Here is a 545,117-nt window from a genome sequence, read left to right as displayed (position 1 = left end):
AATCTTTTGGGCCTCTGTTTTCATTGCACAATCCACAACCAAACAAGTGCAAATACCATTGTAATTTTTTCTTTTTCTTTCTTTTCTTTTTTTTTTTTTTTTTTGAGACAGAGCCTCACTCTGTTGCCCAGGCTGGAGTGCAGTGGCCTGATCTCAGCTCACTGTAATATCCTGAATTCAAGAGATTCTTGTGGTTCAGCCTCCCGAGTATCTGGGATTACAGGCACGCGCCACCATGCCCGGCTAATTTTTGTATATTTTTTAGAGACAGGGTTTTGCTATACTGTCCAGGCTGGTCTCGAGCTCCTGAGCTCAAGGGATCCACCCGCTTGGCCTCCTAAAGTGCTTGGATTACAGGTGTAAGCTACCACACGCAGCCTGTAATTGTTTTTTCTTATGTCTCTTTTACACTAAGCTAATCCCCAAGAGGGAATATGTATTGTCCAACTTGCATGTCCAGCATTTAATGTAATTAGTGGTACAAGGAAGGCTTTCAGCCAAGGGGATCTAGGGAGTTTGGAGTCCATGAATCCTGCTTTTTCACTTGCCTGCTTTCTTGCTTGCTTGCTCGCTTACTTTGTTTTTTCTTAGAAATGGGGTCTCACTCTGTCTCCCAGGCTGGAGTGCAGTGCTGCAATCATAGCCCCCTGCAACCTCAAACTTCTGGGCTCAAGCAATCCTCTCACCTCAGCCTCCTAAGCAGCCGGGACTACAGGAGGGTGCCACTTCACCTGGCTCATTAAAAAAAATTTTTTTCTGTAGAGATTGGAGGTGTCTCACTATGTTGCCCAGGCTGATCTGGAATTCCTGGTCAAGCGATCCTCCTGCCCAGGCCTCCTAAAGTGCTGGGATTATAGGCCACCATGCCCAGCCAATCCTGCTTTCAATAAATTTTTTTTCCTGTTGTATTTTTATCATTTTAGTAAGAGAAAAAATTAAGGAAATCCTGTTGACTTACTCATGAGTTTAAAAACTATAACCTTTCGTGTTGTGCTCTCTGAGTATGGGGATGCCCAGTATCACACATCTGAGAGACTTCTGCTTTTGGGAAGATAATTTCTTTCAGGCCACATGCTGTAGGGGCACCTGACTTTTCTGGAGTTTGTAGAAATTTCAGATACCCCTGGGATCATTCTTTGACAACACAACCTCCACTAACAATTATTCTAGTGAAGCCAGCAGTTTTCAAACTCTGTGTCTGTATTTTTGTTTGTTTGTTTGTTTGAGACGGAGTCTGGCTCTCGCCCAGGCTGGAGTGCAGTGGCGTGATCTCGGCTCACTGCAAGCTCCGCCTCCCGGGTTCACGCCATTCTCCTGCCTTAGCTTCCCGAGTAGCTGGGACTATAGGCGCCCGCCATCATACCCGGCTAATTTTTTTGTATTTTTAGTAGAGACAAGGATTTCACCATGTTAGCCAGGATGGTCTCGATCTCCTGACCTCGTGATCCACCTGCCTCGGCCTCCCAAAGTGCTGGGATTACAGGCGTGAGCCACTGCGCCCAGCCCTGTGTGTCTGTATTTTGAAATAAAAACATTGCCTTGGCCAGGTATAGTGGCTCACACCTGTAATCTCAACACTTTGGGAGGCGGGAGGATCACTTGAACCCAGGAATTTGAGGCCAGCCTGGTCAACATGGCAAGACACTGTCTCTACAAAAAGTAAAAAAAAAAAATTAGCCAGGCATGGTGGTGCACGCCTCCAGCTACTTGGGAGACTGAGGTGGAAGAATTGTTTGACCCTAGGAGGTCAAGGCTGCAGTGAGCCGTGATCATGTCACTGCACTCCAGCCTGGGTGACAGAGGACAGAATGACACCCTGTCTCAAAAAAAAAAAAAAAAAAAAAGAAAAAGAAAAGAAAAGAAAGACAAACCAAAAGAGAAAACATTGCCTTATAAAACTATGATTCTCTATATCTCTCAAAATGCATTCAAGATGGGCATGGTGGCTCACAAGTGTAATCCTAGCACTTTGGGTGGCCGAGGTGGGAAGACTGTATGAGGCCAGTAATTCGAGAGCAGCCTGGGCAACATAGCAAGACCCCTATCTCTGTATTTTTTAAAATAAAAAATGTACACTGGGTGCAGTGGCTCACATCGGTAATCCCAGCACTTTGGGAGGCTGAGGTGGGCGGATCACCTGAGGTCGGGAGTTCAAGACCAGCCTGGCCAATATGGTGAAACCCTGTATCTACTAAAAATACAAAAAATTAGCTGGGTGTCATGGCATGCACCTGTAGTCCTAGCTACAAAAAAAAAAAAAAAAGGAAAAAAGGAAAAATTTTAAAAAACTGTTTCAAATAATATTTTCTTCCAACTAGAAACTTCCCTACAAAATCATAGACTTTGAATTAAGTTTATATACTTTTTTATATTCTTCAAGGGCACATTCCTTATAGTTAGTTTTACAAAAGCAAACACGATATTAGACATCTTTGTAGTTTCATGTAATTTTGAAATATATACATACATACATTTGAAATATATACATAATACTCCATGAGTTGCTATTTTAGTGTGACTAGGAGTGGCTGAAAAGAGCATTGTTGGACCACTATTCCTGTCTATACAACTCCCTGTCTGAACTTGGTTCCCCCACCCCAGTTACTCTGTTACCACCCTGTTTGTTGCACTCCTAGCCCTTATACCAAACTTTACTATCTGGCTTATATTTTTGTTTATTGTTGGTCTAGGCAGCCTCCCAGATGATGGGTTTTCATCTGTGTAGACTCTTGTAAGTGCTGATACTAATTTTAAAGACCATTCCATTTCCCACTAGGTCTTCAGATTCTAGGTCTGCAAAAAGCCATATGACAAGATAACCACTCCTCATGGTAGCTTTCTACAAGCTTATCACACCAGCTCCAGAGGACTAAGCTTACTGGGACCCCCAGCCCCCTCCTCCTCTCAGCTGCCAGTTTACCCCACCTCTTTCCTTTCTACTGCCCTTGAGCTAAGTCAGCCTAGTCATTCCTGAGTGCCTTCGTTCACTTCATTCGCTCTAGATTGCTTTCCCTCAAATCCCTGCCCAGGCTGGGAGTAATGGTTTAAATCATAACTCTGTATCTTGGCTACAACCTCTTAAAACCTCAATTTCTTTTTTTTTCAAACATCAATGTCTTCATCTGTAAAATGTAGATAATAAATAAAAGTACCACTCTAGTGAGCATCTCATAGTAGGTCTTCAGTAAATGGCAGTCATCATTGTTGGTTTTGTTATTATTTTCCTTCTTTCAGGCTTCACCTTTCTAGCTTATCTCCAGTAATTGTTTATAATTATTAATAATTTTTAAACGACCGTTCAAAATTATGTTGCATTTGTAAGTTTTGCTTCTTGAGCTAGGTTTAAGCTCTTTGAAGGCAAATGTTCTACTGTTGCTATTTACATACTCCACTAAATGTGCCTTGTGTCTAAAGCAGTGATTGTTAACAATACAATTAATCCATATCACTTGAAGTGGTTCCTTGAGGAAGAATAAAATATTTCTCTTGCCCTGCTTGTCTGTGGTTATTCTGCTTTTGCTGTCTGTATAATGAAATATAAAGTGCTTCATCTGGATTTGAGACCTTCTAGTTTTCCCCAGTAAATATAGGAAAGAGAGAAGACTTTTACATATCTGTTCTCTGTAAGACTTGTTTCCAATTTTTAATTATATAACTATTATTAACTTCAAATTGTGCTTAGAGTTTCAAGACGTTAATGACATGTTGCCACTAAGTATGCAGTCAACGCATGCAGATGACAGTGAGGTTACCCTGAGACTGGAAACAAGATGACTTTCAGACAACTAAACTAGGAACAGTGAATCTGTAGAGTGGATGATAGGATTAACCCACCCTACAAGATGACCTGTGAATATGAAGTTGAGGGGATTAGGGAATAGTCAGATTTCATTAAAGGGCAACTAAGGTGGAGTCTTGAAAGCTGTTATTTAATCTATTATATTTTACCCTAACAAAGAAAGAATTATGTTAACTAAGAACTGGCAGATGGCGAGTAATGGAATCTTAAAGAAAGAAAAAGCCAGTGAGTAAGATTTTGGGCCGAGTTAATCAAATATTATGTTGGGAAGAGATATCATGCATACTGAATTGGTCATACATGGGAACTATAGACACACTTTGAAGTTGGGTGTGAATAGCTCTGAAATTTACTTGTTCTGCCTGAGCTAACCAAGACCATCTCATCTCTCTTGGCTCTCTGAGCAACCCAAGCAACATGTTGAAGATTAATGCAACCTCCTAGCACTTCAATATCCACGGAGAACTACTCTCTAGAAAATTACCTCCTCCACTGGAAATCTGCACTTTTATTTAACCTTCAGTACTTTGCAGGGGCATATCCAGGGTCTTTGCAGCCTGAAATTTTTTTTACAATTAGGGAGGCTGTCTTTAAGGAAAGAACACAGGCTGGGGGCGGTGGCTCACGCCTGTAATCCTAGCACTTTGGAAGACCAAGGTGGGTGGATCGCTTGAGCCCCAGGAGTTCCAGACCAGCTTGGACAACATGGTGAGACCCCATCTCTACAAAAAAATTTAAGAAGTTAGCCGGGTGTGTTGGCACAGGCCTATAGTCCCAGCTACTGGGGAGGCTGAGATGGAAGAATTGCTTGAGTCCCAGGAGATCGAGGCTACAGTGAGCCATGATTGCACCACTGCACTCCAACCTGGATGACAGTGTGAGACCCTGTCTTAAAAAAGAAAAAGAAAAAGAAAAAGAAAAGAACACAAACTGGCAAATATGAAATTGCTCCCAGGGCATTGGAAAGGACCAGCGCAAGTGAATGGATTTGAAGCGTAAGCTTTGCTGGCATCATGGTGAAGGTTTTGAAGTTGGGGTGGTATCAGTTGCCTGTCAGCCCTAGGTGCCCCACCCTGCAGAGCTGAGGGCCACACCCAGGGAGACTTCAGCAGTGGCCTTGTCACACTTCCCCACAGCACTCGCATCTTCACAATACAACAAAAGAGTCAAATTCTAAACTGCTTCTTAAGATAGTTAACTTTTATGACCCTTTCTACCTATACTACCATCATCCTGTTAAAAAATACAGAAACTCTATCCCATTTGTTAGCACTTCGCAGATTCAGTCTAGCTTTCTGAATTCCAAATACATTGCACCATTAGTTAAAGCACAGAAAGAAAAAGCCGTAAAGTTATGGCTGTGCCCAAAACAAAATGTAAATGACTATGGGTCAGAAAGAGAAGAAAACTTAGAGCAGTGGACACAACGAAGATACAGCCTGACATGCTTTGGGTCTGGGAGAAGGCAGGCCGGGCCAGAGTGTGATTTTTGTGGGATAATGAGGAAGAAAGATGCCCCATCTGATACAGTGGAAGATCCACAGCTTAAAGCTAGAGCCTGGGATAGGGATCCACTGTTTCTGAGAGAAAGCTCCCAAAATCTGTAACCTGGGGCCATGGTTTATATTAAAATGTATTCCTAGAAAGAGCTCACACATAGCCCAGAGACTAGGAATTGAGCCACCCTCTGCCCTCGTCCAATGACAAGATCTAGAATATCCCTTCCTCCAGCCGCCCATAGAAGTTCTGGTTCTTGGTTAGGGAGCCCAGTCAGGCAATTACTAAAATACTACCTACACTGACCAGCACAGTAGCCACTAGCCTTATGTGGCTACATACATTCTAATTTACATTCATTAAAATTAAAATTTAAAATTCAGTTTCTCAGTCTCATTAGCTATCTTCCAGGTACTCTATAGCCACATGTGGCTAGTGCTACTGTACTGGATAGTGCAGATACAAAATACTTCCATCATTGCAGAAAGTTCTATTGGATAGAGCTGACCTAACGGAAAAAGCAGAGTATAGGGAGAGATAGAAGGAGGAAAGGAGAGAGACAAAGAAATGTCCCACTCTAGATTTGCCTGCAAATAAAAATTCTGAATATAAGCACTGTGCCTCTCACCTGTAATTGCAGCAACTCGGGAGGCTGAAAGGACAGGATTGCCTGAAGCCAGGAGTTTAAGACTAGTCTGGACAACATAGCGAGACCCTGCCTCTCAAAATTTCTTAAAATTAGGTGGACATGGTGGCTCACCCCTGTAGTCCCAGCTACTCATACGTGGGAGGCTGAGGCAGGAGGATGGCTTGAGCAAGGAATTGGAGGCTGCAGTGAGCTATGATCGCACCACTTTACTCCAAGCTGGGCAACAGAGAGGAGACCCTGTCTCTAAAAATAAAAAAGATTCTAAACACATAAAGAAAATACTGGCCAGACACGGTGGCTCACGCCTGTAATTCCAGCACTTTGGGAGGCCGAGGCGGGCAGATCATGAGGTCAGGAGATCGAGACCATCCTGGCTAACACAGTGAAACCCTGTCTCTACTAAAAATACAGAAAATTAGCCAGGCGTGGTGGCAGGCTCCTGTAGTCCCAGCTACTTGGGAGGCTGAGACAGGAGAATGGCGTGAACCTGGGATGAGGAGGTTGCAGTGAGCCGAGATCATGCCACTGCACTCCAGCCTGGGTGACAGAGCGAGACTCTGTCTCAAAAAAAATAAATAGAAAGAAAGAAAGAAAGAAAGAAAGAAAGAAAGAAAGAAAGAAAGAAAGAAAGAAAGAAAGAAAGAAAGAAAGAAAGAAAGAAAATACTGATATAGTAAGTGCTCAATAAATATTTTTTGGATAAATTAAATTGACAAAGCCAACTATATGAACAACCCAAATACACTTCTAATGAAATAAAAGTAATTAGAACAGTCTGAGAAATATTTCTAAATGTGAATGCTAAGAATTCTCAATGATAACATCCATAAAAAGAGCAAGAACTGAGAAAGCAAAACCAACTAGAATAGAAGCAAAACCTGTGGATCTGATAAAGACCCAAATAGAAAACCTAACAATGAAAAATAAAATCAACAGCTTACAAAACTCAACAGATGAGCTGTGGTGCTCAGACCCACTGTGGAGAGCATAACTGACAGGCCAGCCGCTGCCCCTCGAGATCCCAATTGTGTTCCTGTCACACATGGCACTAATACAGGCCAGTCCTGGAAGACTTGAGATGCCTTTAATGAAAGACTTTGGCTTGAGGATTCTCCAGCAGTCTGGCCAAAACTTTCTTGGAACTGAGCTGTGGTCAGAGACTTAGATCGTCATCTTGAGGCTGGGCACTAGCTAAAGAAGATTCTACAATATTTTATAGAAACAGGTATAGGAATGATGCTAAAATGATGAGTGAGACGAGTGTTGCCTTCTGGAACTTTGTCACAGGCCTTACAAATCATGTGACCAGAAGAGCTAATGATCATGATGACTTAATTTCACCCTACTGAGTAGTTTTTTTGTTTGGATTCTTTTTATTCAACATGTTTTCTTGAGCTAGGGCTATTGAGTAAGCTGTGTGACAGGCCCTGTACTAACCTTTGAAGTACAAAGATAAGAAGGCCCTCACGGTTCTCAGCTGGAACATGGAAGGGGTCACATGAAGAGCAAATCTCTTCTGTCTAATGGAGAAGTGGGGCAGAGAATATGACACAGACTGTCTCTTAGGAAGACTTCACAAAGAAAGGGTGTGTGCATTTGGAGTGAAATAAGGCTATTTAAGATTTTACCAAATGTTTAGAAAGATGTGATATTTACTGTCATCCCTTGGGATCCACAGAGGATTGGTACCAGGATCCCCTGCAGATTCCAAAATCCAAAGGTCATCAGGTGCCCTAATCAGCCTTATGGGATGTGAAAAGTCAGTCCTCCATATCTGCAGGTTTCATGTCCTACGAATACTGTATTTTCTTTTTTCTTTTTGTTTTCATTTTTGAGTCATAGTCTCACTCTCGCTGTCACCCAAGCTGGAGTGCAGTGGCACAATCTCGGCTCACTGCAACCTCCGCCTCCCAGGTTCAAGTGATTGTCCTGCCTCAGCCTCCTCAGTAGCTGGGACTACAGGCACGCGCCATCATGCCTGGCTAATTTTTGTATTTTTAGTAGAGACGGGATTTCACCATGTTGGCCAGGCTGGTCTCGAACTTCTGACCTTAGGTGATCCGCCTGCCTTGGCCTCCCAAAGTGCTGGGATTATAGGCATGTAATCCCAGCCACTGCACCCGGCCTTCTTTTTGTTGTTATTGTTGTTGTTTTTAAGATATGGGGTCTTACTGTGTTGCCACGCCCAGCCTTCTTTCTGTGTTTTTTTTTTTTTTTAAGAGATAGGGTCTCACGTGTTGCCCAGGCTGGTCTGAAACTCCTAGACTGAAGCAATCCTCCTGCCTCAGCCTCTCAAAGTGCTGAGTTTACAGAGGTGAGCCACCGCTCCTGGCCAAATACTGTATTTTCCCTCTGCGATTGGTGGAACCTGCGGATACGGAGGGCTAAATGATTTTGTTTTATGTGGACAAAAAGACCGAAGAAGAAGAGAAAAGCGAGGAGGAGGAGGCAGGGAGGGGAAGAGCAGGAGGAGGAGGCGGCAGCCCTCAGTAAGGTACCTAAACAGTGAAAAGATTTCATCCACATATATGCTACAAAGTGAATCTTTTTAAAAGTACATTTTCAAGAGATAGAGAAGCAGACAAAATGGTGAGTTATCATGAAACAAATAGATGGTCTCTTTTTTTTTTTTAGAGCTTTATCTTGCATTTTCAGGTGCCCAGTATGATTTTGTGTTTTATTTTTATTTTCATTTTTAGTTCTAGTCATTCTCCCCCAGGATTCTCATTCCTGGTAGTTCCATCACCTCCCACACCATCCCAAATGTGATATTCCATCCCACTCTGAATCTGGATACTTGACTCATTTCTGAACTTTCATTTTAGTTGCAAATCTCCTAAAACTATAAGTTAGCTGTCAGCTGTTTGAGGTTGATTTGGGGGCACCTGTGAAACTTGCCTCCTGATTTCATAAGGACTTGGTTATCTTGTAGCTGGTGTCTTCTGTGCCTGATCACTCAGGAATGCGGGAGAGGTAACTGGGAAAGGGCCACTTGGACCCTCCAGGAGTTGAACCATCCTTTGCATTTCACCAGGACACTTCTGGACCTCCTCATCTCCCTCCTCTGGCGTGGTATTGGAAAGCCACAATGTCAGTTACAAAGGGCCAGATGTCTAGTACTTCCCTGGAAATTCAAGTCACTGTGAATCGGTGACATGAAAACAGTCACAATCTATATCTTACAGCTACACAGCTTGGTTCTCTTCATTCTTAGCACCTTTTTTTTCTTTCTTTTTCTTTTTCTTTTTTGAGACAGGGTCTCACTCTGTTGTCCAGGCTGGAGGGCAGTGGTGTGGTTGTGGCTCACTGGAACCTCTTCCTCTGGGCTCAAGAGATCCTCCCACCTCAGCCTCCCAAGTAGCTGGGACCACAGGCACGTGCCACCACACCCAGCTAATTTTTGTATTTTTTTTGGTAGCGGTGAGGTTTCACCATGTTGCCCAGGCTGGTCTTGAACTCCTGGACTCAAGCAATCTGTCCACTTCAGCCTACCAAAATGCTGGGCTTACAGGCATGAGCCACCAAGCCTAGCCCATCCTTAGTGATTTTAATATAATAAATGTAAGTAGATGTTGTATCTTCTGTATGTTATCACTTATCTATTTTTCACATTTGTGTTAGAATTATTCTTTACTTTCTTTGAATTGTCTCCTATATTTTGGGCTAGGACTTTGTTTAGTTCTTAAATCATTGTTTGTGATTCTGAAGGCCTTTCTAGTGTAAGTCGTTTGATCTCACCCAGAGAAAAACACTGTCCCAATCACATGGAAACAACAGGCGAGAAGGCCCTTGATACTCAGAGATTTAACATCTCTACCAAGAGTGCCTCCAAGGTCTATACAGAAAGTGCATCATGCGGAAGGAATGAGATTTAATCTCAGGCATGGGTGGAAAGTAGACGCATAGATGTGAAGAGGGTGTGGCATGCATGCGATGGTGCATTTCCAGGGTTCCTGGGGAAGTGGGAAGCAAACCCGCCTAGCAGTCTTCCTTATCCCCCTTGTCATTCAAGGTAACAATGAAGGGCAAAGTCCAGGCCATTGCTTGGACCTGGAATGGAATCTGCCGCCAGATTCCATTTACAAGAAGTAGGAGGGGAGAAGGAGGGCAGTGAAGGTGAGACCCCACAAGACTCTCCAGAGCCCAGAATCCACTCGTACTTTGACTTTGTTCTTGTGTGTTTTTTTGTTGTTGTTGTTGTTGTTGTTGCTGTTGTTTTAAGACAGAGTCTCACTCTGTCACCCAGCTGGAGTGCAGTGGCGAGATCTCGGCTCACTGCAAGCTCTGCCTCCCGGGTTCACGCCATTCTCCTGCCTCAGCCTCCCGAGTAGCTGGGACTACAGGCGCCCGCCACCACGCCCGGCTAATTTTTTTTGTATTTTTAGTAGAGACGGGGTTTCACCGTGTTAGCCAGGATGGTCTCCATCTCCTGACCTCGTGATCTGCCCGCCTCGGCCTCCTAAAGTGCTGGGATTACAGGCGTGAGCCACGGCGCCCGGCTTGTTCTTGTTTTTTATCACTGTGACTAAAGGAAGAGGAATGTTGATGAATGTTTCATTGTATGTCATTGATACTGATATTTTTATTATATGTTATCATGATTCTTGCAAATTTGGGCCTTTGGGAAGCTCTCTGGGAAAATTATTTTCAAGTGTCGAAGGTCTAGACGCTAGAGCTCAAATCAACCCCAGTTCTCTCTTCCTCTCCATCGTGATTCTCCCCTCAGCCCCCGTGGTCTCAGTCATCATTTGGTATCTCCATAGCAGCCGCCTCTTCACTGGTATCCCGGCTTTCAGTCTAACTTCCCCCGCGCTCAACTCCCATTCTCTTCAGAGATTTTTTTCTTCTTTTTTCTTTTTATTCATTTTTCTTGTATTTCTTTTATATGTTTTTTGGCATACTTGTTAATATCATTTCCTCAAATCCCTTTTTACCAGTTTTTTAATTCAAAAATTGAAAATTTGAGATAATTATAGATTTACATGCAGTTGTAAGAAATAATAAAGAGCCTATTCACAATTTTACCTAGTTTCGCCCAATAATAACATCTTGTGAAATTGTGGTATGTCATCACAACCTGGATATCAACTTTGGGCTGGGTGCGGTGGTCAGCCCTATAATCCCATCACTTTGTGGGGCCAAGGAGGGAGGATCACTTGAGCCCAGGAGTTTGAGACCACCCTGGTCAAAATAGCAAGACCCTGTCTCTACAGATTTTTTTTTATATAATTATAAAAACAATATGGGTTGGGCACAGTGGCTCATGCCTGTAATTCCAACACTTTGGGAGGCCAAGGTGGGTGGATCACCAGAGGTCAGGAGTTCAAGACCAGCCTAGCCAACATGGTGAAATCCCATCTCTACTAAAAATACAAAAACTGGCCGGATGTGGGGGCTCACGCCTGTAATCCCAGCACTTTGGGAGGGTGAGACGGGAGGATTGCCTGAGCTCAGGAGTTTGCGACCAGCCTGGGCAACACAGTGAAACTCCATCTCTACTAAAATACAAAAAATTAGCCAGGCATTGCAGTGTGTGCCTGTAGTCCCAGCTACTCAGGAGGCTGAGGCAGGAGAATCACTTGAACCGGGGAGGCAGAGGTTGCAGTGAGCTGAGATCACACCACTGCATTCCAGCCTGGGTGACAGAGTGAGACTCCGTCTCCAAAAAAAAAAAAAAAAAAAAAAAAAAAAAAATATATATATATATATATATATGGACTGCTTCATGAATGTACATGTCATTCTTGCACAAGGGCCATATATCATTCCAATTTTAGTATATGTGCTGCCAAAGTGAGCACCAGTTTTTTTTTTAAGTAGCCCAGTTGGGTGACATGTGCCTGTGGTTGCAGCTACTCTGGAGGCTGAGGTGGGAGCGTCACTTGAGCCCAGGAGTTTGAGGCTGCAGTGAGCTGTGATTGCGCCACTGCACTCTAGCCTGCATGGCAGAGTGAAATCCGGTCTCTCTCTCTCTCTCTCTCTCTCTATATATATATATATATATGATCTCTACATTGATATACTCTACTGACCTTTTTCAAATTTCCCCAGTTTTACTTATATTTATTTGTGTGCATGTGTATTTATGCTATAAATTTTATGTGTGTTCACCACCACAGTCAAGGTGCAGAGAGTTCCATCACAAGGATTTCTTTTAATGCCCTTGTATAACCACACCCATCTCCCACCCTAATTATGGGTAACCACTAATCTGCTCTTTCCTTCGAAACTTTTTTTCATTTCAAGATTATATAGCTGGGTGTGGTGGCTCATGCCTATAATCCCAGCACTTTGGGAGGCTGAGGCAGGCGGATCGCCTGAGGTCAGGAGTTCAAGACCAACCTGCCCAACATGGCAAAACCCTGTCTCCACTAAAAATGTAAAAATCAGCCGGGCATGGTGGTGGGCTCCTCTAATCCCAGCTACTCAGGGGAATTCTGTGAGATCAGACCACATAAGCACAATTTTGCTGCCTGTACTTTTTTTCTACAGCACAATTTTATTGAAATCTCCTTTCTGAGGCAGGAGAATCACTTGAACCCAGGTGGTGGAGGTTGAAGTGAGCCAAGATCAAGCTACTGCACTCCAGCCTGGGTAAGACTCCTGTCTCAAAAAAAAAAAAATTATAAAAATGGAATCATACGGTATGTTACCTTTGGGGATTGGCTCTCCGCCCCCCAGATTCATTCAAGGTTTTGCATGAACTATCAATAGCTATTCCTTTCATGGTTGAGTAGTATTCCATGATATGTATATACCATGTTAAATACTCATCAGTGTATGAGTGATCCAGTTTCTCTGCATCCTTCTTGACAGCACTTGGTGTTGTCACTATTTTTTACTTTAAATATCCTAATAGATGTGTAGTGATATCTCACTCTGGTTTAATTTGCATTTACCTGATGGTTAATGATTTTGAACATCTTTTCATGTGTGTTTATTTGTCATCTGTATACCCTCTTCAGCACAATGTCTTTTCATGTCTTTTGTTCATTTTCTGTTTTTTTTTTTTTTTTTTTTTTTCCTGAGACGGAGTTTTGCTCTTGTTGCCCAGGCTGGAGTGCAATGGCGTGATCTCAGCTCACCAAAACCTCTGCCTCCTGGGTTCAAGCAATTCTCCTGCCTCGGCCTCCCCGGTGGCTGGGATTACAGGTGCCCGCCACCACGCCCAGCTAACTTTTTGTGTTTTTAGTAGAGACGGGGTTTCACCATGTTGGTAGGCTGGTCTTGAACTCCTGACTTCAGGTGATCCACCCACCTCAGCTTCCCAAAGTGCTGGGATTACAGGTGTTGAGCCACCGCGCCCGGCTTTTGTTCATTTTCTTTTCTTTTCTTTTCTTTTTTTTGAAATGGAGTTTTGCTCTTGTTGCCCAGGCTGGAGTGCACTGGTGCGATCTCAGCTCACTGCAACCTCTGCCTCCCGGGTTCAAGTGATTCTCCCACCTCAGCTTCCTGAGTAGCTGGGATTACAGTCATGTGCCACCACGCCTGGCTAATTTTGTATTTTTAGTAGAGACGGGGTTTCTCCATGTTGGTCAGGCTGGTCTTGAACTCCCTACCTCAGGTGATCCACCCACCTCGGCCTCCCAAAGTGCTAGGATTACAGGTGTGAGCCACCATGACCAGCCTCAGGTATGTATGTCTTTATAGCAATGTGAGAACAGACTAATACACCATCTCAGACCACCCCATCTACATAGGCTCTACTGTTATTTTCTACATCAGCACCCAGCCTTTATCAATTAACTGCTGATTCATATTCCAGCCTTTTTGTTTTTTACTGTTTGGTATTTAATTCCCCACCAGATTCTAAATTCTACAAGGACAAGGACTTGGCCTTATCCTTTCATGCCATCACCCAATGCTTATTTCAGGGCTTAGCAAACAGTATGCCCTCAGTAAATATTTGCTGAGAAAACTAACTAATGAGGACATTTTAAGAAAACTTTCTGCCTGCATACAGTATTTTCTGAGGAATTTCAAGAAGATGAAAGTTTTATTTGGGATCATCACTGCTTTGGACAAAATTCTTTTTAGATAAACTCTTCCCATCCAGACCATTTTTAGTTTATTTATTTTCTCTCCATAATTTAAACCAGAAAGGATATTTCAATAGAATTGTGCTATAGAAAAAAAGTACAGGCAGCAAAATTGTGCTTATGTAGTCTGCTCTCACGGAATTCCTCCTACTGCCCTGGCATCAAAGATACCATTCCTCTACTCGAGAACCTTACAGTCCAGTAAGGGGGCGTGTGGGCGAACAGGCACCTAAATCCGCCATGGTAAAACATCGTGGAAAGGACCCCTGATGTTTCCTTTCTTCAAGGGAGGCAATGCTTTGGCTAAGTCTCAAAGGATACAGTGAAGTCAGCCAGCAGAAACATGAAGGAATGGGACTGAAGCCCTGGGCATCCCGTGGAAGAAGAGCAGGACCTGTGGCTGCAGGGCAGTAGGCTCTGGATTCTGTGGGCCTTGAGTGTCATACCACAGAGAGAGCTCTAAAGGGTCAGGGAAGCCTCGTGACCAGATCGTATTCCGGAAATGATTGCACCAGCCTCGAGGTAGACCATGGACAGGAGGACTGAGAGAGAAAGCAGAGGCGGTTACAGAGAAAGGCCTGGATGCAGGCAGTATTGGGGAGGCAGAAAGAGGGAGCAGTTTCGTTTTTTTGTTTTTTGAGATGGAGTCTCACTCTGTCACCCAGGCTGGAGTGCAATGGCACGATCTCGGCTCACTGCAACCTCTGCCTCCCAGGTTCAAGTGATTCTCCTGCCTCAGCCTCCTGAATAGCTGGGATTACAGGTGCCCACCACCACGCCCAGCTAAGGAGAGGGCAGTTTTGACTGATACAAGGTAACTTGTATCAACAGCATTTGTTGACCAAATGGTCAGCAGGATGGACAACGGGGCTGGAGCCCAGGAGAAGAGAGGGAAGACATTTGATTTGGCTCTCTTGATTCTTGGGTGGTGCTGCCCACCTATAAAGAAAATTCAGGAAAAGGAGCCACTTTGTGTGAAAGATGTTTAATGTAAAGTACCAATGGGTCAGGAATTCCAATAAAAATATATCTACATCTGGAATTCAGATTGCATATCATTTTAGAAATCATTTTCCCACTGGCTGGGCACAGTGGCTCACACCTGTAATCCCAGCACTTTGGAAGCTGAGGCAGGTGGATCACAAGGTCAGGAGTTCAAGACCAGCCTGGACAAGATGGTGAAATCCCGTCTCTACTAAAAATACAAAAAAATTACCCGGGCGTGGTGATGGGCACCTGTAATCTCAGCTACTCAGGAGGCTGAGGCAGAGAATTGCTTGAACCCGGGAGGCAGAGGTTGCAGTGAGCTGAGATCTCACCACTGCACTCTAGCCTGGGTGACAGAGTGAGATTCCATCTCAAAAAAAATATTATTTTCCCTATGCAAATAACTTTTAGACGAGGTAATTTTACCCCCAGAAAATTGAAGACATTGAGATGCCCAAGATAATTTTCACTGCAGGCTCATGTTGGAAATCATGATCATCAGGAGACCCTTTGCATCCTTAATCCAGTGCTATGGACTGTGGGACATACCTAAACTATGAACTATGAGATTGTGACACAAGACTACTTTTCAGTGGAAACAGAGAACTGGAATAAACTACAGAATTCTGCTTCTTGGGCAACTGGAGGTGACCTCAGTGCAACTCCCTCATTTTACTCTTGCCGGAAAAGTTCATTCATTTGTCCAAGATAACACATTTATATATATATATATATATATATTTATTTATTTTTGAGGCAGAGTTTCACTCTTGTTGCCTGGGCTGGAGTGTAATGGTGTGATCTTGGCTCACTGCAACCTCTGCCTCCAGGGTTCAAGTGATTCTCCTGCTTAAGCCTCCTGAGTAGCTGGGATCTCAGGTACCTACCACCACGCCCAGGTAATTTTTATATTTTTAGTAGAAACAGTGTTTCACCATGTTGGCCAGGCTGGTCTTGAACTCCCGACCTCAGGTGATCCACTTGCCTCAGCCTCCCAAAGTGCTGGGATTACAGGTGTGAGCCACCTTGCCTGGCCTAGATAGAAATTTAAACCTCTAAGCATTTTTGTCTTTCAAACAAGGAGAAAGTGAGCATGTGTTTTGGAAGTCTGAGTGTAATGGAGTGTAATGGTGGGGTCTGGGTGGGGTGAGGGTAAATGTCCTATGTATCCTCTTGAGCAATTCCATCACCTTCTCCCATGAGCCTAATGCACAGAACCTGGTAGCCAGTATTGTAACCTGGAGCATGATAATTCACTGGCATTAACATAACTCACAGTTTTACTGGGCAAACTACGTGTGAAGAGTGCCCCACCACAGGATGCAGGTCAGCTGCTGTTTGACATTCACAAGGAAGAGGAATACCCGAGGATTCATTGAAGCCTGGAGTAGCATGGCAAGCCTACAGCTCACTAGGAAAGTGCAGCTGCTCCCAGGCCAGCCGCACATGGAACTGTGAGGAAGGAGGCTGTTCTTTTTGGCAAAGAATATGCTATGTCTTGCAAAGTCTAAGAGGCAGGGATGCAAACAGCAACTGGACTTTTCAATAGTTCCACGCAGCTGAGAAGGATAATGAACACATAGAATCCAAAATTATCTCTGTACGCTGCATTTAATATGTTAGAATAAAACAAGGATAATCCAGGCATGGTGGTGTGCACCTATAGTCCCAGCTACTCAGGAGACTGAGGCAGGAGGATCACTTGAGCCCAGGAGTTCAAGGATGTAGTGTGTTATGATTATGCCTGTGAATGGCCTCTGCACTACAGCCTGGGCAACCAAACAAGACCCCCATCTCAAAAAAAAAAATCAAATAAGGATAAATAATTAATAAAAACCCACCGCAGTTGTGCATGGTGGCTTATGCCTGTGATCCGAGCAATTTGGGAGGCTGAGGCAGGAGGATCACTTGAGCCCAGGAGTTCAAGACCAGTCTGGGCAATACATCAAGACCCTGTCTCCAAAAAAAAGAAAAAAAAACCCACCATAACAAGAACAACAGCAAAACAAACTTACAAACGAACTGTGCAAGTACAGGTGAGAATAGGTGGTAACTAGAAGCATATGTAAAACAGCCCTAGGAGTTCTGATTACCTCAGTATGAGTCAGCCATGTATGATGAGGGTGCTGAGAAAGCTAATAGGGATTTAAGCTTCATTGAAAATATTCTGCTGATCAGGATTAGGGAGGTGGCAGTTCCTTCTTGCCTTGTGTTGATAAAAGTGGGATTCTATGTTTCAATTACATACATGGCTAACATTTATTAAATGTTTAATATATGTCAGGTGATGGCCTAAACGCTTCACATGATCCCGCTTAATCCATACAACAAGCCTCGGGTCATGTCCTGTTAGTGCCTCACTTTTATACCCAAGGACATTGTCACTCAGTGGAGCAGTACATGCCAGTCCAGGGGCAGACTTGGGTCTGTCTGACCAAACTCTTAGCTGGGAATGGGATTCTCAAAAGATAACTATTGAAAAACTGGTGACCTGGCCAGGTGCTCTGGCTCACTCCTGTAATCCGATCACTTTGGGAGGCCGAGGCAGGAGGATCACCTGAGGTCGGGAGTTTGAGACCAGCCTGATCAACATGGAGAAACCCCGTCTCTACTAAAAATACAAAATTAGCCAGGTGTGGTGGCGGGCGCCTGTAATCCCAGCTACTCAGGAGGCTGAGGCAGGAGAATTGTTTGAACCTGGGAGGCAGAGGTTGTGGTGAGCAGAGATCATGCCATAGCACTCCAGCCTGGGCAACAAGAGCAAAACTCCATCTCAAAAAAAAAAAAAAAGAAAAACTGGTGACCTGAAGAATTCAGGGGGCTGGGTTGGGAGGATCTATAAAACCTAACATACAAGGAATACTGGATAAACAAAAACTGTTCAACAAGGAAAAGAGAAAAATACTTGAGTCCCCTGAAGTCGCAGAGAAAAGGAATGAGACTATGCAGCATGGCTGCAGAGGGTTGAATAGAACCAGCCGATTAAAGGAACAGGGAGGTAGAGATGAAAATACTTAAAGATGAATTTGCTGTATGAAACAATAATGGGAGGCCAGGTGCGATGGCTCATGCCTGTAATCCCAGCACTTTGGGAGGCCCAGGTGGGCAGATCACCTGAGGTCAGGAGCTAGAGACCAGCCTGGCCAGCATGGTGAAACCCTGTCTGTACTAAAAATAATAAAATAAAATAAAATAAATTATCCAGGCACGGTGGTGCATGCCTCTAATCCCAGCTACTTGGGAGGCTGAGGCAGGAAAATTGCTTGAACCTGGGAGGTGGAGGTTGCAGTGAGACGAGATCGCACCACTGCACTCCAGTCTGGGCGACAGAGTGAGACTCCATCTCAAAAAATATAATAAATAAATAAATAAATAAATAAATAAATAAATAAATAAAACAATAATGGGGCTAAGCTCAGTAGCTCATGCTTGTAACCCAAGCAATTTGGGAGGCTAAGGCAGGAGGACCACTTGAGCCCATGTGTTCAAGGCCAGCCTGGGCAACATGAAAAGACCCCATTTCTACAAAACAATTTCAAATTAGCTAGGATTGAAGTTGGACCAGTACATGCCAGTCCAGGGGCAGAACTTGGTGTGTTAGCCAGGCATGATGGTGCATGCCTTGGGAGGCTGAGGCAGGAAGATTGCTTGAGCCTAGGAGTTCAAGGCTGCAATGAGTTATGATTGCGTCACTGAACTCCGACCTGGATGACAGAGCGAGACTCTGTCTCTGAAACAAACAAACAAACAAACAAACAAACAAACAAACAATAATTGAAGCCCCAAAATGGAACTGACTGCCTTTGGAGGCACTGGCTTCCCACCTCAGCAAGGATTTCAGCCGGAAATAAATGAGGCCCATGGACCCTCAGTGCAGAAGCAGATGTGGATCTGGAATTATTCTTTTTTTCTGCCCTCACAGAGCATCATTTTTTAAACAACAAAAATATATATACAGGACAATATTCTGTAATTTGGCACTTTATGTAGTGAAGAGAAAAGCTCAGGTTGGGTCTTAAAAAGCTGGAAGTACTGAGAGTAGTTCTCTGCAGTGATGGCAGAGAAAATGTAGAGAAACAAAAACAGTAATTTCTTTTCTTTTTTTTTTCTTTTTTTTGAGATGGACTTTCACTCTTTTACCCAGGCTGGAGTGCAGTGGCGTGATCTCAGCTCACTGCAACCTCCGCCTTCCGTTTTCAAGCAATTCTCCTGCCTCAGCTGCCGAGTAGATAGGATTACAGGCACATGCCACCATGCCCAGCTAATTTTTGTATTTTTAGTAGAGACGCGAGGTTTCACCATGTTGGCCAGGCTGGCTACAAACTCCTAACCTCGTGATCCACCTGCCTTGGCCTCCCAAACTGCTGGGATTAGAGGTGTGAGCCACCATGCCCAGTCCGAGAAACAAAAACAGTAATTTCTTTTTTTTTTTTTTTGAGACAGAGTCTCACTCTGTCGCCCAGGCTGGAGTGCAGTGGTGCGATCGCGGCTCACTGCAAGCTCCGCTTCCTGGGTTCATGCCATTAATTTCTTTACAGAGGAAATCAGGACGTTCGCAGCATCTGAGATTTATAACATCTAAATTAAGATCTTGTACCTCTATTGTCGCCTTGATAAAAAATATAATAAATTGGCTGGGTGCAGATCACGAGATCAGGAGTTCGAGATCAGCCTGACCAACATGGTGAAACCTTCTCTCTACTAAAAATACAAAAATTAACCAGGCGTGGTGGCACTTGCCTGTAATCCCAGCTCCTTGGGAGGCTGAGGCAGGAGAATCGCTTGAATCCAGGAGACGGATTCAAAAAAAAAATATATATATATATATATATACACACACACACACACACATATATGCATATACATATATATAATCAATTTATTTATGACATTGTAAAATAGTGTTTAAAAGCAAAGTTAAACAAGAGACTTTGGCGTCTTTTAAAAAGATTTAGCAGAGCCTTCATCTAATGATATATTAGGATAATATATAATATTACACAGATTCTACAACCGGCCTTTGGTTCTCTTTACCTTACTAATCCCAGAGCAAACAAAAGCCTCATGGCTAACAGTAGTATTTCCACCTTTCAGGAAACCTTCCTGAAAGAACAGACATGATAAGAGTAGCAATTAACCATTTTACTGCCCATTATGTATTAACAAAAGTAAATTAGCAATTTTTTTTTTGAGATGGTGTTTCGCTCTTGTTGCCTAGGCTAGAGTGCAATGGCGCGATCTTGGCTCACCACAACCTCAGCATCCAGAGTTCAAGTGATTTTCCTGCCTCAGCCTTCCGAGTAGCTGGGATTACAGGCATGCGCCACCATGCCTGGCTAATTTTGTAATTTTAGTAGAGACGGGGTTTCTCCACGTTGGTCAGGCTGGTCTTGAACTCCCTACCTCAGGTGATCCGCCCACCTCGGCCTCCCATAAGTGTTGGGATTACAGGCGTGAGCCACCGCGCCCGGCCTACATTAGCAATTAAAACCCCAAATTATTCATGTTAGATTGGCAAGTATTCTGTTTTGGTAGTGTTTTTTTTCCCCCTCTCCTAGAAGTCTACAGGCAGAAAGATTGTGTGTTATGACTATTAGTTTAAACTGATAACTAAATTAAGCAATCATGAATGCTCTTTCATGTATGTTTATTTGGAAGTAAGAACAATTCTGTTTGTCATAAAGTTTTTGGTAATTCCAAGTTTGGTCTCAAAATAAAGATAACTCCGTAGTCAAATTTGAGAAGAGTATGAGTGTGGTTCATAACAAATCATATTAAAATTTTTCTAAGAACAGCTGGGTGCAGAGACCCACACCTGTAATCCCAGCACTCTGGGAGGCCAAGGCGGGTGGATTGCTTCAGTCCAGGAGTTTGAGACCAGCCTGAGTAACATAGCAAAACCCTATTTCTACTAAAAATACAAAAAATAGCTGGGCGTGGTGGTGTGTGCCTGTAATCCCAGCTACTCGGGAGGCTGAGCCTAGGAGGTCAAAGCTGCAATGAGCCATGACCATGCCATGGTTTTTTTTTGTTGTTGTTGTTGTTTTTAAATGGAGTCTTACCCTGTCACACAGGCTGGAGTGCAGTGGCATGATCTCGGCTCACTGCAACCTCCGCTTCCTGGGCTCAAGCAAGTCTCCTGTCTCAGCCTCCCAAGTAGCTGGGATTACAGGTGTGTGCCACCACACCCAGCTAATTTTTGTATTTTTAGTAGAGATAGGGTTTCACCATGTTGGCCAGGGTGGTCTCAAACTCCTGACCGCAAGTGATTCACCTGCCTCGGCCTCCCAAAGTGCTGGGATTACAGGATGAGCCACCATACCTGGCATTAAAAAAAAAAAAAAAAAAAAAAATTTCTAAGAGAATGAAATGTCAAATTTGACTTGATGAAGAGTTTGTTTTTATAAACTATACCCCTTCCCCATCTATTTAGTCAACTATGATGATTTTAAAGACAGATCCACAAATTCCTTGAAACTCCTCCCTTCAAAATGTGGAGCTAATTCCTCTCCCCTTGAGTGTGGGCTGGATTTAGGGAGTTTCTTGTAGATAATAGAATTTGACAGACGTGATGGATTGTCACTCCTGTGATCAGGTTTTTACAAGACTGTGGCATGCCTCATTGTTCTCTCTCTCTCTTTCTCTCTGGGAGAAACTGTGTCATTAGCAGCCCTATTGAGAGACCCACATGGTAAGAAGCTAAAGCCTCCTGCCAGCAGCCTGTGCTTAGAAGGGAAAGCTCCAGCCCCAGGCAAGTTTTCCCAATACTGTAGCTTCAGCCAATAACTTCACATGTCCTGAGCCAGAGAAAGCTAGTTAAGCTCCTCCAGGATTCTTCATTCTCAGAAACCATGTGAGATAATTCATATTTGTTGATTTTCATTTTATTTATTTATTTTTTAGGGACAGGGTCTTGCTCTGTCACCCAGGCTGGTCTTGAACTCCTAGCTTCAAGTGATCATCCTGCCTCAGCCTCCCGAAGTGTTGGGATTACAGGCAGGAGCCACTGGGCTAGGTCACCTTTATTATTTTAAACTGCTGAATTTTAATGTAATATGTCACGCAGCTATAGATTACCAATACACTATGTAAGAAAAACACTTTCTTCTAAAATGAAAAGAAAAGCATCCTATATGGCCAGGTGGGGAGAGTAGCATGGTAAAATTAAAACAAACAAACAGGCCGGGTGTGGTGGCTCACGCTTGTAATCCCAGCACTTTGGGAGGCCAAGGCGGGTGGATCACCTGAGGTCAGGAGTTCGAGACCAGCCTGGCCAAAATAGTGAAACCCCATCCCTACTAAAATACAAAAATTAGCCAGGCGTGGTGGTGGGCGCCTGTAATCCCAGTTACTCTGTCACCCAGGCTGCAGTGCAGAAGCTGAGGCAGGAGAATCGCTTGAGCCCGGGAGGCGGAGGTTGCAGTGAGCCAAGATCGCGCCATTGCACTCCAGCCTGGGCGAAAAGAGTGAGACTCCATCTCAAAAAACAAACAAACAAACAAACAAACAAACACAAAACTCTGCAAATATTGACTATGCTATACTGTGTGGTAACAACAAGAAGCCTTGTAATGAATCACTCACAGTCATCCCCCCTTATCTGAGGTATTGCTTTCAGCAATCAATTGCCGCCCAAAAATATTAAATGGAAAATCCCAGAAATGAGCAATTGGTAAGTTTTAAATTGCACACCATTGTGAGTACTGTGATAAGATCTCGTGCTGTCCTGCTTCATCCCACCCGGAACGTGAACCCTCTGCTTGTCTAGCGTATTCACGCTGTCTACACTCCCTGCCTGTGAGCCACTTAGTAGCCCCCCAGGTTATCAGATGGACCGTCACAGTATCACAGTGCTTGTGTTCAAGTAACCCTCATTTTATTTTATAATGGCCCCAATGTGCAAGAGTAGTGAGGCTTGCATATTGTTGTAATTGTTCTATTTTATGATTAGTTTTTGTTGTTAATTTCATACTGTGCTTAATTTATAAATTAAACTTTATCATAGGAATATAAATATAGGAAAAAACACAGTATATATAGGATTCATTTCTATTCACTGTCTCAGGCATCCACTGGGTGTCTCAGGACATATCCCCCATAGACAAGGGGGACTATTGTACTAGAATGACAGAATTTCGGAACTAGAAGAAACCTGAGTTCGTGCCTTTCATTTTACAGAAAGGGGAGCCCAGAGCTTGACCTGCCTAAGACCACACAGCTTGTTGACAGAGCCAACACTAGAATTTTACTTGCTGGATTCTCAGGCCACTACTTTTTAATAAAAATATCACAGAAAACCTGTCAGCCAAAGTAATCGAGAATGACAGCTGGGTAATAGCCTGACAGCTAAGGAATGTTCCAACTTAAAGCGAACTTGGCCACGCATCATGGCTCACACCTCTAATCCCAGCACTTTGGGAGGCTTAGGTGGGAGGATTGCTTGAGACCAGGGGTTCGAGACCAGCCTGGGCAACATAACAAGACCCTGTCTCTATTCAATATAAAAAATAGTTTTACTTTATTTTATTTTATTTTTGAGATAGCCTCACTCTGTCACCCAGGGTGGAGTGCAGTGGTGCGATCTCAGCTCACTGAAACCTTTGCTGCCCAGGTTCCAGCGATTCTCCTGCCTCAGCCTCCCTAGCAGCTGGGATTACAGGCACCTGCCACTGTGCCCGGCTAATTTTTTGTAGTTTTAGTAGAGACGGGGTTTCACCATATTGGTCAGGCTGGTCTTGAACTCCTGACCTCGTGATCCACCCGCCTCGGCCTCCCAAAGTGCTGGGCTTACAGGCATGAGCCACCATGCCCAGCCCAATGTAAAAAATACTTTTAAAAAAGAGAACTTGGGCCAGGCGCAGCGTGCGCCTGTGGCCCCAGATACTCAGGAGGCTGAAGTGGGAGCATCGCCTGAGCCTGCGAGGCAGAAGTTGCAGTGAGCTGAGATCTCACCACTAAACTCCAACCTGGGTGACAGAGTGAGACCCTATCTTAGAAAAAAAGGAAAATAAAAGAACTCAACTCTCTTCTCCAAAGATGGGTGACACCAGGAAAGTTTTGAGGCACAAAAGAGTTTCAGTTTCCAATTTCTCATTTTATAAAGTAGAATAAACTTTAATTTTCTTAAATATATGTTTGCCATTCCACCCCATGGGCTAACCTCCTTAGGAGTCAGGACACCTGCCTGTCCTTCCAGCATGAGTCCCTCACAGACTCCTACTCACGGGTGGCATGTGGCCTCGACACCACAGAGACAGCCTATAAAGGACCTACTCTGGGCACTTGCTGGAGAGTATCTAATCAGGGTACATCTTGGGCTTGTGCACCTCAAGACGAGTCCACAGAACACAATGCCGAATTGGGTGAAGTTTGTCTTTGGGTGCCCACTTTCTTTTTAGGTGGACGGCATTCACGGGGTCAGATTAAGCGTACAGTGGTGACTAGAGACCATCACTGGCCTCATGGAGCTAGTTCACCATTCCGTGGAGGACACAGGCTAGCTACGGGACAGTCTCGGCACAGCGATGGAGGAAGCGCAGGGTGCAGTGCTAAACACGGGGAATTCTAAACCAGACTGGAGTTAGGGGAAGCTTCCTGGAGGTGCTTACATGTACCATCCTTGTGTAGACAGATTCCCACTCTGAATGTCTTTTTTTTTTTTCTTTTGAGACAGGGTCTCACTCCTGTCGCCCAGTCTGGAGTGCTGTGGCGCATTCTTGGCTCACTGCAGCTGGACAGCCGGCTTCAAGTGATCCTCCCGTCTCAGGCTTCCAAGTAGCTGGGACTACAGGCATGCACCGCCATGCCCAGCTAATTTTTGTATTTTTTGTAGAGACAAGGTTTCGCTATGTTGCCCAGGCTGGTCTTGAACTCCTGGGCTCAAGCAATCCTCCCACCTCAGCCTCCCAAAGTGCTGGGATTATAGGGGTGAGCCATCGTGCCCAGCCCCTACTCTTAATTTCTGACCCAGACGTATCCTTTAATTCCAAACCCCAAACCAATTGCCTTCCTGGAGATTTCACTTGCATGCCTCACAAGCATTTCAATATTAACACGTCCAAAAAGGGTCTTTTGGTTTTAAGCCCACCCTTCTTCCAGGTTTTCCTTCTCAAGAAATAGCCTGTTTGGGATTTTTGGCCAGAAACTGAAAGTCAGCCTTTATTCCTCCCTTTCCGGAATACCCACACTCCAATCATCAGGGAGTCACACCAGTTCCACCCCTAAAATGCACCCAGATCATTTCAGCGTCACTCCCTTCACTGCCGCTACTCTTGTCTGTGCCGCCTCTTGTGGTTAGACCCCTGCAGTCTCCTAACTGGCTTCCTTGCTTTTGTTCTCAGTTCCCCCATTCCCCTCAACCCAGAGCAGCCAGGGATATCTGTTTAAATGACAGTGGAGTCCCATTTCTTTTAGGATAGAATCCAAATTCCATCCCAAGGGCTAGGGCTGCGAACCTCAGCTGGTGCCACTTTTCCTCTCTGTTCATCTCCCCCCAGCCACACAGACTTTTCTCAAGTTCTTGATTGTGCCCCACTTAGGGCCTTTAGAATGGTTTTTCACCCAGTTTCCCTTTACCTAAAGGAGCCCCAGTGGTCACAGCCTCCAACCACAGATTCTCTCTGTCTCAGTTCCCTGCTTATTTCCTTCAGACCATTTAGAGCAACTTGTAAACGACTGTATTTATTGACTTGTTTTTCCCTGTCTCCCCTACTAGAGAGGTAAGCAGGATGTGCAAAGGCCATCCATGTTGAACAGAAGGGGCTGGACCCCAAGAGAAATGCACAGCTAGTGAAATGTTTTAAGCAAAGGAAAAAAAGGGGAAGGAAATTATACATGCACTATCTCTGTGGCAAAACAGTTTCAAGTGCAAAGAATTTGAGGAGCTACAAGAGAGGAGACCCATCAGGAGGCTGTTGCAGTAGCATCAGCTGTGAATGGCGGTGGTGTGAAGGATGGTGGGGTGTTGGCAGGAGAGAGAGGTGGATGGATTTGAGAGTATTTAGGATGCTTCATCAGCATATTTTGTGATTTTATGTGAGGGGAGAGGAAAAAGGAGAAATCTAGATGATACCCAGGTTTCTGGTTTGGCCAACTGATTGGATGGATGATGTTGCATTTGCTACCCTAAGGACACAGGATGATGAGCACACTTGAGGGCAGGTGCAAAGTGTGCTTAGGATGTATTAAGTTTGCTGATTGTGAGTGGGAAGACAGCCATTTGAGAGTTGGAATCCTCCAAGATAGGTCCAGCCTGCAGATATAGATACTTTTTCTATACATATCTGAAAAATAATATAAACTAATAATATTTTTAAATTTATTTTATTTTATTTTTTGAGAGGGAGTTTCTCTCTTGTTGCCCAGGCTGGAGTGTAGTGGTACAATCTCGGCTCATTGCAACCTCCACCTCCCAGGTTCAAGAGATTCTCCTGTCTCAGCCTCCCAAGTAGTGGGGATTACAGGTGCACGCCACCATGCCCAGCTAACTTTTTGTATTTAGTAGAGACGGGGTTTCACCATGTTGGTCAGGCTGATCTCAAACTCCTGACCTCAGGTGATCTACCTGCCTCGGCCTCCCAAAGTGTTGAGATTACAGGCGTGAGCCACCACGCCTGGCCTAAAATTAATTTTAGTATCAACAAATACTTCACTTCTCTGGGTTAACTGGAGAAGCAGGAGGACATAGTGGTTAAGAGGTGTGCTCTGTTGTCTGAAAACATCAGTAAGAGTTCCAGCTCTACTCTCCTTAGTTGTGCTCCCTGCAACAAGTAACTCAGCCTTGTGGAATGTCAGTTTCTTTATCTCAAAAATGAGATAGTTCTACCTACTCACATGGTACACAGTAAATGCAATGACATGCAAAGTGCCCATGATGTTCACTGCCATCACTGTCACCATCACTGGTCACCTGTCACCTTTTATTTATTTTTTATTTATTTTTCATTTTTTAATACAGAGTCTTGCTCTTGTTGGCCAGCCTGGAGTGCGATGGCACGATTTCAGCTCACTGCAACCTCTGCCTCCTGGGTTCAGCGATTCTCCTGCCTCAGCCTCCCGAGTAGCTAGGATTACAGGTGTGTGCCACCACGCCCAGCTGATTTTTGTATTTTTAGTAGAGACGGGGTTTCGCCATGTCGGCCAGGCTGGTCTCGAACTCCTGACCTCAGGTGATCCACCCGCCTAGGCCTCCCAAAGTGCTGGGATTACAGGCGTGAGCCACTATTTATTTATTTATTTTTGAAACTTGAGTTTAATTGCCATGCGACATGGGAGGAGATGGAGTTATTACTCAAATCAATCTCCACCTTTCACCTTGTAAAACATCATCCTGTATTTTACAGGAAAAACTATAAGCCTACCTCATTATTTAATGATTATTAATTGCTTTTAAAGCTGATTCCAGCTCAGATATATAAAATTATGTCAGGTGAGGACTGATTTAATCCAATTATATTTTTCCGATAATTTTTAAAACTTAATCCCCAATGTGATAGTACTGATAAATTTTTTTTTAATAAAACTTTACTTGGGATTAGAACTATAAGCATTGTAACTACATTTACACAGGCTTCCACAAAAGGCTAAATCACCAAATCACCCCTAAGTAAAGGGATATTTGGATGAGCTGCTGTTGCTGCACATGCAAACTTCGTAACAGCTGAGAAACAATACAGGGCAAAAAATGTAGTATTAAAAAGATTAGACACCTGTTTAACTGTGAAGCGTTCAGCGGCTTCTTTCTAATGGGTTTGTGGTACTAAATGAATAGGGGAAGATGACATGCACTAGCAGTTCCTACAGTGTCCCCAAACAGAATATCCTGCACCAAAGCAAATAAACTGTGCAAACATTTGTGGAGGCAACAGATGCCATTTATTCTAAGGAAAGCTTCCCATTTTGAAGCTTTATGCTATTGAAACACTCTGTGAGTTACAATGAACTATGTAATGTTCTTCTTAGTCCCTTACTCACTCCTTATGATATTCTGCCCCTTATCCCCATTTTCCCAGAAATTCTGTTTTAGATGTTCTTGTTCTGGATATAGACTATCCTTTCCTTTTCCTGGGCATAAAATAAAAATAAAATAAATAGCAGGAGGGAGTTTATATTTTACTGAGAAAATGTAACAGATTCAGGAAGTAATTTTGATATTAACTTTGCCTCTAGTATTTTTCTGATATTGGTAAGAATTTGAAAGTTCATGTATATGACTGCCAGGAAGCAGTTAAATTCTTCTCCATTTGTTCAGGCAAGAAGAGTGGTTATCCAGTAAGTGGCAGCAAACAGCTTATAGATTCATCTTTTCTGATTTTCTAACTCTCAGATTCTTGTGAATGAAGCAGAATCATTGATTGAGCAACTGGAAATGAATGCAAAAGTAGAAGATGCACATTGTGAATCTCCTAAGAAGCAAATATGAATCCATTCCTTCCTCCTCTCCAAGAAATTTCTCAGGGCAACGGAGTCTACTGATGCATGAGCACTCAAAAGACACCATAAGGCGTTTGCTGCATGACTTAATTCTTTTTTGGACACAGAGCAGATTTTGATGACTTACTATGATCATTTTAAATTCAGAACACTGCATCGCCAGCATTTAGGAATTGCACTAAAGGAAAGTGAGAAGTGAAAAATGCGAAATGATTGTCATGGTCACCACACATCCAAGATTTTCTGCGACAGTCCCAATTTCAAAGATTTTACCTTGTTATTCCTTTAATTATACTCTTTCTTATTAGACCAACTAGTCAGGTTTGGAAAAACTGTTTTTAAAGGGCCACTGTTATTCTTAGGTATATGTTAATTAATATTTTACAAAACCAAAGAAAGTCTTTAGAATATTACGTGAATATTCTGTTCATTCTTTTCTTTTTTAGAGATGAGGTCTTGCTCTGTCACCCAGGCTGGAGTGCAGTGGTGCCATCATAGCTCACTATAGCCTCAAACTACTGGGCTCAAGCTACCCTCCGACCTTGGCCTCCCAAAGTGCTGGGATTATAGGAGTGAGACACCATGCCTGGCCCACATGAATGTTTTCTTAATTATCCTAGGAAAAGTAAATTCCTTTATTACAAATTATGGGAAAATACCTGAACAGTGTAGTTCTTGGAATGATATTGATGATTGCTTTAGTAATTTTCACATTATTGTAATGGTACTTGTTAGCTGGAATTTTGTAATTGTCAATTACATGATCACAACATGCAGACACACCAAAATATTTTTGTTTCTTCTCCTTCTTTTTTTTTTTTTTGAGACAGAGTCTAGCTCTTTTGGCTAGGCTGGAGTGCAGTGGTGTGATCTCGGCTCACTACAATCTCCACCTCCTGGGTTCAAGCAATTCTCCTGTCTCAGCCTCCTCTGCGCCTGGCCACCCTTAAACATTTTTGTGACAATTTTCATGTGTAATTCTTACATTGCTGAAAATTGATTTGGGTTAAAAGTGAACCTTCAGGCCCGGTGCGGTGGCTCACACCTGTAATTCCAACACTTTGGGAGGTCGAGGTGGGTGGATCACTTGAGGTCAGGAGTTTGAGACCAGCCTGGCCAACATGGGGAAACCCCATCTCTACTAAAAACACAAAAATTAGCCAGGCATGGTGGCTCACACCTGTAATCCCAGCTACTTGGGAGGCTGAGGCAGGAGAATCGCTTGAACCTGGGAGGTGACCGTTGCAGTGAGCCAAGATAGAGCCACTATCCTCCAGCCTGGGTGACAGAGTAGGACTTCATCTCAAAAAAACAAACAAACAAACAAACAAAAAAACCTTTAGATGGCCTCTCTAGAAGTGGAAGTCATGGAAAAATTTGAAAAATTTCATTAATTCCAAAATGCTTTTAAATTAATTTTGAAAAGCAGCAGTTTAACACATGGAAATGCTACTTCTTCCTGTATATTAAACTTGCTAAAGAATTTAGAGCTTGTTAGGCATATTCTGCATTGAGAAGCAATAGTTTATTATGTTTTGCCTGTCAATGCGAATGTTTTTGTTTATATCATTCTGAGGATCATTCGTTTTTCACTTACTGTTCAATACTAATTAATATTTATTTGTCATTAAGCACTTTACATCATCATTTGTCTAGTACTTGGCAATTTAACTCACTTTCCCATTTGTTCTGTGCAAAATGATTTGCACAAAACTTCTCAATTCCATTCTTCCTTTCCCTGCCCTAAGGGCTAAGGGCTTATTACTATGCAGTAAGTTGAAGAGGTCAACGGTGTCAGCCAATGGATTTCCCCCTACCAAAACCTTTCCTGCCCTTCCAAGGTAGGGGCGAGATTCAGACATTTGGGGTGGATTATCTGAAGTTTTGTCCTCATTTAGCTAGATCAAAATATGGTAGAAAGACCAGGGGCTTCATAATCACACAAACAAAGTTTTGAATTCTCATCCTGTTGTATATGGACCTTATTCCAAACCACTCTAAGACTTAGTTTCAACATCTTTAATAAGGGGACAATACTAACTAAGCTCATGCAATTTTTTGAAGATTAATATATCTAAAGCACCCAGATTTAGTACCTTACGCATATTAGGCTCTGAATAAAGTTAGCTAATTTGGGTGAATAATAAATAAGTGTAGGAAGAACAACACAAAAGAGAATTTAGAAGTAAATTAACAAGGCATCTTTTGTGTCTAGGTAGTATGGTACAGTGGAAAATGGATGAGGACCAATCTGCCTTCATCAGGCTTCCCAACCAACTGAACGTTCCCCTAATCTGTGAAAATGAGCATAATCACGCTACTTCATGGAGTGATCATGATATAGTTAGGCTCATCATATGAGATCTTACTTTCCCTTTTCTTGCTTCCCCTTTAATACTCTTTTAAAAACCAAAAAAGAGAATTTTAGACCAATATCCTTGATGAACATTGCTGCAAAAATCCTCAATAAAATACTGGCAAACTGAATCCAGCAGCACATCAAAAAGCTTATCCACCATGATCAAGTGGGCTTCATCCCTGGGATGCAAGGCTGGTTCAATAAACGCAAATCAATAAATGTAATCCAGCATATAAACAGAACCAAAGACAAAAAGCACATGATTATCTCAATAGATGCAGAAAAGGCCTTTGACAAAATTCAACAACACTTCATGCTAAAAACTCTCAATAAATTAGGTATTGATGGGACGTATCTCAAAATAATAAAAGCTATCTATGACAGACCCACAGCCAATATCATACTGAATGGGCAAAAACTGGAAGCATTCCCTTTGAAAACTGGCACAAGACAGGGATGCCCTCTCTCACCACTCCTATTCAACATAGTGTTGGAAGTTCTGGCCAGGGCAATTAGGCAGGAGAAGGAAATAAAGGGTATTCAGTTAGGAAAAGAGGAAGTCAAATTGTCCCTGTTTGTAGATGACATGATTGTATATCTAGAAAACCCCATTGTCTCAGCCCAAAATCTCCTTAAGCTGATAAGAAACTTCAGCAAAGTCTCAGGATACAAAATCAATGTACAAAAATCACAAGCATTCTTATACACCAATAACAGACAAACAGAGAGCCAAATCACGAGTGAACTCCTATTCACAATTGCTTCAAAGAGAATAAAATACCTAGGAATCCAACTTACAAGGGATGTGAAGGACCTCTTCAAGGAGAACTACAAACCACTGCTCAACGAAATAAAAGAGGATACAAAGAAACGGAAGAACATTCCATGCTCATGGGTAGGAAGAATCAATATCATGAAAATGGCCATACTGCCCAAGGTAATTTATAGATTCAATGCCATCCCCATCAAGCTACCAATGACTTTCTTCACAGAATTGGAAAAAACTAAAGTTCATATGGAACCAAAAAAGAGCCCACATCGCCAAGTCAATCCTAAGCCAAAAGAACAAAGCTGGAGGCAGCATGCTACCTGACTTCAAACTATACTACAAGGCTACAGTAACTAAAACAGCATGGTACTGGTACCAAAACAGAGATATAGACCAATGGAACAGAACAGAGCCCTCAGAAATAACGCCGCATATCTACAACTATCTGATCTTTGACAAACCTGAGAAAACAAGCAATGGGGAAAGGATTCCCTATTTAATAAATGGTGCTGGGAAAACTGGCTAGCCATATGTAGAAAGCTGAAACTGGATCCCTTCCTTACACCTTATACAAAAATCAATTCAAGATGGATTAAAGACTTCAATGTTAGACCTAAAACCATAAAAACCCTAGAAGAAAACCTAGGCATTACCATTCAGGACATAGGCATGGGCAAGGACTTCATGTCTAAAACACCAAAAGCAATGGCAACAAAAGCCAAAATTGACAAATGGGATCTAATTAAACTAAAGAGCTTCTGCACAGCAAAAGAAACTACCATCAGAGTGAACAGGCAACCTACAAAATGGGAGAAAATTTTCGCAACCTACTCATCTGACAAAGGGCTAGTATCCAGAATCTACAATGAACTCCAACAAATTTACAAGAAAACAAACAACCCCATCAAAAAGTGGGCAAAGGACGTGAACAGACACTTCTCAAAAGAAGACATTTATGCAGCCAAAAAACACATGAAAAAATGTTCACCATAACTGGCCATCAGAGAAATGCAAAATCACAATGAGATACCATCTCACACCAGTTAGAATGGCAATCATTAAAAAGTCAGGAAACAACAGGTGCTGGAGAGGATGTGGAGAAATAGGAACACTTTTATACTGTTGGTGGGACTGTAAACTAGTTCAACCATTGTGGAAGTCAGTGTGGCGATTCCTCAGGGATCTAGAACTAGAAATACCATTTGACCCAGCCATCCCATTACTGGGTATATACCCAAAGGATTATAAATCATGCTGCTATAAAGACACATGCACACGTATGTTTATTGCAGCTCTATTCACAATAGCAAAGACTTGGAACCAACCCAAATGTCCAACAATGATAGATTGGATTAAGAAACTGTGGCACATATACACCATGGAATACTATGCAGCCATAAAAAATGATGAGTTCATGTCCTTTGTAGGGACATGGATGAAATTGGAAATCATCATTCTCAGTAAACTATCACAAGAACAAAAAACCAAACACTGCATATTCTCACTCATAGGTGGGAATTGAACAATGAGAACACATGGACACAGGAAGGGGAACATCACACTCTGGGGACTGTTGTGGAGTGGTGGGGGGGGAGGGATAGAATTAGGAGATATACCTAATGCTAAATGACGAGTTAATGGGTGCAGCACACCAGCATGGCACATGTATACATATGTAACTGACCTGCACTTTGTGCACATGTACCCTAAAGCTTAAAGTATAATAATAATAAAATAAAAAAAAATACTCTTTTAAAGCACATTCTCTGCCCGCTCCTTTTTGGACAGAGACTGACTGATAATTTATTTTATTTATTTATTTATTTATTTATTTATTTTTGAGACAGAATCTCACACTGTCACCCTGGCTGGGGTGCAGTGGCACGACCTCGGCTCACTGCAAGCTCTGCCTCCCAGGTTCACACCATTCGCCTGCCTCAGCCTCCCGAGTAGCTGGGACTACAGGCACCCGCCACCATGCCTGGCTACTTTTTTGTATTTTTAGTAGAGATGGGGTTTCACCGTGTTAGCCAGGATGGTCTCGATCTCCTGACCTTGTGATCTGCCCGCCTCAGCCTCCCAAAGTGCTGGGATTACAAGCGTGAGCCACCGTGCCTGGCCAAAAATTTAATATCCACTCTCATAATGTTTGAAAAATAGGAGGGGAAACGTGAGGTGATTTAGGTTCTTGTTTGCATTTCTGATGGAAGATGGGTGAATCTCTTGATGATAACATGTCTCTATTATCTGTGGGTCTAAGTTCCTAGGCAGGTAAACTGAGGACTGCCCACACCAACTCAATACAAAAATCCAGCTGCTCTGATTTGCTGATTGCAGCTCATTCATTTCATTTACATTTATTAACTGCCTACTGGTACAGACATGCTAGTCATGCAACTGTGAATAGAACAGTCCTTGTTATAGAGAGTTATAGACAACAAATTATTACAGAGCTGTGGTAGGTAGGTAGTATAATCCATTTATTTATTTGAGAAATATTTGTTGAGTATTTATTGGGTGCCGGCACTGTGATAATGTGTTAGATACGGCAGGGAAAAAGAGCTAGTCTCCAACCACGAAGAGTTTATAGTCTCTTGGGAGAGACAGATAATTACCCAAGTAGTAACAATAATACAGGGTTGCAATAGAAGAAGTGTGGAGATCTATGAGTTTTTAAAGAAAGGGGACTTTAGCATATGATCAAGAACCTCTTGTAAAGGAAGTGATGTGTAAGCTGAGATCCGAAGGACAGGTAGCAGTTAACCAGTGAGAGAAAGAAGGATGGGGGAAGGAAAGTTTCAAGTAGAGGCAATAGTGTGTGGAGAGGCCCAGGAACAATGCAGAGTTTAGCACATCTGAGGAACTGACAAAATTCTGTTGTGGCTGCACAGAGAATGTGAAAAGGAGGTTGATATACAGGTACTAGGAGAGCACTAAGTCCACTAAGTCCACTAAGGTGGACTTAACTGTGCCCATGGATGTCAGGGAAGGATACCTAGAAGGGAAGAAATTAGAATTGAGGATAAGCATGAGTTCACCAGGTGAACAAAGGGAGGTGAAGACATTTCTGACAAAGGGAAGGAATGCATAACATCCTAGAGAGAGGATGAGACCGGCACATTCTGGAAATGAAGCTCACAGTTGTTTGAATGAAGGGATGAATAGTAGGACAGTGATGGGAAAAAACAGACAGGGTCAAATAATTAGGGACTTTGTTAGAATGAATTGCGACATTATGCTGTTAACTAGGATAGGGATCTAGAGGAGAATTTTAAGGAGAGAGACTCATGGGAAGTAACTGAGCATCTGAGTGTGTAATAAGGAGGAGAGATAGCAGGGTGGGCCCGACAGGATGCAAGAAGACACCCTGGGAGAACACTGCCCTCATCCAGGTAGAATATAATGATGGTGTGAGGAGATGGGGAAAGCATTCATGAATAGTGATGTAATTGACAGGTCTAGATCATTCAGTCCATGAAGAAGTGATGAGCAGGCAGGATCAGGGATGACTTTTCATTCTTTTGGCTTTGATTGTGACTCCACTAAAGAGATAATTATGGAAGAAAGAATAAATTTTGGAGAAAAGATAAAAGCTGCAATAAAGGAGATGGTGAATTGAGGTTATCTATGGGACATCCACATGGGGAAGTCTGCAGTCAGGGGGCTGTGTTGGTCTGGAACTCAGGAGAGCAGTCTAGGGTGAAGATGTGGATTTAAGAGGCAAGTGTACGGCTGGGCGCAGTGCCTCACATCTGTAATCCCAGCACTTTGGGAGGCCGAGGTGGGTGGATCACCTGAGGTCTGGAGTTCGAGACCAGTCTAACCAATATGGTGAAACCCGGTCTCTACCAAAAGTACCAAAATTAGCTGGTGGCGTGTGGCTGTAGTCACAGCTGCTCGGGAGGCTGAGACAGGAGAATTGCTTGAACCCGGGAGGCAGAGATTTTGGTGAGCCGAGACCATGCCACTGCACTCTGGCCTGTGTGACAAAGCGAGACTCTGTCTCAAAAAAAAAAAGAGGCAAGAGTAGTAAGTGATAATAAGTGAAAGGGTAAGATTGATTGGAGCCACGTAGAGTAAGAAAATTAAAGTCATTTCTTGGCCAGGCACAGTGGCTTACACCTATAATCCCAACAGTTTGGGAGGCTGAGGCAGGAGGATCACTTGAAGCCAGGAGTTTGAGACCAGCTTGACCAACATAGCAAGACCTCATTTTTATTTTTTTAAAGTCATTTCTCACTTGCCTATACTGTCTGAGTTTCTTCTTTTTCTACGGGTGTGTAATATTACTGTGTAAATATTTAAGGACATTATTTCCAAAGACTATACACAGTAGGAGGAATATCTGTTGATCTGACAACAAAGAAAAGGATAGTGGGGCTGTAGGTAAGTTTGTAAGCAAGAAGACGAAAAGTGAACAAAATGTTTTTCAAGTGTTCATATTTAATTAATGCTCTCAATGTCTTTTTTCAGCAAAATGAGGATAGCTGCTGATCCAAAGGGGGCAGGGATTGAAGAACATGGCAGAAATGTAGAATAGCTTATTCAAAGAGGCAACAGAGGGAGTTGTCTAAAGCTAAGTTTTAAAAGATTGAAACGAAGCTTATATTCCTTTTTGTAAAATGGTGCTATACGCAGGAGTGTTCCTAAGCAGTCAATGGAACAAACTGTTTGAAATCTGGGCTGTGTGTGACTTTTCTGGACAATATAATCATATTATGATGATAACATGTTTTTAATGCTCAGTATAATGTGTGTGCCTTTTTTTTTTTTTTTTTTTTTTTAATGAGACAGTCTTGCTGCTTAGCCCAGGCTGGTCTCCAACTCCTGGGCTCAGACGATCCTCCCACCTCTGTCTCCCAAGTAGCTGGCATTATAGGCATATGCATTTGGCATATGTGCCTTTCATTTATTTATTTATTTAGAGATGGAGTTTTGCTCTTGTTGCTCAGGCTGGAGTGCAATGGCGCGATCTCAGCTCACTGCAACCTCCGCCTCCCAGATGCAAGTGATTCTCCTGACTCACCCTCCCAAGTAGCTGGGATTGCAGGCATGCACCACGACACCCAGCTAATTTTGTATTTTTAGTAGAGACGGGGTTTCACTATGTTGGTCAGGCTGGTCTCAAACTCCTGACCTCAGGTGATCCACCCACCTTGGCCTCCCAAAGTACTGAGATTACAGGCATGAGCCACTGCGCCCAGCTTACATGTGCCTTTTAAATCTCAGGCACAGCATTTACAAAAGTACCATGCAACGGCCAGGCGCAGTGACTCACGCCTGTAATCCCAGCACTTTGAGAGGCCAAGGCGGGAGGATCATGAGATCAGGAGATCGAGACCATCCTGGCTAACGCGGTGAAACCCCTTCTCTACTAAAAATACAGAAAATTAGCTGGGCATGGTGGCAGGCGCCTGTAGTCCCAGCTACTCGGGAGGCTGAGGCAGGAGAATGGCATGAACCCGGGATGTGGAGGTTGCAGTGAGCCGAGATCGTGCCACTGCACTCCAGCCTGGGTGACAGAGCGAGACTCTGCCTCAAAAAAAAAAAAAAAAAAGTACCATGCAACACATCCTGCAAGTTAACATTTGTTGTATCACCAAAGAGGACACAGTGTTCACTTGTCTGTAACTAGACAATAATTACATGACCTCCAGTGTCAAGATGTGCTTAGAGCTCTAAGAGACCCACAAGTTTGCAAATTTAATAATGTTAGACTCCTCCAGAGGGCCATCACAAACTTGTAAGGGCACATGTATTTTCAAAATTAATTTTTAGGTCAGAGGGAGAGAAAATAGGCCTAAAGTGTTGACATGGCAAGAATTGACTGTATCTGTTTTGAGGGCATCATCTAACCCAGTTAGTGGCTCCTTTAATAATTAATTGTATTCCTGGGAGAATCTGAAAATCCCAATGAGTGTGTACGGCTGCTTCCAATCTAGAGAAGTTGGTTCGCTAGTGAGAGGATTTATTGGATTTAAAATGTTTTTTTTTCTGTGATTTTTCTGACCCAGAAATATGCTTTTTATTTCAGCAGCTCTCTTAAAAGAGCTGAATAAATGACCGTTCCCAATCACCATTAACTATAAATCAAAATGTTATGTTTCCTCAGTTATGCTATGATTCTTCAGTTTGTTTTCCTTCTATCACAAATGAAGTATAATCCATCACCAGAATGATGATTAAAGGCATTCTACCAAAAATATTTACTCCATTCTGCGGCAAACACTTGTCATCTCTAACTTAAGTTGAACAGCCCTTATTTAACTCAATGCTACTATGCCCTACATGAAATAGAGGCATCTGGAATTTATTCTCTTACTTTCTTTCTAATTATAGCTTAATTTATCAACCACACATTTTAAGATGGTTATTTCTGGTAGGTTGCTCTATTACAAAACATACTAGAGTTATTTATTTCAAAATAATGTTTTTATTCTTTTGAGGGGTGGATATCACAGTGGTCTGTGTTTTTTTCTGTGTGTATTCAGTTGAGTAACCTCAAACGTTCTCTGTCATCTAAAATCATCTCCCTATCCCCATCATCCATTGACCTCAATCAAAAACCTCATCTTCTCAGTGACACTCTCCCTTCTACATGACAGACCACTGGTCATGACCTTTGGAACTGGAAAGAACCTTGGAGATTGTCTAGTCATGGTTGTCAACTTTACAGCAACGTAAGACTCTCCTTGAGTGCCCGTTTTAAAAGCAGATTCAGTGACTTCAGCCTGAGAGATTCTGATTCAATAGTTCAGGAGTAGAGGCTAGATACATACATATTTTAAAAGCACCCACAAATAATTCTTAGCCGCCAGATCACACATGGGAAACCGCTGAATTACTCTAGAGTCTTCCTTCTATAGGTAAGGAGACAGAGGGTAGAAGGCGTTACTTGCTCATGGTCATTGGTGATCTAGTTAATGTAATTGTCATCAGCACATTTCCACAGCTGTTCTTGGCATCCCTCCACTTATATTCTAAAAGAAGAGGAGTCAGCACGTGGCTGCCTTCTTATGAAAAGCTGCTGCCCTTGCGCTAAGGGGTAGGAGTGGGGCTTGGAAATTTGTGAAACAATGCTTGTGAAAAAATGCACAAGCCAGTGGCCGGGTGCGGTGGCTCATGCCTGTAATCCCAGAACTTTGGGAGGCCAAGGCAGGTGGATCATGAGGTCAGGAGTTCAAGACCAGCCTGGCCAACATGGTGAAACCCTATCTCTACTAAAAATGAAAAAAAAAAAATTAGCTGGCACGGTGGTGCGCACCTGTAATTCCAGCTACTCGGGAGGCTGAAGTAGGAGAATTGCTTGAACCCAGGAGGCAGAGGTTGCAGTGAGCCAAGATCACGCCACTGCCCTCCAGCCTGGGCAATAGAGTGAGACTCCATCTCAAAAAAAAAAAAAAAAAAAAAAAAAAAAGGCTCTACAAGCCATTGCTCTACAAAGTTGAGTAATCAGGGGTTGGCATCATCAAAAGCAACAGCCTTAGAAGTATATATAATGTTTTCATATGGTCCTCTATCAATATTGGTGGACAGAGAGTAGACAATGAATGAATAAATGACTATATGGTGAATAAACGACTATATGGTAAATAAATGAATGAGTCAGTAAGTCCTGCCCAAATCAGAAGGGAAGAGGCCGAGACAGTGTGATGACTGTCTCAGGGCAGGCACCTGAGAAAGTCCCCATGTGGGTGGTCTGTAATAGCCAAGGCCTTCCTCAGGTAGCAGGAGGAGAAAGAATTCACCTTTAGAAGAGGAAAAACTTCCATGGTGAGTGAGAACAATTTTAGTGGTTTCTTCTCACACAATGTAATTAGGTGAAAAGTGCTTGCAGCTTTTAGTAGTTTAGGTTCAATATTGGGTTATAATTTGATTGTTCAGAAAAGAGTTTCTCTTCCTTTTCTTTGTCTTTTTTTTTTTTTTCTTACCCTCATTTGAATTTGAGAGGGTACCAGCGTGGGAGGTTTTCACTCTGCCTTTAACTACTTGATTTCTGCTGATGAAGAGGTTACTTCAGTTTGTTTGGCTTCTTGATCTATGATGTTATTCATCTGTAGTTTTGCTTCTAGTCAAAATGGAAAGCAACTGTAGCTTGTCATCCTTTAATGCCGGGAGCTGACAGGAAGCTGGGTTTTATTTGCTTTCCTCTTTGAAGTGATACAGCTGAGTGAGCAGATGTAAGAGTTTCATTTTAACCAGAAATTTTGCTTAACCTCCTAGAAACAGCTACCTCATTGAGGACCTGTGGCCCAGTGGACTTGTCCTCTGCAGAATTATCAAAGGAAAAGGTGGAACAGTAATGAGGGATTCCAGAAAATTTTGGAAGAAACACAACATACCTCCAGAAATTCAACTTGGTCCCATACATATAAAACACAACAGGCCTAACCAAAACATGCCCTGTGAGACATATGGGGCCTGTGGGCTCCCTCATATCTTTCATTCTAATTTAGATTCTCTACAACTATAAATGAAAGAGCCAACACTAGCAAAAATAAAGTACCTTCTCGGAGACTTTGTGAAGACTGTTGCAGGTGACATCATGTCCATCAAAGGCCAGAAACCCAACATTTATGACAACCACGTGGGAGACAGTGACCAAGCAGGATAGAGGGGGGTGCCACAAAATGAAAAAGGTAGGCCATAGCTTACCGCAATCTGTGTTTTTTATATAAAATCTTCATTTTTAATGCTGACTCAATTTTTTTCTAAGATTCCCGGATTATAACTGAAACTACATCTCTGAAGCCAAAGCCTTTTCATTCTGAAGCCTGGAGTCTAATCCATTCCATAAATAAATGAAATTCTGGGTCTCCTGGTTGATTTTCACATCCTACAGGATACATTTATGAAAACAGTTTTGATATAGGGATTCTAATCTTTTATTCAGATTTCTATAAAACAAGGTCATAAGAAATAAAAGAGATCTCTTGGGATAAAATGATGAGAGAGGAAAAGTGCAAGTTCTCATTTGTGTGCTATGCTAAGCTTAACAACAAAAGGACCGCAAAATTTCTATTGATGATGTTGACATAAAACAATGAATACTAGGAAAGGCAATTTCTTCCTTCATATTAAGCATCTCAGGAGCCTTTCTAAAATGCACACCTATAGCACCATCCCACTTCCTGCTCTTCAATAGCTCCCTAATGCTTTTAGAGCCAAGTTCAGCCTCTTTAGCACAGTGTACCAGGCCCTTTGTGTACTAGCACTGCTGTCCCTGCCCACCTTTCCAGCCTCACCTGTGGTACTCTTATTTATTTTCTCTTATCTAATTGAGTTAATACTCACATATAATAAAATGCACAAATCTTCAGTGTATAATTCAATGAGTTTTTAAATGTGTGACCAACCTTCCAGTGGAGATATAGAACCTCGCATCACCCACAGTTTCCCATGAGTCCCCTTCTAGTTGAGGCCCACTCCACAAACTCTAACTTCCATCTCCATAGATTAGTTTTGCCTGTTCTTGAACTTCATATAGATGAAATCATGCACTGTGCACCCCTTTGTACCTGGCTTTCATGTTATCCTGTGTATCAATAGTTCATTTTTTTAAATTGCTGAATAGTACCATGTCGTATATATGTCACCATTTGTTTAAATATTTAAGCTTGTTTTCATGTTTTGGCTATTACAAATAAAGCTGCTGCCTGCCGGGTGCGGTGGCTCACACCTGTAATCCCAGCACTTTGGGAGGCTGAGGTGGGTGGATCACCTGAAGTCGGGAGTTCAAGACCAGCCTGACCAACATGGAGAAACCCTGTCTCTACTAAAAAAAATACAAAATTAGCCGGGCTTGGTGACATATGCCTGTAATCCCAGCTACTCGGGAGGCTGAGCCAGGAAAATTGCTTGAACCCAGGAGGCAGAGGTTGCGGTGAACCGAGATCGTGCCATTGCACTCCAGCCTGGGCAACAAGAGCAAAACTCCATCTCAAAAAAAATAAAGCTGCTGCCAGTGACATTTCTTATACAAGTCTTTTAGTCCGTATTTGTTTCTATTTCCCTTGGGTAAATACCTAGGAGTTGAATTTCTAGTGTAAAAAATTTGCCAAATAGTTTACTTTGCCAAGTATTTGTACCGTTTTACACCCATGAGCAATGTCTAAGAGTTACAGTTATTCTACAACTTCGCCAGCATTTAGTGTTGTCAGTTTAGTTATTCTTTTTTTTTTTTTTTTTTTTTTTTGAGACAGAGTGTTGCTCTGTCACCCAGGCTGGAGTGCAATGGCACGATCTCGGCTCATTGTAACCTCCACCTCCTGGGATCAAGCGATTCTCCTGCCTCAGCCTCCCTATTAGCTGGGACTACAGGCATGCACCACCACACCTGGGTAGTTTTAGTATTTTTAGTAGAGACGGGGTTTCACCATGTTGACCAGGCTGGTCTCAAACTCCTGACCTCAGGTGATCCACCTGTCTCAGCCTCCCAAAGTGCTGGGATTATAGGCATGAGCCACCGTGCCCAGCTGTCAGCTTAGTTATTCTAATAGGTAAGAAATGAAATCTCCTTGTTTTTTCATTTTTCATCTCCCTGATGACTAATGATGTTGACCATGTTTTTATGTGCTTATTGACCATTTGTGTCTTCTTTTGTGAAGTTCTTATTCAAATCTTGCTCATTTATTTATTGGGTTGCTGATCTTTTTATTATCTGTAATTCTTTATTATGTTCTGGATACAAGAGTGGATAGTTTTTAGTCGGTTGCCTTTTCATTTACTTAATGGTTTATTCCAATAAGCAAGATTTAAAAATTTTAAATTTTGATAATGTTGGGAGGCCAAAGCAGGAGAATTGTTTGAGGCCAGGAGTTTGAGACCAGCATGGGCAACACAGTGAGACCCCCATCTCTACCAAAAAAGAAGTAAAAATACCTGTAATCCTAGCACTTTGGGATGCTCAGGTGGGTGGATTGCTTGAGCCCAGGAGTTTGAGACCAACCTGGGCAACATGGCGAAACCCCGTCTCTTCAGCAAACACAAAAATTAGCCAGTCATGGTGGTGCACACCTATGGTCCCAGCTACTCGGGAGACTGAGGTGGGAGGATCACCTGAACCTGGGGAGGTGGAGACTGCAGTGAGCTGTGATCACACCACTGCACTCCAGTCTGGGTGACAGTGAGACACTGTCCCAAAAAATAAATAAATAAAAATAAATTTTCATAATATTAATCAATTTTTCTTTGATGTTTAATACTTTTTTTGTACCTATCTAAGAAATCTGCCCACCCAAGTTTGTAAAAATATTCTCCTATATTTTCTTCTGGAAACTTTAAAATTTTAGCTTTTATATTTAGGTCTAGGATCCATCTTGAATTATTTTTAGTGCATGGTGTGACATAGGAACCAGGGCCCAATTTTTCCACACATATATTCAGTTACTCCAACACCATTTGTTGAAAAGATTTTTCTTTTCCCATTCAATAGCTTTGGCACATCTATAAAAATCAATTGACTATGTATGTTTGGGTCTATTTCTAGACTCCATTCTGTTCCATTGATCTGCATATCTATCCTTGCCTATGCCAATATCACACTGTCTTAACTACTGTAGCCCTGTATTAAATCTTGAAATACAATTGTGCAAGTCCTCTAACTTAGCATTTCATTTTCAAGATTGTTTTGGTCACTTTACTTCTTTTGCATTTCTACTTAAATTTTCGAGCAAATTTGTCAATTTCTACACTAAATCCTATTGGGATTATGATTGAGATTACGTAGATTCTGTGGATCAGTTTGGGGATAATTGACATTTTTAACCATATTGAGTCATTCAATTCAAAAACAAAGTTTATTTTTTCATTTTAACATCTCTCAGCAATGTTTTGTAGTTTTCAGTATACAGGTCTTGTCCATAGTTTGTTACATTTCTCTTTAAATATTTAATATACTTTAATACCATTTTATAATTTAATGCTTTTATACACTTGATGTTGTTATAAATTACATTAAAAAATTTTCAATTTCCAGTTGTCCAAACTAGTGTATAGAAACACAATTTATTTTTGCATATTGGCCTTATTTCCTGTAAATTCCCTAAAATTATTCCTTAGTTTGAATGGCTTTTGGTAAATTCCTTAGGATAATCTGTGTTTGTGATCATATTATCTATGAATAAAGAGAGTTTTATTTCTTTCTTCTCAATATGTATTTATTTCTTTTTCTTGTATTATTGCAGTTGCTAGGACATAATATTGAATAGAAGTGGTGAAACTGAACGCCCTTGTCTTATTCCTAATCTTAGGCGGAAATAATTCAGTTTTAAAAAATATTAAATATGATAGGAGTTAAGGATGTCCTTTATCAGATTAAGAAAATTCCCTTCTGTTCGTAGTTTGCTGAGAATTTTTACCTTGAATGGATGCTGAATTTTCTATCGTTTTGCTTTTTCCTTTTATTTTTTTTTTTTTCGTTGAGACAGAGTTGCCCAGTCTGGAGTACAGTCGCCCGATCTCTGCTCACTGCAACCTCCGCCTCCTGGGTTCGAGCTATTCTCCTGCCTCAGCCTCCAAAGTAGCTGGGATTACAGGTGCACACCACCATGCCTGGCTAATTTTTGTATTTTTAGTAGAGACGGAGTTTCACCATGTTGGCCAGGCTGGTCTGAAACTCCTGGCCTCAACTGAGCTGCCCACCTTGGCCTCCCAAAGTGCTGGGATTACAGGTGTGAGCCACCGCGCCTGGCCAGTTTTTCTTTCTTATTCTGTTAATATAGTAGACTATATTGACTTTCAAATGCAATTTTAATCTTAAATTTCTGTAGCAAGCCCTACTTGGTCATAATGTCTTATCTTTTTTTATATATTTCAAGATTAGATTTCCTACTATTTTGTTAAGAATTTTTACATCCAGGTTCACAGGGACTATAGGTTTGTCACTTTCTTTTCTTGTAAATTCCATGGCTTTGCAGAGTAATGTTGACCTCATAAATTGAGTTGGTAAATGATTCCTCAACCACTATTTTTCTGAGAGTTTGTGTGAACTGAGATAATTTTTCCCAAAATGATTGATAAAATTAACCAGAAGCCACTGGGGCCTTGAGTTTGTTTTGCTTCTTTAAATTTTTATTGCAATGAAATTCATGTGGGGAGGTTTTTAATAATAAATTACATTTCTTTGATAAATATATATATTTTTTATTTTATTATTATTATTTTTTTGAGATGGAGTCTTGCTCTGTTGCCCAGGCTGGAGTGCAGTGGCGCGATCTCGGCTCACTGCAGCTCCACCTCCTGGGTTCACGCCATCCTCCTGCCTCAGCATCCCGAGTAGCTGGGACTACAGCTGCCCGCCACCACGCCCGGCTAATTTTTTGTATTTTTAGTAGAGACAGGGTTTCACCGCATTAGCCAGGATGGTCTCCATCTCCTGACCTTGCGATCTGCCCGCCTTGGCCTCCCAAAGTGCTGGGATTACAGGCGTGAGCCACTGCACCCTTCCAAATATAGAGGTATTCTTATTTTTTTCATTTCTCCTGTGTCAGACTTCCTAAATTGTGTTTTTCAATGAATGTGTCCTTTCATCTAAACTGTTGATTTATTGGAACTGCAGTGATATTTCTTCGTGTATATCTGATATTGGCAATTTGTGTTTTCTCTTTTTTCTTGCTTGATCTTTCCAGGTATTTATGAATTTTATTAATTTTTTTCAGGGAACCAACTTTTGGGTTTTTTTAATTTTTAAAATTTTTGCTTACTATTTCTTTGGTTTCTGCTTTTGTATTATTTCCTTTTTTTCTACCTATCTTTCTTTTGTTTTCCTTGTTTCTTAAGGTGGAATCTTAGATCTATGATTTAAAGATTTTCTTCAAATATAAGCATTTCAAGCTACATTTTTTTTTTTTTAAGGCAGAGTCCTATTGTCGCCCAGGCCCGAGTGCAGTGGTGCAATCTTGGCTCAGTGCAACCTCTGCCTCCCAGGTTTGAGTGATTTTCCTGCCTCAGCTCCCGGAGTAGCTGGGATTACAGGCACTCACCACCATGCCTGGCTAATTTTTTTGTATTTTTAGTAGAGACAGGGTTTCACCATGTTGGCCAGGCTGTTCTCAAACTCCCGACCTCAAGCGATCCGCCTGCCTCAGCCTCCCAAAGTGCTGAGATTAAAAGCCTATGAGCCATCATGCCCGGCTCAAGCTACACATTTTGTTTTAAACACTACTTTAACTATATAACACCAACTTTGTTATCTTGTGTTTTTATTATCATTCCACTCAGAATAGTTTCTAATATTCTTTGTGAATTTTTTTTTTTTTTTTGGCCAAGCACTGTGACTCACGCCTGTAATCCCAGCACTTTGGGAGGCCAAGGTGGCAGATCATTAGAGATCAGGAGTTCAAGACCAGCCTGGCCAACATGGTGAAACCCTGTCTCTACTAAAAAATACAAAAATTATCTAGGTGTGTGATGGGTGCCTGTAATCCCAGCTACTTGGGAGGCTGAGGCAGGAGAATCACCTGAACCTGAGAGGCAGAAGTGGTAGTGAGCCAAGATCCACCATGGCACTCCAGCCTGCATGACAGAGTCAAAAAGGAAGTGTGTTAGTGACCGGGTGCAGTGGCTCATGCCTGTAATCCTAGCACTTCTGTACGCCATGGTAGGCAGATCACCTGAGGTCAGGAGTTCGAGACAAGCCTGGCCAACATGGGGAAACCCTGTCTCCACAAAAATATAAAAAGTAGGCGGGTGTGGTGGCACATGCCTGTAGTCCCAGCTACTTGGGAGGCTGAGGCAGGAGAATCACTTGAGCCCTGGAGGTGGAGGTTGCAGTGAGCCGAGATGACACCACCGCACTCCAGCCTGGGCAACAGAGCAAGACTCTGTCTCAAAAAAAAAAAAAAAAAAAAAAAGCATGCTGTTTAATTTCTGCATATGTGGAACTCTCCTGGATTTCTCATTGTTATTGATTTTTAATTAAACTTTTTTATTAGAAAACATATCATAATGTATTGTAATTTTTTTGAATTAATTAAGACTTTTCATGGCCCAGCACATGATCTATTTCGGTTCATTCTCTACCTACCTTTGGAGAAAAATGTATTCTATAGCTATTGTGTGTGCTGGCCTATTCTTGTCAATTTTGTTAAGAAGATTAATAGTATTGTTAAGATTTCCTATATCTTTACTAATTTTCCCCCAGCCAGTAGTGCAGTGGCACGATATCAGCTCACTGCAAACTTCACCTCCTGGATTCAAGCAATTCTCAAGTCTCAGCCTCCCAAGTAGCTAGGATTACAGGCGTAGGCCACCATGCCCAGCTAATTTTTGTATTTTTAGTAGAGACGGGGTTTCGCCATGTTGGCCAGGCTGGTCTTGAACTCCTGGCCGCAAGTGATCCTCCTGCCTCAGCCTCCCAAAGTGGTGGAATTACAGGCGTGAGCCACTGCACTTGGCCTCTTTACTAATATTTTTGTTTATTGTTCTATCAGTTATGAGAGGGTGGTGGTAAAATCTCCAACTATCACTGTTTAACTGTATCTTCCTTTATGTATACTAAAAGTATGTTATTAGGTGATACATAATTATTGTTGTTAAAATGTGTTATTAGGTGATACATTTTATTGTTATGTCTTTCTAATAAATTGACTTTTTTTCATTTTTAGATGACCTTTTTAATTTCTAGTGTTACTTTTTGTTTTTCAGTCTACTTACAGTTTGATGGAATACTTATTTTCATCCTTTTACTTTCAACTTATCTATATTTTTAAAGTGCATCTTTTATAAGCAGCATATGGTTGGGTCTTTGGTTTTTAATCCAGTCTACATATATCTTTCTGTTATTAGACTACTCCATCCATTTACAAAAACGTTATTGTTGATAAGGTTGAGTTTAGGTTTACAGTTTTGCCATTTAGTTTCTATTTATTCCATTTGATTTTGTTTCCCTGTTTCTCCTTTTCTGTCTTCTTGTGTGTTAATTGGTTAATTTTTAGTATTTCATTTCTCTATTGGCTTAATTATATCTGTTCATTTTTTAGTTGTTGGATTACAAGGTGCATCCTTACTTTATTAGAGTCTACGTTGAGTTAAAATTGTACCACTTCATGTAAAATATAAGTTCCTTGAAACAGTATAGTACCTTTCAAGCTCATCTTGCACTAATTTGCATCTCTATATGTTATTAATCTATATATGTTATGAACACAAAATAGCATTATAATTTTTGCTTTAAACAATCATGTCTTGAAGAAATTGAGAGAGAAAAAAATGACCTTGTTATTCACTCACATAATTACCATTTTTAGTGCTCTTAATTTCTTTCTGAGATCCAAATTTCCTTCTGATACCATTTTTCTCCAGCTTGAAGAGCTTCCTTAAGCATTCTTTCATAATATAAGTGTGAATTTGAGTGGTATTTATACATAGATTGGTGGGGCCTCCTTCCTCTGTGTCTCCCTCATTTCCGAGATAACATTGATAATTTCCAGCCACTCTAGCAGCTCTGAACCCTGTACTCTGACACCTCAAGCCAGTTAAGCTGACCTTTTGCTTGAATTGCTGTCATGCAGACTGGGAAGTGTCCTCAATGAAAAAGCCATATAAACATGAGTCTCACATAGCATGGTTCCGTCTTTCAGTGGTCTAACTCCTTTCAGTGTCTGCCCACTTTTAGTTGCTTTCCAGTGCCTTCAAATAGTTGGCTTTTATATTTTGTTGAGAGTTTATAAATGTTATTTGTGGTAGGGCTAGCTTAATGCAAGCTGCTCTGCCATTAGAGGAACCAGAATTTACCTTCCACTTCTTACTCTCATAAGGGTTGGCAAACTTTTCCTGTAAAGGACCAGATAGTAAATATTTTAGGCTTTGCAGGCCAAAAGGCAAAACTGAAAATATTGCGTGGATATTTATATAAGGAGAGAGAAAACACATTTTCACAAAATTTTTATTGATTGTTGGGTATTTGTCTTATTGATTTCTGACAAGATCTTTACGTATTATGGAGATTAGCTCTTTGTACGTGATACAAGCTGTGAATATTTTTTCCACCTTGTCATTTATCTTTTGACTTTGTGTATGTCTTTTTTTATGCCGTGCAGACTTTTAAAATTTTTGTTATGAAGTCAAATGATCTGTTTTTATTTTTCTCCTATGACTTGTAGAGATTGAGTTATATGTAGCAAAATGATAGGGATATTCTTAGGCATTTACATACACTATATACTATATTATTTGATGGTCTTATTTGTATAATTTCCGCTAGAAATAATTTAACAGGATAAAATTATTACCACACCATCAAGTGTTTTAAATGTATACAGTTAGCCTGAGTCAATCTACGGCTATCTAATAATAGAAATTTATCCATGTTTATTAGCTTTATGGGTTCCTAAAAAAAAAAAATTAAAATCTTTGCTTTTGTGTTTTCACAAACCCCGTGGATGATTCTTGCATACATCAAAATTTAAAAACCACTTATTGGCCGAACAAGGTGGCTCATGCCTGTAATCCCAGCACTTTGGGAGGCTGAAGCTTGCAGATCATTTGAGGGAGGGGTTCAAGACCGTCCTCGCCAACATGGTGAAACCCTATCTCTACTAAAAATACAAAAATTAACCAGCCGTGGTGGTCCATGGCTGTAATCCCAGCTACTCAGGAGGCTGAGGCAGAAGAATCACTTGAGCCCAGGAGGCAGAGGTTGCAGTGAGCAGAGATCATGCCACTGCACTCCGGCCTGGGCAACGGAGCAAGACTCTGTCTCAAAACAAAACATAACAAAACAAAACAAAACAAAGAAAAGAAAAGAAAAAAAGAAAACCACTTATTCACCAGATCATCTCTTATCTCTCTCCCCATCTCATGACAGAAAGTCCCACTAAGCCTCAAAGATCCACTATTAGCACCTCTGTGGTCTTTGTATTTTCCTGTAAGAAGACCTGGTGCAGCATTAGGAAAAGCCCCATTCTTTACGGTTTTTACTGGCAATGTCACTTAGACAAGGGATGTCATTTGTCTGGGGAACTGGATTGAGACAGTATAACTGGATATGTTTGAAACTCATCTTTATACTTATGATCTTGTGAGGTTATCTGACGACATACAAGAACTTTAGTTCCTCTTCTGTAAAATGATATTATGATACAAAGCGCATAGTAGAGTGCCTGACACACGTGAGCAGGCAATAAATGGCTGTTGGTGTGAGCAATGTGGGCCAGCAGTCCTGAAGCTGTCTTCCATCCCACACTGTAGCAGGAGAGGAGATAAACGCAGTTGGAAATAACAGGTGGCATCAGTGGAAAGGAAACAGGCTGGCCAATCCCTAGGGCTCAGAGAAGAAAGGAAAGAGGGCTTTTGGGAGCTGGCTGAAGCCCCGGAATGTCCTCCGGGTTTTGTACTGGCAAGAGGCCCAGGCCTCCCGCCGTTGCTCACCTACCAACTCCCCGGAATTTTAGAATTCAGGCACAAGATGATTTATATGGTTGCTTGAGAGAGGTGAATAATGAAGGGAGAAAGTGCCCATAAAAGGACCAATTTAGTACAACTTCTGGTTTTTCTTTCTTTGCTGGCAGGACTCTGCCAAGACCTCCATCCAAACTTGGCTGGCGGCTCCTCTGCACTGTGAACCAGAGCTGCCCGGCGGGCGAGGTCACAGCCGGTTATTATCCCCTCCCACACTGCTTATCAAGCTTGGCCCTTTTCTCCTCCAGTGTGAATGCTTGGGGCTCTTCGCTATGCAATGAAAATAAACAGCAATGTAAATGGTCTCCTGGCTACTTGATCCACACCAATACGGAAAACCTGCTTTACAAGCTTCCACTGAAACTTCTGGTAGAATAAGCAACTGATAATTCTACACCAAATGTCTGGCATTTAGCCAGAACCAACAACTGTTCCCTTTTTTGCAAGCCACATTCTGGTGACCATGGAGAGCCAAAATAGATATTTTGATTCTACAGCATTTTCTAAAGGAAGGTGAAATCACAGTGCCATTATGCAAACTAACCATAGGTTTAGGATAAGGGAAAAATTAGCTTAAAGACTTTATCTCGCTTCTAAAATCTCAAATTAAAATTTTTTTTAACTTGAAAGAAATTGGTCAACTGCCAATAAACTTTTTTTTTAAAAAAAGAGCTCACCAAATCATTACTGTTTTTTCAAATTGCTGGTACACATTGCTGTTTGATTAGGGTTGCCAGATTTAGCAACTAAAAATACAGGATAGTCAGTTAAATTTGAATTTCCAATAAACAGTGAATAAATTTTTAGTATAATTATGTCCCAAACCTTGCAGGTCCAAAATATTACATGGGGGCATACTTATAATAAAAAAAATCATTGTTTGTTGGAAATTCAAATTTAAGTAGGTGTTGTATATTTTATCTGGCTGCCTTAATTTAGTTGAATTTCACTATGATGCCAGGAAATATGAGAAGGGCAGAGTAACATTTTGACATTTTGATGAGATAGTTAAACCTCTTTACTGGGTCAAAAGAGAATCTACCCACCTTTTCTTTTTGCCATTTGCCCTTTAGTAAAATTAATTTTATATTTTCTACCCAGCTTCGGAGTTACAGTCTTCATTATTCTTCAAAAATATATGTGAGGGAAAGAATTAGTAAATACTACCTGTCAAGGATTTTTCCAGCCATTTTAAATTTAATTTTATTTTTTGAGGAGCAGTCTTGCTCTGTCACCCAGGCTGGAGTGCAGTGGCACGATCTCAGCTCATTGTAACCTCCACCTCCCGGTTCAAGCCATTCTCCTGCCTCAGCCTCCCGAGTAGCTGGGACTACAGGCGAGCACCACCAAGCCCAACTAATTTTTATAAAAGGCATTTTAGATATTATATTTCTTAATAATCATTTTCCTGTATAATTTTAGTTTGAAAGTGCTCAGATTATAAAATTATTATTATCTCAATGGATCTTGGAAATTTATAAAAAGTGGCTAAGTCAATTTATGTTAATAAAAAGTTACTGAACCCAAGATGAGTCAGGTACTGTATTAAACTACAGCTCTAAGGAAGGATAATATTTATTCATTTATTTTTAGGAAAAAATAATCTACATCTCAAGCAATAATGCCCTTATTAGCAGCAAAACATATTAATTAAAGCTTGAGAAGAAAAGAATAAATGGATATTAACAAATTTGCTAATTATTCTTTCTTGTGGATATAATTGTTTATTCAATAAATATTTTTAAATTATTTTTGTTGACAAAAATGTTTACATATTTATCATGTACACATGATGTTTTGAAATATGTATACATGGCAGAATGACTAAACCAAGCTAAATAACATATGCATAACCTCACACACTTATGTTTTCTGGTGAGAACACTAAAAGTCTACTCCCTTAGATTTTCACTCAACAAACATTCATTGAATGGATACAAGTACTAGGCAAAGAGGCTGAAGCTACAGTCCCTGAACTCATGTTTTTTTGTTTTTCTTTTGATTTTTTTTTGAGACAGAGTCTCACTCTGTTGCCCAGGCTGGAGTGCAGTGGCATGATCTAGGATCACTGCAACTTCTGCCTCCAGGTTTCAAGCAATTCTCCTGCCTCAGCCTCCCCAGTAGCTGGGATTACAGGCATGCACCACCATACCCAGCTAATTTTTGTATTTTAGTAGAGATGGGGTTTCACCATGTTGTCCAGGCTGGTCTCGAACTCCTGACCTCAAGTGATCTGCCTCCCTCAGCCTCCCGAAGTGCTGAGATTACAGGCGTAAGCCACCGTGCCCAGCCATGAACTCATGTTGAGTAGGGTCCAGTGGGAGAGACACTTGCTATCACAGAGGATGAGTATGACCTTGATTGCAAATGTTCTCCTAGGGCGCAAGCCCAATTATGCAGTCCAAAAAGAATCCCCATAGGCACTCAACAGCATGAGAATGCCTCAAAGTCTCTGTACACTCTGCACATGGATTCAGATGACTCTGCCTGGACAATCTGGAAATCCTAAAGGATTATAATGGGAAGCAAGTAAATGGAATTCTGTATGAGTTTGAGTAAACATAATTTAGAGGAATTGCCTCAGTGAGTGGTGCCAGACTGCGATGCAAGGCCATATTGTACCAATTGGCCTGACAATATCATTGTTAGTTGGTAGGTGAGGTCTACTTGAGTATAATTCCAATTCTATTTTCCAGATAGTCTATCATAGGCAGACAGGATACTCTATGGTGATAGGTATAATGTGATTGATTTTCTCCATGAATAAATTTTATGAGCATTCTTGTGAAAACTGCATTAGTTTGATATGGCATGCTTGACAACAAACCACATTTTCTAAAGATGCAAATCTCAAATGTTTATTTGTGGTGAATACACACACACACACACACACACACACACACCCTTGCAGATAACCACAAGTCTTTTCAAAGGTTCAGTGCAGCTGGGACTACCTCACACCTGCAATTGCTTAATAAGATGCAGTGGTGTCTTAAACTCAGCATTGACCTAATATCAGTGACTGGCATTCATCTTCTTAAGGTCAGCATTCTGTGGGTGCTGGAGATACTGAGTAAGACTGAAACCAGGCATGCAGCAGAAGAGAAATCATTGACACCATCCTCCATGTCATTTAAATTTTAAAAAATCTTTTAAACTTTAGATAATTGAGTTAAAGTGTTTGGAGGCAACATTTATTCAGATCCCACAATTACTTGAATTTTCCTCTTTTCACACTTTCTCTTTAAAGACAAAATCTAAGAGTATGAGAATTTTATTACAGAGGACATTTACATTTTAATCAGCCAGGGTGTCCATATGGTTAAACCTCCAATGAATTTACACATAATAATCAGTACCAATTCCCTCAGTTTTCTTCCATTTCAGTTGGAGAGAGGGACACCTGGAACAAATTCCATGGAGTATCTGGTTTGTCCTATGTCCACCCCCAATACATTTAGAAAGAGGAAGCATGGTTAAGTGAACAGTCTTGAAGACAAGAAGTCACCAAAGGCCAGCATGTAGAGCAGGCAATTCACAAGAGGGAAGAAGAATTTCTACTAGTTCTGCTTTGATGATCAAGGAGGGTGAGATGAATTATAAACTTGGGGGCCAGTCCTTTTTATCCACCGGGGGCCTTCTGTCTTTCTTAAACGTCTACAATGAATTCTACCCTAATTTGCTATACTTTTTTTTTCCTTTTTTTTTGTGAGAGGAGTTTCTCTCTTGTTGTCCAGCCTGGAGTGCAATGGCACAATCTTGGCTTACTGCAACCTCTGCCTCCAAGGTTCAAGTGATTCTCCTGCCTCAGCCTCCCAAGTAGCTGGGATTACAGTCATGCACCACCATGCCCGGCTAATTTTGTGTTTTTAGTAGAACACAATTAAAATTCTCTGTGTTGGTCAGGCTGGTCTCAAACTCCAGACCTCAGGTGATCTGCCTGCTTTGGCCTCCCAAAGTGCTGGGACTACAGGCATGAGCCACTGTGCCCAGCCTAATTTACTAAACTTTAACTCAGTTGTCCAGTTCACGTAGAATGAGCTCAAACTTTAATATTTATTTCATCAATCTGGTTTTATTATAATTGAAGCCAAATATAATATAATAGATTTTATTACCATTCAACATTTTCACAATCATCAACTTAAGGATAATTAGGAGCAAAATAATTACCAGACATCCTACCACAGAGGAATTTGCTCTTTTCAGTCATCTATACAGAGCTTCAATTTAATTTTTTACAAAGTAATTAATCTAGTTTGCAATTTTTTCTGTCCCTTTTTAATTTAACTCAACAAACATTTATGGAGAGCCTGCTTTGTGCTAGGCACTGTGTGGCAGCAGTGTTCAAATAGGTAAATTAGACTTAACACCCTGAGAATTCTGTAGCTTGCACCTGGCCCACGTTCCTCATCTTACAGATGATGAAAAGTCTTGATAAATTAGAAATTTCATACACAGAAAGGGAGTTATGATCAGGTTACCTATCCCAAATTATGACTTATCATTTACTCTCTTTCCTCTGTTTCAAAGTGCTGTGCATACTTATTTAATTATGTATTTATTAGAGTTGGTCTCACTGTATTGCCCAGGCTGGACTGCAGTGGTGCAATGTCAGCTCACTACAGCCTTAGCCTCTCCAGCTCAAACAGTCCTCCCACTTCAGCCTCTCTAGTAACTGAAACTACAGGTGTGCACCACCATGCCCAGGTAATTTTTTAATGATTTGTATGTTGTATTAATGGTTTTTTTATTTTTATTTTATTTTATTTATATTTTGTAGAGTTAGGGTTTCACCATGTTGCCCAGGCTGGTCTCAAACTCCTGGGCTCAAGCAATCCACCCATTTCAACCTCCTAAAGTGCTAGGATTACAGATGTGAGCTCTCACAGCTAACCTTATTTACTTTTTAATAATAAAGATGAGGTCTCACTATGTTGTCCAGGCTGGTTGCAAACTCCTGGCCTCCAACAATCCTTTTGCTTCAGCCTTGCAAAGTGCTGGGACTACAGGCATGAGCCACTGTGCTGGGGACCACTGTGTGGCCTTTGAATGGAAGTCTGACTTCATTCCAAAAGGAAGGGGAAAGGCTATCAAAGGGCTTTTCTTTAAAGGTATTTGCAGATGAGTTTCTCCTGCTGCTCAGTCATCTCTAGGTCAGTCATCTCTATGCTGCCTTATCCTGCTACCTCTTTTTTTTTTTTTTTGAGATAAGGTCACACTTTGTCATACAGGCCAGAGTGCAGTGGCGTGATCATGGTTCACTCCAGGCTTAACCTCCCAGGCTCAGGTGATCCTCCCACCTCAGCCTCCCATGTAGCTGGGAGCACAGGCATGTGCCACCACACCCAGCTAATTTTTGTATTTTTAGTAGAAATGGGATTTTGACATGTTACCCAGGCTGGTCTCAAACTCTTGGGCTCAAGAGACCCACCTACCTCAGCCTTCCAAAGTGCTGGGATTATAGGCATGAGCCACCATGTCCGCCACCCCCAACCTCCTTTTTACCAACCCCTTGTGGCTCAGCCTACAGGATTGCAGGTGTTTTTACTGTTGAAAAATAGTCAAACTCCAGTGGTTTTAAAGGGACAAGTAAAGCAACATTCACAATTGCTAAGACATTCAATTCTAGGTATATATTCCACAGCCAACTTTTTTTTCCCCCATGAGAGTTCATAATTGCATCATGGGATACAATGAGAGCCAGGGATTTTTTGTCCATTTGATCCTACGAGAAACAGGTGAATATACAGTTGTGATTTTAAATCATGTGGATAGAAGTTTGGAAGGATAGAGATCTTCACATTATAAGTGATTATCTGATTTTTGAGCTTATAGGCAATTTCAATTTTTTTCTTTGAGCTTTTGCTTATTTCTTTTCTCCTTCCTTCCTTTCTTTCTTCTTTCTTTCTTTTTTTTTTTTTTTTTGAGACAGAGTTTCACTCTTGTTGCCCAGGCTGGAGTGCAATGGCATGATCTTGACTCACTGCAACCTCCACCTCCCGAGTTCAAGCGATTCTCCTGCCTCAGCCTCCTGAGTAGCTGGGATTACAGACATGTGCCACCACACCCGGCTAATTTTTTGTAGTTTTAGTAGAAACGGGGTTTCACCATGTTGGCCAGGCTGGTCTCGAACTCCTGACCTCAGGTGATCCACCCACCTCAGCCTCCCAAAAGTGTTGGGATTACAGGTGTGAGCCACCATGCCTGGCCAAGCTTTTGCTTATTTCTATGATTATTTTCAATTGTTCAATGAATATATTAATCAGAAGAAAAATGTTTAGATCTTTTATTTTTTCACTCTGTTGCCCAGGTTGAAGTGCAGTGGCACAATCTCTTGGTTCACTGTAGCTCAAGTAATCCTCCCACATCAGCCTCCCAGGTTGCTGGGACTACAGGCCTGTGCCACCATGCCTGGCTAATTTTTGTATTATTTGTAGGGATGGGATTTCACCATGTTGCCCAGGCTGGTCTCGAGCTCCTGGGCTCAGCCATCCATCCATCTCAGGCTTCCAAAGTGCTGGGACTACAGGCATGAGCCACTGCACCCAGCCCTTAAATCATGTTTCTTAATCTCTTAACTGCACACAGATGTGGGTACAATAATAAATATGTTCTTTGTGCAGTGTTTAGCACAAAGACAAAAACAACCTAAATGGCTACCAAAAAAGTCAAAGACAGTGGAATACTGACTATGACTCAAACTTACGGCTATTGACAAGGATTGGTTCAATCCATTAGAAGACTATGAGCCCGTAACAAAAGATGTTGTGTATCTGCACATATTTCATGGGGAAATGTCCATGATAAGTGTTTACAAACTTGATGTTTACCATGAACCTATTTGTATTAGAAAGCAGTTAATGTATGTATGTATTAAGCTCTTAAAACAGTTTGGTTTTATCCTGAAGGTGGGATTATAAGGGCAATAGGCCAGGCACAGTGGCTCACACCTGTAATCCCAACACTTTGGGAGGCTGAGGTGGGCAGATCATGAGGTCAGGATTTTGAGACCAGCCTGACCAACATGGTGAAACCCCGTCTCTACTGAAAATACAAAAATTAGCCAGGCGTGGTGGCTGGCGCCTGTAGTCCCAGCTACTCAGGAGGCTGAGGCAGGAGAATCACTTGAACCCGGGAGGCAGATGTTGCAGTGAGCCAAGATCACGCCACTGCACTCCAGCCTAGGTGACAGAGCAAGACTCTGTCTCACACACACACACACACAAAACGTGCAATACAGCTTTCCTACTTATACACTCTATAGTTTGTTAGGGCTTCATTAGCAAAACACCACCGACTAGTTAGGTGGTTTAAACAACATACATTTATTTCTCACTATTCTGGAGGCTAGGAATCCAAGATTAAGACATCAGCAGATTTGGATTTTTCAAAGTCCTTTCTCCTTGGCTTGCCGATTCTCCCTCTGTGTTCTCACAAGGTCATCCCTCTTTCTGTGTGTTATCTGTGTCCTAATCCCCTCCTGTTGTAAGGACACCATTCAGATTGGATTAGGGTCCCCCCCATGTGACCTCATTTTAATTTAATCATCTCTTTGAAGACCTTATCTCCAAGACAGTCACATTCTGAGGTCCTGGGTTTAGGACTTCAACTAACTAACAAATTTGAAGGAGGACACAATTTCGCTCATGATGTGGAGCTTGGTATTTTCTTAATTTTTTCTGTGAACATTTATTAGTTTTATAACCAGCAAACAACAATACTTATTCAAGTGGAGAATCATTCTTCAAATAAGTAAATATTGTATGTCTGTCTTCCAGGAGGAAATGGTACCTAGATGATGGCTTTTTTTTTTTTTTTGAGACACAGTCTCACTCTATCACCCTGGCTGGAGTGCAATGGCACTATCTCGGCTCACTCCAACCTCTGCCTCCCAGGTTCAAGCAATTCTCCTGCCTTAGCCTCCCAAGTAGCTGGGATTACAGGCTCCTGCCACCACAACTGGCTAATTTTTTGTATTTTTAGTAGAGATGGGGTTCCGACATGTTGGCCAGGCTGGTCTCGAACTCCTGACCTCAGGTGATCCACCCGCCTCGGCCTCCCAAAGTGCTAACATTACAGGCGTGAGCCACCGGACGATGGCTCTTATCTGTGCTAGTATTTTCCTATGTTTCAGCTTATGATTTTATTTATTTAATTTTATAATTATTACTATTATACATGTTCTTTACAATTAGATTCTTTTTTTTTTTAACTTCTTAAATGCACAAATTTATTTTTTCTCAACAAACACACATCTTAATGCCTTTACAACTTTTATCTCCCCAAATATATCTTGCTTTTCTTTATACATGCTGTATACAGAGTTGTTTTCCTTATATTTAGTAGTTATTGCTTTTTTGTGCCCTTTTGGGTCCTGAATTTACACATCAGGCATAGATCTTGGGACAGGAAAGAGCTGTGAAGCAAATTCCTGGAAGATCAAACCCCTTCCAGCATGGCCAGGTAGCACAGCTGAGCCAGGGATGATGGGGCCATATTGGGTTTGGCTCTGCCTTGCAGCTGGCAGTCCAAACACTGAGGACATGCATATTTCTGCAGGCCTCACTATGGTCATCTGTCCAAACCCCAGAATCCAGAGACTCAAAACGAAATACAGTCATACAGTAAGATATGTGCAAGGTTTCAGGGAGCCCAGCAGCCAGACCTTACAGCTTTAGCTCAATTTAGACAAATCAAGCAAGTTTAAGAAATATTCCAGAAGTAGCAGTTTTATGACCTTAAAACATGTAATAGGCTGGGCACGGTGGCCCATGCCTGTAATCCCAGCACTTTGGGAGGCCAAGGTGGGCAGATCACTTGAGGTCAGGAGTTCGAGACCAGCCTGGCCAACATGGTGAAATCCTGTTTCTACTACAAATACAAAAATTAGCCATACAATTAGATTCTTAAAGATTCATTTTTCCTGAATATTACATTCCAACATGACTATTGAAAGTGAATACAGATGAAATGGCATTGGCTAAATGACCTTAGAAAAAGGGTATGACTTTCTTACCCTTGAGCTCATGACATTGTCATGAGGGTGATAAACTCATATCTATGATAAATTAAATTTGACTAAATCTGTTTTGTTTTGGTTTTGTTTTTGTTCTAGTAGAGACGGAGTTTTGCCATGTTGCCCAAGCTGGTCTGAAACACCTGAGGGCAAACTATCCTCCTGCCTTGGCTTTCCAAAGTGCTGGGATTACAGGACTCAGTCACCACACTTGGCCTGAATCTATTTTAAAGCCATTGATGAATATGAAAAAAATAGGTAAAATATTTAAGTTTGACTGTTAGACCTATAAACTGTAATCTTTCCTAAGTTTTATTATTGAGGCAACCTATATACATTGGATAAATAGGAAAACTATTTCAGTGAGCAGAGAAAGAAAAGCATAATTTCTTTTAAAATATTGGAAAAATCTACTGTAATAGATTTTGAATACTAAATTTTTCAGCATATAATCTCAATCTTTTATCCCATGAACTATTTATGGATGTATTTATACAAATTCAGCCCGATCTAGTGAATGAGAAAAGAACAAGCTACAGATTTCATTCTCAACAAGCTTGGAATCTAGTTGAGGAGGAATAGTTAACAAAAATAAAACTAACACAAGGCATAAAGAAATAATTGCAAATTGTGACTAGTGTAGTAGGTCTGAGGAAACATAAATCAATGTGGATTGAAATAATGTGGGTTCATATTGGGAAGGAGGTGTGACTACATCCAGGTCTTGGAGGAGGCAATAAACTGACAGAGGGACGAAGGTGGAACATCCCAGACAAGATGAGAACATGGGGACGAGGGAGGGACAAGGAAAATGTCATGATGCACTTTGAGAACGATTAGTGAATCCACCTGATGGGACTGAGAGCATCTGAGAGTAAAACGTGGAAAACAAAGCTGAAGAAATGGTTAGTGCTCCTAGATTATAGAGAATCATGACAGCCTGGGAGATAAGGTTGCAACTGATCCAATTGCAAGTGGTAAGTGGAGGTAATTGGAGCCATTTTTTATTTAGAAGTAGGGGAAAGATAATGCTACAGTTGGATGCCAGGCAGTGGTGCATGCCTGTAATCCCAGCACTTTGGGAGGCCAAGGCAGGTGGATCACTTCAGCTCAGGAGTTCGAGACCAACGTGGGCAACATGGTGGCCAGGCATCGTGGTGCTCGCCTATAATTCTAGCTACTCCAGAGGCTGAGGTGGAAGAATGGCTTGAGCTTGGGAAGTCGAGGCTGGAATGAGTCTTGATCATGCCACTGCACTCCAAGCCTGGGAGACAGAGTGAGGCCCTATCTCAAAAAACAAAACAAAACAAAAAACCAGCCAGGCAGGCACGGTGGCTCGGGCCTGTAATCCCAGCACTTTGGGAGGCTGAGGCAGATGGATCACCTGAGGTCAGGAGTTTGAGACCAGCCTGACCAACATGGTGAAACCTCATCTCTACTAAAAATACAAAAACTTAGCCGAGCATGGTGCTGGCGTCTGTAATTCCAGCTACTTGGGAGGCTGAGGCAGGAGAATTGCTCGAACCTGGGAGGTGGAGGTTGCAGTGACCTGAGATCGTGCCACTGCACTCCAGCCTGGGCAACAGAATGAAACTCTGTCTCAAAACAAAAAAACCAAAAAACCCAAAAACTTCACCTAAAAATAATTTCTTGCTCTGACTTCAGAGGATGTCCAGGTCCCTAACGGTAAGAGCTCTGATTACATAAGGAGTTCCGCTGTTGAACTCTAGCTACTCACTAAGGGAGTCAATTTCAGGAGAGGATATGGATACCATCTTAGTCTGTATCTCAAATGACTCTTCATCCTCCTAGAGAGCATGGCACCTCTGTCAGCACCATGGGTAGTGATGTGGGTAACTCCTAGTACAGGAAGACAATTCCTCATGCCTGAGAAGAGCTCCAGTCAGGGAGAGCTTCTCTTCATCTAAGTCGGCAATTCTCAACCCTAGCCACAACTTCGAATCACTTGAGGAACATGTAAAAACATACCACTGACTAGGCTCCACGCTATTTAACTCAAAGGATAAATGCTTGAGGGGATGGATACCCTATTCTCCAAGATGTGCTTATTTCACATTGCATGCCTGTATCAAAACATCTCATGTACCTCATGAATATATACCCTTACTATGTACCCACAAAAACCTTTTAAATTTTTAAAATAAAATAAATAAATAATATTTAAAAATCAGGATCTGTGGGAGTTTGGCCCAACAGTCTAAGCAATCAAGGTCTTTCATGCCTATATTTCTACCTGGGAAAAGAAAATAGAACCAATATAGTAACTCTGAGCTGATATGGAATCTAAAAGACCCCAGTGTTCAGGAGAACACTGGCATAGTAACTACTGCCTGGAAGCTTTCTTTGGTACCCCATCAGAGTTGCTTGTGCTGACACCATGACCTTTGTTGACTATTATATCCATGAGTGACACTAGCCTATGTGACCTTGAGTTCTACAACTGTAATTTATGCTAATTTGCTTGCTACTGCTAATGGCTAGACAACCACACATATGCACGCGCGCGCGCACACACACACACACACACACACACACAATTTTCTCTCTCTCTCTTTCTCTCTCTCTTTCAACTGAGTTTTAAAGGAAACTATTGAATTAAACACTATTGGGTTTGTTTTTCCCTAATATGAACTTTTCTTTTGTATCTTATGTGTTCTATGTATAATTATATTTTGTCATGTCTGTTTCAGCCCAGAATCATTGCTCCATGGAGACCATCATTCTATTCTACTGGCTCCAAAATGAGTTTAACCAATCTGGACACTTAGACGTTGTCATCACTTTCTCACCTTTAATATCATCAATATTAGTAACACTGTCATAGAATACTGGGAAAGTAGAAAATAAAACGTCCAGGCCCAGTGGCGCACACCTGTAATCCCAACAGTTTGGGGTGGATTGCTTGAGCCCAGGAGTTGAAGACCAGCCTGGGCAACATGGCAAAACCCTGTCTCTACAAAAAAATAAAAAATAAATAGCCTGGTGTAGTGGCACGTGCCTGTACTCTCAACTACTCAAGAGGCTGAGGTGGGAAGATCGCTTGAGCCCAGGAGAACAAGGCTGCAGTGAGCCATGTTCGCACCACTGCACCCCAGCCTGGGTGACACAATGAGACCCTGTCTCAAAAAAATAAATAAAATTAAATACATCTTTATAGAACTCATTTAAATTCTCAACCCTTTTAAAACAAGTTCTTAATTATTTTACCCATTGGAATCTTTTGCCTCATCTCTGCAAAATGTCAACTAATTCTCTTCATGAAATTCCAGACTGTAAATACAGGTTTTTCTACGCAAAAAAAAAAAAAGGCTGGGAGCAGTGGCTCATGCCTGTAATCCCAGCACTTTGGGAGGCCAAGGTGGGCGGATCATCTGAGGTCAGGAGTTTGAGACCAGCCTGGCCAACGTGGTGAAAACCCATCTCTACGAAAAATACAAAAATTAGCTGGGCATGGTGGCATGCACCTGTAATCCCAGCTATTAGTAGGTGCTGAGGCAGGAGACTCGCTTGAACCCTGGAGGCAGAGGTTGCAGTGAGCTGAGATCACACCACTACACTCCAGCCTGGGCAACAGAGTGAGACTCCCTTTCAAAAAAAAAAAAAGAGTCTCTTATTCTCTGTAGACCTCAATTTCCTCATCTTTGCAATGAAGGGGTTGGACAAGATAATCAAGCCCCTCTAGTTATTTTAGTTTTTTTGGCTCATTCTTTATTTCTTTATTTATTTATTTGAGACAGAGTTTCACTCTTGTTGCACAGGCTGGAGTGCAATGGCACGATCTTGGCTCACCACAACCTCTGCCTCCTGGGTTCAAGCAATTCTTCTGCCTCAGCCTCCCAAGTAGCTGGGATTACAGCCATGCGCCACCATGCCTGGCTAATTTTGTATTTTTAGTAGAGATGGGGTTTCTCCATGTTGGTCAGGCTGGTCTCGAACTCCTGACCTCAGGTGATCTGCCCGCCTCGGCCTCCCAAAGTGTTGGGATTACAGGCGTGAGCTACCTTGCCTGGCTGTTTTGTTTGTTTGTTTGTTTGTTTTTTGGAGACGGAGTCTTGCTCTGTTGCCCAGGATGGAGTGCAGTGGCACAACCTCAGCTCACTACCCGCCTCCTGGGTTCACGCCATTCTCCTGCCTCAGCCTCCCGAGTATCTGGGACTACAGGGGCCCGCCACCATGCCTGGCCAATTTTTTTTTTGTATTTTTAGTAGTGACGGAGTTTCACCGTGTTAGCCAGGATCCCTGTCCGTTTTTTGACTCATTCTTACAACTTATTTATTCCCTAATCCTAAAGAACCAACCCTAAATAATACATATTTGGTAATTTTTTTTAGCAAAACATTTACCCATGAGACATGATTTTTTTAAATGAACGTTAAAGAAGTGTTGCCTATTTCTAATAAAGTCTAAAAAGCTTGTTTCAAGTCCAAATTCATTTACGAAAAAGCTATGTAACCTTGTGCAGGGTGCCAAGGGGTCTCAGCCTCTATATTTGCTATTGTTGAAACTACTACCATTTATCTCAAAACATGTTTTAAAAGTGAATTACTTATGAATAAAATGATAAAATGTCTGGAATGTGTTCCAAAATAGCCTGGGGGTTAGAGAGGGTGAGAATAATTTGAATAGAAGAAACAAGACAGTCTATTGCTGAAAATTGCTGAAGTTGGGGTTCGATTATACTATTAAGTGGATATAAGGACAAAATAAGATGAAATGGGCCGGGTACGGTGGCTCACGCCTGTAACCTCAGAACTTTGGGAGGTTGCAGTGAGCCGAGATGGTGCCACTGTACTCCAGCATGGGCAACAAGAGCGAAACTTCATCTCAAAAAAAAAAAAAATGAAATGTCCAAAACCTTCAAAAAGTTTTAGTTTTTATTTTTAAATATATAAGTAAATATATAATATTAATAAATATATATATTAAAATACATATATATGTGTGAGACAGGGTCTCACTCTGTTGCCTAGGCTGGAATGCAGTGGTATGAACACAGCTCACTGCAGCTGCAACCTCCTGGGCTTAAGGAATTCTCCTATCTCAGCCTCCTGAGTAGCTGGGACCACAGGCAAACGCCACCACACCTGGATAATTTTTTAAATTTTTTGTAGAGAAGGGGTCTCCCTGTGTTGCCCAGGCTGGTCTCAAACTCATGGGTTCAAGCAATCGTCCCACCTCGGTCTCCCAAATTGCTGGGATTACAGGCATGAGCCACCATGCCTGGCCTGAAAAGCTTTCTTTAAAAAACTTAAAAATATCTAAGAAAGTAAGATCTTTTTAGCAAATCTTGATTGACATGTGGGTGAGCTAATATACACATTTTCATTTTCCATGACTTCCTGAAATTAAGAACTAGCTAAATAAAGTGATTTGTTTTCAATGCACATTCTAAATTGAACTACCATTTAACCCAGCAATCTCATCACTGGGTATATTCCCAAAGGAACATAAATCATTCTGCCAAAAAGATACTCGCATTCATATGCTCATTGCCATGCTATGCACAATAGCAAAAACATGGAATCAGTCCAGTTGCCCATTAATGGTAGAATGGATAAAGAAAATGTAGTACATATACCCTATGGAATACTACACAGCCATAAAAAAGGATGAAATCGTATCCTTTCCAGCAACATGGATGCAGTTGGAGGCCATAATCCAAGGCAAATTAATTCAGGAACAGAAAACCAAATATCACATGTTATCACTTATAAGTGGGAGCTAAACAGGCCGGGCATGGTGGCTCACGCCTGTAATCCCAGTACTTTGGGAGGCCAAGGCAGGTAGATCACCTGATGTCAGGAGTTTGAGACCAGCCTGACCAACATGGTGAAACCCCATCTCTACTAAAAATACAAAAATTGGCTGGGTGTGATGGCACATGTCTGTCAATTCCAGCTACTCAGGAGGCTGAGGCAGGAGAATTGCTGGAACCCGGGAGGTGGAGGTTGCAGTGAGCTGAGATCACGCCATTGCACTCCAGCCTGGGCAACAGAACAAAACTCCACCTCAAAATAAATAAAAAATAAATAAATGCACCTCCTATTAATTATATGAATATTGAAAACTAAATATTCTGATTCAAAAGTAGCTTCTATAAAATTTCAGAGTAGTAGACATTATTTGCTTTCCCAGATGTGTAAATAAGAAACCTTTCACAATTAAATGGAAATATCAGTATATCGGCCGGGCACGGTGGCTCACACTTGTAATCCCAGCACTCTGGGAGGCTGAGGCAGGTGGATCACAAGGCCAAGAGATCAAGACCATCCTGGCCAACATGGTGAAACCCTGTCTCTACTAGAAATACAAAAATTAGCTGGGTGTGGTAGCTGCCTGTGGCCCCAGCTACTCGGGAGGCTGAGGCAGGAGAATCGCTTGAACCCAGGAGACGGATGTTGCAGTGAACCGAGATCTCGCCACTGCACTCCAGCCTGGCAACAGAGAGAGACTCTGCCTCAAAAAAAAAAAAAAGAAAAGAAAAAAAGAAAAAGAAAGAAAGAAATATCAGTGTATCAGAGCAAAAAAAATGTAATACATACATGGAAAGGCAGGCATTGTTCTGGATTCAAGTTTTCAAGTTTGATTTCCATTACAATGTTTTCTACAACTTGTAAGAACTACACACAAAAGTAAAAAGATGAAGTAAGCCTCTTATACATTGAGGAAAGTGTTTAAAACTTAATACTCAGATACCCCCTTGCCTAGATTCTGTCTTAGAAGCTCTTCCATAATTATGATGAAGATGACATATATCTGAACCATATAATGAACAGCAGTTTTCTTGGTCTTCTGAGTAGGCAATGATGTTCTTTCTTGTTATTACAAAACAATCATGACTAAGTTTTGCCAACAATATTGCTCCATTGTGGGTTTACATGAGGCACCACACTACAGTAAGAGCAGCTATGATGCCATTAAAAATCGCCATGCTATAGCCCATATGGAAAGAGTGTCCAGTCAGTTTCTCGAACCTGGCAGGTGAACAAGGAGCAGGAGGACACATTCCTGGTTCAAAAGAATCGAAGTAAGTCACTGTCCAAGAAAAGCTGCCACAGGAGAATCCAGCGGTTAGGGATATTATAAGCAAAGTCTAGACCAGTCATAATAGCCCAGTGTCTGCATCATTTTCATTTTTCAAATTCTCAGCATGCAACTCTGTAAATACAAAGAGGGCCACAACTTCCCTCCACACCTCCTTCCCCTTAATTTACAATTTCTAACATGCACTCACCTGAATCATCTAACTCAATCTTCATAAACAAATCTTTAACAGAAAAGGCAGATATTTGCAGTCCTATTTTTCAGATGAGAAAACTGAAACTTATGTTTCACTATGCCAGAATAGTTTCTGAATTCCTCCATGTTCATCATGTTTACCAAGATCTTGAAAGAGATAAGAGTTGTTTTTTTTTTTTTGTTTGTTTGTTTGAGACAGAGTCTTGCTCTGTCGCCCAGGCTGGAGTGCAGTGGCGTGATCTCAGCTCACTGCAACCTCCATCTCCTGGGTTCAAGCGATTCTCCTGCCTCAGCCTCCCAAGTAGCTGGGATTACAGGCACATGCCACCGCGCCTGGCTAAGTTTTTGTATTTTTAGTAAAGACGGGGTTTCACCATGTTGGTCAGGCTGGTTTCGAACTTCTGACCTCGTGATCCGCCTGCCTCAGACTCCCAAAGTGCTGGGATTACGGGCATGAGCCACTGCGCCCGGCCTGAGATAAGAGGTTTTGTTTTGTTTTTTTTTTTTCCCCCAGTTTTAATCTAGAAGTTTAGGATCATTAATCTGGGCCAGGTGAGGTGGCTCACGCCTGTAATCCCAGCACTTTGGGAGGCCGAGGCAGGCGGATCACGAGGTCAGGAGATCAAGACCATCTTGGCTAACACGGTGAAACCCCATCTCTACTAAAAATACAAAAAATTAGCCGGGCACGGTGGCGGGTGCCTGTAGTCCCAGCTACTCAGGAGGCTGAGGCAGGAGAATGGCGTGAACCCGGGAGGCGGAGCTTGCAGTGAGCCGAGATAGCGCCACTGCAGTCCGGCCTGGGCAACAAAGCAAGACTCTGTCTCAAAAAAAAAAAAAAAAAAAAAAAGAATCATTAATCTGATTTTAAAGTAGATTATTACATATTTTGTCCACACCTATGGCAGTTGTAAATTGCATTATAATTATGTTTAAGAAATGTTCCATAAAACCCCATAGGCTTTCCTTGCTACTGGGGAAGTAGGTCTGAATCCAAGCCAAACTGGAAAATCATGTTACGACCATACCAACTTGTCTGAAATCTAATTTGAGAAACGGTTAATTGTAAATATCTCCAATGGAATTTTGTCCTGAAAAAAAGTGAAAGAATGGGCATAAACATCAGGCCGCACCTTTTTTAGGAAGGCATTCTGTAGCCAGTAAAGAGAGCAGGGAGAGTCCTGAGGGCCAGGGAGTTTCCAGGGTGATGACTGACCCACGTCCTCTTCCTCTTCCCATAAAATAAAAGTGGGGATTTCTTCCATTGCTGAACAGTCCTTAGGACTTCCCCAGGCTCCATAAGAGAAGATACCAAAGTGGGGATCCCCACTCTTGGGGACTCCTAAAGCTTCCTTTAAGCGGGGCTTCTCAACCCTGACTACCTTTGAGAAACAGTGGGAGATTTTACAAAAATACTGCTCCCTGGGCCCCACCCCAGATCAATTAAATCTGCCTGGCTAGAGATAAGAAGTGGGGCCTAGGCTTCAGTAGTTTGAGAACCTTCTGGGTGATGCTAATGTACTGTAGAAGCTGAGGACCACTGCTTTAGGCTGTCTGCGAGTAATCACAAAGTCCTCTGCATTCCACTTCCATGATCACAGAAAACCTGAGGAGGACCAGGTGCGGTGGCTTATGCCTGTAATCCCAACACTTTGCGAGGCCGAGATGGGCAGATCACTTGAGCTCAGGAGTTAGAGACCAGCCTGGCCAAAAAAAATCCCGTCTCTACAAAAAATACAAAAATTACCTGGGCGTGGTGGCACGTGCCTGTAGACCCAGCTACTCTACTCAGGAGGCTGAGGTGGGAGAATTGCTTGAGTCCGGGAGGCAGAGGTTGCAGTGAGCTAAGATTGCGCCACTGCACTCCAGCCTGGGTGACAGAACCAGACCGTGTCTAAAAAACAAACAAACAACTGGGAAGTGTGAAGATTTGCAATTTGGCACTCTTCCGCCTTTCTTGTCTTTCAGCATGGCCCTCCCCACTCCCTCCTTGCCCACCTCACATACTCAGCGCTCTTCTCTTCCATTTGGTTCTGCCTCCCTCCTGTATCTCCTCTCCTATAAATATCAGTACACAGGAAACAGGAACCTATTCACATTAAAGTGTATAAAACTCTCAGGGCACTGTGGCCTATGCCTGTAATCCTAGCACTTTGGGAGGCTGAGACAAGAGGATTGCTTGAGGCCAGGAGCAGCCTGGGCAACACAGCAAGACCCCACGGTTGCAAAAAATACAAAAATTAGCCAGGCATGGTGGCGCATACCTGCAATTCCAGCTATTCAGGAGCTGAGGTGAGATGATCACTTGAGCCCAGAGGTTGAGGCTACGGGGAGCCATGATTGCACCACTGCACTCCAGCCTGGGCAATAGAGTAAGACTATGTCTTAAAATATATGTGTAAACTGATAACCTAAAGCGACCACCCTCACAGGAGCACGCACTCATCTTTACTGTAGAATAAAACCATGCTTTAATTCATCAAGAGCAACAGGCTTCAGCAGAACCCCGTACCCACCACCAGCACCATGCCCATGCTTAGGAAATGTAGCACATGTTTGGGCCAGAAGAAGTTTCCTCTGCCCCACTGGTCGTAACTCTGAGAGCTTCACTAGACACACCTATGCCCCGGTCCAGTGTCCCCAGGAACAGCCTCTTGCAAATCCCAAAAGAAGCAGAGAAACAGAAGGAAGCATGCGTTGACACCAATAGACATTCTGTGCAATTGGAAGTGTGTTCAGAAAGCGGAATAGTTCTGTTATGTCAAGAACCAGCTTTCCTATCTCTGAAGAAGGAACAGTATGCCCCAAGGAAAGATGGAGCGAGCGTATATAATTCAGGGGTAAGGAAGCAAATAAACATTTGCTAAATTCTACTTAACTATATGACAAATCATCAAAACCAAGCTGTATATGTCTCATGTGGTTTGAATAGAAGCCAATAGATCAGTGAGAGTGCGAAGGGTGAGTCATTTCATGCTTTCAGGATGTTTCACTGGAGAATGAGCTCTGCTGCCCCAGCAGTGCAGGTTTCAAATCATACAAACAGCAGAAGCCCCTAAGTCACCACAACCTAGTTACATCTAACTCAGGTTATACTGTGTTTACTTCCTCCAGGAAAGTCACCACAGAATACATCATGAGACTTTTGTGCATACAGCTTAGCAATTATCGGAAGGAACCAAAAGCTGCCCTTTTTGAGTGGCTGGTTTAACATATGTATACTAAAAGCAACTGATGTTTGAGCTCAGATTGTTTATTACATATTTAGTCCAGCATTCTAAACATGACAAGTTAACTCAGTTATAAACCAACATACAAATAATGTGGGAGGAATAGTTATCCCATGAACTTGCCTGAAAGTTCTCTGAGCCAGAAATTACAAAATTTCTATTAATATAGATGTTACCAGGAGGGTGAGTGGAAAAGAAAGACGGCAGGTAAATCTCGATTCTGTCCTAAGACATAGCACATGACTGATAAGTGGCTATCATGGTCAAGGACGAGAAGAAAACAAACAAGCAATTGCTACAAATGCCTTAAACTTACAAAACCTCTTCCAGACCTGACTTTGTGAAACAGAAGTAGCATCAGCCAAGAAACATTTTTAGATGGTCCTTTTGTGGTCAAAATAATTTGAAGTTATTCTATTCTTAGACGTTTGGAAGAAATCTGTTGACATATGGCTATAACAAATTACAAACACCCCCAAATTTTTGTTAGGAAAACATACTGCCAACTGTGAAATGTGTGGCTCATTACTATTTGGGAGATGCTCCTGTAATAATTTAATAATAATCATAGCAATAGTTCTAACTTCTGACTATTTTATAAATGCTATTCACCATATCCAACTTGGCACTGGTAGCTTCGAATTTACAATAATAATAATAATAGCATCTAAAATTCATTAAACCCTATCCATTTGCTCAGGATTGGGACACAGGCTTTGTGTCATAAACTCATCATTGTTTCCATTTTGCTTAAGAAGAAAGAGGCTCAGAGAGGTTAAGGGACTTTCCCAATCAAGGGCGCTATGCATAGGCTGCAGATTTCAGCCCCACGTCTGTCTGTTTTGCATGTCTTTACTCTACCACTATGCTATATTGTCTCTCTATAGAAACACATCAGCAAATGAAGAAAATACAGATTATTTAAGCTATAAGTTGGAAAATGTGGACATAACTGGTTGGGTTCTATTCATTTCCTCTAGCATTTTGTTGCATTTTTCATTTTGTGGGATACAAAATAAAATAAGCAAAATATACGTTATGTTATGGGAGAAAATCTTCACAACTTTGAGGTAAGCAAAGATGTCTTAGGACACAGAAAGTTAAAGTTCAAATAATAAAAGAAAAAATTGATAATTTGGACTTCCTCAAAAATTTTTAAATGTATGTTCTTCAAAAGATGCCATTAAGCAAATGAAAAGCAATCTACATATAGGGGGAACATATATGTAATACAAATATCTGATGAAGGACTTGTGTCCAGAATATATAAAGAACTCTTACAACTCAACAGAAAAACAATAATGCAATTAAAGATTTGTGGAGAAAGTTAAACTGATATTTTATCAACAAAGATATATGGATGACTTGTAAGCACATGAAAAGACTGTTAATATCTTTCGTCATAGGAAAAGGCAAATTAAAACCACAATGAGATACCACTACACACCCACTAGAATAGCTAAAAACCCTAAAGACTCATCCAAAAGGCTCCTAGAACTGGTAAATGAATTCAGCAAACTTTTAGAATACAAAATTAATGTGAACAAATCAGTAGCCCTGCCACACACCAACAGCAATCAAGCTGAGAATCAAGTCAAGAATTCAACCCCTTTTACAATAGCTACAAAAAATTAGGAACATACTTAGCCAAGGAGGTGAAAGATCTCTGCAAGGAAAACTACAAAACACTGCTGAAAGAAATCATAGATGACCCAAACAAATGGAAACACATCCCATGCTCACGGATGGGTAGAATCAATATCGTGAAAATGACCATACTGCCAAAAGCGGTCTACAAATTCAATGCAATTCTCATCAAAATACTACCATCTTTCTTCACAGAACTAGAAAAAGCAATCCTAAAATTCATATGGAACCAAAAAAGAGCCTGCATAGCCAAAGCAAGACTAACCAGAAAGAACAAATCTGGAGGCATTACATTAACCAACTTCAAACTCTACTATAAGGCCACAGTCACCCGAAGAGTATGGTACTGGTATAAAAACAAGCATATAGACCAATGGACCAGAATAGAGAAGCCAGAAATAAAGCCAAATACTTACAGTCAAATGATTTTGTCCAAACAAACAAAAACATATAGTGGGGAAAGGATACCCTATTCAACAAATGGTGCTGGGATAAGTGGCAAGCCACATGTAGGAGAATGAAACTGGATCCTCATCTCTCACCTTATACAAAAATCAACTCAAGATGGATCAAAGACTTAAATCTAAGACCTGAAACCATACAAATTCTAGGAGTTAACACTGGAAAACCCCTTCTAGACATTGGCTTAGGCAAAGACTTCATGACCAAGAACCCAAAGCAAACACAACAAAAACAAAAATAAATAGATGGGACTTAATTAAACGAAAAAGCTTCTGCACAGCAAAAGAAATAATCAGCAGAGTAAACAGACAACCCACAGAGTGGGAGAAAATCTTCACAATCTGTACATCCGACAAAGGACTAATATCCAGAATCTACAAGGAACTCAAACAAATCAGCAAGAAAAAAAAAAAAAATCTCATCAAAAAGTGGGCTAAGGACATGAATAGAAAATTCTCAGAAGAAGATATGCAAAAGGCCAATAAAGATATGAAAAAATGCTCAACATCACTAATTATGAGGGAAATGCAAATCAAAACTACAATGTGATACCACCTAATTCCTGCAAATATGGCCATAATCAAAAAAATAAAAAATACATATGTTGGCATGGATGTGGTGAAAAGGGAGCACTTTTACACTGCTGGTAGGAATGTGAACTAGTACAGCCACTGTGGAAAACAGCATGGAGATTCCTTAAAGAACTAAAAGTAGAACTACCATTTGATCCAGCCATCCCATTTCTGGATGTCTACCCAGAAGAAACGAAGTCCTTATACAAAAAGATACTTGCACACACATGTTTATTGCAGCACAATTGACAATTGCAAAAAATATGAAGCCAGCACAAATGCTCATCAATCAACAAATGGATAAAGAAAATGTGGTAAATAAATACCACAGAATACTACTCAGCCATAAAAAGGAATGAAATAATGGCATTTGCAGCAATATAAATGGAATTGGAGACCATTATTCTAAGTGAAGTAACTCAGGAATGGAAAATCAAACATTGTATGTTCTCACTCATAAGTGGGAGTTAAGCTATGAGGACGCAAAGGCATAAGAATGATACAATGGGGCCGGGTGCGGTGGCTCACGCCTGTAATCCCAGCACTTTGGGAGGAGTAGGCGGGTGGATCACTTGAGGTCAGGAGTTCGAGACTAGCCTGGCCAACATGGTAAAACCCCATCTCTACTAAAAATATAAAAATTAGCCGTATATGTATAGGTATGGTGGCAGGTGCCTGTAATCCCAGCTACTCAGGAGGCTGAGGCAGGAGAATCACATGAACCAGGGAGACGGAGGTTGCAGTGGGCCAAGATCGTGCCACTGCACTCCAGCCTGGACCATAGCGTGAGACACGGTCTCAAAAAGAAAAAAAAAGAATGATACAATAGACATTGAGGACTCGGGGGAAATGGTGGGAGGGGGGTGAGGGATAAAAGACTACACACTGAGTACAGTGTACACTGCTTGGGTGATGGGTGCACCAAAGTCTCAGAAATCATCACTGAAGAACTTATCCATGTAACCAAACACCACCTGTTTCCCAAAACCCTATTGAAATTTAAAAAAATAATAATAAGCTAAAAATGGCAGTGATATGGAGGTTGCAGAGCAACTAGAAACTGCGTACATTGCTAGAGGGAATGTAAAATGGTACAACCACTGTGGAAAACAGTTGGCAGTCTCCTATGAAATTAAATGCTACCCTATGGCCCAGCAATTCTAGGTATTTACCCAAGACAAATGAAAACATATCCACGCAAAGATTTGTACATAAATGTTTTATTCATATTTATTTAGCTTTATTCATGAGTCCCAATGTGGAAACTACCCAAATGGCCATTGACTGGTGAATTAATAAACAAGTTGTATACATCCTTAAAATGGAATACTACTCAGAAAGTTAAAAGGAGTGAAATACCAGTACATGCAACATCATGGATGAATCTCACAAACATTATGCTGAATGAGACACCAGATGTAAAAGAGTACATATGTAATGATTCCATTTATATGAAATTCTAGAAAAGGAAAGTTCATTGTGATCTGCATCATCTATTTTTCTTTTCTGCTAGATCATTCCCATTAACGTAAAACATGTCCTTTCACTCCCACTCCCATTGTTAAAAATCACATCAGTTGTTACCTGGAGCCAGGGATGGGGAGATAATTTACTGCAAAGAAAGGGATAAGAGGAAACTTTTTGACAGAATGGGAAATGTTCTATGCTTTGATTGTGATAGCAGTTGCATGTGTATAAATTTGTCAAACTCATCAAAATGCACACTTAAAGTGGGTGTATTGAGTTATATATAAACTACACCTCAATAAAGGTGATAAAATGTATATTTTTGTGTCCGTATTAAGAGGTAGTAAATGGTTTAGAGAAAAGCAAAGCAAGGAAGAAGGATAGGGCGTGCGTGGGAATGAGGTGTTGGTGTCATTTTTAAACAGGTAGAAGCAAGGAGCCCAATTAAAAGGTTACTGCAATAACCCAGAAGAGAGATGATGATGAGTTAGACACACCATAATAACGGCAGTGGAAATAAGTGAACAGTGGTCAGACTGCAACATAGCAAGACCCTATCTCAAATTAAAAAAAAAAGAAAAAAAGTGGTAGCGTGGAGTAAAGCATGAGTCCAAGACTCATTAAGTAAGCCTGTGCCACTGGAAGGATAGCATTGAGATGGGGGGTAGACTTCAGGGAGAGGTTTAGGGAATAAAATCAGAAATTCGTTTGGGGACATGCTAAGTTTGAGATGTATGTTACACATCCAAGTAGAAATGTCATGCAGACAGAAATCTACATTTGAGGGAAGAGTCGTGGACTGAAAATTGAAGTTTGGAAGTCATTAGGATATAAATGATTTTTAAAGCCACAAGACTGGATGAATTCACCAAAAGAGTAGAGAGAGAAAAGAAAAGCATTCCAAATTCTGAACCCCTAGTATTCCAATGTCAAGAAGCCAGAGAGATGAAGAACCAGCACAGGGACTCAGAAAAAGGGACCAGTTAACTAGGAGGAAAGCCAGAGTGTGCATTTTCCTAGAAGCCATGTTGTGGAGGGCAGGTGGCAGGGGGAGCACTTTTAAGGATGGAGTGAAGAGCTGCACTAAATGCTGCTGATGGATCAAGCAAATTGAGGACTGAGGACTGACCCTTGGATTTGGCAACCTGATGGTCAATGGTAACCCTGACAGGAGCAGTTTTGACAACCAATGGGACAAAAGCCTGACTGGTTAAACTGAGAAAGTGGGGACAGTAATTGGAGATAGCAGTATAGAAAATGTTTAAAAGGAGTTCTGAAAGGAGAGGTGAAATGGTACGAGAGCCATAGGGAGAATGGGGAGATAGAGAAAGGATTTGGGAGTCACAGAAAAAATCAAAAGGGTTGATGCTGATGGCAATGATCCAGTGGTAGGGAAAAATGGACAATTCTGGGAGAGAGGGATGACTTCTGGAACAATGTTTTTGGCAATGCAAGAGAGGACAGGAGTGAGTAGCAGGTAGACCATACTATGAAAAACAAGACAGAAAAGGACCTTCAGGCTGGGCAAGGTGGCTCACGCCTGTAATCCCAACACTTTGGAAGGCTGAGGCAAGAGGATCACTTGAGGCCAGGAGTTCGAGACAAGCCCACCAGGTGACTAAGTGAAATCCTGTCTCTACAAAAAGTATTTTTTAAAAGTAGCCAGGCATGGTGGCACATGCCTGTAGTCCCAGCTAGTCAGGAGGCTGAGGTGGGAGGATTGCTTGAGCTAGGAGTTTGAGGCTGCAGTGAGCTGTGATTGCACCATTGCACTCCTGCCTGGGGCAACAAAGTGAGACCCTGTCTCTAAAACAAAGAGAGAAGGGACCTTTAATCAAACTTCCCAATGACACATATGTTGTGATTCTCTGAGTGCTCCCAATGCAGATCTGACTCAGTATCTTCCATATGTGAATCATTTGTAGATAAAGAAAAACCTTTCCTTGCACAGCTGAATGTGTGAGGACTGTTTGCTCTGACCTCTCACCTCATTGCGACCCCAGATCTTCATGCCACAAACCTTATTGCCAACATTCTTCTCCAATTTACGGGATGTAAATTTTCCTTACAAGTAGCAAATACATTTCTTTTTCTCCCAATTTTGACATTTTCACATTTGATGGATGCCGAATTATTCTCCCAGATAGTTTCTGGCAGGATGAAACCAAGTGAGCTTATTTTAGCTCCCTCTCTTGTTTTTCCTGTGGCATTTTCACTCAAGCCAACCCAGCTAAGGAATGAGGCATGGTGGTGAGTAGCTGCTGTGGAACCAGTAGCTGTGCTCCTAATCCAGGAGGAGGGTCAGGGAGCAGTCCTGTGGAGTCCACAAAAACCGCAAAGTTAAGAAAAATTGTAAACAAAGCCACCAAAAAAACAACAAGGGTTACATAAAGGGTTGCCAGCCAGTTAGATCATCTGAGTTGGACTAAAAAAATGTTTGAGCAAAAAAGCCCAAGGACTCATATTGCAGGATGAAGCCCCAAATCCTATGCCTTATCAGTTTAATCACTATAGTTATGACCTGACTGCTAGGAACATAAATATTTTGAAAGTCTTTGTCATTTTTATTATTTTAAGAATGTGTTTCTAGTTTCCAAGTGATAGAATTGAGTTTCATACTGCTATAATTACCTTCACATCTCTGGTTACTCTGCATGAAAAAAAATGGTTATGTGAAGTCATTCAAAAACCTTTGATAACAGAATGTGCTAGGCATTATGCTAGCTAGTGAGAGCTTTAAAATGATGAAGATGTGGTCTTTGCTTTTAAGGATCTCACTGTCGGGTTGGGGAGACAAATGAAAAGAGAATTGAGCCAGGCGCAGTGGTTCACGCCTGTAATCCCAGCACTTTAGGAGGCCAAGGTGGGTGGATCACCTGAGGTCAGGAGTTCGAGACCAGCCTGACCAACAGGTGAACCCCATCTCCACTGAAAATGCAAAAAATTAGCCGGGCGTGGTGGCGGGTGCCTGTAATCCCAGCTACTCAGGAGGCTGAGGCAGGAGAATCCCTTGAACCCAGGAGGTGGACATTGCGGTGAGCCAAGATTGCACCACTGCACTCCAGTCTGGGCAACAAGAGTGAAATTCCGCCTCAAAAAAAAAAAAAAAAATTGCAATGTAATGTGGTAAACGCAATGGAAGTGAGTGGATAGGTTATCAGAAGAGGACAAAAGAGGAACCTTGCCCCATCTGGGGAAGCTGTGGAGGCTGAGGGGCTACTAAAAATTTCGCAGATAATGGGAACACCAGAAACCAAGCAGATGACAAAGAGGTGAATGGGGAACCATAGCTGTTTGACGTTACTGCATCATAGAGTGGGAAACTGGGATTGGTGAGCCTTGAGACTGGAGAGATAGACACCACCAGTGAACACCAATGATGGGCAGCCTCAAATGCCTTAAGAAAGCAGCAAGTAGGTGATGGGCTTTGGCAGGGGAGTCAAATCTTTAGATTTATTTCTGGTGAAGGAACCTTAGGGGCATGTGTAAGTTAGCTCCTCTCAGAAGCAGACCCTGCACCAAGGATTTAAGTCAAAGTCATTTTTAAAGGAAATGATCCTAGAAGAAACTAGTAAGAAAGTGGGAGAAACAGACTAGGGAAAGGGGAAAGGGAAGAAGCCAAGCAAGGGAGCAGTTTCAAGAGAATTCCTAGACTCATTCTGATCCTGTGAGAAACTCTGGAGTGAAAATTACACCTCAAAGTTTGTCCACCTAAGTCAAGTAGCTGGGCTTTTGTATCTGCACACCAGTCAGTTGTCACCAACTGGCCATCCTGAAGTTGACTCTTGGCAGGTCTTTTTGTCCCGAGGGGCTAGGCAGTTCCATTGCAAAGGACAATCCTCTTTCAGTGACAGGTACCAGCAAAGATGCAAGAGCTGGGGGTGGACAGAGAGACAGCTGGTGACAGAGATGGAAAGAATTTGGGCAAGGTACCAACAGTATCCACAGGGAAGACTAAATTAGAGTAAAGTGGGACTTTTTAATACTATTTTAAAAATAAGGAATATGGCTGGGCGCAGTGGCTCACGCCTGTAATCCCAGCACTTTGGAAGACAAAGGTGGGTGGCATCACCTGAGGTCAGGAGTTCGAGACCAGCCTGGACAACATGATGAAACCCCGTCTCCACTAAAGATACAAAAATTAGCCAGGCGTGGTGGCAGGCACCTGTACTCCCAGCTACTTGGGAGGTTGAGGCAGGAGAATTGCTTGAACCTGGGAGGTGGAGGTTGCAGTGAGCTGACATTGCATCACTGCACTCCAGCCCGGGAGACAGAGGGAGACTCCATCTCAATCAATCAATCAATCAATAAAATAAGGAATATGTGCAACAGGTAGCTATAACCCCTACCCTACCCCCAGATCTTTTCCTTTCTCTGACTGCCATTTCCCTTCTGAGTGAGTAGTGACAGAGTTCCTATATTTGGGCTCACCTGAGAAATAAAGGGCAAGGTAGTAATCATGAAAAAGGTGAGGATAACTAGAATACACATTCTCTGGTCATGAAAAACAAAGATTCTTTTATGTTTCTTTAATAGAACCATAGCTTACAAAAAGATTCCTTTAAAACTGAGAAAAGTTTATTTCTACCACCAATATTTCCAAGTACAATAGTACATATAAAAATGTCACTTACGTGGATTGAGATGGAAAACCGGTTGGGAGGATATTGAGTATCCAGGTGAGGTAGGATGATGAACTGAACTAGGAAAGAGGTGGTAGAAATGAAGAGTGCAAAAGATTTAAGAAATATCTAGCATCTTGGCCAGGCACAGTGGCTCACACCTGTAATCCCAGCACTTTGGGAGGCTGAGGCGGGCAGATCACCTGAGGTCAGGAGTTCAAGATGAGCCTGGCCAACATGATGAAATCCTGTCTCTACTAAAAATACAAAAATTAGCTGGGTGTGGTGGCGGCTGTCTGTAATCCCAGCTACTTGGGAGGCTGAGGCCAGAGAATCACTTGAACCCAGGAGGCGGAAGTTGCGGTGAGCAGAGATCACGCCATTGCACTCCAGCCTGGGCAACAGAAGGAGACTCTGTCTGAAAAAAAAAAAAGAAAGAAGAAATATCTACCATCTTAAAGAGGCAGGATTGATTATTGATTAAATGTTAGTGGTGAGTCAAGGAAGATACTCTTGTTTCTAGCCTGGGTGTCAGGGTAGATGGAAATATTAAATGAGACAGAAAAATATAAGAAAAAGAATGAGTTTGGGGTGGGGAGATGATGATGATCTCATAGTATCTTATTCTTATACATTTTGGTATTTTCAGATTGAGACTCAAAACCATCTATATCCACACAATTGACTGTGTACCTTAATATGGCTTCACTCTTCAACTGCCTACATTAATATAATTTGGCTATTCCAAGAAAGTTACCCATGAAAATGTGGCAGATAGCTTTATTGTTATAAGAACTCTAAACTCTATCCAAACTACAGGCTACTCAACTAACCCTCAGTAAATATTCCCTTCTTGGGCAATAGATAGATATTTTATAAATGACAATTTACTCTTCAAGATTCACTTTGAAGCTCCTTCCTTGCTTTGTTCCCCAATCCTAAACTATTTTTTAAAATCCTAAACTATTACATCATAAGTTTTTGCCTAATCCCAATTAGACCTCCACATTGAACAACCCACCCATAACCAGTCCCCCAAAACGTCATAAATACGCTACCTTTGTCCTCTACCCTCTCAGACACTATTAAGACACTGTTAGGGTAATGGTCACTTTCACTGCAATAAGCAATAGAGTCATTCTGCTTTCATTAGAATAGTTTTAAATAAAATTCTGCTTTATCAACAGGCCATTTTTGTGGTATTCTGAGGGAGGAAGGATTTGACAGGATCCAAGATCATTTATGACTACTTTCTACTGAGCAGAAGTTTAAGCTGATTTTACTTTTTACGTATTTTCCCTTTTCTTTCCTTCCTTTTTTTCTTCTTTCTTTTACCAACTATTATTGATTTTTCCTAATTTTATTTATTTTTTAAATTGACAATAATTATACATATTTATGAGGTACATAGTGATGTTTTGATACATGTAATGTATAGTGGTCAGACCCAGTTTAAACTTTTTTTTTTTTTTTTTTTTTTGGACACAGAGTTTGTGGCTCTGTCGCCCAGGCTGGAGGGCAGTGGCATGATTTCAGCTCACTGTAACCTCCATCTCCTGGGCTCAAGCCATCCTCCCACCTCAGCCTTGCAAGTAGTTGGGACTACAGGCGTGTGCTACCAAATCTGTTTATTTATTGTATTTTTCGTAGAGATAGGGTTTTGCCATGTTGCCGAGGCTGGTCTCAAGCTTCTGAGCTCAAACAATCCACCCACTTCGACCTCCCAAAGTGCTGGGATTACAGGCGTGAGCCACCGCGCCCGGTCCACGTTTTCTATTAGTGAGTTTTCTTAGCTCTTCATGTACATGCAGCTGGAAGCAAATATTAATTTTCTGGGCCACTCTCCTTTCTCACACAAGTAGACTCTAAAAGGCTTCATTTTCAACTGTTTGACCTTTTAAAGATTTAGAAACATAATTGTAAAAGACTCGATAATATTCCAAAGGTTTCTCCCAGAAGATTAAACCTGGGTTGTTTTGGACATAGTGTGTACTATCATTTAAGTTTAAAGAAAAAAAAAAATTCTGTGAAAACTCTCGAAGTGTGGAGAGATATGTGTGAAGGTCCTGCTATCAACACAGGATCATCAGACATGCCTTTGGGAAGGACAGCTGGGAAAGCTCTGCCTTTGGGTGGAGTATAGAACCTTATGCCTTTTATTTTACAGATAATGTCCATATCTCCAGAATAAGGGTGTTCTGGACTGGCTGAGTTACCACAGATAATAATTATATATCTTCAGAGCTTCTGTCCCTTAAATCTTGGATGGTGTAGACAATAAAGAAACAAGACTCCTTCAGCAAGGATTTATAGCTCTGTCAATCCACAGCTATGCCTGATTTAGCTTTTAGCTTCATGTTGGTTTCAACTCATTATCTGAGACAAAAATTAAAATTGATTCTAGATCAATGGTTTTCAGTGGAGGCAGGCAATTTTGCCCTTTAAGGGGCATTTGGCAATACTTCCAGAACTTTGGGTTGTCACAACTGGGGGTTTGGAACACAGTGTGCTACTAGTACCTAGTGATAGAGATGTGAGATGCTGCTAAGCATTGGACAATGCACCTGAGTGTTAGCCTCAACAAACAATTATTGGTCCAAAATGTCAAATGTAACAAGGTTGTAAAACACTGATTTTGATAGTTTTGTTGCAGTTGGAAAATAGTGCAGGCATCTCAAAGTACTCAAGTGACATATATTTATTTTTATGTATTTTTAGTAGAGACAGGATTTCACCATGTTGGCCAGGCTGGTCTCGAACTCCTGACCTCAGATGATCAGCCTGCCTCGGCCTCCCAAAGTGCTGGGATTACAGGCATGAGCCACTGCGCTCGGCCCCGGTCTGCTATTTTCAATCTTCTTACTGGAGTGTTTCAGTGAACTCAGGGGAAATGGATGATCTCTGTCTATTTCCTGTTTTTCAACTGCCAGTACAAGGTGGCCCCCACTGTGGAATTCTTTGGAAAACAGGTCCAGAACTCTAGTGAGTAGGCAATCAGGATAAATACTGAAAAAGAGAATATGCCAAACTTTATAATATTTAGATGAGTAAGATGGCGTGGTGGGCAGAATAATAGGCTGACAGTAATGTCCACATTCTAATTCCTGGAACCTGCGAATATGTTACATTACATGGCAAAGGGGAATCAGGGTAACAGATGGAATTTAGGTTGCTAATTAGCTGATCTTGTGGTGGAGAGAGTAGCCTGGATTATCCAGGTGGGCCCAATGTAATCACAAGTGTGATTACACAGGTACTTAAATATGGAAGAGGGAGACAGAAGAATCAGTGAGTGATGGGGGGAAAGACTAGAGCATTCCTTGCTGACTTTCAAGATGGAGGAAGAGACTGTGAGTCAAGCAATGCCGGCCGTCTCTACAGGTTGGAAAATAAAATGGATACTCCCCTAGACGCTCCAGATGGAATGTAGCCCTGCCAAAATTCTTATCTTAGCTCAATGAGCCCCATTTTGGAGCTCTGACCTCCACAACTGTAAGAAAATAAATATATGTTGTTTTAAGCCACTAAGTTTGTGGTAATTTGTTACAGCAGCACTAAGAAATGAATAAAGATAGAGACTTCTCTGTTGCCTAGACAAATCAAGTGACACTTGTATGTAGCAACTTAGTAATATTGCTACTTGCTGTATAATTTTTTATAAAGTTCCTTCCTGATCAGAGTCTTCTCACAAGTAGTTCCTAGGACAAGGGGGAAGAAAATTGGAAACACTTTGAGACAACTAAAGATAGGCAGGGATCTCATCAAGCCTTTAATGACAGAAGAAAAATGGGGTTAAGATGGCCTTATTTGCCAGGTGTTGTTTCTTGAGATTCTCAAATACCTTACATTTGGAAAAGGAATGGGAATAAAAAATCATTTAAAATACCTGTGCTTCCCCAGCAGGCAAACTACTTTATTTCAACAAGGCCATAAGAACTAGGGAGAGGTGTATAAGGACAGGAATAAGATGAAGAGGTGGGGCCGAGTGTGGTGGCTCATACCTGTAATCTCAGTACTTTGGGAGACTGAGGCAGGAGACTTGCTTGAGTCTGGGAGTTCTAGACAAGCCTAGGCAATTTAGTAAGACTTTGTCTCTTAAAAAAAAAAGAAAACCTAAAAATTAGCCAAACATGGTGGTGCATGCCTGTAGTCTCAGCTATTCTGGAGGCTGAGGTGGGAGGATCCCAGGAGGTGGAGGTCGCAGTGAGCTGTGATCATGCCACTGTGCTCCAGCCTGGGCCACAGAGTCAGACCCTGTTTCAAAAAAAGAAAAAAATAATTAAAAGGTGGACCAGCTGGCAATTATTTAGGTGTAACAAAAATGTTACTGAGCATTAAAACATCACTGGAAGTGTGAAGAGAGAAAATTGTATTTACCAGACACGAGCCACTGTGTCCGGGTCACAGACTTCTCCCTCATAGAAGATATGGTTAGAGAACTATTCTGCTGAGCAACTTGAGGTAGGGACCCCCTGCCTTTTAAGGAAAATGGGTGTCACTGAATCCAGGCTAATGTTTTAATGGAAATGCAAGCTTGGGGCCATAGCCGGACTACCTAAAACAGTAAGGGTGAGACTCAGTATACCTTCTAGTGGTCCACCTTTCTACCATCTTCTTACTCTACATTTCTCCAAAGCAAATGGTAAGTAGATATTTGCAGAGTATGCCTTTGAAAGGGTTCTAACCTGTTATCCTATCTCAGCTTGGTCTTGGTGTTTGTGATGTATGTGTAACGAGATTAATCTGCAGCAGGGGTGTCCCATCTTTTGGCTTTCCTGGGCCACATTGGAAGAAGAAGAATTGTTTCGGGCCACACATAAAATACAATAACACTAACAATAGCTGATGAGCTTAAAAAATGCAAAAAAAAAAAATCTCCTACTGTTTTAAGAAAGTTTACAAATTTGTGTTGGGCTGCATTCAAAGCTGTCCTCGGCCACATGCGGCCCATGGGCTGTGGGTTGGACAAGGTGTGATCTACAGTGATGTCCAAGGTCATTTTTCTACACTATCCTGAGGTTTTGAAGTAATCTCTGACTTTTAGGAGCCTAAGGATATTATCTCCTTAGTTTTATTGTAACCAAGTTCTCAGAAGTGACAAGTTGGTTGACATGGCCAGAATAGAGATTTCTGGCACTTCAAATTGCCAGAAATCGTTCTGAATCTCTTATCACTCTAGTGTTTACATAGTATAGTAAAACAACTTATGGAAAATATAAAGAGTAGCTCAAAAAAACAAACAAAAAAACAAAATCTACACTAATTTTGGTGGGGCTTTTTATAATGTGTATATTTTATGAGTTTGGTGTAGAGACATTGAAATTAGAACATAGTATTTTAGATTTAAATATGGCACACACCTGTAGTTTTAGCTACTCAGGAGGCTAAGGTGGGAGAATTGCCTGAGCCCAAGAGTTTGAGTTTCCAATAAGCTGTGATCACCCACTGCACTCCAGCCTGGGTGACAGAGCAAGACTCTGTCTTTAAAAATAAAGGTATAGCTGGACGAGGTGGCTTATGCCTGTAATCCCAGCACTTTGGGAGGCCGAGCCAGGTGGATCACTTGAGGTCAGGAGTTCGAGACCAGCCTGGCCAAAATGATGAAATCCCATCTCTACTAAAAATACAAAAAATTAGCTGGGTGTGGTGGCACACACCTGTAATCCCAGCTACTCAGGAGGCTGAGACAGGAGAATCGCTTGAACCCAGGAGGCGGGGGTTGCAGTGAGCCAAGATCATGTCGCTGCACTCCAGCCTGGGCAACAAGAGAGAAGTGCCATCTCAATAAATAAATTAATTAATTAATTAACAAAAAAATTAAAAATAAGTAAAATGAGAAGACATTGAATTAGTAAAATGCATGCTGTTCAGTTTTTTTGGTGCTTGAATGGGATTGCAAAAGATAATATACATGAGATTACATCCCAAGGGACCATTTTAGCCCCTTTAAAAGACTGAAAATAATACAGAAACAAAGCTAAGCTTTAATTATTCAACAGAAAAGATAATGCTTTTCAGTTATATAACATAAATCAACAGTTTGAAATACAGATGTTTACATTTAGGTAACGCTAACTGGTATAAATTCAAATTCTCCTTCTGATTTCTCTAAGAAAAATGTATTATACAAGGTAGGTGAAGATCAACAAGGAGTAAAATTTTTCAAAGATTCAGTTTCCTTCCCACCAATGGCAGCTCCAGGGGGTTGTTTGGAGGGACTTTAGTTCCCTATAGTTGCCCCTTCCCAAAGCCATGTACCAAAATGAAACAAAACTGCAAGTCAAAACTGTGCTTGCTTGGCCAACGCAGCTACAAGACAAGCTCTCTAGTCCATTTAACTCCATTGCTGTCCCTAACCCCTAACTTTATAGAAATTCAGGAGTCTGCACTGCTTCTTCCTCAAGGACACAGTAAGGGGGGTTTCACAGGCAGGGCCTGTTCTTGCAACACCTCATTAACACCTTGTTATGAAGAATCATCTCTTTGACCTTGATATTTTTTTGAGAAAAGTAAATATTTATTTCCACCTATATTCACATATGCTGCCCAGAAGCCACCCATTTATCTGACATGTTTTATTAAGGATACCAGATGTTCCTGCATAAATTTTAGGTATCACACTTTCTGACAACAGTGTCTAGAGGAAAAACAGACCTTCAAGTAAATGTATACAGAGACTTTGTATGCCTCCCTGAATTAAATTTATTTTCAGAGATATTAGCATACAGAGGCTGACAATTGCCCAGATCTACCTCCTAAAATCTAATTACCATTAATGTATTGACATACCTTCCTTGCCACCTCCCCACCTCCCCAGTCCCCTCCTCCCCGCAAACCCAGGCATTACTGAAAGAAAAAACCTGGGGTTTTACTGTCTCTATATCTGTTAAGTCAGGCTTTTGGATAATAAGTTACTTTGGTTCCCGTATGTCTACACAGGCCAAGGTAATTAGTCATTAGCATTTATGTGCTGCTAATTACCACTAGTGAGAAGTGCCTGGGAAACGCCAACACAGAGTGTTACAGCAATTTGTTTTGTGGGCTGGAGAGGTGGTTTGATTCCATGTCCCATTATATCCTCAGTATATACTAGGCTAAGTGGCGTTGTAGATTTGAAGTGGCATTTAACTTTCAGCAGAGGATATCCTTCCTTTCACTTGGACATTTTCGTGCTAAAACAGCCCACTTGTCAAAACTCTTAGCTATTGTGGTGACAGATGTTACATGATACACAGCTAGGTAGAAAGCTGGCATCTGACAACTTTGAGCTGCACGGGCACACATGTCAATGTGCCGTGAAATGCAGACACTCCCCCTCACAATCTGGATAAACACTTCTTGCTGAGCCTTTACTGTATCAATTTGGAGCAGATGGGTTGCTGCTTTTCTGATGTATTATGACAAGCAGCAGCAACTACTAATCATAGCGCCAAGAACTGTTGGTGTCTAATGCTGTTCTTTTTCTATGTCACCCCTTAAGTCATTGTTCTGCGCCTCAACAGAGATTTAAAAAAAAAAGAAGAAGAAGAAAGATTAGTTGATCATCCTTAGGGATAGTAGAGAGTCTTTGGACCCAAGAGTTTTTCTCCTTTTCTTCTGGTTTGAGAGCTGGGTCTGCATCTTGCCATCTGTACTGAATTCTGGAAATTTTCCTAGGCCTCAAACTCTGAAACCAGGGATCTGGGCAGTGTTTTAAGGAGGCAGGCATGGGGAGAAGAGCTGGTTTAACCAGTGCCCAATAGGATATGAAGCCCCCATCAGTGCAATCAGCCTTATAATATCTTTCACTGTTACCACACGGAACTATGGTGGGTCTCCTCTCTCCCCATGCTGTCATCCCAAGGCTCTGCAGATCCATTTTAGCCTGATTTTATTTACACGAAAACTTCAGGGGGTAAACTGGGGAAGATCTCTCTTGTGAATTACCCGTTGCCCAACCCCGTGTGGCTGTCCTGGGTCATGCATGCCATGCAGACATCCCTGGCACCTCGAATCAAGCATATCAAATCGCTGGAGAGTTTCTTCATCTGATTGGGCAGCAGACGGTGGTTTCAGGAACCAGGGTGCCAGAAAAAGGGATCAAAGTGAGCTTAAAATGTCCCAGTGCACTTCCAAAAGAAATACTGCCTTTCCTTTTCACAAAGTCCACTTTCATAGCAAGGGGGCCTGCCTTCACCCCCAGGCTCACTGTGGCAGCTCATGGTGCTGTCCAGGTTTGTTTACTTTAGAAAGAGAGTGTAAAATTACTTCGTTCCTTTAGTGACAGTTATACTCCTTACAAGCTGGCTGATATATACTGAATTCACTGAGTGTGAAACGGGCCTCTGTGGGTCAATGGGGCAAAGGAAAACCACAGAGTGATTTATTGCCCTGAACGCTCTATTCACAGATAACAGAGAGGAGGGTGCTTGTTCCAGACCCAGGAGGGGTGGCCTTCTGTCTCACGACTAGGTAGTGCGAAACCAAGATGACTTAACCAGTCCTTCTATGACATTTATATTTCTTGTTTATACCTATGAAGCAAATTTCCATCTGGAACTTAAAAATTGTGTCCCGTCAAAAGATGCAAAATATGAGTGTAGTGGTCAGTGATGTGGAATTTGGAGTCAAACATTCATACCCTGGCCGACTCTGTCATTTGCTTGCTGTGTGACCTCGGGAAAATTACTTAGATGTGGCTTCCTCCTCTATAAAGTTAGGATAACAATAGTATCCATTTTGCAGGGTTATTGTGAGGATCAAATGAAATATTGCTTGCAGCCCATACACACAATCTTTCTGTAAGTTTGCTAGCTTGCTGGCCTCATTAACTTTACGGAGAAAAATAACATAAAACAAGAAGGGAAAACTACGAACAATAAGTCACATTTCTTGAGTTCTTACTCTGTCCAACACTTTACATTGTGCCATTTAATCTTCAGAAGAGCCCTGTGAAGTAGGATCGCTTACCACCCCATTTTGCAAAGGAAGTAACAGAAGATTTCGAGAGGTAAGAAGTAACTTACTCCTGTCACATAGTTACTGAGTGGCAGGTCAGTATTTTAAACCTAGTTTTGAACCCAGTGTTCTTCACCACTGTTTGTTGTACTGTCTGAAAACATAATATGGGGCCGGGTGCGGTGGCTCACTCCTGTAATCTCAGCACTTTGGGAGGCCGAGGCAGGTGGATCACCTGAGGTCAGCGTTCAAGACCAGCCTGCCCAACATGGTGAAACCCCGTCTCTACTAAAAACACAAAAATTAGACCGGGTGCGGTGGTTCATGCCTGTAATCCCAGCACTTTGGGAGGCCGAGGCAGGTGGATCACCTGAGGTCAGCAGTTCAAGACAAGCCTGACCACCATGGAGAAACCCTGTCTCTACTAAAAATACAAAATTAACCGGGCATGGTGGCACATGCCTGTAATCCCAGCTACTCGAGAGGCTGAGGCAGGAGAATCACTTGAACCCGGCAAGCGGAGGTTGCGGTGAGCCGAGATCATGCCTTTGCACTCCAGCCTGAGCAACAAGAGTGAAACTCTATCTCAAAAAAAAATACTAAAATTATTCGGCACCTGTAATCCCAGCTAAAAAAAAAAAAGAAAGAAAGAGAGAGAGAGAGAAAGAAAGAGAGAGAGAGAGAGACAGAAAGAAAGAAAGAAAGAAAGAAAGAAAGAAAGAAAGAAAGAAAGAAAGAAAGAAAGAAAGAAAAGAAAGGAAAGAAAGAAGGAAGGAAAGAAAGAAAACATAATATGGTTCAAAATTGGCCAGCATGACACTACGAAGGTCCCATCTCCAACTGCCGAAAGAAAACTAACAGTAGTGTGATGTGGAGTCCAAGCCCTACCGGTAGATGCTGCTTTTATTTATTTATTTTTAAGCTATCTCCCACAGGAAGGAAGGATAGATGCTTCTTAACACATGGGCCTGTTCTGTTGTGGGGCTCTTAATGAGCTAAGAAATGAAAAGGAGGAAAAGGAGAATTTCCTGAAATTACTTGGGAATTTCTACCTAAAGCATGGATGTGCCTCCAGCCATAAGGAAATCCAAATAAAGAAAATAATTTTATACCAAATGCTGAGAGCAGTGTCTAACATGGACTAAATGCTGCACAAATGACAAATATTGTTATGATTTATATGAATAGAGCACAGGGTATGGGAAGAGCCAGTGAAGGCAGAAAGGCATTATGCCCGTTTCCCTTTGAAGATTTCTCCCTAAAGTGAATATAGTATCTTGAGAATTCAGTAAATTCAACCTAACCCAAAAGGGGACTTAGAATTCCTTTGCATTTCTACCTATAGGGTGAAATCTGACATTTACTACCACTTTGTTAATTTCAGTTTGCAGGGACTTTTATCTGTGGATTTTACCTAGAAGCAGGCCACACTGTCCCCAGATAATGCCTTGGGGTGGCCTGCTGGAACAAAGAATTACATAGCAAGGATTATGCCAGAGAAATTAGTCTTTTTCCCTCACTCAGTTATCTTTTTTTCCTTCAATAAATGATGTAACTATTAATATTTAATTTAATTTTTTTTGAGACATGGTCTCTCTTTATCACACAGGTTAGAGGGCAGTGGCACCATCATGGCTCACTGCAACCTCAACCTGCCAGCCTCAAGCGACTCTCCCACCTCAGCCTCCCAAGTAGCTGGGACTACAGACACATGCCATCACGCCCAGCTAATTTTCTTGTATTTTTGTAGAGACAGGAAAATCAGAGCCATGTTGCCCAGGCTGGTCTCTAACTCCTGGGCTCAAGCCACCCACCCACCACAGCCTCCCAAAGTGTTAGGATTATAGGTGTGAGCCACCGTGCCTGGCCAGTGTAACTATCTAGTAAAGCAACCAGGTATAACTATTAAATAATATTAGTAAAGCTGTTGTTTAAATAAATATAGAACTCTATTCTCAATTTCTCATATAATAAGAATTCAGATTAATTTAAACTTGGTTTCTTCTCCAGGCTTAAATCAAACACTTCTTTTTGCTCACCATAAATTTTTGCTTTTTTTGTTTAAGTATAATCGCTAGTTCAGGACTATGTTGTTGGTTTTTTTCTTTTAGAGATGAGGTCTTGCTCTGTCCCTCAGGCTGGAGTGTAGTGGTATGGTCATAGCTCACTGTAGCCTCAACTCCTGGGCTCAAAAGATCCTCTCACCTTAGCCTCCCAAGTAGCTGGGACTAGGGGCACACATCACCATGACCAGCTAATTTTTACCTTTAAATATTAACAAGTCAGCAATTTTATTCTGATAAATAGCCAGTACGACTAAGTAGCTGAGAAAATAGTCCTACAACAGCTTCCTTAAAGGAGGAAAAGGAAATGTTTGATAGTCACATAATAATTTTTTTATGGTCAAAGATTTACGTTGTACTCTGAGTACAAACTTTTTCAATTTCACACATAAAAAGCCTTCCAAGAAAATACATAAACTTCAGAGGCAACATAGTTAAAAATCCTTGACTTTGCTTCCCCCGCTCCACCCCCACCAAGACAGAGTCTTGCTCTGTCGCCCAGGCTGGAGTGCAGTAGTGTGATCTCGGTTCACTGCAACCTCCACCTCCCAGGTTCAAGCAATTCTCCTGCCTCAGCCTCCCAAGTAGCTGGGATTACAGGAGTGTGCCACAACGCCTGGCTAATTTTTTTTTGTATTTTTAGTAGAGATGGTGTTTCACCATGTTGGCCTGGCTGGTCTCAAACTCCTGACCTCATGATCCACCCACCTTGGCCTCCCAAAGTGCTGGGATTATAGGTGTGAACCACTGCACCTGGCCTTACTATTCTTTTAAGACAGCCACCTGTTCACACTTAAGCAAAAGACACGAAGTAGGCTTGTTAAGCGCTCTCTGTTCTTAGAATACCTGAGAGCAGTTTTGTCTTTCCCAGGGTCACCTCTGGTCTTCTAGTTTTCCTGACTCCTCATTCTATTTAGAAAGAGGAGAAAGAGAAGGCAGTTTAAAAACAAAAAATAAAAATAAATACACAAGTAGCTTCTCTATGATGAAAGCAGGTCATATTTTTTCTTTCTTTTCTTTTCTTTTTTTTTTTGGAGCCAGGGTCTTGCTCTGTGGCCCAGGCTGGAGGGCAGTGGCACAATCACTGCTCATTGCAGCTTCAACCTCCTAGGCTCAAACGATCCTCCCACCTCAGCCTCCTGAGTAGCTGGAACTACAGGCAGGCACCACCACTGTTGGCTAATTTTTAAATGTTTTTGTACAGGCAGGGTCTTGCTATGTTTTCCATGCTGGTCTTGAATTCCTGGGCTCAAGCTATATACTCCCAAAGTGCTGGGATTACAGGTGTGAGCCACCATGCCATCTTTTTTTTAATTTTTATTTATTTATTTATTTGTTTGTTTGTTTATTTTTTCAAGACAGAGTTTCACTCTTGTTGCCCAGGCTGGAGTGCAATGGCGCGATCTTGGCTCACTGCAGTCTCCGCCTCCCGGGTTCAAGTGATACTCCTGCCTCAGCGCCCCGAGTAGCTGGGACTACAGGCATGTGCTACCACACCCAGCTAATTTTGTACTTTTAGTAGAGATGGGATTTCACCATGTTGGTCAGGCTGGTCTCAAACTCCTGACCTCAGATGATCCACCCACTTCAGCCTCCCAAACTGCTGAGAATATAGGCGTGAGCCACTGCGCCCGACCCCCATGTTTTATTTTCTGATGAAATGTCTTTCCACCTCACTGTAGATAGCCTTCTACTTTTATATACATCTATTTCTATAAATGTGTTTGAAGATCAAATGTGTGAAAATGGAAAATCGGATGAACATGTTATAGTAGGCTGAGTAATAAATTGTCCCCCAAAAAAGATGTCCACATCTTAATGCTCAGAATCTGCGAATATGTTATCTTAGACTGCCTAGGAAATTTTGCAGGTGTGATTCAATTAAGGCTCTGGAGGTTGGGAGATTTTTCTGTATTATCCACATGTGCCCAGTGTAATCACAAAGGTCCTTATAAGGAAAGAGGAGAGTCCCAGAGAAAATGCAACGACGGAAGCAGAGGTCAGAGAGGAGAAAATATGGTACACTGCTGACTTTGGAGATTGAGAAAGGGGCCATAAGGCAAGAAAAGTCGGTGGCCACTAGAAGCCAGAAAAGGCAAGGAAACAGATTCTTCCTTGAGCCTCCGGAAGGAACGCAGCCCAGCAGACCTATTTCAGACCTCTGATCTCCAGAGCTATAAGCTAATACATCTGTCATATTTTAGCCATTCAGTTCATGGTAAATTGTTATGGCAGCAATAGGAAACTGATACGCATGTTTATGGGGGCCTGGGATCCCAGAGGAATAGTATATATTATAACATTTCTTAATGAAAATTTTCTCTGTTGCTGCTCTTTTTGGGAGCTGAAATGTCCTGAACAGGTAAGAATCTTCACAGGTACCCAGATCCCAGGTAGCAAAGAGGCTGGGAGTGTGTCATGAAAGGGACCGAGTCAGCCTGCCTGCCTGTCACCCCAGGGCTTCAGGAAGTTAAGCTAGGTATTGCCAAACCCACCCCCAGTTCTGCTTCTCTCACGCCCACTGCCTTTCACCTACCCTGTTTAGACCACAGGCAATTCTGATCATCAACCTGCCTCGTGCGGGTACCCTGGGGTGTGGACATCAAAGGAATTTGTCTTTCTTGTCCCCACGCCAAGGGGTGCTCTGGCCTGAAATCCCCCATTGCACATAGCTGCCAGCAGAGCTACACCTGGTTAAGTGCCCAGCAAACTGCCTTTGCTCCGTGCCCATCTTTGAGGACTGTAAGGAGGGGAGAGAAGGGAAGGCAGGACTATGGGGTGATACCGGCCCTGCATGTGTTCCTTGTATGAGTCAGCAAGCTTGAGGGCCCCAGCACACCAGAGGCTTGGAGATGGGGGCAGCATGCAAAACGCTGATGGGCACAGGAGGCACAGGCAGGAACAGAGCACTGCCCTTCAAAGGTTTGTAAACAAAGGTACATACTTGTTTCCAGCCAGGTGCGGTGGCTCATGCCTGTAATCCCAGCACTTTGGGAGGCCAAGATGGGCGGATCACCTGAGGTCAGGAGTACGAGACCAGCCTGGCCAACATGGTGAAACCCCATCTCTACTAAAATACAAAAATTAGTCGGATGTGGTGGTGGGTGCCTGTTGTCCCAGCTACTCGGGAGGCTGAGGCAGGAGAATTGCTTGAGCTGAGGTCACTCCGCTGCACTGCAGCCTGGGTGATGGAGTGAGACTCTGTCTCAAAAACAAAACAAAACAAAACAAAACAAAAAACAGATACATACTTGTTTCCATGCTCACCCTGAATTTCTACTAAAGAGTAATAAAAAGTGATCTAAACAACCAGTTCAGAATGCCTAGGGAACAAAGGCATAATTCAGTTGATGTGGTTTGGAGTTGCCCCAGTCGGCTTCATAGCTAACCAACTTAATAAGTATGGCCTGAACACTTTAAATATAGAGATAAATTTGACAGCATTTTGTAAAGATGTGGTGTTAGGGCATAGGCTGAATGATCTCTACCATGAACTGGCTCAAACCAGAATCAAACTCTTTTTTCCCTAAATTTAGTAATCCAGAAAGTCAGTTTCCCAATTAAAGTCATACTCTATTGGCATAAAGTTTTCATTTGTTTTGTGGTGGCTGACACTGGCATTAAATAGTTAATCCCTTTGTACTGAGCAGAGTGCTTTTATTACATATTTTAGGCTTCTTATATTTTATTCTAAGAAACTCAGCTTTTTTTCCCAGTTGAGAAAAATGAGAATCTCAAATATTGAGGCAAAACCTGGTTTTATGAAAGGTAGAAGATAATAGGAAGAGCCCTGATTTTCTCATGAGAAGACCCCAGTTCTTCTCCCAGCTCTGCAACTTCTTACATAGACACTGCTCAAACCAGCTAACTTTTCTAAGATCCTGTTTCCCCATCCATAAACTGAAATAATCAGAGCCCTACCTCTTTCAGAATAAGTAAGGAGTGAATGAAATATTCCATATGACATGCTCAACATAATGCCTGCCACACAGAAGTATTCAATTAGTACTTAATTCTTGTTATATTTTTATCATTATTTGTATTTAACTATCTTGCTGAGTTGTTTGGAAGCCAAATGAGGTCATTGCCTCCAAACATTTATTAGAGATATTGCTATGTGCTAAGCATTACAATAGGTGCAGGAGAATACAAACGTGAATGCCTGCAAGGAACTTACACAGAAAGGCACTAATTTGATAAAAATACAACTCTATAGCTCTAAATACAGATATCAATGTAAAATACAATTCCATAGCTCTACAGCAATAAGGAACTAATATCAACCTACCATCAGTTCATCAAGCATAATTTGATTAACTACAGTAGGCATCTTCCTAGGCTGCCTCGTGGAGGAGATCTTATGAAAAATTGGAAGCCCATGCTAACATAGTTTATGTGAATATGGTCTTTAAGAGTTATTACGGCCAGGCTGGGCACTGTGGCTCACGCCTGTAATCCTAGCACTTTGGGTGGCCGAGGCAGGCAGATCACTTGAGGCCAGGAGTTTGAGACCAGCCTGGCCAACATGGCGAGACCCCCGTCTCTACTAAAAAATACAAAAATTAGCCCAGTGTGGTGGTGGGCACCTGTAGTCCCAGCTACTCGGAACTGTAGCTGTAGTCCCCACTACTCAGCTAAGGCAGGAGAATTGCTTGAACCTGGGAGGCAGAGGCTGCAGATCATGCCACTGTCCTCCAGCCTGGGCAACAGAGTGAGACCCTGTCTCAATAAATAAATAAATAAATAAATAAATAACCACATAGATTAGCTAATTATTAGGAGTCACAGGAAAAATCAACAGAAATATAAGCCATGACATGTTTATACATACATTTATAACCTAGTTAGCAAAATAATATTTCAGCACATGGGCAGTCCATGAGAAAATTTTTTTTAATATTTAAGCACATGAAACAACTAGACAACATTTCAAGAGAGTGTATAATTGGTGTGGTTTGTGTGTGGCGTCAGAAGAGGGAGGTATCAGTGGGAAGAGATCCACTGATCACCCTGGGTGCTTGGTTCTAAAATGACAGCAAAGCATATAAAGTGAGAATCATGATGCATAACTGACTGACGATGAGTCATTTACTGTGGCCCTCCTAGAAATCCCCAAGCGAGCAAACTTGAAAACCTTTATTTGACCCTGCCTTCCATTCAAGCATTCATCCTAGTTCTCTCCTTTTTAAAAAAAAATAATAATAATATTGGCCGGGCACAGTGGCTCACGCCTGTAATCCCAGCACTTTGGGAGGCCGAGGTCGGCAGATCACCTGAGGTCAGGAGTTCGAGACCAGCCTGGCCAACCTGGTGAAACTCCATCTTCACTAAAAATACAAAAATTAGCCAGGCATGGTGGTGGGCGCCTGTAATCCTAGCTACTCTGGAGGCTGAGGCAGGAGAATTGCTCGAACCCAGGAGGCAGAGGATGCAGTGAACTGAGACCTCGCCATTGCACTCCAGCCTGGGTGACAAGAACTCCACTTCAAATAATCATAATAACTATTTTTTACTATAGGCGAGCACCACTATGCCCAGCTTTATTTTCTTCTCTTTTTTTACTAACAGACTTTTCTTATAAAAGAATGCATGCCCATTATAGAAAATTCAGAAAACTCAGAAAAGTATAAAGAATAAAATCATTGATAATTTAATATTATAGACATATGTGCTACTAATATTTTGTCTTTTCTCTAGAGATTTCTAAAAAATTTACAACTTCCACATAGGTAACTGATATGCCAACTGAAATTTTACCCTGAACTTTAAGATTTAGAAAAGGTTGGCTTGAGGCCTTTCCCATATTTCACTGGGGTTGCAATTCATTCTCTAAGATTTCTTCAAATTCCCAAGGGTTTACAATCTCCTGGTCATTTCTGACCCCCGGTTCTGATTCCACTGAATTTAACTGTGTCTCATCTTTGCAAGTTGCTTTTTTCTCAACCAATCCAAAGGCCGGAGACCATCCTTTTTGTTTGATTTTCCTCCCCTGAAACTGCCACAGAAGACATTTCTGTATTTAGCAGATCTTACTGAATGTCTGGGAAAATGGAGGGGGTTTTTATACTGAATATATGAGACTTGAATATTAACATTCCTTTCCTAAAATCTTTTGATTACCTCACCAAAAAGAGTTTCTTACCACCGCTGTCTACAGGATCCAGCCTTCTAACCTTGCTGTTACTTAGAATTGGTCTGTCAAGTCACCACAAGAGTGAATTGCGATTTTGATTAGTTGTAGTAAACATTTAAATTAATTTGAGTCAATTTTTTTTGTTTTAATAGTTTTTTAAAAAACTTACATCTTTGGGGTAATTTGTCAGTAGAGGATAATATGATTTACAAAGAGTTAATGTTTTGCTCATTTGTTTTGTTTGTTTTCAATAATTATACCTCTTTCTCTTGTACTTATGCATTGAATTAGAAGTTTCAAATCAATGTAAAATAATAGCAGTGATAATGGGCATCTTTGTCTTACTTTCAAAATTTTTATATAACAGCCGCCTCCATGTCCTAATGCTACTTTTGGACTATCTTTAATTGGATGTCTTCCTCTGCCTTCCAACTAGAAATATATATCTTAAATTGCTATTGGATGCTATTTGACAGCTCTTCCTTTCTTTGAACTTTCTCCTCCCTGGGCTTCCATGATGCCACATGGCCACAATTTTATTCTTTTCTCTCTTCATTCACACATCCAACCGTTTTCTTTTCTTTTCTCTCTCTCCTCCTTTCCTTCTTTCTTCCTTCCATTTCTTCCTTCATTTATTCTGTTTATTGAACACATCTTCATTAAACATGTTTCCTCTTTTCTCTAAGCCTTTACATTAAGGTACAGCTCTTTCTCATGTCTACTGTGTATACCTTTCCAGCTCTTGCCTTCTTGCCTAAATTTAAATCTTGTCTGCAACTCTGACTACTCTCTGCTTGGACATTCCATAGGAAATGCTAATTCATGAGTCCAAAATTAAACTCTCCATTGTTCTGCAAGTTAGCTCATCTTCCAATTTCTCATTTCGTGACCCCCAAAAATATTGCATCTTAGAATCACTCTTGACTTATTTTATCTTCTTATATGCTCACTCCTAACTCTACGCCTTGGTGCATGCTGCTGTCCCCAGCCTAGAATATCTTTTTGCTCCCTTCTATTTGTCCAAATTTTACTCATCCTAAAAGGTAGGTTCAGGCTGGGCACAGTGGCTCACCCCTGTAATCCCAGCACTTTGGGAGGCTGAGGCAGGCGGATCACAAGGTCAGGAGTTTGAGACCAGCCTGACCAACATGGTGAAACACCGTCTCTACTAAATATACAAAAATTAGCCAGGCATGATAGTTCCTGCCTGTAATCCCAGCTACTCAGGAGGCTGAGGCAGGAAAATTGCTTGAACCCGGGAGGCCAAGGCTGCAGTGAGCTGAGATCGCACCACTGCACTCCAGCCTGGGTGACAGGGCGAGACTCCATCTCAAAAAAAAAAAAAAAAAAAAAATTGGTAGGTTCTTCCCTCTCCGTGTGGCTGTTCATGACCCCTCCAGCCTGCATGGTTCTCCTCCTTTCTGCATTACCCCAGCACTGGCCTGTGTCATTTGCCATGACCAGGGACACCCCTAGTAACAGATGAAGGCTGAATTTGAAGTCAAGTCTATTTGGCTCCAGAACCTGTGCCCTCAGCTTCAAGGCCTTGTCCAGCTCCCCTGACATATTCACTGCTTCCCATCCTTATGCCCCAAGAGGATTCGGGATAGGAGCCAAGTGCAGGTCCCCTGCAGTATTCTCCTTTCTGAACACCTTTAGAAGAACCACCATATTCAAAGAAATCACAGGGACTGGCTACTGTGACATCAAGGGCAATGCATGACCAGATAAATTCCTCTGGCAGTCACGAAATAAGATGGAGCCAAAGCCACCGGAGAAGAAGCTGTGATGCAAGAGACAGCACATGACGGGAAACAATCCTCTGGCAGTGAGGCCTGAGAGCTGTCTGCACGAGCCAGGAAAAAGTTCCTGTCATGGCAGAATCTAGTGTAACTAACTGTAAAATATGACCCAATGAAGAGGTATGTCAGCAACAGACAGAGGCCTCCTTCATGCTGCCCTTGGAGCAATGAACAAAGCGATAAAATTACACTCCAGTGCAAGGGTGAAAATAATAACTACTTCATAACCTTGTTTTATTTATTTATTTAGATGGAGTCTCGCTCTGTCGCCCAGGCTGGAGTGCAATGGCGCCATCTCAGCTCACTGCAACCTCCACCTCCTGGATTCAAGCGATTCTCCCGCCTCAGCCTCCCGAATAGCTGGGATTACAGGCACGTGCCACCACGCCTGGCTAATTTTTGTATTTTTAGTAGAGACGGGGTTTCACCATATTGGTCAGGCTGGTCTCGAACTCCTGACCTCAGGTGATCCACCCACCTTGGCCTCCCAAAGTGCTGAGATTACAGGCATGAGCCACTGCACCCAGCCCCATAAACTTGTTTTAAATTAACTAATACACACTGTGCACTGAGGACTATCCCTGGAAAATAGCAAGTATCTAATAAATGACAGCTATATTATTAATTAAATTATAGCGCCCAAAGTAGAAGGTTTTTCTTACCATCTCTATATAAAGACAGAAAGTCTAGGGGGAAAAATACAAAATTTTTAAACCTTCAAATAATTTATTTTATTGGTCAAAAGTTAAAAAAAAAATCAGGCGGGGTGCAGTGGCTCATACCTGTAATCCCAGCACTTTGAGAGGCTGAGGCAGGAGGACCACTTGAGGCTGGGAGTTCAAGACCAGCCCCGTCAACATAACAAAATCCCATCTCTAAAAAAAAAAAAAAAAAAAAAATTAATTTTGAAAATTAAAAAAAATCACACTTGCAATTAATGCAACCTAATTAATGAAAAGAGTTATTCAGATCTATTGTTGTAAGTAAATATTAAATATGTTAATAGCTGGAAGTAAAAGATTTCTGAAAATTTAACTATTGCTTCACCGATTATTTATTCTATGCCTATTGTGTGTCAGGCACAATAAGTTCATTGCCCCCATGGGGCATAGAGATTAGCAGCAGGAAAATTGAAGAGTTATACAAATATAACTTATAAAGCTGAGAAGGAGTACAAACTGTGGGTGAGAGTTCACAGAAGTTCTTTGACTAAGTGATATTTAAGATAAAACCTAAAGAATAATTTATCTGGCCAGGTACGGTGGCTCATGCCTATAATCTCAGCAATTTGGGAGGCTGAGGCAGGTGGATCACTTGAGGTCAGGAGTTTGAGACCACCCTGGCCACATGGTGAAACCCCATCCCTACTAAAAATACAAAAATTAGGCCAGGCACAGTGGTTCACACCTGTAATCCCAACACTTTGGGAGGCTGAGGCAGGTGGATCACCTGAGGCCAGGAGTTCAAGTCCAGCCTGGCCAACATAGTGAAACGCCGTCTCTACTAATAATACAAAAATTAACTTGGCATGGTGGCGCATGCTTGTAATCCCAGCTACTCGGGAGGCTGAGGCACGAGAATCGCTTGAACCCAGGAGGTGGAGGTTGCGGTGAGCCGAGATTGCACTCCAGCCTGGGCAACAAGAGCGAAACTCCGTCTCAAAAAAAAAAAATTAGCTGGGCATGGTAGTGTGTGCAGTAGTCCCAGCTACTTAGGCAGCTGAGGCAGAAGACTCGCTTGAACCTAGGAGGCAGAGGTTGCAATGAGTCACGATTGTACCACTGCACTCCAGCCTGAGTGACAGAATGAGACTCTGTCTCAAAAAAAAAAAAAAAGAATAACTTATCTATGTTCAAGTTGGTGAGGTTAAGCTAATATATTCCAGGCAAAATTCCAAGATGGAAGAAGAGTGGCTTCTTATGGAAAGAACTGAGAGGCCAGTTTCTGGAACAGAAAGAATGGGAGGTGGAATGAGATATGTTAAACCTCAACAACTAGGCAGAGGGATGATCACACAGAGTCTCATAGGTCTTAAGGATTTGGGTTTTTATCCTAAAGGCAACAAGAAACCTTTAAAGAGTGTAAGAAGAGGTCGGGGGTGGTGGCTCATGCCTGTAATCCCAGCACTTCTGGAGGCCGAGGCAAGTGGATCACCTGAGGTCAGGAGTTCTAGAACAGCCTGGCCAACTGGTGAAACCCCGTCTCTACCAAAAATACAAAAATTAGCTGGGTATGGTGGTGAGCACCTGTAATCCCAGCTACTTGGGAGGCTGAGGCATGAGAATCACTTGAACCCAGGAGGTGGAGGTTGCAGTGAGCCGAGATCACACCACTGCACTCCAGCCTGGGCCACAAGAGCAAAACTCTGTCTCAAAAAAAAAAAAAAAAAAAAAGAGTATAAGGAGAGAATCAACATAATCAAATGTGCTTTAATGGGAGGGTAAGAAGTTTTCACAGCAGTCTGCTTGAGAGATGATGGTTGTGGTGACGATGATACAGAGAGGCAAATGGGTTGAAGATGTATTTAGGAGATAGAATGGGAAAGACTTGGTGATTAATTAATGGGGAGGGGGCACAGTAAGGAATCGGAAGCCATCAAGTAGTCAAGGAAAAGTCAACAATGACTCCTAGATTTCTGGCTTGAGCAACTGAGGGGATGGTGGTGCCCTTTACTAAAATGGAGGACAGGCTGGAAGCAGTGGCTCACGCCTGTAATCACAGCACTTTGGAAGGCCAAGGCGGGCAGATCACATGAGGTCAGGAGTTTGAGGCCAACCTGGCCAACATGGTGAAACCCCGGCTCTACTAAAAATACAAAAATTAGCCTGGCGTGGTGGCGGGCACTTGTAATCCCAGCTACTCGGGAGACTGAGGCAGGAGAATCACTTGAGCCTGGGAGGCAGAGGTTGCAGTGAGCCGAGATTGCACCACTGCACTACAGCCTGGGCAACAGAGTAAGACTCCGTCTCAAAAAATAAATAAATAAAATAAAATAAAATGTAGGACACTGAAGAAAGTAAGAATTTCCATTTTAGAAAATATTGAGCTTCTTCCCATTTATTTGCTGCTATAGTCTCATAATGATACAAGCAGTTATATGCATGGGATAAAATAATATTGGGACATTGTAAATTGAAATGAAGTAACCATTTTCATCTTTTCTGCATGGACAAGACATTGTTTTTGGTTTAAAAAAAAAGAAGAAGAAAGAAAAAAAAGAAACAAAAAGAAAATCCTGAGCTTTGCATGTCTATTATGACACATGCTGTGAACATGTCCAGTTGACCACTGGATAGACAGTGATGAAGGTCTAAGAAAAGTCTTTGCTGGAGTAATCAATTTAAGAATCACCAGCATGAAGATGGTAATGGGAGTCTCAAGAGTAAATGGGATCACCTAAGAAGCATTTGCAGAGTGACAAGAACAGAGGAACTCAGGATGGAGCCCTTAGGAACCCCAGCATGTAATAAACAGTACAGGAGGAAGAACCATTGGAGGAGACTGAGGAGATAAACCACAGTAGACAGATCACCAGAAGGACACACCACAAAACCAGGGACAGAAGAGAGGTCATGAAGGGGTGATCGGCTGTGTCAAACATTACTAAGACATCGAGATTTAAATCCAGATTGAAGTGTACATTAGATTTAGTAGCATGGAAGTCTTTTTTAATCTTAGTATGAATAAAGTACCCAAATAACTAAGGCAAAGTTCTCTCAGGTAACCTCTTGATCCCAGTCCACTTGTTTTGGGAACCAGGCTATGCTTGTTTCCTAGAGTGGAATTAAAAGTCAGCATGGGTGGCACCTGGGGAGGCCGAGGTAGGCAGATCACCTAAGGGCGGGAGTTCAAGACCAGCCTGACCAACATAGAGAAACCCCGTCTCTACTAAAAATACAAATTGGGTGGGGGCGTGGTGGTGCAAGCCTGTAATCCCAGCTACTCGGGAGCCTGAGGCAGGAGAATTGCTTGAACCTGGGGGGCGGAGGTTGCGGTGAGCCAAGATCGTGCCATTGCACTCCAGCCTGGGCAACAAAAGCGAGCTCTGTCTAAAAAAAAAGTCAGTATGGGTGCTATGACTACAAGAAATCTACCCACATGAAAAAGGCATGTGAGGGGAAATGGAGCATGTGAACGATTTATACAGAGGTATTAACAGGAAGATTTTATATATTATTTTCTTTTATTATGCTTTTTTAAAATACTTTTTAAATTTTGAGGATTTGGAAACTCTTTTTTTCTTTTTTTTGAGATAGCATCTTGCACTGTTGCCCAGGCTGTAGTGCATTGGCACGATGACTGCTCACTGCAGCCTCAATCTTCCAGGCACAAGTGATCCTTCCACCATAGCCTCCCAAGTAGCTAAGACCACAGGCGTGCACCACCATGTCTGACTAATTTTTTGTGTGTGTGTAGAGACAACATCTCCCTATGTTGCCCAGGCTAGTCTCAAACTCCTGGGCTCAAGTGATCCTCCCATCTCAGCCTCCCAAAGTGCTGAGATTACAGACATGAACCACTGCACATAGCCAGAGTTTCTTTAAGAGTATGTAAAAATGTTTATGGATTATACTTTGGGTGGGGGAAGACAATATTCTCAGGAAACAGAAATATGGAGACTGAATTGGAAAGTAAAGGATGCAAAGGATGACAAAATAGGACATTAGGAATAGAGTTCTTTGGACAGGACACATTTGGCCACAAGGGATAGAAAGAGTCAAGGCTGTGCTAGACGGGAACCTGTGGCCAGGGGAAGTTGCGAAAGTGTTTAATGTTGATGCGAAAAGCTGACAGACAGGGCAAGACTGGAGTCACAGAGAGTGCAGAAGACACAGTGAGCACAAAGTTCAGAACCCAGAATGGAGACACACCCCCTCCATCGGTCCAGGGCAAAGGGAAGGCAGTTCAGGTGTGGTAATTTGGGGACAGGAAGTTGACAGTGGCTCAGTTGATCACTAGTTTATGAAGTTGAAGGTGAAATCCCTAGCAAGAATAAGAGGGCATAGCAGGTAGTCAAGGGAATAAAGATGGTGAAGAAGCGTTGGAATGTGTTTCTTTTTTTTTTTTTGGAGGCAGGGTCTCATTGTGTCACCCAGGCTGGAATGCAATGGCACAATCTCGACTCACTGCCAACTCTGCCTCCCAGGTTCAAGTCATCCTCCCACCTCAACCTCTTGAGTACCTGGGACTACAGGCACATGTCACCATGCCAGGCTAATTTTTGTATTTTTTGTAGGGAGAGGGTCTCGCTGTGTTACCCAGGCTGGTCTCGAACTCCTGGACTCAAGCTATCCACCCGACTCAGCCTCCCAAAGTGTTGGGATTACAGGCGTGAGCCACTGCACCCAGCCTGGAATATGTTTCAAAGAGCTTTCGTTAATAAACATGGTTTGATTCTGAGGAGCTGTAGTTTTTATTATTCATACACTTTGCAATTAAGTAACACATATTCAGGAGCCTTAACATGGTTTACATTAGACACCAGAGATCAATTAAGAAATTATATCAGTATTAGGAGAGAATTAATGATTGTAATGAAATATATAAAACATTAATTACTGTTAAGATAACTTTTGATTGATATATATAATTAAGTTTATAATACTTGAAATTATATTTTTTCAACTTCACATAAACTTGTCACAATTTTATGTTGGACCTATACTAAGAATGCTCTTTTTATCAAGAAAATTTAGGTGGATTTTGCTCCCTGTCTTTTTGCAGTATTTGATTAACTATTCTTCCATTTTCTGATCCACCTAATACAATAATACATTTTTGTATATCCATTCCTTAAAATATAGATATTTTCTACACCTTCTATCCTTCTGAATAAACTACTATTAAAACAATAGTACTTTCTCCTCCCAACACACTAATTTTCTCTTTGTTTAACAATAACAACTAATAATGTGCATTGTCCTAACTTTTTCAAAGTGCGTTCACATACGTGATCCTATTTATCACCATGACAACACTATAACTTATGTATTATGGTCATAATTTCAATGTAAAGAAACCAAGATTACTTCCTCAAAATCACCTGACTAGCAAAAAGCAAAGCTTGAAACCATAAAAAAGAACAAGATCATGTCCTTTGTAAGGAGATGGATGGAGCCAAAGGCCATTATCCTTAGCAAACTAACACAGGAACAGAAAACCAAATACTGTATGTTCTCACTTACAAATGGGAGCTAAATGATGAGAACACGTGGACACATAGAGGGGAACAACACACACCGGGACCATTTGGAGGATGAAGTGGGAGAGGAGGGAGAGGATCAGGAAAAATAACTAATGGGTACTAGGTTTAACACCTGGGTGATGAACTAATCTGTACAACAAACCCCCATGACACAAGTTTACTGATGCAACAAACCTGCACTTGTACCCCGACCTTAAAATAAAACTTAAAAAAAAAAGCAAAGCTATGATTTAAATCCAAGTCTTCTGATTCTTCAACTCAAATGCATTTATTTCCACTATACCAGTGTTTCCTAGGTGGCCTATGAAGAAATATATTTTATTTAAATTGTTACAGATTTTAGTGTAACTTTACATAAATTATTTAAATAAAATGGTGATCAGTTTAACTACAGTCATATATCCCTTAATTATGGGGATATGTTCTGAGAAATGTGCCTTTAGGCAATTTTGCCATTGTGTGAACATCATAGAATGTACTTACACAAACCTACATGGTATATAGGCTATTACACACCTAGGCTGTAAGGTATAGCCCAGGGGTCCCCAACCCCTGTATCGTGGACAGGTACTGGTCCATGGCCTGTTACAAACTGGGCCACATAGCAGGGAATGAGCAGCAGGTAAGCAAGCAAAGCTTCATCTGTATTTACAGCCTCTCCCCATTGCTTGCATTATCTCCTGAGCTCCATCTCCTGTCAGATCAGCAGCAGCATTGGATTCTCATAGGTGTGCAAACCCTCTTGTGAACTGTGCATGCGAGGGATCTAGGTTGTGCACTCCTTACAAGCATCTAATGCCTGATTATCTGAGGTGGAACAGTTTCATCCCAAAACCATCCCCTCACCCCACCCCATTTGTGGAAACATTGTCTCCCGTGAAACTGGTCCCTGGTGCCAAAAATGTTAGGGCTGCTGGTATAGCCTATAGCTTCTAAACTACTAACCTATACAGCATATTACTGTACTGACTGTAGGTGATTGTCACAAGATGGTAAGTACTTGTGTATCTAAACTTACCTAAACATGAAAAAGGTACAATAAAAATACAGTATGCTGGGCACAGTGGCTCACACCTGTAATCCCAGCACTTTGGGAAGCCGAGGCAGGTGGATCACCTGAGGTCAGGAGTTCAAGACTGAACTAGCCAATATGGTGAAACCCCATCTCTACTAAAAATACAAAAATCAGCAGGGCGTGGTGGTGCACACCTGTGACCCCAGCCACTCAGGAGGCTGAGGCAGAAGAATTGCTTGAACCCGGGAAGTGAAGGTTGCAGTGAGCCGAGATCAGGCCACAGCACTCCAACCTAGGTGACAGAGCAAGACTTCGTCTCAAAAAAAAAAAAAATAGTATAAAAGATAAAAAAATGGTAGACTTGTGAATGGAGCTTGAAGGACTTGAAGTTTCTCTGGGTGAGTCAGTGAGTGAATGGTGAGTGACTGTGAAGGCCTAGGACATCACTGTACACTCTTGTAGACTTTATAAACACTGTACATTTAGGCTACACTAAATTTATAAAAACATATTTTCTTTCTTCAATAAAAAGTTAACCTTAGCTTACTGAAACATTTTTACTTTATAAACTTTTTAATTTTTTAACTTTTGATTCTTTTATAATAACACTTAGCTTCAAACACATTGTACAGCTATACAAAAATATTTTCTTTATATTCTTATTCTATAAGCTTCTTTCTATTTTTAAAGTGTTTTACTTTGTAAACTTTTTTGTTAAAAATGAAGGCACAAACGCACCTATTGGCCTAGACCTACACAGGGTCAGGATCATCAATATCACTGTCTTCCACATCCACATCCTGTCCCACTGGAAAATTTTCAGGGGCAATAACATACATGGAGCTCTCATCTCCTAGGATAACAATGCCTTCTTCAGGAATACCTCTGAAGACCTGCCTGAGGCTCTTTTACAATTAACTTTCTAAAGATATATGTAGAAGGACTACTTCTAAAATAATGATTAAAAGTATAGGTCAGGCATGGTGGCTCACGACTGTAATCCCAGCACTTTAGGAGGCCGCGGTGGGATGACTGCTTGAGACCAGGACTTTGAGATCACCCTGGGCAACATAACAAGACCCCATCTCTACAAAAAAAAAATTTTTTTTAATTAGTTATAGTCCCAGCTGCTTGGGAGGCTGAGGTGGGAAGTTTGCTTGAAACTTTAAGCAGTGAGTTCAAGGTTGCAGTGAGCATCTTTGTGCCACTGCACTCCAGCCTGAGTGACAGGACAAGACCATGTCTCTTAAATATATATATATATATATATGTATGTATATAATTTAACACTGCAGCTAAAAAAAATAAAAAATAAATTTAAAGAAAATTTAGGCCAGGCGTGGTGGCTCATGCCTGTAATCCTAGCACTTTGGGAGGCCAAGGCAGGTAGATCTCCTGAGGTCAGAAGTTTGAGACCAGCCTGGCTAATGTGGCAAAACCCCGTCTCTACTAAAAATACAAAAATTAGCTGGGTATGGTGGTGTGCATCTGTAGTCCCAGCTACTCTAGAGGCTGAGGCAGGAGAATTGCTTGAACCCAGGAGGCAGAGGCTGCAGTGAGCCGAGATTGCGCCATTGCACTCCAGCCGGGGCAAAAAGAGCGAAACTCCATCTCAAAAAAACAAAAAAAGCTCTATTATAATCTTACGGTACCACCATCGTATATGTGATCCATCACTGATCAAAACATCATTATGTGTCATGTGGCTATAAAAGTAATAAGTAAATAATAATAGAGGTGATACATAGATTTGGCAAAATTCATGAATTTAGATATGTATGAATGAAATTTTCATACACTTCATAATCAAATCTTCATAATCACTGAGAGATGGGCAAAAACCAGGGGTAATTGTCCCATTTTAAGATAAAGAACAAGGCAATGAATGGCTGTGACATTAGCTAAGCTAAATCTTCCTTTAACAAAATTTGATATTTAAATCCAACTCCCTCCCTCCCTAAAAAAAAAAGGTTGGGAGGGAGGAATTATATTACTATACAAAATAAACTTTCAGTGGCTGGGCATGGTGGCTCACACCTGTAATCCCAGAACTTTGGGAGGCTGAGATGGGAGGATTGCTTGAGCCCAGAAGTTCAAGACCAGCCTGGGCAACATGGCAAAACCCACATCTCTACCAAAAATACAAAAATTAGCCAGTCTCATAACTCAGTCAATAAATTTAAAAATGACCCAAAAGGTCATTTCTTTAATTTCATTTTTAAATTTTTATCTATTTAAAATTTTATCAAATTTTAAATTTTATCTATTTTCTCTCAGACAAATCTTAAACTGTAGAACTTGATTTTCTAAATCTATAAAGTAAAGGCCAGGCGCAGTGGCTCACACCTGTAATCCAGCTACTTGGGAGGCAGAGGCACGAGAATCACTTGAACTCGGGAGGCTGCAGTGAGCCAAGATCGCGCTACTGCACTCCAGCCTGGGTGACACAGCAAGACCCTGTCTCAGAAAAAAAAAAAAAAAAAAAAAGGAAATCTATAAAATAAAAAGTTTGAACTTTGTCATCCCCAATGTCTTCATTTCTAAAAACAGATACTTTTATTCTTCAAGTTGCTAATAATATTTATATGTATGTCAGTGATATATAGATTGCATAAATTAGATCTATTAAGGACCTAATGCTAAGATCAAGAATTGTTTACAATTGTTCTTTTTTTTCTTTTGAGACAGAGTCTCATTCCATCACCCAGGCTAGAGTAGAGTGGCACGATCATAGCTCACTGCAACCTCAACTTCCCAGGTTTAGATGATCCTCCCAATTCAGCCTCCCGAGTAGCGGGACCACCGGTGTGCACCACCACGCACAGCTAATTTTTTTGCATTTTTTTGTAGACACGGGATATTGCCATGTTGCCCAGGCTGGTCTTGAACTCCTAGACTCAAGTAATCTGCCTGCCTCAGCCTCCCAAATGTTCCCAATTGTTCCAGTTCAGCACAAGCATTTCAATTTCTATTCCTTGTTCTAAAAGAAACTGGCTTAATCGACCTATTTCAAATAATAAGAATGGAGATATTATTAATGTATAGCATTTTAAGTGATAACCCAGAAAATCAACACACATTTCTGGAGCAACGATGCTAGCAGGATATTCTTGAGGGGGATACAAAGAGATAGACTTGTCTTTAATAAGCTCAAGGACAATTGAAGAAACAAGACAAAACCCATGAAAATGTAAATTGCTGATCAAAGTGTAGAGTTGGAAAGGAAGGCCCTTTGATCTCATCTAGTCACAGATTGACAGAATGTTAGATCCGAAAAGGACCTAGGGGAGGCGTCTACCCCCTCCCTTCCCAGTACCACTCCTAATTTGTGGGTGAGCAGACCAAGAGCCAGAAGGAAGACAGCATTTATCAGACAGTGAGTTAATGACAGAGCAGGGATTAGAACTCTGTTCAAGAGCCCCAGTAGGTCAGTTAATTGGAGTGGAGAATTCAGGTTAAAGAATAGTAGCAGATGTGGGCCATGGTTGTGGAGACCTTTCTGCATCATACCTGAACACTGAGAATCTACAGAAGGTCTTTATGGTACTGCAGGTACACAACTGATTAAGATTCAATGAGGCCGGGCGTGATGACTCATGCTCATGCCTGTAATCCCAGGACTTTGGGAGGCTGAGGTGGGCGGATCCCCTGAGGTCAGGAGTTTGAGACCAGCCTGACCAACATGGAGAAACCCCGTCTCTACTAAAAATACAAAAATTAGTCGGGCATGGCACGCTGCCTGTAGTTTCAGCTACTTGGGAGGCTGAGGCAGGAGAATCACTTGAACCCAGGAGGCGGAGGCTGCAGTGAACCGAGATCACACCACTGCACTCCAGCCTGGGCAACAAAGCAAAACTTTGCCTTAAAAAAAATAAAATAAATAAATAAAAATTAAATGATTTGTTTATAAGGTTTTATTAAAAATTGAGTTTATTAAAAATTGAGTTTAACATTAATATACACTAATACAAAGGAAAATTTTTTGTTTTCTATTTTGAACAAGACTTTTATGCAATATTGAGAGATAGTGAAAGATTTTTGTTTGCCTTTTGAATAAACGGCAAGAAAAAAGAAAAAAGCAGGGAGAAAGAAGAGACAGATTCAGCTGGCCTCATGTTGTCTTTCTTGGGTTTTGTTTGAAAAGCTGAGTCCCCTCTCTATCAGAGTAAAGGTTTTTCCCTTTTGAAATTTTTTGAGTTATCACTTTGGCTAAATGAATGACCTGTGATCCTATTTTGCAATATCAAGTGTGTGAAATCTTTGATATTTGACAAACTTTCCAAAAATCAAAATTTCAAGTTCTAAATTCAGCCCTATTGAACTCATTAAGCTTTTAGATACTAAGTCCCCTGAAGTCCAAGAGAGACATTTGGCTTATTTGATATGTTAAAATTATATAAGGGAAGGATCGAAGATGGCAGAGTGAGGCATGCCGCCGTAAACCAGCCTCTGGGCTGTAGGCAGGCCAGTCCCCCGGGAGGCCTCATGCATGTGTTGGACCATGCCCGGAGAAGAAAAAAAGAGATCGGCCAGGGGAAAGGAATTAAAGCAACATTCTTTCTCCCTCCCTTTCAGAGGGGAGTGGTCATCTACACTTATAAAGCAAAGGTCTTAAGTTCCTTATCATAGGAAGAACATTTTCTTTGACCTTTAGGTGCTTTTATATTCATCTCAAAAACAAAATTCTGATCTCAGGACTTGGCGAACCACTGCCAAGAAAGAAATTCTGATCTCAGGACTTGGCAAACCACTGCTGAAACTTCACTTCTACACAGACAGGCTTTCCTTCCCATAACTCCAGACCAGCTGAGCAATTATAAGGTGTTTGCAAAGAAGACAGCTCTATGGCAAAATGACGATGTTCATTCCCAGCACAAAGGAGAGTACAGGAATGCAGCAGGTGAGCAGCTTTCCCTTTCTTCCCAAACTACACCTTCCGGTATGGCTTCAGTATTTTGCTTTTTGTTACAAATTCAATAAGGAAGGTCAAACCAAGTGTAAAGGATTATTGAGCATCACACAAGTTCATCATCCCTAGTTCATTGGTACAAATTAACAAGAGTTGTCTATATTTAAAAAACCATACAACCATCAAAAAAATTATATAGGAAGCACTGTCAAGTAGGAAATGGTGTTTGGCTTTGTGTTTTTGTTTTTGTTTTTGTTTTGAGACCGAATCTCACTCTGTTGCCCAGGCAAGAGTGCAGAGGCGCGATCTCAGCTCACTGAAACCTCCACCTCCTGGGTTCAAGCACTTCTCCTGCCTCAGTCACCCAAGTAGCTGGGATGACAGGCATCCACCACCAAGCCCAGCTAATTTTTGTATTTTTAGTAGCGACAAGGTTTCACCTTGTTGACCACAGGCTGGTCTTGAACTCCTGAGCTCAGGTGATCCTCCCACCTTGGCCTCCCAAAGTGCTGAGATTACAAGCATGAGCCACTGCGTCCAGCCTGTTTGGCTTTCTTTAGGCTGTATTTGTATGAACGTGTTATTGGTGTGTGCTCCAGAATTGGGCAAAACTCCTGTAATTCCGATATGACTTAGTGTATGTTATCAGTAATAATTATAATTGTAATGGTAAATGTTGTATGTCACAAAATAAATCAAACTTCCTTGTCAATTGTGTTCTTAACCATGGCCATTCTGAGATTTACGTTATCACCAATTATTTTACTTTGATACAGTGAGCACGATTTTGGCTCACCGCAACCTCCACTTCCCAGGTTCGGTTGATTCTTGTGCCTCAGCCCCCCAAGTAGTTGGGATTACAGTTGTGTGCCACCATGTCCAGCAAATTTTTGTACTTTTAGTAGAGATGAGGTTTCACCATGTTGGCCAGGCTAGTCTCGAACTCCTGACCTCAGGTGATCCACCTGCCTTGGCCTCCCAAAGTGCTGGGATTACAGGAGTGAGCCCCCATGCCCATCCTGATCCTTTTTAAAAAGGTGGTTTTATAATCAACTATAGGACTTTGACAGGCGCTTTTGAATGCAGATTTTTGGCCTTGTTTTTGTTTGAGACAGGGTCTCATTCTGTCAGCCAGCATGGAGTGTAGTGGTGCGATCTTGGCTCACTGCAGCCTCAACCTCCCAGGCTCAAGCGATCCTCCCACCACAGCCTCCTGAGTAACTGGGACTACAGGCACATGCTACCATGACTGGCTAATCTTTTTTTTTTTTTTTTGGTAGAGACAGGATTTTTCCCTGCTGCCCAGGCTGGTCTTAAACTCCTGAGCTCAAGTAATCCTCCAGTCTCAGCCTCCCAAACTGCTGGGATTACAGGCACGTGCCATTGTGCCCAGATACAGGTTCTTGATAACTTTGGAAACTGTGCTATTGGAATAGAAAAACAAAAACAAAATTTCCAGGACTCTCATGGGAAGCTGATGTGTTCATGAATAGCAAGCAGAACAGAAGTTAATTGCATGGACTGAACTAATAGAAGACTGAAATAATCGATTTTTTTTTTTTTTGAGACAGATTCTAGCTCTGTCGCCCAGGCTGGAGTGTAGTGGTGCAATCTCAGCTCACTGAAACCTCCGTCTCCCAGGTTCAAGCAATTCTCCTACCTCAGCCTCCCAAGTAGCTGGGATTACAGGCACCTGCCATCACGCCCAGCTAATTTTTGTGTTTTTAGTAGAGACGGGGTTTCACTGTGTTGGACAAGCTGTTCTCAAACTCTTTACCTGCTGATCCACCTGCCTCACCCTCCCAAAGTGCTGGGATTACAAGCATGAGCCACCATGCCCAGCAATAATCTACTTTTATACCTGTTATTCGATACCCAGTTAGTTAATACCTGTTATTACATACCCAACCCACCGATTATTTTTGTTTCATTTTTCAAAGTCACAAAAACTTTTATTTTGAGCTAATATTTACAGCTTTTAACAATTTTTTTTTCTTTCACTTTGACGCCCAGGCTGGAGTGCAGTGGTGTGATCTCAGTTCACTGCAACCTCCGCCTCCCAGGTTCAAGTGGTTCCCTTGCCTCGGCCTCCCAAGTAGCTGGGACTACAGGTGCCCACCACCATACCAGCTAATTATTGTATTTTTAGTACAGACAGTGTTTCACCATGTTGGCCAGGCTGGTTTCAAACTCCTGACCTCAGGTGATCCACCCACCTCAGCCCCCCAAAGTGCTGGGATTACAGGCATGAGCCACCGTGCCTGGCTGGCTTTTAACTATTGAGTAAAATTTACTCCTGTGAGCAAAATTTAGAGTGTATTTCTCTCTACGGAATCTCTCCAGAATTTGGAAACTCTGAGTATTTTTAACTTATAGCAACAAAGTTATTTGCATAAGTTCAATAAGAATCAGTTTTCCTTATCAAGCAGAGTCCGATGGGGGGAAAAAAGAATCAGTTTTCTTTTGTAACAGGACACAATTGGAGACTATAGTTATTTCACCCAGGTTTTGACTAGAAAAACATGTTTTCAGACTGCTTTGAGGAACTGAAGTTGACCTATAGAGATGGTAAAAGCCTTTTGGGAAAACTGGCCTTGTACCATGTTTTGTACTGGATTTCTGACCTGATAAAAAATGTCACTTTCTGACAGGCCCAGGAAGCCCAAGCTCTTCTGAGACCTTGAGGAGAGGAATATACTCAATTCATACAGGTATCTGCAGGCACAAATAAATCCTTAGCTGGGCTCAAGAGGCTTTTAAAAGGTCTAATTTGAGATTTCTTATGAAAGAATTCCAGCAAAGCCAATTTTTAAAAAAAGTGCCTATATGGCAAATAATTATTCCTTTTGTACTTTATACAAATAATTAGGCCAAGTATAGTAAGACTGAAATTTATTTTGCAAATAAATTGGTCCTATTATGATTTGTCTTTAATTAAACATGGAGAACTAGAGAGGAAAAAAGTATGTTTTAGGAAAAACTGCAGTTTGTTATTAGATATCAGCCTTATTCACTGATTTTGAGTGTCTCCTGATGATTCCACATATAATTAGTTATCAGGGTCATTCACCTGGATCCCTTAAGACTTCAGGTCAAGCTGGGCACAGTCGCTCACTCCTGTAATCTCAGCACTTTGGGAAGCCGAGGCAGGAGGACTGCTTGAGCCTAGGAGTTCAAGACAAGCCTAGGCAACATAGTGAGACCCCCATCTCTACAAAAAAATTGAATATTTAGCTGGGCTTGGTGTGCGCCTGTAGTCCCAGCTATTCAGGAGGCTGAAGATCCCTTGAGCCCAGGAAGTCAAGGCTGCAGTGAGCCACGATTGCGCCAGGGCATTCCCACCTGAGCAACAGAGTGAGCCCTATCTCAAAAAAAAAAAAAAAAAAAAAAAGAAGAAGAAGAAGATTTCTAGCCAGTTCTACTGGGACTCCTGAAGCTAGGACTTTCACTCCTTATGTTAGGGTTATTATTCGTCTTATAGTCATAAAGCTGTGGGTAACAGCACTAATGTTTTTGTTATGTGTACCTTGGGATCCAAACCAGGTACCCGTGAATACATACAGACAACTGCAAGATGGTTTCACTCCTCCTACCCTGGGGCAACTCCTACCCCAACTAAACCCCCTGCCCACTGTCATGCAGGAAGAAGTTAGAGCAGTATCAGGCTTTTCCCATCTCTGCAGCTCATACCTCAGGACTGAGGTGTGCTGAAGCCCAATGGGTGATTTGAAATCGCCTTTGCAAAATTATGTCAGTAATGGAAATCTGCTATAGTTGCCTCCATCTTGCTTCTGACCTCCATGCTGTCTTTGGTCATTCCTGGGCATAGGCCAAGCTAATTTTGGGAGGAATTTTGTTTATAGTTTACTTGAAAGCAAGGATAATAATAGTCCCTCCCTAAAACTAACCAACTCTTTCTTTGCTCAGGGACTGAAGACAGCCTTTCTAAGACTAATGAAAGGTCACAAGGATAGGGTTATGGGAGGAGCCTGATCTCTGCTAAGATGTGGGCATAGTTTCTTTTTTTCTTCTTTTCTTCTTGTTTTTTTTTTAAATAAAGATGAGGTCTCACTATATTGCCCAGGCTGGTCTCAAACTCCTGGGCTCAAGCAATCCTCCTGCCTTGGCCTCCCAAAGTGCTGGGGGATTACAATTATGAGGCCCAAACCCAGACAAGTCATGATTTCTATAAATCCTTACTGCTCAGGGGTCATGTGGCCAGAGGTCACAAGATTTGTGACTTTCCCAATTGTTCCTATAGATAACATCACTATTGTAGAACCTAAGATTGGTTTTTTTTGAGATGTTTTTCAGAATGACCCCACCTGGACTCATGACTCATGGCTCAACTGGTCCTGTGGTCCCTCCCAAAGGCAGACTCAGTGCATGAGGATAGGTTTCCACACCCCTGTGATTTTATCCTCAACCAATCAGCAGCACCTATTCCTTAGCCCTCTACTTACCAAGTTGTCCATAAAAACCCTAACCTCTGAGCCTTCAGGGAGACTGATTTAAATGATCACTCCAATTCTCCCGCATGAGCTAGTCTCACATCGAGCTCTTTCTCTACAGCAAAAGAAAGAAATTATTTCATGAAACACAGCTATTAACAATTAAATTAGGCTCCTCTCTATGCACTAATGTGGAACAACAGCATATCTTATTTAAAATACACACACAAAAGCCAACATTATGTAAGATATGCTACCAGGTGGGTTTTGAAAAAGAATGTGTGTTTATATGCAAATGCATAGAATGTCTCTGGACAGATAAACACAAAATTGGTCACTGTGTTTGCCTCCAGGGAAGAGAATTGGATGGCTGAGGTCATGAGGGTAGGAGTTAGGCATATTTTTCATTATATATTTTCTTGAACATTTTATATTTGGGGACTTTCGCATATATTACTTATTAAAAAAATCTTTTTTTTTTTTTTTTTTTTTTTTTTTGGTAGAGACAGGTTTTCGATATGTTACCCAGGCTCGTCTTGAACTTCTGGGCTCAAGTGATCCTCTTGCCTCAGCCTCCCAAAGTGCTGAGATTACAGGTATGAGCCACCGTGCCCAGATGATAATCATTATTTTAAGATTTTTTCTACTCATATTTTTAAGATTTTTTCTAGTTTGGAAAGCTGTTTTTTAAAATAAACTTGTGTGTTATAGATAGAGCTTCTTGGTAAAGTAATCATCTGACTATAAAGTGATAAGTTCAAGGTTAATTATACAATTACTGCCTCATTCATGTCAAAAAAAAGTTAGAAAGGGTGTGATATCCTGACATTAAAAGTTGATTTATTTCCTCCTGTGCTTTGCTCTCCACGTAATGTTGGGAATTATGACTGCAGTTATTGAAAATATGCCAGATACTGTCACACACAACTCGGAGGGCATATAAACTAGCCATATCCTCCCACAGCTGGCTGAGGACTCAGCATTTGCTATAAGCAACAGTGACAAATAAAATCAATCCTTTTTTTGTTTTGTTTTTTGTTTTAGATGGAATCTCACTCTGTCGCCCAGGCTGGAGTACAGTGGCATGATCTTGGCTCACTACAACGTCCGCCTCCCGGGTTCAAGCAATTCTCTGCCTCAGCCTCCCGAGTAGCTGGAATTACAGGCACTGCCACCATGCCTGGCTAATTTTTTAATTGTTTTTAGTAGAGACGGGGTTTCACTATCTTGGCCAGGCTGGTCTTGAACTCCTGACTTCATGATCCGCCTGCCTTGGCCTCCCGAAGTGTTGGGATTACACGCGTGAGCCACCCTGCTGGCCAATCAATCCCATTTTAAAAATGCAATTCATGAGATATTTGCAGAAAAGGGAATTTAACAATATGTTGGAATCTTTCTATAATGGAATTGGAAGAGAAGAGCAATAAATACCATTTGATCAGGCTTAGCCTTTTCTAGTTGTTGACCAATAGCTCGATATGGGTCGAACAGGATTCGACCCATAGCTCATCTGAATCCGTTTAACAAGCTCTGTTACAACATGATTACACAGAATCTACAAACACGAACTTCTATTCCTCCAGAGAAAGACATTTTCGGCTGAGTTTTTGATTATGAGGGAACCATCTGCTTCATCTATAATATTCCAGAGCTTTTGTGAATGCATCCTCAGCCTCATGGTTGCTTCTTTTAGCTACGTTTACATTTTATAGAAAGTAACAAGATATTTACCCAGTGGTTTATCTGTAATTCACTCTTCAAGCCCTTTTGGGATAGCAGAAGGAACAGCAGTGACTGCTCTGCAAAGCCTGCCCCATGACTTGCCACTTTGAAATTTTTCCTGGCCTGCTTTTTAAACCTAAGTCAAACTCTGATGCTATCATAAGAGCCTGGGACGCAAGTTTCAACTTGGCTCCATCTTCAGTCTAGCTACTTCGTGTGTGTGTGTGTGTGTGTGTGTGTGTGTGTGTGTGTGTGTGTGTGTGGTGGTGGGGGGTGAGGGGGGGCGTCCCAAAAGGCAGAAGGCAGACAGGTTTATTGGGCAGCAACCGGGAAAATCAGCGGTTGGACTTGGCCACACACTCAAGCTCGTCCTTCTTCTTGCTAGCATAGGAGTTGGAGGAGCCCTTGACAGCACTGATGAGCTCATCTGCCAGGAACTCAGCAATGGTCTTGATGTTCCGGAAGGCAGCCTCAAGAGCTCCTGTGCACTGCGGCCAGATGGCCTGATTCACACGGCTTAATGGGGACACGGCCACAGCCTGTCGTCTCACGATCCTGGCTCGCCCAGTGAGTGTGGAGTCCTCCCGGGGACCACTGTTGATGATGGCGTTCACCAGGACCTGCAGAGGGTTGTCGCCTGTGAGCAGCTGGATGATCTCGAAGGCGTGCTTGACGATGCGCATGATCATGAGCTTCTTGCGGTTGTTGCGGCCGTGCGTCATCATGGAGTAAGTGAGGCACTCCACGATGGGGCACTGAGCTTTGCGGAAGCGTTTGGCGGCATACCGCTCTGCACTGTGAGGCAGGTACTTGGCATACTTCTCCTTCACTGCAGTGTAATCCTGCAAGCAAGTGCCAGATCTGCACATCATCGGAGCTCCACTTCCCAAAGAGCTTGATGCCAGGGTTCTCTGCCACCAGTGGTGCTGCTGTCTCCCACTAGGTCATCCTGAGGGCACAGCCTGAGCATCTCTGTGGCTTGGCATGCACCACATGCCGCCCTGGCACAGACAGGAAGAGCCAGTCTAGCTATTAAAACTTTCAACCATAGTAGTGGTTCAGAACCACCTAAGGAACTTTTGGGAAAATTCAGGTACGTGGGTCTTCCCCAAATTTCGTGAGATACGAGGAGCCATGAGCAGATTAATGTCGTGGAGAAAGTGGGAGAATAGTGATGTGAAGTACAGGATGAGACTGGCCAGTTGGAGAGAGGCCAGTTCATTCATGGCCCCTGGGCAGGTGCAGATATTGATCTTCCATCTGAGAGCAAGGGGAAGCCACCGGAGTCTGGGAGGGAGAGGAAAGACCACTCAGATCTATGCTTGCTTTTCAATCAACCTGGCCACTGTGTGGGGACTTGATTGGAGGGGGACAAAAGTGGATGGGGTAACCTAGTTGGAAAGATTTTGTAATAATCCAGGCAGTTTGGCCTAGGAAAGCGGTGGTAGAGTAAAAGAGGAGTGGACAGATTGGAGAGGCATTTAGGAAGTGAAACCAGTTGAGAGATGTTGGTAATTGATTGGATAAAGATGGGAGGGGAAAAGGAGGTATCAAAAATAATTCTTAGGATTCTGACAAAGGCAGGAATTTAAACATCTGACTAGCCCTTCTTGGGTGATTTCTGGCGCTGGCTGAACTTGCCCCGGGACTTGGATGACAGCCATTCCTGGCAGTGTGTCATGAATCAGTGGTTTACCAGCATGATGTGTCCCAAGGGGGTGGCTGCTCACATCACCACAGCCTGAATCCCCAAGAATAATACAGTCATGGAACACTTCATGCCTCTTATTAGTTAGCAAACACAGTTTACAATTTTTAGGAGGGCATCTTATTTAGAAGCTCAATTACCAAATGATATTTGGAGAAGTTTTATAGAAATAAAATTGACAAGGGCAGGTATTTATTTATAGAAATATTTTGCCAATGCTTAAAAAAATAAAAGCTACTGGCCGGGCGCAGGCTCATGCCTGTAATCCCAGCACTTTGGGAGGCCGAGGTGGGCGGATCACGAGGTCAGAAGATCGAGACCATCCCGGCTAACATGGTAAAACCTTGTCTCTACTAAAAATACAAAAAATTAGCCAGACGTGGTGGTGGGTGCCTGTAGTCCCAGCTACTCGGGAGGCTGAGGCAGGAGAATGGCATGAACCCGGGATGCGGAGCTTGCAGTGACCTGAGATCGTGCCACTGCACTCCAGCCTGGGCAACAGAGCGAAACTCCGTCTCAAAATAAATACATTAATAAATACTACTTAGAAGTGCATCCTGGCTGGGTGCAGTGGCTCACACCTGTAATCCCAGCACTTTGGGAGGCTGAGGCGGGTGGATCACGAGGTCAGGAGTTCAAGACCAGCCTGGCCAAGATGGTGAAACCCCGTCTCTACTAAAAAAATACAAAAGTTAGCCAGGCGTGGTGGTGGGCACCTGTAATCTCAACTACTTGGGAAGCTGAGGCAGAGAAATGCTTGAACCTGGAAGGCTGAGATTGCAAGACCCTATCTCAAAAAAAAAAAAAAAAAGTTTATCCTAATTCAGTTATTTTACCATATACAGTGTAAATACACATATACAGTGAGTGTAGGTTTATGTGCTAGGGTAAAGTGTGTGTGCATCACAGGCTTTTTTTTTTTTTTTAAATAGAGACAGGGTCTTGCTATGTTGCCCAGGCTGGTCTTGAACTCCTGGCCCCAAGCAATCCTCCCACCTCAGCCTCCCAAAGTGCTGAGATTGCAGGCATGAGCCATGGCACCCAGGCAGGTGCAGGCAATTTTGAGAATCTAATTGCTTTTTCCATGTTTTTCCTTCTTAATCCCTTAAAAGCAACATAACATCACTATGATGTATACAGTTAAGAAAATGGTTCTGGCCACATGCAGTGGCTCAGGCCTGTAATCCCAGCACTTTGGGAGGCTGAGGCAGGCGGATCATCTGAGGTCGGGAGTTTGAAACCAGCCTGACCAACATGGTGAAACCCCGCCTCTACTAAAAATACAAAAAATTAGCCGGGTGTGGTGGTACATGCCTATAATCCCAGCTACTTGGGAGGCTGAGGCAAGAGCATCACTTGAACCTGGGAGGTGGAGGTTGCAGTGAGCTGAGATTGCACCACTATACTCCAGCCTGGGCAACAAGAGTGAAACTCTGCCTCAAAAAAAAAAAAAAAAAAAGAAAAGAAAAGAAAAAAAAGAAAATGGTTCTATCTTTACAAAATAAGTAGTGCCATTTTTTTCTTTTTTTTTTGAAACTATGAATATAAGTGTGGCTTTTAATGTGTAAATCTACACTCAATGACCAGTTGATCCTACATAGACTGGTACAGGATCTTCACTCATTTACATGACTGATAAAAAAGTTCTGAGAAAAGTCAAGCAGTTCAGCTGGTGATCTCTCAGTAGCAATCAAGTGACAGGTCCAAATTCCAGAGGCTCTCCTCTGAATCACCACTTGGTCTCAGCAGGTGTTGGATAAATGTACATATGCCCTCTCTTCCAAGCCAACACTCCTGAAAAGAATGTTCCTTTTCAGAGGAGGACATTGGAAAGAACTTGACAAAGGATTTGAGTCTTCCATCTATCCTCCTCTTCTTGTTGAAATGGCCTTACCAGTACACTGCTGCTAATGAGGTGGTTTATCTGGTTTTATTGCCCTTAATTTTATTACCTGCCCAATATAATCTTGGCTGGAGCTCACCTGCTTAGAGGCATGGTAAAGCTTTATGTCTAGGAAAGCCCCACCCAAGGAGTGTTTTTGCTTTCTTGGGTGTAGGCTCTAGGCCAGGCCTGCAGGCTGAGGTGCTGGCCCTGCTTACAACCTAATTTAGAAGCTCTAAACCATTCTATAATATTTTCTGGCCCAGGTGGAGGTAGACACAACCCAAAGAACAAAGATTAAATGAATAACCAAAGGAAAGAGGCAAAGATTAAAGATCTGTTTCTCCATCTCCCAAGGTCATGAGAATCTCTACCCCAGGTTTTACTCGCCTTAGCGTCCAACCACTGAGAAGCCTGTGTGTGGGGAGAGACGTCAGTCATTTGGACCCTTAGCTGAGGGCTGAGCTCTAGCTAGAGCCCCTCACAAAAGTGAAGTCAAGCAGTCGGGCTGAGAGTGGTGAGGTGGGAGGAGAAACAAGCAGGTGGGAAATGGAGGAAGTGGGGTTTAGTTTTCAGTGAGGAAGGGCAGAGCGTTCCTTTGTCCTTCATCTGGCACTGGGCCCAATCTTGCTATTTCACTTCTCTGAGGAAATCTCTCTCTCTGCCCCTTGTCCCTCCCCTGCAACCCTAGATCACTGCATTTCTAGGGAGCAGGTTTGTCCCTTGCGACCCCAAGCACTTTCTCACTGCCCACATCCACCAATCATGATCTCAGATGCAGCTGTCACTACCAGTTCAAAAGCCTGATGTTCCCGCACCCACTGCCTTCTAGAACAGTCTTCCTGATACCTTCTGTGTAAATGCCTGTAATAAAACACTTTCGATGCTATGCCTTATGTGTCGGCTTGACTCGTGCAGCTCTTTCTCAACTACTCTTGGAAGATGTGCTTTCTCTTCCTTCTTTGCTCCCCCACCCTCACTTTCTGTTGCTGGTTTGACCACAGCTGGCTGCAGGCCAAGAAAATGTGGGTGGGCAGGTGCCAGGCCCTGGCTGCTGGAAGCCGCAGGAGGCCAGGGTGCGGAGTGCGGGGGCTGCAAGGGAAGGAGGGTGTATCCCATAAACTTTCTCCAAAAGTTTGAGAGTATTTTGGTGGTGGTGGTGGTGGTGTTTAATTGTGTGTTGAGAAAATGTAAAAATATTCATTCTGAGTAAGAGCAAGATATGTTCCTCTTGGACTGCTCTCCAATATACATTATTAAGTGAAAATGCTCTGTGATAATGATTGGCAATGTCTAAGTCTTTGTGCTGTTTGTTTTCTCTTTTCTTTTTTTTTTTTTTTTTAAGTTCAGGGATACATGTGCAGAACGTGCAAGTTTGTTACATAGGTATACATGTACCATGGTGGTTTGTTGCACCTATCAACTCGTCTTCCAGGTTTTAAGCCCCGCATGCATTAGGTATTTGTCCTAATGCTCTCCCTCCTCTTTCCCCCAACCCTGTGACAGGCCCTGGTATGTGATGTTCCCCTCTTTGTGTCCATGTGTTCTCTTTGTTAAGCTCCCACTTATGAGTGAGAACATGCGGTGTTTGGCTTTCTGTTCCTGTGTTAGTTTGCTGAGAATGATGGTTTCCAGCTTCATCCATGTCACTGCAAAGGACATGAAAGTGCTCTTTGTTTTCTAAGGATATGCATATATATATATATATATATATATATATATATATATATATATATATATATATGTATGTATATATATATGTATATGTACACTTTTATATGCATAAGACTTTTCTAGGAGGAGAAACAGAATTGTTTACAGTGATTGCCCCTGAAGAATGAGTTGGGTGTGTGCTGCGGGTGGGGGAATTTGTACTTTTTATTGTATATGCTTCCGCACTGTTTATTTTTTACTCTATCATATGTAGTGCCTTTATAATAAACAAGTCTAAAGATTTTAAAAACAAATATTAGTTTCCTGTCTTTCAGTGATTTACTCAGAATCATTAATAAGGTACTAAGTGGGAGGTGAGGCTGAATAATACAGTATAATTCCATCTTACCTGGTAGGTTAAACAACTTATAATAATACCATTCTGAATATTTATTATGCAAAATAGTAGTTGCCCTTGCTTTGTGTACTTTATTTACTACTTGTCAAAATCAAATAAGGTAGCTACTTTACAATCTTCATCTTACAAATCAGAAAACAAGCTTAGAGGAAGTCACATACCATTCACAAGGTCACACAACTAGTTAGTGAGAGGTTTGGGAACTGAGCACTTCACAGGGGCAGAGAACACATTTACCTCCTCTGCCACTTAATCTCCAAGTCTTAGCAAAACCTCTGATATATGGAAAGGGACACAAACATATTTGTTGAATAAATGAATAATAAGTATATTATTAAACGTATACATATGCCCCCAACTACTATATTAAATTCAAAAACTATACTTGGGCTGGTGCAGTGGCACATACCTGTAGTCCCTGCTACTCAGGAGGCTGAGGGAGGAGAATCACTTGAGTCCAGGAGATCAAGGCTGCAGTGAGTTATCATTGCATCAGTGCACTCCAGCCTGGGCGATGAATGATACCCCATCTCTAAAAAAAAAAAAAAATTAGGCCGGGCGCGGTGGCTCACACCTGTATTCCCAGCACTTTGGGAGGCCATGGCGGGTGGATCACCTGAGGTCAGGAGTTCGAGACAAGTCTCGCCAACATGGTAAAACCCTGTCTCTACCAAAAATACAGAAATTAGCCAGGTGTGGTGGCGGGCGCCTGTAATCCCAGCTACTTGGGGAGACGAGACAGGAGAATTGCTTGAACCCGGGAGGCGGAGGTTGCAGTGAGCCAAGATCGTGCCATCACACTCCAGCCTGGGGGACAAGAGTGAGACTTCGTCTCAAAAAAAAAAAAAAAAAGAAAAAAAATTAAAAGTTTAAAAAAATGAAAAAAGAAAAAGAAAATAATAAGCTATACTTAGGGCAGCCGAAAAGCACTTTGTCAGCAAGAGGTCCTGAATCACAGTGGCATGAAAAGAGACCCAAAACCCAAGGTAAGCCTCATCTATTGGTTTCTGCTCTAAAACCTCAGCTTCATACTCCCCACTCACCTACAGGAGTAATTTTGTTCTACCAACTGACTTACTGCCCTAGCATTTAATTTATTCATCAGATATACAGTGAGCATCTCCTAGGTACCTGGCATTGAGGGTACTGCAGTGGTAAATATAGAAAAGTTTACATTTTTTTACATTTTTCCTCTAGTTTTTGTCCAAATGGGAAAGACAATAAATACATAAATACATCAGAAAATTATCAGTTTGTATTAGTACTTTAAAAAAAACTATTTAGGCTGGGCATGGTGGCTCACGCCTGTAATCCCAGCACTTTGGGAGGCCAAGGTGGGCAGATCACCTGTGGTCAGGAGTTCAAGACCAGCCTAGCCAACATGGTGAAACCCCGTCTCTACTAAAAAAATACAAAAAAATTAGTTAGGCATGGTGGTGGGTCCCTGTAATCCCAGCTACTCAGGAGGCTGAGGCAGGAGAATCGCTTGAACCCGAGAGGCGGAGGTTGCAGTGAGCTGAGAATGCACCATTGCGCTACAGCCTGGGCAACAAGAGTGAAGCTCCATCTCAAAAAAAAAACTATTTAAAATAGATGTCTTGTAGGGCATTGGTAGGGGGTTGTAGCAAGCCCCAGATGCTGATGCTGGTATTAGTACTTTAAAACAAAACAAAAAAACAAACAAAAAAATGGTGCCACAAATACCAATTATTTTTATGAAAAAAAGTAATTTTTTTTGGAGGCAAAGTCTCACTCTCATTCCCAGGCTGGAGTGCAGTGGCACGATCTCAGCTTACTGCAACCTCCACCTCCCAGGTTCAAGTTATTCTCCTGTCTCAGCCTCCCAAGTAGCTGGGATTACAGGTGCCCACCACCACGCTTGGCCAATTTTTTGTATTTTTAGTAGAGATGGGGTTTCACCATGTTGGTCAGGCTGGTCTGGAACTCCTGACCTCAGGTGATCCACCAGCCTCGGCCTCCCAAAGTACTGGGATTACAGGCATGACCCACCACTTGAACCCGGGAGGCAGAGGTTGCAGTGAGCCAAGATCACACCATTGCACTCCAGCCTGGGCAACAAGAGTGAAACTCCATCTCAAAAAAAAAAATCCTTTTAAATAAGTTATTGAATGCAAAAAGATTGATTCAGACCCTTACCTCACACCATAACCAAAAAGTTAACTCAAAATGAATCAGACACCTAAATGTAAGAGCTAAAAGTATATCACTTTTAGAAGAAAATATAGGAGAAAAATCTTTGTGAACTTGTGTTGGGCAGAAATTTTTGAGATACAATACCAAAAGCATAACCCTTAAAGAAAAAAACTGATAAATTGGACTTCATCAAAATTTCAAACTTGTACTATAAAAGACATCATTAAGAAAGGGAAAAGAGGCCAAGTACAGTGGCTCACACCTATAATCCCAGCACGTTGGGAGGCTAAGGCAGAAGGATCAGTTGAGCTCAGGAGTTTGAAACCAGCCTGGACAACATAGTGAGACCCTGTCTCTACAAAAAAATTAAAAGAATAAAGATAAACTCTTTAAAAGGTAAAAAGACAAGCCATAGGCTGTGAGAAAATATTTTCAAATCATATATCTGATCAAGAACCTGTATCCATAGTATATATAGAACTCTTACAGTTCAATAAGACAAACATCAAATTAAAACCAGCAAAATCCTTCTCCTCTCCCACTGTTTCATTTGACTAGCCTAAAAAAACAGGCAAAAGATTTGAATATACATTTTGCTGAATTACATAAATGGCTAATAAGCCATTAAAAAGATGCTTAACATTATTAATCTTTAGGGAAATTCTCATTAAAACCATGTAAGATACTATTCACACCCACTAGAATGGCTATAATTTCAGTCATGCAGTAACATAAATTGACAAGAATATGGAGAAAGACACATACATTGTTGTGCTTTCATATATTATAAGTGGTAAGATAAAATGATGCAGCCACTTTGGAAAACATGGCAGTTTCTTAAAATGTTAAACATAAGTTTACTGTATTATCTAGCAATTCCATTCCCAGGTATCTAATGAAGGAAAGTGGAAACATATGATCACACAAAGACTTGAATGAACACCAATGTTCACAGCAGCATTATTCATAAGAACTGAAAAAGTGGGAACAATCCAACTGTCCATCAGCTGATAAATAAACAAAAAGCATATATCCACACACTGAAATACTGTTTCACAATAAAAGAATGAAATAGTGATATTTGCAACAATATGAATTAACCTCAAAACCATTTATAATTGAAAGAAGCCAGTCACAAAAGACCACATAATGATGTGGGTTCATTTATATGAAGTGCCCAGAATAGTCAAAATTATGGAGACAGAAAGGAAGTCAGTGGTCTCCTGGGGTTTGGAGTAGGAATGAGGATTAACTGCAAATGATTAAGAGAGATCTTCTTGGGGTGAAGGCAAAGTTCTAAAACTGGATTATGGACACAGAGGGAAGACCAGTGAAGACACAGGGAGAAGACAGCCAGCTACAAGCCAAGGAGAGAGGCCTTGAAAGAAACCAACCCTCCTGACACCTTGATCTCAGACTTTCTGGCCTCTAGAATGTGAAGAAATAAATTTCGGTTGTTTAAGCCAAAAATTTAAAATAAAATTTAAAACTGGATTACGGTGATGGTTGTACAACTGGGTAAATTATTGAATTGTGTATTTAAAACTGGTGAAAGTTACAGTATGTTACTGTACCTCATGAAAGTCATTAAGAAAAAAGGAGGCCAGGCACAATGGCTCATGCTTGTAATCCCAGCACTTTGGGAGGCTGAGGTGGGAGGATAGCTTGAGCCTAGGAGTTCAAAACCAGCCTGGGCAGCATGGTGAAACCCCGTTTCTACAAAAATTAGCCAGATGTGGTGGCTAGCACCAGTAGTCCCAGCTACTTGGGAGGCTGAGGAGGGAGGATCACTTGAGCCCAGGGAGTTGAGGCTGTAGTGAGCTGTGTTTGCACCACTGCACTCCAGCCTGGGTGACAGAGTGAGACCCTGTCTCAAAAAAAGGAAAGAAAAAAGAAAAAGAAAAGACGTTTGGGGGCTTTTGGCTGGATGTCTGATCTGCTTTTCTATTGTCCTCCCCAATGTATTCGGGTCAGCTTCCCCCCCGCCCCGTTTGAATTTCTCCATCCCTGCCTGCCTCATCCTTCCACACATAGACCAGCTCTCTCCCCATGATTTACTTTGTCCTTTGTTTTCCAGACCCACCACCTTTTCTAGTCTGCCTTCTGGACTCTTCATTTCTTCCTGGACCTCTTCCTAAGAGCAGAAATAGAGACAAAGATTCTCAGTTCCCTTTGGAGTCCTGTGTAGCTGCCCAGGCCAGTGGAAGGTGTCGGAATGTGACTTCAGCACATTCCAGTCAACCCAAACCCTGTTAGGGAAAAATGAGCCCTTGCTCAATTAGGGGGAGTGTTTTATGGCCTGTTATTGTTACTCTTACATTGTCAGACTTTTGGAGGAAACAGAGGATTAATTATTTACAAAGCTGTGATGAAACTTCCACTAAAATGCTTTCACACCTAGGGGGGAAAGACCTATATATAAGCAAAGTGTTTCAAGGAATTTTTAAAAAATCATCTTCTACTTTAATTGTCATTTCTCTCAAACATTCTAAAATGGGAGGGAAGAAAAGCTGTGTGAGAGGGAATTATTGGAACTTTTTAAAGAGTACTTAAATGGTACTTAATTATTTTTATCATTTTTTCTAGCTACAAATAGAAACATAAATGAAGAATACATTTATTTTAAAGTCTGATTTTTTTAACAACCTATGGAAGGACTTTCATGAACAATCACAAATTTCCTTCAGTTTCAGAGCCCCCGCGTGAAGAGAACATTCCAATAAGACAGATTATAAGTGTTGGTGGTAATTACTTGGAACCCTGAGTCATTAGGAGCTATTAATTGTCTGAAATATAACCAGAAGAAAAATAAACATCAGAGAGGAAATCTAGCATGACTATAATTAACTTCAATTACGATCCTTCTAATCTATAGGAAAATCTCAGTGTTTCAAAACTGATTTCATTAACTTTTAAGTAACTTTTTAGTAATCTTTTAAGTAACTTTTTAGTTTAACCAGCTAGCAATCTTTGTTCTTTATTTAACTGGATGTGAGTCCAAAACTCCTTTTACCGGTGTTTTCGGATACCCTTTTTTTTTTTTTTTAAGTCAATGGTGTTTATGCAGTTAACCTTTAATGGGAAGCCACTCACGCACAACACCTGCACAGGAGCCAGCGACTCCAACCATCACTCCCAGGCAGAGGGCTGTGAAATCAGAGCCCACCATCAGGACCTCGGGTCTCATCTCAAAAACTTCTGAGTTTTCATCTGCCTGATGAACCTCTTCATCTCCTCGGATCACCTTGAACTCCACACACCCACACCCCAGGTCCTCAGTTCTTCCTGCCCAAGGTGAACACACGCATCCCTTTGTTTTGGATTCTTTCCAAATTTGAGACAATGGTAGTGATCACATTCTTCCTCTCCTCCATGCCACCACCCCACATCAACTAGAGTTGTGTGGGTCCCAACTCTGACATATCTCTCATCCCTGCTCTTTATTTCTTCCTCTCTGCCACCGTCCTATTTTTGGCAGTTGCTTCTTAAGCAGTCATTTGGCTTCACTTCCATCCACTGGGCACGCCGTAAGATGGGGTCACTTTCACTGCACTGCTCAGACCATTTCACTCCTTGCCTTAACATCTTCATGGAAGTTCTTTTGCCACTTGGTAAACAGGGTAAACCCCTGACATCCAAGGTCTTCTTCAGAAGGGCTATGGACACAACCTGTTATGTTCTAGGGTTACCTTACATTAATCCACAGTATCTTTATAGTCCAATCAAGGTAGACCACATACCATTTCCCGAACAAGCCCCTGTGCATTTTTACATCCTGACTCTGCCTCTCCTACTCTGTCAACCACCTATATCTGCCAGCATTTACCTGCTTTCAATACCCTCCCCCAGGAAGCATTCCAGAGGAGTCTTTCTTGAGCAGGAAGTATATTCTAACCTCTCCTTTGTTCTTTTAGCAATGCGCAATGGGCTTAAAACTCCCTTAGGCAATAGCATAATTTTCTATCTTTAAAGTTGTACCTTTTTTCCCTACAGAGACTGAAACCTCAAGAAGGGCAGACAACATGTTTTCTTCCTCTTTTGACATAACAGGCAATAACATATCGTGAAATATGTGTTTTAGTGCCGGCAGGTTTGAATCCTCACTCTGCTACTTACTTGCTGAGTTACCTTAAGCAAACGGCTTAACCTCTCTGAGCCTGTTTTCTCATCTGTAAAATGGGAATACTATTAGCATTAGCCTTTAGAGGGAATTAAATTATTAAAGTTCCTTGAATAATATACATTAAAGATATGCTCTTCAAAAGGCACTTGTTGCCAAGAGCAATGGCTCACATCTATAATCCCAGCACCCTGGGCTCAAGCGAGGAGGAGGGCTCAAGAGACCCTCTCACTTCAGCCTCCCAGGTAGCTGAGACTACAGCTGCACACTACTATACCTGGTTAATTTTTTTTTTTTTTTTTTTTTTTTTTTTTGAGATGGGGTCTCACTCTGTCACCCAGGCTGGAGTGCAGTGGCGTGATCATGGCTCACTGCAACCTCTGCCTCCCAGGCTCAGGAGATTCTCCCACCTCAGTCTCCTGAGTAGCTGGGACCACAGGCATGTGCCACCATGCCTGGCTAATTTTTGTATTTTTAGTAGAGACAGGGTTTGCCATGTTGCTCAGGCTGGCCTCAAACTCCTGAGATCAAGTGATCCATCTGCCTCGGCATCCCAAAGTGTTAGGATTACAAGCGTGAGCCACCTCGCCTGGCCAAATTTTTTTTGTTTTGTTTTGTTTTGTTTTTTGTTTTGTAGAGATGGAGCCTCACGATGTAGCCCAGGCTCATCTTAAACTCCTATCCTCAAGCAGTCTTCCTGCCTCGGCTTCCCAAAGTGTTGGGATCACAAGTGTGAGCCAACAAAGCTGGCTTTGTTTCATATTTTTAACAAGTGGGCCTCATGGTCATTGACTTGCAGCCATTGAAGTAACACCTACCACAAAATTGACTGCAATAGGAGATATATAAAGATATATGTGTCCTTTTTCCTGTACTCACTCAGTTTTCCTTTTGAAGCAGTCAGGGTTTGACCGGAACAAAGGGGAGAAGTGAGACCAAAAAGGAAGTGTGGATTAAGCTGCTCTTCAACTTTACAACACAGAAGAATCACCTGCAACCCTTTTGACCATGCAAAAGACCCAGTGATGAGCATTGGAAATATTTGAGAAGTTCAGGGGTATGGACCTGAAAAAAAAAAAAAAACAGTTCAGTAGAATAGTGGGAATAATAGCCTATACATGATAGCTGAAATTATGGTACATCTCCAAAATGATTAAGGAAAAAGAAGCCCATAAACAATAGAGAATAGAAGGGATCCATCACCAAATTAGTAGAAGTAATAAAGAATTTCCAAGGCCGGGAAAAGTGGCTCATGCCTGTAATCCCAGCACTTTGGGAGGCCAAGGCGGGCGGATCATGAGGTCAGGAGTTCAAGACCAGCCTGACCAACATGGTGAAACCGTCTCTACTAAAGATACAAAAATTATGTGTACACGGGCATGGTAGCACACACCTGTAATCCCAGCTACTCAGGAGGCTGAGGCAGGAGAATCACTTGAGCCCGGGAGGCGGAGGTTGCAGCAAGCTGAGATCACACCGTTGCACTCCAGCCTGGGTGACAGGGTGAGACTCCATCACAAAAAAAAAAAAAAAAAAAAAAAGATTTTCCAGATAATAATGCTAAAAATGCAGATCCAGAAATTCAGATTCAGAAAATGTGACATGTAGCCCAGAAATCGACACTTTTCACAATGTGCCTGAATATGATGTAGATCCATTTTAAGAAATAATAGTACATCTTCATTTTTTTTTTTGTTTGTTTTGTTTTGTTTTGTTTTGTTTTGTTTTGTTTGAGATGGAGTCGGAGTCTCCCTCTGTCACCCAGGCTGGAGTGCAGTGGTGTGATCTTGGCTCACTGCAGCCTCCACCTCCCAGGTTCAAGCAATTCTCCTGCCTCAGCCTCCTGAGTAGCTGGGACAACAGGCATGCGCTGCCATGCTTGGCTAATTTTTGCATTTTTAGTAGAGACGGGGTTTCACCAGGAGTGTTGGCCAGGAGTGTCTTGACCTCTTGACCTCATGATCCGCCCGCCTCGGCCTCCCAAAGTGCTGGGATTACAGGCATGAGCCACCACGCCCAGCCCTGTATATCTTGTTTTATAAGCAAGCAAAACCCCAAAGAATGAAATGCTCAACTGAAGTTCTTTTGATATTCAGTTTCTCTTTTATATTTCTAATAATGACCTTATTACATGAGAGGAAAGAAATTATCTTCTATTCCCTATTGTCCAATGACAGAGCTAACGCTAGAAGAAAGTCATGTTAATTAAATTAAACATCAGGATAATTTTAACTTATCCTTCCCTCATCACATCTACACAATTCAAAACATGGCTCCAGGACAGGTGCGATGGCTCACGCCTGTAATCCCAGCACTTTGGGAGGCCAAGGTGGGTGGATCACTTGAGGTCAGGAGTTCAAGACCAGCCTGGCCAACATGGTGAAACCCTATCTCTACTAAAAATACAAAAATTAGCTGGGCGTGGTGGTATGCACCTATAATCCCAGCTACTCGGGAGGCTGAGGTGGGAGAATTGCTTGAACCCGGGAGGCTGAGGTTGCAGTGAGCCAAGATCATGCCATTGTAGTCCAGCCTGGCCAGCAGACCCAGACTCCATCTCAAAAAAAAAAGAAAAAACAAAGAAGTGCATACTAATTCAGTTATTTTACCATATACAGTGTAAATATACATATACAGTGAGTGTAGGTTTATGTGTTTGGGTAAAGTGTGTGTGCATCACAGACTTTTTTTTTTTTTAATAGAGACAGGGTCTTGCTATGTTGCCCAGGCTGGTCTTGAACTCCTGGCCCCAGGTAATCCTCCCGCCTCAGCCTCCCAAAGTGCTGAGATTACAGGCATGAGCCATGGCACCCAGGCAGGTGCAGGCAAGATCGTGCCACTGCAGTCCAGCATGGCCAGCAGAGCCAGACTACGTCTCAAAAAAAAAAAAAAAAAAAAAAAAAACCAAGGCCAGGCACGGTGGCTCATGCCTGTAATCCCAGCACTTTAGGAGGCAGAGGCAGTCAGATCACCTGAGGTCGGGAGTTCAAGACCAGCCTGACGAACATGGAGAAACCGTGTCTCTACTAAAAATACAAAAAAAAAAAAAAAAAAAAGTAGCCAGGCATGGTAGCACATGCCTGTAATCCCAGCTACGTGGGAGGCTGAGGCAGGAGAATCACTTGAACCTGGGAGGCAGAGGTTGTGGTGAGCTGAGATGGCACCATTGCACTCCAGCCTCGGCAACAAGAGTGAAACTCCTTCTCAAAACAAACAAAGAAACAAACAAAAAACATAGGTCTTTGAGTGAAAGAGTGACAGGACAAGGCTTGTGTTTTAGAAAATTACCCGCAGACAGATAAGTCAATTAAGAAGAAATTATAATAGTCCAAGCCATGGATAATGAAGGTCGGAGCTAGGATTGTGACACTGACAATGAAATAAGGGGTTAAATTCAAGACTTTCAGAGGGAGAGATTATAAGATATCTAAGAGAAAGGACGCAGGAGGAGAGGCAGAGGGAATGGAAATTTACAAGACTGAATTTGGGTGGTTGTGTATGTGGGGATCTTATTAACCATGCTAGCAAATAGGAGAGGAGAGCTCAGTTTGAGGTATGGGAATGAGGGTAGTAGAAATAATGACCTGTTCTACTTGGAGAACTGTGAAATATCCAGCTGGAGTGTTTGTGAGCAGTTGAGGATATAGGCCAGGAGGTCAGGAGCAAAGCTGAAGCTGCATGTGGAGATAACAGTCAATCAGAGTTGAAATTATTGGAGAAAAATGGATGTCTAAGGGGTGGCTAGGGTAAACGAAATCAGTGAAAGAGGTCAAAAAGGATCTATCACCAAAGAAGCAGAAGAGGTAGAAGAGGATGGTATACTTGGAACCATGGAGAATGCAGTCATCCCTTCATATCTGTGGCAATTGTTTCCAGGACCCCTGTAGATAGCAACATCCACAGAGGCTCAAATGGTATTAGGGACAGGCACAGTAGCTCACGCCTGTAATCCAGCACTTTGGGAGGCTGAGGCGGGAGTGTCACTTGAGCCCAGGAGTTGAGACCAGCTTGGGCAACATAGTGAGACCTTGGCTCTATTAAAAAGCAAAAAAATTAGCCAGGCATGGTGGTATATACCTGTAGTCCCATCTACTAGGGAGGCTGAGGTGAGAGGATAGCTTGAGTCCAGGTGGTTGAGGCTGCAGTGAGTTATGATGGCGCCACTGCATTCCAGCCCAGGCAACAGAGAAATACTCTGTCTCAAAAAAGAATAAAAAATAATAATTTGTTTAAATGATGTAGTATTTACATATAACCCACCCATAGCCTCTTGTATACTTTAAATCTTCTCTAGATTACTTATCATACCTAATGAAATGTAAATGCTATGCAAGTAGTTGCACTAGGTTGGTTTTTAAATTTGTATAATTTTTATTGTTGTACTGATTTTTTTTACTGTTTGTTCCTTAATACTTTTGTTCCAGGATTGGTTAAATTCCTGGATGCAGAATGCTCAGATAAGGAGAATCGACTGGGCTGCAGTTTGCAAAAAACTTAAGTGTCAAAAAGTGAAAGGGGTGGCTCCCCTCGGTGCCAGCCCTGCGAGCAGCCCCAGCCTTTGGTGATGGCCTCCTTCTGACATCTGCACAGACAGTGAGAAATAGAGCTGCAGGCTGAAGCTTCAAAGTAATGAAGAAGCCCTAAAATGAATTAAAGGTGTTAGCTGTGGGCTTTGAAAAAAATTATGTGAAAACCTGTCGTCTTAAGATAGGGGGTGTAAAGATCTTCATGATAAAATGTCTGTAAATGGTTATCTCCCAGTGATGCCAAATGGGACCAACACAGCCCTGCCTCTGCTGCTCACTGTTAAGGCCTATAAAATAATCTCGGCTGGGCGTGGTGGCTCATGCCTGTAATCCCAGCACTTTGGGAGGCCAAGGCGGGCAGATCACTTGAGGTCAGGAGTTTGAGACCAGCCTGGCCAACATGCCAAAACTCCATCTCTACCAAAAATACAAAAATTAGCCAGGCGTTGTGGTAGGCACCCATAATCCCAGCTACTCAGGAGGCTGAGGAAAGAGAATTGCTTGAACCTGGGAAGCAGAGGTTGCAGTGAGTGGAGATCACGCCACTGTACTCCAGCCTGGGTGACAGAGCGAGACTCTGTCAAAAAAAAAAATCTCCTCAAAAGAGGGGGGAAAAGATGAGAGGTCGTGTATGAAGCCTCCTTGATCTCATCTCTCTCCTGATTTAAACACCATCCAGATGTAGATGGCTCCCTAGTCTCTGTCTCTCATCCAGATCTCTCCTCCAAATTTAACTCATTCATTCATCAATCTAAACAGAATGTGTAGACAGCCCTTCTACGGTGCAGACACTGTGCTGAGAAGACAACGCTCCCCAAGATCAGCGGCCTGTCCTCCAGGAGCTCCAACACAGAGCTTTACAGACACATACCAGAAAGTTCTACACGATGTGATACACAGGAGGGGCTCCTCACCCACCCCCAGGCTTGGGGAGTTAAGGAAAGCTTCCTAGAGGAGTGACATCTTAGCTGAGACATGAAGGAGGAAGAAGGTTAAACAGAAAACAGGGGGAAGGTAGATGTTTTCAAGCCTGGAGGTGAGAGAAGGCCATGTGTTCAGTGAACTGAGGGTTTAGGGCAAGTGAGAGAAATGACGATGGGTGAGTCTGAGATGTGGGCAGAAGATAGATAATAGCAGGCTTTGAAAGTCATATTAAAAATAAAAACTGAAAAATGAAAAAAGAAAGGTATTATTTATACAATCATAAGTAAAATAGCAAACACACACATGGCGATTACTATGTTCACTTGGTGTGTTTTATGTTTTCAATCTGCATTAACTAACTGTTACAAGAATCCTATGAGGTAAGTACTATTAGAATCCCATTTATCTGATAGTTATAGAGATATATTGACAGGTTTTGAACTGGCAATTGGCCGCTACAACCTCCTCCTCTCTGGCTCCCGGCCTCCTCCAGGCTTGTTTCCTTCCTTTATTTTTTTATTTTTTTTGAGATGGAGTCTCACTCTGTCACCCAGGCTGGAGTGCTGTGGTGCGACCTCGGCTCACTGCAACCTCCGCCTCCCGGGTTCACGCCATTCTCCTGCCTCAGCCTCCCGAGTAGCTGGGACTACAGGCGCCCACCAGGACACCCGGCTAATTTTTTGCATTTTCAGTAGAGACGGGGTTTCACCGTGTTAGCCAGCATGGTCTCGATCTCCTGACCTCGTGATCTGCCCGCCTCGGCCTCCCAAAGTGCTGGGATTACAGGCGTGAGCCACCGCGCCCGGCCTCCCTCCTTTAAATCTACCTCTCTCCAAAATGCAAACACACAGCAGCTTATCTCAGTTGATTGTTCACAGAAAAAAAATAAAATAAAAAAATTTTAAAGTTAATAAAAAAGGAAAAAAATATGTAAAATAATAATAATAATAATAAAATGCAAAGACAACCACGTAAGTCCTCAACTTTAAACATGGCAAGGCCTCCTGTAGCTAGTGAGCATGTTTTGGGTCAAGTCACTCTCCTCATTACCCATGGCTCGCTTTCATGGCAAGGACACACGTCCAGGAGAGGGGTCTGCAGTGCCAAGTGTGGCCAGGCTCTGCCCTCAGCCCTTTCCATGAACTGTCTCAATTCCCGCAATAATCATACATTGCACAGTTTCGGAAACTGAGGAACAAGGACGTCAGGTAACCTATCAAAGGACACAAAATTGTGACCAGGATGGACACCCTGGCTCCAGATGTGCATCCCTACCCTGAGGAGGGCACAGAAAGGCATGTCCACTGAGGTTTGGGAGAAAATAAAATGAAACCAAACTTCACTGAAGCTTTGAGATGATTCTGCTGAGAATTACCACCACCTCCCCTCACACGGTGGGATCGTCACAAATGTGCAAATCTAGCTCCTCCACGTGGCTCTCGCCTGCCCCGCCAGGGCCGCTCCACACTCTCCCTGACACATGGTGGTGGTGGCCCCCGCAGTTTTGCTGCCCTATCTTCTGCTCTCAGCTTCTGCCTGCCTTTACCTGGTGATGTGGCCTTCCCTTTTTCAGTTTCTCCTCTAGGCTCCTGAGGGCAGGAGTCATGTTCCCTCTTCATCTGCCCACCGCCTAGCCCAGTATCTAGGTCAAGGTAGCAGCAGCGCCCCCAGTCTCACATAGATAATGCTGAATATAGGTCATCAGGTTGGGCCTACTCTTTCTAACTCACCTTGAATGTAGCCCCTTCTATTCAATTTTACAATGCCATATAATATTGTAACTCTGGTGTTTTGTTTTGATTTGGTTTGGTTTGGTTTTGAGATGGAGTCTCGCTGTGTTGCCTAGGCTGGAGTGCAGTGGCGCAATCTCAGCTCACTGCAACCTTCGCCTCCCGGGTTCAAATGATTCTCCTGCCTCAGCCTCCTGGGTAACTGGAATTACAGGCGTGTGCCACCATACCCAGCTAATTTTTTGTATTTTCAGTAGAGACAGGGTTTCACCATGTTGGCCAGGCTGGTCTCAAACTCCTGACCTCAAGTGATTTGCCAGCCTCGGCCTCCCAAAGTGCTGGAATTGCAGGCATGAGCCACCACGCCTGGCTTTGTTTTTTTCTTGAAACTGACAGAGAAAAGGTCTAAATTAGTTCCATTCACTCATTCAAAAAGTATTTATTCAACTCCTTCTATATAATAGGCATGATACTAGGTGCTGGAACAAATTTGTAGTATATCCCAGAAAAAGAGGCAGTGTAAATTTAAAAAATATATATGGGCTGGGCACGGTGGCTCACGTCTGTAACCTCAGCACTTTGGGAGGCCAAGGCAGGTGGATCGCTTGAGCCCAGGAGTTCGAGACCAGCCTGTCCAACATGGCGAAATCCTGTCTCTACTAAAAATACAAAAATTATCCAGGCATGATAGCATGTGCCTGTAGTTCCAGCTCACACCCAGGCTGAGGCATGAGAGTTGCTTGAACCCAGGAAGCAGAGATTGCAGTGAGTTGAGATAATGCCACTGTACTCCAGCCTGGGCAACAGAGCTAGACTTGGCCTCAAAAAATAAATAAATAGGCCGGGCACAGTGGCTCACGCCTGTAATCCCAGCACTTTGGGAGGCCGAGGCGGGCGGATCACGAGGTCAGGAGATCGAGACCATCCTGGCTAACACGGTGAAACCCCGTCTCTACTAAAATTGTATTTTTTGTATAAAATTAGCCGGGTGGAGTGGCGGGCGCCTGTAGTCCCAGCTACTCGGGAGGCTGAGGCAAGAGAATGGCGTGAACCCGGGAGGCGGAGCTTGCAGTGAGCCAAGATTGCGCCACTGCACTCCAGCCTGGGCAACAGAGCAAGACTCCATCTCAAAAATAAATAAATAAATATAAATTAATTAAATAAAATGAATAAAAATAAGCTTTAAAAAGATATATATCATACATAATATCATGTATTATACATATATGATATGTATCTTTATAAAACTTTTTATTTATTTTATAATATATATTATATATGTATATATGATATATATGTATATACGAGATATATGTATAATATATGTGTATATGATATACAGTATAATATACGTATATATGATATATATACCTATATATGTATATATCATATATATGTATAATATATATGATATATATATATAGCATAGACTACCTTAAAAGATGGTCCCTGGCCAGGCATGGTGGCTCACGCCTGTAATCCCAGCACTCTGGGAGGCTCAGGCGGGCAGATCACCTGAGGTCGGGAGTTTGAGACCAGCCTGACCAACATGGAGAAACCCTGTCTTCACTAAAAATACAAAATTAGCCAGGCGTGGTGACACATGCCTGTAATCCCAGCTACTCAGAAGGCTAAGGCAGGAGAAGCACTTGAACCTGGGAGGCGGAGGTTGCAATGAGCTGAGATCGCGCCATTGCACTCCAGCCTGGGCAACAAGAGTGAAACTCTGTCCCCCAAAAAAAAAAAAAAAAAAAAGATGGTCCCTTCCATTTGCTACATTAAGATTAGAACACAAAGAAACCCAGGTTGTGCTTCCCTGCCACTTCCCACAGCCCCTGGGGTGCCACACTTTGTTCACTGCATCACACTTCTCTGTCTATTGGTCTGTCTTCACCTCCAGACCAAGTTCCCAGAAGGCTCCTTATATCCTAAAGTCTAATGTGATATCTGCGGAGTGGAAATGAATTTGAGTGCTTTTCAATAATACATCTCTCATGATATCTAGCTTCTAATGTGCGTTAATAATGGGCCAGGCCGGGCACGGTGACTCATGCCTGTAATACCAGCAGGTTGGGAGGCCAAGGTGGGAGGAGCCCTTGAGTCTGGGAGTTTGAGACCAGCCCTGGCAACACAGACACCATCTCAATTAAAAAAAAAAAGGAAGAAAAGAAATTATGGGCCAAATATTCTCCCAAAGGCTTCCCACACACGATCTCAATCTTCACAAGCAAATGAGGCAGGTATTATTACATCACCACTTTTCAAATGAGGAAACTGAGGCTTAAAGAGATTGTAGCTTATTCTAAGACACTCCTCAATGTAGAACAGCATATTCTTTAGGTTCAGCCATTGGTCTTTTTTTAGTCTTAGTTTAGGTATAATGTAAAACTCCCTAATCCTATTAAACTACCCATATCTCTGTGTCTGTCTCTGGCATGTAGTGTGTGCTTGTTTGGAAAAAAGATTCCAGGCGCGTTTTCATTAGAATTGCTATTCCAGGAAACACACACACACACACACACACACACACACACACAAAGAATTGTTATTTCCAAGAGAAGTCAGGAATATAACAGCAGTTTTAAAAGGGAGGTGTGTGGGTACTATGATGGATGGGGCTGGGGAAAGAAGTGTTTTTCAAAGCAAAATCAAATTTCTCCCTTACTTTTGGAGGCAGATAAATTTTTGAAGAATTTAAATACCAGCAAGAAAGAAAGCTTTTGTTATGTGAGCAGTTTTGTTTGTCCTCTCCCTTTAAAGAAAGAAACCCCATTCCCTCCCACTCCCCAAGACTGGATTTAGATAAGCCTAGAGCCAAAACCACCCTGTGGATTGCAGAACAATTGGCCTTCAGGTGGGGCTTGATGAAAGGCTTTTGCACTCTCAGGGGTCACCTGAGTGCAGTTTTGCGGAGCCTCCCTCTGTTCTCCCTGGGGGGGTTTTTCTCCCCTCTCCCCACCCTCATTTATCTATGTAAAGGTCCTGCAAGAGTGTTTGCTGACTCCCCAGCCCTCCTTCAGTCCCCACCCCTCCTGACCTCACCCGTGGCACCCAGATGAGTCCCCGCTGGGCCTGTTACTGATACGCCGAGCACAAAGGCAGGGCGGGGTGGGGTGACGCTCCCAGCCCCTTCGGGGAAATCCCAGGTGTCCCTCACCACATACCTGCCTTTCTGGATCCCCTTCTCTAGAAATAAGGAAGCACAGCCTCAGCCGCCTCTGACTTTGTTCCCTGGTCTCCCCCTACCCCTGCCCGGCCCCAGTTTCTCCCTGTTCTCTGTGCCACCAATGACCAAAGTACGCCTGACACATTTCCATACCTGACTTTAGAGACACCCCAAATAAAGCTGAAGCAAACCTTAATTTACTAAAGGTCCAATATTTTCCAAAGACAAGCATCAGTTACTTTATTAGTATTAACTTGAAATATAATAGCATATATATATATTTGTTTGTTTATATTTGTTAATTCATCAAACTCTTTTATTGAGCATCTATTGTATGCCTGCCTGATTGGTGTTAGGCATTGATAAAAGTCAAGTAGGACCAGGCTTCTTTCTCAAGGAGCAGGAAGTCCCTTGGGGAAGACAGACAAGTGAAACATAGACATCTTCAGTGCAAAATTAGTGGCGCCATGGCTGCTTGGTGCAGGGGATGAAGGCATCCAGGGACGGGCTTCCAAGGTCCACTTGCCCAGGCTCTTGCATTTGTCCCTTGTCCCCTACCTAAGACAAATACAGCAAACACTGACTTTCCCTTCAGGCTTCCCTCTTCAAGTGTTTTTTCCTGGGACATTCCTTGTTCCACTCACTCACCCACACTTTCATTCGGCAAATGTTCTGTGAGCCCTGGCCCAGCATGTCAAGACCCTGTTGGAGGCAGTGGGGAAATAGTGGTAAACAAGATCCTGCCTTGCTGACATCCTCATGGAGGGGAGTCAGAGAGTAAATATGCACACAAGTAAACATAAAATAATTTCAGATCGTAGTAATAATAATATAGTGTTAATAATAGTGTTAATAATAATAAAAGAGCCATAGCTAGAGTGCCTGGAGGTCACAGTGGATACTTTCCTCAGAAAGCCTTGGAATGCCACCAAGGACTCCAATGCAAAGATCTAGTAAGAGGGCGTCAGGCTGAAAAACCAGGCTGAGGCAAGGCCTGAAGATGGAAATGAACTTGGATGCTTAAGGGACAGAGGAAGGCCAGTGAGCGAGGAGCATTAGTCTCGGGGGAGCAACCCTGCAGGGGACGAGGCGGCAGACAGGAGGGGCCGGTCCATGCTGATCCTTGTGGTGACAAGAGGCATGGAATTGTTTTATAAACAAATGAATGTACCAGGCCCTGGTTTAAGTACTTTGTATATGTTCAAGCATATGACCCTGAGCAACCCTGTGAGGCAGGCATTCTTTTTTTTTTGAGATGGAGTTTCACTCTTGTTGCCCAGGTGCAATCTCAGTTCACTTCAACCTTGAGGCAGGCATTCTTGTATATTTGCGGGAGGAGGAATCCAGGCCTATATTGATGGTGTAGCTTGTCCAAGGTGGTTTCGGGGATAGTGTCAGGATGTGAAATATGGCATCCTGTGTCAGAATATTCCAGGTCTACGGAGAAGGTCAAAGAACCAGATATTAAGTGCTGTGTTTAAATAGAAAAGAACAGCCTGGGCAAGATAAGGAGATCCCATCTCCTTCAAGAATTTTAAAAATTAGGCTTGATGCAGTGGCTCATGCCTGTAATCCCAGCCGAGGCGAGTGGATCACCAGTGGTCAGGAGTTCGAGACCAGCCTGGCCAATGTGGTGAAACCTGTCTCTACTGAACATACAAAAAATTAGCCGGACGTGGTGGTGGGCGCCTGTAATCCCAGCTCCTCAGTAAGGTGAGGCAGGAGAATCACTTGAACGCAGGAAGTGGAGGTTGCAGCGAGCCGAGATCACGCCATTGCACTCCATCCTGGGTGACAAGAGCGAAACTTTGTCTCAAATAAATAAATAAATAAAAATTAGCTGGGTGTGGTGGAGCCCGCTTGTATTTGGGAGCTACTCAGGAGGCTGAGGAGGGAGGATTGCTTGAGCCCAGGAGGTGGAAGCTGCAATGAGCCACAGTCATGCCACTGTACCCTGGCCTTGGTGACAGAGTGAGACCCCATCTCAAAATTTAAAAAAAAAAAAGAAAAACAACTAGTCTCCAACCCCCATCCCCTGCCCCCCACTTTTTTTTCATCAATGAGAGTTTTTCAACTCCTCAAAACGTGTATTGTCCAAAAGTCAAAGAAACCTTTAAACTCATTCACATAATCTTTCAACAGGTTTTTTGAGAGGCAAAGTTCTGAGGCGACTTGCCGGGAGCCCAGGGCACGTGCTCCATGAGCAGTGTTTTGTTTGGTTTTCAATACCCTCAATTAAATGCACATAAGACTATAAACCTTTCTTTGTCCTACTCTAGGCCTTTTAAAAAGGTAACTTCAGGGCCTGATATCTCCTTTGAAATCCTGAGGAACGCCATAGCAATTAATCAGTATTCATGGTTCTCCTGCAGAACCTAGGCTTTCTCTGAAAGAGGAGCAAATCCCCAATCCACGTGCTAGCCCAGTGCTTCTCAAACTTTAATATGCACAGGAATCACCTGGGGGTCTTGTTTAAAATGCACATCCTGCCCAGTTGTCTGCTCTTCTTTTTTTTTTTTTTTGGACAGGGTCTTGCTCTGTCACCCAGGCTCTAGTGCAGAGGCATGATCATGGTTCACTGCAGCCTCAACCTCCTGGGCTTAAGGGATTCTGCCACCTGTGCCTTGCAAGTAGCTGGGACTACAGGCACATGCCACCACACCCAGCTAGTGTGTGTGTGTGTGTGTGTGTGTGTATGTGAGATGGAGTTTCACTCTTGTCACCCAGGCTGCAGTGCAGTGGCACAATCTTGGCTCACTGCAACCTCCGCCTCCTGGGTTCAAGTATTTTTCCTGTCTCAGCCTCCTGAGTAGCTGGGGTTACAGAGGTGCGCCACCAGGCCCAGCTAATTTTTGTATTTTTAGTAGAAACAGGGTTTTGCCATGTCGGCCAGGCTGGTATCAAACTCCTGACCTCAGATGATCCGCCCACCTCAGCCTCCCAGAGTGCTGGGATTACAGGTGTGAGCCACCGTGCCTGGTCAGCGTGGGGTTTTTTTGTTTTTTTTTGGTTTTTTTTGCTTTTTTTGAGACACAGTCTCACTCTGTCGCCCAGGCTGGAGGGCAGTGGCGTGATCTCAGCTCAGTACAAGCTCTGCCTCCCAGGTTCACACCATCCTCCTGCCGCAGCCTCCCAAGTAGCTGGGACTACAGGCGTCTGCCACCACACCCGGCTACTTTTTTGTATTTTTAGTAGAGACGGGGTTTCACCATGTTAGCCAGAATGGTCTCGATCTCCTGACCTCGTGATCCACCCGCCTCAGCCTCCCAAAGTGCTGGGATTACAGGCGTGAGCCACCACTCCTGGCCTTGGTGTGTTTTTTTTAAATAGAGACGAGGTCTCACTGTGTTGCCCAGGCTGGTCTCAAACTTGGGATCAAGCAATCCTCCCACCTTGGCCTCTCAAAGTGCTGGAATTACAGCGTGAGCCACTTCGCCTGCCTGGCCTGCTTTCTAACTAGCTCTCAGGTGATGCCAAGGCTGCTGCTGGTGGTCTACACTAGTAACAGCAAAGTGCTAACCCTTTTACTTAGCAGCACAGTTTTTCTGGGCTAGGCAGAAAGGAGACCTAGCTCTTTCCCCCAGGAGTAGCAGCTGGCAGGCAAGACTACCATCCCATAATCTCTCAAAATCATCTTATGCAACAAGTGTATAAAAGACACAGCTGGCCAGGCACAGTGGCTCACGCCTGTAATCCCAGCACTTTGGGAGGCTGGGGCAGGAGGATCAGGAGGTCAGGAGTTCGAGACCAGCCTGACTAACATGGTGAAACCTCATCTCTACTAAAAACACAAAAGTTAGCCGGGCATGGTGAGTGCTACTGTAATCCCAGCTACTCAGGACGCTGAGGCAGGAGAAACGCTTGAACCCCGGAGGCAGAGTTGCAATGAGCCAAGATCGTGCCACTGCACTCTAGCCTGGGTGACAGAGCAAGACTCCATCTCAAAAAAAAAAAAAAAAGAAAGACACAGCTTTGGGGGTAGCCCCAAACGAAGTGGCCCAAAGTTGAATACACGAAAACAGAGACCGTCATTGATGAGACATAGAGATTAACCATAACTTAAATAATAAGTTAGATTAACTGTCTTATAGCATGTAAAAAAAGAAACAATGATTCCATGTCCTTTACTTTGTTTTCTTTTGTTTTGTTTTGTTTTTGAGACAGAGTCTCACTCTGTGGCCCAGGCTGGAGTGCAGTAGCACAATCTCAGCTCACTGCAACCTCTGCCTCCTGGGTTCAAGTGATTCTCCTGCCTCAGCCTCCCGAATAGCTAGGACCTCAGACGTGTGCCACCACATCCAGCTAATTTTTGTATTTTTAGTAGAGACAGGGTTTCACCATGTTGGCCAGGCTGGCCCCGAACTCCTGACCTCTGGTGATCCACCCGCCTTGGCCTCCCAAAGTACTGGGATTACAGGTGTGAGCCACCACACCTGGCTCAATGTTTGCTTTCATCTATATTTGGCTTGTGTCTTTGATACAGGAATATTAAGTATTTTGAATTTATAAGCTGCAAAGTTTCTCAGTATAAATCAAGCCTCAGAGTAGATACAAGTTCATTTGTTATTCTATGCACTCAGAATTTAAAAAAAATAAAAAAAATTGATAATATCCCCTCCCTACCTCCTCCTATGCCCAGTGAGTTGTTAACTGTGCATCGAGTTATCCTTCCCCATTCCCACAGCATCTGTGCTAATGAGTTATGCACAGTGTCATCACCTCTGCTGTACACTAATGCAATACCTTTCAAACTGATTTAACTGCATCCTTTCTTTGCCACCTCAGATAAAGCACAACTTTGGGTCAGGCACAGTCGCTCATGCCTGTAATCCCAGCACTTTGGGCTGAGGTGGGCAGATCACCTGAGGTCAGGAGTTCGAGACCAGCCTGGTCAACATGGTGAAACCCCATCTCCACTAAAAATACAAAAATTAGCTGGGCTTGGTGGCGCACACCTGTAGTCTCAGCTACTCAGGAGGCTGAGGCACGAGAATGGCTTGAACCCGAGAGGTGGAAGTTGCAGTGAGCTGAGACCATACTACTGCATTCCAGCCTGGGTGACAGAGACCCCGTCTCCAGAAGGAAAAAAAAAAAAAGCACCACTTTGATCACACTATGCCTGTGCTCAGACGGCTTTAGCAGCTCCTCCACTGTCCAAAGAAAACCCAGACTCTGATGTCGGGCACTGATGGTCTTTTTCCTGAGCCCTCCTAGCTTTCTAGGTTGGTGCAAATTACTTAACCTCTCTGAGCTTCAATTATTCATTTAAAAACTATAGATCATAGTACCAACCTCTCAGATGTGTTTTAAGGATTAGGCCAGGTGCAGTGGCTCACGTCTGTAATCTTTGCACTTTGTGGGGCCAAGGTGGGAGGATTGCTCGAGCCCAGAAGTTAGAGACCAGCTGGGACAGTGTGGCAAGACCCCGTCTCTACAAAAAATACAAAAAATTAGCCAAGCGTGGTGGCATGCACTTGTAGTCTCAGCTACTTGGGAGGCTGAGGCTGGAGGATTGCCTCGGTCCAGGAGGTTGAGGCTGCAGTAAGCTGTGATCATGCCTCTGCACTCTAGCCTGGGAGACAGTGAGACCCTGTCTCAAAAACAAACAACAAATAAATACATTTCAGTGAATACAAGCCCAGGTGACATATCAGCTTTTTCCTAATCTTTTCCATTTTTCCCAATCTACCTCCGCTGCTAGTCTTTTTTTTTTTTTTACACAACTCTTGTCTTATTTCGCAGTTATTTGTGAATAAATAATACCCTCTTAAAATGATATTGAGGCCAGGTGCAGTGGCTCACACCTGTAATCCCAGCACTTTGCGAGGCCAAGGGAGGCAGATCACTTAAGGTCAGCAGTTCGAGACCAGCCTGACCAACAAGGTAAAACCTCCTCTGTACTAAAAATATAAAAATTAGCTGGGCATTGTGGTGTGCGCCTGTAATCCCACCTACTGGGGAGGCTGAGGCAAGAGAACCACTTGAATCCAGAGGCGGAAGTTGCAGTGAGCTGAGATTGTGCCACTGCACTCCAGCCTGCACAACAGAGCGAGACTCCACCTCAAAAAATAGATGATATTACATATGTGCAGTGTGAACTTATGTGGATTATAAGGAATAAATAAAAAGAGGGAGAGAAAGAATGAAGGAAAAATTTTATTACTCATTACTCAAGGTAATGAATGACAATAATGCTCTCAAGTAATGAGGCAAACAAATCACTCCATGTGATGATCTGAATGACGATAAGTGAATTTAGAGATCATAGAGCCAGACAAGTGCATAGTATCTCCAAGGAATTAAAAAAATTGAGGACCCTAGAAAACCAATATAGACTTAGTAGCCTCTTCTTTGATCATAAATGCAATAATATGGTATGCCCACATATACTATATTTGGAGGTGATTTAAGTATTTTCAGGGATCATTGTGACTTGACACAATTTTTACCTTCAAAACTTAACCACTACCAACCTCATAAAACTAAACTCCACTAAACTATAAGCCCTTTGAGGAAAAATCTGGGTTTTATGCACCTTGGCATAGTCATGTCATAAAGATGGGGAATAACTTAGAAATCAGGGTATCTTCTGATGATAATCAGCCAAGTAATTTTTTTGGCTATATATAAAAACTGACTGAATTAACATATATTGTCAAAAATTCAGCCAGGTGCACTGGCTCTTGCCTGAAATCTTAACACTTTGGGAGGCTGAGGCGGGAAGATCACTTGAGCCCAGGAGTTTGATACCAACTTGTGCAACATGGCAAAAACCTGTCTCTACAGAAAATACAAAAATTAGCTGGGCATGATGGCACGAGCCTTGAGTTCCAGCTACTCAGGAGGCTGTGGTGGAAGGATCACCTGAGCCCTGGAGGTGGAGGCTGCAGTTAGCTGTGATTGTGCCACTGCAGTCCAGACTGGGTAACATACTGAGACCCCATCTCTAAATAAATAAATGAACTAAATTTTTTTTTTTTTTTTTGCGACGGAGTCTCGCTCTGTCGCCCAGGTTGGAGTGCAGTGGCGCGATCTCGGCTCACTGCAAGCTCCGCCTCCCAGGTTCACACCATTCTCCTGCCTCAGCCTCCGGAGTAGCTGGGACTACAGGTGCCCGCCACCACACCCGGCTAATTTTTTGTATTTTTAATAGAGACAGGGTTTCACCATGTTAGCCAGGATGGCCTCGATCTCCTGACCTCGTGATCCGCTCGTCTCGGCCTCCCAAAGTGCTGGGATTACAGGCGTGAGCCACCGCGCCCGGCCGAACTAAAAATTCTTTTAAAAAAAGAAGGAAAATATCTAGCTATAATTATGCTAGATTTTGCCAAGCACTGACATTTTTGACAGTTTCAGAACTAAATAGAACTATATATTTGTTACCTAAATTATGTAAGCTATCCATGCTGTTAAAGATGAGAGAGAAAAGAGAGGAAAAAAGAAAAGGTATATACTTAAGCAAAAAGAAGAAAAAAGATAAATATGACTCAATTACCCAAAGATACCAATTACTAACTTTTTTATTTATAATTGTTCATATATTTTTTTCAGTGTGTGTCTATCTGCTTAATGGACACTTTTAAATCACACTGATGGTTATAAAAATGAATCATAGAATGTTAACACTGAGTGATTGTAGCCCAAGCCCCTCATTTGACAGTTGCGGAATCTGCAAGACTCTTTCCTGAGGGCAGAACGCAGCTGGACTATAATTATAGCATCTTTGAAAATATGAGGCCTTTGGGTCACAGAAGTAACTTCATGTTCTTGCTTGTTCAAATCACAGTGGCACAGACTCCAGATACTTATTATGTTCCAGAACAAAAAAAATGGGCAACAAAGGGTTAAAAAATAAAAAAAAGGTGAAATTAGATTATTGAAGGTTAAAATCAGAATGTTCTTATAAGATTGATCATTAAGTCACTTAGTCATGCTAGAAAAGTGCTTTTGACTGAGTCAGAAAAACTATGCTGTAATTTGCAACCTGCTGTTTATAAGACGTGACTTTGGTCACTTCTCTGTGCCTATTTCCTCATTTATAACACGGGAATTATCATCTTTCATTTGTATTTTCATTAAATCAAATGAAACACAGACTGTGAAAGTACTGTTAACTGTAGGGTATTGTGTGAAGTGAGGTGTTGTTGAAAGCAAGAAAGAGGAATAATGAATGCATAGACTAACTTCTAACAAATCATGCATTTCCGTGATTCCCCTTAGGCTGCAATGCTCTTCCCTATCTTGGCGTCTCTTCCTATTTGATGTTTCGTGTGTGTTTGATGTTTCGTGTGTGTTTTCAGATCACTATGTGTCTATCTCCTTCATACAACTATCACACTTTTTTATTTTTTATTTTTTTGAGACGGAGTTTCGCTCTTGTTGCCCAGGCTAGAGTGCAATGGCGCGATCTCATCTCACTGCAACCTCTGCCTCCCAGGCTCAAGCGATTCTTCTGCCTCAGCCTCCCGAGTAGCTGGGATTACAGGCATGTGCCACCACTCCCAGCCAATTTTGTAATTTTAGTAGAGACAGGGTTTCTCCATGTTGGTCAGGCTGGTCTCGAATTCCCAACCTCAGGTGATCTGCCCGCCTCGGCCTCCCAAAGGGCTGGGATTACAGGCGTGAGCCACTGTGCCCGGCCACAACTATCACATTCTTACTGTCATTCTTGGTTTCTATTTCTGTCTCCCGCACTAGATAACACACTCTTAATGACGGAAATTGGGTCTTTTTTGAGGGATGCTTGAGGGCCTCCCCTTTCCTTGTTCCTGATCTCTATCAACCCTCCCCAAGACAAGATTCCTCCACCCCGTCAGCCAGGATTTGCCAACCATGTCCCTAACCTCAAGTCTCCTCCGCACAAGGAAACATTTTTAGAAGCACCATTAACCCTCTTGTTTTTATATCCCCAGCATTGGAAATAATGCCTAGCAGCTAACACTGCAGTCAGTGAAAGTTGGCTGCGGGATGAATGAATGAGACAATTGAATTATCATATCTGTCTTCAAGAATGCTCTCTTCCTGCCAATCAAGGCCTCCTCTGTGTAAATCTCTGAAATCTGACCGTTTGACAATTTTGGTTTGATTATTCAAGGAGGTCCATAACTTGTATTAACTTGTGATTTTGCTGAAGAAAGAATGTGAATGAACACAGGGCCAGGCCTGGGGTCAGGATCCGGGCCCTCTTAGCTGTGTTAGCCTCCCCAACCTCCAGCTCCTCCATGTGGCTTTGTCATCACTGACCCTTCGTCACATGCTCAGTGAAGCCAGGAATCCAGACCTTTTGACTCTGAAGTTCAAGTTCGTTTTTTCCCCCTCTCTTATTTAATTAATTTTTTTTTTTTTTTTTTTTTTTTGAGACAGAGTCTCGTTCTGTTGACCAGGCTGGAGTGCAGTGGTGTGATCTTGGCTCACCGCAACCTCTGCCTCCCAGGTTCAAGTGATTCTCCTGCCTCAGCCTCCCAAGTAGCTGGGATTATAGGCATGCGCCACCACACCAGGCTAATTTTGTATTTTTAGTAGAGACGGGGGGTTCTCCATGTTGGTCAGGCTGGTCTCGAAGTCCTGACCTCAGGTGATCCACCAGCCTTGGCCCCCCAAAGTGCTGAGATTATAGGTGTGAGCCACTGCGCCCAGCCAATTATTTTTTTTTTTTGAGACGGGGTCTCACTATGTCACCCAGGATGGTCTTGAACTCCTTCCTAGGCTCAAGCAATCCTCCTGGTTCAGCCTTCCAAAGTGTTGGGATTACAGGCATGAGCCAGTACGCCCGGCCCCTTTCTTACAGGGTCTCACTTTGTCGCCAGGCTAGAGTGCAGTAGTGTGATCTTGGCTCATGCAGCCTCAGCCTCCCAGGCTCAAGTGAGCCTCCTACCTCAGCCTCTTGAGTAGCTGGGACTACAGGTGAGTGCCACCACGCCTGGCTAATTTTTTTTTTTTTTTGAGATGGAGTCTTGTTCTGTCAGCCAGGCTGGAGTACAGTGGCGTGATTTCAGCTCACTGCAACCTCTGCCTCCCAGGTTCAAGCAATTCTCCTGCCTCACCCTCCCGAGTAGCTGGGACTACAGATGTGTGCCACCACGCCCGGCTAATTTTTGTATTTTTAGTAGAGACGGGGTTTCACCATATTGGCCAGGCTGGTCTTGAACTCCTGACCTCGTGATCCACCCACCTCAGCCTCCCAAAGTGCTGGGATTACAGGCGTGAGCCACCGCGCCTGGCCTGTTTTTGTATTTTTTGTAGAGACAGGGTTTTGCCATGTTGCCCAGGCTGGTCTCAAACTCCTGGGCTCAAGCAATTTGCCCACTTCGGCTTCTCAAAGTGCTGGGATTAAAGGTGTGAGCCACCATGCCCAGCCCCAAGTTCTTTCTTTTATAGCTCTCAAAAAGATTAGAATGTTCTCTCTTCTTTTTTAAGATGGAGTCTCACTATGTTGCCCAGGCTGGTCTTGAACTCCTGGGCTCAAGCGATCCTCTCATCTTGACCTTCAAATTGCTGGGATTACAGGTTTGAGCTGCTGTGCCTGGCCAAGGTTAGAATTTTCAAAGCATTTTGTTATCTCATTTGATTTCCACAACAACTCAATGTGGATACAATTATTATTTGTCCTTTACAGATTTGCAAAGAGGCTCAGAGAGTTTAACTCACTTGCTGAAGGTCACTTAGCTGATAAGCAACAAAGAGGACCCTAGAAGTCAAGATCCCTGAGTCTACATAAACGCTGTCTTCCTTCTTATCATAATACAATCATTTTGGACAAGAAACCACCCAATACATTTATTAAATATATAAAGGAAAATAAAAGATAGCATTCTTTTCAGAAAAGAAGACATTTAAAAAAAAAGAAGGCCGGATTCAGTAGCTCACACCTGTAATCCAAGCACTTTGGCAGGCTGAGGTGGGAGGATCACTTGAGCGCAGGAGTTCAAAGCCAGCCTGGGCAACATAGTGAGACCCTGTCTCTCCAGATAAATTAAAACAATAATAATACTAAAGAAAAAAAAGTTCCCAGAAGGAGGGGCAAAGGGGGCATTGGGGTCAATTATGTGTGTAAAATTTGGTCTACACTGAAACTTTTTAGAGATGTAGTAAATATTAGTTGATGATAGTACTTTTTGATGATAGCAGCTATTGTATATATATTGTGTATGTTCTTATGGAGTCTAACATACGGTTTCCACAGTAGGGTTCAGTAAATTTGGCTGTACCAGGAGGAGACCATTGGCTAAATTTATCAGATTATATTCCTGCCATGACAGGTAGTTGAGAATTGGGTGTATTAGTAAAGGCATGATGAGGGCTGGGCATGGTGGCACATGGCTGTAATCCCAGCCCTTTGGGAAACCAAGGCAGGAGGATCACTTGAGGCCAGGATTTTGAGACCAGTCAGAGCAACATAACGAGACCCTGTATCTACAAAAAAAAAAAAAAAAAAAGTTTTAATTAGCTGGGCATGGTGGTACACACCTGTAGTCCTAGCTATTCTGGAGGCTGAGGCTGGAGGATTGCTTGAGCAGAGGAGTTCAAGACTGCAGTGGGCTGTGATCACCCCTCTGCACTCCAGCCTGGACAACAGAGCTGGATCCTGTCTCTAAAAAGAAATTTTTAAAAAAATGTTAGGGATATGATTTGGTAAGTGATGCAGAGAGGCAAAAGAATGGGATGCAATTCCCTGGAAGCACAATTGCTACCTGTAGGAATCATCCTGGGGACTCCCCTAGCTGCAGATGCCAAAGGGTGGCAGTGTCCAAACTGAGGAAGTACCCAAGTGCAGGGAGGCAGCATGGGCGAATGGCAAACACTTGAGCCTCCAAGGCTAGGGCCCTGGCTCTGCTCCTGTGCTTTCTAAGATCTCTTACATAGCTGGGCATGGAGGCATGCCTATAATCCCAGCTACTCAGGAGGCTAAAGAAGGGGGTTCACTTGAGTCCAGGACTTCAAGACCAGCCTGAACAACATATGTATTATATACATATATATGTTGATTTTTGTAGAGACAGGGTCTCAACATATTGCCCAGGCTGTTCTCAAATTTCTGGCCTTCAGCAATCCTCCCACCTCAGCCTTCCAAAGTGTTGGGATTACAGGCATGAGCCACCACATCTGGCCTGAGCCACCAGGCCCAGCCTAATTTTTTCTTTAAATTTACTAAAAGAAAAACAAGATCCTTTACCACACCACTTAACAGAAAAATATTAACATAAAATAATACAGATAGTGTGCAAAAAAGTCACTTGCTGGGTTGATTTAGCATTTTGGTAAAGTATACAAGCTCTGGACACAGACTGAGTATGTATCTTAGCTCAGCTAGTTACTATGTGTATGATTTGGGGCAAATTACATACCTTCTCTGGAGCTCAGATTCCTCTTCTGTAAAATGAGGATAAGAATTCCTCCTTCATGAAATTGTTGGAACAATTAAATAACTTAATACTATATATATACATACATATATATATTTTTGAGACGGAGTTTCACTCTTGTTGCCCAGGCTGGAGTGCATTGGCACGATCTCGGCTCACCGCAACCTCTGCCTCCCGGATTCAAGCAATTCTCCTGCCTCAGCCTCCCAAGTACTTGGGATTACAGGCATGCGCCACCATGCCCGACTAATTTTTTTTTTTTTTTTTTTTGAGACGGAGTCTCACTCTGTTGCTCAGGCTGGAGTGCAGCGGTGCGATCTCGGCTCACTGCAACCTCTGCCTCCTGGGTTCAAGCGATTCTCCTGCCTTGGCCTCCCAAACAGGTGGGATTACAGGCGACTGCCACCATGCCTGGCTAGTTTTTGCATTTTTAGTAGAGATGGGGTTTCACCATGTTGGCCAGGCAGGTCTCAAACTCCTGACCTCAGGCGATCCGCCCGCCTCCTCTTCCGAAAGTGCTGGGATTACAGGCATGAGCCACCGCACCTGGCCTAATTTTGTATTTTTAGTAGAGACGGGATTTCACCATGTTGGCCAGACTGGTCTCGAAATCCTGACCTCAGGTGATCCACCTACCTCAGCCTCCCAAAGTGCTGGGATTACAGGCATGAGCCACAGGGCCCGGCCTTTAATACTACTATTTTTTTTTTTTTTTTTTTTTTTGAGACAGAGTCTTGCTTTGTCGCCCAGGCTGGAGTGCAGTGGCGCGATATAGGCTCACTGCAAGCTCCGCCTCGCCGATTCACGCCATTCTCCTGCCTCAGCCTCCTGAGTAGCTGGGACTACAGGCGCCCGCCACGACGCCCGGCTAATTTTTTGCCTTAATACTATTTTTAAGTGACAATACATGTCATAGAAATATTAGCTATTGTTACTAGTACCAGTGCCTGTGGCACTTTCCTTATCTGTTAACGATTAGAACAATAAAAAGATGTGCTTTCCCAGGCGGCTGCCGAAGATGGCGGAGGTGCAGGTCCCAGTCCTCCATGGTCGAGGCCATCTCCTGGGCCGCCTGGCGGCCATCGTGGCTAAGCAGGTAATGTTGGGCTGGAAGGTGGTGGTCGTACGCTGTGAGGGCATCAACATTTCTGGCAATTTCTACAGAAATAAGTTGAAGTACCTGGCTTTCCTCTGCAAGCAGATGAACACCAACCCTTCGCGAGGCTCCTAACACTTCCGGACCCCCAGCTGCAGCTTCCGGACCCCCAGCTGCATCTTCCGGTGGACCGTGCGAGGCATGCTGCCCCACAAGACCAAGCGGGGCCAGGCCGTCCTAGACCACCTCCAGGTGTTTGACGGCATCTCACCGCTCTACGACAAGAAAGCGGATGGTGGTTCCTGCTGCCCTCAAGGTCGTGCGTCTGAAGCCGACAAGAAAGTTTGCCTATCTGGGGCGCCTGGCGCACGAGGTTGGCTGGAAGTACCAGGCAGTGACAGCTACCCTGGAGAAGAGGAAGGAAAAGGCCTAGATCCACTACCGGAAGAAGAAACAGCTCATGAGGCTACGGAAACAGGCTGAGAAGAACGTGGAGAAGAAAACTGACAAATACACAGAGGTCCTCAAGACCCACAGACTCCTGGTCTGAGCCCAGTAAAGACTGTTAATTCCAAAAGAAAAGAAAAGAAAAAGATGTGGCTGGGCTCAAAGCCTCCAACCCCTGGGCTCAAGTGATCCACCCCAGCCTCTGAAAGTATTGGGATTACAGGTGTGAGTCACCATGCCCAGCCATTATAAAACTTTTAAACCTAGTTTTTAAAATGTTTTAATTTTTAAGTTTTTTTGAGACTAGGTTTAAGTTTTGTAAGTGGCATGATCACAGCTTACTGAAGCCTTGACCTCCTAGGCTCAAGAGATCCTCTAACTTCAGCCTCCTGAGTAGCTGGTACCACAGGCATGCACCACCACACACAGCTACTTTTTACATTTTTTTTGTAGAGATGGCTTTCACTAAGTCTCCAAGCTGGTCTCGAACTCATGGACTCAAGCAGTCCTCCTGTGTTGGCTCCCCAAAGTGTTGAGATTACAGGCATGAGACACCATGCCCAGCCTAAAATTCGTTTTAACTAATATAAAGTTTTTAGTGGGGAAAAATCAGTAATTTAGCTGAGCATGGTGGTGCGCATGCCTGTGGTCTCAGCTACTTGAAGGCTGAGGTGGACCAGGAGATCAAAGCTGCACCACTGTACTCCAGCCTGGGCAACAGAATAAGACTCCATCTCAAAAAAAAAAAAAAAAAAAAAAAGAAAGCGACATACCACTATATATGGACAAGAATGGATACAAATGAAAAAGACTGACAATACCAAGTGTTGACAAAGATGTGGAGCCACTAGAACTCTTATTCATTGCTAGTGGGAATGCAAAAGGGGACAGCCACTTGTACAACAGTTGGAGTACCTTATAGTTAAACATACATTTAGCATATGGCCCAGTAATCCTACTCCTAGGTAATTATGCCAGTGAAATGAAAATATATGTCCACATAAATATGTATATATGAATGTTCATACAGTAATATTCATAATAGTTAAAAACTAGAAACAATCCACGTGTTCAAGAGGAGGGTATAGAAACAAACTGTGCTCTATTTACAAAATAAAATATTACACAGCAATAAAAAGAAGTGAACTCTGACACATGCAACAACACAAAGGAATCTCAAAAACATCATGCTGAGTGAAAGAAGCATAACACCAAAAAGCACATGCCATGTGATTCTATTTTTGTGAAGTTCTAGAACTTGACAAACTTATGGTGGAAATATTTGAAATATATTTGTTTCTGCCGTGATGGGGAGGAGAAAAAACAAGTCCAGGAGATTGAGGTCAAAAATTCCATGAAGATAGTTGGACATGGTGGCGAGTACCTGTAATCCTAGCACTTTGAGAGGCTGAGGTGGATGGATCACTAGAGCCCAGGAGTTCCAGACCAGCCTGAGCAATATGGGCAGACCCTATCTCTATAACAATTAAAATAAAAAAATTTAGCCCTGTGTGGTGGAGCATGCCTGTAGTTCCAGGTATTCAGGAGGCTGAGGTGGGAGGATCCCTTGAGTCCAGGAGTTTGAGGCTACAGTGAGCCATATTGTGCCACTGCACTCCAGCCTGGGTGACAGAGCAAGACCCTGTCTCAAAAAACAAAGAACAAAAGAATAAAAATAAACAAAAAATTATACAGATATTTTATAGGTTTTTTTTAAGGGAAGAAGAAATTTTTTTCAAAAGAGAAAAAAATTCTATAAAGAAGTAAACTGTTCCCCACTTCTCTTACCTAGTTCTTAAATAGCTTTGTTTGTTATTCAGTTTCTTCAAGTAGCTCTTGTTCCCATCTCAGCAAATTTTACTTAATTTGCTGGCATTTTGATCTCAGAGAGTTGACAATTTGACAAATGAGCTGAAGAATCCATCAGAGAAACACAGTGTGGAATAATATATCTTGCTAGCCTTCCAAATGTGTCCCAGGGGTCAGAAATCCAACTGGTCACTTTTAGAGAAGAGTACTAATAAACTAGATTTATAACTAATAACACAGGACTGGGCGCGGTGGCTCACGCCTGTAATCCCAGCACTTTGGGATGCCGAGGCGGCAGGAAATCGAGACCATCCTGGCTAACACGGTGAAACCCCGTCTTTACTAAAAATACAAAAAATTAGCCGGGCATGGTGGCGGGCGCCTGTAGTGCCAGCCACTTGGGAGGCTGAGGCAGGAGAATGGCATGAACCCGGGAGGCGGAGCTTGCAGTGAGTCGAGATCAAGCCACTGCACTCCAGCCTGGGCGACAGAGTGAGACTCCGTCTCAAAAAAAAAAAAAAAATCACTAATAACACGGACAAATCTCAAGAAGATCTCAAAAGTTAAAATACAACACATAGGCCATGCGTGGTGGCTCAAGCCTGTAATCTCAGCACTTTGGGAGCAAGACTCTGTCTCAAAAAAAAAAAAAAGTCATGCTTCAAGACCAGCATCAGTTTCCAACCAAATCTACTACCAGGGTCAGCATTCATTGATACTATTTCAGATTAGATTAGGGTTCATAATGAAATATGTGACTTGGATAGTCCCCTAAACCTCTTTTTATTTTTTTTCCCCAGGACACATACCACATTTCAATACACCATGTAATTGACTTATTTAATGTGCCTATTGTCTGTCTCCCTGCTCCAGAATTCAGCCCCAGGAGAGCAGAAATCTGGGTCGCTCTATTCACTCATGTGCACTAAGGGCCCAAAAATGATGCCTGTTGACATAGATGGTGTTCAATAACTAGTTGTTGAATAAATCAATGAACTTCTGCCATCGAATAATTCCTATTTGCCAAATAACAATCCTATAAAATAAGAAAAGCCATCAGGGTTTACTACATGCCAGTCCCTGGGCTGAGCACTACATACATTATCTTATTTAAACTTGCAATTTGGGAGGCTGAGGTGGGTGGATTACTTGAGGTCAGGAGTTCGAGACCAGCCTGGTCAACATGGTGAAAACCTGTCTCTCCTAGGAAAAAAAAAAAAAAAATTAGCTAGGTGTGGTGGCAGGTGCCTGTAATCCCAGCTATTTGGGAGGCTGAGGCAGGAGAATTGCTTGAACCTGGAAGGTGGAGGTTGTAGTGAGCCAAGATTGCGCCACTGCACTCCAGCCTGGGCAACAAAGTGAGACTCAAACATTAAAAAATAAATAAATAAATAAATAAATAAAAAATAAACTTTCAACAGCCCCATAACCTAGCTATCAGACCCACTTTGCAAACAGGAGACTTAGAAAGGCTAAGCAAACTGTTTAAGATTACACAGCTGCTAGGAAGTAAAGCGGGAATTTGAATTTGGACTCTGCAAAACTCCTAAGCCTGCGCTTAAACACTGTCTCACGTGACCACTAGCTAGGAGGGCTACATGTACAACGTGGGAAAAGAAAAAGAACAGATTTCTCTGCACTTCAATTAGAACTGGTGGCTTCTCAGCATCCAGTAGCTTCATCAGTCCCTAAAGGTTTCTCTTGTTTGTTTGTTTGTTTTGAGATGTCTCACTCTGTCACCCAGGCTGGAGGGCAGTGGCATGATCACAGCTCACTGCAGCCTCAACATCAGAGCTCAGGTGATCCTCCCACCTCAGCCTCCTGAGTAGCTGGGACTAGCAAGTGCATGCCACCACACCCAGCTAATTTTTTATTTTTTGTAGAGACGAGGTCTCACTGTGTTGCTCAGGCTGGTCTTGAACTCCTGGACATAAGTGGTCCTCCCACCTTGGCCTCCCAAAATGCTGTGATTACAGGCGTGAGCCACTGCTCCAAGCCTCACACTTACTTCTGGAAGTTGAAGTGCAATCATGAGCTTAGATTTGTGGTTTAGGAGGAAAAGCTTGAGCTTTGAAATCTTACAGTTGTGGGTTCAAATGTTATTTCTCTGCTTGCTATTTGTGTGACCTTCAAAAGTTAATTAATCCTTCTGGGCTTAGATTTTTCACTAGTACAATGGAAATACTGATGCCTCCCTTGTGAAGGTTGAGAAGTTAAAGAAAATGTTTGCAATAAATATTAAGGCCCCTCCTCCTTCACATGGTCACATAAAAGAAAAACCAAGGTCAGGTGTGGTGGCTCATCCCTGTAATCCCAGCACTTTGGGAGGCTGAGGCAGGCAGATCACTTGAGGCCAGGAGTTTGAGACCAGCTTGGTCAACATAGTGAAACCCCATCTCTACTAAAAATACAAAAATTAGCTGAGGATGGTGGTGTGTGCCTGTAATCCCAGCTACTTGGAAGGCTGAGGCAGGAGGATCACTTGAACCCAGGAGGCGGAGGTTTCAGTGAGCTGAGATCATGCCACTGCACTCTAGCCTGGGCAACAGAGCGAGACTCTGTCCCCCCCCACAAAAAAAAAAGATAAACCGAGCATGTTTTTTCCTGTTAGAAAACAGATGGGAAAAGAGAAAAAAGGAGAGGTATTTAAGATCTCCAAGGTACCTTTTCTCACCTTGTTTGAGTTTTGTTAGAGGAGGATTGGGAGCAGGGCAAGGAGGAAAAAAAACCGGGGGAGGTTCTCTTCAAGACTCTTCTTCCCTGAGCGTGTCCCTCACATCTCCCTAACTGTGGATTTCTCTTGGGAGCAGCAGAGAGGGAGTGAGAGGAGAGGAGAGGGAAGCGGAAGGCTCAGAGAGTCCTCCAAATTTGTGGTTGCTACAAAGCAACCAGAATGGTTTTCCTCTTTCTTACTGATCTTTTTTTTTTTTTTTTTTTTTTTTTGAGACGGAGTCTCGCTCTGTCGCCCAGGCTGGAGTGCAGTGGCGGGATCTCGGCTCACTGCAAGCTCCGCCTCCCGGGTTCACGCCATTCTCCTGCCTCAGCCTCCCAAGTAGCTGGGACTACAGGCGCCCGCCACTACGCCCGGCTAATTTTTTGTATTTTTAGTAGAGACGGGGTTTCACCGTTTTAGCCGGGATGGTCTCGATCTCCTGACCTCGTGATCAGCCCGCCTCGGCCTCCCAAAGTGCTGGGATTACAGGCGTGAGCCACCGCGCCCGGCCTCTTACTGATCTTGATAGAGACAGGAGGCAGATAAATTCTAGGCAGCTTGGTCAACATGGTGAAACCCCATCTTTACTAAAAATACAAAAATTAGCTGAGTGTGGTGGTGTGTGCCTTTTCACACACCCCCTCTCCAGCTCCCCTCTCCACTGAAAATGTTGCATTTTCCAAAACTACCTACGACCCATCCCACCCCCCATCTTGTGCCTGTAAAGACCCCAGACTCAGTTGGTAGATGGGGAGAAGCGGTTTGACTGGAGAGAGGTGACTTGACTTCAGAGAGACAGCTTGACTTCAGGGAAGAGCTGGCTGGAGATGGCTGGACTTCAAGGAGGATTACCTGCCTGTCCCGCCCCCTCTCCAGCTCCCCTCTTCACTGAAAGCCATTTCCATCACTAAATAAAATTTTTCACCTCCACCATTCTTCAAGTGTCCATGCGACCCTATTCTTCCTGGATGCGGACAAGAGTTTGGGACCCACTGAGTGCGGGTACCAAAAAAAGGCTGTCATACCTGCCTTTTGCCCCCACTGGCAGAGGGCAGCCATCTCACGTGGACGTAGTGAGGCAAGGGGCTCATTGAGCTGATAACACACCACTGTCCACAGATGGTGAAGCTAAGAGAGCATTGTAACATGCCCTCTGGAGCTTTGGGGGTCACAGGCACCTCCTACTGGGCAACATCACAGGGCCTGCACAGAGCCTGCTCCTGCAGGTGCCCAAGGTGGCCATGCCCCTGTTGAAAGTCTGATGAAGGGGTCGAGAAAAATCCTGCATCAACTCAGAGTTATTTATATATTCTGGATGGGAATTATTTTATCTGTCATAAGCATGCAAATATCTCTCTATAGTTTGTAGCTTGTCTTCTAACATTTTTCTTGGTGTTATTTCTTGTTAAGTTGTATAATTATTTATTGCTTTAAAAGCTTTAAAAAGGCAAGTAAAGCACAACATTAGAATTAATTAATTCTTTCTTTCTTTCTTTCTTTTTCTTTTTGAGACAGAGTCTCACTCTGTCCCCCAGGCTGGAATGTAGTGGCGCGATCTCAGATCACTGCAACCTCCACCTCCCAGGTTCAAGCGATTCTCCTGCCTCAGCCTCCCAAGTAGTTGGGATTACAGCTGTGTGCCACCACATCCAGCTAATGCTTTTGTATTTTCAGTAGAGACAGGGTTTCACCATGTTGGCCAGGCTAGTCTTGAACTCCTGACCTCAAGTGATCTGTCTGCCTTGGCCTCCCAAAGTGCTGGGATTATTGGCGTAAGCCACTGTGCCCAGCCTCTTTTCTTTCTTTTCTTCTTCTTCTTTTTTTGTTTTTTCTTTGAGACAGGGTTTCTGTCTTGTCACCCAGGCTAGAGTGCAGTGGCATGACTTTGGCTCACTGCAACCTCTGTCTCTTGCCATAGCCTCCTGAGTAGCTGGGACTACTGGCATGCACCACTGCACCTAGCTAATTTTTGTATTTTTGTAGAGACGGGATTTCACTATGTTGCCCAGGCCAGTCTCGAACTCCTAAGCTCATGTGATCTGCTCATCTCAGCCTCCCAAAGTGTTGGAATTACAGGCGTGAGCTGCCACATCCAGTCAGCATTTGTTTTCAAAAACTAAAAATGGATATTTAACTGGCAAATGAGTTGTTATGTTGTTAATTATTCTTTAATGTATTTTGTGATATTTCATAAAACAAAAATAAAAAACACCAAAGAAAGGTTTGATCCTCTTTCCCCTTTTCTCAGGCCCCAGAGCACAGCTACCCACGAAAACCCCCTTCTCTTAAACCTTCTTTAGTGAAGGCTATTGAACACAGGAGAAGAAAGCTGCATCTAAAAATGACTTGGAATTCTGGGGACATTCTTGGCTGAGACACCCAATCACAGGAACAGCCCCAGGCCTGGTTGTGAAAGAGGCTACTTGTCTCTGGGCGCCTCCATTCCTGAACCCCTACCCTGTCCTTTCAACATCTTCTCCCCCAGGCACCTGGCAGTCTCCTGGGACTCCCAAAGTCACCTCCCCCAGCACCAGACACACAGGAAATCCACAAAGGGAAGAGACTTACTGGAAGTAGGCTCAACCCCATAAAGATTTACTTTTTTTTTTTTAAGGATTTACATTTTGCAAGTATTTAGGGAGTGGGCAAAGAAAGACTAAAGAAACAGCCAAAGCTCCTGCGGGAGGGGTCTTTCTAAATAAAGCCTTCACAGAATGGCCAGGGGACTCCTCAGGAGGTCCTAACACTTCAAGACCCCATCTTGTTCAACATCGGAGCCCCAGTGGCAAGCCATTGCTTGGTAGGCACCATATATGTGTTGAATGAATTAAATGACTTGTTTTGTTCTGTGCCAGGCAGTGTGTGAGTCATTGGGAATATGTCAGTAAAGAAAACAGACAAAAATTCCTGTCCTCTGGGAACTGTTTCTCATCTATGTATGGAGGTGGGGGAAGGAGGATGAGGGTGCTGAGGACTATCAACGAAATAAGTACATTTCTATTAAATTGATATTATACAGTAAGTACTTTGGGAAGAAAAGAAAGAAAGGAAGGAAGAAAGAGAGAGAGAGGAAGGAAGGAAGGCCGGCCAGAATTTGCAAGTGAAGGAGTGGAGGAGTGAGCTTTGAGGCTACATAGGGAACAGGGACAGCAAGGTGATGAATTCCCCTCACCCTTCAACATTTCTTGTCATTTCAAGACCAAATCTTTCAAGTTCTAAGAATACATTATGTGAAACCCTTCTCTACAAGAAGTACAAAAATTAGCTGGGCATGGTGGTGTGTGTCTGTAGTCCCAGTTACTCAGGAGGCTGAGGTGGGAGGATTACCTGAGCCCAGGGAGGTCAAGGCTGTGGTGAGCTATGATTGTGCCACTGTACTCCAGCCTGGGCAACAGAGTGAGACCCTGCCTCAAAAAAATAAAAAACATTATGCTGTTTCTCGCTTCAGTAGTTTGCATATACTGTTCCCTTTGCCTGATATTTACCTCCTGTCTTTTCCACCTGGCCAATTCCTATGTGTCCTTCAAGATCCATTTCAGATGCCACCCTCTCAGTGCCTGGAGGGAGAGGTAAATTGTTACTACCTTTGTACTCCCATAATACTTTGTTGACTTCTTACTAGAAGCTCTCAGTACCTCTCCTGAGTCACATGTGTTTGTAGAACTCTTACAACAAAGGTAAGCTATTACTATCATCACAGCTTTTAGACATATGAGAAAACAGGTTGTAACAAGTTAAGTAACTTGTCTCAGGTCATCGGCTGGATTTGGAAGGCTGGACTTTAAGGTCAACAACCCAGGCTCCAAAACAGAGCCCTTCCTATGATTCCAGGAGCCCCACCTGGCATTGGGTGAATTACATTTAAATTAGAATTTTCTGCTGCATTGTGATCAACTTGAGGACAGACACCATTTCTATTTAGTTGGGGGAGGGGTTGTCTGAGGAGTACTGGATAAATATTTGTTTAGTGAATAAAGGGATGAATTAGTCACCAACTGTTCAGGCATTCACGTGGAATTTATTTTTGAGCCTGAGCCTTCCTGTGCTCCCTAAATCTTGCCTCACAACTGACTACTTGCTACACCTGACCTCACCCGAACCAAATAATACTAGGAAAAGGGATGATTTTGGCATTTGGCTTCCTTCTTTCCACTTTGGGCACTCTTAACTAAACTGGTTTGCAGACTGCTGGGTGAGGGTGCAGCGTCAAGAGTGGAGTGACTTGGTGAAGGGGTGGTAGGGCCAGCAGCACCTGGGGCCAGAGGCCACTGCAGGGCAGAGCTGAGGGGCTTAGCCATTCTCTCCTCTGCCTCCTCAGTATCCCTGTGTTCCTCTCCCAAACAGTAGGCAAACCTCAGATGCCCGGTCTCCGAGCAGGGCAAAAAAAAGACTAGTTTCCCCAGTCTTTCTGAAAAGGTAGAGAGTATAGTTTTCTATTGGTCTCTAGGCTAATAAATGAGACACTGTATTCATCACTCAAGAACAGGAGAACTGGAAGAGAAGATGTTCTGAGGGTGACCAAGAATGAGGGAAGAGAAGGCCTTGAAGAAGGCAGCTTTCTTTTTTCTTTTCTTTTTTTTCTTTTTTTTTTTAGACAGAGTTTCACTCTCTTGCTCAGTCTGGAGTGCAGTGGCACAATCTCGGCCCAATGCAACCTCTACCTCCCAGGTTCAAGCGATTCTCCTGCCTCAGCCTCCCGAGTAGCTGGGATTACAGGCGTGCACTACCACGCCCGGCTAATTTTTTGTATTTTTAGTAGAGGTGGGGTTGCACCATGTCGGCCAGGCTGGACTCGAAATCCTGAACTAAAGTGATCCACCCGCCTCGGCGTCCGAAGATGTTGGGATTACAGGCATAAGCCACCACATCCAGCTGAAGAAGGCAGCTTTCTTAGGGATGACTTATTCCTGTGCCTCTTAGTGATGACTTATTCCTGTACCTCGCAGGCAGCCTGAAATACATGTTGAGTGAAACAGCTGGATCTTTGGGAGGGAAATCTTTGTTGGTTGGAGATAGGTGTTTTCCTTCTATATCAGGGTGAAGAAACATTTATGTTGCCTACTTTAGTTTCTTTTTTTCTTTTTTTTTTTTTGAGACGAAGTCTCACTCTGTCACCCAGGCTGGAGTGTAGTGGTGCAATCTCGGCTCACTGCAGCCTCTGCCTCCCAGGTTCAGGTGATTCTCCTGCCTCAGCCTCCCAGATAGCTGAGACTACAGGTGCGTGCCACCGCGCCCGGCTAATTTTTTGTATTTTTAGTAGAGACAGGGTTTCGCCGTGTTAGCTAGGATGGTCTCCATCTCCTGACCTCGTGATCCGCACACCTCGGCCTCCCAAAGTGCTGGGATTACAGGCATGAGCCACCGCGCCTGGTCCACCTACTTTAGTTTCTAAAGAGCTTTCCAGGCTGGGCGCAGTGGCTTACACCTGTAATCCCAGCATTTTGGGAGGCTGAGGCAGACGGATCACTTGAGGTCAAGAGTTTGAGACCAGCCTGGCCAACATGGTGAAACCCCATCTCTATTAAAAATGCAAAAATTAGCTGAGCATGGTGGCACACGCCTGTAGTCCCAGCTACCTGGGAGACTGAGGCAGGAAAATCACTTGAACCCAGGAGGCGGAGGTTGCAGTGAGCCAAGATCACGCCACTGCACTCCGTCCTGGGCACACATCAGCTTCCCAAAGTGCTGAGATTACAGGCGTGAGCCACCGCACCCAGCCTGGAAAGCTCTTTAGAAACTAAAGTAGGCAACATAGATGTTTCCTCACCCTGATATGGAAGAAAAACATCATCTCCACATTTTGAGACTCTGTCTCAAGAAAAGAGCTTTCCATATGCAGCATCTCAAGATTAAACTCAGGATTGCTAATTGTTACTGATCCACTTCTTTGATGGATTCATCCTACCATATTGAGAGTTCAGGATGTGCCAGGTACATGCAATGAGCCTCTTATGCCAAGAGGCTTTGGGCCCAAGTCTAGAAGGGGAGATACCACAGGTAAGTGTGGAAGCAGATATAGGAGCTATGACCACCGTCTGTCAGGAAATAGTGGGGGAAGTCTCCAAAGACAGATTCTATTTGAGCAAAGTCTTGGATATTTTAGTTGCTTTTTATGGGGGCAGTTGAGTGAGACAAGAATTGTAGCTCTATTTTAACTGAATTATCTTATTGTTCAAACATGAAAGCAATGCTGTATGTTTTAAAGGGAGGTAGAAGGACAGAGATAAAAGCCCTGAAGAATTCCATTTCCAAAGAGTCTCCTGGATAGATAAGATCTCAGCTTGGTGGAGAGGTGGGGAGAAGGGAGGGCACAGGACCCCACACCCCAGCCACTCTCTCCAGCCTAGAACACCCAAATCCCAAACTCTAATTACACCTTCACATCGAATTCTTCCTTGTCTTTTAAAAATGTAAAACACTGGCAGAAGTCATGCATCAGCCCCTTGCTGCCTCTCTGTAAAATGAAAGTGTCACACTACGTGTTCTCTCCAGAGTTGAATCCAGTGCTCTCATTTTACAACTCCCAGCCATATCAACCATTTTCATCTCAACGGTATGTTATCTTGAGAGTTGAGGGTTTGTGATCGGAGAATAGGGAATCAGGGTAGGGTGGGGATGAGTGTTGGGGAGGCTGAGAATGAGGGAACACTATGGGGTGGGGTGGGGTGGAGAAGGAAAAGCATCTGAAAGGGGAACTTCTCCCCCACCCTCATTCTTCTCCTCTATGGAGGACACTTCCTTTCCTCCTCTAGCGTCCAGTGTTTCTTCACTGGAGATGAGGATAAATCCCTGCACCACCAAGGTGTTAGTTTAATGCTTTGACCCCACTAGGAGTCACGGTCTTCATGCATGAAGCCCTCCACAGGGCCAGGCACTCTGCTACCAAATAAAATGCTTGGGGAGAGTTTGGAAGCAAATGACACCATAAAAGAATAAATAAGTAGAGTGAAGACAATTAACTTTTGTTTAGAGTCTCACAATTTACAAAGAGGTGAATTACTTCATTCCACGTTCAGCACAGCCATTTGAGTTGGGCAGTGTTATTCTCCACGCTTTATGGACGGGGAAAGCAAGGCCATGTAGTTAAAACACTTTCCCAAGATTACTTGCCTAGTGATTACTAGATATAAACAGCAGAACACAAATAGTAAGGAAGAAGAAAGGAGAGTGGAGAACCCACTCCTTTTGGGGCAGGCAGGTCTACGGAGTCAATGAACCCACTCATTCCAACCTGAAAAATGGGAAATACCACCCCAAGTGTAAGATACAATCGTGTGGTGTCTCCTGATCCACACCTTCCTTCCTCTAAAGATTTGAAAACTAAGTAAGGATAATATATTTTCTGACCAGAACCCCTGTTTTTCTGCTTAAAATCAACTCTGTAAGAACCAAACCTCTTTGGGGCTTTCAGCACTGGCAGTTTTTGCCAGTGCAGACAATAGCTACTTTAAAAAGCAGCTCCCCCTGCCCCTTGGAGGGAGGGTGGGGTGGCCAGTGACTCAGCAGACACCTAGGGGTGAGGAGAGCACCACAGTGTGGCCCGGGTGTTTGTCTGAGGTTCCAACCCGCTTCCACCCCTGGGGCCGTGCACCCTCAGGGCCCTTCAGCTGTGGCCTCAAGCCTTAGCTCCAAAGGGGCTTCCACCTAGACCCTGGGCTTGGACAGAAGCCTAACCGTAAAAATAGAACGCTTAAAAATAGAAAAACAAATATAAACACTACTGCCCACTGTGTCTCTGTGTTAAAAACATGAGCATGTTCCAAAGGGTCTCTATTAGAATTTCTTATTCAAAGAATTTTTGGTGTTAATATCCTCCCACCTATATGGAAGGTGAGTTCAAGGTGACTTCCCAGAGCCTAGCACAGTGCCTGCTGCTCAGCAGGTATTTACTGACGGACTGGCTCTCCCAACCCCAATTGCCCACAGCTAAGGCAAAAAAAAAAAAAAAAAAATAGGGGGAAATGAAGCAAGCCCACAACTCTGCTGGTGAGTGCTTCTCTGGTAGATGCAGGTGAGGGTCTCAGAGATTCTTCAAGGCTGCCACAGGACATCAGCTCTTCACTTGATGTTTAAGTGAAGCTTCCGGGGCCGAGAGTGAGTGAGCTGAGGAGTCTGAGCAGCTGGAGGGCAGGCTCCTGAGGGCAGTCACCACGTAGCCAACCCAACAATAGCCTGGCTTTGCCATTTCCCTACAGAAGGTCATTTAGCCTTCTTACACTCAGTTTCTTCATTTGTAAAATATGAGGCAAGATGCCCATCTCAATGGCCAGTTAAAGGCTTAGATCAGACAACATGTGTGGAGGTCTCTGGGGAACTGCAAGGAGAATATGACTGCATTCCCAGGACAGAGACTGGTCTTATTCATCATTGTCCGCCCAGAATATACAGAGGAACACAAGAAGCACTCAATAAATAAATTATTAAACGATGGTGAGGGATGATTAACAGATTCTGGGTGGGCCAAAGACTGGGAGAATATTTTAAGATAAATGGAGTAGACTAGGAGGGGGTGCTTCAGTGAACAGAAGGAGGGTGTTAGAAGTATCCCCAACAAACCTGGGGGCATCTTGGGAGTACTGAAGGCCAGAGAATATGGATCATCTGAGTGTCTTGAAGAGTCTTGTTAGCACTTGGAGCATCTTCAAGTACAGTTGCCTAGTGAAGAGGGGTTTCAGTGGAACTTCAGGGGAATGGGTCTAAGCTGGATAGATTACACAGAAAAAAAAAACCTAAGTTGAAGACATAAAAACATACACACAGGGCTGGGCATGGTGGCTCAAGCCTATAATTCCAGCACTTTGGGGGGCCAAGGTGGGAGGATCTCTTGAGCCCAGGAGTTCAAAACCAGCCTGGCAACACAGTGAGACCCCATCTCCACAAAAAAATTGAAAATTAACTGGGCATGGTGGTGTGCACTAGTAGTTCCAGCTGTTTGGGAGGCTGAGGTGGGAGGATCCCTTGAGCCCAGGAGTTTGAGGTTTCAGTGGGCAGTGATCATGTCACTGCACTCCAGCCTGGGTGACGTATCAAGACCCTGTCTCAAAGCAAAAACAAGACAGAAACACACACACACACACACACACACACGCACAAATACTGACATGTGACATTCCATACAGCACTCACTGTGAGCTGATGACCGTGTGGAACCTGAGAATGCTGTTTGTTCATAGACCTTATTGTGGCAGTGACTTTGGCCTGCCTTGTGGGGTACCAGGCCCAGCCCCTCTAATTGTGACCCTCAACCCAGGGCTTGAGAAGACCCTTCCTGAAAGGCCATCCAGTTCTCAGTTTAAGCCCAGGCTTCACCAGAACACAATCATAGGAGTAACCAAGCTTCATTCCGGAAGGCTCTTTCCTTCCCTGCACCTCCTCATTGGTGGAGCTGTCACTGATGAGACTGTGTGTGTGCCATTTCCAGAGGAGATGGGAATGAAGATAGATTGAAACTCACTCTCCTGAGGCCTCCAAGCTCTACTCAGACCCTCTGGGGGGGCTTTTTCCCTTTATTCCAGTCCAGGCAGTCATCTACTCAGGTGCAAATAATTATCTCTCTCTCGCTCTCGCTCTCTCTCTCTCAGTTAGCAAAATTTGAGCACACCTGGAACCTGATAGGAAGGGACCAGTAAAAAGGGAAATATGTTATTTATTTATTTATTTGTTTGTTTATTTATTTATTTATTTATTTTGAGACAGAGTCTCACTCTGTCTCCCAGGCCGGAGTGCAGTGGCGTGATCTCGGCTCACTGCAACCTCCACCTCCCGGGTTAAAGCCATTCTCCTGCCTCAGCCTCCCGAATGGCTGGGATCACAGACGCCTGCAATCACGCCCGGCTAATTTTTTGTATTTTTAGTAGAGACAGGGTTTCACCCTGTTGGCTAGGCTGGTCTCGAACTCCTGACCTCAGGTGATCCACCCACCTCAGCCTCCCCAAGTGCTGGGATTACAGGCATGAGTCACTGTGCCTGGCCAAAAGATGTTATTTGTAATTGCAATATTTCATCAAACCCAATGTTATCAGTTTTAAGATGAATAACTATTATGTGTATCACTGAGAGAGAAAAAATGTTGCCAAATTATGACATCCCATTCTGATTTCAGAGATGTTAAAATGGGGGAAAATATGCAATATATTTATGTCCAATATAAAAAATACTGCTATGTCCATTTGAAAAATTAAGCAAGTCATTATCAAAGTATTAGATAGCTAGTATTTAATAAATCCTAATTTAATATTACTGTATGTTATAAATAATAATTCATTTAATCCTTGAAACAATCTTATAAGTACTATTAGCTTTGTTTTATTATTTATTTATTTATTTCTGTAGAGTCAGCAATAAGCACTATTAATATTATCATTCCCTTTCCACAGATGAGGAATTGTGGCTCTGAGAGGTTAAGAAATTTGCCAAAGTCAATGAGTAGCAGATCCAAGCTTCAAACCTTGGTTCCCATTTCTAAGTCTACCCTTCCCCAAAACAAGTCTGTTCTTACCACTAAGAGAGGTATTGGAAGAAAAGAGAAATATTTGAGGTGATGGGTATCCCAATCACTCTAATCTGATCTTCACATATTATATACATGTGCATGTATACATTAAAATATCACACGTACCTCCAGAATATGTGTAACTATTATATCAGTAAACAGGCCAGGTGTGGTGGCTCACACCTGTAATCCCAGCACTTTGGGTGGTTGAGGTGGGCGGATCACAAGGTCAGGAGTTTGAGACCAGCCTGGCTAGCATGGTGAAACCCCATCTCTACTAAGAATACAAAAAATTAGCCAGGCATGGTGGCACACACCTGTAGTCCCAGCTACTCGGGAGGCTGAGGCAGGAGAATTGCTTGAACCTGGCAGGCTGAGGTTGCAGTGAGCTGAGATCACGCCAGTGCACTCCGGCCTAGGCGACAGAGCAAGATTCTGTCTTAAAAAAAAAGAAAAGAAAAAAGAAAACTAAATGACAAAAAGATATATGCTGGCCACAGTAAAAGTTTCACAAATAAATGAATAAGTGGATGAATGAAGGAAATCATCAAAATTGACTTCAAGCACAGAAATTTGAATGAATGTCTCCCTTCTGTTCCTCAGTCATCTTAGGAAAAGGGTCAACATGTCTTCTGTAAGTACAAGGTAATGGAACATTGGTCAAATTCTAAAAGAGGTAAGAAAATGAGAGTAGGGAGTGGGATCTGGTGTATGGGAGGGAAAGAAATGTTACAAAATAATCAGCATGACTATGTTGTAGCTGTTGCTCTGCTATTCACCTAACTATAGTCTAATGATTTATCAGGTATGACATCTGGGCTGTGAAGAATGACAGTGTTCTGGGAGAGACTGCCACCTATTGAATGACCATCACCACAACTGGAGAATTTTATCCAGGACATCCAGGATGACACAAGAGGGCAAAACAGCTTCAGAAATGGACCCACAATGAGAAAGCCAACTAACCAACAGGTGACCTTGAACCTAAAGCTGAATTCTTATCCAGGCCATGCAGATGATAATAGCTCAGAAAGCCTTCTTTGTAAGATGTTGAAGAATCTAGAAAAGGTCTTCCTGGCCTGAATAAAGAGGATGCTGTTGAATTCCATTGCCTGTGCCATGTTGCAGTCCAGGTCATTTCCATACTACACTGCTACAACCAATGCAGAGGTAAACCTAAACCTTTCAGAGGGGAAAAAACCAACAATCCCTGAGCCCCTGTTATGTGCTTTACAAATGCATTCACTTCACCTTTATTCATTCCATAAATATTTACTGAGCAGTTACAATATACAAGCACTGTCCCACTTAAAGGGGGAACAACACCGAACAAAGGCAGCAGTCCAGGTTCCCGCTGTCAAGGAGCTTACGTTGGGGAAGGAGGAGCAAGCGACAGAAAATAAACAGCACTTAGGTCATTTCAGACAGTAATAAATGCCATGAAAAAAATAAAACTGGACGCCGGGCACGATGACTCACGCCTGTAACCCTAGCACTTTGGGAGGCCAAGATGGGCGGATCATGAAGTCAGGAGTTCGAGACCAGCCTCTCCAACATGGTGAAACCCCATCTCTACTAAAAATCCAAAAATTAGCCAGGTGTGGTGGCACACACCTGTAATCCCAGCTACTCAGGAGGCTGACGCAGGAAACTTGCTTGAACCCGAGAGGTGGAGGTTGCAGTGAGCCGAGATGGTGCCACTGCACTCCAGCCTGGGCAACAGAGCAAGACTCTGTCTTAAAAAAAAAAAAGGGAAAAGAAAAAAAGAAAAAGAAAACTGGAAAATGGGATAAAAGTGGTCACATAATTTAAACCTATGAATGTTTTCAAGAGATAATATTATTATTCCTGGGCCAGGTGCAGTGGCTCATGCCTATAATCCCAGCACTTTGGGAGGCTAAGGTGGGTGGATCATTTGAGGTCAGGAGTTCGAGACCAGCCTGGTCATCATGGTGAAACCCCATCTCTACTGAAAAATCGAAAAATTAGCTGGGTGTGGTAATGCATGCCAGTGGTCCCAGCTACTTGGGAGGCTGAGGCAGAAGAATCACTTGAACCCAGGAAGTGGAGGTTGCTGTGAGCCAAGATCTTACCACTGCACTCTAGCCAGGGCAACAGAGTGAGACATCATCTCAAATAAATAAATAAATAAATAAATAATAAAATAAATGAAATAAAAATAAAAATATTATTATTCCCATTTTACAGGCTCTGAGAGGTATTTAGCCCAAAGTCAGTTGAAGTGAACTGTGCCCAAGTGAGTGAATAATCCAGATAGCAAGGATTTAATTATCTGCCTTTTGGAACTCAAAACCTGTCTCTCACCACCATATAAGGCTGCCCAGGAAGAGTAAGACGGATAATCATTGCAGGATGTCTTGGTTGGCATGCCATGTCAATGATCATCTCTATTTTGTTGTGAGATTATTTACAATACCCAAATGCCTCTAGCAGGGCATACTGACGAAAGGATACCTGTGTATGTATTTACATGGATTTGCAGAATCTGATGGTCCTTGATCTTTAAGAGTACCCTTAAGAGGGAAAAAACAAAGACCCTTCAGCTCCTGCCATGTGCAGGAGTATTTTTGGCAGTCTTCTACTGTTCTTACAAATTTAAGACATTTAAAAAATTATTTTGCTGGCCAAATCTCATCATGTTAGAGAATATGTGGACTTCCTTGTGCTTTCGCAGTAAACTGTCATTTCTACGGAGAAGGGAAGAGGAGCTCTGGAGAATCCTTCGTGCGTGGTTCCTGCCAAGTCATCTGCAGGATGGGGAATATTGGATTACCTCTATAGAGGAAGAGGCTACCCTTTGTGTTTGAGGTCGGGAGGATGTTGCCATCTCTGAATGGCTAAGGCAGTGTCTTCACGTTGTCAGAGCCCCTCAGACAGCCCTTGGACAGCCTGTTGCTTACTTACTCCCCTAGGAAGCCGGAAGGGACATGTGTTTCCTTACCTCCTACTGCTTTCCTCCTCCAGGGACAGGCACAGGTTCTTAGGCTGCTAGTGAGCAGAGCGGCTGGAACCACTTCAATTCCAATTAAGTCTTGAAAACTTTACAGTAGTTCCCAACTACCAAAGATGACTATGCATCCTACAATTGGGTTTAAATCAGAAAGGGATTGCTCAGTTTGACAAGCCCAGCTGCTAGCTGACTTAAAAAGCTGGCTCTTCTCAAGACTCAGAGTTAACAAGTAGGAAATACGTTGGTAACACACAGGCCTTGAGTGCATTGTTGCATTATGAACAGCAGAGCGACCGGTACAGACCCAGCCAATACCTCTGAATTCCCACCTCCCATTTGTTACTTCTGCTGTCTACGTTCCTTCCGAAAAGCAAGACACTCTTTAATATGCTTTTATTGAATTTGAAAATGGTGACAGGCATTTTGAAGAAATAACCTGTCAGAAAACATAAAATAACCAAAGCAGACTCTGAAGTGTTTTTTAAAAAGCATGACAGACTGATAATACCAACACCTTACTCTGTTAGCCTTCCCTGGATCATGCAGGGTTATGTTATCTGTTTGTGACATGCTGTTATCCTTGAGGAAACAGATCCATAAAATATTATAAGGCACAGCTGAGTTACAGCCTGACTAAACACGGGGCTCCCCGATAAGATCTTTCCTGTGCAAAGCTCAGTGGATTGTGCTTTTGCACAATTTCCCCTTCTCTGACCATATAAATCTTCAACCCCAGAACTGAATGTTCCCTCTTGTTTTTACATAACCTATCTAATTTCTCTATCACGGGGTTTTAGATATAGTAAGCAGTCTTGTAATGTCTATGCACACTTTTTTTTTTTTTTTTTTTTTAATGTGGATGCTCACTCTGTTGCCAAGGCTGGAGTGCAGTTGTGCGATCTCAGCTCACTGCAACCTCTGCCTCCCAGGTTCACTGCAGGCAGGATGAGGCACTGCAATCTCTTTGCCTCATCCTCCCAAGCAGCTGGGATTATAGGCATCTGCCACCACACCCTGCTAATTTTTGTATTTTTAGTAGAGACGGGTTGCACCATGTTGACCAGCCTGGTCTTGAACTCCTGATCTCAAGTGATCCACCTGCCTCAGCCTCCTAAAGTGCGAGGATTACAGGTGTGAGCCACCGAGCCCAGCCTGCACACTTTCTTATAAGTTTCTCCAACTGTCCTGAGACTCATAATGTTTCCAAATAACTATAGCCTTTCTTCCCCCTCATATTGTTAGCATTGTTCTCTTTCTTGAGATGGAGTGTTGTTCTGTCACCCAGGCTGGGAGTGCAGTGGTGCTGTCTAGGCTCACTGCAACCTCCGCCTCCTGGGTTCAAGTGATTCTCCTGCCTCAGCCTCCTGAGTAGCTGAGACTACAGGCGTGCACCACCACGCCTGGCTAATTTTTGTATTTTTAGTAGAGACAGGGTTTCACCATGTTAGCCAGGCTGGTCTCAAACTCCTGACTTCAGATGATCTGCCCGCCTCAGCCTCCCAAAGTGCTGGGATTACAGGTGTGAACCACCACACGAGCATTGTTCTTTAAAAGTGGATCTCTTGCCAACATGGTGAAACCCCATCTCTCCTAAAAATACAAAAATTAGCGGGGCGTGGTGGTGTGCACCTGTAGTCCCAGCTACTTGGGAGGCTGAGGCAGGAGAATCACTTGAACCCAGGCAGCAGAGGTTGCAATGAGCTGAGATCGTGCCACTGCACTCCAGCCTGGTGACAGAGCAAGACTCCATCTCAAAAAAAAAAAAAAAGTGGATCTCTTAGTAACTTGGCACCTGTTTATTTCAACAGTTTTTGTTTTGTTTTGTTTTTGAGACAGGGTCTCACTCTGTTGCCCAGGCTGGGGTGCAGTATCACAATCGGCTTGAGCCTTCCAGACTCAAGTGATCCTCCCACCTCAGCCTCTGGGGTAGCTGGGACCACAGGCACACACCACCATGCCGGTTAATTTTTGTATTTTTTGTAGAGAAGGGGTTTTTCCATGTTGCCCAGTCAGGTCTTGAACTCTTGGACTCAAGCAATCCGGCTGCCTTGGCCTCCCAAAGTGCTGGGATTACAGGTGTGAACCACCTCACCCTGCCCTTAACATTAATATATTGATTATGGCAGTGACGATAAGCTTTCCCTGAGACATTTCATTTATTCAGCCAGCATTTTGTGGAGAACTTTCTTCTTAGTGGCAGGCAGTACTAAGCCAGTAGTAGTTCAAACACGTGCGGTAAGTAGACCAGGTGAATAGCACTGGAGAAGGCACCATTTGAGGAAGGCCTTGGAGGCATGCCAGGTCTGGAGGAAGGCAAGCACTGTTTTGCATTTTAAGCAGAGGGAATCATTTGAGGAAGGTATTGGAGGCATGTCAATTTAGAAGAAATGCAAGCAGTGTAATTTGGTGTTGCAGGAGTGAAGGTACATTGGTGGAATGGTGGGAAGTGAGCTGGGAGACCTGGGACATAGTTCATCAATAGGACAGCAGAATGCCGCTGTGCCTTTTATTTTATCTATTTATTTTTGAGACAGGGTCTCGCTGTGTTGCCCAGGCTGGAGTGCAGTGGGGCAAACATGACTCACTGCAGCCTTGACCTCCCAGGCTCAAGTGATCCTCCCACCTCAGCCTCCGAAGTAGCTGGGACTAGAGGCACACACTACCAGGCTGGCTAATTTTTATTTTTTTTATTTTTACTTTTTTTTTTTTTTGAGGCAGGGTCTCCTCTGTCACCCAGGCTGGAGTTGCAGTGGTGCAATCTTGGCTCACTGCAGCCTCCACCTCCCAGGTTCAAGTGATTCTCCTGCCTCAGTCTCCCAAGTAGCTGGGACTACAGGTGCCTGCCACCATGCCCGGCTAATTTTTGTATTTTTTGGTAGAGGCAGGGTTTCACCATGTTGCGCAGGCTGGTCTCAAACTCCTGGCCTCAAGTCATCTGCTCGCCTCGCCCTCCCAAAGTGCTGGGATTACAGGCATGAGCCACTGCACCTGGCCAAATTTTTAAAATTTTTTGTAGAGACAGGGTGTCACCATGTTGCCCAGGCTGGTCTTAAACTCCTGTGCTCAAACAGTCCTCCCACCTTGGCCTTCCAAAGTGTTGGGATTACAGGTGTCAGCCACCAGACCCAAGCCCCTGTCCCTTTTATTCCTAATCAAAAGTTCTATTATGTTCCTCACTTACCCTGGAATTTTAGACCACACACATACACACCTTTTTACTTTGATTAAAAAATAATATGCCCTGTCATCAGTAGAAATGGGATTATGGCACATGGGAAGATTGATATTTATATCTGGTACCTTTTCTGCAGACTTCATATATTCATGTATTCATAAACTATGTATATCTTCATTTACACACTGTGGTTTACAAGATCCTTTTTAAAATCATCTTTCTGGGCAGGCGCGGTGGCTCACACCTGTAATCCCAGCACTTTGGGAGGCAGAGGCAGGCAGATCACCTGAGGTCAGGAGTTCGAGACCAGCCTGGCCAACATGGTGAACCCTTGTTTCTACTAAAAATACAAAAATTAGTGGGTGTGGTGGTGCACGCCTGTAATCACAGCTACTGGGGAGGCTGAGGCAGGAGAATCACTTGAACCCGGGAGGTGGAGCTTGTGGCAAGCCAAGATTGTGCCACTGCACTCCAGCCTTGGAGACAGTGAGACTCCATCTCAAAAAAAAAAAAAAAAAATCGTCTTTCCATCTTAAGTAGTAAAATATCTACAGCATAGGAATATGTATGTATATACCTGAGTTGATGCTTATATTCAGTATAAGCAGTTATATGGATTTGGGGAAATTCTGATAAATTTGAAAAATTAGACGTGCAATGAAATTGGCATTTAATTAGCTGTTAATTAGAGACACCAAAATATAATAGTTTGCAAAAATTGTTCCTTGTTCAAATTCCCAGTATGAAAAGCTAAGTTTATGTGCCAGCACCTTGCACAGCAGTGGTTTTTTAATAATTCTCCTCGAACTGATGCCCTTGGCTCTCCATCTGTCAATATATTACCATCTGAATTTCTTTTTTTTTTCTTGTCTTTTTTTTTTTTTTTTTTAAGACAGAGTCTCGCTCTACCGCCCAGGCTAGAGTGCAATGGCTAGATCTTGGTTCACTGCAACCTCCACCTCCTGGATTCAAGCGATTCTCCTGCCTCAGCCTCCCAAGTAGCTGGGATTACAGGCACGTGGCACCGTGCCCTGCTAATTTTTGTATTTTTTAGTAGAGACGGGGTTTCACCATGTTGGCCAGACTGGTCTCGAACTCCTGACCTTGTGATCTGCCTACTTCGGCTTCCCAAAGTGCTGGGATTACAGGTGTGAGCCACGGCGCCCAACCTACCATCTGAATTTCTATAGGGAAGGCATATTTTTAAAATCTTGTCTTTGCTCTTGCCTTTCACTGTGATTTTAAAACTGTATTTCTAATGAAGTGATGTTAATTTCAGCTCAGGCAAATAGTTGTCCCCAGCCTGTTAAAAATGGAAACACTTCTACTAGTTTCCTTCTTATCATAAATTATGAGGTGACACAGACAGGGGTGAAATCAGATCAGTGTGACCCAAGACAGCCAGGGAAAGAATCAAATCGTTTTTAAATGGAATAGAAAATAAGTTGGGAATCTTGATTTCAAGGCTGTAGGAGTAAGGAATGCAGCACAAAAATTCAATGAAAATAATTTAGATCATAAAGTTTTGGTTGGAAGTAGGCAGAAAACTAGATATAAATGAGTGATTCTTATAGGCATAGCTAAAGGTTATAATGTTTTATAGTACAGAAAAAAGGTAGCCAGGGAGCTAAAGGAGGATGCTTTCTATGCAGATTTGGAGAGAGAGCACATTACTTTATCATCAATCATAGTATCTCTGCCTCCTAATGACTAGTATTTTGGTGGAAATTCACAGGCAAGCAAAGCTGACAAAGAGTTTGGGATCCTGAATTATAAATAAAGATAGCAGGTGCCAAATCCAAATATGTATAGTGCCAGTACATGAAAAAAAAATCAAAATATAATTTGAAGAATTCCAAGTTCCAAAAGAAAGGGCTATATAATATATATGTATATTATATATATACACATATATATTTATATTTATTTTAGAGATGGGATCTTGCTATGTTGCCCAGGCTGACATTGAACTTCTGAATTCTAGGGATCCTCCTGCCTCAGCCTCCCAAGTAGCTGGGACTACAGTTACCTGCCACCATGCCTGTCCAGAAAGATATGTTTTCTAAGAAGAAAATAGAAAATTACAACAGGCACAGGAAAATAGAAAATGGAAAAAAATCTGTAACTGAAAAAGCAGAGAAATTTGGGGGGAAAGCTAATCATTAAAATAAAAAGAGTAATTTTTATATACACATATTCAAACTTAAAGAACGATTTTCAGGGCCCAGCTTGGTGGCTCACGCCTGTAATCCCAGCACTTTGGGAGGCCAAGGCGGGCAGATCACCTGAGGTCAGGAGTTCGAGACCAGCCTGGCCAACATGGCAAAATCACATCTCTACTAAAAATACAAAATTAGCTGGGTGCGGTGGCAGGCGCTTGTAATCCCAGCTACTCAGGAGGCGGAGGCAGGGGAATCGCTTGAGCCTGGGAGGCAGAGGTTGCAGTGAGCTGAGATCGCACCACTGCACTCCAGCCTGGGCAACTCTGTCTCAAGAAAAAAAAAAAGAATGATTTTCAGAAATCAAATCTAAGTCCTGTCAAGTGTTTTCAGGTTTGTTGGAAAGGATATACAGGTATAAGACAACCTTATTCACCAAGAATGGGTTACAGTCTCTGTTTTTCATTCTTTCCAGCCAAGTCCCTATGCCCACTACCCTCACAATAAGTGTGATCCTTGGAAGGGATCCTGCAATCTTGTGGACATTTATTTTTTGTTGTTGTTGTTGTTGTTTGTTTGTTTGTTTGTTTGTTTGTTTTGAGACAGAGTCTCGCTGTTGCCAAGGCTGGATAAAAGTGGTGAGATCTTGGTTCACTGCAACCTCTGCCTCCCAGGTTCAAGCGATTCTAATGCCTCAGCTGGGATTACAGGCATGTGCCACCACACCCAGCTAATTTTTGTATTTTTAGTAGAGGCGGGGCTTCACCATGTTGGCTAGGCTGGTCTCCAACTCCTGACCTCAAGTGATCTGCCCACTTCGGCCTCCCAAAGTGCTGGGATTACAGGCATGAGCCACTGTGCCTGGCCAAGATTTGTTGTTTAATGTTGACTTTTGGTCAGGCACAGTCGCTCATGTCTGTAATACCAGCACTTTGGGAAGGTGAGGTGGTAGGACTGCTTGAGGCAGAGAATTAGAGACCAGCCTGGGCAATATAGTGAGACTTCATCTCCACAAATATTTTTAAAAACTAGCTAGCCCTGGTGGTGCACACCTTTGGTCCCAGCTGCTCAGGAGGCTGTGATGGGAGGATCACTTGTGCCTGGGAGGTTGAGGCTGCAATGGGCCATGATCAGCCTGGGCAACAAAAGTGAGACCCTGTCTCAAAACAAACAAACAAACAAAAAGCAACTTGATTTTTAATGCCAGATTATTTCTTTTTCTCTCCAGTGTTCTGCTGTATTTCCTCCCTACCCTTGACTGAAGCTTCCCTTGAATCACAATATTCTTGTCATTGAGACTCTCTCTCAGCCTGCAGCCGTGGTAGAAGAAAAAAGGGAAGAGAACCCGAAGGCATTTGAGACATCTCCTTGTCGGTCTCTCCAACAACAGTGGCTAGAGACTCTCTGTATTCCCTGACTCTCAATCCTGAGCGGAGGACAGAGCCCAGAGCAGAGTCCTGGGAAGCACAGGGGCTGGCTGAAGGGAAAGGCGGACGCGCGGGGCCGCAGGGCGGCGCCTGGGAGCCAGGCAGCACCCTGGGCCGATGCGCGGAGTGCTGGAGGGCGGCGCTGCGGAGCACGCCTCTGTGGAAGGCACGCCTCTGTGGCTGGAACCAAAAGGGAGGTGGATGGCGTTCAACTTTGACAGAAGCCGAGGACTGCAAAGAGACGGCCTGGTAGAACCACAACCCTGATGCTGTCTCGACCTGGGCACAGTTAATAATCAGGGCAGGTTAATAGGTAGTCACCCGGACACTGATAGGTTTCCTGCCGAATGTTGAAAGACTGCGAAGAAGCCTCCCTGGGGACAGTGACCAAACTCTCCTTTGAAGGCAAATTTCCATTCTCTTGGGAAAACACAGCCTTGCAATCCAGGGACATTTTTGGAAGGCAGCTTGGTGATCTTTTGCTGTTACAGATTAGGTTTGCCCCCATGAGAGTATCACCCCCACCACCACATCTCAAAGCAGCTTATCAAAGAATTCCCTCCAATGCTTCCAGCTCTTTCTCTGAAAGCAGTTCTGGTAAACTCAGTTTTCATTTTCTCATTATGTTTGCAGTGCTATTTTAGTGTCCCACTCACTAACCGAGCTCTGACAAAGAGGAACGAGAAGGTGTGAACTCAGGGCTGCCTCCTAGGATGACTGGGACTGTGCGCCACACAGGACACGCGGCCCTGGTGGGCTCCCAGCCCCGCGGGCCCGCAGCTGCTCAGCAGCCTGTGCACCCCTGGGGCTGTGGGCACCTAAAGAAGAGAGCCTAGGCTCCAGATGGAAGCTTGCTGGTCAAAAAAGTCAAAAGTGGCCGGCGTGGTGGCTCATGCTGTAATCTCAGAACTTTGGGAGGCCGAGTTGGGCAGATAGCTTGAGGTCAGGAGACCAGCCTGGCCAACATGGCAAAACCCCGTCTCTACTAAAAATACAAAAATTAGCCAGGCGTGGTGGCGCTGCCTGTACTGTGGTCCCTGCTACTCAGGAGGCTGGGGCAGGAGAATTACTTGAACCCGGGAGGTCGAGGTTGCAGTGAGCCGAGATTGTGACATTGCACTCCAGCCTAGGCGACAGACTGAGGCTCTGTCTCAAAAAAAAAAAAAAAAAAAAGTGTGATGCTCTTTCCGGAGCTGGGATCACCTAAATTTGCAGATTAAAGATCTGAAAACTTGAAAATAGAAAATAGTGACCCATACTCTCTCATTTTCCTAAGACTTTCCGATCTCCAATGGAAGGCCGGAGAAAGGAGGGCTACAGAGGAGGAAAACCACTTCTTACCTGTGTGGGGTAAATGTGCCTTTCTGCTGCTCCTGAAAATAGGGTCAGGTGCTCACTGAAGTTTACTGCTGCATGTATAGGCAAATCCAGTTGCAGTTTTCTCAAACAATTCTTGTCTTGGGAATTGCTTCCTTGGGAGAAAACCCACTGGTGGATAGAAAATCAGAAGATTCAGGCTCGGGCTTCACTTTTGTCATTGGTTTTGATGTGGTCAAATCATTCTTTCTGGGTTTGTTTCCCTGTGCTTAAATACATCTGCTAACATTTTAAAAATAATTTACTATGTATCTGAAATAGTGCTGGGTAAGCCATTGCATGTATTATCACAATGCGACAATACATTAAAATAGGTAATATTCCCATTTTACAGAACGTCAATTAGAATTTGCCCAAGATCACACAGCAGATACTTTTAAATGTGCATAGTGTCCACTACAATATGCCACTGCCTCTTAACATGGGGCTAATAACATATAACTGGTTAGGTACAGGGCCACCTTAGACACTGCACAGTTCTGTGGCTTGGAGATGTGCAGTGTCAACTTGGTTAGTTGTACACAGGGCCTTGATTAGGTCCACCCACAGTGTCCTATACATATTTGTTATTACACTGATTATGTTATATTGTAATGTAATATTTTATATTTATATATATATGTTATCCACACATCCTGCTTCCTTTGCTTGGGGTATAAATGATGTCATTCCACATGGTGTCCCATCTTCCTTGATGGGCTTCTTCACCCTTGACAGAGGCCACTCCCCTGCTATGAACCTGAGTGCCAGGAATGCACATGTATATCCGAAGGGGTAGCCCCAGATACACTTACCTCACTTACAGAAGCCGGAACTGAGGCTGGAAGAGTCTACACTCCTCGTGCTGGATGCCTCCAGAGTCCCACAGCTGACACCATGGTTACTGAAACCAGAGCTCTGATGCGGCTACTGAAATCTGGCAAAATGGAATGATGCTCAGGCTAAGCCTCCTGCTCCACTGCAGCCACCACCACTCGTGCACCATAAAGCAACATTTCCTCGAGATGGGAGGGTGGGTTGCTACTTCCCTCAGTGTCTCACTCAGCTGTGTTAGCCAGGGATCCCAGTGTGGTGGCATTTCCAACGCAGCTGGGGGATGGGCAGGGGAGGGCACAAGTTCCATCAACTGCTGTGGATCCAGAACACCCATCCCTCTTCTAACTCCAAGCCCTGGGTGCAGAGGCCACACTGTACTAGTCTCATCTCCAACTTCTGCCAGGCTCATTTCCCCCATTCAATGAAGTGGAACACATTTAAAGTACAAAGGTGAGGGGTCGCTCTCTTGGTGCTATTCTTCCCCAGCTAAAATGTCTCCTTGTTGTTTTCACCTCCCCACTCCCCTGCACTGTGAGCTGGCTGAAGGCTCCTCTTCACATTGGTCATGGTTTTGCCACAATGCATGGCCCACAGAAAGCACTGGAACATTCACAAATGAACATCATTTCCCTTCTTGATTCTCTGTGTTTTATTTATTTATTTTGAGATGGAGTCTCACTCTGTCATCCAGGCTGGAGTGCAGTGGCACCATCTCAGCTCACTGCAGCCTCTGCCTCCTGTGTTCAGGCGATTCTCCTACCTCAGCCTCCTGAGAAGCTGGGATTACTGATGCCCGCCACCACGCCAGGATAATTTTTGTATTTTTAGTAGAGACAGGGTTTCACCATGTTGCCCAGGCTGGTCTCGAGCTCCTGACCTCAGGTAATCTGCCCGCCTCTGCCTCCCTAAGTGCTGGGATTACAGGCATGAGCCACCGCACCCAACTATTTATTTATTTATTTATTGAGACAGAGTCTGGCTCTGTTGCCCAGGCTGGAGTGCAGTGGCGCAGTTATGGCTCCCTGCAGCCTCGATCTTCTAGGCTCAAGTGATCCTCCTGCTACCTCAGTCTCCCAAGTAGCTAGGACTGTAGCCACATGCCACCACACCCAGCTAATTTTTAAATTTTTTGTAGAGACAGGGGCCTCACTTTATTATCCAGTCTGGTCTCAAACTCCTAGGCTCAAGTGATCACGCTGTCTTGGCTTCCCAAAATATTGTGATGTACAAGCATGAGCTACTGTGCCCAGCCTCTTTTTCTCTGTTTTCAAAAGTCCATAATTTCCTTCTTGATCTAACACCTTTTTGGCCGTGTTTCTAGAAAAGAGAAGCTGTTGATCACAGGTGCCATTAGGATTGGGGTGGCCAGCCTGTGGTTCCAGGTACCAGGATCGCAGGTGCATTCTGGGCAGATTTTGGAATCAGTAAGTAGGAAAACAAATTGCTAGGCTGGGCACCATGGCTCAAACCTGTAATCCCAGCACTTCAGGAGGCCAAGGCAGGCAGACTGCTTGAGCCCAGGAGTTTGGGACCAGCCTGGGCAACATGGTGAAACTCTGTCTCTCTTCTTCTTCCTCCCCCTACTCTCCCTCTTTTCCCTTTTCTCCCTCTTCCTCCTCCCTCTCACCCTCTCTCTCCTTCTCCTTCTGCTACTGCTGAGCATACAGACGGGCCTGTTAATTTGTACTCTGCCCCAGCCTTCTGTGGGTTAATATAGTCACCTTTACACCCTGGTTCAGTCCAGGATAGTTTCAATTTATGTTATTCTGTCAAGACGGTGTTTTGGTTTTGTTTAAAGGTTCTGAGAAAGCACGTAAATACCTAAGCACTGAAGAAATGGGTAATAGGTGAAAAGCAGATTGTATGGCAATGGGGTAGCATTGCACTAAGCACCTGTCTAGGCCAGCCCCCTTCCCTGATCCTTTTACCCAGGCTTTCTGAAGGTGCTATGGACACCCAGCTGGAGACACGATGTATGCTCAAAAGGAGCTGGTCTAGGCTCTGGCTGGGCAGGCCACAGTTATACCCTTGAAAGTTTAATAACTATGAGGCTATGTATTGTCACAGGTCAAAGATGTTGAGTCAATACTAAAAGACATGAGCATGAGCATGCAGAGAAAGAAACAACTCCTGTGGGCTGGAGGGGACAGAGAAGGCCTCTCCGGGACAGGGGACTTGATGAGGACTTGAAGGGATTTGAATAGTTGATGAGAGTTATGTGAGAGAAAGTGTAGGGATGAGAATCAACCAGTGAATAAATATTGACTGAGGGCTCATTTTGGGGAGGGTAACGCATTTCAGGGAGGGTACCCAGAATGTTCTGAAGACAGTGAGCTGACAGGTTGTTAGGTGTGGAGGGCTCATGGGAGAAATGGTTGGAAAGGTAGATTAAGGCCAGTTTGTGAGAGCCTTGAATGCCATGCAAAAATGTTTGGAAGTTATCCTGTGAACTAGAGATTTCCACAAGTTGGCCAGGCGCGGTGGCTCACGCCTGTAATACCCGCACTTTGGGAGGCCAAGGTGGGTGGATCACCTGAGGTCAGGAGCTCAAGACCAGCCTGGTCAACATGGTGAAACCCCATCTCTACTAAAAATACAAAAATTAACCGGGCGTGGTGGCGGGTTCCTGTAATTCCAGCTACTCAGGAGGCATGACAATTGCTTGAACCCGGGAGGCGGAGGTTGCAGTGAGCTAAGATAGCACCATTGAACTCCAGCCTGGGTGACAAGAGCAAAACTCTGTATCAAAAAAAAAAAAAAAAAAAAAAAAAAAGATTTCCACAAGTGTGCTGCCACTGGGATGTGCCCCAATAGGTTATCAGTGAGAGGTGGTAGTGAGATCAGGGAGGTGGGGGTGCCTGGCCATCGCAGGCCAGGGGCCTCTCCTCAGCAGGCCCCTTTGTTCATCCCAGTGTCCATAGAAATATGTTCATAGTCTATGTTTGCTTTGACTTGGAAACGTTGGCTATCACTGCTCTATAGACAATGACTTGCTGAAAATGTTTGTACACTTATGTGATATTTTGAGTTGCAATTTTAGTTTTCTTCCCAACAGGCTTATAAACTCCTCCAGGACAGGAGCTCTGTCTTACCTCTTCTGTTGTTGCCACTTTACTGTGTGGAGAGTCAATGCTCAAGAGGTATTTCTACTTGATTATTTAACTAATAGGATATTATGGCTTTGAAAAAACAAAACCTCACAAATCATATAATAGGGATGACTGGGCCAGGTGCTGTGGCTCACATCTGTAATCCCAGCACTTTGGGAGGCCAAGGCCAGCAGATCGCTTGAGCCCAGGAGTTCAAGACCAGCCTGGGCAACATAGAGAGACCTCGCCTCTATAAAAAATAGCCGAGTGTGGTGGCCTGCACCTGTAGTCCCAGCTACAGGACTGATGCAGAGGTGGGAGGATCGCTTGAGCCCAGGAGACGGAGGTTGCAGTGAGCCGAGATTACACCACTGCACTCCAGCCTGGGCAACAGAGTTAGACCCTGTCTCAAACAACAACAACAACAGTAACAACAACCACAACAAAAAACAAATAACAATTACTACTCTGCCTGCTTCTAGGAAAGCTTAGAAATAATAAAATTCCAAGTGAGAGTGACTCTACGTAGTGGGCTAGAAAAATATGCTTTGAAGGATTGTGTAACACTTATGCTGGTGGCCATGCTTAGAACTGTCAAGAAAAAAAGAGATCAGACCTGGGCTCTTGGTCCTGAAGAATCAAGGCTGAATCATTTGTTAAATACCTCTTCATCATAATCCTATTAAGACTGTATTTAGCAGTCATCAGGATAACGTAATTTTCTTCTCTGTTAATCTTTCGTTCTTTTTTTTTTTTTTTTTTTTTTTTGAGACAGAGTCTTGCTCTGTCACCCAGGCTGGAGCTCAGTGGCGCAATCTTGGCTCACTGCAACTTCCGCCTCCCAGGTTCAAGTGATTCTTGTGCCTCAGCCTCCCAAATAGCTGGGATTACAGGAGTGCACCACCACACATGGCTGATTTTTGTATTTTTAGTAGAGAGAGGGTTTTACCATGTTAGCCAGGCTGGTCTCAAACTCCTGACCTGAGGTGATCCACTTGCCTTGGCTTCCCAAAGTGCTGGGATTACAGGTGTAAGCCACTGCGCTGGGCCTGTTAATCTTTATTCTTAGTTGGGGGTGGGATACGAAGTTTTCTTACCATATGAACCAGTAATTCCATCCCTAGATATCTACTGAAGAGAAGTGAAAATGTAAGTCTACACAAAAACTTGCATATTAACACTTACAGCAGCATTACTTATAATAGCCAAAAAGTGGAAACAACCCAAATGTCCACCAACTGGCAAATGGGTAAGTAAAATATGGCATATTCATACAATGGAATATTATTCAGCAATGAAAAGGAATGAAATACTCATATATGCTACAACTTTGAATCATTGTTAGTGAAACAAGCCATTCACAAAAGGCCACATATTATATGACTCAATCTATACAAAATGTCTAGAATTGTCAAATTTATAAACACCAAGTAGATTAATGGTTGTTCAGGGATGGGCAATGGGTAGGAGAATGGAAAGTGGATACTAATCGGTACAAAATTTTTTTATTTTTTGAGACAGTCTCATTCTGTCACCCAGGCTGGACTACAGCGGTGCTGCCAGGGCTCACTGCAGCCTTGACCTCTTGGGTTCAAGTAATTCTGCCACCTCAGCTTCCCCAGTAGCTGGGACTACATGTGCACACCACCACACCCAGCTAATTCATTTTTCATTTTTTGCAGAAACAGGGTCTTACTATACTTTGTTGCCCAGGCTGGTCTCGAACTCCTGAGTTCAAGCAATCCTCCTGGGTCCGGAATTCGTGGGTTCTTGGTCTCACTGACTTCAAGAAAGAAGCCGCGGACCCTCGCACTGAGTGTTACAGCTTTTTTTTTTTTTTTTTTTTTTTTTTTGAGACGGAGTCTCGCTTTGTCGTCCAGGCTGGAGTGCAGTGGCGGGATCTCGGCTCACTGCAAGCTCCGCCTCCCGGGTTCACGCCATTCTCCTGCCTCAGCCTCCCAAGTAGCTGGGACTACAGGCGCCCGCCACTACGCCCGGCTAATTTTTTGTATTTTTAGTAGAGACGGGGTTTCACCGTTTTAGCCGGGATGGTCTCGATCTCCTGACCTCGTGATCCGCCCGCCTCGGCCTCCCAAAGTGCTGGGGTTACAGGCGTGAGCCACCGCGCCCGGCCGTGTTACAGCTCTTAAGGCGGTGCATCTGGAGTCTTTCCCTTCTGCTGTTCAGATGTGTTCGGAGTTTCTTCCTTCTGGTGGGTTCGTAGTCTCACTGGCTCAGGAGTGAAGCTGCAGACCTTTGTGGAGAGTGTTACAGCTCTTAAAGCAGCGTGTCTGGAGTTGTTCGTTCCTCCCGGTGGGCTCGTGGTCTCGCTGGGCTCAGGAGTGAAGCTGCAGATCTTCGCGGTGAGTGTTACATACAGCTCATAAAAGCAGTGTGGACCCAAAGACTGAGCAGCAGCAAGATTTATTGCAAAGAACAAAAGAACACAGCTTCCACAGCGTGGAAAGGGACCCGAGCGGGTTGCCACTGCTGGCTCGGGCAGCCTGCTTTTATTCTCTTATCTGGCCCCACCCGCATCCCACTGATTGGTAGAGCCAAGTGGTCTATTTTGACAGGGTGCTGATTGGTGCGTTTACAATCCCTGAGCTAGATATAACTGTTCTCCACGTCCCCATCAGATTAGTTAGATACAGAGTATCCACACAAAGGTTCTCCAAGGCCCCACCAGAGCAGCTAGATACACAGTGTCAATTGGTGCACTCACAAACCTTGAGCTAAACACAGGGTGCTGATTGGTGTGTTTACAAACCTTGGGCTAGATACAGAGTGCTGATTGGTGTATTTACAATCCCTGAGCTAGACATAAAGGTTCTCCAAGGCCCCACCAGAGCAGCTAGATACAGAGTGTCGATTGGTGCACTCACAAACCCTGAGCTAAACACAGGGTGCTGATTAGTGTGTTTACAATCCCTGAGCTAGACATAAAGGTTCTCCAAGGCCCCACCAGAGCAGCTAGATACACAGTGTTGATTGGTGCACTCACAAACCTTGAGCTAAACACAGGGTGCTGACTGGTGTGTTTACAATCCCTGAGCTAGACATAAAGGTTCTCCAAGGCCCCACCAGAGCAGCTAGATACAGAGTGTCGATTGGTGCACTCACAAACCCTGAGCTAGACACAGGGTGCTGATTGGTGTGTTTACAATCCCTGAGCTAGACATAAAGGTTCTCCAAGGCCCCACCAGAGCAGCTAGATACAGAGTGTCGATTGGTGCACTCACAAACCCTGAGCTAGACACAGGGTGCTGATTGGTGTGTTTACAATCCCTGAGCTAGATATAAACACTCTCCACGTCCCCACCAGATTCAGGAGCCCACCTGGCTTCACCTAGTGGATCCCGCACCGGGCCTGCAGGTGGAGCTGCCTGCCAGTCCCGCGCCATGCGCTCGCATTCCTCAGCCCTTGGGTGATCGATGGGACTGGGCGCCGTGGAGCAGGGGGCAGGCATTCGTCGGGGAGGCTCGGGCTGCACAGGAACCCACGGAGGCGGGGGAAGGCTCAGGCATGGCGGGCTGCGGTCCCGAGGCCTGCCCCGTGGGAAGGCAGCTAAGGCCCGGCGAGAAATCGAGCGCAGCGCCGGTGGGCTGGCACTGCTGGGGGACGCAGTACACCCTCCGCAGCCGCTGGCCCGGGTGCTAAGCCCCTCACTGCCCGGGGCCGGCAGAGCCGGCCGGCCGCTCCGAGCGCGGGGCCCGCCAAGCCCACGCCCACCCGGAACTCCAGCTGGCCCGCAAGCGCTGCTCGCAGCCCCGGTTCCTGCTCGCGCCTCTCCCTCCACACCTCCCTGCAAGCTGAGGGAGCCGGCTCTGGCCTTGGCCAGCCCAGAAAGGGGCTCCCACAGTGCAGCGGCGGGCCGAAGGGCTCCTCAAGTGCCGCCAAAGTGGGAACCCAGGCAGAGGAAGCGCCGAGAGCAAGAGAGGGCTCTGAGGACTGCCAGCACACTGTCACCTCTCACTCCCACTTCGGCCTCCCAAAGTGCTTGGATGACTGGCATGAGCCACTGTGCCCGGCTCAGAATTTCTTTTTGGGGTGATGAAAATGCTCAAAGTTAGATTACGGTGATGGTTGCGCGCCTCTGTGAATATACTCAAAAGCCTTGAAAACAAAAGTTGAGGTGCTACAAACTAAAGGATCTAATCGCAGTCACAGAACAGTTGCCCATGCTTAGTGGCAAGAGGCTGTATCCTGAGGACTTTTGTGTTTCCAGATTTCTCCAAAGGAGAATTACAGTTTGGCAGGTGGAATGAGGGTCAGGTAGAAAAGGCTGACGATGCAACTAACTTTAAGGAGGGGGAGGACAAAGGGTGAAGACCAGGTCAGTGTGGAGAAAGGGAGGTTGTAGGATGTTAGTGCTTCAGAGGAAAACAACAACGAGCTTTTCTCTCCTCTCTGGGGATCCTGGTCAGCTTCACATTGGTGGCCCAGAAATCAGTCTCAGCCCCTCCCAGTATGGACCGCTCCTTGACAGCCGCCCTCTCTCCTATAAAGGCAGATGCAAGCTACGTTTGTGTGGTAAGTGAACCCAGTTGTCTGAATTCTGATTTTGCAGCTTTATGAATTGGATTTAGTAGCACCGACTGGTTGCTGAACAGTAGAGGGCACTGTTAGCATGTAAAGTCTGGGTTGAGCCGCACAGGAAGAAGGAAGTAGTTGGGTTAGAGTCAGCCTTGCATGAGATTCTAGCAATTAGATTAGTGTAACATACTTTGGATTTTAGAACACAATTGCCACATTCTTGAAGTCGTAGTTTAGCATACATGCCACCACATTAAATAAAACCGAACTCCAGCAGCACTGTTCATTCCTACAGGGATGATTTATTCAGATAGTCTGGACATTCTTTGATCCAAGTATTAAATAAATGCCTGCAATGCACATGGTATTAGGTACTTTGATACGGCTTAAAACCATAAATTCAAGAATAGTGCTTCAAGCTGCTATTGAGAGCTTTTAAAAATGAAAACCTGTTATCCATATGCACATTCATACTTGAACTCAGAATGCAGTAGAATTCTATTCAAGGATACAGTATCGTCAGGAAACATCTGATAGAGAAGGAGAGAAACTTTTTGGCTTTTTAATCTGGTTTCCCTGCCAACTCAACTGTGTGAAAATATAACCATAGTTAAATTTATTCAGCGCACTCTGTGTGCCAGGCAGTGTTCTACGTGCCTTACAACCTTGACACAGAAGTGTGGTCTGTGGAGCAGTGGAGTCAGCAGCCCCAGGAGCTTGTTAGAAATGCAGATTCTTGGGGACATCCCAGAATCTGCATTTAAAAGAGATCTGTATACAAGTTAAAGTTTCAGAACCACTCCTCTCTCCTATGTATTATCTTATTTAATCCCCATAACAGAGGCACTATTATTATCTCAATTTTTAAGTGGGAAACTGAGGCAAAGAGAAGTTCAGTAACTTGCCCAGTACAAAGCTGGGAATCTTTACTCAGGCAAAATAGCTTCCATGCCCTGCTATTAGGTTGATGTAATTGCTTTTACTGCTTTTTTTTTTTTGACGGAGTTTCGCTTTTGTCGTCCAGGCTGGAGTGCAAATGGCGTGATCTTGGCTCACCACAACCTCCGCCTCCCAGGTTCAAGTGATTCTCCTGCCTCAGCCTCCTGAGTAGCTGGGATTACAGGCATGTGCCACCACGCCCGGCTAATTTCATATTTTTAGTAGAGATGGGATTTCTCCATGTTGTTCAGGCTGGTCTCAAACTCCCGACCTCAGGGGATCCGCCCGTCTCGGCCTCCCAAAGTGCTGAGATTACAGGCGTGAGCCACCGCACCCGGCCTAATGTCACTGCTTTTAAGGCAAAAACCGTAATCACTTTTGCACCAACCCAATATTATTCCTATCACTTCACTTCTTTTATTTTTATATATTTATTTATTTTTTGAGATGGAGTCTCGCTCTGTCGCCAGGCTGTAGTGCAGGGGTGAGATCTTGGCTCACAGCAACCTCTGCCTCCCGGGCTCAAGCTATTCTCCTGCCGCGGCCTCCTGAGTAGCTGGGACTACAGGCGCGTGCCACCTCACCCAGCTAATCTTTTTTGTGTGTTTTTATTAGAGATGGGGTTTCACTGTGTTAGCTAGGATGGTCTCGATCTCCTGACCTCGTGATCTGCCCGCTTTGGCCTCCCAAAGTGCTGGGATTACAGGCGTGAGCCACCGTGCCTGGCCCACCCCAGCTATTTTTAAAGATTTTGTAAGGACAGAGTCTCTCTATGTTGCCCAGCCTGGTCTGGAACTCCTGGCCTCAAGCAATCCTCCTGCCTTGGCCTCCCAAAGTGTTGGGATTACAGGTTTGGGCCACTGCAGCCAGCTCCCTGTTTGTATTTAAATACAGCTGAAATCCTTAAAGTGAAAGTACTGTTTATGGGTAAGTTATACAAAGCAAAATCTAAAAAAGCGTTCTCCAGAAAGAAGAACAACCATTGTGCCACTATCAGTTTGCCCCTGATTTCCCAGTGGGTCATAAAGAAGGTAGAAGGCACCAGCACTTGGTGTTTACTGCGGTTGTCAGGACAGATCCGGCAAGATGTGAAGAAGCTCTGGGACCCTGACATGGCCAAGGTCAACTTGCTTGGGAGAGAAGAAGGCATACTTTAGACTAGACCTACCATGATGCTTTAGGTGGTGCCAACAAAACTGGGATCATATAAGTGGATTGCAGCTCACTAAGTCTAAATATATTGAGGTTTTCCACTATCCAAGAAAAGAAATGACAACCGTGTCCTCCCCAACACAACACACACACATAAACACACACACACTTTATCCTCCTTCTACTTTTGCTCAGTTGCATTTTTTACCATCCAATATATATATTTATTTGGTTATTGTTTATTTTTTCCATGAGAATGTAAATTCCCATAAGGATGGGGATCTTTGTCGATTTTGCTCACTGTGCACCCCTCTCCACCCCCAGCTCTTAGAAAATTCCCTGGCACAATACAGATGTGCTATGATATTGCTGAATGAAAAAATGAATTGTTCTTACCTGACTGTAAACTTCTTAAGATGTTAGGCCATGTTTTACTCAATTTGATATCTCAAAAACTTAGCAGTGTGATTGAAAAAAACACCTTTTTTGTTATTGAAATGTAATTTTCTTATTCAGACCATACATATGAAAGTTTAAATTGTATATGTTGTTGCTGTCACTGATGTCTTCCTTCTGTTGTTCAGAAATGATCAGATCAAAAATTTGGACATTGTACCACAATTCATAAGAGAAACCCACTCTAGCTATAATAAAGGATAATTACATGTTATACATTTCATGTATAAAGCTTTAGAGAATTTCATACTTGGCTGGGAATTTTTATTTGATATATACAGATTGTCTTTTACTATTTTTAAAATTTTTTGTAGAGATAGGGTCTTTCCATGTTGCCCAGGCTAATCTTGAACTCCTGGGCTCAAGTGATCTGCCTGTCTCAGCCTCCCAAAGTGCTGGGATTATGGGCCTGCACCACCATGCCTGGCCATATACACATTTTAGTAGCTCATAAAGGTATCACTTTTTACTTAATGCTATTGAATTGCTTTTTTTTTTTTTTGAGACAGAGTCTTGCTCTGTCACCCAGGCTGCTGGAGCGCAGTGGCACGATCTCGGGTCACTGCAACCTCCGCCTCCTGGGTTCAAGCAATTCTCCTGTCTCAGCCTCCTGAGTAGCTGGGACTACAGGCGTGTACCACCATGCCCAGCTAATTTTTCTATTTGTAGTAGAGACGGGGTTTCACCATATTGGTCAGGCTGGTCTAAAACTCCTGATCTCAGGTGATCCACCAGCCTAGGCCTCCCAAAATGTTGGGATTACAGGCGTAAGCCACTGCACCTGGCCTTTGAGTTGCTTTAAGAAAGCTCTCTATAGGTCAGAATTGTAAAAGCTACTTTTTTTTTTTTTTTTCAGCCACGGAGTCTTGCTCTGTTGCCTGGGCTGGAGTGCAGTGGCATGATCTCGGCTCAGTGCAACCTCCACTTCCCGGGTTCAAGCGATTCTCCTGCCTCATCCTCCCAAGTAGCCGGGATTACAGGTACGCACCACCATGCCTGGCTAATTTTTGTATTCTTAGTAGAGACGGGGTTTTCCCATGTTGGCCAGGCTGGTCTCGAACTCCTGACCTCAAGTGATCCACCTGCCTCGGCCTCCCAAAATGCTGGGACTACTTTGGGAGGTGTGAGCCACCATGCCCAGTCAAAAGCTATCATTTGATGTAGCAGTTGCTAAGGTAGCCTTAATGACCAATTAAACATGTGAAATTATGGAACTCATCCATGTGTAAATTTTCAATCCAGTGGTTCAGAAACAGACATATCATTATCTTCATGTTTTAAAATGAAACTTAAATTTTAGTCACATGGAGGGGTCAAAGATGTCAAGTCCCATTTATTACTAGAATGTCTGTTTTCATTTGAGGTCTTGTTGAAAATACTCTTCTTTCGCCAGGGGTGGTGGGATTACACCTGTAATCCCAGCACTTTGGGAGGCCAAGGCGGGTGGATCACCTGAGGCCGGGAGTTCAAAACCAGCCTGACCAACATGGAGAAACCCCGTCTCTACTAAAAATACAAAACTAGCCGGGCGTGGTGGCACGTGCCTGTAATCCCAGCTACTCGGGAGGCTGAGGCAGGAGAATCACTTGAACCCAGGAGGCAGAGGTTGTGGTGAGCCAAGATTGTGCCATTGCACTCCAGTCTGGGCAACAAGAGCGAAACTCTGTCTCAAAAGAAAAGGAAAGAAAAGAAAATACTCTTCTTTCTACCTCCTAAGTTTCAAATCAATAAAGGAGAAGACATCAAAGCCTGTCAGACAGGGACAAATCATCCATCCTGTGATTTGCAAAACTGAATTGAAGATATTAGCTTGAATATTAGGCCATAATCTGGTCTACTCCAAGTCTAGATCATGGGATGATTTACGTAGGGGAGAATGTGCATACTCACTTACCCAGAATCACTCCTTCGAGTGCATTGATATGCTTTGAGCCTCCCATCATCTTCTGGGGAGAATCAAAGTGGAGAGAAAAAAAGGGGAATGCTCTATCCCAATTACTTTTTTTTTTTTTTGGTAGAGATGGGGTCTCACTATATTGCCCAGGCTGTTTGTTGTTGTTGTTGTTGTTGTTGTTGTTGTTGAGACAGAGTTTACTCTGTCATCCAGGCTGGAGTGCAGTGGCATAATCTTACTCACCACAACCTCTGCTTCCCAGGTTCAAGCAATTCTCCTACCTCAGCCTCCCAAGTAGCTGGGACTACAGGCCCCCGCCACCACACCTGGCTAAGTTTTGTATTTTTAGTAGAGACGGTTTCACCACATTGGCTAGGCTGGTCTCGAACTCCTGACCTCAAGTGATTCACTTGCCTCAGCCTCCCAAAGCGCTGGAATTACAGGCGTAAGCCACTGTGCCTGGCCTCAGGCTGGTTTTGAACTCCTGGCCTTAAGCAATCCTCCCAATTTGGCCTCCCAAAGTGCTGAGATTAGAGGTGTCAGCCACTGTGCCCAGCCCCGTTTACATTTCTAAAATAAAGGTATTAAAATTGAATATATGTTAATGTACCATATAAACAGAAAAATACACAAATCATAAATAAGTTTGATAAATTTTACAAAATAAGCATACCCACATAACCAGCACCCAGATTTAAAAAAGGAGAAGACAATATCTAATATCCCAGAAGTCCCACTGATGTCAATTAATTCACAAGCAATTTAATTGAATGCTAAAACAAAGTTCATTTTTATAAAGGAGTATAACAAAACCCAGCATATAACAATGCAAATTGAGAATATCTAGGAACCAATGAAACATTATTATTCATGGAAAGCAGAATATATAACACATAACCTGTAGATAAATCAATGGAAAGAGACCCAGAAATGGTAATTAAGATGGAATTACCTTTAAAACAGCTATTATTTACATGTTCAAGAACGTAAAGAAAAACGTTAACAAAATGATGACAGAAATTGAAGATATTTTAAAATAGAATTTGTAGACATGAAAATACACTATGTAATAGTAAAAATATACTGGATGAAATGAGTAGACACTGCAGAGAAAAAGAATTTTGCGTGAACTGAATGCATAACAACAGAAACCATCCAAAATGAAACATGGCAGCCAGGCGCAGTGGCTCACGCCTGTAATCTCAGCACTTTGGGAAGCCGAGGTGGTGGATCACTTGAGGCCAGGAGTTCAAGACCAGACTGGCCAACATGGTGAAACCCCATCTCTACTACAAATACAAAAATTAGCCAGGCGTGGTGATGGGCACCTGTAATCCTGGCTACTAAGGAAGGTGAGGCAGGAGAATCATTTGAACCCAGGAAGTGGAGGTTACAGTGAGCTGAGATTGCACCACTGCACTCCAGCCTGGGCGACAGAGCAAGACTCCTTCTCAAAAAAAGAAAAAAAAAGAAAGAAACATGGCAAAAAAAGAGACTGGAAAAAAAAAAAAACCCAAAAATCAAACTTATTTATTTGTTTATCAGGGATCTATGAGACAATATCAAACTGCCTAACATACATGGAGTTGGAGTTCCAGAAAAATAAGGAGAAAAGGGAAAAAACATTATTTGAAAAACAATTCCTGAAATTTCCTAAATTTAATGAAACCATAAACCAACAGATTAAAAAACCTCAAAAAACTCCAAGCAGAAGAAATATAAAGAAAATGGCACTGATGTGCATGTTCATCAGATTTCTGAAAACCAGTGATAAAGACAAAGTCCTAAAGCAACCAGAATTGAGGGAAGGGTGGAGCAAGATTATGTATGGAAGAACAAAGGTAAGAATGAATGACAGAAAACTTCTCCTTTTTTTTTTGACAGTCTTGCTCTGTCGCCCAGGCTGGAGTGCAGTGGTGCTATGTTGGCTCACTGCAACCCCTGTCTTCCGGGTTCAAGTGATTCTCCTGCCTCAGCCTTCTGAATAACTGGGATTACAGGCATGAGCCACCATGCCCAGCTAATTTTTGTATTTTTAGTAGAGATGGGGTTTCACTATGATAGCCAGGCTGGTCTTGAACTCTGACCTCAGGTGATCCACCACCTCGACCTCCCAAAGTGCTGGGATTACGGGCATGAGCCACCATGTCCAGCCCGACAGAAGACTTCTTGATGAAGCTGGAGCTGGGTTCAGTGGCTTACATCTGTAATCACAGCACTTTGGAAGCCAAGGCAGGAAGATCACTTGAGGCCAGCCTGGGCAACATAATGAGACCTCATCTCTTTAAAAAAAAAATGAAGGTGGGATAAAAATATTTTTAGATTCAAAATAATCTGATATACTTTATTGATATTAATATTAGACTAACTCTATAAAAAATGTTATAAAGAAGTTTTCAGGTGAAAAGGAAAATGATACCAAGGTGAAATGAGAATTGACACAAAGGAATAAAGTAAATATTGGAAAAAGAAAATATTTTGCTGAATATAAATTTTTTTCTCATTTTTAGTATTCTTTAAAAGATAATTTTAAAATATAAATTAGTGACAAGGTATTGTGAAGCTCATAAAGTGTGGAGAAATGAAATGTATAACAATCACGGTAAAAAATGATAGGAACAAGGACGTGGGAGGATACTCATGTACAATTCTTTTTTTGTTTGTTTTTTTTTTAAGTTGGAGTTTGACTGTGTTGCTCAGGCTGGAGTGCAATGGCATGATCTTGGCTCACTGCAACCTCCGCCTCCAGGGTTCAACGTATTCTCCTCCCTCAGCCTCCCAAGTAGCTGGGATTACAGGTGTGCACCACCATGCCTGGCTAATTTTTTTTTTTTTTTTTTGGATGGGGTTTTGCTCTTGTTGCCCAGGCTGAAGTGCAATGGCACAATCTTGGTTCAACGCAACCTCCGCCTCCTGGATTCAAGGGATTCTCCTGCCTCAGCCTCCTGAGTAGCTAGGATTACAGGCATGCACCACCACGCCCAGCTAATTTTGTATTTTTAGTAAAGATGCGGTTTATCCATGTTGGTCAGGCTGGTCTTGAACTCCTGACCTCAGGTGATTCACCCACCTTGGCCTCCCAAAGTGTTGGGATTACAGGTGTGAGCCACTGTAACTGGCCTAATTTTTTTATTTTTAGTGGAGATGGGGTTTCACCATGTTGGCCAGGCTGGTCTCAAACTCATGACCTCAGGTGATCTGCCCACCTGGGCCTCCTAAAGTGCTGGGATTACAGTCATGAGCCACTGCTCCTGGCATTACGATTCTTTTCTTTTCTTTTCTTTGAGGTGGAGTTTCACTCTTGTCGCCCAGGCTGGAGTGTAATGGCACAATCTCGGCTCACTGCAACCTCCACCTCCTGGGTTCAAGCGATTCTCCTGCCTCAGCCTCCCAAGTAGCTGGGATTACAGGCACCTGCCACCATGCCTGGCTAATTTTTTTGTTGTTGTCGTTTCCCCATATTGGCCAGGCTGGTCTCGAACTCCTGACCTCAGGTGATCCACCCGCCTTGGCCTCCCAAGGAGTTGGGATTACAGGCGTGAGCCACCGCACCCAGCCACAATTCTTATACTACAGGTGAAGTGGTGTAATATTATCTGAAGATAGACTGTTAACAAATTAATAGTGCATATTATAAACCTAGAGCAACTACTAAGAAGTAAAATTTAGAGATACAGCTAATGAGTCAATAGTACAAATAAGATGGAATTACAAAAATTTTCAGCTGGATGTGGTGGCTCACGCCTGTAATCCCAGCACTTTGGGAGGCTGAGGCAGGGAGATCACTTGAAGCCAGGAGTTCAAGACCAGCCTGGCCAACATGGCAAAACGCCATCTCTAGAAAAAACACAAAAAATTAACTGGGCATGGTGGTGCATGCCTGTAATCCCAGCTACTTAGAAGGCCAAGGCACAAGAATCGCTTGAACCTGAGAGGTGGAGGCTGCAGTGAACCGAGATCAGGCCACTGCACTCTAGCCAGGGTGGCAGAGTGAGACTCTGTCACAGAAAAAAAAAAAAAAATTTGTCTACCCAAAAGAAGTGACAAAAAAGGAATAGATAGAAAGAGTAGCTGGGTGCCATGGCTCACATCTATTATAATCCCAGCATTTTGGGAGGCTGAGGCGGGCAGATCACCTGAGCTCGGGAGTTTGAGACCAGCTTGGCCAACATGGTGAAACCCCATCTCTACTGAAAATACAAAAATTATCCAGGCATGGTGGTAGATGCCTGTAATCCCAGCTACTCTGGAGGCTGAGGCAGGAGAATCGCTTGAACCCGGGAGGCGGAGGTTGCTGTGAGTCGAGATCAGACCACTGAACTCCAGCCTGATGACACAGTGAGACTCCATCTCAAAAAAAAAAAAAAAAAAAAAAAAGAAGAAGACAAACAGTAAATGGTAGATTTAGGCCAGGTGCAGTGGCTCACACCTGTAATCCCAGCACTTTGGGAGACCGAGGCAGGCAGATCACCTGAGGTCGGGAGTTCGAGACCAGCCTGACCAACATGGAGAAATCCTGTCTCTACTAAAAAAATACAAAATTAGCCGGACATGGTGGCACATGCCTGCAATCCCAGCTGCATGGGAGCTGAGGGAGGAGAATCGCTTGAACCCGGGAGGTGGAGATTGTGGTGAGCCAAAATCGTGCCATTGCACTCCAGCCTGGGCAACGAGAGCAAAGCTCCATCTCAAAAAAAAAAAAAAAAAAATGGTATATTTAGCATGAACACTTTATAACTACATTAAATGTAATGTTCTAAAAACACAAACTAAAAGGGAGAAATTATATATTAATATATATTAAGCTAGCACTAACCAAAATAAATCTAGAAGTGGCTCTATTAATATTAGACAAAAGGAGCTTTATTTTAAAAAAAATTTTTTAAGAGAGAGGGTCTTACTTTGTCACCCAGGCTGGAGTGCAGTGGCATGAGCTCAGCTCACTGCAGCCTCGATCTGCTGGGCTCAAGTGATCCTCCCACCTCAGCCTCCTGAGTAGCTGGGACTACAGGCATGTACCACCATGCCCAGCTAATATTTTGTATTGTTTTGTAGAGATGGGGTTTTGTCATATTGTCCAGGCTGGTCTTGAACTCCTGAGCTCAAGCAATCTGTCCACGTTGGCCTCCCAAAGTGCTAGGATTACAGGCGTGAGTCACGGCACTAGTGGAAATAAGCTTTCTTTTTAAAAATTTTCTTAATTTTTTAAATCGCTAATTTATTTATTTATTCTTTGAGACAGAGTCTCGTTCTGTCACCCAGGCTGGAGTGCAGTGGTATGATTTCAGCTTACTACAACCCCCACCTCCAGGGTTCAAGTGATTCTTGTGCCTCAGCCACCTCAGCAGCTGGGATTACAGATGCATACCACCACGCCCAGCTAATTTTTGTATTTTCAGTAGAGACAGGGTTTCACCATGTTGGCCAGGCTGGTCTCAAACTCCTGACCTCAGGTGATCTGCCCACTGTGGCCTCCCAAAGTGCTAGGATTACAGGCGTGAGCCACCACGCCAGGCCTGAAATAAGCTTTCAAACAAGAAATATTACAGAAATAAAAGGAAGATTTCATAACGATAAAATTCAATTCCCCAAGAAGATTTTAAAATCTTAAATGTGTATGTACCCAATAACAAAACTTTGAAAAACATAGAGCAAAACTGTTAGAACTTAAAGGAGAAATAGAAAAAGCCACATTTAGAGTTAGAAATTTCAATACTCAATTTTCAGTAATCAATAGAAAGTGGGCCAGGAGTGGGGTCTCACGCTTGTAATCTCAGCACTATGTGAGGCTGAGGCAGGTGGATCGCTTGAGCCCAAGATTTTGAGACCAGCCTGGGCAACATGAAGAAACCTGTCTCTACTAAAAATACAAAAAAATTAGCCAGGCGTGGTGGTGCATGCCCATCGTCCCAGCTACCCAGGAGGCTGAGGTGGGAGGAATGCCTGAGCCTGGAAGGTTGAGGCTGCAGTGAGTCCTGATTGTGCCACTGCACTCCAGCTGGACAACAGAGTGGAATCGTGTCTCAAAAAAGAACGAAAACAGGCTGGGCGCGGTGGCTCACGCCTGTAATCCCAGCACTCTGGGAGGCCGAGGCGGGTAGATTATGAGGTCAGGAATTCGAGACAAGCCTGGCCAATATGGTGAAATCCCATCTCTACTAAAAATACAAAAATTAGCTGGGTGTGGCAGCGTGCGCCTGTAATCCCAGCTCCTCGGGAAGCTGAGGCAGGAGAATCGCTTGAACCCAGGAGGCGGAGGTTGCAGTGAGCCGAGATCGCGCCACCTGCACTCCAGCCTGGGCGACAAGAGTGAAACTCCATTAAAAAAAAAAAAGAACAAAAACAAAAATAAACAAACAAAAAAGAAAGTGGATGAAAAATCAGAAAGCATGTAGAAGACTTCGAAAACTCTGTCAAGGCTGGGCGCAGTGGCTCATGCCTGTAATCTCAGCACTTTGGGAGGCCGAGGCAGGTGGATCATGAGGTCAGGAGTTCGAGACCAGCCTGGCCAACATGGTGAAACCCCATCTCTACTAAAGATACAAAAAATTAGCCGGGCGTGGTGGTGCATGCCTGTAATCCCAGCTACTCAGGAGGCTGAGGCAGGAGAATCGCTTGAACCTGTGAGGTGGAGGTTGCAGTGAGCCAAGATCACTCCATTGCACTCCAGCTTGGGTGACAGGGTGAGACTCCTGTCAAAAACAAAGAAAGAAAGAAACAAAAACAAAACCTCTGTCAGTCACTCAGTTTGCATTTATAGAATTTTTCACCCAACAATAACATAATACATATTCTTTTCATGTATACATAAGATATTCACCAGGATAGAATATATTTTCAGCCATAAAACAAGTATCAATAAATTAAAAGAATTGAAATTATAGTATGATTTCAGATCAAAAGATAATTGTATTTAAAGAAACCAAAAAAATTATCCAGAAAACCCCCAAATACTTGGAAGTTAAGCAACACCTTTTTAAATATCCCAAAAAGAGGCCAGGCACGGTGGCTCACGCCTATAATCCCAGCACTTTGGGAGGCCGAGGTAGTTGGATCACTTGAAGTCAGGAGTTCAAGACCAGCCTGACCAATATGGTGAAACCCTGTCTCTACTAATACAAAAATTAGCCGGGTGTCATGGTGGGCACCTGTAATCCCAGCTGCTCAGGAGGCTGAGGCATGAGAATCACTTGAACCTAGGAGGTGGAGGTTGCAGTGAGCCCAGATTGCACCACTGCACTCCAGCCTGGGTGACAAAGCGAGACTCTGTCTCAAAAAAAAAAAAAAAAAAAGAAGAACCCAAGGAGAAATCATAAGGGAAATTGGAAAATATTTTAAGCTGAATGAAAATGAAAATACAACATATCAAAATTTGTGAGATAAAGCTAATGCAGTGATTAGAGGTAAATTTTTTTTTTTTTTTTTTTGAGACTGGAGTCTTGCTCTGTCACCCAGGCTGGAGTGCAGTGGCACAATCTGGGCTCACTGCAAGCTCCGCCTCCCGGGTTCACGCCATTCTCCTGCCTTAGCCTCCCGACTTGCTGGGACTACAGGCGCCCGCCATCATGCCCGGCTAATTTTTTATATTTTTAGTAGAGGCGGGGTTTCACCATGTTGGCCAGGATGGTCTCAATCTCCTGACCTCGTGATCCGCCCGCCTCGGCCTCCCAAAGTGCTGGGATTACAGGCGTGAGCCAACGTGCCCGGCCGTTAAATTATTACTTTCCTCCTCTACAGATTTTCCTGTTATGGACATTTCACGTAAATGAAATCATGTATGTGGTCTTTTGTGACTAGCCTCTCAGCATTCAGCAGAATGTTTTCAAGGCTCATTCATACTGTAGCATGTATAAGTGCTTCATTTCTTTTTATGGCTGCTACTGTTTGAATGTGTTCCCCAAAAAGCATGTTTTGGAAACTTAATCTCCAATACAACAGTGTGGGGAGGTGGGGCCTAATGGGAGGTGTTTGGGTCATGAGGGCTCCACCCTCATGAATTGATTAATGATAATTACAAAAGGGCTTATGCCTGCAAGTGCAGTCTCTTGCTCTCTCATGCTGTCTTGCCCTTCTGCCTTTTACCAGGGGATGACACAGCACAAAGGCCCTTGCCAGATGTGAGCCCCTTGATATTGGATTTCCCAGTCTTCAGAACTGTAAGAAATGAATTTATTTTCTTTGTAAATTACCGAATCTGTGGTATTCTGTTTAGCAACACAAAGCAAACTAAGACAATGTCCAAACAATATTCCATTGTATGAATATACACAAAGTTGTTTATCCATGTATTAGTTGATGAACAATTTGGGTTGTTTCCACCCTTTGGCTATTATGAATATTGCTGGTATAAATATTCATGTACAAGTTTTTGTGTGGACACATGTTTTCATTTCTCTAGGAGTGGAATTTCTGGATCATATGGTAACTCTATGTTAAAGTTTTATTTTATTTTATTTTATTTTATTTTATTTTATTTTATTTTATTTTATTTATTTATTTTGAGACTAAGTCTCCCTCTGTCGCCCAGGTTGGAGTGCAATGGCATGATCTGAGCTCACTGCAACCTCCGCCTCCCAAGTTCAAGCAATTCTCCTGCCTCAGCCTCCCAAGTAGCTGGGATTACAGGCATGTGCCACCATGTCTGTCTGATTTTTGTATTTTTAGTAGAGACAGGGTTTCACCATTTTGACCAGGCTGGTCTCGAACTCCTGACCTCAGTTGATCCGCCCACCTCAGCCTCCCAAAGTGCTGGGATTATAGGTGTGAGCTACTACGCCTGGCCTATGTTAAACTTTTTGAGGAACTATTAGATTATTTTCCAAAGTAGTGTCACCACTTAACATTCTCACCAGCAATATATGAGGGTTCTGATTCCTCCACATCCTCACCAACACTTGTTATTATTAATCTTTTTGATTATAGCCTTCCTGGTGTGTGTGTAATTATATTTCATTGTGGTTTTGATTTGTATTCCCTAATGTGTAATGACATTAAGCATCTTTTAATGTGTTTATTGGCCATTTTGATATCTTCTTTGGAAAAATGTCTATTAAGATCTTTTGCATTTGTAAATTATCCAACCCATTTGTAAACTGTGTTGTCTTTTTATTATTGCTATATGAATTTAAAAAAAAAAAGTTCTGCTGGGTGTGGTGGCTCACGCCTGTAATCCCAGAACTTTGGGAGACCTAGGTGGGAAGATCACTTGAAGTCAGGAGTTTGAGAACAGCCTGGCCAACATGGCGAAACCCTGTCTTTACTGAAAATACAAAAAATTAGCCGGGTGTGGTGGCACATGCCAGTAATCCTAGCTACTTGGGAGGCTGAGGCGTGAGAATCACATGAACCTTGGAGGCAGAGCTTGCAGTGAGTCGAGATCACACCACTGCACTCCAGCCTGGGTGACAGAGCAAGACTCTGTCTCAAAAAAAAAAAAAAAAAAAAAAAAGTGTTCTGCAAGTCCCTTATCAGATATATGATTTGCAAAAATATTCTCCCATTCTCTGAGTCTTCAGTTTCTTGATAGTGTTTTTTGAGAACAAAATATTTTCATTTTGATGAAGTCCTATTTATCTGTTTTTTTCTTTTGTTGCTTATGTTTTTGGTGTCATATCTGAGAAAATATTGCCAAATCCAAGGTCGTGAAGATTTAGCCATATGTTTTCTTGTAAGAGTTTTATAGTTTTAGTTTTTTTACTTTTTATTTTTATTTATTTTTTAAACTTTTATTTTAGGTTCGGGGATACATGTGAAGGTTTGTTACATAGGTGAATTCGTGTCATGGGGGTTTGTTGTACAGATTATTTCATCACCCAGGTATTAAGCCCAGGACCCAATGGTTATTTTTCTGCTCCTCTCCCTCCTCCCACCCTCCACCCTCAGGTAGACCCCAGTGTCTGTTGTTTCCTTCTTTGTGTTTATGAGTTCTCATCATTTAGCTCCCACTTATAAGTGAGAAGATGAGTTAATTGCTTTTTAGTACCTGTGTTAGTTTGCCAAGGATAATAGCCTCCAGCTCCATCCATGTTCTTGCAAAATACATGATCTCTTTCTTTTTATTTTTTTTCTTTTTCTTTTTGAGATGGAGTCTCGCTCTGTCGCCCAAGCTGGAGTGCAGCGGTGCGATCTTGGCTCACTGCAACCTCCACCTCCCCAGTTCAAGTGATTCTCCTGCCTCAGCCTCCCGAGTATCTGGAACTACAGGCATGTGCCACCACGCTTGGCTAATTTTTTTTTTTTTTTTTTTTTTTGAGATAGAGTCTCACTCTGTCACCCAGGCTGGAGTGCAGTGGTGTGATCTCGGCTCACTGCAACCTCTGCCTCCTGGGTTCAAGTGATTCTCCTGCCTCAGCCTCCTGAGTAGCTGGGACTACAGGCATGTGCCACCGCACCCAGCTAATTTTTTATTTTTAGTACAGACAGGGTTTCACCATGTTGGCCAGGCTGGTCTTGAACTCCTGATCTTGTGATCCGCCTGCCTCAGCCTCCCAAAGTGTTGGAATTACAGACGTGAGCCACTGCACCTGGCCAATTTTTATATTTTTAGTAGAGATAGGGTTTCACCATGTTGACCAGGCTGGTCTTGAACTCCTGACCTCAAGTGATCTGCCCACCTCGGCCTCCCAAAGTGCTGGGATTACAAGTGTGAGCCGCCACCCACCATGCCCGGCTGATCTCGTTCCTTCTTTTTTTTTTTTTTTTTTTGAGACGGAGTCTTGCTCTGTCGCCCAGGCTGGAGGGCAATGGCGTGATCTCGGCTCACTGCAACCTCGGCCTCCCAGGTTCAAGCCATTCTCCTGCCTCAGCCTCCCAGGTAAGTGGGACTATAGGCATGCGCCACCATGCCCAGCTAATTTTTTTTTTTTTTTTTTTGTATTTTTAGTAGATATGGGGCTTCACCATGCTGGCCAGGCTGATTTCGAACTCCTGACCTCAAGTGATCCACCCACCTCGGCCTCCCAAAGTGTTGGGAGTACAGGCGTAAGCCACCTCTCCCAGCCCATCTCGTTCTATTTTATGGCTGCATATTTTTTATTTTTTTTAATTTATTTATTTTTGAGACGGAATCTCACTCTGTTGCCCAGGCTGGAGTGCAGTGGTGCAATCTTGGCTCACTGCAAACTTCACCTCCCAGGTTCATGCCATTCTCCTGCCTCAGCCTCCAGAGTAGCTGGGACTACAGGTGCCCGCCACCACGCCTGGATAATTTTTTGTATTTTTAGTGGAGATGGGGTTTCACCGTGTTAGCCAGGATGGTCTCGATCTCCTGACCTCATGATCTGCATGCCTCGGCCTCCCAAAGTGCTGGGATTACAGGCGTGAGCCACTGTGCCCGGCTTATTTTTAAATTTTTTATTAGAGACAAGGTCTCGCTTTGTTGACCAGGCTGGTCTTGAACCCCTGGCCTCAAGAGATCCTCCTGCCTCAGTCTTCCAAAGTACTGGGAGTGATTACAGGTGTGAGCCACTGTGCCCAGCCAATTTTATTTTTTACATTTAGGTCTTTGATCCATTTTGAGTTAATTTTTATATATCATGTGACATAGGAGTACAACTTCACTCTTTTGCGTCTGGGTATCTAGTTGTTCCAATCCCATTTATTAAAAACAATATTCTTTCCCCATTGTATAGTCTTTGCACTGTTGTTAAAAAATCAGTTGAGCACAGAATCATGGGTTTATTTCCAGAGTGTCAACTGTATTCCATCGAACTATATCCAGCCGTAGGATAAATGCACCTGGTAGCAATAACAAGCATAACCTTCCAATGAGCCTTTATAGCAGATGCACCTGAATGTGTGTTCTGAGCTAGGGAATTCAGGAATAGCCAACCTGGAGATTTGTTCCTTGTCTGTGAGTAACATCTGCATCTCCAGCCAGTCTCATGGAACATGGGCCATACAGGGCTTGAGGCCCTGAGTTATGGGTTAAATGAATGTTGCCAAGTGGATTGTTAAGGGTAGGGTATTAAGTGCAAATGCTGTATAAATTACAAAGTACTTTTTGCAAGTGGTTGCGGTTTTCTTGCCCAGCCCACTGCCACTGGATTCTCTCCCCTGTATGTAATCCCCCTAATAAAACCCCATGTCTCATTTGCTGGCTCTGGGACTCTTTGGCCTTTTGAACCTGGTGCCTTCCCAACTGAGGTTAATAGGGGTTCACCACAATATCATCCATATGTCAGTACCACACTGTCTTGATTATTGTTGCTTTGTAGTAGGTTTTAAAATTGAAGTGTGGGCCTTCCAACTTGGTTCTTCTTTTTCAAGATTGTTTCATAATTTATTTTTAATTCAAAGCATTTTTTTTAACCTTCTCTATACCAGGAAATATGTGAAGGGAACAAGACAAGAATGGTCAGTCAGGAAGGAGATGCACTTAAAAAAATTAACAATGTGGTGGAGATTCTGATAGGGGAACTATCGATGTTTATAACAACATCACAAGGGGATTTAGCCAAGTCTGGGAATTGTAAAACTGTGACTGAAGAGACAAGACTGAGAGCTGCTGGGCGTAGTGGCTCACAAATGTAATCCCAACACTCGGGGAGGCTGAGGTGGGCAGATCACCTGAGGTCAAGAGTTTGAGACCAGCCTGGCCAACATGGCGAAACCCTGTCTTTACTAACAATACAAAAATTAGCCAGGCGTGGTGGCACCCGCCTGTAATCCCAGCTACTTGGGAGGCAGAGGCAGGAGAATCACTTGAATCCGGGAGGCAGAGGTTGCAGTGAGCTGAAATTTTGCCACTCCGTCTCAAAAAACAACAACAGCAACAACAACAACAACAAACACCGAGAGCTGGGAGAAGGAATAAGAGATAACCAAAAGAAGAGGTGAATATACCACACACCACATTCCAAGTAGGGGGAATAGCTTTCTTGAATCGTGGAGTTGAGGTATAGCTATAACAAGGGAGAACGGGGTTCAGAAAAGCTTTAGCAGAGAATGCAAGACGAGAGCGGTAAAAGTTCAGTCTGAAGAAGGAGAAGCAGAGACCTGCTTTTGTTTTGTTTTGTTTTGTTTTGTTTGAGACAAGAGTCTTGCTCTGTCACCCAGGCTAGAGTGCAGTGGGGCCATCTCAGCTGACTGCAACCTCGCCTCCCAGGGTCAAGTGATTCTCCTGCCTCAGCCTCCTGAGTAGCTGGGATTAGAGGTGCCCGCCACCATGCCTGGCTAATTTTTGTATTTTCAGTAGATATGGGGTTTCACCATGTTGGTCAGGCTGGTCTCGAACTCCTGACCTCATGATCCACCTGCCTCGGCCTCCCAAAGTGCTGGGATTACAGGCGTGATCCACCACGCCCAGCCAAGAGACCTGCTTTTTATTGCAAGGACGATGAAGGGTCATTTTCAACATTTAAAGAATGATGGGGGAACATAATCATTTTACATTTAGAAGGGTCGCTCTGGCTGTAGAGTGGAAAATGGCTAGAAATGCAGAATCCTGAAGGAAGGGACACAATTAGGGGTCTTTTGAAGGAAAAGATGATGCAAGTTGAACTGTGATAGTGGCAGGAGCATAGAGAGGAGTGGGAAGACTGTGAGACACTTCCTAGGAAGTGTTTACAGGACTTGATTATTCCCCAGAGGTGAGAGGTAAGAGAGAGAGGAATGGAAGCTGGCTCCTAATTTGTCATAATATGAAACTTTGAGCATGTTGTAGCTTTTGAATAATGTAAGCCCCAGATTAACAAAATTAAAAATGGGAAACTGGAGTCTTTTCTATTTTCCAAAAATCTCCCAGGAAACAAAATTATGCCTGTAACTTGTGTGGTCTTTAGCTATTGTGCATTTTTTTTTTTAAACCACTTTGAGTGATCCTTATAAATACACAAATGCCGGTGCAAACAGGGAACATGAAAACCAAGTGAGAGGTTGTGACTGCAGGCATTCCAAGGCAACCCAGATGGTGTTCCTGACAATAGAACAGTTTCTCTCCATCTACTGATGTCTCCCACCTAGACTAGGAGAGCTTTGCAAGCAGTCTTCCAACTTCCAGTCTTGTCTTTTCCAACTGTTCCCTCCATCACTGCAGTGCAACCACAATAGTTTTTCAAAAAGGCATATCTCAGACTGTCATCCCCTTTATATAAAACTTTCCAATGGCTTCCTATTGCCATCAGGACAACGTTCAGACACTCAACATCGTTGTTTCTGCATAATCTGGCGCCTGCCTGCCTGCCTGCTTGATCTCTTGCTACTCTCTACCTTACATGGTGCTCCAGCCACACTGAACTGTCCTCAGTTCCTCTAACAATCCGTGCTCGCTCTCTCACGTCTTGGTTCTCTTTTACTGCATCTTTCTTTGCCTACTATTATGCCTACTTGTGTTTCAGGTCCTGCCTTAGACATCACTTCCTCTGGAAAGCTTCCCTGACCTTTCAGATCTGCGTTAGCGACCTCCTTTTGTGTAACATCGTTGTATGCCTTGTGTCAATCAATTTGATGGGGTCCAGCTTTCTTTTGGTCTGGTTTGGTCTAGGGATAGATTTTAGACTTTCAGAAAAAGTGAATGGACTGTGTTTCTGTAACCGAGTATCCCCATTTTTCTACGAGATAATTTAATTATTTTATTATTTTCTCTCCTCTTCCTTTTCCCCCTGTTCCCTGTAACCTACGTAGCCCTTTAGAAATGCAAATATAACCTTTCCCCTCCCCTCACCAGACATTCCCTACAGGGCAAGTTCGTCTAACTGTGAGCTCTAAGAGGGGTCTCTCCTCGAGAGCTGACAATCAATTTGCAAAGTAAAGCATGCCCCCAGGGAACTCCCATCTCCAGGGGGTCACCTCGGAAGTCACACCCACTAGGAGGGGATGTGAAAAGCATGCCTACTTGGCCACTTTTACAACTCGCTTCTGCCAGGAAGGCGCCAACTCAACTGCCCGGTAGATAACTGCCTGGAAGCAGGGGCATCCCACCCTTGCTCATTTCCTCCCCTCCCTTATAAAAATGCCCGCTCTCTACTCTAAAGGTGAAGAGGCACATTTAAAGGCAGGACGTTTTGTGCCCCTTTCCCCAAGCTAGCTTGGGTATAAATTCACTTTTTTTGTAACAGACTTCACTCTTGTTAATTGAACTCTATATGCGGCAAGTAACTAACCTGCTTTTCAGTTACATGTTCTTCAAATAGCCCTGGAGGGATATGGATTCCCTTATGTGTTGGGTAATACAAAGCTGCTATATAGCAACTGGCCAGTATGTGCTCCACAGTGATTCTAGTTTGCCAAGAGATGATTAGTCTGAAGACAGAGTTATGTACTTTTGTGACGGCTAAGGAAATGAACAGGGAATCAGATCTTACCAGAAGGCTGACCCACGTCCACTGGAGAGAGGAATGGATGGCCAATCTCCAGAGCTCCCATATGAAGTTCTACTCCATATTTTTAGCCTGGGATTTTTTTTTTTTTCATAGCCTGTGACATAGAAGGCAACCTGGACAATTTTTTCTTCCTCCTCCTCCTCCTCCTCTTCTTCTTCTTTTTTTTTTTTTGAGACAGAGTCACACTCTGTTGCCCAGGCTGGAGTGCAGTGGCATGATCTCAACTCACCACAACCTCCACCTCCAGGGCTCAAGCGATTCTCGTGCCTCAGTCTCCTGAGTAGCTGGGATTACAGTGGGATTACAGCCACACACCACCACACAGGGCTTTTTTTTTTTTTTTTAAATAGAGATGGGGTTTCACCATGTTGGCCAGGCTGGTCTCGAAGTCCTGACCTCAAGTGATCCACCTGCCTCAGCCTGCCAGAGTGCTGGGATTATAGGTGTGAGCCACCACCCCTGGCCTAGCCCAGACAGTTTTTTTTTTTTTGAGACAGAGTTTCGCTCTTGTTGCCCAGGCTGGAGTGCAATGGCACGATCTTGGCTCACTGCAACCTCCATCTCCCAGGTTCAAGTGATTCTCCTGCCTCAGCCTCCTGAGTAGCTGGGATTACAGGCATGCGACACCACACCCAGCTAATTTTGTATTTTTAGTAGAGACAGGGTTTCTCCATGTTGGTCAGGCTGGTCTCGAACTCCCAACCTTAGGTGATCCACCCGCCTCAGCCTCCCAAAGTGTTGGGATTACAGGCGTGAGCCACTGTGCCTGACCTTTTTTTTTTTTTTAGGCAGAGTTTTGCTCTTGTCACTCAAGCTGTAGTGCAATGGTGCGATCTTGGCTCACTGCAACCTCCACCTCCCAGGTTCAAGCGATTCTCCTTACTCAGCCTCCCCAGTAGATGGGATTACAGGCGCCCGACACCATGCCCGGCTAATTTTTGTATTTTTAATAGAGACGGGGTTTCGTGTTCGCCAGGCTGCTCTCGAACTCCTGGCCTCAGGTGATCTGCCCACCTCGGCCTTCCAAAGTGCTGGGATAACAGGCATGAGCCACTGCTCCTGGCCCCTGGACAATTTTTAAAGCAGCTATATCGAAACTTCCTTGTCAACAACAGTTTTTAGTAAATCATTCATAAAATAACCCGCATCGAATAGCTCTACTTCCTGCCATTTTCTTTCAACACAAAATTTCTGCAAAATAAACTCCAAGGTAGATAAATGAGGAAGACTGTTAGGTAAAATCGTTATTTATTTATTTATGCCCTATTGATTTTTTTGTAGAGATGGGGTTTCGCCATATTGCCCAGGCTAATCTCAAACTCCTGGACTCAAGTGATCAGCCTGCCTCAGCCTCCTAAAGTGCTGGGATTACAGGCGTGATTCACTGCGCCTGGCCTTGAAATGGTTATTTATACACCAGTAAAAAGTCACCCAACTGCTTATCAAAAGCAATAAACATGGAGAAAATTGAAAGGAAGAACAATTGAGATCTAATGCTTCTTTCTGGTAATAATTACCCAGTGGGCCAGTTATCTCTCTGGGCCACTGCCATTTGGAGAAAGTATTTGTAATGAAAGAACACCTGCCCTTCTGATCGTTTTAGAATATAAGCATACATCACTCAGACTCGTATCAGCCAACACATAGCTGGTTTAAAAAATAAATGAGGAGAAAGGAAAGGAGGAAGAAAACACTTTCTTCTATAACTTGCTGGAAACCCTTAGGATCTCCTCAAAGAGTTCACCTCTTTGATCCCAAATCTCATAATAATAGTGCTGTTCAGATTCTGTACAAACCTCAAGGAATGGTGCTCCCACTTGAGCACATGCAGTGTAACCTAAACATATTCCCAAAAGCAAGGTCAAAAGCCCAGGCCAAGAAAATGCAAACCTCAAAAAATCCAATAAACTGTGTTATCCATGAGATAGCAAAGGGTATAACAATGCCTGTGATGGAAGAAACACATTTGAGAAAGTCCTGCTGCTTCCTTGCTTCCTTATAAACACACACACACACACATACACACACACACTCACTTTCTTTCTAAGGGGCAGTGTTTTGAAGACAAGTCTGGACTGGGCTGAGCAAAGAGCTGGAAAGTACAATAAGATCCTGGAGGAATAACTCACCAAAAGGATAGGACACAGGGCTGGTGGGCTGGCTTCTGAACTTCCACATAGAGGGGAAAACAGATTGTTGGTGCAGGGTCTTAGAGTGGGGCCTCTTGGAACAAATACAGTTGACTGGCAAGCTTGAGTGCAGGGAAAAGATTTTTCAAGTGCATCTGAAAGCCAGTTCGATGAGAATCTTTTTTTTTGTTTTTGAGACAGAGTTTCACTCTGTTGCCCAGGCTGGAGTGCAATGGTGCGATCTCGGTTCAGTGCAGCCTCTGCCTCCCAGGTTCCAGTGATTCTCCTGCCTCAGCCTCCCGAGTAGCTGGGATTACAGGCATGCGCCACCACACTCGGCTAATTTTTTTGTATGTTTAGTAGAGATGGGGTTTCATCATGTTGGCCAGGCTGGTCTCGAACTCCTGACTTCAAATCATCTACCCACCTCAGCCTCCTAAAGTGCTGGGATTACAGGTGTGAGCCAGCGTGCCTGGCCTTTCAATGAGGAGAATCTTTAACAGACTGTGACATGGAGAAGGACTACTGTGGCCTGCAGAGGAGTTGGCATAAATAGCATTAGCCACATTGACAGTAGGACAGGAGTATCAGCCACATGGCTTGAGTCTGCCTGGGTTTCAGCAGGCAGCTACACCAAGCCTCCTGCTTAAATATTAATAGCACCAACAATAGCACAGTGATTGCAGAGTCATGAGCTGCTGGGGCAGCTGTTGTGATACAGCCCTGTTCAGGGGTACTTACCTGAGTTCCAGCCGCACTGAGAAGACAAGCTACTTCCAGGACATTGTTGGGACATGTTAGAAGGACTTTACAGCATATTTCCATATGTATCAGGGAGAAACAATGTGCTGAAGGATGATTCTCAAAGGCGGAACTTCACAAACTTTTAAACATCTTGGCACATATTAAATAGCAAATTTAGATTCTGCTCATAGCCAGAGATAGCCATCTTGGGAGCTCAGGCTGGTCCCAGCTCCATTTGATTATCCGAGGGCTGAGGGATTCAATATTGAGATTAGGGCAACCCATTTGGGCACATCAGTTAGAAAGCTGTGCTTAATGAACCCAGTAAATTCTTTGTGGGGAGACAAATATAAAAAAAACAAGGACATTTTCAGCAAAGCATAGATTCTAAAACTTGTTTTAAAATTTTTTTTCGGAAACTCTACTTACCTTGGAGGTAATATTTTTTTTAAAAAAAGAGATGAGTAAAACATTTTTGCAGATCAGTCTTAGCCATGTCCCTATATCTCAAGAACTTTCCAGGGTGGAACCATGGCTAATGGTTAGAAAATGAGAGGGGGCCTCTCCTCCCAGAAACCTGCCCTTCTACACCATTCTCAATAGTTAGATGGAGAGTCTGTCAGATGGAAAGAACCACCCAGCATGAGAACAATGGGCCCATCAAATATCCTTTAAGGGATGACCTTCACTGCAGCCAGCTTCTTCCAGGCCTCCAAGGTAAGAAAAGAGAGCTGGAAGTACTAACATCTAAGAGAATCCGGTGATTCTGCAAGTCAAGGAGGAGAATCATTCACAAAAGGGGTAGAAATAACTGGTTTAGAAGTGGTGCCAAGAAGAACTTGGGTGCTTAACTTCTACTGCTCCCCCTCCTTTCAGAGCCTCTGAGAAGGTTCAACGCCACCTGCTTCCTGACCAGTGTCAAATCCGGGCCATTACAGTCCCTGAACAGACCCTCCTCCATGCTATCTCCACCCTCTGTCTTGTGGCCTGATATTGACATTTTTGCCTAAAATCCAACTGGAGTCCTTGGATTTTCTGAAAAGCAAAATTTTAATATAAATACTAGATAGTATAACATGTCAATAACCAATAGTTTTCAAGCAGATGAAGTATGCTGTCCTTACCATGGAACTTATGGTCCTGAAGAGGCTTCACATTTGAGTTGCAAAATCTTCTTGGAGGAAATTCTCCTGAAAGAGCCTTGTAACTGCTCTGGGACATCTGTTTTCACAGGAGGCCAAGGGAGCAGGTGCATGAGCAGCTGAGAGGCGATGTCTTGTTTATAATGTAAACCCTCCATGGTTCACACTCCTCCAGACCCAGATTCTGGCCGAATAGCATGAAGATGAGTCATCAAAGAGGGATAAAGGAAAAACAAAGGGGAAATGAAGCAATATAATGGAGCAAAAAGAAATAAAATCAACACAACCAAAAATATCTAAAATGGACCCATAGGAGCCTAAAAGGATAACAGATTAGGATGGCTAGAGTCAATATTTGCCAATTCAACTTTAAGAATTAAAAAATGAGATATGTTGGAAGGCAAGTTTCCCATGTCTAATAAAATTTAGAATACTCATACCTTTTGACCAAGAAATATACTTCTTAGAATTTATTAATATATACCCATGTAAGAGACACAGAGTATATTATTAATAAGATGAATGTATGGCCAGGCATGGTGGCTGAGGCAGGAGGATCACTTGAGTCCAGGAGTTTTGAGACCAGCTTAAGCAACATGACGAAACCCCCATCTCTACAAAAAAATACAGAGTTTTTTTATTTTTATTTTGTAGAGATGGAGGTCTTACTATGTTGCCCAGGCTGCTCTGGTTTAGAAGTGGTGCCAAGAAGAACCTAGGTGCAAAACTTCTACTGTTCCCCCTCCCTTCAGAGCCTCTGAGAAGGTTCAATGCCACCTGCTTCCTGACCAGTGTCAAATCTGGGCCATTACAGTCCCTGAGCAGTCCCAGGGACTGTTATGATATCCATTTAGTTTCCTTCAGTCAGGTTCTGTTTCTCAGACTTTCTTTGTTTCTTATTAACCTGTCATTTTTATGCCAGGCACGGTGGCTCATGCTTGTAATCCCAGCACTTTGGGAGGCCGAGGTGGACGTATCACCTGAGGTCATGAGTTGGAGAGCACCCTGGCCAACATGGTAAAACACCATCTCTACTAAAAATACGAAAATTAGCCAGGTATGGTGGTGCTACTTGGGAGGCTGAGGCAGGAGAATCGCTTGAACCAGGAGACGGAGGTTGCAGTAAGCTGAGATAGCGCCAATGCACTCTAGCCTGGGTGACAGAGCAAGACGCCGTCTCAAAAAAACAAAAAACAGAAACAAACAAAAAAAAACCTTGTCATTTTTAGAGTACAGGCTACTAACCATTTAATTATCCCCTGGTTTGGGTAAGTCTGATGTTTCTTCAGGATGTATGCTTTTTTATTGCAAGGAATACCATAGAAGTAATGATGTGGTTTTCTCATTACATTACATCGGAGGCACAGGACTTGTACTTCATTATTGATGATAACTTTTTTTTTTTTTTTGAGACAGGGTCTTACTCTGTTGCCCGGGCTGGAGTACAGTGGTACAATCATGTCTCACTGCAGCCTCAACCTCCCCAGGCTCAGGTGACCCTCCCATGTCAGCCTCCCAAGTAGCTGGGACTACAGGTGCACACCACCACACCTGGATAATTTTTGTATTTTTTGCAGGGATGAGGTTTCTCCATGTTGCCCAGACTGGCCTCAAACTCCTGGTCTCAAGCGATCTGCCTGTCTTGGCCTCCAAAAGTGCTAGGATTACAGGCATAAGCCTCCAAAAGTGCTAGGATTACAGGCATAAACCACCATGTCCAGCCCTGATGATAATATTTATCACTTGGTTAATGTGTTCACCAAGTTTCTTCACTATAAAATTAATTAATGATTACATTGTGTTCACTGATTAATAGTTAATTAGTACTTTGTAGTAATATGCCTTAATACTTTTACTATAAGGTAGAACATTCTCCCCATTTATTCATTCATTTTAAAATTTATATCACTATGTGTTCACATACATTTACTTTACTCTGAGGTTTAATCTGTAACACTTTTTTTTTTTTTTTTTGAGATGGTGTCTCGCACTGTTGCCCAGGCTGTAGTGCAATGGCACAATCTTGGCTCACTGCAACCTCCACCTCCTGGGTTCAAGCAATTCTCCTGCCTCAGCCTCCCAAGTAGCTGGGATTACAGGCACATGCCATCACCCCCAGCTAATTTTTTGTATTTTTAGTAGAGACGGGGTTTCACTATGTTGGCCAGGCTGGTCTCGAACTCCTGACCTTGTGATCCACCTGCCTCAGCCTCCCAAAGTGCTGGGATTACAGGCGGAAGCCACTGCACCCAGCCTCAATCTGTAACTATTACTACAAATAGTTAAATATTGTCCAAAATTGCCCCGGATTTGGCCAGTGGGAATTTCTTCAAACTGACTCCTATGTCCTTTTGACATGTACCCTTAAATCTTTTTGTTTTCCTTTTAGACACAGGGTCTTGCCATGTTGCCCAGGCTGGAATGCAGTGGTTATTCACAGATACCATCCCACTACTAATCAGCAAGGAAATTTTGATCTGGTCTATTTCTAGTCTGAGCCAGTTCACCCCTCCTTATGTAACCTGGTGGTCCTCTGCTCCAAGAGGTCACCATATTGATGTTAAACTTAGCACAGTCACCTGATTGGCATAGTGCACTACAACTCAGAACTCCTGGACTCAGTCATCCTCCTGCCTTAGTCTCCTGAGTAGTTGGAACCATGGGCACACACCACCATACCTGGCACCCTTCAGTCTTTGAGCTCTTCCTTACTTTCTGGCAAAACAAGATACGCCCAGGTCATCTTGTATTTTCCCTGTCACAGCCATAGAGAAAGCCATTTTTCCAAGGAGTACTGGTTCTTTTTATGTGACAATGGTATTTAGAAACCAAGATCTGGATGGTAGGTGTGTTCACTACTACCAGTGTGTCATTCCATCTAGGAACCTTTTAGGAGGAGCCTGAGTGACAATCGGTTTTACCGTTACATTTCTTCATTTTGCTCAGTGATACCTCCAAGATTGCTCTCTATGCCAAATAGCTTCTATTTGCCCCACCATATCCAGTTCCAGCCTTCTTTGTGTTGCTCTCTGCCCAGGAGCCTGAATGGTATGGACCATAATGATCATTGCCAAGTCCACTGTCATTCTGATTGGGTTCAGCCAGTGCAGAGCCTCAGTAAGAAAAAAAGAAGAAAGAGGAGACGAAAGTCGGGGTATTTATCACCTTGCCTCCTTCCCCACCAGGTGTCTTTGAATTGGCTGTGTCCCTCGACTGGAAGACCCCATTTTTCTCAGGAACTCTAACTCTACAATGTTCTCTTCTCCCTGTTCCTGGTAACTGCACCCCAAACCCTACTTCAGGTAGTAATCTCCATGATTCTCCTGAATTCAAACCTTTGTAAATAAACCCTCCTCAAATGATCTGAGTTAAAATGGCCATCTGTTTCTATTGGGATGCAGACACCCTCTGGGTAAAAATATGAATACTCCAAAGTTGCTTTCCCTGTTTCCCAAGATATGTGGTGGGCAATGATTCAAAAAAAACAAGGCTTCTTGTGAAGCTGCAACTCTGGTATGAAAGCCTTCCTTTTGCAGGGCAGGGGTTGGCTAACTTTTTCTGTAAGGTTGCCAGACAGTAAATGGTTTGGGCTTTGAGAGTTATATAGACTCTGTTGCAGCTTCTCTACTCTGCCATTGTAGTGCAAAAGCAATTACAGAAAACAGGTAAACAAATGTGCTTGCTCCTGACATACAAGGACCACTCCTAAGGTGTTCTAATTCAGTAAAATGTTTGTTGTAGGATTTTGTTAGAGATTGTTTATACAATCAAGGAGCACATTATTTGTAAGCTTCATTTTACAGTTTGGGAAGCTGAAAATTATTGAAGTCAATGGTTTGCCCTATGTCTTATAACTATGCAGTGGAAGTAGCAGTAATACTCGGATACCAAATTATTTGTTCCCATTACCATGAAGAATTTCTTTGAACAAGGTATTGTGAAGGTAATATTATTCTGGAGAACAGTTGATAGAATAGAGATTTTTGAGGCTAAGAGGGTCTAAGGGTTTGTTGGAAATCATACCATCTATTGGTAGGCTTAGTTCTAGACAGGATGTATCATTATATGGTTGTGTGTATTATAACAGTATGACCAGAGGAAAAAGTGAGACATTTTGATTGTCTCCCTAACTAGGTTCTTTGCTATCACAGAGCTACTGAATCAAATCATTCTGAAGGCTGCTCTACCTTTAAACTTTCCAGTTCTGTTATAATTAAATAGTTTGAGTTGGGCTTTCTGTCTTGCTACTGAAAGCATTCTAATGGACAGCCAGAGCTTCCTGCTGTTTATTGATCAAGAAGCCAAAAGAAAATATTTAGCAACCAGATGCTATTAAGTACATAATACCATAGATATATGCTTATTTTATCCTGATTTTTCTTTCTGAAATGCTATAAACTTTTCAGCTTAAAAGCTCACAGCAAAAGTGAAAGTGTTTGTTTTGCATATTCAGGAAAGCTCATTAAATATTTTTAATTACTCAGATATTATTTAACTTGTAATATACTTGAGTATATGTGTTGCATGAAAACTATTCATAACTTAGAGTGAAAGCAGGATATATAAAATTATGTTGAAATATCTTTAAATGAATTTTATAGTCTCCCATTAATTTGTCCATCTAGGCAGTCATGAACTATTTATTGAATGTCCACTAAGTGCAAGATAGAACCAGTGGAATTAGAGCAGGCAAAGCGTGCAATCCAAACACAGCAAGAAGCAGTGAAGCTCCAGTATGGTCATTTTATGACCATTTTATCACCTTCTTTTTAAAAAACTAGTATCTATTGGTGAAATGCTAACTTGTTATTTATAAAATGAATTTAGGAAGGGGATGATTGACAGTTGTCACAGCCTATTTTGTGCTGCTATAACAGGGTAATTTATAAAGAACAGTCATTTATTCTTACAGTGCTAGAGGCTGGAAAGTCCAAAATCAAGGCATTTGGTCTGGTGAGGGCCTTCTTGCTATATCCTCACACAGAAAGCAGAAAGGCAAGCTAGCGAAATGCTGCATGAAGCCTCTTTTTAAACGACCTTAAATCCATTAAAGATGGAGCAGCTCTTACGGCCTAATCACCTCTTAGAGGTCCCACTTCTTAATACTATCACATTGGCAACACCTAAATTTTGGAGGGCACCCATTCAAACCGTAGCAATGGTCCCCCTCCCCCTTCCCCTCCCCTCCACTTCTCCCCTCCCCTCCCCTCCCCTTTCCCTTCCCTTCCCTTCCCTGTTCTTTCTTTTTTTTCCTTTTTCTGTCCATACATGTTCTTCCACCACGTGGCTGCACTGGAGTCTCTGAGCCTACTGATGCTCAAAAGGCTGCCTGATTTAGGAATCATTCGTCAAACCATAGCAATGGCTTTTCATTTGTTTGCAAGCAAAGCAATGGCAATTCTTTTTTTTTTTTTTTTTTTTTTTTTTTTTGAGACGGAGTCTCGCTCTGCCGCCCAGGCTGGAGTGCAGTGGCGGGATCTCAGCTCACTCCAAGCTCCGCCTTCCGGGCTCACGCCATTCTCCTGGCTCAGCCACCCGAGTAGCTGGGACTACAGGAGCACGCTGCCACGCCCGACTAAGTTTTTTGTATTTTTAGTAAAGACAGGGTTTCACCGTGTTAGCCAGGATGGTCTCGATCTCCTGACCTCGCGATCCACCCGCCTCGGCCTCCCAAAGTGGTGGGATTACAGGCTTGAGCCACCGCGCCCGGCCGTAATGGCAATTCTACAGTGAAAATACTCTTGCAATTCCAATAGGAAAAAAGTGGAGGCGGGGGCGGGGAGGGTGGAAGTATTCCAAATGTTTTTAATGCTTTTCCTAGTCTGTTAAGTTTCTTTGTTTTGTTGGAATGCCTAAGTCAATGAATTCAGTATTGATTCATTTCAAAGGCTTGAAGGCTTGAAGCCTTGAGAGAATGAAAGGAAGGAAAGATTTTCCTCGACTGTAGTAAGCCTTGAGGCATAGAAACTGTAGTCATGAAAAGCACATCAGAGACATCTTTGTTCCTTGTTAAAACCTGTGGAAAATAACTCTATGGCTAGGGTTGAAAGGTATATTACTGATTAGTGAGAAGATTTATCATTTAAGCAGGATTTCTTAATCCCACCAAAGTAAACTAGACTATATCATGAGGATGCTGGAGCCCCACTGCTTCTTGCTGTGTTCAGTTTACACACTTTGCCTGCTCCAATTCCACTGGTTCTAGCTTGCACTTAGCGGACATTCAATCAACAGTTCATGACTGACTACCCAGACAAATTAATGGAAAATTGTATCATCATTTGAGGATCTTTTTAATTTAATTTTTACTCTAACACTTCCATCAGGCTTGTTAAGTATTTTAGTTCTGTTTTTTTTTTTTCAATTATAAAAATATAAGTGGTATAGTAAAAAGGCACGAGTTCAAAGAGTGTTTTGATGCAGGGTGTGGTGGCTCATGCCTGTAATCCCAGAACTTTGGGAGGCCAAGACAGAAGGATTGCTTAAGGCCAGGAGTTTGAAACCAGCCTAGATAACATAGCAAAACTCCTGCTCTATGAAAAATTTTTTAAAAAATTAGCTGGGCATGGTGGCATGCATCTGTAGTCCTAGCTACTCAGCAGGCTGAGGTGGGAGGATCCCTTGAGCCCAGGAGTTCTAGGTTATAGTGAGCTAGGATCGTCCCACAGCACTCCAGCTTAGGCAACAGAGCAAGACTTAAAAGAAAAAAAAGTGGCTGGGCGTGGTGGCTCACGCCTGTCATCCCAGCACTTTGAGAGGCTGAGGCCGGCGGATCACCAGGTCAAGAGATCCAGACCATCCTGGCCAACATGGTGAAATCCTGTCTCTACTAAAAATACAAAAATTAGCTGGGCATGGTGGCACGCACCTGTAGTGCCAGCTACTTGGGAGGCTGAGGCAGGAGAATCGCTTGAACCTGGGAGGCGGAGGTTGCTGTGAGCCGAGATTGCGCCACTGCAGTCTGCAGTCCGGCCTGGGCGACAGAGCGAGACTCCGTCTCAAAAAAAAAAAAAAAAAAAAAAAGAGAGAGTGTTTTGATACTGCTGTCATTTAACACTTTACTTAATATAATACATACCTCGCCAAAATAAAAGTTATGGCAGTAGCTGATAAAAATTGTAACATTTATTGAGTTCTTACTGTATGCCAGGCAACAAGCTGTATTCTTTGCTTGAAAATTTAAAATTCAAGCCTGGCCAACATGGTGAAACCCTGTCTCAGTTAAAAATACAAAAAAACTAGCCAGGTGTGGTGGCACATGCCTGTAATCCCAGCTACTTGGGAGGCTGAGGTGTGAGAATCGTTTGAACCCAGGAGGCGGAGGTTGCAGTGAACTAAGATCACACCACTGCACTCTAGCCTGGGCGACGGGGTGAGACTGCCTCAAAAAGAAAAGAAATTTTAAAATTCATACCTACAACAACTTTCTAAGTAGGTAGTATTATTTTCCTTGTTTTATAGACGACAAAACTATATAGGTTATATTGCCTGTGAAGCTATATAAAATATATTCATTTACATGGAAGGACATTAATAAGGAAAATAAAGACATTAGGACGAGCGTAGTGGCTCATGCCTGTAATCCTAGTACTTTTGGCAGCTGAAGCGAGAGGACTGCTTGAGCTCAGGAGTTCCAGACAAGCCTGGGCAACATGGCAAAACCCTGTCTCTACAAAATACAAAAATTAGCTGGGTGTGGTGGTGCATGCATGTAGTCCCAGCTACTCAGAAGGCTGAGGTAGGAGAATTGCTTGAGCTCAGAGGCGGAGGTTGCAGTTAGCCGGGATCATGCCACTGCACTTCAGCCTGGGCGACAGAGTGAGACCTGATTTAAAAAAAAAAAAAAAAAATGCCGGGCGCAGTGGCTCACGCCTGTAATCCCAGCACTTTGGGAGGCCGAGGTGGGTGGATCACGAGGTCAGGAGATCGAGACCATCCTGGCTAGCACGGTGAAACCCCTTCTCTACTAAAAATACAAAAAATTAGCCGGGAGCGGTGGCGGGCGCCTGTAGTCCCAGCTACTCGGGAGGCTGAGGCGGGAGAATGCCGTGAACCCGGGAGGCGGAGCTTGCAGTGAGCGGAGATCGCGCCACTGCACTCCAGCCTGGGTGACAGAGCGAGACTCCGTCTCAAAAAAAAAAAAAAAAAAAAAGTGTCACACTGAAGATTTTTCCTCTGTTATGGAGGAGGCAAATCCCCCGCACCCCACATCAGCTCTCAGTGGATTCCTCCTGAATGGCCAATGCATTGTTTAATCAGCTCAGTGGACTAGATCAATATTTAGATTTTAAAGCTCTCATTCCTGACCAAATGTCCACAAACAGAATAGCAAAAATATTTTATAAAGTTTCTCCTATATGATTTGTATTGATTAGCAAATTTCCATCACTTAATCATTTCTGACAGTAAAAGAAATCTTCAGGAAATGTCTAACAGACATTTTATTTTCAGCAGTGAAGCATGTAGGAAAAATAACATTTTGTTCATTACTCATCGTGTCGATGGTGCGTAAGAGAAGAGTGCTGCACAAACCAGTGTGGGCACTACGCAGTTGCTGGTACAGACACAAATAAAGATAAATCTTCTCAAAGGAAATTAAGTGAAGCCAGTGGGCCATTAGCTAATACTCTTGGAACACTTTATCCCAGTCATATAGAGAAAGGATTGAAAGATGGACATTTAAGATCTGGCAAGATACGCAAGGTAATCATCCAAAGTAAAGCTGTTTGTTACATCACTTCTCTATTTTTCTGTAGATTATATATTACATCTATTGAAATATATGAAGAGCTAAGCAAAAATTGTACCAGACATAAATTCCTTAATTGAATTATGAGTATAGAATTGAAGTGTGGGATGTATATAAACAGGAACATCATGTTGGAGTTAAAAGCAGGACATTAATTATTTTTCAAGCCATAAACATGAAGGAGCTCAAGAAGGAAAGCCACAGAGAGAGACTGAAGCTTCGAATCAACCAGATGAACAAATAATGGCCTCAGTATTTGAACTGCACAACAGATGGAGTACTTTCTCTTTTTTACACATGGCCTTCCCTGACTGCTTCCTTCTCTGAGATATGGTATTTTTCCAGGGCTGAATCTTCCTAACATGGCACTATCAGCAAAAACAGGGCAGCCCACTGACATTGACAGGGACCTGCAGGGTTTCTAAGGGCTTACTTTTTCTCCCTGACATAAGGTTCTGTTGTTTGTTGTTTCCCCGAGTGACATGGTGACATGTGCTTTTTTTTTTTTTTTTTTTTTTTTGAGTGGGAGTCTCGCTCTGTCACCCAGGCTGGAGTGTGTTGGCACAATCTCAGCTCACCGCAACCTCCACCTCCCAGGTTCAAGCGATTCTCCTGCCTCAACCTCCCAAGTAGCTGGGATTACAGGCGCCCATCACCACACCCGGCTAATTTTTGTATTTTTAGTAGAAACGGGATTTCCTCATGTTGGCCAGGCTGATCTCGACCTCCTGGCCTCAAGTGATCTACCCACCTCGGCCTCCCAAAGTGCTGAGATTACAGGTGTGAGCCACCATGCCCAGTGACACGTGATTTTAGAGTTCCAGGCCAAAGGGCATATTTTCATCCATGTCTGCATGTATTTCATCCACTTTCAACTGCAAGTGCGGTTTGAACTTTGTTCACATGTCCCTCTCTACTCCAGTGCTGGTGAAATGTTTTCACCAATTTCTAGTGAGAAAAATTAGAGGTATTTGCTTGAGCAGAGTTTGTCATTGTTTCTTACATTCCTGTAAGTGGGCTTAAACTCCACGCTTTAAATATTTAAAGCAAGAAATCAATCTCCATCAGTATTTTCACTGAAGTAATAATAATAAATAAGATATAGTAACCGAAGTAAGTTATTAACCCCTTGGCAAAAGACACATAAAACAGTTTCAAATTAATAAATGTGTTAACTGTCCTTCTCAGTTGGGGCAGCAGTCCCCTCTGGTCTTTATTCCAACACATGTAGTTTTGCATTTTCATACTGGTTTGTCTTAGAAATTCCCTCAGGGATAAAGAATTGGGTCTTTGTTTAATTATCTGTAACAGCTGGTGTAATGCCAAGTAGGTACTAAATTTGTCTTGAAGGTGATCAGTCTGAGAATAGGTAATAAGTATGGCTGCTGGAGCTTGAGACAATGTACAAAATAAATCTATGTCTGATGCACGTTTATCAAATGTGGTCACCACCATCAGTGTAATAACCATGCCCAAAACAAAACACATCTGTTCATGCAAATTGGCAGTGTGTGCTTCTGGGCCCAAGGCTCATGTAGTAAAGGATGGAGGCTGCCATCTGGGCTCAAGACCCAGAACTTAGGTTCTAATTTACAAAGCGTGCAACTTGAGTGTTCATGCACCATGTGCAAGCCTGAATTCCCTCATATGTTAAATAGGCACGTGTGCTAGGCAGAATGATGACCTGCACCCCCTTCCCAAAGCCATGGACATCTTTGGGAAGTGGAGGCAGGTCATCATTCTGTCTAGCACACGTGCCTATTTAACATACAGGATTCCCAAAGCCTGTACATATGTTACTTTGCATGGCAAGATATTTTGCAGTTTTAATTAAGGACTTTGCAGACATGATTAAGAATTAAGGATTTTAAGATGGGAGCTTATCCTGGATTATCTGAGAGGGTTTAGTGTAATCACAACGGTTCTTTTTTTTTTTTTTTTTTTTTTTTTGAGATGGAGTCTCGCTCTGTCACCCAGGCTGGAGTGCAGTGGTGCGATCTCGGCTCACTGCAACCTCCGCCTCTCGGGTTCACGCCATTCTCCTGCCTCAGCCTCCTGAGTAGCTGGGACTACAGGCCCCCACCACCACGCCCGGCTAATTTTTTGTATTTTTAGTAGAGACGGGGTTTCACCATGTTGGCCGGGATGGTCTCGATCTCCTGACCTCGTGATCCACCCGCCTTGGCCTCCCAAAGTGCTGGGATTACAGGCGTGAGCCACCGCGCCCGGCCACAGGTGTTCTTATAATACAGCAAACAGGGAGGCAGGAGACTGACAGGAAATGCAATGACGGAAGCTCAGGTCAGAGTGATGCAGGGCCCACAAGCCAAGGGAGGTGAGTATTCTCTAGAAGCTAGATCAGGCAAGGAAACAGTCTCTCCTACAGCCTCCAGGAAGGCCATGCCATACCCTGCAGATCCATTTTAGACTTCTGATCTCCAGACCTTCAACAGAATACATTTGCGGTGCTTTCAGTCACTAACTGTGTGGTGATTTGTTACAGCAGCAATGGGGAATGAATACAGGTCATTAATACTTCCTTGCAGGGTTATGTACAGATTAAATGAAAACAGCCATTTAAGACTTCCTACTGGGTTGGGCGTAGTGGCTCATGCTGTTATCCTAGCACTCTGGGAGGCCAAGGCGAGTGGATCACCTGAGGTCAGGAGTTCGAGACCAGCCTGGCAAACATGGTGAAACCCTGTCTCTACTAAAAATACAAAAAATAGCTGGGTGTGGTGGCACATGCCTGTAATCCTAGCAACTTGGGAGGCTGAGGCAGGAGAATCGCTTGAACCTGGGAGGTGGAGGTTGCAGTGAACTGAGATTGGGCCACTGTACCCCAGCCTGGATGACAGAGCAAGACTCTGTCTCAAAAAAAAAAAAAAAAAAAAAAAAAAGACTTCATACTGAGCTGGTGCGTGCCTGTAATCCCAGCTATTCAGCAGGCTGGGGCAGGAGGATTGCTTGAGCCCAGGTGTTCAAGACCACTGTTGGTAATATAGTCCCTGTCTCATGAAAAACAACAACAAAACAAAACACAGTGCCTAACACACAGAAAGTGTGGAATAAATGCCATTATCAGTTAATGAAGCTTTTGGCTCTAGTGACATAAAACATAACTGCAGATTTTCGGTCTCATCTCTAATTTATATGTTGTAGTCTCAAATAGCAGAAAAGCAACTGTTTCTCTTGACTGCTTTATGCTGAGCTGTGTCGAAAACAAAATGAGGGCAGGCGTGATGGCTCACGCCTGTAATCCCAGCTCTTTGGGAGGCCAAGGCAGGTGGATCACCTGAGGTCAGGAGTTTGAGACCAGCCTGGCCAACATGGTGAAACCCTATCTCTACTAAAAATACAAAAATTAGCCAGGAGTGGTGGTAGGAGCCTGTAATCCCAGTTACTCGGGAGGCTGAGACAGGACAGGAGAATCGTTTCAACCCAGGAGGCGGAGGTTGCAGTGAGCCGAGATTGCACCACTGCACTCCAGCCCCGGGCAACAAAGAGTGAAACTCCATCTCAAAAAAGAAAAAAAAATAAAAGAGGGACAGGGTTACATAAAACATCACCCATAACCCCACAGAGCTCTTCCAAAGCTCCACACAAAAATGTAAGGAAAAAAGGTAATGTATCTAAGAGCAGAGGGAGGACCTGGAATTCATTGAGCTACACACTTTACACAATGGAATGTCTGCAACAAGCCTATGAGGTAGGATTCCCTAAACTCAGAGAGCTTAAGTAACCTGCCCACCATCACACAGCTAATAAAATGTAAAGTCCACATTCAAATTCCTGTCTGCCTGAATTAAAAGCTCATGATTTTTCTGGAATTCCTTTAGACTTTATAATAGAAAATGAAGCATAACTTCTATCTTGAAACACCTGTTTCTTTTTTTTAAGACATATTAATATATCTTTAAAAAAATGTTTTTTACAGAGTCAGGGTCTTGCTCTGTTGCTCAGTCTGGAGTGTGGTGGCTTGATCGTAGCTCACTGCACCCTCAAACTCCTGGTCTCAAGCAACCTTCCCACCTCAGTCTCCCAAGCAGCTGGGGCCATGGGCCCATGCCACTGCACCAGCTAATTTTAAAAAAAAAAGTTATTTTCTTTGCAGAGACAGGGTCTCACTATGTTGCCCAGGCTGATCTCAAACTGCTGGGGCTCAAGCAATCCTCCTGCCTCAGCCTCCCAAAGCATTCTTAATGTCCCTTTACTATCATTTTGTGCAGAATCGTGTCCCAAGTTCATCACACAGTGCTATGGTGATTGATACGCTATTTGCAGGGCAAATAAGAGTAGTAGCGGTAGTAGTAATAATAATTCATTTCTTATTATAAAGCATTTTTACAGTTTTAAAATAATTTTTAAAACATATATCTTGATCTTTTCAGGAGTCTTATGACTCCTGACAGGCAAGTCTCACTATTGTTTACTGTTGATAAGAACTCTGAAGTTTGGCCCAGCACTGTGGCTCACGCCTATAATCCCAGCACTTTGGGAGGCTGAGATGGGAGGCTCACACAAACCCAGGAATTCGAGACCAGCCAGGACAACATGATGAGACCCCATCTCCTTAAAAAATAAAAAAATTAGCCAGCCATGGTGGCACGTACTCCTGGTCCCAGCTACTCAGGAGAATTAGGCGGTAGGATCACTTTTGAGCCCAGGAGGTCAAGACTGCTGTGAACCGTGTTCATGCCACTGCACTCTAATGTGGGTGACAGAGCAAAACCCTGTCTGAAGAAACAAACAAACAAACAAGCAAAAAAAAATCCTGAGGTTCACAGACTGCTTTGCCCAAGGCTCACATCCAAATGACATGCCAGAAACACATACTCTGCTTCAAAATTTTATACCACATCCATTACACTGGTCTTGGGGAGTGGTTACTCCTTATGGTATGGAAACTGATTTGCAAACTATTTCCAGCAGAGTGCCTCAGCTGTGGTCAGTTGGCAAGTATGCATTTAGGCAAACGAACCCACTTGCAGTGGGCTGAGCCCTGGAGTCAAAGCTGTATCTTCTTATGCTGAGAAGGCTTCTTCCCCAGAGGGAACTAGAGATTGCTTCCAAGGGGTTGAGAGTTAAGTTTTTCTGAAAGTCATTATGGGCTTGGTTTTGTTTTTCATTTTTTCCCATACCTCCCTCTTCACAGAAAAGTCATAGTGTTTTATAGCCTGCTTAAAACTCTGTGTTCTCTGTAATAGCTGTAAAGTCTTCACTTAATTATAGTAGGCTCTTCTATTATTTTTTAGTTGCAATGGTGTAAAAGAAAATAAGCCCTGTTTCCCTTTGAAGTTATTTTGTGCAAACATAGTAGTTTCTCTTCTCTCTCCAAGTTTGGTAGCTTGGATTCATTTGTTTCCAGGAATTTTTCTTTATACAATATAAATGTATGCCCACAGCCTTGAGCTAATTACACTGTAGCCAATTCCCTTCCTTTGTCATTATTTACCAGTCCCCTATCTTTTTTTCTAGAACATATATATAATTAGTTAAATAAGCACATTTAGTACTTTGCTTCTCATGTAAGTTCACGTTTTTCTAAGGTGTGGATAAATTGTTTAGAGAACTAATTTTGCGTTCACTTGTTTATGATTACAGGTGTTATTTTTGTGCCCCACCAATGCTTCTTGTATGTTTAAATCTTCGTTGTTGTCGTTGTTGTTGTTTTTAACTATTTGAAATTCACAACTCACTGAATTTTGTGTCTGGTTTTATTTTGAAAAAAAAGTCATATTTCCAATTTTTTCTTTCGCACCTATTTGTATGCTGAGCATTCATTAATGCAAACCATCTGATTTCTGAGCATTTTTATGGATAGAAATTTTGATTATATTGGTGATTTAAAATTGTAGAACCTGAAACAAATGATTTTTTTACTACACATACACACATTTTAGCTACTCAAAGTGATAATATACCATTAGTGAAGCGTGTTAAAAGTATGCTACTTACTTTATTCATTTCAGACCGAGTTTTTTTTCACATTTTACCATCTCTGAAATTGATATGTGTCTTAAAATCAATGTGGCAAGAACACATGATTTAATTAACTGCTTCTTCTTTCTTGGCAGTATGACCTAAAAGAATGCCAAATTTTCAATTTGGTAGCATCTCAGATTTGATTAGATACAATATGTACCAAGACTACTATTGTACATGTTTTACAAAGTCTCTCATTTAATCCTCTAAAAAATCCCATGTCATAGACACAATTATTCTTCACATTTCACAGAAGAAGAAAATAGATGATGGAAGTTGCTGCCATCATGTATCAGCTACACCATCCTCTTGTAGCATGTTGATGACTATTAGCTCTCATGGGGGTGGAGGAAGCCTTGATTTGTAGCATTTGTTAATTTCCATGGTGTAAATACTCTCACTGTGGCCAATCTCAAGATACCAAGATGAAGTCACTGAACATAGCATTGGAAAGATATGCATGCAGTTCACTGATGTTAAGCAGATGTGAGATGACTGCAGCATATCATATATGTTACGTGTTTTTTCTGGGTTATCTCTCACAAATCCTTGTCTTTAGTGCCACTCATATGCCAGAAATGGCAATATCCAACTTTCTATTGGTCACCTCCACTGGGATGCCCTACTTGTTCCTCCAATTCAATGGATAAATAGTACCTTTCTTACTACCGACATTCTGCCTAAGAATCATAATTGAATGCAGGAAAAGGAAATCTAGAATTGTAATAATATGATGCCTAAGAGCTGTGAAGGGTGTGAGATTTTATTCTACTTGCAAGCTAACAAATTAGACTGCCTATTTTACGGATATTGTCACAACATTCCAAAATCAAAGGACTTTATTACTCATAGAAAAAGCAGTAGCCCTAGTATTGACTTTTTTCAGTAGCCTGAATCTCAATTCCTACCAGGTGATGCAAAGAGGGCCTTCATGTAAGATGGTGGCATTACAGGAGAGGAAACCAGAGTTCAAGGCACCTGAATCTTTTTTTTTTTTAATTTTTGAAATGGGGTCTCGCTCTGTTGCCCATGCTGGAGTGCAGTGGTGCAATCATGGCTCACTGCAGCCTCCACCACCTGAACTCAAGTGATCTTCCCACCTCAGCCTCCTGAGTAGCTGGGATCACAGGTACACACCACTATGTCCAGCTCATTTTTAAATTATTTGTAGGGACGAGGTTTTGCTCTGTTGCCCAGACTGGTCTCAAACTTCTAGCCTCAAGTGATCCTCCTGCCTCGGCCTCCCAAAGTGCTCAGATTATAGGCAGTGCCACTGTACCTGGCCCTGGCTGAATTCGCGAATGAACCATTCTTTTTTTTTTTTTTTGAGACAGTCTTGCTCTGTCACCCAGGCTGGAGTGCAGTGGCACGATCTTGGCTCACTGCAACCTCTACCACCTGGACTCAAGTGATCTTCCCACCTCAGCCTCCTGAATAGCTGAGATTACAGGGCATGCACCACCATGCACGGCTAATTTTTGTATTTTTAGTACAGATGGAGTTTTGCCATGTTGGCCAGGCTGGTCTTGAACTCCTGGCCTCAAGCGATCTGCCTGCCTTGGCCTCCCAGAAGTGCTGGGATTACAGGCATGAGCCACCGTGCCCAGACTGAATAACCATTCTTGATTGAACTCTTTCCATTTGAGCAACTAAGCTCATTGGGCTCTTCTCACCTTGTTAGTCTCTGAGTTGATGTTGACCTGGGCACATATGACCCCAGGGTTACCTGAGCTATATCAAATTATACAAATGTTGATCAGAAACTCAGATGCTAAATCCTGGACAGAAAAAGCCAATTGAACTTATCCAGCAAGGTACTGAGGATTCTTCTTTCACAATAAACCGGAAGGTCAGAAAATAGCCCCAAAAGTTGGGTGAAGTCTCCTAATAGCCATACCTGAAATACTTCCCATAAGAATTGATTGGATGGCCTGGTGCAGTGGCTCACACCTGTAATCCCAGCACTTCGAGAGGGAGGCTGATGTAGGTGGATTGCTTGAGCCCAGGAGTTTGAGACCAGCCTGGGCAATATAGTGAGACCTCGTCACTACAAAAAATACAAAAATTAGTCAGGTATGGTGGTGCATGCCTGTAGTCCCAGCTACTCAGGAGGCTAAGGTTGAAGGTTTGCTTGAGCCCGGGAGGCAGAGGCTGAAGTGAGCCTAGATCATGCCTCTGCACTCCAGCCTGGGTCACAGAGGGAGACCTCATCTCCAAAAAAAAAAAATTAAAATAAAATAAAAATTAAAAAAACTAACTGGACCATAACTCAAACGTGGAGAATATGTGTATTTGGGATAATGTAAAAAATATTTTTCAATAACATTTGAGAGCTAAGGAATGTGCAAATGTAACCGTGGCATGAGCAATCTAGACATACCCTTGGGATTTTAACTCCATGGGAACCTTCAAAACCCATTGCTTACTGCAGCCTCATCCTTGACCTGGTCACAGAAGTTTATCGCACTTATTATAGGGCAATAGCTGTCACTGCAAAACTTGTCAATACTTCTCCTGAACTAGTTCTAGGCTCCCTATTTGACCTCATGTTTCCTCCTGCAATACAGACATTACTACTGACTGAGAACATACAGCAATTTCATCCAGACAATGAAGTGTTCTCACTAAAGAAATAAGTGTGTGAAATAATGCATATGTTAAATATCTTACATATACCAAAACTTCACGTTGTACATCATAAATATATTTAAGTTTTGCTTGTCAATTTAAAAATAATAATAATAAATAAAATAAAACTCAGCAGACAGCTTTCGCACTTGGTAGAGCTGGTCAATTAGGTACCAGAAGTACCTAATTGACCAACTAGGTTTGAGCATGCTTTGCAAACAAAAGATCTCGGATGGAATCCCCATCAAAAATGAAGAACAAATTAAGGAACTTTAGGTGCAGCCCTACTATGTGGAAAGGGAGCTACTATAAAGGTTGAGGCCCATGTAGAAAGAGAGACTTTGTAAGCTAAAGAAATGCTCCAGCAGCATTTCCTAATAAGAAGCCTTAATCAAGGTTATGATTCCAAGTAAACCCTCAAAAGATAAATCTCAAAGAGGCCATTACAAAATATCAATTTTTAGTTTCTTGTTTTAAAGAGGAAGAATAGAAAAAAATCTGGTTACACCCTTCACACACATAATCTCTAATCCTTCCAACCAGGCTGGTGGCCTCAGATGATTTCAAATGAACATTAGCTACATTTCTCCATGAAACTACTCCTTATGGTACAGAAAAATTGGTTACTATCTCAAATCAACATTGATGGGGAAAATTTTAAAAGATGGCTGAAGTTATTTGCAGGTCATGTGTCACCTGTCAACAACATAATTTTAGAAAAATTGTAAGGGTGGGGCATAGCCAGGAACCAAAGCTTCAAGGGCCCTTTGAGTGTCTTCCTGCATCTATTTCATTCTCTCCATGGAATTTGAATATATTTTAGGTATTTTGAATCTATTTTCAGGATGGGTTGAAGCATTTCTATTCTAAAGAGTTACAGCCCTTATTGTTGCTAAGGAAAATAAAAGCCCACTTGAGTTTAACCTGAGGTAAACCAAATTTTACATCAAGTGACTGAGAAATGCTTTACAGGAAGCATTGTATAAGAACCTCGTAAGGCATTACCTCTTACTCAAAAACTATACTCCTCCTACCACCCACAATCGTGTTCTCTTGTTCTGAGTTGAGCAATTGGGATTCCTGGTTTTGAAGCATTTTACAGGTAATGTTAATTGCTCTTGTTTTTGTCATAGTGGTCATCATGCTGATCTACTGTATTCTCGTCAGAGTCTTAAATGTATCCATTCGGTCATTTTCTTGCTGGACGATCACAATGATGATACAACAAGTCAAGATCTCTCAATTAGCTATGGAGACAACTGGACAATCTCCAAGAAGTAAAAACCTGGATTTCCAACATTTTGTGAGCTGGGGAACTTCTCAAAAGTGAGAGACCAAAATGGGACTGAGAGACTGAATATAGAAATAGATAGTGATCCGGCTGGGCACAGTGGCTCATGCCTGTAATCCCAACAGTTTGGGAGGCCAAGGTGGGTGCATCACTTAAGGCCAGGAGTTTGAGACCAGCCTGGCAACATGGTGAAACCCCGTCTCTACTACAAATATAAAAAATTAGCCAGGCATGGTGGAGCGTGTCTGTAATCCAGCTACTCAGGAGGCTGAGGCATGAGAATCACTTGAACCAGGGAGGTGGAGGTTGCAGTGAGCTAAGAATGCACCGCTGCACTCCAGGCTGGGCAACAGAGTGAGACTCTGTCTAAAAAATTAAAAAAAGAAATAGATAATGATTAGACATCTATGATGAAGAACTCTGGCCCACAACCTGTTCAGGAAGCCAAATCACAACCTCTGCAGCAATCAGCACAGAACTGTCAGGACTGGGTCAATGACTGCCAGCTTCTGTTTTTTTGTCCTCACTTCTAATTCACGACCAATCAGAGAAAGTCAAATAGACTGACCATATCACTCATGTGATTAAAACCCTTCACCTGTGACTACACATGACTTTCAAGGTTTAAATCATACTTCTTAGCACATCTTGTAAGTTTCTACTATATTCATCGGCATTTTTTTTTCTTTTTTTTTGAGACGGTCTTGCTCTGTTACTCAAGCTGGAGTTCAGTGGCACAATCACAGCTCACTACAGCCTCAACCTCCTGGGCTCAAGTGATCCTTCCACACCAGCCTCCCAAGTAGGGATCACAGGCACGTACCACCGCACTAATTTTTTAATTTTTTGTAGGGGTGGGGTCTCCCTATGTTTCCCGGGCTGGTCTCAAATTCCTGGGCTCAAGTGATCCTCCCACCTCAGTCTCCCAAACTGTTGGTATTACAGGTGTGAGCCACCATGCTCAGCCATCAGTAGTCTTTTGATTACAAGTGATAGACACTTAACTCAAGGTAGCTTAAGTAAAAAAGGGAATTACCGGTTCACGTAACTGGGAAGAACAGAAGTGAACTATCATTCAGGCATAAGTGGATCTAGATGAAGCTAATAGGATTTGGCCATGGTTCAAGGTGGGGAGAAGCAGCTAATGTGATCTTCTGGGTGAGACCCTTGGGCCAGTTCAATGTAGTGTTGTTATGGTTTCCACTGATGATGTATCATTGGGGTTGATGTTTCACATGGTTGTACTGAGAACGGTCATAAAGTTCAGAGGGTCTAAGGTTTAAATTTTACAGTTGCATGCTGGTTCAAGGGCAGGATTGATGTTTAGAGTCAACTGATATTTTCAGGTCTTAGGAAAGTTGTTAGGAAAGGTTGGGGAGTCTGGATGTGGGGGAAGCGGAGGGAGGAGTCTATGGAGGGGCAGAAGGAAAGAGATCAGAAGGATAAGGCAGAAGAGGGAGGGCTGGATGTAGGGAAGCAGCTGAGAACAAGCAGTGGGGAGGCATACTAGGGAAATGAGTCTAGATTGTTATTGCTTAAGTTTGTCAAATTCCTCATTAGCTTTGGCCATTTAGTTTTTCAGTGAACCAATTATTGAATCCAAATTTCATTCAGAGGCCTCCACATACCAATAAAAAATTACTGCCCATTGGACATGAGAAAGTTTATTTCTCTTCTTTTCTAAGGTTCCTCTCAAATGAACAATACTGCTGAAGTCAAATGTTTCCCCAGAGTGGCCATTGAAGGACCTTGGTGAAGTCATGCATTTAGAAAGAAGTCATAAGAATTAGGGTTATAATGAGAGTTCCAGTAAGAAGTTTTTCCTGGAAGAGGAGAAGACCTAGACTTACACAACCCCTGGAGAGGGGGCAACAATTACTTAAAAGTAATGGTTTTGCACTTTGTGTCTCAGGCCCCAACCTGACAGTGGGCCACCTCTGAATGCAGACCCCACAATCTGTGCCCCCTAGTATGCAGAAAAGCAGAGAGAAAAACAGCATTCTGTCTGGATCAAAGCCAAGCTCCTGGGAGAAAAAATCATGACAAAGACAGAAGTGACTTATTCAGTTTTATTGGTAATCCACAACAAAATTTGTCTGAATAGCTACCATTTTGGTGAGAACCACAAATGCCCCAGTCTGTGAGGATGATTAAAAAAAATTGGCTAATAGGACCTATGTCTGGGCTATACCTTTTGATTCTCCTTTTATGTCAAATAATCCTTTTAGACAGCATAATACAAATAGAAAGCACAAACAAGAGCAAAAAGGATGAAAATAAATGGAACTGATTGGGGGCCAGGTGCGGTGGCTCACGCCTGTAATCCCAGCACTTTGGGAGGCCGAGGCAGGTGGATCACGAAGTCAGGAGTTCAAGACCAGCCTGGCCAACATGGTGAAACCCCCGTCTCTACTAAAAATACAAAAATTAGCCAGTCATGGTGGTGCACGCCTGTAATCCCAGCAACTCAGGAGGCTGAGGCAGGAGAATCGCTTGAACACAGGAGGCGGAGATTGCAGTGAGCTGAGATCATGCCACTGCACTCCAGCCTGGGTGATAGAGCAAGACTCCATCTCGAAAAAAAAGAAAAAAAAAAAAAAAAAAAGAAATGGAACTGATTCCATGAAGGATGCCAAACAAATGGGGATGAGTAAATTACCTGGGTACCAAACAGAATAAATGGCCAAAGAACTCAATGTAAAAGAGCAGAATGTAAGCCTGGTGCTGATTTACCATGTCATCATGGACTCAGAGGCCACAAGCAGCAAGACACAAGGGGCCTTCCTGAAGCCACACCTGACTGAAGGCTGGCGTCTGCAGCAGCGGGAAGTGCAGCCTGTGTCTTGTGAACCTCCAGGAAAAATGTAGAAATAAACAAAGATGCCCAAATGAGAACAATCAGAGGCTGTTTATTCAGAGCCTGCTCTATCCAGGTTGTCAGCCACCATCATTTGTGTTTGGCAGAGACTCAAAGGCAGCCAGGAGAAGGGGAAGATTTATAATGAAAAAACAAAACAAAAAAACCACCAAAGGCTTCCAGTATGATTTGATTAGGGGTTCTTGGCATGAGGAAGCCGGGAGCAGGCCAATTAGCAGTGAGCATCTCCTATGATTAGTTTGAGGAGCATATTTGGCTTCCTCTGGTTGGTCCTGAGTTGGAAATAGGCAAAAAATAGGAAACCTGACAGTTATGGGCAAAGTCCTAACTATTCTGGGTTGATTGCTGCATAGGCTATGGTTTGGCTTTCTGATCTGGTTGACACAGGTTGTGGGACAGGGTTCTATGGTCATATACAGTCTGGCCATTGTCTGGAATTCCTGCTTCAGCCTCCCAAAATGCTGGAATTATAGGTGTAAGCCATCGCACCCAGCCACCAATGTCCATTTGTATATTCAGTTTCTTTTCCTTTTTCTTTTTTTGAGACAGAATCTTGCTCTGTCGCCCAGGCTAGAGTGCAGTGGTGCCATCTCAGCTCACTGCAACCTCTGCCTCCTGGGTTCAAGTGATTCTCCTGCCTCAGCCTCCCGAGTAGCTAGGATTACAGGCATCCACCACCATGCCCAGCTAATTTTTGTATTTTTAGTAGAGATGGGGTTTCACCGTGTTGGCCAGGCTAGTCTCGAACTCCTCACTTCAAGTGATCCACCCACCTCGGCCTCCCAAAGTGCTAGGATTACAGGCGTGAGCCACTGTGCACAGCCTCAGTTTCTTAATAGTAATCTGACGCCCCTTAAACTCCACTGGGCCAGGCGTTGTGGCTCATGCCTGTAATCCCAGCACTTTGGGAGGCTGAGGAGGGAGGTCAGGAGTTCAAGGCCTAGGTGACATAGCAGGGCCTTGTCTCTACAGAAAATTAAAAAATTAGCCAGATATGGTGGCACATGCCTGTAGTTCTAGCTACTTGGGAGGTGGAGGCAGGAGGATCACTCAAATCTGGGAGTTCAAGGCTACAGTGAGCTATGATCACGCCACTGCACTCCAGCCTGGGTGACAGAGTGGATCCCTCTCTCAAAATAAATAAATTAAATTAAAATTTAAAACCTCATTGTCTACACAGAAGTCCACTCCACCTACTGAGCAAATGTCCCTTCCCGGGCTGCCTGAAACATGGCCAAAGTCAGTTCAAAATAGTCTGGCTGTTTCCTATACCCCAAAGTCAGTTCAAAATAGTCTGGCTGTTTCCTATACCACAAAGTAATTTTGAGGATTCAACTTTGGTTGTCTCTTCATCAATAACCATAAGCCCTGGGCACTTACTGATCCTCTTTGGACTCAACTCCTATTCCAAGAAAATGGACATAACAATAAAGTTATTTCCTTGAAGGCAAAGGACCAAACCAGATGTTCACTTACAGAAGTTTCTAGCCCCAATTCACATGACTATTCCATAATTTTTTGATTCTAGGTCTGTCCTTTGGGATGGGACCAGGCTGCTGGGTTAAATAGGAAGTGTTCAGATGTGGTTGTTTCTTTCTCCTGACTTAAGCTGTGACAATGCATTAATTCACCCTCAGAGCCATTTTGTGGTGTAGTGAGAAGAGCTCTAAACTTGAAGGGAGATCTCTGGTGAGTTACAGTTCTGACATTTAAGAGGTATTTGATTTTCAGTAGGTTTCCTTATATTCTTTGTGTCGCAGTGTCCTCATTTGCAAGATGTCATTCTGTCGCCCCAAGGTTGTGAAGAGAGTCAGAATGTGAGCAGGTATCCTCACTTAGATCTTTGGCTTCATTAAAATTGCAATATTGAATATAATGAAGTGTGAATTGGAGAAAATAATTCAACTTTTTTCCAGTGCAGAATTCAAAACCTTAAAGAAAATGTAGAGAACCTGAGGAAATATTTTTCAGGCAGTTCATCCATAGGCCAGCAAGTGGGATTTCCTAAGTCCCCTGACTAATGGGGAGACCTCCGCTGGTTTATTGGTAGAGACTGGAGGGAGAGTATTTCTTTCCCATATCAGCAGAAGTAGCTCTCTGGTAGGTCATTTCACATCTGCATCTAGTCATTTACTTTATAAACCTCCTCCTTCTTTGGCGGTTTCCCTCGAGGGGAAGCAAGACAGAACATAATTGAGGGAGTCTCTTTAATGATGCATCATTTTTGTTTTAATGTTTTCATAAAGAAAAAGCACTTATACTATTGTGCATCTTGGGCTTTAGGAATAAGCCCATGAAAGGACTTCAGTATTTTTATTTTCCTTTTTTAGGGCTGGAGAAAAAGAGCTGGGCTTAAGCTACACCATGAGCAAAGCTTCCTTTGGAGCTACTTTGAAAAGACATTGGTGACAGTACCATAGTATATCATTACAGGGTCATTTGGAGTACATTTTTGGCTCTCTGAGGAGGCTCTGGGGTCAATGTCCTAACACGTGGGGACTGGAACCTTTTTCTCCTTATTGTTAAACTCCAATTTCACTGGAAGGTAGGTTTAGTCTTTAACTTCCTGGTTGACACTCCTTAGTTCTATTCTGATTCGTATGGATGATTTATGATACAGGTCGAAAAGCCCAGGAATGTTCTAGAATATATGATTGGCGAGGACCCTCACTGGTGCCATCCACATCTTCTCTTCAGGACTGGGAACGTTGGCAGCTGATGATCCTCTGGGAAGTTCCTTGGTGAGAACTGCCATCAATCTTGAAAAGCCACCTTGCCCAAGATCATTTCCTGAGGGCAGCCCACTTCCTAGGGTGGATCAGCATGGGGCTATAAAGGCAGGGCCATTTGCTTCAATTTGGGACAACTCTGAAGAGACACTGTGGCTCCAGAGCTTCTGGAGGAATGGGATGAGGCCTCTGTTGTGACTGCATCACACACAGTCCATTCTTCCTCCATTGAATCCTTCTGGCTTCTCTTCCCAACAGGTCGGATCCCAGGGTGCTCACCAATCCACCCCCGGCACTCAAATCTCCATCTCACAAGCTATGTGACAGGGACCCTGACTACAACAATGGACAAAACATTTTGGCCAGGCGTGGTGGCTCATGCCTGTAAACCTAGCACTTTGGGAGGCTGAGGCAGACAGATCACTTGAGGTGACTGCACTCCAGCCTGGCGTGATCTTTTTTTAAATTTTGACTCTATCTCAAAATTAAAAAAAATTTTTTTTTTGCCTGGGGGAACCATATTACTCTATCTTTCTCATGCCCCTACTGAGAATCAAACTGCCCCTCGTTTTTATTTTTATTTTAATTTTTTAAGACAAGGTCTCCATCTGTCACCCAGGCTGGAGTGCAGTGGTACAATCAGGGTTCACTGCAGCCTCAATCTCCTGGGCTCAAGTGATCCACCCTCCTCAGCCTCCCAAGCAGCTGGCATCACAGGTGTGCACCACTGTGCCTGGCCCAAACTTCTCTTAAATTCATTTTCCTTATGGAACAACAACAGCAACAACAACAACAAAAACTTTTGAGAGAAAGTTAGGAGTTACATCCCACCAAGAGAGCTGCCTTCAGAAAATATCAATTGTTAGGCAATTTCACAGTATTCAGTGTCTTCTTCAAACTTAAAAAAAATTATACAAATTATTTTTAAAATATAGAGATGGGGTCTATGTTACCCAGGCTGGTCACATCTTCTTTAAACTTGTTTGACATTTTTTCTGACCCTCTCAAACAGTTAACTGTTATTTATAATAATTAATTGGAAGCGAATAAAGGGCAAGTATTGGATAACTCTTTTTCGTTGTGTTTGTAACATATACACAAGATAAAATTTACCACTGTAATCATTTAAAGTGTATAGCCCAGTGGCATTCAGTACATTCACAGAACTCCAGAACTTTTTCATCATCCCAACTGAAACTCTGTACCTGTTTCTTTTCTTTCTTTCTTTTTTGTGTGTGTGTTTTTTTTTTTTTTTTTTTTTTTTTTTTTTTTTTTTTGAGACAGGTTCTTATACTCTGTTGCCCAGGCTGGAGTGCAGTGGGGCAATCATGGTTCACGGCAGCCTTGACCTCCCGGGGCTCAAGCAATCCTCTCGCCTCAACCCCACAAGTACCTGGGACTGCAGGCATGCGCCACCACACCCAACTACTTTTTGTATTTTTTGTAGACATAGGGTTTCACCATGTTGCCCAGATTGGTCTCGGACTCCTGGGTTCAAGCAATCTACTCGCCTCGGCCTCCCAAAGTGTTGGGATTATGGGCATGAGCCACCATGCTCAGCCCGTACCTATTAAACAATGTAGATTACTGTTAATATGATAAGCTCAGTGTTAAAAAAATATCAAGAACAAACTAAAGAGGATAATAAAAATAATCTGGGCCTATCATCAAGAAGTAACTATTATTAACATTTGTCAATGTCTTGCCAGATATCTTTCTGTGCATAAGATCGAATATGCAAATCTATTTTTTCCAAAAATGTGATCACAATCTGCTTTGCTTTCTCATCACGAAGAATGTTTTGTCCATCTTCCTACGCACCATAGATTTTCAGAGCTGAAAGGAAAATTGGAAATAGTGTCAGTAAGGGTCCTTATATTTCACTGGAAATGTGTGGGGCTTGAGAGCTCTCTTCAAAGAACAAACACAGAGATTTCATGGCTACTTCAAGGATTCAGGGAAATAGCAAATAACTTCTCCCTAAAAAAAAGTTTGTGCTACCTAGTATATTCATGCAACCTAATTTGTTTTTTTAGCTTATTGTCTCACTAATTTATCAGTCTTTTTATTTTTACTTTCCAGTTTTTAGTTTTTTATAGTTAAACATGTACATATTTTAAAGAGGCAAACAAGGATTTTTGCAAAAAAGCAAAAAACAAAACAGAAAAACCCAGCAGTCCACCCTCTTACCCTTTGCATTTTCCTCCTTGAAGGCAACCACTTTCAAATCAAAATCATTTAGGTTTTCTGTTTGTTTGTTTTTGAAAGAGTCTAGGCTCTGTCGCCCAGGCTGGAGTGCAGTGGCGCGATCTCGGCTCACTGCAACCTCTGCCTCCCTGGTTCAAGCCATTCTCCTGCCTCAGCCTCCAGAGTAGATGGGATTACAGGCTCCCACCACCACACCTGGCTAATTTTTGTATTTTTAATAGAGATTGGATTTCATTATGTTGTTCAGGCTGGTCTTGAATTCCTGACCTCAAGTGATCTGTCCTCCTTGGCCTCCCAAAGTGCTGGGATTACAGGCATGAGCCACCACACCTGGCCTAGTTTTTTTTTTTTTTTTTTTTAAATAACTTGCATATATTGATAATTCCAGTTTTCGGCATTATCCACCAGTTTTCCACTATGAATGATGAGGATTCATCCTTTCTATTCACCCCTCAGTATTACTCATTCCTAACTTTCTTACCTGCTCCCATTCTGTCTTTTCAATCTAAGAAGAAAATAAGGTAGAAATCACTTTTCTTCAGTAAATTAAGCCTAATCCTCCATTGTCTTCTAGTTTTGTTGTCCATGACTCCAAACCCATTGTTATTCCTTTTACTTTGAATGTGACCATTTTTTTTCCATCTCTAGAACTTGTGGGGTCTTTATCTCCAGTGTTCTGAACTTTATAAATTTGTGCCGTGTTCTCAGTGAGCCCTTTCAATCTGGAAATCCTTCAGTCTGGGGAAATTCCCTGAATTATTTCACTGATTCCTTCTTTTTTTCTGTTTCTTCCATGTCTTTCTCTTGGCCTCTTTTTTGGATGTTAGACCTCTGGGATCAGTCTTCTGATTTTCTTATATGTTCCCCTTTATTTTTCATACCTTTGTTTTTTGGTCTTCTCTCTAGAAAATTTACTTTATACTCCAAACCAACCATGGAGTGGCTTAAAGTAGCACAGAGGTATTAACTTATGGTTCTGAGGATCAGGAGTCTAACATGAGCCTCACAGGACTAATGTCAAGGTATCTAGGACTAACAAGGTATGTTCTTTCTAGAGGCTCTTGAGAAAAATTTGTTTCTTGCATATTCAGGTTGTTGCAATTCGGTGTCGCATGATTGTATGCTAAGGTCCTGTTTTCTTGATGGTGGTCAACTAAGGGCTCATTCAGCTTATAGAGGTCACCCGTACTCCTTGGCCCATGGTCCCCTTTTCTCCATCTTCAAAGCCAGCAAGAGTGGGTCAAGTCCTCTCATGCTTTCGAAACTCTCCTGCCTCTTTTTCTGTTGTGGCATCTCTCAGTCACAAGATTCTCAGCTCTTAAGAGCACATGTAGGTGGGGTGCAGGGGCACACACCTGTAATCCCAGCACTTTGGGAGGCCAAGGTGAGCAGATCACTTAAGCTCAGGAGTTTAAGATCAGTCTGGGCAACGTGACAAAACCCCGTCTCTACAAAAACATATGAAAATTAGCTGGGTGTGGTGGTGCTCATCTGTAGTCCCAGCTACCTGGGAGGCTGAGGTGGGAGGATTTTTTTGAATCCTGGAAGTCGAGGCTGCAGTTAGCCAAGATCATGCCACTACATTCCAGCCTTGGTGACAGAGTGGGACCCTGTCTCAAAAAACAAAAACAAAAGAGCACATGTTATTAGAGTGGGTCCATCTGATAATCCAGGATAATCTTCCTCTCTCAAGATCTCTAACCTTTATCAAGTCTGTAAAGTCCCTTTTTGCCAAAGGTTCTGGGATTAGGACACAGACATCCTTGGAGATCTTTATCCCAAATGATACCTACCACAGGAGTTTTAATGTCTGCTATAATATAATTTCTAACAACTGGTTTTTCTCTGAATGCTCCATTTTTTTATAGAGCAAACTATTTTTGTCTCATGTTTAGGATATTTTCACTTATCTCTCTGAATATAATAACAATAGCTTTAAAGATCTGTTTGTTTCCTTCTCCTTGTATAGTTTGTTTCCTGTAAGTTGCCTTTTTATGGTGTTTATTTTGGTCTTTATCTTCCATTAAGGGACTTGTATTAGTTGGGTCCCACGCTGCTAATAAAACCATACTGGAGAGTGGGTAATTTATAAAGAAAAGAGGTTTAATTGACACGCAGTTTCACATGGCTAGGGAGGCCTCACGATCATGGTGGAAGGCAAAAGAGGAGCAAAGTCATGTCTTGCATGGCAGCAGGCAAGAGAGAGAACATGTGCAGGGTAACTCCCATTTATAAAACCATCACATTTTGTGAGACTTATTCACTTCCACGAGAAAAATATGGGGAAAACTGCTCCCATGATTCAATTATCTCCACCTGGCTCCGCCTTTGACACATAGGGATTATTACAATTCAAGATGAGATTTGGGTGGGGTCAGAGTCAAACCATATCAGGGTTTTTCTCTGGATCATGGCTGCCTGCCCTGAGCATGAAGCAGCTGACTGGTCTCTTTAGGTACGTGGGCAAGATTTGTGACCATAGATTTGAGGGTAAGGTGATCTGGTTTATCCAATGTCAACATTTTTGGTTCTTTACTCTTAGGTTGGTTAAATTCCTGAGAGATGGATCTTTCAGTCTCCTGCTTTCACAGTATATGCCTGGCTGTTTGCATCCTGAGAACCAAGCAGAGCAAGGCTGGAGAAACAGCATTCATGATGTGAACTGCTAATGAATTTTTCTGCCTGTATTAGGAAATCCTCAGCCTCAAATGTACTTAGTCTTCTAGTAAAGAGATTGTCAAATTTCCTTCTCCAGAGAAGCCACTTTAGTATTCTTGCAGAATAGGGAAGGGGATGGGACCCAACTTCTTAAGTAAACTTTCAACCAATCCTCTTGTTTTGAGCCTCACTTTCTTTCTACATCCACAGATACCTGATGCCAAGTCCTGAGGTTTTTGGAAGTGCTGCAGTGGAAATTAGGTTCTTCTTGGCTTTCCCAGTTTAGCATTTGGCCTTCTCAGATTCACAAGATCAATTATCATTACGTAGACACTCACATTCTCTTTGTCCTTGTGAGTTTATCTCTTTACTGTAATTTTAGCAGCATAGAGAGGAAGTAAGAATGAATCTATGTTGAGAATTTACAAGAACCTCTTAATTTTTTACTTCAGAAGGGTGAGCTTTATGGTACATGAGTTATATCTCAATAAAAAACATTTTAAAAATAAATAAGGCTGGATGCTGTGGTTCATGGCTGTAGTCTCAGCTACTCAGTAGGCTGAAATGGGAGGACTGCATGAGCCCAGGAGGTTGGGGCTGCAGTGAGCTGCACATCAGTGCAGTGAGCTGCATTGATCCTGCCACTGTATTTCAGCCTGGGCAACAGCTGAGACCATGTCTCAATCAATCAATCAATAAAAATGTGTCTGATATGCCATCTTTATCCTAAAGTATGACTCCATAGTTTAGAGATGAGGACAGTGAACCAGAGAAGCTTAAGTGAGAGGCCTAAGATAGTGATGTTTTCTTTTCTTTCTTCTTCTTTTCTTTTCTTTTTTCTTTTCTTTTTTTTTTTTTTGAGGCAGAGTGTTGCTCTGTTGCCCACACTGAGTGCAGTGGTGCAATCTTGACTCACTGTAACTTCAACCTCTCGGGCTCAAGCAATTCTTCTGCCTCAGCCTCCTGAGTAGCTGGGACTACAGGCACATACCACCATGCTTGGCTAACTTTTGACTTTTTGGTAGAGACAAGGAGGTCTTACTAAGTTGCTCAGGCTGGTCTCAAACTCCTGGACTCAAGCAATCCTCCCACCTCAACCTTCCAAAGTGCTGGGATAACAGGTCTGAGCCACCACACTCAGATCCATAGTGATGTTTTTGTTTGTTTTTGTTTTTGAGACAGAGTCTCACTCCATCACCCAGGCTGGAGTGCAGTGGTGCCATTTCTGCTCACTGCAACCTCTGCCTCCCGAGTTCAAGCTGTTCTTGTGCCTCAGCCTCCCAAGTAGCTAGGATTACAGGCATGTGCCACCACCACTCCTGGCTAATTTTTGTATCTTAGTCGCCATGTTGGCCAGCCTAGTCTTGAACTCCTGACCCCCAATGATCCTCCCTCCTTGGCCTCCCAAAGTGCTGGCATTATAGATATGAGACACTGTGCCTGGCCAGATAGTTTAAAGTGATGGTTTAGATAAATCCACTCCAGAGTTTTCAGTTGTTTCTGGTCTTGCAGAGTTATATTTTGGTGACAGTGGCACAGAATTTGGCTCTTCATCAAAGACCCTGGGCACTTGCCATTCTGGCCTACACCATTTCTGCCAGAGGACCATTGGCATTCTGGAAAACTAGCTATCTTTGCAGGGGTGAAATGGTTTGTAAGACACTGAGTTGAACACCGTGTAAAAATTTAGAAATATTGTTAATCATTTAATTGTTAAATATACATATCTCTAATGCATTTTATACCCTGGAGTAATCTTAGAGAGAGATGAAAAGATTAGAACGGTGATGGTGGAGACTCCAGGAGAAAAGGGACAATGGCTCTCCCAGCACTCCCTTCCCTACCCAGTTCCCATATGTAATTTGATAAATACACAGAATCCAGAGTGGCTTAAAAACATACAAGAAAGATTAAGTGTCTATGGCTTTTCTTAATGTAGCCAAAATCAATAGTGTGAGATCGTTTCCTGTTAATGTTTAGGTATTTATGTGTCCAACCTCCATTAGTGTTAAGTACTCTTTCCTGCCAATACCTGTTTCTACACATTTTTAAAAGTTGTTTATTTCATATTCACAGTCAGTCTCTTACATGGATGGCTAAGAGAATACAATAAGATGGCTATTCAATTATCTTAAGCAAAAAAATGTTCATTACCTGACATTAAATCAATTTTTCTCCAAAACTTGTTCTTGATCTCTTGGGCCTCCTAACCTTCATCCCTTTGTTTACTACCATGATTCAAGCAGGAAGAGTCTATCTTTCTCCTGGATGATGATATAATTTTCAAAATTGTGGTATCATATGCCTTCATTTGTTTGAACAATCAGAGAGCCAGAACTACCCTTTGACATAGGTAGGGTAGTCAGATTTAGCAAATAGAAATATAAGACAACTTGCTAAGAATTTAAGATAAATAATAAATTTTAGTATAAGTATGTTGCAAATATTGTAGGGTATACTTTTTTGGGTTTTTTCTGAGATGAAGTCTTGCTCTGTCACTCAGGCTGGAGTACGGTGGTGCAATCTTGGCTCACTGCAACCTCCACCTCCCGAGTTCAAGTGATTCACCTGCCTCAGCCTCCTGAGGAGCTGGGATTATAAGCATGTGCCACCACACCCAACTAATTTTTTGTATTTTTAGTAGAGACAGGGGTTGATCACGCTGGCCAGGCTGGTCTCGAACTCCTGACCTCAAGTGATCCACCCACCTTGGCCTCCTAAAGTGCTGGGATTACAGGGGTGAGCCACCACTCCTGGCCAGGGATATACTTACACTAAAAAATTACTTGTCATTTATCTGAAATTCAAATTGAACTGGGTGTCCTTTTATCTTATCTGGCAGCAACCCTAGACCCAGGCTACCTGAAGCCCCTCCACTGGGCGCCCTGGGTCCCATAGAGACTTCCCACTTTTGTTCTCCTTGATGAGCAGTCCCTAGCATCAAATATCTACCCCCTCTTTATCAACGGTGCATCTGATACCTATAACTACAGAATCTCTTGCCTAAACTGGCCAACATCTGTTGTCAAGGCCTTCAGCTTTTCTCCCAGGACAGTCCTTTTGAGTGCAACCCTAGAATGGAGGTATGGCCAAGGCTCGGCTGATGGGAAAGGGTGGATAGAGATGGGATATGTCCTAAGGCATCCACGCACAAGGGAGTGGGCCAGCCTGGTGCAGGACAGAGTCAAAGTGAAAGGACAGAGCCAGAAGAGAAAGCCAGGGGCTCCATTTGTATCCTCGCCCCAGGCCCCACAAATATGAGGGGTAAGACTACAGAAAGCATCCCACTTGCCACACATTCTGTGTGATTTCTGCTGGCTATCGGTCAAGGAAGATACATACAACAAGGGCAGAGTATAGAGTTTTTCCACTTACATAAGTCGGTTTCTATCTATCCTTTTCAATACCTTCATTTGCTTCAATGCATTTGTTTCAGGGGAAGTTTACAATTTCTTGTAAAAATTTCACCAACAAATGAGTATTCTGAAAAAAGAAACTTAAAAAAAGAAACTTAAAAAAAATCCACGTTCCCATCAACAATAACACCACAAAGTAAATCTAGTGTTTCTTTCCTGTACTGAGCCTTTTAAATGTGGTTCAACTCAATGCACCCAGGTGCTCTGTTTAAGTGCTAGCCATTCTCCAGAGATTCCTCAGAGTGCTAAAACATAAGACCTGTTCATTTCAGAAGTAACACAGCATAAATTGTAAGCACAGATTCTGTCAGAAGAAAACAAATGAAGTAGTACGAAGACACAAGAGAAAAGCAGGCTTTTGTAGAAATACATGTAGTAGGAAGATGTAAGAGAAAAGCAGGCTTTTGTGGAAATATCATGTACTAGGATATTTATAGTATGAACAGTGCTCATTTAACCTCAAAGAGAAAATTAAGTTAATCTATCTCTAAGGCTCAGGATTGCATGTATCCACCTACGTGGGTGCATGCCAGAGTGCATTTTCTATATGGCGCATTCTATCAGTTGGGATTGCATTTGGCTCCATCTAACAGAAAGCCAACTACAGTGGCCTTACAAAGTCAGGCATTTATTTTTTTCCAGTAAGAAGCAGGTCTCTGATGCCATGGATTCTTGGGTTCTTTCTGCCGTCCTTGGCTTGTGAATTTCTTCCTCGTGTTTGCAAAATGGCTATTGCCCCTCTAAGCAGGAATGGGAAGGGTGAAGGGCCAAGTAATGCTGCCAAGTCTGTCTTCTTTTTAAATGCTTTCTTGGAGATTCCAATTAGTACAGTTTGCTCACATCTCATTGGACATTAATGAGAGAGACCCACCTCCAGCTGCAAGGCAGTTTGAAGTGCCCAGTGTTTCAGCTGGGCACATTGCCACTCCAAACAATATTTAGGTTATCTTAGGAAGGAAAACAGGAAGGCTGTTTATCAGGTAGGCTATTTGCCATCTCTGCTGCATGTGAACTACTCTATAAGCTCTTCAAAAGATAAGACTTTTTTTCCTTTCAGCATACATAACAAGTTCATCACTATATAGTAAGTTAAACAGATACAAACAATAAATATTTGTAACGGACACTCACGTTCAAGTGCTATTTATTTGTCCACAAATTAGTACATTGAGAGATTGTCTCTCCAGATGTTTATTTCTATACAATAGATCTCAGCATCAGCTAGTCAAAAATTCTTTACCACATACAGAATTTTCTGCTGATGCCAAAATTTACCTTTATGTTACATTAAAAATTTTTTAAAAAATATTGCACCTTTTTGGGCTCAAGCAATCCTCTTGCCTTAGCCTCCTGAGTAGCTGGGTTTACAGGCAAACACCACCATGCCTGGTTTAAAATTACAATATTTATTAATTGCATGGTAGAATTAAAGGATGCAGAGATGACCAAAATAATCTTTGCCCACCTGGAACTTTTTTTTTTTTTTTTGAGATGGAGTCTCACTCTGTTGCCCATGCTGGAGTGCAGTGGCGTGATCTCAGTTCACTGCAACCTCTGCCTCCCGGGTTCATGCCATTCTCCTGCCTCAGCCTGCCGAGTAGCTGGGACTACAGGCGCCCGCCACCACACCTGGCTAATTTTTGGTATTTTTAGTAGAGATGGGGTTTCACCGTGTTAGCCAGGATGGTCTCGATCTCCTGACCTCGTGATCCGCCCGCCTCGGCCTCCCAAAGTGCTGGGATTACAGGCGTGAGCCACCGCGCCCGACAATTTTTGTATTTTTAGTAGACACAAGGTTTCACCATGTTGGCCAGGCTGGTCTCAAACTCCTGACCTCAAGTGATCCACCCGCCTTGGCCTCCCGGAGTGCTGGGATTACAGGCGTGAGCCACCGTGCCAGGCCTGTTTTTTGATTTTTTTAATAGGCCATTTTAAGGACTTTACCACCTGGAGCTTGTAACCTAATAGGACTGTGAAACATACACTGGTAGCATCCTGGCACCAGTGCTGGGGTGAGTGCCACAGGAGAGGAGCCAAGTGCAGTCAGAGTAGAAGGACTCAAATAGAAGAGATCACATCTGGTTGAGTCAAACAGTAAACGTCCCCAGAAGACACTGGAAGATGCAGGCTGGAGAGAGCTACACTTTACATACAGCACGACAGTATAGAGATATTAATAGCATACAGTCACTTCAGGTAACTACAAGTAATTTTAAAACATCTGAATAAGTGCTTCTTTGTTGTCTGTGGAGTGCTACACAATGCTTCGGCCTAAACGTCAAGCAACACAGAAAAGAAGCCCCACTTCATTTGCAGCCTCAGATAGCTTACGAAATTGAGACACCACCTGAAGACCATGACCCATACAATCAAAGTGACTTCATGGAAGACGAGTAACTGCAAAACCCTGTGAAAACAGATTGTTAACGCTACTAATGAAAAGAACTGGATTGTTACGGGAACCTCAAACTGTCCTTTGATCAACGGACATGACGCCTCAACACGCATTTTCCAAAGATCTCTGCTGATAATTCTGACCTTCGGTTAATTTAATTAATTTCATTTGATTTAATTCATTTTAGTGTTGTCCTCAGTCCCGCACTCAAAACAGATTTTTATTATATGAAAATCTTCCTAGTCACCTAAAAAATCCGCATTCTATGGAAAAGACTATATAATTTTTCAAGAGATTCTTTGCAATTTTCACCTATGCTGGTTTATGACCTAGTTAGAGAAGACATCATAGGGCATTATTTAGGTAATAAAATACAGAGAGAAAAGAGCCACTGGCATTTCTAAATAACGTTCCTGTGTTTCCTACTGTAAGTATAGGAAAGTAGGTGTTCGCAGATGCAGAGAAAGGGCATCTCCAAGGCCTCGGAGGAAACTTTTGATTTTATAAATAACTTGATGGTGGAAGGCAAACGCCATCCCGGTTCCCAAGCAGGCTCCACGCAGCCTCCATGGCCGAGTCCATCTCCTCGCCGTCCTCTTCCCTCCTCCCGGCCGACTTCCAGCCGGTGCGGGAGTCGGGGTGCGCCCGGCCCTCCTAGCGCTGCGCCGCCCGCGCCGACGTGGCGGAGCGCACAGGTCGACCGGGTCAGGTGGTTGGGTGACGCCCCAGGAAAGCGCTCCAGGCCGAGGGCGGGCGGCGCCGCCGCGCCCGACGCCTCTGGGGGTGGGGACTTCGCGGGAGTCGCCGGCGGAGGCGAGGAGGAGCTCTGCGCGGCGCGGCGGGCGATCCGAGCCGGGACGGGCTGCAGGCGGGGGTGCTGCAGAGGACACGAGGCGGCGGGCTGGAGACATGGACCGCGGCGAGCAAGGTGAGGGCGCGGACCCAGCGGGCTTGGGCTCGGGCTTGGACTCGGGCTTGGACTCGGGCTTTGGCTCGGCGCGGGGCTGAGCGCGGCCCGGCGGCTCGAGCAGGTGCCGAGCCTCCTGGGCCGGCGCCGCAAGTTGCATCTCCCGGATCCGGATCTGGCATCCTGGGGCCCTGGAAGGAGCGGCTCTGGCGGGGGCAGATGGGACTGCATGTGTGAGTGTGAGTGTGCGTGTGTGGGGGAGAGGGAGAGAAGGTTCTGGGAGGTGGCGAAGGGGCTAGCGTCAGGGGCTGGCGGCCGTGATGCGCTTTGGGTGGAAAGCCGCGTGAAGGGAGCACGGCGCAGCCAGCTCCTGTAAGTGACTGGAACCAGGAACAGAGGACAGTGAGTCGCTCTCGTCCCTCCAGGTGGGAAACCCCTCTCTCCCTCATAAATTAAGACTTTCTGCCTTCTTCTAAGTTCAGGTGGTTAGGATTTTTGGTGGCGTATGACCCATGGGGGGTTTGGGAGGCAGATATTTATCATACTAGAAACCCCCAGATTGTGGAGTGGTGTCTGTGGGTTTGAGGGAAGAGAGCTTTTCGTAGGAAGGGTGAAATCCCACAACACAAAACCTTCAGTCTAATTTACCATAGCGTTGGGTGCACTTGCTTCTGAAAACAGCTCAAGTGAAATTACCCCCAAATAGAGCAATAGTAGGCCATGGTTTTCAGATTTAAATAGTTTCATCCTAGAGATCTCTGCTGATCATAAGCCTGTGACTGTACGCAGATGTGTGTGGCACGCTTTTAAAAAGATACATAAATGCTGAAAAAAGAAAACAAGGTAGGTAATCTTGGGAAGTGAGGATAGGAATCACTCCTGTTTTGAGCCCTGACACAAGTTTTCATGTATTGCTTATTTTCCTCCAGTATGTGCCGTCATGTGTGCATTTTTATGTAAATCAAACCATATTCCAAATATACTATCTTGTACTTTATTTTTTTCAGACTCTGGTGTTTTTTTTGTTTGTTTTTTTGAGTCTCCACCTGTAGCCCAGGCTGGAGTGCAGTGGCGGGATCTCAGCTCACTGCAACCTCTGCCTCCCTGGTTCAAGTGATTCTCCTGCCTCAGCCTCCCAAGTAGCTGGGATTACAGGTGTGCGCCACCACAGCCCGGCTAATTTTGTATTTTTAGTAGAGACAGAGGTTTCTCCATGTTGACCAGGCTGGTCTCCAAGTCCTGACCTCAGGTGATCCACCCGCCTCAGCCTCCCAAAGTGCTGGGATTACAGGTGTGAGCCACTGGGCCAGGCCTGTACTTTACTTTCATTTACTTGTAAGATAGACTCTTTGGAGTCTTTCAGCTCTTTCCTCGCTCCCCTTCAGATTAATTTCAGACTTAACACAAGTGCTTACAAACATTACATACAATATGCTTTATATGTGTTACCTATGTGTATATATATATTATACATTACCTGTATAACGTATATATACACATACATATTATTATCTAAATTTTAAGCTTCTTGAGGTTAGAAACATTTCATCTTTGGTTGTCCTGAGTGGGATAACATGATGACTTGTACATAGTAGACATGCAAATGTTTGAGTTAGAAAGCTTGTCACATGTCTTGTATATATTGTTAGCCGGCTTAGGGGCCACCATGTAAGTCAGCATTATGTCTGTCTGGCTTTCAATGGGGGCGACGCAGGACGGGGGAGACATGACGACAAACGTGCCCATGTGTATTTGTATACTAATCTGTTACACACTGTCGTTTGACATAATGATGTTTTTAGAATAACTATGTTTGGTACTTGTCAAAGTAAATTAAACGGCTGTGTTTTACTTACGTGAGTGGAGTAACTAGTTTTAGTAGTGTTTGTGTTCTAGCTTGGGTGGTAAGAATCAACAGTCATTGGTAGCACTGCAGTATTCCAACTTCTTGTGTAGTTTTTATAGGACTAGTTTAAGTGTCTAATTCTAAGACATATTTTTTTCAAATCTTTATCTTGTAAGATGAGTCTTTTCGTGTCTATAATTTTCCCATATGTTCTTTGGGTGAGGTGGAGGACTCTGCTCCGAATGAAAGAAGAGGCACTGCCTTGGGAGGGTCAGTTCATTTACTCCAAAGCTTTGCTGTGTTAGAACAACGTGGCCAAGGCTGGGTGCGGTGGCTCACACCTGTAATCCCAGCACTTTGGGAAGCTGAGGCAGGCAGATCACTTGAGGCCAGGAGTTTGACCCCTGTCCAACAAGGTGGAACCCTGTCTCTACTAAAAATACAAAAATTAGCTCGGCGCGGTGGCACCGGCCTGTAGTCCCAGCTATTCAGGAGGCTGAGGCAGGAGAATCACTAGAAACTGGGAGGCAGAGGTTGCAGTGAGCTTAGATCAAACCACTGCACTCCAGCCTGGGCGACAGAGCGAGACTCTATCTCAAAAAACAAACAAACACAAAACAAAACCACCTGGCCATTCCTTACTCTTGCTTCCACCTGCCTACCTGCCTTTTCATCTTTATGTTACCAGTGCACACAGTAGGTGCTTAGAAATATGTGTTGACTGCCTAAGATGAGTGAGGAAAGTGTCCAAGAGCAGGCCCCAGCCATAGTAACCTCTGTGTCCCTCCAAATCCATCTCTTGTTTCCCACTTTCTCCTGTTCTGTTTTCCCTGTCTATTCTCAAGAAGCAGAACTTAGCCAGAGAGTTGCTGATAAGGCAGTGCTGGGCTTGGAGGATAACTTTACATGGAAGATCTTAGAACTAGTAGAGTGGATGACTCAGTCTTAAGTGAATCTGGAGCAAGACTCCTGCCTTAAACTGGAAAAGGCACAACCTGGGATTTTAAACCTGGTGTTCACTAGCAAACTGTGTTGGCTGAAATAAGGTTTATCAAACTCTGTGATTGTCTCCTGAATTGTGATTTTGGCAACATACTTAAAACCAAAGCAGAAAATTTTAGGATTTGTTGAACTTTTAATAGTTTTTAATGTACATGGAGTTTTCTTATATTTGTCCCTTAAAAAATCCCTAATGAAACTCTAGTTGTAAAATTAAATGCCCTACCTCTTGTCTTACATGCATTTATCTATTGAAAATCCCTCTTCCAACCTTCTTATGTGAAGTTATCAAAAAATCTGTTCTTGCTACTGATTGTACTTAACAGAGCTGTAAATTTTTAAAATAAACACTGAGTTTTCCTTATGTTTTCAACCACGAGTATTCTAATGCTCTGTAGTATCAGGCCCAGATTCTGTTGTTTTTCTACTTTCTCTCATACCTAGGGCTTGAATACAATACTCTGCTTACAGTGAGAGTTCAGTGAACATCAAATGATTTAAAATACGTTAAATTGCATCATGCCTTTCAAGAGTTTCCAAGCATTAAGCTCAGCGCAGCACATTTACTGTGTGTGGTATTTCCTACTTTGATAGAGCAGTGTTGCTAACTAGAGCATACATTGTGTAGAAAACCCTCCTGACTACCTTTTATGGAGCTGAATAAATATGTATACTTGAGTGCTCTCATGTTAGTCATAACCTTTAGTTTAGCACTGTTATATAGAAGTGACAGTCACGTAGCCCACTACACATTATACTAGTTTGAATTTAAACAAAGCAAAACAACTTTATAATTTTAAGGGGAAGAGGAATGGTTCCTGAGGCCAAAAAACTAGAGAGGAAAGGCTTCAAAAAAAGAATAACACAATAATATGTCACTATCATTTTAACATTGTAATTGTGCCTTAGAAATAAATAACAGAAATGTGGGGTATCATTTATTTAAAAATAAAGCAAATGTAGAGAATAATGGATAATAATTTTGAGGGTCTACTCCCAAGTCTCTGGGTGTGACCCACCCCATCCAGGCTGTTAATTTATTTGGTCAACAGTTTCGTGATTTCCATATGGTGCTGATGTCTTTGTTAGCTCTTCTTCACTTCCTGCATTTATTTTTATGTGGCAGGCTGCCTAGTCCCTAGGGGAATAGCTGAGTGGTAGGAGGGGTTGTGATCTTTTAGCAAGATTTCAAAACAGAATAATGTATGCATGTAATAAAAACAAATACGCTCACTCACAGTGCAAAACCAAAAAGAACACCCAAATCCCTGGAACTTCTGTGCTACTAAGTCTTTTGTTGTAGGCTAAGATTATTTTCCTTTTGGGGTTAATTATTTCTGCCTTAATTATTGACTGTTGTGAAATCTCTCTTCTGAGACATTCCCAAATTTTATTTAAACTAGTGGGTACCAGCTGTACTGAAACCATAATTTTAGCCATGTATTTTTATTAGAAAAATGTTTCCAGGGGATTAAGGAATTTTAATATTTAGTGGAAGTTTTAAAAAAGAATGTAAAAATGCCTTTTGGAACCTAAGAATAGTTGTCTATTTTAGAAAAATCAGAAATATTGATGGAGAAAAAAGAAAATTACCCATAATCCTGTGCGAGAATGAGAAATCATAGTTAGCATATTAATTTATACCTGTTCATGTATCTATGCTTTAAACAAATCACAATTTTATTATTATTTTTTTTAACAGTGTCTCGCTCTGCCACCCAGGGTGGAGTGCAGTGGCGTGATCTCGGCTCACTGCAACCTCTGCCTCCTGGGTTCAAGCAATTCTCCTGTCTCAGCCTCCCAAGTAGCTGGGACTACAGGCGCATGCCACGACACCCAGCTAATTTTTTTGTATTTTTAGTAGAGATGGGGTTTCATCATGTTGGTCAGGCTGGTCTCGAACTCCTGACCTCAGGTGATCTGCCCTCATTGGCCTCCCAAAGTGCTGGGATTACAGGCGTGAGCCACTGTGCCCGGCCAACAAATCACAAAATTTCTTATTGAATATTGCATTTTATAACTTGCCCTTTTAAAAAAACCCTAAATGTATTTAAAAAATACACTTTAATGGCCGCATGTGGTGGCTCATGCCTGTAATCTCAGCACTTTGGGAGGCCAAGGCGGGCGGATCACCTGAGGTCGGGAGTTGGAGACCCGCCTGACCAACATGGAGAAACCCTGTCTCTACTAAAAATACAAAATTAGCCGGGTGTGGTGGCATATGCCTGTAATCCCAGCTACTAGGGAAGCTGAGGCGGGAGAATCGCTTCAACCTGGGAGGCGGAGGTTGCAGTGAGTCTCTCTCTCTTGCCCAGGCTGGAGTGCAATGGCACCAATTTGGCTCACTGCAACCTCCACCTCCTGGGTTCGAGTGATTCTCCTGCCTCAGCCTCTTGAGTAGCTGTGACTACAGGCGTGTGCCTCCACGCCATAATTTTTCTATTTTTGTAGAGATGGGTTTCATCATGTAGTCCAGGCTGGTCTCGAACTCCTGGCCTCAAGTGATCCTCCCGCCTCAGCCTCCCAAAGTGCTGAGATTACAGGTGTGAGCCACTGCGCCTGGCCTAGAGCAGCTCCATTTTTAATGGCCATTTGTATGTATTTATTTATAGATGTAACATTTTATATACTGTTATAGACAATATTTAACTTGTTCCCTGTTGATGAACATTTACATTTTGCCTTGTAGGGGAGGAAAAATTTCTCCCTACCCTTTTAGGGTTTCTGGCGAGGCCTAGGAATTAAACCAACATGAGATAGATTAACAGGAGAAAAGCATGCAAATTTTATTTAGTGCTTTTTATGTATTACATACCTTTTACCCTCACAAGAGGAATGAAGACTCAAGGAAGTGGCTTGGCCTGATCGATTATATACTAGGTCAAAAAAAGAGTGGCAGTTGTGGAAAAGTAACTAGGAAGGTAAGGTTTAGTTTAGCAAGGTTTCTTTATGCAGATTTCTTTGGGCTTGGACTTCCTGTGATAAGAATGTTTCTTTCTTCCTGGTAGAGGGAGGACATCTTTCATATGGGAGCTTCATCTTCTGCTTTCAGGAAAAAGAGAGGAGGTTTGGGTGCCCTTCTTAACACCTGCTGTTTTTCAAGTGCCTTTAGCCCAAAATAATCAGCATGCTAAAGTGGAATGTTTTGGGATGCTGTGTCCTGAACTCCTTCACCCTGATATTTTGCTGTTAAAACAAAGCTGCAGCAAATGTATGTGTATGCAAGTCATTCCATAAAAATGCCAGTGTGTCTGTAGGAAGAATTCTTAGAAGAATGTGGCTGTTCAATTTTGATAGTGCCAAATTCTGCTCCATAGAAGTGGTGCCAGTTATACTTCCACCAGCATGTGCGAGCGTTTGCTTTCCCTTGCCATGTGGCCAGGATGTTGCCACACTTTTCCATTGTTGCTTGTCTTATAGGGGAAAAATGGTTTCTCAGTATAAGTCTTACTATATATATTTAATATAAAGGTAGTTTACTTCTTTTGATATGTTTACAATCTACATGGCATTTTCTGTGAAATATCTGGCCATATCTTTTGCCAATTTTTCTATTGTATTTTATAGAATGTACCCCGTTTATGAGATGAGTTGTTAATTTTTTTTCTAGTTTGTCATACCTTTTTTGACTTTATAGTGATTTTTTTTAACCAAGAAGAAATACTAATAGCTCTTTTTTTTTTTTTTTTTTTTTTTTTTTTTGAGACATTGTCTCCCTCTGCCACCCAGGCTGGAGTGCTGGAGTGCTGGAGTGCAGTGGCATGATCTCTGCTCACTGCAACCTCTGCCTCCCAGGCTCGAGCAGTTCTTGTTCAGCCTCCCAAGTAGCTGGGATTACAGGTGCGTGCCAGCATGCCTGGCTAATTTTTTGTATTTTTTAGTAGAGATGGGGTTTTGCCATGTTGGCCAGGCTGGTCTCGAACTTGTGGCCTCAAGTGATCTGCCCACCTGGGCGTCCCAAGCTGCTGGGATTACAGGAGTGGGCCACCATACCCAGCCTAACTAATGGCTCTTTTCATTTATGGATTCTAGCTTTTGAATCATTTTTAGAAATGCCTCCCTCACTTTGAGTTTATGCTTTTATGGTTTTATTTTTTATGTTTAAATCTTTCCTCAATCTGGAGTTTGTTTTGATAATGAGATGTGAGGTATAAATCTTAACACCTCCACCTCCAATTGGCCACCCAACTGCCTAACACCATTCATTGACTAATGGCTTCTTCCTCTATTGATTTGAAATACCACTGTTGTCATGTACTAAATTCTTACATTCTTTTCTTTTCTCTTTATCTGTATGTTCATTGCCAGCAGCTAAACCTAGTTTAAGTTATTGTAGCTTCATAAAATGTAAAAATGTCTGGAAGGGCTAGTTTGCTCTGATTACTCTATTTTTTTTTCTGTCAGTTTTTTTCTAGGTATTCTTGCCAGACTATTTCCAAACGAACATTAGAATCAACTTATCTAGGTGAAAATTCAACAAAAATCATGCTGGCAGATCTTTTTCTCCTTCTCTCTCCTCCCCCCTTTCCCCTTTCTGTCTGTCTGTCTCTCTCTCTCTCTCTCTCTCTCTCTCTCTGTCTCTCTCTCACAGTTAGAATTTGGTCTGTTTCTTTATTCAATACCCCAATATATGTTCATTAGGGTTATACTGTATACACTACACATAACAGTTTTGTTTTTTGTTTTGGATATTATTTGATAATAAGAATTTTACCACATCATTAAAAAAAGTTTCCCCAAGCTATAATTTTTGATAATTGCACTCTTCCACTATTCAAATGTTTATTTAACTCTTTCTCTCCTGGAGTAGGTTTACATTCCATTTTAGCTATGATACTGCTTTAAGAGAAATTGTTTTAAGATAAATTTCCATAGACAGGTCAAAGGAGGTGAATATATGTAAGCTTTTCGATGCCTGTTACTGAATCTCATTCTGGAAAACATAACTGTCAATGCCCTCTTTTTCTCATGGTAAAAAAATACATAACAAAATTTACCATCTTAATCGTTTTTAAATGTACAGTACGATAGTGTTAACTGTATGTACCTTGTGCAACAGATCTCTGAAACTTTTTCATTTTTCAAAATGAAAACTCTGTACTCATTGAACAGCAGCTTCCCAACTTCCCCATTCCTCCATCCCCTACCCCTGGTAACAGTCATAGAAACCGTGATTTTATGAGTTTGACCACTTTAGATACCTCATATAGGTGGAATCATGCAGTATTTGTCTTCTTGTGATGCTTATTTTATTTAGCATGATATCGGGGCTCATGCGTGTGTAGCACATGACCCAATTTCCTTCTTAAGGCTGAATAATATTCCATTGTATGTATGTACTACATTTTCTTTATTATTTATCTATCAGTGGAAATTAAGGTTGCTTCCACATCTTGGCTGTTGTGAATAATGCTGTAATGAACATGAGTGTGCAAATATCTCTTTGAGAGCCTGTGTTCACTTCTTTTAGAAATATACTCAGAGATGGGATTGCTGGATCATATGATAATTCTGTTTTAATTTTTTCAGAACCTTCATACTGTTTTCCATAATAGCTTTACCAATTTACATTTGCACCAACAGTACACAAGGATTCCAGTTTCTCTCCATCTTTATCAACACTCGTTATTTCCCGTTTTTTTTGTTTGTTTGTTTGTTTTGTTTTGTTGTGTTTTGAGACACAGTCTCACTCTGTCACCCAGGCTGGAGTGCAGTGGCTCAATCATAGATTACCATAACCTTGAACTCCTGGGCTCAAGTGATCCTCCTGCCTCAGACTCCCAAGTGCTGGACTTACAGGTTGAGCCATTGTGCCAGGCTGTTTTGCCTGTTTTTGATCAGATTAGTTGTTGAGTTGTACGACTTTTTTATATATATGTTCTGGATATTAACCCTTTATTGGATGTTTGGTTTGCAAATATTTTTTCTTATTACGTAAATTGCCTTTTTATTGTCTTTTTTTTCTTTTCTCTTTTTAAGAGATTGAGTCTTTCTCTTTTGTCCAGACTAGAGTGCAGTGATGCAATTCTAGCTCATTGTAGCCTTGAACTCCTGGGCTCAAGGAGTCCTTCTGCCTCAGTCTCTCTAGTCATTTCCTTAAAAAAAAAATTACAGAGCTTATAGGCTTCAATTTGTCTGTTTCCTAGAGAGGTTATAGATGTTATTATCCATTTGTATTTCCCTCTAGAGATTGTTACTTATCTACTTTGGGATCTTAGTGTGTCTTGCCTTCTCATTGTTCTCTGTCACCTTCCCTCCTTGGCAAGTATTTACTTTTTCTATTTTGCTTATCATTTTGGTTATGTTGGATCTTTCAATGTTATTTTTATTAGCAAAATACAGTATTAGGAGCAAATATTTTCCAGGTGACATTTTGGGGGTAATTTGCATGGCTTTCTGTGGCTTTCAGTACTTCCTTCTTGGTGTCTTTTCTGTTTAGACACTTGTAATTGGTACTAAAAATAGTGATTTCAGACAGGCTATTAATTTACATGCCTTGGCTCATAATCATGGTGAGTGTGTTTTATGTTACAGCTATACAAATGTAAATGTCAGTTTTAAAAATTATTTAAGGCCAGGTGCGGTGGCTCACACTTGTAATCCCAGCACTTTGGGAGGCTGAAGTGGGCGGATCACTTGGGGTCAGGAGTTCGAGGCCAGCCTGGCCAACATAGCGAAACCCTGTCTCTACAAAAAATATAAAATTAGCCCGGCGTGGTGGTGCATGTCTGTAGTCCCAGCTACTCAGGAGGCTGAGGCAAGAGAATCGCTTGAACCCAGGAGGTGGAGGTTGCAGTGAGCCAAGATCATGCCTCTGCACTCCAGTCTGGGTGACAGAGCGAGACTCTGTCTCAGAAAAAAAAAAAAATATATATATATATATATATAAATGTGTTCTTGATAAAAGTTTTGGATTGGGAACTTATTAACAGGATGAAATTTCACCCATTGTATCCTTAGTTTATTTGGAGGCATTGTGGTGTGGAAAAGGAGCTTATGGTCCAATCAGGAGGGCTTAAGAAATAAAGATGATAGTTTATCCAACCCACTAGAATGTGTACTTGGCTAGAAATAGTGTCACTAGAATAGGAGACTGCCTTACATTTTATTCCCAGCTTGCAGTTCAAGTATGAATGTAGTAGGTACTCCATAAATATTTCTCATATTGCACATACATCAATCAAAAAGACTTCTAGCATTAATAGAGTCAGATGGATTTGGATAGAAAAGACTAAGAATTAAAGAAGGAACATGGTTTGGCAGGGAGATAGGAATATATGTTCTAAATATGCTTATAGTCTTACATATAATCACTGAAAATCTGTCTGTGAATATAAGTTAAATTGGTACTTTGCTCCTAAGGCAGGTATGTAAGAATGTGTGTGTATACATAGGTAGAAGAGACGGTGTTGGTTAAATTTTTATTCTTGAAAGGATATTGGATATAGTGCTCAATAAATACTTCATAAACACATTTTCAGTGCTGTTCTATTGAAGTTAGTTATTTACTTCTTTTTTTCTTTTTCTTTTTTTTGAGACAGAGTCTCGCTCTGTTGCCCAGGCTGGAGTGCAGTGGAGTGCAGTGATTGAGGCTCACTGCAACTTCTGCCTCCCAGGCTCAAGCAATTCTCGTGCCTCAGCCTCCCAAGTAGCTGGGACTACAGGCATGTGCCACCATGCCGGGCTATTTTTTTTTTTTTTTTTTTTTTTTGTATTTTTAGTAGAGATGGTGTTTTGCCTCGTTTCCCAGGCTGGTCTCGAACTCCTGAGCTCAGGCAATCCACCCTCCTTGGCCTCCCAAAGTGCTAGAATTACAGGCATGAGCCACCGCCCGTGTCCAGCCAGTTATTTACTTCTAATGCATTCTGAGCCTAGGAGACATGGATGGCCTTAGCACATGTTAGTAGTAGTTTTTAAAAAACACATTTCAGAAGGGCAAGCAGTATGTTGACAGTAGTGGAAAGTGCTTGCTACTAGTAAACCAGAACAAAAATTCTGTAAAGAGGGAAAAATGCAAACATTTTGCCTGCCTGAGACATTTGGCAAATGGATGATTAATCTTCCATTTCAGTATGGAAGTTGGAATATTCCATATGGAAGTTGGAATATTAAGTATGGAATATTATTTTATGAGAACCCAGAATGAGAATGATGACGATGATACCACATGGCCTTTGAGAACTCTTACTAATTTTCTACATATTATCTTGTTTCAGTCTTTCAGTGCTGCAGGAAGGTAGGACTGGTACATTTTCATTTTATATATGAGGAAACATAATCTGAATGATCACGACTTCCCCAGATGTACTCTGCTGGATGTGGAGAGCTCTACAAAAGCTTCGTTCCAAATCTGTTGTCTCTAAGAGAATAATCTGGAGTCCAAGAAAAATTTAAACTACTTTTTTTTTTTGAGATGGGGTCTTGCTCTGTCACCCAGGCTGGAGTGCAGTGGTGCAATCATGGCTCACTGCAGCCCTGACCTTATGGGCTCAAGCAATCTTCCTACCTAAGCCTCCTGAGTAGCTGGGGCCACAGGCGCACACCACCATGCCTGGCTAATTTTTTTATTGTTTGTAAAGGCAAGGTCTTACTATGTTGCCCAGACTGGTCTCGAACCCCTGGGCTCAAGTGATCCTCCTCCCTCGGCCTACCGAAGTGCTGGGATTACAGGTATGAGCCACTGCCTGGCCTAAACTACATTTTCTAATCAGTTTATAGGGCTAGGAACATCTCATACTTTTTAAAGAAATGTTTTCTTTCCAAATAATTGAAACAAAATTGGAATCGGAAGTAACAGAGCTTCAGCTTTGCATTACAATTAAGTTTTCCAGCTGGGGTTTTACTGGGTCATTTTTAGTAATACAACTACTGTGGTTACCAGCAACAACATTTATTGTTTTCTGTATGTCAGGTTCTGTCTAAATGCTTTTCATGTTTTATTTTTGAAAAATTTCAGAACATACCCTATGAGCAGATGCTAACAGTATCCCTACGTTACAAATGAAACAGGGCATGAAGGGACAGAGTAATAACTTTTTCAGGGGCACACAGCTTGGCGCAGACAGGTCTGGGATTTTGATCTGTGATGTCTGGCTAGAGAGTACGTGTCCTTACCCAGCCTATACCTATACTACATAAAAGTTGCAGACAATCTTCCTTTTCCTTGCAAAGGTGTTGTTCAAAAGCACAGTACAGCTGTGGTAGGAGCCATGGAAAGGAGCACCAAGCAGTGTATCTATACCAGAGTCTGGCCAGTGTGTCTGATCTTATGCATCAGAATTGATTGTAAATTAGTTCAGAATACTGAACCTGAAGTCATATCGAGGTTCAAAATTTGGCTTCATCATTTTCTGGTTGTGAGACATTGGATAAGTCACTAAACTTCTCTAAGGCTGATATCTCACATATGCATGAAAATTAGGTACAAATCTGTTACTAGTACTGGTGCTCAATAGATACTGATTTTTGAAACTGAATATTAGATACTTCTGTAAAATGCTAACTCAGTGGTTCCCAGTTTAAACGAAACATTTTATTTCTTTAGAGACAAGTGTGATATTGGACATAGTGCTCAATAAGTACTTCATAAACACATTTTCGATGCGGTTCTATTGAAGTTAGTTATTTACTTTTTTTTTTTTTTTTTTTTTTTTTTTTGAGACGGAGTCTCGCTCTGTCGCCCAGGCTGGAGTGCAGTGGCGGGATCTCGGCTCACTGCAAGCTCCGCCTCCCGGGTTCACGCCATTCTCCTGCCTCAGCCTCCCAAGTAGCTGGGACTACAGGCGCCCGCCACTACGCCCGGCTAATTTTTTGTATTTTTAGTAGAGACGGGGTTTCATCGTTTTAGCCGGGATGGTCTCGATCTCCTCCTGACCTCGTGATCAGCCCGCCTCGGCCTCCCAAAGTGCTGGGATTACAGGCGTGAGCCACCGCGCCCGGCCTACTTCTTTTTTTTTTTGAGACAGGGTTTCGCTCTGTTGCCCAGCCTGGAGTGCAGTGATGCGATCTAGGCTTTGAGCCTGCTCTCAGGCTCATAGGCCATTCTGAAGAAACAAACATACAAATAGGCTGCTGTAGTAGAGTAGATGTTGTGAAAAGTTTATAACCCTGGCTGAGGAGGAAGTGAGCAACGCTGGCTGGGGTCTTCAGAAAAGAATTCCCAAAGTAGGTGACCTTTGAACTTGGACTTGAAAGCTGCTATTGACTGAATGTTTGCATCTCCCTCACCCCCATTATCCACCACTCTGGCAGTGGTAGATAATGCTGAAAGATTTGGGTTCCATGGATGGGGGTGGGGGGTGGAGTTGAGGAGAATTGGGTTGGGGTTGAAGAGGAGTGGGGTGGGGAGGAGGAGAATGGGAGGGCTGGTACAATGGATTGCAGGCCTGTGGGAATGGGGGAATGGTAAAGGGAAGGCAACCGGAAAGGGAAACTGCTCTTTGGAGAAGTCATGGGTGTTTTAAAGGGAAATTTGGATTAAGTGATGGGAATTTGCTTGGCTATTCCCAAGCAAATATTCCCAAGCAAATAGACTATAGATATTAAATTTGAATGTCGTTTTTAGTTCCTCAGTAGAGAGGATGAGTAGTTTGGCATTTGTGTGTGTTTGTAAAATGAGAGCAGAAACTAGAGGCATGGGAGAATAACTGGATTTGCTATGCCTGTGGATGCCACTGGTTTTAGTTAAGATGCTTTTAATGCAAAATGTATTTTAATAGTGATATCGTAGAGTTTGACCTTCAAGAAGCTCAAGTCTGTAAGCAATAATTCACTTTAATGTGTAAGAGCCTTGCAGAGAATAAGAACATATTAAATATTTGCAGAATGAAAGTATTATACTTTCCCTGGGTGGTATGATAGCCAGAGAAGCAGTTTAGTCTAGAGGTGACATTTGGGTGAAATTGTAGTAATGCTGTGATTTTAGAATTTTAACCAGTGATTTCTAAGGGCCAACCTGAAGCTTGTTTTCATCGTGGAGTGCCTTGGCTATGGGACTGATTTGTGCAGCTTCTAGATTTGTTAACTATTCTCGCTCGGGTTTTTTTGAGAAATGATTTTCATTCCAGAACAGCAGTTCCTCGACCTGAGAGTCGGTCAGTGCTTTTCTTCAGGTCATTGTTGAGGGGGAAACCTATCGGCCAAGCCTGCCTCTCCTGGTGACTTTATAGTGCTGTGACTTTATAGTGACTTTACACTGCTGATTGTGTCAGGGATTCAATGAAAATCCTGACTGATGGTAAAGAGGGCATGGCAGATTTCTCTTGGTTTAGGAGTTTTATTTTTCCCAGCATTACCATCCTTTCCCAAACTTATTTCCTTTTTTTTTTTTAGCCTTCAAGAGGGGCCTCTGGTTCCAGGAGCCCTGTCTTCGCCTTGGTTGGGCTCTGTCTGGGGCTGTGGTCACTGCAGATGACATTCTCTTGACTGGATTATTAATTTCATGATGATGACTATAGATACTAAATTTGAAAAGTAGTGAAGTCTGATGAGGCAACCAGCTTTTCAAAGTGCATTTTGTGAATTCCCTCCAATCCAAAGTGGAGCGGGAACCTCAAATCACTGGTTAGACTTGGTATTATTAAATAATCAGCTCCATTTTGGCAAAGAGCAGTCTCCCTTTCTGGTTGCCTTCCCTTTACCATTCCCCCATTCCTGCAGGCCTGGAATCCATTGTACCAGCCCTCCCATTCTTCTCCACCCCACCCCACTCCTCTTCAACCCGACCCCAATTCTCTTCTACTCTACCCCAATCCACAGAGCCCAAATCTCTCAGCATTATCCACCACTGCTTCTTATCACCAAATCCAGTATCTACTCTTCCCTCTCAACCTACTTGGCATCCCCACAGCCTTGGAAAGTCCAGCACTGCATTTCTTAATTCGTACCTTCCTTTCCCCCTGAGATGTTCACATTCCATGCTCATTTCTCCTTGTTTCTCCTATTCTTTTTCCTGGGCCATCTAAACAGCTTAATAGCTTCAAATATCACACGTCCTCAGGTCTCCTAAACCTTGATATCCTGCCCAGCTCTTTCTCTTAGAAATCCATATGTCACTCCTGAATCTACCCACATCAACATCCCACAAAGACTTGGTGATGGTTTTAAAACATGTTCACACATTCGTTGATACTCCTCCCTCCAAAAGGTGTTCTGATTCCCCTCTCCTTGAATATGGGCTGGCCTTTGTGACACATTTCTAACTAATAGAATGAGACGGAAGTGACACCATGTGACTTCTAAGGCTAGGCCATAAAAAGCCACACAGCTTGTACCTGCCTCTCTTGGAACTGCTGCCTTGAGAACCCTGAGCGAACATGTAAGAAGCCTGGACACCCTGAGTCTGCATGCTGGAGGCCAGGCAGACAGAGACAGGTGCCAGGAAACCTCAGTTGCTAGGTCTTCCTGGTGTCAGTAGCCCCTCATGTGAGCGGGTGCACCTTCAGATGCCCCTAGCCTCAGTCTTCAAGTCCCCCCAACTGAGGCTGAGTGGAGCAGAGAATAGCTGTCCTGACCAAGCCATGCCCAAACTACAGTAGTGTGACCATAATAAATGCTGTTGTTTAAAACCACTAAGTTCTGGGGTGGCTTGTTATGCAGTATTGGATAACTGGAGCAGACCTTAAATATGATGTACCCCCCAAACAAATGCATCATCTCCATCCCTTCATCTGCTCTTCTTTCTATATTTTCTTTTCTTTTCTTTCTTTTTTTTTTTTTGAGATGAAGTTTTCCTCTTGTTGTCCAGGCTAGAGTGCAATGGCACAATCTTGGCTCACTGCAACCTCTGCCTCCCGGGTTCAAGCGATTCTCCTGCCTCAGCCTCTCGAGTCGCTGGGATTACAGGCACACGCCACCATGCCTGGCTAATTTTGTATTTTTAGTAGAGACAGAGTTTCTCCATGTTGGTCAGGCTGATCTTGAACTCCCGACCTCAAGTGATCTGCCCGCCTCGGCCTCTCAAAGTGCTGAGATTACAGGCGTGAGCCACCGCGCCTGGCCCTTTCCGTATTTTCTATCTCAGTAACTTCTCCATTCAATCTGAAAGATTTTCTCTACTTTTCCTTTTCCTCAGATGCCTCGAGTCCCCCTCCACTGCTCAACGTCTGACTATTCCAACCCTGAGCCTTGCAGAAATCCAGCACTCACACCCCATGACACCCCCTACCTGGTTTGAGGATTCATAAATGCCTTTTTGCCCTCTCATACCTCTGCATTGTTGCACTTGCTGAATCTTCTTCGTAAATTTCTTTCCTTGCTGTTCTCTTTATTCTCTCACCACCTCAAATCACTGGAATAGGGAGACCCAAGGAAAGGGAGAGAGATGGAGGAACGGCCAGTCAGTGGAGCAGTCAGAACACACACAACATTTATTGATTAAATTTGCTGTTTTATACAAGCATGGTTATGGTGCATGAAAGCAATTACAATAGTAACATCAGGCCTGGAGCAGTTGTTTATGCCTGTAATCCTAGCTACTTGGGAGGCTGAGGCAGGAGGATCGCTTGAGCCCTGGAAGCGGAGGTGTCAGTGAGCCAAGACTGTGCCACTGCACTCCAGCCTGGGTGACTGAGTGAAACCTTGTCTCAAAAAAAAAAAAAACAAAAAACCAAAAACACAAAAAGCCAACCAACCAACCAAACAAACAAAACAACCCCAAAAAACAATTATAATAGTAGCCTCAAAGGTCTCTCATCACAGATCATCATATACATAATTTATGTATGATTTATGTATTATATAACATTTTGTTCTGCAGGAATAATAGAAAAAAAACCCTGAAATGGATTTCCTACTTTGTTTATTTATTAGTTAATTTCATTGCTACTTCAAAGCTAATGTAGGTGTTTTGTGTGTGTGTGTGTGTGTGTGTGTGTGTGTGTGTGTGTGTGTGTGTATGTCATGATTCAAAGCATAGAAGAAACATTTTGAATTATTAATTGAGAATTTAAAAATCATACTTCATTAGTTTAGCTATTTGAGTTTCTCTGTATGAATTTTGGGCTGAGGAGAAACATAGAAGCCACAGCAGCTTTCCCTTTTCTTGATTCAAAGGTGTCATAATTTAAAAACTTTTTAGAAGATGAAGAGGACATTTGATTTTTTGTTATCACTTAAGGGGAGAGGGAAGTAAGCAGTGAGTCAATTGCAATTCAAATCCGGTGCCATCCCAGGACATAGACCTCTGTAGTATTGTCACGTCCACCTTGGGCTTTGCGCACATTGGCCACCAGGGAGGGTTCGACTCCAGAGAGCCTCACCTGTGTCTAGAGCTTGGGGAGGCTGCGGGCTGGGCCTGCCTCTTCCACAGGAGTCCTGGGAGCCCTCCTGATACTCCCCATGGGGGACAACAGGGCCCGTTGCTTCTCTGTCTCTCTTCCTTCTCCTGACCAAGTTGCCTGCCCATGCAGTCACCCTTTAGCTTTTGATGATAATATTATTTTTTAGAATTTTAAAGGTGTGTTCATTTTCCCACCAACACTCCTACTTCATAACCTTATTTTGTGCAGTGAACAAAAGAAGATGTGATTGTGTCCTTCACAGTGGGGCAGGTTCTGCTCATCCTTTTTGTAGAGGTTGGAAAAGGTGAGTGAAAGGGCGCATAGGGAGGGATGGGGATGGTTTGGGCCTTTCTGCTGTTGAAGAGTTTGAAATTCTTAGTTCTTTTCAACCAGTTCTATGTGGAAAGAAAGGTATTTTATTTGACAGTGATACTAACATTGAAGGAGTGTTTCCTAGGGCCTGGCTCCCGCCAAGCATCTATGGGCAGCAAATGCCCTGTTTGTCCCTCACATCAGCCCTGGGCAGATGTATTTTCCCTTTTCCTGTTTTACTGATGAGGGAGCTTAAAATTTAGGGAGATTAAGGACCTCCCCAAGATCATAGAGTTTATCACCAATATTTTACTGACTCTCCATAATATAGAGAGCTCTTATCTTAAATGAATTGGTTACAGATGTAAATTTGCCAAAATGGAGGTGATTTATTTAATAATACCAAGTCTCAAATGTTGGAGGTTTTAACTTTGAATTATTGACTTAACCTCTAGTAGAATGTTATGATGCCAGTGTAGCCAAAAAAGAAAAGAGAAAAAGTCTTGCTTTTGTTGATTTTAAAAGTGCCTGGGACCTAGGAGGGGAGAGGGCAATGATGAGATGTGGAAAGTGCTGGAAGGGAAGCATTCTGCTTACCCCTGTCCAGCCTTCTTGAGGGATCATTGCTCCCTTTGAGGAAATAGTTTTTCCTTCCAAGGCAATATACTCTGCTTATTCCAAGGGAAGCCAATGGACAGCTCACCGTGCGGGCCCCGTGTCTTGGAAGCACCTGTGGTGCCATTAACTTCCTTCAGTTCCTGGAGCATTGCAGTCAAAGCAGCTGTACTTAATGTAGTTCGTATTTTCCTGCACTTGAAGTAATTCTTTATCATTTTTTGCATAAGTTATACATAACCTTAGTGGAGAAACCTGTGAAAGCATAGAAGTAAGACATTTCTTTGTAATAAAATCCTAGTAACCTCAGCACTCTCCTCCCACATTTGTTAGTGCCTAAGAGTCTTCTTTTATTTAATATACATATAAATTCAGGGTCAAATATGCTATCAGAAACAATTCTAATGAAGGTAAAAACTAATTTTATTCACAAATGTTTTTGTGTACCCTCTCTTTCTCCCCTCCCCAGCACACACCCCGTCAAGTTGATATTCAGGTTCTTAATCACAAGCATTTACTTGCCACATAGGCTGTCTTTGGCAGGCCTATCAGTTTCCTCAATTCGAAGGAAACCTGAGATCTGCTTGTGCCTGGCATTTTTTTTTTTTTTTTTTGAGACGGAGTCTCACACTTTCGCCCAGGCTGGAGTGAAGTGGCGCAATCTCGGCTACTACAACATCTGCCCCCCAAGATTCAAGTGATTCTCTTGCCTCAGCCTCCCGAGTAGCTGGGATTATAGGCTTGCACCACCATGCCCTGCTAATTTTTGTATTTTTAGTAGAGATGGGGTTTCACCATGTTGACCCGGCTGGTCTCGGACTCCTGACCTCAGGTGATCTACCTGCCTTGGCCTCCCAAAGTGCTAGGATTACAGGCATGAGCCACCGCTCCCGGCTGCCTGACATCTTTCATGTGAGAGATCTTTGGAGCTAGATGCACCAGTTACTCTTTTGGATATTAAATGGTAGTGGGTGTTTTTTGTTGTTGGGAATGAGTGTTTAGGAGGAAGGGTGTTTTCATCACAGCATTTCACACCTCCTTTGGTGCTGCCATTCGAGTTTGCTTCTGCCCATGTGATTCTGTCAGGTACTATCAAGGGTTGGCCTGGCTTCTTCATCCTCCTGCTGAGGATATGGCTGGCCTCTCTCCCCGGTCAGCTCTCTACCTGTGGGTAGGAAAAGGTATTCAAGATTCACCTCCTGCTCCTGGGGTCGGGGGGGCATGAAAGGCAGGTCTGATCTTCTCCCTTTCTCGAGCTGTTACTGGCTATTTAGAAAAGTCTGTTCTGGAAGGTGCGTCTAAAGCCTGGGTGTTGCCTTTCTAGCGTTGCAGTATTCTATTTTTGAAGTGATAGAGAGGTGCAGGGCTCTTGTTTATATTGAAAGCTGCTTACCAGGAAGTACTTAGGTCTCTTCTGACAAAAATCAACATAAGCGCAATTAACATTGTCTTGCTTTTAACTTAATTTGCTTTCTAATTCATTTAGCAATGGATGTATTACTAAATGACCTTGTAATATATCTTACACCTGTCAAAAGACAAAATTACAACAAATTTAGTTATAGATCTAATTGGCATTTATTCATTATTTGGTAAGTGGGCAGCCTCCATTCTATAAAAGAGACTGAGCTTCCACTGGGCAATGTCAGAACAGTGCCTTTTATAAGGGAACAAAGAAACAGAACAATAGAAAAAAAAAGCTGATTGGTTAACAACAAGTTACTTCAGGTTACTTCTTTTAAAGGTTAAAGCAGAAGAGACTTTCTTATTATGCTGATTCTGGTAGTTTGGAATCTCCTGTTTCCAGAAAAAACTGATCTTTTTTTGGGGATCTACTGCTTCTTTAAAGTTTCAATATGATTATGTGGCAGTAAGCATGAGTGACTCACTTTGGTGTGGTCTGGCTTTTGGGTCCTAGTGCAGGAGCTTAGTCCAAAAACAGTGGCCTCCCATAATTTTTGTTTAATATACTTTAACAATCACTTCGGCTGTTTCTTCAAGTTTTAAGCCTATTCTTTTTAGAGGTAAAATATACTTTTGTTATTTCTCTTTCCCATTGTAATAGTCTGTTCTCACATTGCTAATAAAGACATGCCTGAGACAGGGTAATGTATAAAGGCAAGAGGTTTAATTGACTTACAACTTCACATGGCTGGGGAGGCCTCACAATCATGGCAGAAGGTGAATGAGGAGCTAAGTCATGTCTTACATGGTGACAGGCAAGAGAGAGCATATGCAGGAGAACTTCCCTTTATAAAACCATCAGATTTCATGAAACTTATTCACCATCACAAGAACAGCACGAGAAAGACCTGCCCCCGTGATTCAGTTACCTCCCACCAGGTCCCTCCCACGACACATGGGAATTATGGGAGCTACAATTCAAGATGAGATTTGGGTGGGGACACAGCCAAACCATACCTTTCTTCCCCTGGCACCTCCCAAATCTCATGTCCTCACATTGCAAAGCCAATAATGGCTTCCCAACAGTCCCCCAAAGTCTTAACTCATTTCATCATTAACTCAAAAGTCCACGGTCTAAAGTCTCATCTGAGACAAGGCAAGTCCTTTCCACCTATGAGCCTGTAAAATCAAAAGCAAGTTAGTTACTTCCTAGATACAATGAAGGTACAGGCATTGGGTAAATACAGCCATTCCAAATGGGAGAAATTGGCCAATATGGAGGGGCTACAGGCTCCATGCAAGTCCGAAATCCAGTGGGGCAGTCAGATCTTAAAGCTACAAAATGATCTCCATGTCTCACATCCAGGTCACGCTGATGCAAGAGGTGGGTTCCCATGGTCTTGGGCAGCTCCACCCCTGTGGCTTTGCAGGTACAGCTTCCCTCCCAGCTGCTTTCACGGGCTGGCGTTGAGTGTCTGTGGCTTTTCCAGGTACACAGTGCAAGCTATTGGTGGATCTGCCATTTTGGGATCTGGAGGATGATGGCCCTCTTCTCACAGCTCCACTAGGCAGTGTCCCAGTGGGGACTCTGGTAGGGGCTCCATACCCACATTTCGCTCCTGCACTGCCCTAGCAGAGGTTCTCCATGACAGCCCTGCCTCTGCAGCTAACTTCTGCCTGGACATCCAGGCGTTTCCACACATCCTCTGAAATCTAGGCGGAGGTTCCCAAATCACAATTCTTGACTTCTGCATACCCACAGGCTCAACACCAGGTGGAAGCTGCCAAGGCTTGGGGCTTGCACCCTCTGAAGCCACAGTTGGAGCTGTACCTTGGCCCCTTTTAGCCATGACTGGAGAAGCTGGGACACAGGACACCAAGTCCCTAGGCTGCACACAGCAGGAGGGCCCTGGACCTGGCCCAGGAAACCATTTCTCCCTCCTAGGCCTCCAGGCCTGTGATGGGAGGGGCTGCCTTGAAAGTCTCTTGACATTCCCAGGAGACATTTTCCCCATTGTCTTTATGTTTGTCTAACGTTTGTCTCCTCATTACTTATACAAATTTCTGCAGCTAGCTTGACTTTCTTCCTAGAAAATGGGTTTTTCTTTTCTACTGCAAATTTTCCAAACTTTTATACTCTGCTTCCTCTTGAGTGCTTTGCCACTTAGAAATTTCTTCTGCCAGATACCCCAAATCATCTCTCTCAAGTTCAAAGTTCTACCATTATCTCTAGGGCAAAAAGCCACCAGTCTGTTTGCTAAAGCACAGCAAGAGTCACCTTTGCTCCAGTTCCCAAGTTCCTCACCTCCATCTGAAACCACGTCAGCCTGGACTTTATTGTCCATATCACTATCAGCATTTAGATTAAAGGCATTCAACAAACTTTCCCACATTTTCCTGTCTTCTTCTGAGCCCTCCAAACTCTTCCAACCTCTGCCTGTTACCCAATTCCAAAGTTACTTCCACATTCTTGGGTATCTTTACAAGCAGCACCTCACTATACCAGTGCCAATTTATTAGTCTTTTCTCACACTGCTAATGAGGAGACATACTGGAAAGTGGGTAATTTATAAAAGAAAGAGGCTTAATTGACTCATAGTTCCACATGGCTGGGGAGGCCTCACAATCATGGTGGAAGGCGAATGAGAAGCAAAGTCATGTCTTACATGGCAACAGGCAAGGAGAGCGTGTGCAGGGGAACGGGCCTTTATAAAACCTTTATAAAACCATCAGATCTCATGAGACTTACTATCACAAGAACAGCATTGGAAAAATCCGCCCCCATGATTTAATTACCTCCCACTGGGTCCCTCCCACAACACACGGGAATTATGGGAGCTGCAATTCAAGATGAAATTCGGGTGGGGACACAGCCAAACTATATCACCTATGTAGTGGCAAATCTTTTTTTTTGTTTGGTTTTGTTTTAATAATTGGATATTTCTTTTATATGAGGCTGTAACAACACTTTTTGCTTCATCTTCTCTGTGTAAATAACTTAAGCTTTTTAATGGATACAGCTAAAAATTTGGCCTTGTTAAAGGAGGAAAAAAATAGGCTGAATAGTGGGAAGTGAGCAGAACTGTGTTTGCTTTTAGGTTAAAAAAAGAAATGATTTTTCTCTGTACAACAGAGAAACATGGCCCAGAAAGTGGAATGGCATACAGCTGTTTCTTTGTAGTTCTTCAGTCTTCAAGCATGGGCTTTTGCTTGTATCAAAATATAAGTGGGTTATGATGACCTCCTAGAATCCAAGAGAATAAAGCTTGAAATTGGAGTAACTGATGTTCCCCAAACCCCAGAGTGAGAATGTGCTTTTATTTAGCATTTTCTCTTCAGCAAAATCTGAAGAGTGCTTGTTACAGAGAGCAAAACTTTTACTTGATCTTTTGTCAGAAAGTTAAAGAATTAAAAAAAGGCTGTTTTAGATATTGGCTTTAAAACTGTTGTTTTATGTTGTTATGTCAAGGGTGATGCCACACACTGTTGACATCAAATCCACCAAAATCTCACTTAAAAACAATTTAGGGCCAGGTGTGGTGGCTCTTGCGTGTAATCCCAGCATTTTGGGAGGCTGAGGCAGGAGGATTGCTTGATCCCAGGAGTTTAAGACCAGCCTGGGCCACATAGGAAGATTCTCTCTGTACACACACACACACACACACACACACACTTAGCCAGGAATGGTGGTGCACTTGTAATCTCAGTTACTTGGGAGGCTGAGGCAGGAGGATCACTTGAGCCCGGGAGGTTGAAGCTTCAGTGAGCTGTGATTGTGCCACTGTTTTCCAGCCGGGGTGACAAAATGAGACCTTGTCTCAAAAAAAAAAAATTTAGAAGTGGAAAATTTGTAAGTTTTAATAAAATACCACTTACTTTTTAGCTCTGGTTTGGAACCTGACTTACAGCAATAGTAGGGAGATTAATAAGGTTACCTCTTAAGGCAGTCTCTCAAATGAAAATTGAGTATAGTTATCTTATTTTTAGATTTATAGATGTCTCTAAACCTTATTTTAAAGTGAGTTCCTGACTACTCTTGTGGCGTTTATTTTATCTTTACAAGCATTGGCAGTAATGGTTGATTTCACTTCTGATTATGAAGTTAGTAGGAAATAAAGTACAGGGGGTGTGGGGGGTGTGTGTGTGTGTGTGCGTGTGTGTGTGTATGTATGTGTGTGTGCACATTTTCCAGGCCCCACTGTCTTGAAGAGGCTTGATTAGGGATTAGAATGGTAGTGGCTAGAGGGCCTCACTAAGGTTTGTTCCATAGGTCTCAGAGCTCCCTTTTTTGTCGCCTTTGCCCTGCTGCCCTGCTCAACAACCCCTGCAAATGTAAGGATGATGGTGGGGGCTGGGAGCTGGGGTGGCCGCTGCCACATGTAGTGCTAAAGAATCAACAAAACAGGACAGCAAAAGACTATGCAAATAGTTTAGCTTTCTCAAACAAGGTCTTCATTGTTCATTCTTTTTCATCCTTTGGTAGCTAGCTGTCCTTCCTACTAGTGTTGACTGTTTGTCATGTACTCTCTCCACCGGAGTCACCAGTAAGACCAGCTGAACTCTGTTGAGAGTTTTGGAGTAAAATTCTGATTGGACGTGGTTTTTTGTGCTTTTTGTGATCGGCAGTGTTTCAGTAGCTCTTAGTTCCCGGAACCTCATTCTCCTATCCCGTCAGCGAGGTCTCCCTTATTTTTGCTGAGATGCATGGTTAACCATTTCCCCAGGCTCCTCCCTAGCACCTGCAGTATCTTAAAAATGGTACTTTTAACTTCCAGGAGCAATACATGAACACAAGAGTATAGATAAAGATAGGCAAGAGTGTAGATAAAGAGAGTTGTGCAGAGACTTCATCTGGTGCAAGTCTGGCCAACCTTTTCTTAGTGATTTTTATGCCTGCCCATGTAGGCCAGTGGTTCTCAAGCTTGTTAAAACAAGACCTCACACCCTCAGAGGGCTTGTTAAAACAGACTGCTGACCCCACCCACAGAGTTCTGGTTCAGTAGGTCTGCGGTGAGGCCTGAGAATTTGCATTTTTAGCAAGTTCACAGGTGATGCTGATACTGCTGGTTCAGGGACCACATTTGGGAATGCTATATAGCATGGGATTTTTTTGTGTGTGCCTTTTAGAAAATCAAATGCTGTCATGCTTGTGTTTCTGTATTTTTCATCAGCTCCATGTCATGGAGCACTTTCTGTGCTAGTACATATTGATCACTTCATTATTTTTAACTGCTACATAGTGTACCCACATATAAATGTGCCTTAATTCTATTAATGGATACTTGATTCTTTCCAGTATTTTTTGTTAACTATTATAAATAAATCCTGCATTGAACATCTTTGTTTATTCCTCCTTTATGCAGCTATGTTTGTCTAGGGTAATATGGAGAAGTGAAATTGATGAACATGTGCACTTTTTGTTCTATTTTTGTTTTAATAGATAATGGGACCATCACTCTATGATGCTCACCACATTAATGCCCGGCCTTAGGTAGTTTGTTTTATTCTCTGCCTAAGCTGAGGCTAACCTGGAGTTGCTAGGAAAATCATAAATGTGCTTACTAGACCCTTTATAAACTGAACCTGAAATGGGCTTTGGGCTGCTAGCCAGTTTTTCTAAGTCTTTTTGTAGACTAACTAAAAGCAGTGATAGTCAACTGTTTTTTTCCCCTACCAGCACACCTGGTAAATAAGAATTGCCCTTAGCAACAATGGCTCACTTAGGTGAACTTCCAGGGGCTATACATCCAAGTATATTTTTTTGCACGACTTCAGTGCTAGACTTTTCCAATCTGGATGTTCTTACCTCATGTTAGATTCCGTGTATGTATAGCCAAATACAGCATTCTTTGTCCCCTCTGCCTTCTAAACCAGTTTGTCCTGTTTCTGTTCTGCACAGTGATGTGTGTTAGGTGAGTTGGGCTGTAGGCAGGGCAAGTGGGTGTTACGTCCTAGCATTACCCTTTTTAATTTTTTGGAATTCATAAATTAAAATTGGGTGGGGGAGAGCTCACACTGAGTTGTCTACTCCTTGTTTTGCCAAGTTATTAAAATCAACTAACAAAAAGCCACCATGTTTTTATAGATATGAGATTTTTAACACTCCTCCTCCCCTTCCAAAAAATCAGGAAAAACATTATCTCAGAATAAAGGGCATTACTTTTAAATTTAGTTTCAGGAACACTGTGGGTTTTTTCCCTCCTCCTTTCATCTCGGACAAGTGAAAATGCTGCTATTGTCTAGAGTTGCCCTAGGTTGTAGAGAAACTGAGTCATTTCTTGAAGAAAAGATTTGATGTCTATATTACATATTCCTAATTAGTTCCCTATTAGTTTGTCATACTGCTGATGATGTTCCTGTCTAATAGTAACTTCTGGGGCATGAAGTGGGCCCGGAATGTGCAGTACTCCTGAAAGAAGAAAAATTCTTATGATTCCTACAGTCACCCATTCCCATTCCCGGAGCACCTGCTATGTGCCCAGCACTGAGCTGAGTCCTGGATACAGAGAAGTAGGGGAAGGTGTTCTTGCATTTCGGCTGCTCCTTCATAGTCTAGCTTCTTCAGTAGCACATAGGCAACTTTCCCGTGAAAATGTGTTCGACCTTTTGTGGTGCAACTGCCATGCCCGCTCAAAGATCACCTGCCATCAAAATCTTCACATAGATTCATCACTTCTGGCCACATGCTAGGATTAAACAAGATTACTGTTATATCTTTGAGCCTTGTGGGAGAATCTGCTTTTCACTTAGCTGTTCATGCAGGGCAGGGTGAAGCAAAGAAATCCTTTCTCTTGTAAGGAAACTTTGATATCTCTTACCTACTTCTGTGCTTCTGCTTTGGGATGTGAAAATACTCTACTAAGTGGCAACAAAATTTGCACCAGTTTTTAACACCAGTGCTTCCCAGATAAAGAGTGACCCTCCAGGAGTTCTTCAGCTGAGCCTGAGTTAGTTGCTCATTTTGAACCTCATGTGGTGTGTAGAAATGAATTAAAAAATAACCCACAGAGTAACTCATTATAATCTTAATCCTTTCCACACAACCAGGATATAAGGGCTTATTAGGCTTTGAATAGATACTATGCTTATTAGGTTTTTTTTTTTGGTTGTTATAACTTACTGGACAAGGTGCTACAGGGAATGAGATGACCTACAAATTTAGACAATCCTTGAGTTTGGTTAGAATGCACACCGAATACCATGTAAAAAATGCACACAAAAAGCCATGTCAAGGAGACAGTCCAACACCTGTCTGCCCCAAAGAACTGGTTGTGGTCTCCCTTTCTGGGTGTATTTCAGTGACTCTGATAGAAAAGGTGTTTTTGAAGGAGGGATGGGTGGCTGTGAGTTGTGTGTGCCTCCCATGAACTTCCCTGGGAAGACCACTATTCAGAAACCTAATAAATATTTAATGTAAGAGGAGGCACCTATCTGTTATCTTTCATAGCGCTGAAGGGCATGCTGCAGTTGCTATGGAGAGGCAGGTGCTGGCTCAGCTGTGTGACAAAGACAGGCCCTCAGGAACAGGAGCAGGAGCAAAAGGTCATTTAACCTCAGCTGGAAGTGCCTAGTTGGTTCTGATGAGTATTGATTAGTTTTTTTATGGGCTGTCCCATATTCTAATATATGTAACATTTTTAATTGTTCAGTGTTTTTTAAGGCACTGTTTTATTTTGTCAGAATTTGGCTTCTAATTGCAAAATCCTAGCCTTGTATGTTGGTAATATTAAGATGTAATTTATGTACTAATTGGAATATTGTGATATTCTTCATAGTAGGAAAAAGAACAAAATATTATGATATATGTAATATTACAAAATATTACACAAATTTTTCCTGACAGAGATTACTTTCATTTGAAGAAGGTGAAAGTTCTGGTTGATTCTGATTATACCTTCAACATTTTTAGAAGCTGATTACAGAATTTGTCATATAAAATTAAAATTTTTGTTGTATAAGAGGTATCCTTTGGGGAAAAAATTTAAATTTTAGAGTATTTTACATGGATTTCACCTTACAGATTCATCAACAAACAAACTAATGTGACTTTTATGATTGTTTAAAATGTTAATTTTTATGTTTCATGAACATTACAAGAACATAAATGGCATTTTTCTGTAAAGTGTTTTGCATATTTGTCTGCTTTGATGTTTAATATGGTGGAATGTACTAAAATCTTAATAAATGTTTAGCTTCCTGTTGCAATGGAACTATCAAATCATTAGTAAGTTTTTCATTGTTTCTACTTTCTTAGTTCCCTAAGTTAGGGTTATGTGATACTAAGTTCTAGAAATGATAATTTTTGATTGATCAGTTGGTCGCTTTTAAAATGATGGACATTTTGTTAAACTATGAAGCTTAAAAAAAGAGAGAAATGAATCCATGGCTCCTGCACGTAAGGAAGGTGTAGACAGGTGGTGGATGCTAGCATATGAGTTAGCTACAGTAAGCTATTAATATATAGGGTGGTGCTGTGTATAATTAGCTCACTGTGGGTGGCTTCCTGCCAAGTTTTAATGAGTTTTGGTCAAAGAGAAATGTATGTCCCAAAGGAGCCAAACTTTTAATTGGGGTTATACGTAAGTCTATCAGTGAAGTTGAGGGTTATGTTTTCAACCCTGGACCCTCATTCGGGATTTGTAGCAGTAAAGGCAAATAAAGATGACTTGACTTTGGGTCCTTATGTTAGGGTTTAGACCTTCTCATTCTGGATACAACTTCTCGAAGCCTGGCTCCAGAGAGGGGAAAAGAAGTGAGTGATTTGACAAGCATTGTTCTTGGTGGTATATACAAACTCCTAGATTGATCATATTTCATCTTTTCAGCAGTTGCCTTAATAATTTGTAGTAATTTTCAGATGGGAGATGTGAGAGTCCATGAAGTAGGTACTTTCCTCCTAGTTCATATGGTTCATAGTGGAGTCAAGATCCAGACCCCATCTATTTAATTCCCAAGTTCATGCTTTGTGACCATGGTCACCAGATACTTAAGACATGGCAGCTGATTTGGAGGGTGTTGCTCTGTTGATTGGTGAACTACCTACTTTTACCTCACTTCCCCTGAGTGTGTGCATCCTTACATGCACATGAGGAAATACATGAATGTGTGTGCGAGGTCCTAGCTCTTGCTGGATTCTGGGCACAACAGTCAGCAGTGTCGTCAAGTCAGAGTTTCTATAGATTATTCCTCCTTCCCTATTCTCTTTTAATGGGACTGTAAGGGAGAGTGTAGGGGTAAGGAAGGGAAGGTTGAGTTCTGCCCAGGACCAGTCTGATTGTGCTTTCTTTTTGTGACAGAGCCTCACTCCGTTGCCCAGGGTGGAGTACAGTGACATGATCTCCACTCACTTCAACCTCCACCTCCTGGGTTCAAGCAATTCTTGTGCCTCAGCCTCCTGAGTAGCTGGGACTACAGTTGTGCGGCACAACACCTGGCTCATTTTTGTACTTCAGGCTGGTCTCGAACTCTTGGCCTCCCAAAGTAATCCAAAGGGATTATAGGCATGAGCCACTGTACCCAGCCTGATTGTAATTTTTGTCTTCCCCTTTTTGCTGACCTGCTTTATTTTCCAGTTGTGGTCCTTGACTAGAGACAGCGTCTTCACAGTTAAGCCTTTATTACTGTGGACCAGCCCAACCTTAATTTAATGTCCAACAGGATCACTTCCCAGTTTTTCCTGTACACAGGTACGGGGTAGATGAGAATCTCTGATATGACTAGGCTAACTGCTCTCCATGAGAAGATACAGACCCGATTTGTGCCTTTGGGAGCTCATGGTTAGTATGGAATGCAGGCATATGAGCCTTAATTGCAACACATGACAGAATAACGTCACTGTTAGAGACTGACCCATGCCATTTAAGAGAAAGAAGTGATGCTGGTGAGTGAGATTCCAAAGCATTTTCATAAAAGACAAGCCACTTTCCTTGGATCTCAACTTTTCAGAATTTTGATAGACCTAGGGAAGAACATTCCAGATGAAGATGGTGTGGCTATTATCTTAGTATCTATTGCTACATATTATCCCAAAACTTAGCAGCTTAATAAAATATTTTTTTATTTTTATTTTTATTGTTTTTTTGAGCCAGAGTCTGGCTCTGTCGCCCAGGCTGGAGTGCAGTGGTGCGATCTCAGCTCACTGCAACCTCTGCCTCCTGGGTTCAAGTGATTCTCCTGCCTCAGCTTCCCAAGTAGCTGGGACAACAGGCCCGCACCACCATGCCCAGCTAATTTTTGTATTTTTAGTAGAGACGGGATTTCACCATGTTGGCCAGGATGGTCTCGATCTCCTGACCTTGTGTTCTGCCCACCTCAGCCTCCCAAAGTGCTGGCATTACAGGCGTGAGCCCCCGCGCCCAGCCACATTTATATCTCACAGTTTCTGCAGGTCAGAAATCTGGGGCTGGCCAAGAAAGTGGTTCTGGCTCTGGGTCTTCCATGAGGTCGCAGTAGAGTTGTTGGCTGGGGCATCAGTCATCTCAGGGCTGGAGGATCTGCTTCCAAGCTTACTTGGGTGGTCATTGACAGCAGGTGCCAGTTCCTCACCCCAGGGACCTCTCCATAAGGCTGTTCACAACGTGGCTTCCCTCAGAGCAAATGATGCAAGAGAAAGAGAACCCAAGAGCTGTATTATTCTGTTGGTCACACAGACCAACCCTGGTGCCACGTGGAAGGGGCCTACCCAGAGGTGTGAATGCCAGTGATATTGGGGGTCATAGAGATGACCCACTGGGTAATGAGTAAGGAAAGGTACAGGGCGTCTGTAGCTGGAATTTAGGGGATTAGGAGTGATGTCTGGGAGGTGAGGCTGATGTGTCGTGAGTTGCATGGAGTATGAATGTGATGTGGAATTAACCTTCAAACAGCTTAGTCTAGTAGTGGAGTTACATTTTGTATGTAACTGTGGAAAGTGACACATGCACAGAGCCACAGATGATCCACGTGTTGCTAACACTGGGTGGTGTGGTTCATCCATGCCTCATAATGTCATGATTGATACTCTTTCTACACACACACACACACACACACACACACACACACGAGTTGTATTGCCCCTGAAAATGCTCCTCTTGGTCTGTTCTTCCTGCCGGTATGACAGAACTTCCTGAGATTGTTGAGTTTAGGGTTAAATCAAATCTGAGGTGACCCACTCGTTAGTTTGGTAGTGTTTCCCCATCGTTTTCCTGTTGCTAAGTGGTGCAGGAGTAGAAGCTGGTGCAATAGTTTCCTAGAGTGCGGTGCAGCTAACCCTTTTACGTACATCATATTGTTTAGAATTTGTTACCACCTTCAACCAATTCATATAAAAATAGATTACATGTGGGAGTTGTATTTGTTTGTGTGTGGTGTGCATCCAAGTCAGTGTTAATTTTAAGTGAGTGTCCTGCACTCTGGGTGTTTTTCGTAGCTACAAGGAAGCCTTAACCGTTGTTACTTACAATGGATTACTTTTCAAAAGTTGTTTAATCTCTTTCAGGTCATTAATGGCTTGGAGACTAATAAGCAAAACCATTAAATACTACTTTATGTCTGAAAAAAGAGTTAATGTTCCTGGAAAAAGCGAGCTGTTTTCTTTAGTTAACAAGGTGGAGCTGGTGTTCCCAGTGGTTCCGGTTCTAATAAGACTTGATGAGTTGGAAATGATGTTATTCTGGAGACAACTGTGGAGTAATTAGAATTTTACCTCATTTTAATTAAAAGATTCTAACTCTAACCTACCTTCCCAGGCATTTGGGAAAGGCACAGGTAGGTCTCCTTGCCAGTGAGGCTCCACTACTCACTTGTGGGGTTGACATCAGGAGAACCCAGGACTTGGGCCTTAGTGAGGTCTCACGTTCTCACCACTAAACAAAGAGAAAGCATTTATGCAGGCATCGAACCAGCGTCTGTGTGTCACAGCTGGACTGGTGCTGAAAAAATCACCAGGGCCTTAGCATAAAACAAAGGCTGCTTTATTATGTTGAGAGCATAAATAGGCTTCTTTTCTTTTTTCAGTCAGATATGAAATTAGAGTTGCTTACTGCTAACATGGAGCCTGCTGGATTGAGCTGTTTTGCTCACTTCTGCCAGATAATCAGAAGAGCCGGGTGGGGTCCCCTAGCTGGGTGACTGGGAGTCAGGCATCCATCCCCCGAACATCAGGCTCCCCATTTGTAAATGTCTTGTATTCCTGTCAAGATGGTTAGGAGGATTGAAAAACGCCGTTGTATTTTATTTGATTTTGATAATACACTTAACATGAGATCTAACCTCTTAACAAATTTTTAAGTGTATAATGCAGTATTGTTAGCTATAGTGTTCAAGTGCATTGGGAGGCGCTATCCAAATGCAACCCCTTCCCCGCCCTCACCCCCACCCCCCGTTTATTGCTACTTGTTATTTTCATGGTTGTGCTGAATTTTTCCCCAAGGCAAATCTTTACCTCTGCCCTTGAAGTTGCATATGCCCCAGAGTGGGTAATTATTAACTGTATTAATCTGGACCATATACTGTACAGTCTTTGGATAACCTGGACAGTTTATAATTTTAAATGTTTTAAAAGTTTGCAAGTCTGAAACTCTGAAAAAATTTTTTTTTTCATAAAAATACTAGCCTAGGCTGCTGATGGATGTGGGTTTCTTTTTGGGGTATGAAAATTAGATTGCGGTGATGTTTGCATAACTCTGTGAATATACTAAAAACCAGTGAACCATACTCTTTATAAAAAAATAGTGGATTTTATAGTATGCGAATTATTTCTCAAGCTGCTATTAGAAACAAAACACTGTCCTAATTGTTACTGTAAAAATACCCTTATTTTCTCCCCTCCCTGCCAGTGTCTTAGGCAGAGCAGCCATTCAGTAAATACAGGTGGCTGAGTGTTGAATAATATAGTTGAAATAATCCAAGTGGCACAAATAGATGAGAGTGGAAGTGGGGGCTGCAGTGTCAGTTGTAGAAATCTCACGGGAGGCAGACTCATGGGGTGGCTGAGACGGTGGCTCCTTTGTCAGTGGAGGCACTGGAGGAAGAAGACCCCACTAGCAGGAGAGGCTCTGGGTCGGAGGGGCTGCCATGATCCTGGAAACAGGTCATCTGGTTGGCTCGTGTTTGAAAGTTGAGAATACTAATATTTTATGGTCCAAATTTTGGTTACCTTGGCCTTGTAAATCAGGAAGCCGTCTGATGACAGGATGAGCCTAAGGTGGGGAGGGGAGGATGCGGTGAGCCACAGGTTCTCAATGTTCAGAGAGCCAGTGTCCTTAAATAGCGAGGTGAAGAGCTCAATTAGGAACCAAAGCCAAAAATGAGCTGAGGCAAGATGGTAGAACCCAGGCCTGGATCTGAGCAGTTGTCAAAAGTCTGGTTACAACATTTGAGAGTGTGGTGTTCAGCTACCTTTTTGGATTCAGTTTTAGTTTTTTATTTGCATATTCTTTTTCTTTTTGATAAAGCTCTATGAGGACTATGTTTTCAACTCCCTAGATGCATATAGTCCTGTACTCAGATATAATGTATCTAATCTCTTCCCAGATTTATAATTGCAAACCATAAGCCACTTTGAGTTGTGTTCCAGCACCTGCCGAAGGAGACGACTAAATGATATGAACCCCATTTTCCTCCTAAGAGGGCATTCAAATTCTCTTCCTCTTGGATTTTATGAAATCAGATTTCAGTTGGAAGATTCTGTCACTTGGCCTCTTATTGTCAAACACAGGTACCTTTTAACGCAGACTTCTACTGAGAAATAATTAGAGACAGGGTCTCATGGTCAGGCGCGGTGGCTCATGCCTGTTATCTCAGCACTTTGGGAGGCTGAGGCGAGCGGATCACCTGAGGTCGGGAGTTCACCACCAGCCTGACCAACATGGAGAAACCCCATCTCTACAAAAAATACAAAATTAGCCGGGCGTGGTGGCGCATGTCTGTAATCCCAGCAACTTGGGAGGCTGAGGCAGGAGAATTGCTTGAACCTGGGAGGCGAGGTTGCAGTGAGCCAAGATCGTGCCATTGCACTCCAGCCTGGGCAACAAGAGTGAAACTCTGTCTCAAAAAAAAGAAAAAAAAAAGAAAAGAGACGGGGTCTCATTCTGTCGCTCAGGCTGGAGTGCAGTAGCACAATCATGACTCACTGCAGCATTGAACTCGTGGGCTCAAGTGATCCTCCCGCCTTGGCCTCCCAAAGTGCTGGAATTACAGGCCACCCTACCTTGCTGAAATATTTAAATTCTGAAGGACCAAACTATCCCCTTCTCAAAGAACAATATGAACTAGCACCGTTATAAACTTGGTACTGCTGTAAGAGTCCTACTCCTGAGGGCTTCCACCCATCTTATTTTCATACTTATGAAAAATAATACATGTTCAAAGCAAATGAATCCAAACAGTATGCAATTAAAACTCAAACTCTCTTAGCCTAGACCCATTTCTCCCAGAGCGGCTGTTATGATCAGCCTCTGGGTGTCCTTCCAGAAATGTCTAGGCAGGTAATGTATACAATCACTTTAAAAGTTCAAATGGGAACATGTCATACACATTATTCTGTACTTTGCTTGTTTTAACTGACACGTATCTTGGATATTAAAAAAAAAATCTAACATATAGTTTCCATTTTTTAAGAAAAAAGCTTTATTGATATATAATTTGCCATAAATAATCACCATATAGTTTACCTTAAAATTCACTTGTTTTAAATGTACAATTCAGTGATTTCTAGTAAACTTACAGAGTTGTGCAGTGATCACCACAATCTAATTTTAGAATATTTTCATCACCCTGTGTCTATTTACAGCCACTCCACATCCCGTGCCCGCAGGCAAACACTTATCTATTTAGTTTCTATAGATTGATTTTATTACTCTTTTTAATAGCAACCTGTGGTCCATTTTGGAAAAATACAAACATGTATTTAATTGTGCTTTATCCAAGCACATTTAGCTTTTGCTGATGTTTTATTTTGCTGCCTGCCTACTTTAAAAAAAATTGGAAAAGATTGAAATTTTGTCTTTGAGCCATACTTGTTAAGAGTGATAAGGGAGTTTTAGCTGAAGTTGTTTGTAGATTTTCCAGTCATTACCTGTGGAACTAGGAGAAGAATTTTGGGGCCTGGATAATTATTTATATTTGAATAGAAACTGCCTGAGGTTGTTCTTGATTAGATGAAAGCCCCAGCATTTATTGTGTATTTTATGGATGTGGGTGAAGTGGAACTAAGTATTTACACATGATTGGGGTGAAGGGGGATTTATTATTTCAGTTTTTTGCCTTTGTCTCTACCTAGGAGGATTTTAGGAGCTGTTGAGTGTTCAGAAGTATGTCTTCGGATATATTCTCCATACTGTTTCTTGGGACCTTTTACTGGGTTGTGGATTTTGACCAAGTGTTTTTTTAAGAAGAACAAAGTAGTAGAACAGTATGAGACCAAAATGTCCTTCATGTTCTAATGGTGAGCACTGTTTTCTTTTTTTTTTTTTTTTTTTTTTTTTTTTGAGACAGAGTCTCGCTCTGTCGCCCAGGCTGGAGTGCAGTGGCGTGATCTCAGCTCACTGCAAGCTCTGCTTCCCGGGTTCCTGCCATTCTCCTGCCTCAGCCTCCTGAGTAGCTGGGACTACAGGTGCCCACCACCACGCCCGGCTAATTTTTTGTATTTTTAGTAGAGATGGGGTTTCACCGTGTTAGCCAGGATGGTCTCGATTTCCTGACCTTATGATCCACCCGTCTCGGCTTCCCAAAGTGCTGGGATTACAGGCGTGAGCCACCGCGCCCGGCCATTGTTTTCTTAAATGTCAACTTTTGTTTAAATGTGTGTGTGAGTGTGCTTGTTTTTTTTTTAACCTCAAAGACTGAAATTTTTTTTTTTAATTAATTAATTTATTTTTTATTATACTTTAAGTTTTAGGGTACATGTGCACATTGTGCAGGTTAGTTACATATGTATACATGTGCCATGCTGGTGCGCTGCACCCACTAACTCGTCATCTAGCATTAGGTATATCTCCCAATGCTATCCCTCCCCCCTCCCCCCACCCCACAACAGTCCCCAGAGTGTGATATTCCCCTTCCTGTGTCCATGTGATCTCATTGTTCACTTCCCACCTATGAGTGAGAATATGCGGTGTTTGGTTTTTTGTTCTTGTGATAGTTTACTGAGAATGATGATTTCCAATTTCATCCATGTCCCTACAAAGGACATGAACTCATCATTTTTTATGGCTGCATAGTATTCCATGGTGTATATGTGCCACATTTTCTTAATCCAGTCTATCATTGTTGGACATTTGGGTTGGTTCCAAGTCTTTACTATTGTGAATAATGCCGCAATAAACATACGTGTGCATGTGTCTTTATAGCAGCATGATTTATAGTCCTTTGGGTATATACCCAGTAATGGGATGGCTGGGTCAAATGGTATTTCCAGTTCTAGATCCCTGAGGAATCGCCACACTGATTTCCACAATGGTTGAACTAGTTTACAGTGTGCTTGTTAAGTAGTAATTATCAGAAATGTTGGAAAACCAGTGCCTTAAGAGTAAGGGTATATTCAGGCTTCCTCTTTGTCAGAGCTCTAACTCTCCTGGGGGGCAGGTAGGCTGGGGCAGGTAGGGTGAGAAGACTCAGGTAGTTCACCGAGATAAAACTTTGTTGAGGTTGGCTGGGGAAGTGAGCCAGTTGTCTTGGGAAGTGGGAGGTGAAAATGAAACTCCCTGTGTGACCACTTTTCTCTATCAAAAATAATAAATTATTTCAAATGTTCTAAATAAGGAGGCTTTGGATAGATTTTAGTCAGCTTGTTAGCTATTCAATTCTGGCAACAACCGTGTGTACATCTAGACTAGGGAGACGTTTACAATTAAATTCACTGGGTCTTGTGGTTGGAAGTAACCTGAAGGGATATCTATGCAAGTTTCCATCCTGTGTGTGCATCCCTTCTGTAATACCTCTGCCTGGCAGTTCAGCATCTGCACTTGCGTACGTCTCCTGGAAGGGAATTCATGAACTCTCTTGGGATCCCAGTTCTTGTCAGCTTCTTCATGTTGAAACCCTCAGGCTTCATATATCTCAGGGTTTGGATTGGCATTAGTTATCTATCGCTGTGTAACAAATTACCTCATCATTAAGGGGCTTAAGGCAACAAATATTTATTATGTCAGGAACAAGTCAGGAGTCTTGGAGCAGCTCATCTGGATGGTGTGGCTCAGGGCCTCTCGTGAGACTGTGGTCAAGTTGACAGTTGGGGCTGTCGTCATTTGGAGGCTGAATGGACTAACGGATCCACTTTCAACACGGCTCCTGCACCTAGTTGCTGGCAGGAGGCCTCAGTTCCTACTGTGTGGACCTCCACTTGGAGCTGCCTGAGTGTCTTCATGACACACTCTCTCTCGGATCAGAAAGGAGACATTAGTAATGCCAAGGATACTCCTTTACTCCCTTCACAAGTGGGCACAGATATGGTCCTTTTTCCACCAGCTCTAGAAAGAAACATGCAGAGATGTTTGAAGGCAAGAAGACAGTGGCCTGCATGACTTGGAGCTTTTCTTAATTGTAAGTCAGAGATAATAATTAATGTCATGCCTAGTTCAGAGAATTATTGTGTGACTCAAATGAGATGATGAGCATTAAGACATTGGAAACTTTAGGTACTATATGAATGTTTTCTTATTGGGGCAAACCATTTTCCTCTTGTAAAGGTGAGCCCAGGGACATGTCTCTCCCCCATCTCTATACTATCAGTTCTGATCTTTGAATGATTGCAGTGCCCCTCATAGGGTTGGGTAAGGACCAAGGCAGAGAATATGTAGATAATGCAGCACAGTACCCGGCACATAGTAAGCATTCAGTTAACAGCTACAATTACTTAATGGTTTTGAAATAGATATGCCAGGCACTAAAGAAAATTAATTGATAAATGAAATAACTACTGCTCCTAAGCTGTGGCCGTGGATTAGAATCACCGTGTCTGCCATGTCACTGACTCTACAGAATACTGTATATGGAAAAATGGTTTTTATTATTTGTTATTTTCTATATTTGGATGACATTTCTGATCTGAATTTCAACCGTGACTTCTAGTCCTCTGTATCTTCTTCTTATTCTGACTTGCTACAATATAAACTTCATCCTTTAAAGAAAAAGTGACCCTGTTATTCTTCCTTGGGGTGTTTTGAATATCCTCCCCCTCCTTGCCCAGCTTCCCTCAAATGTGCCAACAATTTTTTTCTTTTCTTTTCTGTTTTTTTTTTTTTTTAGCATCAGCGGTACCATCAAGTTCCTGGACTCTTGAACTTGATGAAATCGAGATAGTTTCTGTAGGGCTCCATTTGGAATTGAGGAGCAGGTGTGGTCTAGACCTAAGGTCCAGTGGTGGGAGGAATGGAAAGAAGAAATGGAGCCAAAGGAAACTGAGGGAAGGATTCATGTTTCTCTGGCTCAGTGAGTGGGTGGGTCAAAGAAATAAAATGTTTGTAATTGGTTTTAAGCCTGGGCAACTGGAGAAAGTGGTGGTAGTGTTAATAAGAGACCAGGAGGAACACAAAGAGGAAAGAATATCTGGTTTTGGAGGGAAGAAGGAAAATTCAGTTTTGATTCTGAATTTGAGGGGGGTTGGCATCCACCAGACAGCTAAACATGGAATATGGCCCATGGGTGGTGGTAGCAGTCCTTGCTGCTATTCCTGGAACCTCTCAGAGGGTCAATCACAGGCTGTCACCGTTTGCCTAAGTGGTATCCTAAGAAAATGTCTGAAGTGGTCCAGGAAGAGGGGCCGATAATTATTGAGTAAAGGTAAAGGGAACACACATTATTAGACTGGTGCTTTTGAATGTCATATTTATTCTTAATAGCAACTATATGAGTTATATGTGCATACCTGGTTTTACAAATGCAGGAAAAAAGGACCGGAGTGACCAGGTAAGCTATCCAAGGTTATGCAGCTAAGAGGTGTTGGAGCCAGGATTTGAACTCTACACTCAGTTTTCATCAGTGAACAGATTTTCCTTTTACATCAGCATCAGAAGCATTATGGCTGGCTGAACTGATAGAGAACTAGCAAGTATGGACTCAAAAGTGGCATGGGGACCCCTTAGTAATTAATTACTGAGGGTAACTAAACTCCAGGTAACCTTTTGCCCCTTCCTTTCTTCCAGCCATTGGAAGAACGTCCTCATGTGGTACAGTGTCAGGCAGGAGACCCATGTTTCTTTCTCTGAATCAATAGTGGGTGGCACAGAACAACAAAAGGACGTCTGCTTTTAGATCCTGGGCTTCCAAATCTTCTGGCGCCATCAGCTCCCCTTCCCTCTTGGCACCTCTCCTGTCCTCACCCTGGTATGTTGTAAACCCAAGAAGTACTATTCTCTGGGTCCACCTGCCCATAGGATCCTGAATCTTCACACAAACAATAGTAGTCACAATTCTAACAACCAGTTCTGAAACATTTACTATATACTGAATGATTTGCAAACATAGAAAAGTTAATTTTCACGGCAACCGAATGAAATAGATTTTCGGCCTGGCATGGTGGCTCACACCTGTAATCCTAGCCCTTTGGAAGCCTGAGGTGGATGGATCACTTGAGTGCAAGAGTTTGAGACCAGCCTGGACAACATGGAAAAACCACGTCTCTACCAAAAAATTAAAAAAATTAGCTGGGACTACAGGTCCTGGTATATTGTAAACCCAAGAAGTGCTGTTCTCTGGGGCCACCAGCCTTTGTATTATGTTGGTGTGGAGGAGGGAGGATTGGTATACAGATAAATTTGCCCATAGGCTCCTAAATCCTCACACAAACAGTAGCAATCACAATTTTAACAACACAACTTTAACAGGTGCTACAGGTGCTACCTGTAGTCCCAGCTATTTGAGAAGCTGAGGTGGGAGGATTGCATGAGCCCAGGAGATTGAGACTGCAGTGAGCCAAGATCACACCACAGCACTCTATCCTAGGCGATAAGAGTGAGACCCTGTCTCCAAAAAAAAAAAAAGAAAGAAAGAAAAATAGATTTTTATTATCCTATTCTCATTGATGAGGAACTTCAGGTTCAGTGAGTTGAGATTTCACCATTTCATACATCTAATCAGTAGGAGAGTTGGGTTTGCATCCCTAGTTCTTCTGACTTGACAGCTGCGTTCTTAACTAGGATGCTGAATTGCGTCTTCATAGAAAATCTGTCTCCAAACCAAAACCTTTTCCACCCACATCTATTAATAGTTTTACGCTATTCAGTATAGATGGCTGCCACGTGGAGCACCTGTAAAGGGGTGTGTGGCTGTGAGCGGCCACTGAGTATCTTAAAGTGTGTGAGCTCATAGGTATTATTGTAGGGTATCTGGTCCTAAGGTATCTTGGAAGACTAAATGTGGCCAAATTTCAACAATGTTGGAATGGAATGAAGGGTAGAGGAAGTGAACTGTTAGTAGTGGCCCAGGACTCTTGCTACAAAAGCCACCAGGCATAACTGGTTCCACCTATAACTGGGAAATTCAGCTGGAGTCTTGCCAAGGAGTAGCTAGAGTGGAGGGATTGGAAGACATACTGATCTTTTGAAGATACCTGGATACAGTTGATACCAGATTAGCACTTAAAAGGGAGTCAATATTCCTCTGAGTACCAATTAATATTTGAGGGTATATAATATGCTAGGTGTTTTCCTTTGAAATATGTATACAGTGATTAATAAAGCAGATTTATTAGAATAATAGTTTATTAATTCCTAGTAGAAGTATAACAGGCAGATGGAATCGTTGGACTGACTGGTCAGTTTGTTTCCTTTCAAGTAGCTTAGCCATTCTGGATATTTCAAAGAGTTGTCTTTGCTGATTTTTTTCTCCTGATCTCAACACCAGCCTTTCTTCTTGGCTCTCCTCTCTATTCTGACCACACTGGCTCTTTAGGTCACCTTCCTCAGGACCAAAGCTTTAAATACCATTCAGTCACTGACTCCTGAAGCTAAACCTCTACCCCTCACCCCACCCACATTTTAACAATTTACGGAAGACACTGTGTGAAAAATTACCCTATGCACTTGAGAAAGGTCTGGGTAAATTACTTTCTTCCTAGATTGTTCTCTTTAAAAATTTGTTTTAAGCATTTGGGTTAAACAGTAATTTTGTTTGAATGGTGAAAATAGTTTAAATACGTTAAATGATTCCCCTTTTTGTTAACGGAGCCCTGAAATCAGGTATTTTATTTCCCAGCCTTTAGTTGATATTGTAGTGCATTGAAGACTCTTACTGAACAGAAAATGCCAGGATTTATATTCCTGGTGAGTTGGATTGAGGGAAGGTTGGTCACCAAACAGTCCAGCTGGTAGCTCTGCATCTTAATTTCTAAGTCATGCCGCAGAATGTTATTTTAAGCTATACACTTATGAAATATATTTTCTAGTATCTTGTTGTGATTTCTTGACTCTGTCTTGTCCATCTCAATTTAAGATCCAATTTAACTAAAAATTCCTGCTGTGGGCAAGAAGAGTGCTCTGGGTGGAGGGCACAGCATATGAAATGTCCTGAAGGTTAAGTAGCTCTTTGGAAAACTGCTCATCAACCAGATGGTTACCATGTAGAATATGATGGGACTGGTAGGAAGAAATCAGAGGGCTAAAAAATCTGCTACATTTAGGAGTAAACGTGGTCCTAAGAGCAATCGGTCCTTAAAACCACTGAAGGATTTTAAGCCGTGTAATGACATAATTTGGGTTTTGTCTGCAACCAGACATTGCAAAGTAAGTTAGAAGTTTTTAATGGTGGTTTCATCAAGCCTGAAATACTGACTTCTGTGATTTTGTCTGTGTCTGTTCCCTTTTTCATCCTTTCCACCCCATGTCTATTCCAAACTTGCAAAACTTTCCCTCCACCTCCTCTTCATCTCAGCAGATGCTCTTGTCTTCTCTCTCTGAGCAATCTGAGCCAATTCGGTGTGACCTCTTGGGCTTCTTGTCACTTTCCTTCTTCAGAATATAAAACTCGTGACCTGGCTGACCTCTTATCCAGGATGATCATTTAGAAACAAAGGAGAGTGGCCGGGAGCAACGGCTTACGCCTGTAATCCCAGCACTTTGGGAGGCCAAGGCCAGTGGATCATGAGGTCAAGAGATAGAGACCATCCTGGCCAACATGGTGAAACCCCGTCTCTACTAAAAATACAAAAATTAGCTGGGTGTGGTGGCGTGCGCCTGTAGTCCCAGCTACTCAGGAGGCTGAGGCAGGAGAATCGCTTGAACCTGGGAGGTGGAGGTTTCAGTGAGCTGAGATCGCGCCACTGCACTCCAGCCTGGGTGATGGAGACTCCGTCTCAAAAAAAAAAAAAAAAAAGAAATGAGAGTTAGGATTTGAGAGAAGTCGGGGGAGGATGCCACGGTTCTCCTTTCTAATTGCTAAAGTCAGTGAAATCAGCTAAACAAACTATGGAACATACATTGTGGTTCTCAGGGAAATATAAAACAACAACATGCAGGTAGAATACAAGAGCAAAGAAGAGTGATGAGCACTTAGCTATGGCTCAGCTGACAAATTCCAGTGCTGACGTTGCTATCCGGCCAGCATTCTACGTCCCGTGTAGAAGGATTTGTTGTTCGTGTCAATGTCTTAGCAGATTTGTAATGCTTGTATGGGAATTTTAAATGTAAATTTCATGAGCATACAACTTTTAATATAATCATGCTGTTAACTTAATATAAATTTTAATACAAATTGTATGCCTGTGTAAATATACTATTTTATAATTAAACATTTGTTCAATACTTTGTGACTGGTTGTGATTTTTAAAATAATAGCAATTATTTTTTAAAAATTTTAAAAAGAGTTTATGTTCTGAGGCAAGCAGATATGAATAGTGGGGAACAACCAATAATTTTTTCACTATTAATAAATTCATGTATATCTAATATATAGGAGATGAGAACTAGGAAGTATCAAGCTTGAATCTTGCTTATCCACCAAATTCTTGAAAATAAGTGAATGACTATGTCAATCAAAATTTATCTTCAAGTTAGAAGACATTCAAGCAAACTTCAAAGGCTTAATGTTTTTTAAAAATCTTGTAATTTATATTTTTGTAAATAGTTGAAATGTAACATTACAGAGAATGAAATCATTCTGGTACTAATCTAGCATTTCTTCCTGAAAAAAAAAACCCAGATGTAAAAATGATCAAGAGAAATTTAGAAAACATGAAACAAATGAAGAAGTGAATTCTTTAAAATTTACTGCAAATTTTGATGGAAATGGTAATACTGTCTGATACAGTATTACATCTTAATATCTAATATTACCAGTATTAGTATCTGTCTGATACTGTTTATTAATTTTTTTAATATTTAACATTTAAATTTATTTTATTTTATTTTATTTTATTTGAGACAGGGCCTTGCTCAGTTGCCCAGGCTGGAGTGTGGTGGCGTGATAATAGCTCACAGCAGCCCTGACCTCGTGGGCTCAAGCAGTCTTCCCACCTCAGCCTCCTGAGTAGCTGAGAAGTATGGGTGTGTACCACCATGCCCAGCATTTTTTTTTTTTTTTTTTGTAGAGACAGGGTCTCCTTGTGTTGCTCAGGCTAGGGGTCTTGAACTCCTGAGCTCAAGCAGTCTTTCCACCTCGGCCTCCTAAAGTGCTGGGATTATACGCATGAGCCACTGCTCCCGGCCAATGATAAATTATTATCTATTCACTCAAGATAGACAGAAAAATAGAATGTACTTGAAATTTTTAGTAAAATATCTTACTTATTAAAGAGTTTACCATTATGAGGTGATATGTTGTTTTCCTTCTATGAATAAAAGTAAAAATCAGAATAAAAATATACAAAAATAAATTTTAAAAATATACAAAATGAACAGATTTCAAGTGAGATAATAAAGGTTGAAATGGACATTATGAGATAATTGTTTCTTTTGTTTACTTAGTAATGTGATAAGACAGTCTATAGTACTGCGGACAGCTGGCAATTTAAGATAGCCTTTGACATTTTCAGCAGCTATCTAATTTTCATTAGCTGCTTGTTAGAAAATGTAAAAAAAAAAACAAAACAGAAATACAAACCAAAACCAAGCAGCACAGAAGAGTACAAAGTGAAAAACAAAACCATTGCTATCTACTTCCCTGATTTTTGAGTCCTATTTTTGAGAGAGAACCACTATAATGTTTTAGTATTTACCTTTATATTTTTTATTATGTATCTCTGTGTGTGTGTGTGTGTGTGTGTGTGTGTGTGTGTGTGTGTGTGTGTGTGTTTATTTAGAAATCACAAGTGGGACCTGTATTTGTCAGGTTCTAGATTATAGGATAATTCCTGTAAAAATCTCAAAGTTTCTGTTTCTTTGCATAATAAAATTTGAACACTTGCTGGTCTGATTTGCAGTGTCTTTATTTGGGTTTTTCTTCTTGGCAGTGCTCCATTAAATGGAAACTCAGGAACCCAGGATCTGTCCACATGGTGGCTTTACTCCCACCTGTTTGGATGTGAAAAACAGAATTCGAATTATAGAATTAGAGAAAAAGAACCAAGAGCTCTATAGCCAGGCTGCCATCTTTACCTTTTGAGTTTGTAAGTAATTAGATTTGTGAAGATATGAACATCCTGTCAATTTTTTGTCATTCTGTCAGTTTCACTCTATAGTTAACATTCATGCATTTATACAATGATTGTCAAATTATCAAAATATACATGAACGTGAACGAAGTGAAGTTATAATACACAGGAGGATGATAATCCATCAAAAATATTCAGGCCATCAGTTTGGATGAGAGAGCTGGAGAGTGTTGAAATGTTTCAAGTTGTATCAAAAGATTCTTTACATTTATAGTTAGCTGATGAGTCAATTGATTGTTTGACAGTGGTTTCTAAACCTGAATTTCTTTTGTACAAAATTTCTTTTAACATGGTATCTTTCTCTTCTTTTTTTTTTTTGAGACATCATCTTGCTCCATTGCCCAGGCTCTAGAATACAGTGGCATGATCTCAGCTCCCTGCAGCCTTGGCCTCCTGAGCTCAGGTGATCCTTCCACCTCAGCCTTCTGAGTAACTGGGACCACAGGTGTATGCCACCATGCCTGGCTGTTTAAAAAATTTTTTTGTAGAGACAGGGTTTCTCTATGTTGCTCAGGCTGGGCTCAAGCCACCCTCCCACCTCAACCTCCAAGTATTGGGTTAAAGGTATGAGCCATTGTGCCCTGCCTGATATGCTATTGTAAATGAAACTGTTGTAAATAATTTAAAATCAAAATTATAAACTTTTGGCTGGGCGTGGTGGCTCATGCTTGTAATCCCAGCACATAGGGAGGCTGAGGCGGGTGGATCACTTGATGTCAGGAGTTCAAGACCAGCCCGGTCAACGTGGTGAAACCCCATCTTTACCAAAAAATACAAAAATTGGCTAGGCATGGTGGCGTATGCTTGTAGTCTCAGCTACTTGGGAGCCTGACGTGGGAGAATTACTTGAACCCAGGAGGTGGAGGTTGCAGTGAGCCGAAATTGCACCACTGCCCTCCAGCCTGGGTAACAGAGTGAGACCCTGTCTCAAAAAAAAAAAAAAAAAAAATTATAAACTTTTATCTTCAAAAGCAAAAGCATTGTTTACTGTTTCAGTCAGAGAGAAATGATGCGTAATTAAAATCCATTTGGGATGAACAGAGAATGTTTGCAAAAAAAAAAAAAACCTCAATGAGTATTTCAAAATGAAAAGAAAAATAAAAAAGCAAAAATATTTTTCCCTGTGAAAGAAAAGAATAAAACCAGAATAAGTTATAGAATTTGAGATAATACATTTTCCCCCTTGCTTTCTCAAAATAGTATGTAATTCATAATCTTATGCTTGAATACAAATTTATGCTTAGTTTTTCAGAAATTAATTGGAGCAAAATCAAAATAAATGAAACAAAATATAGATATTAAATAAAGCAAAGATCAAATATGCAGGTGAATTTTACAGACTCCATAAATCTGAGTGTGGACATTTATACAGACTGCAGCTTATCTGTGATTGTGTCACCATATTAATGCTGGCTTCTTATTTCCCTGAGTGAACATACACCCCTTGCTGTGAGCATTCAGGACAGCCTGTTGAGAGTGCTCACGTCCTCCTCACATACTCACTTAGGCCGTGTGTGATGATTCTGGGGTGGGATTTCATAACAAAAGTGTTAGAGCCTACAGCTGTCAGTGGTTTTATGTACAACTTTGTTGCGTTACCTTAGAGACTGACAAGGTTTAATAGTTTATCTCTAGAAATTGTATTCTTAGGTAGCTGAATTGTCATATTTCCTATTTAAATTTTAATCACTTAGGAGTCTTTAGGACCTTAAAATTGGGTGTGATGTTGACACTATTGGGTTGACATAATGAATGTTAATGAATTATAAAAATACTGTATTTTATTGATTCTATAATCAAGACACATCCTGTAGTCAGTGGCATCTTAGGTTGAATGAACTGCAGTAGTCTCTCTTTTTTTTTTTAAATCAAAAGGCCAAATTAATTGTGAAAAATGTTAACTTAAAATTTCTCAGAACTTTTGGCTTCTTAATTGCCACTGGAAAAAGAAGTATCAGTATCATCGCCAGCTGTGCAAGGCTTGCATGTTTGTTTGTTTGTTTGTTTTTTAATGGGACAGTGTCTCTCTGTCACTCAGGCTGGAGTTCAGTGGCAGGATCGTAGCTCCCTGTAACCTCAAATGTGCCACCACACCTGGCTAACTTTAGTTTTTGTAGAGAGGGGGTCTCGTTATTAATATTTTGGTTAGGCTAGTCTCTCCAACTACTGGCCTTAAGCAGTCCTTCCACCTTGACCTCCCAAAGTGCTGGGATTATGGCGTGAGCCACTGTGCAGGGCTGAGGCTTGCATCTTCATATCTGTTGGACTCTGTAGTCCTTCATGCTCTTGCTCCTTGGCTCCCTCTTTCTTGAATCTCCACTCTTCCCATCTTGATAAACCATTACCTCTGAGTCTAGTGGTTTCTTAACTCACTTGTACATTAGAATCATCAGGGAAGCTTTAAAAAAAGAAACTGATGCTGACTGGGTGATAATGATGTATCAGTGTAGGTTTATCGATTGTAGCAAACATTATTGTGGCATGGGATGTCAATATGAGTAAGGGAGGTTGTGCATATATGGGGACAGGGGCTATATGGGAACTCTCTGTACTTTCTGCTCAATTTTGCTGAGAACCTAAAATACTCTAAAAAAGAAGGTGGTTTTTTTGTTTGTTTGTTTGTCTTAATGGTCAAATGGTCCTGGGATCAGAATACGTGCTAAGCATGGCAAAAAAGATGATCAACATCATTTAGATAGTGCTATTCTTAAAAAAAAATTCTTTCTCCCCTAGAGTGATGTTATTTTTATGCTAGTGAAATTCATATAAACATACAGCTAGCATATATCATCTAATTTAAGACACTATCAATTGTAAGCCACACTACTAAGATAGAAAATTGCTAATTAAACTATGCCATACTGTGTGTGTATGTGTATGTGTAAACGTACGTATACACACTACTGATGTCTAGGTCCAGACTAAGACCATTGCCTTTAGTCTATGAAACTTGCCAGGCTGGGCAGGGTGGCTCACATCTGTAATCCCAGCACTTTGGGAGGCCGAGGAGGGTGGACTGCTTGAGCCCAGGAGTTCGAGACTAGCTTGGGCAACATGGCAAAACCCCATCTCTAATCTCCACAAAAAATACAAATATTAGCCAGGCACGGTGGTATGCACTGGTAGTCTCAGCTATTTGGGAAGCTGAGGTAGGAGGATCACTTGAGCCCGGGAGGTCGAGATTGCAGTGAGCAAAGATTGTGCCAGTGCACTCTAGTCTGGATGACAGAGTGAGACCCTGTCTAAAAAAAAAAAACAAAAAGAGAGAGAGAGAAACATGCTGATAACCCCTTCTTTGGCTACAGGTCCCTCTCTAGTATTGCCTAACATGTTACCTCCCTTTTTCCTGCACAGTTCTCCAAAGAGGGATGTGTTCTCAGTCTTCACTTTCTTACCTTTTAGTCATGTTCAGCTCAGGTAATTAGGCTTTTCCTTTGTGAGTTTCCTGACATGCTGTCGCTGATAATCACCAGTAACCACCTGCTTGCCTTTCCTTCCTTACTAGACATTCTGTTGCACTGGACGCTGTTGTCCATTCCTTTTCTTGAAACTCTATTTCCAAATCTTTCCAGATGTTGAACTCTCCCAGTGTTTTTCATACCTCTTTGACCAGTACCAAGAATGTAGAACCAAGACTACATTCTTGGTCCATCCTTTATGACAGTTTCCCTGCCTCTCTGTGCCCTCCTTCAGAGAGCTTATACATTTTCAAGTTTTCAGCTACAATTCTGTGCTCATGATTTATAAGCCGTTTCTTTGGTTATTCCCGCCAGCATCAGAATCTTATTTCCAACTGCCCACGCAGCACATCTACTTGGCTATCCCATAAACTTGACCAAGATGGAATTATTAGTAGTATTTCTTTTCATAGAGATGAGGTCTTACTGTGTTGCCAGGCTTGTCTCCGACTCCTGGGCTCAAGCAATCCTTCTGCCTTGGCCTCCCAACTGTTGGGATTACAGGCACAAGCTGTTGTGCCCGGCTGGAATATATTTTTCTTTAAACCTACATTCTCTTTCTTGGTCGGAGGTACCATCGCCCACCTTGTCTTGAGAGTCATTTTTCCCTTTTTTTCAGCCTCTACATACACTCATTTAATAAGACCTACACATTTTATTTTGAATATTTCTCAGCATTTACATTCCCCTCTAAGCCACCAGCATCCTAGCTCAGGACCTCATCTTCACATAGATTCTGCAGAGCCCTCCTGCCTCTGCTTTTGGCCCTTTCAAATTGGTCCTCCACAGTCACCAGAGAGACTCATCTAAGATGCAGACCTGAACTGTCACCTCTCTACCTTATCACCAGCACTTACCTCCTTTCCTCCCACCCACTGTCCTTGTCTCAAGTCAGCTGGTGCCTTTCTGCTCAGAGGACCTCAGTAGTGCTCCTGAGCATGCTTGCAGTTCCGGCTTTCTTCCTACTCCATGCCCCACTGCTGACCTGCTTCTGCCACGGCATGCCCTTGCTGGCCTAGAGGCAGACGTCAGAATTCTCAGCCTAGCAGTGAAGGTTTCCCAAACTATTGTCTGTGGAATTGCCATGTCCTTGTTCATTACCATGCATTCAGCCTGAATCCTGCTTCTGACTGAACACCTTCTTCCCTCTGTGTACTCCAACTGTCACTGGATGGTGCCGTGCAGTTCCAGGCTCTTGGTGTCCTGAACAAAGAATTGGACGTGACACACACAAGTAGCAAAGCAAGCAGCAAAAGTTTATTAAGCACTGTATTACACTCTTGGAGAGAGGAGAGTGGACTGATCTCTGTGAAATGAGATCAGCATCAGTTTGATGTACTTTGGGTATTTGTATGTGTTTTTTTGTCTCTTCTCTTCCCAAGGCTGCCTAATCTTTAGCCAGACTCTGCCATTTAATTGATAGGTGGACTGCTTACTTTGGCCCTTATGTGCTTGTGTGTTGCCTCCATCCCATAATATACAGTCCATATGCATGAGCTTTAATGAGCTGATTATCATATGGGGTCATGTTAAGGATACTTTTTCTCTCTGATGCGCATGCCCATCTCTGAGGAGCCAGCTATGGGGTCTCTTTACTCACTTTTTAATCTTGTTTTTGTTTTGGCTGCTCAGCTTCTGTCTCTTGTTTCTTACTCAGCTACCCATTCACCTTGCTTCTGCTCTCTGCTTTTACTCATTCTGCCCTTTATCCAACTTCCAGTTCCCTCTGTTTTCCTGCATCACAGCTTGGTTTGTCTTACTTTCTGTTTTGTTTTGAGATGTGACGTGTCACCATAGAGAAAGCCCTTATGTAGTAAGACCTGATTCCTTGTTCTCTTGAGAGAACTTTTGTGAGATTTTAGCTAAATTAAATAATTTGATTTTACCTTTCTCATCTATAAAATGACAATAATGATAAAACATCATTGCACAGGAGTTTTTTTTTTTCTTTTGAAGGTGTAAGTAAGCAAAGCAAAGGGGAAGTAGAAAAAAATGTGAAGTAGAAATAATGATAAACATAATTTCTTTATTAATTACATAATTATAATTTTTGAAAAACCCTTTTACTGTGTCTTATTACTACTAGCTGTAGGAACTCAGCTGGAAATCAATGAAAAAACCTTGTAAATGAATAAAGAAAGGGATAAAGCCAGACTGGAGCCCTGGTTTATAAACCAGGCTACCTGTGGATGAAAGGAGATAAAAGAGGACCATCCGATGCAGGTTTTGCGTCGTGAAGGCCACTTGGTTAGGCCTGGGCTTGGATTGTTTTGGAATTAATTCCAGGCATTTGCACTAAGAATGTAATCACAGTAGGAACTCCCTGTAACAGATGTACAGAGTTTAGTGGGAGGTAATTATATTAGATTTTCCACGTGGCTCCTGAGGTTTCAGGGGATTAGTTTGGATGGTCTGTTTGGGCTTGACTACTTTTACACAATGTATTTGTTAGTTTGCTGTACGGTATTCATGGGGATTAATGGCTGCATTAAGTAAGAGTAACCCTAAAACTCTCTGAGAGCTCGTTATAAAAACATTCAGTGAAAATTCTGTCTCCATGGCCATAATCTTTTAATTGAATTGAATTATGTGGCCTCTTATCCTGCACGGAGAAGGGTCTTGTCACTTTCATGTTTACTGGGGGCTCCTGTCACATCTTGCCTTTGCTGGGGCTGTGAAAGGGCAGCAGTTTTGCTGTGTTCACCTTAAATAACCCTTAGTGTTAACATGATTATTTGTTCTTGGTGGAAAATGTTAGAGTGTTGACTTTTGACGTCTTGATAATGATCTTGGATATGTTCACAAATTTCTGTGGGTAGAAGAAGGGAAAACCAACATAAATAAGTTTGTATTTCAGGCTGATTTTTTCTTTTTCCTTTTTTTTTTTTTGAGACAGAGTCTCACTCTGTCGCCCAGGCTGGAGTGCACTGGCGTGATCTCAGCTCACTGCAACCTCTGCCTCCCTGGTTCAAGCTATCCTCCTGCCTCAGCCTCCCAAGCAGCTGGGACTACAGGCACATGCCACCATGCTCAGCTAATTTTTTGAAATTTTATTAGAGATGGGGGTTTCACCATCTTGGCCTGGCTGGTCTCGAACTCCTGGCCTCAGGTGATCTGCTCACTTCAGCCTCCCAAAGTGCTGGGATTACAGGCCTGAACCACCCCGTCCAGTCTGATTTTTTGTTTTAAATGACAAATGAATATTATCTCTATGTTATAAGACATAAGGCAACTGAAGAAAGCCTTCTTAGTGTGAAATATTTATCTTAGATATTTTTTAGCCAAAATGATTTTAGTAAACATTCTGTTTATATTGCTAACTGAAGAAGGTCAAATGACAATGTTGATAAAAGTGCAAGCCATTTCAAAGATTAAAGCAGCACTTCACTTCTATGCATATATTGTGTTTTAGTCCCATCGATAGCTTTTACAGGATCAACCTGTCATTCAATCCATCCATTCTTTTCTTTTTTTTTCTTTTCTTTTTTTTGAAACAGAGTCTTGCTCTGTCGCTCAGGCTGGAGTGCCGTGGCAGCTCACTGCAACCTCTGTCTCCTGGATTCAAGTGATTCTCGTGCCTCACCCTCCTGAGTAGCTGGGATTACAGACGTGAACCACCATGGCCAGCTAATTTTTGCAGTTTCAGTAGAGACAGGGTTTTGCCGTGTTGGCTAGGCTGGTCTGAACTCCTGACCTCAGGTGATCCACCTGCCTCGGCCTCCCACAGTGTTAGGATTACAGGCATGAGCCACCGCGTCCAGCCTATTATTTTTTTTTAGAAATATTCATTTAATTCCAATTTTGTTGTGCTTAGATACCATCTACTGAATCCTTATATATATACATGGTACAAGGTATGTAAACCTCTGTCTGTTATAAATATTTTCTCTCAGGCTGTCACTTGTCTTTTAACTTGTGCTATTCTATCATAACAGAGTTTTAATAGTATATAGTCAAATTTGTCAGTCTCTTAGTAACTTTTGAGTTTTTTATCCCAGAGAGATCCCATCAGTACCCAAATTATTAATGTCCTGTAGTTTTTCTAACATTTTAATTGTGTATATTTTCTAATGTTTTCTGCTATAGCTTTTTATTTCATCTGGAATTTCTGGCTTGAATTAGGGAAAGATTTATCTTTTCTCCACTCATATAAAATGTAAGTATTTTCATACATTAAATTCCTTTATATTTGTGGATCTATTTCTGGACTTGTTTCAAATGTTTTGTTTATTCTTATGCCAGTACTGTGTGGTTTTAAAGGCCATATATTCTTTTAATTTTAAAGAAGCTTATATTTTCTTTCACATGGTGTGAAACAAATTTTACATGAACAGCAAGGTATAAAGTAAAAAATTGAAATCCCTTTTTCTTGAACTCATTCACTATAGTTTCCCTTCCCAAAGTAAACTACTGTTAAATTTCTTGACTTTTTTTCCCCCAGAAAACTGTCCATGTACTAGCACATACACAAAGCCACGGGTAGAAGTTTACAATGGGATAGTATACACATTATTCTTTGCTTTGCTTTTTAAAAAAATAACATCTTTAAGATATAATTCTGATAACCATACAGCTCATTCAATCTATAATTCATTGGTTTTTAGTGTATCCAGATACTTGTACAACATTTACCACAATTTTAGAACATCAACCCAAAAGGATACTCCTTACCCATTAGCAGTCACTCCTCATTCCTCTCCCCACTTCCTTACTCCCAGCCCTAGGCAATTACTGATCTACTTTCTGTCTATAAATTTGCCTATTTTGGATATGTCATATAAATGGGTTTATACATATGTGGTCTTTTGTGTCTGGCTTCTTTCACGTCACATGATGTTTTCAGGGTTCATCCATGGAGTAGCATCTGTCATTACTTAATTTCCTTATTGCTGAATAATATTCCCTTGTATACATGTACCATATTTTATTTATTCAGTCATCAGTTGATGGACATTTGGGTTGTTTTTACTTTTTAACTACTTTGAATACTTGTGTATATTTGTGCATGTTTTTTTGTACAGACATATTGTTTTCATTTATCTTAGATATTTACCTAGGAGTGCAATTATGGGGTAATACAGTAATTTCTATATTTAACCTTTTGAGGAAATGCTAGACGGTTTTCTGAAGTGACTGTACTGTGTTACATACCTGTTAGGAGTGTATGAAGATTGTTGTTTCTCTGGATCGTCACCAACACTTATTATTGTCTTCTTGATTATAACCATTCTAGTGGGTGTGAAGCATGAGGTGGTTTTGATTTGCATCTCCCTGATGTCTAATGATGTTGGCCATCACTGTGTGTGCTAATTGACCATGTGTATGTCTTCTTTGGAGAAATGATTTATTCAGATTCTTTGCACACTTGAAAATTTGGTTGTCTTTTCATTATTGAATGGCAAGAGTTCTTTTTATTTTCTAGATACAATGCCATCATCAGATAGATGATTTTACAGTATTTCCTCACATTCTGTGGGTTGTCTTTTCACTTCGTTGACGGTGTGCTTGAAGCATAAAAGATTTTAATGTTGATGATGTCCAATTTATCTATCTTTTTTTGTGCTTTTGGTGTCCTGTCTAAGAAACCATTGCATGATCCAATGTAGAGTTATATCTGTGTTTTCCTCTAAGAGTTTTATAGTTTAAACCCTTACATTTAGGTCTTTGATTCTAAGTGTATGGTTTGAGGTAGGGGTCCAGTTTTATTCTTTTGCATGTGGCTATCCATTTTCCCCAGCACCATTTAATGAAAAGACTATTTTTCCATGTCAGACTGTCTTGGCACCTTGTCAGAAATCAATTAACCTTAACTGTGAATGTCTATTTCCGAACTCTGAATTCTATTCCATTGACCTATATGTCTATTCTTATATCTATAACACATTATCTTGATTACTGTAGTGTTGTAGTGAAGTTTGAAATTAGAAGGCTTGAGTCTGGGTTGGGTGCGGTGGCTCACACCTGTAATCCTGGCACTTTGGGAGGCTGAGGTGGGCGGATCACGAGGTCAGGAGATCGAGACCATCCTGGCTAACATGGTGAAACCCCATCTCTACTAAAAATACAAAAAATTAGCTAGGAGTGGTGGCACGCGCCTGTAGTCCCAGCTACTCGGGAGGCTGAGGCAGGAGAATCGCTTGAACCTGGGAGGTGGAGGTTGCAGTGAGCCAAGATTGCACCACTACACTCCAGCCTGGGCAATAGAGCAAGACTCTGTCTCAAAAAAAAAAAAAAAAGAAAGAAAAAAAAAGAAAGCATGAGTCCTCTAAGTTGTTCTCTCTTTCAAGATTGTTTTGGCTACTCTGGGTCCGTTGAATTTCTGTGAGAATTTTAGGATCAGCTTGTCAATTTTTGTCAAGAAGTCAGCTGGGATTTTGATAGGCATTACACTGAATCTGTAAATTGATTGAGAGGTATTGTCATCTCCACAATATTAAGTCTTCAGACCCATGAATATGGATGTCTTCCCATTTTTTTAGACTTGCCATTTATTTAAATGTATTTAATTTCTTTCAGCCATATTTTGTAGTTTTCAAAGTATAAATTCTCTTATTAAATGTATTCTTTTCAATGCTGTTGTAAATACAATTTTGTCTTAATTTCAATTTTAGGTTATTCATTGAAATTGTATAGATACGTGATAAGTTTTGTGAATTGATCTTATAAGCCTGCAAAGTTGCTGAACTCATTTATGAGTTCTAATAGTTTTTTAATGGATTCCTTATTATTCTATACATGAGATTATGTTACTGCAAATGGAAATTGTTTTACTTTTTCATTTCCAAAACGGATGCCTTTTAGTCCTTTTTCTTGCCTAAGTGTCCTGGCTAGAACCTCCAGTTCAATGTTAAATAGAAGTGATAAGAACAAATACCCTTTCTGTTCCTGGTCTTAGGGGAAAAACATTCGGTCTTTGTTAACTAAGATGTTAGCTGCGGTTTTCCATAGACACCCTTTATCAAACTGAGGAAGTTCCTTTACATTCCTAGTTTGTTGAGTGTTTTGATCATAAAGGGTGATGAATCTTGTCAAATGCTTTTTCTATGTCTCTTGCATCTATTTTGATGATCATATGTTTTAGTCCTTTATCTATTGATATGATTACATTGATTGATTTTTGGATGTTAAAACAAACTTACATTCCTGGGATAAATTCTACTTGCTCATACTAAATAAACTTTTTTTTTTTTTTTAACATTCCTAGATAATGGTTTGCTAGTATTATGCTGAGGACTTTCGTGTCTGTATTTATTAGAAATACTAGTCTGTCGTTTTCTTGTGATATCTTTGTCCGATTTTGGTAGCAGGGTAATACTGGCCTCATAGACTGAGCTGCATAGCATTTCCTCCTCTTCTATTTTATGCTGAAAGTATTTGTGAATAATTGGTATTCATTCTTCTTTAAATATTTGGTAGAATTCACCAGTGAAGCCATCTGGGAGTAGGCCTTTGCATGTGGGTGGTTTTTGAATATCTTTGCTTGTTAGAGGTCTTTTCAGATTTTCTGTTTATTCTTGAGTCAATTTCAGGATTTTGTGTCTTTCTAGGAATTTGTCATTTCATCTAAGCTAACCAATCTGTTGGCACACAGTTGGTCATAGTATTACTTTATAATCCTTTTTATTCTGTATGGTTGGCAATAATGATTGCTGTTTTAATTCAGGATTTTAGTTCTACCTTGCTTTTTAATGCTTTATATTTTAGAGATCTTTTTGTAAAAATTGAATTCATCTTTTAGTGACCACATAGTGTTCCATAACTAACCTATTTATGGTCATTAATGTTATGAATAATGCCACAGTTAATATCTTTTGATATATTGTAGGGTACTTTTGGTGATAGTGTGTTTCTGAGGGTAAATTCTTAGCAGTTGATTTGTTAGGTCAAAGGGATATAATGTTCAATATTAGTAGATATTGACAAATTATCCTTTATAGAGTTTGCACTATTTACATTTATTTTTCTATACTATGATATCCTTTACTTCTTTGTCTTTTATTGGGTTATTTATTTTAACAAGTTTTTGTTATATTAAGAAGAAATTAGCCTTTGTCATATGTCTTCCAAATATTTTTTCCTTGTTTATAGTTTCTTTTGACCTTGTTGAACATTTTTTGCCATACGGAAGTTTTAAAGTTTTGTGTGGTCAGATTTATCCTCCATTTCCGTTCTGGCTTCTGGACTGGTATCACTGCCATGTATCACACGGTATTACTGCCATATAAATAGGCTCTGTTAGGCTTCAAGAAACAAGTGATGGATTTTATTGAATTCATAGAGAATAAGAAAAGTAGGACTAGCCACACAGTTAAGTTTATGTTTTGGGGATACAGCAGTCTTCCAGGAGTTAGTCTGTAAGGTCTGCCCTCTGCAGGGAGCTTGATTGAAAATCTAGTAGTTGGCTGTTCAGAGATGACATTCCATTCCTCTCTTGCCTCCCTTCCTTCTCTCTAGGTGACATTCTACTGTTATGGTTCTGCTGCCTTTTCCGCCGCTTGTATGACTCTTGATCTTTCTTGTTTATTGAAGCCTTATAGCTTCTGCTCTCTTGCTCTGCTTTTCGTCATCTCTCTGTAGGTCATTGTGGCTTCTGTGCCCATTGGTAAGTACTGACTCTTGGTATCTCCATTTTAGACTCCTGTTCAGAGGAGAGATCAGATTGGTTTGTCAGGTCACTGTTTTTTATTCATTGTAGACCACTGTAGACGGGCGGAGACTTTCTGCCAAGCCTGTCTTCAGTCTGCAGATTGGCTGCTCTTTGCACTCTCCAGTCGGCCTGGGCTTCAAAAGTGGGCCTAAGTGGTTGAATGTAGGGCAGCCCTCTGTGTTTAAAAAAGTCAAAAAGCTTAAAAAGGTGCATGTGGCAGAAATTTTCAAAAAACAAAAGGAGCATTATAAGCAACAGGCCCCTTCCATTGTCTGACTTGTAAAATGTGCAACGCAATAGGCAGCTATTCTTTGTGTACAGATGTACCTCAAATCCCAGACCATCAGGGCCCTCAGTTAGCTAGCGTCAGTGGAGGGGTACGACTCAGACACAATTAACCACAACATATGGAAGCATGGAAGATGGCACTTGGCAGAAACTAAGCCTTAGGAGTGGAGCCTGTCACGCCACTGAATTCAGGGATGTGTTTGAAACAGACACCGTTTCAGAGACCTTGGAGAGTAGTTTCTCATTCACAATAGGCATCACGTTGATAGATAAAGATATTGTGGTATAGGCAAGGCAGCCAGAAAGGGCTACATCAACAGAGGCACAGGGGCAGGAAAGCAGGAAGTAAGGAAATGTCAACTCTTGGACTTCTGAGTCTGACTTAGGAAAAATTAAGGATGGAAAGGTCAGTTAGGGCCTAATTTTGGAGTGTCCAGATTCCCTGAGAGCGTGCTTGGATTTTATTTGATTAGTAGTGGGGAGCTATTGAAAGTTTTGAGCTGGACAATGACATTAATTAACTAATTAATGCAACAAATATTTATGTGTGTCAGGCACTGTTCTAGGCATTTTGGGGTATAACAATGAGCAAAATAAACCAGAAAAAAAATTCCTGCTTCTAAAACTTATGTTTTAGTTGAGGAGGCAGTCAATATTACTATGTGTAATAAGTATATCATATAGTATGCTAGGTAATATATTCTGTTGAAAAAATTTAAAAAGTAGGGTAGTGGGGAATGGGTGTATAGGTGGAGGTTTAGGGAGAAAGGCAGAGTTGTGATTTTATTTTATTTTTTGAGATGGAGTCTCACTCTGTCGCCCAGGCTGGAGTGCAGTGGCACGATCTTCACTCACTGCAGTCTCCACTTCCTGGGTTCAAGCAATTCCCCCACCTCAGCCTGCTGAGCAGCTACAGGTATATACTGCCACACCCAGCTAATTTTTGTATTTTTGGTAGAGACGGGGTTTTACCATGTTGGCCAGGCTGGTCTTGAACTCCTGGCCTCAAGTGATCTGCCTGCTTCAACTTCCCAAAGTGCTGGGATCACAGGTGTGAGCCACCATGCCCGGCCTGTGATTTTATATATGCCTCTTATTTTTACTTGACACATAATTGTATATATTTATTAGATACAGAATGATACTTTGATATCGGGATACAATGTGTAATGATCAAATCAGGGTAATTAGCATATTCTTCACCACAAACATTTATCATTTCTTTGTGTTGTGAACATTTAACATCCTCTCTTTTAGCCTTTTGAGGATATAGAATAAGTTATAGTTTCTACTCTCTACTTCCATGAGGCCACATTTTTTTTAGCTCCCACATATGAATGAGAGCAGGTGCTTTCTGTGTCTGACTTGTTTTGCTTATCATAATGTCCTCCAGGCTCATCCATATTGCTGTGAATGACAGGATTTCATTCTTTTTTATGGCAGCATAGTATTCCATTGTGTGTATATGCCACATTTTCTTCATCTCTTCATCTTTTGATGGATGTTTAGGTTTATTTCATATCTTAGTTATTGTGAATAGTGCTGCAGTAAACATGGGGATTCAGGTATCATTTTGAAATACTGATTTCCATTCCTTTGGATAAATAGTAGTAGGGTTGGTAGATCATATGGTCATTCTATTTTTAGTTTTTTGAGAATCCTCCACACTGTTTTCCATAGTTACTGTACTAATTTACAGTCTCACAAACAGTGTATATGAATTCCCTTTTCTCTGCATCATTGCCAGCACTTGTTTTTTTTTTTTTTCTTTTTGACAATAGCCATTCTAACTGGGGTGAGATGATATTTCATTTCATAGATGTGATTTTAAATAGGTGGTCAAGGTAGGGTTTAGTGAAAAGGTGCCAGAAGATAGAACCTGCTGCAGGTTGAGCATCCCTAATCTGAAAATTTGACATCTGAAATGCTCCAAAATTTAAAAGGTTTTGAGAGCTGACACCACAAATGGAGACTTCCACACCTGACCTTGTGACAGGTTGCCGTCAAAACTTGGTTTCATGCACAAAATTATTAAATATAGTGTATAAGTTTACCTTCAGGCTATATGTATAAGGTGTATATGAAATATAAATGAATTTTATGTTTAGACTTGGTTCCCATCCCCAATATATCTCATTAGGTATATGCAGATATTTCAAACCTGAAAAAATCGGAAATCTGAAATACTTCTGACCCTAAGCATTTCAGATAAGGGATATTCAACCTGTAGTTCATTAGGGAGAATATTATAGAAAGCCAGGTCGAATATTGTTGAATGGGTTGGGGGGTTGCTGATGAAGAGTCTGGAGGCAAGAAAACCACTGAAGATTTGTGTGAACTGATAAGTCGCTTCAGTGTTGGAAGTGAAATTTTTTTCCACTTGGTTTATATTTTTCTACCTTAGCAAAGAAGTCCAGCAGTTAACTAGCCCAATAAACTCTACATTGTTTTTTTAGACTTGCGAGATACGATTTCTAAACTATTGGTATTCTTTACTACCAAGAGTCTAGTGTTTCTTTATTTATGGACTACTCATACCAGAATCACTTGGGGGTACTAGTTAAACATAGAGATGCCTGGGACCTGCCCCAAATCTTGGAGGAAGAGCAAGATAGTGGCCAAGAACACAGGCTCAAGGTAATCAGTCTGGGTTCAAATCCTGGATCTGCCCTTACTTGACTGGGTGGTCTCGAGCAAGATACTTACTTACCTTTTCTGTGCCTCAGTTTCGCCATCTGTAAAATGGGAATAATGATAATATCTACTTCATAGAATTATTGTGAGGATTAAGTAGATTAATTTATGTGAAGTGCTAGAGCACTGCTTATCACCTGGTACACACTTAGTGTTAGCTACAATTGTTTGTATTCAATCATAATCTCTGAAGGTGAGGCAAGTAATCTTCAAATTCAACAGTCACCCTGGGTATTTTATTTGTCCTTGTGCTGTGGGAAAAACTGTTATTACTTCTGGAGCCATGGTGAATTCTGTGAGTGGTCCACACATCAGGTATGGTGACTTAGTTAGAATATGAGCCAATTAATGTTTTGATTTCACACATACAATGGTTTATTTAGCAACAAATGCCACTGTTTACTGTACATATTGCATGTTAAGCATATTCTGTTGCCATTCACAACAACCCTATGATGTAAGTAAATATCACTCAGATTTTACAGGTGAGAAAACTGAGGCTTACACTGATGAAAACTTTCCCTAAGTGACACAGCCTGTGAGCTGTGCAGTTGTCATTGATCCTTGGCTCTGCCTGACCCAAGAGTACTTGTTCCTTCTACATCTTCTAGTTATTCAACCTTTTTATCTTGCAAACATATATATTTTATAGTCAGATGCATTTGTACAAATTCTTTACAACTATTGGATAAAAACCTCACTGGGCATGATTTATTAATGGTAAGCTAGTTGCATCATTCTATATGATCAAGATCTTAAAAAATTTTGTCTTTGTAAGTGTAGAGATATAGGAAAAACCAAAGTTCTTTTCCCATTCTAACATAGTCACTCAGTACCACACAGAATGCTTCTGTTACCAGTACATGGGGGTTTTTCCCTACACACTAACCAAACAGTTCTGCAGCAGACATCAGCTCTGGTGTCTCCTCTAATTCAATTTAATTTTGACTCTATCTAGAGGTAGTGTCAGATCCCACTGCTTGAGAGCTCAGTCCCATAAGACTGTCCCCCACTTCAGATGCCAATCAAAGTCAGGGCCTCCAGAATATGGAATTTCTGACTGACCAGTGGTTAAAGAAAAACTTAAGCACTTTTAAACCATTTATTTTTATTTTTTATTTTTATTTTTAGAGACAGGCTCTTGCTCTGTAGCCCAGGCTGGAGTACAGTGATGATATCGTAGCTCACTGCAGCCTCGAACTTTTGAGCTCAAGTGATACTACCACCTCAGCCTCCCAAGTAGTTGAGGTTACATGTGCACATCACGATGCCCTGCTAATTTTTATGTTTTTATTTTTCTTAGAGACAAGGTCTCACTATGTTGCCCAGGCTAATCTTGAACTCCTGGCCTCAAGTGATCCTTCCACCTCACCCTCCCAAAGTGTTGGAATTACAGGCGTGAGTCCCCACACCCAGCCGAAACAGCTTGAGCATTCAGCAGTTGATGGATAGGGTAGCAGCAGACCACAAGGGAGTGTCACTCCTCCAGGAGGGGCAAGAGGGGAAGCTTTTATAAAGTATTTGCAGAAGCAAGACAAATAAACCAATTTTGATTGATTAGAGTGGAAAGTTCCTAGTTAGAGATTAGTTGGTAGTTTCTGATTGGTGCAGTTTCTGGTTTTAATTTACTGTTTACATTGGGCTTTGGTTTGTTCGATTAGGGATTTAAAGTGACAAGAGCTACCCTACCCTAGTCTAATGGACTCTCAATTGGAATGGTTTTTTTTAAGTTTCCTCCTTTTTTTTTTTCATTTATTTATTTATTTATTATTATTATACTTTAAGTTTTAGGGTACATGTGCACAATGTGCAGGTTAGTTACATATAAGTTTCCTCCTTTTGGTCAGCCTCTCATTTATAAACTTGGACGTAAGTGCCACTCTCTGTCACCATCATGGCTAGGTTGTCTTTGTCTTAGTGTGGAACTCATAAATCATGACAACAGGCTCAATGAAAAACAATTCCTTTTGTTGTCAATCTCATTTTTTTTCTAATCACAGTGAGACAATCTGGTATGCTGTTGATGTTTTTGAATATACATTTAAGACCCTTGAGAGAATATAGTGCACCAGGAAGATTATAATGATGACTACCAGGAGGATAATACTGAGAGACTTAGCTTCTTAGTTAAAGTCCCCACGAACCAAACTAACTAATATTTCTATGGAAGCAAAAGAAAAACAAAGCTTAATGATAAGAACAAATCATAAATTCGGTCTCTGAGTCCAGAGGGTGATTAGTCAGGAAGATTTCTAGATTTGAGCTCTAAGCATATTTTCCTGGTTTGCAGTTTGAATGCCCCTAGTTATGGCAGTGGGCATTTTGGTGAACTCCCTGAGTGGTCCACACATCAGGCATGAGGGTTGTCCTCTGAACTTGTATCAGGTATACATCTCCATCTTGCAGGGTTTCAGGAGCAGAGCAGTTCTTGTTCAGAGTGATTCCAAGTCAGAAAAGTGGGAGAAAATTGGATGGAGGAACCTAGAAGAACTGAGGATTCAGTGCAAACTACAGGTAGATAATAAAACTTGAAAACAGTTAATAGGGCTGCAGTCTAATAACAGGTGTACTATTGTTTCTTTCTGAAACATAATTTTCTCTCTGTAGTCATCCTTGTTTCTACCAAAGATAAATGGGCCAGGCGCGGTGGCTCACACCTGTCATCCCAGCACTTTGGGAGGCCAAGGCGGGTGGATCACCTGAGGTCAGGAGTTCGAGACCAGCCTGGCCAACATGGTGAAACCCTGTCTCTACTAAAAATACAAAAATTAGCCAGGCATGGTGGCAGGTGCCTGTAATCCCAGCTACTCAGGAGGTTGAGGCAGGAGAATCGCTTGAACCTGGGAGGCGGAGGTTGCAGTGAGCCGAGATTGCACCATTGCACTCCAGCTTGGGGGACAAGCTTGAGACTTCGTCTCCAAAAATAATAATAATAATCAGTGTAAGACTAATTTGATTGCATAATAAATTTTGTCTCATCAGACTTGGCCTGATTATGTAAGTGCAGTAAGAATAGTGATTGACCGCACAAGTTCTTTTTAAAGTTTGTTTTGCTGGAACCTTTGATAGGGAATCAGATTGAACTTTTAAAAAAACCTCTTAAATCTAGGAAGCCAAACCAAGGCAAATTTTAGACTTCACCTGCAGTACCTATATATTTGGGTGAATTCTTCTCTTCTCGTAAGGTCCCCCAAATATCTTGAGGTTCCTGGGTCTGCTGGGAACTGATAGCTTTTACTCACTCACTGTGAGACTGGGAACACTTTTAGCCAGGCATTCTATGCACACTGTCAAATATGACCCTTGGTAATATAACCAATGTTTCCAATTGTGTCTTGTTATAAAGAGAACAGATTCTTTTTGAACTTATGCAAATAGTTATATTGCCATAAAAAAAATCTTCACAAGTAGCTTTCCAAGTTCCCGAGGATCAGGTAGAGAGGAAAAGTAAATACTTCAATCTTTATTCACAAAAGTATACTTTTCCAAATTGCTGCAAGCAGTAGATAGCTTAAAAGGTAAAATGTTTCTTAAAACTTTAAAGAACCAGCAAAACTTCCACATATAAAGTCATAAAAACATTATTTTCATCAGTTATTCAGTCTTATGTAATTCTTGTTCTGCATGATCTCGGGATAGCAGTTTCACAAACTCACCAGTTTCTTTATTAGCGTTCTGAGAATTCTTACCCACTTTCATGGCATTATCTTAATTTAAAGTTATAAGAAACCTGTATATCCAGAGTACTTGTCAGAGTTCTTTCCGTGAATATCTTTGAAGAAGAAGCAATTTTGGACTATAGCTGATTGCAAATGCTTTTAGAGAAAAATCAAAACAATAACTGCCTATGGATGACAAGACTTAAGATGGCCATAGTTAAATTCTAATGAGGTTTCATTATAATAATGCAACTGACAAAAAAATCTGGTTATTTTCTGTGACATACAACATTTTAACATAATAATCAAGATTATGACTGTAGACATTTTATAAAACATAATTTCAAAAAGTTTTAAACTTTTATTCCATTTATATTTAAGTCACTCCTTCTTAAACAAATATACTTGAATTGCTCATGAAAAATGTCATGAGATATTGAACAGAGTTAGCCATTGAAAGAGTTCAGGAAATGCCACTCCAAAATTTACTGCTTTGGAATATTGATTGCTTTGAGCCGAAAGCATTTGAAAAATAACAAATGCAGGGAGGGGCTTTTTGGGACTCCTTTGTCTGCCTAAAGACAGGTCCTCCAAAGAAATTCAGCTATCATCCATGCCTTCTCCCACGCCATCATCTTAATGTTATTTAATTTTTCTTGACAAATCAGGCAGGTATCACAGTTTTTTACTTCCATGACTGACGTGCATCAAGATCAAGCAATTCATTTTTACTGCACATTTTCCTCTTAGGTTGGATTTATGGTTTTATGATCTTAAACATCTAGCAGAGCCAACACCAATCTGTCTAACCAGCAACCCAGGAAAAACTTGAGAATTCTGAGAAACTCCCATTTTATTTTACCGACAATTTAAAAACTAGCTTTATTTACCACAGACTTATGTAAATCATGTGAACTTATTAAAAAAAAAACACACATTTGGGTCAGTTTCTGCATTTCTGAGAGTTTTAGAAATAATTTACATGCATGCTCATTTATCCCCAAACCAATTTGAATAGATCTCCATTAAAGGATTTTATAAATTGGTTTAGTAATACCATCTGAAAATATCACATATGTGTGTGTATATATATAGACACACACACACACAAACATTCATACAAAGACAGACAGAAGGAGATAACGTCTGGTTTGAGTCACTTATTAAAAGTAGTCCAAAGGTCCTTCTTGGTTGTTGGTTGCTCCGCAGTTGCTATAATTACAAGGCCATTAATTTGGAAACCTTTTGTTTCTCATCTTGCTCTGAGGTCCTCAGCTAACTTACTTAACCCTGTAGCTTCCTTATCCTTTTCCTCTCTCTCTTTCTTGTTTGGTAATGTTGTGGGGAGACTCCATTTACAAAAAGGACAGCTAGGATTAGCTGAATTGATGTAATGCTTGGAATGCTGTAGGAAAAACAAAAGGTCCAAGTGGGCTTTGAAATTAGTAACAGATTCATTTTTCTTTTGTCTGCAGGTCTGGTTTAGTGCAGGTGGGAAACACTTTAGGAATGGCTTTCAAAAGCTTATTTATGGCCGGGCATGGTGGCTCACGCCTGTAATCCCAGCACTTTGGGAGGCTGAGGTGGGCGGATCACGAGGTCAGGAGATCTAGACAATTCTAGGTAACATGGTGAAACCCCGTATCTACTAAAAATACAAAAAATTAGCTGGGTGTGGTGGCAGGCGCCTGTAGTCCCAGCTACTCGGGAGGCTGAGGCAGGAGAATGGTGTGAACCCGGGAGGCAGATCTTGCAGTGAGCTGAGATCACGCCACTGCCCTCCAGCCTGGGCAACAGAGCGAAACTCCGTCTCAAAAAAAAAAAAGGTTATTTATGTTTTTTTGGGGTTTTTTTTTGCTTTTTGTGGTTTATATATGAACCAAATTGGGTCTCATGGCCACAGATATCATCTTCAGAGTGATACCCTTCTGCCTTTTGCGTCCATTTTGGCTTTCCTCATGTCCTATCCACATGAGTTTACTGGGTACAAAAAAAAAAAAATAGAACGAGTAAGACCTACTATTTGAGGCTGGACACAGTGGCTCATGTCTGTAATCCCAGCACTTTGGGAGGCCGAAGCGGGTGGGTCATGAGGTCAGGAGATCAAGACCATCCTGGCTAACACGGTGAAACCCCCTCTCTACTAAAACTACAAAAAATTAGCCGGGTGTGGTGGCGTGCACCTGTAGTCTCAGCTACTCTGGAGGCTGAGGCAGGAGAATGGCGTGAACCCGGGAGGCGGAGCCTGCAGTGAGCCAAGATCGCACCACTGCACTCCAGCCTGGTGACAGAGCAAGACTCTGTCTCAAAATAACAACAACAACCACAACAACAACAACAATAAACCTACTGTTTGATAGCACAACAGGGTGACTACAGTCAACGATAACTTAATTGTACATTTAAAAATAACTAAGAATATAATTGGATTGTCCTTTGTGTTATACAAAGGATAAATGCTTGAGGGGATGGACACCCCATTCTTCATGATGTGATTATTATGCATTGCATGCCTGTATCAAAACATCTCATGTACCCCATAAATATATATACCTACTTTGTACCCAAAAAAGCTAGAAAAATCTAAAAACCCACAAAAAAATAGGAAAAAAATCCATGTTTACCTAGGTTGCCAAGTTCAGAGCAAAACCCATTCATGAATAGGGCAGACAAAGCATTTTCTCTGCCAGACAGGGATACCTTTTATTATTGCTCTGAGATTAAGATTTTGATCAAGACATAAGGGTACATGGCGAAACCCCACCTCTACTAAAAATACAAAAGTTAGCTGGGCGTGGTGGTGAGCACCTATAATCCCAGCTACTTGGGAGGCTGAAGCTGGGGAATTGCTTAAATCCGGGAGGCAGAGGTTGCATTGAGCCAAGATTGCACCGCTGCACTCCAGCCTGGGTGACGGAGCCAGACTCCATCTCAAAAAAAAAAAAAAAAAAAAGCAGACCTGGGATGGGTGTAATCCTAGCATTTTGGGAGGTTGAGACGGGAGGATTGCTTAAGTCCAGAAGGTTTGTAGCAGGACGAGCCGCAGACAAAACCCCTCAGACACTGAGTTAAAGAAGGAAGGGCTTTATTCGGCTGAGAGCATCAGCAAGACTCATGGCTCAAAAACCGAGCTCCCCAAGTGAGCAATTCCTGTCCCTCTTAAGGGCTTACAACTCTAAGGGGGTCCACATGAGAGGGTCGTGATCGATTGAGCAAGCAGGGGGTACATGACTGGGGGCTGCATGTACCGGTAATTAGAAAGGAACAGAACAGAACAGGACAGGGATTTTCACAGTGCTTTTCCATACAATGTCTGTAATCTATAGATAACATAACCGATTAGGTCAGGGGTGGATCTTTAACTACCAGGCCCAGGGTGTGGTGCTGGGCTGTCTGCCTGTGGATTTCATTTCTGCCTTTTAGTTTTTACTTCTTTCTTTGGAGGCAGAAATTGGGCATAAGACAATATGAGGGGTGGTCTCTTCCCTTAGGTTGAGTCTACAGTGAGCTGTGTTCATGCCTCTGCACTCCAGTCTAGGTGACAGAGGGAGACCCTATCACAAAAAGAAATGAATTAAGTAAAAAATTTTCTTTTAAAAAATTTTTCTTATTTTTTATTTTTTTGAGACAGTATCTTACTCTGTTGCCCAGGCTGGAGTGCAGTGGCACATCTCAGCTCACTGCAGCCTCAGCCTCCCAGGTTCAAGTGATTCTCCTACCTCAGCCACCCAAGTAGCTGGGATTACAGGTGTGCGCCCTCATGTCTGGCTAATTTTTGTATTTTTAGTGGAGATGGGGTTTCGCCACGTTGCCCAGGCTGGTCTTGAGCTCCTGAGCTGAAGTGATATGCCTCCCTTGGCCTTCCAAAATGCTGGGATTACAGGTGTGAGTCAGCACGCCCAGCCTAAAAATGTTCTATTAAAAAGAAGCAGACCTGGTTAATCTGAGAACCTAACTATAAATACTCATTTAGTTCTTTTTCCTTCAGGGCATGCAGATAAACAAGCAAAAAAAAAAAAAATCAGCAGACTCAGAGTAGACGAGAGGTTAGAAACCTCTACATGCCAGTAAAAAATACTTCTCATTTCTGTTTTTTTTGTTGTTGTTTTTTTTTTTTTAAATAGAGATGGGGTCTTGCTCTGTTCCCCCGGCTGATCTCAAACTCCTCAGCCTCCCAGAGTGCTGAAATTACAGGTGTGAGCCACCGTGCTTGGCCCTTCCCACTTTCTGAGATGTTCAAGATCGTGTGTGTACGTGTGTATGTAGGTGAACAATTTTGTTTAGGTAAAAACTTCCACTTTGTAGCCACTAAAATTCTAAATTGCTTTTGGTAAGATTTGCCCATTCTTTTAGAAGAGCTTAGGTTCTGAGATGCTATTATGAGAAGCACTTGAGACTATAACATCCTTCTCCCCACACCCCCAAACTGGGAAGGAGCTGGGAGACCAAAGAATAACTTGGATAAATCTAGCTTGACGGCTAGATGAGCTTGTTAGGACTTAACTTCAGGACACTCCTGGATGGTGGCTGGACAGCTCTAGAGATCCACACCACCTCCCATTTCTAAGCTGCTTTTAAGTTAATTTTCTGGCCCTTTGTCAATTTTGTGTGGTTTTCCTTGATATGTCCCCAGCTATGCCCCAGGATGTTTAGGTTCTCAGGGACACGTGGTCCTTGGCTGGGCGCAGTGGCCTTGGTTCACTGCCTAGCTTTTGGGGTTCAAGCAATACACATACACTCTTAAGTAACCTGGTAGGGGACCAGTCACACTATAGATGGAGTCCCAGACTCTGGATTTAAATAAACTCATTATTTCCAGTCTTCGTGGAACCTTTCCTAGTGGAGGTCTTTTGCTTAACCCAGTTTGGTTTTTGTCTAACCTAGTTGGACACCTGAAGCCTCCCTGCAAAACCCAGTCTTGTTTCTGCTGTGACTTCCAAACCTAGTCTGGAGCAGAAATGTTAAAATGAACTTGGAGAACTTGACGCTAGTGTTAGAATGCACGTATCTAAGTCTACTTACTGGTGATGACCTCCAAATGTGCAGGGAGTAAGCACAAGGGGCTCTGTGGGGTAACTGTATCTGTTTGCTTGTTGCTCCCAGAGGTCATTATCATGTAGTGTCCATTGGATCCCACTTCTGATATCAGATCTGATAAAAGAAAATCTTAAGCACATTTACATTTTCAGCAGTTTAGTTGAGCATTCAGCAGTTTGTGAATGGGGTAGCATCAGACCACAAGGGGCTAGCACTCTGCCCACAGGGGCAAGAGGGGAAACTTTTATAAAGTATTTGCAGAAGCAACACAAATGAAACCAATTTTGATTGGTTAGAGTGGAAAGTTTCTAGTTAGAGGTTAGTTGGTGATTTCTGATTGGTGCAGTTTCTAGTTTCAGTTTACTGTTTACATTGGGCTTTGGTTTGTTCACACACGAATTTAAAGTGACAGAGCTAGTCAGTCAGACTCAATCAGAATTTTTTTTTAACATTGCCTGTAAATTGGGGTTTCCATGACTCACCTCCTTGGGTTTGATCAGTTTGCTGGAGAGTGGTTCACAGAACTCAGGGAAACACTTTTCTGATATTTACCCATTTATTAAAAAGGATATGCCAGAGGATAAATATGCACAGTTTGATGGAAGAGGTGCATAGGGCGAGGTGTGGGAGAAGGGGCATGGAGCTTCCATGTCTCCTTTGAGCATGCCGTTCTCCAGGAACGTCCATGGGTTCAGCCATCTGGAAGCTCCCAGAACTGTTTTGTTGTTGTTGTTGTTTGTTTGTGGAAACTTTATTACATAGGCATGGTTGATTAAATCATTGGCTGTTGGTTAATCGATTCAACTGTAAGCCCCTCTCCCCTCCCAACAAGTTGGGAGTGGGACTGAAATTTCCGGCCCTCTAATCACATGGTTGGTTCCCCTGGCCACCAGACCCCATCTTGAGGCTATCTAGGAACCCCCAGCTACTAATTATCTCATTAATACGCAAAGACACTCTGATCACTCTGGAGATTCCAAAGATTTTAGGAGCTCTATGTCAGGAAACGGGGACAGACCAAATATATATTTTGCAATATCACAACACGATGTTCTAAAAGGCCTTTTCTATTTGCGAGGTATTTTTCTGCTACCCTCTGTAGCCAGCCTCCAGCATGGTTTGTGATGATCTGGTCTTCACACTCGTGTAGTTGCCTCCCACATGTTACCAGGTTTAGTCTGTGTGACCAGTAGAATATAGCAGAAATGATATGTCACTTCTAAGATAAAGGACAGTGGCTTCCATCTAGGGGTCTCTTTCTCTGTCAACCACTTTCTCTGGAAAACCAGCTGACATGTAGTGATCAGGTCCATAAAGAGGTCAACATCGAGAGGAGAAAAAGGCTCCTCAGTAGCTACGTGAATGAGCTTGAAAGTGAGTGAGCTTGGAAGCAAGCCTTTGGAGATTACAACCCTGCCTGAGGGCTTGCCTGCAACCCCAGGGGAAATCCGGAGCCAGAACCACTCAGCTAAGCTGCTCCCTCATGCCTGACCTTCAGAATCTGTGAGATGGTAAATGTTCAATGTTTTAAGCTGCTGAGTTTTGGAGTAATTTGTTTTAGATAACTAGGACATGCTGCAATTCCTATTGTGAGTCGAGTTGTACTCCTTCATTCCCAATGCCCTGGAGCCCCTCAGTGTGTGCACACAGGCTTAGTTGCATGCACTCTCTTTCTCTGTCTGCCTTCCTCCTCTGTTTCTCTTTCTCTTTGCCTCTCTCTCACACACACAATTTCACTTGGCTGCTGACACGGTTTGGGTGTTTGTTCCCTCCAAATCTCATGTTGGAATGTGATACTCCCCGGTGTTGGAAGTGTGGCCTCATGGGAGGTGTTTGGGTCATGGGGGGGATCCTTCATGAATGACTTTGTGCCCTCCCCTTGGTAATGATCAAGTTCTCACCCGGTTGGTTCACACGAGAGCTGGCTGTTTCAAAGAACCTGGTCCCTCTCTTGTTCCTTCTCTCACCATGTGATGCGCCTGCCTTCCCTTCACCTTCCACTATGAGTGGAAGCTTCCTGCGACCCTCACAGAAGCAGATGCTGGTGCCATGCTTCTGTACAGCCTGCAGAACCATGAGCCAAATATAAACCTATTTTCTTTATAAATTACCCACTCTCAGTTATTGCTTTTTAATAATGCAAACAGATTAACACAGTTGCTTAATTCTTTTTTTTTTTTTTTTTTTTTTTTTTTTTGAGCTGGGAGTCTCACTCTGTCGCCCAGGCTGGATTGTAGTGTTGCCGTTTCAGCTCACTGCAACCTCCACCTCCCGGGTTCCAGTGATTCTCCTGCCTCAGCCTCCCGGGTAGCTGGGATTATAGGCATGTGCCACCACATCTGGCTAATTTTTGTATTTTTAGTAGAGACGGGGTTTCACCATGTTGGTCAGGCTGGTCTCGAACTCCTAACCTCAGGCGATCTGCCCGCCTCAGCCTCCCAAAGTGCTGGGATTACAGGCGTGAGCCACCGCGCCCGGCCTTAATTCTTTATTATGTTTATCTGTTATCTACATTATTTCTCTTCCCATACATCTTTTCTTCTCTTTTAAATATGTTGTTGTCTGGGTCCCTGCTGCTAATACGTTCAATAGTAAATATCTCACTGTAACACTTGGTATGGCAACACTCTGAGCTCAGGAATGATGTAACGGTTAAATGTATGTGTGGACTTGACTGTGCCATGGGGTGCCCAGACATTTGGTCAAATATTTTGGGTGTGTCTGAGGCTGTTTTTGGATGAAATCAACATTTGAATTGGTAGACTGAGTAAAGCAGATTGACTTCTCCGAATGTGGATGGGCCTCATCCTATCATTGAAGGCCTGATTGGAACAAAATGGCTGGGAAAGAGGGAACCTCTCTCTGACTGTCTTCCAGCTGGGACATTGGTCTTCTCCTGCCTTTGGACCCAGGCTTGAACTAGAATCTAATGCCACAGTTTCTTCTGGGTCTCCAGCTTACTAACTGCAGGTCTTGGGACCTCTTACTTAGCCTCCATAATTGTGAGATATGAGAACCCTGACTGTACAAATGACCTAATAAACTTTGGCTAGCTAGGTGACTGGAAAGAGCTGACTTAGTAAGTAATTTCTGAGATGCCACCTGCTGAAAAGTCCTTTATCCAGCAGCCAGTATGAACCTGGTTTCAGGTAGGGTTTTTCAGTGAGGCAGATTCTAGTTTCTGTTCCGAAAACAATTGGTTTTTAGAGAGAAATGCTGAAGGTGCTGTTGCCTTTTTGCTTCTCTTTGTCTGCTTGTTCATAAGCAGCAGAGTACAATCTGTAAAGGGGAGTATGAATAGTGTTTCTGTTTTTGTTTAAGAGTAAGAAATTGCCAGAGAAAATAATTAGGGCTTGGATCAGCTTATTTAAAGCAATCATCTTCACACTAAGATATTACTTTGGTTTATTTCAGAGCTTGTTTCTGTGTGTCACTTTGCCCCCTTCTGCAATTTGTGCCCTTTGATTTTCAGTTCTTAAAATTTGGAGGCGAGATTTCCCCAGAGGATTATCTTTCTAAATCAAATCCTCTTTATCAAGAATCTAAATTTAAAATTGCGTGTTTTGATAAACATGCAGGTTAAATGTTTAGAACACTACTTAGAGAAGATGCTGGGGCCCATGCCTGCCTTCTTAGAAATCCACAGAAAGGAACTAGGGCTGCCAGTATTTGTTGTATCATTGGGCCATAATAGGTTTGTCATCTTGATAGGCTGTTTTCACCAAATATTTGCCAAGAAAAGAGACTTTAAGAATTAAATGTAGGCCTTAAACTTGTTCTACTTCTGCATTCAATAGATATCTGTTTCTGTTTCATTTTAAAAAGATGTTAGACCAGCTGGGCGCGCTGGCTTACGCCTGTAATCCCAGCACTTTGGGAGGCTGAGGTGGGTGGATCACTTGAGGTCAGGTGTTCAAGACCAGCCTGGCCAACATGGTAAAACCCCGTCTCTACTAAAAATACAAAAATTAGCTGGGCGTGGTGTCACGCTCCTGTAGTCCCAGCTACTCAGGAGGCTGAGGCAGGAGAATCACTTGAACCTGGGAGGCGGAGGTTGCAGTGAGCCGAGATCACACCACTGCACTTCAGCCTGGGTGACAGAGCGAGACTTCATCTCAAAAAAAAAAAAAAAAAAAGATGTTAGACCACCATCCAGTTTTGTGAACCTCCCTCACCTGTGGTGGAAGGTTCTTTGCAGATGGTAATACCCTCCCATCATTTGCAGCATCTCTAGCTTGGCCAGATATTCAAAACATTGTGTTTTTTGTTTGTTTGTTTGTTTTTTCATAAATGCCAAGAATTTAGCTACAGTTGGTCAGGCGATTGTCTACTTTGCATTAATAATGGCATTTGATATTATAATAGGGCCGTTATTTCCTTTATTATGAGCTTAGCCTTTCCATTGGAACTGCTGGAATACCTTGGGAGATATTGTGGGTTTGATTCCAGACAGCCATAATTAAAGCAAATATAGCAATAAAGCGACTCACACACATTTTTTGGTTTCCCAGTGTATGTAAGAGTTATGTTTACACTATACTGTAGTCTTTTAAATGCACAATAGGCATTATGTCTAAAAAATTGTGTATATACCCTCGCCCCCAAAACAAAACAAAACAAAACAAAATTGTGCACTTACCTCAGTTTAAAAATACTTTATTGCCAAGAAATGCTAACGGTCAGTGAGTCTTCAGTGAGTCCTAATGTTTTTTGTTGCTGGAGGGTCTTGCCTCAATGAGAATGGCTGCTGACTGATCAGGGAGGTAGCTGCTGAAGGTTGAGCTGGCCGTGGCAATTGATGGGCTCTTCCTTTCACAAAAAAATTTCTCTGTAGCATACAATGCTGTTTGATAGCATTTTACCCACAGTAGAACTTCTTTCAAAACTGGAGTCAAAACTCTCAAACCCTGCTGCTGCTTTATCAACTAAGTTTATGTAATATTCTAAATTCTTTGTTGTTATTTCAACAGTGTTTACGGCATCTTCACCAGGAGTAGATTTCATCTTTGCTCATCTATAAGAAGCAACTCCTTATCCCTTCAAGTGTTATCATGAGATTGCAGCTATTCAATCACATATCCAGGCTCCACTTGTAATTCTGTAATAGTTCCCTTGCTATTTCTGCCACATCTGCAGTTATTTCCTCCACTGAAGTCTTAAGCCTCTCAGAGTAATCCATGAAGGCTGGAATCACCCTCTTCCAAACTCCTGTTATGCTATGTTTTAACCTCCTCCCATGAAACATGAACTTTCTTAATGGCATCTAGAATGGTGAATCCTTTCCAGAAGGTTTTTAATGTACTTTGCCCAGACCCACCCGAGCAATCTCTGGCAGATTGGCCACAGTAGCCTTACAAAATGGATTTCTTAAATAATAAGACTTGAAAATAGGAATTACTCATTGATCCATGGTATGCAGAATGTATGTTGTATTAGCAGGCATGAAAACAACATTCATCTCCTTGTACATCTCCATCGGAGCTCTTGATGACTAGGTGCATTGTAAATGAGCAGTAATATTTGGAAAAGAAATCTTTATCTGAGCAGTAGCTCTCAACAGTGGGCTGAAAATATTCAGTAAACCATATTATAAACAGATGGGCTGTCATCCAGGCGTTGTTATTCCATTTCTAGAGCACAGGCAGAGTAGATTTATTTAGCATCATTCTTAAGGGCTTTAGAACTTTTGAAATGATAATGAGCATTGGATTCAACTTAAGGTCACTGGCTACATTAGCTCCTAAGAAGAGAGTCAGCCTGTCCATTGAAGCATTGAAGCCAGGCATTGACTTCTCCTCTCTAACTTTGCAAGTTCTAGAGGGCATTTTCTTCCAATAAAAGGCTGTTTCATTTACATAGACAATCTGTTGTTTAGTGTAGCTACCGTTTTAGTTTGTTCTTGCATTGCTGTAAAGAGCTACCTGAGACTGGGTAATTTATAAAGAAAAGGTTTAATTGGCTCACAGTTTCACAGACCGTACAGGAAGTATGGCTGGGGAGGCCTCAGGAAACTTAGAATCATGGTGGAAGGCAAAGGGGAAGCAGGGACGTCTTAGATGGGTGGAACAGGAGGAAGAGAGCAAAGTGGGGAGGTGTTACACACTTTTAAACAATCAGATCTCTTGAGAACTCACTATTGTGAGAACAGCAAGGGAGAAATCTGCCCCTATGATCTAATCACCTCCCAGCAGGCCCCTCCTCCAACACTGGGGATTACAATTTGACATGAGATTTGGATGGGAACACAGATCTAAACCATATCAGCTACCTTCATAAATTATCTTAGCTAGATCTTTTGGATAGTTTGCTGCAGCTTCCCTATCAGCACTTGCTGCTTCACCTTATACATTTATGTTATGGAGATGGCTTCTTTCCTTAATCCTCATGAACCAACCTCTGCTAGCTTCAGACTTCTTCTGCAGCTTCCTCACCTTTCTTAGCCTTCATAGAATTGAAGAGAGGTAGGACCTTGCCCTGGATTAGGCTTTGGCTTGAGGGAGTGTTGAGCTGGTTTGAACTTCTATCCAGAGCATTCAAACTTTGTCCATATCAGCAATAAGGCTGTTTTTGCCCTCTTATCATTCATGTGTTCACTGGAGTAGCACTTGTAATTTCGAAGCTTCAAGAACTTTTTCTTTGCATTCAAAACCTGGCAGGTGCAGGCGGTCTGGTTTTTGGCCTACAGAGACTATTGACATGCCTTTCTCGCTAAGCTTAATCATTTCTAGCTTTTGATTTAAAGTGAAAGATGTGCTACTCTTCCTGTCATTTGAACACCTAGAGGCCATCGTAGGGACATTAATTGGCCTAATTTCCATATTGTTGTGTCTCATCAAATAGGGAGGCCTGAGGAGAGGGAGAGAGATGAGAGAATGGCCAGTTTGTGGAACAGTCAGAGCACAAACATTTATCGATTGAGTTTGCCATCCTGTATGGGTGTCGTTTGTGGCATCCCAAAACAATTACAATAGTAACATCAAAGGTCACTGATCACAGATGACCATAACAGATATAATAATAATGAAAAAGTTTGAAATAATGAGAGAATTAGCAAAATGTGATGCAGAGACACAAAGTGAGCATGTGCTGCTGGAATAATGGCACTAATAGATAGACTTTCTGGACACAGTGTTGCCATAAACCTTCAGTTTGTAAAAAACATACTGTGAAGTGCAATGAAGTGGAGTGCAGTAAAACAGGAGTATGCCTGTACATGTAAACATGCTTTCTTTGGTGCTACTTCAGATACTTAGGAAGCCTTGACCATAGTCCAAGCAGATGAGTTTTGGTGCTTGAGTATTTTACCCCAGGCAGACTAGGAGAAGTTTGTGTGTGTGTGTGTGTGTGTGTGTGTTTGTGTGTGTGTGTTTGATAGTCTTTATTTATTTTGAGACAAGTTCTTGCTCTTGTCACTCAGGCTGGAGTACATTGGCACAATCATGGCTCACTGCAGCCTTGACCACCTGGGCTTAAACAATCCTCCCACTTCAACCTCTTCAGCAGGTGGGACTGCAGGTGCACACCACCATGCCCAACTAATTTTTGTATTTTTCATAGAGACGGGTTTTTGTCATGTTACCCAGGCTGGCCTCAAATTCCTGAGCTCAAGCAATATGCCTGCTTTGGCCTCCCAAAGTGTTGGGCTTGGAGGCGTGAGCCACTGTGCCTGGCCGATAGTATGTATGTATGTATGTATGTAGAGATGGAGTCTCACTCTGTTGCCAGGCTGGAGTGCAGTGTCGCGATCTCAGCTCACTGAAACCTCCGCCTCCTGGGTTCAAGCGATTCTCCTGCCTCAGCCTCCTGAGTAGCTGGGACCACGGGCGCATGCCGCTACACTCAGCTAATTTTTGTATTTTTAGTGGAGACAGACGGAGTTTCACCATGTTGGCCAGGATGGTCTCGATCTTTTGACCTCATGATCCTCCCACCTTGGCCTCCCAAGTGCTTGGATTACAGGCATGAGCCACCGCACCCGGCCTAGTCTTTGTATTTTAGGGCAGTTTTGGGTTTACAGAAAATTGAACAAGTAGTGCAGAGTTCCTTCACGCCCCTAGTTTCCCTTATTATTAACACCTTAAATTCATATGGTACATTTGTTACATTTGGTTAATGCTGAGACATTATTATTAACTAAAGTCTGTAGTTTTTATTAGTGTTGTCCAGTTCAATGGATTTTGACAGATGCATAATATGTAGCCACCATTGCAGTATCATACAGAATACTTTCACTGCCCTAAAAATCACCAGCACCCCAACCTAGTCATTCCTGCTTGCCTCCCCCTCAGCCCTTGGTAACCATTGATCTTTTTACTGTCTCCATAATTTTGTCTTTTCCAGAATGTCACATAGTTGAGATCTTACAGTATTTTGGCTTTTCAGATTGGCTTTTGTCAATAATATGCATTTAAAGTTTCTTTGTGTTTTTTCACAGCTTGCTAGTTCATTTCTTTTTAGTGCTGAATAATATTCCACTGTCTGGATGTACCACAGTTTATTATCCATTCACCTACTGAATGACATCTTGGTGGTTTCTTGTTTTTGGTGATCATGAATAAAGCCACTATGACCATTCACTACAGGGTTTTGTGTGGTCATAAGTTTTCAGCTCATTTGGGTAAATACCTGGGAGTGCAATTGAAGGATCTGTGATATATTCTTGGTCCCAGCATCTCTCCTCCTGCTGACAATTACCCTCCTTATTGTGACAACCTAACCAGGCCTGCCTCTCCCAGGGCTTCCTCTTCTTCACTTAGAGCATTTTCTGAACAAGTCTGGACACAAAGGTCTTGCTTATATTTTCAGGAAAGAGTATTTAAAATACTTCTTAATCATGGTTCCAACTTATTTCAACTCTTATAATTAAGTGATCATTTTTTTTTTAAATTATGGTAGAATATGTGTATATAAGATATAATTTGTGATTTTAACCATTTTTAAGTATACAGTTCAGTTGTATTCATCATATTCACATCATTGTGTAACCATCACCACTATCTGTTTCCAAAACTCTTACCTGGGGATATGATCATTTTAAAAGAGGAATTTGAAGAAATACATCTGAAGCTATATTTGGCAATATGTTTCCATCAGTAACTCCCAAAATCTCAGTGGCTATTGGCAACAATCTTTATGTCTCCCTCATGTTATATATACATACATATATATATATATATATATATATATATATATATATATATATATATATATATATAAAATTTTCTTTTGTCTAGAACTTAGTCACATGGCCACATCTAACTGCAAAGGAGCCTGGGAGGTGTAGTCTAGCTACCTGCGTAAGAATAAGAACAAATTGGCTTGGCGATTTGTTAGCATTCCTGGCCATATTAAGTAAGATTATTAAATCATACACATTGTTAACTTGATCTTTCAGAGATGACATGACAGTAATTGTATGGTTTCATAGATCTGGCTGTGTTTCAGGAGAGCATTTTTCCATCCCATGCTCTCTTTCCATCTAAACGTTAATTATCTTATCCTTTTAACACTGAGAGAGCTTCCTGGAATAAATAAAATTATATGCCTATTTTGATAAATACCTGTTTGATAGCGATGTTTTATAAAACTCTGAGAAAAGTCAACAAGGAGCCTTCACAGTGATTAATACAGCAGTTATTATGGTCAGATGTTAAAAAAAATCTCATGTCTTCAGTCTTGTGCCAAAAGGCAAAGAAAGTTTTGAAGCTTTCCACACACTGATTTGGTTTCAAGATAATGGGCTACTATTGAGTTTACATGTAGCATTGGTCTTCTGCTATTGTCTTTATAAAGGAAAGTATGTGAAATTTGGAATTGGAAATGTCATTTCTTAACCAGAGTAGCAGGTTCAGATGGTGAAGCTATCACTTTTGGCACAGGACTCTTGTTTCTTAATAAAATTTAATGAAAAATTGACAAGATTTGTGCAGTGTATATTTTTTTTAATGGTTGACCCACTGAATGCATCTAATTAGCTTATTACAGTTTAAAAGCAAGTTTAACTGCCTAAATGTATGACTTGGTATTTTGATCTTGTTTGTTAGGTCTCAGCTTGCTGATGATAGAAGTTTGTGGTCCAATATTAATTTTAAATAAGTGCCTACTGTTCTCTAGAAACTCCCATTCCCTTAAGGAAAAGTGTTTCATATGAGCCTCTCATTGCCAGGAATAGCTGTGTAAGCATTGTGGAAGTTTTTTCCACATTAAAATGTAGTCCACCAGTTCATTTATTCCTTTTAGGGTTGTGACAGTCGCTTGTGTTTATGCACCCCTGTAGAGCTGTCTTTAAACTCATTCAGCAAATTGGAAACATTTAGCTTGGATGACACCTCTTTAATCTTCCAGTAATCTCACCATAGAGACCACTGTACTCTCAAATACATTGTTAATACTTTTAGTAAGAATGGCCTGCTTTCATTCTCTTATTACTGAGCCATTATTCTGGACTCTGTTTATTATTATTATTATTATTCCAGAGTCGAAATAATTATCCCGTTGAAAAGACCAAGCATGTGCACACCCTGTTGTGACACAGCCGGTTTTGTCCTATCTGAACTTGCCTGCTTTGTGAACTGTTAGGGTCTCAGAAAAACAAAAAACAAAATCTTTTATTTTTAACATTTAATTTTTTATAGTTTTTATATTTTTTAATTGAGACAAAATATATGTATATAATTTACCATCTGTACCATTTGAAATGTACACTTCCTTGGTAATAAATATATTCTTTATTCCCCCTTCCACCTTTATTCCATCCTTTATTCCTACCCCCACCCCTGCTCAACTCCTCCTCTTCCCAGCCTCTGGCAGTAATTTAAAGTGTGAGTGACAATCTCACCTCTTATAATTATGTGATCTTTTTTTTTTTTTAAATTGTGGTAGAATGTGTATAACACGGAATTTGTGATTTTACTCTCTCTTCACGAGATCTACAGTTTTTAGCTCCACTTGAGTGAGAACGTGTGACAGTTGTATTTCTGTTCCTAGCTTATTTCACTTAACATAATGACCTCTAGTTCCACCCATGTTGCTGCAAATGACAAGATTCATTTTTTTATGGCCAAGTAGTAATAAATTGTGTATATATACCACAATTTTCTTTATTCAACTATTAATGAATATAGGTTGATTCCATATCATTGCTATTGTGAATAGTGCTTCAATAAACGCGCACGTGCAAATATCCTTGACATCTGATTTCTTTACATTTGGGCAAATACCCAGTAGTAGGATTGCTGGATCTATTAATATGTTAATTCTGTTTTTAATTGTTTTGAGAAATCTCCATACTGTTTTTCACAGTGGCTGTGCTGGGAAGATGTGTCAGTGGGTGGGGGGAGGATAAAACGAGGTTAGTTAATGGTTACAAACATACCTTAGAAGGAATAAGTTCTAATGTTCGATAGCAGTGTAGGATGACCATAGTTAACAACAATGTATTGTAGATTTCAAAATAGCTAGAAAAGAGGACTTGGAATAATGCCAACACACAGAAATGACGAATACTCGAGGTGATAGATGCCCCAAACCCCTAATTTGATCATTACACAGTGTAAGCATGTGATAGAGTATCATATTTGTGCCCCCATATACATGTACACATATTTGTATCAATAAGAAATATATACAAAAAGCCAAACCTTTTTAGCTATAAAATCTGTCTCTTATGTTCAAATGTATATAGTTAGAAAGTGCTGGAGTCCTGTAACATCAGTATTCAGAGTTTACTCAAGCTTTCATCCTCAGGCAAACTTAGCAGCTGTTATCTAAAGCCAGACTTGCAGCATCAGAAATCACCTGGAGCTTGTCCAGAAAGCAAGAGTCTTGGGCTCCACCCCAGACTTTCTAACTCAGAATCTGTAGTTCCACAGGCTCCCCTGGTGGCTCTGGTATGTAATAAAGTTATTTGAGAAGCACTGGCTGGAGATCTTTTACCTGAGCCTGTAATCATGGAATCACCCATCAGTATGTGGAGTGACCATAACATTTCAACTCAAACTCTATTTCTAAAATGAAAAAATCTGTCTATTGTATCTAATTAAGTATATGACAAATATCAAGCTCTCTTTCCACTATTTTCTGGTGTTCTCATGATCTGACAATGACAGTGGCAGGACCATGTACTGAGATGACCGAAGTGAAAATAGTAATGCTCTTTTGTGTATTTTTTTTTTTTTTTTTTGAGATGGAGTCTCTGTCGCCCAGGCTGGAGCGCAGTGGCGCGATCTCGGCTCACTGCAAGCTCCGCCTCTTGGGTTCAGGCCATTCTCCTGCCTCAGCCTCCCAAGTAGCTGGGACTACAGGTGCCCGCCACCACGCCCAGCTAATTTTTTTGTAATTTTAGTAGAGACGGGGTTTCACCGTGTTAGCCAAGATGGTCTTGATCTCCTGACCTTGTGATGCCCGCCTCAGCCTCCCAAAGTGCTGGGATTACAGGTGTGAGCCACTGCGCCCAGCCTCTTTTGTGTATTTTAGAATCCAGTCTGTGACTCCTTGTGATAGAGAATTCAGGCATTCTTGAGACTTCTCAACAGATTCTGACTTTCCCAGGTACAGGCTTATCCAGACGACATGTTTGGAGATAGGTTGAGAGAGGGAATGACATCTTATGCTTATTATATGTCACTCTTGCTCTTCAGTATTTGAAGGAAACACTGTGTGAAGAACAAAAACCTTCTGTCCTGGCTGCTGACATTAACTCAATTTTAGTTATTTTGAGAGGGCAGAAGAATATTCTAAGTAGACTGTTAGGGGTTCCTAACAAGTGAGAATTTCTTTGCAAGTCAGTGGGCCAAATAAACGATTTCTTTAAAAATACAAATCCATTTTATCACTTAAGAGTATTTACATTTAGTTCCAAATAATTTGCATATGCCTGCTAGGTTATGCCTTTTTATTCTAGAGAAGAGGCTCCAAAGAGGATAGTTTTTTTTTTTTTCTTTCTTATAATACTGTGCTATAATAGTCTTTTTTCCCCCATTGGGATGGAAAATAAAGGAGAAAAGAAGTGGCATTCCCATAGGGAATATTTCCTAAGTTTCTAATGCAAAGTTTCTAATCTGAAAACTGCCACATATTTTTAAAAGAATGCCAACATGATTTAATCTAGTTTCATTCAGTTTAGGAACTGAAATGCCCCTGGGTGAGGGACAGCATCCCTGAACCTTCCTTGGCCCCTGGTCTGCCCCGCCCCTCCCCATCCCCACTGTGCTTCCTCTTCTGCATTGTCTTCTTTGCTCTTAAACACACACATTTGAAAACTTTATTTATTTGTTTTTTAAAGAGGTGGCACCATCGTAGCTCACTCTAGCCTTGAACTCCTGGGCTGAAGTGATCCCTTCTGACCCAGCCTCCTGAGTAACTGGAACTACAGGTGTGCACCACTGTGCCTGGCTAATTTTTATTTTTTATTTTTTTTGTAGAGCCAGGGCCTCGCTTTGTTGCCCATGCTGGCCTTGAACTCCAGGCCTCAAGCTATCCTCCTGCCTCAGCCTCCCAGAGTTCTGGGATTATAGGTGTGAACCACCATGCCTGGCCTAAAATACTTTTTAAAACTTCTTTTCATTCGCTTCTTCCCTTTCCTTTCCTCCACTGCCTACCACTTCTGCTTATCTGACATCTACCATCACTCTCACTAAAACTTCAGTGCGAGATCACCAGACCCCAAGTCCTGTGGCTTCTTCTTGCGTCTCTTTAGCATTTGATCTTATCCAGTTTCTCTCCTCCCTTGATTCCTGTGACATTGGTCACTCAAGGTTTTCTTCCAGATGTTTTGCTTCTTGAGAGCAATGGAATTGGAATCCTAAGTTTTACCACTTTCTAGCTCTGTGCCTAGGGCAAGACACTTAACTTTGATGTGTCTCAGTTTTGTTGTAAGATAAGGGTAGGGAAAAACTTACCCCATAAAATTGATGCAAGTGCATAGAAGAATGTCTGGCACATAGTAAGGGTTCCTTAAGGATAAGTCATAATTATTGTCATCATTAAAGGTCATTGCTTGCCCTTTTTAGGCTCTTTGGCCTGCATGCTGATTGTAGGTGTTCACTAATTTTTCCACTCCTTTTCATAGGGCCTCTCTTCTCTTCAAATTTTTTTTTGACGATCTCTGGGTTTCCCACATTTTATATCTTAGCCCCTAACTTTTTCCCTGAGGATAGAAGTTTAATTTCTAACCTCAGGCTGGCCATTTACTCCAGAAGTCTTGTGAGCTCTATTAACCAAATCTGCCAAAATGCAGCTCATTCTCTTATCACCTAAAGTCTCTTCTCTCTGTTCTTCAGTCCTGCCTCTCTTTTGCCACCATCTTCATTAATGCGGTCACTGTCCTTTACAACTCCTGCTGGGGTATCACACGTTGGCTTCTCATTGCCCGTCACCCAAGTCCTCCAGTTGATCTCCAGCATCTGTTGATTGTCTGTTCATGGTGTCATGCAGTGTGTCTTTGCTTTGCTGTTCCCGCTTCTGTTCCATGCAGGGCACATGCCTTTTGTATTAGTTGGTTTGGGCCGCAATAACAATACCATAGAATAGGTGGTTTGAACAATGGAAATTTATATTCTCACGATTCTGGAGGCTGAAAGTCCAAGATCAAGGTGCTGGTGGCAGGGTAGATAGGTTTCTGGCATGGGCTTGCTTCCTGGTTGACAGAGAGCTGCCAGGCGCAGTGGTTCACGCCTGTAATCCCAGCACTTTGGGAGGCCGAGGCGGGCGGATCACGAGGTCAGGAGATCGAGACCATCCTGGCTAATGCAGTGAAACCCCGTCTCTACTAAAAATACAAAAAATTAGCTATGTCCTCCCTGGCCTTTTTTCTGTGAAAAAGGCCTTTTGCGTGAGCATCCCTAGTGTCTCTTCTTACTAGGACAGCAGTCCTATTGGATTAGGGCCTCACCCTATGACCCTGTTTAATCTTAATTACCTCCTAAAGACCCCATCTCCAAATACAGCCATATTGGGAGTTAGGGCTTCAACACATGAAGCTGGGGAGACACAATTCAGTCCAGAACACCCTTGGCGCTGTTGCTGGGTAGCTGTCCTGACTTCCCTCTCCCCTCGGCAGTCCAGCTTCAGACAGGGGTGAGAATGATCTTTCTGACACGTGGCTTTGGCCTCCCATTCCTAATTACTCGACTTGGCTCCCCACGGCCTAGATGCAGTGAGAGGAAAATGACCACTGTAGGGTGGCTTCCTTCATTTCTCAGTTCCTTATGCTCACTCCTCTGGAAATTGGAGATAACATGACTAACCTCGTGTTATTGAGGGATTAAATAAATTCTAATGAAGAATTGTTGCTTTAATCTGACGAAAACCAAATTCCTACTCTCCAGCCTCCATTCGAGTTCTTCCATCACCTTGTTACTCCAAGTGTGATCCCATGTGGTTCCAGGGCCAGCAGCCTCCCATCACCAGGATGCAGACTCTGCATCACAGCAAGATCCCCAGGGCCATTAGATGTGAGGGACTGGCTTATCCTTACTGCCCGGCTCTAGGCTACAGCCACAGGATGGAGAGGACAGGGACTTGGAGGCACGTACCAGGCTTCAAACTGCGGCTCCTTTACTTGCTAGCTCTATGCCCAAAGACAGGTTTACAGGAACTGTCCTTGTCTTGTTTCCCCTCTGAAAAATAGGGAGAGGCAGAGGTTTACCTCACAGAGGTTTTGAGGATTAGCTGAGAAATTTTGTAAATAAGAGAGCATCTACCCTTGTGATTTTAAATTGAATTTCATACTTAAAATCAAGTACTTTTTATTTGGAGTCAAGGTTTGTTTATTGTGGCACAGTGTCGGGGAATGAAGAGGTGTGGGGTGTGGGGTGTTCATTAACCTCTCAGCCTCTCTGCCCTCTCACCCTGTGCAACAGGGTCCCCACTGGTCTCCCTCTGGGAAGATGTGACCAGCATGGGATATGATGGGGAGACTTCTTTTCTGTAGAAGGTAAACCAACTGCTGCTTCGGTGGAAGGTGGAGAGAGCCCTTCCAGCTCTCAGAAGGGGCCTGGAGCCGGTATGTGCCTGTGTGTCTGTGGCTGGAGCCCAGTCCCATTAGGCCCTGCCCCCGTGATTGCTGTGAGAGGTGGTTGCCACACACTTTCTCCACAGCGCCCTCAGGGCTGCTGAATCTAAGGCAGAGGAGTTCTTGTTTTTTGTTTGTTTGTTTTTTAGCCCTTTTCAAATTTACAGAAGGATTGCAAGAATAAGAATAGTGTAAATACCTGCTCCTGTGTTACTTTGCTGAAGATAATGGCTTCCAGCTCCATCCATGTCCCTGCAAAGGACATGCTCTTGTTCCTTTTTATGACTGCATAGTATTCCATGGTGTATATGTGCCAACAACACAGGTGTGGGGGAGGGAGAGCATAAGGAAGAATAGCTAATGAATGCTGGGCTTAAGACCTAGGTGATAGGTTGATTTGTGCAGCAAACCACTATGGCACACACTTACTTATGTTACAAGCCTGCACATCCTGCACATGTACCCTGGAACTTAAAAGTTGATGGGGGGAAAAAAAAAGGACACCTGCATTCTCTACTCAGGGTCACTGTTAACGTTTAGCCCCATCCGGTTGACCAGTCTCTCTGTGTGTGGATGTCTGTACACATGCATACTCTTATTTTCTGAGCAATTTGAGAGGAAGTTGCATATATCATGGCGTCTGCCCCTAAATACTTCAGTATATATTGCCATTGCCTAAGAAAGGCAATATTCTCACCACAGTTGTCAACGTCAGTAAATTTGATTTTTTTTTTTTTTTTTTTTTTTTTTTTTTTTGTTGAGACAGCGTCTCACTCTTGTTGCCCAGGCTGGGATGCAGTGGCACGATCTCAGCTCACTGCAATCTCCGCTTCCCGGGTTCAAGCAATTCTTGTGCCTCAGTCTTCTGAGTAACTGGGACTGCAGGCACGTGCCCCCCCAACCAGCTAATTTTTGTATTTTTAGTAGAGACGGGGATTCACCATATTGGCCAGGCTGGTCTCGAACTCTTGATGTCAGGTGATCTGCCTGCCTTGGTCTCCCAAAGTGCCAGGATTACAGGTGTGAGCCACCAAGCCCAGCCAGTAAATTTGAAATTGATACAAGACTTTTATCTAATCTGAGGTCATATTCCAGTTTTTTCAATGGACCTAGTAATGCCAGTCTCCTTTAATGTGGATTTTCACAGTCTTTGTCCTTTATGACATCGATGTTTTTGAAGAATGCAGCCCCTCCTCTTTTAAAAACTAGAACCTTCCGGTCAGGCTCGGTGGCTCACACCTGTAATCCCAGCACCTTGGGGGACCGAGGCGGGTGGATCACGAGGTCAGGAGATCGAGACCATCCTAGCCAATATGGTGAAACTCCGTCTCTACTAAAAATACAAAAATTAGCTGGGCGTGGTGGTGTGCGCTTGTAGTCCCAGCTACTCAGGAGACTGAGGTTAGGAGAATCACTTAAACCGGGGAGGCGGAGGTTGTGGTGAGTCAAGATCACGACACTGCACTCCAGCCTGGCAACAGAGTGAGAGTCCGTCTCAAAAAAAAAAAAAAAAAAACTAAAAAAAAAAAAAAGCAAAAAAACCCGAAGCAACAACAAAACCCCAACAAAAACTTGTTTTGGATTTGTCTGATGTTTCCTCATGATTCGATTCAGGTTCTGCATTCCAAGCCTGAACACTATGTAGGTATTCAGAGCGGTCCATCTGCCTCTCACTGGGGTATGGCCATCTCTATCCTTCAGTCAGGGTGGGGCTTTTCTCCATTATACTGTTACTACACTTGATCTCAGCCAAAAGGCCAAGAAGTGATCTCCACTCAATGTTTTTCCTTCTGGCAGCTAGTTAATCTGTGGAGAGGCACTTTAAACATCATTTAAATATCATCTTCTTCCTCAAAATTTCTCCCGAGCTTTAGCATCCAGCGATGATTTTTGTCTGAATCTTTACAAAGATGGTCAGGGTGGCATTCTTCTGTAGTTCTTCCTTCTCTCTATTTATTACTTTCTTGGACTCTTGGATTCCTGTTTTTTTCAGTGGTTTATAATCCCTGACTGTCCCTAATTTTTTTGGCGGCCTGATTGTCCCATATTGGCTAGTTGGAGCCCCTTCCAGCCAGCTGCTGTATCACCATGACACGTCTGCATTCCCCAAGTATCTGCGGCCTGCCTCTCCTGGTGGACAGCCACATTGTCTCCCTTTGACGTGCCCTCCAAGTAAATATTGTGTTTCATAGCTTTTAAATCAGACTGTCCTTTATATGTCTTTCAAGTTTGTGGAGAATTTACACTGACATATTTGAGTGATGAGTTAACAGGCAGACAGAAACTTAATTTTCTTTATAGTCATTTGTACCTACTACCATTTCCGTTTGCAATGACATGAGTCGTCTCCGGTTATTACCCTGCAGTACATACGCACTTTACTGGCTGCACCTAGTTGACTTCTGAACTGCCCTTGGGCTCCCTCTGCTGGCATAGTGGTGCGTGAGCACTTTTCTGGGGTCATGGAATGGATTTCTCTTTCTGCCCATTTTCTTTCTTTTGGTTTGTGGTTTTCTCTCTCATAAATTATTACACAAACATGGACCATACAATACAACCTTCTTTCAAACCTGATTTGTTTGCTAACTGTATCAGTACCTTTCCATATAAAATTCATAAATATTTTTATATAATTATGTCAGTGTTTCCATATTTTTCTATTACCTGAATGTTCTTTTTAGCATTTAAATAATCCATTTTTAGTAGGCATTTGTATTGCTTTTTTCCATTTCAGGTAGCATCTAAAGTGAATGTCCCTTGCATGTATACTATTCATATGTGACTTAATAAGTAGAGCTTGCTAAATGGGTAGGAACTTACAGGAAAAGGGGAAACTCTAGTTTGAGAAAATTGTCTGGGCTAAGTTTAGGATGTGTTCAACAAACAGGAAAGTCAAGTTTGGCTAAAGCATGGTTGAGTAATAGTGGGAAATATGGTCAGAAAGTAGGTATGTTAGGACTCTTTCTACTGAAATGATGAAATTCAACTCCAGCCACAAGTGGAGCAGAACAAAATTGTGTTTGTTTAATAACTGGGAAGCCCAGGGTAGCTGGAGGCAGGGGCTTAGATGCTGCTGCGCCATCCCTTACCTGTCTGTTTCTGTTTCTCCTTCTGTCCCTTCCCAGTCTCAGCACTGAGTCTCTTGCCCATTGGCCTGGTGAGGGAAGGAGCTGCCAGCCCCACCCAACAGCTCAGGTTACAGAGAGAGTCACTTTCTTCCATTACTCACAGAGTAAACATCAAGGAAGGCCACTGATTGATTGACAGTGTCTGGGTCAGATGTCTATCCTTAGGCCAGTCCCTGTGAACAAGGGGATGGGGTGTCTGCGTGGACCAGATCTGAAGCACAGGCCCATGCCTGGGGCCAGGGGGTGGGAACTATGGACCTCTCTCCCCACTGAGAACCCCAGGGAGCAGGTGAGGTGAAATTCCTCTAGGGGAAGAGGGGCAAAATTGACAAGATAGCAGATGTCTACCATACTGCTGTGGGGCCTGGTCCCTCCCAGAAGGAAAAACATAGTAACAATAGAGTGGGTCTCACCCTCCACCTGGGTCTCAAGTAGGGTGTGGATGAGGACAATGGAAATGAAGGAAAGGTTAGAAGGCCTGTGGTACCGGTTGGTAGATAGCTCTTCGTGCTTTCTCCATATGGAGTGAGAGTGCTTGGATGTGATTCCTTCAAAGTCAGGTCTAGGAGACTCAGGATGCCTAATCTAGAGGTAAGAACATTGTGAGGAAAGCCAGTGAATTCAGTCTTGTGCATGCTGACTTTGAAGTACTTTTGGAAGAGCCAAGTGGAATTATCCACAGGACAGGACCAAATCTTACCTGGTTCTTCCCCAGGCCGACTAGTCCACAACAGGAAATAAAAAGAGTTGCCCCGATACCAAGGTGTACTAGTCCATTCTCACACTGCTATGGGGAAATACCTGAGACTGGGTAATTTATAAAGGGAAAAGGTTTAATTGACTCACAGTTCTAGATGGCTGGGGAGGCTTCAGGAAACTTACAATCATGGCAGAAGGCACCACTTCACAGGGTGGCGGGAGAGAGAATGAGTGCCCAGCGAAGGGAGAAGCTCCTTATAAAACCATCTGTTCTCCTTATAAAGATCTCTTAATAAAACCGTCAGAGAACTATCTCATTCACTATCAGGAGAAGAGCATGGGGGAACCGCCCCCATGATTCAGTTTACTCCACCTGGTCCCGCCCTTGACATGTGGGTGTTATTACAATTTAAGGTGAGATTTGGGTGGGGACACAGAGCCAAACCATATCACAAGGCTTTCTCCTCCTTGCTGGGATTGTACCCATAGCCTCTTTCTGAGTCCTCTCTCTTTTAGCCTCTTTATGCCTGCAGTGCATCCTTATACCATTTCTAGAGTCATCTTTATAAAACTTATACTCTCCGTATGACTCATAAATCCTGTTTTTTTTTTTGCACAGTATATTAAGTATAAAATTTGTTAAAGTCTTTAATGGTCTGCCCCCAAGCTACATTTCCATTTTGTATGTCTTTCAGTTCCTTTCTACTTTGTATTTGGCTGTTGAGTTAACTGAATTTTTGCCATTCCATTAACCCATCCCATGCTTTTCCCACTTCTAGATTTCACTTTTCTTGTAGGCTAGAATGTCTTGACTGGGATCTGACTGGAGATAATGAGAACAAAAACTGGTTCAAAGAGCCAGGATGTTGCATAAAAGTCCTAAGATTGTATCTAAGCAGGTAAAATAAAAATTTTAGGCAATTACTTAAATTTGAAATGCTCACATTTATTAATAAGGCATGTAACATCTACATGAGCCATCATTTGCTTTTTTAATTCCACATTGATTAGGAGCCAAACCTTCAGGGCAGGTATCCGGTAGAGCGCCCTGGAGAGGCCCTGGATAGGCACAGGCGCCTGTCAGGGGGCTCTTCACATGCTGTGTGCTGCTGCTGGGAGAAGAGGGGGCCAGAGACTAGGGGGCTTCTAAGAAGAGGTGGCATTTCTGCCTCAGTGTTGAAGGATGAATAACTTTGACAGGCTGGAAAAAGGTGACATTTCAGGTAGAGCGTGTCACATGGATGTAAATACCAAAGGTCAAGGACATGGGCTTGAGAGATGGTGAGAAGGATGGAGGTGACTGTGGCTTGCATTCTATCCGTATCACTATTAATTACCTTCTAATGCCTTTGGCTCTAGGTGGTGGAACAAGTAAAGTAATGGACAAATACTTTTTCTACCAATATTTAGTGACCAAATGCAGAGTTATGGAGAGGGCCAGGGACCTCATGAACCATACTCTTTCTAGTCTAGGGACATAACTCCAATGCCTTTCCTGTCCCAGTAAGAGGCCATGGATTTCAAGAAGCCAGACAATCCATTCTTTCAGATAATGATAAAAAAGAAACCATTTATTTTATTTCTAAGTATAGAATGAAACATTTATAGTTGCCCAAATTTTGGTACCTTTTAGGAGAAAAATACAGATTTTTTTGTTGTTAAAAATAAACTTAAAAAAAAAAAAAAAAGACTTACCATAGTCCGGGCACGGTGGCTCACACCTGTAATCCGAGAACTTTGGGAGGCCGAGGCAGGCGGATCACCTGAGGTCAGGAGTTTGAGACCAGCCTGGCCAACATGGCGAAACCCCATCTCTACTAAAAATACAAAAATTAGCCGGGCATAGTGGGTGGTGGGTGCCTGTAATCCCAGCTACTTGGGAGGCTGAGGCAGGAGAATCACTTGAACCCAGAAGGTGGAGGTTGCAGTGAGCTGAGATTGTGCCATTGTACTCCAGCCTGGTCACAAGAGCGAAGCTCTGTATCGAAAACAAAACAAAAAAAGACCTACTGTAAATAGAGTACAACATGAGACTAACAAAAATAACAAATAAAATCATCCAGCATATATTCTGTATTTAAAAAAAAAAAATCACAAGATGAATACAGACCATCTTGGTGCATATGTATTTTATACACTAGACACATGCTGATGTTTTTAATGCTTAAAATATATTAGGTTTCATACTTGCTTCCAATCCAAGGAGAGTATATCTGAGCTCTTTTTTTTTAGATTTGAAAACCGCCTTTTAGATTAGATTAGAACACTGCCTTTTTTTTTGTTATGCAGTAACAGATCATTGCCCACCTGAAAGCGAGTCGCCTTTATTTTTACCTCCTTAGTAGAACCAGCAGGAGCTGCAATTGCTGTTGCTTGAGCCAAGGCCACAGTCAGCATAGAAAGGTTCTGCTAAGAGACTGTGTTAAAGGAAATAAATTTGGTGACTTAGTTTTGTTTTACAAGCTAGCTGTGGCCCAGTCCTTCTGCAGGGTGGGTACGCAGGTTTATTGCAGCTCTGCAGAGCCATGGCCTTAGACAAACAAAGAAGGTGTGGGAATACCCGGGAGCTTTCCATTCAAAGTAGATTCTTCTCCTTTGAGTGCATGTAACTGAAGCACCAGCTTTCTAAAAAAAAAAAAAAAAAAAAAAAGAGAGAGAAAAGAAAAGTCAGTCTGAAGTTTTTGTGACACTCAGCCAGACTCCACATTAGATAAAGTAATCATGGAAATACAGCTTTATTTTTATACCAAGTTGTGCTTAGAAAGCTGATTGCTAAACCAGGAAGCTTGGCTTTCAGAATTTTACTGTAATCCAGGGTGGAAAAAAAGTATCACTCAGATGGCATTTGTGGGAGATTACTGACTGGTAATCCCTCCTTGTCCTAGAAGATTAAGTCTGCCCTGGTGTAGTCATGGTCAGCTGATTTTTTTATTTATTTATTTTAAATAAATTGTAGTTTCTTGTTGTAAGTCAGCCAGTGTCTGATGTTTGCCTGAACTGTTTGTACCTCTGGGCCATATTGCAGAACCCTGCCCTTCTTTGTTGACTGAGGAAAGCTCGCTCCCTGCCCAGGTTTTTCATTGTTGATCGAAATTAACACCAGGTGGTGAATAGAGCCCCTCCTAAGGTTGCTCAGGATAAATCATTTATTAAATAGGTCTGCTTATCAGGAGGGGCGTGAAGGCTCCCAAAAGGAAATGCTGGCACCTGGGCCCAGAAGCCAGGGCCTCTAACTCCTGGGGTTGATTTCTTCAGTGAAGTTGCACCCTACAAAGGGAATATGGCCAAAGCGGCACTCAACTGAAGGCTGATATCAGGCGATTAGACAGCCATGCATTCTGCGTTTGTCTGGAATGGATTGTAGAGAGATGGACTTATATGAGGACTACCAGTCCCCGTTTGATTTTGATGCAGGAGTGAACAAAAGCTATCTCTACTTGTCTCCTAGTGGAAATTCATCTCCACCCGGATCACCTACTCTTCAGAAATTTGGTAACTACTAATTTTGTAAAGTTAAGTTTGCTTGGAATAAAACCTAGACATAACTTGGGGTTTGCCTGGCTTTAAAATTGTTAGTGTAAAGATGTACCAGGGTGGTGTTGGGTTGTAACTAGCTAATAAGCTATTCTAGATTCAAAGTACAGAGATAGATGGCTCATTAAATATTTAGAATATGTGTATACTTAGAAGTTAGATTTTAAAGTTAGTACTATTTATGCGATCACTAGACTTCTCCATTGATAGATATTCCAAGCTCACTTTGAGTTTGTTGAGCTGGTAAATAACAAAAAAGGAGGAATCTGAAGTCCTTGGTTTCTAGTTGCTTAGGTAATTTACGACAACTTTCCCGATTTTTCTCTTTAGTAAAATGATGGTTAAGCACTGACTCAGTTCAAGGTCTTGCTAATGACTGTCCTGGGTTTTGTTATGGAATATTGAGAGCAACTTACAGAAATTGCTAGGCAAGAGATTTTTTTTTTTTTAAAGAAAAACTAGAAATTGCTGTACCTTTAGAAGCAGTTATTCCTTCATACTTACCAGTATGAGATTGCTTTGAAGGCCAGGAGCACCATCAGGGAGGCCCTTCCTTTATTGGCACAAGGCAGCAGAAAGCCAGAAGCAGCTTAGCCATCCTCCCGGCTGGGTCCCTCATCTCATAGCCAATGCTGGGAACTGGTTAAATGACCTTCTCTGTAATTTGCCAAATAAGCAATCAGGTTTTTCCAGAAGTTAATTTTTTCCTTATTAATGAAGAACAGGTCACATTTTGTTCATTTTAAGCTGAAAAAATGGGTAACCTAGAAAAAAACATGGTAAAGGTGACAGCATGAAACTTAGTTTTAAGTATTTTAGGTTTGTGTATTTGCCGACAGTAGGGATGTGTGAAGCAGCATTCCTCTCTTGGTTGCACCTGGTAGCCATCTTTCCCCAAAAGTGGCTGGGATTTCCAGGAACAGGAAAATGTTGAATATAACAGAGAAGGGGTAGAGCTGGTCTGTAGAAGTTGGGGGCAGGAGGCAGCAGCTTGATGTCTGCTGGGGGATTCTGATTGCCAGGAAACTTTCTCCAGTGCTGACCTTGCCTTGCCCAAGTGGCCCCCCTCAGACCTCTGTAATAAAGGGGCCTGGGCTCCCCCTTTGCCCAGCCCCCTTCTAACTTATAAATTTTATGTATAATTTAATAGGGGCCACACAGAATGGGGAAGCTAGAGCTTGATAATGGACTGAAACTCAAGTGACTTGCGGGGGAGGGAGGGAACCTTTGAGAAGCTGGGGCTGTGGTTTTGTGACTTCAGGTGGACCTTGATCGGTGTGCAAGCATCCAGATTCCCAGGAAGATTGACACTGCTTGCTTCTTTTAGTTCCCTTCTACCCTTCTTGTCTCTTGGTTTCACCTCCTTTCATTTTCCAAGTTATGGTCATGGCTGCCTTGGGATGTTTTCTGTCAAAACCAGGGCAGTTGTAGGGTTGGGTGTACCTCTAGGCAGATTCTGAAAGATTATCTTCACAATTCCTGTTAGCTGTTCGAAGGAACCTGGGGTTGTGAGATTTAAAAAATTATTAAAAAGCAAATGAATAACAGTAATGAAAAACAAACTCATGTAGCTAGGTTTAGTAGTTTGCATTAATTGAAAGAAAAGAGGGTGAACAAGCATTAAAACAAGCAGAAACCACCCTCAGCAGTCATCTGTAAGAACACAGTGATTTTAAAATGGCCAAATAAAAGTGGGGGCCTGGAAGAGTGATTACTCATCTCTGTGCCCATGACCCCTCAGGGCATAAGAAGTCTGCACACCTGTCTGAACATCAAACATGGTTGGTCGATGGAATGAATAATGTGTCCTCCGTGTGTTTGCACTCTTTGTATTTCTACGTAGAAGCTTTTAGGACCAATACATTATGAATCCATTAAAAGTTCTTGTGGCTTTTGGCCACTATGTATTTTCTTAATCACCAGACAAGTAATACAGACAAGAAGGACTGATATAAAAAGGAATCCTACCCAGAGAGGTTGGGAATACTGATTTGAAAAGAGTGAAAAATATCTCTGATATTTATCCAAAATGCCATCATGGGGCAAACGGGAAAGTAATGAGATTTTATCTATGGGCAGGATGTTCCTAAGAAGTAATTAAAGCGAAGGTTAGGATGAGGACAGTGGCTGAAACAAAATGAAGCCTTTTATTAGGGAGTTTTAAACTCCTTTGACACAACCAACCCATATTCAGAAATGCCTTATACCTCCTTACCTGCAATCCTCACAAATATAAGAATCTATCAATAACTGAAGCAAAATTTTATGAACCAGAACTTCTCCTTACTATATGTGATGTACTCTGACATTTTATACTATTTGATGCCATTTCTTCTTTTAAAGTGCTCATCTGGTTCTGCTAACTGGATTTTACAACCCATAGTGTGAAAACACCAATTTATAATAGTTTCAGAATCTGGAACATAAGCTTTGTTTGTCTTTTTAGTTCACCTCTGTTTCCCCAAGCACCAAGAATAGTGCTTGACATTATATGGCTCAAAAACTTTGTGGAATGCATGAATGAATGAATGACACTGGTAAGGAGTCGTTCACACTCCAGTTCATTTTACGGATGTGAAGATTGAGGCTGAGAGACATATGTGATGTTCTCAACTCACAAAGTTTAGTTAGGCTAAGATAGGACTAGCACTCATCTCTTAATTCTTAAGCTAGTGGTTTGGTTTTTTGTTTTTTTTAGACCGCAACATCTCAGCCTCTCTGGTAATGGATATTATAGAACAGATTAACTATTCAAGGCTTAAGTTCTCCTTTGGTCAAGTGTTTTACCGTGGGAATAATTTGTTGATACTTTATACGCCACTTGGATCTCAACATTCTATTCCATCTTTGGGCTGAACATTATGAGGACCAGGGTCTCACAGCTGGGGTCTTTTGTTGCATTATCTCTTCCATTCTGTGAACACCCTTAAGGATAATATCCCAAATGTTATTTACATAGCACCTATCTTCCTCTTAAGAATTTTTTTTTTTTTTTTTTGAGACAGAGTCTTGCTCTGTCGCCCAGGCTGGAGTGCAGTGGTGCAACCTTGGCTCACTGCAACCTCTGCTTCCCGGGTTTAAGCGATTCTTCTGCCTCAGCCTCCCAAATACCTGGGACTATAGGTGCGCGTCACCACATCGTGCTAATTTTTGTATTTTTAGTAGAGACGGGGTTTCACCATATTGGCGAGGCTGGTCTTGAACTCCTGACCTCGTGATCCGCCTGCCTCGGCCTCCCAAAGTGCTGGGATTACAGGCGTGAGCCACTGGGCCGGGCCAGAATTTTCTTTTTTAAAAAAAACTTTTGGCTGGGCGCAGTGGATCATGCCTGTAATCCCAGCACTTTGGGAGTCTGAGGCGGGCAGATCACTTGAGCTCATGAGTTTGTGACCAGCCATCATGGTGAAACCCCATCTCTACCAAAAGTAAAAGAATTAATCGGGCATGGTGGCACACGTCTGTGGTCCCAGCTACTTGGGAGGCTGAGGTAGGAGGATTACTTGAGCCCAGGAGGGGATTGCAGTGAGCTGAGATCACACCACTGCACTCCAGCCTGGGTGACAGAATGAGACTCCATCTCAAAACAAACAAACAAAAAACCCTTTTATTTGAGGTTCAGGGGTGCATGTACAGGCTTCTTATATGGGTAAACATGTGTCATAGGGGTTTGATGTACAGATTCTTTCATCATCCAGATACTAAACCTGATACACAGTAGTGATTTTTTTTCCCTTTTTTTGCTCCTCTTCCTCCTCCCACCCTCCACCCTCTGGTAGGCCCCAGTGTCATTTGTTCCCCTCTTTGTGTCCATGTGTTCTCATCATTTTGCCCCCACTTATAAGTGACAAGGTGCCCTGTTTGGTTTTCTGTTCCTGTGTTAGTTTGCTAAGGATAATGGCCTCCAGCTCATCCATGTTCTTGCAAAGGATAGGATCTTGTTCTTTTTTATGGCTGCATAGTGTTCCATGGCATATATGTACCACATTTTCTTTATTCAGTCTATCATTGATGGGCATTTAGGTTGATTCCACCCTTTGCTATTGTGAATAGTGCTACAATGAACTTACGCATGCATGTGTCTTTGTGATAGAATGGTTTATATTCCTTTGGGTGTATACCCAGTAATGGGATTGCTGGGGAGAATTTTCTAATGTACAGGAAGATGCAGACTTGGCTTATGGCACCTTTGGTTATTTCTATTGACTTAAGGAATTATGAGCAATGGAAAAATCTGACATTTTAGTTTAACACGATCATATTTGATACTCTAGAAAGACTGAAAAATCAAACTGAAATTCCTTAGCTCATAGTTCTTTTCATTCTGTTTTACCCTTTTTGATTTTCACTCTGTGTCATTCTCACTTCTTTTTAGAGAAGTGGTTACCACTTCTTAAAAGTTTTTCATGATTGCATCAGTCTTAAATAGCAAACATGGCTGTGGTTTACAAAATAAAAACTGGAGTCAAATTGAAGAGATGTAGAATTTCCTTATTCCTAGAGAGGAAATTTAAGGATGGAAGAGACTTCCTCTCTGGGGATTCTGAGATTTCTGCATGGCTGACCTTTGTCACTCTTTTCTGGAATGTCCCAGTTACTAGTTTTATACTCAATTTTGGGGCAGGGGAGCAGAGCAGTGGGGAGAGGAGATGGCTCTGAAGTAATTGACTGAAGATTTTTTCTTTTAAAAAAAAATGAAAGAGATTTAAGGGTCCATTTAGAAATACCTGGAAGGACCAAGTAAAGCATTTGAAAATACTGTGTTTTACCTTGAGGATCGTTTCTTCTTTGTCCACTCTTTCTGTGAAGTGAAGCTTTGGGAGGTAACCTTCTGTCTTGGGTGGGGACATTGACCACTGTTCAGGGTCCTGCTTTCAGAGCTGAGTCCCAGGAGCACTTTGCACCCGATGTGGCTCCCAAGCGCTCCTTTCCCTTTTTGTCTTAGTGCAGCCCCTCCCCTCCTGCTCTGTTTCCTTTACTCTTTAATAACCCAGACATTGGCCAGGCGTGGTGGCTCACGCCTGTAATCCCAGCACTTTGGGAGGCCGAGGCAGGCGGATCATGAGGTCAGGAGATTGAGACCATCCTGGCCAACATGGTGAACCCTGTCTCTACTAAAATACGAAAAATTAGCCAGGTATGGTGGTGGGCGCCTGTAGTCCCAGCTACTCGGGAGGCTGAGGCAGGAGAATTGCTTGAACTTGGGAGGCAGAGATTGTAGTGAGCCAAGATCGCGCCACTGCACTCCAGCCTGGTGACAGACCAAGACTCCATCTCAAAAAATAAAAAAAAATAAAAAATAACCCAGACATTGTCCCCTTACGCTTGTGAGGAGCTTGGGTCTTCCCTTAAATGGAGTGGATCAAGTTTTCTCAGTTTTTTTCTTCCCTGCTACCTTGACTACAATTACCCAACTCGTTTTCCCCCTAAGGTTTTACTGTTCTTGCCATGGGCACACATGGGAAAATTCCAGCCTTAAGAATCTAAAGTTGTCACGGCCTGAGCTGCTGCATCCCTCTCTTCTGAAGGCACTCAGTGGCAGACAGCATCCTCTTAGATGCTCCCTCGCCTTAAGTCAGTGGTTCTCAACCACAGTTTTGCCCCACTGTGGGCATTTGACCATGTTTGTAGATACTCTTTTGGTTGTTACAACTGGGTGTGGGTGTGGGGCTGCTACTGACATCTGGTGAGTGGGCCTGAGATGCTACACAGGAAGATGCCCAGGGCAGTCCCTGCCACAGTCATCCACCGCATGACGCCCGTGGTGCCGTGCCTGAGAAGCGCTGCCTTAACTGGATGCTTAATCTTTTGGGTCTCCCGAAGACAACCATTGTGGTGTGGGGACTTGCAAATATTCCTCCCACTTCTGGGATTTTATTACATCCAGAAACAACAAGGCACAGAGAATGGGAGCCCCAGGCACAGACTTAACATGGGGAAAAAACATCCTGTGATCTTTCTGGATGTTACCACTAAAGATACTTTGAATTATATGTTTAAATCTCTTTTTATGCCTCTAGGTTTAAAAAGGGGGATGCATATTTCCTCTTGTTTGTGCTTAAATAAAACAGTCATAGATACTGAAGTTTCTTACCGCGACTCCGGTCTTAAAGTTATTGGTCCTGCTTTGAAGACTTGTGTAGGAAAGGCCTGTGCAGCTTTATTTTCCAGAGACGCTTCCAGGGCTCAAATATATGTTAACAGATTCTTTCTTGGGTAGGCAGTGTTAACATTCAGGCTAAATAGCAGATATCTTAGACTCCATTTTGGCATCTTTTTCCCTCCTAGTTGAATTTTTTTGGGGGCAGCTGACATATTCTTTCTGTGATATCATTTTTGTCCCACCTATGTAACCATGGTACTTTTGACTGCACACTGTTTTCCTGTAATATGAAGGTAGGTGACCTGCCCCCAAAAGTGACAATCTTTGGACAGATTATGTATGAGATGGAAGTCATATTTCTTTAGGAAAGTGACATTTCACATCTGCTTTAAATAGAAAAACCTTTCTAGGTAAAAACAGTGAAGTGAGAATGCAATATATAAAATAAAAAGCTCGAGATAAAAGGAGAGAGAATGAAGGGAGACTGGGTTCTTATCTTTCCTTCTAACTTGACTGTATAACTTCCTATAATCCATTTATCCACAGTGTTGACACGCATCTGCTGTGTGCCAGACACTGTGCATCAGAGATCCTGCTAAGGCTAAAGACACAGGATTGGAGCATGAAGGCCAAGTATTGCCCAGCTGCAGTCTGTATTCTATACAATAGACTGGACCGTAGGTTCTTATTCCCAGAGCCAAGAACTGTTTCTCAGCCAAGGTCACGGGGTCCAGGGGAGATCCCCCAAGAGTAGGAGACACTTTTGACTTATTTAAGCTAATGGGACCTGGAAATAGGGATGGGGTTTCAGGCAGAGAAAATAATATGTGCAAAGACACACGAAAAATAGTGTGTTTTAGAGATAGCAGAGATGGCTGTACAACATTGTGAATATAATTGATGTCACTGAATGACACACTTAGAAATGGTTAAAGATGATACATTTTTGTTGTATATTCTACCATAATAAAAAATTAAATGGGCCAAAAAGTATGGGAGGTACATTTAAACAAAAATTTTTTTTGAGTTAATACCTTTATTTCTTTCCTTCTTTCTTTCTGTATTTCTTTCTTTCTCGCTCTCGCTCTGTTGCCCAGGCTGGAGTGCAGTGGGTGATCTCGGCTCACTGCAGCCTCCACCTCCCAGGTTCAAGTGATTCTTGTGCCTCAGCCTCCCAAGTAGATGGGATTACAGGTGTGCGCCACCACACCTGGCCAATTTTTGTATTTTTTAGTAGAGTTGAGGTTTCACCAGGTTGGCCAGGCTGGTCTCGAATTCCTGGCTTCAAGTGATCCACCTGCCTCGGCCTCCCAAAGTGCAGGGATTACAGGCATGAGCCACCATGCCTGGCCAAGTTTATATATATATATATATGTGTGTGTGTGTGTATGTGTATATATATGTGTGTGTGTATATATGTATATATGTGTGTGTATATATATGTATATATGTGTGCGTATAGATGTATATATGTGTGTATATACACACATATCTATGTGTACATGTATATACACACATATCTGTGTACATGTATATACACGCATATCTATGTGTACATGTATATACACGCATATCTATGTGTACATGTATATACACGCATATCTATGTGTACATGTATATACACGCATATCTATGTGTACATGTATATACACGCATATCTATGTGTACATGTATATACACGCATATCTATGTGTACATGTATATACACGCATATCTATGTGTACATGTATATACACGCATATCTATGTGTACATGTATATACACGCATATCTATGTGTACATGTATATACACGCATATCTATGTGTACATGTATATACACACATACACACACACACACACACACACACACACACATATATGTTTTTTAGATGGAGTCTCTCTCTGTCGCCAGGCTGGAGTGTGGTGGCGCAATCTCAGCTCACTGCAACCTCTGCCTCCCGAGTTCAGGAGATTCTCCTGCCTCAGCCTCATGAGTAGTTGGGACTACAGGTGCACGCCACCACGCCCAGCTAATCTTTGTGTTTTTAGTTGAGACGGGTTTCACCATGTTGGCCAGGATGGTCTCGATCTCTTGACCTCTTGATCCGCCTGCCTGGGTCTCCCAAAGTGCTGGGATTACAGGCGTGAGCCACCGCGCCCGGCCTACATTTCTTAAAAAACAAAAAAAGCATGTGTTTCTGGAGGAACTGCAGGTTGGAGGGTATAGTGGGAGTGTTGTGCTGGTGAGGGCAGTAGCAGGAGATGGGGCAGGTGCTGGGGAGTGGGGCCAGATTGTCCAGAGTGAGGAGCTTTGCAAGAAGCTGGGAAGCCATCAAAGGACTTAAGGCACGGGAGTGGCGTCGTCAGATATGCACTCTAGAAAGCTCTTTGTTGGGGCAGGTTGAGGAATATTTGCAGATGTCAGAGACTGGCAAGGAGCTTAGGGGTAGGAATCTAAGCAACACATAGTGACAGCTCAAACTAGGCAGGAGGGCAGGATTGGAGGCAAGGAGTGAAGTGGATGTCCAGAGAGTGAGATGGAGCCATGACGTCTCAGAGAGGTAGGAAGAGAAAAACCAGGAGGGAGGAGAGGAATGGAGATTTCAGACTGAAGTGCAATGTCAGATGGCCTTGGCGTGGCTAGATGAGGGTAGTGACCCAGAATTGTCCTTAGTGGAAGGGAGGTGGAAGGGGCAGCCACAAGGTTGCAGGGGGTTGAAGAGTAGTGGGCAGTGAGGAAGTGAGACCTGAGAGCCAAGACTCAGGGAGGACGAAAGGAGAGAGAAGCAATTGCCAGGACAAGTTATAGGGCATGGAACCTGGGGGAAACAGCAAATCCTTGTGTGTACCCATTTTTTGCAGGTAAGGGGCTTGGGGCTCTTTGAAGATAAATGTGATTAAAGAAGATCAACCAACTAGTCAATGGCTGAATCAGTGTTTATGCCCCTTTCCATCGGAATTATTCTCCTGGGGCTGCGGTAGCCATTCTGGGTGGCTTATCACCCGGTTCTGGAGGTTAGAAATCTGAAATGAAGGCGTTGGCAGGGTCTTGCTCCCTGTGAAACGTGCAGGGCAATGAATCCTTGCTGCCTCCTCGCTTCTGGTGTTTGCTTGCAGACCTTGGTGTTCCTTGTTCTGTAGTGATGTCACCCCAATCTCTGCGTGTTCTCTGTGCTTTGCGCTCTGTATCTTCACATAATCTCTTCTCTGAGTCTCTGCGTTCAAATTTCCTTCTTATAAGGACATGAACCATTGGATTAGAGTTCACTAATCCAGTGTGACCTCATCTTAACTTGATTACATCTGCAGAAATCCTGTTTCCAAATAAAGACACATTCATTGTTGTCAGGGGTTAGGAAATTGAAGACATCTTTAAAGGCAGCAGAGTTCAACTCACAACACCATCTAATTTCAAAGCTCATCTTGTCTTTTCCTATTCTTGTAAAAATCTGTCCTCAGTTTTCTCATCTTTATATAATGAAGCATTTGACTTAAACCAGGGATCCCCAACGCCCAGGTGGTGGACTGGTACCCATCTGTGGCCTGTTAGGAACCAGTGAGTGGCAGGCGAGTGAGCATTACCGCCTGAGCTCTGCCTCCTGTCAGATCAGTGGTGGCATTAGATTCTCATAGGAGCATGAACCCTATTGTGAACCACACATGCGAGGGATCTAGGTTGCACATTGCTTATGAGAATCTAATGCCTGATGATCTGAGGTGGAACAGTTTCCTCTCAAAATCATCAACCCCCAACCGCCGTGGAAAAATTGTCTTCCATGAAACCAGTCCCTGGTGCAAAAAACACTGGGGACTGCTGACTTAAACGATTCAGAATTCTTTCAGATCTAAAATTGTATGACAATGGCCAAAAAGCTTTTAATCAATAATCTTAGAAAGTCTTGAAGCACTTGGTCATAATTGGAATAAAAGTCAAAGACGAAGAACTAGAGGGAAGATAACCATTTAAGTGGGTGCTCCAAAGGGGGGTTGGGGCTGCACCCAAGCAGAGAGAGGCGCTCCTCAAACTCTTATTTTTGGCTTAAGTGTAGGTTCTACATTTTTAGTAAAAACGCTTTTGCTGCTTTCCCCAGTTGAAATTTGTGAAAGTATGTGGCAAATGGGTGGTTATGCATGGGAAAGTAAAGAGAGAGCTACTTTAATTAAATCTTTAAAGAATAATTCAGTTCAGATGCAATATTAACATTGACTGTTCTAGGCACTGTGAGTTCTGAGATGGAGAGATAAAGTGACATCAGGACTTTATAGTCTAGAACTAGAGATGTGTTCAGGACTAAGCTCTTACCGGTTCTTGGCCACTCTGCTCTGCCTTTCCCTGCTCTGACCACACTCGCACACACACATTTCCACTTTGTCTTCCGCACATTATTCACAAGGACTCTGAAGTCTTGAAGTGTTGTATTTCATCAAATCCAAGACACCACAGATTGTAAGATGTTACTATTATTTTTTGTTTCATTAAGTATAAAATATGCTAATAGTTAAACTAAAAAAAAACCTGCTTTATCATAACTTAAGTTTTAAATCTTTTTTAAAAATTATTTTTAGTAGAGATGGGGTTTCACCACGTTGCCCAGGCTGGTCTTGAACTCCTGGCCTCAAGTGATCTGCCTGTCTCTGCCTCCCAAAGTGCTGGGATTACAGGTGTGTGTGAGCCACCATGCCCAGCCCCCTAAAAATTTTTATTAAAATTTTTGTTGTTGTTGTTTTGAGACAGGGTCTTGCTCTGTTGCCCAGGCTGGAGTGCAGTGGCACGATCACAGCTCATTCAGCTTCAACCTCCTAGGCCCAAGCGATCCTCCCGCCACAGCCTCCTGAGTAGCTGGGACTACAGGTGCAGGCCACTATACCCGGCTAATGGTTTTTGAGTTTTTGTAGAGACAGGATCTCACTTTGTTGCCTAGGCTGGTCTCGAACTCCTGGGCTCAAGTGATCCTCCCACCTTGGCCTCCCAAAGTGCTGGGATTACAGGTATGAACCACTGTGCCTGGCCAAAATTTTTACATTTATTGAAGTTCTTTTTTAGATTTATTCAGACGTTTACACTGATCATAACACTCCTGTGCATATTTTCTAAAATAAAAAAGAACATTTCCTAAAATGTCTTCACACCCATAATCTAACTTATTTGAATTGCTATTCAACTTGGAGTAATCTATGTCTATTCTATTGATTTATTTTCCTCACATAAAATGTCTGTGGTGCAGCCTTTCTTAAGAGACGTCTGTAACCGGACCTGGCATTTTCTAAGCCATTTTGCAAATTTTGAAGCATGTTTGCAGGTGATAACCATGTCACAATGACTGGCTGATTAATTGTACAGTGCATCTCAAAGATGTAAAATGTAAAAAGTATCTTCAGATTGATGGGATGTGTCTCTGCTTGTCTTCTCCATCCTTACCCCTGAGACACTAGAACTCTCAGCTGGGAATCAGCGAGATGCATTGCCCTGCCAGTGGACTCCAGACCCTTCCCAGGGGAGGCCACCCAATACCCAGCTTGCTGGAAGGACTTTTCCAAAGACAAGTCTAGACTTGTCACTCCCCCACCTAAAGCTCTTCAGGGATCCTATGGATGGAACTGAAGACAGGCTGACAATCTGTTTGCACAGCTAGATGAAGAGAACTAAGGCAATGGCTAAAATGTTAATAACCTGATGGAAGAAATTATCACTCATTTTCAGTCACTTGTGTTTGATAATGTTATCTGTGACTTTCAAACCAGGGATCCCCACAGGTTCCTAGACCCTCAGGAAAGTAAAACGTTTCTATGGAGAAAGACTAGGCCCTGTTTCCTTGTCCTGCCATGATCATTGATGTTTCTCTAAGATGTTCGTGATGGAGCTGAGTCGAGAGACAGAAAGACCCAAGTATTAATCCTGCCTCTGTAACTCTGGGCAAATTATATAGCCTTAGAGGACCGCAGTTTCCTGGTGGAAAAAAAATACTCCTCTCGGATGGTGGTTATGGGGTGTTTTTATTTTTATAAGATAACATGTAGACTTCCCCTCACAGTGGCTGGTGTAGTAGATGTCAGTAGATATTAATTGTATTTTCCCCACCATCTTTGTCTTTTAAAAACAGCTTTCCATCAGATTCTGAGAAAAAAAAAACAACATTAAAATTAATGAACAAATAAGTTTTGGATTATGGTTTTCAATAATCTATACTTTTAAATGTTCTTATTTTCCACCTTTCATGTTGTGAATGAGAAATTAATCTTTTCTCCCAAAAGCCAGACTCTATTTTCATATTAAATCCTATACCATTACTGAACATACAAGAAACAGGATCATATCTAGACGAATATATAAGGCAAAATTTGGATTCCCAGGTTTGGGGAAACTTTAGTTGGAATTAATGAAGACTGCTTTTGATCTAGTCTGCCAGATTCTTTCACTTTTTAGGGTCTTATTATTGCTTCTAGATACCTTTCAGGTCTGACCATCAGCCTCCTACTTTTGTCTTTGTTTTCAGATCAGTGATGTGAAGCATTTGTTTTTACATCAGACCGTCTAGGTTTAAAATCTGACCTCCACCAAAGATTTAGGTGTGTTAACCTGGGCAAGTTGCTTAATGTCTGTAAGCTTGAGGTTCCTGATCTGTAAGTGGTGACAGGGATCCCCACCTCACAGAAGTGTTGCACATAAGTATTTAAAACACTTAATTTGGACTTGTCTGTAAATGGAATGCACTCTGTCATGGTGGCTGTGGTTAATAATTTTCTCAAGGCATGACTGTGATGTTTTGCTGGTGATTTTGGTATCTACCATTCTGTTCTTCCTTGGTGTTCTTTAATTTCTAATTTTTTTTTCCAGACTGCACCTTTTAATTTTAATGATAATGATTTGCTGCCACCTACGGGCTAATGTGGAAAGAGCAGAACATGTCATTACCAACTTTCTTAGATGCTGAATATAAAATCTCAAGGTCATCCTGGCAGACTTGAAGCCAACTGGACAACCCGTCATCCTCTTTTCTGAGAGATTTATTTTCCTTGATAGCCTAGCCGCATACTTGAATAGAACCAGAATCCCCTTGGATTCTTTTTGGAATTGGGCAGTATACATAAAGCATTGTGTTAGCAGTCAGATACTGTATTTCTCCCCTTGTTTGAGTAGATTTGCAAAACAGTGTGTATCAAAAAAGCATGAAAGAGTCTTTGCTATTTAAGTAATGGTTTGGTACCTGAGTTTTGCTTGTTTTGTTTTGGAGATCTGTTGTAGTTGGAGAACCTGGGAGTTCTGTACAAAACATTAAAAATAAAATAACGTTTAACAGGTAGCTCTGTTATGGTTCTTACTGTGTTGCCTTATATGATTGTTACTTGAATGCTTGACTCTCAGTTTCAATCTCATACAACTTTCTTCACATAATCTGACATAGAGGGTAGATTTACAAGCACACACAGATGCTGGGAAATGGTTTCTGACAGTACATAGTACAGCACGTTGTTCACGGTGTGGTTTGGCAGGAGTTGGAGTAAGAGGTGCCAATGCCAGCTAGCAGGAGACGGGTCCAGTAAGGGCTACCTGCCAACCTCAGGGGTCACACTTTGCTTTGAAAACAGTAAGGAATCACCAAAGGATTTTAAGCTGAAGAGTGATACAGTCAGATTTCTATTATAGAAATATTATTTGGGCAGTCTGTTCACAAATATTTTAGAGGAAGACCTGCGGAAGCAATTATGCATTGAGCTTTTCTACTTGCTGATTGTACCTATTAAATATTTTATATTCAGTCAAGAGCTTAATCATATTTTTTGCCAGTCCGATTTGTGGTTTTTGAATTTTTTGTGTTACTTTTATGCCTTTAACAGTTCTGTGCTTTCCAGGTAGGCACTATTTTGGTGCTGCCATGCTGATGATTATTATTATAATTATTAACTGCTATTAATCAGTGAGTGTACAGTAGAGCCTGTACCAAGTGCCTTTGTAACTTGTACACCATGTACATAAGCATCATCTCATTGACTCATGTAATTCTCTAATGCTTGCTGCGACGCTGGCTGCTTGTTCCACAGTGTGGTTATTCTCCTTCCTTTTTCTTCTGTGTCTGCTCCCTGGCGCCTTGCATTGGGCAGGATGCCACATTGCTGCTGTGGCTGAACTGGCAGTTCTCAGAAATGGTCCTGGGGGGTAGCAGGGAACAACTGCAGTGGCTGTGATGCTCACTGGCAGGAAGAGCAGGCAGAGGAGTAAACCTTCCCCTGGTTTCTTTGCAAAAAAAAAAAAAAAAAAATCTGTTGCCAGAGGAGACTTTGTAATCCCAAATCTGTAAACTGAACTGAAGCCTAGGGTAAGGCAGCTGAGGCCAGGAAGGGGGTGACAAAAAGCTTAGTCGTCAAATAATATACAAATACAATATTTTTAAAAATTAATGTAAAAGAAAATCATGAATAAAATATCACAATTTTAAATAAAGATGAGATTACCAATAGTGCTGTTCATGCAGAGCCATTTTGGAGTTTGAGACAAAGTATCAGCAATACTGATCCTTCAATTTAAAATTTTGGCATTTTTGTTCATCATGGGTTCTTTGAATTTGATTTTTAAAAAATACTGCATTAAGATATTTATATTGAGTGTTTTAGTGGCCTCTTCAATTTTGCACCCAAGGTTGGGGTGCCTTTCTGGCCTCATCTTAGCCTGTGGGTGAGGGTTGGGCAGGAAAAGAGGGGAGATCTGAGGGGCAGCTGCCTCCTGGTCACTCTCCAGTTGTTCTTCCTGACAGGCTCCGTTCCAAGGGGAATGGGTGCGGTGTGGTTGGTCTTCAGTAGTGTAGAATGTCTCTGTGTGGCTGTTGGTCATGTCTCTGAACATATACCTTAGTATTCTTTTATAAGGGTATCTGGATGATATATATATATATAGATAGATAGATATAGATATATAGATATAGATATATATAGATAGATATAATCATCTATATCATCATATATATATATGATGGCTTGAAGCCAGGAGTTCAAGACCAGCTTGGGCAACATAGCGACACCCTGTCTCTACCTCCTAAAACAAACAAACAAACAACAAAAAAAGAACTTACAAGAAGATGTTTTCTGCCTCCACTAATGGAAAGAAACAGAATAAAATTTACTTAGGACATTTAGTTCATTCAGTGGTTACTCCTTTACTGAGTTTATGAAATGTTGGCTTTGATTACCACAGCAAGCTGAAGAGATATGCAAACTCCTGCCCTGGGTTACTGGGAAGGAGCTAAAATCTTTCATCTAATTTATACTGATTTACTTTTGCAGCAATTTAAAGTCTCAGCAAGATCTCATTTTGGGCCCTTCACTCTTCTGCCATAACTATATTGTGACTGAGACTATGAACAGAAGCTAAGAGAATGCTATATTTTCTAAATTCATATTTTGGCAGAGTCTACTTGGTAGTTTCCGGTGGTTAGCTCAGATTTTCTTTTGTCCTTTGCTGAGAAAGCCAGGTCATTTGAATATCCAGAGATGAGATGTGTGGATCTACTCTAATTGGCTTTATTCTGGCTAGGACAGTGGAGGAGCTTAAATAGGGATTTTACTTAGATTTTGCACTTTAAAAAATGGTTTAAATCCCCAACCAGGTCTGCTGAGAACAGACCCAGTCCCTGAGGAAGGAGAAGATGTTGCTGCCACGATCAGTGCCACAGAGACCCTCTCGGAAGAGGAGCAGGAAGAGCTAAGAAGAGAACTTGCAAAGGTAAAGAACCATTCCTTTTGCAACTTTATTTTTGCACTTAAAATGTACTGTCATTTGTGATTCTAAAGTACATGGTGATATGTTTATAGTTAGTTCCAGGGGAGAGAAAGCATATGTGTTTACTTCTCCAGCAGGTCTTGAGTAGGGGAGAGGAGATAGAAGAGGGTGACATCGGTTCGTTTTTATATGAGAAAAAAGTATATATGGGTAAAATAGATGTGAAAAGTAGAGTGTGAAGCAGGAAATGAATGAGAGGAGTAGTAGTGAATGTCTTCTAAGGGACTTCACTGACATCTGATACACTTGCTCTTCAGTGCATCAGTGACTTTGTTCTACCCTTGGCTGTGTTGCAGAGATGGCCACTTTCCAACTTCCTTCCGCCTTTCCTTCCTTCCAGCTCCCTCCTTCCCTCCCCTCCCTTCCCTTCCCTACCCTGCCTTCCCTCCCCTCTCTCCCTTCCTTCCTTCCCCTCTCTTTCTTCCTTCCCCTCCCTCCCTCCCCTCCTTCTTCCCCTTCTGGCTTCTCTTTTTTCTCTTTCCGCCCCCCCTCCCCCTCCCTCCCTCTGCCATTCCCCCCCATTCCTCCTCTCCTTTCCCTCCCTTCTTACTTTTTTCTTTCCTAACTTCTTCCATGAAATTCATTTAACATAAAAATTAACCATTTTATTATATTTTATTTTTCGAGATGGAGTCTCGCTCTGTTGCCCAGGCTGGAGTGCAGTGGCACAATCTTGGCTCATTGCAACCTCTGGCTCCTGGGTTCAAGTGATTCTCCTGCCTCAGCCTCCTGAGTAGCTGGGATTACAGGCGTCTGCCACTGTGCTCAGCTAATTTTTGTATTTTTAGTAGAGATGGATTTCGCCATGTTGGCCAGGCTGGTTTCGAACTCCTGACCTTAAGTGATCCACCTGCCTTGGTCTCCCAAAGTGCTGGGATTACAGGCAAAAAAATTAACGAGTATAATTCAGTAACATGTAACATTCACAGTGTTGTGCAGCTGCCACCCCTTTCAAGTTCCACACATTTTCTTCACCTCCAAAGAGATCCCTGTATTCATTAAGCATTCAATCCTGACTACTCCCCTCCTTCAGCCCCTGGCAATACCTAATTTGCTTTGTGACTCTATGGATTTAACTGTCTTCTGGTTATTTCATATAAATGGAATCATACAATATGTAACCTTATGTATTTGGGTTCTTTCCCTTCATGTTTTTGAGGTTGATTCATGGTGTAGCACATATCTGTGCTTCATTATGTTTAATGACTGAATAATATTCCATTACATGTATCTATTGTATTTTGTTTATCCATTTATCCATTCATAGACATTTGGGTGATTTTTCACCTTTTGACTATGGTGGGTAGTGAGTTAGGAACATTTTATGAACAAATACTTGCTTGAGTACCTAGTTTCAGTTCTTTTTCATATATGCCTAGATATGGAATTGCTTCATCATGTGGTAGTTCCATGTTTAATGTTTTAAAATTTTTTTAACTTTTTTTTTAAGATACAAGGTCTTGCTCTATTTTGTGGGTTGGTGATTGTGCAGTGGCATGATTATAGCTCACTATAATGTTGAACTCCTGGGCCAAGCAATCCTCCTGCCTCAGCCTCCTGAGTAGCTGGGACTCCAGGTACATGCCATTATGCCTGGCAAATTTTTTAATTTTTATTTTTCATAGAGATGAGATTTTGCTATGTTGCCCAAGCTGGTTTCAAACTCCTGGCCTCACGTGATCCTCCCACCTCAGCCTCCCAAAGTGCTGGGATTACAGATGTGAGCCACTGTTCCTGGCCCATGTTTCAAGTTTTTTTGGGAAGCACCAAACTGTTTTCACAGTATTAACACCATTTAATATTCCCATCAGCAATTTCCCCACATCCCTGGCAACATTTGTTATTTTCTGTGTTGTTGATTATAGTAGTCCTAGTGGGTGTGAAGTGATATCTCATTATGGTTTTGGTTTGTGCTTTTGGTGTGATATCTAAGAATCCATTTCTAAATCCTAGATGATAAAGATTTACCCCTATGTTTTTGTCTAAGACTTTTATAGTGTTGGCTCTTAAGATTTAAGCCCTTGATCCATTTTGAGTTAATTAGCGTATATGGTTTTGGTAGGGATCTAACTTCATTCTTTTGCATGTGGCTAGTTTTCCCCAGTGAATGCTCGTGGCATCCTTGTTAAAAAAGAAAAAAAATCAGTTAACCATAGATGTATAGGTTTATTTCTGGACTCTGGATTCAGATTCATTCATCTATATGTCTTTTCTTTTGACAGTATCACACTATTTTGATTACTATAGCTTTGTAGTAAGTTTGAAATCCAGAAATATGCGTTCTTTACCTTTTTCTTCTTTTTAAAAATTGTTATTCAAGGTTCCTTGCAATTCCATATGAATTTCAGAATCTGCTTTTCCACCCACACAAAAATGCTGTTGGCATTTTGATAGGGCTCGCGTTCAGTTTATAGATTGACTTGGTGAGTATTGCCATCTTAACAATATTAAGTCTTCCAGTCCATGAACATGAAATGTCTTTCCATTTATTTAGTTCTTATTTTACTTTAGCAATGTACAAAACATTTTTCTATGTACGAGTCTTATACTTCCTTAGTTATATTTATTCCTAAGTGTTTTATTCTTGTTGATGTGATTGTAAATGGATTTTTTTTAAATTTTCTTTTCAGGTGGTTTATTGCTATTATGTAGAAACATAACTGAATATTATATCTTGATCTTATATTTTGCAGCTTTGTTGAATTTATGAGCTCAAATATATTTAAAAAAATTTTTTTGAGACAGGTATTGCTCTGTCACCCATGCTAGAGTGCAGTGATGTGATCATGGCTCGGGGCAGCCTTGACCTCCCAGCTCAAGTGATCCTCCTGCCTCAGCCTCCTGAGTAGCTAGGACTACAGGCGCTTGCCACCATCTGCCTGGTTAATTTTTTTATTTTTCAGTAGAGGTGGGGTCTTGCTATGTTTCTGGACTCAAGTGATCCTCCTGCCAAGGCCTCTCAAAGTGCTGGGATTACAGGCATAAGCCACCACAACCACTCTTGAATAGATTTTTTTGTGGATTCTTTTTTTTTTGGGGGGGGCGGTGGGGGGGAAGGTATGGAGTTTCACTCTTGTTGCCCAGGCTGGAATGCAATGGCATGATCTTGGCTCACTGCAACCTCCACCTCCCAGGTTCAAGCGATTGTCCTGCCTCAGCCTCCCGAGTAGCTGGGATTACACGAATGTGCCACTACGCCCGGCTAATTTTGTATTTTTAGTAGAGATGGGGTTTCTCCATATTGGTCAGCTGGTTGTGAACTCCCAACCTCAGGTGTTCTGCCTGCCTCGGCCTCCCAAAGTGCTGGGATTACAGGCATGAGCCACCGCACCTGGCCTTTTTTGTGGATTCTTTAGGATTTTCTATATATGAAATCATGTCATCTGTGATTAAACATCGTTTTACTTTTCCTTTCCAATTTGAATGCCTTTAATTTATTTTTCTTGTCTAACTGCTTTGGCTAAACTCTTCAGTACAATATTGTGTAAAAATGGTAAAAATGGGTATCCCTGTCTTTTTTTCTGATCTTATGGGGAAAGCTTTCAGTCTTTAACCATAAGTATGATATTAGCTGTCATTTTTTTCACAAATGCACTTGCGTTGAGGAAGTTCTCTTTTATTCCTAGTTTTAGTGGGTTTTTTTTTTCATGAAAGAGTATTGGATTTTTATGAAATGCTTTTTTTTTCACCTATTGAAATGATTGTGTTTTTCCCCTTTACTATATTAATGTGGTATATAACACTGGTTGATTTTCATGTGTTGAATCATCCTTGCATTCCTAGGATATATTCCACTTGGTCATGTTTTATAATCCTTTTAATATGCTGCTGGATATTCATAGGAGATATGGGCTGCTGTTTTCTTGTGATATCATTCTCTGGCTTTGGTAAATAGGGTAATGCTGGCTTCTTAGATGAGTTGGAAAGTGTTCTACCATCTTCTGGTTTTTTAGAAGAGTTTGAAAAGGTTTGTCCATTCTTTAAATGTTTGGTAGAATTAACCATTGAAGCTATCTACTTTTACACTTTTCTTTGGGAGATTTTTGATACTTGTTCAATCTCTTTACTTGTTCAGATTTCTTCTATTTTGTTGGGTCAGTTTAGTCATTTGTATATTTCTATGCATTTGTCCATTTACTCTAGACTATCTAGTATGTTGGTGTACAATTGCTCATAATATTCTTTTATAATCCTTTCTGTTTCTATAAGGTTAGTTAATGTCCCCACTTTCATTTGATTTTAGTTATTTATGCCTTCTCTCTCTTTTTTTTTTTTCGGTCAGTCTAGCTATAGGTTTGTCAATTTCACTCATCTTTTTCTTTTCTTTTTTTTTTTTGAGATGGAGTCTTGCTCTGTCACCCAGGTGGCTGGAGTGCAGTGGCAGCAGTCTTGGCACACTGCAGCCTCTGCCTCCAGGGTTCAAGCAATTCTTGTACCTCAGCCTCCCTGGTAGCTGGGACTACAGGCGTGCACCACCACGCCTGACTAATTTTTGTATTTTTAGTAGAGACGAGGTTTCACCATGTTGGCCAGGCTGGTCTTGAACTTCTTTTTTTTTGTTTGTTTTGAGATGGAGCCTCACTCCGTTGCCCAGGCTGGAGTGCAATGGTGCGATCTCGTCTCACTGCAACCTCTGCCTCCCAGGTTCAAGCGATTCTCCTGCCTCAGCCTCCTGAATAGCTGGGATTACAGGCACGTGCCACCACTCCCAGCTAATTTTTGTATTTTTGGTAGAGACGGGGTTTCAGTGTGTTGGCATGACTGGTCTCCAACTCCTCACCTCAGGTGATCTGCCCGCCTTGGCCTCCCAAAGTGCTGGGATTACAGGCGTGAGCCACTGCGCCTGGCTGTCTTTTTCTTTTTTTTAACCCTTAATGCACTGTTGATCTTTTTAAAGAATGAATTATTGCTTTTATTCATTCTCTCTATTGTTTCCTCTTGTCCATTTTATCTTTACTCTAATATCTAATCTCTTCCTTATTCCCTTCCTTCTCTTAGCTTTGGGTGTAGTTTTCTATTTTTTAAATTTTTCTCTAATTCCTTAAGGTGTAGAGTTAGGTTATTGAGATTTTTTTTAATGTAGGCATTTATAACTATACATTTCTTACTGACAGTTCTTCAACTGCATCCCAAAAGTTTTAATACACTGTTTTTGTTTTCCTTCATTTCAAGGTGTTTTCTAATTTCCTTTGTGACTTCTTTTTTGGCCCATTGGTTGTTTAAAAGTGTGTGGTTTGATTATTACATAGTTGTGAATTTTCTGGTTTTCCTCTTGTTTTTGATTTCCAGTTTCATGGTGGTGGTTGGAAAAGGTGCTTTGTATGACTTTAAGTTTATTGAGACTTGTTTTGTTGCCTAACGTATACTCTGTCCTGGAGAATGTTTCATGTGCATTTGAGAACAGTGTATTTCTACTAATTTGGGGTGAGCTGTTCTGTACATATATGTGTTAGGTCCAGTTGATGTATGGTATTGTTCAAGTCGTCTCTATGATCTTCTGTCTGTTTGTACTACTCATTTTTTCGCCCAAAGTTTTATAAACAAGGTGGGGATAGAATGGGTAAGGCAGATGGGTGATAAACCATTTGTGTGGTTGTTTTTTTGTTTTGTTTTGTTTTTTGAGACAGAGTTTCACTCTGTTGTTGCCCAGGCTGGAGTGTGGTGGCATAATCTTGACTCACTGCAACCTCTGCCTCCCAGGTTCAAGCGATTCTCCTGCCTCAGCCTCCTGAGTAGCTGGGACTACAGGCGTGTGCCACCATGCCCAGCTAATTTCTGTATTTTTAGCAGAGATGGGGTTTTGTCATGTAGGCCAGGCTGGTCTTGAACTCCTGAACTCAGGTGATCCACCTGCCTTGGCCTCCCAAAGTCCTGGGATTACAGGCATGGGCCACCATGCCCAGCCATATATTTTTATATTTGTAGAGGGCATTAGAATACAGATAACCTTTTCCCACTTAACTGATTTTCAAAAACATTTTTATGCCAATATACTCTTGTGCAACCTCATTTTAAATTGCTGCGTAGTCCATTTTGAATTTCCGCAAGCTCATTTTTAATTTATATTATTTATAAACATTTGGATTGTTTCCATTTTTTGCTATTATGAATAATAGTTTGATGAAAATACCTTCATGTAAGTTTTTATGCACTTCTTTAATTAGCGCTTTAGGATAAAGTCCTGGAAGTAGCATTATGCCTGGGTCTAATGGTTTTTAAGAGTATATAGCAACATGGCCAAAATGCTATCCAGCATATTTCTTACAGTGTTTTGAAAGAGCATTTTTTTTCAAATCCTTGACAGTTCTCAGTATTGTTTTATTATCAACAAAATAAAAATAATAGTAATAGCACCTAATGTCTATAGACTACATGCTGTGTGGGAGGCGTTAAACTGAGCTCTTTACATGCATTATTTCATTAATTATTACAACAGTCTTACGGGGCAGGTGCTATTATGATTGATGGAAGAGGAAACATAGTCTTTATTTAACAAATGAAGTTACCAGCTATATGATTTGTAAATATTTTCTCCCATTCTGTGGATTTTCCTTTTCATTTTCTTTATAGTCCCTTTTAAAACATTTTTAAACTTAAATTTTTTATTTAAAAAATTTTAGATTCAGGGGGTACATGTGCGGGTTTGTTACATGGTAATGCCTCATGATGTTGAGGTTTGGGCTTCTAATGATCCTGTTGCCCAAGTAGTGAACATGGTTTTTCAGCTCTTTCCCCCAACTCTCCCTCTCCACTTCTGGAATCCCCAGTGTTTAGTGTTCCCATCTTTGTGTCTGTGTATACCCAATGTTTAGCTCCCACTTATAAGTCAGAACATGTGGTATTTGGTTTTCCATTTTTGTGTTAATTTGATTAGGAAGATGGCCTCCAGCTGTATCCATGTTGCAGCAAAGGACATGATTTTGTACTTTTTAGGGGCTGCATAGTATTCCATGATGTATATGTACCACATTGGACAGTGGGCACCGGGGTTGGTTTCATGTCTTTGCTATTGTGAATAGTGATGCAATAAACATATGAGTGCAGGTGTTTTTTTGGTAGAACAATTTCTATACCCAGTAATGGGATTGCTGCCATTGAATGGTAGCTCTGTATTAAGTTCTTTGAGAAGTATCCAAATTGTGTTCCACAGTGGCTGAACTTTAGGACTGTTATGAATAATGCCGCTGTAAGCAATTGTGTACAGCTTTTTGTATGGATGTGTGTTTTCTTTTTATTGTTGCTTGTTTGTTTTTTGAGAAGAGTCTTGCTCTGTTGCCCAGGCTGGAGTGTAGTAGCATGATCTCAGCTCACTGCAACCTCTGCCTCCTAGGTTGAAGTGATTCTCCTGCCTCAGCCTCCTGAGTAGCTGGGATTATAGGCACACCACCACCATGCCTGGCTAATTTTTGTGTTTTAGTAGTATGGGGTTTCACCATGTTAGCCAGGCTGGTCTCAAACCCCTGACCTCAAGTGATCTGTCCACCTTGGCCTCCCAAAGTGCTGGGATTACAGCCGTGAGCCATTGCACCCAGCCTGGATGTGTTTTCAATTCTCTTTGTTATATATACCTAGGAGTGGAGTTGCTGGGTCATATGGTAGCTCTATGTTTAACTTTTTGAGGAGCTGTCAAACTGCTTTGCTGCCCAACTTCATTTTACATTCTCACCAGCTGTGTCTGAGGGTTCCAATTTCTCCACATCCTTGCCAACACTTATTAATCTCTGTTTTTTTTAATTGTAACCATCCTAATGGGTATGAAGTGGTATCTCCTTGTGGTTTTGATTTGCATTTCTCAAATTACTAATGAATGGTGTTAAGCATCTTTTCATGTGCTTATTGGTCATTTGTATATCTTGGGAGAAATGTCTATTTAAGTCCTTTGCCCATTTTCTAATTGGATTGTCTTTTTATTGAGTTGTAAGTTTCTTTATATGTTCTAGATACTAGACTCTTATTAGGTATGTAATTTGCCAATATTTTCCCCATTCTGTTGGTTGTCTTTTACTTTCATGACAGTGTCGTTTGAAGCACAACCTGTAGGCATCCTCCCTTTCCCAACCTCTAACACCCACAATTTTACTCTCTACTTAGATGGGTTCAGAGTTTTTTCTTGGCGTCCACATGTGAGTAAGAACATGCAGTATTTATCTTTCTGTGCCTGATTTATTCTGCTTAACGTATTGTTCTCTAGGCTCATCCATGTTGCTGCAAATTACAGGATTTCATTCTTTTTTATGGCAGAATTGTATTCCATTGTGTATACCACATTTTCTTTATCCATTCACCTGTTGATGGACACTTGGGTATTGTAAATAGTGCTGCAATAAACGTGGGGGTGTAGGTACCCTTTGATACACTGATTTCCTTTCCTTTGGATAAGTAACCCAGTAGTGGGATTGCTGGATTATGTGGTATTTCTATTTTAAGTTTTTCTGAGAAACCTCCATACTGTTTTTCATAGTGGCTGTACTAATTTATATTCCCAGCAACAGTGTATAAGAGTTTCATCTTCTCTGGATCCTTGCCAGCATCTGTTATTTTTTGGTTTTTTGATAACAGGCATAATAACAGGTGTGAGGTGATACCTCATTTTGATTTTGATTTGCATTTCCCTGATGATTAGTGATGTTGAGCATTTTTAATATATTTGTTGGCCATTTATATGTCTCTTCTGAGAAATGTCTATTTAGATCCTTTGCCCACTTTTTAAATGGGATTGCTTGTTTGTTTTGTTGTTGAATTGAGTTCCTTGTATATTTTGGATATTAGTCCCTTGTCAGATGAATAGTTTGCAAATGTTCTCTCCCATTCTACAGGTTATCTCTTCACTCTGTTGATGATTTCCTTGAATTTAGTCCCATTTGTCTATTTTTGTTTTTGTTGCCTGTGTTTCTGAGGTCTTAGCCATAAAATCTTTGTCTAGACCAATGCCCTGAAGTGTTTCTCCTATGTTTTCTTCTAGTAGTTTTATGGTTTTGGGTCCTTAGTCCATTTTGAGTTGATCTTTGTATATAGTGATAGACACATCAGAGATTCTTAATCATGCTCTTTATGCTTTTAAAGTCACTCTGTTTTACATGTATATATTGAATTAAGGAATCGCAGCCATGATGTGCTGGGCTAGGTGTGTTAGCAGCACAAGCTAACCAACAAAGGTGGGGAATATACTGTGTTGTGCATTGTTCAGAAAGATTTAGAGTGGTTTGTCTTTGCAGCTTTCATTAGAGGAAGTGAGTACCTCAGAGAAGTGCTAAGGGGTGGGAAACTTACCATTTAAGTCTATTCTTAGAAGTGTCTGAAGCTTTGGAGCCTGAAGTAGAGACAGAGGAAGTGGGAAGCTTAAGAGAGTGTACATGAGAATTCAGCCAGTAAACTGAGACGTGCATTCAGAAAACCTAGATAGGAATTCTGGTTCCTACATTATTTGTTTGATGACTTTGGGCAAATCATTTAATTTACTTAATTTTGAACCTTATTCTTTCCTCTTTTTTTGTCCTTTTCTTCTCGTATTCCACTTCGTCAATGTACATCTTAAAATGTGACTTACAAAACTGGGTCCAGTACTTGTGACTCTGACAAGCACAGGGGATTATTTATTTGTTCTGAGGGACCTCTGTTCCAGTTAATCTTATCTGAGAGTGGTGTTGTAGGTTCTTTTTCTTCTTTTTTTTTTTTTCTTGGCAGCTGCATCACATTTGATTTATCCTTTTCTCCGTTGCACTAATTTTCTTTGTTTTGTGTTCTCTAAAGACTTAAACATCTGTGAAAACATTTGACTGAGCAATACTCTATGTTATTTTTAAAGGGCATGTTGTCTTTGAAATCATAGAAATACCGTGCAGGTTGGGGCTGAAAATATGGCTTTGCAACAAGCCAGGAGACGCATTTCTCTGAGGGTCTTGAATGTTAATGGATATACTTTAGGGACCTAGATTTTCAATTTCCTGGGACCTAAAGTCTCTTCCACATGGTGTCTATTTCTCTCTGAAATAGGCAGTCCACCCTTTTCCCTGTTTCTGAAATAGAGAGTCTACCATTTTCCCTGTTTTCCTGGATTAGCCTTTTGTTCTACTCTGTCCATTTTTTCCTTTTCTTCATAGCTTCTGCTTACAGTTTTAGATTCCTCAAGCATATTTAAGCTTTCCATACCTCTCATAATCTCACTGTAGCCTACCTATACCTCAAGGCTTCTTCAAGTTTTTTCAGCTTCTACTTGCAATGTCATCTCACTTCTCAAACTAGATTCCTGAGTGAGAGAGACGAATAGTTGAGCACCTCTTTTCACACTGGGCTCATCCACTGGCTCTTGATGGGTGGCTGTCCATGGGTCAGGGCCCACCTCTAACCACCTAGTCAAGTCTGGGCAGTCAGCATCAAGGGGTTCACATGAAACCCTTGAGAGCAGGGATCTCCTGAGGAGGCGGTTTGATTTATTATGGCCATGACTTTGCCAGACACAGGGACTGAGTATATGTATCCAGTATATATACTCATATCAAATATGCAAGGAGATTGGATTTGGGTTTGGCTTGGTTGTGTGTGTTTTGGTAGGGGATGGAGATTATTTTGATTTAGTATACAAATACAAGTTTTGTAGGCATTCAGATAGAAATGTCTAGGCTGGGAAGGCAGACCCACAGGTCGGGAGAGTGGATGTTAGAGTGCTTTATTAAGTATTATCTGTGTAGAAATTTGAGTCCTAAACCTACATGAGATAGCTGAGTAAGGAAGTATAGGGAGAGAGGAGAAGGCCAAAAACAGCTTAAGATGGGATTATAAAGAGCTCCCATGGAGGAGGAAAGAGAACTCTACAGGAGAGATCAGCAAGTAACCAGTTTACTCAACAACATTATACATTGTTTTTAGAGAGAAAGATAAATGATTCAAAAAAATGTTTAATGACTGGAATTTTGGATGTAGTTCTGTGGTAATAATCTTAACTTACTGAATGACTTTTGCTATATTCTTACCCCAAACCCCTTCCTCATAGGTAGAAGAAGAAATCCAGACTCTGTCTCAAGTGTTAGCAGCAAAAGAGAAGCATCTAGCAGAGATCAAGCGGAAACTTGGAATCAATTCTCTACAGGAACTAAAACAGAACATTGCCAAAGGGTGGCAAGACGTGACAGCAACATCTGCGTATGTTTCCTTGATCATACACTTTCCTTGGGAGTGTAAAGGACACTGTTGTGCCTTTTGTCTGGAGAGGGGAAGAAAAAGAGGATAAGGATGCTTCAGCAGCTTTTCTTTGGACGACACGGCACCCTTTTTTTCTGATTTTCAAGTGTGCCTGCCTTTTTTTGTAACTTCAATTTTTCCAGACCACTTATTCTAAGGAATAGAAAGAAAGCTAGCCAGTTGGAGAAATAAAATTCAAATCCCATAAGTGTTATGTATTGACTTGCCACAAATATGTACATTTTGTCCTTTAGTACTCAGAATAACCCAGTAAGAATGGGTGGCAAGATAACCCTGGATAAGGAAACAGGCTCAGACAAATTAAGTTTTCATGTCACAAACCTCTCAAAATGTGGAGTGGGAATTCAAACTCAGGTCTGGAGCCAGTCTTTATTATTATTATTAATGTATTTTTTTAACCTTGTTGTGTAGGTATCAAAAGATTCTCAGGTCGTAGTCTCAGATATATGCTCTTGGCAGAGGTCAATCCCTTAGGCTTTTTGTCTTTTTGACCACACATGCTATGATATAGCATTATCATAATGCAGTTTTGTTTCCCGGCACAAGGAGGAGCAAGCTTCTAGCAGCAGAAACCGAACTGCTCTGTCTTCTGTATTGAGAGCCATCTGCAGAGCTGGTGAGCACAGAAGTTGTTTTACAATTTAACTATCAGAAGTGAGGCCAACTGCATTTAACATGACAGTACTTGAGTCCCCAGTCTTTTGGTCCATTTTCTACCCATCTAAGTTGGCAGTGGGAAAACATACAGGAAACTATTTTTTCAACAGTATTACCATGAACCATGTTTTTTTATTGGTATTTGATCTTGACAGGGTAAGTAAAAATGCCTGAGCATTCTTTCCCATAATGTGGGAATTGTTTTGGTAGGTACGATATTATTTTGTTTTTTGTTGTTGTTGTTGTCATCATTTTTTTGTTTTTGCTTTTCTCTTCTCTAATCTCCAGGTAGCTGGGAAGGAGGTGGTAAATTATAGCTTTGCGTGATAGCAGATACCACACTAGAATAATTTTAAGCATTGCATATTTTACATACTTTGTTGAAAGTCCATCATGTCCGTATTTGGTAGCTCTCTAAAGACATGCAAAAATTTTTAGAAAGTATGCCCATAAAATGTATTTGGATAATAAAATACAAATGGGTCCTACTTACGCCAGCTACTAATTGCTTCTGGCCCTTTTTTAGGAAATCAAGTTGACAAAGGCATCTGAGGAATTTGATTTCATTTTTGTTTTGTTTGGATTATGTGAGAAAAGAACAATAGGTATGAGTTCTTTCAGGCCTTTGCTTATTTTCATCTTGGTTTGATGATTATTTTTAGCCCTTACCTTGACTTCTTTGGCCCTGCCTTTATAGGACTCTGTCTTTCTGGCTGGACTAGGGCACTGCAGAAGATTGTGCCTGAGCTTAGGGTTGAGCATACGAAGATGTGGTGATGCCGCTCTGCTGGTTATGAAGGATTTTAGAAGTTCTGAAAAATGTTTTCTCTTTTTGAGAGTTCTCCAGCAGGTGGTGACCACTGCACTTGAAACAATTGATATTAGAAAAGATGAGCTGACCCTTCTTTTGCTCTGTGTGTTTATAATTTAATATAGTTACAAGAAGACATCTGAAACCTTATCCCAGGCTGGACAGAAGGCCTCAGCTGCTTTTTCGTCTGTTGGCTCAGTCATCACCAAAAAGCTGGAAGATGTAAAGTATGTCCTCATTTTTCCTTGCTCATTAAGTAGCTGACGCAAATTAAAATGTTATTGTTGTTGCATCTGTTTCCTGACCTTGGCTCTAGTTGATGCTAGCTACTCCTGTTAGAGTGAGGGAGGGCACTCCTTCAAACCAGTACCTGGAAGGCTCATCTAAGGTCTTCTAGGCCTAGCATTCTAACATCAAATGATCATCTGATGATCATTTAAGGTTGTTGAAAAATTCTGGTTGTGAACTTCTTTGTCTTTTTAGTTCTTCATGATCATGCAGGGTAAGTATGTCTTTGGTTGCAAATTTGTGATTGTGGGCAGAGCCTGGTGTGTTACTAAGGATGACTACAGGAGCACTGAAGTGCACGCTTCGATTCAGATTTGGCTTCACGTTCTATATGTGACATTTTATATCATGGTGTGATTACAACATGCTCATTTGTGCACTGTTTTATTCTAACTGGTAAGCTGTAACTATGTTCATGCTTAGGCCAAAATCTTGATTTTGAGTTGTTGCTTTTTTTTTTTTTCATTTAGATTAGTCTGCAGAGTTTTCCTTGCCATTTTTATAAAACCACTTCACAGTGCTTTTGTGCCCCCCCTTCACTCATGTGGATTAGGATAGTGATGAAAATGACAAATGTGGTTTAAGTCAGCTGTGCTTCTGTTGGCATGCAAGATTTGTGTTTAAAAAAAAATGCTCAGATTGCATGGCTTCGTGTTTTGCATTTGTGGGGAAAGTGTATATCTTACAACCAGAATTTCTTGGTTGAATAGATTTGGTCAATTTATGTGTTATACTTTACACCAAAAGAACAAATTCCTCGCTCATTATATTTAGACTGTCATTGTCTAAGCATAATGTAATAAATATAGCTTTCTTGAACTCTTTTGACAATTATGTATGTATCTATTAGGTGTTCATTTTCTCTATGCTGACTGAATTGTGTAGCAGTTTAGAGCCCAGGGAAAACATTATATGTTTAAAACTTAGGTTATTTAATTGTTTTAGATTTATCAGAACTTCTTTCTTTTTTAATGCTTACTCTGGCTTCTTACAGATTGCAAGCCTTTTCACATTCCTTTAGGTAAGGAGAGTTTGAACCATCACTGCAGTCCAGCAGTTGTATAAGAAAAGTGTGCTGAGATTAGATTACCATGCTACGTTGGATGATCGTGTTTGTCCAGTACATAATTTTCTTGCGTTTAGAGTATCTTTTTCTCTAGTGCATTCCTAATTTCAAGGGAGGGTTTCTTGTATACCATGGGTAGTTGATAAATTAAAAGAAGTATTTGACACTGTGGTTCAAGGGATATGGAAATGATTTTGACATTTCTTTTTTACTTTTTTCTTTGGTAAAAAGAAGCAGCTTTACCATGGCATGCAAAATTCCTCCCTTTTAATGTCTGACTTTGTTTGTTTTGATGCTTTTGTTTCTTTGGTACTTTTGTAAGGATGTTGGAATTCTTCACCTGGGTTTCATTACACAATTGTAACAGACTGCATATGTACTGCCTCCTGATGTTAGTCTTCCATCTTCTATTGGTTACTCTACCTTTTTTTTTGTTGTTGTGGTAAAATATACATAAGGTAAAATCTGCCACTACTCTGCACTTTTTAATACTTGTTTTACTAGCTTATAGTTTTTATGATTTTATTCTTTCTTTACACTTGTTATATTCTTTATGTACACAAGGCAACTTCATGGTTTGAAAAAGGGAAAAGAATATTAAGCTAAAAAAAGCACATTAAAAAGATGTTAGCTCAAACCATGCCTTATAGAAAGAGACTTTGTGATGTTGAGGAAACCTTTCTCTTTCCCAGGCAGACTCTTTGATTATCTGATTAGTTGTTGGAGGAAACTAAGGTGGAGGAAAGTCTTTAGAGTATAAGCAGGAAGGATGATATAGTAGTCTTCATCTCTGTTCCTATGGATGCAGATTATTTTCTTAAGCAATCACTCATGGTAGTCTAGCTGCTTGCCTTTTTAAGTAAGCAAACAGGTACTTAAAGCTCCTATCTTGGTGACACTTACCCCTGGAAGTCAGAGTAAATTATAGGGATATATAAACTCTAAATGTTGAACTATTTAAAGCTAAAATTATGCTTAAAAAATCAAGTAACCAATGATAGGTGATTGTGTATCGTTGGCATTCAGTTAAAAAGTGCTATAAGTAACTGAATACAGAGCCAGTCACATCACCCATTCTGCTAACATTTAGAGTGTCTACTGTGGACAGGTTCCATGGGCATAACCATAAAGAACGCATGGCTTTTATTAGAATGAAGCTTAAAATCTTAGAGTGGAGTAGGGGAAGAGTGGGGACTTGGGATAAGTTAAGAATGGAAGAGCCTTATCAGTACTGGTTATAAAATGTTCGATGTGATGCAAACATCAGTGTAAGATATAAAAGTAAGGGCTATTGAGGATGATGTTTCTTCAGTACATATCACTAGACTTTTCTATACCTTTAAAGAATACCTTTCTATACCTTAAAGCCATACCTAGATATGGCTCAGTGTGTGCTGTCTTATTAATTCATCAGCAACAAATTATGTTTTGCAACTGTTTTCTAGCTCCTTTCACAGTCACTTTGTCCATTTTGTTTAAAAAATATAATTAAGATTATGCTGTACCATTTTCAGTCTTGTTTTTAATAAATATTAAGTTTTTATGAATATTTAATTGCCCATCAGTATGTAGGGGTTAAAGTAAGGTTTTTGATTAAAATTTGGAAATGAAAGAAATGAGATTATCTTTTGAAAGTTAAACTTTGTAATTCTTGCAAATCACAGGTTAGGTAAAGGCATTTAAAAAAATAATTTCAAGGCCAAGAAGTCCTGATTGTGTTCTGATTTAATGTGTTGACACATATAAAGAAAACCTACATCTTTTAGATTATGTGAGTCACAGAGGCAAATATTGGCCACGTTCCCTCAAGAACTACCCAAGGAAAGGGAGCTTAGGCTGTAGATTTGAGTGTTACAATTCCAGCAATAAGTCCTTTTCTCCCATGGAGGTGGATACAGTAGGCTCCTTTTGCTAAGTGCTATGAAGTAGGTGGTTAGTCCTTAATCCCACTCACTGTTTGTTCTAGGTCCATTTTACCTGGCAAACTTATGCCGGTGATTTTACTCCTTAATGTAATTATGGATATAGAAGGAGAAAATGCAGCAGTTTTGCCAACCTGAATGTGTTAGACTCAGCAACAGTTTTTATTTTACATAGTCAGTTGATAAATCAGCACTTGGGATTTAGATATTTGCCTTATGCCTTGATTGAGGGGAGGGAGATGTATAAGGAAATAGAGAAGAGAGAGAGAGAGCTGCTCTTGATGTCCTGAGAATGAGGTGTGGTGGTAGCAAGGCCAAGGAGGACGTGGTCATGAGTGCTGTCCTGGGAGGCCCTCTGGGGCAGCCTGCTTTTCCCTCAGGTGATATGCTTATATTTCCCCTCTGTTTGCATATGTTCTATGCCTATGTGAAAGTATTGACTCATGCCTTTAGCATTTTGAGGGAAACTTTAAAAGAACCTTCTCATTGCAGTCAGTGCCAGGGTTAAACATAAAATTTTAGTGTTATTAAAAGCATACTATAATATTCAGTAGACACATTTGTCTCATATTTTTGGTATATTTAAGAGGAAGTGCTAATTAATTTTGCCTTTATTTCCAAAGAAAATTTCTCCTTTTTAAATGTGTGTTTCTTCATGTGCCCCTGTAGATATTTATTTGGTTTGGGCTCATTAAAGTCCTGCTAGACAATTCCCTTTTGCTGAAAACTTCCACCACTTAATGGGAAAAGAAATGATCTCTTTCCTCGTGTCAGAAAAAGAATATCTTTTGATTAGAATTTGAAACACTTTAATGAACTTTTCTCTGTTTCATGCCCATATTCCCAATTTTAGTTATCAAAATTGTTTATTCATTTATTCATTCATTCTTTCACTCAAAAGTATTTATTGAGTGCTAACTATGTGCCAGGCATTGCTGTAGACTATAGGGGTGGAGCTAAAAACCAAAATAATGCTGAAATTTGAAAGCTTCAATGTGAAATTTGAAAGCTTCAACGTGATATGCTTATATTTCCCCTCCTGTTTGCATATTTTCTATGCATATGTGAAAGTATAATATACAGTAGATGCTAATTCATGTTTCAATTAAAGCATGTGTTATAATAATAATTAACATTTATAAGCCCAGCGAGACAATAGTACCTCAGAAGCAGATGCTATTGTTTTTGATATTACAGATGAGGAAACTGAGCCATAGAGAGATTAAGTGACTTCCCCAAGGTTGCACAGCAGGTATAAGTGGCTGATGGTCAGGACTGGAACCGAGCACACCTAGTCCTGGAGCCTGCACTGTCCTCCTGGGCCTCCCCAGAGCAGTGGTGGTTTAAGACAGTGCCCCTCTAGGCACTGTCCAGCACTTTGAACAATAGCTGCTGTGATCACCAACATCAAAAGATTGTGTGAGGGCAAAGTGGAATAATAGTACATCAATAGCTGTGAAAAGCATACGTGGTATATAGTAAGCAGTCCAACATGTTAGCCATTAACTTTCCCTTCTCCTCCTCCCGCTGCTGCTACTTCCTTCCTTATCCTCCCTCTACCCCCTCCTCTCTTATTATTATTGAGCATGAAAGCATCAGATAACTGTTAGAAACAAGGAATATTTTTTAAAAATCAATTCAGCTGTTTTAAAAAAATGACTTTTTCAAAGTAAGAGTAAATGCAGTGTGAGATTGAAAAGTACTTAGTGAGAATCAGATTATCCTGATTTTTTTTTTCAGTGTTTTGAGGAGCCCATGTTTGCATTCCTAGTTTGATTACAGATTAATGTATTTGGGGGTTACAAATAAGATGCAACATTTTTAACAAAATGTGCCTTATAGATGGTAACCGATTCTTACAACCTATCTATTAGAGATGATTCTGGTCCCGTAGCAACATGACTTTTTACTTTTGAAGGTTTCCATATTACATTTAAGCTTGAATGAAACTGAAAATGATGAGCAAGTTGAAGCTTTGTGTAACTTGCCATAGAGAAGCCAGAAATGAAAGAACAGCCACCCTATAGTTAGATTACAACTAGTTACCAACAAAATTGAATTTCATCTAACTATGGATTATGGGGAGGATCCAGCAACCAGATAGAATTGAAGCTGATGTGTGCTCCTTTTCTTCCTACTATAAAATAGCTACCATAAAAGCAGAGAGACCTTGACTTTGACTCTGTTAACTGATTTTATTCTGTTTAATGGGTATATTTATCTTCAAGTGTGATATAATGCATACAGAAAAGTGCTCAACACCAAATTCATTTCAGTGATTTTTTTCACAAAATAAACAGTCTAGTCACTTCCTTGCCTTTCCTTATATATTACCACTGAAACATATTTAGTAGGTACATGCTAGGTAAAGTGGTATAGAGCCCAACCGATCCACTGCTGGAGGAAGTGATATTGTACATGGGTTCTTAGGGACAGTGACTAGAATTAGCTGTGAAATTCTGAAATTTGCACTTACTTATCCACCTGTTTCCACATTTTGTTGATACTACCAAATTCAATGTGTGGGTCCCCGGGACAAGGAATTTATCACATATTTGGCCATTACCTTCTTTTTCAGCGATTTCTGCCAAAATGAATGTCCTAATGAAGAGTTTTGATTATTAGGAACAGAAAGCTATGTAACTTTTAGCTCACCTAAAAAGAAGAATGTGTTGCACAAATACAAAGTTTTTTTGTAATTCAAGGAGAGAAAAGAAAGCAAGGCCAGGCTCCACCCAAACCAGCTCCATCAACTGGGAAATTGAAGTAGCTTCTATTATTGAAACCAAGAAACCTATTCCTCTTCCATCCTGCTGGATTCCCTGCATGATCACCTCTCCTGACCTCATCTGCTCTACCTCTCTGTGTGCTTATATTCGATTCTTTCTTTGGGAACTGGTTTCCTCTGTGTTCTGTCAGCTTTCACCTGGTCCCACCAGATCCTCTTCAACATCTAAGTGTCCAGCAGCTTAGTGTCCTAATTACAATATGCTAGGATAAGAGTCTTAATTGTCTTCACTCCTTCATTTTTCATACATTCCAAACAATTTGTAGGCCACTGGGAGGTTAGCAGTGGTGGGTGGTGCTCCACTGATCCACCTATCATATCAGTTATGGTAGAAGGTGGTTTGTGGCAATGTGACTATTCCAGGCAGCTTCAGCAGAAGGGTCTGAGGAAGAACAGGTGATACTTAGAGTTCTGGTGTTGTAAATTTAGAGATTGGGACCAGCACACTTTGATAGATCCAAAGTAGGAAAAGAATTATCAAATTCCTCCCAGAATAGATTATTATACTCTTATACCCTAGGTATTGACCACCATTGTAGGATAGAGAGAATACTGAGTTACATGCATCTTTTCCTGTTATGTAAGACATCAAGTACAGAGGTGTTTAAATATTTCATTGATAATCCTGATTACACAGATTGCCAGCATATTTGACATATATCACAATCATTCTCCATGTTATCAGATATTAATGCAAAATTAGATTTGAGGACCTACATTGAAGACACGTTATCATTTGTACCAAATGAGTCTTTAAGAAAAGGAAATCATAAGCGCACAAAATATTTAAATATAACTGAGAATTAATACCTTGAACCTATACACTTTACCCAAAGGAAAGTTTATTTACCAAAGTCGTGCCAGTGGTCAAACTATTATAAGCATAGTAACAATATTAGCAGAATACAATCATTTTACGAGCCTAGGAATGAAGGCACTCTCATCTCATGAGGTGGTCTTTATGGGAGATGGCTAAGAGTAGGTAACCTTGAACCTGAGTGGTCAGTGAACTGCATTGTCCTTGAGTGGGCAGTTGCCTCCTTGTCTTACTAAGAGCCCTTCCCTGGCCTTGCTTGTGTGTGTATGTGTGTATGTGTGTGTGTGCATGCTTCATTTTTGAGGGGAGGCGATAAACACTGAATTAGACCCAAGTTCTATTCTTGATTCTGCTGTGACCTACGGTAACTCATTTAACACCTATATGCCTTACAGCTCCGGGTGAAAGCACTTTAGTTTTCAAAGTGCTGTAAAAATGCAAGGTGGTATTGTTAGCTCTAGTAACTCCTGGGAATTAATTGGCTCCTGAATAAAAGTAAATTATGTTGGAATAACTTTGATCCCCTCCACCTCAAAAAGTAGGTAATTCTTCATGGCGCCAAGAGAATAAAGCTCCTGGGGAGCTAAGTTTTGTCAGCTTTTAATAATGTTGAAGCACCACTATACTAACCTTATTTCTATCTCTTTTTAATGCTGCCTCTTAGTATACGTTCCATTCAGCATTCAATTAGCATGCCTGCTATGAGGTAAAGTATATTTTTATGAAATGTAGTTGGTCTTATGCTTTATTTTTCTTTATTTAGATGTTTAACTTGAACTGTTCTGAATTAGGGAACTAGAATTCCCCTTGAAACAAGCTGTGTGTTTAACACTCTATCAGTTTTCAGCTACACTTCCTCTGATGTTGGGATGGGTGCAAGAGATCCGTTAAATGTTTTGATTTTGTTTTTAAAAAAATTATTTCTATTTTATTTTGTAAAACCTTTGTTTCCTGTCTGAAATCTGTTCACAAAGTGAGCACTACTTGTTAACAAACCTTCTTTTGTCCCGCCACCTCTGTCTGCATTCGCTTTAGTTACATTCTCCTTTTCTTCATCCTTCCCATTTTCACTTCCCCCATCCCACTGTGACATTTGGAGCCAACTATGATTTAATTCTACTATCTGCTTTCATTAGCACTTGCAAGTGATATTACCTCACCTAACCTCTCTAGAGAGTTAGAGGATTTTTAACAATCTGTGCTTGGCTTAAACTTAAGTGTCCATCAAAATCACTTGGAGTGCTTGTGAAACCGCTGCTTGCTGGGCCCCACCTCTAGAGCCTCTGATCCTGTAGAGTTGGGGTGGGACCTGAAAATTGGCATTGCTTATGACTTCCTGATAGCTGCAGCAGCAGCTGGTCTGGGGCCCACACTTTGAGAGCTGTTGGCTTAACTGTTCTGCCATCACCACCGTGGGAAGGAAGAAACCCCTTTTCCTTTCTTTGCATTTTTCATCTTGGTAGTAGGAAGGATATTCAAGGTCAGTTGGATAGGATAACAGCATTGGAAACCCTGTTTCCAAAGCGCCTTTGTGAGAGACAAAGGCGCTATGATCCTCCTTAATTAATATGGATAGATGTGAATGTAACATGGATGAATGAATGTCCTGTGGGCTCAGCGTGCTCTCCTCATCCTTTGGGACAGAGTTGTGAAGTAGGCAAAGCCGTTTCTATGCTTCTCCCCCTTCTTTTTGGTCCCTGCTTTCCCAGTCTATTATGCTGCTCCCTGATATTGAACCTCATAAGCTTGTCCCACTTAGGTGATGTGTGTTCATGTAGAAATTCTGCCAGGGAAGATGTGAATCAAAATAGGGATTTTAGAGCGTAGTACCTTAACCAAAATTAAACTGATCTAATGGTGGCATTTTCTTGTACCATGACAAGTTGGTTGGGGAAGTGACAGAATTGCTATTTTACCCGGCTTCGTTACCTCTCCTTACACACGTACTTGACCATATCTATATTACTTATGTCTGAGACTGGCCCTGTTCATGGAATCAAATGCATACTCTTAAAATATTAGATCAGAAATTGAGAATCTTACATTATAAATACTTGTATGTACCTGCACATATATGGTACAGATTATATCTGTTCTTTTGCCGATTGAGAATAATGTTGAAGAGGAATCAATTATATTTTCAAACTAGTTGGATTTTTTTTCAGTATTTGTATTTACTATTTGTTTTTCTTTTCTCTCCATAGAAACTCCCCAACTTTTAAATCATTTGAAGAAAAGGTCGAAAACTTAAAGGCAAGTAGAGAGATGAACAGGGTCTTTTTGATACATTGCCTGGTGTCTTAATTAACTTTGCTGTGCGAAAATCATTGACATTAATATTTCTTTCTAAAAATATCTAAAGAATGTAAATAACTTTACTCCTTATGTTACTAGTGGACATTTAAGGTGTTATGTACTTAATATCTTTTTAGTGTATGCTGTAGTGTGGCAGCATGCCACATGCTGAAAGGAAATGTACAATTTACAAAGAAATGGCACTTTAGAAATTTGTGCTGCTTTTTGCTTTATTCATTTCAAGTACCTTTGTAGGTGGACAAAATTTAATATAACTTTCTTGTCAACAATTAACAAGAATATAGGAAGCACAAGAAAGAAAACAAAAAATTGGTCCTACCACTCAGACAGTGATAGATGTATGTGCTATTATGCTGTTACGCTTTAAAAAAGAAGTAGCCATACATCATAATCATTTTCCTGTATCAGTAAGTATTCTCTTTCAATATTATGTGCAATGGCTGCTTGTATATTACTTTTTTTTTTTTTGAGATGGAGTCTCACTCTGTTGCCCAGGCTGGAGTGCAGTGGCGTGATCTTGGCTCACTGCAACCTCCACTTCCTGGGTTCAAGCGATTCTCCTGCCTCAGCCTCCCGAGTAGCTGGGACTACAGGCGCGTGCCACCACACCCGGCTAATTTTTTGTATTTTTAGTAGAGATGGGGTTTCACTGTGTCAGCCAGAATGGTCTCCATCTCCTGACCTCGTGATCCGCCCGCCTCGGCCTCCCAAAGTGCTGGGATTACAGGTGTGAGCCACCATGCCTGGCCTGTATTACCTTATAATGGATATTATTTGTTCAGTCCTCAATTGTTGGACATTTTTTTTATTATAATGATGCCATGATGATCGTTTATGATTCACTGTTTTTATTTTTTGATTTCTTTGATTTTAGTGGAGGTGAACATTTCCCCATAATAATGAGCTTTATTGATTTGTAAATTATATTATCTTTGAGATTATATTCAAAGCTATAAAATCATCAACTCTTAGGATCACAGGCAACCTCAAAAGTTGTCTAGTTCCCATCTATTCCTCGACCCTCTCTACGGAGTTTGTATAAAACCCATATTTTCATTACTTCCTAACTCTGATAATTATAGGGGATATATTTTAAGGATTAAAACTAGTATCTTAAATGTTTTTATATCAGTCAGTTTAAAAACTAATATTCAGTTTAGTCTTTCAGAACTTTGAGTCACGAAATGCATCTTTAAAAGCAGGGTACATTTATTGAAATAAAACACTCTACAGTGATCTGGATCTTTTTTTAATTTATTTTTTTATTATACTTTTAAGTTCTGGGATACATGTGCAGAATGTGCAGGCTTGTTACATAGGTATACACGTGCCACGGTGGTTTACTGCACCCATCAACCTGTCATCTACATTAGGTATTTCTCCTAATGCTATCCCTCCCCTACCATCCCACCCCCTGACAGGCGCCTTGGTGTGTGATGTTTGGATCGTTTTTTTTCTTGAACATACAAACGTTAGTACATACCTTTTCTGTTTGTATGCAGACATATGAATGTTTTTTCAGAAGAGGAGTTACACTGTACACACACAGTCCTACAGCTTATTCATTCAGCCCTCACTAGCAGGGTGCTTTGTGAGCCATAAATGCAGGGACCTGTTCTTTTTGGTCACTGATACTTCTCAAAGGCTTAGAACAGTTCTTGGCACATTGCTCAATATGCATCTGATGAGTAACAATATATATAAGAGTCATTCTTCTATGTCATTTCAAGAGACCTGCTTTATTTTTCTTAGTGCCAAGTCATATATTTGAAAGCAAACTGTAGTTGCAGGAAGTCAAGGATTACTAAAATTCAGTTCTCAATATTGTTAGGACTGTTATAGCCTTTCCTTGAAATCTGCCCCAAGTGTTAATTTTTGAAATGGCAAATTGGAAAACCAGGAATCTTATGTGTTTTTGACATTGGACATGAGGAGAAACTTCCAGGTCATTCACTATATACTCTCCTGAATATATTTAGATTCTATAAATTGTAATGAAGTCTGCTTTAAAATATGACTAGGCACCATTCAGATTAAAAAGTGTAATTTAAAAACATACAATATGTTGGCTGGGCGCAGTGGCTTACACCTGTAATTCCAGCACTTTGTGAGGCCAAGGCAGGCAGATCACTTGAGTCCAGGAATTTGAGACCAGCCTGGGAAACATGGCAAAACCCTGTCTCTACCAAAAACGATAGAAAAATTAGCTGATGTGTTGGCATACACCTGTAGTCCCACCTACTCGGGAGGCTGAGGTAGGAAGATCGCTTGAGCCCGGGAGGCAGAGTGAGCAGCGATTATGCCACTGCACTCCAGCCTGGGTGACAGAGCCAGACCCTGTCTCAAAAAAAAAAAAAAAAAAAAAAAAAAAGGATAGCGTATTAAACAGATACCCCAAGTATCCTAAGGAAGCTGTAAAATTACATGCTGGGGATATAATTTTGTTAAATTACATTTATATTTAATTAAACATGAGGTCCATTTAGATTTTGGGTTGATTCATTCATCTGTGATTACTGAGCATTTGCCATGTGCCAGTCAATCAGTATTAGGCACCAGAGTTACCACAGTGAGCAAGAGAGACATGGACCCCTTCTGCAAGATGCCTAGACAATTAAATGGCCAATGAAACTAAAGTGAGGTAAGGGTTCTGATGTGAAAAGCTGAGGGTGTGATGAGGACAAGTGGCAGAAAGTTCACCTGGCTTGGTGGAAGGGAAGGTCAGAGAAGACCTCTTAGAGGACTCAGTAATGTCCATTGAGGATTTTAGGTTGAAGGGAATGTTTGAAGTTTGAGGGCCCTTTTGAGGACCACCAAGAACTTCACTGTGCTGTAGGATATTGAGCAGGAGGTGAAGCTAGAGAGATGTGTAGGCCACATTGCAGAGTTTGAACTTGGGGCAATGGGAAGCCATTGAAGGGTTTTAAACAACCCAAGTGGTGCATTCTTCTGTAAATGTTAGAGAGATCAGTGGCTGCCCTGCACATCAAAGGGGAGAACGATTGGAGACAGGCAGATTAGATGGAAGGACGGAGTTGTACTCCAAGCCAAAGATGATGGAGAGTGAATTAAGTTAGTGCAATGGGACCAAGTCTAGAGCTATTTAGAAGTGAGAAGTGACACGGAAAAAAAAAAAGATTGATTGGATGTAGAACAAGTTGGATAAGAATCCAGGACAACCCCAGGTGTCAGGCTGGGGCAGCTAGGTAGGTGCTATTGCCATATAAAGTGTTAAAAAAGAATAGAGAAGGGGCTAGTTGTCGGGGGAAGGAGTTCAGTTTTAGACATGTTGAACTGCAAGGAGATTTGATACTATAATTAAGGAATGTGTTTTAATAAATTTAATAAACAATGAACACACATTATTCGCATTTCCCAAACAATTTGGATGGTAGATCAAAAAGAATGAGAGTGAAAATAAGGGGTCTGTGACCACTCAATTAAGATTGAGCTAAGAGCAAGGTCAAGTTCAAACCCACTATAAGCTTCTTGCATCCATGGTCACTGACTGTTTTCTTACTGTTAGCTGTCCTGTTGGACAGTGTAACAGTGAGAGAGCATATACAGATTAGCATTGAAAAGGATAAAGTGACATGTGTAAGGGTTTTGAAAAAGTATTATACAAATGCAAGGCAGATATATTGAAATAAATGCTTATTGGCAAAATTTCAGGCCAGATAGGTTGGAGTAGTGCTTCACAAACTATAATGTGCACATGAACAACTCAGGGATTTTGTTCAAGTGTTGATTTCAATTCTGTAGCTGGAGTTGGGTGGGGTAGAAAGGATATCTGAGATCCTGCATTTCTAATAAGCTCCCAGGTAATGTTGAGTCTGTAGGTCCTTGAACCACACTTTAAGTATTAAAGGGTTAGAAAGCTTATACTGTAACTGAGAAAAAAACATATATTTCTTTCCCATGTTGTATTCAATATTTCTTGAATGAGTGTAGCTAAATGAGCAATTCGATGCAATACAAAATGTTATGCAAGTGTAGAGACAGACAGTTCACTAGGTACTTTAAAATAATAGACCTTACAAAGTTTTCTAGACAGACTTCCTGTGAAGAACAAGGAGCAGGGGGAAAGGGGAAGGGGTAGAATTTACCAATCTGAATATTTCAGCAAGGGAGAATGCATGAGTTTTACTATAAAACCACACTGAACATTGCAACAATACTAAATTCCATACATATATAATAATCACTGAGCTATAAGGTTGCTGATGTATTTGTTCTTGAAAGTGAATTAGAGTTACTTTATGCAGAATCAGCTAGTTTTATGTTTCATAATGTCTTTCCCTTTTTTGAACTTTTTTTTAAGTCTAAAGTAGGGGGAACCAAGCCTGCTGGTGGTGATTTTGGAGAAGTCTTGAATTCGGCTGCAAATGCTAGTGCCACCACCACGGAGCCTCTTCCAGAAAAGACACAGGAGAGCCTGTGAGATTCCTACCTTTGTTCTGCTACCCACTGCCAGATGCTGCAAGCGAGGTCCAAGCACATCTTGTCAACATGCATTGCCATGAATTTCTACCAGATGTGCTTTTATTTAGCTTTACATATTCCTTTGACCAAATAGTTTGTGGGTTAAACAAAATGAAAATATCTTCACCTCTATTCTTGGGAAACACCCTTTAGTGTACATTTATGTTCCTTTATTTAGGAAACACCATTATAAAAACACTTATAGTAAATGGGGACATTCACTATAATGATCTAAGAAGCTACAGATTGTCATAGTTGTTTTCCTGCTTTACAAAATTGCTCCAGATCTGGAATGCCAGTTTGACCTTTGTCTTCTATAATATTTCCTTTTTTTCCCCTCTTTGAATCTCTGTATATTTGATTCTTAACTAAAATTGTTCTCTTAAATATTCTGAATCCTGGTAATTAAAAGTTTGGGTGTATTTTCTTTACCTCCAAGGAAAGAACTACTAGCTACAAAAAATATTTTGGAATAAGCATTGTTTTGGTATAAGGTACATATTTTGGTTGAAGACACCAGACTGAAGTAAACAGCTGTGCATCCAATTTATTATAGTTTTGTAAGTAACAATATGTAATCAAACTTCTAGGTGACTTGAGAGTGGAACCTCCTATATCATTATTTAGCACCGTTTGTGACAGTAACCATTTCAGTGTATTGTTTATTATACCACTTATATCAACTTATTTTTCACCAGGTTAAAATTTTAATTTCTACAAAATAACATTCTGAATCAAGCACACTGTATGTTCAGTAGGTTGAACTATGAACACTGTCATCAATGTTCAGTTCAAAAGCCTGAAAGTTTAGATCTAGAAGCTGGTAAAAATGACAATATCAATCACATTAGGGGAACCATTGTTGTCTTCACTTAATCCATTTAGCACTATTTAAAATAAGCACACCAAGTTATATGACTAATATAACTTGAAAATTTTTTATACTGAGGGGTTGGTGATAACTCTTGAGGATGTAATGCATTAATAAAAATCAACTCATCATTTTCTACTTGTTTTCAATGTGTTGGAAACTGTAAAATGATACTGTAGAACCTGTCTCCTACTTTGAAAACTGAATGTCAGGGCTGAGTGAATCAAAGTGTCTAGACATATTTGCATAGAGGCCAAGGTATTCTATTCTAATAACTGCTTACTCAACACTACCACCTTTTCCTTATACTGTATATGATTATGGCCTACAATGTTGTATTTGTTATTTATTAAATTGTGATTGTTTTATTATTGTTTATGCCAAATGTTAACTGCCAAGCTTGGAGTGACCTAAAGCATTTTTTAAAAGCATGGCTAGATTTACTTCAGTATAAATTATCTTATGAAAACCAAATTTTAAAAGCCACAGGTGTTGATTGTTATAAAATAACATGCTGCCATTCTTGATTGCTAGAGTTTTTGTTAGTACTTTGGATGCAATTAAAACTATGTGCTATCACATGTGAAAAGCTTAATAAATTCCATCTATCAGTAGTATAGGTCTCAATATTTATTATGAGACCAGTGGTCTGGAAACAGCTTGTTGTACCGAATCAACTGGAGTCTATGCTTAAAAAAAAAAAATTTTTTTTTAACCATCCTTAAATTATTGCTTAATGGTATCATATTAACATATTCTAAATAAGGGCTTTAAGGCACAGGCTGTTGAAGCATTTTCTCAGAGGAGTGGATCTGTAGAAGTCTGTCTTTCTATAGAAATATTGTGCTTACTCAAGTGTTAAATTATTTTTTCTATGAACTAGTCTACTTCTTAAAATTCAAACATATTCTTTTGATCACATTGTTTCTTGAGCATCCTGCCCTGCTACTAACTTTTCAACAAGGCAAAATGGAGTAAAGTGGCAATTTCTTTAGATGAGTGAAATACCCTCAAGTCTCTTTTCTGCCCAAAAAGGGAAAAGTGATAGAAATGGGGGTGGCAAGTGGGGTGAGTGGATGAAGGTGGGTATTGGGGGTGGCTGTGAAAGAAAATAATGGAGAATCACTTTTCTAGACATCTACCTATACTTAATCTAAGAAACAAAGTAATCTACTGTAAAGTACTCTGCCCCTTGAAAGAAGTATTAAAAAGAGTGAGGATGGATTTAGAAAAAAACATGAATTTAGAAATATTCAAAATGGTTTTTGTGGCAGATTCAATATTATGAATTCACAGATATTTAAAGAATGAGAAACATAGTAATTAGTAGAAATGCCAGAAACAGTTCCTGGTTCCTCTTGTGTTTGACACTAAGAAAATAGCAAGAGTGTGAAATCTCAGATACTTATGAAATCTCACAGATGTAAGGACTCAAGTGTAGAAGAAAATATCCCCTTCTTACAAAAAGAAATGTCAATTTATGGAGTTTGTGGGAAATAGGGCAAGAATTCTTATGCTTATGAGAGCCAAGTAGTCAGTGGAAGAGAGTAGAGCTCAAAACTGGATTATCACCTTAGCAACTTAGAATAGTTTGAAATAGAAAAAAAGTATTTAATTTGGATCTGGATCTGTTAAGATATGCACAGTCTATTTTTTGTATAGTATTGGAAAATAAAAATGCTATAATTTGGGTATGGGTTCTTTTGTATACATTACCTGCCCATTGAGGAAAGGGGCAAGTCCATTATGCAACTTCTCTCCAAACCCTTCATATTCTGGATATGATACTTAAAGAGCCATGAGCAGCTACATTCTGCCTATCAGAAGGCATTTATTAAATGACTGCTTGCTGAAGATGTGTCCAAAGAGATCCTACATTAAGGTCATTTGTCAGAATGATGTTTGTGTTTGTTTAGAGTTGGCTGACCTCCAACTCCTGGGGTCAAGGAATCCTACTGCCTTAGCTTCCCAAATAGCTAGGACTATAGGCATGCACCCGGCCATGTGTTTTATTTATAGCTCTTAAAGCCCAGATGAAGAAATCACATTTTTGCCCATAGTGAAGAAACATTTGGCCATTGATTAGTCCTTATTTTCAGTGACTGTCCTGTTTTCATTAGATTAGAGAGACCCTGTGTGGGCCACAGTTAATATAAACCATTATCACTTTTAAGTAAACCTGCACATCTTAGATTTCATAATTTCCTTATTGTTCTGACTCAAAATGAACTAAGAGCTTTTCACTTTTTGTTTGTAAGTTCTCAGAGAGTCGGGTCTGCAAGTGCTTTTGCCTGCCAGGATTTTGTACTCAAATAAATGCTATTTGGCAACTAAAATTCTTGCCAGCTCTCATGTAATTTTGATGTTACTGAGGTTGGTTGGTAGTTTATTTTATTAATTTTGTGGTTCTTCTATCATATAGAAAAAGCCAAATACAGTTTTGTTTGAATATTTGTAAATGGACGTGATCTTTCACTTTACCACTCTCCAGCATGCTTTAAAGTTTCTCCTTGGTTTCTAGAATTGATTCTCTGTTCTTATTTTCCATTTTGACTATTTTTTAGTATTAGAATTCTTCCAGCTCCTAAATGCTATTGTCTATCTGTTGTTATCTTCTACATGATCCCCTTAATGATCTTATCCATTTCTATGGGTGAAATGACTATTTTTAGAGTGATACTAATAGCTTCCCAACCGGTATCTCCAGACTTGTTGATGGTGGTGGCCCTCCTTGAGCAGCTGCTGCAAGGACACCAGCTGCAGCAAGGGAAGCATGGCTGGGGGGTTGCAGGCTCTGCAGAAGTGGCAGGGGCCGGCAATAGGTGATCCCAGCAGGAACCCTGCCTTACCATGTTGGCAGGGCAGGAGCTTGTGCTCCTGGGTGCAGCTGCAGCCACCCAGCTGCAGCTCCAGATCCAGGCATCTGTGTGCTCTCGGGGGCCTGGAAAGTCCCCTGCCCATGCAGGCCTGGAAGTGCCTGCTCCAGTTCGGAGCAAAGTTGTGGCTGAGCTTGGGTGCTGTCACAACCTGGCCAGGTGTGTGCATCCTCAGGGTGGTGCTGACATGTCAGGTTCCTGCTACCTCGGCCCCCTCCCAACTATGGGCACCAGTGAGCATGGGAGGGTGGCCAGGGGCTGAGGGTAGCTTGGTGTGGACAGCCTGGGTGCTCTGGATGGCATGTTGATGGTGGCAGGAGGCAGGTTCCTAGGAGGGAAGGGGTGGGTCCCTGTTGAAACCCCACCCTCAAGCCAGGGACAGCCTGAAGCCTGGGGGCCAGGCTGCCAGTTTTAGGTAGAGCCCACAACCCAGAGCGAGAACTCTATTAATGCATTTCGGCTAATCGGATGGTGTTTTTTCCAGGCCCACCCTTCCTCCATTCTGAGCACATAAAAACCCCACACTCAGCCAGACTCAACACTCATCAGGACAACCTGCCTGCAGAAAGGACCACTTTGGGTCTCCTGAGTGCTGTTCTGTCATTCAATAACGCTCCTCTCTGCCTTGCTCACCCTACGGTTGTCCATGTGACTTCATTCTTCCTGGACACAGGACAAGAACTCAGGACCTGCTGAACAGCGGGAGCAAAAGGAACTGTAACATGTTCCTGGCTGGCTTGCCAAGCTGGGGCGGTGACACGCTCCCAGACTGCAGGAGAGAAGAGTGGTGACCCTTCTGGGGACCCAGACCTTGGGATTCCCTGAGCCAGAGCTGCTATAACATTATAGCCTTCCCACCTTTCACCGGCACCAGACAGCTGCCCCACATGACAGGAGGCAGCAGCAGAGCCAGGCCAGCTGAGGAGCCATGGGCTGGAGTGGGGTGGTGGGACTGAAAGAGCTGTAACACAAACGGGCTGAAACAACCCCCCAACAATGTCCCCCCCCCAACCCCCCTCCCCGCCCCGCCGGTCACCACATTGCAGGCAACGAGAAGAGTTGAGCCCTTCTGGGAGCCCACACCTTGGGGTTCCCCAAGCCAGGGCTGTGACATGCTGTAACACCCTCTTTGGGACTCTGAGGTTGCTGGCATCTCTGAGCTTTTGGGTTTTACCACGTTTCCCTTGCCCAGACACTGGTGCCTGCAGAAGCTGGTTGTGGTCCATCTGGTCCAGCTGCAGCCTTGCACAGAGCCGGTGCCTGTAGCTGCTCACCCTGCTGCAGCAGCTGGTGTGCCTGGCTGGGCGCAGTGGCTGGAACCTGCACTCACTTGCTCACGCACCCCTCACCAGCCCATGCCTGGCTCACCCTTGGCAGGTGTGGGATCTGGGCCAGCAGCACAAGATGAGCACAGCCTACTGGGCAGAGTGGGCAGAATGAGCCCAGCAGGCATGAGCAAAACTCCAGCAGAGGCGCTGCAGGCCATGGAAGTTTCCAGCTGGTGAAGCGACATCCTAAGAACTTTGTGACACTATCCTTTCTTCTTGGTTTGCACACATGGTTGAGGCATGAATTTCTAGTAAACTCATGGTCACCTCCACCTAGCCGTCAATAGCTACTATTCATTAAGTGCCCAGGCATCTTACACTCATCACCTTTAACTCTTTACTCAGGCATGTGGCAGTGTCACCATTTTATAGATAAGACCAAAGCCAGTAGCTGTAAAGTATTAGGCTTGAACTTAGCAGTAGAATGAAACTATTTTCTGTTCACTTTCCTTGGCTTTTTTGAGGTGGGGGTCTCACTGTGTTGCCCAGGCTGGCCCTAAACTTCTGGGCTCAAGCGATGTTCCCTCCTCAGCTTCCCGAGTAGCTGAGACTAAAGGTGTGCACTGCTGCCCAGCCAGGCCTGTATTTAATAAAGCAAGGAGTGGTTACAGCAGGATCAGAATCCTTAAGATGGCGTATGTGAAAACATCACTATTACAGAGGATGCTACTCTTGGCACTTGTATAGGCAAGGAGAAAGTTATGCGGACATCCCCCTATTGACTTGTTCAGTTCTTTACAGTCCCTCTCATTTGATGCTTCTGATCCTCTACCAAAGACAGAACTAAGGCCAAATTTGAAGTCATTTGATACAAACTTACTCATTTTTTTTTTTTTTTTTTTTTTTTGAGCTGGAGTCTCGCTCTGTCACCCAGGCTGGAGAACAGTGGTGTGATCTTGGCTCACTGCAACCTCCACCTCCTGGGTTCAAGTGATTCTCCTGCCTCAGCCTCCTGAGTGGATGGGATTACAGCCATGTGTCATCACGCCCAGCTAATTTTTGTATTTTTAGTAGAGACAGGGTTTCACCATGTTGGCCAGGCTGATCTCGAACTCCTGACTTCAGGTGATCTGCCCTCCTTGGCCTCCCAAAGTGCTGGGATTACAGGTGTGAGCCACCACGCCAGGGGTGTGTTTTTACGGATACTTGAGTTTTGCACTTTTCACCCATGCTGGAGTGAAGTGGCAGGAACATAGCTCACTGCAGCCTCAAACTCCTGGGCTCAAGTGATCCTCCTCCATCAGCCTCCCAAGTAGCCGGGACTACAGGCATGCACCACTGCCCCAGGCTGATTTTTCTATTTTTTGGTAGAGACTGGTTCTTGCTATGGCCCAAGCTGGTCTCGGACTCCTCATCTCAAGCAATCCTCCCTCCTCAACCTCACAAAGTGCTGGGATTACAAGTGTAAGCCACCCTGCCCAGTCAGACTGAGGGTTCTTGAAGACCACTGGCCATGCTCTTTACAATTTACCACACTTTCTCCTGAAAAAAAGTGGAAGTAGCACTATCCGTAGAAAATAATGTTCTAGGCAAGAGTCCATTAATAGTCTCGGGAGATAAACAGTTTTAACTGCCAAGAGGGAGAACTCACCTGGAGAATTTAATGAATTTGTAAGGACTACCATACAGTTAGCTAGTAATAATTTTATGTGATTCATACAATTGTGCACCATTCTGAGATCAGTGTACTTCGTGTTCTTAACACTATCTGTACCATTAGAGAGCATCAGAAAAGCTTAAAACCCATAGTCAAGGCATTCTTAAAATAGGGTCTGTGATCATAAAAATTCTTTCTCTCGAAGTACTTGCAAATGAACTGGAAAGGTGTGTGCCCCCAAAATAAAACTAACTGTGGATTAATATTAAACTGCTGGGTCAAAGATAGACGGACAACTAATTAATAAACACTTAAGAATGATGTTAGGCTGTTTTGAACAGGGTGGGTAAATTTTGGGAATTAACACTGCAGGAGAAAAGGGAAAGAAAATCCAGAGTGAGGGTGGGGGCCTACGGCGGTGCAATACTTAGGGACATTCCAAAACTTCTGAACTCCTAAGTTAGATAATAGGTATCTAGAGGTGTCAAAACATTTCAGAAAAACTATTTTTGTGGCGTGAGTGGACTGGCTGCAGAAGTGGCAAAGGACAAACTTGGATGCAGGGTTTGGCAAATGTTGGGTGAGCCCTAATCTGTGCCTGGTGCTAGGGACCCTACAGCAAAGTTCCTCTTTTCAAAGTTTAAAAAGTTGGGAGTAGACACTAAATATTATTAAATATTTAATATTAATATGTGGCATATTAGAAAGTGCTACATGGTACTAAGAAAAACAGGTGCCAGAGAGTCTGCATTTGGGCTTCCACTTCTAAATAGGGTAATCAAGGAGACCCTCATATTTGAGTGAAGACCCCAAACTCGAGTGCTGGCGGCCATGTAGGGGGGACGGCAGGGCGGGAGAACGAGCGTCGCGTTAGCAGAATTTACAGTACAATGGGGTCCAACGGATGCCCAGGAAGGCGAAATTCCTGCAAGTTAAACGCACTTCTAACGCAAAACTTAACCAGGCCCCTTTCCAACTATTTAGCCCACCAATTTTAGCTTAAGTCTCTTCTTCCCCACGCCACTCCCAGATGAAAGGAAGACACGCCTCGTTGGCCTCCAGAGCTCTGCGTCCGGGGGGCGGACCTCTCATAGCTCCGCCCCGTGACCCGCGCGCTTGCGGAGGGGAGGTCAAAGGTCAGAGGTAAAGAAGTCATGGCGGCGCTGTGTCGGACCCGTGCTGTGGCTGCCGAGAGCCATTTTCTGCGAGTGTTTCTCTTCTTCAGGCCCTTTCGGGGTGTAGGCACTGAGAGTGGATCCGAAAGTGGTAGTTCCAATGCCAAGGAGCCTAAGACGCGCGCAGGCGGTTTCGCGAGCGCGTTGGAGCGGCACTCGGAGCTTCTACAGAAGGTGGAGCCCCTACAGAAGGTGGAGCCCGGGCGGGTGAGAGGGAGTCGCGGGAATTACGCCAACGACGCGGTGGGCGGGGTCGGGAATAGGGGCGGAGCCTGGCTTAGGAAGGGGAGCTGAGGTCCGGGGCCCAGTTTTCCGGAGTTGCGGTGCGTTGTGGCTCAGCCCTCGGCCCCTAGAATCTGTGCTTGGTGTTTTTCTTCCTTTCGTTGTCCTTTTGTGTGGCATTTGCGTACTGGGCCGGGTCTGTCCACACTGCGCTTGTTTTCCTGGGATTGAATGCTGGTGGGAAGGTAACCAGCGGGGAGCGCTGCTGGGGAGGCGATCTAGGGCGATTCCTGGGACGCTAAGGAGAATGGGACTCACACGGAGAGGCAGGGCTCTGCTGGGTCTTGTTCTGAACAGTAGCTCTAGCATGGAGCTTGCTGTCTGGAGTAGAAGGCCCTTCATAAACATTTGTTAATTTAATGACTGGGTGATGAATCACTTTCTGAACTTGGGCAAGTGATTTAACTTGTCAGCGCTTCACCTCTCTTTTGTAAATGTCTTCTTTTTTTAAAAAGTAAAGTAAAATCTCCGTTTGTCTCAGCCAGTACTTTTGTAAAATACCATAAATTTATAGATAAATGAAATGGAAGAAATAAAATTACAAGCCTAAGTTTTTAATAATTAAACTCAGCAGACATGAAATTGAATTATATACAAATAAACTCTCAATTTCTGTATTTTTCTTCCTAGGGAGTAGTACCAAACAGTTCACAAGACTGGCAGTGTCCTGGGTTATAGGGTCATTTTAGTAGCAATTACTGATGTCAAAATTTTTCTGAAATCCAAGGACTAGAAGAAGCCTGGTATATTAGTTTATTATTTTCTGTTGTAACAAATTACTACAAATTTAGTGGCGTAAAACACAGGAAATGTGTTGTTGTTAGGGTTGTGAGAAGTCAGACGGGATCTCACTGGTCTAAAATCAAGGTGTTGGTGAAGTTGTGTTCTTTTCCGTAGCTTCTAGGAGAATCTCTTCCTGGCCTGTCTTTTCTGCCTCTGTTTTCTACTTTTTTGTTTTTTGGATTTTTTTGTTTGTTTTGTTGTTTTTTGAGACAGGGTCTCGCTCTGTCACCCACGCTGGAGTGTGGTGGCATGATCTCAGTTCACTGCTAAACCCCCTGGGCTCAAGTGATCCTCCTGCTTCATAGCTGGGACCGCAGGTGTGCACCACCACTCTGGGCTAATTGTTTTTTCTGTTTTTTTTTGTAGAGATGGGGTTTTGCCATGTTGCCCAGGCTGGTCTTGAACTCCTGGGTTCAAGTGATCCTCCTGCGTTGGCCTCCCAAAGTGCTGGGATTACAGATGACAGATGTGAGCCACCTGGCCTGGCTGACCCCGCCCGGCCCCGCCCCCCCCGCCCGTCTTCTGCTTTTGAGATCCCTGTGATTACATTGGCCTCCCTAGATAATCTATTTTAAGATCAGCTGATTAGCAATCTTAATTCCACCTGCAAAGTTAATTCTCCTTTGCCACGGAAGGTAACATATTCACAAATTCTAGAGATTAGGATGTGGATGTCTTTGTAGGGGGAGGGGGCATTATTCTTTCTACCATATATGGAGAAGTCATAAAATACTAGCAGAATAGCGATGATTGACCTGAAGCCACCTAAGGGATGGATTTTAGATCCATCCTTAAGGTAAGGCCATAAGAGTTAAGTGCAGTAAGGTTGGAAACATAGAGTTCAGTGCTCCCTTCCAAATATATGTATAGGAAAGGAGTTTTTCTATTTCTTACCTAATATTTCTCACTCACGCTTCGCTCCCATTCATACCACATTCTAAGCCCCTTCGGAAACCCCCCAAAATAATTCTCAATTGCTGAGTTAACTGTGGTAAGAGTGAAAATTGTAGCATCACATGTATAGTAAGTTAAGTGTTTGAAACTAAAAATGTACTGTTTATTTAATGAAGGAAACAACCAAGGTGTTTTAGAGTCCCCAGAATTCCCTTTCCTTTCCTTTTCTCTTTCCTTTCCTTTCCAAGGCAGTTCTAATTGGGCTGTTCAGTTTTTCCAGGAGGAGGCTGGGGTGTTTCCTGGCAGTCCCAGCACATCCGTTAGATTTTCTCAGTCCAGCTCAGGCTCAGCAGCATCTCTGCACCCTGCGTGGTTGTTCTCCGTCTAACACAGTTTAGAAAACATTATTCTACTAGATGATGGGTAAATGTGTTTGGTTGTGATGTACAGTTCACCAATTTCTTATTCACAAGTCTTTGACATCTTGGTTTAATGGAAATAAAATTCCCTGGGGAGGAGGATATCAGGAGGCTGTGTTGTAGTCTCCGTTCAGCAAGTTCTTAGCTTTGAAGCATTTGAAGTTTACGTGAACCCCTTTACTCCTTCTTAATTGATACCACTGACTTCAGTTGCTCCCTGGTTCAGGTCATTACACACACTGTGGATCAAGTTATCTTCCTAAAGTTGGGCTCTATAATCAGACTTAATGAGGTTATTTACTTATTGCTCTCCTTGAGAATCTTCTAAACCTCCATTCACACTGCCTGCAAGATTAAATATACAATGGTGCATCTCTCTACTGTGGCTTCAGAGGCCTACTGCCATTCAAGACCCTGCTTGGGTTAAAAGCTTCGGCTCAGTTCAGGTTTCCAGTTTCTGCCATCTTTCAACTGAGTGACTTTGGGCAACTTACTTAGCCTATCTAAGTTTGCTGTCTTATCTCAAAGTGGAGATAATGCTTCAACTGGAGTTACTGGGAAGTTTATGTGAAATAATACATTTAACGTGCTCTCAGTACATTGACTGGTACAGAGTAAGCTTTATTCAGTGCATTTTAGCTTTTATGTGGCCCCAGCCGTTTCTTCTCCAGCCTTCTGCCTTCCTGAGAATAGTTTCACAGAGATGCTTCCACAATTACACAGTTCTTTGAAGTCCCATTGTTTTCTTAATAATGAACTTTAATTTATCAAACCGTGTAGATTCATCTCTTGTAACTGATGTACCGCTCTGGTGGGGGATGTTGACAGTGGGGGAAGCTATGTGTGTGTCAGCACAGGAGGGGTATGGGATATGTCTGTACTGTACTCTCAATTTTGCTGTAAACCTAAAAGTACTCTAAAAAATAATTTTTTTTCTTAATGAATGAATATAAAATGCTATTTAAAAACATAAGGCAGTATATGCTCTAACTAGAGGTTGAGCTGTGTCATTCAAAGAGACAATAAAATTAAGTTTTTCATGGCAAAAAGCCCAAAACCAAACAAAAAACACCAGAAAACAACCATGCACATGCCATTTTTTTTAATCCCAAATGTAAGGACATTCGTCATCACTAATATGTTAACTTGTGGTGCCAGAGTAACACATGACACATCAGAATAAAATTTTTACTAACTTTTTTCCCAGTAGAAAATGTTTCAGGAGGTCAGAGACCTTGTCTTTCTTATTCTGTTGTATTTCCAGTGCCTAGCACAGTCCTTGACCCATAGTGGGCACTCGGTAAATATTTGTCAAATGTGTGAATGAATGAATAGTACATGTAGTGCATATTTGAACTTCAGTTATACCTGGCCTGTCGTTGAATTGTAATATATGTGTCACTGTCCACAAACAATTGTACAAGAATAGTACAGTCTTGAGCATGTCAGTTGAATGTGCCTGTCCAGAATAATTGAGTAAAAATAATTTTAAGAGTAGTAAGAAATTGAAAATACCACATTAGTTTTAGTTTTAGTATTTACTGGAAGTTTTCAGTGTTTTTCTAACATATTTATGGTAAGGAATATGAGGAGTTGTTGGGTATTGATAGGAATTCAACTTGTGAAAAAACTTGCTTTACCTCTTTTGAACTTACTGGACCTATTTAATTGAACAGTATCGTGAGATTACAAGATGAATAAACGCCAATTGTGTATTCAGGGTTTTTGAAAAAATATTGTTTACAAATTTTACAAAAGTAATATTTGGTTACTTTAGAAAGAAAATTTACATAGCCCTGCAGGTTATTATGTGAAATGTAAAAGTCCCTTTTTCTTACTTTCTCAAGGCTGGAGAGTGTGTTTTTTATGCATAGCTGCAGAGTTTTATATTACACACGTAAGTATAAGCTAAGTATTGCTATATATATTTAAAAACATTAATTGGTTCGTAGTATGAATACTGTTTTAAAATATATTACAGTTAAAGAGTGTAAATTCTGCAGTCATGCAATCTTGGTTTAAATCCTGGTTCCTCTACCATTTACTAGCTGTGTTGCCTTGGAAAATTACTTAATATCTGTGTATCTCCTTTTCCCCCTATGTCATGAGATTTTTATGAGATTCAATGAATTCATTATTTAAAACACTTAACACAAGTGCCTGATACTTAATAAGCACTTAGTATGTTTTAGTTGCTGCTGCTGAAAATTGCAGTTTTTACCTAAGTATGACTATTTTTCCTTATCATTACATAATATTTGCTTGGTATTCCATGGTGTGGATGTAGCATAATTTATTTAAGTAGGAAGGCCTTAATTATTGAACTTTTAGGTTGTTTCTGTTTGTTTTTGTTTTCTAACACAGTGTTGCAGTGAACATTTGCATTTTTTGCGTACTTACAAGAGTGTATTTGTAGGTTATATGTTGGGTAAAAGTGTACACACAATTTGAGTTACAGCCTGTTTGTACTGAACTCCCACCTACAGTGCATGACAATGTTTCCTCACCCCCGTATCAACTCATGGGGTGTAATAGGTGGATTTTCTTGATATTCGACAATTAAAGCAAAATATAGAAATTGGAAACTGGGGTTATCATCTTTCATTCCTGATTTCAGTTTTTGATTTTTATCATAACTGCATGTTGACAGTTTTTGACTTTATAGTAAGTGCTATCAATTTGAACTCATAAAATGCACTTAAAATAACAAAATACTACATTTACACTATATATATTGGGATTGTATGTAAGATTTCATTTGTAAAATGGTTTCTGCTTAAAATATTCTTTTTGAAGATGAATTTTGCTGTTCCCTAAACAAATCATTATTTCTTTACCTTTTACCCTGGAATTAGCTTCCCTGCTGCAAATTCTGTTGTAAAAATCACCTCCTCTCTTAGACCTTTGTGATCTCACCAAACAGATGAAACTGTTTTTGAATGCTCTGGAGTTTTGTGTTTTACTACCTTTATGGTATACCCACAGCTCTCATAGTAAAGTCATTTACAAACCTGTTTTATCCTGTTTTCTAGCTGTAGTTCCTGAAGAACAAGGGGCCATTTTCAGTCCACCCTCTTCATCCTTTGCATAATGCTTTACACTTAAGTAGGGATTGAGTATATATTTGCTGATTTAAGTTGGAATGAAATTTAAACAGTTTGATGGTTGAATAATTACAAATGAAAAATAGCATCTCAGATGGCCTATTATTAGACTTAAAAATATGTATATGGTGAAAGTCCAAGTTTTACCTATTGATTTAGTTCTTATAGTCATTAAAGTGTAGACTTACTTACATGTGGACCTCAGAAATAAGCCCATACACATTATCCTTACAAAGAACTTTCCCCTGCAGCCAGGAATTTAATCAAGAGCAATGCATCATGAAGTTCTTATCCTATTACACACTCGGGTTACTAGTTAAAGGGAACCGAAGTTAAATGGCATTAAGTGTAATGCCATTGTTCTGTATGGTGGTTGTAGGTTCCATACTCATCCCATGCTCACTTACCTACTTTTCTTTTACTTTGCTTCATTAGCTTTAATATTGGTTTATGCATCTTTCCCTTCAACTAGTTTTGTTTTGTTTTTAGAGTAGCAACCAAATCTTTTTTTTTTTTCCAGACAGGGTCTTGCTCTGTTGCTGAGGCTGGGGTGCAGTGGTGCAAACTTGGCTCACTGCAACCTCTCTCCCTTGGCTCAGGTGATTCTCCCACCTCAGCCTCCTGAGAAGCTGGGACCATAGCTGTGCGTCACCATGCCTGGCTGATTTTTGTATTTTTTTGTAGAGATGGGGTTTTGCCATATTGCCCAGGCTGCTCTCGCACTTCTGGGCTCAGGCAATTTGCCTGCCCTAGCCTCCCAAAATGCTGGGATTACAGGTGTGAGCCACCACACCAGGCCGTCCCATTCATTTTTATAACCATTTAAGTCAGGTACCATTTTCCCTCCATTTTTAAAACCTTAATCCTTCTTATGTCACTTAGACAATATAAATTTGTAGAATCTGTTAAGGCAATTGGGAGCTGTGCTATGGCATATAACTCATCTCGTAGCCACAAGGTGGCAATAGTTGAGCAAAGAATTGGTTTTTCTGCTTTATGACTCTTAGCAGTAGAGGGTGGCATGCTACTTTTCAGAACATTGGAAAAAATGTTTTTCAGAGAGTTTTAGGGCTGCACAGTAAAAATTTTACTCAAATTTTAAATTTATTTAAAATACTGATGTTACATGACAGTTTATAGTTTTACCTTATTTTAGCAATATATTAGATTTCATGCAAATATTTTTAAATGTAATTTTTTACTTTTTTGTGAATATTTTTATTAGTATTTTTTATTTCAAAATATTCGAATATTCCAGAAGACAGAATATCTAAAATCAGATGTTCAATCCTTTCAGAATACTGGAAAAATAAAAATATATAGATTTAAAGGGCTTATTTCAATATAATAGGGAAATTAATTTATTTTTAGTATAATTTTTAAGTCCACTAAATTCATATACTGTAATAGTAAAATTATATAGTTTTACTTAACCCTTTGTTTTCTTATCAGTTTTACTGACAACTTTAAGAATTATACCAGTGTTTTAAAAACTATTTGATATGTAAAGGAATGATGGAAAATGTTTCTGGTTTTAACGATGGTGCCAACCTGTTTTTACATTATAGAATTCTAGGAGAATTACCTCTGAGTAATAAAAATCTTTTGAAATGTTGTATGTCTCACATTTTCAAAGCATGTTTAGAGGAAATGACCAGTTAATATATAAACAATGAAATAGTGAAGAAGTACATAGAATTCTCTGGGGAAAGTAGGTTTTTGTTAACACCTGTAACATGCTTATAAGCAGTACTATACATTTCTTAAAAGAAAAGATGTATATGTTCTGTATGTATTTTGTTTTTGGGTGGTCATATGATCTGATTATACCCAATCAGACTCATGACTTCCCAAGCCAACCTTAGGTTTTTCACTATTTGGAGATCGTAACTCTCATTTTTACTCAGAAATTTCACTTCCATCTTTTAATGTGTCTAAGTTTGCTTCTAAGGCTACACTTAAATTTTTCTCTTTTAATCACTTTAATTTTTATAACCTGATTATGGCCCTTAAGTTTTTTATCTATTGGCATTAAATATCAGGAAATAAGAGCAATTAAGCACATTCAAGTGGAGCCTGGTTTGTTGGGATTTGGGAATAAAACTAAATAGTCTTGATTCAGTTTGGGTTTTGCCTACCTTTTTAAAGCTTTGGAGATTCCATTGTTGACAACTGCCAGGAAATGAGTGGTGGACTCAGTCTAGGAGTTGGCAGCTGAACAAGTTGCCTGGCCTCTGGCCAGCTACCCAAATTGAGATGGTTGGATTCTCTGAAGGGACATAAATGTACACTGAGAACTGGGTGTCACTGGGACACACAGTATTTATCCCAAAGAAATGAAATGTTCCTAACAGCTTCATTTGTAATAGCCAAAAACTGAAAGCAGCCTAGATGTCCTTCAGCTGTTGAATGGTTAAACAAACTGTGGTACATCCTTACCGTGGAATACTACTTAGCAGTAAAAAGTAATGAGTGTTTGATACACAAAATAATTTGAATGACTCAAAGGAATTATGCTGAGTGAAAAAAAAAAAGCCAGTCCCAAAAAGTTACATATGGTGTGATTTCATTTATACAACATTTTTGAAATGGCAGAATTATAGAGATGGAGAACAGGTCAGTGCTTACTAGGAGTTAGGAAGGAGGGAGGTAAAAGGGATATGTGGAGTTACAAAAGGACAGCACAAGGAATCCTTGTGGTAATGGACTTGTTCTGCATTTTGACTGTGATGGCCAGTACAGAACCTTTACATGTAATAAAATTGCATTGATGATTACGTGTATAACTGGTGAAATCTGAATATTGGTGGATTGTGTCAATGTCAATTTCCTAGTTGTGATATCATACTATAGTCTTCTAAAATGTTACCATTGGGAGCCCTGGGTAAGGGTGCAGGGGCTCTCTATGTATTCTTGGTTACAATTGCATGTGAATCTACAATGATTTTTAAATAGAAAGTTAATTTTTTTTAAAGGGAGCATTTCACTGGTCTCTCGGGCCCAGCACTGATAAGACCATTGAATTCCATAAACATGTGACAGTTATCCCACATTATTTCCTGTAAGGTAATTTTTTGTTGTTAGAAGCAATGCAGTGTAGAATACCAGAAAAATCCAAGAATAGTTAGAAGTAAAGTTCCACATGCCTACCTGCATACCTTAGCCTTTAGTCAGACAACTTCTGTCTTACTAGAAACCTTAAAAGCATCCCTTGGTCCCAGTCTATGCATCTGTCAGCATCTGGCTTACAGCTCTGCTCATAAAATGAGAGAGAGACTGACTGTCCAGTCTCCTTTTGTAACTGTTTTTCCCTATCTAGCATAATGTTTCTCCTGCTCCCACGATATACCACTATTACAGAGATTTCTAAACTTTTTTGATCATGTCCCTTCATTAATAAATTTTTGAGCAGATGTTCCAGTATTTACTTAAAAAATACATTTGTGGCTGGGCGCAGTGGCTCACACCTGTAATCCCAGCGCTTTGGGAGACCAAGGTGGGCGGAACATGAGGTCAAGAGATCAAGACCATCCTGACCAACATGGTGAAACCCTGTCTTTACTAAAAATACAAAAATTAGCCGGGCATGGTGGCTCATGCCTGTAGTCCCAGCTACTCGGGAGGCTAAGGCGGGAGAATTGCTTGAACATGGGAGGCGGAGGTTGCAGTGAGTCGAGATTGTGCCACTGCACTCCAGCCTAGCGCCAGAAAGAGACCCAGTCTCAAAAAAAAAAAAAAAGTGTGTGTGTGCGAATATATATATTCGTACTGTAGTTTCTTTTGTTATATACATTTTAAAGCATTTACACATAAAAACATTTTGAAGGTGAAGTTAAAAAAAACAAATAGAAATTCCAGTGTTTTCTTCTTCTGTCCTATGGGTTATGATAGAGATCACTATTCTTTGTTACAACCTGACCTTTTTCCTTCAGGCCTGCTCTGTAAATGTGTGTTCGTTGGCCACAAATTTCCTATGTCTTTTTACGAACAATCTCCCCTTTAACCTTCTCTACAAGTATTTCTTGCTTGCTTTCTTGGTTTCCCTTGATAACACTGCTTCCCTTCTGGTCTTCCCTAGTATAGATTGCAACGGGTCTCAAGGCTAGGAGGAAAAAATGACTCATCTTCGTTCTCGTTTCTCAGTACCATTTCAGACTACTGTTCTATCAGAAATACTTTAAAAAGGCTCCTTGATAAAAATCTTTTCAATTCTTTCCATTTTTCGTCAGCATCTGGCTCACAGCTTTTCTCTTTTCTTCATACTTACCATTTTCATTGACCAGCATTTACATTTGTAAACCAAAAATAAAATTCTAAAGCCCCCTCAACCATCTGAATGGACCCCTCCTGTCAGCCAAGGGCGTTCCAAAGTTAACCTGAAAAACTAGTGCAGGCCGTGATGGGAAGGGGGAGCCAGACGTGCCTCATTATACCTCCCTCCTTTCAGAATTAGTGATAGAAATGACTCTTTAAGTCTAGTAAGAAACATTTACAATCTGTTTTCTCTGAAGCCTGCTACCTGGACGCTTCATCTGCATGATAAAACCATACTCTCCACAATGCCTTATGGTCACGCAGACATTCCTTTCTATTGATAATAACCCTTTCAACCAATTGCCAATCAGAAAATCTTTAAATCTACCTATGACCTGGAAGCCACCCTCGCAACCTGCTTCTAGTTCTCCTGCCTTTCTGGACTGAACCAGTGTAACCAATGTACATCTTACACGTATTGATTGATGTCTCATGTCTCCCTAAATTGTATAAAACCAAGCTGTACCCTGACTTCCTTGGGCACGTGTCTCAGGACCTCCTTAGGCTGTGTCATGGGCGTGTCCTTAACCTTGGCAAAATAAACTTTCCAAATTGATTTAGACCTGTCTCATACTCTTGGTTTACACATTAATGACTACCAATACTTTGGCCACATAGTTTTTTGTATATTAACCTTATATTGTGTAATGTTGCTGTAATTACTTATTCCAGGAGGTTTTTTTCTTGTTGATTCTTTTTGATTTTCTACATAGGTCATCATGCCATCCATGATCATACACAGTTTTATTTCTTCCTTCCCAATCTGTATACTTTTATTTTTTCTTTTTGTCTTATTGCATTAGCTAGGACTTCTAGTACAATGTTGAAAAGCAGTGATGAGAGGGGACATCCTTGCCTTCTTCCTGTGCTTAGTAGGAAAAGTTTCAAGTTACTTACCATTACATATGTAGGTTTTTTGTAGATATTCTTTAGGAAGTTGAAGCTTTCTCTAGTTTTCTGAGAGTTACTATTATGAATGGGTATTGGGTTTTGTCAAATGCTTTTCCATTTGACGAAATGAAATACGACCATGTGATTTTTCTTCTTTAGCCAATTGATGTGATGGATTACATTTTTTTTCTATTTTTAATTTTTGTGGGTACATAGTAGGTGTATATGCTTAGGGGGCACACGAGATACTTTGATACAGGCATATAACATGTAATAATCACATCATAGTAAATAGAGTATCCATTCCTTCAAGCATTTACTCTTTGTGTTAACAATCAAATTAAACTCTTTTAGTTATTTTTAAATATACAGTTAAATAATTATTGCTTATCACCCTGTTGTGCTCTCAAACACTAGGTCTTACTCATTCTTTCTAACTACTCTTTGTACCCATTAACCATCCCCACCCCCTTATATACTATAAGTATACTATATCACATATAGGGGAGTGGGGATGGTTAATAGGTACAAACCCCCAATACCCTTCCCAGCGTCTGGGTAACCATCCTTCTACTCTGTCTCCATGAGTTCAATTGTTTAAATTTTTAACTCCCACAGATAATAACATGTAAAGTTTGTCTTTCTGTGCCTGGCTTATTTCACGTAACGTAATGACCTCTGGTTCTATCCATGTTGTTGCAAGTGACAGGATCTCATTCTTTTTTATGACTGAATAGTAGTACTGCATTGTGTATATGTACCACATTTTCTTTATCCATTCATCTGTTGATGGGCACTTAGGTTGCTTTCAAATTTTGGCTATTGTGAACAGAGCTACAGCAAACATGGGAAATGTCTCTTCAGTATACTGATTTCCTTTCTTTGGGGTATAAAACCAGCAGTGGGATTGCTGGATCATATGGTGGCTCTATTTTTAGTTTTGGTTATTTGTTTTTTGTGGAACTTCAAACTGTTTTTCAGAGTGGTTGTACTAATTTATGTTCCCGCTAACAGTATATGATGGTTCCCTTTTCTCCACATCCTCATCAGCATGTATTACTGCTGGTCTTTTGGATAAAAGCCATTTTAACTGGGGTGAGATGATATCTCATTGTAGGTTTGATTTGCATTTCTCTGATGATAATGATGTTGAGCACTTTTTCATAAGCCTGTTTGCCATTTGTATGTCTTCTTTCGAGAAAGGTCCATTCAGATTATTTGCCTTTTTTTTTTTTTTTTTTTTTTGAGACAGAGTATTGCTCTGTCTCCCAGGCTGGATTGCAGTGGCACGATCTCGGCTCACTGCGAGCTCTGCCTCCTTCCGGGTTCATGCCATTCTCCCGCCTCAGCCTCCCCAGTAGCTGGGACTACAGGCGCCTGCCACCATGCCCTGCTAGTTTTGTTTTTGTATTGTTAGTAGAGATGGGGTTTCACCATGTTAACCAGGATAGTCTTGATATCCTGACCTTGTGATCCGCCCGCCTCGGCCTCCCAAAGTGCAGGGATTATAGGCGTGAGATTATTTGCCTATTTTAAAGTTGGATTATTAGAATTTTTTTCCTATAGAGTTGTTTGAACTCCTTATATATCCTGGTTATTAATGCTTTGTCTACATTTTGATTTTTGAATGTTAAACCTGTCGTAAGTCTCAGTTGTGGTATATAATTTTTATATGTTGTTGGATTTGATTTGCTAATATTCTGTTGAGGATTTTTGCATCTACATGCATGAGAAATATTGGTCTGTAGTTTTCTTTTCTTGTAATGTCTTTGTGTGGTTTTGATATTAAGATATTACTGTCCTCATAGGATAAGTTCCACTCCTATCTTCTGAAAGAGATTGTAGAGAATTGGTTTGATTTCTTCTTTAAATGTTTGGTAGAACTCACCAGTGAACCCATATGGACCTGGGGCTTTCTGTTTTGGAAGTATATTAATTACTGATTTAATGTCTTTAATAGACATAGGCCTATTCAGATTATCTGTTCTTCTTACTTGAATTTTGGCAGACTTTGTCTTTCAAGGAATTAATCCATTTAATTTAGGTTATCAAATCTGTGGGTATAGAGTTGTTTATAGTATTTCTTTAATGTTCATGGGATATGTAGTGATGTCCTCTCTTTCATTTCTATTATTAGTAATTTGTGTCCTCTCTTTTTGTTTTTCTTAGTCTGGCTAGAAGCTTACCTCAAATAACCAACTTTTGCTTTCGTTGATTCTATTGATTTCCTGTTTTCAGTTTCATTGCTTTCTGTGCTAATTTTTATTTTAGATAAGTTGTGTTTTCATTTTCATTTAGTTCAAAGTATTTTTAAATTTCTCTTGAGATTTGTTTGACTCATGTTATTTAGACGTGTATTTGTTTACTCTAAGAATTTTGGGATTTTTGAGCTATCTTTCTATTCCTGATTTCTAGTTAAATTCTAGTGTGGTCTGAAAGCAGACATTGCATGATTTCTATTCCTTTAAATTTGTTAAGGTGTGTTTTATGGTCCAGAATGTGGTCTGTTTTGGTGACTGTTTCATGTGGCATGAGAAGAATATATATTCTGCTGTTGCTGGATGAAATTGTCTACAGATGTCCATCATATCCAGTTGATTTATGATGTTGTTGAGTTCAGCTATATCCTGAGTGATTTTCTCCCTGCTGGATCTGTCCTTTTCTGATAGAGGGACATTAAAGTCTCCAACTGTAATGATTCATCTATTTTTCCTTGCAGTTTTGTCAGTTTTTGCCTCATGGTTTTTGACTATTTTTAGGCATGTACACATTAAGGATTATTCCGACTTCTTCAGATAATTAACCCTTTTATTATTAGCAAATTGTTTAACATGAACAAACTGTTAATTGTTAGATCAATTACTAATTAAAAACTTAAAAGTTTTAATTTTACCTTCACATATTCCTTCTCTGTGTTCTGCCTTTCTTTATGTAATGTAGATCTGAGTTTTTGACTTTTATAATTTTCTTCTTTCTAAAGAATTTCTTTAAACATTTCTTGCAAGGCAGGTCTACTTGCAACAAATTCCCTCAATTTTTATTTGTCTGAGAAAGTCTTTAATTCTCCTTCATTTTTGAAGGATAACTTGTCAGGGTACAGAATTCTAGGTTAGTATTTTTTTTTTTTGTTTCCTCTTAACACTTTAGATATCTCACTCCACTGTTTTCTTGATTGCATGATTTATGAGGAGAAGCTGGATATAATTTTTATCTTTTCTCCTCTGTAGGAAAGCTGTTTTCCCCCCAAGCTTCTTTTAGAATTTTTTCTTCATCTTTGATTTTTCTGTAGTTTGAAAATGATACTATATGCCTAGATGTAGTGTTTTTGGTGTTTATTCTGGTTGATGTCCTCTGAGCTTCCTGGATCTGTGGTTTGGTGTCTGATATTAATTTGAAGGAAAGTCTTAGTCATTATTGTTTCAAATATTTCTGCTGTATTTGTCTTTCTTCTCCTTCTAGAATTCCCATTAGTTTACACCTTTTGTAGTTGTCCCAAAGTTCTTGAATATTCTGTTCAATTTTTCCCTCAATCTTTTTTCTCTTTGCTTTTCAGTTTTGGCAGTTTTTATTGAGGTATCTTCAGAGTCACAGTTTTTTTTTTTCCTCAGCTGTGTCATCTACCTGTAAGCCCATCAAAGGCATTCTTCATTTCTGTTACAGGGCTTTCGATCTCTAGCATTTCTTTTTGATTCTTATTTAAAATTTCCATCTTTCTGCGTACATTGCTTATCTGTTCTTACATCTTATTTCTTCCGTTAGAGCCCTTAGTGTCTTAATCATAGTTGTATTAGATGCCTGGACTGATAATTTCAGTATCCTTGCTGTGTCTGAATCTGGTTCTGATCCTTGCTCTGTCTCTTCAAACTGTGTTTTTTGCTTTTTTGTCTATCTTGTAATTTCTTTTTGATAGCTGGGCATGATGTATTGGGTAAAAGGAATGGCTGTCAATCGGCCTTTAGTAATGTGGTGATAGGGTGTGTGGGGAGGGAAAGTGTTCTATAGTCTTATGAGTGGGTCTCAGTCTTCTAGTGAGCCTGTGCCTCTGGACTATGAACTGCACATTTGCTTCTCAGTGTTTCCCTCTCTTTTGGTAGGACAGAATGACTAGTGCCAGCTAGAATTGGTTATTTCCCTTCCTCCAGGACACTTAGGCTCTGACAAGTGTTTAGGCTTTGGTTGAAGAGTTTCCTTGAGGACACATGTCATATGCATGATAGTTTTATATATGTGCTTAATGTATATTAAAAAGACAACACCTGTTTGATAAATGAATTGTTGAATAAGAGAGAGTGCTCTGATGTATTTCAAAATAGTTCTATTCCCCACAGAACTTGCCGTCTGAAGTACAAGGGGATTTTTCTCCTATATTCACTGTAAGGACCAGGTTGAGCTCCTGGAGTTAAAACTCACAAAAGTGTGAGAGTCCCCAATAACTGAGTCTCTCTGGAGTTTTTAACTTTCAGACTTGTCCCACTGAGCATCCACCAATTCACCAGTTACAGCTCGGGTTTCCCTACCTCGGCACTGGTTCCCACAGAGGTTTCTTCTTGGAGGCTTCTTTTCAGTAGTTCTCTGCATTCACTTGTCTCTCCACATTTGAGAACAGCAGTTTTCCCTGTGACCCCCACCTCTCAGATGCATCTAAGAAGAGTTGTTGATTTTTCAGTCATGACAATCAAACACATCTCCAGACATTGCCAAATGTCCCCTGGAGTGGGGGTGGCAGGGGGGAAATCATCTTGGTTGACAAATACTAGATTAGTCAATAAAACTTGATGGTGGTGACTGAGTCTATAAGAAATTAATTTTTAAAGAAGCTAAAGTTTTTGACAGGGTCTGTTTACCTTCAGACACTATTTGAGTGCTTTACATATGGCCACACATTTATTCCTTACAACAATCTTGTAAAATAGATAGATATAATTACAAACACCATTTTATAAGATGAGTAAACAGCAGCACAGAGATTCTAAGTGCACAGACCTGTCCCCAGAGCTGGTAAGCGGTAGAGCCAAGGTTCAAGCCATGTGGCCAGACTTCCCAGCCTTCCTTTGGGAGCCCTCGTATTTGAATCATCACAAATTGTTCATATGCTTGCTGCACAGCTGTCATTTGGAGTCTTTTCTTTGCTGCTTCTATAGGTTATAGAAACAGTATAAGTTACTGCTGCATAACAAACCATCCCAAACTTGGCTCTCCTCTGTACAATTTGTTTGATTTTTTTAAGGGAAGAGAAAAAATATATTTATTTTTGACAGGATAATACATGCCTATTACCAGATATTATGCACTTGAGGAATTTTGTGCTTGACAGAATATTGACTGCCCTGCCTCTGTTGTTTTTAGCTATTCTCCTTGTTTTCAGCTTGTCTTCTCACTGCAGCCTGGCATGACTGAGCTCCATACCTTTATGGAATACTTCAGGATAGAATAGCTTTCTTTTTTTCACAGCTTCTTCTTCTTGAATTTCACTCTGCTTCATTAATTATCACTCTTCCACATGCTTTCTGTCCACTAGAAAGTATGTTTGTATACTTTTGTTCTCCATCTGTTCTCTTCAATATTGAGAGTTTATAATTTTTACAATTTTTTAATTTATTATTTTACCATCATTTAATGGGATTTCAGGAGGGAGAGAGATAAATGTAAGTACCTTATCACCTTGAGCCACCAATACGTTTATTTCAATAAAAGAACTCTGTTGCGAGCGTAACATTTATTGGTTAGTGTTAAAGAAACAAAAGTTATTATAGCACGGTTAATAGAAGTGGGTCATTTTTGGAGATGCATGTTGAAATTTTTTTCTTGCTAACCAGTATGAAGTAGTTAAAGTATATATACCATTTCATTACTTTTATTGTTATTGTTTTTTTTCTTTTTTCTTTTCTTTTTTTTTTTTTTTTTTTGAGATGGAGTCTTGCTCTTTTTGCCCAGGCTGGAGTGCAATGGCGCAGTCTCAGCTCACCGTAACCTCCACCTCCTGGGTTCAAGTGATTCTCCTGCCTCAGCCTCCTGAGTAGCTAGGATTACAGGCATGCACCACCTCACCCGGCTAATTTTGTATTTTTAGTAGAGACAGGGTTTCCCCATGTTGGTCAGGCTGTTCTCGAATTCCGGACCTCAGGTGATCCACCTACCTCAGCCTCCCAAAGTGCTGGGATTACAGGGTGAGCCACTGCACCCAGCTGTTTTTATTGTCTACATTAAAAGAGGTAACTGGGTAGGATGTTGTCTCCCATTTCTAATTTGTATTGTTTTATAAAATCCTTTTTATATTTTAGAATATTTAAGAATTCCTACTACCTTATAGAATTGGAAGAAAATTTATAGTTATCCAATCCTTTAATTTACAAATGAGAAAACAGATCTAGAGAAGTTAAATGACTTATTCAGGGTTTTTTTTTCGCTGTTTATTGGCTGAGTTGGTCATAGAAGTCAGGTTTCGTATTTGTTATTCTTCTGTACTGTTTTCTTTTAAGTTTGCTATGATGTTTTTATCTATTTTCTATCTTCTGCAGCAAGTTTTATTTAAGAACCACTGTTCAGTATCCCATGTAACTTTGAATAGCATGTATGGTACTCATGTAAAACTTGAGGTAGTTGGATTAGTTGATGTCTCATATTCTTTTAGCACTAGTTGCCCCTGTTTCCAAGCTGTATATTAAATGGTCCTCATATGCATGATAGGTATATATATGCTTAATATATATTAAAAAGACAACACATGTTTGATGAATGAATGAATGCATGATTGAATAAATGAAAGTGATACTGTTCCATATGTCTGTAATTCCTTTACCTTACTCCTTTCTACCTTGACGGTCCTGTCAACTTTCAGGCTTCAAAGGAGAAAATAGTACAGCAGAATAGCAGGAGATCTGATCTCTATGACCAACTGTTAAAGGAAATAGTCAACTCCAAGTTAGTACCTGTGACAGCTCAGTTAGTGAGCTTTATTGTAACATTTTCCAGGGTTAGGCACTGAGCTCTATGATACATATCCAGCGGTGACAGTATGCTTCCAGTCTCTGCAGTCTATATCAGCATGAGAGGAGCTATCAATGTTAGTTTAGAGACTTTATAAACAGGACTCCCTGTAGTGAACATGGATTGTGGGAGTTGCTACATTTACTGTTTTTAGGAGTCATTTGACAAGTAAATGAGTACATTTTGGCATAAGCCCTAGGATTCAGAGATGGTTCTAGACTATGATTTTTGAAGCAAGGGTTTGTCTGATTGTTTGATGTAGCTTCCCAAAATCAATGATGCAATATCAAAAATCAAATGAAATAATAAGCTACAATTTAAAAGCAAATTCAGGTGTTAATCCAGGGTTCTTATGCTTGTGGTAAAATTATTTCACTCGCCAAAAACACACTGACTTCCTTGCAAAATATAATAGAGGCAAAAAATGGAGGAGAAATGTTCTACTTCCACTTGATTTTAAAGTTACCTATAAAAAGTAACTATAACTTTATAAAGTTTATAATGTAATAAATATTTAACTGCAGACTTACTAAAAATCTCAAGAGAATCTTTTTAAACAGTTGAGAGCACTCAATAATTTTCTAAAACCAAGGGGAAAATACCACTTACTATTATACTAATCTTAGCTCAAACATCTCTTCACAATTGAAAAAGGACATTGTGTTATTTTAGGAACAGGTCCTAGTGATGGCTGAATTATCTCCAGTAAAAGTTTAACTACTGGATCTGCTACTACTGTATCTTAGTGTCATCTGGTTTTTTGTTTTGTTTTGTTTTTTGTTTTTGTTTTTTGTTGTTTTTTTTTGAGAGTCTCACTCTGTCGCCCAGGCTAGAGTGCAGTTGTGCCATCTCGGCTCACTGCAACCTCCGCCTCCTGGGTTCAAGTGATTCTCCTGCCTCAGCTTCCTGAGTAGCTGGGATTACAGGCACATGCCACCATGCCCGACTAATTTTTGTATTTTAGTAGAGACAGGGTTTCACCGTGTTGGCCAGGCTGGTCTTGAACTGCTGACTTCAAGTGATCCACCCACCTTGGCCTCCCATAGTGCTGGGATCACAGGCGTGAGCCACAATGCCTAGCCCCTGTCATTTAGTTTTAATTGGACTATGGCTTCAATTGAAAGTCAGCCAATTGAAAAAAAAAAATAGCCAAAGCGAAAAAAGAAGAAAAAGAACAGAGGAACTCTGGTAGATATCAACCATAAAAGTGGAGTAATGGGAAAGCAGATCATAGGGAAAGTGGGCAGGACCTGCCCTGGTTACAAGCAGAGACCCCCAAGTTGATACTGTTTGCTCTTCTCTTGAGCACTGCTATTCTCATCTGCTTTAGTGGCAGCTACTATGGATGGAATAATGGCTCCCAGCAAAGGATTATGTAGCTGCTCTTGTCAAGAATGGCTTACAAAAAAAAATAAAAATAAAAAAATAAAAAAAAAAGAATGGCTTACTTAGAATTACTCTTTTACACTACCTCTAAAGGGCAAGTCAGCTGTGTCTGTGTTACCTCTGTAGGATTTGTTTTATCTCTGGCTCTGCAAGAAAGAACTATTTTCAAAGTGCTTGTTTAAGGACCTTTAATGTTGTATTTTGTGGATTTATAAAACTAGTATGATTGCTCATGGCATACATTCCTGGTTACCTTTTCAGCTCTAGTTGGCCTCTAGGCCTACTGACTTGTCTTTAGTTTAGATTGACCCTTTTGTGCTAAGGATTTTTTCCCTGTGTGTTTCAGTTCACCAAGTAAATTCATCATCATACCCTCCCTCTAGCACCTGAGGGACTTGGCATAAGCCAAATGTCGTGACTTTCTTTTTCCTGAAGCAGAGGTCATAAACTTGTGGTTCGTGGGCCAAATTCAACACCTGGATGTGTTTTGCCGGGTTTGTAAAATGGAAAACTTTATCCCCCTGCATATAAGTATTTAAAAATTGGAAAATTTACATTAATATGTGGATTTCTGGCTTTTCTTGGAAAATTAAAACATTAAAAATTAAAACATGGGGACTTGAATTGCAGCTGCAGCTGGAGCTGAGTAGTGTCTACACCTTTTAAACTTGGGCACATATCCTGATTATCAAGCCCTCACCTGGCCTGGCATTTGAGTTTATAATCTTTCAAGTAGTACATGCATTAAACTTAAGTCACAAATATAGTTGTGTAGCTTTAAAAGTAAATGTGCTTTACTATTGAACTTTTAGTAGTTCTCCCCGAATAACAAATGTAAAACTCATTCCAAATACAGCATTTAGGTCGTCAGATCAAATTGTTAATGTCCTTCCATGATTTGCTCTCACAGATAGAAACTTAGCACTTCCTTTAGTTTGTACCAAATTGCACACACCACTCCATACACAAAAATGAGTAGAAGGCACAAATCTGTGTTCACGGATTTGGAAAAAATGTGTTTGGAAAAAATTTTTGTAAGAAAAAAAGAATAATTAGTCATACCTCAAGTGAATTCAATATGTAAAAAGATTCCCGGAAAGTGAATAGCACAAAACAAGCTGTTTTTCTTTTGGAATTTACTTTAGGAGAAAGAAAAGTATAACAAATTCAAGTTGTTTAAAAAGAATTATGTATCAGGAACTCATGTTCAGACTGATCATTGTGATGAAAGGCTCTTAATTGTTTTTATCTTAATGTATATTTACATTTGTATTAAAAGAATAGTGACTTTCACTAAACTTGATTTAGAAGGCATTTTTTTACAGATGGTCAGTGCTAGGAATAAAGTCAATTGCTTCTTGGATGCCCTCCTCACGTGCTCATACTCTGACCACTAACCACCCCCCACCCCATTCTCAGAGACTTGATATACAGGCACTCTTCTACTCTCCCTACCCTGCCTGGGCTCTCGAGACCTCACCCTGGACTATCACATCTCTGTCATCCTCCACCAAGTATAGATGCCTAATTTCTTTCTTTTTTTTTTCTTTTTTGAGACAGTTTGGCTCTTGTTGCCCAGGCTGGAGTGAAATGGCGTGATCTCGGCTCACCGTAACCTCTGCCTCCTGAGTTCAAGTGATTCTCCTTCCTCGGCCTCATGAGTAGCTGGGATTATAGGCATGCACCATGATGCCTGGCTAATTTTGTATTTTTATTTTTATTTATTTATTTATTTATTTTTTATTATACTTTAGATTCTAGGGTACATGTGCACAATGTGCAGGTTTGTTACATATGTATACATGTGCCATGTTGGTGTGCTGCACCCATTAACTCGTCATTTACATTAGGCATTTCTCCTAATGCTATCCCTCCCCTCTGCCCCCACCCCACAGCAAGCCCTGCTGTGTGATGTTCCCTTTCCTGTGTCCAGGTGTTTTCGCTGTTCAATTCCCACCTATGAGTAAGAACATGAGGTGTTTGGTTTTTTTGTCCTTGCAATAGTTTGCTGAGAATGATGGTTTCCAGCTTCATCCGTGTCCCTACAAAGGACATGAACTCATCCTTTTTTATGGCTGCATAGTATTCCATGGTGTATATGTGCCACATTTTCTTAATCCAGTCTATCACTGATGGACATTTGGGTTGGTTCCAAGTCTTTGCTATTGTGAATAGTGCCACAGTAAACATATGTGTGCATGTGTGTTTATAGCAGCATGATTTATAATCCTTTGGGTATATACCCAGTAATGGGATGGCTGGGTCAAATGGTATTTCTAGTTCTAGATCCTTGAGGAATTGCCACACTGTCTTCCACAATGGTTGAACTAGTTTACAGTCCCACCAACAGTGTAAAAGTGTTCCTATTTCTCCACATCCTCTCCAGTACCTGTTGTTTCCTGACTTTTTAATGATCACCATTCTAACTGGTGTGAGATGGTTATCCCATTGTGGTTTTGATTTGCATTTCTCTGATGGCCAGTGATGGTGAACATTTTTTCATGTGTCTTTTGGTTGCATAAATGTCTTCTTTTGAGAAGTGTCTGTTCATATCCTTCACCCACTTTTTGATGGGGTTGTTTGATTTTTTCTTGTAAATTTGTTTGAGTTCTTTGTAGATTCTGGATATTAGCTCTTTGTCAGATGGGTAGATTGCAGAAATGTTCTCCCATTCTGTAGGTTGCCTGTTCACTCCGATGGTAGTTTCTTTGGCTGTGCAGAAGCTCTTTAGTTTAATTAGATCCCATTTGTCAATTTTGGCTTTTGTTGCCATTGCTTTTGGTGTTTTAGACATGAAGTCCTTGCCCATGCCTTTGTCCTGTATGGTATTGCCTAGGTTTTCTTCTAGGGTTTTTATGGTTTTAGGTCTAACATTTAAGTCTTTAATCCATCTTGAATTAATTTTTGTATAAGGTGTAAGAAAGGGATCCACTTTCAGCTTTCTACATATGGCTAGCCAGTTTTCCCAGCACCATTTATTAAATAGGGAATCCTTTCCCCATTTCTTGTTTTTGTCAGGTTTGTCAAAGATCAGATAGTTGTAGATACACGGCTTTATTTCTGAGGGCTCCATTCTGTTCCATTGGTGTATATCTCTGTTTTGGTACCAGTATCATGCTATTTTGGTTACTGTAGCCTTGTAGCGTAGTTTGAAGTCAGGTAGCTTGATGCCTCTAGCTTTGTTCTTTTGGCTTAGGATTGACTTGGCAATGCGGGCTCTTTTTTGGTTCCATATGAACTTGAAAGTAGTTTTTTCCAATTCTGTGAAGAAAGTCATTGGTAGCTTGATGGGGATGGCATTGAATCTATAAATTACCTTGGGCAGTATGGCCATTTTCATGATATTGATTCTTCCTATTCATGAGCATGGAATGTTCTTCCATTTGTTTGTATCCTCTTTTATTTCGTTGAGCAGTGGTTTGTAGTTCTCCTTGAAGAGGTCCTTCACGTCCCTTGTAAGTTGGATTCCTAGGTATTTTATTCTCTTTGAAGCAATTGTGAATGGGAGTTCACTCATGATTTGGCTCTCTGTTTGTCTGTTATTGGTGTATAAGAATGCTTGTGATTTTTGCACATTGATTTTGTATCCTGAGACTTTGCTGAAGTTTCTTATCAGCTTAAGGAGATTTTGGGCTGAGATGATGGGGTTTTCTAAATATACAATCATGTCATCTGCAAACAGGGACAGTTTGACTTCCTCTTTTCCTAATTGAATACCCTTTATTTCTTTCTCCTGCCTGATTTTCCTGGCTAGAACTTCCAACACTGTGTTGAATAAGAGTGGTGAGAGAGGGCATCCCTTTCTTGCACCAGTTTTTAAAGGGAATGCTTCCAGTTTTTGCCCATTCAGTATGATATCGGCTGTGGGTTTTTCATAGATAGCTCTTATTATTTTGAGATACGTGCCATCAATACCTAATTGCTTGAGAGTTTTTAGCATGAAGGGTTGTTGAATTTTGTCAAAGGCCTTTTCTGCATCTATTGAGATAATCAAGTGGTTTTTGTCTTTGGTTCTGTTTATGTGCTGGATTACATTTATTGATTTGCATATGTTGAACCAGCCTTGCATCCCAGGAATGAAGCCTACTTGATCATGGTGGATAAGCTTTTTGATGTGCTGCTGGATTCGGTTTGCCAGTATTTTATTGAGGATTTTTGCATCGATGTTCATCAAGGATATTGGTCTAAAATTCTCTTTTTTGGTTGTGTCTCTGCCAGGCTTTGGTATCAGGATGATACTGGCCTCATAAAATGAGTTAGGGAGGGTTCCCTCTTTTTCTATTGATTGAAATAGTTTCAGAAGGAATGGTACCAGCTCCTCCTTGTACCTCTGGTAGAATTCAGCTGTGAATCCGTCTGGTCCTGGACTTTTTTTGGTTGGTAGGCTATTAATTATTGCCTCAATTTCAGAGCCTGTTATTGGTCTATTCAGGGATTCAACTTCTTCCTGGTTTAGTCTTGGGAGGGTGTATGTGTCGAGGAATTTATCCATTTCTTCTAGATTTTCTAGTTTATTTGCGTAGAGGTGTTTATAGTATTCTCTGATGTTAGTTTGTATTTCTGTGGGATCGGTGGTGATATCCCCTTTATCATTTTTTATTGCGTCTATGTGATTCTTCTCTCTTTTCTTCTTTATTAGCCTTGCTAGCGGTCTATCAATTTTGTTGATCCTTTCAAAAAACCAGCTCCTGGATTCATTGATTATTTGAAGGTTTTTTTGTGTCTCTGTCTCCTTCAGTTCTGCTCTGATCTTAGTTATTTCTGCGTTCATTTTGTTATGTACCCAGTAGTCATTCAGGAGCAGGTTGTTCAGTTTCCATGTAGTTGAGCGGTTTTGAGTGAGTTTCTTAATCCTGAGTTCTAGTTTGATTGCACTGTGGTCTGAGACAGTTTGTTATCATTTCTTTTTTACATTTGCTGAGGAGTGCTTTACTTCCAACTACGTGGTCAATTTTGGAATAAGTGTGATGTGGTGCTGAGAAGAATGAATATTCTGTTGATTTTGGTTGGGGAGTTCTGTAGATGTCTGTTAGATCCACTTGGTGTGGAGCTGAGTTCAATTCCTGGATATCCTTGTTAACTTTCTGTCTTATTGATCTGTCTAATGTTGACAGTGGGGTGTTAAAGTCTCCCATTATTATTATGTGGGAGTCTAAGTCTCTTTGTAGGTCTCTAAGGACTTGCTTTATGAATCTGGGTGCTCCTGTATTGGGTGCATATATATTTAGGATAGTTAGCTCTTCTTGTTGAATTGATCCCTTTACCATTAAGTAGTGGCCTTCTTTGTCTCTTTTGATCTTTGTTGGTTTAAAGTCTGTTTTATCAGAGACTAGGATTGCAACCGCTGCCTTTTTTTGTTTTCCATTTGCTTGGTAGATCTTCCTCCATCCCTTTATTTTGAGCCTATGTGTGTCTCTGCACGTGAGATGGGTCTCCTAAATACAGCACACTGATGGGTCTTGACTCTTTATCCAATTTGCCAGTCTGTGTCTTTTAATTGGAGCATGTAGCCCATTTACATTTAAGGTTAGTATTGTTATGTGTGAATTTGATCCTGTCATTATGATGTTAGCTGGTTGTTTTGCTCATTAGTTTATGCAGTTTCTTCCTAGCATCGATGGTCCACAGTTTGGCATGTTTTTGCAGTGTCTGGTACCGGTTGTTCCTTTCCATGTTTAGTGCTTCCTTCAGGAGCTCTTTTAGGGCAGGCCTGGTGGTGACAAAATCTCTCAGCATTTGCTTGTCTGTAAAGGATTTTATTTCTCCTTCACTTATGAAGCTTAGTTTGGCTGGATATGAAATTCTGTGTTGAAAATTCTTTTCTTTAAGAATGTTGAATATTGGCCCCCACTCTCTTCTGGCTTGTAGAGTTTCTGCCGAGAGATCCGCTGTTAGTCTGATGGCCTTCCCTTTGTGGGTAACCTGACCTTTCTCTCTGGCTGCCCTTAACATTTTTTCCTTCATTTCAACTTTGGTGAATCTGATAATTGTGTGTCTTGGAGTTGCTCTTCTCGAGGAGTATCTTTGTGGCGTTCTCTGTATTTCCTGAATTTGAATGTTGGCCTGCCTTGCTAGATTGGGGATGTTCTCCTGGATAATATCCTGAAGAGTGCTTTCCAACTTGGTTCCATTCTCCCCGTCACTTTTGGGTACACCAATCAGACGTAGATTTGGTCTTTTCACATAGTCCCATATTTCTTGGAGGCTTTGTTCATTTCTTTTTACTTTTCTTCCTCTAAACTTCTCTTCTCACTTCCTTTCATTAATTTGATCTTCAATCACTGATACCCTTTCTTCCGGTTGATCGAATCAGCTACTGAAGCTTGTGCATTCGTCACGTAGTTCTTGTGCCGTGGTTTTCAGCTCCATCAGGTCATTTAAGGACTTCTCTGCATTGGTTATTCTAGTTAACCATTTGTCTAATCTTTTTTCAAGGTTTTTAGCTTCTTTGCGATGGGTTCTGACTTCCTTCTTTAGCTTAGAGAAGTTTGATCGTCTGAAGCCTTCTTCTCTCAAGTCATCAAAGTCATTCTCTGTCCAGCTTTGTTCCATTGCTGGCAAGGAGCTGCATTCCTTTGGAGGGGGAGAGGCACTCTGATTTTTAGAATTTTCAGCTTTTCTGCTCTATTTTTTCCCCATCTTTGTTGTTTTATCTACCTTTGGTCTTTGATGATGGTGACGTACAGATGGGGTTTTGGTGTGGATGTCCTTTCTGTTTGTTAGTTTTCTTTCTAACAGTCAGGACCCTCAGCTGCAGGTCTGTTGGAGTTTGCTGGAGATCCACTCCAGACCCTGTTTGCCTGGGTATCAGCAGCAGAGGCTGCGGAACAGCGAATACTGATGAACAGCAAATGTTGCTGCCTGATTGTTCCTCTGGAAGCTTCGTCTCAGAGGGGTACCCGGCTGTGTGAGGTGTCAGTCTGCCCCTACTTGGGGGTGCCTCCCAGTTAGGCTACTCAGGGGTCAGGGACCCACTTGAGGAGGCAGTCTGTCTGTTCTCAGATCTCAAACTCAGTGCTGGGAGAACCACTACTCTCTTCAAAGCTGTCAGACAGGGACATTTACGTCTACAGAGGTTTTTCCTGCCTTTTGTTCGGCTATGCCCTGCCCCCAGAGGTGGAGTCTACAGAGGCAGGCAGGCCTCCTTGAGCTTTGGTGGGCTCCACCCAGTTGGAGCTTCCTGACTGCTTTGTTTACCTACTCAAGCCTTGGCAATGGTGGGCGCCCGTCCCCCAGCCTCGTTGCTGCCTTGCAGTTTGATCTCAGACTGCTGTGCTAGCAATGAGCGAGGCTCCGTGGGCATGGGACCCTCCAAGCCAGGCATGGGATATAGTCTCCTGGTGTGCCGTTGGCTAAGACCATTGGAAAAGCGCACTATTAAGGTGGGAGTGACCCGATTTTCCAGGTGCCGTCTGTCACAGCTTCCCTTGGCTAGGAAAGGGAATTCCCTGACCCCTTGCGTTTTCTGGGTGAGGCACTGCTTCGGCTCACACTCGGTGGGCTGCACCCACTGCCCTGCACCCGCTGTCCGACAAGCACCAGTGAAATGAACCCGGTACCTCAGTTGGAAATGCAGAAATCACCTGTCTTCTGGGTCACTCACGCTGGGAGCTGTAGACTGGAGCTGTTCCTATTCGGCCATCTTGGAACCCCTAATTTTGTATTTTTAGTAGAGACAGGGTTTCTCTATGTTGGTCAGGCTTAGAACTCCCGACTTCAGGTGATCCACCTGCCTCGGCCTCCCAAAGTGCTGGGATAACAGGCGTGAGCCACTGTGCTCCACCTTGATGCCTACTTTCTTTAGCTCCTCTTCAGGAAGGAAAGGATGGAAGAGGAAGTTGAAGAGCATAACTGGCATTTTAAAGCAAAATTCCACATATATTTTAAAATTATTGCTACAACAATTGACTTTAAGAAAATTTCTTTAAGACTTTATTATACCTTCATGTTGAGTTATATGTATATAAATATCTCTTTTCATATTTAGGGTTCTCCAAAAAATGTGGAATCCTTTGCATCTATGCTGAGACATTCTCCTCTTACACAGATGGGACCTGCAAAGGATAAACTGGTCATTGGACGGATCTTTCATATTGTGGAGAATGATCTGTACATAGATTTTGGTGGAAAGTTTCATTGTGTATGTAGAAGACCAGAAGTGGATGGAGAGTAAGTAAAATCATTTCCAAGTACCTTAAGAGTATTCATAAAAGTTGGGATAGCGCAAAAGTATTGTTGAATGAAAGGTGATTTTTTGAAAAGACAGAAAACATATTTATTTGTCTTGATAATGCTGCAGTAAAGTCTGAAGTGCTTTAAAAATACTTGTTGGTCATGTCAGGCCAGACTCATATCTTCTCAAAGCAGTGAGAGCAGTTGTTGGGAAGACTTGAATGTTCATCCTGATAATAAGCCATTCCACACCATAAACTTAAAACCAACTTTGTAATAATGCATGTTGCTTAGGCTATTTTGCCTGGAACCATTTTTTTGTCCCTTCTCTCTGTTCCATAGTCTCTTTCCACTTCTCCTTTCTTTTCTTATTATTTTGCATCTATTTTTAGGATTATTTTTCCTAATAAATAGAGTTCATTCTGTTGTGGTTTATGTAGGTAAAGATATTTATGAATATAAATAGGCACTGGAGAAAGCACTAAGGTGGGAGATCTAGGAGTGGAATATCAAGAGTCAAGGAGAGGTTGAACTAAGATTCTGAGATGGGAAAACAATAGAACAATAGTAAACGAGATAGAAGTGATTTTTTTTCCCCATCAATTTCTAATGTGCATTTTTTACTTTTCACTATTTTTGATATCAGGATGCATGTTACAGTTGACAGTATATTAAATTAACTGGCAGTGTTTTTTTTTAATCATATATAAAACAATAGTGAATCTAGTAATCAATGGTATTTTAGATAGGATGAATTACAGTGTTTAAGAAGTTTTTGGCATATAAAAATTGGTCATATTGTGGAAATGAAAGGCGAAGAGTCTACTGTAGACCTAGGAGAGCAATTATGAGAACGAGTTGCCTCTCTCCTGAGAGCTGGATATCTAAAGATGCCGTTGATAATTGGTCTTACCCAATTTAGAGACATAAGCTTGTCCTACCTGAATCTGAATAGGGTCTGACAAACTTAACAGAATACACATTTCCTCAGATTAATGATATATGAGTAAATATTTAACAACTAGTTGATTAAAAAAAAAAGCCCCAATTTCTGTAATGTGAAATACTCCCAGCATGGCCAATGTCAAGTCACCAACATGATGTCACCGAATGCAGAGTTGGGAAGATGTGTGCACAGTGCTTCTCACAAGCTGGTATTAGCTGGCTGCAGCACACCTCTCCCTTAGATAACCAGAAGCTGAACAGTGTTTTAACAAGATGAGTGGTATAAACCAGGTGTCAACTGAAAGACTGTGCTCCCTGGCATGAGAGGAATGGCTTGAGCATGACTTGAATTGGTGTATCAAATATCATACAAGCTTAGTTCAAAAGTAGGGAGACTCAAAGAAATTTCTAAGTAGGATGTGTCTGTCAATCCAGATTTTAATACTGTAATCAGTATCTGTTATGTAAACGGCTACTGAAGGAATTCAATTAGTTATTGTGTCTAAAAATTTAGAAAAGTGATTGGCATATGGTAAACAAATGCTACTATTGTTATTGTTATTTTCATTGCATTGTTATTATTAAAATCCTGGTGACCTAATGATGACATCCCTCAAGAATTCCTTTTAAGGAGGGTTTATGAAGGAGGCAAGTAAGAAGATATGTGATACAAAAGTTACCCTTTAAGAGAGGTATCCTCAGCTCTTAGGTACTATCAGCAGAAGCTGTAGCAGATCATTTTTTCATTAGTAGAAAATATATAGTAATTATAAAATAAAGTGCTCTTTTATTTTACACAAAGAAATCCTTAGTCCCCTCCTTACAATTGATCATCTACCATGGATGCTGTCCATCGCAGTGCCTGTCTTATTCTTACAAGCTGACCTAACATGCAACTGGAGAATCAGGTATTGACTTTATAAAAAGATATATTTTGTGACAACTCTGCTAAGATATTTCTCAGCAGATGTTCAACTGCTTAGTCAAGTTTATTATAAATTACAAATACTAGTCATATACTTTTTTTATATGTGAGGATGGAATTCCGTTAATCATATCTCTTTCATGGATATTTATTTCTTTGGGGATATTCTTTTGTCGGCACTGTTCTTTTTTCTCATTGAATTAAAAATTTAAAACATCACTTTTGTGATTATGTTATATTCTTGAACATAATATATTCAGAATGCCTTAGAGATCTAGAATTAAATTGCCCCAGCTGGACTTGAACTCCTGGGCTCAAGCAATCCTCCCACCTCAGCCTCCTGAGTAGCAGGGACTTACAGACATGTACCACCATGCTTGGCTTTAAGTCACAGATTTTTAAGTATCAGATTTGCGATTAGTTTTCTAATGAGTAGTATAGTCTGATTTGAATTTGTTTTATGTGTAGTATAGCTTTAAATGGTTAAATACTGGCATCTATTACAACATTTATTAAATCTTAATTTTTTATTTAAAACTAAATATATACCACATATGCACACATTCTATTATATAAATTGTTTTCTTGAAACCTCCATCTCTGTCTGTTCTCCCCCCAGTGAAGCAGTCATAAAAGCTTTTTGAGGGGAGACGGGGTGGCTCTTAGTAATTTTGCAAGTAAATTCTCTAGTCTTTGGAGCAGTCACTATATTAGAGTCTTTTTAAAGGTACTTAGGAGAGTTATATGCCTACATCTCTTTGTTCTGTAGTTATCTGTAGTAATTTCTCTATTCCTGCTTCCATGAAACCACCTGCTTAATATCCAGTTACTCTTACCAGAAATACCCATTTAAACTTCAAAGGAGTCACAAAATAAATACATTCATGAATGAGGATCATCAAGAGGGAGGAGCCAAAGTGCTACAGGAGTTGATTTGTTCATTCATTCATTCATTCACTCATTCATTCAACAAATACTTACTAGACCTCTTCAATTTGCCAGGTACTGTTGTAAAGACTGGTAAACCAGACAGACTAGTTCTCTGCTCTCTTGAAGTGCATATGCAAATGGGGGAAGGAGGCATAGATAGTAAACAAGTACATGAATCAATTTAAAATATTGGTAATTACATAAGTAAAAATGGATAATATGGTGACAGAGTGCCTGGTGAGTGGAAAATAACAGTAGTCAAAAAAGGCCTTTGACTTCTAGTTCTAGTTCTGTAAGTCTGAAATGTCATCAAAGTGACTTTAAAAAAAAAAGATAAGAGTCAAGGCTTCAGCTATCTCTGAAGCTCTCTCTCTTCAGCTTCCTCTTTGGTCCTACAGACTGATAATGTTATTTCTAACTGTGCCCAATCTTCAGCCAAGGTTTAACATCAGTAGTTTGATTACTTATTTTCTCTACCTGCATATCCTATGTACATACCCTTACGGCTATGTAGATAACAACTCCAGCTCTTTATCGACATACATTGTTTTTTGGAGAGAAACTTTTTAACATAGCAAATTTCATGTTCTCCAGTTTTTAATCTGTCATGAAATGAAGGTTTATACTCTTCACAGAATGATTATTAGATCTTCATTTGTACACGTAGAAATGCCTAGGTTCTTTCCAAAACCCTTCTCTAGGTTTCTTATAGGGATCTGTCACTTATGCTTTGAAAATATTATTGAGAATTGTCAGGTCAGCATAATTACTATTTTGGTTACTGATTACTCCTACTTATATCTAAAACAAAATTTGTGGGTAAGAACCTACTTAATTCAAATGTTTGCCTGTTGTCTTTATCACTGAACAAGGAAGTAATGAGATCCAGCTCAGTTGTTTGTGGTCTTCCCCTTTTTGTACCTGTACGTTTAGATTATATGACGAGGTAGAACAGCTTATTGGGCTGGACACGTGTTCTCTGCAGTTATACTGTCAGGCCTCTGACTGAGCAGCTTCTAGGAGGCTGAATCTCCATAATAGCAGAGCTTCCTGCTTTGGTACATTTTAAATTGTTATAAATAAGAGAAATATTTACATAATCTGTTCATCATTCATCAGCCTGCCCTTTTTTTTGATCCTTTTAGAGAACTATTTTCTTCTCTTCATACAGACTTTTGTGTAGTTGAATAATGCTACTTTAGGACAGTTTAAAGATTAATTAAATACAATGAAAAATAACTAATTGAAATATCCAGTTTAGCCAAATGTTTTAATTTTTTATTGTTTCTTTTAATAAGTAAGTTTGGCATTTCAGACTTATAACAACTAATAGGGATCAGAAAATATTTTGATTAATGAATATTCTAATTAGCTAAATAATAGCCTTTTAAGTTCTATAACTTTTGTTTTAATGTTCATTTTTGATTATAGTTTAAAGGAGCAGTTTTTAGTCTTTGTACCAAAACGCCCTAGAGTTTTGCAGAAAAGCATAAGATATTGCTTATTGGGGATAAAGGGGCAGTTGGGCCCTACTTTCAGAGCAGCCCTGCATTTATCTGTTTTATGTATTATAGCTCTGGGACAATTTTGTTTAATGTGTGTGGTGAGTATTTCTACTGTAAATAAGAAAAGTTTGAAAAACACTTGGAAAGGAAGAAACTAATTTTAGAAAGACATGACCTTAATAGTAGCATTCAGAATCTAAGCTATAGTACTTAAGCATGAACAATAGTAATTTGATCTACTTAGAGTGAGTTGCAAAATAGACATACGTATATTTAGAGATTTTGAGACATGCATGGGACCTTATAGTACCAGCCTCAAAAGTTATAATTATTATATTTTTCTTTTAAATCAGCTTATGACTTGAAGTCAGAAATCACATATGACAAATCAGAATGACTCAGAATGGCATTAACTTCTTTGGAAGTTATCATTTAATAACTGATTTGTCAAATCAATTGACATCATCTTTTTCTTTTGTAAAGCCCACTGACAGATACCAACACCACATGGAACATTAGAAATTAGTAGTCCTGTACTATACCTAGGCACTTTGGTTTCTTCCAGTTGAGGTATATGTTTAGCAAAAGCTCAGTTGTGCTTGTTTCTTTCTTTCTTTCTTTCTTTTTTTTTTTTTTGAGACAGAGTCTTGTTCTGTCACCCAGGCTGGAGTGCAGTGGCATGATCTCAGCTCATTGCAACTTCTGCCTCCCAGGTTCAAGCAATTCTTGTGCCTCAGCCTCCTGAGTAGCTGGGATTACAGGCATGTGCCACCATGCTCAGCTAATTTTTGTATTTTTAGTGGAGACAGGGTTTTGCCGTGTTGGCCAGGCTGGTCTTGAACTCCTGGCGTCAAGTGATCCGCCCGTCTCAGCCTCCCAAAGTGCTGGGATTACAGGCTAAGCCACCATGCCCGGCCTAGTTGTACTCATTTCAGAATGTGTTTATATTAAGAAATTTACTTGAATATTGTACAAACTAATAAAATTTGAATACAGAAAGGGTTTTTGTTCTTATGAATGCTAACTTTAATGTTTTAGAAAGACTCCATAACAGAAAACTTTGGTTTTTTTTTTTTCCCCCATCTCTGCTGCTTGAATCAGAAAGGAGAGAGTTTTTTGTTTTTAAGAAATTGCTATTGAATTAGATTGTGCAAGAAAACTGTAGATTGAAACAAAAATTATAAAAACGTGAAAGGTATTGCTTTCCAATTGTCTTTCTGTTCTTGTTCTACTTTCACATGACTGGCCCTGGCAGTCACAGACCTTGCAGTGTGGGTATTGTTATGTGAGGAAGAGCAGAGCTTCAGTGAGTGGACCCCCTACTGAGAGAGAACGCCTTGGCCCCATATTAGAATATTTGCATTAATCTGCTTTAAGTTAATATTTTTGCTGTGTACATGTATACTTTTTTTATGAGTCTTTAACCTAATTTACCATGAACCTTTCTGTGAGTCAGAGGGCTTGTATGGTAATTTAAAAATACAGAGCACTTTTCCCATCATGGGAACCTGTTTTTAGACATTTTTTTCTGTCATATTAATGCAGCAAACAATTTCACAGACTTGATTGTTTCCTTTCTATATTCCATCTGATTTCCTTCTGATAATCTTAACAGCTTTTTAAAAACCTACACTGGTATTTTATGTATATTGTCTTATATATTCTTCACAACAAACATAGATAGTAGGTATTATCCACATTTCCCAAATGAAGAAAATGAGTCTCTGAGCATAAATAATGTGCTGCAGTCATGCAACTAGGGATTAACAAAGCAGGGATTCAAATCTAGGGCTGTGTATATCCAAATTTTCTTTTCACCCCGCTGTGCTTCACTCTAAATCATACAATATATAGTAACTCAAGCATCATAAAGACTTCCTAAAACAGTCTTACATATGAAGCAGTTTCATTCCAGGGACCCTGAAGGCAGTGTGGCAGTGAAGCTCTGTGGAGGTCTGTTAAAAAATCATAGGTAGTCTGTTATATCTTTGGTTATGGTGTCCATTGTTGCTGTGGTCTGAATGTTTGTGTCCCTGCAGAATTCATTTGTTGGAACATAATCACCAGTGTGATGTAGTTAGGAGGCTGGGCTTTTGGGAGGTACTTAGGTCATGAGGATTCTGCCCTCGTGAGTGGGATTAGTGAACTGGCTAGTTAGTTAATCTATGAACCAGAACCAGGTCTTCATGACACTAAATATGCTTGTGCCTTGATCCTGGACTTCCAGCCTCTAGAACTATGAGAAAGAAGTTTCTGCTGTTTATAAGATACCCTCATTTATGGTGTTTTGTTATTCAGATCGAACAGACTAGGAAATAGTATGGTAAGTTGGAATAGTGTAACCCCCAATAAGCTAATAACTATCAGGTCTAGGCTTTGTTTTGTAATGGATCTGTATCATAATTGTGGTAAGACCTCTAGTCACAGGACCTGGTTAATATCAGTATGCCTCATGTTATTTGGGAATGATGTATTTCAAAAAAGTTTATTGTGTAAATAATAGAAAATTGGCTATTTATACCTAATATACTTAATTTTTAATTGTTTATTGGTTCTTTTAATAAAATGTATTATATACTTTCTTTGAACCTTGTTAGACCTAAAATAGTTGAACCTTTTTTTGTTTTTGCTTTTGATGACCCAGGGTCATAATTATAAACATTAATTTCTATATTGTATCATAATAAAAATATACAGAATTATTGCTGCATAACCATATAACCCTCCAGTTCTGCAGTTTTGTGTTATCTCTCCTTTACTGCTGTTATGCCCTTGTCTGCTTTTTATAGCTTTCTCAGACCTCCTAATTTTCCTCTTCCAGTATGCCTATACTTGGGAGATCAGTCATCAAATTTGTTGTGCTTAAAATAAGAACAACTAGGGTTTGAGTAAGGACCTAGCAGCCTCTTCTGTGAGTAAAGTGTGGGTACTTTAGTGTATGGACTTCAACATGTATTCTGACAGCTCCTAAACTCCTTCTGTTTAGGTCTCACTGGGCTGTGTAGCTACTTGATGTCACCAGATAACTAACTTCCTGATAAGTGAAGTGTAACTGGGTTGGAGTTTTGCCTATGTCGACTCCCTGTTCACTGATGCCCTTGATAGGGATTGTCACATATCAGAACAGTGTTTGTTGAACCAATCAAGGTGCCGAGTGTTTTGGACATGAGCATTTATCATGGTTGAGACTTTAACACCTCCAGTAGGGGCAGTAGCAAAAATAAGGTGGAATTATTCAATCCGAAATCCTGCTTGAGATGGTACCAATTCTTATAGTGAATTTGCAAATAAATGAGTAAATTTCTTAAAACTCTTGTTAAGCCCAAAGAATTGCTTTATAGCATTGATTAGTTTGGATGCCTTGTAATGCACTGGTAAAACATTTTATCAATCTCAAGAAATAAGCTGCTTATTTTATGAATTTTATTTTTAAATGAACTGGGCATGATAAGATTTTTCATTGAGTCACCAAACTTTTAATGAGCATCTATTATGTGCTACCTGTGTATTTAAGGCTAGTGACATACAGACTAATGACAATCCCTGCTTCCAGGGAGTTGATCTGGTCAGGGGGATAGAGAAGTAAACCAATAAATATAACATCATATAAGTTCTGTTCATTGTATTCTACAGGCATGGAGAAGGAATCGATGGTTCAATCTGCTTGTGTCAGAGGCTTCCCAGAGGAACTAACAATAGAACTGGGTTGCAAAGGATGGGTAGGAGATACTAAGTGCCGAAAGTGAGAGTGTTTCTGGGTGAAGGAGCAGCACTTGAACAAGTTTTAAATGAGAGAGAGGCTGCCTCTTCTGGGAATTCAAGTGGTTTAGTTGGCTTAAGTTTAGGAGGAGTGATGGGAGAGTGGGGAGATGACCAGGAGCCAGATTTTCAAGGAATTTACATATTGTCCTAAAAAATTGGGATTTTATTTTCAAAGTAGCAAAGAATCATTAAAATATTGTAACAAGGAACGTGGGTCAACTTTGTGTTTCAGTGAGATCATTCTGGCAGAGGTGTGGAGCATATTTCGGAAGAAGGATGTGAGAGGGCAGTTAGTAAGGAAGCTGCTGAAAAAAATGATGAGAATATGAATTAAATCTGAGGGTGGAGAAAGGAGACACATTTAGCAGTTTAGGAGGTGGAAGAGACAGGTCTTGGTGACTGAATAGTTGTGGTTGGTGAGAGAGAAAAATTTTGAATAATGTTTCATTTTGGACATGAATGGACTGGGTAGTGAGTTGGGTTGTGTTGGGGAGGTAGAGAAGGGGAGTGTGTTATTGATATTATTGCCTGCTTTAAAAACAAAAATTAAAATGCCCGGATGTAGATCACTTTTATTCTCTTATTTCCATTCAAGGTCATAATACTTGCGATTAGTGTTAGTCAGGAACATTCTCTTTTTATAATATAATATTGTATATATGTGTATAAAATCCCTGTGGTTAAACTATGCTGTTGCTTTGGTCAAAGAGCCAAATTCTCCAAATCTTTTCATTTCATTAAGTTGTATTTTAGTTTTGATTTTTCGAGAGTTGTAAACATTTCTGTAAAATCTTCAAGTCCAGTTTTATAAGTAAAGTCCGTTTACTAATGTGTTAATGAGGATTGTGTCTTTTAAAGCATTGTCTCTATGCTGGCTCTCTATCATAAAACACAGGATTGACAGCTCTGAAAATTGAAGGGTTTCAAAACAAGCATGATTGGCAGCTCTAAGGTAACTGGCACGTGCACTGAATCTTATTTGTACTTTTGTTTGACACTAAGGTGGAATAAACAAGCTAATTTTCCCATCTTTGTTTCTATTTCAGATTGTGTGATATGTAGGGTCAGATAAAGAGTGGAATGTATGTTGGATGTTTCAAAAACTAAAGTTTTCAAGGTGTATTGGTGGGGAAAAGAGAAAATAAGAATTTGAATTAAGTGGGTCATTTTATTGCAGAGGACATGGAACACATTAAAAAAGCATGCATGTTTTTATATAGGTTGGTGATTTAAAATCATTCTACTAGTTTTTCTTTAACAGATCTCTTCAGTCTTTTTTAGGATAGAAGAGCATCCGTTATATTTAGCTTTTTAATAGGAAACCTTAAAATATGTTCAAATATGATCAAATTATAAAGTATGATCTTAGAGATGTTCCAAGTTCATGAAACTCATGTAATTCAGACTGAATAGCATTGGAGGGGTTTTTTCTTGTTTGGATACATGCCATAACAAAATTCTTTTGGATTGATTTGTTGTATTGGATTGATTGTTCAATGGGATTCTGTTTTAATTGACATGCAAAATGGATTTGCTTTATGTAGCATATTCACATATGTATAGCTCTATCATTCCAGAGATTGTCTAAATTTACATCTCTAGGAAGTTTGCCTCATATGCCTTCTCAGGACTGTGAAGGTCAAAAGTGAATCTGGAAACTACTTTGGTAGCTGCATGTTAAGGAATGCAAGCAATTAAGTGTTCCCACAAAAGCTTTGAAGGTAATATCTTAATAGGACAGAGAGGAGAAAGAATCAGGGCTGCAGTCCTACAATTGGTTCAGGCTGTAGTTCTAGTGACCTACAAGTGGATTTTTTAAGAATTAAAAGCTATTTTAAAAGAAGGTCTGAGTTCTCTTTTGAATTTTGTCTTAATTTAGATTGCTGCTTGATAACATCTAGAGACTCATAGGGACTCAGAATTTCAGCACATATTTTGTGATTTGTAATTAATTATAAGAACAATAATAGCTAACATTTGTTGAATACTCTATGCTAGGTACTTTGTTAAGAGGTTTGCATGCATTATTTTCTTTAACCTTGTTATTACTCTAAGATACTGTTAGAATTCTCATTTAAAAACACTGAAGAAACTAAGGCTTACAGAGATACTTTAAATAACTTACCCAGGGACAGCAGCTAATAAGTATGCAGATGTGAGCTAAAGTAGCTTCTCTATATTGTTAACCACTACTTTATGCTACTTACTGAAATTACACTTTCAGGGTATGTGTCTATAAGTGTGTGTGAGATTTGTTAATTTTATCAGCAAATATTTATTGAGTACCTTAATCATAATGTGCTTAATGCAGTTTTTAAAAACTGTATGACATCTTCATCTTTAGGAGGAAAGATATAAACGTATAGCACAGTAACACAGAGGAATGTATGAATAAATGACTAAATGAATGATGTGGTCAAGCATCTGGCTTCTTCAAAGGAGAAGCCAGAGAAATGAAAGTTGAGATGGTTTCATAGACAAAAAAGTGCCTCCCAAAGACATGAAACTTCAGTTAGATACCGAAGGATAGAGAGGGAGTGTTGGGATGGATAATGAAAGGACATCTCTGGGGAAAATGGCATGAGGAATGGCACAGAATTGAGAATGAGCTTTGTGTGACTGTTCTCTATGTCTGTGTAACAAATTACTTCATAACTTAGTGGCTTAAAACAATAAACATGTATTATCTCACATAATTGCTGTGGGGCAGGAATCCAGGAATGCCTTAGCTAGATGATTCTGGCTCAAGGTCTCACATGAAGTTCAGTCAAGATATTAGCCAGGGCTGTAATCATCTGAAGGCTTGACTGGGGCTGGAGGATTTGCTTCTGAGGTAGCTCACTCATATGTCTGGCAAGTTAGTGCTGGTTATTGGCAGGAGGCCTCAGTTCCTTGGCACATGAATCTCACCATTGATGGGCTGCATGAGTGCCCTCACAACATAGCAACTTCCCCCATAGTAAGTGATGAGAGAGAGAGAGAGAGAGAGAGAGAGAGAGAGAGAGAGAGAGAGAGAGAGCAAGGAGGAAGTGGTGATGCCTTTTATGACCTAGTCACACATTGTCACTTCTGCCATATTCTGTTGGTTAATAACCAAGTGAGTCACAAAGCCCAGCCTATACTCAAGAGAAAGGGAATTGGGCTTTGCCTTTTAGAGGGAGGTGTACAGAGTTTGTGTATGCATTTTACGTATTTAATTTCTGTGTGTGAACAAAGCTTAACTTTTAATACAAAAATTTAGTAACTATAAAAACACAAAATATATGACAGCAAGATTTAAGAAAATGGAAACATCTTTCTCTGCTCTGTTTTCAGTGTTAAAAATATTTTCATCTCTAATATATTATTAGACACTACTTAAACCTAGATTTTCTGTATACTTCCAAGGTAACCTTTATTTTTTTCTTTCCAACTGTGATTCTAGGTATCTAAAATTCTTGTCTCCTTACTTATCCATACATTGAGTCAACTGCTAGCAGCTTTGAGCTACTTCAGTAAACATTTATCAAGTGGCTGCTCTTTGCTAGGCCTAGTGCTAGCTTTGGCTTTAAAAGTCCATACTGCTTCTCTTTCTGTCTCTATTAATTCAAATCTGGCAAAAGTTCTTTTTTTAAGCTGCTGACACTCCATTTTCTTAAGTAGTTATTTCTATCTCATGCAAGAGAGCCTTGCTAATTTCAGACAAATTTCAAACTATTTTTTATTTTGGTTAATTGAATTAAACTCTATCCAGCCATATAGTCCAGAAAGCCAAGAGTCAGAATAGACTCATTTCTCTTCATTACAACCTTCCTCCTGCATCCACTCAATCAGCTTTCCTCTTAATTATCACTGAAATCTGCCCTTTCCTCTGTCTCTACCATTAGGGCTTTTCTCCAGCCATGGATATCTTGTACCTTGTACCTGAATTTGCCACAGTTACTTTTTTTTTTTTTTTTTGAGATGGAGTCTTGCTCTGTCACCAGGCTGGAGTGCAATGGCATGATCTTGGCTCACTGCAACCTCCACCTCTGGGCTTCAAGAAATTCTCCTACCTCAGCCTCCCGAGTAGCTGGGACTACAGGCGCGCGCCATGCCCAGCTAATTTTGAATTTTTTTTTTTTTGTAGAGATGGGGTTTCACCATGTTGGCCAGGATGGTCTCAATCTCCTGACCTCATGATCTGCCCGCCTCGGCCTCCCAGAGTGCTAGGATTACAGACATGAGCCACTGCGCCTATCCCACAGTGACTTTCTCCTAATCATTGTCTTTGTTTCCATTCTCTTTGCTCCTCTATTCTATTCTTTTTCTTTTTGCTGTGTATGCATTTAAAGTGACCACAGTGGTCAAGATTCCATGACATGGAAGTTTTAGGGAGTGGTGAAATATTTGCTTTGCTAGATAGGCTAGTATCCTTATAGATAAGTCTGAATTTCAGGGTGAAAAGTTATGATGGTGGTGTTTGGGGATTGGCATTTTTGTATGCTGACATTAGTAGTGATGTGTGAGATGGAGTGGATACCATAAGACCAGTTCTGAGACTGTTGTAATCCAGACAAGAGGTGATTAGAGGCTGGACTAGAGTGGAAAGAGATGGGAACAGAAAGCTAGAAGAGCCTGTTCAGAGAAAGACTGATAGGACTCGGTAACTCATGCTAAAGGTTTCTAGCCCAGGTGACTAGAAAAATAGAGGTCACAGCCGTAGGGAAGTGGGGTAGAGAACTGTTCAAAGGGCAGGAGTTCTGTTTTAGACATGTTATGGTTATTCTATCTTTATTTATTTATTTTTGAAACAGGATCTCACTCTGTCACCCAGGTTGGAATGCAGTGGTGCAATCTCAGCTCACTGCAACCTCCACCTCCTGGGCTCAAGCGATTCTTGTGCTTCTGCCTCCTGAGTAGCCGGGACTACAGGCGTCTGCCACCATGCCTGGCTAATGTTGTCTGTGTGTGTTTTTGGTAGAGGTGGAGTTTTACCATGTTGCCCAGGCTAGTCTTGAACTCTTGAGCTCAGGTGATCCACCCACCTCAGCCTCCCAAACTGCTGGGATTACAGGTGTGAGCCACTGTGCCTGGTCATGTTGTGATTTTTCTGTAGGCATTTGGTGACATGGGATTGGAAATATGAGAAATTAGGTTGTGGAATAACAGTAGACCTGGGATTGTTAATAGCAACTTCATATTAGGCTCTAAGTGCCTTGATCTTCTGCCTTTATCAGCAAAAACAAAACAAAACAAAACAAAATATAAAGGCAACAGCATCACTGCAGTTATGTTTGTACCACATTAAGTGAGAGTGCCTGCCTTGAAGAAATGTTGCGGGGTTCATGTTCAGGCATCCTATTACAGAAAAAAAGCTAAATTTCTAAAAGTGAAATGCAAATGTAAAAATAACAGGATCCTTTTAGAAAAACAGTGTAGCTTTGCCAAGTATATTATTCTTATTATTCAACTTCAGGACTCTAAAATTCTTTCATTCATTTCTCGTAGATTTCTTATTACTTTACCTACTTCACTCTTAGGCATCTGTTCTTTGCTTCTATGTCCTTAGAAGATAACCTTATCTCCTTTCTTGAAATCAAGTTTGTACCTTAGTTTAAACCGTATAAAATTGCAGCTTTTAACGTCAAAATAGTTGAGTATCTGAAATTTCAACTGATTCAAGCTAATACTCCCTGGATTTCCTATTTCTTACCTTAAATTTTTTCTATATCATTTTTTCTAGATAGTTTGGTAAGATTGCAAACATTTTAGCATGTTTCCCCTTAAAACTATTGTACTTTTCCCATTCCCAAATTACCGTTCATTCATCAGTTCAGCCCACCAGGCTCTGCCCTCACCATTATACTTGTTGAAAGCACCCTCTTAAACTCATCAGGGACATCTGGTTACCTGCCCACTAGTTTCTGCTTAACTGCTTTGTATTATTCAATAATATTGGCTATTCCCTTCTCAGAAATTGTCACATACCTTTATTTTCTTGATTCTCCTTCTACTTCTCTGTTCTTTTTCTATATTCTTCTAGGAAGTGCTTTATACAATTTTAGAGGGTAAAAATGGCAGGAAGCAGATACAGTAGTTTTTGGCATGTGCAAGGAAGTCAAGCAAGACAAGTAACAGGAAGAACATAGGAGTGGAGGGCAAGAGATCTAGGTTCTAACCCTGTATCTGTCAGTGTGTACAGTAGAAATTCATTTACCCAGGAGTCTGATGAACAGAATTGTTCAAAAAGGCTTATTTTGGAGCTGTCTGTTTTAAAAATCACAGCACTATAATAATTAAAGAATACTTTTATGTGTCTATAAATGACATTTGTGTTTTTTATGTCTCCATTTATACATATCCATTTTTCTTTTATTGAATATATTAGGAATTATTTAGGTTCAACATTGTCCTATACTTGAAAACATGATGCTTTGTTCTTACCTTGTTTTAATTTTTAATAAAATATTTTTCCATAAATATATCACAGTTAGGTTTCTTTCTTTTTTTAATTTTTTTATTTTTATTTATTTTATTTTATTATTATTATACTTTAAGTTTTAGGGTACATGTGCACAATGTGCAGGTTAGTTACATACATATACACGTGCCATGCTGGTGTGCTGCACCCATTAACTTGTCATTTAGCATTAGGTATATCTCCTAAAGCTATCCCTCCCCCCTCCCCCCACCCCACGATAGTCCCCAGAGTGTGATGTTCCCCTTCCTGTGTCCATGTGTTCTCATTGTTCAATTCCCACCTATGAGTGAGAATATGCGGTGTTTGGTTTTTTGTTCTTGCGATAGTTTACTGAGAATGATGATTTCCAGTTTCATCCATGTCCCTACAAAGGACATGAACTCATCATTTTTTATGGCTGCATAGTATTCCATGGTGTATATGTGCCACATTTTCTTAATTCAGTCTATCATTGTTGGACATTTGGGTTGGTTCCAAGTCGTTGCTATTGTGAATAGAGCCGCAGTAAACATACATGTGCATGTGTCTTTATAGCAGCATGATTTATAGTCCTTTGGGTATATACCCAGTAATGGGATGGCTGGGTCAAATGGTACTTCTAGTTCTAGATCCCTGAGGAATCGCCACACTGACTTCCACAATGGTTAAACTAGTGTCCCACCAACCGTGTAAAAGTGTTCCTATTTCTCCACATCCTCTCCAGCACCTGTTGTTTCCTGACTTTTTAATGATTGCCATTCTAACTCGTGTGAGATGGTATCTCATTGTGGTTTTGATTAGCATTTCTCTGATGGCCAGTGATGGTGAGCATTTTTTCATGTGTTTTTTGGCTGCATAAATGTCTTCCTTTGAGAAGTGTCTGTTCATGTCCTTTGCCCACTTTTTGATGGGGTTGTTTGATTTTTTCTTGTAAATTTGTTTGAGTTCATTGTAGATTCTGGATATTAGCCCTTTGTCAGATGAGTAGGTTGTGAAAATTTTCTCCCATTCTGTAGGTTGCCTGTTCACTCTGATGGTAGTTTCTTTTGCTGTGCAGAAGCTCTTTAGTTTAATTAGATCCCATTTGTCAATTTTGGCTTTTGTTGCCATTGCTTTTGGTGTTTTAGACATGAAGTCCTTTTCCATGCCTATGTCCTGAATGGTAATGCCTAGGTTTTCTTCTAGGGTTTTTATGGTTTTAGGTCTAACATTTAAGTCTTTAATCCATCTTGAATTGATTTTTGTATAAGGTGTAAGGAAGGGATCCAGTTTCAGCTTTCTACATATGGCTAGCCAGTTTTCCCAACACCATTTATTAAATAGGGAATCCTTTCCCCATTGCTTGTTTTTGTCAGGTTTGTCAAAGATCAGATAGTTGTAGCTATGCGGCGTTATTTCTGAGGGCTCTGTTCTGTTCCATTGATCTATATCTCTGTTTTGGTACCAGTACCATGCTGTTTTGGTTACTGTAGCCTTGTAGTATAGTTTGAAGTCAGGTAGCGTGATGCCTCCAGCTTTGTTCTTTTGGCTCAGGATTGACTTGGCGATGTGGGCTCTTTTTTGGTTCCATATGAGCTTGAAAGTAGTTTTTTCCAATTCTGTGAAGAAAGTCATCGGTAGCTTGATGGGGATGGCATTGAATCTATAAATTACCTTGGGCAGTATGGCCATTTTCATGATATTGATTCTTCCTACCCATGAGCATGGAATGTTCTTCCATTTGTTTGTATCCTCTTTTATTTCGTTGAGCAGTGGTTTGTAGTTCTCCTTGAAGAGGTCCTTCACATCCCTTGTAAGTTGGATTCCTAGGTATTTTATTCTCTTTGAAGCAATTGTGAATGGGAGTTCACTCATGATTTGGCTCTCTGTTTGTCTGTTATTGGTGTATAAGAATGCTTGTGATTTTTGCACATTGATTTTGTATCCTGAGACTTTGCTGAAGTTTCTTATCAGCTTAAGGAGATTTTGGGCTGAGACAACGGGGTTTTCTAGATATACAATCATGTCATCTGCAAACAGGGACAAGTTGACTTCCTCTTTTCCTAATTGAATACCCTTTATTTCCTTCTCCTGCCTAATTGCCCTGGCCAGAACTTCCAACACTATGTTGAATAGGAGTGGTGAGAGAGGGCATCCCTGCCTTGTGCCAGTTTTCAAAGGGAATGCTTCCAGTTTTTGCCCATTCAGTATGATATTGACTGTGGGTTTTTCATAGATAGCTCTTATTATTTTGAGATACATCCCATCAATACCTAATTTATTGAGTTTTTAGCATGAAGGGTTGTTGATTTTTGTCAAAGGCCTTTTCTGCATCTATTGAGATAATCAAGTGGTTTTTGTCTTTGGTTCTGTTTATATGCTGGATTACATTTATTGATTTGAGTATATTGAACCAGCCTTGCATCCCAGGAATGAAGCCTACTTGATCATGGCAGATAAGCTTTTTGATGTGCTACTGGATTCAGTTTCCCAGTATTTTATTGAGGATTTTTGCATCAATGTTCATCAAGGATATTAGTCTAAAATTCTCTTTTTTGGTTGTGTCTCTGCCAGGCTTTGGTATCAGGATGATGCTGGCCTCATAAAATGAGTTAGGGAGGATTCCCTCTTTTTCTATTGATTGGAATAGTTTCAGAAGGAATGGTACCAGTTCCTCCTTGTACCTCTGGTAGAATTCGGCTGTGAATCCATCTGGTCCTGGACTCTTTTTGGTTGGTAAGCTATTGATTATTGCCACAATTTCAGAGCCTGTTATTGGTCTATTCAGAGAGTCAACTTCTTCCTGGTTTAGTCTTGGGAGGTTGTATGTGTCGAGGAATTTATCCATTTCTTCTAGATTTTCTAGTTTATTTGCGTAGAGGTGTTTATAGTATTCTCTGATGTTAGTTTGTATTTCTGTGGGATCGGTGGTGATATCCCCTTTATCATTTTTTATTGCGTCTATGTGATTCTTCTCTCTTTTCTTCTTTATTAGCCTTGCTAGCGGTCTATCAATTTTGTTGATCCTTTCAAAAAACCAGCTCCTGGATTCATTAATTTTTTGAAGGGTTTTTTGTGTCTCTATTTCCTTCAGTTCTGCTCTGATTTTAGTTATTTCTTGCCTTCTGCTAGCTTTTGAATGTGTTTGCTCTTGCTTTTTTAGTTCTTCTAATTGTGATGTTAGGGTGTCCATTTTGGATCTTTCCTGCTTTCTCTTGTGGGCATTTAGTGCTATAAATTTCCCTCTACACACTGATTTGACTGTGTCCCAGAGATTCCGGTATGTTGTGTCTTTGTTCTTGTTGGTTTCAAAGAACATCTTTATTTCTGCCTTCATTTCGTTATGTACCCAGTAGTCATTCAGGAGCAGGTTGTTCAGTTTCCATGTAGTTGAGCGGTTTTGAGTGAGTTTCCTAATCCTGAGTTGTAGTTTGATTGCACTGTGGTCTGAGAGACAGTTTGTTATAATTTCTGATCTTTTACATTTGCTGAGGAGAGCTTTACTTCCAACTATGTGGTCAATTTTGGAATAGGTGTGGTGTGGTGCTGAAAAAAATGTATATTCTGTTGATTTGGGGTGGAGAATTCTGTAGATGTGTATTAGGTCCGCGTGGTGCAAAGCTGAGTTCAATTCCTGGGTATCCTTATTAACTTTCTGTCTCATTGATCTGTCTAATGTTGACTGTGGGGTGTTAAAGTCTCCCATTATTATTGAGTGGGAGTCTAAGTCTCTTTGTAGGTCACTCAGGACTTGCTTTATGAATCTGGGTGCTCCTGTATTGGGTGCACATATATTTAGGATAGTTAGCTCTTCTTGTTGAATTGATCCCTTTACCATTATGTAATGGCCTTCTTTGTCTCTTTTGATCTTTGTTGGTTTAAAGTCTGTTTTATCAGAGACTAGGATTGCAACCCCTGCCTTTTTTTGTTTTCCATTTGCTTGGTAGATCTTCCTCCATCCCTTTATTTTGAGCCTATGTGTGTCTGTGCACATGAGATGGGTCTCCTGAATACAGCGCACTGATGGGTCTTGACTCTTTATCCAATTTGCCAGTCTGTGTCTTTTAATTGGAGCATTTAGTCCATTTACATTTAAGGTTAATATTGTTTTGTGTGAATTTGATCCTGTCATTATGATGTTAGCTGGTTGTTTTGCTCGTTAGTTGATGCAGTTTCTTCCTAGCCTCGATGGTCTTTACAATTTGGCATGATTATGCAGTAGCTAGTACTGGTTGTTCCTTTCCATGTTTAGTGCTTCCTTCAGGAGCTCTTTTAGGGCAGGCCTGGTGGTGACAAAATCTCTCAGCATTTGCTAGTCTGTAAAGGATTTTATTTGTCCTTCACTTATGAAGCTTAGTTTGGCTGGATATGAACTTCTGGGTTGAAAATTCTTTTCTTTAAGAATGTTGAATATTGGCCCCCACTCTCTTCTGGCTTGTATAGTTTCTGCCAAGAGATCCGCTGTTAGTCTGATGGCCTTCCCTTTGTGGGTAACCCGACCTTTCTGTCTGGCTGCCCTTAACATTTTTTCCTTCATTTCAACTTTGGTGAATCTGACAATTATGTGTCTTGGAGTTGCTCTTCTCGAGGAGTATCTTTGTGGCGTTTTCTGTATTTCCTGAATCTGAATGTTGGCCTGCCTTGCTAGATTGGGGAAGTTCTCCTGAATAATATCCTGCAGAGTGTTTTCCAACTTGGTTCCATTCTCCCCGTCACTTTCAGGTACACCAATCAGACATAGATTTGGTCTTTTCACATAGTCCCATATTTCTTGGAGGCTTTGTTCGTTTCTCTTTATTCTTTTTTCTCTAAACTTCCCTTCTCACTTCATTTCATTCATTTCATCTTCCATCACTGATACCCTTTCTTCCAGTTGATCGCATCAGCTCCTGAGGCTTCTGCATTCTTCACGTAGTTCTCGAGCCTTGGCTTTCAGCTCTGTCAGCTCCTTTAAGCACTTCTCTGTATTGGTTATTCTAGTTATACATTCGTCTAAATTTTTTTCAAAGTTTTCAACTTCTTTGCCTTTGGTTTGGGTTTCCTCCTGTAGCTCGGAGTAGTTTGATCGTCTGAAGCCTTCTTCTCTCAACTCGTCAAAGTCATTCTCCGTCCAGCTTTGTTCCGTTGCTGGTGAGGAGCTGCGTTCCTTTGGAGGAGGAGAGGCGCTCTGCTTTTTAGAGTTTCCAGTTTTTCTGCTCTGTTTTTTCCCCATCTTTGTGGTTTTATCTACTTTTGGTCTTTGATGATGGTGATGTACAGATGGGTTTTTGGTGTGGATGTCCTTTCTGTTTGTTAGTTTTCCTTCTAACAGGCAGGACACTCAGCTGCAGGTCTGTTGGAGTTTGCTAGAGGTCCACTCCAGACCCTGTTTGCCTGGGTACCAGCAGCGGTGGCTGCAGAACAGTGGATTTTCTTGAACCGTGAATGCTGCTGTCTGATCGTTCCTCTGAAAGTTTTGTCTCAGAGGAGTACCTGGCCGTGTGAGGTGTCAGTCTGCCCCTACTGGGGGGTGCCTCCCAGTTAGGCTGCTCGGGGGTCGGGGGTCAGGCGTCAGGGACCCACTTGAGGAGGCAGTCTGCCTGTTCTCAGATCTCCAGCTGTGTGCTGGGAGAACCACTGCTCTCTTCAAAGCTGTCAGACAGGGACATTTAAGTCTGCAGAGGTTACTGCTGTCTTTTTGTTTGTCTGTGCCCTGCCCCCAGAGGTGGAGCCTACAAAGGCAGGAAGGCCTCCTTGAGCTGTGTTGGGCTCCACCCAGTTCGAGCTTCCCGGCTGCTTTGTTTACCTAAGCAAGCCTGGGCAATGGCGGGTGCCCGTCCCTCAGCCTCGCTGCCGCCTTGCAGTTTGATCTCAGACTGCTGTGCTAGCAATCAGCGAGACTCCGTGGGTATAGGACCCTCCGAGCCAGGTGCAGGATATAATCTCCTGGTGCGCCGTTTTTTAAGACCGTCGGAAAAGCGCAGTATTAGGGTGGGAGTGACCCCATTTTCCAGGTGCTGTCTGTCACCCCCTTCTTTGACTAGGAAAGGGAACTCCCTGACCCCTTGTGCTTCCCGAGTGAGGCAATGCCTCGCCCTGCTTCGGCTCACGCACGGTGCGCTGCAACCACTGTCCTGCGCCCACTGTCTGGCACTCCCCAGTGAGATGAACCCAGTACCTCAGATGGAAATGCAGAAATCACCCGTCTTCTGCGTCGCTCATGCTGGGAGCTGTAGACCGGATCTGTTCCTATTTGGCCATCTTGGCTCCACCATCTCTTTCTTTTCTTTTCTTTTCTTTTTTGAGATGGAGTCTCACTCAGTTGCCCAGGCTGGAATGCAGTGGTGCGATCTTGACTCACTGCAACCTCTGCCTCCTGGGTTCAAGCAATTCTCCTGCCTCAGCTTCCTGAGTAGCTGGGATTACAGGCATCCGCCACCATGCTCACCTAATTTTTGTACTTTTAGTAGAGATGGGGTTTCACCATGTTGGCCAGGCGGGTCTTGAATTTCTGACCTCAAGTGATCCACCTGCCTTGGCCCCCCCAAAGTGCTGGGATTACAGGCATGAGCCACTGCACCCTGCCCAGAGCCTTAACTTTGGACCTAAAATAGAATACTTCGTGTTCCTTTAGAAAAATGCAAATTAGATATCAAATAGGTATAATTAAATCCTTAATTAGAACTGATTGAGCATATTATAATGTTCATGTGGATTTTATGCTACTCTCTGTCATTTTTGAATTTATTAAGCAAACCAATCCTTCCTTGATGTGATTTCCTTGAAAGCATTTCTTTTATATCTACTTATAGTAGTGTCAACTCTTTGTTATGCTATACCTCTTTCAGTGTGGAAGATACGATTTTAAGTTACTCGGCTTCCAAAATATATTGCTGTAAACGTACATATTTTCAGACTCAGCATTTTTACTAGAGTTAGTCTTACCTCAAAACTTCTATTTTACTTACCATTCTGTTTCAGTTTTTATTTTACTTTTTTTATTTACTAGAATGATAATACATCATATTAGTTTGAAAGTTAACAGCTAAACACAAACTCTTTAAATCTCAAAATCTATTTGAGAAACTAAATATCTTTCCTAACTGCAATTGCAAATATTTTAGTTTGCCTGTTTCCTGAACGTAATTTATTTAGAAACTTTAATTTTGAATTTAGCTTGTTTTTTAAATACTGTGTCTTCAGCATGTTTTTGTTTTTGTTTTTTAAGACAGGGTGTCGCTGTGTTGCCCAGGCTGGAGTGCAGTGATCACAGCTCACCACAACCTCCACCTCCTGGGTTCAAGCGATTCACCCACCTCAGCCCTGCAAGTAGCTGGGACTACAGGTGCATGCCACCATGCCCAGCAAATTTTTGTATTTTTTTGTTGAGACAGAGTTTCACCACATTGCCCAGGCTCATCTTGAACTCCTGAACTCAAGCAATCTGCCAGCTTCGGCCTCCCAGAGTGCTGGGTTTACAGGTGTGAGCCACTGCGCCCGACCCAGCATGAATTTTTAAAGCTCTTTGTTTCATTTATTTCACTGAAGAGGACATCTGAAGTTTGAAGCAAAGCATTCCAAAAGTAAAGTTTAGCATATGTTGATTTGTGATATGAATTCTATTATTAATAGTAATGGTAGTGATGGTGACGATGGTGTTGATGACTGGTAGCAGCAGCAGCATCTTCCTAATGTTTTAAATTGTTATTAAATTTTCCCTCCAAAGGAATCTTAAGTCACTTTAAGAAAATCAACATGTGCTGCATATTTTGGAGAAAATAATTTTTAAATGTCCGGCATAGTGCCTTGCAGAGTATAAGTTCACAATAAATACTCATTGCTTACTTTTTTGATGGACAAGAGTCACCAAGTCATTTACCTATTGGTAGGGTGTTTCAATTATTGGTTGAATATACTGTTCTTAGTTCCTTTGGTGTTACAAAGGGATGAAGTTAACCTCCAGTGAAGAGGCTGTAGTAACCTGTTTTAGTGAAGAAATGAGAGCCATTTCAATTTTAAGAAAAATAAAATCAATGTCAAACAAAATCAATGTCAAATTAAATGAGAATTTATTGTTTTCTAGATTTGAAAACTATAGGGCATTTTCTGCCTGTTCTTGTCTTCATAGTTGGCTATGTTGTCATAATCATTATAGCCAACATTTATTAGCTGTTAAGTCTTAATTGTACTCAGTCACTTTTCTAAGCATAATACTAGTTAAGATCATGGCCTTGGAAAGATTTCTGGATTTGAATCCTGGCTCTACTCCTAACTAATTGTGTGATCTTAGGCAAGTTGCTTAACTTTGGAGCCTTAATTTTCTTGTCTTTAAAGTGGTTGAAGATAGTACTTACCCCCAAAGTGCTATCAAAGTACTGGTTGGTGTGAGAATTAAAGTTGTCATCATTATCACAACAGCTGGCATTATTGAACCTTTTCTATGTGTCAGACAGATACTATGCTTTACATACGTCTTACTAGCATCACCCTTATTTAATAGATGAGGAAGGTGATTCTCAGAATTTGTGACTTTCCAAATCATTTAGACTTGTGTCAATTGCAAATAGCAGAAAACTTGTCTACTTGTGGCTTAAAAAGATAGAGACTTTTTTTTTTTTTTTTTTTTTTTTTTTTGCGTGAGAATCCTGAATGTTAGTGGCTACTGGGGTTGTTTTAGCAGCTTGACAATGCTTTATGCTTTAACATCAACATGAGGCTTGGGGCTTCTTGAGTCATGCATGGTACAGTAAGGCTGCTGATTCTACAGACCACATGTCTGTGTTTAAGGGAGGAAGAGAATGGGAAGGAAGAGATTGGGGAGGGCAGGTAGTTTTCATAAGGGTAGTTAAAAAGCAGACCTGGGATGAGTGCAGTGGCTCACACCTGTAATCCCAGCATTTTGGGAGGCTGAGGCAGGAGGATTTCTTGAGCCCGGAAGGTTGCAGCTGGAGTGAGCTGTGTTTGTGCCACTGCACTTCAGCCTGGGTGACAGAGTAAGACCCTGTCTCACAAGAAGAAATAAATAAGTAAAAAAATTTCTTTTAAAATTTATTTTTTATTTTTTTGTCCCTTTTACCAGGAAAACAAAAGCTGCCAGACTTCAGTTTTCATTTAATTGGTCAGACCTATACAACATATCTAGCTTCTCCCTAACTGCAGGGAAGGCTCTGAAAATCAGTGTTTAACTTTTTCATTGTGGCTGCTTCAGGTGAGAAGGAGACTGGGAATATAACTCTTGTGTCACCTAGCCAGTGGGTTCTGCTGCTGTGCCTGAGCTCCCACCACTATTAAGTGGCAAAGCTGGAATTCTAACTCAGATGTCTCTTCCTCCAAAGTCCTAATTCTCCAGTTCTGCCTCTCAAAGAATAAAGGCTCCCGTATTATAAAGATTTGAATGAACATTATCCAGCATCTACAGATAGGTACAGTTTTTTTCTTGAAATTTTTCCCTTTTCAAAATAAAAAATTTTATTTACCTTTTTAGGCTGGCTGTATTTTGAAAGTATAGGTTATGTGTTCCTGTCTTCAACTAAAGATACAAAACAACACAAAAAATTAGTGACTGAATGTATTTTATATTAGAAATGACTACTAAGATATGTTTGTTTCAGAGAATTTCTGATAACACTTTTCAACTTTCAATAGTGAAAAAAAATACATCATTAAAGTAATATGTTCTTGCCTCTTTCCATTCTGATTACTACATTTTAACTCATGTAAAATGAGTTTGTTCTATGCTCATTTCCTAAGGGGTGGTTATCCACTGATTTCATTTTCTGGAAAATAAAATTATGTCACAATTCTTGGAAACTGCGTATTTATTTATTTATTTTGTTTTGTTTTTGTAGAGATGGGGGTGGAGTGAAGAGTGGGTAAAATTAAGATCATAATCCAAATTCTCTTTTCAATTGTCAAAAATATAACCATAGCTTACTCTTATATCCTGTCTTTTTTCAAGGATAAATATAGTAATGCTCTAAGTTAGGAAACATTATCCACAGTTTTTAGACAAGGAAACTGAGACCTAGAGAAGGTATGAAATATATGCAAAGTCGTGAGCTAGTACACAGTAGAGTTTTGTATTGAAGCCTGATCTGATCCACAATGCATGGTGAAGATGAAATCCTGATCAGTCTGTCACTTCGGACAGATTCTTATCTTCCTAGTTGTTTTAAACTACTTAGATTACATGTTTATCAGGGAAAAAAAAAATACAACTGTCACTTTCTAAAAATTTTAACATCTTTTTGTTGCAATAATCTTTTGTAAAAGAATTAAAAAACATTAAGTATAAGCCTAGTTCACCTTAGCCCACACTTTGCAATTTGTTTCACCCTATCACTTTACTGTTAAGTATTATCAAGTAATATTTAATTAAGTTCACTTAAATTCAGCCACACCATTGTCAACCATAAGCTGTCAGTCTCTAATAAATAGATGGACTGTTCTTATATTGTCTTTCCTAATCTGAATTCCAAAGCATGTCTTTTTAACTAATTACATTATGATGTGATCTGTCTACATTTCTATTTTCATATTTATTTTTTTAAATTGGATAATTAACCAAGCAAATAGTTCTAGTTGCATTTTTTGTAAGAAAAAGGGAAATAGGAAAAAGAAGTATTTATATATCATAAATATAAAATATGGTGTTTTTACATTAAAATTCTATTTATGCAAGTGTTTCTTCCTATACATATATCTTTATGTATTATTATTATTATTATTATTATTTGAGACAGTCTCACTCTGTCACCCAGGCTGTAGTATAGTGCTGCAATCTCAGCTCACCACAACCTCCGCCTCCCGGGTTCAAGCAATCCTCCCACCTCAGTCCCCCAAGTAGTTGGAACTGTAGGCATCCACCACCACACCTGGCTAATTTTTGTATTTTTTGTAGAGATGGGATTTCGCCATGTTGGCCAGGCAGGTCTCGAACTCCTGGTCTCAAGTGATCTGCCTACCTTGGCCTCCCAAAGTGCTGGGATTGCAGGTGACAGCCACTGTGCTTCGCCTGTATTCTTTTGTTTATTATAAAAATAATTTATTGATCAAAGGAAACTTAATTAATTCTGTTGGTCTCTTCATTTTAGATTAAAGCTTTAAATCATTTGTTTATTCTATGTATTGATCACTGAGCTGTCAAAGTTGATATTTTTCAGTGATCAAGCCAAATTAGTAAAATTGGATTTATGTCGATATTTCTGTTATTATTATTTTTTGGTTTCAATTTGTAAAACTAATGCATTTTCATAAAGAAGCTGTGGGAAATTCTCTAAGTATTTAAATTTTAAAATACTCATTTAAATGAGTATTTAATGAGCTCCACCACTCATTTTAGTACATTTGCCTCCAATCTTTTCAGCTACAGATTTCTGTTTTGTTTGTACATAATATGGTTTTAATCATACTCTCTATAATTTTGAATATTGAGCTTCTCACTGAAGTTTATTGTGTAGCATTTTTTTCATTATGAAGGATGCACTATATATCATTGAATATATCATAATTTCTTCAGGCATTCCTGTTTATTAGGTAGGTTGTTACTACTTTTTCACTCTTACAAATGACACAGTCTGGAACATCTCTGTGGTTAAGACTTCTAGGATTATTTCCTGAGGAAAGATTAAGTGGAGCAAGTAGGCTTAAAGGTTATTAATATTTTTCAGGTTTATGTAAACAGATTGAGCATTAAGATTGTTCATCTTTTTATTTGAAAAATATCATTTTATTTTAAAAGTAATTTAAGCTGATTGCAAAATACAAATTCAAATGAAGGAAAAAAACAATTATCACCAAGTGAAACATTTTCTTTTTGTTTTTCTTTTCTTTTCCTTTTGTTTTGAGACAGAGTCTCACTCTGTTGCCCAGACTGGAGTGCAGTGGCGCGATCTCAGCTCATTGCAACCATCACCTCCCTGGTTGAAGCAATCCTCCCACCTCAGCCTCCCGTGTAGTTGGGGCTACAGGTGCATGACACCATGCCCAGCTAATTTTTTGTATTTTTAGTAGAGCTAGGGTTTCGCCATGTTGCCCAGACTGGTCTTGAACTCTTGGACTTAAGAGATCCGTCTACCTTGGCCTCTCAATGTGCTGGGATTATGGGCATGAGCCATGGAACTCAGCCAGCATTTTTATATATATGTTTTAAAAAAGGTTCTTAACAAGGCCGGGTGCGGTGGCTCACGCCTGTAATCCCAGCACTTTGGGAGGCCGAGGCAGGCAGATCACCTGAGGTCAGGAGTTTGAGACCAGCCTGATCAACATGGAGAAACCCTGTCTCTACTAAAAATACAAAATTAGCTGGGCTTGGTGGCACATGCCTGTAATCCCAGCTACTTGGGAGGCTGAGACAGGAGAATTGCTTGAACCCGGGAGGCAGAGGTTGCAGTGAGCTGAGATTGCGCCATTGCACTCCAGCCTGGACAACAATAGCAAAACTTGGTCTGGAAAAAAAAAAAAAAGATTCTTAACAACAACAGAAATCTGCCAGTATTTTTGCATACTGCCTCATAAGTAGGTCTTCCCCCGCCTTCCCAAATAAACATATGTCAGGGCCAGCTAACTATGTCATAAACAAAATTGTTAAAGACTGCATAGCATTTTACTACTACAACTTCTTTAACTAATTCCCTGTTAATATATATTGATGTTGTTTTCAGTTTTTATTATTTTTATCTGTATATAGATTTTGGTATAACTATCTGATTATTTCCTTATAATAAATTATTTAGAGTGGAGGAACTGGATAGGTTGGTTGTACATTCTTTAAAGATTTATACACATTCTCAAATTTCCAAAGTAACTGTCTCTCTCCAACACTAGGTGTTTTTTTTTCATCTTGCCAATCTAATAAGCAAAAGTTATTACATTATTGATTTAATTTGCACTTTTGATGACTAGCAATGTTGAACGTTTGGCCGTTTATTTAATTCTTAAATGAATTTTGTACTCCAGAGTCATTGGCCTGTTCTGGTTGCTCATTAGTCTTTTGTATTTATCACTTTCTTGTTAGTTTATACTCTTTGTTGTAACTGTTAAAAAAAATTTACTCCAGTTTGTTGTTGATTACTTTGCCATACAAAATTTTTGTATTATGTAATTCATTTGCCTTTTTCTTTTATAATTTCTGGTTTGGGTACCATACTTACATACTTACAAAGGCTTTTGCCTTTGTAAAAGTAGTGGTCTGTGTTTCTCTCTAGTATTTTATAGTTGTATATTTCAGTGTTAATTAATTAATTATCTTTTCCAAGGCAGGGTCTTGCTCTGTTGCCCAGGCTGGAGTGCAGTAGCATGACCACAGCTCACTGCAGCCTCAACCTCCCAAGCTCAAGTGATTCTCCCACCTCAGCCCTTCAAGTAGCTGGGACTACAGGTGCATGCCACCACACCTGGCTAATTTTTGTACATTTTTCTGTAGAGATGGGGTGGGGGTTGTCTCACTATGTTTCCCAGGCTGATGTTGAAATCCTGGGCTCAGCCAGTCCTCTTGTCTTGACCTCCCAAAGTGCTGGGATTATACGTGTGAGCTACTGTGCCTAGCCTTATTTATTTGAAATTACTTGAAATTTATTTTAGAATTAAGTCAGGATTCCTACTGCCCTCCGTAATAATAATAAAAAATGTAATATTTGTGAACTAATATTCATTTATTGAGCTTTTATTACCTAATTTTGTTGACTATGAGACAAACTTTTTTTTGTATTTTAGCCTGCCCTACCTCTTTGAAATTACTATTGGCCAGGTGACACTTAGGATGTAGTTTGTCATTGCCTGCCCGTATCTGAAGTTAGTCATGGTTGATTATATTATCATCATTTCCTATGAGCTTTATCCTTGAAAAACTGCACATCATAATTTATTGGGCCATTTTCAGCTTTTTTTAAAAATATGAAATAGAATAGAAAATACTAGGCTGTACCAAAATAGCAAGACTAGTGCTTTTGGGGAACATTTCATTTGTTTTTTTTTTGTTTTTTTATTTTGTTTTGTTTTGTTTTGTTTTTGAGACAGAGTCTCGCTCTGTCGCCCAGGCTGGAATATAGTGGCGAAATCTCGGCTCACTGCAAGCTCTGCCTCTCGGGTTCACGCCATTCTCCTTGCCTCAGCCTCCCGAGTAGCTGGGACTACAGGCGCCCACCACCACGCCTGGCTAATTTTTTGTATTTTTAGTAGAGACAAGGGGTCACCGTGTTAGCCAGGATGGTCTTGATCTCCTGACCTCGTGATCCATCCACCTCGGCCTCCCAAAGTTCTGGGATAACAGGCGTGAGCCACCGCGCCGGCCTCGTTTGTTTATATGTATATGTTTAGAAAGATTTCTATGAGGGTGCTAGTTATGATATAAACTGTTCTTTCTTCGGTGTACTGTCAAAAAGTTCATCAGCCACCATTGTCTGGAGATTAGTAAAGCTAAAGACAATTCTGGAAGATTTTAACTACCACTGAAAAGAAAGGGCAAATTTGCTGGTGCTGAAAATGTGATAAAAATTCAGATTTCTAGGCCAGGTGCAGTGGCTCATGCCTGTAATCCCAACACTTTGTGAGGCCGAGGATCATTTGAGGTCAGGAGTTTGAGATCAGCCTGGGCAACATAGCAAGACCCTTATCTCTAAAAAATAATAAAATAAGAGGTTTAGATTTCTATGCACGACCTACTTGTATCTGCTTAGATTCTTCACTTTCTTTCTTTCTTTTTTTTTTTTTTATTAATTTATTCCTGGCCCTTTTCTGTGAGAACTCGTTTTCTTTCTGTTTCTATTCACACTTTCCTCTTACCCACTTGTCTACCTGCTGCTGTTCCAAAGTTCTAGAGTCTCTGAGTGGCAGAAACACCCATGGGAGTTGCTGATACTTGGCCAAATTTTCTTTTAATCTCGACTTTACACTTACTAGTTGCCCCAACCTTCCTTTGTAGAAGGCACACCCTAGCTGGGCGTGGTGTTGCAGGCCTGTAGTTGTAGCTACTCCGGAGACTGAGGTGGGAAGATCTGTTGAGGCCAGGAATTTGAGGCTATAATGTGCTGGCTTTTTAATTTCATTATTTATTTATTTGGAGATGGGGGTGTGTCTTCATATGTTGCCCAGGCTGTGCTCAAGGGATTCTCCCACCTCAGCCTCCTGAGTAGCTAGGACTTCAGGCACACACCACTGCTCGTGGCTGAGGGTATGGTGTGGTATGATCAAACCTGTAAATAGCTACTGCACTCCAGCCTGTGCAACACAGTGAGATCCCAACTCTAAATATATGTACACACACACACTCTCTCTCTCTCTCTTTCACTGTGTTGAGAGTCCAACTCTAAATGTATATATATGAAGCTTATCCAGTAAATGGAAGCAGAACCCCTTGACATCCAGAATGTACAGTTGACTGCATTGTGTATAAAGTTGTTGTTCCCCAAATTGCTTATCATAAGCCCATTTGGACGATAACTCTTTGTTGTATGGTTATAGTGGCTAGCTTTCATTTTGTGTTCCAAACCAGTATACTGCATTTACTTTGCCCTGTTGAATACCTATCAATTTTGTATCTTAAAAATGTTTGTTTTCCTTCCAATGACTGAAAGTATGTAAAAATCACCTGGCAATAGATTTTAATTTGGTTTTTGAGAGCATTCAATCAATTTTTCCTTTTTAATTTATATTTAAGATCTCCCAATATTTTGAATGTTTGACATTTATCTATAGCCCTTGTGTGATATTTTGATATGATTTCAGCAATTAAGGAAATATTCACTATACTGTAATCCTTTGTAAAATAGCAATTTAAAGCTATCTTTCTCTGTTTCGAACTCTGAATCTGAGTTTTGTGTAGTGATAGTATGTGGTTTTTAAAAAACGTGTGTCAATATTTGGGTTTTTTTCTTCAGTTACCTGTTAACAGAAACTAAGGAATTTGTGATCTGATTGTTTTGATTTTAAAAGCAGGAACTTTTCGATGAGTGTGAATGTAAAATGGTGCAGTCATTTTCAAAGACAGTTTGGCAGTTCCCCAAGTGGTTAAACAGAGTTACTATATGATGCAGCAATTCCATTCCTACATATATACCTAAGAGAAATGAAATCAGATGTCGACTCAAAAACTTGTACACAGATGTTCATAGCAGCATTAGTCACGATAGCCAAAATGTGGAAACAATACAAGTGTCCATCGACTGCTGAATGGATAAACAAAATGGGGTATAGGTATCCTCAGTACCTGTGGGAGGATTAGTTCCAGGACCCCACAGACACCAAAATCCATGGTTGCTGAAGTCCCTTTAATAAAATGGCATAGTGCTTGGGTATACTTACACACATTCTCCTGTATACTTGAAATCATCTCTAGATTATTGATAATACCTAATATAAGATAAATTCTATGCAGATAATTTTATTTATATTTTGTTATATTTTTATTGGCTTTTATTCCTGAATATTTTCTATTTGTGGTTGACTGAATCTGCAGATGTAGAAATTGCAGATGTGGAACTTGCCTGTATGGAAATTGCAGATGTGGAACTTGCCATACAGTGGAATATTATTCAGCCATTAAAAAGTAATGGGGCTGGGCACAGTGGCTCACACCGGTAATCCCAGCACTTTGGGAGGCTGAGGCGGGCAGATCCTGAGGCAGGAGTTCAAGACCAGCCTGGCTTACATGGTGAAACCCCGTCTCTACTAAAAATACAAAAATTAGCCAGACGTGGTGGCGTGTCTCCCACCTGTAGTTCCAGCTACTTAGGAGGCTGAGGCAGGAGGATTGCTTGAACCCATGAGACAGAGGTTTCAGTGAGCTGAGATCGCACCACTGCACTCCAGCCTGGGTTGCAGAATAAAACTTCATTTCAAAAAAGAAAAAAAGGTAATGAAGTACTAAGACGTGATACAACATGTCTGAATCTTGAAAACATTATGCTCAGTGAAAGAAGCTGGTCACAAAGGACTACATATTGTATGATTCCTTGATATGAAATGTGCAGAATAGTCAAGTATGTAGAGACAGAAGATGGATTAGTGGTGACCTAGGGATGGGAAGATGGGAGGCAGTGGGTGGGGTAGGGGACATTTAAGGGAGTGATAGCTAAGGGAGTTTCTTTTGGGGGTGATACAAATGTTAAAAAATTGTGATGATGAATGCACAGCTGTTTTTAGTGACTATACCAAAAGCCATTGAATTGTTTATTTAAGTTAGTGAATTGTAGCACATGAATTATATTTTAATTAAAAAAACCTTTCTGTGTAAGAAAGATAGCTTGATAAGGGAGTCAAGAGACTCAGTTCTTTCTTTCTGTTCTGTTTGGTGAACTTGAGCAAGTCATGCACCCTTTTTAGTCCTCAGTCCCCATTGTCTGGTTGGTCTTAAAGAGCCTTCCCAACTCTAAAATCCATTATTTAAATTTTGAGGAAATGATCTGATTACAGCTGTCAACAAATATGCATTTAGACACACTGATTGCTCTTATTCAATGGTTTCCCAAATTGCTGGCATGCTGATTTGGTAGTACAAATCCTGCTGTCCTCCTCTCCCTTCTCGTGGCTTCTAAAGGAAAGTCCATTGTTTGTTTATATTAAAGGCGGCATTTTTCCAAAGTTACTATACAGTGCAATTCACCTAATTTCTTAGCCCAAACAATACATGTGGTGCCACTGAGTCTACTGTCAAATAGCTTTAGTTATTTCTTTATAAAACATGCTAAGAGTAACCCTTGTTACTGCAATGTTAGAGCATCTCAGCAAATAACCACAGACTTTATTTATAGCAATGTATGTTTTGGATTTATAACATTTTATCTCTTTGAGACCTAGTATATTATTTGCTTGGTTACTTTATAATTGTGATAGTTTCATGCCACCCACTGTAGGTTGTTCTGCAGTGGTTATTCCAACCACAAATTAAGGAGTTATTTTTCTGTGGTTCAGTAGTGCACAAGGATTATATTGCAAAAGTTGCTGGAGCCCAAGTTCTGTAAACAGTTTTTTTGGAAGAAGTCTTTGTCTAACAGACTGACTAGATTGTTGGTATTCAAAACAGGAGAGGACAGAATTTAGATGAGCAAAACATAACTTCTTGATGATAAAATTGTTGAACATTGTCCTATAAAATGTCAGGTAAGGAGTTTACCAACTATCCTCTGTGTTGGTATATGGCAGCAGCCCTTTCAGTAGGACAGAATTGCTCAAATAGCTAGAGAATTTTCTACATGTAGAGCACTGATTTTTAAAAAAATTCTTCTTGGGGTCTTGGGGCCCTGGAGAATACAGTATAGGCATGCAGTATTAAGGAGTTCACAGATTTCCCCCAATATACCCATTAACCTTTAGGTATCCTTGAATCTAGGTAAAAAAAACCCGTGATCTGGAGGTCAGATGCTATGGAAGCAAAATAGATTTACTCTTCTGGAGTCACTAATGGTGATAATTTGCAGGTGGAGCCATATGCACCTTATGTCAGTATAAAAGGTATACAAAGTATCATGGAACTTGTTGGAATATCGATGTTGTTCACATGATAAGTACTGTAGGAATGGCATCACACTTGAATGACTCTTTTGTTTATTGCTATATCCAAGCATGTATAATATTAGTTGCTCAATAAACACTTGAGTGAATGAATGCGTCCAAGGAGAAATGTGTTCTGCAGAAGAGCTGACTCCTGTTACCAGATTTCACTATATTTTGTTTCAATAGCTAATATTTCCAAAGCAAAATAAGAAAAACGGAAAATTACAGAAGATGCTCACTTTATATCTGAGCACCAATTTAGTTTTCCTGTTTACTTCTTACCTTACATAACCGTAATTTGCTTTCCTTTATTATTTTTAATTTATTTTTTTATTTTATAAATTTAAATTTATAGTGGGGTTTTGCTATTTTGCCCAGGCTGGTCTCAGACTCCTGGGCTCAAGCAATCCTCCTGCGTCAGCCTCTGTTTTCTTTTGTTACAGATGACCAGGTTTTTCCGTTACCCCATCTTTTCCATTTCAGATATGACTTTAGTAATAAAAGGCAGGATTTATAAAAAGTTTTTATTCTATTTCTAGTCATTTTAAAAGTCTACAGGATTTCTTGAGATATATTTTTGGCTAAAATTTTGGTTTTATAATAACAGGAATTTTGTTCTGTGAGATTTCTTTCTAGATTTTTCAGTTCTTTATACAGTTTTAATAGCCCAGAGCTATGTTTAATATTTTCTTTCTTCATTGAAATTCAAATAGTTGTCTAAGATTTCCAAATTGTTTCTTCCTATCAAGTGAATGACTTAAAAAGATAACCTAAGCCCTTCTCACATAAATGGCTTTTTTTCTTAAATAGGTTTAGTACATTATCCTCAGTCATCTTTTGAGGAGATGAAAATAAGTTCTGTTAAATTATTATTTTTTTCTTCATTTATGGTACCACAACTAACAAGGGGAACTCTTAAATTGACTGGCTTAATATAATAGACTTGTTCATAGTCTAAGGGACAGGAATAACTCTTAAACACGAAGCTAATATTTAAGGATCATTTGCTAGGGTCTGAGCAACTGTTTTTTGTACATTAACTCATTAACCCTTAGAATTTATATTGGACACACACTGTTATTATTCCCATTTTCAGTGAAGGCAGCTAAGGCACAGAGACCAATTAACTTGTCCAAGTACACATGTTACTCACTGACTTATTAGAAATTATCAGAGCCTAGATTCAAACATTTGCAATCTAGTTGCAGAACCTGTGTTCTTAATGGCCACACTATACTGTCTCTTCAACTCTGTAATCAAGAGGGAATGAATAAATGCTAGAGGCAGTCAAGGAAAGCTTCACAGAGTAGGTGACAATTGAACTGATTCTTTTTTTTTTTTTTTAGACAGAGTCTCACTCTGTCCCAGAATGAGTAGAAGTTCCCTAAGGCGAGAGAGGAGAAGAAGGCAGATATATAGATACCTGACAGTCTTAAAGGGCATAATGTGTTGTGAGAAAGGTTGAGAAGGGAAAGTTGCAGGGGCTGAGACTAGAAAATGGTTGGAATCAGATTGTGAATTGACTTGTGTTCTATTCAGGGAGTCTGGACTTTATATTATAGAACAGTGGCTCTGTAACACAGATACAAAGATTGATGCTGGACAGGTTACTAGAATCAAATGGGAAGTTTGTTAAAAAGACAAATTTCTAAGCCCCATTCTAGGAGATTCTGATTGAGAAAATCTAGGATGAGGGCCAGAAATTTATGTGGTTCTGATGTGCACTTATGTTTGGGACCTCTGCTGTAGCCTGTGACGAACTTACTAGAGACTTATAAGCAGGGATGTGACAAGGACAGGATCTTGCTTTAAAGTAGAAATTATGGAAATTGAAGCTAGTACAAAATATATTGGAGATTTGGAGGCAGGGCAGTCATTTAGGAGGCTATTGCAAAAATTTAGAAAAGAGATATAATAAGACAAATTAAGACCGTGGTATTGTTGATGAAATGGAAGGAACCAATTGAAAAGGTATTTTGGAGTAAGAATTGATAAGTAAATAAGCAGGAAGGAGATAGGGAAGAGAAAGGGTTATGCTAGAATTTATAGGTTGAGCAAATGGGTGGATTAATCATGCATTATTTTGCCATACTCACTTTTGATTATTTAAATCTGTACATTCAAGATAATGTAAATAGTATGTATCAGTTATATGATATATACACATATATTAATAGTATATATACATATACTAATAGCATGTATCAGTTGTATACTTGGCAGCTTCTGTTCAGATGTGACCCGTCAGCTTCTTGGGGCAGTGCTGGCCACACGTCTCTTTGCTGTACAGTCTTTTGCTACTTGAGGAAATCTACCCTCCACACCTTTGTCCAGTGCCAAATAGTATCACTTTCCCTACACAAAGCCCCAGGCAATGCCGTCCATCTTGATTATTCAACTTGACACCTGTCTAACAGGCATAGGGTGGTGTTAGGATTCCATCAGAAAGCACGTTGCACACACGTAGCACATGTTGCTTGCTGATACACCTATGCCATTTCTTGCTCACAACAAAACCTTTTACTACCCCTTGCTACCCAAGCAGTGGTCAGTGGGAAACTATGTGGCCTTTTCCACCTAGCCACAGCTGATTAGACGAGAACAGACATCTGAACAAAGCTGGAACCAATCCAAGTCCCCTGGAATTGGGAATTGGGAACAGGAGAAAGAGAATTAGTCTCTTAACATGTCTGGGGCTTTAACTTGTAAATTTCAGGGCTTTGAGTAGCCATATTATATGCCATGCAGACTAGAGAACAGAGAAAGCTGATCCAAAGAAAGAAGAAGCATGCAGACATGTGGAGAGAAAAGAGCTGAGGAGAGTGAGTGAGTGAGTGAATGAATGTCATTGTCTGTGTTTCTTTTAACTTCTCAGTTTCTAGGAGCCAAGACTCAATATCCATACACTAATACTTCCTGCTCTCATTCTCTTTCTTGCCTGTTGTCAAAAGATATGCTACTAGGATATGTTGTTAGCCATACTAGGCCTACAATTTTTGAAGTGTTTGACCTTAGATAGGAACTACTCAAATCAAGATTGCTTTTAAATGTGTGTATGCAGTTACTCAACAGTTTAAAAAAATGATATGTGAATTGGGGTCAAAGAATCATAAATACTTTTAGGATGGAAAATTTTAAGATGTCAAACTGACTCAAACAATTTATACCTTGGAATAGCCCGGCCAGAGAAGATTATTCATAAGTATAAAGTGAGATAGAACAGGTTTATTATCATGAAAAAATACTGGTCACTTTTTTATACATAGCATACATGATTATGAACTGTGCTAATTGAGTATTCTATGAATGACAAAAGCACTAAAGCCAGACGAACTACAGGCAATTAAATAAATTAATTCACAAGAATTAAAGTGCTTTTTAAGATTATATCATGCTGTTATATCGTTCATGTGAAAAACTGTGCCAATTTTTCACGTACTTTTTCATACCGTTTTCTAGATTCCATTATTTTTTGACTGATGAGTTACATAGAAATACCTTTTAAATTTTCAAAGAAATGAGAATTATTATTGATTTCTAGCATAATTGTATTGAGAGCAGAGAAAGTGACTCCAGTTTTTCAAATTTGTTAAAACTTACTTTTTTGACCAGTGTTTGGTCAACTTGTGTAAATGTACCATTTATAAAATCATTACGATGGTGGATTTGTCTTTGCTGCTAGTAATTATTTTAATTTTTGCTTTTATATATTTTGAGGCTGTTTTACTACTTTCATGCAAGTTTAGAATTTTCATATTCTAGGCAACTTTATTCTGCTTTTTATTATATATTGACCCTTTATATATCTATAATGTTAAAACAAGCTCACTCAAGTTCTGCAAAACCCAGCTTCAGTGTTCTGTTTATTTTTTGATTTGTAGCTCTTTTCTTTTTTCTGCCTTTCTATAATCATTCCTAAACTGCTGACTCAATAATAGAATTAAAGAAAATATTTTTGTTATTTTAACCATTATGTTTCTTTCTTTTTAGGAGAACCTTTGGTCAATTTAGTCATTCTAACATACTGCTAGATATGGAAGTCTGTTACCTTTCTTTTTTAAAATCAGGATCATTCATGAATACTTACATATGTTCAGAAGCTCAGACTTTTAAGAATAAAATCAGAGCCTTATGAAATGAACTTTTAAAGAAGTACAAAATTTTACTTAATCAGCTGACATTGTTCTTGCTTGGTATTGATATTTAATTGACCGATACTGTGGAAGACTTAAGCATAGAGAGACATTCTGAAAGTTATCAAAACAATGGACATTTTTTTCTTCCTGTTATCACTTATATGCTTAAAGCATCTACTCTCAAAGCAGTTATTTTTTCATTAATTAATTTCTTTGCATTCTCAGAATCATTGCAGATATAATTAACATGTAAGATAAAATTCATAAGCGTGAAACTAATTATAGCTGTGTAGTGATGAGGATTTATGAAAGCAGTTAAAGCATTTTACTTTTTGACTCCTACTAAACCAGATATAGTCAGCCCCAGCCTATTCAAAAAGGATAAAAGGACGTACCTTAAGCATATCATAATTCCTAATATATTATCATTTATGAGACTACTGTGGATATATGGGTTGATTCTATGCCAGATCTTCTAAGACAGTGACTTCTTTCCTTTGCTAAGCATAAGAATAAGGATAGTACTACTTAGCAAGTTGTGGTAGATGCTTTCACAGGAATATTAATGAGACAGTATAGTGTTATATTTATGACAAGATCTGAAGTCAAATTGCCTGGGTTTGCTTATTTAACAGTGTCATCTTAAGTGAGTTACTTAACACTATCATTCAATTTCCTTCCTGTAAAAATAATAGTACTTTAGAGAAATCACTTAGAAGAATATCTGGCCCCTAAAATAGTGAGCAGTTAATTAATGTTTGTTATTGTCTTTTCTCCCTAAGAATAATTATTAGGCTGTAGATTGATTTAAACTTGAGGGAAATTTCAAATTACTTACCTTTTAAAAATGTTAATATTAATACATGTGTGTGTATTATATATGGCTATGTCACATATACAGCATCCATAAAGCTTGAATTCATCTACTTACTAGAGACCACTAAAAACAGCCTCTGGGTAAATAGGATATCTTCATAGACTCAAGAACAGTGATCTTGATCATCTGGCAAGAATGTTCTTGTAGTCATGAATATGGCACTTCCTTCGCTGTAGGGCTGGTGATGGTTCTGATGTTATTAATAGTAGTAGAATCATGGCAGTGGTCATAGTGTGAGTGTTGGGGCTAACACTCATAGGTAACATTTATTGAATGCTCACATGGTGCCAGGTCTTCTAGGCACCTCCCATGTATTCACTTATTTTACCTTCACAGCCTCCAATGAAGTAAGTGCTAGTATTATTATCTCAGTTATTTTTTTTTTAAATAAAGAAATGGGCGAGCATTTCATTTTTGCAGATGAGAAAAATCAAGACACTGGAGGGGTTATGTAAGATCATACAGCTAGTAATTGGTGGAACCAGAATTTGAACATAGTCTAATTCCAAAACACATATGCTTAAATACAGATGTGATTCTGCCAAGATGTTTCTGGCTTAGGGAAATGACATTTCATTTAGCAATTGAGCTTGTACTTTGCTCTAACTAGGTTTTTTGGCCAGTATCAAGCAAACCATTTTAAGCCAGTGGAAGTATCTGTCTGTTTATAGTCTCCGCTGAATTGTGTTAGAATTTTATTTTATCCCTGGCTTGGGCTCTTTATTGTTATACCCCACTACTTTGGGAAGTGGGCCTAAAGAGAGATGTGTATGTGCTTGGGACAATATGATATTAATATACACACAACAAGCAAAGCCACTGCCCACCCTTGCTGATGCTTCAGACTCCAGACCTGGATATTGCCTCACCTGCTTTCTGGCCCTACTTCAGCAATCTCTGTTGAGTAATGGCCTACATTACTTAAGTTCCCTACTTTAAGCCAATCCTGATTTCTCTTTGTGCCCAACCTCTGAAAAAGGTTGTATAAGTGGCCATAAGAGAAATATGACAGAAAAGAGAAAAACAAAAGAACAATAATTCAGTCAATAACTCTATAAATATCAAACTAATGGTGACTTTTCTATTTTACCTTTTTTATATTTTAACTCAGAAATTACTTCACTCCTGTAAGCTTGGTAGGAGAGTTTCATCTAGTGACTTTCAGTTCTCACTTGACCTGTCATGTGCATATGGATACAACTGCTGGCCACAGGGACGAGTGTGGAGCATTCTTCCGCCTTCACTTCCTAGGCTCTTTAGCCCCCACTGAGCTGTGAACAGTGGCTGAGGACAAAAGCTGTATACACTGTACAAACAGAGCACCAAAGCAGCAGTACACTGAGTCATTCTTCGCTCTGTGTGAGAACTGAGGGGGACTCTATTCATTTCCTTTGTGCTGGTGTCTGTCAACAGTGCTGTTTGAGGCAAGGCCTATTGTACTGGCCAGTGTTTCTTATTGACCTAAGTCTGTGCCTGCTATGTTCCCAGGGTCGAAGTTGCGAATGAGAGAATGTTTGGAAAGGGGGTAATCATAGGCTAAATGCATTTTGCTGCATTGTCATCTAACCTATTAAATCTAAACTGTGGTCTATGTTAATGCAAACAGGTAATTATATAGTCACAGCTGCAGCTATTGACATCTGGTTACCGCCCCCATGGAAAAAAATACGTGGTTTTTTGTTGTTGTTGTTTTTGTCCTGTGTCTGGGTTCATATATGGTGGACTTTAATGATTTTTAACTGAAAATACATAGTAGGCTAAGAAGACTAAAAGATCAACAAGATGGATACTTTAAAATAGCCTCTGCCACAGATGTTTGCATATGTTTTTCTTTGAGAATACGGTGCTTTTCCTTGACTCCAGCATGAATAATCTTGATTCAGTTTTAGATTTTAAGTAGTGTAAGGTAAAGATAATTTTGTATTTCTATCCTGTACAATCACATCATCATACTAAGTCATTTTGAAAGGGCTACCCCTCATAACGTAATTTTCCTTGCTTGCCTGCGGGTTTTATCCATTGTGTTTCATTGCCATGCTCTTCCAATGCAGGACAGTGTTTCCAAGAGGTCTGTGTTCCCCAGGCATGGCAAGTACATCAGAGTGAATTGAGGCTTATGGCTATCAATTATGTTAATAAGGCCTATCCTTCCTAGTTTCTTTCAGTGATCTAAGGAGCAAACATTTGAATAAATTAGTCCCAGTACATCACATTCTAAATGTCCTGTGGAGAAGAATCACTTTTATACTAGTAAAAGAAAACATGTTTAGAATTGCGTTCCAACTAACCGTGAAAATCCCTTTACCATTTGAGCACCCTACTTTCATATTTTCATTCACTGCCGCAATTCATTATTTCACAATATTTATTGAAAACTTAGTAGATTCTGTGCTAGGTATTAGGGTACAATTTTAAAATAAAAATCTATTGGATTACTTTTTCTAATTCCTGCTGTCACTAGTGGTATTATGAAGTATATCAGGAGTGAAACTGTTGTAGGACATAGACGAAAAGTTTTAAGACCTTGTAACCTAAAGATTTTTCTAATTTTTTGATACTTTCTGTCTCTTGAATGTTTGGAGGCGTTATCTTTCTAAGTGGATGGTTACAAATCCCACTGGGACCTTGATGAGAAAGCACTCAGGATGCCCACTGGCCTGGATTATTCTGCCCTTTGAACCAGAGTCCTGTAAGCAGGGCTTACTTAGCTCATACCCCCTTGCCTTGTGCTTCTCAGAGTAAGCTTGGGTGGTTGCACTGGGCTCCTGTAGCTTCTGGTGGTTATTCAAAGCATGGCCATTCAGGATCACCTCTTGTATCCTCGGTACTGGAAATACAACGACGAATAATATAAAACTACTACCCTCTGGGAACTCAGGTTACCCTTCTCCTTTTTTTTTTAACCATCCTCACTACAAGCGCAGTTTTGAAAAGATGGCACAGTGATTGAATTTAATACAGAAAATAAGATAAAAAATTAAGTATTAAATATGTTCTACCTTAGAAAATGTGGGCCAATAATGAAGAAATATTCGTTCCACTTAAAAAATAATATTTAACATTAATGTTCCTAAGTAAACTTGACATCTTCTACATGGAACAGTATGTGGAATAAAAATAATATTTACTCAAATGGCATGCTGGTCAGTATTTTAATCCTTAGAAATGAAAATTATTTTCAAACTTAAAGTGAAATCGTCTTGCATAAATAATACCTTCTTTCATTTTTCAGTGCTGGTGTTTCACATACAGAATTATTTTGACAGATACTAAGTGTAATCACTTCAAAAGGCTTTTCATATTTGTAAGAAATAGCAAACCATATGCCATCTTGCAGAAGCCCTGATTGGGAAAGAACGTGGCTCTTGGCCAGCAATTAATTAAGCCACTCTTTTGTTTTGGCCATATTGTGGTGGTGCATAGGTGTGAAATACTCTGTCTTCACTAAATAGAAATATTCCTGTGTATCCATGATAATTTTAAGAAAACCTTTCAATTTTGGTGTTATTTTCCTATAAAGTAATAGGAGTTGTAAGTGCAAGTAATTGAAGCATGAGAAGAATGGAGAAAAGTTATTGGGATAAAATGAATTTGGCATTTGGGTAGCTGAAAAATGATTCCTATCATTTTGGTCCATAGAAAATTGCATCAATATTAACAGGAAGTTGGAAGCTGAACATCTGTAGCAGGTCTCTTGTTAAAGAATAGAGAAAGAGAAAAGATTACTTAATTATGTATTGTGTATACTGGGATATCCTATTGTCAAAAAGGGAAAATAATTAGCCTGACTAATCAATTTCCTGCATTTCTCCTGAATTCCAATTTAGATATTCTTGAATTATCTTCAAGTAGAGATCTCTGATATCAGATTATATGGGCTCAATTAGGTTACTCAGTGTTCCTCTCATCGTTCAGCTTCACTTGCCTCTCATTAGAGTAGAATTAACTTTTTATTCAGGATATAGTAGTTAAACAGAGTTATGGGCCTTGGGTCTAAAGATTGAAATCAGGGAAGGCCGGCCTCAACAGAGAGCTTCCTTTCACCCATTTTGACCATTGTCACTGCTTCCCCTCATTCATCCTCATTGCTGTTGATCTTAGCAAGAAACCCAGAGACACTATTGCCTTGCTTACAAATAAGGTTTTATGTTTGATCTTTTCATTTTGTAAAAGATAAAGCACCTAAATCTTAAAAGGGTGCTTTCTTTTTTTAATGAACAGCAGCGGCTCTGGGAATTTCAAAAGCTCTATAATGTTTTGTTCCTGTGGTAAAAAGGATTCACAACAGACATTGTGATCTAAATACTTGTTTTCTTTTTCTTTTAATGGAAAATTATTTCCCTAAGATTAAGCATAATTAAAATGTAGAATTCTTCTGCACTTTTCTTTAAATCCTAACTAATAAAACTAAGCCACACATATATTTTGGAAGGTTTCCTGAATGCTAGCCTTCACAGTTGAGCTTCTCTTTCTTTACAGTAAGTACATACACTGGTATTAAGTACTAGCCTGTGGGGTACCTGCATGCACCCACCCACATTCACACTGCTATACATTGAGACAGTCTGGTACACATATCTTTGGGAAAAGTGAAAGCATATCGAAGTGCTTTGCAAATAATTGTAGATGGGTGCAGAGAGGGTTAACCATCCAGCATTCTCAGTGACTTAATTAGGCTCTGGCACAGAGCCAGGATTAGTAGAAAATGGGTCTGCCTGGGACAACTGTAGAAACCAGTGGGTTTTAGCTTCTTGGCAAGGTCTACAGCCTGCAGCAGCATTCTATGCTTGTGCCTACCTGTTGTGGGAAAGTGAGGGGCTGTGCAGACAAGGGACAAAGCAGCCAGGCATTTTCCCATCTAGCTTTCCTATTTGTCTCTTTAAAAAGGAAGCAAGAGTACCTGTCATGGCAGGATTTCTGTAGTGATTCACTCCACAGTGCTTTGCTCTGTTCAAGGAAAGGCCAGCCTAAACCCCAAGGAAAGCCCTGTGGTCTCTCTGAGACTGCACCATGTGGAAAGCAGTCACCCCTGTAAAACAGGATGTTGTCAGGATTTGAGGTTTGGGAATAATCCGTGGGAGATTTGGCAGTGTTGAGACGTTTAAATCAATGTTTAGCCTCTGTGCTTTTTCAAGAAGAGAAAGTACATAGTTTATTGTTGCTTTCTTGATAAAATTAATATTGGCTTATAAGATTATGAGCCTCTGAAATAAAGCATAGTTATAAGTGTTTTTTAAACATATATACTGGTTTTATGAAGTATACAGCTCTTAAAAGCCTAGGATTATAATCTAATATTTTCTACTTGTCTTATTAGCTAAAATAAATAGATTTGCTATTTGGATGGTTGATAACTCAGTTTTTTAGGACTAAAATTTCTGTGGTAACCTTTCTTTCATACCCAAAACCCATATTGTAAATGTGCTTACATTTCTATTTGCTGCAAAGTTTTTCTATGTAAAATTATATTTCAGATAAGGGAAACCATTTTGTATTAGCAATCTCCTTGTCTCCCTTTCATTTAAAGTTGTACCGTTCAATCTTTCAGAATGAAATCTAACTTTTAAAAACTATGTGTATACAACAGATATATAACATAGAATCTTGTAGTTCTTAGAAAAAGCTTCATTACAGTCTTTTCAGTTAGAAAAGCCAATTTTCCTATAACTATTAAAAATAGGTAGAATACCTCCCTGGGAATAACAATTTGAATTTTTTTTTCATATTTTATAGCTTTTTTATAATAAAGATCTCTAGCTCTCAGCTTGTGAGACCTGTTCTTTGAACATTACTTAATACAGCACTATTTCTGTGTCATAAGAATATTAATAACAGTATTTTGGAGCTGATTTACTGCTATTATTAAAGTCGGTTAGCAATAGAATGTCATTAGTTCAGTAATCTTTACTGCAGTTAAAATAACGTAATTCCTGTACAGTCTAGTGCTTTACAAGTTCACACTGTGAAAGAGGGAAGGATTTCACTTTAAAATCTGTTATGTAGCTCTAGTTGAATATATATAGTGTATGTTGTGGTTGTCTATACCACTAATTTATAGATAATCTTGCATTGTTTCTTTAACTCATATAGTCTCCAAAACTAGATTGTAACCCCATGTCTATCTTTAAGGCAGTGTTGGTACAAGACTCACAGTAAATTCTTACTAAACTCAGTTATATAATTTGCTTAATTTAAGTGAATTGAGTAAATCCAAACTAATTTTTATATACTTGGGGGTTAAATGTGAAACATTTCTCACAAGACATAAGAAAAACTCACCCTGACACTTCATACCAGCAGAATCCAGTGTTTGTTGTGTTGAGCACACATCACATTTGTTAGTATTTTAGCTGTGTTAACAGAACAGAATATCAGGGCAGTGGTCATTCACTAAATCGCTAAATCACTTTGTGTTGATATATGCCTATCAGCAAAGGCTCAGGACAGCCCTTTTTACATTAAAGAAAAACTCAACAAAATCAATTAGTGACTCTCTTTCTTAATAAATGCCTTTTAAAAAATTGTTAGTGTACCAAATAAAATTAGCAATAAAAATTATTTTTAAAATAGCCTTGAGTTCTTCTGAATCTCAACATTTTCTCCTTCACTCAGGAGTCCCATTTCGTGGTATGCTGTTTGGAGGAGATTTTCACAAGTGATGATAACCTGTTTTTCTTCCAACTCTGACTTTGGAAAACATCGTAAAAGATAAAGAAGTTGTAATACAACATGGATGAACCCTGAAAACATTATGCCAAATGAAAGAAGCCATTCACAAAAGATCATATATTGTATGATTCCATTTATATGAAATGTTCAGAATAGACAAATCCACAGAGACAGAAAGTAGATTAGTCATCCCCAGAGTCTAGAATAGGGGAGGGGGAGAGATTGCTAATGAGTACAGGGTTTCTTTTTTGGGGTGATGAAAATGTTCTAAAATTAGGTTATGGTAAAAGCTGTACAGCTCTGAGAATATATTCAAAGTCACTGAATTATACACTTTGGGTAGATTTTATGATATGTGAATTATATCTCAATAAAGCTGTTAAAGTTTTAGTATACCACTTTAGAATAGTAAATATGTTACATGTGGACTAAATCATTAGCCTAGCTTCATTTTAATAGAATGTAATATCCACACTGTAATATGTGAATCTATACAGCTCTAAAAGATGACTGTTTAAGACATTTGTGTCTTCTTCAACCACATGATCAGCAGAGTTAAAAATGCACTTGTTCAGCAAAGATTTGTGGATTTTTCTAGTGTATACTGGGTACTGTCTCATATGTTGTTTAATTTGTTTGTTTGTTGTTGCTATTGTTTTTGAGATGGGCTTACTTTGTCTCCCAGGCTGTAATGCAGTGTGGCACAATCATGGCTCACTATATCCTTGACCTTCTTGGCTCAAGTGATCCCCTTGCCCTCAGCCTTCAGAGTTTCTGGGACTACAGGCACTTACCACCATGCCTCACTAAGTTTTTTTTTTTTTTTTTTTTTGTAGAGACAAGGTCTCACTGTGTTGCTCAAGCTGGTCTGGAACTTATGGCCTCCAGTGAACCACCCCCTTCTTGGTCTCCCAAAGTGCTGGGATGACAGGCATTAGCCACCACACATGGCTCTGGTCTTATATATTAAACATACAGAGATGACCAGATTATAATTCCTGCCCTCCAGAGTCTTGCTATTAGTAGAGTAGATAGACAAAAACAAAAGTATGCCAAAAAATGTGGCAGCATGCTACATGATGTCATAAAGGTCTGACCTTTTTTTTAAAATAGCAGACCAGACTTTGGGCCATGGGGAAAGAAAGTGCTGTGTTCTACCCCAAGATATTATGGAAGATTCTTAAGAATGGGACTTTTAGTCTAAGAAAAAACAGAATGTGGCAGGGAGACGAGGGCCTTCTAGGCAAAGAGAATGAATGAATAGCTTATACGAAGGCACAGGGGCAAGGGGAGAACAAACAAAACAAGCATAGACTGTTCAAGAACTTCAAGTGACTTAGGTGACTCCTGAGCTCAGAATTCATGCGGCAGGAGCAGCAGCGGGAGATGACTCTAGAAAGCTGGACTAGGAAGGTACCAGGAAAGGCCTTGTAGGCGTTACTAAATTCGTTAATGGACAGTGCTGAGAGAACTGTTCATGTGTTAATTAATCTCATTAATATATAGTCACCCAGTGTAGGTGCAGAAAAGGAATTAAGAAATATTCATGCAGCCAAAAAAAGAATGAGATTGTCTTTTGTGGTAACATGAATGGAACTGGAGGCCATTATTCTTAGCAAACTAACACAGGAACAGAAAACCAAATACTGCATGTTCTCACCTATAAGTGGAAGCTATAAATGATAAGAATTTATTAACACAAAGAAGGAAACAACAGACACTGGGGTCTACTTGAGGGTGGAGGGTGGGAGGAGGGAGAGGAGCAGAAAAATAACCATTGGGTCCTGGGCTTAATACCTGGGTGATGAAATAATACGTACAACAAACCTTGGTGACATATGTTTACCTATGTAACAAACCTTCATGTGTACCCCTGAACCTAAAATAATAGTTAAAAAAAGTATTTAAATTATATTTTGTAGTCTTTGGTATCTTTAAATTACTAAATATTTATTTGTGCTTTCTTGAGTAAAAGGCAAAATAGTAACAGTATAGCTTGTTTTATAATTATAATAAAGTATAAGAAATAAAATCTATTCAAAGTTAGCATTCTACCAGATGAAACATTTTATAATGCCACGTATAATTTTGATATAAAATATTTTAAATACATACTCAAAAAGGAGTATTTATTTCATATAGTATTAACTTGTCTTAGGAACAACTCTGCAATTGTAAGATAAGATGAGCAGCAACAAAATGTAATACACCTGGATTTAAGAGGCTAGCTATTCATAACAGCAAAAGCCAACAAAAAGTTGTTTCAAAGGCAATCAGGCATCAAGAAAATTTAAAAAAATAAAAAAAAATTCAGTCCAGCCTTTCATTTTTTAGATGAGGAAACTAAGGTCCAGAGAACTTTGACCCAAAGCCTAGAACTCTTGGGTCCCATTCCAACAGTTTTGGTCCTATGTTGCTTGCCTTTGGAAAATCGGAAGCTAAAGGGTTTAGTAGCACTCAATAAATGTTAGCTATTCTTAGTTTTCGGAAACATTTTTAGTACTGTCCAGTGATAACTAAGAAGTACTAAAAAATTGCCATTCTTACTCATAGAATGTCAACTTTACACATAGAACAAATGTTTCATTCAACCAAAACCTTTGTTTTGAAATTTGATTAGAATTGTAGATTTATAAACTATTTTTGTTTTAAGCAACTAAATTTGGAGTAGTTTCTTGCATAGTGCTACATAAGTGGCACAGATTTTATGAAGTACCTGGAAGTGGAATACTGCCATAAAAATAACCTAAAACATGTGACACTGGCTTCCATCCAGGTAGTGGATGGAAGCTGGAAGAATCTTGAGACTGTTAGCGGAGGCCTAAAGGGTATTGAGGAAACTGTCAGCACAGGCTTTAATGTTATTGGAAGCTGAGGGTAAGGATATGCTTGTTATATAGTGGAAGAAAGTTTGGCAACATCCTCACCTATAATAATATGGAAAATAGAAAATGTACCTCATGAACCAGAGGATCTAGCTAAGGAGATATCCACGCAGAAGTCAAAGGTACTCTTAATACCTGGCTTCTACCTGCCTAAATAAAATGAGAAGAGAGACAGCCTAAAATTCGAGAAGTTAAATATAAATCAGTCTGGACTTGCTAGGTTCAGCAATAAGTTTATTTTCTCGTTCTCAACCTGGAATCATCACCCCGCATGGCAGATGGTTCTAAAACTGGGCAATGGCTTGTGAGCAAAGGTGAAATCCAAGGGTGCAGTCAGGAAAACTGGGTCTATAGAAAGGCAAGACCTCAGAATAACTTAAAGCAGTACCTTATCGACTCTTTTAAACAGACAAAAAGAACTTAAGGGTGTGCCTCACAGATATTCTTTCATTAAATAGGCATTAGATGGAGCTTCCAATATTCTTTTTTTTTTCTAAAGAGAGTCTTGCTCTGTTGCCAAGGCTGGAGTGCAGTGGTACAATCTCAGCTTACTGTAACCTCTGCCTCCTGGGTTCAAGCAATTCTCCTGCCTCAGCCTCCCAGGTAACTGGGACTACGGTGCACACCTCTGCACCCAGCCAAGCTTCCAGTAGTCTTAAAGGCATTATTCCACTGCATATTTCAAGATAGAGAAGAGGGAGAAGGGTTTATTTCAACAAGATTTGTAGGTGTGGCTTTGGTTTAATGAAGTGAACTCTGCTGTGATTTACAAAAAGCCCACAAAGTTTTCAAGAGAATTGCAGTGGAGGAAACACTGCCAGCTGGACTAAGGGATACAGAGATACTCTTAAAATGAAGAGGTATTTGAACCCTGGATTTCTATGGAGAGGAGCAGGCTGAGAAAACTAATACTTGCAAATGCAGGCTATATTTGATGGAAAAGGAAGGTTAGTTCAGAGGATAGAACCAAGAACCCAGAAGGCAGAGAAAAGCCCCAGGGTATCTTTCTCAGACAGTAAGACTAAGCCCTAATCAAGCAACTGGTAACATTGGCTAGATTTCAGAATCGTTGCAGAATACAGTCTGTTATGTGCCTCCTGTTTCCCCCTTTTTGGAACAGAGTTTCCATGAGTGTGTATGTGTGCATATATAGATATATCTATATATGTAAAATTGCTGGTCATAGGATATGCGTATGTTTAGAAGATAATGCCAAACCATTTTCCAAAGAGGCTATATTTTTTATGGTTTAATTTTTATGTTTTAATTTTTAATTTTTTTTTAGAGGTGAGGTCTCACTATTGCCTAGGTTGGAGTCTAACTCCTGGGCTCAAGGGATACTCCTGCCTCAGCCTCCCAAATAGCTGAGAATACAGGAGCATGTAGTGTGCCTGGCTTCAGGGATATAGTAGTTATATTCCTACCCAGGAATGAATGCAAGTTCCAATTACTTCACACAGTTGTTACTGTCAGTGTTTAAAAAAATATAGCCATTCTGGTAGGGCATTATTTTATTGCAGTTTTAATTTGTATTTTCTTGAGGTTGAGAACTTTTCATGTTTATTGTCTATTTTAAAATCCCTTTTTAGTGTATATGCATACACACAGAAAAATTTAATTGCCCATTTTTCTGTAGGATTTTCTTTAAAGAAAAAGATTCACTTGTAGCATTTCTTTATATATCTGGGTAGCAACCCTTTCTTGGTTACTTACATTTTTTCCCACTCTATGGCTTGCCTTTTCACTCTTTTGTGGAAGCTTGATGAACAAAAGTAGTAATTCAATATATCCATCTTTTCCTTTATATAATACTTTTTGTGTTCAGTTTAAGAAGGCTTTACGTATCCCAAAGTGTAGAATATGGTCTTAATATATATTTTAGAAGTTTTATTGTTTAACCATTTATATTCAACTCTAAAATCCACCTGGAATTGATTTTAGTATATGGGATGAGGTAGAAGTCAAATTTCATTTTTTTCATATGATTATCCAGTTAGCCTAGAACAATTTATGAAAAAGACTGTCCTTCTTGTACTGTTTTGCAGTGCTACCTTTTTCCAAAAATAAAGGCCTATAAATGGCTGTTTCTGGTATCTCTATTCTGTACCATGTCTTTGAACCAATATCGTATTATCTTAATACATCCAGCTCCAAATTCTGGAGAGTTTCTGGTAGAACCCTCTGCCTTTGACAGCCATGTACTAATGAAGTTAAAAACTCTCTGTCCTCTGCAGCAACAGTGAGAACTGTACACGCCCTTGTGTCATGGAATACGCAACTGGAGTGGCATTGTATTTTTTAAAAAAGAGAGAAAACGGCTGCAGCCTGCTGAGCTCAAGCAGCTGCTGCTTGATGTCTTCCACTGTGAGAGCACCTTTCTGACAGGTTCTCAGGCTCGACTCTGAGGTCAGAGCAGGATTAGGACAGGAACCCACTTTGCACTGACAGCTGCTCTGTTAGTCAGTGCACTGACTTCAGCTCCATGGCTTCTCAAGAATGTTTAATTAATTTTCTCACTACTGAAAGTTATCTCTAAAAATGTTATAATCTTGTGCTTTAACTGGTTTTGTTTTTTGCAAGAGATTATGATTTTCCCAAAATCAGATGAAATTTGTGTTCTTTACCTGCTCTTGGATGCTTTACATGACACAAAGTTATGAAATTATAAGTGTTACTATCCAGTCTTCTCATTATTATTATCTGAGAATAGATAGTTTCCTTTGCAGAACTAGGTAGCTCTCAAGAGAGGCCCAGTCAGCATATTAAACAGCTGGCTCCCTGTAGCAGAGAAGCTACCCATGGGAAATAAGGAACTCTGTTGATGGCGTGGGACTCTTTCCTGTAATAAGGACCCTGATGTAGGGGGGTAGGTAGTAAACAGGGATGCATCTGCTAGTATGCTTTCTATGATTGCTATTTTGCCATGTGGAGAGGAGGTTCCAGCCCATTTGAGGGGCATAGGTTTTGATAACAGAATGCTCTTATAAGAACATCGCTACCTCTTCATGATAACTATTTACATCATTCTCTTGCCAAATAGAGTGAGGCAACATTTCTACTCTTGGTGTATTTTTATGTTTGTTCTTACTCTTCACTTACATTATTTTCAGCTAATGATGATCTACTTAATTTTGGAAGGTTAGGGTAGGAAGAAAGAGAAAGTAGGCCCATTAAAAACTTCATTTTCTTTCTAATATTCCTTGTTAAATCTGTCATGATAGTACTTCTCAATCGATATGAACAAAATTGTTTCTCTCTACCTGTATCAAGGAAACAACTGAAAATATCCTAACAAATTTTGGAAGGGAGGGTTTTTAAATGATTTGATTTAAAATATGGGCTATGTAAAACATGAAATCTACTTGGAGGAAGGGGGATTCAAGACATCTTAAAGGAATGGGCATTCTTTTCCGAAGTTGATAATAGGCTCTATGAGATATTACTCGTATTAAAAGTGCGCCGTCATGTGTAATGAAGATGCTTTCAGTTGCAATTGACAGAAAACTCTACCTTAACTGTTTTAAACAATAAGAAACTTACCAACTCACCTAACAAAGAACCCAGAGGTAAGACAGTTGTGATTGTGTTGTGATAAAAACCGTGGATCCTCCTTTTTGTAATATTTTATTCTAGTCTGGCCTTTTTCCCTGTATAGGTTTTATACTCAGGCTTGATCCCATCATGGCTGCGAGATGGCAGTAACAATGCTAGGCATAATATCCAAAATTAATTTACAGGTACAGGAAAGGGGGCATCTCTTTCGTGTGTCTCTTTTAAGAGTAAGAAAATTCTTGTAGAAGTTTCTCTGCATTCCTTCATATACTGTTGGCCAGAATTACATCACATGCTGAGTTGTGAAGCAGTCATTAATGAGGGTGAGAGCACATGATTGATTCAGACTTATCAAGATCTGCCGGGGCTGGCTGCATAATTCCCAGGGCCCAGTGCAAAATGAAAACTCAGGGCCCAAGGTAGGGGTGGGGAAGTTAATCTTCCTTTGTCATGGGCCCACCATCTCAACCCACAGTGGAGGACAACCCAAGGGATTGCTGCCTGTGTGCCAGGATGCACAGAGGCACCTAGATGATGGATGGGCAAGAGGCTACCACTGGTTTGCCCTTATAACACACCTTGGCACCATCAGTTTGGGGATAGAATGGCCATCTTCTCACTTTGCAGTGAGATTCTACAGAGTAATGCCCATCCCCTAACCTGGTGGCTGAGAACCTGTCCTTGAGGGATCGGGACCGTGTGTGAGCCTAGACTAACAAGCCCTGGGTGCATGCGCCATTGTCCCGTCCTACTTCACTTACAAACTCAGATGCAAGGATAAAATTATTAAGAGTTTCAAGTCAGTGACCACAGATTAATAAACCCAAGCACTGGGCCCTTCTGTGCATGAGGCCCTGAGTGACTGCACTGGTCACATATTTATTCTTTCCCTGGGATTAGGACTGCAGCCAGCCTCTCCTGAAAAATATCAGGGTGGCTACATGAATAAAATGGGGCATGCCAGGAAGAAGGAAATGGAGGTGGGGGGGAGTGGTAGATATTAGGTTGGGAATCAGCAACATCTGCTATAGATACCATGACCAGAGAAAATACAGTGCTTTGGAATATGAGTCCTAAAGTGAAAGCTACAGGGCATATGCTCTGACTTCACACTGACTGACTTCACATCTGACTCCAGGATGAATAGCAGCAGAAATTTATTCATTTGATATTGGTTAAGACTTGTCCTCAACAACATCTTAAAGGTCAGCTGGTGTGATGTAAAGTAAAGCTCTGAAACTCAAAGTTTTACTTCAGATGGCAAATAACATTTATTCATTAAATTAGCTATATTGATAAAGATGCTTTTAGAATGTTGTGGAATTATTTTTATTTCTAGTCATCTATCCGAAGGCATTTTGTAATTGTGCTTGTGTGTGTGTGTATATGTGTGTGTTTGTGTTACAGTTTAAAATCTTACTGTATTACCTACATCATTGAAAGAATCATCATGCAGCCTTTCTCAACAAAGGCTTATCTAGAGAATTATACCCTAATATCCTAAAGTATATTTAATGAATTAATAAATATTTAATGAATTAACTTACTCATTCCTGGGAGAATTGAGAATAGAGTCATTCAAATCATTTTCTATGGGGTTAAATTCTTTGGCTGAACCCGAGTTGAGAAAGGCTGCTAGAGAATGCATTGAAGACCAAAGACTTGGTTACTGTTTATGCCAAACTTCTTAAAGATTACCACCACCATAAAAACAAAAGAAAGAAAAAATTAGTTAAGCATTTGTTTTATTGATACACAAGAGAATACTTTTGACTTTTAATGAATATTTTGTTTTACTAGTTAAATAATCTGGAAATTCCCTGCCATCTAAATCTAGAAACTAGGGGGGAAGCTGGGGTTTTTTGCTTGGGAGCTTTTTGTTTTTATTTTTATATTTTCATGTGTTTTTCTTTACTTTTTCTGAATATGACCTGAAATATAGCTTAGTGATTTTTCTAACTAACAATGCAATACAAATATTATTCATGATATATTTGTTCTAGGGAAGAAAAGTTTATTTAAAGTAACGAAAACCTTTTTAGTTGTCCTGTTGGAGTTGAGGAAAGGGATATAGAAGACGAAATACAGAAACACTACTCAAATTTTATAATCATATCCAATATTTTATTTTTAGTTGGTGATTTCATTAATTGAGCTTCCCTTTGTCCTGTTTCAGAGACTTGGTGTTCATTGACAAATCCTTTTTCATCAACAAATTGACATCTAAAAAAAGTTATTTTTTTCTGTCATATGAGGAAAACAACAATTATTATGAACTCATGTAGATATACCGGGAACTGTAATGTACATATTAATTATACTACATAATATCTGATTATAGGAGATATCTGGAAAGGTAGAATGCAAGTTCTTGTAGTTTGATTGAATGCTGGAAGCAAAAACAGGGCCTTAAAATTTTGCTTAATGGGAATCATCCTGTCACCCACCATTATATTTTATTAAATACTAGGCTTCGCCCAAAAGCAGATTAGTTTTGTTTTTTTTTGTTGTTGTTTTTTTTTTTTTTTGAGACGGAGTCTCACTCTGTCGCCCAGGCTGTAGTGCAGTGGCGCAATCTCGGCTCACTGCAACCTCTGCCTCCTGGGTTCAAGCGATTCTCCTGCTTTAGCCTCCCAAGTACCTGGGATTACAGGCGCCTACCACAGCGCCTGGCTAATTTTTTGTATTTTTCTTACAGAGGGGGTTTCACCATCTTGCCAGGCTGGTCTTGAGCTCCTGACCTTGTGATCCATCCGCCTTGGCCTCCCAAAGTGTTGGGATTACAGGTGTGAGCCACGGCACCGAGCCGCAGATTAGTTTTAAAAGCAGAAGACCTGTGAAAGAGACTGAGCTACACTGAATCATTAATGTAATCATTAATGTAATTTTTTACTCTATGAATAATTGTCAAACAGGAGTAAACACACACCATCCTACTCGATTTCCCACTCTTTATTGACTCATAATGATAGCAGAAAGTAAATATCAGGAATCAGTTTCAAAGGTGTCATAAGAAAAGAGAGCTGTAGACCAATACACCTTATGAACATGGATGCAGAACTCTTTAACAAAATGGTAACAATCAAGAAATAGCTTTTGAAAAATGTATAATACATCATGACCAAAGTGCAGTTTATCCTGGCAATGTAAGTTCGGTTTAACTTGTGAAAAAAAATCAGTGTAATTCATCATATTAATATAAAAAAAAGAAAATCCATATGATCAGGAAAGCAGAAAAAGCATTGAACAAAATTCAGTGTTCATTCATGAGAAACAATTCAGCAAACTAGGAATAGAAGAGAACTTCCTTAAGCTGATTGAGGTCATTTTAAAAAAAAACTTAAAATTAACATCAAACTCAGCTGTGAAAGCCTTGATATTTTCTAAAATCAGAAATAAGACATAGATGTCCATTCTTTTTAACTTTTTACTCTTCATTATACTGGATGTCATAGCTAGAGTTGTAAGGCAAGAAAAAGTAATAAAAGATACACAGATTAGAAAGGAAGAAGTGGAACAGTCTTTATTTGCAGATGGCTGCAAAAACTTATTAGAACTAAAAGTATATTGAACAGAGTTTAGAGATACACAGCCAGTATAAAAAACAAATGTATATCTACATACAAAGCATAAACTATTAAAAACTGAAAAATTTGGCTGGGCACAGTGGCTCACACTTGTAATCCCAGCACTTTGGGAGGCCAAGGTGGGTGGATTGCTTCAGGTCAAGTTTGAGACCAGCCTGGCCAACACAGCGAAACCCCGTCTCTACTAAAAATACAAAAAATTAGCCAGGCGTTGGGGTGCACATCTGTAGCACTAGCTGCTCAGGAGGCCGAGGCAGGAGATTGGCCTGAACCCAGGAGGTAGAGGTTGCAGTGAGCCGAGATTGCGCCACTGCACTCCAGCCTGGGTGACAGAGTGAGACTCCATCTCAAAAAAAAAAAAAGAAGAAAAAAAGAAAAATTTAACACTATATATAATAGCATAAAAATACTTAATATAGGCCAGGCGCGGTGGCTCATACCTGTAATCCCAGCACTTTGGGAGGCCGAGGCAGGCGGATCACGAGGTCAGGAGATCAAGACCATCCCGGCTAACACGGTGAAACCCCGTCTCTACTAAAAATACAAAAAAAAATTAGCCGGGCGTAGTGGTAGGCACCTGTAGTCCCAGCTACTCGGGAGGCTGAGGCAGGAGAATGGTGTGAACCCAGAAGGTGGAGCTTGCAGTAACCTGAGATCGCGCCACTGCACTCCAGCCTGGGCGACAGAGCGAGACTCCGTCTCAAAAAAAAAAAAAAAAAAAAAAACTTAATATATTTAACAAAAGATATGTAAGACCTCTATGCTGAAAACTACAAAATACAACAACAGGAAATTAAACAAGAGCTAAATAAGTGGAGAGATGATTAGAAGGAATCAATATTGTTAAGATGTCAGCTTTCTCTATATTAGTCTATAGATTTAATGTAATCTCAGTCAAAATCATAGTAGGATTTTAAAAAAGAAATTGGTAAGTTGATTTTAAATTTCATATGAAAAGGTAAAAGACCTAAAATATCCAAAACAATATTGTTTTTTACCTGGTTTCAATACATATTGTAAAATTGTAACAATACAGTATGGTATTGGCATATGGAAAGATGCCACTATAGATCAGGGCTTTACAGGGCTTTTTGGTTGGTTTCCATGAAGCTCTCGCACATATTTTATGTTTATTTTAAGGTGTTTTATCTTTTCATTGTTGTTGTTACTGCCAGTGTTGGCTGTATTTTACTGCATCTTCATACTAATTTTTGCTTGCGTATATAAAGACTGTTGGATTTTTGTGAGTTAGTTTTGTATCCAGTCACCTTACTACATTTATGGTTTGTTATTACTTTGACTATTTTGGATTTTCCAAGGAAACAATCACCATCTGTAAACACTGAAAAACATACCTCTTTCCAATTTGTATTTGCTTCTTATTTCTTATGTTTTCTAAATGTAGTGGCTACAGTGTTACTTTTTGTTATTATAGTATAAGACTACGAAGTTACTGATTTTCTTTTTTGTCTATTAAGCTGATTTTTAATACTTAGGCAACATTCTGAAATCTTAAATTGCAATGATTCTTTATAAAATACAAACGCTTGTTATTTTAGTTAGAAAAATAATCATTTTGCAAACCTAGAATTAATGACTTGCTGAGAAGCGTTTTTTTCCATACTGAAAAGGTTAGGAAAATTTAGAAATTACTTTAGAAAATTTACTTTAGAAAATTTAGAAATCACACAGGAGCGAAAAGAACAAAATCCTACCACTCAGAGATAATCATTGTAAATATAATGGTTTATTTGTTGCATTCTAGAGATTTTTTTTCCCCAAGTAAGCTATCTTGAACAGAGAATATGTGTTTTAACATGTAGTGGGTGATGTTTTTAATAACTAGGTCTAATTTTGGCAAATTGGTTCTTTTTCTATAAGATTTTAAACCTCAGAGTGAACATTAAATTGGATTCCAATTAAATAAATCAGACTATTTTGGCTAGGAGGGTTGTTTGTACTTTCATTAGTACATACAAGAAAAAAGCATATGTTACAGCATCTATTTCTTCTTTACTTCAAGTATATACACATTAATAGTTATTTAAGAGTACTGATTATCAGATGGATGATTTTTAGAAGGATGAGATGAGCCCAGAAGAGAGATAACAGATTATTGCCATAGTCAAGATGGGACATTTTGATTATTTAGCTTTGGGCAGTGACATTGGGGATGTAAAGGAAGGAATGGGTTCATGATATATTTAGAAAATAGTAAGCAATGGAATTGGTATTTTATATGGAGCATTGAGATCAAGGAGGGTTTTTAGGTTTACATCTTAAGGACCTTGCATAAGCAAAAATTGGTCTTGAAATTATGTTAGTTTTTTTTGGATTGGTCCCTAACACAAATTAGTGGTTTTTAGGATTTCTCAGTAATCTCTTTCTTTACAGTATGTACCTTATAGGGTTGTTGTGAGGACTAAATGGGTTAGTATCTAGAATAACAACTTAAAATAGTATTTGGCACATATTAAATGTTCAGTAAATATTAGTTGTTTTTATCCTAATTTGCACAGGATTACTTGAATGGGCTTGCTTACCCTTTTATTTTCTCATAACTTTTTAGATTATACATTTTCTCATACAGTTTTGAAAATTTTGAAGTAATTCATTATGTTAACAGTTAATGAGGTTTTACATTTATGAAAATAAATATTACTTAATTTCTGTAACATGTCTGCCACGTATTGTTTTTATTGTGGTAAAATACATATAAAACTTACCATTTCTGCCATTTTAAATTCAGTGACATTTAGTATTTTCAAAATGTTTTGCAACCATCACCACTGTCCAGTTTTAGAACATTTTCATTACCCCAAAAGGAAACTCTGTACCCATTATACAGCTTATGTTACGTTTGGTTTGCTATGGGGGTCTAATCTCTTTCTTCTGGATGTAAAGCCAGTTTTCCCAATGTGATTTGTTGAATATATCTTCTTTTTTTCCACAAACATAAAATGCTGTCTCTATCATCTGGTGCCTATGTGTGCTGAGGTTTGTTGCAGGGCTGTTTATTCTTGTCAGTTCTATTGCCCAGGGATTTTAGGAAGTAAATTTATATTTATAAATACATTGCCTTATGGTGCATCCCTTTGGTTGTTCTCTCTCTATAGTTATTATATATGCATATTTTCCCTAATAAATTATAACAGATATCCAAAGGCTTTTCATGTGACTAGGTTGCCAGGACTTTCCAAATTTATGTACTGGCTTTATTGAAACTTAGGTTTTATGTATTGCATGTAAAGTCATATGTTCCTATGTAGATCATTCTAACTTGATATTTTAAAATGCCTCTTGATAATAATAGTCATATGTTGAATTTGAAGTTTTGTGTTTAGAAAAATTATAGCTTTAGGCTGGTTGTGGTGGCTCATGCCTGTAATCCCAGCACTTTGGGAGGCGGAGGTGGACAGATTGCTTGAGTTCAGGAATTCGAGACTAGCCTGGACAACATGGCGAGATCCCATCTCTACTAAAAATACAAAAAAATAGCTGGGCATTGTGGTGCATACCTGTGGTCCCAGCTACTCAGGAAGCTGAGATGGGAAGATTGCTTCAGCTGGGGGTGGAGGTTGCAGTGAGATGAGATTGTGCCACTGCACTCCAGCCTATGTGACAGAGTGAGACCTTGTCTCAAAAAAAAAAAAGAAAAAAGAAAAAGAAAAATTATGGCTTTAAATAGAATTATTCTTCAGTGTTCAATGCATATCTTACTACTACCACATTGACCTAAGCCAGTGTGGCTATGCCCTACTCTTAGGTTCTTTTTGGTAGGTAATGGTAGCCTCCAAAGAAATTTGAAAAAGATAAGGGCTAGCTATTTCTTACAACCTCATTATTAGGGTCTCATGAAAGCAAATCTCAGACCAAATTTTGCTGCACATATAAACGTAGCATATAGAAATGTATTAACTAAATATTAATAAGCAGGCACAGGTAGTTCTCGTAACCTGAGGAAAGCCCATCCTTTAGTCCTAAGAGAGGCTCTGACCAACACCTTGCAGGAAAGGGGTCATGTAAGGGAGAATTCTGCTTCCTTCATAGCCTGCAATAGGCAAACAGTCTTCCACATATCACAGTGGGATATTGGAATATTCAGCTTAAAGGAAGGCATCATCCATAAGGAAAAAACATCCATGCTCCACTGCATTCTGAAAGGATGAGTCAGATCTTTAAAATACTTTTTAACCAGATCATATTTCTTAAATGCTTTTTATTTCACAAATGGAACCCCATTTTTATATTCATTATTGTAGTTGTAGCCCACTGTTTTCACCAATGAAATTTTTTCTGATATTCAATATGATGATTAGCAAAGGGTCAGTTATCTGTTGAAATACAAATAGTAGTGGCACTTACGGTGGCCAAATCTGGAATGTAGATTTTTACTATGGCTAAAATGAACTATTCCCTATATTGTGTCTTTGTTTTTTTTGCTCACATCACACTATCACACTGGTATATTTTAAGTATTTCAGAGTAAATTGCAGGCATCTTGACCATTAAGTATAGTCACTTTTTTTGGTTAATGTAAAAACATTTCCTAAAAGAGAAATATTAACATCAATTCTGCTTATAATCTCTATTTAGACTTTGAATTCATATTGAATGTATGCAGAGAGGGGAGGGGCATTTTATTGAAACAGAAACACTCTTGCTTGCAATTTTTAGTTTCATCAAATTACTGTCCTCTTCAAATTCAGTTGTATGCTGGTATGAGTCTCAGATTATTCTGAAGTAAAAACACATCAAAACATTATAACACTGTTTAATATGAAAACATTATAACAGTGCTCATGTTAGAAAATCAATTGCTGTTTGTGACTTGAATTATGGAGCACAAATCTTCAAGATTCTTTATTGCTTAATTTACTGAAACTAGAAATCAGCATTGTTTACATAGGAGTAAGGTTTTGTTTCTGTGTGTAGAATGCTGAGGAATCTAAAACTAAAAGTATCAAAAACAATGCAATATTTTGTGATGAAAACAATTTGGAAATATAATGTATTACTGTTAGAAATTAGTTGTATTCCTTCTTCGGCTCTTGTAGCTATTGTCACATAGCATACTCTGAAGTATGACAGGCAAGCAGCTGCCTTCATAGTCATTGCCAGTACTAAAGATTTTTCTAGGCTTTTAGCACTCTTCTTTCATCTGTAAGGACAGGCAAGGCAGCTGTCTTTATATATTGGTGTAGGATTGGCATGGTTTGCTAATGCAGCTGCTGGACTGACTTCACAGCTGGGGGAAGAGCTCTTGGTATTAACAACAAAACTTAACAGAAGTATGAAAAGGCAATGTTGGGGGGTGGTCTTTTAATCTTAGATCCTGACCACTTGGAGTGAAATACAATGATTGATTCCTCCTAAACATGTAGTTAATTAATGGAAGGATATTGAAGTAGTTTTGACTGAATTTGCTTCAACCTTTTTTTAAATTTATTTTTTATTTTTTAGAATTTCCCCTTCTTGGGGCCACATATTCAAAATTTCTTTTATCTGTAGACAACATGTATTTTTTTCTTATCTTAGCTGTAGCTGTAATAGCCTGTTAGAGAATTTTAAAATATTTAATTTTTATTTAGTATTTAAAAAGCAATCTCAAGACCAGTTTAGTTAACTTTAAATGATAAAAGTGCACAAATAGTAGTCTACCATTTCCCAGAGATCAGCTGTGATCAAGTCAATGAAAACACTGGTATTCATAAGAACTGTTGGGTAAATTCACACTGACCCATAACAACTCTGACTCCAGACTTCTAGAATTGGACTTCTCAGCTTTATTTATAGAAATGTCATGAAATAAGCTAGTTTTATGGAATCACATGGATACAAATATTGCCTGAAGTTGGGTCATTTAGTCAGAAATTTGGGGATAAAATTCTGAGATTTTGAGACTCATCTTCAAAATCCCAAAGATGTCATCATGCCTTCATTTTGAACATAGTTCTTGAAACAGCCATCTTGAGGTAGATATAAAGCACTGTTTTATGCTAATGGCAATTTTTGAATCTCTTGAAATTGTGACTTTATTTTCACCCCAAAGTACTGTGCTGCTTCCAAGTGTATCACTCCCTTGAATGCAGCCTGGATCAGCAATGGAGAGTCAGTGCAGTCCTGGTTGCCATCTATTATTCCACTTTCCTCTTGGACTAAAATATTGCAGTGAACCTGCTTGAGCAAGTCAGAAGTGTTCTTTTTTTACCCTGCAGTTTTAAGTTTATTGTGTTCAGTTGTCTTGTCCCCTCAGTAAGAGACTTTGCATGCCACTAGGGGATGTAAGTTGAGTCTCAGATCTCCAAGTACCTTATCTTATTTAGCTTCCCTAACCTCATCAACAAATTCCCTTACCATCTGACTACATTAAGTTAAGTTAAATGCACATACTATGCTTTACCTTTCACAGCAACTGGTCACAGTAATCAGTAGTATGAGCATGAACATAAAAAACCATTTTTTCATCTTAATCCTTTTCTCCCTAATTTACAATATTTGTCACAAATTCTTATGATGGATACTGCAGTGGAAAATATACATACCTACCTTCTCTTTAGATCTAAATAAATTATTGAAACAGTTTTCTCTTTCATTACAACTGATTTGTCTTTGAGAGTGAATTAAACTTTTCAGCATTTAAAACCGAACTTCTCAAATTCATTTCCAGCTCATTAGTTCATGCTAGCTAATTTGACTAAAAAATAATTGAACATAAAATCTTGAAAGAACTCTATTTCATTATAAGCAGCATGTTGATTGAGAAGGACTAGGGACAGGAAATTAGACTATGTGACTTCTCAGAGACCTCTGAGAATATAATTTTTATACTATACTTTGTTTTGTTCTGCAGATATCTTTCTTATCAATAATTATTTAAGTAGGGGAAATGAGCTGAAACTCTGTCTGGCTTTAAGATTGTACAACACAAAATGTTATATACAGAGAGTATCGAGAATAATAGTTACATCTTTTTGCCATTTGGAGCACTTTCTTCAGTTGGTGATCTGGAAGAGTAGCAGGAGACTGAGCAATGAATGGATCAAGATGTTGTAATACCACATTTGGAATCAAGGAAGGTCTAGAAGATTTGAGGATTTTCATATATCCTTTCAAATGATTATATGTCTCACCTTTTCTTAAAGACAGATCTTTCCTAGAGTTGAGACTGGAGTCTCACTAATCTGATTTAAAATTTTAATTTTTATTTATGTATTTATTTTTAATTTTGTATAGAGACATGGTCTTGCTGTGTTGCCCAGGCTGGTTTCAAACTCCTGGCCTCAAGTGATCCTTCTGCCTGGGGCTCCCAAGTGCTTTTATATTTAAGCATAGGCTTATATCACTAGTTTGTCTATTGGTGAGAAAAAGGAATTTTAATTATTTTTAAATGATGGCTTCCTTTTAGGTATTTTAATACCTACGTCCAAAAAATAATGAAATAAAAATCAATGTTGCGTGCTTCATTGCTTTTTCATGTGTGAGAAAACTCTTTTAACAGTGCTTTCTACCCCAGGGGTACTGTAGACTGCTTGTTCTGTCAATACTTTTCTCCATTTCTTTTGTCTAGTACAATACACCTCCTTGTCCCTTTTTTCTGGAGTGGTGGTAGAATTTCACCCAGCATTTAAAATGTAGATGATGCATTGTTTGGAAAAGTTGGCTTTGAAAAAAGTAGTTTAAATCTAAGTGAGTTATCACCTAGGTTGTGTGTATACCTAGACAGCAACCGGATACTGTGGGAAAGCTACAAGCCACCTTTGCAGATGGTGAAAAAAGAAAGATTCTGCTGTATAGTTTCTTTTGCTGTGCAATAAAGGCAGAACTTCTTAATCATTTGTTCTTTCCAGATTTGGAATTTATACTCCAGCCTGTAAGACTAATGTCAGAAACAAATTTGGTAAGAGAAACTTTTAAAAATCATTTCCTACCAGCCCTCACCATACTTCATTTCCTGGAACAGTAAAGGAGTTCACTTCACTCGCAAATGCATTATGAAAAATGTTTAATGATTTTAAACCAAAGTACCAGATGATATGTACAATAATGCCTCATTTATCTAGGATAAGAATCCTATAATAACAGCTCTCCAGAACAGGGCAGAGAACCTGAAAATAATATGGAGTTCTGAAAGCAGTGGCCATGAAACCTGTTTTAAAACCTAATATCTTTTTTACCAGAGATTTTTGCTCAATATGCAATTCATTAATCTTACCCCTAATATAAGTAATCAGAATATCTGGGGATGAGGCCCAGAAATCAGCTTTCAACATATCCCCCAGGTACTTCAAATGTGAAAAATGAAGAAACATTGCTTCTAGCCCTCATAAAGAGCTTCATCAGCCCTTATTGATATATATTTCTTTTTTTTTTTTTTATTTGAGACGGAGTCTTGCTCTGTCGCTTGTCCAGGCTGGAGTGCAGTGGCGTGATCTCCGCTCACTGCAAGCTCCGCCTCCCGGGTTCACGCCATTCTCCTGCCTCAGCCTCCCGAGTAGCTGGGACTACAGGCGCCCGCCACCATGCCCGGCTAATTTTTTGTATTTTTAGTAGAGACGGGGTTTCACCATGTTAGCTAGGATGGTCTCGATCTCCTGACCTCGTGATCCGCCTGCCTCGGCCTCCCAAAGTGCTGGGATTACAGGTGTGAGCCACCGTGCCCGGCCAACATATATTTCTTAATAAGATTATTTGGCTTCTCAGCTAAGAGGAGATTAGAAGTGGTTTTCTTCTAAAAACCATGTCGGAAATTGAGGCAGGTACTAGGGAGGCAAGTACATTGTAGAAAGAGACCAGAAAACTAAAAATTACGCTCTTTAAAAGAAATTTCTGTATTGGAATATTTAATAGTAGATTTTTCTTAATGGATGATTGAGACCAGGCCGATTTTTTTTTAATCACAATATGGCTTGTGCAGTAACTTTTAAAATGACCTTAACAAGGCAAGGAAGTATGTATATTATAGGCAACACTAACTAGGTGTATTTTCTGCTTTAAAACTACTATGCCAGAAAAGGATTAAATAATGGGCTGATTGATGACTTAGAAAATGTTTGATTGCATTACTGCATCATGATGAGACTTAAGGAATCCGTGTGCTCCTTGGCAAGCAATGACTTTGTCAAAGGAGTGTTGGTCCTGCTTTCAAATGAGTAAGAATGTGATGTGACCACTAGAGATGTTTTTTCAATGTGAGCAAAATCATTCTGAAGGGAAGGATGAAAATCATTAGTGAAAGTTGGGTGAGGTAACTAAACCCAGTCTTAAGGAGTTTGGAGAGAACCTCGGCCCTGATCTTTCAGTAGGTATCTCTGAAACTGATTGCTAGTGCATATTGATAGAAACTAGAAGCAAAGCTGTCACCTTCCTCTCACTTCCATAGCCAGCTCAGCACATCCAAGGAATCCCCCATCTGTAGATTTTATGTTAAATGTTTGATTTTACTTAATAAATATTTGTAAATGTGTGTAAAAATTTTGTGTTTCTTTTTCATTTATTTGTTTGATCAAATTGGGGCTCCCTCAACAGAGAACTCATTTATAAAACTGAACCTATAGTCCAACTTCTCTAGAAAGCAATTTGGTCTGTATATTTGACAGTCTAAGGTAGCTTTTTGACAGACTTGCAACAGAATTTTCCGTTATGTACAGATGCTCTTCTGTGGAACATTTGGTTTGGCTCTAACCTTGTCTAAACAGATGCACTTTGCCAGTGTCTTTGAGGGGAGGGAAAATACTGGCAACAGTAAGGTTCTTTTTTGTTGTTGTTGTTGTTTTTTAATCTGGTGGCATTCCCTACCAAAACTTCAACCATAAGGTATCTCAATTTTATTTTTTTACCAAAAAGAATGAGCTTTAAAACCTTAATTTTAACATTCAGTTTTTCTACTTTTCTTGATTCAATAGCATGGTTTGAAAAAAAAAAAAAAGCACAGCCCACAATCAGAGAGAACAGGGTGGAATCCTACCTCTACTGTTTACTAGCTTTATGGCTTTGGGAAAGTTTTTCACTTGGAAAATGGTGATAGTAATGCTTCTTCTAAAGTTGTTTGTGTGAGAAGAAATGAAATAACATGTAAAGTGCAAATCACGATGTGTGGCAAATAGGAGGAGCATGCCCCCCCCCACCTATGTCTTTTTAATGTAGCACTCGGATTTCACTTGATAGGTGAGCACTTCCCCGAAGTATGTTTATTCAGCAATTGAATCAGAAGGAATCTGTGCATCCTTCAGAAGTTGCCTTATTTGTTGACAGGTCTTCACATACTGAGTTTACTCTTCTGCCTTAAGTTTTATTTATGAACAATGGTTGTAGACCAGCGAGCACACACACCTCCCCCCAAAAAAGATGAATTAATCAGGTTCTAGGAAAATACTTCTTTAAAAATACAACATGAACTCTCATTGTGTACAGTGAAGAGAAATCCAGATCACAAACCAGGACACTTTTTATTGCTTTTTCAGTGAACCTTCTTAAATACCATGTAGTGAGCTGGTGTCACTTAATAGAGTACAGCCCTGTGTCTCTCATTTATTTAACAGCTGCTTTACAAACATATACAAAGTAAAGTATCAGAGAATACCTTTTCATTCTTTAAAAATAAAACCAGAAAGTGATTTCCTTACTAATCCAGTTTGGTGGTGTAAGGTAGTATCAAACTATGAAAGGTAAAAAGAACGTCTGCATTGTCTTTGATTTAAAAAATAAAAACTTCATTATTTTGTGTTTATTCCACTTCTACTGATAACTGCACACACAATTACACAAATTTTAGTTATTTGTTGTTTATATTGTTTCAACCTTCTGAAAATTAGAGGTGTATTTCATATGATGTGTTTTTTCAGGCGTTGAAAATCAGTATCACTAAGCTATAGCTATATCTTCATGAAACTTTTTGAGCTGTAATTTTGTGGTTGCCTACTACAACTTAAAGTGATAAATCTAAGATTTTTCTGCCCCCAGTCGCTCAAATTATTGTACTGACCACGTCTTCGTATTTGTTTCTTATTACAGTTTTTTGGTAAAATTTTACGTGATTTTCAAGGGAACAAGTTTTGAAAACCTAGGAAAATATTAATGTAACTTTTGAGAAGAAATGAGTTATGCTTTACTTCCTCAATGATAATAAATTCCTGTCTGTTCTAAGAGGCAATAATGCAGAGTTTTTTCTCATTATAAAACTAAGAGCTTGTGGCCAGGTGAGGTGGCTCATGCCTGTAATCTCAGCCCTTTTTGGGAGGCCAAGGCAGGAGGACCACTTGAGGTCAGGAGTTTGAGACCAGGCTGGCCAACATGGTGAAACCCCATCTCTACTAAAAATACAAAAATTAGCGGGGCGTGGTGGCAGGTGCCTGTAATCCCAGCTACTTGGGAGGCTGAGGTGGGAGAATCGCTTGAACCCAGGAGGCAGAGGTTACAGTTAACTGGGATAGCACCACTGCACCCCAGCCTGGGCAATAGAGTGAGACTCCTGTCTCAAAAAGAAAAACAACAAAAAAATAAAACTAAGAGGTTGTTTATTAAAAAATAGAGAAATATGTTATCACACCATCCTGAGATAGTACTATTAATGTTTTTCTTTTCTCTAAGCAAGCACAGATTTTTTAAAAGGGTTGCCATCATATGTCATATTTTGTAACCTAACATTTTTGTTTATTAACTATATAGTGAACATTTTGTTACATATTAAACATCTTTTGGTTGTGTAGTATTCCTTGTACAGACATCATAATTTATTTAACCAATCCCCTATAGTTGGATATTTACGTTGTTTATAAATTGTTTCTGTTTTAAATAAAGTACAGTAAACATTGTTATGCCCATCTCTTTTTACTTGTATTGGATAAAATCCAATGAGTAGAATTTCTGAATTTCTGGACAAATTGGTATAAAACATTCATATGACTAAATCATTCACTTTTAGAAAGGTAGTGCTAATTTAAAATCTCAACTAGCCCACTTCTTTGCAAACATGGGTAGGTTTTTAGTTTATTAATTTTTATTTTTATCTTATTTTTTATTTTTTTGAGACAAGATCTTGCTCTGTCACCCAGGCTGGAGTACAGTGGCACAATCATAGCTCACTGTATGAACTCGAACTCCTGGGCTCAAAGTATCCTCCCACCTCAGCTCACAAGTAGCTGGGACTGCAAGAGCATGCCATGATGCTTGGCTAATTTTTAAATTTTTTGTGTTGCCCAGGCTGATCTCAAACTCCTGGCCTCAAGCAATCCTCCCACCTTGACCTCCTAAAGTGCTTGGATTATAGGCATGAGCCACCACACCTGGCCCCTCTAATTTTTTTATAATTAATATTATATTTAATATTAATAGCAAAAGTATGTGGATTTAATTTGCATTTTTGTGATTATCAGTGCACTAGAGGATTTTTTTTCTTTTGTCTAGGGAGCAGATTAAGGTTGAATGTTTATAATGAGTCATTTTTCTCTGGTGAATTCCTAGTCATCTCTTTGTCCATTTGGCTCTTATGCCTCCATTTCTTTTACTTCTTTAAGCAAACATACCAGAAAAGTCTTTCTTGGTGTAAAATACAAAAATGTAATATTTGTATAGAAATACTGGCTTACATTGTAAATATTCTACAGGGAACATTTAGTTTATAACTTCTTTACTCTCAAGAATTATATTACCATTTTTTAGTGTTTTGTTTGGATTTATCTCTCTACAAACATAAATGACATTCTAGACTATTCTCAGAATTGGATAGCTCCTTTTTATTAATATGCCTTTAGGAGTCTTCATCTTTAAAGTCAACACTCTTCAGCTAATCACAGATCTAAGCTTACATGAAATCTGAAAATAAACTTTACTGTGTTTTCAGGGTTTGGCCTTAAAGTAATGGTGGATGGCAGATGTAGTTGTTTGACTGTTGTGTTAAACAAACAAACAAATAAAAGGGAAGAGGAAGAGAATGAAAGACCATTTCCTTACCAAGCAATCACACAGTTTATTGTCTAGGAAATAAAAAAGAAGAAGAAGAAAGAAAGGAAAAGAAAGAAAAAAAGAAAAGAGCCAGTTTTGTGTACTGTTGAGCACACAGATGTTCCTCTTGGCAGCCATACAGTACTAGTCAGGATTGGGGTTTCTGCAGACGTAGAATGTGAGGCTTCTTTGTTGGGGACAAAGTGTTGCCTGTGGTGGGAATTGCTGCAGTGATGGGAAAGTATCGTAATGTATTGTTGGATTACTGTGATTTTCAATAGAGACAGTACATTAAAGTAGCTTTGTGGGCAGTGGATTGTTTCAGCCAAGCCTGGCTAATAACACACTCATTTTGGCAAAGTCTATTTAAAAGGTAGAGCTGGCATAGTTTTGTGGTCATGGAGCCTGTCCCATACTTGGGCATTAGAATTACTTTTGCAAGCACTAGTTTTTAACAACCAATTTATTTAATGTAATTCAACAAAAGAGTTTGTGACTGTAAAGTTAAAACTGTAACCACTTTTCAAATGGAACCATTTTTTTTAATAATTGCTAAACTAGTGTTTTTCAGAATTGTTATTGAAATATTTTAATCAGGTTGTTTCTTAACCCACTTGTTCATTTAAGATAAAGTTTTGTTACAAACTAGAAAGTGCTGATTTACATGCTTTACATTTGAGCAGTCTGTGTAAATCTGGAGTGCTTTTTTGTTTAAATATAAATACTATGTTGTGAAATGTTTAACATATATATAAATCTAATCACCAGAAAGCAAAGGTGAGTATTCTTTAATTGGCTTGCCAGTATTATCTGTTCTTGTCTTCCATATAGTTTACTTGAAGTAGAACAATTAGCTGTGTTGTACTGGATGTTAGCCTAGATGTTAACTGTATTTTAAGGTTAAAATGTAAACTTTAAGGATTGAAATTGAATGTTTTTTAGTTCGTCCCTCCTGTCTCCCTTTTATGTTATATAATATTGAATGAATTTTTATGGCCTTTTAATTGCTTACATAAAATTCAAACAGGAAGGGAAAGGAGACTATAAAAATTAGTAAAGGGTGGAAACCTTAAAATCAACCCTAATTAGATGGGGTTGCTGAATTAGAGATTGAACTAATATGTTCATGAAGGTTTAGACTTTGTAAGAACCATAGACATCTAGTCAACCATCTCTTTTGACAAAGTAAGACGCAGAAAAATTAACCAGTAATAACCTGGTTACGAGGAATTGAAACCAGATTACACTGCTCCTAATTCTCACAGCTAAACATTCTCTTTTATTTCCTTCAATCTTGTCAAATTAAACCAACATTCATTTACTGATATACTCTGTCAAAGGATTCATCAGATAGTCACCATGGAAAAACCTAGTTTCTAGTTAGTAAACAAGAAACACAATCATTAAAAGGTGTTGATAACAAAAGATTTCAGTCGTAGTTTCAGGCAATAGTGAGAGTCCAATCTGAGAGCATTACTTCTTTAGTGGCCAAATGAACTGTGCAAACAATAATTATTCTTGAAACTCAGTAAAAGAATAAATATCTTCAGGCTAAGATAGTCAAAGGAACACCTTTTTCACAGTTTATATTTTGGGGTGGGTCTGAATTTTCTTGTCTGCCTCACTGGTGACTTCCAGCTTATTCTATAAAATTTAACATAAATTTCAGCTGTTTTCCCAAGAATTCCTTGATACTTCTTTCCTAATAGAATTTCTTTACATTTACCTATACCACTAGTGTATTTCATTTCATCATGGTTGTCTTTCCTGCTAGACTCTAACCTCATTAAGATCACTGACTTCTTTTTCATCTCCTGAGCATCTCCTTGGCACATAATGTGTGACTAATACATATTTCAAATAAATTGAACATTTGTGTGCAAATAGGCATTCATATGATAATAAGACCTTGTTATGTACAGAGTTTTATCCCCCCAAAATTTATATGTTGAAGCCCAAGTTTCCAGCGTGACTGTATTTGGAGACTGAACCTGTAAGGAAGTAATAAAGGTTAAGTGAGGTCTAAGGGTTGAGGCCCTAATCCAGTGGGATTGGTGGCCTCATAAAAGGAGGAAGAAATGTGAAAGAACACTCTGCATGTGCATGCAGTGAGAGAGGGCCACGTGAGGTCACAGCCTCTGCAAGCCGGGAAGAGAGCCTTCACCAGAAATTGAATTGGCCCGAGCCTTGATCTTGGACTTTCAGCCTCCATAACTGTGAGAAAACAAATTTCTGTTGTTTAAGCCACCCGATCTGTGGTATTTTGTTATAGCAGCCCAAGCAAACTAATATACACATATATAAACAAGCAAATGTAGGAGTACACATTGTTGTAGAAAATAAAAAAGGTCTTGCTTCCCCAGATCCCACTGCACATCTTTGAAAACTTTGTCAGCTGCTTTCTGCCTTCATAAGAATACAATCCTGCCAAGTCAGTTTACCCACCCAGACCACCTTACAGTCAGACCTCCATCAATTCTGATAGGAAGGAGTGGTTTTGTTCCTGAATGAACTGTTTGTTAAACCAAGAAGAATGCGGGCAGTATAGCAAAGCTTGACTCTACCATGGTCCTGAGTGAATTCTGACCAAGACAGACAGCTTTATCAGTGGTGTTAGATCTGGCTGCCGGGAATGTGGCGTGCCAGCACAGCCTCTCTCTTGCTGCAGTGCCTTTGTCCACAGATAAGTTTCCTGATTAGCACTTCACCCTCCCTGCCCAGTGTCTTTCCATCCTTGTCCCTTAGAATTCATTCTTACACAGAGCAGCCAGAGTGATCTTCAAAACAGAAATTCGATCATTCACTTCCCCTCCATAGGCTTTCCAGAGCACCTAAAAGAAACCCCAAACCGTTTACTTTGGTGTATGAAGCCTTACATGGCCTGCCTCCTGCCTTCCTGTCTGACCTGCGAGTCCTGCCAGTACTTTCCAGTCACACTGGCCTTTTGGTTTTGAACGTACCGACTTTACCCTACCGTGAGCCTTTGAACCAACGGTGCTGCTGCCTGAAAAGCTCTGCCCCCATCTTTGCACAGCTGGCTCCTTTTCTTGTCATTAAATGTCCCCTCTTCAGAGATGCCTTCCTTCACCACCCAGTCTACTGTTGTTCCCTAGTCCTCTCTAACATATCACTTTATTTTTATTTTCTGTACAACACTTACTCCTATTTGATTTGGTTGTTTTTTGGTTTATTGTCTCTCTCTTCCTAGCAGAGTGTAAGCTCTAAGAGTACTGGAACCCTTTCTTTCTTCTGTACTTACTGGTTATTGCAGCATCTAGAGCAGTATCTTCCACAGATGGGCCTCTAAAAAACATTTTTGAGTAAATGAATGAACCAGTGAACAAACTGGTAGGCTGGAGCCCCAGGGCCAGGGCAAGTACTCCTGCAGGGCCCATCTTTCTCAAGACTCATATTCTTTTCCCATATCCTCAGTCACTTGGGCCCTGCTGTCAACAGAAAGGCCCTCTACGGCCTAGAGACACACTTTTTCAAAAGTCCGGATGCTGTTGCTTATCCAGTAGATTAGAAGCCTTTAGCTAATTGATACCCACCAAAGTTAAGCTTAATTCATTGAACACAACATCTTTGAAAATTTCCCTGTCAACTATTGTCTACTCCCAACATAGACAGTCCTCCTGCTAGTCAATTAGTCAGCTCCAGTAAACCTTAACAGCCAGACCTACTTTATGACAGAGAGTAGCTAGTTCTGTACCTGAATTATTTCTTTGTTAAATCAAGGCCTATCCTGACTGGACTTTCATTGAGGATTTACTAAGTCTTTTATATGCATTATTTCCTACAATCTTCCCAGCCATCCTATGAGGTAGGAACTACGGTGATTCCTCTTTTACGGTAATGATTGAGGAGCTGAATACCTTGCCTAGGGTTACATAATGATCATAGAGTTGTTCACCTACAAGGAGTGTTCTTAAACACTGTCCGTTTGTTATCCTAGTTTTAATTAGTTCCCACCAGTAAACAGGCTTTCTTTACCCATTAATATGGTATGATACATGCTCTCTGTGCAGAATTCTGCTTTTTCTTCATCTTTTCTTAGAAAGTTAGAAAGCTCCAAGATTTTGAGATCTTTTTCTATGTCATAACCACTGATTTAGGAAGTCCAAATGGGCAAGGACAACTAGATGCAGATAACCTCTATAAAATAGAATTTGATAGGGGAAATGAATGCTTATCAAAGTTAGAGTTTCTATTAGGAACTACTAATTCCTTCTTAATGGTGAAGACAAAAATAAGTCACTATTCTACCCTGTTTTGTCTTACTTTAAAGGCATAAGAATTATTCAGAGATAATTATATTATTCAAAATATGCCTAACACTATTTTTTTGAATTTTATTATTTGAATGTTTTTTCCTGGATAGTAAAAAGTTTAAAATAATGTCATTGTCTAATCTCCAGGAAATTGCCTCAACATCCTATTTCCATCAAAATAAAAACAAAAGCAAACAATAAAGCTCTTATTTACAATTTAAATCATAAAGAGATGGTTTGATATTTTTTATTCAGAAATTCTGAAGTGTGTACTTTTTTTGCAGAATTTTATTTCAAAGATATTTGACAATTGATGATATTTAGAATAAGATATTAGCATTTAGAACAAAGTCACCCTAGAGATACCAGTCTGCACAAAAGCAATTTCTTTTCTCAGATTAGAAGCAAAAATATCATCAGCTTGCATCCTGGTCACTGTGTAGTCACACTCCTGTTTTGACAGGAATGACCCAGAGATTAGGGAATACTTGGAACATTCTAAGTAACACATTGTCAACACCTATCCTGCTCCTCAAGATTTAAAATAAGTGAATGCAGCTTTGAGATTGGAAGCCAGGTTAAGGAGCACATATGGCAGGTGGTGGAATGCAGACTTGTCCAAAGACTTCAGACCCCCAGTTTGCAAAACAAGTTGCAGATGTGTTATATAGCATTTGAAAGTACATATTTACTAAAATCTTCTACAAACGTATAGAATGCTTGCTACATATAGTGTTTAGTGTAGTGCAGTGTTACAAAGTGGAAGTTCAAAAGTACAACACTGACAGAGATTAAAGAGTAACACGGGAACAGAAAACAGTAGCTCCATGTGTCCTCATATAGGAGAAAAGGGTGATTTAGAACTTGCCTACCTAGGGAAGTGATTAATATACTAAAATACCTGTGTTGCCTAGTTAATTAAGTGATCCTCCTATCTGAAACACAACTTAGCTGGCCATCTATCCAGGAAATCATGTCCAGAATAATCTTTAGCTTCAGATTTGAGTCAGATAAAGAAGCTAATTATGCATAATGGATATCTTTATCTGTAATAAGTCAGAGCACCTATGGATGTGGTAAGTCACTGAGAGTGTTGTACTTCATGGTCTACCAGAGTTAAATGATGATAGGTAGACTGAAAGATAATCAGATCTTAAATTTGTTACTGTACACCTGACCTACCTTCTGACTGTTTGGCTGACTGCTCTTTTTTTAATCTGGTTTCCAGCTTTCATGCTTTCTGGTGTCGGAGAACTATTAGGCTTTCTGGGTCACAGAATCATAACTTTTAGAAATGGAAGGATCTTGAAAGTCATCTAATTCAACCCTTACTGAATTCAAACTCCACCATTACCACAAAGGTCATCCATTTTGAAAATTCCCTGTGATTTCCACCATTAATACACAAAAAAACAACCTGTTCCCTTTCCAACCAGTTCTGTTAGAAGTTCTTTCTCGTATTAAACTGCTGTGAATCTGCCATCCTAAAGCTTCTACCCGTTTGTCTTATTTCTGCTTTTGGGGGGGTGGGGGCATACAATATATAGTCACATAAAATAAGTACCGTCACCTTTTTAATATTAAACCCTTGCAAATTCAGACAGGTTTAGGGTCCTCTTGCTGTTTTTTTCCAGTCTGCTAAATGCCTTCCTTCCCTTCAATTCCTCATTCAACATAATACAGTATTCTTTCAGCGTCCTCTTCTTGATAGGTTCCGATTATCAATGACCCTCTAATTGTGTTGCACGGAGCAGGTCACAGTAGTCTAGATATGGTCAGAAAAGTGAAAGGAGATTGAGATTATTATGCAGATTATACATTAGAGAATAGAATATATACTTCTAATTCAGCCTAAAATTACATTAGCTTATTGGGGGAGCAAAACTACATTGTTGATTCTTATTGAGCTTGTGATGATCTAAAACCACCTTCTCACATGAAGTGGCTTTAAAGTGCTTGCTTTTCTGTACTTATGTAGTTGATTTTTATTTTTAATTTAACAGAATTTTCTAGGCTGCAGTACCCTCAGTTTTTAATAAAGAGTATGAACTGTAGTGTTTTTTTGTTTTGTTTTGTTTTGTTTTTTGTTTGTTTGTGAGACGGAGTCTCGCTTTGTTACTCAGGCTGGAGTGCAGTAGCAAAATCTCGGCTAACTGCAATCTCCGCCTCCTGGGTTCAAGCGATTCTCCTGTCTCAGCTTCTCAAGTAGCTGGGACTACAGGCATGCGCCACCACGCCCAGCTAATTTTTGTATTTTTAGTAGAGACAGGGTTTCACTATGTGTTGGCCAGGCTGGTCTTGAACTTCTGACCTCAGGTGATCCGCCCACTCAGCTCCAAAGTGCTGGGATTACAGGCGTGAGCCACCATGCCTGGCCTGTAGTGTTTAATTAACGTACTTAGGCTGGGCATGGTGGCTTATGCCTGTAATCCCAGCACTTTGGGAGGCCGAGGCAGATGGATCACTTGAGGCCAGGAGTTCAAGACCAGCCTGGGCAACATGGTGAAACCTCATCTCTACTAAAAATACAAAAAATTAGCCAGGTGTGGTAGCACACACCTATAATCCCAGCTACTTGGGAGGCTGAGGCACAAGAATTTCTTGAACCCGGGAGGTGGAGGTTGCAGTGAGCTGAGATTGTGCCACAGTATTCCAGTCTGAGTGACAGAGACTGTGTCTCAAAAAATATATATATATATATACTCCAAATTGGGGGTGCAAAGGGCAAATATCAAACACGACCTATGGTCAAGTCACGAACTCTATTCTAAGCCCTGAAAGTCTCTTTTTGTTTTTAATTTAATTTAATTTTAGACAGGTGCTCACTCCATTGCCCAGGGTGGAGAGCAGTGGCGTGATCATGGCTCACCACAGACTTGAACTCCTGGGCTCAGGAGCTCCTCCTGCCTCAGCCTCCCCAGTAGCTGGAACTACAGGCACTCACCACCACACCTGGCTAATTTTTAATTTTTTTTTATTTTGTAGAGAAAAGGGCTCGCTGTGTTGACCAGGCTGATTTCAAACTCTTGGACTCAAGCTATCCTCCTGCCTCAGCCTCCCAAAGTGCTGGTATTATAGGTGTGAGCCACCACGCCCAGCCGAGAGTCTTTTTCAAATCTACTTAACATAAGCCTGGTCAGCATGGGATAGTAGTCTTTGTGCTCCACCCTTTCCCCTTCTGCTCCCTGGTTGACCCTGGTTCTTGTCCTACAGAAAAGGCTATTTAAAGCACTCTGGATTGTGTGGAATCTGCAGCATGGGTCTGATTCTTTTATGAAAGATTTTTTCCTCTCTCTGACCATTGCCAACCTACATACTCTACTGCAATAACAGTCTCTTAAGTATTTGGCTTTCCAAAAGGGATCCATGAAGTCTCATCTCTTGTTGAAAAGACAAAGAAATCACGACAGACCTAAAGTAGTTCTTCCCACTGAGGGAATTAGTGGAATACGACTTTTCCCTCCATCTTTGCCTCCTGGGGTTGAGAGGAGAGGAGAGGGGATAGTCTGTCTAATTGTTGTTGGTATCCTCTTACTTCATATAGGTATTGAACAAGTGTTTATTGAAAATTCAACAATACCTATTTAATAAGTAACTAATTCAGAGAGACAGAAACAAGATTTAACCAAACCTGAAAATAGGTGGTACAACAAATTTTTTAGAAGTTTTCTGTTCTCTTAATGTAGTCGAAAGTGCAGGGGATTAGGAATCTGGAGACAGAGGTTTTACCATGGAAGGACATTATTAAGGACATTTTAGGGATGAGGAAATCAGGAAATAACATTTGCCATCAAGCAGTTGTCAAGCCAAAACTTGACTCTTGTGTATGGAGCAAGTGTTATGTTCTCGAGCATTGTGCTAGTGATTTTGAAAATCTTACGTCTTTTGGTCATGAAAGTACAACCTTAATGACAGTAAACCTTATGTAGCCAAGCTAAAATGATTCAGCCTTTTGTTTAGGTGAAAATACCTGTTAATCTCTTTAATTTTCATAATGGAAAAACAATTTTGCCCTGTCATAGCTGATATTTAAAACACATAGTTCTAACTTTGACCTTCTACATAATGTCTAAACTGCATGCACTTGTAAGGAAATTAAGGCTTGAAGTAAGCAAGATTCAGCCTGGCCCCAAACTACCACAAACCATTTGGAGAATAGCTGCTGAACGCATTAATCAGTGATTTTGTTGAACAGTCGGGAGACCAGACTCATATGGGAAGTGTTTTCCCAAATGTGCGTGAATCTCTAGCTCTACCCTATTGATTTTGCTGCAGCAGGTCTGGGTTGGACCCCAGGCCATCAGTATTTTCTTTTTAAGAAAAACAACTTTAAAAATATTCCACAGATATTCTGTGATAGCTCCCAGCTCAGGCTCCCCACAGATATACCAAGTCTGTCACTGTAAACTACAGAGTAATCTCTGGACCTTATTATCCCCTCCCTCTGCCCCAAATCCCCAAACTCAAAGAATGCCTTCAATGAGTTTTGCTCTCCTGTCATTTATTTTATATATGTTGAAGGTTGCTACTAGACTTGTCCACTTGAATAGTATTCTAGTATCTTTAGTAAAACCATATTTGAAGTGACTGTCCTTTTGGTTGCCTATTGTACTTTATAAATAAGTATTGATGTGGTGAATTATGTAAGCTCCTATTTATTGTGTATTTATTATGTGCCATGCACTTTTCATACCTTAATGCCTTAAGCCTCTTGTCAGACTTGCAAGGTGTTGCATATTGCAGATGAGTAAACAGCCCAGAAAAGGTAGATTTCTTGTACTTGGTCACAGTCAAACCTCTGTGCTACACTGAAAAAACTTGTTTCAGTCAATAAATGTATATATTTTCTTTTCTCTTAAAATGAAAATTGCATACTCCAAAACGTATCCCTTTTTGCTTAAAAGTCATAATACTACTGCCAAGTTTGATCCCAATTTTAATCATCAGCATATTTCAGGTACCTGAAAGCATTTACTCCTTCTGTTTCTTTGGTTTTTTTTCCCCTTTCCATATGTATGTATTCATATTTGACTAGCAAAAAATATTTAGTTTTTTAATAAAAATAGACTTGATATGATGGTAGTTAAGTGACAGGGTTTTCCTTTTCCTCTTTTCTTTTCTCTCTTTTTTTCTTTTTTTTTTTTCTTTTCTTTTCTCTACAGGGTCTTGCTCTGTCACCCAGGCCTGAGTGTAGTGGTGTAATCTTGGCTTACTATAGCCTCGACCAGCCAGGCTCAAGCAATCCTCCCACCTTAGCCTTCCAAGTAACTGGGACCACAGACGCCTGCCACCATGCCTAGCTAATTTCTGTATTTTTTGTAGAGATGGGATTTTGCCATGTTGCCCAGGCTGGTCTTGAACTCTGAACTCAAGCAGTCCTCCTGCCTCGGTCTCCCAAAGTGCTGGGATTACAGGCGTGAGCCACCATGGCTGGCCCTCCCTCATTTCTTGACACATCTTCTTTTGTAACTTGAGAAAAAATTATAACTGTCATAATTGATACCATTTATAATGTATTATATGCATATTCCACATTATTAAAAAATGAAATCATTTACTAGACATTTTTAAATCCTCCATTTTCACATTTTATAAAATAAATCAATGCTTGAACAAGAGACAAAACTTCTGTTTGTGGTGGCACAAAATACTAGCCCGGCAAGGTTAAAAAGAACTTGAAAATTATATATTCATAGTAGAATTTTAGAACAAGATTAAAATCTTTATCCAGGATAATTGCAGTTTGAGGAAATGTGTTTTGGTATATGAACAGTCTCTTTTGCTCATTGCTGTGAGAGTATGTAGATTTCCAACGGGCCAGTTATACATATTATTTGGCCTCATGGTAGGCACAGTCTAGATAGTATTTTTAAGTGATAATCATTAGTTTTTTTTTTTTTCAAAGGACTTTTGGGAATAACTCAGGTAGCAAAAATTATGATTATAATAATTTTTATATCTCAATTTACATCTTCTAATGGCCTGGGATAATAAATTAGGACTTAAGATGTGTGCTGTATTTGAAATTTTAATGATGACTAGAAATATTGGAGAGGAGTAGAACTTTTTGAACACCCTCTCATGTTTATTTTGTTAATCTTGGCTTCTGTGCTTGATGGTGTACAGTACAGATAGTACAGTGATGAACAATATTAAAAAACATAGCAATACTAAAACACATAGTTTAAATAATTAGCCACTTATTCAATAGATTGTCTAGAAATAAGTTAGAGGTTATGTAATGTTACCTGCTTATGATCATCTAGGGAATAAAAACAACAAATGAGAGACTCTTTATAGGCATCTTACAGATTGAATGGAAAGAAGCAATAGACTAGACAGGTCGAGGGAACATGGCAGATGGTACTTTGAAAAAGTGGGGCAAACCTGAAATAAACCAAGTAGTCTGCATATAAAGATTCATTTGTTAATTGAATGTTCAAGATTATTACAGTGTTTTATATAGCTAATAAAAAGGCTTAAAAGTTTGCATTTTGCGTATACAATCAATTTTGCATGTAATATCACTTTACATTGTATCAATTGTAATTGATACAATTGTTTAAAAGTAGAATAAAGTCTTCCAACTGCAAAAGATCTAAGGTCTTTTCTGACCCTCTGCTTTTTAACAATGATGAAATTGAAGCCCAGACAGTTTATTTAAAGAAGAAAATACACACACATTCCTACTTACTCACACACATACACACAGGGACGTGGCTGCTGACTTCACATATAGATTGGTATGACTGTGAGCATTTGTATGAATTAGAAAAATAAACAAATTGATGTTAATTAAACCTTTAGAAATGTTTTTCTTCCTCTTGAAAAAAGAGAAAATGGAAACTTTTCTTCTGTAGTCTTAAAACTCTAATTAAGGAATTGTGAGAAAGCCAGAAAAATATCTGAATGATTTTAACTTAGTAGGATGAAAACATAGATGGTTAATGATTTCAAAAGAACTATTTTAAAACTTCTGAGAATTATGATTACAGCAAGACAGCTAATTTGACTAGCAAAGTCAGAATTCCTCACAGTATTCTCTTTGGATACCGAGGTTCAATCCAAGCTTTGTATTTGTTGGCTTTGTATTACTTAATATGTTTATATCAAAGAACTAGTCAGAGAGATTCTCTCTATTTTAAGTCTGTGAGAACCATCAGTAGCATGCACTGACAGATGTTAAAGAATGTCTGTGGAAAGAATGTCAGAAACCTCTCCAAAGGAAAGTCTTTAAACCATGCCCTTAATACAGAAATGCAAAACCAGATTTAATTGCCCTTTTCCTATACAGCTCAGACATGCAGTCTCGTTTACTGCAGCATATGGCCTGAGAAAGTGCACAGTGGAAGAGAGCAGTCTTGGTAAAGGCTGAGATTGAATCCATTTAGGCTGGAGTTCACAAAGATCAGTCAGAAGCAAGCACTTGAAGTTAAAAGAAACACACCAAGCAGTAAAAACACAGGCTATTTTCGTTTTGAATGTGCTCAGTGGAGACATCCTATTTGCCTTTCAAGACAGCAGTATTCTTTGGTTTTAATAGGAAATACAAGATTTCTGAAAAACTGCTGCCTGGGGGGCTTTTTCCCCAATTAAAAAAAATGTAAAAAATAACATTGCATGAGGCAGTAGATATTGTTTTTAATGATAATTTATTTGAAAGTAGCCATTTTTCTAATGGATAATATTAAAATAATGAGTTGAATAGCAGCAATATGGCTTATATTTTACTTCATAGGAAAGACATTATAAGACTCTATGGAGTGATAAATTCTTACCACTCCTAAAGGGATTATGTTTACTGTTCTTTCAAGAGGTCATAGGTAATTGAAAACTTAAGGAGGAGCAGAAGAATCTGTGAATCCTCTTACACCACTGTGTGGCATTAGGCCAGTAGCTTTACTTCCGTGTACCATAATTTTTCTATCTGTAACATGGAGGATATCTCTAGTTTTTTAAAACAAAGACACAAAATATTACCTATGATGTCAAATACACATATATACATATATGCATATAAACATATAGAAGGACTAGAAAATGTGACTGACTTCATCATTTTCCAGATTTTACAAAAGGACATTTATTTCTAAAATCAGAAAAAGTAACTTCTCAAAAAAAAGCTGAATAGCCTAAATGTTTACTTGATGGACCATACGTAAATTTCTTCAGAACACCCAAATATTATGTGGAGACTAATCATATGTAGTCTACCAAAATTATTTTCCAGTGACTTTTTTGAGAACTTTGTTTCTTCATTTTCTGTTTATATAAAGTTATTTTAATTTTAAAATTAAATTAGAATATATAAAGTATATATTTAGACTGTTAAAGATTTGTGATTTTTAACCAGCAGTACTTCCACTCTTGCTATTCTATAATGTTGATGTTTAACTTTTAAAATAATTGATTGAGGAAGAAAGGCAAATGGGTATCAGTTTTCATTTGGTATTATAAAATACTTGAATATTTTATTGACTAAATTGAGTCATCATATGTTATGGCTGGCATTACATTTTCATTCATAATTTATTTTTTAACTAATAAAAATTGTACATATTTATTGGGTATAACATGCTATTTTGAGGTATGTATACATTGTGGGATAGCCAAATCGAGCTAATTTACAAATGCATTACCTCATGTACTTAATCATTTTTGATGATGAGAACACAAAATATACTCACTTAGCAATTTCCAGGTCTACAACATATTATTGTCATCATCATGATGTACAGTAGATCTCTTGAACTTACTCCTCCTATCTAACTGAAATTTTGTATCCTTTGACTAACATCCTTTGACCTGGTAACCACAGGAGCTGTAGTTCTCTCTACTTCAAGGTGTTCAACTTTTTTAGATTTCACATATAAGTGAGAGATCATGTGGGGTTTGTCATGCTGTGCCTGGTTTATAAAGTCCTCCAGGTTCATCCAACTGGCATTACATTTTAATAACAATGCAACCAATCCCAAATACTGAGTACTTTACACTTAGACATTTTTCCATTTTGCTTTCGTAAAATTTTACTTTAAAATAAAGTTTTAGCAAATCAATAAACGTAATCCAGCATATAAACAGAACCAACGACAAAAACCACGATTATCTCAATAGATGCAGAAAAGGTCTTTGACAAAATTCAACAACTCTTCATGCTAAAAACTCTCAATAAATTAGGTATTGATGGGACGTATCTCAAAATAATAAGAGCTGTCTATGACAAACCCACAGCCAATATCATACTGAATGGGCAAAAACTGGAAGCATTCCCTTTGAAAAGTGGCACAAGACAGGGATGCCCTCTCTCACCACTCCTTTTCAACATAGTGTTGGAAGTTCTGGCCAGGGCAATCAGGCAGGAGAAGGAAATAAAGGGTATTCAATTAGGAAAAGAGGAAGTCAAATTGTCCCTGTTTGCAGATGACATGATTGTATATCTAGAAAACCCCATTGTCTCAGCCCAAAATCTCCTTAAGCTGATAAGAAACTTCAGCAAAGTCTCAGGATACAAAATCAATGTGCAAAAATCACAAGCATTCTTATACACCAATAACAGAGAGCCAAATCATGAGTGAACTCCCATTCACAATTGCTTCAAAGAGAATAAAATACCTAGGAATCCAACTTACAAGGGATGCGAAGGACCTCTTCAAGGAGAACTACAAACCACTGCTCAATGAAATAAAAGAGGATACAAACAAATGGAAGAACATTCCATGCTCATGGGTAGGAAGAATCAATATGGTGAAAATGGCCATACTGCCCAAGGTAATTTATAGATTCAATGCCATCCCCATCAAGCTACCAATGACTTTCTTCACAGAATTGGAAAAAACTATTTTAAAGTTCATATGGAACCAAAAAAGAGCCCACATCGCCAAGTCAATCCTAAGCCAAAAGAACAAAGCTGGAGGCATCACACTACCTGACTTCAAACTGTACTACAAGGCTACAGTAACCAAAACAGCATGGTACTGGTACCAAAACAGAGATATAGACCAATGGAACAGAATGGAGCCCTCAGAAATAATGCCTCATATCTACAACTATCTGATCTTTGACAAACCTGACAAAAACAAGCAATGGGGAAAGGATTCCCTCTTTAATAAATGGTGCTGGGAAAACTGGCTAGCCATATGTAGAAAGCTGAAACTGGATCCCTTTCTTAACACCTTATACAAAAATTAATTCAAGATGGATTAAAGACTTAAATGTTAGACCTAAAACCATAAAAACCCTAGAAGAAAACCTAGGCAATACTATTCAGGACATAGGCATGCGCAAGGACTTCATGTCTAAAACACCAAAAGCAATGGCAACAAAAGCCAAAATTGACAAATGGGATCTAATTAAACTAAAGCGCTTCTGCACAGCAAAAGAAACTACCATCAGAGTGAAGAGGTAACCTACAGAATGGGAGAAAATTTTTGCAATCTACTCCTCTGACAAAGGGCTAATATCCAGAATCTACAATGAACTCAAGCAAATTTACAAGAAAAAAACAACCCCATCAAAAAGTGGATGAAGGATATGAACAGATACTTCTCAAAAGAAGACATTTATGCAACCAAAAGACACATGAAAAAATGTTCACCATCACTGGCCATCAGAGAAATGCAAATCAAAACCACAATGGGATAACCATCTCACACCAGTTAGAATGGTGATCATTAAAAAGTCAGGAAACAACAGGTGCTGGAGAGGATGTGGAGAAATAGGAACACTTTTACACTGTTGGTGGGACTGTAAACTAGTTCAACCATTGTGGAAGACAGTGTGGCAATTCCTCAAGGATCTAGAACTAGAAATACCATTTGACCCAGCCATCTCATTACTGGGTATATACCCAAAGGATTATAAAACATGCTGCTATAAAGACACATGCACATGTATGTTTATTGCGGTACCATTCGCAATAGCAAAGACTTGGAACCAACCCAAATGTCCAACAATGATAGACTAGATTAAGAAAATGTGGCACATATACACCATGGAATACTATGCAGCCATAAAAAACGATGAGTTCATGTCCTTTGTAGGGACATGGATGAAGCTGGAAACCATCATTCTCAGCAAACTATCGTAAGGACAAAAAACCAAACACCGCATGTTCTCACTTATAGGTGGGAACTGAACAATGAGAACACATGGACACAGGAAGGGGAACATCACACACCGGGGCCTGTTATGGGGTGGGGGGAGGGATAGCATTAGGAGATATACCTAACGTAAATGACGAGTTAATGGGTGCAGCACACCAACATGGCACATGTATACATATGTAACAAACCTGCACGTTGTGCACATGTACCCTAAAACTTAAAGTGTAATAAAAAAATAAAGTTTTAATTTTAGAAGGAAAATGTATCTGAAACTTCTTTTCCCCTTGATACTCTCTGACTTTAATTGACAAATTAAAGCAAACACCAGTTTTAAGAACTGTCTTGCTTGAATTTCCGTTTACTGTGGTTTTAAAATCTTTAAAGGCAACTTTTAAGATGAAAATTCTAGAGCTGGCAGTGACTCACACCTGTTATCCCCAAAATTTAGGAGGCCAAGGTGGGAGGGTCACTAGAGGCCAGGAGTTTGAGACCAGCCTGGCCTGGGCAACATAGAGAGACCCTGACTCTGAAATTAGCTGGCCGTGGTGGTACATGCTTGTAGTCTTAGCTGCTTGGGAGGCTGAAGCAGGAGAGTCGCTTGAGCCCAGAAGTTTGAAGTTACGGTAAGCTCTGATTGCACCACTGTACTCCCGCCTGGGTAACAGAGTGAAACTCTTTTTTTTTTTTTTCAAAACAAAAAGTTGGGTGATGGGGGCTTTTCTGATACAATCAAATTACTTTTTTGTCAAATACAGCTATTTCTAAGATACCAGTGTTAACTTCATCTTGAGCTAACACAAATTAAAATTGGAATTTGGTTGTTGTTATTAAACTAGTTGTTCATGTTATGATATTCAGAATTAATGGATTTTTTTTTTTTTAACTATTTAGGAAATACCAGAAAGGAACCAGGGTCCGGTTGCGGCTATTAGATCTTGAACTTACGTCTAGGTTCCTGGGAGCAACAACAGATACAACTGTACTAGAGGCTAATGCAGTTCTCTTGGGAATCCAGGAGAGTAAAGACTCAAGATCGAAAGAAGAACATCATGAAAAATAAATGAACTTTGCTTAGTGGATTGACTCCTTTGCTGAAGTCAGTTATTCATCAAGAATGCAATTAGACTAATTGTGAATAAATGATTGAATGAAGATATAATAAATAAAAGCTATAATTATAGATAACTCTTATTAGAATTTTCTTTAGCAATATTCCCACCCCCCACCCCTTGTTTTGCTCTTAATGTTTTTTTCCTTTGGTGGGGATAGTATACACTGTACTAAGAAATTGTCATTCAATAAATACGTTTTGAGTGCTGTCTATGTGCATGGTACTAGTTTAAACAGCAGTAAACAAATTAGACAAAATTGCCTGCCTTTTGGCCCTTACATTCCACTGGGGATAACAGGCAATAAATAAGTGAAATATATAGTATGTTAGACAGTGATACACGGCTAAGGAGAAAAAGGAAGCAAGGAATGGGGTTACAAGGTGTCTGAGTGACAGGTTGCTAGCTACATGGGTCTCTGAAGAAGAGTTTTCCAGCAGAAGGAGCAACTAGTGCAAAGCCCCTGAGACACAACTGCACCTATCCAGATTAAGGACCACGGAGGAAGCCACTGTAGGAGCACAAAAAAAGTAGGAGATGAACAGAGAGGTGAGGGAGGCTCCGTAGGTCCTAGTATGCACTTTGGCATTTATTTACTGATTGAGATGGCAGGTCATTGGAGGATTCGGAGCAGAGGAAGGATATAATCTGACATTTTAGCAGGATCCCTTTGAGTAAGTTAGCTGCGTAGACCTAAGATGAACAAGGACAGCCACAGCAAGACCTGTAAGGAGACTATCCTTGTAATCCAGGCAAGAGATGATGGCAGCTTGGACCAGGGTAGTAGCAGTGGAATTGATGAGAAGTGGTTGAAATCTGGATATATTTTGAAGATGGAGCCCGTGGGATTTCCTAACACATTGGATATGGAATATGTGAGACAGAAAGGAGTGAGGATGACAACAAGGTTTTTGGCCTGCACAACTGGAAGACTTTCATTGCCTTTAACTGAGGTAGGTAAGAGCAGGTTTGAGAGAACTATTCAGAACTCAATTTTGGACATGTTAAATTTGAGATGCATATTAGCCATCTAACTGGAGATGTTCTGAAGGCAGTTGGATATATGGCTCTGGAGTTCACGGGAGAGCTCTGGATGAAAGAAAGATACTTGCAAATCATAAACATGTAATCGTACTTCACAAATGATGTAGGTCAAGAAATAGGCGGGGTTCTTGACCTGGCTTGGGCAATTTCATTTCTTATGGTATCAATTGAAGTCACCTGGCTGGCTGCTCTAGTAGAGTCCAAGACAGCTTCACTCACATGTCTAGTACTTTGGCAGGGGTGCTTGAAAGGTTAGGTTCAGCTGGGACAGTCAACCAGAGCACCTACACATGGCCCGTCCAGCATGGCAGTCTTGGGGTAGATGGCTCTCATGATGCTGGCTTTCCCCAGAGGGAGCATTCGATAAGAACCAGGCCGACACTATCTGACCGAGTGCAGGAAATCACACAGCTTCACTTCTACCCAGTTGGTTATAAACAAGTTATAGGGTCTGGATTCAAAGGGAAGGAATAAGACTCCACCTCTTAGTGGAGGTGTGACAGTGTCACAGTGTAGAAGGTCAGCGAATTAATGATACTGTGGCAAAAGAGTGTGCCACACCACCCCTTCCCAGGGCCACACCCAATAGCCACCTCTGCAAAGTCTCAAATCCAAATTTTAAGCCCTCCACTCACTATCCTTCCTGCTCCCTTAATTTTGTGTACCCAATTGAGCACTTTTTCAAAAATCTTTCAGACTCCAATCCCCATTGACTCCCAATTTTTTCACTCATCATCATGTTCTCACTATCCTCTTCATCCAGCTTTAGAGTCTGGGGCACATCACTATGATGACTCCCTTGCAAACAAAACACCGTTGAGTCTCCTCCCTCCCTCCATTTTTCACCTGGCATAACTTCAACCCTGATTAAATGTCTACCTGCTTCATTCCTGCACCTGAGCTGCTCAGCATTACAGGAGAAAACCTTACAATTACATTGATTGGTATCACTTTAAATCTGGAATTTCAGGTTAAGATGTCAGGTTAATACATACATCTAATTTTATTCCCTCCAAAGCCTCACTAAAATTACAACAAAGGGAGATGGACGGATGAATAGGAAGATAGATGATTGATTGATTGATAGAGACACATGAATACCCACAGCAAAAAAAGTCAAGTATGAGAAAAACAGGAAGAGAACAAAATTTTGCAATCTGAAAATAGATGGATGAATAGACATTTACATAGCAGAACAGAGATAGACACATTCTTAGCTGTCAGTGCAGAAAGCTGAAAACCAACCTGATTTACTGCAGAATCCTCAGAATATTCAGGAACTGGCAGAACCAGGTACTTCTAGATCTCAGAGTGAAATGGGGTTAGGGGAGGTCAGAATAAAGAGATTTGGGGTCCAGCCATGGTGGCTCACGCCTGTAATCCCAGCACTTTGGGAGGCCAAAGTGGGCGGATTACCTGAGGTCAGGAGTTCGAGACCAGCCTTGCCAACATAGTGAAACCCCATCTCTACTAAAAATACAAAAAATTAGCCAGGCCTGCTGGTGCACACCTGTAATCCCAGCTACTCAGGAGGCTGAGGCAGGAGAGTCGCTTGAACCCAGGAGGCGGAGGTTGCAGTGAGCCGAGATCATGCCATTGCACTCCAGCCGGGGCAACAAGAGCAAAACTCCATCTCAAGGAGAAAAAAAAAAATTGGGGTAAAAGGTAAAAAATAACCTAGATTCCTTTCCCCATTCCACTTAAATGATGTGGCAGCCCACTTCCACCCAAACTGGCTGTTTCTCTCCCTTTCCAGCATGATTCTGGCAATTTAGTATTTGGACTTTGCTATCTGCCTTCCTCTATAGAAACAATTGGGGGTGGGGCGGTAAAGGAGTGGGCCAAATGCACATACACAAATGCACTAAACCGGATACTTCACTGCTCTGAAGACTGGAAGCCAAGGAGAGTATTGATTAAGTAATATCTTTTTTTTTTTTTTTTTTTTTTTTTGAGATGGAGTCTCGCTCTGTCACCCAGGCTGGAGTGCAGTGGCACGATCTCAGCTCAGTGCAACCTCCGCCTCCCAGGTTCAAGCAATTCTCCTGCCTCAGCCTCTTGAGTAGCTGGGACTACAGGCGCCCGCCACCACACCCAGCTAATTTTTGTATTTTTAGTGGAGACGGGGTTTCACCGTGTTAGGATGGTCTCGATCTTCTGACCTTGTGATCCACCCACCTTGGCCTCCCAAAGTGCTGGGATTACAGGTGTGAGCCACTGCACCTGGCCTGATTAAGTAATATCTTAAGAACAGTGGTCAGGAAAGAAGACAGAGTCTATACCTTCTGATGTTTCAGATCTGCAACAAGACCCTATATTCCTATTTTCAAAGTCTCACCACCAGAAAATTCTTCCTCGTCTCTTATGACACCAATCTAAAGGCTTCTTTTTAATCTAAAGTTCCCAGGTGTACTGGGTTGAATAATTCCCCCACCCCGCAACCTTCTCCCATATTCATGTCCATCTGGAACCTGTGAATGTGACCTTATTTGGAATAGGGCCTTTGCAGATATAGTCAAGATGAGGTCATGCTGGATTGAAGTGGGTCATACTGAATGCAGTATGACTGGTGTCCTTAGAAGAGGAGGTAAGCTTGGACACCGACACACAGGGAGAGTGCCATGTGGCTTGCTAGGGAGAGATGGTAAGTTCTGCTGCCACAAGCTAAGGATTGCCAGCAGCCACCAGAAGCTAAGAGAGCTGCATGGAACAGGTTCTCCCTCTGAATACTTTAAGAAGCAATCAGTACACCAACACCTTGATTGCAGACTGCCGGCCTCTTGAACTGTGAGAATAAGACTTTTTGTTGTTTTAAGCCATCCAATATGTAATATGTTAGGAAAGCCCTAGAAAACTAATTACACCAGGCATCTCTAAGACATACGATGTCTAGTCAGGGATTGATTTCCCAGCCTGACTCAGAGAGCAGCTATCCATCTCTCCCAATGCCTTGACTCCGTGATTGCCATTTGCAGCCCATATTATATCTCCAGTTTCCTGTGCTCCATTCTTTCTTGGTTTACTTTTATATTTGGTCCAGCATTGCCCTCTTTTACAGCCTGAATGAAAACATCAGTGGGTCCTCCAGCTATATTCAATCTAGTGAAACCAGCTCCCCAAACCCCAGTTATCTAGTTCAAGTCAGCCAGGTTGAGATAGCCTAGAGAACCAGTTTTCAGGGAGCAATCTTCATTCTTTTAATATTATTAAAGTAGGGCAACTATTTGAATCAAGCCAATACCTTTTTTCTAAGTCAACATGCCAAACAAACAAAACTTATAGTGTTTCTGTGTCAGCTCAGGCCCTCCAGGAAACAGACACCAAGACAGAACTAGACGTGCAATTCTGGGAGAAATGCCAGTGAAGGATAAAGAGGAGAGGGAGCAGGAGTAGACGGGAGAGCCTCAAGCTGTGAAGACGATCTGACACCTGTAAAGGGAGGTTGGGTAGGAAGAGTGTCCGGACTGCAATGCAGCTCTGTGAAATTCTCAGCCAGGTTAATGGGGAGTGTCAGAGCAAAGATTGCCCATTAGAAGAGTTCCATAGTAGGCAAGAATGGCCCATCTCTCCTACTCCCACCGAGCTCAGTCATTGGAGAGACCCAGGGAGTGTCACCTCAGCATGACACTGCTGGATTCTGAAGGTTCAGCAGCTGCAGGCTGTCTGCACACTACAATCCTTGAATCAGGCTCTCTCTCTCTTTTTATTTATTTATTTTTTTTTTGAGACGGCATCTCAATCTGTTGCCCAGGCTAGAGTGCAGTGGCGCTATCTCGGCTCACTGCAACCTCCGCCCCCAGGGTTCAAGCGATTCTCCTGCCTCAGCCTCTTGAGTAGCTGGGATTACAGGCGCCCACAACCACACCTGGCTAATTTTTTGTATTTTTAATAGAAACAGGGTTTCACCATGTTGGCCAGACTGGTATCAAGCTCCCCACCTCAGGTGATCACCTGCCTCGGCCTCCCAAAGTGCTGGGATTACAGGAATCAGGATCTCTTAAAAGGAGATCTAAGAGTGTATTCCTAGGGTTACTGCAATTTTCAAACATACAAGTACTGGCATATGAAGACTACTGCCATTCTGATTTGTCTCTTGGTTTTCTGAACAAGAATATAAGCTTGAAATAAGTGGATTTTCTTCCGTCATAACAGGTTTATCATGTCTTTGTAGGAGCCTAATTTTCTTTGAAATATAGACGTCATAAGAGTTTTTTAGCCCTTCCTAATTTCATTTTTATTCGGCATAAGATTTCATTATTAAATATGGTCAACCCTTTACCCATTATGGTGGAGAAGTACAGTGGTGTAGATTATCCTAATTATTTGTGGTTAACTTTAGAATATATTTTTTCTATGAAGCAATTTTTTTGTGATAAAATATACCACATAGGATAACATAAAATTGATAAGACTATAGGTGGCTAAAAAGAAGAAAAAATAAAATGTACCATTTTAGCCATATTTTAAGTGTACAATTCAGGGACTTGAAGTACATTCACATTATGCAAACATCATCACTATCCATCACCAGAACTTTTCAATCATCCCAAACTGAAACTCTGTATCCATTAGACAAGAACTCTTCATTTCTTCCCAGCCCCTAGTAACCACTATACTACTTTGTGTCTCTATGAATTTGACTATTCTAAGTACCCCATGTAAGTGGACTCATACATTATTTGTTCCTTTGTGTCTGGTTTATTCCATTTAGCATAATGTTTTCAAGATTCACATGGTGGTAGCATGTATCAGAATTTTATTCCTTTTTAAAGGTGAATAATATTTCATTGTGTGTATAATCATTTGTTTATTCATCTAGAACATTGGGTTGTTTCCATCTTTTGCTATTATGTATAATGCCACTGCAAACACTAGTGTACTACAATATACTTTTGAACTTACAATTGAACGCATCTATCTTGCTTGAGGCATGCAAAAAAATTTTTTAATCCCATAATAAATAATGGGCTAATTCTGAATATGCTGGTTAATTGTCCAGCATCCTCATTCTTCCTTCCCTGTACTCCTTCCAGGTGCTTGATGAAATATACAACCACCCTCAGTGCCTGCCAAACAGGACTGGCCTCTCTATACTTACTGATTTAGCCCTTACCCATGCAAATATTCTATTTCCATGGTGCTCCAAAAACTAGAGATTTTAGAAATCCTTTTGGCCAGGAACTTAAAATATTTTTAGGCATAGAAACCCTTCTTCACATAAAATTTATATAGTGTCATAGGTTGAATAATTGAACTCAGTTCTTTCCTCAAACGTAGTGATATTGTATATCCATATTCTCCACATGATCTCATGATGGCAAAATACTTTCCTGCGCCTTGACTTCGGCCTTGGCCATATGACTTGCTTTGGTCAATAGGATTTTAGTGTCTGTGATGTGAACAGAGAAGATGCTTTTGAGTGTGGCCTTGCTTTCTGGCATAGACCCTCAGACTAGAATAAACCAAATGGACTCAGCCTGAAGCAGAGCCACCCTCAGATCTGTACACCACAGGGTGCAATAAGTGCTTATTGTTGTAAGGTGCTGACATTTTTGTGGTTGTTTGTTAAGCAGCAATAGCTGACCAATACAGAAATTAATACCTAGAAGTGGCATTGGTTCTGGGATTGGGTGGTTCCAGTGTTCAATTGAAATTGTTCCAACGTTCTCTTAACAAAAGAGCAAGAAGTATCATGGAACAGGAAGGGCCTCTGAGAAAATAGAACCAAGAGCAATGGAGAAAAATGGACTTGAGAGCTATACTCGTGGAGCAGAATGGGGATCTAGTAAGGAACATCCTTGCCTTAGGGTAGAGGGACCTCACTATGTTCATAAGAGGGACTCCCGCAACACTTACCTAATGGGATTTCAGAATTGTTAGGCCAATGATTGTGATGTGCCTCCAGTCTTTTTTTTCCTTTTTTTTTTTTGAGACAGGGTCTCACTCTGTTGCCCAGGCTGAAGTGCAGTGGCACAATCTCAGCTTACTGCAACCTCTGCCTCCCAGGTTCAAGTGATTCTCATGCCTCAGCCTCCTGAGTAGCTGGGACTACAAGTACACACCATCATGCCCGGCTAATTTTTGTTGTTGTTGTTTGTTTGTTTTTGTAGAACTAGGGTTTTGCCATGTTGCCAGGCTGGTTGCAAACTCCTGAACTCAAGCAATCTGCCCCTGCTCAGCCTCCCAAAGCATTAAGATTACACCCAGCCCAGTATTTACTTTTTCAAATGGGAGTATTTATTGTAGTTATCCTGTCCCTGTTCCACCATTGTACATTAGATGTACTAATTGTCTACTGCTAATTAATTATCTATTGCTAAGTAACATCCCCAAAGTTTAGTCACTTAAAACAACAGAACACATATTTATTATCTCATAGTTTCTGTGGGTCAGAATTCCAGGCACAGCTGAACTGGATTCTCTGATTCAGGGTCTGTCATAGGCTTTGTTCAAGTTGTCAGCCAGGGCTTGGGGTTCATCTGAAGGTTTGACTGGGGAAGGATCCACTCCCAGGCTCACTTACATAATTGCCAGGATTCAGTTCCTTGATCAGGATTCAGTTCCTTGATGACTGTTAGACTGAGGCTTCAATTCCTTGCTGGCTATTGGCCAGAAGTCACCTTCAGTTCCTTACCTCGTGAGCCTCCTTAGCATGGTACCTTGCATTATCAGAGCCAGCAAAAGAGACAGAGTCTGCTAGCAAGATGGAAGTCACTCTTATGTAACCTCTTCACAGAAGTGACATCCCCTCAATGCTGCCACATTCTAGAAGCAAGTTGCTCCTAGGAAGAAGATAACACAAGCCCACAAATACCAGTGGGCAGGAACCATTGGGACCATCTTAGAAGCTGCCTACCATAGGTATGTAGGAGGTAGATAATTTCTATTTAGCTTATAGGTCTTTGGATCTAAGTAGCAGCATTTGGATTTATAGATCACAAGATCATAGGATTTTGGCAGATGCCATGATTGGATGAGGCCTTGGGGTTGGCGAGAGATGTCACAAGATGGGGATGGGGGAGTTTTGCATGTGGGAGGGATATGAATAGTTGTAACCAAGAAAATGTAGGCTGGGCATAGTGACTCGTGCCTGGAATCCCAGCACTTTGGGAGGCTGAGATGGAAGCTTGCTTGAGCTCAGGAGTTCAAGACTGGCCCGGGCAACATAGAGCCTATCTCTACAAAAAGTGAAAAAAAAAAAAATTAGCCCAGCATGATAGCACATGCATAGGCTTCCAGCTTCTCAGGAGGCTGAGGCAGGAGTATTGCTTGAGCCCAGGATGTTGAGGTTAAAGTGAGCCATGATCTTACCACTGCACTCCAGACTGGGCGACAGAGCGAGACCCTGTCTCAAGAAAAAGAAAATAATTGTAATAGATTGAATTATCCATCCCAATTTTTCATCCCCTTGTAGTAATATCCTTTCTATGGTCTCATAGTAGATAGGATATAGTAACTTCGCCATTATGGTACTCAGTATTTCTATAGTTGATATAAGTTAGAGATATAAATAAGTTCAGGAAAGGTTTTGATGAATCTCTGAATGGTAAATTCAGATTTGAGTATTAAAGGAAACCAGGGAGTTTGAAATACATCCCAAAACTTCTGAGGTTGACATTAATGGAGTACTATGAAACTTTGAAACCACAGGCTGGTTAGATCATTGGGCTGACCCAGTATTGCATTTCTTATATTCATATCATTTGGTTTTTAAAAATAAATACACATTTTAGTATAAATTCCTAAGGGAAACATGTAGTTTATTTGAAAAGACTATAACTTTTTTCATGTTTCTTTTAAACTAATTACAAAGAACTCAGAGATGCTCTGAGCCAAAGGAGGAAGGAAAGGAAAATTCTACAAAAGACCGTGTCTTATTTTAAGTTCTTATACCTGCATTCTACATGTGGAAGATGGAAAACAAGATTTTGAACACAGGTTTTCAGCTTCCAGGTAAGAAATTGTATGAACCCTGAAATTGTCCTGTGAACAGATGAAATCTTTAGAAACCAAAAAGTGGCTCAGATTACTACCATTTTCTTCACAAAATTGCCGCTCTGAAAAAACAATCCAACTGTTTTACCATACTCTATAAGTCTCAAATCATTATGGTTTGGGAAAAATGCACATGAGACTGTGATAGCAATAATTACTTCAAATGAATGAATAAAAGAAAGCAAGATATTGTGTTTTTTCCAGGCAACACTTAAATGCAGAATCTTTCATTTTAGATGCAGTAAATACCACAGAAGCCAGTAGATAAAGATGATGTCCCAACTCTCAAAACCATACCAAAAGGAGTGGGAATTCCACTCAGGCAGGCAGCTGAGACAAGGATTGTGGGTAAATGCTACCATCTTTATTCGTGGGAAATAATGCTATGTCTGAGCTATGTTGCTGCATAACTGTCTTATAGATATATTTAGCAATGCCCAATATACTAGTAAATTTTTAAAATAGAGCCACAAAATGGATGACAATTTAAGGCAATCCCCTATAATTTTGTCTTAAAAAAAATCTCGTCCATTAGTCATTTCAATCTTTGTTAACACCTCTCTTTTTCCCACTCAGCCTCTGGTGTGGGTATTAACAAAATCTGAAAGGACTAATGGACCAGAAAAAGTCCTGGAAAATCTACTAAGGGCATAATATTATCAGCCTCCGTGTAATCTAATGTACATGTCACTTGATAGGTGTAGATGCAAGAACTAGAAAAACTAGAAAAGACATTATTCCACAAAGAGCAAGAAAGAGACTGATGATAAAGTTGGATCCTCTGGTAAGCCAGAGATTAAAGTCTTGCTGATATGAGGTGAATTAACGTTAACATGGCTATCTCCTAAATGATTCTCTAAGATTGCTTCGAGAGGTAGGAAGTTAGTCACAGCTGTTTGCAATGTGAACTGGATGACCACTTGAGAAGAGGCTGTAAGGTGCAGGAAGACTCTGCAAAAGTTCCATGGTTATTAAAGGGAAATGGACATAGAATTCACCTGTCACTAAGAACGCTAGATAATGAGATCAGGCTTGCTCATCCTTACAAGACCGCTGGATGTGTTTTGGCTTTGTTCCTTCCCTCCTGCCCCAAGACAGATAACAGCTTCTGCTTTCACCGGGGTGCTCCCTCAGCATATCCAGAGAGCTCCAAGTCAAGGCCCAGGAAAGTGAGGCCCAGGGAAAGCAAGGCGTTCTCTCACCCACCTCTGTAAGGGCCTGTTTGTCAAGTTTATTTTCTATTCCAGTGCCGTTTTCCTCCATATGAAAGATAGGGACTCTTCACAAAAGTGTGGCCCTTTCCTGGGGCCTGAACAGGACATGCCTGTTGGAACAAAACACTACAGTCTTCACATCTATTAAAGAAAGACAGAGACATGGGGTCATTTTCTTATACTCTGCCAACGCTATGACTCACTCATAGGGTCCTGCCTCTCTGTACCTTCCACCACAGAATCTCTGTGCAGTCAGTTTATACTTAGCATTAGTGAATGTGTCAAATCGCCACATACCTTCATGCTATTTCTACTGCTGTCACCTTCCTCCCTATCATCTCTCCATCTACATAAATTCTACACAAAATGCTTTCCCTAGAGTAGGCTAGATTCAGTGTATTAAAATAATTGTAGGAATATATGGAAAAGATAACCTACTATTTTCTCTAATGAAACTTGGTTGATAGTTATTAGAGAAAGTTTTTCAAGGAGCATTTTCTTGATCAAAGGCACTGTAAACCTCTGATTAATCAGGGAGATTTCAGTTCCTAGGGAATAGTCTACACAACCAAATGTTGCCTGTAAAACCCTAAAATGCATTACATAGTCTCCTGGCCCCAAAACATTTCCTGCTTTTTAAAATAGAGAATACTGACAGGATTTAAAGTTTTCCTTGATGACTCAGGGCCACCATTATGAAAAACAATTTTGTAATGATGTGATTTCCCAGGGATTATTAAGGTGGGTAGAGCTACTAGCTCCTACCAAGTGGTTCCAGACCATTTGTGCTCTTTGAATTGTTTAACTGGTTACCTACAACTTCCCTTACTATCAGCTGATAGTTTTTACTTATGCTAATGTACCTACTTCTAGTAATTTCCTGCTTGTCTAACAAGTTGCTCTTGATCTAATTGCGGGAGCTTTATGCCTATGTATAAAATGACAATAACTATCCTTCTTTAGTTCTTTTGTTTGCATTAAATATTTTTCCATCTCTATTCTCTAAATTGTGACCTTTATTGGTATCAGTGTGCTTTTCCGCTTCTAATTTATAAGCTTGTTTTACAGTAGTCTGGAAGAGGCTTTGAGGCCAATTTTGTAGAACTGTAGAACAATGCATGAGTTTTGGGATATCTGTTTTCTATTTCACAGCCTTTGTCCCTTATTTTCAGAAACACAGCTGTGTCTCATGTCAAAGGTTGTTAATTTTATTTCATTCTGTCATTTAAAATTAAAGGTTTTAGAAAAGAAGATAAAACTAATAAGAAAATTGATATTTTTTAAGGCAACTTTAAAGACTGTCCTGATACAATCTCCTAGACCTTAAGTATCTAAGTAAATAAGTGGGTAAATGGATATGAATTAATCAGTTACTTCTGCTTTGAAACGAATTCACGTACTTTGTAGATTAATCCCCTGGGGAGTTAATGTATACGTTCTTAATAAACTGTAGAAGTGTCAACGATGGGGAATTGAGTTTTAGTCAATTTTGTATCTTCTTTTGTGCCAGCACTGTGTTAAAAACATAGAGAATACTCATCAATATTTGTTGAATGTATTTAGTTGATTCAGTGGCTATCATTTTACAAGATCTTCTGTCAACAGAGAAAGAGAAAATGTTCTGCAAACTCTGATTCCCAAGGAAGGAAGCAGACATTTTTAGCAATGAGATTGGTACAAATAATCTCCTGCATTTCTTTCCCTTTCACTCCTCCTCTTCCACAGTCCCCTTCACCTCACCCCCTCATCTCTACCACCCCACAACCCCACAACCCCACAAAGCTTTCTGCCTAAATGATGTTTCACCACATTTTGTTTTAGAGACTTAACAGAAATAAAAAGATCAAGCTACATGAACAGATTTTGCATGTCAAGATTTCAAGTATTCATCTGAGTCTGGCTCATCTCTCCTGGTAATTTTCTAGAAAATAGCTGGTTGCTGGGCCCATGTCTCCATGTCCAGCATTTTGCTGGCCTATGGGGCAGGGATAGGGGAAGTAACTGTGTATGACTTTAAAGGATGTCTCATTATTTTATGTTAACTGGGCTCTCTTACTTCCCTCTTGGCACAAACCTTGAAGTGTTCACTATATTCATTGCAACCAAGGAAGAATCCCTTGAGTCTAAAGGCTGTGGAAAGTTTGAGGAAACTGAAGAGGGGAGGGCCCAGAATTCCATTCTTTTTGAGCATTCTGGTTCTTTCATGAATTGTATGCAGTCTGTAAGACTTGCAATGCTCATTGCTTTCCTGTCCCTGAGTATTTTTCCTTCCATCACTTCTAGATATTGTTTACCCAAGTGTTGACAGGCAGCTTTTTTCTCAAGGGTACTGGAAGGATGGTTACATTGAAGCTAAGCATTTGGCTGTCTGTTCAATACCACAAAAAGCACACAAGGAATGCCTCTTAATCAAATTTGTCCTCACAAAGAGATAATCTCTGCTCCTTGGTTTGAGAACCACTCATATGCCCCATTGTCATAGCAAATGATGGCTTGTTAAACTTTTCTATGTGTATATATACAAAACAATGTCACTCAAACACAGTGAGTATCACACTGTCCACACAGTAAAACCTTCATTAGTTCCATCTGTGTTTCTTCTAGCCCAAGTGCCGCAGATTAAACTGTAGTATGACTGGCGAAATAGTTCTACTGTTTACCTAAAGAAGAAAACACAAGCAATGCAAGAAGCTCAGCTAGACTCAAAAGTTCTACCATAGGGCAGGCTTCTTTTTTTTTTTTTTTTTTTTTGAGACAGAGTCTCGCTCTGTCTCCCAAGCTAGAGTGCAGTGGCGTGATCTCAGCTCACTGCAACTTCCGCCTCCCGGGTTCAAGGGATTCTCCTGCCTCAGCCTCCCGAGTAGCTGGAACTACAGGTGCACGCCACCATGCCTGGCTAATTTTTGTATTTTTAGTAGAGACGGGGTTTCACCATGTTGGCCAGGATGGCCTCGATCTCCTGACCTTGTGATCCGCCCACCTCGGCTTCCCAAAGTGCTGGGATTACAGGCGTGAGCCACCGTGCCTGGCCAGGGGCAGGCTTCTTATACATACTTTTGTGGGGAAGTTGAAGGGAGTTACTCGTTTACTTACCTACTAGGACTTCAGAACAGAGAGGCAGGATTGTTCTGTGCTGTGTTAATTCCAAGTCATAGTTGAAACAGAGACAACAATAGAAGCCTTTTTGAGAGCTCATGGACTGTTTACTGGCACTGATAAAAGGTGTATGCTGCATCCTACTCATTTTTCTGACCTCAACTTTAGCTTTATGAGCCTGACTCCCCAGGAGGTAGATTGGGTAGGCCACAGCACACCTTGTTCTTGTGGACTTGAAAGTGACTTTAAGTATAAGGTCACAACTTCTGGATGGGTATTCTGGCCCCATCACATTTTTAAATTTTTTTTTTCCAATAGGAATAGTGTTCAAAAATATTTCTGTTTCTGGCAAAGGCAGTATCTCCTCTCTGGATTGAAACCTATTTCCCCTATTATAGTGATATAGAAAGTACAAAAGCATCCAATTATCTACCTTTGGTTTATTAACTCATATCTCTGATATTTTCTGGTTAATTCTTTATGATGGATTACTTCTGGTGAATAATTTATCAGTAACCTTTCAAAAATTATTTTCTAAAAGTCACTGAAAAGTATTATCCATTTTTAAAAATGTTATTTTCTCACAGTACTTTTAGGATGTTTTGGTGTATAAAAACCAGGAAAAAATAGATAAATAATATTTTTCCCTCTTAGAGCGGGTACCTCTCAAATAATGAGTAAGTGATTAGTAAGATAATTTTTATCCCCCTCCACATAGTCTACTTTTAATTTTATTTAGTGACTTAAAATCTTAATTTATTTTGAATTTATGTCCTAATTTCAGTAAAAAATGAAGCAGCTTGTAAAATTACTACCTTGAATTAAATAAATGCTGGGTCAGAGTTTTATTTATTCACTAGAATTCCTTCTATCTGGCTCCTTTGGGACTCAGGTAATCTGGATATATAAGCACCCAAATATTCCAGAACCCCCGTCTCTACCTGAGCAGCTATTGTAGCCTCACAGTTTGTAGCCTATACCTGGAAGTGCAGCTTCCAGTTGACCTGTATCTCCCCATCTCTCGTATCCCACTTTCTGCCTCCACGTGTTTCAAACCCCAGACAGTGTGGATAAACAAGACTTCCTCATAGGCAGGAGTCATTAATGGGCATTTCCATCAGAGTAGTCTTTAAAGAAAAGAAGTAGAATAGACAGCAAACAGTAATTTTCTAAGCAGGCATTATATTTTCAAATTTTCTTATAACTTGAACTTCTTTCCAGTTTTTCCTGGTCTTCTCATTTGAGTTGGTGCATGTTTTAATATTCTCAGAATAGCTTGTCTTGAAATCTTGCCTTCAGTTTTGTATAGAACCCAGAAGGAGAATGGTGCCTTTCTGAAATGCCAAATAACCTGGTGTTATATTGTCACAAACAGAACATTTACTTGGGAGCAATGTATTACCACAGTTAAATGCTCTCCAGATGCCTGCTTTGCCACAAGGGTATAAACAGATATTTTCCAATCTGTATTTACTTCTGCAAACTGCAAGCCTTAAGAAATATTATATAAGCAAGCATTAAGAGATTCTTACCTTTAACTGTGGTCAATCAGTATTTTTGCTCTGTTTAGGGTGACTAAGAGGGATTACAACTTGGCCTGTCACCCCTGGAAACTCTATTGATTGGCTGGACAGCCTGGAAGTTTGCCCAGACTGCTTTGTGGAGCCTGCCATCCCTGGACACATTCGTTGTTCCCCAGAGGCTTACAAGGAGAAAAAATAAAAAATAAGAAACAAATAGAAAAGCTTAAACATTTCAATTAGCAGAATCCACTATGGACAGCATCTCTGATCATGTCTAGATTCTATCAATCCCTTGAACAAGAGCATCCCACTTGAACTTTCCAGGGGCTTCTTGAAAGTCAATGTGAACATAACATTCCAGCTGGCACTTTTCTCCTCTCAGGACCAGGACAGGCTTGAACACAACTAACACAGCCCCTGACCTCATAGAACTTACAGTTCAGTGGGAAAACATATTATACACATACCCTCAAAAAGAAATAGGTATGTATAAAGTGCAGTAAGTTTCAGAAAGAAATTGTTCTGTCTGCATGAGAACGTAACTGAGTTACTTGGTTTAGATTGGAAGATTCAGGGAAAGCCTTTGCAAGGAGGTGTTTGGCAAACTGGGGATGGGGTAGGGAGGGCGGGTAGCATCTAGGCAGAGGGCCTGTCAGACATGAAGACCCAAAGGTGTGTGAGAGCAGGTCCAGTTAAAGGGACTGGAAAAAACAATAAACAGAAAAACACCAATGTGCAGAAGCTTCAGGATTATCATGTGGCTATTATTTTTTCAGAAGATCAATAATGATGCTGTTTATAAATTTGACAAATTTGAAACCACATCTTTGAAGATAATGAACAAATTTTAAGTTTAACAATTAATACAACAAAATTGTTACGTGGTTAGAGATGATCTAAAAATATTTCTGTCTGGGCATGGTGGCTCACACCTGTAATCCCAGTACTTTGGGAGGCCAAAGTGGGTGGATCACCTGAGGTCAGGAGTTCGAGACCAACCTGGCCAACATGGTGAAACCCCGTCTCTACTAAAAATAAAAAAATTAGCCAGACGTGGTGGTGCACGCCTGTAATCCCAGCTACTCAGGAGGCTGAGGCAGGAGAATCACTTGAACCCGGGAAGCAGAGGTTGCAGGGAGCCAAGACTGCACCACTGCACTCCAGCCTGCGTGACACAGTGAGACGCCATCTCAAGAAAAAGTAAAAATAAATAAAAATATTTCTGTGAGTTGTATCGATCGGGCATTGAGTTCAGCCGCATGTAACAGAAAACCCAGCAGCAATGGGTCATGCCACAGAGGGGTTTCTTTTTTTCACACAAGTACAGAACTAACCAGTGGCTGGTTGTTCAGTGGTTCAAGATCCCTTTTGACTATCTGGGCCTTTTGGGTGAGTGTAGCAAAAAGCATTTCCACCCATAGAGTGGGCTAAAAAACACTGGGTTGCAAAAACAGCTAATTGCCCATCCAATATCCAACCTCCCCTTTTCCCTTATTTACAGAACCCAATTTTGATAATCAGCTTTAAAAAAAACTCCCCACAGTGGCTCATGCCTGTAATCCCAGAGCTTTTGGAGGCCAAGGCCAGAGGATCATTTGAGCCCAAGCATTTGAGGTTGCAGTGAGCTGTGATGCCACCACTGCATTCCAGCATGGCCAACAGAACAAAACCCTGTATCTAAAACTGCGCTCCAGCATGGGCAAAAGAATGAAAACCTGTCTCTAAAATTTATTTATTATTTATTTATTTACTTATCTATTTTTGAGACAGTCTTGCTCTGTTGTCTAGGCTAGAGTGCAGTGGTGGACTCTTGGCTCACTGCAACCTCCGCTTCCTGGGTTCAAGTGATTCCTGTGTCTCAGCCTCCCAAGTAGCTGGGATTGCAGGTGTGCGCCACCTCGCCCGGCTAATTTTTGTAGTTTTTAGTAGAAACGGGCTTTTGCCATGTTGGACAGGCTAGTCTGGAACTCCAGGCCTCAAGTAATCCACCCGCCTCGGCCTCCCAAAGTGCTGGGATTACAGGCGTGAGCCACCATGCCTGACCTGTCTCTAATTTTTAAAAATTTTAATAACAAATTTTAACAACCTCCCCATCTTCTCTGACAACTTGGAATGACCATGTGACACTGTTCTGGCCAATAAAATATATGTGAAGTCTGCTGGCTGGCAAGTTCTAGGGTTTTCTGTTCTGATATACACATTACTCCTATGTTTTGTGTCCTGCCCTTGCCTGGAAATTTGGGGACAGTGACTGGAGCCGGAGGATCCACGCTGCAGTCATGACTTTGGGGCATGTGTTCATCATCCTCTAAGACTCTGAAAGTCTGGAGGAGTCAGTTGCATTGTTAACTGGACTTAAAACGAATCTTGTCCTTGTGATGAACGTGTTCAATTAATGTTCATGTCCTGGAAGTTGTATGATTCAAAATAGAGTCACTTGTGTCAAACTCTGGCCATTGGGGTCAGAGAAGGCCATGAAGGGAGGGCTCTCACATGTGATTTGTCTGACAAAAGGAACTATCACAAGAAATTTTTTCAAACTGCAGCTAGCAGCACAAGGAGAGATAGCCACTTATATAAGAACATTTGCCTGTTTTAAAAACTGTCTCACAAGCCCAATAAAAAACTATAAGGGTGGCTCACGCCTGTAATCCCAGCACTTTGGGAGGCCAAGGCAGGTGGATCACCTGAGGTCAGGAGTTCGAGACCAGCCTGGCCAACATGGCGAAACCCCGTTTCTACTAAAAATACAAAAAAAAAATTAGCTGGGCATGGTGGTATGCACCTATAATCCCAGCTACTTGGGAGGCTGACACAGGAGAATCACTTGAACCCGGGAGACAGAGGTTGCAGTGAGCAGAGATTGCACCACTGCACTCCAGCCTGGGCAACAGAGTGAGACTCTGTCTCAAAAAAACCCCAAAACAAACAAACAAAAAAACCTACAAGTGCCTAACCGTAACTCCAAGGTTACAAATCCTACCTAGCAACTACTGACATTCACCAGTCAGAACTCACCAGCGCTTGTAAGACACTGCTAGTACCAATAAGCTTTCTTTCAAAACAACTTGTGTAAACCTCCTCTTTCCCCAGTGGGCCCCTAATCGTTTCCTTTGTTTTCTGGACATTTCAGAGGCCACCATGATCTGCATGTATGTATGTATGTCCCAGACGGCAATCTTACTTCTTGTCTATTATTCCCAAATAAAACCTTTATACTTAGAGATTCATTTCTCTATATTTTTCATGTTGACAATGTTTTACACAGGTTTGTTTGCTTTATGGTAATGTTCTGTTCCATCAAGCTGCAGCATCTGACCTGTTCTCTTGCCCTGTTGAAAGGCAGACAGTCATGTGTTGGCTTCTGCAGCCTGCCTGTTGTAGCTTTGGAGTAAAAGAAAACCAAAAAATAAACTTCCTAAATGATTTAATCAATCCAAGATGTAGGCCATTTTCAGATCATTTGTTGTACTTGTAATTTTAGAATTCTAGATCAGCTTTGCACCTCAGTATTTTCTGAGATCTTCGTTTAATTGCATATCCTGGGTTCAACTTGAGGAACCAAGGAAATGGTTGGGTCTGAGTGGTGGAAAGCAAGAAGGAGGCATAGCTGGAACAGGCATCTGGAATACCATGACTCACATCCTTGAAACTTTTTTTTATTTTATTTTTTGAGACTAGATCTGGCTCTATTACCTGGGCTGCAGTGCAGTGGTGCGGTCTCGGCTCACTGCAACCTCCACCTCCCAGGCTCAAGCTATCCTCCTACCTCAGCCTTCCAAGTAGCTGGGACTATAGGTGCACACCACCATGCCCAGCTAAGTTTTGTATTTTTTGTAGAGACTGGGTTTTGCCGTGTTACCCAGTCTGGTCTTGAACTTGTGAGCTCAAGCCATCCACCCACCTTGGCCTCCTAAAGTGCTGGGATTACAGGTGTGAGCCACTGCGTGCAGCATGACTCACATCTTTGTGGACTCATACATTATTTCAGCCATGTCAGTGTTGACAGTTCTGTGCAGGTTTTGGTACGTTTTGTGCTGACTATGACCCTTGCACACATAACCTATGTGGTAGCCAGCCCACATGATGGCCCCAATTGTCTCCACTTCCTGGCATTCCCATTCTTGTGTAGTCCCCTTCCCACATTTCATTGGGGTTGGTCTGTATGACCAATAGCTTAAATACTATTGGTGAGGTCAAAAGACATGTGGCTTCTGCCTTGCTCTCTCTTGAATCATCGATTCTTTGAGAAGCTAGCTGCCACACAGTAAGGACACTTGAACAGCCCTATGGAGAGGCCTTTGTGACAATAAATAAGGCCTACTGCCAACAGCCAGCGAGGAAGCTGCCATGTGTATGGGCTCTCTTAGAAGCAGATCCCCCAGCCGTAGTCGGGCCCTCAGGTGATGGAATCTTGGGTTGATGTCCTGACTGCAACATCATGAGGGACCCTGAGCCAGAGTTTCTCAGCTGCTCCGACATCCAGGCTCACAGAAACTGTGGAGGAATCATTGTGATTTTAAGCCACTAAATTTTGGGATGATTTTTTTCTGTAGCAATGGATAACTAATACATCATATATTTTTGTTTTCTATACTGGGACAACACAGACACTAGGAGGGTTGGCTTTGCTCAAGCATATGCATAGATCAGGAAGTTAATACTCCTGGGAATAACCTTTGACCCATGGGAAGGGAACTGATGAATCCATGGACCTGCTTCCTAGCTTTCAAGAGAATGGTTCAAGAAGGCATTAAACGGGCTTCTCAGGTGGTCCTGGCAGAATCAAGCCCTTATTTCCCGTAGTAGCGCATTTCCCTGCCTTGCCATCTCACTCTCCCTGCTCTCTCTCTCTCTCTCTTCTGCCCTAGGACCACCTCCAAAATTATCTATCTGCACAAAAGCGCTGGCATCAGGCTCTTCCTTCAGGGAAAACCAAGCTAAGACAGTAAGAGTGTGATGAAATTCCTGCAGGAAGGAAGAAAGGAGAACATGAACATTGGACTTAATGGATGAGAGCAGCAGGCTGAGCTAAGCTTAAGTGGAATATACAAAGAAGAAGCTCATTTTATTGGAGGACTTCTTTAGTTTTTTTTAAAAAAAATTTATTTTTTATTTATTTATTTTATTATACTTTAAGTTCTGAGGTACACGTGCAGAACATCCAGGTTTGTTACATAGGTATATGCGTGCCATGGTGGTTTGCTGCACCCATCAACCCGTCATCTACATTAGGTATTTCTCCTAATGCTATCCCTCCCCTACCCCCCAACCCACCTACAGGCCCTGGTATGTGATGTTCCCCTCCCTGTGTCCATGTGTTCTCATTGTTCAACTCCCACTTACAAGTAAGAATATGCGGTGTTTGGTTTTCTGTTCCTGTGTTAGTTTGCTGAGAGTGATCGTTTCCAGCTTTATCCATGTCCCTGCAAAGGACATGAATTCATCCTTTTTTATGGCTGCATAGTATTCCATGGTGTATATGTGCCACATTTTCCTTACCCAGTCTATCATTGATGGGCATTTGGGTTGGTTCCAAGTCTTTGCTATTGTGAACAGTGCTGCAATAAACATACATGTGCATATGTCTTTATAGTAGAATGATTTATAATCCTTTGGGTATATACCCAGTAATGGGATTGCTGGGTGAAATGGTATTTCTGGTTCTAGATCCTTGAGGAATCGCCACACTGTCTTCCACAATGGTTGAACTAATTTACACTCCCACCAACAGTGCAAAAGCATTCCTATTTCTATTGGAGGAATTCTTTAGCAGTGTGATGATAAATTATTTTTTGATTTCCTTCTCTTTTAAATAAAACGTGAGTGTTTTACATAGTGTCAGCTTTGAAAGTTTCCTAATTAGACATTTACATGTCAGGACCCTTACAAGCCCTTTCTCCTGGCATTAATGAGGTATAAAATAACTTCTGAGAAAAAAGGTAAATTGTGCATATTGCGTTCCTCCATTCTCAAAAAAAGAAAGCTCATTCTCCATAGGCATGATTGCCAAGTTCAGGCACAGTTGAGAAGTTGCCAAGGGCTTTGGGGTCCGCAAAGAGAGTGTCCTCACCTGCTAGCCTGCCAGCTGGTCAGCTAGAATAGTGAGGGCTCACTGGAGAAATATTTTCTTAAGGAGAAGGAATTCAAACTTCTTTTACTGTGTTGGGGCATCATTGTTGGTCTCTGCCCACATAAAATAGTCTCATACAAGGAATGTTTTAGGAGGAACAGTGAAAAGAGTTGTTTCAATTTTGCACCAGCCATGGAGCTCCAGGAGAGTGGGAGACAAAGGCAGCCCTTTTAACAGGTATTTTTTTTTGTCTCTTTTTAATGAAAGGAATTGTCATTATACACTAGATTTTCTTTTTCTTAGTTCAGATAGTTATCTTGCATTAGCCTAATTATATTAACCATTTGAAGTCTGAAGTCTTAAGGTGATGTCACTTTAAAGTCAGGTGACAGCAAAAATTAAGGGAGTTTGATGGCTGGTTCCTTTGGCTATGATGCCATTCTTTACCTGCCTGAGAGATGGTTGACAAGGGGAAGGCAGAAAGCTTCAGTCCAAGTCCAAGTTCAAGTTCATTTCCAGTAGACTGAAACCTAGGCTTACATGGCATCCAGTTACTTTTTGTAGCCTCCAGACCCCCTTACAAATTCAAATTCAGAGATGTGGTAAAGATAAAACCTATTCTGGTCATGGGCACTGTTTTACAATAAATCTGGGCTTCAACCTGAGAAGTACAAATGAGGGAAAATCAAGTGGGAACTGGACAGAAATGTGAAACACAACAGAGGATGGTAGACACTGGAATCGCAGGAGCTGGAAACCTAGTGAAGGGCTGTAGGTCATTCATTCAACATTTAGAATACCTACTTGGTGCCCTGCACAGTGCTGAATGTGTAAAGACGATGATGGCACCGACCTTATCCTCAAGGAGCTCCACTCAGTGAGAAATATGACTTTGTTTTTTAGAAAATAAATGAGATTCCTAGCTGGTGTCATTTTTGACATTTTTGCAGTGGGATATTTGCAAAGACCCTTCTTAAAGTCAGAGATTGATGTAATTGTGACAGTGACCATGACTCCTAGTCCAACTTCTTCTTCTAAAATAACTTTCAAGATAACGTAATTGAAAGCTTTTCGGAAAATGCCTGACAAATGACAAGTATCTGGCAAGCTAACTGCATATAATAATTCAAGGTCCCTGTTATAGTTTGGATATTTGTTCCCTCCAAAGCTCATCTTAAAATGTGGTCCCCAGTGTTAGAGGTGAGGCCTGGTAGGAAGTGTTTGGGTCGGAGGGGTGGATCCCTCATGAATGGCTTGGTGACCTCCCTGTGGTAATGAGTGACTTCTTGTTCTATTAGTTCACACAAGAGCTGGTTGTTTAAAAGAGCCTGGCAGCTCTCTTGCTTCCTCTTCGCCACATGACACACCTGCTCCACCTTCACTTTCTGCCATAAGTAAAAGCTTCCTGAGGCCTCACTAGAAGCAGATGCTGGTGCCACGCTTCCTGTCCAGCCTGCAGAATCATGAGTGAATATAAATCTCTTTTCTTTTTAAATTACCCAGCCTTAGGTATTCTTTTAGAGCAATGCAAAAAACTGACTAATACAGCCCCTGATTCCAACTCAGTTCTTTTCCCTCAAGACACCAAAGCCTACTTTCCTGGGACTTGCTCTCTTCTCCACATCACACAGTCCTTTCCTCACGACCCCCGCTTTTCCTTGATGGGACTGAGGGTAGGGGTGAGAGGGCTGTACTGGAGCTTGCCTGTGAACTGAGCCCCATTGAGAGCTGATCCTTTTGACCAAAGTATCAAAGCAATCCAGCTGCGGATTAAGAAACAGAAGGCTCTGCAGCTTTGGTTTAAGAGTCAGGTCATAGAGCTCTTTGAAGAGCTTGAGCTCTTGGAGGAAAAAAATAGCGTGAGGCAAGTTCCAAAATGCACATACATTGCATTTCGATAGAGGAGGCAGCAATATAAAGTACAGCAACAGATTCTTTAGCAAATATAATGGGGCATATTTATCTTAAGGAGTGTTGTCTTCTTCAGTGCAAGTTACCATAGTAGACAAAACACTTTTTTCTACTCTGCTGCTATTGCTCAAAGCAATTTCCTTTTGGAATTGCCTTCAAAGTTGGCATGGTATTCTTTTGCATATTCTCAGGAGAAGGCACTTTATCCTTTGAGAGAGGATTTAATTTTTTGTTAAAGAGTCAGAAGCCATTTAAAGCCCAATATGATGAAAAAAGCTAGTGATCAAGCTGAATGGTGTTTGTGACTGTAAAGTAACGAGGCTGATGTGGGTGCATGGGCTTACGCTGTTTCTGAGACAATTTCAGCAAAAGCACCCTTAGTCTTTTGTACTAAGTTGTATTACTTTGACAGGGCTGCCATAACAAAGTACCACAGACTGGGTGGCTTAAACAACAGAAATTTATTTTCTCACAGTTTTGGGGGCATGAAGTCCAAGATGAAGGTGTCGGCAGGTTTTGGTGTCTCTGGAGGCCTCTCTCCTTGGCTTGCAGATGGCTATCTTCCCGCTGTGTCTTCTCATGGCCTTTTCTCTGCGTGTACCTCTGGTGTCTTTTGTGAGACCAAATTTCCTCTTCTTGTAAGAACTCTAGTCACATTGTATTATGACCCAACTAAAGGGCTCGTTTTAATTCAATCACCTCTTTAAAGGGCACAATCTCCAAATACAGTCACATTCTGAGGTTCTGGGGGTTAGGAATTCAACATATGAATTTTAGGGGAACACAATTCCCCTAAAGAGCCAATGACACAAGTCATCACTGAGTAAGTATAACTTCTGAAGTGCTCTATTCTGAAGGACAGCATCATTTTTATGTGTAAGTACTGGTGTGCTTTTTAAAAAGTAATTACTTCCATCGATGGATAAATGGATAAATGAAATGTGTATGTACATATAATGGAATATGATGCAACCTTTAAAAGGAAAGAAATTCTGACATGTTACCACATGGATGAACCTTGAAAACATTATGTCAAGTGAAATAAGCCAGACACAGAAGGATACCTATTGTATGATTCCACTTATATAAGGTAGAATAGTCCATCACATACAGAAAGAAAGTGGAAGAGTGGTTCCCAAAGGCTAGGGGTAGGGATAGGGAGTTAATGTTTAATGGGTAGAGTTTCCATATGGTAGGATGAAAACGCCTGGTGATGGATGGTGGTGATGGCTCTACAACAATGTGAATGTACTTAATGCCACTGAACTGTACACTTAAACTGATTAAAATCATAAATGTTATGTTATATATATTTTACCATAATAAAAAAAATTTAAGTAATCACTCTGTAGTTGTTGGTCAAGAAATAAAGCCTAAGTTTTTCCAGCAGATATGGCTTAATATGCCCTATTGAATTAATATGGCCTGTTTCTATTGAAACAAAAGATAAATGTATAAACCCAGGGGTATAAATAGTCCAGGAAAGTTGAATTGTTATAATTTAGGATGCCATGTCTTAATTATTTCTGAGCAAAAGTTGTCTCAGTCACAAATAATAACAGCAATTTAGTAAGTTTAATTTTTGACTTAATAGTGTGGTGATTGTCCACATGAGCTTTCCTACCAAGAATGGGCCATGTCTGCAGGTCAGGGTAGGAGGTGGCTGCCCATGCCTAGGACCTAATCTATTTAAACCATAAAACAAATTAAGTCTGGTTCCTGATTTCCTTTCTATACCTCTTCTCCGTCTGCTGAAATCTTATTTCCTCTTCCCACTGAGCTCTAAGTGCCTTCAGTACTGAAGTTTTGAAGCTCTAATCCTCTTGCCATCAATTCCCCATCCCAGCCCTAGGTCCACCATCCAGGAGGCCAGGCACAATTAATCGGAATTATCCCTACTTTCACCTCTTGCTCCATCCCATCAAACCTTCCAATGGTCTAATAACAGGCTTTCAGAAGGGGTGTGGATCATGAAAAGAAATACTATTTACTATAAAACATTTAGTGATTTGCAAAAGAATAAACTGTGGAAAAATATATTGATTCCGTCTCTCACTTAAGAGGAAAGCAAATTCATACTAAGATGTACAGGACTGAAGGATTTACTGATAGGTGGCAATTCTTTAGGCCAGTACTATGGCTGTCACTTCTTGTTGTGCTTGGCTACTCTGAGTAAAGTGCATCATTTTTCTTTTGCAAGATTGAAGTGTGAGAGGAATTTTATTAGAACTTGGCAGTCCCCTTTCCTAGCTCTTTACCACAATCAACCAACCCTACACAGATGTCACTAGAAAGCTACATTGCTTCTGTTAGCCATATGCTTGACCAAGATAAGCCTCCTCAATAGGATTATTCTTTTTTCATATATGGAGAAACATAATCAGGTTCCTGATTAATCTGGCTTCCCTGGACTTGCTTTTGAAATAAATGAAACACCATACCAAAATGGCATTCCACTGATGTCAGCTTGGACCAAAGCTGCTCTATTAAATAAATGATTCTAACCCTGTAAAAATATTTGTATAAGTTGCTTCCAGTTACAAGGGAATCTTTCTCAGATATAACTCTCTATAAAAATGACTCTTCTTTAACTTTCCTGAAGTCTAGTTTTTGAAGTGTCACAAGGCATTGTGATATAATTCCATCTTGAAAATGGTCTCATGGGATTAGACCCTGAAGATGCCAGCGAGCTTCACTTTATAATATATGCAAAATAATGAATATCAAGCCAAGTATTCTAAATTGTAAAACTATTCTTAGGGCAGCAACAAGGGCATCACTTTGGTTCTCTCTTACTCCATTGCCATTAATATCAATGCATTAACCAATATCTAATTGTTGCTGTTGAAGCTATCACATCTTTGAATTCTGGAGCCGTGCTGAATTTTTAGCATTTCCCATATCAGGAGTTTCACGTTAAGTCCAAGGAGTGAGGAAGGACAGCAAGCGTCTCACCATGGTGAGCATCTGACTTTCTCTGATGCTGGTGAAAGTATCAAGGCTGTGAGGAAATCCCTCAGAGGTAAAAGCTAAGGCTGGGTCCCTCCAGTAAGAATGCGAATGCCGCTTCTGCAAACTGACTTTCTGAACTAGTATCTAACAAAAAGTAGAATCCCTTCTCAGGTCCCACTGCCCTTCTGCCTTTCTGCTGCTTTTTATCTCACCCTATTGATCCAACTCTGCCTAGCCCGAGACTGAGGAGCTCTTGAGATCGTGGAGTCAGAAACATCTGCCACCTATGAACTGTGAGGTTCGGGCAGATTTCTGAACCTCCCTCAGCTTGTTTGATTACCCATAAAAGAGACCGTTGTGAAGAGTAAACAAGATAATAATAAAATCCCATGGAAAGTACCAAGTGCTGTTACCTCGTGCTTGTTAGTAGGCCGCACAGAGCGTCTTCCGAGGCCCTCCACTTGGGAGCTGAGCTGATAGTCACCCAGGTCTACACGCAGCCCGGTTCCGAGGCCATCACGCAGATCAGGAAGCGAGCACTCAGCAATTAACTGACCGGATTAGGGAGGAAGGAGTGATGCCGACAGCGGCAAGGGCCTTCATGTCTTTCTCAAGAGCTCAAGCTCCCTCTCTGAGGGAGAATAAAGGCCATCATTTTTCAGGGATTCCTTCAGGGATAAATTGGGAAGTGTTTGGCAATTTACTGATCCCTAAACTGGGAGAAGTAGTCCAGATCAGAGCAGAATTGAGTTGGTCAAAGTGCTCCTGCTCAGATGGCTTCAGATGAGAGAACTTTAGAGGAAGAGGTTGCTGTCTAATTGAATGGGGAAGCAGAAGGAATCCCCTTGGACTTACACATTAAATAAAAGGGAGAATCTAATGATTAACAAGAATTTAGTTATTTTAGAGGTCTGATCTGGAAGACTGTTTCGGATTCTCCTCCATGGTTTCTTCTTCACCTCTGGGTTTCAGAGATGTTGAACCAAACCAGGAAACCGCAAGACCCTCTGATGTGGGGCAGGGGCCCTTGAGGCGCCCCGGCAGGAGGTCGGAGGCCGCGGGAGCCGCGGGAGGGGACGGGAGGTCACAGGCGCCCCAGGAGGGGAAGGGAGGCCACAGGCGCCCCGGGAGGGGATCAGAGGCTCGGGCGCCCCGGGAGGGGAAGGGAGGCCACAGGCGCCCCGGGAGGGGATCAGAGGCTCGGGCGCCTCGGGAGGGGAAGGGAGGTCGCCAGCCGCCGGCAGGCCGCGCAGGGTCTGGGGCTGTGAAAGAGCAGCGGCTGCCGGCCGGCCCTGCGCCCCGGCTCGCAGCCACCGCCGCCCCACACACGCGGGATCACAGGGGAGCTGACGTTTCATTTATCGACTGAGCGACTCTGAAAAAGGCCCCTGTGCCCAATTACCGCGGCGCGCCGTCTGCTCGGCGGCGGGCTGAGTTGGGAGGCGCGGGCGCCCAGTGCTGGGGGTGGAGCGGGGGGCGGCCTTCGAGGGAGCGGTGGCGAGGAGGATTCCTGTGTGAAAAACCAGCCGCCACCAAGCCCGCAGCGTCACCTCCTCACCCCTGGCGGCCTGGGAAAGCGGCGGCCGCGCGGGGGCCCGCCCTCCGCACGCCCCCGAGGCCTAGCCGCCAAAGGGCGCTGGTCTTCCCGGGCCCGAGGTTCAAGCGTCCGTCATTTCTCAGGACCTTTTCCTCTCTTATTTTCTTTTTCTTTCTTTCTTTCCTTTCATTTTTTTTTAAAAGAATGTGCCGGTGGCATTTGAGAGTATAAAAAAAAAAATACTAATAACAAATAGGGCTCGGTTTTCTGTCTCGCCCGTCCCGGACTCTCCACGAAGCCGTCCCCAGAGAAGGCGCTGCCCCCTCGGCAGCCTTCCAGGGATGCCCCGGGCCGCTTGGCTTCCTGACAGGGGCCCCGGGCTGCCCCCTCCGCCTATGGCCAGAGTGCATCTTCTCCAGTTTTATAAAGGCAGTCTTTGAATCTCTAGCTTTATCGATTTGTACTCAAAGATTTTCGTATTGACAAGGAAAAGCTCCTTTCCGCCACTCATTGCACGTAGGCGGGAGGCCCCTAATCAGCGATCAGTTAACCTGTTTACCAGACACCTGACAGGAAGGTGGCGCGGTGGAGTGCAAAGGACAATGGCCCATGCGTCAGGAGCCCGGGGTCATGTTTCCAGCTTTTGCGAGGACTTCACCACCTCTGCCCGCCGTGCCTCACTTTCTCCTAGGAGAGAGGCTGGATAAAGGCGCTTTGAGAAAGCTCCATTGAGGATTAGTGAGATAGTATCTGTGTAGAGCTCTGCGGTTCTGGAAGGAAAATGCTGTGTAAACAGAACTGGCTGAAATCAACGCCCTGCTCACCACTATTAATCTTGACTTCCCTTCCTTGTCTGTTTTGGCATCACTGTATAACCCGATATGTATATGCGTGTGCCTGCGTGTATGCGTGTGTGTTTGGGGAGGTGGGGTGGGATTTGGGTTCAGAATAAAAACCAATCCCTTAAAAACTATTAAAGCCAGGTACATTCCAGGCTGGGAAACCCCTAATGCTTGACAGATGAAAGCACTGTCTTCTTTCAACTCTGTATTTCACATTTTTCTATCTGTGCTACATTAACTTTCTGAAGTTTTCTCTGAATAATCAAAAGAAGCAAAATGAAATTCAAGAGGTTGTTGTTGTTGTTGTTGTTTGCTTTTTTGCTTTTTTGCCTGCTTGCCCACATCCACATGTCTATCTTTGGAAAATTGTAAGGGACTTGAGCAAAATTTAATGTAAGAAATAAATAATTGCAGTGAATGAAACTAATAGTTCACATGACACTACCTTATGCCTTGTGGACAACAAGAAGTTAACCAATTCTCTCTGTCCAATGCTGAAAGTTTAGTGTGGAGCTGGGTACAATGAGAACCTCTGATCCAGATGCCACTCCACTCAGCCTGGGAGAGTCACGGAAGGGCATTTAGAAGTTCCCCTGCTTTCAGCCGTCCTCCCACTCCTGTAACCTGGGGTCCTCCCACCCACCCACAGCCCCAAATCTCTCACATCAGAATGGCCAAGGGTAAGGCAGAAACATCTGAGCTGATAATGCCTTTAGCATACTACCCTGCAGAGGCCTATGTGGCTCATGCTTGCGTTAAAACAAAATATATAGCCTGATAAATCTGTTAATTGTAGATACTGCTTCACTTCTAACAAAAAACTTTGTGTACTAAAGATTTAGGCTAAAAGAGCTGTTGATTTTTATGCGGGATTTTACTCTCCTAAAAATCAAGTAAATCAACTTAATGCCTTTTATGTATCAGGTGGAATTATAGACACCAGACAAGAAACATCCATCTATCTCCTTTCATTTTGTTACATATTCTCAAGGGGCCACATGATTGGCAGTAACTTTCTTTTTATAAATTCTAAACTGGGTTTCTACCGCCAAATCCCAGGTGGTAGAAGAAGGCATCCTGAGGCATCCAGGCCATTAGGGCAACTGAAAAAACTCTGCCTTCTCTTTCTAGAAGGCTTCCCTCAGTCCTTCCATTTATAAAAAATCATTTAGAGACATCACTAAATATATTATCATTATAACATTTGATTTACCAAAAAAAATACTCAATTAAAAATTCAGTTAAGTTCAAGTCCTATAGATCATGATGAGTTTACTGAATTGATCAGAGAAGTTAAAAGATGAAACTTCTGTATCTGGTTCTACCCCTCGTGTTGCTGGCCTTCAATAAGTCACTTGACTTGTCCGTTCCCATTAATAAAAACAGGAAAGCAGGACCTGTCATAAAACTGCCTGGGAAGTGATGAGAACTAAATACTTTTTTTGTGCGTTTTTTTTAATAAGGAAATGCTCTGGTGAGGTAACACTTGACTCAAACAATGACTCCCAGCGTTAACTCTCGGATACACAACTATCAGATTAGAAAGCATTTTTTAAAAAAGACTTATATGGCCATGCACTGAAGGTCATATACCTTGTTATTAGGAGATTCCCACAGACACCCACAGTTGCTTTTTCTTGAAGCACAATCCTAATAGTATTGGTTTGTTGTCATTTTTTTAAAATCCACCTCACAATAGACCATTAGAATGGAAAAGATAGAATACTCACTGTAACTGATAACCTGAAGAGAGTTTCAGACTTCAGAAAAGAAGTGCCAAGTAATTTAAAAAACAAATAGGTTCATATGGAGTCGTTGCATGTGTGAGCAAACTTCCCTTTCCAAGCCAGGCACGGTGGCTCATGCCTGTAATTGTAGCACTTTGGGAGGCTGAGGTGGGCAGATCACTTGAGCTCAGGAGTTCCAGACCAGCCCGGGCAACACGGCGAAACCCTGACTCTGCTAAAAATACAAAAATTGCCCAGCTACTCCGGAGGCTGAGGCATGAAAATCCCTTGAGCCTGGGAGTGCAGTGGTTGCAGTGAGCCAAGATTGCACCACTGCACTTCCAGCCTGGGCAACAGAGCGATACTCTGTCTCGAAACAACACCACCACCACCACCAAACCTTTCCTTTTCAGCACAAAAGGCCATTAATATTTTCCATATAAATGACAATAATTATGAACTTTAATCCTGAAGACAAGGTGAAATTACACTTATTGCACCATTTAGAAAGGCAAGCAAGTATAAGGATTATAAGGATTTTGATTTAAAATAGATTTTAGCACTTAAGGGAATAAGCTTTAGTTAGTTGTGAAATAGATAAGTAGAATTCTTCATTCCTCAAGAATGTTAGGTAAATGAAGCATTTTAGTAGAAAAATTAACAGCAGCTTAGTTTTACGTGTTACTCCAATGGATGCGCTTCAGTTAAACCTCAGACTATAAGGGGTGGTTGGCTCTGTGCTGATTGCAGGAAAGACTATCATTCAGTTTACATCCTCTTTCCCTCGGATTTTCCATCCAAGAAGAGTTGAGGCCTGGTTTTGCTTAGTTGTGAGATCCCAATCCAGAGGAGGCTGGCTAAAGACCATTCGGCATGTTAGATTTGGGTCAAATTCTCTGTGTATGTCATGAAGAATTGGGAGGCAGTTTGATAAAATTACAGAAAATATCTGGGAAAGGCAAATTCAGAATTGATCACAAGGATTACATGGAAAATTACACTAGAGGTGCACAGGGCACGTCAGACCACTGTTGGTCATGGTCCAACAAATATGAACAAAAGAATATCTGGGTTTCTCTAGAGAACACAAAAATAAGGAAACAAGATCAAAAGAACTTGGTTATTCCTGAGACATACAAAAAGGAAAAGAATTTATGTAAATGGAAATAGAGCATCAGAAATGAAATTCCAAGATTAAGATTTCATTTGTCTTAGCTCAATTGCAAGGATAACTGGTAGATGTTTCCAAAATTGATTCTAATATTTGAATTTGCAAAATCCTGGAAATTTCTAAAATCTGAGCTCTCATTAAAAAATTTTAAAAGCTCTTATCTTTCCCTGGAGTAATAATTATAAAGCTACATTAATAGATTTGACAGTGCCAAGACTTTCCTTGCTTTAAGAAAGGATGATGCATATCACAATATAAAATCACTTGAAAAAAAGAACTGTGTGCTTTCCCTGTATTATTTGATGTCTATTTCAAAACACATTCAAAATATCTCCTTTCTTCAGTAACTATGGTTGAGTCTATTTCTCTGCATTGCTATTTAGGGGTGTCACATTTGTTGAGCACTAGCGCTGTTCTAGGTGCTTACCTAAGTTATCTCAGTTAATATTCACAGCAATCCAATGAGGAAGGCATTTATTATCTTCTTTTTCTAGACAAGGAAGCTAAAAGCTTAAAGTGATAAGGTAACTTGCCCTTAGACACACAAGTAATGAAAATGATGGAATTAGTCTTCAAACCCAGTCTGTGTTTTTCTAAAGCAGGTGCCCCTCCCATATGACTTCCCAAAGGAATGAGATTCCATTTGCTGAACTGGCTTGTTTGTTCCAAGGTCTGAATGCACAGAAATCTTTAGGCATCTACAAATTTATGGAATATGTTTTGAGAATTTGAGTATCAGTGACATGTCAGAAATTTGGAATTCTTTTTACCCCCTTTTCAGTAAAGATTCAAACTTTTCAAAGTATCAATCTAGAAATTGAGTCAGGGGTCTGCATCTCATTTATTATTAGTAAGTGGCTTAAAATGCATTTAGAGCTGCCTGATGAACATAAGTGCAAGCTAAGAAACATGAGTGTGTTCTTTCTGCAACTCAAAGAGAAGAAGGCATAGTCCTGTGTAATTGGACTAGAGGCTGGTATTCTGTTCTGACATAGAAAAAGGATTTGGAGTCTTTTGTAGCTGTGTACTTTCTACCTCTTTGTTTAGAGGTTTCAGCAATTCTGAGAGGTATAATAGGATAATAATACAAAGATGAGGTATGTGAAAAAGAAAATTAGGAAGCACTTAACCCATGGTATCAAATTTCCGTATTTTTTTTCAAAAAAGAAAATCTACATTTCCCATGATTTCTTTCCAGAAAATAGTGTTTGTTCCTCAAATGAGCTACCGAAAAGACTACTATTTGCTTCCCACCTCTCTCTCCTCTCAATGTGTGGTGGGGCTGGACTTGGGGGCAGTCAGACAAAAGCTCAAAACTTTTATTTAATATAATTTTCATATTTTAAAAATGTTCATGGTGTTAAGGCCTCAAGAGTCAAGCATAAATACATGAAAAAATACATTTTAAAAGGCCTCATTTGAAATAAGAGAATTTCTGGTTTTTCTGACTTTAGAGCTCAAGATTTCCATGTATTCTGTGAAGAATCTAGCCAAAGATCATTGCATTGGTTTCTATCTTTCTAAACAAAAGTGAACAGTGTCTTAATTGCCAGGATAAGATAAGTACATATCTTGGTGTTCAAGTATGCATCTTGCAGTTGGGCATGACAGAACTGCCTGGCTCTGGGAAATATTACTGAAGAGATCAAGTAATGCCCCCTCTCCATTACTCTCAAATTTTTTACCAAAAGCAAAAGAGAGGAGGCGTGATTCCAATATAAGGCCCATAAGCCCAACAGACAATTTTAGTAGCCAGTTCTGAGGTGACTTTCTATAAAAACGTAGCGATCGCACAGCCAGTTACAGAAGTTGTTGGCTTCGTGCAGAAGGAACCCATTAGAGGGGCCCTAGTGGAGCTTCTGAATGTTACCTTTGGAGAATATAATGTAGAAAATGATTCAAAACATGCAAGCATGTTTTCACTGCTCATTTTCCCTGTATCTTAAAGTTGGAGTACCTGGTAATCAGTCCTTCACACATATTATCTTCTCTTATCTACACTCACTCCTTAAGTGATTTGGATTTGTAGCCTGAACTTTTCCAGAATTCCAGACACACACACACACACACACACACACACACACACACACACACACAAAACCCTTTACTTAACATCGACTCTAGTAGGATGTCCAGACAGTGTTGCAAAACTTAGTATCTCCAAAATAAACTTCTGATCCCCTTCACCTCCCACTTTCCACAGACTTCTGTCCCGACTCTGGCCAGTCGCTTCGGCCAAACATTTTGGAAATCACCTTTGGCTCCTCTCTTTCATGTATACCCCATTTCTGATATCTTCGTAAATCCTTTGGCTCTACCTTTAACATGGATTCAGCATTCAACTGTTTCTCACCATCTCTACTTCCATCACCTTAGCCCAACCCCTCATCACCTCTCACCTGAATTACTGTAGTAGCTTGCAAAGCAGTCTCCTTGTTTGTAACTCTGTTCCCTGATAGACATTCTCAAAACAGAAGCCAGAGTGATCATTTAAAAACCAAAGCCAAATTGTGTCATTTGTTGGATCGAAATGCTCCATCTAATTGAGGATGAACACCAAAGTCCCTAGAATGGCCGAAAAGGCTCTGCCCAATCTGCCCTGTATACCACTCCCTTAGCTCCTAAACTTCACTCATAGTATTTTCTCCAGCAATCTCTCCTTCCAGCCATACTGGCCTCATTTTTCCTGAAATCCCCTCAGCCCACTGCCCTCAGGGCCTTTGCCTTCACTAGGTCTGCTGCCTGGAATGATCCTTCCCCCTCCCACTTAGCCTGGCTCCTTCATTTCCTCAAATGCACCTTCTCAAGGGTTCCTACTGAGACCACCGAATTTAAAGTTGCAACCCCTTTCTCACAATCCCCATCCCCTTGTCTGTTTTAGTTATCTCCACAGCATTTATGACCTATTATATTATATCATATTCTTGTTTACTTTGCTTATTGTCTATAACCCCCCACCCCTGGAATGTAAGTTCCATGAGGGCAGGGTTTTTTTTTTTTTTCTTCACTACTTTTTAAAATTCACTGCAGTATCTCCAGGGTTTAGAATAGTGCTTGGTACATAGTGATGCCTAACAAATCTTTGTGGAATGGATGAATGTTTTAGGACAAATAAATTCTGATAGTTGGGGACAATACCAGCCCTTCATGACAGATCTGTAATTGTTCTCAATGGCCTTCTTCAAAGTCAATCAGGTTACTCAAAAAGACCTATGAGACTAAATTTGTTATGACAGTAGAGAGTCCTCTAGAAAAACAATGATTACATTTTTGCCAGAGTCCGACACTGAAAACATCTTGTGGAAACCATGGTCATCAGCCATTCAGCAAATATTTAATAAACATCTACTAGGTGCTTTGGTGCATATAAAAAAGAAAGTAAGGAGATTGCCCTTCAAGGAGTTTGTTTTTGAGTAGGATTGTAAATATCTATGAGAGATATGCGCAAAAAAGAGTCATAAGAACATTTAGCTCTCAGAGTGCATGGAGACAATATTTCCAATAGCAGTGGTCAAGAATTCCAATTACAGAGACCAGGCGCAGTGGCTTATGTCTGTAATCCCAGCACTTTGGGAGGCCAAGGCGGGCAGATCACTTGAGGTCGGGAGTTCCAGACCAGCCCGACCAACATGGAGAAACACTGTCTCTACAAAAAACACAAAAAAATTAGCAGGGCATGGTGGTGCATGCCCATAATCCTGGCTACTCGGGAGGCTGAGGTAGGAGAATCACTTGAACCCGGGAGGCAGAGGTTGCGGTGAGCTGAGATTGCACCATTGCACTCCAGTGTGGGCAACAAGAGCGAAACTCCATCTCAAAAATAAAAAATTAAAAAAAAAAGAATTCCAATTACAGGTGTGCTGATCACACCTGTAACACCAGCACTTTGGGAGGCTGAGGCAGGTGGATTGCTTGAGCCCAGAGTTTGAGATCAGCCTGAGCAATATAGTGAAACCCCCGTCTCTACCAAAGAAGGAAGGAAGGAAGGAAGAAAGAAAGAGAGAGAGAGAGAGAGAGAGAGAGAGAGAGAGAGAAAGACAGAAAGAAAGAAAGAAAGAAAGAAAGAAAGAAAGAAAGAAAGAAAGAAAGAAAGAAAGAAAAGATTAGCCAGGTATGGTGGAGTGTGCCTACGTCCCAGCTACTAGGGAGGGTGAGATAGGAGAATTGCTTGAGCCCAGGAAGTTGAGGCTGCAACTTTCTTTAAAAAAAAAAAAAAAGATACTTAAGGTAGGCCTTGAAGTGTGGTTAGGATTGGTCAGGGGGAGACAGATACTGAGACACAAAGAAGCTATTAGCTGAATTTGTGGAAGTTCATCATCCTTAGAGGGTTTTTCTTTGGTAGAGGAGGAAGCAGTTTTGCTATGTTTCAGCTATTTTTGCTTTATCCTAAGTGCAATTTGGCTAAAGGGGGTTATCTCTCCTGAAGAGAAAGCTTTCCAGTAAGAGGAGTATGGCTACTTTACAGTAACACTAAGTATAAAATAATACATTCAGAAATTCAATTCCACAAATACATATGCCATGCCTAATTCATATGTGCTGTATAGAGATGATTGCTGGGAGAAGTTGGAGAATGAGGAATGCACCGGAAGTCACAGGATTGGACTGTTTGCATTTAGCAAAAGGAAGTGAAGACCTTCTGCAGAGTGGTAAGAGTGCAAGACAGACAGAAAGCAATCAAATGGTGAGTGAACAGTGTGGAAGGAGAGGCAAGGAGGGCAGACAGATATTCCCAGAACTATGCCCATGAGGGGAGAAAAGGGGTTTCAGGCAAACTGGTAACCAGAGTTAGTTGGGTTCATTGGTAGCATTTATTTCTACATATATTTTCATAATATAATATTATTTTTTATATGTTATATATAGTATCACAGACAAAGAGAGAGAGAGGGAAGAGGGCAGGAGAGGGAGAGGGGGGAAATGGAAAATGCAGTATCTTACAGGATCTGCTGTTAGAGATTTCCTACCTTCCTCTGTAGTTAGTAACGTCACTGCTAAGGCCAGAGAGGAGGTCAGAGCAATGACAAAATATGTCAGAAGCTACAACTTGATAAGAATGGTTTTTGTCATTTCCTGGGGAATAAGCATCAGAGCCTTCTAAGATTAGAAGAGGTATTAGAGACCACTTAGTCAGATCCCCTTCTCACAAGTAAGGAAACTGAGGCCACAGGTAAAGTAACTTTTCCAAAGTCAGATGGCGTACTCACTAGAGTAGACGCCTGTCCTCTCTAGTGGCCCAGTGTTGTCTCCACTGTGCTACTCCACAAAATCTGTAAGTATCACTTCTTTTTTTTTTTTTTTGAGACAGTCTCATTCTGTTACCCAGGCTGGAGTGCAGTGGCATGATCCCGGCTCACTGCAACTCCCGCCTCCTGGGTTTAAGCGATTCTCGTGCCTCAGCTTACCGAGTAGCTGGGATTACAGGCATGCGCCACCATGCCCAGCTAATTTGTGTGTGTGTGTGTGTTTTTAGTAGAAACGGGGTTTTGCCATGTTGGCTAGGCTGGTCTCGAACTCCTGACCTCAAGTGACCCACCCTCCTCGGCCTCCCAAAGTGCTGAGATTCTAGCATGAGCCACGGCGCCCTGCCTCACTTCTTACTTTTCAAAGCCATGCTAACTTTGCATTCTTCTTCATAACATATATATTTTTGCTTTAGTATGAAAACAATATTAGTACTACTTTAACCAGAAAAACTGATGTTCATGAAGGTTTCACATAATTGCAACACATTGTTTGCTTTAGGCTACAGTTTGAAGCTCATGTAGCTCTATACCAAGACAGTGCTTCCTGTTCTGCAACTAGAATTGTTTATTTGTGGTCCTGGAATGTAGGCTCTCCATGAAAATAAAGAATTTTCCTCTCCTTGCTGAAATTTCAGTTTTCATTAAGGCCTCACCTTGCCCTTATGGGAGGAGAGCCTCCTATTCTCCATATAGGACAATCTGTTCCTGAACATTCACTTTTCCATTCAGCAAGTACTTACTGAGTGCCTATTATGTGGCAGACATTGTACTGTGGTAAACAAGACAGCCCCATGGGCCCTGACCCTATTAAGAGAGACGGAATAAACTATAAGCAGACATTCCTGCCTTTTTTTTTTTTTTGAGACACAGTCTCGCTGTGTTGCCAGGCTGGAGTGCAGTGGTGTGATCTCGGCTCACTGCAACCTCCGCCTCCCAGGTTCAAGCGATTCTTCTGCCTCAGTCTCCCAAGTACTTGGAACTACAGGCGTGTGCCACCATGCCCGGCTAATTTTTGTATTATTAGTAGAGACGGGGTTTCACCATATTGGCCAGGCTGGTCTTGAACTCCTGAGCTTGTGATCCACCCGCCTTGGCCTCCCAAAGTGCTGGGATTACAGGCATGAGCCACTGCGCCCAGCCACATTGCTGCCTTTTTAAACATTTTTTAAAAACTTTTATTTTAAGTTCAGGGGAACTTGTGCACGCTGTGCAGGTTTGTTACATAGGGGTAAACGTGTATGATGGGGGTTTGTTGTATAGATTATTTTATCACTCAGGTATTATGCCTTTCCTGCCTTTTCATCTCACTCTTCATAAACTCTGCATGATGAAAATAGTAGTAAATCCTCTGTCTAGGAAATTCAGTTGGAAAGCAAAAGATGATTCAAAAAACAAGACCCTCAACAGCAGCTTATCAATCTGGATGTAATTTTGACTCTGCCAAGATAATGAAGGCTAAACTGAACTGTGAGATGAGACATTCTACTCCATTCCATCCCATTTTTGGAAAGATGAGGTGAGTCACTTGTACAAGGTCACTTGGCCAATTAGTGCCAGAACTAAGACTAGAAAACAGGTCATCGGATTCTTCTCTGCAATCTGCCCTAGGAATTCTATGGCCAAGTGTTGGTTTGGGGCACCCAGAGGACCCTGCACGAACTTCCTGCAGCCTCATGCATGGGGTTGAGGAATGTGCCGATTTCTTAGGTGGGGCTGGCGAAGTGTTTACCGTCTGACTTCATGCAGCAGGAAAACGTCCTCCTTAGAACTAGAATCCGAGCTGCTGCTGCTTTTGAATTTTGAATCCCTGCCTTGTCCTCGTAAAGAAAACAGAATTCGGTGGTGTGTCTCTTCTATGCTGTGTTAGGTGTAAGCCCATCGCCAAGAATAAACAGCTGCAGTAGGTGAAGTGGGATTAAGATAGCCCAGGCAAATCCGGAGGTTGGGCACTTTTGATGGGGATCAGAGAAGCAGAAGGGCAAATGCGTTGCCAGCGCTGTGATAGCTGCCTAATGCTTCATCTATAGGCTCAATGCTTATCTTTCCGTCTCACCGCGGAAGATCAGTGTCTCCCAGCACAGCGTACAGCCTGTGCCCAGACACTCAAAGGCCAGTTATTGTTGAAGATTATGTAAAAAGGCTTGTTGGGAGCTCAAAAAAAAAAATCAAATCACAAAGTTCTGTTTGTTCCTGTTGTCAGACTGAGATATGAGCCAGGGAAAGACGGAAGGAAAGACTAAAACCCTGTCAGATACCACACGAGTGCACGTGTATGAGCCAAAACCGCCTGATCTTTTCATTACAACGGACCAAGCTACTTAGAGTGTTACTGCCTAAGGGGGCTGTGTTCTCACTGTGTGGTGAGAGCTGGAACTGGCGGGAGATTTTCACACTGGTTGTTATGCACTTCCTGGCTGGAGAAGGAGGTTCTCTTCTATGTTTCTGTTTTAGTCAACAGCATCCTGTTCACTCAGTTGCCCTTTGGTGACTCAGCTTCTCCCTCCACTCCCATATCATGTCCATGATCTGGTCCTGTCCATCCTTCCCCCTAAAGCTCTCCAAATCCATCTTCTTCTCTCCATCTCCAATGCCACACCAAGCCACATTCACCTTCATTCTCAATTTCTGCAATATTCCAACTAGTCTCCCACCATCTGATCTTGACGATGGCACCCCACCTCTCCCCATCCAACAATCCACTCTCTACTCTACAAGCAGGGTATCTTTTCGAAGCACAAATCTAATCTGTTTAAAACCATCAGTGGCTGGCCAGGCGCAGTGGCTCATACCTGTAATCCCAGAACTTTGGGGGCCCAAGGCAGGCAGATTGATTGCTTGAGCTCAGGAGTTTGAGACCAGCCTGAGCAACATAGTGAGACCCCATCTCAAAAAAAACCTTTTTTTTTTTTTTAAATCAATTGCATTTTTTTGCTCTTACAATAAAAACCAAACTCCTTAACATGACTTGCAAAGTGCTCCCTGAGGTCAGGTCTACCCACCTCTCTATGCTCACCCTGCTGTGTTATTCCCCTTGTTGTGCTGTGCCACCCACCCTGCCATACTCCCAGTTTCTCAAATGCCCTATTTTCTACTGCTTCAGGGCCTTCAGCATATACTTCTGTCTACTTGGAAGGCTCCTCCCACCACCTAGCCTAGGTAATTCCTTAGTATCCTTTAATTCCTCGGAGAGAATTTCTCTGATCCCTCTGCTACGTCTCTTATATGCTCTCTTAGCATTGAAACTTTTTATTTGTAGTATTTATCAAGTTTATTAAATAATTGGCATTTGCTTAATATCTGTCCCTTCTAATATATGCTCACAGTGAGGGCATGTATTGATCTGTCAACAGCATCAAGGGCAAGTTACTTGGCATGTGGTAGCACCCGGACTTAGCTAAATGGGAGGAAAGATATCTTTCACTGTGTCTTTTTTTTTTTTTGAGACAGGATCTCTCTCTCTCTCTCTCTGTTGCCCAGGTTGGAGTGCAGTGGCACCATCGTGGCTTACTGCAGCCTCCATCTCCCAGGCTCAAGCGATCCTCCTGTCTCAACCTCCCAAGTAGATGGGACTAGAGGCATATGCCACCATGCGTAGCTATTCTATTTTTAGTAGAGATGAGGTCTTGTTATGTTGCTCAGGTTGGTCTCAAACTTTTTTTTTTTTGAGACAAGGTCTGGCTCTGTCGCCCAGGCCAGAGTGCAGTGGTGCCATCTCGACTTACTGCAACCTCTGCCTCCCAGGCTCAAGCAATCTTCCCACCTCAGCCTCCTCAGTAGCCAGGACTACAGGCTCATGCCACCACACCCGGCTCTTTTTTTTTTTTTTTTTTTGTATTTTTAGTAGAGACAGGGTTTTGCCATATTGCCCAGGCTGGTCTCAGACTTCTGGGTTCAAGGGATCCATCTACCTTAGTCTCACAAAGTGCTGGGTTTACAGGCGTGAGCTATTGCGCCCAGCCTCTATTTGTTTTTTAATAATCAAATTGCTCAAAAGAGTTGTCCACTGCTACTTTCTTTATACTTTTTCACTCATGTACTCATTGCAGAATTGTTTCTGACTTCTCCACTTCCATAACTAATAATAAAAATACAAAGAAGATCCACAGTGACCTCAACATAGCTAAATTCAAAGAACATGTGTATGTGATACATGTTGTATATGATACGTAAGGGTTCATACTGGGTAATCAAACAGGTAGAGACATCATTCCTGCCTTCCTGGAGCCAAGAGACAGGGGAGCTAATGAGTGTCTACAATACAGGAAATCATTGCTTTATGGAAGTACACATAAAGTGTGATGAAATCACACTGCTTCTCTAGGCAGTCTGCTAGAGGAGATGACAATTATTTTTCTAGTAAGTCAGCTGAACTCTTCAGCTAAGAATTGCAGGAAGAAAAGGAGACTGACAAAGTGAAAAATGCTGAGTGCTGTAAGAGAGAAGAGCACAGGTATAGTGACAAAGGGAAGCAAGAGAACTTCCCAGGGATGTGGAAAAGAGAGTTGCTCAGGGGATTTGTGAACAAGGTGATACTTGATCCAGATGCTGAAACATGAATAGGATGTGGACGTTTTGGAAGTCAGATGGCTGAGAAGCTGGAAGGATTCCCTCTCTAAAAGACTGCAATATGGAAGGCAAGAAGGGAATTTCATCTCCAAGTGGGAAGGCCCCACTGATTTTAAGGAATTAGGGGTAAAATGGCAATAGCACCTGTGCAAACACTGAGTGATGTTTCCAGAGGATTGTCAATTAGGTTATTTTCTACCTTTAATCACATGTACTGCGTTTTTACTGAGCGGGAAGCCCAGAAGCAAAAGGGTAGGGGGAACTGTGTTAGTTCGTCCCTTGCAAACTATCTCCATCTGCTCCGTGCTACTTAATCTGTTCTAAATGAGGGAGGAACAATGTAACCGAACGGGACTTTTTCCCTCTGTTTCTATGAGTTTAACTCAAAAAAACCCAAGCCATTTTGTATACCCTTTTCCTGCTCTACTCCTTAAACTCCCCTCTCTACTCCTCTTTGGGTCTGTTGGCAGAAAGAAAGGGAACAATATTCCATTTGTGAGTGAAAAGAGGACACACGATAGAATGGTTTAGAAATGGAAACAATGCCCCACATAAAGGACTTGTTCTTGGCTTCTCCCTCCATGCACCCCACTGAGTTTTTCTGAACTGTGTCAGGACACTTCCCTCCATCCATTGTCCCAGGGAGCCAGGAATGGTTTCTGTTGACTGGTTTTTAAGTTTCGGCCAATGTCACTATCAATTGGAACATCACAAATTAAAAAGCATGATGGCCCTAGGATACAGATACAGAAAGCGAACATAAAAAGAAAACAGAGAGGAAAAAAATAATTTGGATTTTTGCTTTCTGGCTTCAGGATCAAGAATGTGAGTGTTGGGGAGGGTTGCTGTTTTATGAGTCATATTGTGGCGGCTCTAGGATCAGTAATGAAAAAATTACGGAGTGATGAGTGAGGCTTAGTCCCTGGGGGGTTAGTGCAGAGAGGACAAGGGCCTGCCTTGGGCTGGCAGCAGCAGATACACAAGACAAAACAATAAACAGTGAAGGTGAATGAGGCAAGGAGGAAGAATTTAGTAACCCAGGGCTGTTTTGCCAGAGAACAGCCCCTTTCACAGCCGCCTGGTAACTCCACTGGAAGTGGTAGGAAGGCAGGCCAAAAGAGGTTCTTTATGCATTAAAAGCCTCATCCCAATTATGAAGTTTACAGGCTTCACGGGAGACATTTTGTTGTGTGTCCATGCCACATGCTGTTTGAACAAATGAGACTCCACAAATACCTTATAATTTAGTTTCCCTATTAATCTCAGTGGGGCAATATCTTTTATCCTCAACTCTATTGCAAACTTTGTGAGAGCAGAGATAGAGTCACCTGGTCTTTTGTGTGCATACATTCTATTAAGGCATAATTAACATATATTGTCATTTACAGATCTTCGATGCTCAATTTGATGAATTTTTTTTTTTTTTTGAGACAGAGTCTTGCTCTGCCGTCCAGGCCAGAATGCAGTGGCACGATCTTGGCACACTGCAACCTCTGCCTCCCTCCCGGGTTCCAGTGATTCGCTTGCTTCAGCCTCCCAAGTAGCTGGGATTACAGGCACGTGCCACCATGACTGGCTAATTTTTGTATTTTTAGTAGAGGTAGGGTTTCACCTTGTTGGCCAGGTTGGTCTCGAACTCCTGACCAGCCTCGACCTCCCAAAGTGCTGGGATTATTGGCATGAGCCACTGCACCCAGCCACTCTATTTGATGACAATTATATTGCGCCTGGCCACTCAATTTTTGACAGTTATGTACATTAATGTGACCACGATCCAAAATAAGATATAGAACATTTCCATTATTCCAGAAGGTTCCCTTGTGCTCCTTTTTAGCCTTCCCTATTTCCCATCCCCAACAAAACAGCTGGCTTTCTGAATTCTATCGCTGTAGATTAGTTTTGCCTGTTCTTGGATTTCATATAAATGGAATCGGATGGTATGTAGTCTTTCCCTTAACATGATGTTTTTGAGATTCAGCCACATTGGCATGTGTATGAGTAATTCGCTCTTTTGTGAGTAATATTCCATCGCATGGATGTATCACAATTTATCCATTCTTCTGTTTATCTCCTGGTGATAGACATTTTGATTGATTAATATTTGTCTACTATAAATAAGGCTCTCTGGAGTGGGGCATATGTTTTCATTTCAATACCTAAGAGTGAAATCGCTAGTTCATAGTATCAGTGTAAGTCTACCATCATAAGAAAATTCCAAACAGTTCTCCAAAGTGGTTGTAACATTTTGCATTCTTACTAGAATGTATGAGAATTTCAAGTATTCTACATCTTTGACCACAGGTAGTGTTGTCAGTCTTTTACGGTTTAGCCATTCTAGGGGTGTGAAATGGTGTATCATGGAAGTTTTAATTTGCAACTCCCTGATAATATTGCTGTGCACTTTTACACTGCTTTCTTGGTCAATCATATTTCTTATTTTGTGAAGTGTCTATTCAAGTCTTTTGTCCATTTTTTAAAGTATTGTTTGCCTTTTTATTGGTAATGCACAGGACTTTATTATATATCTGGGTTTTTTTGTTGTTGTTTTTTAAATAGAGACAGGGTCTCGTTATGTTGCCCAGGCTGGTGTTGAACTCCTGCCCTCAAGCAGTCTTCCTGCCTTGGCCTCCCAAAGAGCTGGGATTAGAGGTGTGAGCCACTGTGCTCATTATATATTCTAGATATAATTTAAAAATTAGGTTTATGTATTCAATTACCTTTCCTACTCTGTGGTTTGTCTGTTCATTTTCTTAATGGTGCTTTTTAATGAACAAATTTTTTACATTTATATACATATATGTATATTTTTTGAGATGGCATCTCCCTCTGTCACCCAGGCTGGAAGACAGTGGAGCCATCATTGCTCTCTGCAGTCTCGAACTCCTGAGCTCAAGTGATCCTCCCGCCTCAGCCTCCTGAGTAGCTGGGGCTACAGGTGTGCACCATCACACTCTGCTAATTTTTAAATTTTTTGTAGAGTTGGAGTTTTGCTATGTTGCCAAGGCTGGTCTGGAATTCCTGGCCTCAAGCTATCCTCCCGCCTTGGCCTCCCAAAGTGCTGGAATTATAGGGGTGAGCCACCATATCTGGCCATGAGCCACTGCGCCTGGCCATTCAATTTTTAATTTTACTGCAGTCTGGCATAATTTTTTTTTTTTTTTGGTTAGTGTTTTTTGTATATAGTCTAAAAAACTTCTGTCTACCTCAAGGTTGTAAAGATATTCTATGTTTTCTTCTGGATGCTTCACAGTTCTCGGATTTATATTTAGGTGTATGATCCATCTTGAATTAATTTTTGTAACAGAATAAAAGAGGGATCACAATTTATGTTTCCTCATACTGATTTTCATCTGCTCCAACAAATATTTCTTGAAAATACTTTTCTTTTTGGATTATTTCTGGACTACTGTGTTTCATCGATCTATTTGCATAGCTCGATGTTATTATTGTGTGTATGTTTCAAAATTCAGAATGGCAACTCTTTACACTGCTTGCTTCCCCAAACCCAAGCATACAGTCATTAATAGTGTCTTATATTTGCTTAGGACTTGATACTTTTCAAAGTCTGTAGTTGACTTACAGTAGTATGTTAGTAGTATTAATTAAATGCCTGTCATGTATCAGTATTGCTCTCTGCTCCTCCTTTATGTTATTCATTTAACACTTATTAGCTCTTTCACATAGGTATTATCTTTATTTTATTGATGAAGAAACAAAGGCATACAGTAATTAAATAACACCTGAGATCACACAGTCAGTCAGTCCTAGAGGTGCAATTCCAAACCAGCTCTAATGGGCTAAGAGTTTATACTCCTCCCTCTGCTATGGGGACAATGTGGTAATGTAATCTACTTTAAGCCAAAAGGTGCTCCTTGGACAATTTAGAAGGTATATTGCTTTAAGGTAAAATCTTAACTGTATATTTACTTATACAGCTAGTGTTTGTGCTGTTGTTTTTATCAGTATATTGACAGAAACCGTTGAATCTGAAGGAAAAAAAGTGAAAACAAAACAAGACATGTTTGATGCTGTGGGAAGAAAGTATTAGAAGTGAAACCTAATCGTTCATGACATAGAAGGCATAAACGAAGCAGCAAACTGAGGAACTGGGGGAATTGGGGAAAAGGTGAGCACTATGTGCATTCTCACTGATCTGGCTTTTCCATGGTTCAGGGTGTCTAATAAAATGAATACATGCTCAGAATGCTGCCCCCCTGCCTTTCTTTCTTGGGTCCATAAATGACTCTAGTGAGGTGGGAGGTAGGCTCTTCATTGTTTCTACTTGGAGCCACTGACTTTAAAGTTTTAATAAAAAAAAAAATAGAGCACAAAGACATTTTCAAGAGAAGCCTTATGTTGCTTCTGAAAGCATTACAGTATAATCAAGAGTTTGCCTCCTTGAGTTCTTTGTAAGTTTGGTTGCCTAGAGAAACAGCCTGGCGGCCTCCAGGGTCATCACTGTGAACAAACAGCAGCTCCAGTGGGATGGCTCACACCTCTTAATCACTTCCAGCGCCAAGAGCGCAGGAGTCAAGTGCACGGGAAGAAAAGAGCCAACCTGGTCAAACTAGTTTGACTTTTAAAATGAACCTGAATCATACGTTTCTGTTCACTTTGAAAATAGTTCTGGACTATCATTTAAATGCCACCTTACACTGAGGCAAGTCTTCTGAACTACCAGATGTTTAAAAAAAAATAGATCAGATTCTGGTTCTGAATTTTTTCAGCAGCAATCACAAGAGTTGAATTTTTATTCATTTGTCTGCTCATTCATTCATTCATTCATTTATTCATCTATTCATCACTCAACAGGCATTCATTGTGCTAAATTCCTTGTGCTAAATTCTGCTTGGTGAATATTTGCAATCTTCGTATTATTGTTCAAGTGATTGCCCGTTTTTTGAAAAATAACAAACAGAAAGAAGATTATGAAGGCCAGGCACGGTGGCTCACGCCTGTAATCCCAGCACTTTGGGAGGGTGAGGCAGTTGGATCACCTGAGGTCAGGAGTTCAAGACCAGCCTGGCCAACATGGTGAAACCCCGTCTCTACTAAAAATAAAAAAAAATTAGCTGGGCATAGTGGCAGATGCCTGTAAACCCAGCTATGAGGCAGGAGAATTGTTTTAACCCCGGAGGCAGAAGTTGCAGTGAGCCGGGACCGTGCCACTGTACTCCAGCCTGGGTGACAGAGACCCTGTCTAAAAAAAAAAAAAAAAAAAAAGATTATGACTTTGCATAGAATTCAGTTGGGGGATGGAGAGGAGACAGAGTGGTTAGGATATTTTAACTATAAAATATATAGGGCCGGATACGGTGGTTCACGCCTGTAATCCCAACACTTTGGGAGGCTGAGGCGAGTGGATTGCTTGGGCTCAGGAGTTTGAAACCAGCTTGAGCAACATGCCAAAACCCCATCTCTACAAAAAATACCAAAAATTAGCTGGGTGTGGTGACCCATGTCTGCAGTCCCAGCTACTTGGAGGCTGAGGTGGGAGAGTGGCTTGAGCCCAGCAGGCATAGCTTGCAGTGAGCCAAGATCATGCCACTGCACTTCAGCCTCGATGACAGAGCCAGACTCTGTGTCAAAAAAAGAAAAAAAAAAGTGTGTGTGTGAATATATATATATATATATGGCAGAATATGATTATTCTTATGGTTCTGTTTCAATGGTACATTACCTTGGAATATTAGTCCCTAGGTTTTGATGATATATTTGCTTTTATAACTCATCAGTATTTTTTCACTGTGTAGATCAGTACCTTTTGGGTGGTTTTGAGTACATTATAATATTGTAGTTTACTTTTTGTGATGTACTGAGTATTTGAGGGTACTGCAAGGTGAGTATTTGCAGATACTACCTTTTTTAGTTTAAATATTAATAATATCC

The 545,117-nt window shown here is 41.1% G+C and overlaps 3 protein-coding genes, 4 long non-coding RNA genes, 2 other non-coding genes and 5 pseudogenes across 29 annotated transcripts, besides 32 other annotated features; 6 read left to right on the top strand and 8 right to left on the bottom strand.

Annotated features, from left to right (window-relative positions):
* Positions 11,653-11,746, bottom strand: RNU6-1213P (RNA, U6 small nuclear 1213, pseudogene; annotated as a pseudogene).
* Positions 39,359-39,408: an enhancer, noted in NCBI's record as "active region_27567". NCBI's record gives its function as "activates an Ori minimal core promoter by ATAC-STARR-seq in GM12878 lymphoblastoid cells {active_cell/tissue: GM12878}" and the evidence as "EXISTENCE:reporter gene assay evidence [ECO:0000049][PMID:35858748]".
* Positions 39,419-39,578: an enhancer, noted in NCBI's record as "active region_27566". NCBI's record gives its function as "activates an Ori minimal core promoter by ATAC-STARR-seq in GM12878 lymphoblastoid cells {active_cell/tissue: GM12878}" and the evidence as "EXISTENCE:reporter gene assay evidence [ECO:0000049][PMID:35858748]".
* Positions 39,699-39,998: an enhancer, noted in NCBI's record as "active region_27565". NCBI's record gives its function as "activates an Ori minimal core promoter by ATAC-STARR-seq in GM12878 lymphoblastoid cells {active_cell/tissue: GM12878}" and the evidence as "EXISTENCE:reporter gene assay evidence [ECO:0000049][PMID:35858748]".
* Positions 49,549-50,048: an enhancer, noted in NCBI's record as "H3K4me1 hESC enhancer chr8:81279449-81279948 (GRCh37/hg19 assembly coordinates)". NCBI's record gives its function as "activates a minimal SCP1, AML or CMV promoter by ChIP-STARR-seq in primed H9 embryonic stem cells {active_cell/tissue: H9 hESC(primed)}" and the evidence as "EXISTENCE:reporter gene assay evidence [ECO:0000049][PMID:30033119]".
* LOC100216346 (ARF like GTPase 6 interacting protein 6 pseudogene) lies at positions 65,466-66,146 on the bottom strand (annotated as a pseudogene).
* Positions 94,282-94,431: an enhancer, noted in NCBI's record as "active region_27564". NCBI's record gives its function as "activates an Ori minimal core promoter by ATAC-STARR-seq in GM12878 lymphoblastoid cells {active_cell/tissue: GM12878}" and the evidence as "EXISTENCE:reporter gene assay evidence [ECO:0000049][PMID:35858748]".
* On the top strand, positions 100,193-100,323 carry LOC124900264 (small nucleolar RNA SNORA20). Its single transcript, XR_007061202.1, has one exon. It is a non-coding gene; the product is annotated as a small nucleolar RNA SNORA20 (small nucleolar RNA).
* On the bottom strand, positions 115,726-116,465 carry RPS5P5 (RPS5 pseudogene 5; annotated as a pseudogene).
* Positions 116,047-116,548: an enhancer, noted in NCBI's record as "H3K4me1 hESC enhancer chr8:81212949-81213450 (GRCh37/hg19 assembly coordinates)". NCBI's record gives its function as "activates a minimal SCP1, AML or CMV promoter by ChIP-STARR-seq in primed H9 embryonic stem cells {active_cell/tissue: H9 hESC(primed)}" and the evidence as "EXISTENCE:reporter gene assay evidence [ECO:0000049][PMID:30033119]".
* Positions 120,062-120,121: an enhancer, noted in NCBI's record as "active region_27563". NCBI's record gives its function as "activates an Ori minimal core promoter by ATAC-STARR-seq in GM12878 lymphoblastoid cells {active_cell/tissue: GM12878}" and the evidence as "EXISTENCE:reporter gene assay evidence [ECO:0000049][PMID:35858748]".
* Positions 151,085-151,757, top strand: RPL13AP18 (ribosomal protein L13a pseudogene 18; annotated as a pseudogene).
* Positions 175,789-175,873, bottom strand: MIR5708 (microRNA 5708). Its single transcript, NR_049894.1, has one exon. It is a non-coding gene; the product is annotated as a microRNA 5708 (primary transcript).
* Positions 176,378-176,457: a silencer, noted in NCBI's record as "silent region_19321". NCBI's record gives its function as "represses an Ori minimal core promoter by ATAC-STARR-seq in GM12878 lymphoblastoid cells {active_cell/tissue: GM12878}" and the evidence as "EXISTENCE:reporter gene assay evidence [ECO:0000049][PMID:35858748]".
* Positions 176,468-176,527: a silencer, noted in NCBI's record as "silent region_19320". NCBI's record gives its function as "represses an Ori minimal core promoter by ATAC-STARR-seq in GM12878 lymphoblastoid cells {active_cell/tissue: GM12878}" and the evidence as "EXISTENCE:reporter gene assay evidence [ECO:0000049][PMID:35858748]".
* On the top strand, positions 185,084-239,608 carry LOC105375920 (uncharacterized). Of its 3 annotated transcripts, none has more exons than XR_929093.3 (4): positions 185,084-186,193; positions 198,723-198,793; positions 234,124-234,244; positions 234,491-235,300. It is a non-coding gene; the product is annotated as an uncharacterized LOC105375920 (long non-coding RNA). The 3 variants fall into 3 exon arrangements; XR_929095.3 differs by lacking the exon at positions 234,491-235,300 and adding an exon at positions 239,309-239,608 and having other exon boundaries at positions 185,673-186,193; XR_929092.3 differs by lacking the exon at positions 234,491-235,300 and adding an exon at positions 238,983-239,302 and having other exon boundaries at positions 185,675-186,193.
* Positions 212,360-212,656, bottom strand: RN7SL41P (RNA, 7SL, cytoplasmic 41, pseudogene; annotated as a pseudogene).
* Positions 245,537-245,866: a silencer, noted in NCBI's record as "silent region_19319". NCBI's record gives its function as "represses an Ori minimal core promoter by ATAC-STARR-seq in GM12878 lymphoblastoid cells {active_cell/tissue: GM12878}" and the evidence as "EXISTENCE:reporter gene assay evidence [ECO:0000049][PMID:35858748]".
* On the top strand, positions 245,698-386,180 carry TPD52 (tumor protein D52). Of its 16 annotated transcripts, NR_105033.2 has the most exons (9): positions 336,432-336,947; positions 352,669-352,784; positions 363,832-363,980; positions 364,587-364,656; positions 365,634-365,735; positions 366,791-366,817; positions 373,054-373,095; positions 374,594-374,642; positions 379,027-382,517. NR_105033.2 is itself a non-coding variant. In NM_001025253.3 (8 exons), the coding sequence occupies exons 1-8, from the start codon at positions 245,819-245,821 to the stop codon at positions 379,144-379,146; spliced, it is 624 nt and encodes a 207-aa protein (NP_001020424.1). In that variant the 5' UTR covers positions 245,698-245,818; the 3' UTR covers positions 379,147-382,517. The 16 variants fall into 16 exon arrangements, 9 of the variants coding, with proteins under 9 accessions (NP_001020424.1, NP_001374709.1, NP_001374708.1 ...); NR_170694.1 differs by lacking the exons at positions 336,432-336,947; positions 364,587-364,656; positions 373,054-373,095 and adding exons at positions 245,698-245,837; positions 365,992-366,010; NM_001025253.3 differs by lacking the exons at positions 336,432-336,947; positions 364,587-364,656 and adding an exon at positions 245,698-245,837.
* On the top strand, positions 245,698-498,545 carry TPD52-MRPS28 (TPD52-MRPS28 readthrough). Its single transcript, NM_001387778.1, has 7 exons — positions 245,698-245,837; positions 352,669-352,784; positions 363,832-363,980; positions 365,634-365,735; positions 374,594-374,642; positions 414,082-414,263; positions 498,114-498,545. The coding sequence occupies exons 1-7, from the start codon at positions 245,819-245,821 to the stop codon at positions 498,280-498,282; spliced, it is 786 nt and encodes a 261-aa protein (NP_001374707.1). The 5' UTR covers positions 245,698-245,818; the 3' UTR covers positions 498,283-498,545.
* Positions 258,739-258,978: an enhancer, noted in NCBI's record as "active region_27562". NCBI's record gives its function as "activates an Ori minimal core promoter by ATAC-STARR-seq in GM12878 lymphoblastoid cells {active_cell/tissue: GM12878}" and the evidence as "EXISTENCE:reporter gene assay evidence [ECO:0000049][PMID:35858748]".
* Positions 270,516-270,565: an enhancer, noted in NCBI's record as "active region_27561". NCBI's record gives its function as "activates an Ori minimal core promoter by ATAC-STARR-seq in GM12878 lymphoblastoid cells {active_cell/tissue: GM12878}" and the evidence as "EXISTENCE:reporter gene assay evidence [ECO:0000049][PMID:35858748]".
* Positions 278,634-278,683: an enhancer, noted in NCBI's record as "active region_27560". NCBI's record gives its function as "activates an Ori minimal core promoter by ATAC-STARR-seq in GM12878 lymphoblastoid cells {active_cell/tissue: GM12878}" and the evidence as "EXISTENCE:reporter gene assay evidence [ECO:0000049][PMID:35858748]".
* Positions 282,669-282,718: an enhancer, noted in NCBI's record as "active region_27559". NCBI's record gives its function as "activates an Ori minimal core promoter by ATAC-STARR-seq in GM12878 lymphoblastoid cells {active_cell/tissue: GM12878}" and the evidence as "EXISTENCE:reporter gene assay evidence [ECO:0000049][PMID:35858748]".
* Positions 294,813-294,912: an enhancer, noted in NCBI's record as "active region_27558". NCBI's record gives its function as "activates an Ori minimal core promoter by ATAC-STARR-seq in GM12878 lymphoblastoid cells {active_cell/tissue: GM12878}" and the evidence as "EXISTENCE:reporter gene assay evidence [ECO:0000049][PMID:35858748]".
* Positions 295,083-295,142: an enhancer, noted in NCBI's record as "active region_27557". NCBI's record gives its function as "activates an Ori minimal core promoter by ATAC-STARR-seq in GM12878 lymphoblastoid cells {active_cell/tissue: GM12878}" and the evidence as "EXISTENCE:reporter gene assay evidence [ECO:0000049][PMID:35858748]".
* Positions 313,845-313,954: an enhancer, noted in NCBI's record as "active region_27556". NCBI's record gives its function as "activates an Ori minimal core promoter by ATAC-STARR-seq in GM12878 lymphoblastoid cells {active_cell/tissue: GM12878}" and the evidence as "EXISTENCE:reporter gene assay evidence [ECO:0000049][PMID:35858748]".
* Positions 314,668-314,717: an enhancer, noted in NCBI's record as "active region_27555". NCBI's record gives its function as "activates an Ori minimal core promoter by ATAC-STARR-seq in GM12878 lymphoblastoid cells {active_cell/tissue: GM12878}" and the evidence as "EXISTENCE:reporter gene assay evidence [ECO:0000049][PMID:35858748]".
* Positions 315,020-315,520: an enhancer, noted in NCBI's record as "H3K4me1 hESC enhancer chr8:81013977-81014477 (GRCh37/hg19 assembly coordinates)". NCBI's record gives its function as "activates a minimal SCP1, AML or CMV promoter by ChIP-STARR-seq in primed H9 embryonic stem cells {active_cell/tissue: H9 hESC(primed)}" and the evidence as "EXISTENCE:reporter gene assay evidence [ECO:0000049][PMID:30033119]".
* Positions 315,128-315,257: an enhancer, noted in NCBI's record as "active region_27554". NCBI's record gives its function as "activates an Ori minimal core promoter by ATAC-STARR-seq in GM12878 lymphoblastoid cells {active_cell/tissue: GM12878}" and the evidence as "EXISTENCE:reporter gene assay evidence [ECO:0000049][PMID:35858748]".
* On the bottom strand, positions 325,038-329,867 carry LOC105375918 (uncharacterized). The gene is made up of 3 exons (XR_007060978.1): positions 329,828-329,867; positions 329,150-329,233; positions 325,038-325,556 (listed from the first exon to the last, which is right to left on the bottom strand). It is a non-coding gene; the product is annotated as an uncharacterized LOC105375918 (long non-coding RNA).
* Positions 331,889-331,938: a silencer, noted in NCBI's record as "silent region_19318". NCBI's record gives its function as "represses an Ori minimal core promoter by ATAC-STARR-seq in GM12878 lymphoblastoid cells {active_cell/tissue: GM12878}" and the evidence as "EXISTENCE:reporter gene assay evidence [ECO:0000049][PMID:35858748]".
* Positions 335,395-337,740, bottom strand: LOC105375919 (uncharacterized). 3 transcript variants are annotated; one of them, XR_929089.3, is made up of 4 exons: positions 337,494-337,740; positions 336,016-336,080; positions 335,763-335,872; positions 335,395-335,433 (listed from the first exon to the last, which is right to left on the bottom strand). It is a non-coding gene; the product is annotated as an uncharacterized LOC105375919 (long non-coding RNA). The 3 variants fall into 3 exon arrangements; XR_929088.3 differs by having other exon boundaries at positions 335,763-336,080; XR_929090.3 differs by having other exon boundaries at positions 335,396-335,433; positions 335,790-336,080.
* Positions 380,216-380,265: an enhancer, noted in NCBI's record as "active region_27553". NCBI's record gives its function as "activates an Ori minimal core promoter by ATAC-STARR-seq in GM12878 lymphoblastoid cells {active_cell/tissue: GM12878}" and the evidence as "EXISTENCE:reporter gene assay evidence [ECO:0000049][PMID:35858748]".
* Positions 386,851-387,280: an enhancer, noted in NCBI's record as "active region_27552". NCBI's record gives its function as "activates an Ori minimal core promoter by ATAC-STARR-seq in GM12878 lymphoblastoid cells {active_cell/tissue: GM12878}" and the evidence as "EXISTENCE:reporter gene assay evidence [ECO:0000049][PMID:35858748]".
* Positions 387,003-498,545, top strand: MRPS28 (mitochondrial ribosomal protein S28). The gene is made up of 3 exons (NM_014018.3): positions 387,003-387,226; positions 414,082-414,263; positions 498,114-498,545. The coding sequence occupies exons 1-3, from the start codon at positions 387,014-387,016 to the stop codon at positions 498,280-498,282; spliced, it is 564 nt and encodes a 187-aa protein (NP_054737.1). The 5' UTR covers positions 387,003-387,013; the 3' UTR covers positions 498,283-498,545.
* Positions 390,574-390,868: a silencer, noted in NCBI's record as "tiled region #3052; HepG2 Repressive DNase matched - State 8:EnhW". NCBI's record gives its function as "represses a minimal TATA promoter and a strong SV40 promoter by Sharpr-MPRA in HepG2 cells {active_cell/tissue: HepG2}" and the evidence as "EXISTENCE:reporter gene assay evidence [ECO:0000049][PMID:27701403]".
* Positions 393,479-393,598: a silencer, noted in NCBI's record as "silent region_19317". NCBI's record gives its function as "represses an Ori minimal core promoter by ATAC-STARR-seq in GM12878 lymphoblastoid cells {active_cell/tissue: GM12878}" and the evidence as "EXISTENCE:reporter gene assay evidence [ECO:0000049][PMID:35858748]".
* Positions 400,214-400,508: a silencer, noted in NCBI's record as "tiled region #4480; HepG2 Repressive non-DNase unmatched - State 23:Low". NCBI's record gives its function as "represses a minimal TATA promoter and a strong SV40 promoter by Sharpr-MPRA in HepG2 cells {active_cell/tissue: HepG2}" and the evidence as "EXISTENCE:reporter gene assay evidence [ECO:0000049][PMID:27701403]".
* Positions 419,601-420,150: an enhancer, noted in NCBI's record as "OCT4-NANOG hESC enhancer chr8:80909347-80909896 (GRCh37/hg19 assembly coordinates)". NCBI's record gives its function as "activates a minimal SCP1, AML or CMV promoter by ChIP-STARR-seq in primed H9 embryonic stem cells {active_cell/tissue: H9 hESC(primed)}" and the evidence as "EXISTENCE:reporter gene assay evidence [ECO:0000049][PMID:30033119]".
* Positions 434,691-435,256: an enhancer, noted in NCBI's record as "H3K27ac-H3K4me1 hESC enhancer chr8:80894241-80894806 (GRCh37/hg19 assembly coordinates)". NCBI's record gives its function as "activates a minimal SCP1, AML or CMV promoter by ChIP-STARR-seq in primed H9 embryonic stem cells {active_cell/tissue: H9 hESC(primed)}" and the evidence as "EXISTENCE:reporter gene assay evidence [ECO:0000049][PMID:30033119]".
* Positions 452,751-455,136: an enhancer, noted in NCBI's record as "VISTA enhancer hs1305". NCBI's record gives its function as "enhancer in: neural tube[8/8] | hindbrain (rhombencephalon)[8/8] | midbrain (mesencephalon)[8/8] | cranial nerve[5/8]" and the evidence as "EXISTENCE:transgenic organism evidence [ECO:0001131][PMID:17130149]".
* Positions 486,354-525,447, bottom strand: LOC124901966 (uncharacterized). Of its 2 annotated transcripts, XR_007060976.1 has the most exons (3): positions 524,553-525,176; positions 490,814-490,928; positions 486,354-487,885 (listed from the first exon to the last, which is right to left on the bottom strand). It is a non-coding gene; the product is annotated as an uncharacterized LOC124901966 (long non-coding RNA). The 2 variants fall into 2 exon arrangements; XR_007060977.1 differs by lacking the exon at positions 490,814-490,928 and having other exon boundaries at positions 524,553-525,447.
* Positions 516,226-516,295: a silencer, noted in NCBI's record as "silent region_19316". NCBI's record gives its function as "represses an Ori minimal core promoter by ATAC-STARR-seq in GM12878 lymphoblastoid cells {active_cell/tissue: GM12878}" and the evidence as "EXISTENCE:reporter gene assay evidence [ECO:0000049][PMID:35858748]".
* Positions 525,309-525,828: a silencer, noted in NCBI's record as "silent region_19315". NCBI's record gives its function as "represses an Ori minimal core promoter by ATAC-STARR-seq in GM12878 lymphoblastoid cells {active_cell/tissue: GM12878}" and the evidence as "EXISTENCE:reporter gene assay evidence [ECO:0000049][PMID:35858748]".
* Positions 526,329-526,538: an enhancer, noted in NCBI's record as "active region_27551". NCBI's record gives its function as "activates an Ori minimal core promoter by ATAC-STARR-seq in GM12878 lymphoblastoid cells {active_cell/tissue: GM12878}" and the evidence as "EXISTENCE:reporter gene assay evidence [ECO:0000049][PMID:35858748]".

This window comes from Homo sapiens, chromosome 8 (genome assembly GCF_000001405.40).
Source record: "Homo sapiens chromosome 8, GRCh38.p14 Primary Assembly".
NCBI classification, from domain to species: Eukaryota; Metazoa; Chordata; class Mammalia; order Primates; family Hominidae; genus Homo; species Homo sapiens.
This window is presented reverse-complemented; position numbering and strand designations above follow the sequence as displayed.

Coding starts and splice junctions, on each gene's coding strand:
- TPD52-MRPS28 (NM_001387778.1), top strand. Junction 352,785..363,831: donor TAAGAAGAGAACTTGCAAAG/GTAAAGAACCAT, acceptor CCTTCCTCATAG/GTAGAAGAAGAAATCCAGAC. Junction 374,643..414,081: donor AAAAGGTCGAAAACTTAAAG/GCAAGTAGAGAG, acceptor TTTCATATTTAG/GGTTCTCCAAAAAATGTGGA.
- TPD52 (NM_001287140.2), top strand. CDS start 336,809: ATGGATTGTAGAGAGATGGACTTATATGAGGACTACCAGTCCCCGTTT. Junction 363,981..365,633: donor GACGTGACAGCAACATCTGC/GTATGTTTCCTT, acceptor AATTTAATATAG/TTACAAGAAGACATCTGAAA. Junction 373,096..374,593: donor ATTAGCATGCCTGCTATGAG/GTAAAGTATATT, acceptor TTCTCTCCATAG/AAACTCCCCAACTTTTAAAT.
- MRPS28 (NM_014018.3), top strand. CDS start 387,014: ATGGCGGCGCTGTGTCGGACCCGTGCTGTGGCTGCCGAGAGCCATTTT. Junction 387,227..414,081: donor AGGTGGAGCCCCTACAGAAG/GTGGAGCCCGGG, acceptor TTTCATATTTAG/GGTTCTCCAAAAAATGTGGA. Junction 414,264..498,113: donor AGACCAGAAGTGGATGGAGA/GTAAGTAAAATC, acceptor TTAACTATTTAG/GAAATACCAGAAAGGAACCA.